Below are 505,293 nucleotides of genomic sequence, written 5' to 3'. Positions count from 1 at the left end.
TGCAATGAGATGCAGTGCTTTAAAGAACATAGAAACAATTAAAATGTCCAATTGTAAGACAAAATTACTATCTATAATTCTCACCAACACTACACTTATTTATCTTGAGAACTGGGAAACTTGGTGGATTTTTTCAAATTCTCTCAGTAAGCCTTTCCTGGTTCAGTGCTATTTTTACTGAAGATATCACCAGCCCATCTTGCAAGTGACACTTTCAGCCGTTGTGCTACATGAAACCAAGCACAGCTCAAATGAAGAGTCTTCTACACTGCATGGGCTCATTAGAGAGATTTGTATTCCTCAGTGAGCTGAAGGAGAGGTAGTGACCTGAGAGACTCTGAGCAGGCATTAAACTGCAGAAACAGCAGCAGAAATGACAGCAGATGGCAGGGTCAGCTCATTAACTGCATTTATCTAATGGAAGACTTCCCATATATTGTCAAATAACAATAAAAAAATCATCTGTCAGAAATTCCACCTGGTCATAATTGATCATTGTTAATAAATCTTTTCCAGAACAGGCTGCCAAAATCTCAGATATGATCATGTAACTCAAACTAATTACCAAGCCACAATTGCTGAGGAGAGTTGATTTGGTTGGGTGACAAAAGGAACTAAAGCTGGGGCTGCTGTTGGCAGAATGGAAAGCTGTTTTTTTGAAGATATGCTGGGATGACAAAACATCTGGCTAGTTAGCTCTTTTGGCCTTTCTCTGATAATTTGTGTGTTGTGAAACACATGGTTGTGACACTTTGTTCTAGAAATGCTGATTATACATAAAGAAGACAAATACTGCTAACTTGAATTTGCCCTGAAATCCACAGATTTAGCCCTGATTTCTAAATTGGTCTCTAAAGAAAGTGGCAATAGACAGGAGTCTACCTGAAACAGAAAGGAGACTTCATTTAAACCATATTATTAATTTATTGACATAATACTGACAAGTTTCAAACCAAAAATTAGCCTTTTATGGAGTTATGCATGCTGCACTCCTGAAGGAACACTGCACTCACCAGCAAGCCAGCTTTGCCTGCCTCCCCATCTTTACTTTGAGGGGCCAGTTTAGAACTGTGTGAGTGCTCACAGTGAGGCAGGATTTTATGGGCAAGAAAGTATTGTGCCATGCTGCCCTTGTATAACATACTTAGCAGCACTAAATTACTTAATAATGACGGAATGACAGTTTTTTAATTCCCCTGCTGAATCCTCAGCCTTGCTGCAGTGCTGTCAGCAGCACTTCACTAGGGTATTGCTGCAGTTGGTTTTATTTTTATCTGGAGCAGACAAACTGCTGTGGCCCCTCAGGTCTTCTGTAGGTGTCTTGTGCACCCTGCCTGGAAAGCAACACATTGACAAGGTCATGCAGCAGTCAAGGGAAGACTTGTACTCTGCCTTACCTGCTTTGCCTGCATTTCATTAAGTGCCTATTAAATGATGCTTCTGCACAGCACAGTCAGAATAGTGCGATGCAAGCAGAAGGGCAGGCTCCCACCCTTAAGCATATTTCCAGTGGTAAATCATGGCATAGTACAGTCAGAAGATAGGTGAATAGACAACATGTCAGAAATACTCCACAGAGGAGGCTGCTCTTGGGTGATAGGATTATTGAGTACATCGCTGTGTGAGTTTGCAGCACCTGATGAAAAATACTACAAGTAATATTTAGGTCATAAGATGCTGAGTTCCTCAAAAGGGATATATTTTTGCACAGGTTGTGAATCTGTTGTGAAGGGGCTCTAGTTTCTGATTTTTTCAAAATATGTTTGGAATAAATAGCAGAGACTGGTGGTGAATAATGAAGGTATTAAGACAAAGTGTTAAAGAATAATTTATTATTATTTTTATGACCTTATAAAATTATTTAAGCAAAAATAAATTAAAAAAAATATATTTTCCAGTGCTTATGTTTTCACTTTTTGCTTTAGTTTGTCTCTTCAGACTAAAGACTCTTTAAAATTTAGTGATTTATTAATAAGAGAGGGTTTTGGTAGGCTTATAAATTAGGCAATTTAGAATAGCCTCTCAGTTCTTTGTATAATTGGAATTCTTCATAGAATGGTAACAAAAGTATTTAAACTTCAAGACTGGTTCACTAAAATATTTTTGCTTAAGCAGATTGCAGGAATTTTATTTAAGTTCCTTTCCTTTAAGATTACTATATCTAACAGCAGTGTGAAAAATATATCCACAATCAGGTACATACTTGGGGTGAAAGTGGAAGCTCTTTAAACCATTTCCAATCAGATAGCACAAAGGCAATCATCTTCAACAGACTAATCTTGAAACGGTCTGATGTGATGGGAGAATTGAAGCATAAAACTGCAATTACTACATAGTTGTGTTTTATTTCTATAATGTGATGTAGCATCAAGTGATGTTACACATTAGAAGTTTAAAAAGACTTATTGATATACAGCATACAGTTACTAAAAATGCAAAATAAAATAACTCATATTGTTTCTAAGCTGTCAGAAATAAATGAGAGCAATGTGGCATGTTACAATCTGGAAATTTCTCATGTGTGTTTGGACAAAACTCCTCAAATGTAAAACCTGAAGTAAACTGATTAAGTCTAAAAGCATAATTAGTGTACTAAATCCTCCAAACTCAAAAATTACCAGTGAAGTATTACAACATTACTGGAAAAACATGTTTTATGCCACTGAATGATTATCAGAGTAGCTTTGTGAAAGCAAAACTTTGGATTACAGTGTCATATGAATGCTGTTCCATAGATTTCAGAGTACTTACTCTCAATTTGCAAGAGCCAAATAAACAATAAAAATAGTTTTCCCTTTACCTCTTCAGTCCTAAATTCAGAAAACGCCTTACATTTCCATGCTGATTTTACACCAAACTACATATAAAGAGATGAAAAAGCCCAACCCAAACACACACCCACCCCAAACTTCCCACCTATATACTCTGATCCTTAAACAAAGAGAAAACCCCCAACATTTTACAATTATTACCTTTAATTTGTATTTTGTCTTCACACATGCAGAGTTTACCCTAGCAGAGCTGATGACTTATGTCTCAGAGAGTTGCTCAGTCAAAGCTGTAGTGAAGCTCAGCGCATATGAAGTACAGTGTTACCCAGAATATACAGAATTTTATTCTGCTGTTCAGTCTTAGTTCATGCTGTAATCTCTGTGCATCATATGAGTACCTGGATGTTTTTGCCTCAGTTGTCATCTAAGACATATAAAGATGCTTTCCCATCATCATACTAACTGCACAAAATATTCATGGTACTTTGACATATCTTCAGTAGTATTGATAGAAGAGATGTTTTTCTACGCTTTTGACTTTTCAGTGTTTGCAAATTAGTTTGCAAATTAGCCACAAGACATGCAGTATTCTTTATTGAGAATAAATGTTTTACTGTATGTTAAAAGCTTTAAGGTTCACATTTAATGTTTCAGAGGTTGGTATTTTCCCCTTTCTTCCTAAAACCTAGGTCTCAGGCACCTGGAAAATATGTGAAATAATTAATTCCTTATGCAAACTACCTCTTTCTTTTTAGGAGAAGTAGTTCAGCTATGGCTTAGTTACAAAACGGAAGTCAGTCATCTCACTATGCGTTTAAAAAAGGGGTTTGACAAGCAGATTCAATGGAGTTACTTGGATTTACAGCATTGTAACTCAGAAAGAAACAGTTTCACCTGGAGAGAGCTATAGAATTTACCTGAATACACACAATATATTGAATGCAATACATTTGAGGGGCTGTCTGTATTCAGTTGGCATCAAAGTCTTTAAATAAGAGATTCAAAATGACAAGGCCTGACCTCACTCACTGTTCTTTGTTGATGCTTCGAAGTCTGTTGGAATGTATGTTTTTGCATTTTGCATTCTCTAGGTTTGGAAACTGCCATGACCAAGGCATGTTGGTATCATCATTATGCCAAGTGGCTTAGCATTTACCTCACATGCAAGTCTGCAGTGCTCAGCCTGATATTCCCCATGGCCTTCCTCCTAGAAAGGAGACCTAATTTGTACCATTAAATTTCATATTTTTAGCTCCTGATGAGGCTGGCTGTTGTTAGATTCGGCTTCCATGGCTCATGCAGGAATATCAAGATTAACACTTGAAAAAATGAGTTTATAAAGTGTTTAAAAATTATCAGGTATGACATGAAAAAGAGACCCTTTCTCAGTACTGAAAGAAAAATCTTCCATCAGGTCTTAAGTAAATACCTCCAAGGTCAAGTGATGGAAACGGAAATGCAGTATAGTAATATTAGATTTGACTAATTTAAATGCCCCTGGAATCTACAGTATGACCAGCAGAGAGTGACAAGTGAGCCAAAGCCTTAAATCCGTTAACTACTCCTTTGCCTGTTGCTGTCCCCTGGCACTGCTAGGGCTGGCACAAAGGAGTTTGTCTGTCCAGATGATGCCTTAGGATTTTATGTATTTGTAGATTTTTATATAGCTGTATAGTTTCTCACATTTGAGGTAGCAGCTAACATTTCCTACCTCCATGCCACATTCCTGAATGTCTGTCTCAAGGGTGAGATAGCAGCTAGAACATCGTATTTGGGACACATGTATCAGGACTAGAATAAAAAGACATATTATAATGTCCTAGTTCAGCAGGTGGGACCAGTTTATCACTGTGTGGGGGTGATCAAAGCTATGTATTCTGCCCCCTCTATTCATTTCCCAAGAACAATGGACCATTTGCAGCAGCTGCCCAGGGCACATCTGACCCCTCAAGTTGGGAGCTGGGTGTGAAAAACATCTGTGAGATAAGAGCTGTGATAACTCCCATCCAGGGAGTCCTTAGCACCTTCACACCCAGCCTGAGGGGGCGTGTCTGCTAATGGGCCATCAACGATTCCAAAATACCCCATGACTCACAGAGTCTGATCACCCATTGTGTGACTCCCAGCCCTGGGGGAGGGACTGGGTGCTCCCACCTGGACCTGGGGGTACATATCTTGGGGTAAGAAGACCTCAGGGGTCACTTGTCGAATCGAGAGGAAGACTAAAACCTCGACAGGAGGAGACCACCACTTTCAACCAGCCTGTGACCACCACGCTCCACCAGATTGCAACTGTCAGCTGCACCAACAGGTTTTCCACTTTGGACTTTTACTTTGGACTTGGGGGAACCACATAGGGTTCAGCATAGAGGCTAACAAACCCTTTTGTACTTGTGCCCCAGCATGCTGGGTTATACTTTGGGGGTTTTGTGGGTTAAAACCAATTTTTTACCTTTGTGCCATTGAATTTATTGTAATATTGTTATTAAATTGTAACTCTTGACTTATAATCTTTTCTGTGTTGTGTTCATTTCTCTTGCCGGTTTATCTTTAAACCAGCACAATAGTCAAAATAAGATAGAAAATCCATGACCCTTGGAGGTGCTCCAATAGGGCAGTTCTAGGGGTGGCACCAGAGTGGTATGAGGGGTGAGGGGTTCTTGGGTTGGATGTAACTATTAGTTATGGTAATTTAGTCATATTATAAATTTGTAAGACCCCTATACCAGGCATGTGCCTATATACTCCATGCACCTAAAAATTTCCATTAAAGAACTGCTCTCTATTTTACCTATACTAATACTGTCTTAAACAGTTTTTCTTTGATTTTAGGCAATGCAGAGAACACAACCCCAACAGAATGGAAGGCCCAGGGTGTGTTGGGGGGAGAAAAGTGGTCAAACAGATGAATGGCCAGGTAATTTACTCATAAATTTTACTTCTATGTATGTGTGTTTGTGTGTGTGTGTGTGTGTGTGTGTGTGTGTGTTTGTGTGTGTGCACGTAAAGATACTGAGGGAGTTGATTGCAAGAAGAGACCCAAATCCACTCAGTCATATAACCATTGTTATCTCAGGTATCCTCACCTAAACTCATTAACCCACTCATTGAGTGTTTTACAAAAACAGTCTCCAATGACTCAAAATTTCTAACCAAAGAACATGGATGTGCCTCAGAAGTCTGAGATTAAGTTATACAGTTGAAAATTGTCTCCAACAAAGTGCCACAGCTTGATTTTTACAGGAGCAGGTAGTTCAGCACCTAAACTGTATCCCAACCTGATCAGGTTATGGAAATGACTTTTGTCTGAAAGCCCTTGAGGTCTACCAGGAAATTTGAGAATATGCATTGGGCACTCTGAATGAAGTAGGAGCTGTAGAAATTACAGGAGTAAGTTACCATTTTCTTTTACATCTCAGCAACAGCAGTCAAGTGTCTCTCTTGTACATGGAGTCAAAGAGAACATTCAATCTAGGATTTAAAGATCAACCCTAGGAACTCCTGAGCTCCAGAAAGAAACTAAAAGGTGAGCAGGAAACAGGGATCTAAAGCTCCTTCCCTACAGGCTTAATGGTGCTTGCTCCTCATTACATGGTGCTTGTACACTAAATGCTGCTATTTTAAAACATGTTAGATGTTTTGAGAATCCTGATCCTTTGGGATAATTATAAGTCATGCTCTAATAATTCATATCAGATTTAAAAGCCTCCTCTGTTCAGTGCCCTGCTTTAGGTGTGTGCAACTGTAGCTGTATGTTTGCAGGAAAGGAGGATTTCATGCAGCACTTGCAGGTCAAATGAGGAATTATCCAAAAGGTTATACAACAGCTGAGCAGTAGGGTTGGGACCATAACTCTGGATTTAAGTGTCTCAGTATTGCATCTGATGCCTTAATCATTTATTGGCTCTAATTTCATGTGTGTGGAAGAATATTTTTCCTGTGGGAGGTTTCAAAATGCAGCTCTAAAAGCTAGTTGTTCTTTGAAGATTTTGGATTCACTAGGTGGTGATGTAATTTAGAAAACACTTTAACTCAGCCCAGGCTATACAATTAGAACTAAAAATTGATCCAGCAAACACAATGTGCTCAGAACATGGTGACCTGACAACCTGTAATAAGGTCCCCAAAATACATATTAAATAGAGGCAAATGGAGATGTCAATTGCTCCTACCAGTGACACCCATTGCTTCCCTGTAACACTGTGTAACATACTTATTTTAAATATATAGGTAAAGAATGTATTATGCTTTCTAAAGTAACAATATATGGGGAAAAATTAACAAAGTTATGTATAGCATGAGTAAAGAAAAGCTTTTAATAATGATTTGATGCTGCCATTAGCTGATGACTAGGAACTAATTATACCTGCCCCTTTGACCTAGGTTTTGCTTGCAGGGAGGTTCTGATTACCCAGCATTGTGCTGCTGTCACTGTCCATGGCCAGCACTGCTGTACTCGTGCAGAAAACAAGGATATCACACATGCCACTGCTGACTGAAGACGGGGATGTGTGTGTGTGTGAATTGGACAGAAAAAAAGAAATTATTGCCATACTCTTCAAAGTGCTACACTTGGGATACATGTCCATTCAGTAATTGCATAGGAACACAGTCACAGCAGGAGTTTGTAATTACACAGCTTAATTGTTCTTGCCTGTTATAAAGGGATCTTTGTTTTTGCTATTTGTCTTTCATATTCACCCACACTTTCTATTATATTCCTGCTTGCTTGTGCCCTGGCTTGTCCCTTACCAATTCTTCCAGAACTGCTATTTGCCGTTTCAACACACTTCATCATGCACTCCTCAGTTTAATTTCCTCATGCCTCTGCTGTTTTAGTGTTTCTGTCTCTGTAGCTCTCAGCCTGCTCCCTTACTTCTATTTCAGCTCCCACTGTCTCACTGAAAACCTCTCAGGCTGATTTTACTTAATACAATATAATTAAGGGTAAGGTTTTTCAGAGGAAAAAGTCACTTTTTATAGACCAAAATGGAAAATTTGACAGATAATATCAATTGTGAACAGACCTTAAGATCTTGGGGGGGTTTGTGAGGCTTTGGGTTGTTTTTTTTTTTGTTGGTATGGACCATTTTTGTGTTTGCTTGAGGACCAGTCTGAAGGCCAGTGTCACCTACAAATTTTTCTTAAACAAACAAACAAGCTGCAGACAGAAAAGTAGCCCTCAGGGGAAAATCGGCTTTGGCTTGTGCAGCACAGTTTCTTAAAAAATCTGTGTTTTATAACTATTTATATGCAGCCAATGTAAATAATAAAACTTTTTTGTTTGTTTGTTTGTTTGTTTTGTGGCTGCCTTTCTAGTGCATCCTTGTAGTGGGTTGACCTTGGCTGGACACCAAGTGCCCACTCAGCCCCTCTATCACTCTCCTTCCCTGCCAGAAAAAGGGGGAGAGACTACCAAGAAAAACAACTCCTGGGTTGAGATAAAGCAGTTTATTAAAGAAAAAAAAACAACAAACACCAAAACCCCCCAAATAAACCCAGTTTGCACATGCAAAAACAAAGCAAAAAGTAACAAGATTTATTCTTTATTTCCCATCAGCAGCAATGTCTAGCCACTTCTTGAGAAGCAGGGCTTCAGCACATGTAATGGTTTCTTAGCAGGCAGCCATTGGAAACAACACATGCTCCCCTTCCTGCTCCTTTCCTTGGCTTTCATATCTGAGCTGACTTCATATGGTATGGAATATCCCTTTGGTTAGTTTGGGTCAGCTGGTCACTTGTGTCACCCCTCCAGGATCTTTCCCTCAAAGGGGGAAGGAATGTTACAGTGCAGATCCCACATCCGCACCACTCAACAGTAGCCAAAGCACTGGTGTGTTATCAACACTTGTCCAGCTACCAATGTGAAGCACAGCACTGTGAGGGCAGCTATGGGCAAATGAACTCCAGCTCAGCCAGACGCAATGCAATCTCCACCCCTTATTTCATACCATTTGCATCATACTCAGATCCTATATATATATATATATCTTCTGACTGTCTTCTGTGCTTTTACAGATAGATATTATTTTTTCCCCATTTTATGGCCTTCTTCGACCCCTCCAGATCTTGGGTCCATTCCACCAGTTTGGGGAGTCACGACAGGAGAAGCAACACAATCTATTGTTGGGCACTGGATCAGATTCATGAGTTAAGGATTGGGACAGATGACTTACTAATCATCATCATGGGCAAAACAGACTCAAACTGGGGATATTAATTAAATTTACTACTAACAGAACAAAGCAGAAGAGTGAGAAGTAAAATAATCTTAAAAACACCTTCCTCACCACCCTCTTTCCTTCCAAGTTCTACCTTCTCCCCCCAAGAAATGCAGGGAGACAGGGAATGGGGATTATGGTCAGTTGTTGCTTCTGCCTCTCTCAGGGAGAGGAGACCTTCTCCTGCGCTTCCCATGGGGTCCCCGCCATGGGAGATAGTCCCGCATGAACCATTTCGGCATGAGTCCATCCCATGGGCAACAGTTCTTCAGAAACTGCTGCAAGGGTTACTTTTCCACGGTGTGCAGTCATTCAGGCACAGGCTGCTCCAGTGTGGGTGCTCCACAGGGCCACAAGTCCTACCAGGGAAACCTGCTCAAGCATGGGCTCCTCTCTCCATGGGCTGCAGATCCCTGCCAGGACTGCACTTCATCGTGGGCCACTCATAGGATCACAAACTCCTTCGGGGGGCCACCTGCTTGGGCATGGGCTCCTCAATGGGCTGCAGGTGGACCTCTGCACCCTGGTGAACCCTCATGGGCTGCAGGGGCACAGCTGCTCCACCATGGTCTGTACCATGGGCTACAGAGGAACCTCAGCTCCAGCACCTGCAGCACCTCCTGCCCTTCATTCTCCACTGACCTTGGTGTCTGCAGAGTTTTTCACATGTTCTTACTCTGCTCTTCCCTGGCTACAATTTTCATCTGCCTGACAACTCTTTTTTCTTTCTTAAGTATGTTATCACAGAGATGTTACTATCACGCTTAATTGGCTCAGCCTTGGCCATTGGCAGGTCTGTTCTTGAACGAGCTGGCATTTGCTCTGTAGGACACGGGGGAAGCTTCTGGCAGCTTCTCACAGAAGCCATCCCCGTAGCCCTCTTGCTACCAAGACCTAGCCACAGAAACCTAATATAATCCTTGAGGCCAATATCGAAATTGGTTCCATGAGAGATTTGGCAGCATGGACCTTGGAGGGAGGAGAATGCAATTCTGCCTGTGTGCATGCAAATCACACCCACCTCTCCCCTTGAGAAGACACGTTCCTGCAGGTCAGAGCTAATAATGGGGCAATCCTTACTCTGAGCCCACCTATACTGTGTGAGGTAAAGAAACTGCCTGCTTGCCCAGTGAGGTAAACATTAGCCATTAGCAGGCTGAAATAAAGTAAACAGGTACTCTGAAGAGTGCCAGCCCGTGGTCTCAGAGTTAGCATGACCTCTCATCAGCTGTGAATCACCCACAGTGATCAGCAAGACTGAGTGCTGATTACTCTGCCTACACCGCTTAAGCTAAATGGGCATGCTGTGTCATTTTGACTACACCGATCTTTTTTTGGCATGAACTAGCTAGTTTGTGGTCGTAAGTGAATGTTATAGAAACTGCCGAAGCTGCTTTTCTTTTAAGCAATTCTGCTGCGCATCTCTATAAACCTGGAACGGCCACCTTCCACTAGCAGGTCTGTACCTTTGCCTTTCCATCACTAATGCAGGTGCCAACTTCTGCCACCAGCCATTACGCTACTCTTCAATGAAGGGCTCCAAGGAGGATCTAGGGTCTGAATGAAAAGGTGGCAGCAAGGCATAACAAGATCGAGAGGCACCATGTTGCAGGGTATCAGAGGGCATGGAGGTTAGGATGCCTGAAAACACTGCATCCTCGAAGCAGTGTGGACATGGGCTGTGCACCAGGAGCATACTGTGTGAGCACAAACAGTGCATTCAAGCCTGCAGTTCCCTCACTACGGCTGCCAGTGGATGACTGAAGTTGTCAACCCTGGCTGGCTGGTTGACACCCACTGAACAACTTTGTCATTCTCCCTCATCCAACTGTGGTGGCATATACGTGACTGGACACTGACATTCTTCCAGAGTACAGGCAGGATTTGTCTGGTTTGTTTGGTTGTGGCTTTTTCCATTGCAAATTGGAATGTAACATTTGAAGCACCAGCGCTATAGCTTACAAAGGATTCACAGCCCTCTGATTTCCTATCAGGTCAGCTGTCCTGAGTCAGAAATACGACCAGAATCTATTTCACATCAGTCAAAAAGCGTGTGTGTGTGGCAACCTGGAGACAAATTGGATGTAAATAGTGATGCAAACCAAATTGTTCTACTAACTGTTAAGAACCCAAGTGTCAAAGCTACATGCTCGCTAAGGGAATTTTACTTAAAAATATACATGGCTCCAAAAATTCACCTGCCAAATTACTAGAAGAGCCCTCAGTTCATTTAACACCTTAAGAGAGAAGACAAAGGAGAAACACCATGCATATTTTCTGAGGAGGTATTTCAGTGGTAAACTTTGGGAAATAAGAGACCTTGGCAAAAGTTTAAAGGGTAACATACAACCAAAACAAAGCATTCCAGAAAGCACTGACTGAGCACATACTAACACATACACCTTAGCAAAATCCAGCCCATATTGGTCCTGGGTTACCCAAAATATTAAGAAAGGAGATGGAGAAAAAGGACTAAAGAGAGTGGGAAAAGAGGAAATTATAAAACTACCACTGGTGTCCTGCAAGAGTCCAGATTCCATGTGGCAGGTTTCAAGCACACATTGAGAACGTATCTTAGTGGTTTTATATGCTCTGACCTCCTGTGGCCAACCCTCCCAGGGGGGATTCCGGGCCCACTGACCACTCGGGGCTCTGGGGCGGCGTGAGGTTTGCTGTCACTGTGCCTGACAATCAGAGGCTGGGTTAGGGCCTCCAGAGGGTGGGATGTGGGCATGCTCCTGGGCTGCCTTCCATGGACAGCTGCGCAGGGGCTGCGCCAGGACACTTGCAGGGGCTGCCTGTGGGACAAGGCATCGCTTCAGCTCCCTGAAATTTGACCTGTCCCTCCCCACAGTTGAGTTGGTCAGACCCAATAATTAATATAATAATCCAGTGCCTCACTAACTCACAGAGAAAATTGTTACTAGAACCAGTAAAACCAAGGAGTGTACGTGCATAAGAAGATGGACTTTTCAAGGTGCAAGCTATTTATTATGCTTGCTAGAAACAATGCTAAAATAAAAGTGGCTAAGAACACTCCAGGTTAGACATCTTTGACAAGAGCAGACACTCAGTGTCGGCCTTTGTGAGCCCCCAGTGATTAAGCTGTCTTAAAATGTCACCCTTCCTACTGCTTGGTTTAAGGGTGGATTGCCCCACACAATTATTATTCTCTCTGGTTAAAAGTGAATAGTTGGAGGAGGACTGAGTAATGACCAAGAGACAGTTCCTGAAGTGTCTTGGTCTTCAAAACCAGCGTATTATTAGGCAAAAAGCAAAGAGTGGTACCAGATGCACTGCTACAGTCAGAAAAAAAGCACTCCCTTATTTGTGTTAGAGACAGCCGTGCTGTCCGTGTTCATGTAGTACTTATTTTGTTTTTGATTAAGGCTTCCCTGGACACTAATGTTTAATGGAATTAGAGGAATTGCAAATGGCTTCACAAACCACTTCTTAATCTGATGAAACAAAAAAGGAATAATACAAAGGGTAAAAATGCTTCCACATCCTGCTCTCATCCAGTATTGTGGGAAAAATGTAAATAAAAAAAACAAATCAGTGCACTGTTCACACTTCATCAACTGCCTAACAACTTGCAACCAGGTAATTGCACACCTTTAAAATGCATGTCCAGAATAAATGATTCAGAAATAAGTTCTGTAATGAGAAAGGACAACACAGAAACACTGACTCCACCCAGGTAAATTTAAGCCTTTAAATCTGACAGTACTGAAAGAATGTACTGTATGTAATAGCAACATAACTGTTGGATGCTTTATGCTAAGCATTTAATAACCATTAATCTACAATCATTGCTCTACATTTGTTTTTTGCTACTAATCTTTGTAAACATTGCTTCACGCTTAAAAAATATAAGGATTTACATATTACACATAAGAATTGAATGCTTAGTTGATTAAATATATTGAAGACTACCAAGTGATAAGTAAAATTAGGTCGAGTTACTTTCATATTTCCAAATATTTAGGATCCATGTAGCCCAGCAGCTCAATCTTGGTAAATACATTATTGCTATGGCTAGCACCAGAACATGAGCTTCATACTGATTTTGCAAATCCTCAGGACTCATCAGGCTTTGCTTAGCTTGCTTTGGCATGCCTGCAACTCTGTTTTGCCTTGTTTGCCTTTAACAACAATCATTCAGGATGTACTTGTCTAATACGCTGATTTCCATGCTGTGACCAGTGCTAGCACATGAGGACAGACAAGAGCAAATAGAATGAAGCTGCATCAGGGGAAGTTCAGACTGGGCGTCCAGAAAACGATGGGTGGGTGGTCAGACACTGGAACAGGCTCCCCAGAGAAGTGGTCACAGCCCCAGACCTGTCAGTGTTCAAGAGACATCTGGACAACATTCTTAGCCACATGCTTTAGTTTAGGTAGTCCTGTGAGGAGGAGAGAGCTCAACTCAAAGATCTTTATGGGTCCCTTTCAATTCAAGATATTCTATAATTCTACAATTCTATGTTTTACTTTTTTATTATTTTTTTATAATTGTGTGACAACTATAATATGTAGTAATAAATGGTAGTAAACAGTAACTTGTTAGAATGAAGGGTTTATGCCCTTACAATAATAATGCAATGCAGGGGATTACAGTCATGGAATAAGAGGAGTGACACTGTAAGATGACACTGTAAGATGAAAGCTTCAGGGCTGTAAACAAGATGCCAGCAGTCGGCTAAAAATACCCTGACCTGGGAGTTGGGAGAAGCCAGTTACGGGGGTAACAAAGAGACCAAAAAAGTTCCACCACACTGAACCAAACCCTCTTACCAAAGCCTAAGTATAACATCAGCAACAGTAGTCGATGTTAGGAAGTTTTTGGAAGAATTTTAACTCTTTTATTATAGACATTCCCGCCCCCCTTCCCCCCCGCCCCCATGTAATAGTACCATTTTCTTTTTCTGTAATTATTAGATCTGGACTGACAAATAATTCATTAGCCTTTCAAGAATGTACCTGTTTTGACAACAGACTCTTGACTTCACAAATTATGTTTGCTTCCTTCTTTCCTATGCAAGAATTTGAGGGTAATAACTGTTCCTCAAGGAAGGCCAATACGATTAAGTTGACTATCATAAGTTATTTATTTCTGCCCTTCAAACATTGTGCCAGTTTCACAAACCAATTATAAGACTTCAGGAATCATTTTGTGTATCAATTCTTCTCTGTTTTTCCCAGTGGAAAGGTCACTTCAGAGTTTTATGCTCTGCTGCCTGCCTGACCAGCTAGAAGCAAAATCTACTGTATTCTGACCAGGTTGAGTTTCAGTATGTATGAGACACAACATAAATAGTATGTGATGGTCAAAAGAGTACCAACACAAAGGAACAGAAATGTTTGTCCAGAGATTTTTTATACAGTAACTTCCACACAGCATCATAATCAACCTAACGCAATTTTCTCTGAGTAAGTAAGAGCATTGAACCACAGGTAAGTGCACAGGTACTAACACCAGTCAGGGAATTTTGGTCTATACTGCCACCAGCATTTCACAAAATTTGGTACCAGCACTCAGCCAGGTCCCTGGGTACTGGCACAGGCAGGGTGGGATGCTTCTCTTCCCATAGCAAACATCCTGTATACCTGAGTCATCAAGATGCACACAGTAGCAACTGAGGATAAACAGGCTCTTTTAAAATATGATTTCTCTTATTTTCTTTTGCCACATCCACCTGTGACTGAGATCCTAGAAGGGTCCTATGTCACCTCCTTGCCATAAAGGAAATTTAGCCAAAGGGTTCATATATAGATAGCTGCATTATATCTATGTGGTTAGACAACTCCTACTGAATATAAACTTAGGTTTGAAAAAAACCCACAAGCCAAAGACAAAAATTAGTGCCATTCTTTATCAGGAGCAATTATCTAGCGGGAGTTAGGTCCCTAGTCATGTAATGAAATGGAGATGTGTAATAATAGGAAAATGCCACAGTCTTATTTTTTCCAGTGTAATAGCAGCTTTAAAATTTATTGCCTTCTTTTGTGCCACACCACTGATTGCCGCCCTAGGGCCATGAGTCCTTCAAGCCATAGCTGGATGATACAAAGCATTGATTTGCAATATCTGTTTCAGCAATCAGGCTTTTTGATACTGTGCCTTTTTCTGTGCTCACAGGTGGTTGGATACAGCTCAGTATTTTCCTCCCAAACACACCTCCTCAGAACAGTACACTCAACACCACTCAAACATTCATTTCTTTACTACATGGAGGAAGATAAACATGCCTTAAAGACTCTACAGATAGTTGTATTCCCAAACATGCAGTACTTGATTTTAACTCAAAGCAGGTCTTAGGTATCTCCTAGAGATTTTCTATACTCTTAAAATGCAAAATGAAATTAAGCTGGAGGAAACTGAATTAAATGTGCTTATAGCATAACGCTTGCCACAGTCTGTTAAGAGTCTTTTAAATGGGTACTGTAGTGAAAAACTTTTATGGATTGCCAAAAATTTAATGGTACTCTCAACTGAAAAGTAATTGAAGAGGTGGGTGAAAAGGGCACCTTTTTTCTTTATTTCAGTCACAGATGCATCAAGGCATGGAAGCAGCAAAACATTTTCAGTACCTATTTGTTAGAGTTGAAAGCAAAAATCCACATTCCTCTACTTCTAGGTACCAATGCAGTAGGAATACTTATTAAAAAGAAAGAAGGGGAAAAAAAATATAGTGCAAACATCAATAATGCATCATTTGCAGCTAGTAACTTCCATATCAGCTTTGAAAAAAGTCACTTTATCCACAAATAAATGAAGAGTAAGAATGGGCATTTCCTGCTAGTTGTTTAGCACACACCTGATTTAAAAATGAAGAGAACTGATGAGCCATGATTTGATCTTGAGAGGTTTACAGCAAAGGTCTTTAATCTGAAAACACTTTCAGCTCAAGCGTTTAGTGGGAGTTTTCATACTGTCAGCTTCAAGTGCAAGGAAATACCAATGCACATCCCATAGGATGCTTCTCTAATGTTACAATTGAAAGTACAATTTTGTGTTTTGCAGCAATATTTTTGAGCAATTAATGAAGATTTCCCAGTGCAAATTTTTACATGACAATGAAGATGATGGATACCAGTGGCAGAATACTCTATTCCTGTGCAGTGCACTGAAAAGCTCACTGTAGAATCTGAACATTAGTACACAATTCAAATGTGTTAAAGGAATGCATTAAATAAAGGTTGAACAACAAAAAAGTAAGAATTATTTGATTGTAAAGGTAATGCTTATTTAAAAATGTCTCAATGGAAAACATAAAGTAAAATAGGGTAATAATCACTGGTTTTACGCTGGTAGCAAATACGTTGACATCATATGATATACATCATATCATGTATTTCAGAAAACAAAACCACACTAAAGCTAATTCTTTTTGTCAAAATGTTTTAATTATTAAAAGCAGTAAGTGTTTCTGAAAAGTTCAAATTTGATTAGAGGCTGGGCATATTGTGTTTGGAAAAATGGGTAACAAGAAATTTTATAGATTATGTATATATAATTCAAGAACCTCATACTAAAAATGGTCTTAAGAGTGTGTCTTCCAAGTCAGTTCATTAATAAGTACTCTAACCTATTTTCTTCTAGGATAGTTGCCTCCTATTCCCTGGCAGGCTTTGTTTGCTGCTCCTTCAGCTATCAGCAGGCAACTCAGAGGGGAGTTGGAGGCATGGCTTGCTTGTTAGCAGGAGAGTGAGAAGGCTTTAAAAACATCTCTAGGCAGCGCAAGCGACCTGGAGCGTGGCGACCTGGAGCGGGCAAACAGGGGCGTGGCACGTCAGTGAAGGCGTGGCACGGCAGTTTGCACAGGCAGGGCGAACAGGCAGGGCAGAAGCCTAGGTATTTCTGCGGTCTTTTTTTTTTCTCTGTTTGTTTGTTTGTTTCTCTTCTCTACATTTCCCCACAGCTCAAGGCAGTCATGCCTCCCAAAAAAATGAAAGCTGTTGCTCCTGTTACCAGTAGAGGGGTGTAAATACAGACAGAACCCTCTAAAAAGGATGCAGCCACTCAGGCCTCTGGCTGCATAGACTGTTTGAGCCTAGACCTACTACCAGAGGACAGTATGAGAAACACCTGCATACGATGTGAGCAGGTGAACGATTTGCTGGGTTTGGTGGCAGAGCTAAAGGAAGAGGTCGATAGGCTCAGAAACATGAGGGAGAGTGAAAGGGAAATTGACTGGTGGAGTCACACCCTTTCCACTCCTAAGGAAGCCCAGCAGGAGGTGGTGAAGCCGAGCCCCTCCTGCCATCAGGCTGACAGAACAGACCATAGGGATGGGGATGAACGGAAACAGGTGCCTGGTCGTAGAGGCAAAAACACCCCCTCTCGACCCCTTTCACCTGCCAGGGTGCCCTTAAAAAACAGGTATATGACCCTGGACTCGGACAGTCTGTTGGAGGACAGTCAGGAGGAGGATGTGTCTACAAGGTCTTCTGGTTACCCCCAGTCTACCGGATGGGTTACAACTATAGGTAAGAGGAAAAAGAGAAGGGTTGTTGTAACCGGTGACTCCCTTCTGAGGGGAACTGAGGGCCCTATATGTCGGCCAGACCCGTCCCACAGGGAAGTTTGCTGCCTTCCCGAGGCCAGGGTGAAGGATATTACCAAAAGACTTCCTAAACTTATCCAACCCTCAGACTATTACCTGCTGTTGGTTGTCCAGGTTGGAAGTGATGACATTAATAAAAGGAGTACCAGAGTAATTAAAAAAGATTTCAAGGCACTGACCCGATCTCTTCAGGGGACAGGAGGACAGGTAGTAATTGCCTCAGTTCCTGTGCTAGCTGGGATGAATGAGGAGAGGTTTAGGAAAGCCCAGCTTACCAATAGGTGGCTTAGGGGATGGTGCTATCGTCAAAATTTTGGGGTTTTTGATCATGGGGCAAACTCCGTGTTGCCCAGTCTCCTCAAAGCAGATGGGCTTCATTTATCTAGGAAGGGCAAAAGAACGGTAGCCCATAAGTTAGCAGGGTTGGTTAGGAGGGCTTTAAACTAGGTTTGAACGGGGAAGGGACGGCAACTGGGCTCTCCAGAGATAGGCCTAAGGGCATAGAGCCCGAGTTGAGAATGAAATCAATGGCCCAGCTGAAGTGCATGTACACCAATGCACGCAGTATGGGAAACAAACAAGAGGAGCTGGAAGCCATAGTGCAGCAGGAAAACTATGACATAGTTGCTGTCACAGAAACGTGGTGGGATGACTCACATGACTGGAGTGCTGCTATGGGGGGCTACAAGCTCTTCAGAAAGGACAGACAGGGAAGGAGAGGTGGAGGGGTGGCTTTATATGCTAGAGAGTCTCTTGACTCTGTTGAAGTTGAGGTCAGCAGTGACAGGGTTGAGTGCCTGTGGGCCAGAATCAGGGGCAAGGCCAACAAGGCTGACACCCTTGTGGGAGTCTGTTACAGACCGCCCAACCAGGATGATGAAGGGGATGAATTATTCTACAAGCAGTTGGCAGATGTCTCAAAATCTCCAGCCCTTGTTCTTGTGGGTGACTTTAACCTGCCAGATATCTGCTGGGAGCTTCATACTGCAGAGAAAAGGCAGTCAAGGAGGTTCCTGGAGTGTATAGAGGACAATTTCCTTCATCAACTGGTAAATGAGCCTACCGGGGTAAGGCCCTGCTAGACCTACTGTTTACAAACAGAGAGAGGCTGGTAGATGATGTAGTGGTTGGAGGCCGCCTGGGGCATAGTGACCATGAAATAACAGAATTTTCAGTCCTCAGGGATGTAAGGAGAGCCACCATTAAAACCTCTACTTTGGACTTCCGGAGAGCAGATTTTGGCCTATTCAACAAACTGATTCAGAGCGTGCCCTGGGAAACAACCCTTAAAGGCAAGGGGGTCCAGAAGGGATGGGCATGTTTGTCGCGAGCCTTGGTCTCTATCGGGAAGGGACCGAGACCAGCGACGGGGTTCGCAGACTGCCTGCTGAGCTGTCGTTCGCGGCTATCCCTCGACCCAAGGTATGGTTTGCCTCGCGCGAGCAGAGAACAAACACCAAGGAGACGAGGGTGGTCTGACCTGATCCGGAGATCTAGGCTGATCCAACTTTATTGGGGGGAAACAGGGGGTTATATAACTTGGGGTAGGGAAGGTTCTGGAAAAGGGGTGGAGCTGAGGCGGAGCATGCAAATCCACCTCAGCCCATAGGGTATGCAAACTAGGAGGGAGTGAACTTGGGTGTGGACTGGTGACAGGCAGGGCCAGGGCCGCCCCCTAGAGGGAGCTGGCCAATGGTAGCTGTTCTCTTGTTGCTGGGCACCTGCCTGCCTGGGGGAAGGTTCTGGAACTGGGAGAGCAGTAGACATCTTTATTTAAGTAAAAACTGGGGAAACTGGGGGTAAAACTGGGGATTTAGAAAGTCCGTATTGCAATGTCATAGTCCGGGTTCTTCGGGGCCTTCCTGGACCTTCCACACGTCAAACTCCGTTCGGCGCTCCCTTGTCCTCCTCCATTCTTCCATGTCCATATAGTCCCCATCTCCAACATCTCCTCCTTTTTTGTCTTGTATTGTAGCTGGGAAAACCCTTCGGATGATCTGATTCTTGGCAAAACCCAAGGAATAGGTGAAAGCGGAGGAAAGGCAAACGAGCACAATTTGTTTTAGCCAATTGGGCATGAATGGGATTTGAATGCTTTTGAATATATCTTTAGAATAAAAATTTGGTGGGGCTCGAGCTGCGGAGAATAGATTTTTAAGTTGTGCGAGGTTATAGAAGGCAAATTTGGTTCTCTCCTGCAGCTTGTCGAATTCGAGACAACAAAGGTTGGGTCTGTCCGAGCAGCCGATCATGCGGGCAAGCATGAAGTAGTCTACGGCCACTCGGTAGTTTATAGACCCAGGGAGATTCAGGGTGTATTCTGTCATTTTAGTAGTAATTGGGTTCACGTATTTGTCAATGTGCCCGTTTGTCTTTCCTAGAAAGGTTTGGTTAGTAAAGCGGTCTAAGGAATCGAGTTCAGAGGTTGTATTAATTGAAATGAAAGATACAATTATGGATTTCAAGTCGTCTGGGTCCGGGTCGTCGTTGACGCGCCTGGGCATTGTAGGGGTGGCTGGGTCAAGAAGGACCAGCCGGGCGATGGTGCATGGACCCCCTACAGGCAAAGATGGAATGCCTGTCCAGGCGCGGTCACCGCAGACCAGGAACCAGCCTTTAGGCAGGATTTTTGGTCGGATGAAAAAATGAGACTTTAGAGGCTCTCTATACCACTTATTGTAGCACCAAAATGAAAGGTTACGGTAAGCAACAGAATCAGGCGTTAGCGTATTGTTAACAGTAGCAGAGGTTTGGCGAAAGGAAAAACAGGTGTTAGTGCGGGGTGAGCCTAGAATTTTTATCTCAATAGGTTCAGAGTCAGCCGGGGTCGTGTAATAATAATCATTGAACAACCGACTGACTTTGGAGCTATCGGGGAGAGCCATGAGGTGAGATTTCAAAGGGTCATCTATGTTAGTATTGGTTAAGCAGATTTTACCAGAATTCATCACATCCGAGAGTTCTGCCCAGATATTACCCCGAAGGGCCGCTTTTGGTGGTAGCTTGGGAGATGCTGGAGTCGGGACGGGACGGTGTTCGGTCGGGGACACGCAGCTGAGGAGGATCAGGAGCGCACAGGGGTCTGTTACGGAGACGACGGTGGCCGCGATGACGAGGGCGATGGTCCTTGGAAGACCCGGACTCTCTTGGAGGGCACCCATCTCGGTCCGCTCTCTGTTGAGATACAAGCGTATCCCTTTCCCCAGGTTATTAGGGGAAAGGGGCCCTCCCATTTGTCGGTCTCCAGGTCTTTGAACATTACTTTAGGTTTTTCATCATTTAGGTTATTTGTTTCATTGTAATGTCGAAGGATGGGGGTCAGATTTCCTTCTTGGCGGTTCAGGAGATTGAGGACGTACAAGGCTTTAGCCAATTTTTCTTGGGGCGTCAATGATGCGGTGCTCTTTTCTTGTTTTTTCAGCATATTTTTTAAGGTTTGGTGAGCACGTTCCACTATCGCTTGCCCCGTAGGATTATGAGGTATCCCCGTGGTGTGTCTGATGCCGCACTGTTGGAAAATGCTTGCAGGCTGGCCGAGACGTACCCAGGGCCATTGTCGGTCTTAATCTGCGCTGGCACTCCCATGAATGCAAAGGCGGCAGTTAAGTGCCTTTGGACGTCTTTGCTTTTTTCCCCCGTGTGGGCAGACGCTGTCATTAATTTGGAGAAAGTGTCAATTGAAACGTGTACATATTTTAGACGGCCGAATTGTGGAATGTGAGTGACGTCTGTCTGCCACAGCTGCAACGGCTTCAGCCCCCTAGGATTGACTCCCGAGGGCTGAAGGGGGGAGATTTTCTGGCACTCTGGACAACTTTTTACAATTTCTTTAGCTTGGTGCTGTGATAGGCCGAATTGTTTCTGCAACGCCTTTGCGCTTTGATGGAAAAATTCATGGGAGGCGCGCGCCTGCTGCACCAGATTGGGGACAACAGACACACCTGCCAAAATATCGGCTTGGCGGTTTCCCTCCGCTACGGGACCAGGGAGAGTGGAATGAGAGCGGGTGTGAACAATGAAGTATGCGTGCTCTCTGTTGCCAATTAGTGTCATTAGGGTCCGAAATAGGGTGAAGAGTTGTTGATTGCGTAATTTTTTGAGGTAGGAGTGTTCCGCTCTCTTAACAACTCCTACTACATAGGCCGAATCACTGACAATGTTCAGAGCCTGGCTGGAGAAGATGGTAAAGGCTCTGACCATTGCCGACAACTCCACCACTTGTGAAGAGCCTGTGGTGACATGGCAATCGCTACACCACTCATCGTTGACCTTCCATGTCACCACAGCCCTGCCCGTTCTTCCCGACCCGTCGGTAAATACCGTGACGGCACCGGGAATAGGGGTCAGGGACCACATAATTTTTAAATTTAGGGGGATAAATTTGAGTTTTTGAGTGATTTTCTTACCGGGTAATGTGAATAGCACTTGTCCCTCAAAATCCTGGACCGCCAATTGAAAATCTGTGGAAAGAAGGAACATTTGATCATAAATTTCCGATGTTATGGGAAGGTATATTGTGTTAGGGTCTCGGCCTTCCATTTCCCAGCACCGCCTTCTCCCCCTGAGAATGACCTTACTGATCATCTCAGGGAGAGTGATGATGGTTTTGGAGAAGCAGTGCTGGAGGAAGACCCACTCCCATATGACCACTTCGTCCTCTTTCTCGTCTATTTGCCCTATGATGGCAAAGGGCTGTTTTGGGCCTTTTAGCACAACCAGGATAGGCGGAACCCCAACCAGCTTCCTCTGGGACTGCATTTGTGAAATTTTGGTTTCTACAATTTGGAGGGCAGTTTTGGCTTCTTCCGTAAGGGATCGGGGAGAATCGAGATTGGGATCCCCTTGCAATAGGTCGAATAGGGGGCTTAACTCATCAGTGGTTATTCCTAATTGAGGCCGAATCCAATTAATATTCCCTAACAATTTTTGCATGTCATTCAGAGTTCGAATTTCATAATCAATTTTAATTTTCTGTGGTGTAATGGAGGAATGGGACAGTTTCCAGCCTAGGTAATGCCAAGGAGAATCCCATTGGATTTTCTCAGGTGCGATTTCAAAATGGAAGGCCTGCAATGCTGTGGTGACCGAATTAAGGACCCGAATTATATCTTTTTTAGATTCTGCGCAAATTAATATGTCATCCATGTAATGGTAAATGATGACTTCTGTATTTTGGAGCCGAATTGGAGATAAAATTTTTGCAACGTAAATTTGGCACAGCGTGGGCGAATTTTTCATGCCCTGTGGCAGAACCTTCCATGCAAACCTCTTATGGGGTTCTCCGGCATTCCTAGTTGGAACAGAAAAAGCGAACTTGTCCACATCCTCCGGATGCAAGGGGATCTGGAAAAAGCAGTCCTTAATGTCAATTACTACTATAGGCCAATTACGAGGAAGCATGGAAAGGGCTGGCATACCTGGTTGTACCGGGCCCATGGATTCCATCACCTCGTTGATCTTTCTTAAGTCATGTAGTAACCGCCACTTGCCCGATGCTTTTTTAATGACAAAGACGGGGGAGTTCCAGGGACTGGTTGATGGGGCGATATGGCCTAATTCTAGTTGTTCTTTTACCAGGAGTTCCAATTGTTGCAGCTTTTCATCAGTAAGGGGCCACTGGTCTACCCATATAGGTTTTTGAGTTAGCCAATTAAGTTTGGGTAGCAGCTGCTCACCAGTGGCCGATGTTAAAAATTTGTTTTTAATTTGGCGCCCCACTGCCCCAGTATGTCTCTCCCCCATAGTGTCATGGGCAGTGGCAGTATCAGTGGCCTGCACGAGGCCACATTCCCGTCAGAGTCGGTGAAGGTAACCACATGCCGACTCTGTCTAGGCTTTAAGGTTCCCCCCACCCCAGTAACACTGAGCGCGGTCTCCTCCTTTGGCCAGATATCCGGCCAGTCCCTGACGGTGATGATGGTTATATCTGCCCCTGTGTCGAGTAGCCCCTCGATGTTTGTTCATCCCAGGGGTGAGGCTACTACCACCGACAACAGGGGTTGTTCCGCCGTCAGGGTGGTGGTCCAGTTGACTGCCTTCTCCACGGGCTGATGACGCTGCAGTTGGGAGGTGGGGAGAAGGACAGCCACCGGATCCATGGAGGAGACTTCTACTGGGGGGAGAAGAACTTTGAAACACACAGTCATATCATATCCTTTAGAGTTGTCAAGTCCAGTGAGGGTTATAAGTTTGGTTTGGGCAATGATGCCCCTTTTTGCTGCTTGCGCGGCTGGTTGAAGAAGGTACTCCTCCCCCTCTTCTCAACGGCTGCTTAGATGTTACCTTCATCTCGCACTCCTCCCCCTTTAAGATGGTACAGGGATCACAGGGGTGCAAGATGATGCAGCGAGCCCGCTCTAATGCAGGCTCGGCTCCGACTGAGCCCGTTGGAGGCACGCAGGAGAGGCATTTAGTGTCATCGCGCCCCTCCTGGCGCTCGGTGGGGAGTTTCCCTGGCTACCACCCTCTTTGCGCTGCGTTGGGGGGTCACTAAAGGTGACCTGCTTCCTATACTGGGACTTTGGTGACTTAGGAGGAAGCGGGTCACCATTGATATCAGTTACGGACCTACACAAGGAGGTCCAGTGCTTCCCCTTACCGCAGCGCTGACAGTTATACTTTGGTAGTGTCTTTGGTGAGGGTGGTGGCTGATTGGCGGGGCAGTTTCTCTCATAATGCCCCACCTGGCCGCAGTTGTAACAGCGGCCTGTGGCCGCGCAAGCAACAAGTTCCAAGTCCCTTTTAGAATAGTCCACGTTGCGGCAGGCCTCGACCATTTCCAGCAACGTGGGCTCCTTTAGGGGCCGGAGGATTTTCCGGCACTCCTCATTCGCCTTTTCTATGACTAGGGATTTAAATAGGACATCCCGTGCATTAGGGTCGCTGATTTGTTTACAGATCGCTTCCCTAAGCCGGGATGCAAAGTCATAGAAAGGCTCCCGAGGTTCTTGAAATATAAGTGCATAAGAAGGCGTGCTGGAACTAGTCCGAGCAACCTTCTTAATAGCCTCCAGCGCCAAGTCTGCTGATTTATGTAGGATAGACAGGGGGACCATGCATTGTTGAGTGTTGGTAACGAACCTCCCCTCCCCGTACATTTGATTGATTGCCCTGTCCTTTGTCAGCCCCCTGGGAACAGGGACGAAGTCCCCTTCGGTGACGTGTTTCCTTATTAAGGCCTTCCACTCCGCCTCGAAGCCGGAGTATTGTAGGGAAGGCAACCAGGCGCTCGTGACCTGCCGGATGTCATTTGGCGTAAGGTCGAACGCCTGGAAAAAGGACTCCAGGAGGCTGAGGGTGTACGGGGAGTCAAGGTTGTGCTCAGCTATGGCCTTCTTGATGTCTTTTAGCACGGGATAGGAGATAGGCCTCCACTGGGGTGGCCTACCTCCCTCCACGTGCACTGGGAAGGCCTTGAGCATTTCTAGGTCCCCTGTCTGGGCCGCCTGTTCGTGTACGGCTTTCCACGCCTTCTCCTGCGCCTCCACGATGTGGTGTATTTCCTCCACTTGGGAGGTGGCGGAGGCCGGGAAGGCGCGGGTTGAGTCGGCGGCCGTGGTGTTAAAAACGTTAGGCCTTGGCGCTGAGGCAAGTGTCATGTCCGTGTGAGTCAAGTCTAGTGAGTGTCTCTTGGGACTAGTGGGGGGAGAGATGTTATGCTCCTCCTCACAGTCCAGTTCATCACACCTCTCAGCCCTCGGTATTATCGGGGCGAGAGAGTGTGCACACTCCGGAGGCGATGATGTGTACCGGGCGACGCGACGGCACTCCCGCGACGTTTTGATGGATAGTTGTTTGTGCACCACGGATCGGCATAAGGCCTGCGGCCTGGCCAGGGCCCCAGGCCTACACAGCTTCTCCGGTGCAACGCCGCAGGGTGGACTGGGCAGGGCACGGTGGCAGGGAGGCCTCGGTGGTGATGGTGGGTAGGCCTCCCTCGAGTGGGCCTCGGGCCTAGCTGCATGGGCGTGGCCATGTTGGTCCAGGTGGGCGGGGCTGTAGGCCTGGGTGGAGGCGTGGCCACAAGGTGGAGGCGTGGCCATAACGCCATGAGGGGCGTAGCCTGTGGGTGGTGCCTCAGGGGGCGTGTACTCCGGTGGTCCCTCCCATCGCTCCCCGTCAACGGCTCCTCCCACGGCCCCTCCCCCTTTGTCCCAGGCCACGAGGTGTTTCGCGCCGCCGCCATTTTCGCCGCGATCCACGCAGTGTCCCCCCTCCGCCATTTTGCCCTTGATCTTGTCCTTGGGGCTGGGGCAGGAGGACGAAGGCTTCGAGGCGCCATCTTGTGCCCTCGCCGAATTAACGGTCGGATGCCCAGTCTTTTGGCGGTCCTGGAGTAACATGTACACCAGGCGCCAGGCGATAAGCGCCTTTGCTGCCGTTTTATCGCCCTTCTTCTCCGCCTTCCAGAGTGTTGCTCCCAGATTGTCCCAGTGCTCGATGTTAAGCTCTTCTGGGACTTGGAGTTGGTGGGAATTAATCCAAGTAGCCAGGGCTTTTAGGGAGGCTTTGTCATACTTATGGCCCTGGTACTCGATGACCGCTCTAATTTTCTTGTAAACTGGGCGCTCGGACTTCCCTAGAGCGGCTCCCATGATGTTAGTTAAAGATGAAGTTCCGAGTCTTTTAGTCTTGTTGGGGGATTTGGAGACGGGGTAGGAAGGGTAGGGGCTTCCCCGGCAGCTCACCTCTCTCGACGGTCGCCTGCTCCAACGATGAGGTGGGGCCGATGCCCAGTCTCTGCCGGGGGAGGCTGCCGGACCGCAGGGTCTCAGTCACTCCTGCGGCTATCACCGATCCGAGACTGCAGTTAGCCTATCTTGAACGACAGACTCAACAAACAGTCCCGGGTTTCGGCACCATCTGTCGCGAGCCTTGGTCTCTATCGGGAAGGGACCGAGACCAGCGACGGGGTTCGCAGACTGCCTGCTGAGCTGTCGTTCGCGGCTATCCCTCGACCCAAGGTATGGTTTGCCTCGCGCGAGCAGAGAACAAACACCAAGGAGACGAGGGTGGTCTGACCTGATCCGGAGATCTAGGCTGATCCAACTTTATTGGGGGGAAACAGGGGGTTATATAACTTGGGGTAGGGAAGGTTCTGGAAAAGGGGTGGAGCTGAGGCGGAGCATGCAAATCCACCTCAGCCCATAGGGTATGCAAACTAGGAGGGAGTGAACTTGGGTGTGGACTGGTGACAGGCAGGGCCAGGGCCGCCCCCTAGAGGGAGCTGGCCAATGGTAGCTGTTCTCTTGTTGCTGGGCACCTGCCTGCCTGGGGGAAGGTTCTGGAACTGGGAGAGCAGTAGACATCTTTATTTAAGTAAAAACTGGGGAAACTGGGGGTAAAACTGGGGATTTAGAAAGTCCATATTGCAATGTCATAGTCCGGGTTCTTCGGGGCCTTCCTGGACCTTCCACACGTCAAACTCCGTTCGGCGCTCCCTTGTCCTCCTCCATTCTTCCATGTCCATATAGTCCCCATCTCCAACACATGTTTTAAGAAGGAAATTTTGAATGCACAGCAACAGGCTGTTCTAGTGTGCCGAAAGGCCAGCCGGAGGGGAAGACGGCCAGCTTGGTTAAATAGGGAGATTCTGCAAGAAATCAGGGATAAAAAGAAAGTTTACAGACTATGGAAAAAAGGGCTGGCTACTTACGAAGAATTTACAGATAGAGCTAGGTCATGCAGGAAAAAAATCAGGGAAAGAAAAGTGGAATTTGAAGTAAATTTGGCTATTTCAGTTAGGGATAACAAAAAGTCCTTTTATAAATACATTAATAACAAAAGGAGGGGCAAGGAAAACCTCCATTCTCTGTTGGACTTGAAGGGAAATATAGTTAAGGAAGATGAGGAGAAGGCTGAGGTACTTAACACCTACTTTGCCTCAGTTTTCACCAGTAGGACAGGTGGCCCTCAAGACAACTGGCCTCTGGAGCTGGTAGATAGGGAGAGGGAGCTGAATAGCCCTCCTGTATTCCAGGAGGAAATAGTTACTGACTTACTGAGCCAGCTGGATCCTCACAAGTCTATGGGACCAGACAGGATCCATCCCAGGGTGATGAGGGAGCTGGCAGAAGAGCTTGCCAAACCGCTCTCCATCATCTTCCAACAGTCCTGGCTCTCTGGGGAGGTCCCAGATGATTGGAGGTTGGCCAATGTCACCCCAATCAACTGTTGCCGTAGAAGTCTGTAAAAAAGACTCTGAGCCAAGTTTTGTAGGAGATAAGATAATGGGCAGGCACTTTAATGAGCAACCCTGCTCATCCAGGAATACATCGACACGCGCGCAAGCAAGCTCTAAGTTCTATAGCTTTTATAATATAACCTATCCAATCACTACTGTCCACATGTCCAGTTCCAGTTCCACCTCTGTCCCCTCCCAGTTCCCACTCCTGTTGAATTGGGGCTGGGGTGGTTGGGACCCTCTGTCTTCATCCACCTCCTCTTCTTCAGCACACAAAGGTCTCTTGGACGCTCTCCAGGGCTTCGAGTCACACTGCTCCATGTTTATGTTCTCTTCTGATATGCTTTAATCAAGTACCTTGAGAGAGAGTCTAAATAGCTGGCAGATCTCAGCTGCCTGTTCTGGAGAAGGGGTAGAGATAGAAGGACTTTGTGCTACAAGCTGCTAAATATTAATTCACTAAAATCTACAGCATTACATCTACTGTGTCTCTAAAATCTACAAAATATGAAAATTGAAAGTTAAAAAAACCCTTTCGGCATCACCACAAAAAGGGCTGCAAGCAGGACCCTGGCAACTACACGCCTGTCAGCCTGACCTCCGTGCCTGGCAGGGTTAGGGAGCAGTTTATCCTGAGTGCAATCACACAGCACCTTCAGGGTGGACAAGGGATTAGACCCAGCCAGCATGGGTTTAGGAGGGGCAGGTCCTGTCTGACCAACCTGATCTCTTTTTACGATCAGGTGACCCACCTGGTGGATGAGGGGAAGGCTGTGGATGTGGTCTATCTGGACCTCAGCAAGGCCTTTGACACTGTCTCCCATAATATACTCCTGGAAAAGCTGGTAGCCCATGGCCTGGACAAGTGTACCCTCTCCAGGATTAAGAGCTGGCTGGAGGGTCGGGCCCAGAGAGTGCTGGTGAACGGAGCTGCATCCAGCTGGCGGCCGGTCACTAGTGGTGTTCCCCAGGGGTCTGTATTGGGTCCAGTCCTGTTTAACATCTTTATTGATGATTTAGATGAGGGGATTGAGTCCATCATCAGCAAATTTGCTGATGACACCAAGCTGGGAGGGAGTGTCGATCTGCTGGAAGGCAGGAGGGCTCTGCAGAGGGATCTGGATAGACTTGAGAGATGGGCTGATTCCAGTGGGATGAAGTTCAATAAGGCCAAGTGCTGGGTCCTGCACTTTGACCACAACAACCCCCTGCAGCACTACAGGCTGGTCACAGAGTGGCTGGAGAGCAGCCAGGCAGAAAGGGACCTTGGAGTTCTAGTTGACAGGAAGCTCAACATGAGCCAACAGTGTGCCCAGGTGGGCAAGAAGGCCAATGGGATCCTGTCCTGTATCAAAAATAGCGCGGCCAGCAGGACCAGGGAAGTGATCCTTCCCCTGTACTCTGTGTTGGTGAGGCCACACCTTGAGTACTGTGTTCAGTTCTGGGCCCCTCAGTTCAGAAAGGATATTGAGCAAGTGCTGGAGCGAGTCCAGAGAAGAGCAACAAGGCTGGTGAAGTGTTGGAGGAGACCTAGTGGATGAGGACTTTATTAAATGGCAAAAGTATTACAAGCGCTGGGTGGATGAAGACGCAGAAGTCCAAGAACCTGGAAAACCTCAAAAGAAGCTTGATAAGGACCATGGGGGCTTTAGGAGCTACTTGGACATTTCCCCAGTTTGATTGTTATATACCCTAAGATGGCTACCCTTGTCTTTTTCCTTACTCATCCCTATCCAGGTTTCTCCTTCCCACAAACCCCTAGGGCATTTTCCCGCCAACCCTACTCTGATTGGTCCCTGTTTGGTGCAGTGCACCATTTCCCTTATATGGTTGTGCTTTCCTATTGGTTCTCCCCTCGTTTTTCTCTCTTAATTTGCATGCCTGCCAATGAGATGTATCACTCCTCCCTGTCTCCTCCCCTTACTCCACCCATATTCTGGAAAGCCCCATGCTCCCCTATATAAGTCCGGGCACCCCAATAAATTTCGCTTCTCTTCGTGGACTCTCGACTCGTGTGGACCTCTTCCTTCAGGGAATCGTCGCCGGGTTGGGAGCGGGAGGAGCCTCCCTGAGCTTCCAAGGAGCTGGTCCCTCGAGAGCACATGCTATTGCTCTTCGAGCCCTCCTCCTAGGAGCGCCATTCCTATTCACCGTATCGGTGGTCAATCAATAATCCATCGATAGTGAAGGGACTGGAGCACAAGCCCTATGGGGAGAGGCTGAGGGAGCTGGGGTTGTTTAGCCTGGAGAAGAGGATCAGAGGTGACCTCATCACTGTCTAGAACTACCTGAAGGGAAGTTCTAGCCAGGTGGGGGCTGGTCTCTTCTCCCAGGCACTCAGCAATAGGACAAGGGGGCACGGGTTTAAGCTCTGCCAGGGGAAGTTTAAGTTGGATATCAGAAAAAAATTCTTTACAGAGAGAATAATCAGGCATTGGAATGGGCTGCCCAGAGAGGTGGTGGATTCACCATCCCTAGAGATTTTTAAATGCAGACTGGATGTGGCGCTGAGTGCCATGATCTAGTAAATAGACTGGAATTGGACCAAGGGTTGGACTCGATGATCTTGGAGGTCTTTTCCAACCCAATCGATTCTATGATTCTATGATTCTATCTCAAGAATGTGGAAATATTTTACCTCTGTAAAAAGCTATGGTCAGATTACAGACAACTATTCATTCATACATTCATATTTGAACTTCAAAGTCAAGATCGTTTCAATTAAAAACAATTTTATATTTGAGCTTAAAAATAACAATTTAATAATAGATTGCAAATAACTGCAGAGTCAAGCAGAGGTGTTGTTTTATATTGTGTTCTAACAGTGGCCTGAGTAGTAGAAGTATCTTCCAGCACCTAGTTAGGGACGGACTCCCTCACCCAGAGGTAGTTTCTATGTGTGTGATAACCTTTAATGCATTTCTGTTATGAATTTGCCCACTGACTCTGGAAGGCACAAGAACTATCCGGAATAACCTCCTGCTTTGGACTATACTGACACCTGCACTTGTTGTGGCAACTGATAAAAACAACAAAACAATAACTGAAAACACAAACCCTAATGTATCCATTTGCACTAGACAGGAAAAAACAACTTTGTGCTTGTTTTGGCTGGAGTAGAGTTAATTTTATTTTCAGTAGCTGGTATAGGTCTGGGGTTTAGACTTGTGCTGAACACAAGGTTGGTAATATAGAGATGTTTTTGTTATTGCAGAGCAAGGCTTACACAAAATCAAGGTCTTTTCTACTTTTTCCGCTGCCAGGTTGGCAAGAAAGTTGGGGGTGCATGGGAGGTTAGGAAGACACAGTGGGGACAGGTAACCCAAACTGACCAAAGGGATATTCCATACCATCATGCTCAGTATATAAAGTAGAAGGAAGGAGAAGGGTGGAGGACATTTGGAGTGATGGCGTTTGTCTCCCTGAGTCACTTTAGGGTGTGCTGCGGCCCTGCTCTCCTGGAGGCGGCTGAACACCTGCCTGCCCATGGGAAGCAGGGAATGAACTCCTTGTTTTGCTTTGCTTGTGTGTGTGGCTTTTGCTTTCCCTATTAAACTGTATTTATCTCAACCCATGAGTTTTTTGGCTTTTACCATTCTGATTGTCAGCGAGTGGTGTGGGGCTGCCCAGGGTTGTTAAACAATGTCAAACACCCACCCGTGGCGGCAGGACTGGAGTGAAATACAGCCAGCCATGATGCACAGCGGACCTGGCCAACATCAGTCCTGATGAAATCTGGTGTGCACTAGGAAACTCATCAGCTGAACAAAAATCCTGCCCTTTTGTGTGGATTACAATACACACAATTTACAGAACTGCTTTGTACTAAAACATTATGTAAGAATTCGCAACATTACGCACGAATATCCACGTCATAATGGTCCAATTATCAAAAAATGGCCACAACAGTATAGTCCCTGTGTATTTGGATGTCCATCCTCACTGACTGAAACCGCGGCCGCCGCAATCCAACGGCCTCACGCGCTCTGGGACTCCGCTGTGACCGCAGGCGCTGGGAAGGGACCAGACCACGCACGCTGTTCTCGCTCCGTGCCCGGCCCGCTCCGTGCCCGCACGTCCGTGCACCCCCCCGGCCGGCGCAGCCCGGGGCCGCTCCGCGGCGCCGCTGCAGCCGCTCGGGGCTCCGCGGGCCCCGCGCCGCCCCCCACGTGACCCGCGCCCGCCCCGCGGAAGGGAGAGAAGGGTGAGCGGCGCGGCCGGGCGGGGCGAACGGGGCCGGGCGGGCTCGGAGCGTCGCAGACCTGGCGCGGGGAGGCGGCGGGGCAGCCCCTGGGGGGGCACGGGGCGGGGCCGGGAGCGGGGACAGGGGCTGATGGCTCGGGCAGCGGTGGCGGGACCGGCAGGTGCGCCGTGCCGGGCCTGGCGGCAGAGTCCGCACAGCCCTTGCCGGGCGGGCGGTTCTGCCTCTGCCCCGCCCCTGCCCGCCCAGCACACCCGAGCCCTCCTCCGGGCGGAGCCGGGCTTGGGGCCGAAACCGAGCGGCGGCGGAACCAGCGCCGGCGCAACTGAACCGCTGTAGCTTCCCCGCCACGTGCTAGGTGTAGAATTGCTCCCTTCGCCCTCTTTCAAATTACGGAGAGAGGGACTGGGTTAAAAAGAACTGGCAGAGCCAGTGGTGAGAAGCTCCGCTGTTCTCTGCAGCCTCTGCTAGTCAGAGGCGGGGCGGGGCGGCCGCTGCCGGTGGAAGTGCGGGTGGTGCGGGGAAACAGGCCGGGGTTGTGCTCCCCTTCCCTGGCATCGTGTCTGCGGCTGGGACTGGTGCTGTGCACTGCTCTTAGTCCTGCACTGAGTGCGGGTCTTAACATACTTTCCTCCTCTCCTGTATTAATGTCTGCCAGATCTGTTTGTCCTACGAGGAACACAGTTAATGGCAGTTACCTACTATCCTGATGGGGTGGCTTTCCTGTTACCCTGTGTCCTGGGCATCTGAGAGAGGTTTTTTTATTTCCCCGCCCCATTTTTAATGATACAACTTTTGCCCTGAAGTAGCTGCTTCCCCCACATCTAATTCTTGTCCTTCAATCTGTTCTTAGTTAAACACTTCTGTGTATAAAGGCAGCAATTCTTGAAGCTGGAGAGATTCAGCCAGTTCCTGGACATGTCCCTCTGGTGTTCCTAACTTTTAAAGAAAATTTTTCTGGAAGTTGGTGAAAAGTTTAGAAAAAGTGCAGCTGAACAACAAGTAGACTCTAACCTTATATAATCCTTTAATTAGTCAGTATTCCATTGTAGGTTTATTTGGGCTTTTTTATCATATCATTGCTGTTCTGTGGAACTGGAATTAATTGAGCACACCGAGATAACCAAGAAAGGCAAGGATGATCTAGAAAATCTAGTTTATTTGAAGATGGAGAAACATGAGTAAAAGCAAATACTGTAGCTTTTATGTTAGAAGAACTGGTATTCTGTTCATCACCTGTGTGATAGTATTTGGAGCGTATTCTATTACATCTAAAGTTTAAGTAGTCTGAAAAGATCTGATTTGTAACAATTACCGTTTTTTTTTTAAATTGCAATTCCTCTTTTTGATGCTTGTGTGTATAAAATGGAATCATGAGTAAATTGTCAGAGCTGAGGGTTGTCTGATTACTCTTCATCCTAAACTAGTTGTTAATTTGGTTGCTGAGAATAACTTTGATCTATAGTTGTATTTTCCTCCAGTTTTGCTTTATATTTGAAGAGTGCAATGTTCTCTTTGTAAATACAAGATTGTCCATGAGGGTGAAATTTGCGTACTTGAGACACGAAATTAATTTGTAAAAATAAATAATATGAATTCCTTTTGAGTTACAACCAACATGTGAATGGAACCTTTGTACATGAGCTAGATCCCAGCGATGGGATATAGTAATATTACATTAAAAGAAGAATCAGTTCCACATTAAATTGATTTTTTTTTGCCCCAGGAATAATTCTGTCATAGATTATATTTTTGAGTGTTGTGGTTTTTTTATTTGGTTTGTGAGCTGAAAGCTCATTATGATGATCTGTTTTTTTCTGCTTCTGGGAACTTCTCTATATGTTATAACTCTGAGAAGATTGCAAAAATGGATTTTTATTGTTTTTCTTTATTGTGGTATTCTGAAAAAAATCTGCATATTTCATAGTGGTGGGAGCTATTACATGGAAATTGTAATTGCTTTAATTCAAATTAAGACGTAAGAAAGTGGTACAAAATAGAGTTGAAGCAACAAAATCTCCTGCTTTGTATTTGAAACAAGCAAAACATCAGGACAAAATGACTATCTTAAAGAGAACAACACAGCATACATGAGCAGTTGCTGAAACTGCTGAGTAGACTAGGATTTGTTGCTTCAATGACACAGCAGTCATTTCCATGACCTGTGGCATTTCCAAACTTGCAATAGAGTGCTGTTTTGTAATATCTGTGTGCCAGGGGTTAGAGAGAGAGTAATGTGATGGAGGAATAGGGTGAGCAAAACCTGTGTGCAGAGTATAAACACATTAATTGTGTAGACATGTTACCACTCTGGTGGAATAATACCAGGGTGGAGTTGTCTTTATTGAAGGATAAAAGAGCTCCTGATGGAACCAGATAGTATTTTTAAATGAAGACTTAAATGCACTGATCTATATTGATTATTTTAACTGAGGACTTACATGGGCTAGTCTATTTTGATTCTATTTGCATATCTGTGTGCATCAGCCTATACTTGGGTCACTTTCTGTGATTTAAATCAGCCCCACTAAAAAGTCTACATACTTGTACACTTACAGCAATCCCTGTAATGTTAGAAGTTATTGAAATGTACAACTGAAGGGGAAAATGAGTCAGGCTGCATGGCAGTAGTTAGCTCAGGCCTTGTGTAATGAAAGATTGTTGAAAGGGGACATGTTAAAAAGATCACACAAATTCTGATACTGAGCAGCATCTTCTTCATCACGGTTGTTAGACCAGGTGTAACCTTGTCTTTAAGTCAGACCAGTCTTAAAACAAAAGTTTTTGTGCTCAGTTTTATGTTTCATGGGATGCAATAAAATTTACTCCTTCATGTGTTGTGGTATTTTCTGTTATGCAAGTCTTTGTTTTCAAAATGCATATGCCTAAATTCTAGTGTGGTGCCACTGATTTACAGGAAAATGCATATTGTGTTTGACAGTTGGTTATGTCAATGGATTATAGAACTATATATAGTATAGTTACTGATTCCTGAACAAGATCAAATAGGTCATTTCAAACTAACATAGCAGTCTTGGCAGGGTAGGTGTTTTGCATATAGGCTGTAATTCCCTCCTTCCTGTTCCCTCACATGCCTTTTTGTAGAAGCACATAAGGGGCCATTCTATTTCCTTTGTGGGTGACTGCTAATGACTTGTTTTTACAGCTATTTTTCCGATCATACTTTTGCGGGCAATTTTTAAGTATCTAGGTTTGCAAATATATTGTAACCTGGGGCTTTCTGAATTACTTGATGATTTTCTGCAGGCTGTTTGATAAAGTGTCTTCTAATGTGCAAGCAAGTGTAAGAAAAAATAAACATTTTATACATAGAGAGCTATCTAAATAGCATCTCTGCTCCATATGTTGTAGTACCCACAAGAGGCTCATTATAATCCCTGGACCTTTTGTGCACCAAATACTTCAGTCCAGATAATGCTGTGCTCCATCTGCCTTAATCTCTGAGCTGCACAATGTGAAATTCTTAATGCTTTGACCTGCTATATGCTAGCACTTTTGAGCTTGGATTTTTCTTGTCCATGTTGCCATTTCAAACAAATTTTCAAGGTTGTTGCTTTCAAGTTTGTCAGTTGTACAGAATTATTCTGTTTTGCTTTGGTTTTGCTCCCCCCCCATCCATCCAAGTGTAACTTACAAATATTGAAAGGTGTATGCATCTCTAAAATATTTTTTCTGAGTTTTTGTGTTTTCTTTTTGTTTGGTTGGTTTTTTCTTTTTTTTTTTTCTGTTTGATTTTTTGGGTTTGGGTGGTTTTGGTTTTTGGGGTTTTTCATCCTTTTAAATATTGTGATTTGCTGATCCTACTCAAGGTGTCACTGACTGGGCAGAGATGCAGACATATGTTTTGGTGCATTTATTTTTTTCAGCAAGCGATGTTTTACTTGCTTCATGACATGCATTTAACTCTTCTGTCAGCATAAACCAAATACTGCACTGTATTTCAGAATTTCAATCCAAAAACTCATAAAATCTGCAGATGTTTTAGAAATCTCTAAGAGCATAATATTATTTCCAGGTCTGATAGCTATCTAGTATTTTCTTTATTTATAAACAAATACTCCAACTAGGTTTTTTTTCTGTTAATTTTAAGGTTCTTTGTTGTGTCTACCCTATACCACTCTAAATTCTTATTTGTGACTGCAGTAAATGCTTATAATTACTTTTTTCCCCCTTCTTTTCTTCTATGACCACCAAAGTATAAGAAAAGACAACACTACAGATTTTAATCAAACAGTAGAGGATTACCCTTTCATAGGTACAGTTACTGGTAGAAGATAATGCTGCAAATTGCCTTTGTGCTGCTTACGTTCCAGCTCTTTCCCTGTGGCACTTCAGGACAACTTGAAGCTCCTCATACTGGAAGAGGGATGGCTAACCTTCCATTTACTGGCAGGTGGATGGTGAACTATTGTGTGTTTTGGAGGGGAAAGCTTAGAAACAGACCTGGCAAAACTGTGCACACTGTTCCATGAGGTACTGGCATGTGGTAACTTAACCTTTGGGCTAAAAATGTTTTGTTATAAGAACGGACTGAAGTTTAAATACAATTTGTTTTGGAATAGGTCTTCTGAAATTGTTTGAAATGTGCATGCGTATGTTTACAGTCTTTGGGAAGAAAAGCTTCTAGAAGCCAGCTCAGCTTCTGTTCTGGAGAAAAGCTGTCCTTTGCTGTAGGAAGTGGGGACCAGAAGGAGTTCAGAATGTAGCATGTGACTGTAAATGAAGGATTCATCTTAGTGTAGATGTAAGATGAAACCAGTTGTGGATGGAGGGAGGAGAGGAGAAAATAAATACTTCGGGGCAAGTAGGGAAGTCCTTCAGCACATCAGCACTTTTTGGCTTTGATGGCTTTGCAAATTGATTGCTTTTAGGAATGCTGTTGACGCTTTTGCCCTCATGTTTTTTCATACTGTGCCATGTGATGCTGCATGTGTCCAAAGCCACAAAAGTAGGAGTTTAACTCCCAGCTTTGTCTGTAGCTACTTAATATTGCTGGTGTTGCTTCTCCCAGTGATGTACTGAGAATGTAGCATTTTGTCTTAACAGTTTTAACCTGGTTGCTAGATTCTGTCTCTGTTAATTAGCTCGTGGTTCTAGGAGCATATGGTTGGTCTCCTGTGGATTGTCTGACCAATTACTTCTCTTTAGAGACTAGATTTTTCTGTAGATACTAGCATGAGCCTTTTGCAAGAAGTCTGTAACAAGATCTTTTGATGGATCTACTGGAACGAGTGGGGCGAATATTCATCTTTCACTGTTAATGAAGAATAGGTTTGACTCTGAGGAATTTAAAGAGAAGTAAATTCATGTGATTTCTTAAAGTTGTTTGTTTTGGTTTGGTTTTGGTTTTGTTTTTTTTAAATTCCCAAATCAGCCCTGTGGTGATCTGTGTGTCAGGGAATGGCTTCCAGCTCAAGGAGTGACTGTCGAGACCATGGTGGATAGGTTTGTGGCTAAGGTCTCAAAATGGTGTTGAGTGGAGGAGATCGAAAACTCAAGAAGCAAAGTTCAAAGTGAGTAGGTTGAGAGAAGGGTATCAAGGCATATGAAATGATGTAGTTTGTTGAAAGGTAGACAAAAAGCTGATTTTTAAAGATTCTATTTTTCGGTGCATATTCCTATAAGTAAATCTGTGCTGATTGAGGCAGTAATGTCTTTTGGTGGATTGATTCTAATAACAAGTTCGTAAAGAATAAGCTGAAAGTAAATAACTATGGCACTTTTCTTGAATTGATGAGGTATTTTTTCTGTTTCACTACTTAATTCAAATTATTTACAGAAGTTTTTGATGTAAATTGAAAATGTTTTCATGAAATGTTTAGAAAGAAAATACAACTGAATTACAAGCATTAAGAGCATTTAGACAGGCAAAATTTAACTTATGAACAAGATATAGATGATGAAGTATTTCTACTTAAAAAGATTAAAACTATGTGAAGGTGAATGTCAGAAGTAATACTATAGATGTTCCTTCTTTTAGAAGACAGATCTTGTAATTGCAAAGCTATTGATATCTATAAAGGATTCCAGTGAAGAATAAGCTGATGACTTACTTTGTAGAACTGTTATTCCTCTCTTAAGTGTAATTTTTCATGAAATTAATAAGCTGTATCTGTGACTGAAATAGTACTTTCAGTACTATTTCATCAGAGTGATTTGAGTTTATGTTCTACTTACAAATAGTTAATCACGTCCATGTTTCTGAAAATGCAACAAACAAAACCCGATTATATTGTGAAATTCTAAATATTCTGGTTTTAAGATGATTGAATGAAACTGCATATATTTATGTTTTCCATTGTTTTCTTTGAAAAATAATTCTGTGTTCTTGAATATAAACACACTGAAAGGTTCAAATTGAAGGTTCGGTCTCCTTCCTCCTTTTGTCTGTTGGAGTTACAAGTGACAGAGGGAGTAGGGACTTTACAAACTGATCTTGTGGGAGGGAGCTGCCAGGGATTCTTTAGGTGGAAGCAACAGTTTAAAAGGGATTTGCCAGTAGGTGAAGGGCAGCATTTCTTATAATGAAACGGCAGGTATGTAACATATTCTTGTACCTTTGCAGCAGTACCTGAATATTCAGCTTACTTTTCAGAGGTATAACTAATACAATCCACACGTGTCATTACCTGTGTTTCAGTGTACTTTGTAGGTATTTTCCAAGCATGGTCAGTGGTTCAGGACTAAATAAATAGATGGAGGATAGAGTAATACATGGTGAGTTGGGTTGGAATCATCCCACATGTCATTACTTTGCTCAGTCTGCCAATATGCTGTTAACTTTGTGATGAAGCCGTGAGCAAGGAATCATTGTGTCCCTGTGTCATACGTGACAATTTGAATTGATTTTACCTGTTTGCAGTTACCACAAGTATGGAGGTCATGCATTTGTGCATTTTCATGTGTGAAAGTATTTAATAAAGGAAAGCTAATGTGTTGCAAATAGCCTTTCTTTACTTAACACAATCTGTCTTTGGGGGTCGAAAATTAATAATTACCAGTGTACGAATAGAAACTTTTTTCCCCCTAAAATGCATAATGAGATTTCATCTGGTTATGTCTAGCACAGGATCACAAGAAATGTTGAAATTACCTAAAGAGTAAATGTCAAGTATCATGCTCTTCTGTAGAATAGACATTTACATTCTGAATTCTGTTTGTTTTGGGTTTCCCCTCCTCAATCATGTGCACATTCTTTTTTTTAATTTTTCTTTTCACTGTGGATATTGTGAGGCCCTGACAGACAATAAATTTATTCTTAATTATCCCTGTTTAATTCTTGATGTCTAATTGTTGATGTTACCTCAAGTTTTTTTTTCCCCTTCATGTTTTTCAGATTATGGCACAGGCTCGGGGTGTAGCAAAGAGATACCTTAAAGCCTTTTTTAAAGGTTTCTTTATTGCTGTTCCCGTAACTGTGACTTTCCTGGATAGAGTTGCCTGCGTCGCAAGAGTGGAAGGAGCATCAATGCAGGTACTGCTGAAAATATCTTTTGTCTTTCGGGAAATTAAAAAGCAACTCTCCACAGACAATAGCAAGGTGGAAAAAAAAATCTTTTTCTCAATTGTTATTAAATGACAACATTGTAGTGTGGAATAATTTAATTTCTACTTTGTTAAACAAATAGTTTTGTGATGTGAAAGAAAATCTTTTGAGAACAAAACTTCCCAAAATTCTGTCTCAGTAAAAGGAAAACATATGGAGAAATAGTGATAAAGATATATTGGTTTAATGCTTTCCTAGACAATTAGAAATATTTGGAGCAATACGTTTTGTCTCTTGGCATTGAACTGATGACTCACAAAGAGGCTTTATTGATGTTTAGTAGCTGCATTACAGTAACTATAAGGCAAAACCATTTCTTGCTATATACTTACTAATGGCACATGGCACCATTGAAGTAAAGAATACTGAAAGTGTCATGAAGCTAGTAATAATACCTATGTGTATCCAGACATAGGTATCAGTTCAGTCTTTTTACTTTGGTTATACCAAATTTTATAGTGTAAGCAAATAAATATAAATAGGCTGTGTAATGTTGAGGCAATAAATACTCATGATACTGAACAGCTACTTTTCCTCTGGTTTTGGAGCATGAAAAGATGTTTTAATGTAGTTATCCAATTTCTGTATTGTTTGCATTTTAAGTGATATGCAGTGCACATTGCTGTGCATCACCACAGATAACCATAATGTATTTTGTTCCAGTGATGTAACATTCCAGTTAGCAGAGACTAAGAATTTGAATCTTGGGTGTCAAGCCCTCTTTTCTGATTATCTGGGTAAGCTCAAAACCTTGAAAGTTTTCATAGCAGTCAAGACCAGCTGCTGGAGTTTGAATTGTGCAGCATTTACACAAACAAAACTTGAGCTAGATTCTGGACTTGCCTGGTTTGTGTTTAATGCTATTAAAAACATGTGGGGATCTAGATCCACATGGAACATTTAAGATGCAGGTACATATTGGATTTTCTGGTTTGGGTTTTGTGTTCTTTTTGTTGTTGTTGTTTTTTGCTACTCATGAGTATGACCTGAGCATTTAAATTTTGAAGTGTTGTTTTTTTTAGCATGACACATTGCCTTTCATTGTTTGCTCTTTTTTGTCTCTGATGTAGTGTTCTGTTTAACATCCATTCTTGCTTTGTAGTTTTTATCTCAGCAGCTGGAAAAAAATTTTTTAGATTTTCCCTCTTCACAAGCTATGGACCCCCTCAGTTCTATGTCTTCTTGAAAGTCAAAGTCAAAGGTGTTTGGCGGTGCTCTGGTGTTGTTCTGGAGTGTTGCTTCTCTAGTCACTTGAAGGACAAATCGTTAGCTACAGTTTATCCATGGAAGATTTGAAAAACCAGACAGATATTTGCTCAGATTTATTCAACCTGACAAATAAGGATATGCTGCCTTTGTAGTGGCAAGGCAAAGCAATATATATTCACTGGATGATTAAAATCAGACTTGTCCCTTGCTGTGTCTGTTGACTAAACATTCCCTCTGTTGATTGAAGTATGGCTAGCTTGAAAGCTTACATTTGTAATTTTACTGGAGTCTCAGTGTCAGTTCTCTGGTTTTATTCTGACCTGCAGCACTGAAATAGAAGTTTAAAACAAACTTCTATGGATATGGGGTTTTCCAGATTAAAAAAAAAATCATCCTAGTACTTTTAATAAGATACTAATTTTCTTTCCAAGATTTATTAGACATCCTAAGCAAGTCTGACCGGGACATAATTATAAGGAATGTATCCATTTCTTGCAGAGTAGCTTGAAGGAGTATTGGTCATTATGTTAGCATTCTGTCTGGTTATTGTGTTCTTTGATTTATGCTGAATGTATCTGAAAGCTATGAGTATGAGGGAGGGTAAAGTTCAGTTGGTTTGTACTCATATATCCTTCAATCACATACTTCCAATGATACCTTATTGTCTCAATTTGAAGATATCATTGTAAGATTTCCAAAGAATTTGTTTGTAGTAGACCTCTAAAATGTCTAGCTGACTTTGTGTACTCACCATTGGGGCTCCTGCTGAGCCTGAAAATAAAAGTTTTCTCAAGAAGCAAGAAATAAATCTCTCTGTGTCACACATACTCTCCTACTCATGATCTCTCTCTTGTGTGCTCTCTCTCCCCACTAACTTTCTTTTTGTTCTGAACCAGCCTTGCTGCTGCTTCACAGTTACTGACAATGGTAATACTTTCTGACACCCTGGCCAAGCATGCTGAATAAAGTTTCTAATGAAAGCACAGATTTTCTGATTTATTCCAAATCAATTAAGACAGACTTCATGGATGTCATTGTCTCAAGCTGATTTTGTTTTTCTACAGTACTTTCAGCCACCTGTCACAATTCTTTCACTTATGCTGACTTAAGTGTCTATGTGTATTAACTCTAACCTATAGGGAATAACAGTGAACCACTGCAGTTTATAATTTTAACATCTTTTAACATTTTTAACAGTTTTTAATTGTTTCATTTAATTGTTTCATTGCCTTCTTTCCAAAATTACTGGGTTTTTTAATCCTCGCATGAGGTGATTTTGTTGCTTGGGATTTTACAGATAGATGTGCTCATCTAGCATTCTGATAATAATAGGTTTCAAGTGAGTTGCAATCTGTTTGCAACATTAAATGTAAGTGACAAAAGCAATGGGTAATAAGATTTCTTAATTGCTTGTTGTGGACTTTCTGTGTGACTCCTCTTGTAGTTCTGGCTGTATACTCTAAAATGATTGTGATTATATGGACATCTTGATATTGATTTATGTTATTTTTTGTTGAGTTTCATTGCTTGTCTGCTATTATGAAACCTTCATACACAGTGATGTGGAAAAGGGAACCCTCTATGGATATATTAAGTTTTAAATTCATTAAATCAGATGGACTGTTTTCAGGTGAAAGAGATGGAAGATGACAGCATATGTGCAGCTTTATGTGGAAGCTCTGTTGCAAACAGTTCAATACCAAGGATTATAGCAAGCAGCCTGACCAGTGATCTCTGACAAAGCACATTTGTTTCTGCAGCAAACATTATTGAATGTTCTATTCCATTATGCATAATAGCAGTTGTAATTATTCTGTGGCAGTTTCTCCTAACTTTATTGTTAGGATTACTGTACCTAAGCCTGTAAACTCATGTGAATATTCTTTGTGTTCCCCAAGCTACAAGCAAATAAGTTGTGACCAGCACTAGCAGCATAACAACTACCAAGTTAATCATTATTTATAGTAAAAGGACATGTTTTTATCCTCCTATTTAGGGAACCTCATGTCCTGTGAGGCTTCATCACATGGCTGAGGTTCTCAATTTGCATGCTTTTAACATTAGATTAGTAAGTGATTGGAAAGAGTGACTGTTTTGTGGCATCTGCATAACAGCTTAAATTAAGATCTGTGTGTCTCATTTGTAGCAGGCTATTATGCCAAGAACTTGAGCAAAGAAGTTAAAATGCTTTAAGCTAGAAGAAGGAAGAAGTCCCTGTACTATTTTGTTTCTTACAAAGAGCACTTGTGAGCCTCTGTGTTGACTACTTTTTCAGAAGCTCTATTTTTGTTTTGCTACACCTGAAACCTTACTACTGGTAAAAATATAATGGGGAATAAGTTGTATTATTTTCATACTTTTTGTTGTAAAATCACAATTTGTGTTAACTTGCAATAGAGAAAGGCTTGCTGAAGGATTTAGATTTTCTTTTTTTTTTAGTAGATAAAAGTAATTGTTGATGTAAAATGAAAGCCTCCTAGTGTTTCTTACGTTTCTTCTGACAAAATTGTATTTTTGTCTGCGCATTTGTCAGGTTGTTTTGTCAGAAAGAAAAATCCAACACTGTCATATTTGTCTCAAACATAATTCTAACGTATAATTAGTTGGATATCCACTCTGTATGTCAAAACCACGTTAGCTATTGTTAAAATACATTTGGAGTGCTTTAAGTTAAAAAGATTATGCAATATCTAAATTTATTTCAATTCTAAAGCATTTCTTTTGTTTAAATATGGAAAACAGTAGGAGTCAACTAGGATACTGCAACTAGGGCAGTACTGTAACTACCTGGTGTATTTCTCTGTAAGATGTCGTTGTTAGTTGGTGTAGATTTACTTCAGAGGGAAAGTCTGTGAACACCCATGTAGATCTTAATTCCAAGTATCAGCTGTGAAATACATCATCTTTTGGAGCAATGTACTCTTAGCTCTGGCCCATAGGTTCCTACATTTGGCAAAATGAATATGACTGTGAATTGTTGGTGAATTTGTATGGAAGTCATTTGTATGTAAATATACGATCTTTTGGTGGAAAATGCTAAGAAGGTGGTAAATAATTTTGGAAATCCTGATTAAAAACTAATGATCAAATATCTCTATTTAGCTTCTGGGTTTCATTTATTTGGTTCTTGTAGTGCTTAGAGTCTAGCAAGTAAAATAAAATAGTGATCAATATTAATATGTTATAGCTTAGACTTGGACCATATCTCTGTGAATGTTAATGTGATCTCCCTTGATCTGCACACTTACTTGGCTAGAAACTTGCCCATAGTCCACAGCTCAGAATATAACTAGCCTGTTTGCTGTTGAACTCAGCAGATTGTGTCACATCTCCCCTCCTCCCCCTGACATGTTTATTCTTTGGATGTATCACATTGCTTGCTGTTCATGGGAATTATCCCCTCCTGAGGACCCCAGCACATTACTTCCTCTTGCGCCTTGAAAAGTCACTTTTTCACAAGTCCAGTTTGAAATAGATGTTATTCAACCAATCTGGTAAGTAAAAGACAAGATGAAGAAGCTGTAGTAAAGAGAAGTATGTACTTCCAATTGCTTTTGAAGTTAAAAAATACTAAGTAACCATCCATATTTGACAGCAAAGGTACTATCAATATGGGGAGGGGAATAACAGCTGAGAAACTAATGGTTCATGTGAAGGTGGAAGTTAGATTGTAAAGTGAACACCAAAACCCTCTTCTAAAAACAAACAAACGAACAAAAGAACAAAAAGCTAATATTGCAGCTATCACACAGACAGAAGAGGGGCTGCCTAATCTCAGTACTCTTCTTTATTGCATATGCGCCTAATTCTAGAATCGTCATCTGCTGTCCAGCTTGGAGATGCTGTAATTGTACTTGAAGAGACTGAAAAAGCTTACTGACAAATAAGCTATCAGAAGACTTTAACCTGCAATACTCTTAAATACTTTCTATCTAGTAAAAGAAGCATTTGTATTGAAATAAGCCCTGCAAAACTAAATGAAGACAATACTGTGGGGGGTTACTTCTTTCCTGTGCCATTTCCTATGGATTAACTCAGGGACAGCATTGACCAGTGTCACAGGAGAGTGGAAGGCTTAGGCAAAGTTATTAAAAAGCCTTGCTTTTGAGTCATGAGGTGCAGAAAGGACTGCCTTGTGTTCTAAACTCTGTCTCAGAGAGTCATCCAAGTACAGCTGAATCCAATCTTAGCCTTGGAATATATCAACAGTTTAAATTTAAGGAACTGCAGAAGTGTGATTGAACAACTTAGTCCTGAAGGTTTAAATGAATGGAAAAAATGAGAATATTTATATAAAATGAATAATTTATTCTTACAAATAATCAGACAAAAGATCTTAATCAGAATTATTTACTACACAATACAGAAGCTAGTATATAGTATAGGATAGGGTAGTGCACTGTATTGAAGCAATTATTGAAGCAAATATATTAAAGCTAGCAAAAAAAATAATAAGTAGAGATTGATGTAACTCACCTGTAGCAACGTGGGGAGATCTCTTTCGCTTAACCTCAAGGGGTATCCTTGGAGGATGTCTCCAGCTAAGGGAGGAATCTCCACACATATACCCCAGGAAGGGTTATGTTAGAAGAACCTGACTGTATGAAGGGGCACTGGACTTTCATAGTATAAAGTGTTGACTAATACAAATTTCCAGGCCAGTTACCAGCTTATCTATCACATCCAACTTCAAAAAGCAGCATGTGTGTTTGGAGTTTGGTGAATCAGGTTGGTTTTAGCATAATTCAACACCAAGAACAGCACTCTGGCACCACTCTTAGCTCCTCAGATAGCTTGCATGGTAGCTTGCACTGTTTGCATTCTCTGTTTAGATTTTAGGTCTTATTGGGGTGGGCCCTCTTGCCACAACCAGGTACCCTGGTTTTCTGTCACATCACACAAAATAATTTTGTGTGGTTCTATGTACCTCCTAATAGTCAGTACTCATTAATTACTCCACTATTTTAATGCTGAGTTTAGCGACCAGTCTCATTTCTCTGTGTGGTTCTGTGAGAGTTCAAGCTTGTATGCATCCTGTTATGGAAGGTCCACATGTAGTGCCAGTGCCAGTGTATGCTGTAGGTATAGTGTTTGTCTCTTCCCTTTGCAAAGGATGCTACAATTAGTATTGCTGCAAGTACATATTTAATTTTTAGTGTATTCTACTTGCATAAGCAGTAAGATGCCAGCAAAAAATTTGTTGCTTATTTTATCCCCTGAGTATTAGTGTTCTTGGTTCTCCTTTGATTTTAATATTAAGTGATAAGCACTAAAAGCAATCCCTTCTTTTCATCAGGCTTCAAGTAGGTATTTATCTTGTGTAATTTGATTTGCATGCAATAGTGCACTGAAAGATGTGAACTACAGTTTGTCTGAAAAAATGATACTTAACATGTCATTTAGTAAAGAAATATATTTCCTGTAATACAACAGATTTTTGACCTCTTACAGTAAGTGGATATGTTTTTACTGATTTTACTGGATTTCACCTGTTGATGGAATGAGAGTTATGTGGAAGATTCATAACAGAAATTTAGATCTAAAGATGTTTTTGGTGTCTTTTTCTTCCCCTCTCTCAGCCTTCTTTGAATCCTGGGGGAAGACAAGCATCTGATGTAGTGCTTTTAAACCACTGGAGCATTCGAAATTATGATGTACAGCGTGGGGACATTGTGTCATTGGTGTAAGTAATTTTGCATACTCTTCAATATGTACTTATATAGATATAGAACCATCGGTATTTAATCTAGATTAATGAAAGTATATATATGAGCAAGGAACATAACATTTTAAATACATTTTGTTATTACTATAATCCATTCTCAAAACTCAGATAATCAAAGAATGCATTACCAAGTTTTTTACTAGAAAAGAATGCCATGCAAGATATTATGTGATACAGCATATATGTATACCAAAACTGCCAAGAAGAAAGAGTTGTGAGATAAAGAGAGAAAACAGTTAAAACATGGTGGCTTAATGCAGTATACTTTTTAAATTGTTGGGCTATGCAGTCATATTTGTGAGAAAAATAGTCTTTCTTTATCAAGTATGAATTAATTTTTTTCCTGGAGAAATATGTTTACTGAATAAAATTTAGGTAAGATTACAGGAATTCAACCACCTCCACAAAGGACAGATGGAGCAAAAATAATAATTTTACATTTTCAATGAGGAGGTCTAAGTATCAGGCCGAAAGGTGGCAGTGTTTTGCTGTTGAAAATATTCAAGACTAACAGAGAACAGAAACTCCATTTCAACCTTAATATAATATAGAAATGGAATGCCAAAGTGTGCATAAATGATGCAATGATATAATACATACTCATACTACATGCTTGGATAGTTTAAGCTTAGTGTTTTAGTTTTTTTAAGTGAAATGCATAATATGTAGATTATACCAGAAATTCCTTTGGAAGCTATGTTATCTGCCTTCCTTTTTGTCATATATCTCTTCTAATTGTCCCATTTTTTGACTATAATCTCTTCATTATAGTGATAATTTGTAAGACAATTTTTGCTACAAGCTCTTAACTAACCCTCTCACGTATTCCTCTTTTGTTAGACACTTCAGATTTACACTGTGATCTGTCTTATTGTCTGTAATGTAAAATTTTCTGTAAATGTCTGGCTACGAATATGAATTTATTCAGGTTGGCAACACCTAATATTGCAAAAGGACTCCAATTTCAGGTCATTTAATGATTGCTTGTAACATCTGAGTCTGCCTGTGTGTGCATTCCTCTGCCCAAGTCATGCTCTGTTGATTGTTTAAAAGTCAATGTAACTGATTAGTAATTAATAGACTGAACAGAAAATGAGCATGTTGTCTGATCAGAAAACAGAATTGATGGTTTCATTCTTATTATACTTCTTGATAGTTTGTGGTTCCGGCTGAGACATCCTCATTGACTGCTTTCACTTGGCTGTATATTTGAGCATGATAACTGGTATTTTACATGCTGGGGGTGTTTTTATATGTTTGGAAAATTTTGCCTAATTTTGAAGACAATCATGAAGTTTATGTAGAACCACATGGAAGAAGTCACATAGTATTTATGCACTGTACTGAAGTTTTTCTTAGTCTTTGGGAAGTATACTGAATAGTCAGATTACAGAATTCAAAAAGGACTTTAAAATCAATATAAAGGAAGTTAAACAATGTAAATAGAATCTATTGAATAATTTTGATATGAAAGTATTGAAGGATATTTTATGTATCAGTAACAACTTTTGAGTTAAGTAACTCATAGGTTTGTGTTATTGTTTTGTAAGGTTTTTAATTGTGTTGTGAAGGCTTGCAGGATGTAGTATCTGAATGCGAGTTTGTACTTGTGAGTTTTTGAGACTTAATTTTGGTATGTGGGTCTTTGGCGGTGTAAACAGATTAATACTTTTATCCTTTTCATTTTGATTATTTACCTATGATTCCTCTGACTCACTGGTGAATATATATTCTATGCGTATCCATGAATTTTACTTTGTGATCCTCGGGGGAACTGGCTTATTTAGGTAAGGCATGTACAGGGAAGGCCAAATTATTTGTTTAATCACAGTTTAGTGTTTTACAAATACTCAATCTCAGCCCAAAGTAAGAATTTTTTTTTCATCTTAGCTTGAACTCATCCTTATTGATACCAGAATTAAAAGAGCTCAGTGTTAGCTGATGTAACTTTTGAACTCACAGTTTTAAGTGGATTCAAAGCTAAGAGAAATATTTCTCATTCTTAACTTGACCACTTGCTTGAGTGCTTAATTTAGGTACTGCTATATTGGGCTTAATAAATTAAAAATCAAAACAGGAAAAATTTTTAATATATTAAGTAATTTCTGTTATTACACATTTCAGAATACTATCTTTATATCTCTTAAACAGATTAAAACCAAAAAGTGTTCTTTTCTTTGTTTTTGAAATGGATTTATTTATCTTCAAAGAGAAAATAGTCATGTGGGACATGAGCTCATCTTTAAAAGACAAGTGGATGCATGTTTTTCAATAACTTTTTTGTTGAAACAGGCCTTGTATTTTTTGTGAGCTCTGCTGAGGTAGATCTGAACAGCTATATAGAACTTTATCAGATATGAGTGCCAACAGCATTATAGCAGTAGCAGTATGCATCACATTGTGGGCTGTACAGGTCATGCAGTTCTTTGGGAACATGTACTGCAGTGGCAATTCCCAGTACTTACGGAGATATTACTCTCCTATTGTGGATAAATTGACATTTTTGCCAACTTACCTGTATGTAATATGGTTTCCAATGTGTACAAATGCAGGCATTGTTATAAAAATGTGCTATCGAGGAATGATTTCTAGGTCTAGAATGAATTTTGGTTGTCTTTATGGAAAACTCATATCCTGCTTGTGAAATCACGGCCTCTTTTTATTCCAGAATTTCCTTCTTTATATAGAAAAAAGTTGGTGCAAAGAGATTGCAAAATCAGCATGCGTATGTAGAATGAGTATTTTATTGATGTAAAAAAATTTGAGTAAGCTTTTGAAGTGAAGACACAACAGTATTAATTCACATATTTAACATGTTTTTTTAGATAAAGAAAAGTTTGGAAATTGTCTTCCTTAATTGACTGATAGGCTTTTAACAAGGGAGTTAACAGTGACTGAAGTATAGATAAGGTTTTTAGATTTTTGAATGATGAAATTTCAAGGTTGTAAATATTCACAGATACAAATTTTAACCTTCAGGTTTGAAATTAGAGGTTAATTTAGAGTTTGAGTTTTGTCTGTAATAGAGAGAGCATCTTCTCAAAGGTGTAACTGAGAGCAAGAACCTACTTGCTGTGTAGGTTCCAGGTGTCCCTCCATTTCTAATGTAAAATGTATCCTTATGTGTCAAATAAAAATAAAAATAAATGATGCCAGTTTAATTTGGAAAAAAAAAAAGAGAAGTGCTGTTTGTATATTCTGAATAGTAAGATGCTTTTAAAGGTCTATAATGAATAAAGTAATGAAATTATAATAGCTAAATGAAAATGGGCTGTATGATTAAAAACATGTTTTTAAAGATCAGCTATAGTAAAAAGGAAATAGCTATTGTATATATTGTCAGCTTCTTGTGAGTTCTTACATAGAAGTGTAATTGCTTTAAGTACAAAACCAACATTCTACATAGAACATTACTTAACATCAAAAAACCCAACAAAACCTGCATCCTAGTTATTTCCTATCCTTATTATCCTCATGAGAGATATTAAGTGGTTTCTCTCACTCCTTCCTCTGACTGTAAGATTATGCTCACACCTCTCAGTAAACTGCCTTACTTTGGGTAAACTGCTAAGCGTTTTTGTGTGGGGCTATGTGTGTTTGATCTTTGAAAAATCCCGTGCAGATCAGCATTCAGGAGGAAGAATCAAAGTCCGCATGTGAGGTTGTTCCTGTGGCTGTGTCCCTCACTGGCATGTGTTCAGAAACAAGATCTGGAAAAAATAATTGAGATGACAATTATAAGTGATGGTGCAACAAGTTTCAGCCTGTACATACAAGTCTGAATAATCCTTTTTTTGAAGGAATGTAGTCCTGTTCTCAAATGGTACAAACTGAACACATACTATTCTAAAAGATCACTAACTGGAATTTCATTATTGAGACCCGCCTAGTAAAATAAATACCACTAAGAATGTACTTATTAAAGGAACTGCCTTGAATTTGAATTAGTATTTGTAATTATGAAAAGACTTTTCACTAAATTCTGATAGCTATACCGTGAATGGACATTTAATGGTTCTTGCATTATTTTTAAGAAAGCTTCTCTCTGGACAGTCTTTTACAAATACCTCTGCTTGACCTTCTTAAGTCTTCCAATTTCTATTCTATTTTTGTTTGTACTTAGATCTCTGTACCAAGTCATCTGTCTTCTGGCAGGTAGGACACTGCAAAGGAGGTTGTGCTGACACAGAAGCTAAATAATCACTTTAATTTCTGTGCCTCAGTGACCTCAGAAAATCTTTTCCTATTCTATTCTCTTAGCTGGGTAAAAAACTTCTCATGTATTTTCCTGATAAAAATCAAATATGTAGTTCTAGCTTTCTTATCTGTTATCTGTTCTTAGTGTAGATATGGTATTTTATATGTGTGTTAATACTGTTGGTGGAAGAAAGACTTGCATCTTCTATTTATGAAGTAAATAAAATCCATTTTCAAGGAAACCTTTCAGATACTGTACATGATCCTTCATTTTATTGTGAAGTGCTCAGGATGGGTTTAAATAGGCAATTATTGTAATACTGTGGAAGCTGAGCAGTTGTGGAGAAAAGAACTTGTTGCAGTTAAAGTTATGGTTATTTGATTTAAAGTCTGTGGATATCAGTAGGAAGTTTATATGATTTGATTGCAAGAATCTGGGAAGAGTCTGGCTAGACTCTTTAGGCCAAAAAGTAACATACATGGATGCCATGGCGTGCAGATTCTTTAGTGGTCGAATTCCAATTTGGAAAATGAAATAACTCTATTTTATTTTGAAAAAGTTAATGATGTGGAAGTCAGTTAGGTGGCCTGGGCCATTTATGCAAGAGGTGTTGGTTGACTGGAGAGATGCAATGTTGTAAGCAGTGCCAGTAAGAGCTTCATATTCTGGTTGATGTTGATGTTACTGGTCTCGCTACTGCATTAAGTACCTAGCTGTTGAATTAAGAAACAAAATGTTGCTTGCTGAATATTTATTACAGTATCTATTAGAATACAACATTGCAAGTTTACTAAACCCCCTTCATTATTTACTGTTTTAAGCTCGTTGGAAAAAAATAGACATGAACCTTACATACATTAAGCTAATGTAATCCAGAATGTGATCAGTTGTTAATTACATAATAATAAGAAATTGTCATTCTATCACAGCTGTGAATGTCAGATAAAATCATTAAATTGCATCAGGAACCTGACAGGATAAGTGGATCTAGAACCTTGCTATAAGATCAGTAATTATGGCTCCAAAGGGAAATGTTGGGATTTAATAACAGGCCATTATCTGAATATTTTATTTGTTTTTAATCTTTGTTAGAATCCCCTGAAGACATTGGACATCAGGGTAGTCATCAGAAATTCTGTTTAAAATGTGAATTTCTGTTACTTAGTAAACACTTTAATCATAATGACTGCTCATAAGATAATTCCATCCATTCTTGTCTGAGGCATTACTCTTACAGTGGCTGAAGGATAGAACTTTGAAAAACTATAAATCACAATTGCTCTGTCTTTTGCTGGTAGTTGTGGGTTGGGTTTTTGTTAGTGTGTTTGTCTTTCTGTTTGATTTTTCTGTTGTTGTTTGGTTTGTATTTTTTCTTTTTTTTTTACTCTGCATATAGTCGTGCTTCATTTAAAATGCAGCATTGAGGGGCTTGACAAAAATAGTTAAAATCAGATGCACAATCTATGATGTTTGGTTGAATTTACTGCTGACGTAAGGAGCATAACATTTCACTAAGACATATTCTAGTGAAGGTGGAAGAAAATTACGATCTCGCCTACATCAGTACCAGTTCAGTAGCATGAAGCTGTTCTATATAGGATAATCTACAGATCTGTACTCCGTTTTAAAAATATGTTGTTTCTTGGCCCATGTTTATTTACACTGGAATAACTGCAAGTTATGGCTATGTTGCAACTCAGCTAGGTTAGATTAGGAATAATAAAAACAGGTTAATTTCAAGTTTCATACAAATATGTGTATGTCTGATTGTTTGGAAAGTAAGAAAATGGGGAAAAAACTGATTATGTTGTGATCTTTAAATTCTAAGATTGTCAGGTGTTAGCAGCTGATTAATACGTAAGGAGAACGAACCCGTGTTCTGATGCAGTAGGAATATTGGCAGTAATTTTCAATCTCAAACCAAAATAATTTAATTTGATTTAATTATTTTTAATTCACTTTTTAGTGATCAGGCATATGAAGAGGAAAAAATCTATTCCAGCAAATAAAATAACTTTTACCTGTTCAATAGAAATTCAATAGAATATGGAATGGCATAGTTTTTTCTACTGTTTGTGATGATGGGCAGTTATAGTTTGTTGGAGGTCTTGGGTCTAAGTGGACACCTGCTTGGAATGTCGCAGAAATTGCAGCCATGATTTGGTTGGCTGGAAAGCTGCCTCTGCTTCTGTAACTCTCTGCCTTACAGTGTGATGGTTGACTGCCCTGTGAAGGTCATGTTGAACAAAAGGAGCTTGAAACATGCCTTGGTTTAGAAAAATGTCACTTTTACCTTTTGAAATATTTATAATTTAGATGCTAGGAACATGCTTTGCTGTAGCAGAATCTGGTGATGGAAATGCCTGCTGCAGTGTATGTACAGGAAGGTAACAGTATATTTATCCTGAACTTTTTTCCTTTAACCTTAAAAAAATTGACAACTCTGATAGGAAAATATTTGATATATTTTTTCTCAGTACATTTCCAAATGCTGGGAAGTAATTTCTGGTTATTTATGACTGGTACTGCTTGTAGGTACCTAGAACTATGAAAGGTTTTACAAGTCAGTGAAACAGGCTACACAATTTCATTGCTGGAAGTGACAGGAAGTATGATTGTTTCAGCAACTAATGTGGAATTCCAATTCTCGTTCTCTACAGGTTACTTGGATTAGACACCTCCTTCTTACATAATTCAGACTAAACATCTGTAATGCTATAGGATAAAAAAAATGGGTGTTCATATGGTTATTCTTGCACTTGAGATCAAGTGTATTTTATATTATGATCAATATAGATGGACCATAATTTTTGAATGTATACTCAGTCTGCTGAACATATAGCTTGATGCTATAGAGGATTGTTAGACTGGAAATAAACTGACAGTTTGTTGAAAGTAATTTCCTTTCCTTGAGGGTAAAGGACTTGAGGAAGCCAGTGTACCAACTATGATTCCTAAGGAAGATAACAAATCAAAGTTCTTGAACTTAGGTTCCACGAACTGATGAAATGCTGAGTGCTGAATTCATGAAATACTAGATTCAGTTTAAGATAAACTTCTCATTGGATTTAGAGTTTACCTTTCATATTGCTTTGCTTGAATCGTGAATGGTACACATTTTGGGTGTAAAGATGCTGTTTTATCACCTTCGCATTATACTTAGGAATGAGAGGGAGTAATGAAAAAATCTGTTTTTGTTGAATTACTCTGGAGATCAGCTTATCCTTTCTTTTCCTTACGAAACTGTCATCTTTCAAAGAGTTCCTTAGCATCAAGGCTTTCATATTCCTATGCTAAGTTCTGCTACCTACTTTAACAGAGAAATATATATAGGATGTTGCAGTATGATTCAGCAGTGGTTGAAACCTATAATGCAGCAATTTTTCTTAAGAGATGGAGCTTCAGAAAAAAAAAAAAAATTTTATATATATGTATATTTAAGTCCTGTACAGAAGCAATTAACCGTTTGGATCTGATAATGTAAAAAAGTAGCTAAATACATTCTAGTCCTTTTTTTTTTGTAGCTAACCTGCTTACATTTTGTGTACAATCTGGGAGATACTTAGGATGTATTTTATTTTGCAGGATATTTCTTACCTTGTGTTCTTGAACAAATTGTAGATTAAATTGCCACAGTTCACTTCATATCTTTCAGTAATAACTTCCTCTAAGCCAGTTTAATCAGTTGTATTATGAGCAGCCATAAATATGAACTACAGAATGTTACTTCTAGGAATCTTTCAGTGAGCTACACATATGCTGACAAAGTGAATTTTGCTTACAAATGAAAAATATTTATTTCCCCTCTAATTGGTGAAGTTGGAAGTAAAACTATGGGTCTTGACCTGTGCTGAATATATTGTGGACATAAATATTTTTGTGTGTAATAAGCAGTCTTGGCCTTGTTTTCTGTTTTTTGAGCCTGTTAGCAACGGCAAAAGCAAGGGAATGGCAAATTATCAGGTTTAAAATGATAATTAACCTTATCATCACTGTATTTTCTAGGGAAATTATATTAGGCTCTGTTCATGAAAGTAACATTAGTTTTTTTTATGTGCAATCAGCTGTTCCTGGAAAGTGCAATTTAACAACATTTAGCTTTAAATATGAGCATATATATTTGTTTAAGGGGACCTTAATGTTCTTGTCAACTGTCTATCTGTTGATTAGCTACAGAGAAATGAAGTCAAGGCCTTCTCAGAGGCAGACAGCAAAAGGACAAGAGACAATGGCCACAGTTGCAGCAAGGGGTATTGTGTCTACATATAGAGGGGGGTGGGGGTGGAAAGCACAGAATTAGAATTTCTCAGTTGTTAGCCAGAGAGACTATGAAACTTCCATCCTTAATTAAAACTGGACTAGCAAAAACCCAAGCACCTCGATCTGCGTTTCCAGTTGCATCTGTTTTGGCCAGCAGCTGAAGTAAATGACTCTCAGAGGTCCCTTCCAACCTGAGTTGTTCTGTTGTCTCCATCAAATGGAATTTCAGCAATGGAACTTTCAAAACATGAGACATAATGTCTATGCACTTTAAAGGTTAGAATTCAGCATTACCAGTTAATGTTTACAGTATGCATTAAGGTTTTTTAAATTTGTTTTATAGCATGGAAATGCAGTTTCTAGAGACCTTTTATTGTGTACATGTCATTGTGATATTTGTCATATAGCTCATAAAAGACATGAGTCATGCATTGGAAAACTGTTGTGTTAATGGCCGAACATACAGAGAATGGTAAGGTTGCATATGGGTTTTACAAGTAGATTTCAAATTCTCTAAAGAAGAAAAAACATGTAGGTTCAGGCAGATGCATTTGGTGAAAGAAGTGGGATGAGAGGCAGTACAAAAGCATCCATCTGAAGACTGGGTTATGTTTCACATACTATAGTAAAGGGAAACATATTGCAGATGAATGTGGACAGTAGTTCCTAAGTGAGAAGAGGAACCTGATAATGTACACAAGTAATTGTTTGGTCACTTGTTAAATTTTCAATTAAATCTGACCATATTAATTCATAAAAGACAGCATAAACATTTGACTGAAAATCAGAGAAAAGTATGTAGGGAATAAATGAAAAAGGAACCTAAAATGAAAGCAAAGAAATTATGATAGAAAACTGAAAGCAAAGCAAGGGGTTACCTACAAATTTTTGTGTCACATCTTTAATTTAGTGATTTGATGTAGGAGGAATTGACAACAATCTTTTTCATTTGTTTCATAAATAGAACTTAAATTAATTTGAACTTGACCTGTGTCTTCTGCCAATATGGAGCAGAATAGTCTAGTCTTTTACTCTCTAGCCACTCAGCTATGATTTTCCCTGCTATTGTAGATATCTTTTTTATAGTTATTTTGTGAAATGTAAAAAATTAGTATACAAGCAGAAATATGATTTGGGGAGAAAGGTAGAAGTGAAAATCTTGAAATGTTGTTCTCTTAAACCCACGATCCATAGCATAATGCTATTTAGGATTTCAGTAGTTAGTAGTGTATATCTTAAGGCAAAAAAGAGATACCTAGTGAGCATATTTCTTGTGTTGTTTTATTTGTTTGCTTTAAGGGATAAATTAGTGGCATTCTTAGAACAGTAACTTTGATGCTTGAAGAACTAGGGCAACTGTAATGACAGAAGTGTGGTCTTGTCATATAAAGGGAAGTATGTTGTCAGCAAGCGAAGGATAATAGCATCCTGTACACCCAGAAGGCCTGCTGTGATGTTCGCGTCTGCATAAGATCCCCTTCGCCCGCCCTCAGAACAGTCTATTTTTAAACTGGTGCTGAGTTTGACCTTAGTAAAGAGATAATGTTGGAAGATTTTTAAATGCGCAATCATGCACAGTGTGTTCCTCAGTCCTATAGGACACTGGCAGTAGTATTTCTTCCACAGCAAATTTGTTTTAGTTTGCTTGAGTTCAAAGGCTTACCTGTTTAACATGAAAGGGGAGAACTTGATTACAAATTCTGTTCTGTGTCCTTAATTGATATAGCTTACCTGAATCCATAAGCCAGAATCAGAGATTTAGGTTCATTATTCTATACAACTTATGATGAGATGATTTCACAATTCTGATTAAAATAGGAGTGGCTTCCATAGACTTTGTTGTTAACCACATTTTCCTCACTGTGAACTGTGATTTCTTTGTAAAACTTGAGAACGATATGGATTGTTTCAGGTCAATATAACCACTGCTTCATAGGAACAGTATGCACACATTTGATAGTTGAAGGAGGGCATTGGTATAGTTGACATACAATTATGGTAACATATTTAAAACATCTTGCAATGCTAGGAACGTGTAACAACAATAATCTTTCATGGGCTCTTGTGACCTTCATGTTTTCTCATGATATCTAGACATATATTGCCAACAGTCATGGGAAGGTGTAATGTTGGGGTAATTCTTTAGTAGGAGAAATTTATGATGTTCTGAAAATATGCTAACTAACATTAAGTTAAACCTGATTTAGCAAAACAAAAGACCCTTGAATGTCTGAACCGAAATATAGCAGTAAAAGAAGAAAAGAAGTACATCTTAATATCTGAAACTTTTTCTAGATGCTTCTTAGTTTTGATAATTGAAACAGCTGAGCATATTCATGTAGAATATTTTCTCCTCTTTATTTCCCCTCTTGTCTATCCTTTTTGGGGAATTATCTCACTGGTTATCTTTGAGAGAGTTATGAGTAGCTGGCCTTCCAATTTTACTCATTGGTTTTCGTTTGTAATCCTGTGGCAGTTTGTGGTGTTGAAGAGACTACAGAGCTTGTGAATGCATAAAGTGGGCTGGGCTTTATGTAAGTATTTACATTGTGTAATAGTTCATTTTTTGTTGTGTTACCTTTGAAGCTATTGTCTCCCACTCTTCTAAAGTTTGCTGTTGTTTTTTAGCTGTCTTAATTCTAGTTTATACTTTTCTCCTGTAAAACACTTAACAGGTTTCTTTCTGCATATTTGTTGTTATGTATGTTTTAATCAGCTTTCACCTGTGGTTAGTGAACAGGTATAACATAAGGTAGCTCTCTAGTACATATGTGAATAAGTTGACACATTTAAAAGTACTTAGAGCTTTCAAAGACTCTAAGAGTTGTGTTTGGGATTTCAGTGGCAGAACTATAGGCAAGGCAGCTCAGCAGGGTTTTTCAGTTTACAAGATTTGTTAATGCAGCAGCAGTTAACCGCCAAGGGAAATTTAAATTTGAAGGGACTCTTCATGTCCTGATTTGTAAAAGCCCTCCTGGGCTATTCTAGAAATTTCTGCTAGCAACTATATTTGGCTCTTCTGTGTGGCTTGTTTCAATTCCTGTGTGCAGCTGTATATATACTATTTGCTAAAGTCCATGACGTATTGCATGGCAGCGACAGCTATGTTGTCTAGGTGGTAGCAGCAGGGCCAGCAAACCTGTGTCAGCTCCTGGTTTTCAGAGAACATGAACAGAACATTTTGTCTTATTAGCACAAAGCATTACTTCAGGCTAGAAATAATCAGCCTTGGTATCTCTAGTTTACCAGTTATACTCCTGCTTTATGAGAAGTTAATGGCAATATGCTGAGTAAAGATTTTACTATTTTACTGTTTTTCTCTGTTGCAGTTGACAAAGTGAACAAATAAAAACTTTAATACTGCTTTTGTCATGAGCTTCACCTACACAAAGATAAAAGTTGTACAATATTTCATCAAGAACCCTTTTGAACACAACAGGTTCATGATTGCTGTATTCACATATTCCTGATAGGTCTTCCATGTATTTTTCTAATAAACTGATTTTGGAGCACAAAAGGTGAACATAGACTCATACAAATGAATAGCTGATATTCAAAATGATCTTTAACTTAGGAAGAAAATTAGCCACACTCAGAGTTTGGGAGCTGTAATAGCCAAAATATCAAGGGATGTGAATTGTTGGGGTTATAATTTTTTTAAAAAGTATCTATGATATACAAACTTGAAAATAAGAGGCTTGCATAATAATAATAATGATTATTATGCATATATAATATTTGTATACCAGTTTCACATTACATAATCAATTTGGGAAGTATTAATTATGGACACACGGAGGCCATATTTTGAAACAGTGCAGTGGCAGAATGACTGCAATGTGTTACTGACACACAGTGCAAAATTTCTTAAACATGTATGCTCTATATGAAAGTCAGTAGTTTTCTCCTTTCCCCAGATGACTTGAAAAAAAAAGCAATGGTTGATACTGCTGAGAACCCAGACTGTCAAAGGATTTAGAATCCTTGTTATTGTAATTCCTTAAAGGGTATGAGGTTTGTCTTGCCTGTAGGAAGAGAGACTGTAATCCCTATTTTGCTCTTATAAACCCAAAATATTACGGTCAACTTTTACTCCAAATCCAGTATATATTTAAAATATTTCAGAAAATCAGGAGACTTAAAAAATAGCAAGAGTGAAAATTTAAAATATATTTATTTTACAGTTTATAAAAAAATTAATGGTATTTGCATTCTTTTAATATGTTGATTTATAGGTGTGTTTGTGTTCTATATTGTGTATAAAATGTTTAGATCTGAGAATGAGATAGTGTTATATTTGGAAAAAAAAATCCATGTTCATCAGATGCATAGAGTGTATGCATAGCAGTTGAAGGTCCTCTTCCAGTTAGATGTGGGAATAAGTCAGCATCTTAGTAATGCAGAAGAAATATATGTGTGGGGGTTTTTTTTCAATTTAGGCCTCATTTAAAAATAATAAAAAGCATTGACTTGTGTATTACCAGCCATGGCAGGGCATTTGAACTAGATGAACTTTAAAGGTCTCTTCCAACCCAACCCGTTCTGTGATTTACAGGCAAGTAAGATTTCTTTCTAAAGCTGTTTTCTTGCTCTCTTTGGATTATTCAGGAGGACAGTAATAAGTTGAAAGCAATTTTTACTACTGCAACCAGTGTGATTGAGATTTATGTAGTTTACACATGTTTAGGTTCATCTTCAGTTCATGGGTTTTGGTGTTTAGATTGTGTCTGTGTCCCAGGTTGTACCCAAGCCACAGATAATGTGCTACTGGACAATGAACTGCTTTGCAACCCCCACTCCATTGACTCTTGAGATGTCAATCATGCCACTGTCAACCAATCTTAATAAGCATATATGGAGACATTAGAAAACAAGGAAGCTGAGAACAGGCCTGTGGTAGAGAAAAAAGTTATATGATTGACAGTTTTTGAGAATTCTTTTTTTTTTTGTTGATCCTACCTGCATTTTGGTGGTGTATCTATTCAGCAGAGATTCTAGAGAAGGGATTGCGACATCTTCATTTTGATTCTTGTTCTGGTTTATCATTGTAGACTTCTTCAAATAAACAAGTTACGTTAATACTTTCCTTTTTCAGTGCTTGCAGCAGACTAGTTAATTTGTTAAAGTCTGCCCAGCAATCTAGTCTATTTTCTTCCTTCATAACATCTTTTAAATTGTTTTGTTTTGTTGATTTTTTTTTAAATTTCAGGAATCTCTAGTGGAGGTTTAGGAGTGAAGCCTTTAGGTTATTATTTTATTCTCGTTTATATTTTGTCATACTGAAGGATGGTGATTTTGGAAAGGGCATCATTATTCAAGAAGGTCCACACAGATTTCTTTATTGCCTCAAGGGGGGTTTCTGCATTGAAATTACTCCAATTATCTCTATTGTTTTAATAGTTAGATATCATAAATCAAGCCTACTTACCAAAATTTCTGTCTAGTCAATGGAGAAAAATGAGCACTTCCAGAAATGAATTTTTATCAATTATCCTTAGACATTTTATTTTAAATGATTGGCAAAATAAGTACCATGCAATTTAATTAGAATAAAAACATATTTCTAATATTAATTTTCCACTGCTGTTCCTAAACTGAATGATCAAATGGTAATGAAATTGTCTGAATATGTTTTACCATAGAATGTTAAGGATTATTTGCATGCAATTTACTAAGGCTCAAAAGAAATATTTTCCATGTTACGTGGAAAACGGATGACAATATAGGTGGAAATATAAGTGACATCTCATACTCTTCACTGCATAGATCTTGAAGACTCCTTTTGTGAGACTGTGATAGCTGACCAACAGGGATCTTCAATGTTAAAGTCAAATTTTCATCTGTTAATACGTTTTACATGCAGGTAACTAAATAATATTGGGGGCCTTCCATAATGTTCTTGTATTTACAACATTATTATCCTTTTTCCCTTCCTTCCTCTCTGTCTGTTAAACCACAAAGAAAAAGGTCATAATTTAATGAATGACCCCTTGGATCACAGATGCTGACAAAATGAAGCCTGAAAATTTTAAATTGGCTGGCTGCTGTTATCCTAACAGGGCCTATTAAGGTCACAGAGGAGAGCATAACTTATTATGTAGTGAAACTGTGACTTTTTCATGCTTTCTTTGTAAACGTGACAAAATTTATGGTTGGCATTAGTGATACTAAGTTGACAGAATTAAAACCACTGTTTATGGACACAGTTCAGTAACTTGATTTAATTAGATTCTCGCCACATTGATCTCAGAGGATTTTCAGGCAGTATTTCATGAGGAGGGTGTATAAGAGAATGCTGTAGTTTTCCCAAAAGTGATGAATTGATAGCAATTTTCTCATTTAAATACACACATATTTAACAAAATACTTATTGCTTCTACTCTTGTGCTTTGAAACAGTGTACAGTATTTTGTAAATTCCTCTTAGCCTAATAGTGTACTGCATCAACTCTGGGTATATATAATAGAGAGAGATTTAGCTCTACTCAAATAGACACATTGTAAGTGGCATATCCGAATGCAACCCCCATTGACAGTATTCCCTATGATGGGAGCTTCCGACCCTTACTTCTTCTATTGATACCTACATTTAAAATGGTGTATGGAACAGTGTCAGAAGTGAGGTTGTAACTCTTTCCTATTTGGTAAGCTTTACTGAAAATAACAGGCAATAATAATATCTGAGATTTTTAAGATAAAGCTTTTGGGCATTTAAATATGGTAAGCTATTGGAAAATGCAGTATAGACATGTGAAGTGAGCGAATATCAATTGATGCAAGAAAGTTGAAAAAAATTCATTAAATTCCTGAGGTAAATTTATGGAGATGTCAGTGTTACATGAGAGCTTCTGTTCTGTTAAATATACTAAGTGGTTTTAAGGATGTTGTTTTGTATGCATCTTAAAAGTACCTGACACATTTTAAGTGAAAAAGCAATGTTACCAAGAAATAGTAATCATCATGTAGCAAAAAGGCTGTATTTTATTTTATTCTACACTAGAATGAGATTATTATTAAAGTCAAAATTCGTAACACTTTAAAAACACAAATTAATTTTGATTCTCCTTACTGGAAAGCAAAACATACGCAGGTATTCCCCCAAAGAATGGCAAAACACTGGGAAGGATTCAAAGATTTGTTTCAGAGGCGGGAATGCTGAAAACTTATAGATCCCAATGGCGCTGTTCGGGCAGCACCAAGCCTCAGAGCAAAGGCAGAAAGGTGAGGCTTTTGTTTGTTCCTTGGCTTTACCATCACTTCCCTCATCGTGGCTCCCCCTTTGGCTGCCAAGGCTTTGCAGCGCATGTGTGACTGTTGTCTCTCTTGTTTGTGGGGGGAATCTTCTGTGGAATGCATGCAGAGAAACATCCCAAAACTCATGTCTGGGAAAGAGACAAGGTTCCAGGCAGGAAAGCTTCCTTAGAGTAAAACAACTGCCTCCTCAGTAGCAATATCTTCCAGAAAAGAGCTCTTTACCCCTACACTTAGGTATGGATAGTTTAGAAGGAACAGTAGCTTTAACTAGGAAGAAATATGAGAAAGTTGGTGTAGCCCCAGCTTACTGTAAGCCAAAGTAAATCTTGGAATAAAATCCCTTAGTGAGGGCTCTGGTAGAATGGTAGTTGGGAGATCTTTTAAACCACAGATTTATAAACTAAATTTCTGGCACAATCATTGCCAAAGTAAGATGGACAGTCAGAAACTGGGATGCAGAGGTTATAAATCCAATGAAATCTAATCTACTTACTGGAACTCTCTGACAAACAAAACATTTACTTCAGCATCTCTATCCAAAAGTTCCAAAAGAACATGGTGTCACGTGGTTTCTCTATCTGGGTTCCCTTCCCCTTTTAGTTCCTCAGCATTGACAGCCTTTGGCTCTGTTCTTTCCATTAAATAGTACCTGAATCTGTCCAGCTTCTTTTTAAAACTAAACAAACTCAGGGACAGCTGATCCATAAACTGCTAAATGTTACTTTCTCTATACCTTCCTCTGGCAACAAACTACAAAAATAATCAGGTATTTTTTGTCTTCATCCAGGGAATGTCACAAATCCATGGATCTGAATATTAAGTTCAAATTTGAATTTCAGACTTATCTGAAAATTGTGTTGCATATCTCAGTAGCTCTTTCTGTAGAACCCAGGTTAGCATGTTGGGAGTCTGAACACAGTCTTCAGACCATTGGTTGGAATTTAAGAATCTCTCCAGGTTCAAATTTCTCAAATGTAAGAAGTTGTCAGTTATGTTAAGACTGTGTATTTCTTGCTCGTACTTTACATTCCTTTGCATAGATATTGTAGCAAAATGAGAAATACTCAAAAATTCCAGTTGCAGTACTTTATGTACTGTAGGAAGGTATCCATAGCTCAGGTGTTGAGTCCTGACGTTAACACTGTTTTTCATTACTACTAGCTCTAAGCTACATGATTAGTATCTAATAATAAATTTGTGTCTTAGTCATGTTAAGATTCATATGAAAAAGTATTTCTGTAAAAGCAAAATGAATTCCATGATAATTTATCTTCAGATCCACGATTATTTAGTGATGGTTCTCTTAGAATGACATATGTTTATTTAGTTTTTAGTTACTTCTGCCATTTTTTTAATATTCTGTGAAATTCACTGGGATTGTGAAATCTATGCAAAATAAGAAAGCAGGAGAAAGGTTTACATAATTCCAAAATTAAACTTCAGTGCTGTATTGCAGTGAGAAATGTGCCTTTAGCCACATATATTGGTTATATATATTGTCATTTGAAATTCTGCTACCCAACTTCAAGATTTATTATGAACTTCACAAAAAATACTTTTTCCCAAATGACTCAACAGAAACTACAGAGCCTCACATCTGTGCTACTCTTTTTAATTTTTTTTTATTTCTTATTCTAATTATTCATTATGATGTGTGTTAAATTTAGTGGAAACAGTAATGGTTCTGGGAGAAGAGCAATGTGTATTGAAGAAAATGGTAGTGCTTAAACTTAAGTAAATCTGGTCTTGTACTTTTCACTGTGCAGTGAATTCCTTTCTTGCAGATCCTGGTTTAGCTTTAGAAATTCACAGCCTCTCAAATATTTTCCTTTTACTGATGAAAGAAGATCATGACAGTATTTAAGACTGCTGAACAATAGGAATAAAGATTTTGTTTTACTAAATATACCAAACTGACCAACACAGAAGTACTCACTTCATTGCTATCTAGTTCAGTGGTAAAAATAGCCTAGCAAAGCTTACTTCTATGAAAGGATTATTCTAGGGAACATTTGCTTTACAAAGAGTAAAATATATTCGGTGTTACTACATTTGACAGAAGAGAAGACACGCACTATTCTTATCCTGTATTTACAATGAAGTGTTGCTCTTTCTCTATAACTAGAATTCAGAGATTATTTTCTTAGAGTGATATAAAAACCCTTCCTTACGGAATTTCATGGTGCATTTTAAAAATATGTTCTTTTTATGGTGTTCTTCATACTAAAATAAATAATAGAATCTCTAAGGCATGATGGAAGATATATGGGAAGCGCTGTTACTGCATTGAAAACCAGTGCAGTGTGAGGGGATTATACAGTAAAACAGGACAAATCCAAGAAAACACAGCTATAATATTGCTGAATGTTTTCACTTTCAGGCATTTTACAGAATGCTGATGTAGATGATAAAAGGGCACATTCATCAAAATGCATAATTTAATTTTTTTAAAAACCTATGTGCCAGTTTAAGCATACAGTACTCAGATTTCACACGATGGTGAAGAAACCCCTTGGGACATTTAAAATTTATGAGGGATTTTGAGGTTTCATTCATTACGATGACAATATGCACAGCTTCTTTTGAAAATGGATTGGACCAAAAAAAGGTGAACAGACGTGGCTGAAATAGCTCTTCTCATAGGTGTGTGCTGAATTATGTGAGTTACTTCTGCTTATATGTTACCCTGAAGGACTGTTTAATGTGCTTGGCTATGTAGAGCTGCAAATTTTTAGCTGTGGGCTGGTATCCATATTAAGCCATAAATTTATAGTCGATATATTGCTTTCTAGGCAGACAACTCATACTCAGATGGAATTAAGGGCAATAATTGATTTCCTGCTAAATAAGATGCATTTCAGTTTAAAGTATAATAAATGGAAAATAGAGTCTCTATATGAAGGAAATATATGTTCCAAATATTACATATAGAAAAAAAAGACATAATTATAGATTTGCATATAGATAGAGAAGGATGCCTTCTGAATTGAAAGTAGTACCTATAATCTTTTTACCATTTGAATTTTTATTGACAGAAATATTTTTGCAAACATATCTTGACTGCTGTGGCTACATTTCTATTTGGATAATATACCATACTGTCAGAATGTGATTTTAACTTGTTTGTAGCTTGTTTTAAGTAGTGAGATGAATATAGCATGAGTTAGGGATTTCATACGCTCATAAGTACTATAACAAAAAGTGGTTTATAGAAAAAAATTAAGCAGTGATTGCTTATCAGCTCTGTGTCAGCAAGGGTCTTCATGAAATTTGGAAGGAAACTGGTTCACTAAGATTCAGAGCAAAATCTTTTACGAACTGAAGCTGTCCTTTTCTGATCAGCAGCCAAGCTGACAATTAAGTCTGCTTAATTTCACTTTCACCCTGTGAAAAGCAGCCAGTGTTTTCATGATGCTGATATTCGAAGTAAAGGAGGAAAGAAACTACCTCTGTTGGCAGAATAAGAAAAACTTTGCTGTGTCATTTCAACTTAATTTATATTTGGAATTACATCCTGATTCAGAATTTAGAAAATGTCAGTATCCACTTTCTCCCTGTCTCCCTGTGCACTATTTTTCTCTCTTTTTTCCCCTCTTTCTCTGCATTGTATTTGTAGTGAAGAATGTGCTGTGTAAAGTTTAATGAACTTGGATCATTTCTCATCAAAGAGAGATTTATCCTGGAGGATTTCAGCCCATGTTTTCCCTCTAGAACTGTTTACTGTAAACTTTTTCAGTTGACATGAAATAATGTGTATCCTTCCTGAGGATAAAGGAAACATTGTTCTGTAAATATTATTTCCCAGTTGGAGTCTGATTTTGTGTCAAAGCTGTGTTGCTGTCTAGAAGAAACACCTCATCCATCTAGTTTTTATTTTTATATGAATTTTTTAGTTAATTAGTTTGTTATTGTATACATGTATAACTGAAATTGTATACTAATTCTGAAGCAAAAGAAGTGATTAGCATCCTACAGTGTTTGGCTACCTGGTTAAAGATAAATGGTCACTGTTTTTCTAGCAAGTATTAGAAAATAGGTTTCATAATTTAGATTTTCTGTTTATGAGGAAGAATTTCTTTCATTATGGCTTTTAAAATTATTCTAGTGCTCCCCTTTATCCTAACCAGTGTTTTGTTTCTGTGGACAGATAAATTGTTTTGTTTCTGGAACTTGAAATTCAGAAGAAAGAACCTTCCTTTCATTTGTACCACTTTCTTTTCTAAAGCCTTGGTCCTTGTATCCTATCTGCTCCTTATGCTATCCTGAGGACCTGAGCTGCAATAAGGAAGGACTGTGTCTGATGCAGCTGTTGTAGTGCACTGCTCAGACTTTTCTCTCAGCTCTCCCATTTCCCAGAGTGAGGGTGTGCACAAGGAGATGGACAGTGGAAGAAGAGATTGGTTTCTAGTCTTTTTTGCGTTCTACATATTGGTTGAAGTACTCACTACATTACTCTTCTGGGAAGAGAAGACAGAATTTTTCTGAAGCTCTTCTCATACCCTTCCACTGTTCTTGATGCAATTCATCCCAATTTACACTTTTTTCCCGAGCTGGAGGTAGTAAAGGGTATAATAGTATTTTTCAGAAAATATATTTTAAAATTAAAGGGTCACTAGAATCTTGGTATTTCAACACAGTTTTTGCTTCTACTGGTATTTACTGAACAAGATTTAAAACTTTCAAATTTTTTATGATTGTATGACCTCTGTTTATCACGACAGATTAAAAAAAGAAAGTAAAAGCTGACCTAGTTCTCATTTAGTCACCCTAGTTCAGAGTTATATAAACCTATATAAACCTTAACATTAGTCATTTGCTCTAGACTCTTAATTTTAGTTGTCTTCTATGTCAAGCTTTAAGTCTAGTAATTTTTAAAGCATTTTTCAGAAATGAAATTTATCTGAGATTTTTAAATTCTACTCTAAAGTCACAAGGCTTTCTTCTGTGTCTAAGAAGTACCAGTTTCCAGGTTGGATCCTCCAAGCAGGCTCACAGTGTTGTATCTGCTGGTTTTTCCATGCACTGTACATCTGTCTGCTTGCTAGATGTGACTTTTTTCTTTTTATTCTGAGTTGGCAGCTCTTGGCTGCATCACCTGCAGTTGTTTGTTGTTTCAAAAATACCATGAATGGCCCTACATTCCATATGCTTGTCTTCCATTATTTCTAGCAGATTTCTTTTATGAGGGTTTTCCTAAGCTTTTACTTTGTATTCTTCCATTTTTTAATCTTCTTCTGTTGCCAAATTAAGTATATTTGTGAGGATTTTGTCCCTTTGTTTTCTTTTGGACATTTTAATTTGCCCAGAGAGATTTCTGCAGCCTGCCATATTGCATATCACTTCTTTCCAAGTGTGAAGTCATGTCTTTTGTTAGTTACTTGCATCTCACCCTCCACCCTGCAGCTTTGGATGTCTGAACTGAGTTAGTATCTGATCTGCCATAATGAAATCTGCCAAATGCCTTAATTATAAGGGCTGACTTGTTAATTTAAAATGAATAAAAGATTCCTCAAGGAATTCTTACACTTTTTTGAGTTTCATTTGCAATCTTTCAAAAGTGTCTCTTTCAGTGTTTCCAGGATTATTGCAATTTCAGTTAAGAGCTTACACTTTCAATCTTGCTCTGGAAACTGGTTGTCATCACTAGGTGCAGGCTCAGCAAAAAAAAAAAAAAGAGATAGTTATCCTTGAAATTTATTTTTTGTTTCACATGGATTCCAGCTTTTCCCATACAGATGCCAGATACGTAACTGACTTTGTTCCTGTGGTCCATCGATGTAACACTAGTTTCAGCTTATTAGTGGTCTTTAGTTCCTGCACCACTGTTTTCCCCTCTCTCTCATTCCATGGGGTCTGTATTCCTTATTTCTCTGATAATCATAAAGTAATTTAGTTTAACTGAGAAGTTACGGACTTGTAACTTTGGAGTCCAAACACCTGCTAAAAGCAGACTAATATTAGATCAGGTTGTGCAGGCACTTTAAGCAGGCATTTTGAGTATTTCCAGTAATGAAGTCTTGTGTGACTTCCAGTTTTGTATTATGTAGCACTGTGAAGAGAACAAAAAAGTATTAAAAGAGCAAGTGTTATTGAAGTTTAAACCTCCTATTTGAGAATCTGGGATTATTTTTGCCTTACTGTGTTACTAGTTTATTTTTTGTTTTGTGATAGTGGCCATTTTGCTGTATTTGATTAATATATTAAACTTGAATATTTTCATGTTACTGGGAATGATAATTTTCATAGTATCAGTTAGATTTTATATATTTAACCAAATGAATATTGGTGTTGTGCAGAGTGATGTTGTGGGGCAGCAAAGGCTCCTTGATTTAAATATATTGTAGTATGGAAAACCATGGAGAACAGTATTTGAGTGGGAAAGCTTTGTATTTATCTCCTTGAGGAAGAAAAATATTATATTTGTCCAGTGATAAGTATGGAGATTTAATAAAGGCTCTGAAGAAATTGAAAATAACTCCTATCACTATTTCAAATATTTTTAGTATTGTTTGGAAATTAAGCCTATCCTTGAAGTACAGATGAAAATTGCATGCAAAGCACTTTCTGAACTGTTTGCTGCTTCAGATTCTGTGAAAAACAAGGTAAGTTGACAATACCTACTGTATTTTCCTTTCATGGAATAATAATCACTTCTTGCAGATTACTTCTATAGGTACTTCAATTTAAAGAGGTAGTTCAGATGTAAACTGTTATGTTTTCATAACAAAAGGTGTTGGTTCTTGTCTGTGTCATTTCAGTGTTTAGGAGCAGCTTTATAAGCACGATTTTGAAGTTAAAAGTTGAAACCTTCTTCCTAAAGTTTTTGGTAGTGACTTCTCTCCTGTCTTCATGTGTCTGCAATGTTTTTTTTCACTGTAAATGTTGAGTATATCGAATATTCCAATATTTGAGTGCATTATAATAGTGTGGGTATCTCATTCTTACTTAGAACATGTTCTGTTTTCACGTATAATGCTACCTTTGGAATTATTTTGATAACACCATCCCATTTTCATTCTCTTATAGTTGATAAACCAAACTCTTTGTGCACAGTATAACATGTTTCATGAAACACTGGCAATCACTTTTAAAAAGCTGTTTCCAAAGACAACTTGTTCTTCCTACAGCAAACTGTGGGAAACAATATGCGCCTCTTTGTGTGTGGTTCATTTACACAAGTCACTCAGTCAGGTCCTGCTCTCTCTGACGTTTCTCTGACATGGAAGACCAGAAGGAGAGAGTGCTGATATGATTAGGTATTAAGCCTTTTTGGGTGGAGTCTTCTGCCCCAGTCCTGCTTGTGATTGCAAATTTTATTTCTAGTGACTAAAGTGAGATGTGCAAGCATGTGTTAAGACCTACCATGCTATATTTTCAGAAGATGTGCAAAACTTCCACAAGATCTGAATGTCTCACCAAATGAAGCTGGATGGGCACATACTGCCAAGAGTTTTTATTCCTTTTTCCTTTCTATTCTAAATATTAAACATACTGCATGCAGATCCCTTTCATATACTCAGTTTTTTCTTGTTCTTGTATTACAAACATTCAGCAGAAGACACCAAGTTAGAAGAAGCAAGAATATTTTTGTTTGTCTTTATAAAGCTTTGGCTTTCTAAATGAATTCAGAACTTCCCACATTGCCTTCTGACAAATATTATGCATAAGGAACTCATATTATTGTAGGTCACTGAATTAATTTTTTAAATGCCAATCGACATGGTTCCCTTAGGGAGTTGTAAGTTGCAGCTGTATATTATGTTCCTGCACAAATGTGGAAATTTAATGTTTTAGAAGGGAAAGCATTTGTAGTACAGAAGCAGCTTAACATGAATCAGGTAATGCTTTTCTAGCATTTAAATTCTAATAAATGGAAATAGGCAGACTTTCTAGGGATGTTTTCCCGTCATTGCATGTTTAACTCTCAGGAGCATATTGGCATTGGTGTCCTTTCTTTTGGCATCAAACTACACAACTTCACTGTATTTTGCATAACCAAAAATGGGAGTTACAAGTAATGGATACAGCTTAGTTCAGTCCATAGTGACACTAAATACTGGAAACGAATTAGCCGAAGCTATCCAGAGCTATTTGTGTGAGTGATTTTTGATTGAGAAGATCTATGAGATGGAACTGGTATTTGTTACAGCTTTCCCATGTATGGCATGTGCTCTGTTTGTTTCAAATAGTCAAAAATATAACACTGTAGGTGAGAGATGGTAATGAACCAATAAACAGGCTTTTCACTGAAATGTAACACAGTCCAGTAGCAGTGCTGCTCTAAATGGCTTGTCAGCAAGTACTCTGTTTTCCTTGTGTGCTGAAGCTTATAAAAATGGTAAAATTTATTTTGTAGAATTCTGAAGTGTGATACTTGGTTTATGAGTCTGAAAGCAAGGTTGCTGCCTCTGGCCCATCCTCCATTACAGAAACCCCCTAACATTATCTTGTCAACATGAAAATTAAAATTTGTTTGGGACTAGAACAAAGTTTTTAGAATTAAAATATCACTTACTGTAAAAATGCTGTGAGTTTATACCAGCACAGTTGTATGCCAGCGTAGCATTCTCATCTTTTCAATGTCAAGAATAATGTCCTGTAGGTTTGCTTCTCTACTTACAGTATGACTTTTTAAACTTAAAATAGTAGAATGATTGTGAACCTCTGAAAGTAGTCTGTGATCCTGTTGAGATGTGACCCTTGAATTGGGAATCCTCACCCTAGTGACAACAAATGCACTAAGAAAACATTTAATCTGCTTTGAACTAATTAGGATAAAATCCTGGGTAATGCATGGTACAGAACATGTTTTTGGCAACAGAAATAAAGACTTGATACTATATTCAGTAATTTTCCAATTAATATCTCTAATTTATATAATTGTGTCCTCCTTATTCAGCAGAATTCTTTCTGGCATTGTCCACTGCAAGTAGATGGATATATTAACAATGCATCTTTCATTTTAACTTTACATTTTGTGTCAGAGAGTATTCAAAATTTTTTTGGAAGTATTTGATTTCATAGCTTTCATCTGCATGTGAAGCTTTTTAAGGGCACCATAGCATGTAAAGATATCATAAACCACTTTATACTGAACTTTAACAGCTGGTTTAGATTTTTTTTTTAATTTGAGTTACATGGCTAATGATGGGTTAAAAGCTAGCATTGGTTGAAGAAAGAAGGGGTGGGAGGAAAATGCTGTCTTTGTATTGTTCAGAGAGCACAGTGAATTTACATGAGAATTTTTATCAGCATTCTTGGGGATATGCATACACTCTGAATGAATTCCCTGCAGATGCAAGTTTTTTTGACTGGATTCCTTATCTTTCTTCTTTTGAGTTGGATATGCCTTTTATGTTGAGACAATGAAGCCCTGAGACTTACTTGCCGTATAATTCAGACAGTGGTGTCCAGCTATTGGAAGCAAAGCGCTACTCTGCAGACAGGTTTGACTTGCACTAGGGGTGAGGTTGAAGCAAAGAATTTGTGAGGGTAGCCACTTCTTTGGCTATCATTTTTACTATAGTTAGCAGAAATTACTTTACACTTTCTGAGCTTAAGTCTGCCTTAGTATAAGAAATAAAGAAGCTGAACATTTTGTTAAGACAAGTATCCATGTCTTTGTATCTTCACTAAACTGGAAGACATACATCATAGGATCGCATCTAATCATAGGGTAACTGAGGGTGCGACCTCAGGAGGTTCAATGTCTTGCTCAAAGCAGAAGCCAGCTATGAGGTCAGCCAGATTCTGCTGGGCTTTATCTGGTTGGGTCTTGAAGACTTTCAAATACAGAGGCTGTATGACTTCTCTAAGCAGCCTCTTCCACTGCCTGATGGTCCTCACTGGGAGAAAGTTTCTCCCTTATATTAAGTCTGAACATGTCTTGTTTCAACCTCTACCCGTTGTCTCTTGTCCACTCACCATGTATCACTGTGAAGAGCCTGGCTGTGTCTTCTTGATAAGCTTGTAGGTATTGGCATGCTGCTAAGCTGACTTGAAACTGTCCCTTCTCCTGACTGAGCAGGCATGTTCCCTTAACTGTTCATCGCAGGGCTTGTGCACCAGCCCTTGACAAGCTTGGTGGCCCTCTACTGAATATTCTAAATATTATTGTTGTCTTTCATTTTCTTGGGCACCCAAAACTAGAGACAGAGTTTCCAGATGCCCTGTCTCTGAGCATGTCAACTGATTCCCATGATTTGGAGCCATCTGCAAAGTTGAGAAAGCAGTTTGTCACCGCCGGGTCAGTGACAAAGAAATTGAACAGGATTCCATAGACACCTGCAGTACTCCATTTCATACTGGCCCCCATGCAGAGTACTACCCATGAACTACTATCCTTCGAGTCTGATCATCCAGTCTTTTTCTTTCTTTACATCTGTTTGGTTTTCCATCCATGTCCTGAAATGTCCTGACAGGGATACAAGAATATTGTGAGAGACAATGCTCCTTGTGAGGATCAAGAAAACGTGCATGATCATTATTGACTTTCATGTTCTTTTTCAGAGTTAGAAAAATTTCAGTTAATATTATTACAGTAAGACTTGCAGGTATAATACAATAGCTCAATTTATTTTGTAGTGCATTAAATTAGCTCTCCTGTGTAGATTACTGAGTTAAAAGTCATTAACCTAAACTCAGTAAAGTCAAATAGAGAATAACTGTTACTTGGACTCAGAGATACCTGTGATTGTTGGGGGTTTTTTATTCATAGATGGTAATGATTGTGTAGTGCAATAGTGTGACTAGTGTAATTTGCTTTTCTAAATTGAGAACAGTGGTCTATTCTACTTCAAATCCAGTAATCTGTATCTATTAGTATTTTAGCTGGTTTTAATGTGAGTAGAACACTGGACTCTACATAATTTCCAGTAAATTAGCAGTGTGGGGTTTTTTTTCTGGCACATGAAGAAGGCAGAATCAAATGATTGTAATTAGGATGCATATTTGCATGCTTGTTAAGAGGGTTTTTTGTGGGTTTGGTTTTCTTCTTTTCTCCTTCAGATGGAATTACTATAGGAAGCAGCATGATTTCATGGCTTGATTAGTTTTGTTCTTTTTGGAGGAAATGCTGAGGACTATTAGGAGAAGGTGTAGAATTCATCTTATATAATGCTATGAAATCTGAAGACTGACATTTTAAGCTATAAATTCAATCAACACAACCTAGGAAAAAATCATTCTGCTGGATGTAGTCTAGGTTTTTATGTGTTACATACTGTGTCACAAAAAACTCATGGTTTGCCAATGTAAGTGAAAAATTACTCTTACTTCAAGGCAGAGGTGCATCAGGTAGATGCACTAGAGCATGATAGTGACAAGTGTTGGGAAATTACATTTTTATTATGTAAAAAAGGGTGGTGTTTTCTTGCTTTATGTTCCAGCATCATGAGGATAGCAGAGGGCTCCTCTCTATTTTGGTAAATTATGGAAGTTGCATTTTGGTACATTTTGCCTCCTGTTTTGTTACAGGAGTGACACCAGAGGGAGAAAATGACTGTCTGCTCTGGGCAAGAGCATCCAAATGAAAATACTAAATAATAAATTGTTTTAGAGTGTAGTTAGTGTGTGCCATCATAAGCCTAGAAGAAAACCTGATATATTATATAGCAAGAGAACTTTCTCCTGTGGGAGGGATCCTATGGTGGGAGAGGGGAAGAGTGTGAGTTTTCTCCCTGCAGAGGAAGGAGCAACAGTGACAACGTGTTCCAAACTGACCACAGCTCTCATTCCCTGTCACAGGGCACCGCTGGGGAGGACTTCTCAATTTTAGTTTGCTTTCTGTCCTCTGTACTTCCTGTGTTTTCTTACTTCTAGAGATTATTAAAATGATAGTTTATCACAGGTAAAAGGCAGATTTGACTTCTAGATTTGATTACTACCATTAAAACCATAATTGTTCTCTCTTCTGTTCATAAACACTGACATATATAATGTTAAAATATTCAGTAGCTATTGCAGATAAATTGTTCCAGGAGATCACCTAATTATTCAATTAACTGGGTATTTCCCATTTTTGCTTTGTCACAATAACAAATAAGAAATGCAGATTTTTGGCCTGCCTTTGTGAAACACACCTGCTTTCATTTATGAAAATTAATATGAAAGAAATTTCTTTGCCTGGCTTTTTATTTCTACCTTTGTACTTTAGATTCTGTTGTCTGACTGAGGCAACTTAAAGGTAGGTATTGTTCTGCTGATTATCAACAGGCTTAATTCCTCTTTGTTGTCTTTCCATACTTATGTCTGAAAAAGGAATACAAACATATGTTTGCACTTGTAATGATGCCAAGTCTTCTGTCAATACTTAGCTATGTAGCCGAAGAGAGGTTAAAGAAATTACATTTCAACAAACTCAAATTTTAAAAAGGGGAAAAAATATTTGAATAATGGTTCACTCTTATTTTTTGTAACAGGATTATTATTTAATTTCTTTGGCATATAATCTTGTCATAGAATGGTTTGGGTTGGAAAAGACCTTAAAGATCATCTAGTTCCAAGCCCCTGCTGTGGTAGGGCCACCTTCCACTAGATCAGACTGCTAAGAACCCCATCCAGCCTGGCCTTGAACACTTCCAGGGATGGAGCATCCACAACTTATCTGAACAATCTGTTCCAGTGTCTCACCACCCTCACAGTACAGGATTTCTTTCCAATATCTAATCTAAACCTACTCTCTTTTTGTATAAAACCATTACCCCTTGTCCATTACATGTCTTTGCAAGAAGTCCCCCTCCATCTTTCTTGGGTCCTGGAATGGTATTATAAGGTCTTCCCAGAGTCCTGTCCAGGCTGAGCAACTCCAGCTCTCTTAGCTTTTCTATATCAGAGAAATACATCACAACCCTCCTATAGACCCTCTTGAGCAGGTCCATGTCTTTCATGTTCTGGGAGCCCCAGAACCAGATGCAATACTCCAGGGAGGGTCTCAAAAGAGTGGAGCAGAGGAGCAGAATCAGCTCCTGAGTTGCTGACCATGCTGCTTTTGACACAGCCCAGGATATGCTTGGCTTTCTGGGCTGTGAGTGCACATTGCCAGCCCTAATTCTGTTTTTCATGCGTCTGCACCTCCAAGTTCTTCTCCACTTTGCTGTTTTCAATCCATTCATTGCCCAGGCCCTATTCGTGTTTGGAATTGCCCCAACCCAAGTTCAGGACCTTGCACTTGGCCTCGTTGAATTTCATGAGGTTTGTAGGTTTGTAGGAGCTCACAAAAATACCTCAGTTGCATCCTGACATACAGTTATTCCTTATCTGCAAACATACATCAGAAAACAAGGGTCTAACTTTTGTAACAGTTTAGCTCATTCTAATACAGTTACCCTCTTTACAGTGTATTTATAAAGGATTGTGTTTAACAAATAGAAGACTAACACCCTGTTAGAATTGTAAAATATTACATCTCCTATCATTATTTTGCTGTATCAACAAAATGACTACTTAAACTCAGTTACTCAGTCAATTATGAGAAAAGATATTTAATTTTTGGTAAAGTGAGTCAGTAATATGAATAGAAGCATTCATTCTAAGTATTTTGATTTTCTATCACAAATGAAAGAGTAGGGTTTTTTTTTTAAAAAGTACCACCCTGCAGACAAGGAACAAAACCATGCATTTTTTGTAATCTCTTGTTGTCTTTGTCACTTCTTCTTGGAGTTTTATGTCTGTCCCTGTTAAATTTCAGCAGCAACCACAAATTAATTAGTTCATTGTCAAGCAGTTTTTTTCATACCCCCCCGATGAAATGGAACTATTAGGAACAATGATGAATTTTGTTTTGAAATATCGTAGACTTTTTCTGAGTTAAAATGAGGTATTTAAGTCCTGTTTTTTCAAGTTTAAAGTTAGAATACATATTGGGGAAAGAATAATAAAATGTGAGGCTAGGTAAGCATTAAAATAAATATTCACACTGTTGGTAAGGTAACCATTAAATGCTACCAAAAAAAAAGACTAAAAATGTCTCTGAAATTAAGCATAAATGTCAATCAGGCAACTGATGGTAATTCTTAATGCTAATATGAACAAATATTATGACTTGGGTCAGTAGAAGGATTTTCTTTCTCCATGCTTTTCTTCTATAAACTTAAACATTTCTCAAGTCAGTATATGTTATAGTTTGTCAAGTAATTTCAAAATTTTTCATTACATGAACAATGAACCCTTTTCTTGTTTAAAGTAATTTTAATTAGCATTCTACATGAAGAGTCAGTTTGGCTGACTTTTCAGAAATTTTTAATATTTTTTCTGATGTGTTCAGTTCCTTGCTGTTTATATATTTTAGCCTGAAATTACTGTTTGGAATGTGTTATGTTAGTCTCTGGGTAGGGTACATGTTCAAAGTCTGCATTTTAATCTCTGTGTGCCCTTAAATCGGTTGAATCCCTTGAGTTCTACTTGAAGGATGAAGTATTGGGCTTCCTGAGCTGTGCTGGTACCTGCTTTCATCCATACTTCTGAGCAGATAGGGTTTTGCAGTGTGGCTGTTTCAGGTTTTCTACATAAAGCATTTCTTCTGGGTATTAGACATTTGGAGTGGACTCCTTGGCAGCAGATCCAAAATTTACTCCCATTTTTTACAAAGAAACAGACAAATGGATACAGAGGCATGTTCTACATAAGGAAAAAGCAACTTGCTAAAATTCCCTTTCTCTTCTCTTTCCCCTTCCCTCTGCATTCAGTCGTGATTAAGGCCCCAAACCTCATTCCTGAAATGACACGTATAACCGCAGCTTAGGTTTCTGAGGAGGCTACTATGTTAAGAGAGCTGAGATAATGTCTGCAGAGTAGAATAATGCAAGCTAAGGAAGTAAAAGTGAAAGATGTGAATTGGGAGATGGGAATCAACAATAACAGCAGTTGAATGTTGACATGAAGGCATGAAGAGGTATACAAACCTAAAGGCAAAAATGGAGTCAGCAAGAGATGTCAAATCAGCACCATTAAGGATCATTTCCCAGGTACCAGTGAAGGACGGCGCTTTCCAACATGAATGATAGCACTTAAGGGGAGAAAAAATTCTTTGTGTCTTGCTTATTCCCCTAAAACTTATAGGTATATTTTGTATGCATTAGCCAATAAATAGTTTTAAATGCCATATTTATTTTTAAATAAGTTTTGTATTTTAATGATGTTCTGAGGTTTATTCTGCTTGCAGTGAATTTTTGCAACAGTTAATGGAACTTGAAAAAAGTGACCCAAAGAAGGAGTGCCGTGTGCCTTGTTAAAGAGTTAAAATGCATTTTTCTTCAAAATCTGAAACTGTTTTTGTGGCCAGTATTGTATTTTACCTGAGCTGACTGGGGAGTTTCTGTTCATACAAGCTTTCTATAAAACTATTCTACTGGAGTTCAAAAAATTTAATCAATTAGAATTGTATCATTTGCCATACTTTTTCTCCCAGTGGTAATTTGCTACCCAGTTTTGTGTAATGTATATTGTTCTAGTTTAGTTCCTGTATTGAAAACTGCTTTATTAGCTATTTCTTAAGCAATATTGTACATTAAAGTAAAATTGAGCCATAATATTACTGCACTATCACAGTAATATGATCATACTGTTTCTACAGTAGAGGATGGATATAAATCTGTCAATAGCAAAACCTGCAAAATAAAAATACAAATCCACACCATTGTATTGATGTGTTTTTTAAGATCCCAGGTCTGTCAACCAGCTAGCCTGCATATATTGAATTTGACTTTGCTGCAGCAGTGAAGGAATCAATTCTGTAGTTTTGCACAGAAAATAAAAATCATAAAAATCAGATTTAATGTGTCATTGGGCTCATTTAGAAAGAACTTATTTATTATTTACATTTAAGTTGAAAAAATATGTGAATGCAAAAACAAGGTGAAGTAATGAAGAAGATAATTCTGAATTGCACAAAACCATCTGGACATGTAGTAGTAGCAGAGCTGGATCATAGTAGAAGAACAGCAAACCAGCTAAAGGCGCTGTGCAGACAACTCCTAGTCTGAATTCTGCTCTGCTGGCAGCAAATACCTTTTTTCCGTGTCATTCTGAGGAGTAACTATAATATTAGAAATACTCCTGTTGCCATATCATGGCTGGATTATATTTGAAATGTATCTGTCTAGAAGTTATATTTTTCATAGAACATAGTCACCTAGGCTTCCTTTATAATTCACTGGGCAAGCAGGCACCCCAAAAGAGGAGTATGTCCCATTTTAAAAGACGTCTGGTATAGATGGAATGAATTGTCCTCTTTTCATTCTTGTCTGTTCCAATGAATTGGATGGAAAATTGGGTGATTGGACTAGACAAACCTGTGGTTTAGATTGATGAAGTTAAGCGTGATGAATTTAAGATGTAAGGTACCATACAAGCAGAGAAATTTACGGTGAAGAACTGCAAGTCATTCTGAGGGATAATAATTTTTGTAAACAAAATAAAGAATTCTGCTATTAGTTGGAAATTTGGAGTAAGCTGTATGTAGGCAGTTGTATGTAGATTTCACAAAGACAAACATATATAAAACAGATTAGGCATTTCAGAAAAAGTCACGAAGGTGTAGGAGTGGCACATTAACTTGAAGGGACTTTTTATTTTTTGTGTGTAATAAGGCATACAAGAAATGAACATTTGAATCACTGGTGTGTAGTAAAGCAAAAACAGCATCTCTCCTGGATTATAGCTTCTAGTAATTTCTAGAACAGTAGGTTTGACTGTTTGCAGTAATAATGTAACTATGTAGAATGGAAGTAATTAAAGCTAATGAGGGATTATTAGTGGAGAACAGAGTCGGAAATGTTTTAAGACCTCATTTAATTTTAAAGAGAAGGGATGAAAATTTTAAAAAGAGCAGATGACCTCATTCTAGTTTACAGTATTTTTAATTAGTGTTGAAGATAAAAAAATTATGTGAATGAATAACAGAAACAGCTGAACCTGGCAGTATTACTACAACAGAACCTTTTAGTCTGTTGTGATCAATTTTATTGTCCATTATATTTGCACAGACTTGAGTTAAATACAAACTAGTGTACAGATCAGTTGTTTATGTTACCTTTTAATGATTGTTTAGACTGTTTAAGTACTAGCTGGTTGGGTTAACAGGTTGGCAGAAATGTCTGTTTCGTAAGCACGCTCTTTAGTTGGTTTTATTGATACATTGGTTTGAGTTTTGTGCGATAGGTGAGGTCTGTTTAATCTGTAGAATGCACACACGGCAGAGGAGTGAGGGACAGGAGCAGGTGGAGATGGGTTTTTTTTCTTGCGTAATTTTAAATTTATATTATCATCATAGAAAGTTTGGGGTTGGAAGCCACTTGAAAGATCACCTAGTTCCAACTCCCCTGCCATTGCCAGGGACACCTTCCAATAGACCAGGTTTCTCAAAAGCCCATCTGAGCTAACCTTGAAACTTGAAAGGATGTTTTTCTATATTACCCCCTTCTCCCCCATGCCCCGGCCTTTCCTTTTCCAGATAGTTGATCAAGGAATGATAGAATGCATTTCCATAAAAGTTGATCCATTAATAATTTTGGAGCATTAATAGTCAGTTCATTGGTATCTACAGGTTTTATACTTCCAACAAAACCTAATAGTGTAGTAGTAAAATAATAAAAATGTGCAAAATGAAACAAAGCTGTGGGTGGTTCATTGTTGTGCTGACTCCTAGTTTTTATCAATATTTCTGTCTTCAGTCATCTGTATATTTTGGGCAGTATTCTGCTTCAGTATTGATTCCTGCTGCATCCTGAGTGGCTTAATATCTTCATACTGGCCTATAAGAAGATAGGTTTCTGCCTCATGTTACTGCAAAGGACTAAGATGGGAAGTTATGCAAGGGAAGGGAGAAGGCATAATAAAAAAGGGGGGAAAAAAGTAATGGAAATGTATGAGAATGGAACTTACATGAGAGGATGAAGCAATGACTAAAGTCTTCCCATTACACAGATTGTACCTTGGTGATACCTTGTGAGTAAGGCAAATGCAGAGTTTCTATTAAGGTTTTCATGGCTTACTATAACGATCTCTAAGGTGTATGTAGAGAAGACTTGGTAACTAGTACATGAGGCTATGCCTTTGCTTTATAGAAAGCAATATTAAACAGGTGGGAGAAAAGTATACCCAACTCTCTCAATTGATTATATACTTTTCAAAAATCTCACTTGAGTGAGAAATGGTAAAATGGGCTAGTGAAAGTTTATGTCCTGGAAATTCTTAATTTACCCTTTACTTATGAGGTATATGACACCTCAGATTCTTTTATAGAGTATTAAATAATTTTCATTTGCAGATTTCCCACACTTTGAAAATGTTTCAGTAATGCATCTAGCCAGGGTTTGGACTTTGAACAGATGAGACCTGTCATTCCTTTCACTGTATTTTACTTAGCATACTGTACTGTTATGTGTTCCACTAATGTCTTCTCATGTTGGTCCCACTGTGTGTATTTAAGGTCAGACATCCTATGTAATTCCACTGTTTCCTGCTTCATCTTTTCTGACAGTTTTGGGAAAATCATCAAAAAGAGCAAAATACTCGTCCGGTGTCAGTCCATTTTCAGCCTTTGACTCATTTAGTGTCTTAAAACTTGTCTTAGATTTTATGTTTACAGCTTTTTTTGTGGTTTGTTTTCATTGTGTGTAATCTTGTTACTTTTTGAATTTATAAAGCCTTTTCACTGACCCCTTAATTTCATGTGCTTTGTTGTCTAAGATCTCCTGTATTTCTCTAACTCAGTTTTTCATATGGTGTCAGGGGAGGTTTAGGTTAGATATCAGGAAAAGGTTTTTTGCCCAGTGGTGGTTGGGCATTAGGACAGGCTCCCCAGGGAAGTGGTCACACCACCAAGCCTGACAGAGTTCAAGAAGCATTTGGACAATGCACTCAGGCACATGATATGACTTTGGGGATGGTCCTGTGCAGGGGCAGGAGTTGGACTTCGATAATCCTTGTTGTTCCCTTCCAAGGGATAATACTGTGATTCTCAGAGTGCAGCAAATATTTTGATTTTTTTCAAAGGTGATGCTTGTCTTTTGTGAGTTTTGTCCTCTGTTTTTAGCAAGAGTATATAAATATCCAGCTGTTTAACCTTTTAATTGTCTTTCTTTAATACTAAGAGAAACTTCTTACAGCCTTCTTGGGAGTTGACCCAGCATTTTGAATATTGTCAACATTGAACTTTCATATTTGTGCAAGTAAGATTATCATGTGAAAAGCCTAAAAATAGTTTCCTTAGTCTGAAATAATACAGAATTAGCAAAATAAGGCTAGAAGTTACTGAAACAGTTTGCTTGTTTTCTTCTAAGAAGTGGAAACATATTAATAGAGCAGGATATCTTGGAAGTTATTTTTAAAACAATTTTTTTTTCATGAGGAGGAAGCATGGGCTTTAGAGACATGATATAGGAGCTTTCTGAGCTGGTATATACCAAAGATACCACAAAATACATTACAGTAATTTTATACTTTCATTGGCAACATCATTTCAAAGTGACACAAGTTTAAGGTCCTAAGTGAATTAATGATGCAGGAATGTAGGGGAGAAATGCAGGTGGTTTTTCAGAAGAATAATTATGAATAAATATTGGCAAAGTGGAGTGCAACAAAGAGGTAGGAGTGGCTTACCTTCATATAAAGCCTTCCTCAAATGTGGTGGTGGTTTTTTTTTGCTTTTTGGGGTTTGTTTAGTTTTTTGTTTGGTTGGTTTGGTTTTGGTGTGGGGTTTTTTGTTGCTTTTTTAAAAAATACTGTTTTCTGCTTCACTATGAGACAAATGTCAGCTTCCATAATTGCATGAGTTTGTTTCTTTATTTTCTGGATACTCGTTCTAGCAATATTGTTAATTATATCTGCTGCTAAAATAAAATTGTTGTGCATGTTGCTTCAGGAACTGGTCTTTAGGCCTCTCTAATTTCCATGCTGGGTTGATTTAATCATTCACATGAACTTGCTGAAGTGGCTGTTACACTGAGACAGTGACAACAAGAGTCAAGAGAACTAATTAACGTTAGACAAATCAGACTTTTCTGGTGGTAGTCCATTTTGTACATGTTATGAAATTCCTACAGTAACTTCAAAGAAACCATCAGGTATCTTTCTCTTAAGGTTTTTATCTCAGAGTTAGTACTTATTAGTACTGGAAAGTAGTAGAAAATGTAGCTGTAAGTTTTTGTTGCTGCAAGTTTTTGTCATTGCGAACTTTTGCCTTTAAAAAAAGTTTGTTCTCTACTGGCAGGCATTTATATTTTAGGTAAAACCTGGTTTTGCTCAGTAGTTAAAGGTTAGAATTCTGTTGAAAGACTGATGATTAAATTTAAGTGCCTACTTACAGGTATCTAGGATGTTGGCTGTTTAAAATTCTGTGATATACAGAGGAGATCTAGTCAAGGCCATCAGCAGAGGTTAGAAAGCAAGTGGATGTTTACATGTAAACACCTGAAATCAGATTTCTGAACTCAGAACTGAAGTGCCGTAGTCTTTCCCTCAAAAAAGGCCTGTGACCTGTGCCAAATATAATTTTTTTTGTTGAAAAGTTATGTAGCATGTAATTGAATTTGTGTTTGAGAGAATGGTGAGCCTTCTGCTCTTATTACGATCTTTTAAAAGTAACTAATTTAAATGTATTTTGACAGCTTTGTTTCAAGAGGGATTGAGTTTCTACAGCCCTTCCTGTTTATGCAGTTGTAATCCAAAATAACCAGTCAACAAGCTGAAGAGAGAACATCTGTGGTTACTTAGTCAAACAATTTTCATTTATGTCTCTAGAGGTTAAGATCAGCTAAAGGAATATTACTTCAGAATATAAAGTGTAAAGGAATGGGAATTATATCAATATAAGGGCTGTTGAGTGAGGGTGCAAGTAAGTGGTTCTGAGGGATGTATTTCTAGTATTTTGTGTATCTTTGTGTTCCAAACTTCCAGGGTTGAACAGGATTTTAATCTGAGTAGAATAACTTGTAGTAAATTCTTCACTATTTTATTTTTTTTCTTAGTATATTGAAGATGGAGAAAACTTCTACATTGTCCTCAGCTTTATCACTTTATCTGCAAGGGATCTATACCATTTTCAAAAGTCATATATTTGCAATATCACTAAAACCATCTTCCTTAATATGCATTGTTCCATTCCTAGTTTTCTTGCATAAAAATGGATGTAATTTTTTTTCAGAACTATCTAGACCATTTTTTTCAGTTAAAATCTGCTAAAAAGTCATACACTTATCTTCAAACATTTTTTATTCAGAATCAACTTTTCTCTCAGTTTCATTCTGTTTAGATTTCTGTGTATCTGATTTTCCCATTCCCTTCTGCAAAAGTTTGCAGATTGGACTTTTAAGAACTCTTTGTGTTTATGTAGGATGTGGCGAGTGAAGCAAGAGCTGTTAGCAAGTGATACAGTCATGCTATACCTGTGCAGTAGATGAGTAATTTCCAGAAGAGTCAGCTCTGTTCTGTGTTACCTGTAACACTGCAGTGTCTCAACATTCAACATTGCTGTTGCAAGTGGCATCTTCCTTGGCGCACTGAACATGAAACCACCCACTAAATCACACTGAACTGGTTAACTGGAAGCCATTTGGAATGTTTTGTTCTGTTTATTTTGGGGGGTTGTTGGCTTTGTTTATTTGTTTTTCTGAGAATATTGTGAATAATTCGAGTCTTTAGGGAGCTCTACAATTGCTTTGTCACAGTTAAAATGAGATGTTCAAGTCAAAAGGTGAAGGCAAGGGGTTGTAGGATGAGGAGAATATTGTTTTCATTTGGTGCAGTGCTGGGTGATGTTAGATTAGTTTGTTCTTGAAATCATAGTATAAGTCTGCTATATTTCAATGTACTAGATGTTTGGCACTTAACACACATATAATACATATGTGTGTGTGTATGTGGGAGGTTTGGTGCTTGCAGAGAACATGGAGTTCCCTGCACATGAGAAATATTTCTGTTTAGGCTTTTCCAGCACAGTGAGAAAGGATTTTGATTTTGCAGGGAAATCTTCAGCTTGATACATTCTTTTGGGTTTGAATTTTAAGCCATGGTTCTGCTAGACATTGGTACACATAAGTCTACTTACAAAAAGTTGTGGTGTTAATTGGTACTGGACTTCTTGCTTGAGATCTTTTGATATTCATTACAATAAATGCAGTGGATTATCTTCCAGAAAATATTGCTCATTCTCTTTCGCTGGTTAACTTGAATTAGCATTTAATGTTTCTTCTAGATAATACATTCTACAGTTTAGACATGGTTCATGTGACTCAGTAGCTAAAAATTTCCACCTTGATTTATGTTGCCAGTAAAGTTTTTGAAGGTTTTTCCCTTAAAACATCAGCTTACTCTATTTCCCAATTAGAAATCCTTCCCTCTTTTAGTTTCTGTTACAGAATATTAAATAATAAATGATAAAATGAGCCATAGAAATTTATTTCCCCCCTATTATTAATAGAGAAATGAAAAGGGCACTAACAAAATTCATACAGATTCGTGAACGTTTTCCGTAAACTATTCATTTCAGGAATTTTGGAAACTCTATCTCTGATGTTTTGAACTTTACTAACTTATGGATTTTTTCCAGCTGGTGTATTTATTTTGCTGTTTTATCATCAATTTATAAGAAAAGAAAATGATCCTCTGCAATGTATGTCTTGCAATGAAATGTCAAGGTTTCTGCTCTCAGTGTAGTTTTTACTTTAGACTTAGGAAATTTGATTTCTACTTTTGTATCATGCTGCACTCAGTTTTTGAAACTTACCTTGTTAGAAAACCAGGGTTTTTTTGGTTTGGGTTTTTTTTTTCAGTAATTGCTTTTGCCTTTGTCACTTCAGGGTCTTTTTTCAGGCTTTTGTGAAGATAAAGTTCCTTTTTTTACATTCACAAACTGATGAGCTGATATTCTTAGCTTCTCTTTCTCTTGAATCATGACTAATTATTCTGTCTCATGGTCAATAACAATGAGCATAATTTCCTGGTGTCCATGATGTTTCTGTTGGGAAAGAGAAGACATTTTGCATGCTTTTTACTACAGCGGGTAGTACACATTTTCATTAGGAATATTTTTGCTCTCAGTATCACCATTACAGGAAAGTAAAAGGTAAATTATCTTCCTTTGAAATTTAAAGATATCTGGAAAAAATAAGAGTTGAAAATATGTTATCTGATGAAAAAAAAGGACATGGGGTAGGTTATTTATATAATCTGTGTATGCAAGAAGGGGCCAAGTATTTGATGTGCTTCATATCTCCCCCAAACCTTTTTGTTAGAATACCCTGTATGAAACTGTTGGTGATCATTAGTGTAACAATACTAACTTAAACTTTCATTCCTTTTATTTATGACCAAAATTAGGGTAGACTCTTGGGTGGATCTTTATCAGGACACATATATTTGGAAACTATATGTCAAAACATTAGGAGAGCCTAAACCTAAAAATTTATTAAGATTCAAAATACTACAAAGTGATGAAAGCATCTACAGTAATAATCAAATGGGATTAATCTGAGATTTGTCACACTTTTTTCTTGAATGGGTGGTACTAATCACAGTGTGAGCAGGGATTAGGGCTAGACATGGCACAGCTACTTAAATGCTGGCTATAAGACACTCTTCACATAAAAAATACAAGTATTTATACACTTGGGGTAAATATTTGCACTAAATTAATCCTAAAAAACGGTTCTATGCAGAAATATGATAGCTTTGTAAGCTGCATTTATGGTCAATCCTAATTCAGTGGAATAGTTTAAGGTTCTCTGTCAGAGCTCTAAATTTTATCTAGCACTACTGTGTTTAGTTTATTCATCACAATAGCTCAAGGGTAAACTAAAAGAGAAGACATAATTCATCTTGCTGGCAAACACTTGGTAGGACTTGATTATGCAAATTGATTTAAATTTTGTAGTGCAAGTATACAAATGAGCCTCTGGTACCAAAGAGTTTAACTCTTTCACAGATAAAATACAGTTGAAAAACATGTTGTGAGAAAATGGGCTTACAGGGAAAAGTTGCTTTTTCATGTTGTGCGATCCAAACTGAATGTGTTCTAAGGTTGCAACTAAACATGATTAGGAGCTACACAAATTATAAAGTTTTTATTGGCACTTATGGTCATCACAATTTGATACGGATGACTGAATTTTACTGTCAGTTCCGAATAGATTGTTCTGTATTGTTGTTTACTAGGAAATGATGTTGTTTACTAGGAAATGATGCTTCATGCTGTGTCAGTTTTTGCTGAAATAATGTAAGAATTCACTAAAAATACTGTAAACAAATGTCAGAGCTTCTTCAAAGGAAGTGCCCCAAGTAGTGTCTGTGCAGGACAGTGTTAAAAAATATGTAAATTTTTTTGCCAGAAATCAGTTTTTCACCAATTTCAAACATTTTTAGTAATTTTCATTGATATATCAAGATAATAGTATATTAAGTCTCAGAATTTAGTAATTTTCTAATGTCTTCACATTATTTAAACAAATGCATGATGTGCTATACTTTGTATGTTTTCCATTTCTGTTATTTTTAGGTGGACATATTATCCCTTATTAAGGTCTGCTTTATCCCTTACTTGAATGCAGAAAATTTGAAGATAGGTTTCTCAAGTGCATATCGCATTATCTCTAGGTTCTATGCAAAAATTCAGTTAATTTAGTCCTTCAAAAAGCATCTCTTTGCACTATTGTGCTTAACTGTACATATTAGCTGAGTTTGAAATAGCACTGAAAAAGTGAACTTTACTTGTAAGCATTATGCTTTCAATCCTCTCTCTTTTACAATTGTCATAGCTCAGTTACTGAGAGGCATCGAAATATATAGAATTACGGATTGCTCTCTAAACCTAGCTAAGAACAAAACTGTTTTTGCAGTAATCACAATTACCATTGTAAGAATTTTCTAGCAGCATAAATTGAGGTGGACTTTCTGTTGTGGGTTTTTGGTTGTTTTTTATTTTTGGTACAGTGGTTTTGGTGTTGTTTTTGTTTAGTGTTTTGTTTTCTTAATGCTGCAGAGTTGTTAATTGTTTCTTTATTAAAAAAGCTATATGTTTGCAAAATAAATCAATTGGAAATGCAAAGAGCTAGTGGTAGCCCTAGGTAAACCTCAGAGGGCACAGTCACTGTATTATCTTCTTCCTTAGGGTAATAGGAGGCAGAACAAAGTCCTTTGAAGGTGGCTCTCCTGAGATAATCAGCTGCTGCAAATTTGGGAGATTAATTTATACATATGACTGAGGGAGAGCTCCAGGAACTGAAGATTTATTAAGAGTAACTGAGATGCATTAGCATGAAGAGAAGTATCTTTTCTTGAGAGAAGTGATATGCGATATGCTCACCTGAAAATGCAGAAACAAGAACCGGGACAGATGAGTGTTGGGGCCAGTCATTCCATCATAGGAGTTCCATAGAAGTTACATTCCATTCTAGTATGTGCAATTAATTATTTTATATGTATCTGTGATTTTGCTTAATATCTGGAAGTGTTAGCAGCTTTTGGAATTCTTTGGAAAGTTGTTAACAAGCCAGAAACTACCCATAACTGGGATTTCTCATCAGATGAAAGGTAAAGGTCCTATTCTATGAGACAGTTGGTTCTGGTTGAACCAAAATCTTATAAAAGCCCTAGAGGGTTAGCTAAAACCAGTTCAGAAGGGCAAATTTAGCCATCAGTTTGAAGCAATGGTTCACCTTTAGTCAGAAAATCAGGGAACAGCATTTTAATGTGTGTTTTTAGTCTGTAAATTAGATACAAATTCTTCGTGGCTCTAACATACAGACAGTATAACCTTGAGGTGACAAAAAGGATGAGTGGATGAAAAGCTCCATATCTGATTTTCAGTTGGCTTGTTCTCTGGAAATAGCTAGAACAATTTTGTCGTGAATACTTACGAGAGAGCCAGGAGATAGCTTGGATACAGGAAGACATCTACATTTGCAAGAGGAATAACAAGGAACAGGCAGGCACCCCTCAGAACTGCAGTTTTATCTAAATACTTTTGACAGGGTGTAAATACATAAATTGCCCTTTTTCAAGACTAATGTCTCATTGTAACCTCTCTTTCGGGAGGCATTACGTAGCCTGTTGAAATGCATCAGAAAATTGCCCAGACCAGAAAATACTAGAGAAACAGAAGTTTTGGTTATTACCTACAAAAAGAATTCTTCTCTCAGCCCCAACCTTTATGAGTTATCCTTCATCTGTTTGCTACAGTCATGCTTATGTATTTCAAAATATTTTAAAAGTTTTCAGTCTATCATGTTTAAATGAAGTAATCTTGCCTCGAGCAAGATGTTGAGGAATGACAGATTAAACTCTCCTATCTCTAGCCAGTGGCTCAGGTGAGCTGTGAATATTACTCCAAGAGCAGAGAGTTATTTTCTTACAAAATGGTCTCAACAGGACCCTGTTCTCATCTGTTCCTTCTGAAAGGCTTAATTTTCCTATTCATGATCCTCTTACCTATATTTAATTCTAACCTAATGTCCATAAAGTGAATTCCATGCCTAATTTATTTTTTCTCTGAAGAAAATAAGAATTTTAGAGTAGCCAACCTATTTTTTCTATTATACATAACTAGTGCTCTACAATGCATAACAGTAAGACACATTTACTGTGTAATACTTGCTTCTTAGTATAGTTTTAGTCTGTAGTAAATGTTAAGTAGACTTAAAGATGCATGAATAATCACAGACTTCTGCATTATTTTCTCTGCGTTATCTCACACATTCTGTATTTTGCCATTATATTAAATTTGCTCATTAAGAACCAATGTCCTGTAAATCCCACGAGGCAAACATAATGTTATCTGTAGCATAGGGTGTATTCAAACATCTGTTTATTGCACAATATAGTTCTGATGCCCAGGTATGAAATGGTCCTGTATAGGCCAATCATAGACTGAGTGTTCAGTCTCAACTTCCTTCAGTCTGGACTTGACTTTAAATGAAATTCAACCAAAAGAGAATATGCCTGTATACACAAATTATTTGTGTTATAGTTACAATTATTGTCAGCTGTGCCAGGAAGATGATTAAATCCTGAGTATTCTTTAATTTTTGTATATATTTTGATCACCTGTTGAAAAATATAACTGCTTCAGGTTTTATTTCCAGGTGGATACTAATAATTTTCTGTCAAGTTAATACTAAATAAAGCTGTTAATTCCTGCCACTAAAATCATCTCTCATTACATAAAAATTGCTGTTGCGAATATACAAAAACACCAGCAGTAAATTGCTTTTTCCTTTGGCTGGTTGTCACGTTTAAGACAGAGAAAATATTCCATCTTCGGAGGTTGAGGATGAAATCAGTCTGACAACACATCAATGTGCTGAAACAGCAGACTTGGTTTATATTTTACAGCTTGAATGAAGTCCTAGGAAAACAACAGCAGGCCCCAAAAGTCATTGAGATAAAAATAGTTGGACACTGGGAAAATATGGGGGGAAGGAAGAAGGAAGCGTGATACAGGCTTTCTCTGTCTTAAACACTTTTGGAGGCATCTCTTTCTTCAACTGCTGTCAGCAATGGGATGCCAAGATAGACGAAGACTTTGATCAGATTCAGCATGGCCACTCTTATGTTTGAAAGTATTTAGGAGAAAAAAAGATAGTTTGAAGAGTTATATGTTCCTTGTTTTGCTTTCTTGAAAAAGAAAAAAAAGGGGTTTATTTTGTATATTTTAAAGATGCTGGACAACTGATGAACTGAAAGCAGTTATGTTCCAGATAAGAAAATTTCTTATCTGATCTTCTGTTTAGGCAGTGTATCCTTGCACAACTTGTCTGTAGAATGGAGTTTTAACTTCTAATCAGGTATTAAATAAAACCTCAAAAGTTGTTGCTACTATTCAGTCTTTCTCTCTCTTAGAGCATGGCAAGACAAGGGGTTCAGTGGGGTGTCCCTTTTCCGGTGGGTAATTCCTGTCAGAGGAAATGCAAATGAAGAGGGTCAGAAAATGGCTTGTGTTCACTTCCTGATTTGAAATGTAAATGTACTGCTGGAAGGCTACCACTGGAGACAGGAATCAAACAGTTTTATGAAGTGCACAAAGTATCTTTTGAGAGACTGATTTGTAAACTGGAAATGCTGTTTGAGAGCAACAGGCAAATGCAGTCCATCTCCTCTGGAACTGTATGGCATGATAAGCCAGCTGAAAAGGGATCTACAAAACTTGGAAAGAAGTGCAAAAGCTAAGGTTTAACATCATCTGATAACTTAATCCTTTTTCTCTTTGCTGTGTTAGAAAATACAGACGTGCTTTTTTAAATCCACCACCTGTTCTCTGTCACAGCCATTTGAAAGCATTGATGTGCCCTGGAATGCAAACCTCTAGCAGGATGTGAAATGCAGTTGGAGAAGTTGGAAAAGAGTTCATTCAGTGAATAGCAGTGTTACCACCTGGGAATTCAAGCTCTCTACAAGTAAGGATGGAGCAAAATAGTTTCTATGGAAAGATTGAAAGGAAATCGGGGTGTGGGAGTTGCTTTGGAACTGTACCAACTACCAACTCAGAAGCAAACCCCAGGACTGACTGTGTACTATGTTCCTTTCCTTTATTCCAACTACCCACCTACCAAGTTTCAAACTAAAATTATAAATTAATTGTAATATAAAAACTGCTATCTTTTGCTGTAAGCATACCTTAACATTATAGGTTTAAAGATTAATTTGGAAATTGGCCAGAGATTTGCTAATAGCTATTTAAAAAGTGATTTTTATTAGTACAATACAGTAATGTAAAAGGAGTTCTGGACTTTAAAATTCAACCAGAAGGTTTTGTATCGAGTTACATGATTTATATGCAATCTGTTTACCTGCATACAATATCTGTATACCTCTTTGAAAGAAGCATGTACTACATGCTGTTTTCAAAGGTCAGCTATAAAGAGACAAGAAAATAAAGGTGAATATTGTGAATCTGGGTGCATGAGCCATTACTCACGCTGAGTGATAGAAACAGCAAAAAGGTATTTTAAGCTAAAAATTTTCTTAGTTTTTTTTCTTTTTAATGCTGTTGACACACCTAGACTGCAGTCATATTTATACTAACAGTCACTGTAACTCCTGAGTTCTCATTATGCTTGCCTCTTGTTAGGGGAAAAACCAAAATGTTTTACCCACAAGCAGGGGAGGGGCCTCCTCCTCAATAATCACACCACTCTTTATCAAATTTAAGAAAAGGAATTTTAATACAAGAAGGATAACTGCTATATATATATATATATATATGTAAACAGACTAGTGCAACCCACTTCCCCAACACCATAAGAGGAAAAAAAAAAAAAACAACAACAACAAAAACCCAGCAGGTTTTCCTCCGGGAGAAAAGGTTATACTTAAGTGTCCTTGTCACAGCCCGCTGGCTGCAGAGTGAGTTTCAGTCCCTCTCCAGCGAGACAGACGAGCAGTGGGCTTTCAGATGGACTCAGTCTCTTTCCCCTGTGTTCCCCGTCCAAGAAGCAGACAGGTACGAGCAACCAGCAGCAAATCCAAGGCAGGTAGCAGCACGGCAGGAAAAAGTAATCCGAAGTAGGCAGCGGCAAGACAGCCAGGGAAAACCCCAGCAGTAACCAGCAGGGCAGCCTGCCTCCTTGGAGTCCCCACTCCCCCGTTCCGCCGAGCCAAGACTGAGGAGAATATCCAAAAAAAAACCAAAAGAGACAAACCTGCCCCCACCCCAGCGATCACAGTTAACTGCTTCTTTTGTCAACCGCTGGCCTGGGCAGTTAAGTGGCAGGGGAGAGAATTTACATAATAATCCCAAACTACAACAGTTGGTGAACGTGTGTTGTGGATATATTTGGGATTTGCCTTTTGTACTCTTGAGGAGCTGACAATGAATATGATCTTTTACCTCTCCATCCTGTCCCCCTTCTCTGAGTCCTTAGGATGTATTTACTATTCTATCTCCTTACCTGGATCACTTCAACCCCATTCTATACCTTTCACCATCATCTTGTTATAGTTTGAGTCTGTAGATCTTTAGTTTATCTGCAGTACACTGTACCTCATTTTTTAGGCTGTTCCTTGTTTTCCTAATTGGCATGTGCTATGAAGTTGCATGTATAGAGTCTTTAAGGCCAATTTGTATTATTTTCACTAATACATGCATTCATACAGACCTTCTTTTGTCATTCCTTTTTCTTATTTCCTTCCACTCTCCTTCATTCCCATTAATTCTTCATTCATGCCAGTATTAACATTTCTATTACAAATCTCTATGGGTGTACATTTCTCTTGGACAGTGTTTGACTTTTTTATAGCTCTATACCTGTAGAAGAACCAGTGTACTGAAATTTAGACAATGCCACTGCAGTTAGTGTTAAACGACTGAGCTGTTAATGTAAGTGAAATGCTGCCATGCTGAGTCAAACGTTATTTTATCCAAGGCCAATATTTTGAGTCTTTGGTACCTGAAAAATCAATGGAATGATGAGGAACAAAATGTAACAGAAAAATATTCCTTTCTCCCAACAAGGTGTGTAATATATGGCACATCAAATTAAGATTGTTACTAAACCTGTCTTATTTTTTTAGCTGTAATGAACTTCTTTTTGATCCTTGCTGAGTCTTTGGGTCTCAATTGGAATGAAAAGATATGCTGAATCTCTGAATATTTTTCTTTGTTTTCCCCCTGCTTCTGGCAATGTATGCAACTAGTCCTCCAGAATCAGTAAGACTGTTGGAAAGACAAAATTAATTTGCGTATTAATGGCCCCAGGAGGCTGCAGGCACATCCAGGGATTCCTGAAGCATGGTTGGATCTCAAAAATCATCTCTCACTCTCTTGGTGGGCATTGAATGGTTCCTCGAAGGAACAGCAGTGCTTTGAAGCATTGTTTCATCGTCATCTGATGCAGCTGGCTGTGTTGTGTGCGTATAGAAACAACTGGATGGCACAGAGGCCAAGGCAGCGGTTCTGCACATGAAGGTACAGCCCTGAGTTTTTCTGTTTGAGTGTGCTAACAGAGGCAGGTGCTTAATCTGTGCAAAACCTTTTAGCCTGTCAGAAATTATGGATGTGGAAGGCAGGGACATGCCTTTTAAGTTACATTTTCATCTTTTAGACAAAACTAAAAGGGTTTCAATTTGGAATAGCAATAGCTGCTAATTTTTTTCTCAATAAGCGAATTAGAGTATATCTATTCTCTTTTGTGAAAGATACTGTAGACTATTAAAAGTATCAAATTTATGTGCATTAGTAAAACTATTTTAAAAGTCTTTGTATCACATTTCTTATTATGTTTCTTAATTTTAAATAGAGGCAAGAAGAAAAAATTACATTTGTGTTTTCAACTAGATTAAGCACACTGCGTGAGAAAAAGTCAGTATGAAAAGGTGCAGGCTTCTGTGACTTGACTTGAGCAGGGGGATGACATTTTCTCCCTCTTTCCAATCCCGTAGATGAATTGTGTCCACACAGAACAACTTTTTTTTTGGTTGTGTTTTAAATCTAAATTTGTAGTGCAGCGGCTAAGCTGCAGTTGGCCGTCATCAAGTTGTGCATTGTGTTTCCTGTCCTGCCTGTAAGCACTTAACACAATGTGAAATGATGACCCTGAAAACAGTTGCACAGGTGCAGGGGACATAAGCAATTTTATTTTATTGAACTGGAACAAAGTAGGACTGTTTAAAGATAAGGGAAGCTCTTGAATTGGTGATTCTGGGCGCAGGAAGTCTCGAATTGAAGACTGATTATTGCATGAACTGCTAACACTTTTTGACTTCAAAGAATCTCCAAAAAAATGAGTTAGTTACTCAATATCATTCCAATAGACTACAGAATTGAGAGGCCAGGATAGAACCTCGGAATCAGTTCTTTGAAGCTCGAATCTTATTTTCTTTCATATTTGACCCATGTGTATCATGAGTAGTATTATATAAAGCTCAATATGCAATAAGAAGTAGGCAATGGTAGGAAGTATAGCACACAATTATTCAGTTGTCAGGAAAGAAGCATTTTTATATTTATGACAGGTTAGTAAGATTATCTGTTTTGTCATCATCATCATCTTTACCTACTAAGAGTGGATAAGAGTGGCAAATCAGGTGTTAAGGCTGACCAATCCCACATAATGTCTTTCAGCTTGCAAATTATGAGATACCTTATATTAATCTCACAAATTTATACTATGGTTTTTTATGTTAGTAATAATGCATCTCAAAAATGCACTGTTATATTTCAGCAAATGTTGAATAGATTAATATACAGTGGTTGCATATATTTTTTCAATAGATATTTTTAATTGAAAAATACTAAATAACTTTGGTAATTACTTCATAATAGTAATAATAATTACTTGTCTAATTATAGAATTCTTCTTTCCATATGCTTTCCAAATGTTTTGAGAAAATAGCAGCATTTCTATTTTTTTTTGCATAAATGGTCAATATTTCCTTTCAGGTGATAAAGCACACTAGCTAAACTAAACTATTAATATGGCTACCTAGATATTTCTGGAGTTAAGTATTTACTTCATATAATCAATTGGTTCACAACTAAGGATATGCATCAGTGAAGACAAGCACATAATGAAGATAAAGAATGGCTGTGGAGGCTTCCTGATCTTAATATGAAATAATTAATTTAATTAACCCAAATATAGGGAGCTCTGGAAGTTATTAAAAAGCTTTGAAATCTGAGCAGACTTTTGTATATCAATGGCCGGAGTTTTGTATGACATATTACAGATGCATTCAGATTTTTTTCTGGAGGTTTGGATATAAAATTCAGTAGGTCAGTGGCAATCAATCAAATATATTGATGCATATTTGAAGAAAATCTGTTTCCTTCAACTTCCAGCCGCAGGGAGGCTTTGGAAAGAAAGGCCACCCCATCGCTGGAATTGCATTCATAAATTTTTAGTAACATATGATAGGAGAGACTGTGAGAGAACATATATTTAATGTTTACTGAAACTGTGAGATGTACCTTACTATGTCCAAAGGACTCCTTGTATGTTGAGCTGTGTACACTGACAAGGCATAATGGGCACTAATTCTTCTTGAATCACAGATAGAAGGAAAAAAAAAAGAAAAGTTTTATTTCCTGAGTGGTTTTAGAGCAAGTCTTGCCAGTGGCAATCAGTATTCAAATAACTAGAAGTTTGTCTTAGCTGATGTATTAGAGGGAATGACATTGAGGTCATTAAAGATTAGATCCATTGTAAGTTGCTCAAGACATGTAGAAGTAGTCATCTAAGCTCCTGTAATACTCAACAGGGAGAAAGTACCACCTTAGATGTTAGTTTACCACCCTGTAAGATTGCTAAGTAAAGCTTCATGAATAATTTCAAAGGTATTTATCCTTTTCTTCACTGACTGAAGGTGGGAGTTAGATCTCTAGCATAAACCATGTGTTGGCTTTAGATGCTTAAGGTCAGTTTAGGTAAATTGCCATGTAGTTTAGAAGTTATTGTTTACAAAACATTCATGAAGCCAGAGTAACTATAGTATAAACATTTATGTTGTGATGAAGTTTATATTAACTTTTTATGAGGAATTATGCCACATGCAAACAGATTCTCTATTTTTGTTTACTGGTAGCATTAAAGTGTAAACTTCTAAAGAATATGTCATGTTTTATGTGCCAGTTTGAGGATATTTTCAGTACTGTCTCTACATATTTGGAGAATATTCTGACCATGAAAATTTTGATATGTGTTCAGAAAGTTCCCACAATTAAAGAATGTTATTATATCCAGTTTTAAATTTGCTTTAAGTGGCACTATTTTTTTTTCAGAAATTCATTGTGGTGAACAAAAAATAATGATGGATCCTTAATAAATTGTTCTTCAAGTATGCTTCTAAGAATTAAAACAGCAAGCAGTTTCATAAAAGATAATTTCAGGTTGTCAGGATAATTTGGCAACCAGTGCTTGGTGATTATAGAGAACTTCTTAGACATTTTAGAGAACTTCTTATACAAAATGAAGAAGGGAAGAAATAAGAACCTGGATTCAAGAGAACTTCTGAGGAGGTGATAGTTGTTTACCACTGCTCTTGACATGATGATATCTTTTATCTTCTTCAGCTGCTTTGCTTTCGAGTAAGGAGTGATAATGAAGGCTGTTTTATTTTAAGAGCTTACTGTGTACCCCTAAAGGTGTGAAGATAAAAGGTTTCAGATAGAACCAGTACATTAGTCCTTTTGTAAATGCACTGTCCTCATTATATTAGGAGCATAATGAAATGGAAATCACAGAAAATTAAGTGAGCCATAGCTAAGCATTTACTGGAGCCTAGACATGAATCAGTAAGTTGTAGAGTTCTGTTTCTGACTAACACACCACATCTTTTCTGTGATTATATTTAAAATGACGCCTGGGTTATATTGTTGACTGGATTTGTGCAGGACATAAAGCAAATTATACACATCAAATTATTAGAAGAGATATGTGTTTCTGTTGATTAAAACAGGCACAAAAAATATAATGTGTCTTATTGCCATAGGATATGAAGGAATTTTGTAACTCCAGTCTTCCTTTAATGATGATCTCTATTTCTATGTTCATAACATATATAATACTGGATAATTTGTAAACTTCGTTCTGCTCTCTAGTTGAGGTAAAGCCTACACTACCACTTCGAACACCTCTGAATACATCAGGCAGAACCAGCAGCTGTGTTTTTGCACGCCATTTTATTTCATTGTGGAGGGTTTATCTTGGATAAATATAGAAGTAAAACAAGTTGAAAGGCATGTTGACGTTTCATATGAGACGGTTACATGGGAAGTTGTTGCAGCAATTCCTCCTCTGTTTAATGATAAACAGTTACACACGTCACTTTCCAAACTATACATCTTGTTCTGGCCATTCAGGATTATTTAGAACCCACCCACAGAGACACACATTCATTGTGTTCAAAATCGAACCATTAGCTGATCCAAGGAGCAATGCACTTCTAATTTATCTGTATCGATCCAAGTCACAGCTCATAGGTACATACAGTACTGCTTGTAGTTTTATTTGGGCTCTTTGCTTGGCATTTCAGGGATGGGCTCTGGAGTTAGGAAGACTTGGTCTTGTCCTTGAGTCCTTTAGTTTTGAGTTACTTTCAAGACATGTAAATGCTTCAGCAATTTTCCTGTTTGAGATAGGAGGCTCAATGTGGGACTCTGACATGTCAGAAGAACTATGAGATATTGCTTTCTGATTAATATTTTAGGTTAATAATCTGGTCAGCAGTGTAAGGTATATAAATGTGCATTGTGATTAAACTCTATTTCAGTAGAATATTTCAGATATATTTTTTTTTTAAAATGCCAAGGGAGCATGTCAATGTAAAAAAGAAAATATATTCCAGAATGTTCAGGTTATACAAGACTTAACTTGGATTCAGAGAATGATTGAAGCATTATAATGTGCTTTTAAATTATAATCTTTAGATACCCTTTTGCCAAGTGAAATTAATAATGCCATTTTCATATACAGCGTGTGTGAAGAAGGGCCAGGTTTGGGATATGAAATTCTGGCACAGTTGGTAGGCATGAATTTAAATTGGTCAGTAATGGTGTAAGCTTTAAAATCCTGGGATTATGGGCATCTAGGGTAAAACAGCAAGGTAGCATCTGTGTCTTCTCAAGATCCTAAAATTCAGCCCTAAACTTTTTTTTTTCCAAGTCCATGTTTCAAAAATAGAAGGATAAGTAAAGAGGGAGTGAAGTAGTATGGCTTTCCTCTTTCACTAATGGCCCCTGCCCTGTGGGGGCTTCAGCTCAGCTTTCTCTGCCAGAGGAAATGCAACACCCAGGAGCATGCCATGGCTGTGCTGCCACAGGGTGTGCTGGGGTGAAAGTTTCTTTGCTTCAGCAAGTTGTAGCAACATGTTTTTAGGCATTCAGTCACCTGAGATGCCTGCAGGGATTTGTGAACCTCAGAAATGTTTCAATATTTTATTTAAAATCATTGCGTTTCCTTGTCTCCCATGTTGTTACTTTAAATTTTTCCCTCTCTGAGTACACACAAGGAAATAAGTTACATACATATAAATTGCGGTTAGTTTAAAAAAATGGCACCCCATTGTTTTTTTACATTCCATTTTGGTGTTCTTATAAGTAGTTAGTATATTACCTTTAATCTGTAGATTTTACAATCCTAGCACTTGAACTAATTTTTCAGATCTGTATACTTTTAATGGATGTCTACCATTCCAAATGCTACATTGGAGTCAACTTCCATGTCATCTCTTGTGAGAGCTGGTTATGTGTCAAAAACTAAAGCTTGTAAAACATTTAACACATTTGTGCCAGATTGTCAGGTCATGCAAATCAGCCTATTATCACTGAAACTAATGGAGCCGTACTGACTCGTACAAGCTTTAGATTTAGTTTATTGCTTCCAGGTATATTGAGGGTGTTAACTGTGCCTACAAATGCTCACTTCCTCTTGTCCAAATTGCGGGTGCTGCAGGTAGTGCTCGTTGAAGTATACTCCTGAATATGAATTTCCTTTTTAATTTGATGAATGTTCTCTCTAAATTACATTTATAACCAGAAAGTCACAGGTAAAATACACTAAGTTATGCACACTGTTGAAATCTCCACTAGCTAGAAAGGGTTAGTGCTGCCACTGATTAGAGCAAAAGAGTTCAATTTGTCCCCTTTGTTCAAGAAAGCTAAGTTCAGTCTGAAAAACTTTTCAAATAATAGTTCCTTCATTTTCTTTCTCTTGCTTTAACCAGGAGGTACCTGAAAGAGGTGATCATATTAAATATTATGCAAAAAAATTAGCTAAAGATTCCTAACATTTAAAGATGTCCTGTAACTTATTCTAAACTTTTTTTTACTTTATCTTTCTCTATCAGAAATAAGAATAATTTCATAATAATTGTAGGGGAAAAAAATTTAAAATACTTTTTAATATTTTAAATATAATATTTTTAATATAACTGATTTTATTTTAGGTGTAACTTTGTTTAGATACATTTGTGTTTGAAGTAGCCAGAGGAAGTGATTGAGAAATTCCAACAGTTTTTGTCTTTGGGTTATTGTTAAGTAGTTGAAAATACCTACTTGCTTCACTTGATATATTTTCAGATGATGATGTTATCATCTGCCCCAGAAGGCGAGGGTAACCCTGGTTCTTGTTAATAGATCCATCGGGGTGGCTTAGAGTGAAACGACACAATGATTGGTGTTTGTAAATATGTATTTGTAGGATTTATTTTAGAACAATTTGGTTTCAGAGGAAAACAGATATGTAGCCATTTTGATTATTATTATCTATAGAAATATAACAATATAAAAGCATGAAAATAACACTTAAGAAAATGTATAAGGAAAAGAAAGAGAAAGAAATTATGAAAGTACGTGGATATATAGTCACTACCTGTTGGATCCATCAATGAGACTTGGTAGTTGCAATTTCGATGTCTGTTAGATGAAGTGATGGTCGCAGTCCTGTTGAAGTGACAGTCTTGATCCATTGGGGGTGGGGAAGTCCACAAAACTCAAAGATTTCTGAGTTATATACAGTCAGGTTCAGGTGGGAATGCCTGGTACCTTCCCCAGGGCAGGGAGTTTTCCAGTGAACGATGGAATACTGGATCACAGGACATGTGGTGAGCCTTTGTGCAAAGTCAGTCATGACCCATTATGGTCCATCATCTGAGATGAATGGCCCAGACTAGGCCTGCATATCTTCGATGCTCCCCAGAGGGGTTTCCATAGCAGAGTTATCATGTAAGGGAGGACATCGGCATGATAAGAAGGACTATCCCCCCTTGCAGAATTTGCCTGTTACCAGTATCTTCCCTTATCTGGAAATCCAGTTTGTAGCTTCAGATATTCATGCCCTTCTGCACCTGGGATAGTTGGACAATTATCCTATTATCCTTATCCTATTTCAAGGTCCTTTCCCTGTCCAAATTAGGTGGAATATTCAGGGAGGGGTGGGCTTCACTGGCTGAGCAGGTGTTTCTTTGCAGTTTGCTACAGTGAACAAAAGTCTTTTGGTGATCTTAACAATATTTAAGCCATTAACCATTTCAGTCTCTGCCTGGTGGAGAAAATACACTAAAGACAGATTTATTATCTTGCTTCTATACCTGTTGAAAATTGCATAGATTTTGTATTTAAATATTACATTTACTGAGAAAAAAATGCTTTCTTAATCCACACACTTAGAAAAGCAATGTAGACTTTTGAAACTGCATATTTTCTTGTAATATCTTGATGCCATACAAAATTAATCAAAATTACCAGAAGAAAGTTTCTTTTGAAAAAAAAAGTTAGTATTGGTACTCAGTAAATATATAGTGACTAAGAACTGTGCTGCTGGATTTAATAATTCAGCTTGCCTCTAATAGTTAAAAGATGTATTTCACATAAATATTTTTTTATCCTTTTGTCCTAGTTAGAGCTACCTGGACCAGTTTATCACCGTGTAGGTGTAACCAAAACTGTGTGTTCTACACCCTCTATTCATTGCTCATTAGCTGTTAACAATGGATCATTTGCAGCAGCTGCCCAGGGCACATCTGACCCCTCAGGCTACAAGCTGGGTGTTAGAGAGAACCATGGGAAACTGGGGAGTGTTTCCTTGTTTTCACACCAATGTATGATAACTCCGGGAAGTCATTAGCACCTTCACACCCAGCCTGAGGGGTCATCTCTGCTAATGGGATAACAGTGATTCCAAAAATATCCCATGACTCACAGAGTTAGATCACCCATTGTGAAACTCCTCAACCTGGGGGAGGTACTGGGCATTCCCACCTGAACCTGAGCATATATAATGTTTGGGTTTGGGGACTTCTGGTACTACTGATTGGATCCAGAGGAGGATCAGAACCTCGACAGAACTGTGACTGCGACTCTCGACCAGACTGCGACCATCATTCACGCCAACAGGTTTTCCTTTCCTTTCCTTTTACTTTGCACTCAGGGGGACCATGTGGGGCTCAGCACAGGCGATAAGGAACACCACTGTGTTTGTGCCCCAGGGTGCTGCGTTATACACCTGGGTTTTGTGGGTTAAACAATTTTTTTTCTCTATATCATTGTATTTATTGTAACTTTTTCATTGAGATGTAAGTCTGATTTTTAATCTGTTTTTGAGTTGGGTTCATTTGTCCTGTTGGTTAACATTTAAACCAGCACACCTGTGAAATAATTTGAAATTTCAGGATCATTGTTACCACAGCCTTGGATATATCTTACTATTGTATTCTCTGCCAAGAAACTATTTTGACAATTGCAAAACAGCTGCCACTTATTTACAGAGAAGAAAAGGGCTGGGAGAAGGCTGTGTGAACTATGATTCTGGGCAGACATCAAATGTTATTTGAAGAGAGCAAGTAAGGAATTGCTGGAGAAGGATGCTGCCCTTTGCATCTATGAGTCTCTGTTGCAGTGCAAAATGATGTGATGCTTTCAGAAGCAACAATATATAATCTGTGCCTCTGCTGTACTAACTTTAATAGAGTTAGGTCTTTATCTAGGTATTATCATTAGAAATTACCTTGTGTCTATTCTGTAAATTTATAGTAAGAAACCCAAACAATCTGAAACTCATTTAATGAGTTAACTCAGTTAATGTTCTGAGAATAAGGTAAGTTGTGGTTTAATAACTTGTAGAACAATTTACCCTGACCTCTTTGTTACAGGTGCAGAGGGTTTAAGATACTTGTAGTTACTTGGTAATGTTTGACACTGAACAGTTCGTCTGCTGGATGTGTTCCTGTTTTGGGTGGAATATACAGTGAGATCGAGCAGAACATAAGCATGTGTGAGAAAAATTAGGTTTTCTAAAGATGGGTAAAACTATTTTAACCCCTTGCCCATACAGTTTCTCCAAATGAGTGTATTTACCTTTTCTTCTTACCTTTCCTTTGAAATTTTGTGTATCAACATTATCTTTCCTTTTAGGGAATTTGTACTATATTTCTGTGTGTGTTTTTTCCCCTTGTTGAATTTAACAGATCATAATGAGTCATATTCCATTGAATCACTGTGTTTCATTTCATGGATTATTATTGAAGTACTGGAGTGTGATGGCTGTCTCTGAGCTGTTATCTCTATCAGGATAATCTAGCTACTTTGGAAATATTTAAATGTTATACCAAAATCTTGTAAAATACTCATGGAACAAAGTTAGTGTGACTTCTACCTTGGTAAAATCGCACTGTTTAATATTTTGGTTTTAATACCCAAAGCAATAATCCATCCTGTGGACTTAATGGCCTGTAAAGAATTCTAGGAGGCATAATAAGGACTTTAGGGTTGTTTTTTGGTGGGGTTTCCATTTTTTTGGTTGGTTGGTTGGGGTTTTTTTGTTCTGTTTTTAGGTTTTGGTTCTTGTTTTTTATTTATTTATTTTGGCTTTGTGTGGTTTTTTCCCTTAATTAAATTAACATAAAAATTAATCTAGCTCCTCCCCTTAAAACTTAAATTTACTATAGCTCTCCAAGATTAAGGTTTTGAACAATATACCAAACAGCAACGTGATGATAATTGTTATATCCAAAACATGTAAGTAAAATTGGGAAATGATACTGACTGGTAACTGATGACTAATATATCTGAAATAACTAAATTGTCTCTTTTTTAATTTTTTTAAAATAGTCTGGGTAAAGCACTGAGTTTATCTGAGAAAGTAGTCTAAAAACCCTGTTAGTTTCTCCACTTTATATAATTTTTATTTTTAGTGTTATATGGATAGAACTACATTTATTTAACTTTGTGTAGGTTTTGTATATTCAAATTAAGTCTTTGCAGCACTTCATAGTACTGCATGTGTAGCGCATGAACACTTCACAGATGATATATGGCTGAATTAATGATGTTTGGATTTTATTCTTTGAGGGGAAAAAACAATATTTTGATGTACGTGGTGGGTGTTTAGGCCAGGTGTCTCATGGGGGTACACAGCTCAACTAATATTGTCTATATAGTTCGGAATTGCTCGTGTGGTTGAGATATCTCAGATTAAAATTAGACTGTTTAGTAAGCTTGTTTTTTTAATTCATTCTGTCCTTATAAACAATCAAATAAAAATTGTTAAAGAAATAAGAAACATTGCTTGCTTGCATAATAAAATAAATTCAGTGTGAATTTAATAACTGTATGAGAGCTACAAACATTATTAACAAGCTAATCTCAGTAATTTGTTACCATACTTGTCTGGCTGGCAATGAAAGCAAGTATGGAAACCAGTAATATATCACATTTTGAAAAAGCAGTTCTCCCTCTAACTGAATTACTATAAAGGTTGCTTTTATACCTCTATACATTTTAATTTACATGCATATGTAAATTAGACCTAATAACTGTGTAAATCTGAGTATACTTACTGTGCTTGTTAAATACTGGTTAAAATAATTTCTATACTGCCATACCAGTAAAGTTTTAGCACATTAAAATTAAATTTTCAAATGCATAAAAGGACACTGCTTGATTTTTTTATAGCGTAAACTGCAGATAAAACATTATTATGCTTTGTTTAAAAACATTCCAAATCTAATATTTAACTTACCACGAAAGTAATTGCTCTTGTTACTGCAGTAAGAGGCATGCATGCTCTTCCTTATATTAAACTAGTAGATAATTATCTTAATTTTATGTGCAGTATAGAAATAATTTTTCTGCTGTAGACAAAAGAACATTGTAATCAGGTTTCTTGAAGCCCTGCTTGGTTTTGTTTTATTTATTTCCATCAACATGAGCACTTAAAAGTCTTTATGCTAGCACCAAATACCTTAATGCACTCATAGCATTGTAATTATGATTTTGTAGGAATAAAAGCTTTACAGATTTTGTAAGGAGGTGGTAATGTCCCAGACTAATTGCAGTAATGGGAAAAGAGGCTTCCTTTTGACCACATGAGCCTCTTAAAGTCTGAAAATAGCAGGAGAGGTTGTGAAGTACAACTGTAAATTGTTACCAGTTTAACCTGTTCACTGAACTTCATCTTTGAAAGAAAAAGTATTGGATATCTGTAAAGTAGAAATGGAGGAAGAAGAAAGGGTATTACCCAGAGAAGACTCAGTAGAGTCTTTAAGCCCTTTCAGGCAGGGAGATAAATTCAAAGGTTTGTGTTAGGGATGAGTGAGAATTACAAAGCGTCAGAATCCTAGTGTTCTCTGTTGTGTTGTTTAGCATCTTTTGGACTTTATGTTTTAGTTCACACAATCATCTAGGTTCTCTGATTTTTCTCTCTGATTCAGAAAAGAGAGGTTTAGAAGATTCAGGGGAAGACTTGATGGATTTCTCTAGAGTGGTGTGTTTATTTAGTTAAGGGTCTGAGATTGCTGAGCTGGGCATTGTGAGAGTATGCTATGCAGTGAATGTTAGTGGTGTCTGTGGGCTTGCTCTATTTTACAGCTTTCTTGGGGTGTTTCAAGAAGCACCTGCTTTTATAATGATGTATGTGATAGTTTGCATGTTTTGTATGTATAATATTTTGCGTGCTTTCTGTTTCATGTTGAGCAGAGTGGCTAAGAATAGGATACTGCTGTAGATGTATTTGAGATGCTGTTTGGTGTCAAAGCAGTGATTATTGAATCTTCTCATAGTAATTTGAGGGAGTCCAGAAGATAAGAATGTTATCTGTGGATTTTATGTGAATAATAACATGATGGTACATTTAGTGTTTCATTTGTAACTTGGTATGATGTGGATCAATCAGTATTGCAGATAAAGTAGTTGAGTAACAATGGAATCAATATGTGTTTAGACAGGAAATCTGAGTATGAGCCTTGTTCTGACTGAAGATAGACCATGATTTGTTTGGATTGGCCAATGTGGTGGTGGTGACTGGAAGAAATCTGTTGCAATGTGATGAACCTAGAAGAAATCAGAAAACTAAACCTTTGACCTACGGGAGACTTGATGGTTTCTGTGAGTTCCACTGATTCTTCAGTGAGAGTATTCTGTTGCATGTACAAATGTGGTAGGATTTTCTTCCTTTTGTTTTTGTAATTTGCTTGGTCTGTGAGTGACAGAACCGATTGTACACTTTCTGGAGGATCTGATGAGGATGGAGTTTGATGTCATTGTCAATAATAGGAAGCAGGATGCAGTCTGTGTTACGGCCTGGTAGCAAATGGGGTCAATTGGTCATTTCTGCAGCTTGTGATTATATAACATCAAATATTTATTTTGACTTCAACAGAAGAATGAATGATGAAGTCATGAGCAAAACCAGCTGTCACCACAACTTTCTGTCACTGAAAAAAATCTATGAAGTCCTTGACTGTGGTTCCTAAATCATCAGACAAGAATGAGCTTAGGAGGAGAGGGATCAGATAGGAAGATGGACTTGTGTATCTGAAAGATTAGCTGTTCACGTTATAAGACTCCAACTGAGAGGAAAAGAAACTGAAACAGGAGTAAGTAATTCCTGAGATTGATTTTATTTTATCATCCCTTTACTTTCTGGGAAGAAGGATAACTTTTGAATTATGTTTCAGAAAATTACGTTGGAAACTTCAACAAGCTGCAATACTTTATTAAGAGCAAAATTGCCTGGTGACTACAGAATGAGGATTATAAGGGTACTTGAGAAAGAGCTGACATTAAACATCCCTCTACTTTTTACTGAAATTACTCCACTCTTTGAAGCCTGTGCCTAGGTATTCCTGTTGGATCAGTGCTGGATGTTTAAGACAGCCAGCCATGGCAGCAAGAATTCAGATACCACTTTCTGGATGTAAAGTATCTTGTAGTCACAGCAGTCAATACCCACGATGACTGGCCCTCTATAATGACTTTCAATATCTGTATCCTTAACTCTGATTGATACTGACTCTCAGTGGTTAAGGAGCCTAGAGCTGAACTGCTGGCCAGTGCTATGAAAACAGTTAGAGGTTGCCTGGGGAAGGTTTAGCAGATTTTTGTTTGAGATATCATTTTATCTGTGTTTTGATTGAAACCAGGATGCATGTGTATGTTTTTTTTTTTCAGTAGAAAGCCTGGTAATTTTTCAGCATATGTAGAACTGTGCGATGCTTACAGAATTTCAGAGAAGGCAGATTTACAAGATCCATAACAAGTGGGTCATTAAAACTTCTGCTCTGATTTCTGCGGTGAAAAATGAAATTTTCCTGTGAGGGAGAGGAGTGGCATCACTACTCCTGTGATCATTTCAAGGGTTGAATCCTTCCCCTTTGCTTTTTTGTACTATAGAATCTGTTATTCCATTTGTGGCTAGGAGAAAATAACTTTTAACATGAGAGTAGAAAGGAGATGTGAAGACATGAGCGTAGGAAGAGATGGCTGGTAAGTAGGTTGAGTGCTGTTGAGGAATGTGTGTCTCCTGACAATTGTTTGCTATGTTTTGCAAAACTTAGGATAGAAAATTTTAATTACAGATATGAAGAGAAGGTTTCGACCTCAGAACAAGCAGCGGATGGAATTACTCAGGAGAACAGAACAAAGTTACGTATTACACTCCTTTTAATGCCAAGGTCAAGGCAAAACAGAGATGCCTGTTGTAGTTCTTACCTGCCTTTACAATTTCCACCTGAATGCAGGTCTATGGACTTGTACTGGTTGCTTAAGTTAGATGTGTATTCAAGAGTAGGAAATAGAGAAGTTTTTTAAGTCTGCATGAAACAGGTATCGTCCTAAATAGCCAAGTTGTTGGAAATGTTTTAGAAGGCAAAACACAGAAGATATTTTAACTACAAAACAAATCTCTTGAAAAAAATAAAAAGGAAAAAGATTGCTTTAGTAGGAGATTAATGGAAAGAAACCTATAGAAATGCTATCTCCATATAATTGATACAAATAAATGAACTGTATCCATTGTGTCTAAGAGACACTACTATCTGTACATGCTTCTTCGGATCACATCTTTACATGCTTCTTTGCTAGTCAGACAAACTAATTCAAAGTTCTGATTTATAAAATCATATCAATTCATAAAGTATAATTACCTGTTAATCGATTTTAAGTAAAATAACAGGGATATCAGAATTCCCTGCAGGATAATACTGAAATCCTAATTGTATGTGAGCATATTCACTGCAATGTGACATTGAATCAGTGACCTTGGAGCAGAGAGGTGTTCTGGTACTCAGCAGAGCTGCTGGGAATGCTGACAGGAGGATTTGACAAGTGTGAAACAATCGTTGCTGGTTGGGAATATATTCCTCAATGTGTCATGGTAAAACAAATCTGATTCCAGATCCTCTCTTTTCTTGCCCCTAAAATCCCATTTCAAAGTAGTTTTCTGCATTTAAAGGCTAGATGATACACGAATACTCATTTTGTTTATGGATAAATGTATCTGTGTGAAAAAGACTGAAGCATGTAGGGGTAAAACTGCACTACAGGCACTCCTAAATAAATACTTCAGTGAGCCATAGTGGTGAAACAGCCCTGTTGCTTAACAAAATTGCACATTTGCAAAATAATAAACCTAGTAGTGCAGCCCACTAGCAAATAGGTAATCTCAAAACATTTAGAATCACACTGGGGGAAATGCCCACTTTACAATGCTGTCTGTAATTTTAAATAAAGCTTTTTGGTCATGTAGATCTTTTTTTAACCTTCACATTTTCACACTTTTAAAATTAGACCTTCATAACTGAGTTTTGTTTTAGCTTTTCTGTTTCCTGTTTCCTTTGGAAAGCGAACATTTTGTTTGCACTATTTTCTTCAGAAACATTTTGATAGTATCATGGCATTTGGATACTCTGTTTTACATCTTGAATACTAGAGGATATTAAAGGCAAGATTATGCAAAGCATTTGCTATTTTTGTGTCCAGGTATTAGTTAAAGTGTTGAATGGCAAATAATTTTATTATTTCTTTTCTTGCTGGCTTTTTCCAAAACTTGATATTGAAGCTTTAATCTTCAAGCTGCCTATGTATTGGTAAAGCTTCATGTTCAGATTTGTATATGGTTTAGTCTGTGCTTTTTTTTTCCTTGAACTGTGATGGATGACTCAAAAAGTTCTAAGCATCATAAAGCCCTGATATTAACAAGAAGAAAACTTGCCTTTGTTTCAACAAAATAATTATGAACAATATTTCTTTATTGAGAACTTCAAAAATTTCTTTTGTTCTCTCTTCCAATAATTTGTTTTCGTTTTTGTTCAAGAGTATTTTAAAGGGAAATACCTATATGCACTTTTTTTTTCACTGTAGATTATGTGTCTTCTCACAGGCAAAATGCCTGGTATATATTATATAAATTAAATTTCAAGCCATTCATGTACATTACTGCCCTGCAAATATTATTTAATGCACAGAATACTTATAAAGCAAAATTCAATAAGTGTAGAATTCTCCATAGAGTGGCAGTTGAAAAACTCATAAATTTAGATTACAGTCATGTCAGTGAATTCAAATTAATGAAGTGGAATCCCACACAAGCACTACAGTAATTTACATATTAATTTCTGCTAATTTTTTATGGCTGTAACAGACTGGTACTAGTCATATTCGATAAAATACAACAGATTGTGAAACAACAAACAGTGAGCAGTTGGGCATGATTTATCTGTTGTTCATTGGATCTTCATTTTCCCAGGAAAATGCTCTGTCTACATTATTAATGTCTGACAATTTTCTTGTATTCATGCCCTGAAGCAGAATATGTCTGTTAATTTTGTATAATGGCTGCTTTCCTAACAAATGGTATTTATTTTTCATATTATGACAATACCAATAAATAGCAAGTAAAGCTACCTTTGTGGAGTTGGACACTAAATATGAAACATATTTCTGTCTGTGCAAGTACAAGATGTATTTATTTTAGATTACAGAGATATGAATATGATTTTCACAGGATTTTTCACATTTGAATTCTGTACCATAGTACCTACTTTGATGTTGAATGTTTTGGTTTCTTTCAGAAGATAGCCTGTGTCAGAGCAGATGGAGAAATCTTCTTCAGAACTCAGGTCTCTTATCAAGGATTTTCTTATATTTATTGTTGTCCTAGTTCAGCAGGTGGGACCAGCTATCGCTGTGTGGGGGTGATCAAAGCAGTGTATTCTACCCCCTCTATTAATTACCCAAGGACAATGTACCATTAGCAGCAGCTGCCCAGGGAGTCATTATCACTTCACACCCAGCCTGAGGCGGTGTGGCTGCTATGGGCCATCAACGGTTCAATACCCAGTGGCTCCCAGAGTTAATCACCCATTGTGTGAATCCCTGCCCTGAGGGTGCTCCCTGAGGGTACATAAGTGGTGGGTAAGACCTTGGGAACCATTTGTTGGATCCAGAGGAGCAGCAGGACCCTGACAGGAGGAGACCACTGCTCTCGACCAGACTACAGCCATCACCTGCACCAACAGGTTTTTCACTTCTTTTTGCTTTGGACTTGGGGGAACCACATGGGTCTCAGCACAAGGGCTAACAAACCCTTTGGGTTTGTGCCCCAGGACACTGGGTTACACTACTAGGTTTTGTGAGTTGAAAGCAATTTCTCTCTGTGTCAGTATATTTATGGTAATATCTTTCATTAAATTGTAACTCTGACTTACAATGTCTCTTGTGGTGGGTCCATTTCTCCTGCTGGTTTATCTTTAAACCAGCACAATTGTCTTGGCCACTCAGTCGGGGGGGAAAGTTGTATAGAGCAGAATACATTGTGGGTCCAGGGAATGCTGATTTTGGAAGCTCCAACACTACTCTAACTAAGTGGTGGATAAAGGTCCATAAAAGGTCTCTAGAAAATCTCATAAACTTCTAATAGGTTGAAAAAACTAAAATATGCTGGTAATTTAAATGATACCTAAGTATCATATAGCTTTGAAATCAATCTTTCTTTCTTTCCTTAGTAGGACTATTAGCATTACATGACTAGTCAAGTACTTACTGACACATAATCCTGGATTCTAGAAAACAAATGTCCTGCTTGTATGTAATTGTGAGCTTTTGTGGGAGAAACATTCCATAAAATGTCCAAAGTTGACAGGGTAAGTAGGGATAGTGAGAATGTGTTTTGAATCAGTTTTTTCAAGGAAGAAACTACAATGTTCATATCTGAATACTTGTATACCTCAGTGTTTCTTTTTTTCTATATATCATTTGCATTATTCTGTGCCTTATTTAGACTTTAGAACTTCAAAAAAGAAATAGGGGATAATTTTCATGTATAGGTCACAATGAAAATAAGGTAAAAGCTAAAATTTTTGCAAGTTTTTATGTAAAAGAGTTTATTACATGAACTTCAGTGTGTCTATTTAATAATGCTTTAATTCTGATACAAACAAAAGTGTTTTAATGAAGTTAATTTAATGCTTCAAGATGTTTTGGGGAAAAAGGATGCTTGTTTATGTTCTACTCCAGCCACTACTTTTGACAATTATTGACAGGTATTACTCATTCTTGGCTACCCAGAAAGCATGATCTCAGGGTCACAGAAGTGTTTACAATGCCACCCTGGACATATTGGAGGGGGATGGTTGTTATCTGATTGTTGTGCCTTTCACTAACTGTAGTTGCTTACACATCTAAACGTTTTTAGCAATCTCCAAGATAAATAAAATCTTGTTTCAGTGCCACCTGTGCATTAAGTTGTAAATTAGACAAGTTTTAGTTGATAATGTTTCCAAGTTAGATTTCTTTTGCTTTCTGCACAGATAGAATGAAACAATGAGATGGCTTTTTCCACATTTTTTCTGACTACTTTGATTACCTGCAATAAATTCCCATTCTGGTTTCGTAGCTCAGCCTGTGTCCAGCCTTGTGCTTTTCAGGTCTTTGGAGCTGTCCCAAAGGCAGGTAATGCACATCTCTAAGTGCTGCTGCATCCTCTTCAGCACAGTGCGTAGTCTTACAATGCTGATTCTCATGTCTTAGTAATGTCTGCATTTTCTTGGGTTTGGAAATGAAGAATGAATCAGAGGCTCACTGAACCTAAAGACACTTTATGTATTCATGTATATTTTTACCAGAGTGGAATGCTTTTAGAAGTATCTTCTAAATGCTCAGAATGATTCACTGCTAGGAACACTGGCACAGCGAACAGAAAGTGAAATCTTGTGACCAGACACCTACAAGTGCTTTTCCTTGAGCATGCTCTTTTTCAGGGGATGCTAGATTTGAAGTGTGGTGAGGGGTGTAGCATCCTAATGTGGCTATAATCTTATAACAGTATTTGAATTATTGCAGCCTTTGTAAAAAGATATTGTTTAAGAAATATTACATACAGAATTATTTGAAATGATCTTGGAAATGGCTATAATGACTTGTAAAAGTAAGATAAAATTCCTTTATAGTGCCCATAGCTTGCATTTTAAAATATTTTTTTGTTTCCAAGTGTACTTTATTTATCATTGCAGGATTTTTTACATGTACATATGGAACTGACAACTGACCTTTCTCAAAGCAACATCAACTAGGAGTATAGGAATGATGTTGGCTCAGAGCGAGGTCTGCTTAGCTCAGCAAGCCCTTCTCAGAAGCATTGTCTAGCCTTTGTGCTATGCTCTTCCCATTATGACAGAGAGAGTATTTTGTGTAAAAATTACATTATGTGGTGAGAAACAAACTGTACCAAAATCTGGGCTTACAGCTGTAAAATAATTTACCCATAGTAGTTGGTTCTATATTATCCATTTGGAAACTTCTCCTTTTCCCAGATGACATCATATACAAGAAGCTGTGAGAACAGGTCAAATAAATTGATCAATATTACTTGTCCACAGAAGAGTGTCTGAATTAATCAAACTTGACAGAAGTTTGTGCATTTAGAACTTTTGAGTGTTAGGGGAAAAGTTAAGGGCAAATTTAAATAAAACAAACTAGAACAAAATAAATAACATAATGTTTGTGCTAATAAACAGAGCAAGTTTTGAAAGACATATTTTTTCCTACTGCATTAAAAGTGGATTCTAAGGAAAAGATTGCAATAATGAAAGGTTCTTCCAAGAGAAATCACTCTGATTCTGTGAATTGGAGTGTGTTTCTCTGAGCAATTACGTATTTTGCAGCTCTTATGAGTTCCAACATAACTCTTGCAGGAAAGAGAATGCCTTGGGTGGTACAGGTTATACCTTGTCAATAGTTAAGTAACAATCTGTATTCAGTTACAGATTTTCTTCAAAATTAGGGTTTCAGTTTGTACAAGGTATAAAACAAGAACCATACCATGAACTTTGTGAGATACAATACTTCCAGGGAAGTATTTCTTGGAAATTACCTCACTTTTGAGATAATCTTACAAACAATAGTTTTGAAATTATTTAGTTGCTGCAGACAACAGTTTTCATTACCTGTTCATTTAACCCATGATGTTGAATAGCAAAAGTGGGCAAGAAGTAGGACCTTAGGGGTTCTGTAATGTTGGTCTTTTGTTGCCCAGGTTGTTTTATGGGATGTTTAGAATTCTATGAACCTTAATATCAGTGAAGTGTGTGGCTAGTTCACAGAATTATGGAATGTGCTGAGTTGGAAAGGACTCACAAGGATCATTGAGTAGCTATGCTGGTGGTCTTAATATGAGATATGAAAACGTTCCTTTTTTGTTTAAATGTTCTAGAAAGAAGACATTTTAACTATTACAGGTGTCCTGAAGCTGTGCAAGTGATTAGCAATATGTGTTTGTACAAAGATTAACATTAGATTTAGAGAATATCAATAAGTTATTTTATTCTAATATGAATTGATACTTGAAAGTTTGACCTAATTTTTTTTTCCATGGATGAGTAAACCAAACTTTACAAAGTGTAGATGAACCTGAAAAATTTAAATAGTGCCTGTGTCTTTCCAAAAACTTAAGCATATAATTGTCTGTTTTTTCCTAGAAAAGAGACACAAGGGAGGAAGGAAGTAGGCCTAGAGGAGAAAGGGCGGAAGGAAAGGAAGAAAGAGAATGGGGGGAGAGACCAGAAATTAAGCAGTCGTAGAAACGGTTTGAATTCTTAAAACTTTACCTATTTGGATTTTGGTGGGGGTTTTGGGTGGATTTTTTGATCGTTTTTGATTTTGTGTGGGTTATTTGTTTGTTTGCTTATTTATTTATTTAAAATAGCTGTACTTTATTTTACTGTGCAGGGTACATGGTATCCCTTAATCAGTGTGTTTGTGTTAATTATAATTTTATGGGGTTTTGGTTGGGTGGTTTTTCTGCATAAGAACTGGAACTAAAGTAAAATCTTCCTTTTCTTTCAGTCCAGCACAAATTAAGTGGATTTATAGCCCCTATCTTGCAGAGTGTTTCCTCACAGGATCCTTCTGTGGCATCATACTTGATATTTGCTATATCATAGAACAAAATATTTTCCTTCACTTTATTGTATTTATTAATCTTTTCCTTTTGTCTGTGAAAAAGGTAGAAAAGAGAAAGTAGAGTAACATCTTTTCCTCTCCCCTTGTTCTTTGGATAGAACCTGAGAGACAGAAATCTGTGAGGAAGTAAAAGCTAAATAGCTATTTCTTCAATTTCTTGATCTATAAATATGCATTTTGGAGTGAGTTTGGTATTGAAATGCTGGAAATGAACAATAATAAAATAATCCAAAAATGCGGACCAAGACAAATGGGCCTTGACATGATACACTAGACCACCCAGTAATGCCCATGCTCTCAGAAAGTTTAAAGTTTGGGTAGGGAGATCAGCTGTAGAGCAGCACGTTACTTAATGTTCCTTTGTATGGATGAAGGAAGATGGAGAATTACTGCTGTCAAAGTCAGCTTCTGCAAAGGCTATTCTGCAGCCTGAGGCAAAATTCCATTTGAAGCTTTCCAGTTGTATGTATTTTGTAAAATGTGTTTTCCTTTTTAATCTCAATGCAACATGGAAAAAGTACCTACTCTTGTTTTTGGAAGAGTCAGTACCATTCTGTACAGTTTCAAATCCATCAGCATTTGTTCTGACAGTAAGAATTCTTTGTTCTCTTAACTAATTTATTCAAATGTGAAATACAAGCACTGATGTGCAATTATTATAGCAAAAAATAAACTAGTTCTGGATTTGAAACAAGACTTGACATGTACCAGTGATGTGTCTAGTGATCTGAAGTGAGGCAGACAGGGGCGAAAAGGCCTTCCTGTGTTTATTATGAGCTTTGTGGCTTTGCAGCATTAAGTACAGGCTCTACCACGTGAGCTGGTAGGAGGTTTCTCCCAGTTTATATACAGTTGGCTAGGCCAACACATGACGAAACTTGAACTTCAGCCCATAACTGCAGTCGTAGGTTTAATTCTCATTTGGTATCAATTTGCTGTCTCAGATAGCAAGAAAGCATTTCTGAAACCTTACAAAATGTACTGTTCTGAAGCTTCAATAACTGTGAAAACCTTTTACAATTAAAATAGCAGCACCCTCTAGTGTGGATTCTGTTATACTGGTTAAAATACTTCATGTTAGTGTAGGTTTTTAAAGGGACAATAAATCCTTGTAGCACAAAGAACTTTATATTGGCATAAATATGTTGAAAGTAGAGGTTTTACTGTAGAAATGTGGCTCAGCCGAGAGAGATTTGCAAACAGCTGGTGGGTAGATATATCTCAAAGATATAAAGTTATTTTCAAAGTTAGTCCTTGTCTCTACTCTTCTAGAGATACTAAACTCTAGGTCAGAGTAAAAAAAAATGATTGATTTAAATAACTTTAAATTTAAGCAATTGCATTAAGACTTAATGCAGAATGACACCATATTATGATAGAATTGAAATGCTTTCTGCTTTATTTACAGTGATTGCTTCTCATAAAAACTAATTTATTTTTCAAAAGGTTAAGGAAGGATGATAAATTGGCTTGCACTTTCCTGTGTCATTAAGCTGCACTTTTAAACCAAAGAACATATGGACATTTATGAGAACCAATGGAGATCTGAAAGTGGTAGTGACAATTAGTGCTTCAATAAATGCTCATCCAACTGCATCCAGCAGGAAGGGTCTTTCATTAAAAACTATTTTGTGGTATTTAAAGTTTATTGCAAAGCTTTTTTTAAAAACTGCTAAATGTTTTGAATATATTGTTCTCCTACAGATGTGAAATAATACACAAAACCTACCAGAAGATAGAGGAATTGATCAAATTAGTTATGCGTGTCTTGTGTACCATCATGTTTATTTGCAAGTTCTATGATCCAAGTCTTCATTCCTTGAATGCAGTAACAATAAACAGCAAATGTACTCCTTCTGTCTTAATCTAAACCTCTGCTTTTCATCAAGCATCTTTAGTACGATCTTTGCTTTACTCCTTCTTTGCATCATAGAAACATACATTTTAATGGGATTTCATCTTGTCAGCCTGTTCCTTGCCCTTGTAAGTGATCATCTTATGTTCTTTCTTATGAGCTCCTGTTACATCCACAAGCTCTGATTTCAGTCCTGTGCTGGTGCCCTAAATGGCTATGATGTTTCTAGAAATAATTATATGATTTGAATCCACTCCTTCCTCTGAATCTAAATTTTTTTTCATTTACATTCCTTGTAATTTTGAGAAGTATTTTTTTAATATGTTCTTGAGCCACAGAATACATAATTTGGACACTCAGAGCAAATAACCTCTGAATTTTATTTTTTTCCCCTTTCAAAAGGTTAGCTTCTTTCTGTTGAATATATCTATTTAGAAGTTTTGTATTTATGCTTTTGCTTCAAGAGAAATTAATTCTGTAGTTTTGGTATGTACTGTATATTAGATGTGTGTATATACTCAGTGAGTATTCTAACTGGAAAATAGTTTATTTTATTATCCTTGAATATTTTGGACCTAAATTTAAGGAAATATCATTACGAACTTTGGAGTTACCATTTAAGATAATCTGCAGCTCAAAGTCAAAGAAGCTGTAAAATTAACAAGACGCCCATTTGTAATCACTTAAATCGAGGATAACAATCCCAGTTTGGGATTGCTGACTTGCTTTTCAAACTGTCTATTTAGAGAAGAGTGAGGGATTTTTAGGTTGGATATTAGGGAGAAAAAAGAACACATAGGACAATCACTTTTGGCAGTAAAGTAAAAACACTGGTTTATATTGCCCAAGGAAGTTGTAGAACTTGAGATTTTGGTCGTGCATAAGAAGGGAGCTGAAAGCAAAGATGCACCTTCCAGGCAACATAAGAATGAATTTGGAGACCTCTTATTCTCTTTGATTCTGTTTAGGAATTAGGTTTTCTCTGGAATGATGCTCCATAGTTCTTACAAAACAATTTGCAGAAATGAAGAATATATGTCTTAAAAATACTTTTTATTGTTGTTGAAAAACTTATATTGGCTTTGTAAAATTCATTTATGAAATTACAATATGATGTGCAGTGTTAATGATGTTCTTTTCTCATGAATACTAATTTCTCTTTTTGTGGGATGATATTAAAAGATTAGTTGGGAGGAATCAGTAGTAGTTCACTCCTTCTCCACGCTGGTTGTTCATAATACTGGGGTTTCTTGCACAGATTGAGACAGACAATAGTTCAAACTCTCTTCATATACTCTTTAACAAATCCTTCACATTTCTTTGAAATTTAACATATTTTCCTTTTCCTGCCTCTAGTGTTTAATTTTCTCTAATGTTTGTTAGAATTCTGTGTGTTGGAGTTTAGTTTGGGGAAAAGGAGGTTATAACTGCAGTTTCAGTCCCACAGAATTTATATATATGAGTAATGAAATACTAAAAAAATTTTAATGGTTTTTTTAAATTCATTTTTCTCTCAAAGGGTCTTCCTTATTGTGTGAAAAAAGTACTTGAAACAATTGACTGCAGAAACTTCAGATTGTTTCCAATGAAAAGTGCACCAATCTGAAATTGTCCCTTTGAGCCCTGTTGAGCCTTTCACTTTTGGCCAAATGGGACAAAGTAAACTCAAAGAACACTGGTTATGCGAGAGATGAGGAGAGATTTTTCATTTCTACTGCCCTTCTTCCCTTGCTTCTTCTACTAAAATTTTTATCTGCTATATAGAGATTTTCCTAGGAGTTCTGGTTTTAAGAATCTGCAGAACTCAAGAATGCTCTGGGCAATGTTCCTACCAAAAACATAATTAGATTCTATAAAAATATATCTTCAAATGGAAAGAGTGTAAATATAGAAAAGTTGATAACTGGATACTAAAAAGGATTAGATTTGGATTTACAGAAATTTTGACCCATAATCCATTGGCTTCTCTCTTTGTCTAAATTGGGAAAAGTGTTCTGATGAATGTAAAACAGCAGTCAATAATTTAGAACCTAAATGTAATTTTTCTGTCTCTGGAGAGGACATTGACTGTCCTATGAGGTATGTTTGAGATTTTTTTTTTTTAATAAGTGGTTTTGGAGTGGCATCAGTACCATGTTAGATCTTATAAATCATCATACATAAGTGGTTCATGTCTGTGTAAATTCCTCTTGCTTCTGTGAGAAACATATTTTTTTATGTGATACTGTTTAGCCTGTGAACTTGGAAAACAGGTGTCAGGTCTGTGTGCTGCCCTACACCAATTTTCTGATTAAGATGGAGTGATAATTAAAATTTTTTTTGCAGTCAGTAACAAGAATAGGTGTTGTCTGGATATGGGACCTTGAAGGTTTTTATTGCTATTACTTTACAGTTTTAATTTAAATTAAAAAATGTCATTGAAATATTTTCTTCAGCAAATAAAATGGAGACATTTCAGACTACCATGTCTTCTTGGCATTTTGAGGTGAAGGAATTAATATTTAGCTTTGCTTTAACATTTTAAAATTTGTTGCATTTTGGCTCTTATAAGTTTAATGGTGATCTAAGGATGTATATGGACTTTCTCAGGGAAATAAATAGAACTTATTTCTACATGCTCTTCTTCTGTAAGCTGTAATTTTTTCCGTTTCCTCCGGGAAACAAATTCTCCCTTTAGTAAATCTGAGTCCCTGATTTCACTTGGAATTTTCTTTGATATTCCTTTAAATTAGAGAGTAGTCACTTTTTAGTCACCATTTCCAATGCATTTTTAAAGATTTTTTTTACTTGAAAGTTGACTCTGTTGAAAAGTGCTTTTCATCTTTATTTATTTTTTTCCACTCATAATTTAAAAAATGAGATCTTTTTCCTGACTTGTCCTGGTGGGATTTGGAATTCAAGGACTTTTCTCTTAGTTTTCTCCTGTAAAATACAAAACTAGTAAGAGGAGATAACAGATTAATAATTTCTGCATCACTTCAGCCAATAGCTTTCTGTTACACTCTGTCACACCATATATAATAACTTTGTGTACCCACTGCTTTAATTGGAAGATTTTTTCAGAGTATTTTCTTGCAAGATCAGATATTTTTATAGTAGTCTAAACTTATTGATGATAGCTACATAGTGTCTAACACTAAGTTTATTTGTTCTGTGGTTACTACCATCTTTCACCTGAAATAGTTCTTCATTCCTAGTATCTTCCTTCTTAATACGTTTTAACATGCAGTGCTATCCTTCCCAGTCTTCATTTTATGACAATCAAATGAAGCTCTCAGAATTAACATGTAAGACTAACAACATGATGCATTGTTGCACTTCTCTTTTCTTAAGCATCACAGAAGTCTTAGGTCATGATCGGTTGTTAGTAATATAGAAACATCAGTTGAGTTTCCTGGGGTTAATGCCAATCTCAAATTTAGCTGAAGTCTGTAAAAACTGAAAGATGTCTATCTGCTCTCAAAGAAGCAGACTTTGTTCATGTTCTTTTTAAAAATAGTGGGGAGAAAATTAACAGTATGACTCTGCATAATCACTAGAAATTGCTGTTTTTCACTTCTTAAAACTAATCACTTGTAATGGAAAACTTTATTGAAGAATTGCTTTCCACTTCTTGTGTGGAGCTCATACACAGATTTCTAACCAACAGCTAAATCTTCATTTAGCCAGCTGCTTTGTAACCTGAAATGTGGAGTGTTTAATTTATTGGAAGACTGAAGAAGGCACAGGTTAATCTGGTACAAGTGGATTCAATAATTTGTTAGGCTATTTCTGCAATAGGGCATTTAGTTTGAGACTGTACTTCTAAAATAATAATGATATCAAAATTTAGTGCCTGTTACCTGAAGTATATTTGTAAAATAATTCAAACTGAAATATCAGAGATTGTTGTCTTCAAATATTCCAAATGACTTTTTATATGCAGCATGTGTTTTGCAGAGATACTGAAGTATAGAAATGGTCATGCTAATCACGTAGGTATCAAAGTAAGAAGTGCCCTTGTAAAAGGGGAAATACCTCAAGCTGCCTTTGTGGTGGTTTGGATAAGAAGGGCATAATTTACAGTAACTGCTGCTCAAATTCATTGAAGATGGTAGAAGAGAGCAATACAGGTATGAAAATGCCTCCAGGGTGGTAGGCAGACTTTTCCTTTGCTCCTTTTTGCCACCTGAAATAAAACTTTGTCATTTCAAGAATTATAATGAGCAACAAATTGAAATTGTCTCCATATATTTACATCCCTCATCTCTACTTGGGTAGATAACAGGATACTTTATCTTGTGCATTTTAAAATATCAAACCCTTTACACAGATTCAAGCTCATGCTTTTCTAATGGGTCAATATTTGAAAATTATTCAAAACCAGGACTGGAGTATTCCTTGTTTATTGCTTTAATTAATGCTTTTGTAATTTATGCCCTATGAAGCTGGTAGCTTGAAATAGGGAAGTATTTTGAGATAGAAAAATAACTCATGCATTCATTCAAATCTTTCTTTTTAATTTAAACTACAATTCAATAAAACAACTGTGATCATTCCTAGTGGATTTCTGTGTTCTACACCCTAAAACAATAAAGGCAGTTGCTTTCTCTTCATTTGTGAGACGAAGTACTGTCTCTTAAAGTCAGAAGCCAATAGGGAATTTTCTATTATGACCTGCAGAAGTTCTAGTTTTGAAACTCAATTAATTCTTTCTGAGAGAATTAATTACAATAATGAAAATTTACTTGAAAGGCAATAGATTTGGGGCAATTTATCATCACAAACAATTACACATCATACCAGATACACAGTGAAGAACTAAGTTCCTTTATTTGCAATTAAAAATGGATTTACTCCCTGGTGAGCAGAACTCCTCATGCAACAAGTGCTTCTTAATAACTACTTTTGCTTATGTAAAAATTTTTTTATTCTTTCAAAGAATATCTACTAAATGGATGCTGATTAAATAGCTGAGGAGACCAATTTCTTTCTGCAAAGGTGTTTGGTAAATGGTGAAATGAAATTAGAATTAAAATATTAGAAATATAACTCTGACAATGACAATGTACTTCTAAAAGGTAACAGTAAATATGTTCTGTCTTCATCACATTACTTTTGTCAGTTTAACTTTCCTCATGCACAGTCTTAAGTCAGCACAGTTGTTTCTCTATGATCTGAATTAGCAGTTATTTTCAGAAAGGCCTGACCATCACACATCCCTCCATTTACTAGGGACTAGATTCTGCTTTTTCATGTTTTGCTGTGCATATTTTCAACATTATTTAAAATGTCACACTGTTACATAACCAAGACGTTACTTGCTATGTGCATTCTGTACTTGCTCTATATTCAGACTGGGGGTGAGAACACATACCAGAAATAGGAAAGATTATAAGACAAGTTTTCAAAAAGCATATTTCTCTATTCTTAGGGATTGCCTTTATTTTGATTAATTTTAGTAATTTATGGAAGCAGAACAAGAAACAAAGGAGTTTAAAACAATATACATGTTTAAGTACAAAATGAAGTTACACAAAAAAAGCTTTGGAGTCAAACAGTATTTTCATCACTGTTAATGTAAAATATTTTAGGATTGCCTTCTTAAAGATAAAAGAATTACAGTTATTCAAGGGTAATTACATTTTGACAACAATATGAAAGAAGCTGTGTGCACAATAAGACACAGACAGTAACAAAATAGGGAAAGTTGGGAGGTAGTAATTACCTTGTTGTCTTTTTAAAGCAGGGAAAGCTGCAACATTGTGTTTTGCTCAGTTTGGGATTGAATTTTCAAACATGTAGGATGTTGTGGCCAAATATGACAGGTCTCATGTCAAAAAGGGAAATTACTTTTCAATCTTACCATTTCATTCACTCTTATCCATAAACGTAAATCATACTGCATGCTTGGCAAACCTTCTAATTTGTTAATTTAATTATTACACTTCTGCAGGGCTTCTCAGTAGTAAAAGATATTCAATTATTTCACAAGCTACAATGATTCTATTCATCTCAGAGGAGCTATTGTATCATATAATTGATATTGGCATAATCAAAGTACGAGTTTCCTTTGTATGTCACTAGAGCCCATTGCTACTCTACATGCTATAAAGGGACATAACTGCTTACAATACTTTAGAAACCAGGTCCATAAAAGTTTTGTCAGATTTTACTCGCCTATTTGCTTGGTACTAGAGTTAAGCACCCATAATGTTTTTCATAATTAAATACACACTCTCAAATAATAAATGAGAAAACACACAAGGATTCAAAATATATGAAATTACAAAATAATTACTCACAAATGAGATTTTTGAAGCAGTAAGTTACACAGAGGGGTGAAGTGCCATGAGTATATTGTATCTGAAAAACACAATGCCTTTGACAATTTTTAACTGATTTTGTTCTTTTTTTCTTCTCTGTGTGCAACAATATTTCATACTAGTTTCCTTATTTCAGTTACAGGATTTCCATTTTGTTTTGCAGCTTATGTTTTTTAGCAAAAGCAAGCAGCCCTCAGTACTAGCTCTTTGGAGTGCCATAATTGTCTGGGCATTCATTTTCAAGGTTAGCATTTATTAGTCCTAGTGTTTCATATCATCCCTCCTATTCCCTTGTACATACCTTTTTCAGGCTATCTGCAAAGTGTTTTTGTTCTGTACTTTCAAGTCCCTTCTCTAAATTTTCTGATGCAGATAAATAATTTACTGAATTGTCACCTGTGGGTATAAATTTTAAGTTGATTTGCATGTCTGAGTTAACATACCTTTGTATTCTTTCTTTCTTCACTATGAACACTGTCTGTTATTAGGCTGGCAGTTCCTTGAGGTCTCTTTCAGTCTGTAAAATACCAAATATGCCAATGATACATAAAAAAGACAAGTATTTCACAATTCTATGCGGTGAAGTGGTGAAAGATTTTTCTACTCCCACCATGTTGTAAAAAAGGCAACCAAGGGCCCATTATTTCCTGATTTTCAATTTTCACTTAACAAGGAAGTACTTTTGCATTCCTTTTAAGCAATAGCCAGGAAATACATTCAGATGTGTGCCACTAGTTTGTTAAAATTTCCAAAACTAAGCTCTTCTTCAGAACCATGCTCACTCATTTTGATTTTTTTCCAATCAGGAAGGCAAGACTTTTTCCTACAGACAGTGGTAGTAATATTTTTCAGTTAAGGAAAAAAAGGCATACTTTTGGGAACACAAGCTCAGATCTTAAATGCAAGCAGTCTAGCTCTATGATTACATCAAATACTTGTCCTTCCAAACCTTGCCTTACTTACAGCCTTAAATCCTCACAGCTATAACAACACCATGACTTTTGACTTTACTGGCATTAATCTGATCTACAGAATAAATCCCATAAAGGCAGCAGTGCATATTATGATACTTATCAAATTCCGTTTTCCTCTATGAAAATTTGGAATTCTACCTAAGAGTACTAAATAATAAAAAAAGTATTAGAATAAATAATTAGTTATGTAATATCCCTGATAAGACTACAGTCTTTGTTCTGGGGAGGGTTAAGTTTACATTTCAAAAGTTTAAAAAGCATTCTAAAAATACTTATCCTTTCCTTAAATTCGGGAAATTTAGGAAGATTCTAAAACTTCAGGTTGTCTCTTTACCTTTTTTCCAAGTTTTAAACATTCATGCTCTATCTTAGCATTGTAGGAACCAGTCTAAGCAGGAGATTTTTTGCTATAAGCAGACTTGAACAGTGTGCAAGGCTCTGATAAGGAGAGAGACTCATCTTAAAAGCTATTCCAAGAAAAATAAAGCCTTTTCTATAATAATTAAGCTGTGAATGGTATCTCTTATATTTATTGCTATATTAGGCAGAAAAATATCAGAAAGAAAACATTAAATCTGTTTGAAAATGAACTGGAAAGTAGATGAGGAAATTTACACAAAGGATATATGTTTCTTTTCCTTTAGTATTTTTCCAGATTTTCTGTAGAGAAGCTTAGTAAGAGTGAAAGATGTTAAGAGAGAAGCAAGGTTTCTCAAATGGACAGTCTCTGACGAAAAGCAAGTAGGCAGTAAGAATGTAAGTTCAGGTTTTATATTAGTCATGTAGTGTACTTCAGCTCTTTGCTAGGGCTTGTATTAGCACTTTATGTGCTATTACTAGCCAGAAAATAGAGGAACAGAGAGGCAGAAAGTATTGCAGAAGGCACACCACCATTTCAGCAACTAAAATGGGCAAGGTTATGAAGTACTGTAGCAGTGCTGACTTAGTGAGTTGAGTGGCATGGCGTGATTGCAATAGAAATTCATCTGGATAGCTGCAAGGTAAGACATCATCAGTAATTATCAGAAATGTCCCTAAGTCCTGAAATTACAACCACTCAAACAAAATATTGAGTCAGACCAGCATCAGGAAGGAGTAGCAATACATGAAAGTGACTACCTATGTAATTACACTGTGTTGTCTAGCTGAATTAATCTTGTTGCAGTTTTCCCTTTTGCTTCTGTGAGCCAATTGCCAGTTTGGAAAAAAAACAAACAAACCAAAAACCAACCAACCAGAAAAAAGCCAAAACAATAAACCCCAACCAAACCAAAGGGAAAAGTAAGATATAATACTCACTGATAGCAAAAAGTGAGGAACACTGAAGGAAATCCAAATTGGGATTAAAAAATCACTTATCGTAAGAAAGAGCAAGAGTTTAGAAAGAGAGTGGCAGGAAATTACTGAAAGCTGATAAATTATTTGAAATCTTGAGCAAGTTTACTTCATGTGGAGATCATTATAACTGGATGATATAACTTTATTTTGCAAAGATCATTAAATTTGTGATGGTACATAGCTTGAGGAATTGGATAATTTCTGCTTCAACATAGCAGGGTATTAATTAGTACAGTTGCCAAGGAGGCAAACTTTACTTTAGCCATAGTGGCTTTCTGTAGTTCACCTCACTGCCCCTATCCACCATTGTGGGGAGGAGAATCCTTCGTCTAACCAGTGTAACTGTCCACTGGGTATCAGTGCAAGGTTCCTGTCTGCAGCCTTGTGTCCAGTGTGATGACCACTCCATGTTCATTGGATGCTTGTGGACTGCAGTCAGGCATATGGATTAAGCCTGTGCACACACATATATACATTATTGGTGTATGCTGGATTTTGACTTTCTGTCTTCAGTGTTGGCTTCTCACCCTGTGTTCCTCCGATGTTTGTCCAAGTAGAATTAAGACAGTGTCAGGAATGGTTTAATGGTTAAATCCACAATTGTGAAACATTTTATTGTTATGCTCTCTCTTTTGCCTTGTATGGTGATTTTTAGAGTATTTTATGAATCTAGAGTAATGAAATCTGGTTTTGGTGGGAGGTAGAAAATTGTTGTTATATCTAACTTGTGTAAGTGTGTCTTGTAGTTTTCTCTTAATTTTCTCCTTTCTGTATAAATATATATAATTAGTTTAAGCATAAACCTAGTTTGAGTTTCCAGAGTTTTTTTCCTTTCTCCCTTTTCTCGGCAGAGTTGGAGGGAGGCTCTAACCCTCTGTGTTGGGCAGTTGGCCTTTTGCCAGCTCAACCCAAGACAACTGCCCTTCCAGTGATGAAGATTCTGTAAGCTCCAGAAGCAATGTGTCCTGTTTCTCTTTTTGATGATTGTAATATGTGATACAGTGTCAGTAAAAGTAGGTATATTTCAATAATTTCTTGGCGGAACAGTAAAAAGACTGGAATGCTCTGATTTAATCACAACAAAGTATTGGCCAACCTAAATTAATTTTCATCTTGAATTTCTGGAACAACACCAAATGAAGTGCCTTTGATATGAGCAGTGGTTGTTTCTAGTCTGAGATTTAATTACTGTTTTCCTTGTAACTGGAAACAATCTCCCATCAATCAAACCTGCAAGCAAGAAAGGATGATCTTTTCAAAAGATAGCAGACTCCTTTACAGGTTATGTGTGTACTTACTGTTATGGTTCTGGATTAATCTTGACATGCCATCATCCTCTACAGATATATCCTGAAAATGCACGTCTGAAAAATAGTCAGGGAATGAATTTTAAGGGAAATGGTTAGACATGTGGGAAAACAGAATTAAACTACTGGGTCAGTGCATTTTTTCAATAAGCAGGAACATCTGAATTGATGGGAAGTTATAAGATATTTTGAAAATACATAAGCTTCAAATTGATCCAGGGAAGAAAGAAAGATGAAGTCTGATCCAGAAACTGACATTTCAGCAAAATTAGGTGATAGCTAAGATTAAAATAAACTGAACATGGTTAAGAAAGAGACTCCGAATAACAATGCTTTCATTATTTAAGACACACATGAACAATATGTTCTTTTAAAAGAATTATTTTAATACCACAGATATCTAAACAAACAGGCTAATCAGTTAAACAAATCAACCTTAGTTTTTGAAATAATGAGAGATACAGCAATGTAGGTCTTTATTTTTTTTATTTAGAGACCATAGTTAAATATTGAGAAGACTGAAATAACCATTGACAGGTAACTTACTTACAAGTTTACTTTTCTCACAAAAAAAAAGTTATTGTTTATGAAAGGATTATGGAAAAATAGGAGTCTGTGCAAATACAAGCCTATATTTTAGTTACTGTCTCACTATGTTGAAAGAAGTCAAGCTATTTAGTAATGGCAAGCTAGTGCTAGGCTTTATATAACTTCGCTCGTGACTTTTGCTGGTAATTGGTACACTAAGGCTGGTTTTTATACTTGGCAAACACAAGTTCTGTTCTGAAAACAAGTATGTAGACTTGAGAAGACAATTTCCTGTGTGTATCTCATCCTGTTTTTCTGTTGTCTCCCCTCCTTTGCCCCAGGTTGTTATCTAGGCTGCTTCTGTTTTCAGCTCCCAGCAAGACGAGCTACTGTTTTTCTGACTGTTTTTATTTTCTCTGACTTCCTTAGATGCCTTTGGTAGAGCTATTGAAAGTACAGGCGAGACAATCTGGTTGGTTTGGGTTCTCATGCTGAACCTCTGCATGTTCTAATACCAGGCATAGGAAGGAATTGCAGAAAGAAAGTTTGATAGCACTGAGTTGGATCATGATACTAATAGCCTAGCATGACACACATAGTCTTCAGCGTATTATATAAAGAAAATATTGAATCGAGAACTAGTTTCTTTCTGGTATGATTAGTTTAATTAGGAGAATGAGTCAAGCTGGTAAACATGACCAGTTTTACTTCAGGGGTAGGTGAACCAAGCTGGCTCTTTGGGGCAGGGTGGGGGGGGATTGAATATGCTCAATATGAACAAGAAGGTAAAGTAGGTGACCTCAACAGAATATGAGCAAAAACCAGTCTTCAAAGGTTTTTCCCTTTGCAGGATTTAAATAGGGGTTTGTGAGTTCCGAATACAATATCCATTTATAGAAATTTAATCTCTGGTCAGATTTGACGATCCTGTTGAAAGAAATGATCATTTAAATCTCTCAATGAAATAATTGTAAGAACTTCAAAGTATTGGCAGAATAATATATTCTACATCTCCTTCATTCCAATAATAGTTGAGCAGCTTTAATTGGAAACTTAAAGAAAAAATCAGCTTTTAATAGGTGCTCAACATGGAACATTCTAATCTGAATAGCATACACTATAAAAGCTGATTCTTACAATTAAGCAACAGGTGTCACAGTACATGCTGTCTGTAATGATCCTAAGGAGAAAGTAATTTAGGTATCAAAGCAGGGAAGAAATATTTCACATGACCTGCTTTTTGTAGAGGCTAGTCAAACAAATTAAAACAATTTACTACCTAATTAGAGTCCCTCCACAGCAGCAAATGGTACTGTGGTAGTCCTTCAGATAACTCCTCTCATTGGTATGGAGCAGGATATTTAAAAGAGACAGTGGTAAATCTAAATAGATAATTTTAGTTCATCACTTGTATGCTACTTGCTGGGATTGAAGAATAAAAAGCTATCAACCACAATTACATTTGGATGTAGTTCGGGACACAGTTCTAACAAATATTTGAATAATTTCAGTGTGTTTTATAGACTCAAGAATGAAATACCTTCACTGACATTGCATTCTACATTGCATCAATTTGAGCTTAGCATATCAAGAAACTACTACAGGATATTTAAAGCATTTTTAACCAAGAGTACTTCTTAGTAATATGAATACTTTGTTTTCCCCCTTCTTTTCTACATTGTGTCAGTAAAGAATAATAATGACTGTTGCATTGTAAGCTCTCTGGGCAAGGAGAGACCTGCCATTGTGGAGGGCTTTGCACAGTAACCCTTTTGGGACCTGGTCCTGTCATTGTCATGATCCTTCTATTCATGCAGTTTGACATATTGAGAAAAGCTACCAAAAATACATGAAGTCTATTTTTGTCCCTTCTATTAAAATATAACATTATAAATCACATGTAATACTAACTCTTACTTGATCTTTATTTTGTTATATAGATTACTTTCTAGAATGGTTTGGAGTGAGTACTATTTCAAAATGAAAGATTTTCAGTCATCATCCTTTGGAATTGCATTTGAGTTAGCTGACCAGATGGATAAAGATAGATGTTGTGGAAGATGATGTTTCAATGTGGCCTTGTCTGGTGACCTATTTGAGGTCCCTAAAATAGGTATAGTTTAGAAATATGTTATGCAGCATTAATTTCACGGGCATGGGTTAGAGAGCTCTGTTCAGTACAGTGTCTTAAAAACCTGGAAATACATCATCCTTTTTGGCATGGCTGTATAGCTGTGCAATGAAATCTAAGACTTTCTTTTTTTATAAATGAAAGAGAAAGGAAGGGTAAGAGTACCAAGGTATCATCACCTGTGGCCAGAATGATGAGATTTGATTTTGCAATTTCAGTATCTGTTAGTCGAGGTGATGGTTGCAGGCTTGGTCCATTGAGGGTGGAGGAAGCCCATGAAACACAAAGTTCAGTGGGTTATTGTAACTTGGAATCGGGTCGGAATGCCCAGGTACCTCCCCTGGCAGCGCGTGTATGAGTTTCATACTGATGTAGTGCTGTGAATCACATGCAGTCCTCTGACAGAAGGTCTCAGAAATTAGTCTGGGGGTACTTCAGGGATCTTTGATGGTTTATGATGCCTTCTAAGACATGACAGCTGCCCCCCACATCAGTGTAGTTAAGCCCAGTTATTCCCCATCAGAACAGATGAATACCTTCAGGACTACGTTGTGAATGTGAATGTCCTTTACCTTCCTTGCAATGGGAATTTAACAGCTGAGCTGGTTGTGTAAGGAAGGGCATTGGCATGATAAGCATTATCCCACCTCTGCAGGGGCTGCTTATTATCAGGCTCTTCTCTTATCTGGCTCAAAACCCAGATTGTAGCTAAAGAAAGGTTGGTTTGTCATGCTCATCCTCTCTTGATGGATGCTCACTCACTCTGGACCTGCTCTGTTCTTAGACAGGTCAGAAGTTTCACCACCATACATGGAAAACCTTTCCTCCTCCCCTTCCCTTGGAAACCTATAAACCAGCCTGGCCTCAGCAAAGCACCCTGCTCGTTTTGCAAATGGCTGTGCATTGGAGTCATTAACCCTTAACATTTCAGTCTCTTAGAAAGGGCTGGAAGGGCAGGGGCCCGCTCTTTCATACTGCTTGAATCAGTTTCTCTTGCTCCATCTTTGTTCCTGGTCTGCATCAGAAGAAGCATGACCAGCAGGTAGAGGGAGGTGATTCTGTCCTTCTACTCTACTCTCAGGAGACCCCCACATGGAGTACTGTGTCCAGCTCTGAGGGCCCAAGCATAAGAAATATGTGGAATTGTTGGAGTGAGTCCAGAGGAGGCCACAGAGATGACTGCAGGGCTGGAGCACCTTGCCTATGAAGGCAGGCTGAGCGAGTTGCCATTGTTCAGCCTGGAGGAGAGAAGGCTCCAGGGAGCACTTTCAGTATCTATCTAAGGGGGATCTATAACAAAGATGAGGACAAACTTTTTAGCAGGGCTTGTTGCAATAGGACAGGGTGTAGTGATTTTTAACTCAAGGAGGGTTGATATAGATTAGATGTGACAGAATGTTTTTACAATGAGGCTAGTGACATTTAAGTTCAGGTTGGAGGAAGCTCTGAGCAACCTCATCTTGTTGAATATGTCCTTACTCATTGCAAGGAGGTTGGACTAGAAGACCTTTGCTTCCCTTTCAACTCAAACTATTCTATGATTTGATGATCTTTTTCGTGTTGAGAATCTACAAAACTCCTTATGTTGTTTTCAACAATATTCATTTTAATATTCTTTCCAAAGATGTAGCTTGTTTTGCTAGTCTGTTGTAGTGGGTGATGGAAAGGAGAACGAAATGGAGAGGCCAAGGCAGGCCCTTCCTCTGTGGGGGCTTACTTAGCCATAAAAGGCACTGAGCTAATGGAGTAGCCCGATTATCTTTTCCTCTTTAAGTGGGTGTTTGCAGAAGAAGAAAGACTCTTAATTATGGTAATACAAGCTTAAAAGTGACTGACTAAAGGTATATACAGAACTTTACCATTTCTAGAGTTCAAGTGCTCCTTTCTGGCTCTAATTACAAATATTTTTTACCATAAATGTGACTGATTTTGGCATGCTTTTGAGCAGATTTGTTTGTGAGATTAATATGAACAGATGGTAAGGTGAGCATTACAGCAAGTACCTAAAATATAGACCATGGCTTGAAGGTCTGTTTTGTACCAGTAAAGGATAATACTGGTGCTGTATAACCGTGATACAAAACACAATAGTATGCACATTTCTTTAGAAAAGGAAAAATCCTGGTTTGTGCAGCTGTTTGAATTTGAATAGCTGCCATGGAAATTAGTTTAATTTACATAATGATTTCATAGGCTAAAATATTAGCAGTCCTATAAATGACTGAAATGTCTGCTCACTAATGTAGAGCATTTATGCAGTTGTTACAAATGTCTAACATGATCTTTAGGCAGAAATACAGACTGAGGAAATTGTGTGTGAGAATAAAGCACTTTTTTGATATAATTGTGCTGTGTCTGTTATTCTAAGGAAAACATTCTATTGCCTCCATAATTTTGTGTAATTGATCATTGCAAAACAGAAACTCTATTACCAATCTGAATGCTTTTGAATTTGGGATTTTTCCTTTTCTAAATTGATTATTGAATGTATAATAGAATTAATGAATGAATGGATAAATATGACATTCTTTTGCACAAACAAACATGACTGTTGTGAAAGGAATTTTTTTATATATATAGGGCCGCTTTGAGATAATCTGTTATGTGGATGCTGTTAATTCATTTGGTTGAGATTCATAAAAGATGTTCACACTGGTACTTTTCTGGTGGTTATAAAAGAAACTAAATAGTTATTGTGTTTAAGTGGCAGGGTTTGTAAGGATAATGATTAAAATCTCAGAATCACAGAATATGCTGAGTTGGGACCCACAAGGATCATCAAGTCCAACTCCTGGCCCCACACAGGACCATCCCCAAAAGCCACACCATATTCTTGAGAGTATCATCCAAATGCTTCTTGAATTCTGGCAGACTTGGTGCTGTGACCACTTCCCTGAGGAGCCTGTTTTGGTTCCCACCCTCCCTCTGGGTGAAGACCCTTTTTCTAATATCCAACCTAAATCTCCCCTGGCCGTTCCCTTGGGTTCTGTCACTGGTCACCACACAGAAGAGATCAGTGCTTGCCCTTGCTCTTCCCCTCACATGGAAGTTGTAGACTGGTATGAGGTTTCCCCTCAGTCTCTGCTTCTTTGGGACGAACAGACCAAGTGACCTCAGGTGCTCCTCACGTGGCTTTCCCTCAAGGCCCTTCACCATCATTGCCGTCCTTTGGATACTCTCTACAGCTTAATATCTTTCTTACGTTGCAGTGCCCAAAACTGCACACAATATTCAAGGTGAGGCTGCCCCAGAGCAGAGCAGGACAATCCCTCTCCGATCAGCTGGTGATGCTGTGCCTGATTTCCCCCCAGGACACTGTTGGCCCTCCTGGCTGCCAGGGCACTGCTGACTCATATTCAACTTGCCATTGACCAGGACTCCCAGGTCCCTTTCCATGGGACTGCTTTCCAGCATCTCATTCCCCAGTCTGTATGAACATCCAGGGTTGCCCAATCCCAGGTGCAGAATCCAGCATTTCCCTTGTTAAACTTCATACGGTTGGCGATTGCCAAACTGCATCAGTGAAGGATGGTTAACAGTTGTCTTGAAATTTTCACTTTATTTGTTTGCACTGTTTTATTGAACATAAGCTTTTCAATGTATTCATAAATAATATGAAAAAGAAAAAAAGTAAGCAGTGATATGAGTCAATTTGCTGTTGACTTACTAACTTACTCTGAGTAGTTAAGGTAGCACCAACAATAAAAATTTTCCAGAGAACTTTATTGAATTGAGCGTATGGCAAATAAACAGGCAAATGGAAATCAGTAGAATTAAATTTAAGGTGATGTAGATGGAAGAAAAAAAGGCAACTTTAGCTCTGTATCTAAAATTATGGGTTCCGAGTTGACTATTTCCACATGGTAAAGAAAGCATGGGATTATGACATGTAATTCTTTAAAAACTAGATGCTCAATAGCAGAAAAACAAGCAAAGAAAGTGCTATGAATTCTCAGTAAGAGAACAGAATAAAACATAGTATGTAAGACTCTATATTTCCTACATCTTGATGAATGCTTGCAGTTTTAGGTACTGTATTTTAAAAGGATATATAAATAAATTAGATATATAAAGCAATTCCACATTTTTACAAAATATATAAAATGCTTGTGTTGGGTTAGACCAGTAGCCAAAAGCATATCAGCATGAATGATGTTTCCCTTGTTCTTACAATTTTGTGTAAACATCTAGATGCTGCAGCCATATTTTTGTGCTAGTCAAGCTGTGTAAAGGGAGTGATATCTGCCAGGAAATCTTCACGCTTAAGCTGTTAGGAAACTGTATCAATTAGGCAGTCTAAAGGGAGTGAAAGTGTGTTGTAAATGCCTATCAGAGGATTTTAAGAGATATCTGTTGAAAATTAAGGAAGAATTTTTGGAGTAGGACAGTTTTTGTTGACCACAAAAACTACAAGGACTACGTTTTGCAAAGATTGTTACTTCTCTTGTTGCTAATATAGTTCAGTGAACGACCCAAGTGTACATAGAATCATAGATGGTTTGGGTTTGAAAGGACCTTTAAAGATCATCTCATTCCAACCTCCCTGGGGTGGGCACGGACACCTTTCCCCCCAGCAGGCTGATCAGAGCCCCATCCAACTTGGTCTTGAAACTTCCAGGCATCCACAACTTTGCTGGGAAACCTCACCACCCTCTCAACAAAGGATTTTTATCTCATTCCTGATTTAAATCTACACTTTTTCAGTTTCAAGCCATTTCCCCTTGTCCCATCATTACATGTCCCTACAAGAAGTCCCTCTCCAGCTCCCCTGTAGGCCCCTTTTAGGTACAGGAAGTCTGCTATAAGATCTCCCCAAAGCGTTCTCTTCTCCAGGCTGAACAACACCTCAGCTTGTCTTCACGGCAGGGGTGCTGCTCCAGCCCTCTGCTGATGTTTGTAGCCCTTCTCTGGCTTCGCTCCAACATGAACACTGATATTACGTTAGACTGGACAGTACTGGAAACACTATTGTAAGTGTGGTACTATGGCTTCCATCTCATGGCAAAGAACTTCTTGGCCTCTTTTTACTGTAAACTTAGTTTCTATAACATATCCAAATTATTCAGAACTTCACAGTCTTGGGCTTCGAAACAAAGTTTACTAATAGATGAATATTCATTAGAATTGCATCTTTTAAGAAAATGGTATTATGTTGAATCTTTATTTGTGTAACAGTTTATACCAAGTCAGTAAGAGGCTCTGAAAAAGCTAAACATTTTGTGAATGAAACATTCAGATTTTTGTGTCAAAACAATTTAGCTAAATTTACTTTAAATTAGTGTAAAAACAAGTCCAAATGAAACTCATCAGCCAATCTTCACTTTTCTGCACTCCCCAAATTACACAGCAATGCTAGATGCCAGACATAAACATTTGTGCTAGTTCCTTCATTGCACTATTTACTATCCAAAGAAAAGAAATAAGGGGTAGAAATTGTATTTCTAATTGTGAATAGTCTGAGCTCAACATTGCTGTAGATTTTTATCTGTTGATCTCGATGTGAGACAATAAAAAGATTAATTCTAAACTTTTCCATCTTGCCAGACAATTTCAAATGAGACCAGAATCTCATGGTGTCTGATGGCTGTGTTCCTGGAATATTCAGTTTGTCGAAAATACATAGCAACACATGCCTAAAATATTTTGCTGTGTCACACTTAATTCTGGAAGATAGGGAATGCATTCTGTCAATGTGACTAATGACTAATTAGGCACTCCTATAAGTGAGCAAAGTACAATTATAGTTACAGACTGACAAGGACTTTTAGTACTACATATGTTGGTTTTTGAGAAACTAAAATTTAAGTTTCTCATTAGGCACATTGCACTGTAGCCGAGAAATATTCATAACAGTTTTTCCATACTGTTGAATTTTCCACAGTGTATGAAGTAACTAAATTATGGAGGGATGTAAAGAAATTGAACTGGAGAATAGAACATCATGTATCAACTCAGAGAATCTATATTAAGTATTGAAGATGAACCTAAGATGCATGATCAAATTTTAACCAGCCATCACAACAGGTCATGAGCTATTTTTAAGATTAAGAAGCACCAGTTAATGTAATGTAAGACACTGCATAGTCTTTAAATTCTCTTGAAGGATTTTTCACTGTTAAATTAGAAGAGAGACTTTTCTCCAGCAACAGCCTTTTACATATTTTGCTCACTGGGCATTTGCATTACTTACATAAAAATGAGTTTTCCTGCTTTCTCAAAGTGCTGCCTTCTCAGCAGTGCTGGAACCATAAGTTTACTTTTTAGAAGATACTTAGCAGGACTGTATGGCCATGCACCAGTGTCTGTTCCTTGGAAAATAAAGAAACACTGTGATGGTCCTTGAATATTCTTGTCTGTAGTGCTAGATTCTGAAAGATACCTGGCAGTTCTGAAAACAGAATCACTTTCATTAGCTTCTCAAGAACAGATGAGTACTGGATGTACATTCTCAAGAATGATGAGTACTGGATACACACTTTTTAAATGACTGCCAGTGGATCAGTTGGAAGTTACAGCTTCCAACGCCAGCTTTATTTTGATGTCTGTAATTTTCCAAGGGTTTGGCTGATGGATATAGTAGGGTTCAAATCCTCTTTTGCTGTCTCATCATTTCCATAGTCATCTGTCTGTAAGCATGATTGATTTGGGATGTACCTGTTTCACTTTGTTTTCCATCCAAATGTACATATAGCCAATGTCATAGTTTAAGTTCATTAAAATTCGTGAATTTTTTTCAGACAACTTTTTCAGGCAATGTGTTTTTGCACAAGTGGTGCTGAGACACAGGAAAAAAATTAAAAATATTTTCTTAGGTTACAGGAGAGGCAAGTTTGAGACAGCTCTCAAACTTCACCTGGAACCCCAGGTTAACTGGCACCCTTACTTATGGGCTTTAATTACCTTGTTTTAAAATTGTGGATAACAGATGAACTATCACTGCATAAACAGCCAAGCTCATATCTGACCTCTGGTTGGAAGAAATCTGAAAAGCTATATGTATAAGTAAAAATATCAAGAGATTGGTAATAATGAGAGTTAAAGCTGCTGAAACCATGAATAGGTCATCACAGTCTTTCTGTTAGGCTCACTTCTACATGCAAGGATTCTGTACATTCTGTACATGGAAGTTGAACTTTCTTTGCAGGAAATCTAAGGGTTGTCTCTAGGAAACTTCATGATAGGAACTTACTCAGGGAGGAGCTAATATAGCCCCTTCCTTGTCATTTATTGTCACTTGATATTCAAGAAAGATGTAACACCAGAATTACCGTAAATAACTTAGGCTTGAAATACAATGCCTTAAGTGTGGAAAGAAGCTATCAAATAATTTGCTCCATATGACTATGGTGAAATCAATGCAGTTTGCTTACTATATATGTTTTGGTGTGCAGAGAGTAAAATTTTAAATACTAAGTATATGATCTTCCAAAAGAGATATTTCAAAGTACATAGGTGAAAAATACCAAGATTACTGTCTTTGTTTGTGAGTTTCCTAGAAATTTTTCATATGTGGTCAGCAATGTTTTTTCACCTTGTATAGTAAGTTTTGTTGCTAACAATTCATTTGGAGAGATAGCTTTGATTCTTCTGAGAATTATCAGGATGCTAAAAGCCAAACACATTTTCCCTAGTGTGTTCAGATTGGAATAAACTGGAAGAATGACAGGTTTATTTCTGATCCACCTCAAGTTTAGAATATCAACACAAATAAAGAGCAATTGTGTTGTGCTTTTTCTTTTTTTTTTTTTTTGGGGGGGGGGGTGTTGGGGCGCGGTTTGTGGCTTTGGTGTAGGAGACTAGATGTCAAGCAGACAATTCTGCAAATGATAGTATGCAAGTGCTTTACATATTGGTGGGGAGAAGTTGGTGTCTTTATTGTCTCTGAAGCTTTAATACTTTAAACAATAAATGTCTCTAGTGTTTCTACTGGGAATCAAGCAAGAAAAGCTTTTGGTTTCTTTCTAGCCCTCAGATGAAATATTTTTTTTAAACAGTTTTTTGAGTTCAGTGTTGAAGAGTTGTTAAGAAAACAAGAGCTGAGGTGTACTTGAACATCCTCATCTCTAGTTGCTGGGATTTGGCCATATCAGTAACTTATTTCTGCTTGTTAATTGCAAAATAACAGCAATTTTAATTTGAAATGCTTTTTAGTAGCAGTCAGTCAGTCCTTAGAGGGATAGTAAGTAGCCTTCTATGCCCTAGAAAGGGATTAGCAAATACCACTCTGGGAATGAAATAATTATTTTAGTGTAAAAGAGTCCAAAAGTAGCCTGTCCAAAATACAAAATAGGTTAGAATTTTTATTTTTTGGCTATTACCACTGCTTAGCAACCCAATGTTTAAACTCATAAGCTCATATATAAAGGCTTTTAACATTTTGTGAAAGAAACATTGTGTGAAGGACTGTTCCAAATAAAGGGCACCTATGTAAGAGGGAGTGACCTCATCTAAAACCAAACTGTTGACACTTCACATCAAGAAGATTGCAAGGAAATTTTTACATCGAGGAGCTGTAAGAAAGCTGTGAGGTACACAAGAGAATGTTGTTTAGGATGACATTGCTACAGTTGAAGATACTAAAATTATCCTAACTGCAATATAGCTCAGAGGATGGGACCAATTAAAAAGGAAATAAAACCTAACAAGTTGCCCTTTAAAAGAGGGTGTCAAAAAAGAAAAAAAAAAGACACCAAATCAATAGTACACCAACTTCCATATAAATTTTGGAAATGAAAAAAATGAGGGGAAAGGGTTGGCCCCAGGTCTGTTCAAATTTTGGTGGAATGCTATAATATCAAAAATGAAAACATACCAAGACAAAGCAAACCATGCCCCTGTGAATAATACTTTTCCAGGGTTCTGTTATACAGGATTTAAAAGCAAAAGCCCATTGGGCATGTGAAAGCGAGATTGTATCTGGAAGAACTATAAGCCTGGGTTTCATTTGGCAAAATGAAAGTACCTGAAACTAAGCTTATTGTTTAGACTTCTCTCTCTTACAGTCAGTGGAGAGAAATGGGCATTCCCAGACAAGTAAGCCATCTCATTTTGAAACAGTAATCTAAAATAAATTACATAAATTGTGTACTAAAAGTTACCAATTTCTTTCTATTCACTGTAGAGCATAAGCAAACTACCTGATATACAGACACCTCCAAAGCAGATGACATGAATCCTGCCTGAAATGACAGTGCAGATCTCAAATGTTTTTAAGTGGCAGAAGAAAAACAAGTAATGCAAATTGTCAGGAAACACAACTGAGTTTGTTTTCTTTGCATGTCTAATGTTTCTGTTGGTTTTTTAGCTTCATGTTTCTGGGCTTTGTTGTTTTATTTTTTCTTTCCTTGTTTTTTAAAGTTAAGGAAAGGCTCTATGAGGAAACCAAAGTTTCAGAGGACCAGTGTTCTTTTTCAGGTTCTGTTTTTTGTTTGCTTTGTGGGTTGTTTTGCTTGTTTTCTAACAAAAAACTAGGTAATGCTCCCTACAAAATGGAGAGGAAAACCATTGAGGAGTAATTTCTGTACCGGGTTTTTAAAGGATTCTTCTGTTCAGTTTGTTTGGATTTGATGCGTATAACAGCCGAAACAATCCATTTATTTGCATTCTTTTAAAATTTTAAAGATTTTCAATGTCTTAGAAAAATAGAGGGAAAGTGTGGTTTCAGTAACAGGAAGATGATCTTTAAAAATGAGCATTCATGCTTTTTTTTTTTCTCACTGTTCTAATTCAGTGTTTCATGGCAATATATAATATAAACTGGTATAAAGACAAAATGAGCTTTTAATTTAGAACAAAGTAAATCAATGGGGTGAAAATGATACAACACTTGAAATAATTTGCCTCATGGAATAACCTCAGAATGACTTCATTAAAATTCCCCAAAGAACAAGCTTTTATTGGACAGAATATTTTGATTGTACTAAAATTGAATATTTCTTCACCATTTGAATCTATGCTGCTTGAACCATTGTGTATTAAATTAAGTCGCTACAAACAATAACAAAATTGAAGACTGTTCCAATAAGCCACTGGGTTATTTAAATTTGCTTTATTGCTTGTAGTGAGACACTGTGAAAGAGGCAATGTGTAATTTACACGTGACCTAAATCAGTCTATTTTGCAAAATGTCAAGCCTTTTTTTCGTAATAATAATGTACTAGTTATTACAGTGAACAAATTCCTTTTACTTTCTTTTTTTCTGTTCAGTGAAAGAATTGCACATCTCAATGGGTATTACTTTGATTTGTGATCTTAAAGATCATCTGGTTCAAAAATCCTACCATGTACAGGGATACCTTCCACTACAATGGGTGGCTCAAAGCCCCTTCCAACCTGGTCTTGAACACTTCCGGGGTGGGGAATCCACAACTTCTCTGAGCAACCTGTTCCATTGTCTCACCACCCTCACAGGGAAGAATTACTTCCTAATATCTAATCTAAATTTAGGCAGAATTACTTTTGCATTAAAAGCAAAATGTGTAATCAATAATCACCTTATCCAAAAGACTTTAATGATCACTGTGTTGTCTCTTCTGTAAATGTGAAGCTCGCTTAATATGGTTCAGTCTTTGCTTTTGATTCTCATTTGTGCTGCTTCAGTGATATGTTTAATACATTCAACCATATTCTTGATGCATGGTACAATTTTCTAGCAAACTGTCACTATTTCCTCTTTATTTAGCTCTTATTATAACGAACACGAAGTTTGTAACTGACAAACTTTACATTTTCTTAGCCCTTTCTGACCATAGAATCTCCATTAGATCTGGTCATAGATTTCTGTACTTTACAATCTCCATTTTCAGTTCTCATCCTTAGTACTCTTCAGATATCTGTGAACTCTGTACCCCATTTAGTATGCTGGCCTTTCATTATTTTGATAAGATGCCGAGAAAAGAGTATTTCGAAGACAAGCATTTCTCCTTGTAGGATTTACTCAGAATTTTTAAATAAATTATGGGAATTCTTCTTCAAGGAAGACAATATTTTATGTTTACTTACAACCTTATTCTTGAATGAACAAGAAAGGAAATGTAGACTAAATGTTGCAAAATGAAAACAGATTTACTGTAAGTTCAAAGTGTAAGGTTTTATCATTTAAGGGTTAATTCTTTTTTCCTTTGAAAATTTGAGCTTTGAAATTCTTGGAGGAATAATTGGCAGTCTTACAATATTTTTTTCTTCTTAAAGGACTTTTGTCAATGTGTTAGGGAATTTCTCATTCTAAATCAATTAAGTTTTTGATTTTTGGTTTTTGTAGGTTATCTGCAGTCAAGTTCTAATAAAACAAGAAGTGCTATATATATCAATAACTCTTTTTTTTTAGTATTTGAAATCAACTTTGTCTTACTGTTATCTATGCATTCTGTTCTGTAATTTTCAGCAGTGCATATCCATTCTACCCTTTGGAGTAAGCTTTGCGTGTGTGACTATGAATAGACTATTTTAAAGCCGTGTGAGAAAATACAGAGGAAAAATATCTCATAGCTTTCCTGGAAGGATGAGGTCTAGTGATATTGTTATCCTTTACTTAATTAATTATTTTTAAAGTACCAAATGCTGATTATGCAGAGAATATAAAGGAAAGATAAATCAGAAGATTATGCCTTTTTTCCCTCTTCAAAGCAGTAAAAGCAGCAACTAACTTATGCTTTTAGGTGGTAGCACATTATCTCAGAAACTCATTGAAATGTGTTTGCCAGAGACACTTCCTACGCTTGTCCAACAGCTGTCAAACAGACTCCCAATCAGAGGCTTGCTTAATGCAGGACAGGCTGTGTTTACTCAGTCTCCATTTTATTCTAGCGAACTTTTATCTCCTTCTGGGTGTCTCAGTTTGAGACAATTTGGAGAGGCAGAGACTTTGAACAGAATTTTCCTCCATCAGATTCAATACCCCTGGTTTCTTGAATACAGAGAGAGAGACCAAATACATCTGGATGTAAGTGAAAAAATAACTCTTTCTTAAGAAGAAATGCTAATAAAGATACTGAGAAAACTGGGTTAAACCAGCCAGTGAGGGGAAGCTTCCCAGGTCCTGCCCATCGGACCAACAGAGATGGCAGCCAGCCTTTCCCCTCCAGAAAAAAGAAACATGACCCCAGGACAGATACATGATGGCCACCCTACCATGTCCTTCACTCCCCCAACACCCAAAAAAACCTGGCAGGAATGGTTGGAGAGTCAGTGCTTGCAGGAAACAGCAGACAAGTGGGATTCAATACTGGCAGGCACTTGCATGGCACGGGAGTGGGACTGCAGTGCTGGCATGGGCAGCCAGAGCAGGTCTGTGGATTGCCAGGTGACTGGAAGCACCTGCAAGACACCTGTTGAATCCAGTGATAACACTTGGTTTTTGCAATTTCAGTGGTCTTTGGTTGAAGTGGTGGTCACAGTCCAGATCTGTTGATGTAGTAGTGAAAGCCCCAAAACTCAGAGTTATATATGCTCAGGTTCAGGTGGGAAGGCCCCCAGTACCTCCTCTAGGAGAGGAATTCTACACTGGTTGATGTAATACTGTGAGTCACGGGATACTTTGGGAGTCTGACACTTTCTAAGATGTTGCAGCTCTCTTATACCCATTATGAGTCCAATATGGCCACTGTGGCTCATCAACAAGAGATGAATACTGTCAGGCTAGGTGTGAATGCTCTGGGGAGTTATCACAGCTGAGTCATGTGTAAGAAAAAAGAAACACTACTCCATCTTGCAGGGTTTGCCTCTTTCCTTATCTTGTCTAACACCCAGCTTGTAGCCTGAGGAGCTGAATGTGCACACCCTCAGTCCCTGGCCTGGCTGGTGGTCACTGCACAGTGCTAGCCAAGCACACTGCTGATTGAGCCACAAGCACCATAGTCTCTTACAGCACCTGGGCAGTCTCTGCAGGTGGTCCAATGTTTGAGTCGGCAATCACTAGCAGTTCTGTCTCTTTAAAGAAAGCAAAACACCTAAAAGGTATATGTGGAGAAAAGGCAGATACCAGAATTTTTGTGTGTCCCTGAGACTGCATTAAGCAGACTGGGTTGATAGTATCTAGTTGTCAGAGCAGCAACATTGGCCTTGTTGCAGGAGTGCTGGAGGGAATCATCATCTTGGCTGGGCTTTGCAAATGAAGATTTTGAGAAGGGCTCTCCCCATTTGGGTGTGTCCTTTGAGGTTGCACATTGGAGTTTTTCGGTGAAGCACAGCGTGTGCAGAACTCGCCCCACCCTTTAACTCCTGAGGTTCGTCTGCCACGGCTTAGCGATCTTGGACGGTGACAGTGAAGTCCTCAGGACTAGAACCTACAGTCCCTGGTATTCCCAGGAGGTGTCCCATCGAAGTACTAACCGGGTCTGACCCCGCTTAGCTTCTGAGATCAGACAAGATTGGGCATCAGGGTGGCATGGCTGTAGTTGCTGTTGTGAATACACTTGAGGTATTTTGTGTTTTTTTCAGAAGAGCCATAATCATAGCAATAGAAGTGCTTTAGTACTCAGATCAGCCTGAGCTCTCCTCATTCAATGATGCCTGCTTTACAATGTGGGGCTACAGTTTAGCCATAATGAGGCCATTTTCTTGTACTACTTGAGTCAGTTCTTGTACACAGGAGGAGCTGTCTAGGGGAAAACTGTTTAGGAAGAGGTGCTCTTAGGAAAGACGAACGTATTGACTAATTTTATCTTTCATATGTTTATATATAATTGGAGCATATTTCTTTCTCGAAACTGTTGAAAAAATTGCCACTTAGATTACTTTTGCTTTTCATTGAATGGAAGCTGTATCTTCTTATTTAAAGAATCCACAACCAATTTAGAAAGCACCAGATGAGATGAGGACTCTTCATTGATACAGAACTAGCCAATTTCTAGATAAGCACAGTGAGTGATTTGCGTGGTTGCTACAAAATGTCAATATGTTAGACTCATCAGTTATCTAATCAGTAAGTTATTGTGTATTCTGACAGTCCTCCATAAAGACAGATTTGTTTTACTTTGCATACAATAAGTTGTTTTCATAACTGTTACTTCAAAGAATTTTGTCATCTGTGAAATAGCTTTTTCATGTAGTTTTTGCTGTATATTTCCTTATTCAAACTGCATAGAAGAGACAATAAGACTATTTAAAACCATGTATGAAGAGGAAAATAAAATTATTAAAAATCTTTCAAGCTGAAATTTCCAAAAAAATAATATTTTCTATCCTACAGTCAAATGTTATGAGCCCTTTAAATGTTGTAACCTGCAAAGATATTAAAAGCAGTCTGTTAGAAAGCTCAGTGAAATACTGATTCAACAATGCTTAATGCTGTTCTGCTGTAAATTTCATCTTTTCATGCATTTGGTTCAGCAGTAATGAATACAAATATGAACTAAAGAGAAAATATTTAGAGTAACATATAAATCTGCCCCCTGCCCCACCTCCTTTGTTAAATACTGTTTCAGGTTAGAATATTTGTTGTTGACTTAAAATAGCAATCCTGCAAGATAAGATAACTTTATCATTAAAGGTAGTTAGAGAGGCAGGAGATAAAAACCTGCCAAGCAACTGTATTTTTTCATATCTGTGTAAATTATTATCTGCTGGTAATTGTGGGGGTTTTGTGTTAAAGCTATGGTATTTCATGTTTTTTTTAAGTTAGGGTTGCTGAAAGATATTGCGTACTGCAAATTTTTATCTGTGACATAATTTATATTCTTCTGTCGTATTATGTCAGCTGTATGAGTGCTGCCAAAGCTAAAATAAATCTTGAGATTAGCAGTCCAGAGGCAGATTATAGTCTGCACATCTTGTGGCTTGAAATGAACTTTCTTGGGAAATACCTCAGAACTGACATGTGAGGCACCAACAAAAAAAATAATGCAAAAGACAGTGAGTTAGGTGTGTCATAAACAAAGAACAAAGAATCCTGGTGAAAAGTAAGTGACAAGAGGAGTGAATGGCTGTTCTGAGTTAGATAAACATGAAGCAAAACCAGAATAGTGTGACTGTAGAGGCAGGGAGTGACTGGAGGATGATACATTCAGAGCTCTGACAAAGTGGCATTTGGAAAATTCCTGTACTTCTCCAGTGCAAACCTCAGGTAAAAAGACATGTTACTAGCAGTGGTCAAACCCCCCTTTCCTTGGAATTTTCATTATTTTAGAATTAAATTTGATGTGGGAGTGGGAGCAAATAATATGTAACTTCTCAACAACTGAAGGATGTCGGTCAAATCTGTCATATTCTATGGGAGTTTTTCAAGACCAAACACTAGGTAGCTCAGATCCTGCAAACTTCGAGAATCTACATATGTGTAAGACTAAATAATTGAGAGAATCTTGGTGACAGTATGTGTTCAGAGAATGCTGAGTTGGAAAGGAGCCATCAGGGTCAAGTCCAACTCCTGGCCCTGCAGAGGACACACCAAGAATCGCATCATGTACCTGAAAGTGTTATACAAACACTTCTTGAACTCTTCAGGCTTGGTGCTGTGACCACTTCTTTCAGGAGCCTGTTCCAGTGCCCAACCACCCTCTGTGTGAAGAACCTTTTCCTACAATCTAACCTAAATCACCCCTGACTTAGCTTCCTGCCATTTTCTCGAATCCTGTCAGTGACCACAAGAGTGAAAAGATCAGTACCTGCCCTTCTGCTTCCCCTTGTAAGGATGTTGAAGACTGTGATGAGGTTTGAGGTCTCCCCTCAGTCTCTTCATCTTTAGGCTGTACAACCGAGCGACCTCAGCTGCTCCTTATACGGGGAAGCCTCACTGACCTCCTTAGGATTTTCTCTGATGACTTCATATCTTTCTTATACTGTGGCATCCAAAAGCACACACAATATCCAAGGTGAGACTGCCCCAGTGCAGAGCAGAGCAGGACAATCCCCTCCCTCGACTGGCTGGCGATGCTTTGCCTGATGCCCCCCAGGACACTGTTGGCCCTCCTGGCTGCCAGAGCACTGCTGACTCATATTCAACCTGCCATCAACCAGGATCCCCAGGTTCCTTTCCCTGGCACAGCTTTCCAGCACGTCATTCCCCAGTCTGTACAAACATCCAGGGTTGCCCCATCCCTTGCCAAACATCATACAGTTGGTGATTGCCCAGCCCTCTAATTTGTTGGTTTCTCTGCAGGGCCTCCCTGCCTGTGAGGGAGTCAAGAGCTTGTCCAAGTTTATCTGAAAATTTGCTTCATATCCCTTCCAGTCCTGCATCCAAGTCCTTTATGAAGATCCAGAAGAGCACAGGATCTGAGATGGAGCCCTGTGGAACCCCACTAGTGACAGGCCACTAGTCTGATGTCACGCCATTCCCTATTACCCTCTGCTTGACCTATAAGCCAATTGCTCTCCTGCCACATGATGTGTTAATCCAGCTGTGTGCTGGCCACTTTGTTCAGAAGGATTCAAATCCTTCCAAATGTTAAAATCAATATGTGTAGTAGGAAATTGCAAAATGAAATGCATTAAGTTCCTACATGTTATAAAATAGAGCTTTTTTTGAAACAGTGTCCTGATATGGCCAAATCTGTAAATAGAGTTTAATTTCTCAGTGTTCATGTAATTTATATAATATAATGTAATTGTATGACAACTCTAAGTTTCATTCTTTGCCCAAAATCCTCCAGTGAGTCTCACATTATTAAGTAGACACATATATTTAAACCAAAGGCAATATATTCCTCAGTTTAAATTGTCCTGACACATCTATTGACATTTCCTCTACAGCTAGCATATATTGCATATCAGTCTATGGTGTATCTAGGAAATTCCATTTCACACATCACTTCTTACACTATTTCATAATCGCACAGTCAAAAGATTTTGCATAATTGGTGAAACAAGGAACTATTAAGTGAAACCATCTTTCACAGTGTTACTTAAATTGGTAGTTGCGTTCTTTGCTCCCTTACCTTTTTTTTTTTGCTATCAGCTGCTCCATTTTACTTACTTTTGATCTTTTTTGAATTAAGTGATGCTAGCAATATTTATTTTATTTGCATAGTATATAAAGCAGATATTTTGATAAGCATCAAAATATTAAAGATAAGGTATTAGGTAGCTACTTGCAAACATAGATATAAGTTTCTCGTGCATCTCAGGTCAGTCTTACGAGTCTTGTCTCTCTCCTTTCTTAAATGCATTCTTTCAATTCAGTTTTCCACTTCCACTGTTGTTTCATTATCACAGGAAATTCTCTTCATATTTTCAAAGTTCAGTAATCTTTGCATGTCTTTTAAAGTTTTGAGATTCTCAATTAAAAATTCTTGCAATTTAACCATGTAAAATAAATTGGATAACAGTAAAATAATGAGACACAGAATGGATTTTAAGCCAATGAGTATACATTAATAAATCTGAAACAAAAAGTACTTACTCTACAGAGGAAAGAAATTAGATGTGATTCAAAGGCCTTCTGTTTCAGATAGTTCTCTGCTTCCAAAAAATTGCTTTATCAATCATTTCTGTAAGTTAGTCTGTAAATTGGTGTGTAAATGAAGTGTTGTATCTGTTATCTCTCTTTTGCTTTCTTTTCTACCCTGAACCAATCCTCTGCAAGGCAGATTCATTTGTTGTTTATTTGAAATGGAATGACTGCAATTCCACAAACAAATTGGGCCTCAGTTAGGTGCACTTTGTCATAAATAATCTCTGAGGAGATTGGATTTCTCTGCTTGCTGATGTACTTCAGCTGTACGTTAAGCTCATAGCTTCTTAAAGGACCTGAGTTATTGCTCAGCTGGATGCTTACCTGTCCTTGTTCTCCTGTGTTGTAGCTGTCTTTATTTCCCTAAAGCATATTCAGCAAAGTTTATGGTAAAAGAAACTACTAGTCCATGTTTTGGGGTTTTTTTGTCCCCTTTTTTTCTTATTCAACTCCATGATACACAGCTCTTTCAGTGTACATTTCTTCATAATCTGGAGAGAAAAGCCATTTCATAGATCGGTTAAGGGCATTTTCCATGGTCTGGTCACTCGTATGTCACATTCAGCAGTAGGCCACTTTAAAATTTAACGGCATGTCTTTATCAGCTGCAGAAAAAGTCCTTTACATTTCATTTATAAATTTTACAGATATTTCTTTTGCTTTGTTATAGAAATCTGCTCTATGTTTCAGTGTAACCTTTTCACTTTCTTTTTCCAAAGCAAGCTGTAGTTCCATAGCTCTCTGACTGACAAGGCTGAGGTGCTGGCAGCGCAGTACTGTAATCTCTGCCTTTTCCCAGGCTACCTACTGCAGGCTGTGTAATGTCTGCAGAAGTATGATAGTTCGGTTCTAAAACTATCTAGTTCTGATCTGTGTCATTTCTGCATGCAGCCAATCAGGCTGAACAGTCTAAATTATACTTCATTTAGATGGGATTATATAACTATCCCAATGATAAAAAGTGAACTGAATGATTCCCACAATGTAGCAAGCTTTAAATCTTTACATATGAATAGGGGATTGTCCGTGTTTGATAGATGGCATGTTCATATTTTGAGTGTCTGTCTGCATTTGATCTATTTCACATCTGGAAAAAAATCCAAACAATATATGTATGTATATATGTGTATGGCCAAACTTTGCGAACAAAGATTTGGGCAGGGCTCTCCCCACGTGGGTGTGCCCTTCCAGCCCGTGCAGTGGATTTTTTAGGTGAGGCACAGCGTGTGCAGAACTGGCCCCACCGTTTAAGTCCTGAGGTCCATTTGCCGTGGCAGAGCGAGCTTGGACAGTGACAGTGAAGTCTACAGCACTCGGTACTAAGCGGGGCTGACCCTGCTCAGCATCCGAGATCTGATGGCATTGGATGTCAGGGAGGCATTTAACTGCCAGGAGACGGTCCCTACTGACACTTCAACTCATGACCTTGGGATTCGGAGTCTGGAGTGCTCTCCATTACACCATGGGACCACCCCCCAAACAATATACAGAAGGGTAGTGAACAACAATATACAGTTTAATTCTCATGTAACATGCTACAGTAACAGAATAGCAGAACCCTTTATTGATGAACAAGGCACTGTTTGATGCATATTATGTGTATGACACTCATTTAGAAAACAATAAACAGTTTTTGTCTCGAATTTGATCAGGTGTGTGATGTGTTGTTGAAGAGATGCATGTGTGGGATTTTAATTGACAGTATCAAGTCTATCCACTGTAAAATAGCATTTAGGAAAAATAACCAAGAAAGCCATTAACATAAATCTATTTGTTAAAGTGAGGATGAGTATCAGATGTAGTAGGCAGAATAGCACGTAGTCAGATGAAATAGTACTTTACCCACATTGCCCAGTAATCACAGACATGATATATCAGCTGTACCTGGTTTGTAATACAGTATTTCAGTAGTTCAGAAGTAATGAAATTTTGTCATGCATCATATATGAACATGTGAACATGGGTGCAAGAGTGGACAAATACTATAACCAATACAAACAGTATGAATATACTGTAACCAAGCTAAAAAGAGCAGTATAAATAATGATTTTTTCTTTATTCTGCCATGTTGAACTTTGTATGGCTCAGGTTGCATTTCTGGTATAAACCACCTCATCTGCTGCATCAGCTTGCACCTGAGTGTGAGTAAGAAGAGTTGGATGTAAGTGCATGTAATTGTCAGAATGAATCAACTGGCTGGTTTTATGTAGTCTGAAGGTAGGCCTTTGAGGGAGGATCTTAACAAAAGGAATTTAAAGAACATGTGGACAATCTGGGGTGGTGAGGAATTAGGCTCAGGAAAGCAGGCTAAACATGGTGTTTTCAAAAATTTTATGGCAATGTTCTAAATTTTGAAATGGCAGCAGAGAAGGTCTCACCAAACAGAGTCAAAACCATGTTTGACAACAATGTTGTTGCACAAAAATTGTTACCAAGACAGAAAGGATTGGTAAGAGAATAATAGCTCAGTGCCAGAACAAGGCCCTATTAATAGAAGTGATGAGTTGGTGAATGTCAGTGCTATCTGAAATGTGTATGGAAATAAAATGATAGGTACTAGAGAGATATTTTCAGATAACTGAGGAGGGGATAGAGAAGAAAGAATGACAGAAAAAAATATAGACCATAATCTTAAAGATTGAGAGAATAATAGTTATAATAGTGATGGAAAAAAGGACAGAAAGAATTTGAAAGTGAAGATGGGAGAATCATCTATTTGAAGTGACAGTGGCATGCCTATAGAAGAGATATTAACCAGGCATAGGAGACAAATTGGTGCAACAAGTAGGTTTTTGAGTTGTCAGTAGATAACTTTATAAGTTCTGTGAGTGGAGGAAAGTGTTCACTTTCACTGCAAAGTGAGAACTGGAGATGGGGATCAAAGTCTAATTTATTACTATTCTGTCAGAAGAAAAAGATATTTTTTGTAGAAGAGTACCAATAACTTTTCTGTATTTATGGCTCCCTTACTAAAGCTTGTGTTTTCTAGTTTGAAGCAAGAGTGGAAAGAGGTGGGGATTTCTTTTTTTATCTAAGGTTGCACACACTTTTATTTTTTTCAGTGGTAGTATGAGAAATGTTGTAAATTAAGTTTCGGAAGAATGCCTTTTAAAACTGTTCTTATTACATGTTTGAATTGATACAGAGCTCTACAAAATATAAAATGATTGAATTATTCCTCTCTGAGAAGTGGACTTAATGAGTTCCAGTCAAGGTGCTTAAGAGAAATTAGCAAGCAGCTGTAGCTTGGCTCACAGTGGGATGTACAATTTAAATAGAAAATATAGAATCCCATGCAGAGAATTTCAGAGGAATTGGGTGGTAGATTTTTCATACACTCACAGAATGCCCTTCAGTACATATTAGTAATTAGGTAAATATGTTACATAGAGAAAAGCCTATTATTGTGAAAAAAGAAGCAAGATGGTTTTAAAAAAAATCTACTGTGAACTTTTTAAAAGGGATTGGTCTGTTATTCATGTGGTACAAAAGGGGTTTTTTCCTATTTCAATTATACATTGCAGACATTGTTTTAATTTTATTAGTGTTACTACCTTGCAAAATAGTTATATGTGGTTACGACTAATCATTATGTATATTAACAATAAACCAGGATTTTGCTCTGATCATTACATACTCCCGTTTTCTCTACAAAGCCTATGATTCTCATGGTGTTCATTGAAGCTAACAATCATTACTTTCTACTCAATATCATAGATATTAAATGTCCATGATATTTAGTTATCAGATTTTTTATGTTCATAATTTTAAAATACATCTTAATATAAAGGCCTTTGACTCTTCTGTGTGGTAAGATGAGATGGGCAGAATGCTCTGGTGGAATAGGACTTGAAGTCACCAAGTTTTGAATGTCAGTTTTCTATTCTTAATGTCATTATTAAGCTCCACAGACAACTCATATTTTACTTCAATTTCTTTACCTGTACAATATGGATAGTGACAGCTGATTAAGAGCAACTTAATTTTAATAGGCCTTTGAATCAGTTGATATGAAAAATTTACTGTCTTTTCTCAGATGGGTTTATGTGATTATATTTTCCTCAAATTTCCTGATGTTAAAAAAAAAGACAGGAGCATACTCATTTATCCTGATATGGGACTTTGGTGTGATTATTGCTCTCATATCTCTTATATATCTCTGATATATCTGTCTTCTAGAAAGTACCTGGAAACAGGAAAAAAACCCCAAAAACTGGTGTAAATTCTTTCAGTTTCACCTATTTAATGAGTGAGAAGATTGCAAAATTTAATCATGAAGATTTTTAGAGGGATTTCTTTAGAATTATATTTTTCTTGTACTATGGAGTCTAACTTGCATGTTGGCTGGCCACCCTAACTTTTTGTTATATAGTTCTCTAGCAATTTTATATTAGGTAAATTTAAATATCTTTTCAAAATCCTCTGTGCTTTTTCCATAACTTTAGTTTTTCTATTTTTTTTCTAGACTCCTGTAGGTTGTTAAAATAAATAGTAACTTGATAGATGAAACTTCATGTTGTTTATATTTTTTTTTAATGCAGAGTTAATCTTCTAATAATTTTGTAAGACTATGAATGGTAGAGACCTGTAATCCTTTAAGCAATAATGTTACTTTAATGGTCAGATTTTCCTCTCAATGCAACTGAGTTAAGAAATGTGGAAATAGTAGCAATAATTCTGTTGATATCTCACACAGAACTCAGTGAATAGGCCTATGATGACACTAATAGCATTCCCACATTTATTTATTGTCATAAATACATTCTTGAACTGCCATGAAGTGTATTACATTTATTTTAGGCATGTTTATATTTTATAAGCAATGTTCTTTACATGGGGATCTGCGTTCTTTGCTTTAGTACAAATTTAAACTTAGGTTTTTGAAATGGCTTACAATCCACAGTGGGGCTGCAATTATGGAATCTTCATCATCTGTCTAATTTCCTAAGCCCAGTTAAAAAAACAGTCAGTATTGGACAGTTTCTACTGAGAAATCACCACTGTGAAGACTTGGCACTGCCCTAGTAAGCTCTCAATACACTGACTGTTGCACATTCGCTAAACTCAACGTCCGTGCTGAAAGTGTTTCAGCTGTTTGGCCGTTCGGGCATTCCCATGGTCTATAACACAGACCTGTCACAACAGCTGTGGATATTTACCTTTGGATATGTCTTATGCTCTCTCTTGGCTATTTAAAGCCTTTCGTGCCTATTGTGGAATTAGGCACCCAACATGATTACATGATGCAAATGTGCTGTTTTTTAAGAGCCTTTTCCTTCATTCCCTTAGTTACGGTGAAACTTTAGGCAGGCTCATAATTCTTAGACTTCTAAAAGCACAGTAGAAATTGATCTGTGAGACCTCTTACTAACACATTGAGTATTATCTCCACTGAATCCCATAATACCTTACACTGATCTAAAGGAAAATCCTGGGTCCCACATTTATAAAACTTAGACCAATAATATATTTATGTTATGAACCTCTCTGTTCAGCTTTCAGGCTGAGTCTGCTCATATGGCTCCTCATCATGTGTAACTTCAGTTAGTGTTTCCATGCTCCATGGGGGGCCAGTTTGGGTTACTTTCAGTTGATCACATATGGTTTCTGTTTCTAATAGAAAGTATTATGTCAATGTCAGGCATATACAATTAGTTGAATTCATCTCTTTTGATGATATTATTAAAGCCATTATTAAACAGAAAACAGCTTAACAGAAGAAAATATAATTTATGTTTGTGCCTGCAGTTGCATAGATTTCTGAATTTATTTGTATTATTTTATTTTTGTAAACTTTAGGATTTAAAGTAAAATAAGAGAATGATATCATATATTGGGACAGCCATTGCAGAAGTAATACATATCTTGACTTTTCATACACCTTTTTCCTTTTTAGTAACTTAATTTCCTCTTTTGTATATTGGGAAACTAACATGAATTCATTTCAAGATAGAAAAACACAAGAAACTTCTTTCTTGTCTGTGTTATTATCACTTTTAGTTTTGAAGAACATGAGTGAACTCCTTTCTAGGTTTTACAAGCAGGTTGAATCTCCTCTGGTGTGTGGGTGTTATTATTTTTAACAGTCTCAACAGCTACTAGAGATGTTTTAATGCCACAGAACATGGATGGCTTGTTAGACTCCTACAGTGCCATGAAACGAGCTCTAAAATGGTCTGTATTACTTAGAAAAATTGGAAGTTCATAGGCGAGGCTTAACATTTATTTGTCTGTAGTCTTTCTGGTTTTGATAGAATTAATAGTGTAATTTTTATTGTCTAAATTATGCCAATTCAGACTCTGATAGTAATGTAGTACAAGGCAACATCTTATTTGGAAATATTCTCTAGCATTTCAGTTATTGAAAATTAATTTTTCCTGAGTCTCACCATGATACTTGTCACAGTGTGAAGAGATGCTGCTGCAAGTTTGCTACCTTCTGCTGTAACTTTACTGTCTCCAAGGCAGTTTGGCCATTGTGTTAACTTTTAAGAGTTCTTCATGTTCTCCCACAGCACCCATGTAACGGTCAAATGCTTTTGGCTTGATAAATGTGACTGTATTGCTTAAAACAGATGGAACTCTGCTTCAGTGGGAAGTGCTTCATGGGAAGCTGGGACACATATGCAAGTGAAGTATATAAAGTAGTTGGTGTGAATGATCCCCAAGCATGTTGAAATACGTAGTTTCCAAAGGTCAAACCTTAATATGTTGCCATCTTCCAATAAAGTACTTTGGGTACATACTGATGGGTTGAAACAGCGGGTAACACAGCATGCTATTGTTTTCAAATTATTTTCAAAGATAAAATATAGCAGTTTGTGGTTCTTTAAGTACTGAGTGAATCCACCAGTCCTTCATGGGTATTTTCTTTTGCAGTGCACTCTAAGAGAATGTGTAGTCTCTGTATCTGAAGAGACAAGTGAAATGTATGTCTCTGATTTTCAAGATTCTGCTGGAAATCAATTGCTACTGATTTTTATCTGTCAGCTTGCCCTTGGCTTTCTCAAGATGGTCCCAAATGATCCATCAGGACAATCCATCAGTAGAGTGTTTGTGGGGGTTGTCTATTGCGTTGGTGACACAAATAGCCCACAGCTTGTAGATAATCTCAGGGAGGTAGATAAGAACAATCACCACTTTATGAGATGTAAAGTTTCCGGAAGCACAAATAGCCTGGAAAAAAAAAAAAAGCTGTCAATTAATTGGGACTACTTTGACTAATAGTAGGGAGTAGGATAATTGGATGATTCATATGGATTTAGTGAAAATGGAACAAATCTCTGAAGTTTGTGGCAAGTTTGTATGAAAGTCTTAATACTGAAAATGATAAGGAGAGGAAAATTGACAAAAATATGAAACAACTCCAACCATTTGTTTTCTGATTTAATGAGTTGTAGATTATGCTGAGACATCAAACATTGCTTAAACTTGGTCAGGAACTGCATATCCAGTGTAATTCTAAACCTATGCGTAGATGTAAACTTGTGATGAATCCCATTAAAAGCAAGTACTATTGTTTTGATTAAAGATCAAAGTAGGCCACCTTAGCAGTCTAAAGAGAGCCCCCTGGGGCTGGGGAAATGGATAGCCATGAATGAGCTGCAGCCAGATGTAAAAGCAGACAAGGGGGATGATGCCACAAGGCTTCCCACAGCTCCAGGGCCTATAGTGACATGGCTGTGCTCCATCAGAGCTGGCTGCATCCATGGACACATTTCTGGGCGCTCCAACCCACATGAGGGGGACAGGGGTAGCACAGTCTGTGAGTTTGCTCAGGGCCTTGTTGCTTCTTTTGGCCTTTTAACAAATATATTGTTATTAATTATACCCAAATAATTCTGTCATGTCTATTCATTTTCCAGTGGAATATGTAGTAATGACAAAAGTAGTCTAGGAAAATAATCCAGGTTTGCTTTATACAGAGGAAGCACTTGCTCAAAGGGCAATTGGATCCATCCTGGAGTAGATAGTTAAGGTATGTGGTTTTAAAACTCCTCCAATACACTGGATATCCCAGTTCAATTAATCAAAAGAAAGCCCTGTATAGCAGTAAAAGAGCATCACAAGATGCTCTTTAGTCCAGGCAAACCAATGATTAACTGTGGCATTTGTGTTCTCTCCAGATGTTTCAGTCACTGTATTTTAAACAAAATAATCTCTTAAGTATGAATTGCATAGACATCGTACAGTTAATTTTAGAAAAATAATTAATTGAATTATTTTTCTGTATTCACATATATTTTAAATTTTTAAAAGTAAGAATTTAAAAGTATATTTCTTAATCTTCAATATACATTTCATCTCTCTATATATGATGGCAACTTAGAAAATTAAATGAAAATAAACATCTTGCAATCACATCTCATACAGCGGAAAAAGGACTTTTAATTCTGTTCCATGCACCTTGGCCAACCAAGCTTGACATTTTTTCAGGCATTTGTGTGTATCATATTTTAAATCCCAAAAGAAATTGTTTAATTACAGATATTTGTCTTTATTCGTGGGTTAAGATGTGTATCAGAAGTTGAACCGAATAGACATAGTGTTTTGTAAGTTATAATATGTTGAAGAAAAACATCTTCCCTCTCTCTTTTTTTTTTTCTAAGGGGAGTTACTTTTCAAGTTCTGATAACTATGCATGTGGTGATGTTAAAATCAACTCTCTATTATTTCCCAGAATTTAGGAAATACAGTAAAGCATATAAGCCTTACAGACACATCTTCAACAAATCTGCATTTCTCTCTCATGAGGAATACATTTATTTTTATGCACTACTTTGACAGGTAGATGGATTGAATGTCAATGGATGTGCGTATAAGCTTTTCTCTCTCTGCTAGGTAATTAAAACATAAGACAGTATTAATAAATATCTTTATTAAAATAGAGAAGTGACAAAACATTGACAAATGTTTGCTTTTGACTGCTTTTTATTTCATGAAGAGACAAAACTATGGAGACTGAGATTTTCAGAATACTTGTTTTTTCCACATCTAGACTAAAAATCACTCAAATATATTCAAAGTAAAACAAAAAATTCTGCTTCAGATGCCGGTATAATTTTGATCATTATTTTGGTTCTAAAAATATTTTAGAATGAAATGGAACAGGATATGAATTATTTATCTTTTTTTTTTTTCGTAGAAATATTACTTACAACTAGGGCTCTTTAAAAAAATGGAGTTTATTATTGATTTCATTTTGTTATTCTGTTTGAAAATCCAGAGATAGAATGTGTCAACAACTTGTTCGTGTTGCATCCAAACCACTTCTTTTTGAAGAAAAGGTCAAATTAAATCAAGAAAAGACTTCTACATGTATGGAATGGATCCAAATTAGCTTTTCAGGTGCTATAGTAAATTGGTGAGGAAATGTTTTCATCGATCCAATACTTTGAAATGCTCTGCAGGTTTGTCCATTTTATTGCTTTAACTCAATATAAAAATCGCATAATTACCATACAAGAATCATATTTCATAAGTATCTTTTGTAATTCTGACTTGCTTTACTTGCCTCTCAAGTGCAATTTCTGTACAGTTTTATCAGTTTTACAGGGACTTGATATAAATATCAATGGCAGAATATTGGTCTCTGTTAAAGTAAAAAAATATTTTCATACTTACAACTAACCAGAAAATTGTATTACTTGATTGGCTCCATATTTTCAGATTTCTTCTCTAAGTGTTTGGATATCAGATGTTTAAATTAAATATATAGGGGTTGAATTATCTCTCTTCTGAGGAACTTTTTCTGATAGGCTTTTTTAAAATTTGAGACGTTCCTTGATTCCAGTAAAGTGTTTGTGTCCTTTTTTGTAGAATATATGTAATAAGTAAAATTGTATTAGGCAGAAAAGGCATTTTTTGTATAGAAATATTTTAATGGATTTTTGACATCAGCTGTATTATAAACTGTCTGTTCACAAATCACAATTCTGTCTCATATTTCTAGTGGAGTTATCCATAAGCAAATAAAAGTAAGATTACTTTTCTGTCCTCAGAGTTAAATTTCAGGAGTACCGAAAACATGACATTATTAAACATTTTTTGCTTATGGTCTTCCAAACCTGATAGTGCTAAGATTTTCAGAATGAGTTTTTTGGACCAGATATTTCCTGGGGAGGGCCTTCTAATAGAACAGGTAGTAAGAAAAAGGAGCTACCTAGTTTCAATTACCAGCATGTTGGAGTTATGAGGTGTCTATCGAACCCTATATAGTTCTTAAGATATGCTGTTAGCATGCAGGCACAAGAGTGGTAGTTACATAAAATGCAAGTAAGACAGTTTTGTTGCCAAATAATGTGGTTTTCAGAAGTGAGGATGAATTCTTTCATATTTCTAGGAGTGGGGAAGGAATGCTTATCGATAGGTGAAAAGTAAAGAAATAAGGAAAAAACACAAATATTTCGTAAGCAAAGTTGAAGTCCGATATAATTAAAGTGATCTGAGAACAATACAAAAACCTGTCTTAATATATCCATTAATTAGGAAGGTTTGCCTTGTTTTACCTACCAGTTAAGAAGAAAGTACTTTTTAAATCAAAGCTAATTCTTATTTGGATGACATTTTAATCAAAAATAGTTGTAGTGACTCTAGTTATTAATCTCAAATCATAATACTTAGAGGATTCTAACATCTATTGGTATCTCAGTTCCAGGAGTTTTTAAAATTTAGGAAAAAAGTCCAAAAATATATTTAAGATAGAAAAAGGATCATGCTATGGAAAATTAGAGCTTTATAAAGATATTATTTGGTGTAGTCTTTCAAACCAGAAACTGCATACTAAACTACTAATTTGACTTGATTTGTTTGTGTTATGAATTTGAAACAGGTGCCAGCTGTGTGTTAATCCATGGAAATCCATGTTATGTACCTGAAATGTTAAGTTTCCGTCAAGTCAAATGAGACTATGTAGACCATGACAGTATGAGAGTGCATTTTCACTGCTGATACCCCTCTGTGGCTGTGCTTTCTCACGCTACACTCCAGTATTCTTTTCGCTGGGAACATACTCCAACAATTCCTAAAAATTGCCAAAAGGCTTTTAAAGAAGTAGTTTGCTGAAAGAATAATTTATTAAACACAGGACAAATCTTAAAAGCTACTCATTAACAGTTGTATAGCTCAATGATTTATTTGAGAAATGGTGTTATGCCAGCCTTTAACAAGCAAGTGTAGACAGTGTAAATGACATAAATCAAACAGAAAAGCAAAGTTATTTTTTAGAATATTTAATTTAAATAGACAAGTTGGTTTATTTCTTTAGGCCTTAGAAAGTCTTGAAAGAAAAACATGGATTTAAAATTGTAGCATTCAGCATTCTGTGCATAACAGTAATTTTATTTTCTCATAGAGTATATAAACTGAGGCATAGCCCCCAGTATGAAGGCAATGAATGTTTAAAGCATTTATGAATAAAGCTACATCAAAGGGTAATTAGGTGATTATAATGGTACTTTCTTTGAGATAGCTAATTTAAAAACCTCCATTGCTCCAGTTATTTTAGTAATGCTAATGTATTAACAACCTCCAAATTTGTTGCAGCCAGCTACAATTAAAAAGAAAAAAGTAAGTTTGAAACTTGAGATTTCCATGTGACATTCAACAGGGTCAAGCTGTAATAAATTTTGATCTTAATAATTTTCATTCTTGTGTACTCTTTTTGCTCATAACCAACCAATGAGTGCTTTGTAAATGACCCTCTGGTCTTGTGCCATGCTATATCTGCTTCCATTGCCAAATGCTGTTATAACTTGTGAAGACCACTCTAATTTATGTCTTTATCTAGCCAGTCTATTGCCTCCTCAGTGCTGTAGAAATAGTGAGATGCATGCAGTTGTTGCAAATTACTGTTTCTTTGTCTTCTCTTTAGTTATAACTAAATTAATAAATTTTTTTTGTTTATTTTTACAGCTACAGCATATGCTACTTGTAAACATTCCTTCAACTTATTACACTTTTCTGACATCACAACTCTCTGCAAAAAAGGAAAGAGCAAGGGGAAAAAATAAGTTTTTATGGTTCCTATTCCAGGACAGCTTTGTCATCTTTACTTTTTCTAAATTCATTAGTAGAATTTCAGGTTGCCAGTGTCCTTCAGTCAATTTTTATTAGTGATGCCAGAATTTCATTATTTATTAGAGATTTCTCATGATTCTGTAAACAAACTGTACAAAATAGTGTTCTTTTCCCATTTTCCCAGTCACACATAAAATCAGAGAACAAAACAGTTTTGTGATATAAGCATGTCTTTTTAGTCTGTCCTAAAACTCTAGAAAAAGAACTAACTTAGACAGCACTTCAGGAGCAGGATTTTTTAATTTCTTATGCATCACTATTTAAACCATGATGAAAGAAAAAAGTATAGAAAAGCAATTTTTTTTTCTCTAACTTGAAATCAGTATCAGCCTCCTGGTTCACCTTCTAAAAAATGTTGAAATCTGTAGAAATCTTTTCATTTTGTGATCTGATTGTAACACTCTCACTGAGGTCAGTTAGGGCCATGATATTATATGTGGAGAACATATTTGAAGTCTTTTTCCATGAAAATTCAAAGCGCGAGAGCAGCACTGAAATGAACGTGTAACAGTGTATATTACCCAACTCAGTGTGATTACTGATAACCATTTTATAATGCTTGTATTCATCCTTTCTCAAAATGGATGAATAATATGCTATTAGCTGTATCAGCCTATAAAAGTGATTAAATCTTTTCTTGTCCTATGATTTTCAAAATCTTATATTGTATTTATTGGGGAAAAGAACTTCGTACCTTTATTAGAACCTCAGTATCTGCATTTATATTTATAATGTTCAAAACATAACATTGAAACCTGCAAGTTGTGAAGGATAAAAAGTCATGTTTAAATAGAGAAGCGAAATTACTCCTTCCAAGAGCCAATAAAACCAAAAAGCATTCACTGTAAAAGTAATAAAAAGTTATGAGTCCCATTTTATTAAAACTACTATCGACTTTCCTGATGGAGCTGGATTACTTAGAAGATAGACCAGTGACATTTTATGTCTTGCAAGGGGTTTATGTCTAAGGTGACGTCTCCTGAAATTAATATAGTTATTAATACCACTAGCTGAACTAATCCATTTAATATTTTTAACCCTTTGGGTATCCATATACCTTGACTGAGCTGTGATGAAGATATAATGACAGACAAGGAAAGAAAGAAAACAGGATAGTGATAAGTAGGAAGACACTAAATTAGATGGAACAGATAATGGAAGTCAACTGTTGTGTACAAACTGCCCAATATTGGAATGAAAGGAAGAATGAGGTCCAAGGGACAAATGTTTTTCTTGGTTTGAAAAAGAGAAAAGCACAGGAAATTAAGAATAAAAGTATGTATCAGACAACACTAGGAAAAGTTCTTTTTGATGTCAGTGGTCAGACATCTGCCACTGTATTGAGTTTGCACAACCAGGTTTTTGGGATAGGGGATGCCACAGGGGTGGCTTCTGTGAGAAGGGGCTAGAAGCTTCCCCACTGTCCAACAAAGCCAGTGCCAGCTGGCTCCAAGATAGACCCCCCCTTGCCTTGGCTGAACCCATCTACAATGGTGATAGTGCCTCTGGGATAACAGATTTAAGGGGAAAAATAATGCTGCTGAATGGCAACTTCAGCTGGAGAGAGGAGCAAGATAGTGTGAGAAAAATAAAGGTGCAGACCCTTAGGAGGAGAGGACGTGCTCTAGGTGCCAGAGCAGAGATTCCCCTGCAGTCTGTGGTGCAGAGACCATGATGAGGCAGCTGTGCCTCTGCAGCCTGTGGAGAGCCACGGTGGAGCAGAGATCCACCTGCAGCATGTGGAGGACCCCATGCTGAATCAGGTTGATGGCCAACGGAGACTTTGGCCCTGTGGGAAGCTCATGCTGGAGCAGGCTCCTGGTGGGACCCTTGTGGAGGAACCCACACTGGATCCAGTTTTCTGGCAGGACTTGTGACCCTGGGGGCAGACTATGCTGGAGCAGTCTGTTCCTGAAGGACTGCACCCCCTGGGAGGGACCCACACTGGAGCAGGGAAAGAGCATGAGGAGTATTCCCCCCAAAAAAGGAACGAACACCAGAGACATGTGAAGAACTGACTGCAGTCCCCGTTCCGTGTACCCCTGCAGTGCAGGAGGGGAGTTGATAGAGAATTTGGGAGTGAAGGTTCACCCAGGAAGACTGGATGGGTGGGGCAAAGGTGTTTTAAGATTTGGGTTTATTTCTCATTCTCCTACTAATTTTCCCAAGTCGAGTCTGTTTTGTCCATGATGATATAATTGTTGAGTGATCTTCCCCTGCCCTTATCTCAACCCACAAGCCTTTTGTTGTATTCTCTGTCCCCTGTCCACCTGAGAAGCTGAGGGGTAGAGCAGCTTTGGTGAGCACCTGGCATTCAGCCAGGGTCAGTCCAACAAAACTGTTTGAATAGTCAGAAGTCTTCCCTTTCAGGCATTCAAATAATGTCATTGAAAGCTGCACATTTTAAAATATTTTGATATATATAAAATGGCCAAAGAAAAATTTCAAAAGTCATTTTCATCTGCAGAAAGAGTCCATTTTTCCAATGAGTAGAACTGCATCATCAGTTTTCCTGCATGGGGATCCTCTTCTTTGGTTTTGATATTTATGACTGTACAGCTTACAACAAGCACGCTCTTTTAAATGCTCTTATTACTGTAAAAAGCACACAAAGTCAAAGAAAACTGTGTTCCAAATGTGCAGCAATTACCCAGAGACAGGAGGCTTGGACTATTAATTGTTCTATATTGAATTTCTTTGCTGTTCATTATGAAATTTAGCAAAGGATTGTGTATGTTATACATGCTGGTTTTGAATAAAATTGCTTTTCTTTTAATTCAACGTGACATAAACAAACAAATGTAAAACAGAGAGCTATGATTTAAAGTCAATTAATTAATGGCTTGAACAATGAAAAGGTGCGTTTTCATTTGACCAAAGGTGAAGAAAATCTGATAAAAAATCTGATAAATTGTTGAGTCTGTTATCATTATGAGTACAACATTCATTTTGTGTCATCAGATCATATTAGAAACTGTCTTCTGTGTCTTTTAACATGTATAGAAACTTGATGTCATGAAATTAGTCTTTAGGATCAGTTGGTTTTCTGTCAGCCCAGTTTGTACAAGATGAGCAGTAGGAGCTGTCAGATAAAAGACAGAGTTCCAAAATGCAGCAGATATTCCATAGGTAATAATGAGATTTCAGTTCCTCCTGTCTGTATCATTTAAAGTCACAGTAAATAAGCTCAAACAGACAGTTGTAAGAAAAGCACCTTTGATATGTACATCATAGTAAAGAGTAAAACTTTGAATGATTTACTCAGTGATTTGAAAATATTTTAACCCATGGCAGATATTAAATACTGATGTGTAGCCAGAAGCACTGGCTAGGAAAATAGCCTCTTTCAGATAAAAGAAAATTTATGTTTAGATCATTTCAGTACTCAAATACTCATGGTTCATTGAAGAGAAAGGAAAGATATCTAAAATTTATCATTTGTATCTATTGATTCTCAAACAATTTGTGATGGAAGTGTTCTCTCAGGTTTCTTTTTCCAACGTGGATCATTAACTGTTTCATCATGAGAGTGTTATTATGTGAAATATACACTTTTCATTAAGTGATACTCTCAATTTTAGTCACATCTTATTGTAACACACAGCTTTGTGACTACAGCTAACTTCCTTAGTAAACTGGATATGACATTTTGAATAGCTCAAAATATAGTTTATTAGTAGCTGAAAGCAAAGTAAGTATCACTTTTAGTTTATCTGGTTTTATTTTCATATGATATCCTGGTTTTACATCAATATTGTCATATAAGACATCACAGAAACTCCAGAAAATAAGAAAGATAAACTTATCAGATGAGAAAAACCTAGGAATTATTTTAAGAGTCTTATTGTGAGGTGAGAAGTTTGAGATAATATTTTTAAGAGACAAAGGCTATGGATATGATTCACTATAGAAGTAGCCCTTTCCAAAAATTAAGTATCCTTAAGGTGAGTCAGATTGTACTCTCAAAATTCTGTCCTTCTTGCCTTTTAGATATATGCTGCTAATGGCAGAAACCCATCATAATTAAAAGTGATTCACACAATTGTATGTTAAAAAGAACAGTGCAGTGATTTGTGGCTTAATACTTCATTTGTTCTCTTGATGAATTAAAGGTTAAAAGAATTCGGCATGAAATGAAATAGCAGGCTGAAAACAGTGGTCAAATGTAAAATCATGTTGAGCAGTATGGGCTACAAGGTGTGGAATCAATTGTTGGCTAGAGAACTATGATAAAAATACTAACTGTGTATGGTGTCTACAGCTGTGCAAAATAATATGAGGAGGACTTAGGCATTAGTGGAGTTCAAAAAGCTGATAAGTATTTCATGGTGTCAGGAATTCTGTCCATATCTAACGGACAAGACCTCCAATGATAATGATGGGAAGGTTTGATTCTCTGTGTCTTGAGAGACAAGATACATATACTTTTTAAAGAACTTGATTGTCCATTTCTTAGCCTGTTTTCCTGAATGCTGTAGAAAAAGCACTGTGACATGCATAGCTTCTTGATTGTCAAAGCAGAGGGTCTTTGCTCTCTCTTATTTCAGCTGCAAACCTTTCATGCTTTTGATAGTGCCCATCAAGGAGTTTCTATTCAAATTCTACCTTTTAGAGTGTACAACATTTCTTGCCTCCACTTCAACCTGGGCTTTCCAGGTTCACTGTGGTACTGAAAGCTGGCAATAAATATGTTCCAGCATGGCCTGGCAGTATGTTGGAGCCACACAGAATTTCCAGGTGTAGGCAGGGAAGCCAGTTAGGTGTAAAGATTAAGCCATCTCTTACCTTGGCTGTCCCAAACACTTTGCTTACCCATGATAAGCAGTGGTTCATGAGATGAATGTCATATTTGCAAACATCTGCAGTATGGAAGCTTGACAAGTGCAGCATACATGTAAAAGAATGCACAAATTTTTGTACATGTTTGTACAAAAGTAAATTTTTGTCCTGAACTCTTTAAGGAAGAGTTAACACCTCAATGCAGTGAAACAACTGTTTGTTCATCAAAAAACTATTTGCATTGAATATCTAGGGGCCCTTAGAACTCTCCATGTAGCCCTCATGGCATACAGATCTGAGATTATTTGCTAAAGGTCAAGAAAAGGTTGCAAAAAATGGAAAATGTTATTTATGTCAAATTAGGTTAAATTTACTAATCCTATCTCTTTCTGGGCTAATTTTATTTCTTAGAATAATTCAAAATGGTTATGCCTTTGCATTTCTAAAGAATAGAAATAAATTTGGAATTTCTGTTCTGTGAGAATTTTATTCTTTCTTGTTTGAATGAAAACAAATTATGGAATGTCAGACTTCTTTTTTTTTTTTCCTAAAGCATTCTGATAGGAATTTGGAAGTTGATCCTGAGAGATAGTTTAGCTTTTATTGTCATGAGCACTACAGTTGTGACTTATGCTAGGGAAGCCAGGCAGCTATTGAGCACTGAAAGGTGAGGAAAGATTGTTATTTTAGCTGGTATTTAAGTGGAGAATTTTGGTGTTTTGTTTGTTTGTGTTTGGTTTGGGTTTTTTTGTTTTGTTTAATTTTTGTCTTTTTTTTTGTTATTCTAAAAATTGTCGCAAAGTAGCACTAAAACTTGAAATTATAGAATTTGTCTTTTAAATACTTTCCCATCTACTCAGTTTGTGGATTTTTTTTCAAATAGTAGAGAAATGTGTCTCTGGAACTGTCTTACTGTACAGACTGCTTGCTTTCTCTATTTTACCATTGCTACATTTTATTTTGTTTTCCTGCCTTTCTCCTTTCAACACTGATGTCTTCCACTTTTTCCACTGTGGACTGAGTGGAAGATCTTTGTGTTTGTTGCCCTCAGGTGTTGCACAGAGCTAGAAGCCACAGGTTTCCTGCAAAGTTATGATCTATCTCTCTAGACATTTCGGCTCCCTCCCTGCTTTCCCACATTATCCTTCCCTCTGCATATTCTGAGTTCTTTTCTCTGCTGTCTCCCACAGCAATAAATCTGTGTCTCCCCCTTGTTGCCTCTGCTTTGTAAACCCCATAGTACTTTTAGTTTCAATTTAACATGTTGTCTAATACCCACCACCATGCTGTGAATTCCAACCTAAAGAGGAGGACATGACATGGCTTCTCTGGCCACAGTACAATCCACGTGGAACAGAGAATAATTACAGTTATTCTGTAGTCTTCTCTCATGAAGATATTTAATTTCAGTGGCTCCCCTGCTAATGATTTTCCATACATTTGCAAAAGATTAATACTATGAAAGGTAATACAATGATACTTCATACTCCTTGGTTAAATTAGGTAGCAATTTAACAAATTAAAATTTTCAAGCAAGGATCTGTGTAGGTAGGCAATGGAATCGTATAAGAGTTCATTATTTTTTAATTCATGAATCAAATACAAGGTGATTATATATAGATATAGAGGTATAGATATGCCACTTTTGGCTTAGGTTTCTTCACACTGAAAATTGCTGAAGGATAGAAAAAATTGTTACGGTAGTTTGAACACACAACTACCCTGTTATGCTTTTTGCTAAACATCTATTTTTGGCTGTTGTCAGACAGGATACTAGTTTAGGTGAAATTTCCTTGCCTGCTTAAGCTAAACTACAACGAGATTGGTAAATCAGTGATTTTTTTTCTTTAAAAATTAGGGAGGAGACTGGAGAAGAGATAGGAAAAAATATGTAATTGTGTGATAACTTCCTCTCTTAGTGTTGGGCCCCAAATCAACAGGATTAAAGAACTAAGGAAATACAAGGGAAAGAGAGATGGAAACAGAACAGGACTAGAAACAAAATCTACCAATAAATGCATGGCTGAATTCTGAAGCTGACCACAAAACTAGTCTGGTCATCTGACTAGAGAACCTTCAAAACTATTTTGTTATTTCAGTCTGTTAGAAGTATTTTAATAACAATATAAGTGTCTGAGCAGTTGTTTTTCATTTTGGAGCATTTTTTGAACAATAAGCACAGTTCACAAACCTTCAGTGTGATAGATAAATTGCTCTTATTTAGCACTTTCTATCACTAATGGAATTTATGGAGAAAAACTATATCTTATCTTGCAGAGAAGTTAATTCTGTTACAGGAGTATATTTTAGACCTTTTTATCATAGTTCTTAGTAATTTCACACACTGACAAAAACATTTATTCTGTCTCTATATTCAATCTCTTTATTTTTTTTTGACATTGCTCTCACTCTGTTGGGATTCACATGTGTTCATATTCTTAGATATCCTTTGTGCCTAAAAATAGTAATACTGCCTGTTCTTAACCTATTTTCCAATATTATGCCCTTGTAGATTCAGATTCACTTTAAAGATTCCTCAAGTAAACTCTTTCTTTAGAGCTGGAAAGTTGACCTGCACTCATACTTTGCTCTAGTTATTCAATGAACACCATATATAGCTCACTTCATAGACATTTGTCATTTTCAGAGGCTGTATGTTTGCTATGTGTTTTTGAGTGGTATATGTAGGTTACTGTTGCCCTTCTGTTTAGCTTTCAAGTGGCATTTGTATTATTTCTTTTCCATCTGAATGATAATCTTGTTGGGAAGAGTAATCACATTCTTACTCATAATAACATTTTTTGTAATACCTTGTTTGAATATAATAGAAAATTGGATGAATATATGTTATCTTTTCATGTCATTCATCATTGATTCATTAAAACAGATAGAGACATAATCCCTTCTTGGGCAAATTCTACAGAAAGAGAAAATTAATATAAACTGAAATTCTTCCTGGTAAGTAGCTGGCACAAGTGTTAGGTATCAAATAAATAAAAAGGGTCTTTTTTCATCTACCTTAAGAAGATATGTCAGTGATTTTTACAGACCTGTTAAATTATCTTTATATTTTTTTCTAAATCTCTATATAAAGCACATCTCCATAAATCCTGTGAATCTAGGAATTGTAAATCTACAAAAGGTATTAAAATATAATATTCAAATGTTAATGAAATTCTATTTGATAGCAGAAGTGTAGCAAGCTGTCATGGTACCATGAGAAGGTCAGAGCTCTGAAGAGAATCTTCCTTGACCTTCTCTTGATAGGGTGCTCTGAAAAAGACCAAAAGGTTTTTTGTGTCATAAACCCAGCATATACTGTATAATTGCTTTTGGATAAAGAAAAGAATACCCAAACCCACACCATATAGCTAGCTTAGGCAAAACAACGTAAACAGGGTTTCAATATTACTCTTTAATGCACAGTCAGTCCTTGCAAGTAGGTCCTTCACACATGGATGGTTCCATCTACTACTTGACTTTCTGGGATTAGGAAAATTTTGAATCAACGCCGCTGAATCCTTACTAATTTTCCTTCTCTGATGCCTATTTGCACGTGCCCTACTCCCTTTGGCACTCTCTACTCTTGCATACCTCGTTGTCTTTGGGACTTTCTGTCCCTTAGTGCTCAGTTGGGCACTACAATGGCACAATCTTCCCCTGGCTCCATATAGTTTTATCTGACTCGCTCTTCTTGAGAAGACAAAGCAGACAGCTATGAACACACAATAAAGTAGGTTATGGCAATCACAGAAGGCATAACTTATATGAAAAGTAATCTCTTTAAAATAAACTTTTTATTGTATGAGGACTGGGATCCTGAGAAACTTATCCCAGTATATTTTCTTGGAAACAAGAAAGATAATTCCATAGGCATTAAATTGTTGTACAATTTAGCATAAAGTTGCTGATTCTAGTGTAATTCTTTATTTTGGCAAATTAGCAGTAAAAGAGTTCAAATAAATCCAGGGGATAATTACATGGGGAAAAAGTTACCAACACACCCCTCACTGAAAGTTGATATTTAGAAATGTGTGCTATATAAAGCCTAATGATTCATATATATAACTTGACATATTGAGATTAATCTACCATAGCAGTTTATATCTGTGCAAAATTTGGGTTGAGAAAAACAGCCTTTGATGTTTGATTATAATTCTTTGAAACAATGTTAGAGCAGATGAAGAGCACCAGTGCTTTTGGTGTCACAGTATGTGGAACTTACTGACTGAACCCCTGTTACAAGGAAAAAACCCCTCTATTACTAGAATGCCCTATTTATTTGTACCATTTTTCTGGTGATAAGTGAAAACCCAACATAACTAAAAAAGAAGGCATTGCAAATGTTGCATTTCATGGGGTTCATATTTACTTTTCCCTTGCAGTAAGTGGGTTTTAAGAAATAAGGAATTTTCTTGACAGAATGAAGACACAAAGTGTAAGTATTTAGGAACAAAACAAACTCCCATCAATCTGCCCAAACTGTAACATATGGAAAAAGCATCATGTGTTTCTCTCCCTCGTGAAGCTCTCTTCCAACAGATAGGCATTAAGGGACTGTCTGAGCCACAAGTTACATTTGTATTGTTTTGTTTAATACCTCTGAACTAATTTAATATCCACCCTCTGATAATTCTGGTAATCCCTTTGTACTTCTTAAGACTTTTAGTCTGTAAAATGTCCTGTGGCAATGAGCTTCTCACGGTAATAAGAGTTGTAATTCAAAATTGCTTTGAAATGGCAGGTTTTAGCAGACATGTCTAAATTTAAATATTGTGAGGCATTTTTCCTTGACTTTGCTGTGCTCTGGATCAGGTCGTTTTGAACTTTACTTATTTATTGGCTTAGTCAAATGTCTATGCAGCAGACTAGAAAAGCAATAAGAAAAAGTCAGAAAATAACTATGTTCTTTTTAGTGAGTGCTAGAGCAATTTTACGTGTCCTTAATGTTGAGCTAATTTCTCACCTAGCAGGCACTAGCAGGATTTCACTTTTTCATTGAAAATAGAGAGAAGTGGAGACAGGAGGGAAAAAGTAGAAAATGAGGAAGATGTAGTCGATGATGTAGATTATCATACTAATTGACACAGTGGTGTAATATGCCACTGCGATAGTGTATAAAGTCTTCTGCCTTTGAAAACTGAAGTTCATCTACTGCTGTTTGGAAACAGGAAGAGTAATGGAATTTACTTTTTCCTAAGTTATTTGGTGGAATCATGATGATAGGAAATGATCTTTCAGTTATATAAACAACTCACAGAAACTACTAAATATCAGTATGTGACTCCTTGCTGGTGATATTCCAGTCTAAAACTGTGAGAAAAATGAATTTTAGTGTTAGATAAAAATGGCTGCTGACACTGTGCCCCTCCCCCCATCCTGTTCTAGCAAGTCACATTTATAGATGATTTATCTGAAATAAATTGCCATTCTCAAGTTTGGCCCTCATCATATTTTGGCTTTAGTAAGAGCTATTAATGAAGTGCATTTCTTATTTTCAGTCACATGTTTGCATAGTAAGTATTTCTGCAGTCATATTTTACTTAAGGATGAAAATCTCATGTAAAGCCAGTGATTCTTCACTTCTGTGGAAGTGAAATGCACTCAGGAAGTGCATTTTGTTTTGAAAGTAAGTGTGGTAGCAGTCAAATCCCTTTAACTGCTGGCTGCTGCCTTCCTTCACTATTCACTTACTACTCTCTTTAAAGTGCTTAAGCTCACATCAGATGCTGAATGAGCTCTTGCAGCACACTAAAGCATCAGGAGGATAACCTGGCCACCAAAATAAAAGTGCCTTTGATAACTTAGCATGCTGAAATTGCTCAGTGATGGGCCTGATGGGCATCAAAGGCAGAAAAAGAGTAGGGAAGGGCCAGAACAAACCTCTAGCAAAACTGGCTTTGAGAGATATCTTTGATACATATTTGCTATGTTCAGTTTGTAAATGCAGCCCAAATTACATGCGTGGGCTCATTCAGAAGGTAGTACTATTCAAAAAATGTATTTTACCTGGCAATGGATAACACTGTACCAAAAAAGACTTTATTATACAGGATGACCTCCCCAAATCAGTTATTGATAATGAGAACTATGGGAAACCCAGGGGTTAGTTTGCATCATTGGAAGCAGAAATGCAACTGAGAAAGGGTGAACTAAGGCCAACTTTTACCAAAAGTCAGTGTTCATTTTGTGGAAGAGGTAGGTCTTGTTGAAAAAAATTCATCTCTTCTTTGGGCATTTGTTTGAACTGTGTAGACACTTGGCAGTGCCTGGAACAGAGAAATCCGTTTGAACTGCAACCAGAATGCAAGGTAGCTATCAGGCATGCTGTTGTTTCATGTTTCTGTCACTAAATATAGCAAGTAGTATCCTTGGCTGCGCATTTTTGGCAGAATGAACTAATATTCTTTCGCTCTAAAATTTTGCAAGTATTAGGGCCTGGCAGACCTCAGACCTGTCTTTGCCGAGAGAGTTGGTTGTTCAGAAATGGAATAGAGATTAGAGACTTTTACCAAAAGCTTGAGGTTCTTCACTGGTTGGTGAAGCTGTCTTTGACTGAAGTCCAATGCCCGGTTTGAAAACCTGCTTGTGTGAAATTCTGGCTAGTGACAATTGCCTCCTGCTGGTGACTTTAGCCAGAACTTTATGTGGAAAATTTGAATTTTTCTACAATTTAATTTAAATAAATGTTATAAAAGATAAACCACAACTTGGAAATAAACTGTATAGAATTTGTATGAGCTTTCTTCATGCCAGATTGTTGTCATTAGAGAGTTTGGTCAGATCCCCATTCTGTTCTAAGCGCCTAAGTATCTTGAATCCAGCCAGTTTTAGCTAATTAGTAATTCCTGTAAGTATGTTTTCTTCTATCAGGGAAACCATATGTTTAGGGACAGTTTTATAGTCTTCAAAACTGTACATGTTCTCCAAGTGCTTCTGAACTTGGTGCTCAATTATTGAAGCATTTCTGTCTTGTGATATCTTCTCTGTTGTCAATCCCTTTTTGTCCAATGATTGCATATCAGTAAGTGGGAATGGGATCTGCATGATTCTACCTGTATTGCTTCCAGTTACTGATTTTAAGAAGTACAGATTTGAAAAGGTGAATTATAGGTTATTGCTTTTGTGTATTAATGGTGCCTATGGAGGGTCTCATTAACACTCGCAGCATGGAAAATTCCTGCAGGTACCCTACAGAGCACTGGAAAACATGACTGCTGAGCACGCCTTATTGTTTATGCTTCATTTTTCTAATTTATTCTCTGAAATTGTGTTTTTGCAACCTCCATATGACAAATAACTTACCATATGGGGGAAAAAAAGAAGCAGACAAAGGCAGCAGGAATACTTTTATTTATCACAGATATATTTTATTTTATTTTATTTTGGGAGTGAGGGTTTCATTTTAATAACATTCTTGTGAATATTTAATTTCCAAGCTGGCATCTGATATATTAGAGAGCTGCAGTCAGTGATAAAGCATCTTGTTGCAATATTTACACTTGGAAAGCTGAATTGTATATATACAATGGATATACATATTTTGTAGCAGAGTTATTAAGTTATAGAATGAATTATGTATGTTCTTATGAAGGTATTAATCCAAATCTAATGCTACTACTTCTTGTTGATATTTGATGGCAATTTTGTAAATTTACAGTGTCTTAATTTCATTAAAAATTATTCCTTTTTAGAACAAGAAGGAAATACATTTTTATACTGAAAAAAGGGAGTTACTTCCTTCTCCTACCAATAAGAAGCAGGAGATACCCTGCAATTCAGTGGTTCAATATGTATATAATGTCACAAGGAGACCATATTCTTCACTACATACTGTAATGCTTTGGAATGTTATCTTCTACAGAGTACCTACCCCTTTCTGTCTTGTAATTGCATTCTTCGATGTTTAGCTGCAAGAGCAAAATCGTCATTTTGTGCAGGAAGTGATGCTGTTGTTACTCCATAAGACAGCCAGGATGGTGGTACAGCAGTGTTTGGGCACACATTATGCTGAAGGCATCGATCTTCCGTGATCGGCCTCCAGTATATCCGCCCGTGAACTGGGAAGTTGTCTCTGGCAGCTGAGCCTGTGGCTGCTGTGCCACTGCACCAGCCACAACTTCTTACACAGTTTGCTAAAAACCTCTGCAGCATAACATAGACTGATTGCACATATAACCTTATCTTTCATAAAGATTTACTACTAGAATGTATCTGGACTTTTTGGGTAGGAATTTCTTTAATTTTTTTTAAGAGAAGAAAAGGGACAGAAGGAAGGGAGCAGACTGCTGTGTCTTTGGAGATGAAAACTGCAAAGTCTTGTGGTGACTCTAGCTTAAATCTAAGGTCTTGGATGTGTTTGATTCCCTGCACTTTGGGAAACTCATTCATTGTGGTTCCCTTCCCTTCCCTTCCCTTCCCTTCCCTTCCCTTCCCTTCCCTTCCCTTCCCTTCCCTTCCCTTCCCTTCCCTTCCCTTCCCTTCCCTTCCCTTCCCTTCCCTTCCCTTCCCTTCCCTTCCCTTCCCTTCCCTTCCCTTCCCTTCCCTTCCCTTCCCTTCCCTTCCCTTCCCTTCCCTTCCCTTCCCTTCCCTTCCCTTCCCTTCCCTTCCCTTCCCTTCCCTTCCCTTCCCTCCCCTCCCCTCCCCTCCCCTCCCCTCCCCTCCCCTCCCCTCCCCTCCCCTCCCCTCCCCTCCCCTCCCCTCCCCTCCCCTCCCCTCCCCTCCCCTCCCCTCCCCTCCCCTCCCCTCCCCTCCCCTCCCCTCCCCTCCCCTCCCCTCCCCTCCCCTCCCCTCCCCTCCCCTCCCCTCCCCTCCCCTCCCCTCCTTCTTTCTTGTCAGTATTTTCTATTTCAAATTATAATGTTTGCATGAATAGTTCAGGAATACTCTAGAGTAGTTCAGCCTCTCTCAAATGTGGCCTTTTTTCCTGCTTGTGAAATATACCAGTTGTTTAACTGATCATCTTTCCCCACATGTAGTTAATAAAACAACATAACCAAATTCTTTGTGAATATTTCCTTTTGAAGGTTTTGTATTCAGTGTTCGTGATTTTGCAGATATATTGTTACTGGATAAAGTTACAGGTCCTTCATTGATTGAATGCATGTGTGCTTCTGTGAATAATGATGTGTCTTTATACATCTACAATCATCTTTATATGTGATTTTTGCTCTGATTTTTAAATGTCATGTTATTTTCCTTAAAAAAAAAAAGAAAAATAATTCCTCAATTTTCATTTAAATGGGAATTTGCAAGCTGGATGTTGCCATCTGTTGTTGATGCCATGAAGATGTATGTGAGGAGCCTTTTGATTCCAGGTACTCCCTTGGCAATAACTCTTAATGTTCTATCTTGTATGTCTTGAATATTTTAAAGGAGAGAGCATATCAGAGAAAGATCTGCCAGAATTTTGAAATTCTGTAGCTTGTGACTGTGATACAATGAAGATGGGTTCATGGACTTAACATCCTCTGGGAAATCAAAACATCTGTCTTCATCTGTTCAAGAAAAGTGTAAAACCAAAGGTTTTCTGTGCCCCAATGACAAAAAAAAAAGCCTCAGACAGGTTGCCTTTCTCTTCTGTTTTCTTACTACTTTACTACACTCTGAGTGGATCATTACGCTTGTCACAAGGCCTTTTTTCATCATATAGCAATTAAAAGATAAGGTTCCATTGTCTCTAAAGCAGAAGAGACTTGAGAAAAATGTGACGTTCAAAAATGATCCATATAATTGATCAGGATCTTCCAGGAACATTTTGAATATTCATTGCTTTAGGAAACAGCCATTTTGATGCCTCTCATTTAGAGAAGGCTTTCCTAAAATCAAATTTTTTGGGGTGGAAAAAAAGTCGAAAGCAATTCCAAGGAAAAATTCTAATCCACTCCAAAAAGTATATGATATATTTTATGGCTTGCTTTGTCTTTTGTTTGTTTGTTTGGGGGTCTTGGGTTTTTGTTTGTTTGGTTTGTTTTGGTTTTGGTTTTTGGTTGGTTTTACCTTCTAGCCTATATTGGAATCCTTAAGGCAATGACTGTGGTTTACCTCTGTATGTCCCACAGTTTCTGATGTAAATCTAGCAAACTTGTAAAACCCAAGGCAATATACACTGCAATATACACTAAAATGAAAGTGGGTTGCTGCTACCTAAAATACATTTGTTTAATATATTTTTAATTGATTCTGCCATCATTTTTCCTTTATTGGTCTGAGACAATTAAGCACCCTCTTACTTTGATTTTGTTGAATTACTACCCTTTTATTATCTAGTTTACTGAATATACTTCTAATATTTATGATAAATGCGGAGAATATTATACATCAAAATGCTTTATTTCATTTAGTTAAAAAAATGTTTATTGGTGTGAATTTAATGGAGATGTCATAGGTTTGTAATTATACAGTGATACAAATTATCACTAGCCAAGAGTAGATAATGTGCTTTTTAAAAAATGCAACAGTTTTCTTGACTTCATTAGTTTAGGTGTGCCACATCTTAGAGCTACTCAGCATTGTTGTAAAAATTGAATTTTGTCCCCTTGAGAGCAAAGATAAAATGCTTTGTCTTCATCTAATGAATTGTAAAATTTTGCTGAAGCAGAACAGCTGCTGTTCTCTGTCCTCCCTCCCCTACCCACTGGCATGATGGCCTCTTTTAAGTGAACTCACTGCCCCAGCAGCAAGCCAGCTGTGCTTTCCAGTGTCCCAGCCCCCACAAATGTCAGATGTTTGTACCCTGTGCCTTTGAACAATGTAGGGCCACTGTTTAGGGTAGGGCATAAGAGGTGCTTTGCTCTGTCCGTGTGGCCACCAGGCAACTCACTGCTCAGCATCTCTCTCCATGGACTATGGAAGGACTAGAGGGAAGAAACTACAAAAGCATGTGCCCCATAAGCTGCCAGCCTGTTTCGTTGCTGTCAGCACCATGCTGTCGTTAGGGAGGTTGATGCTTCAGATCTGCTCTGCTCCTCCACGATCTGCTGCCTTCAGTAGCCTGACAGTCTGACTAATGGCCTTCTTTGATGATAGCTAAATATAACTGGTTAGACATATGTGAAAATACAGCAGTTTCAGCATCCAATTTTAAGTATTAGGGGATGGTTAAGAAAAAATTTCAGTAAGTGGGGGAAACCCACCATACAGCTACATTACCGGTGTGCTTTGTAAATAGATACTAGCGTTGTAAACAGGTATTTACATATTTGTTGCTGCATGATTGTTGTTTTATACTAGTAATACAGGGAGCCAAAAGTATAAGTGATGAGCAAATTGCAGTTTGATGTTCAACTAATACTGAGTCATTCAGATACTTAACTTGGTGTGAAATCTTTGCACCAGTTTGCATTTTTTCCATAGTTGTTTGCTTTCCTATTGGTTTCTTAACCTTGTTAAGTTCTTTGAATGACTCATATGTTCCCTTTTCTTGAATTTCCTTAAAGAGAGGTTGCAGATATATTATATAAGTCCTAGTGGATGGAAGAGGCCATTACTTTAGAAAGAAAAATAGGAAAAAAACCTTTCTCAGCTCTGCTTTTTAAAAGGTGGCTCATCCTTGGTAGCATGGTGGGTTTTCTGTTTTGTCTTATTTTGGTTTTTTAATGATTCTCTAAATGTATGATTTATATAATGAAACAAAAAAATCAATCATGTCATTACCTCATTACATTACCAGTGGACTTAGCTTTGCAAATGTCAACTTTGTATTTCCTGAAACAATTGTATTTGCAGGGCAGGCATACCACTGTGCAGAGGGAGGGAGAAATTGCTCTGCGCTATTTTTGCGTGAACTCACAGGTGCTTTACATCAAAAGCAGGAAGAGACTTTGTAGCCTTCTCATCCCTCAAGAGACAACATCTTGACTATTATCTAGATCTTTAACCCATTGTGCTTTCTTCTTCAATCTCTAAGTAGGAGATTGTTTTGGTTTAGCTTGGTAAAATGCCAACTGCCCAATTGCCTGTCAGAGCCCCCCCACCAAGGGAAATGGGCGGAGGAAAAAAATTAGAAGTGGAACTTTAAAATGGCAAGGTTTTTATATTTACACAGAAGAAAAGAAAATTAAAACCAGAATATGATATAACACACACACACACACACACATACACATATATATATACATATATATATATACACAAAAGTGAAAAGAAATAATAACAACTCTAGAGTCGCCCAACCAAATAATACAGATTCTAACCACCCAAAACCCACAATCCCCCCAAAAAACTCTTTTAGAGAAAACTCCCAGCAAGAGAGGAGAAAAACTAACATGAAAATGTCCACCTCCCTAGATAACACAGCCCAATCTCGGCAGTGCATCCTCACGGGTCTAAGGCAAAGACCAAAAAGAGAGAGAAGCTCCTCCTCCCTCTCTTTTTATACTTGTTTTGATGTCAAATTATATGAAATATCTCTTTGGTTGGTTAAATTAGGTGATGCTTGTCCGCTCTAATCTATGTCAGATTCTCTGAGCCTGCTCAATTGAGGCCTAGCTAAAACTTAACACAAAACTACCACACAGATCTGGGTGCTAATTCAAATAGCATATACAGACCAGCTGGAAATCCTACAGGTGATGATTTAAGTTTAAAGAAAAAAAAAGAAAACCACAAAAAAAACAAAAAAGAAAACAAAACTAAAGACCCACAAACAACCAAAACAACAACAAAACCCTCCTCACCAAATGAAAGAAAATATCTGCATTAATTAAATGATGAGCAATTATCAATTGTCCTTTTTAAAAAGGATCTTACAGAGTTTCAGTGCTTTGGGTTGCTGGACTGCTGGATGCATTTAGCATCTCTCTAAGATACCAAGTTTAAACATATACATGTTAATTGTTTACGCAGGTAATAGTTTAATCTTGAGTTTGCTACAGTCCATACATCAAAATCTTTTGTGCCTTTCTGCTGACTGAGAGAATATGGTATATGCCAACCATTCAAAAATCACAAGAATGCTCCTGAAGAACCATTAAATTAACTTCCTGAAGGATATAGGATGCCTATTTTCCCTACAAAAGTATGATTGCTTTGTTTAAGAGGAACGGGATTTTTTTTTAATTACAGCTGAGATTCTTGTTCCATTATTTATTTAAAACAATTTTCTTCTAAAAATTGGATTATAAATAGAATTAATATTAAATTAACAATTATGTAAATAGAAATTAGTAATAGAGTTATTATTTAATAATAGAAATTTTTTAAATAGAGATTAACTTTGAATGCACAATTTTCTGTTTTTTATACTGGCTAATCTGCAAAGCACATGTGTATCCTATATTTTCTTTCCCGAAGCCACAAAAAACAGGGCATAATTGGAAGGCTGATGGACCAGCCTGTAGTATAGGTATTGATATTTTAATTGTGCTGATGTCTTTTATCCTAGACTTGAAGGAAATGTCCTTTTTACTGAGTTCTAAACAAAAAGTTCCTTTCTAAGGAAAGCTATGCTCTTCATTGGGAAGTAGCAGCTATGTATGGTAATGCAAGGGAACTAATGCCTTAAAATGTCCATTTCATTTATGTGAAAATATATATTTATTTAAATTACGCATTCTAAAAATGTGAAACACATACTTAAAAATTGTCTGCTCTTGGCTGAATAAACCTTTCTCCAAGAATTCTACTTTTAACTATGTTAATAGTTTGCTTTTTCAAGAAAGATCTTGAAAGGTGTTATAGTTTGAGCTGGCAAAATGCCAACTGCCTGGTACCCAGTCAAAAAGTCCACTCCCAGAGCAGGAGAGTGAGGGAAAACAGCAGAAACAAGGCTTTAAACACAGTGAGGTTTTTATATTTATACAGAGAAGAGGAGAGCTTAACACAGAATATGAAATAGCGCATAGTGACAGGAGACAACAACAGGCTCACTGAGGTCGCCCCAGCTAACAGGTGAAACTCCAAACCAACCAAGCCCCCTCCCCAAAGGAAACCTCCCAGCAAGAGGGAAAGAGGAATTAACAGGAATGTGCTCACGTCCCCGGTTAAACAGACGTGCCGACCGGCAGGAGGGCCCGATATCAGCAGTCAGGGAGCGGGAACGTCCTGGTCAGAAGCATGGACCGAAGAGCCCAGAGACTCCTCCCACCTTGCTTGTTATACTCCCCGACACTTCCTGATGATGTCAGATGGTATGAAATACCTCTTTGGCTGCTTAAGTCAGATGGTACCTGTCCCCTCTAATCTGTGTCACAACCTTTGAGGCCTGCTAAAAACTGAGCCCTAAATGGGGACCTATGCTGACTAAAGCCAAAACTACTACAAAAGGCAAAATTTCTTCCTTGGAAGGACTTAACTTATATTTAGCATGCTTGTTCATGATGTTTGGATGTCTGGAATCTTGTTCTCCCAAAGGCTGGCCATTGCTAGAAAAAAGAACTCAGAGACAATCTTCATTGAATATTTAAAGTTATCCTTTTCTCTTGCTAACAAGTCAATTCTTGCTATTGTTGAAATAGTATGAGATAAATTCTTTCTCTAAATTAAATAGTAGTAGTAATATTCATGTGGATGATTTGTCATCTGGCTTCCAGTTGGATTAAGCTAGAAAAGAAGTTGCAAATACGATTCTTAATATATGTGAGAAACACAATAAAGAAATCTAATGTTCCTCATGTTTTGCTATGTGACTTAGCTAATTCTATTTGGCATTAATTATAAAGCTAACTATTTTGATCTATGGCAGGGAGGACTTTTGGGCTCTATCTTCCTATCTGCCATGAAAAAACTAGAGGTTTATCTGAAACTTATTAACATCAAGTTACTTCACAACTGTTTTCTGTTCTAGAGAACGTGATAGCATGTTCTTTCCAGAAAACTATCCTGGTTTACTATAAAAGTTGCTTCAAAAATTCTCTCATTGGAAGTTGAGATACCTTTTAATATTTATAACAAGATAACTGAGTCAGGACAGAAATCACGACAGGACTTGAAACAACTTGCACAAAGTAGTTTATCTTATGGATTTTTGCTTGTGTCTTTTGTTCTCAGGGTTACTTCAGACTAGGCAGCCTCATTTAAAAGAAAGAAAAGTCTTTAAGGAGAGAACAGCTCTTCACTGATGCCGAGGTGGGATAGACAGCTTTACCAAGTATGCTGGATCTCAAATACAATAATACAATTTTATTTTTTTATCAGGTCATGGTTTCCATTTTTTTCCTAGTATTTTTCTTCAGTCAAATAGAATAATGAGAATAATATTGGAGCAGGGTATAGAAAAGAATGAAAAAAATATTGTTCTTATCTTAATAATTTATGTGGGAATGTCTTAAAAAACCCTCAAATTATCTAATTCTTGGAATCACAGAGAAGGAATATTAAATAACAGTATTAGATGTAACCTACAAAAATTTGCTACAGTTAGCTGTTACTCTGATTGTAATCTTTCCTACTGCTACTAAAGTGACTTAATACAGTAACTGTAACATATTTTCATAAAACTGCCTGCACTGGTGAAAGATCACTATAAGGTTAGAAAATACGGGCTTAGGCTGTTTTGCAAAATGTTATTTCTGTTGTATAAAACATTCTCTTTCATTACACTTTCATAGATAGCACATACTGCAGATTTTCTCTTTACTGGTGACCCCTGGAGTATCACTTGTGTCAGCAGGTATATTGCAGTACTTGATACAATGCATAGTACCTCACAAGATAGTATTAAAATAGTTTCGTTCTTCAATTTTAAGAAGAAAATTAAAACATCAAAGACAAAAGTTTTAGAAGCCACAGATCTATTGTTTTGTTCTTTATTACTTATTTATTGATTTTATGTATTTCTATTTATCTCAGATTGGGAAATGAAAACTGGCCATGAAGTCATAATTTCATTGTCCTTTTTCTTTGTTGTGCAAGTATTGGATTGCAAACACTAGGAGAATATGTGAAACAATAGTGAATTTAAAAAGAACAATTTTTAAGTATGGCAGGAAAATGTTCATGGGCTACATGGATAATTTTCCAGTATCTGAAGTCAGACGGTTTTCACTCTGACTAGACATATTCCTATTCTTCCTTACTTCAGTTTAGATCAGAATACATGTTGCGATCGCAAAGGAAAAAATGCTGTGTGTTTTGGTTTTTTTGTTTTTTTTTTTTGTTTTTTTTTTTTTGTCTGAGGTTTGTGTGAAATCAGCTTTTAAAATACAACTGTAAATTCACTTGGCGCAGATTGGCTCTTTGGGAAGATGAGGTCTGTTAGGGCTCAGAAGAGTGAGGTTAGAGAGTGTGAAGAATTGGCCAGGTTTGGAAAGAGATATAGTTTTGGCACTTTTGGCAAAGTAAGTGAAATATTTCAGACATTTGTACTGATGGCTTGGCTAGGAGGCAAATCTGACAGGGAATGGTAGTCAGGGGAGAATTGATCTGGGTATGGAGCTTGGACTACTTGACCAGGGAGTGGTATATTCCTCTAATACTACTTTTTCAAGATGAAATGTTATCCTACTGAAGTCAATGAATATGTTGACCTAGCAGAGATTTTTTTTCTTACATATTATAAAGATCTCCTATAGAACACTGTGATCTAACCTGAGTGTACCTTTGATATTTTACTGTCTGTCTAGCTGCTTAGTTTCCAGCTGCGTGTCTCAGGCTTTCTGAACCATGCAAGGATGAAATATACTGCTTGAATAGTGTGAGTGCATAGAGAGGATCCTGAATTAAATTCCATGCTATCTACCTTGTCAATGGTGAGAAACATTTCATCTTCAGCATTCATGCCCCAGTCAAATGTAACTAACCCTGAATGTAATGTAGTCAACCACAGTCACCCATGTGGCATATTTCTACCAGGGTGACTCATTACTTACTGATCTGTTCTACAGCATCAGGTTTGACAAATGAGTAGGAGAATGTTTGGTATCCAAACTATCAAAGAAACAAAGACAAATATTTCAAAGTGTTAATTTAATTCAAAACATTATTAAATATTTTTAGCAGCTTCCTTGTGGGCTTTTTTTGGAAATGTTTTCATTCTTTATACAGATAGTTTTAAAGGAACTACACAAATTCTTGGATTTGGTAATCATTAATTACTACTCATTAAGTTTTCATTCAGTGATTACATTTTCTTGATTTTTTTTAACATCTGCTAGATAACAGAAGACAGAAAACTGTGGGAGAAATAATTCTAGCAATTGCATTGAACAGGATTTCTGAAATGAATTGATTCTTGGAACATTTCTGATTTGCACCGATATCTACAAGTTCCTGGTGTCTGTCCCAGAAGCAGGGAACAAAAATAATAGGACACCATAAATATAAATACCATAAAGTCTTCTGTTTTATTCCATCAACTGTATAGATGTTAAATTACTAATTAACAAATGAAGAAGGCTTACATTCAGATAGGAGTAGTAAATGCCTGAGAAAACTTTGGAGTATCTTCTTGCTAGAGCTCAAGAGAAACCCCCAAGCCCTTCAGGTAGTCCAAATCTGTGAAACCAAACGTATGTGTACACTACAAATGCCTGTGCTGTGCTGACAGGTTAAACTGGCTTATAATGGCATACAAGTTTTACTTACATATTTATAGACTGAAATCTTTCAGTGATGCAGAACTGGAAATGCAGTATCATGTGATGTTCAGCTCATGAGCACAGAAACCCAGAGTCCCTGTCAGTATTTAATGGCTTTACATTCTCTCTGCTACCCCTCTGCCTCCATCTGTTTGCAGGAAAGATTAGATGCTATTCAAATATTCTCAATTAAGTTAGAAAGGTTTTAGGCTTTTATCTACACTGTCTGCTCACTGATGGTGCCACTCAGTCTACTTTTATGTAGGCTGAAATCTACATGGTAACAGCTTTCAGTTGCAGAAATGCTCAGTCCAGGCCAGCAATGCTCACAGTGATGGTGGCAACTCTTGTTAAATATCCCAATGTTTTCAGGCCAGAAACATTCCTTAGGCAGTGTGATATCATTATTCTGTCATTCTCCCCACCCCTTTTTTCTGCATGTTCAATATAAATTATCCAACTAACATCAGCTGTGAAACAGTTACAATTTTTAATTAAAAAAATAGTGAGCAACGAATAGCATCCAATTGTCAGATCTCGCATCTTTGCCCATTGCGTATTATAATATAGTTTGTTATGATATTCAGTGGTCCTCTGATCAACAAATTTAGTTACAAACATTCTGAAAAGAGACCTTGAAATCCCATCATTATCTTTTGAAACTCTGGCAGGCAATTTTTACCTGCAGGCTGCTTGCTCATGTGAAAGCAAGCACATTTTAAATTTAAAAGCACTTCAGTTTTTGCTTGGAGTAAGTTCCTCTTGCAGCTGGGAAAGTCAGGATAACCTCAAGTCTTTACAAATAAAAATGTTTGCTATGTTTTCTTTTGCTAAATATGGTAATTGATAAACATAAAAATTGTCTTTTAAAAACACTGAATATGCCCCCAAATGAAAACAACCACAAATTAAAAATAACTTCTGTCTGATATGCCAGCTTCATACTTTCATGTAGCATACATACTTTAAAAAAATCTCATTTATAGTTGTATAACACCACAACAACCCTCCAACTTTGAGCTTAATCTCTGTGATTTTCAGAGCTGCATCTCTATGTAAAAGCACTTAGTGCTGGGCTTGTCTCCTAATGGGTAGATGGCCAACATTTGTGAGATTAAGAATTTAATTTGGCCTGTATGAAGAGGATCAAGATAAAATGTAACTGCTCAATCAGCAGTGAGTAGTGTGTATGTAGTGAAGTTTACTGTTTTTTTGAGCAGACACAGTAAACAAATCTGTGTTTTTTTCTTGATTGGATTGTGATTGATAGAGAAATTCTCTAAAAAGACAGATAAGGCTGTTATATACTTTAAAACATTAAGCACAGTAATAATGTAGTTCATATCTTCCAGCCAAAAAGTGTGTGGTCTAAATTCCTTTTCTTTAAATTTCTATTAAATTTCCTTGTAGCACATTTATGGATTTTTTTTTTTAAAGATAAAGCCATTGATGTAATTGTGTAGCATAAACTTGTGTTTGGTTTGAACATTTTGTGTGTAGTTTTTGGTTTAATACATTTCAGTCTTCCCATTTATTATATATGTATACATTTTTTTTTTAAATAGGAGATTGTGGTTTCATTTAAAGTGTATAATGATTTTAAGCTTTCATAACCACTATTTCAGAAATCTGAGCTGCACAGTAATTAATTTACTTCTGATATTGATTAGGTGAGTGTGTTTGATTGTTTGAAAGCAATTTTTCCTCTACGTTCTATTGATTTAGACAGCATACACTAGACAGTGGCAGTGTACTCCATTTACTGTTGCAACATGCAAAGATTCTCATCTATTATGCTTTATTAAAATATATTTTACTTTTTATCCTTTTTGTCTATGTAAGTCCAAATCACATTCCTTCCTGTCGTGTTGTATTCCAAAACAGGATTGCCTTTTTAAGGCAACAGATTCTTTAGGCTCATGTATCTTATAAAAAATGTTTTTTACGTCTATCACAATATTCCAAAATGTATTACAGCTCATGATCTGAGTATATGATGCAGTGTCCAAGCTAACATCACTGTGCTATCTCAGCAACTGAGATAGCCTCATTTAGAACTGCTTTAGGCATTGTTCTGGTGCACTGACAGAAGAAAATCACTTGCAAAAAAAATTATACAAGTTTTGTCTATGGATATTAAGTGTGTACCAAAAAAAGTAGACTACATATCTGCAGAAAGTTGTTGTTCAATTCCTTAATCATTGGTATGATTTTCACCAAGGGTTCACAAATGTCGCAGCTATTTGAGTTCTGATGAAACAAACTGCCTCTTTACAACTTCCAACTTCTGTTCAGGAGTTCATGTTTATGAATTTTTGTTTATTTGGTTTTTTATTGATGCAGCAACAGTTGGAGCCAAGAGTATTAGTGTAACAAGAAAGTATCTCTGTGAATTTAAAAAAAATGATCAGGGAAACTCAGCCAAAAGATTGTTTAATATTATTTAGTCAGTTAAAAAAACATGACTTAGCAAATAATTGAGGGCCAGGTTAAGAAGATATTTCTGTGCCTAAACAAATGATTATGAAAGTATCATCTGGTCCAGTTCAAGACAGGCACCTGCTTGCAGATGAACTTTCTCAACTTCCACTGTGACTAGGAATGATCTACTCCATATCCAGGCCTAAGAGCAAAGCCTTCATCATCCATGTAAAATAATGAACTAACATGAGCATGTTCCTGTATCTGCTGTCAGGGAGCAGCAAGAGCAGAGTAGGTTTGTGAAGGGGACAAGCTGTGCCCACATGGAGGGTGCAAATATAGGAGCAGAGTCAGGATCAGGTATCAGTGTCTGTCAGCACCACACACAGCAAGTGCTGAGCCAGGGCCAGGAGCATCACTGAGCCCTGTCAGCAGCCAAAGCAGGTGGGACCAGAGGCAGGTCTGGAGACAGGCTGTCTGTATGAGAGGGCTCCAGACATTTGCCTCCAGCATGGCTGGAGCAGGGACTGCGTGAAATGAAACTAGGACAGCATGAGGGGAAGCCTCAAGGAGGCAAGCAGGGAAATCAGAGCATCTGTGTGCCCTCAAGAGCCCAGACATTTGTCTGCAAATAAAAATGGCAATGCACAACTAACAGTCTGATGCTTGTATTTGTTAAGTAACAATTTTTTTTAAGAGTCAAATGCCATACTGCTTTTTCACCACAACAAGTAAATCAAGTTTCTTAACAGAATGTCTATAAAACTAGTGATGCACCAGGCTTTGTCCTGCAGTTTAACAATTTGTTAATTGTTCTGAAGCTTATATCAACACAGGGTTTAGTACTATCTGGTACCTAATCTTTGTCTTTTGAAAGAAAATTATAATGCCAAGTTTTTAAGAGCAGTTGATAAACAGGATGGTAGTCTCGGCATGTTTTTTGAGTACTCTGGAGTTTGTTAAAGGGGATTGTTTAGTGAGCCCTTCTGGCATCTTTGTTTATGTACATAGATGAGATGGATTTAAGAATTTGCTTGAGTAGAAACAGTGAGAGGCCATAAATTACTTATGCCAATCTTGTTTCCAAAATAGCCCAAATAACACAAGGAAATTGCTGTTTGTAAAACTAGATATTTCCATCTTGTCCATTCATGCCCAAACAGATATAGAGCAGAGATTTTAAATAATGCTGATAGCTTTGTCTGATGATATTTTTCCTTGGGAATTGACAGGATAAGTAGACAAATTCTAAATCTTCTTTCACGATTATAGTAATGTTATAAAAATCAGTTTCTTTGCTTGAAATTTTTTGCACTTCTGGAGAAGTAAATATATACAGAGAATTGTGTTAAAACTGAAATAAAATCATACAAGGACCAGTAAATCAGGGGGTACAGTAAGTTATGTAGGGCTTAACCGGGAGAAATGTTGCCACTACTTTCCTTTCAGTTGACGGTGAAGAGAAATGTCTTGCACTACTGTCACTGCTTAGATCTCTGTACCTTTGACAGTGCTGATCTTTTAGCTTATGCATTTATATTTCTTACATCTAACCCCATATTTCTTTTTCTCATACCTGAGATCATAAAGGTTGAGGATTATTGGTGTACTTCTACTACCATAGAAGTTGAAAAGATATTTGTAATGAACAAATAAGAATAGAGAAACTCAAGAACTAGTTGATAACATGAGTGCTCTGCTTTCTCAATGACTTTTCATCTTTATAATTCTTTCAAATAATGTATATTTTAACACATCCTCTACATGTATAAAGATCACAGAGGTAATGTTTTCATTTTCTCTGCTTCACTCTCTTTCTTAAATTCAAAAGTGCTCAAATGTCAAACTGCTAGCTAAAGAAACCTTAACATACACATATCCAAGCCATGTATTTTTCTCAAGGATCTGCATTGATTTTTAATTTTTGTGTGCTGCTTTCATGTTTCCAGCCTGTAAAAACAATGATATGAAAATGTTCTTTTTTCTGGGATTATTTATTTTATAAAATCATAGAATGGTTTGTGGCTTGTAGGGGACCTTAAAGATCATCTAGTTCCAACCCAGCCCCCTGCCAAGTGCAGGGAACCTTCCACTTCCATTTATTTCTGAATTTATTAATCAGAGCAGCAGGTCTTCCACATGGTAATGCAATGTGGTGACATCGGCAGGAGTCTGAAGTTTGCTATTCTCAGATAGCCTTCTGTGGTTGAATTAATATAAGCATCACTCTGAAGAGTTTATGTGCTCAGTTTCAAGATAATGCTGCACTACAGCAAAGAAACAACACTTCAGTCTAAGAGAAGACATGTTTCTGAATCAGATAATGGGAAGGCTGGGTAATTTTGTGTGCATAGGTCTTCTGTGTTTTACTGTCATTAAAACAAAGAAAAGACAATACATACTGCTTACCTAAGGTTAAGTCCTCTGTTATACATGCTCTTTGAGTTTGTAAGCCAGAAGTCTGTTGCATGGTAATTGTTCAGCATGGCTATGACTATTCCAAACACTTGATAGATAGCATTAAAATGTTCAATAAGTAGAGAATTTGCCCTTCTAGTACATGAAAAAAATACTATATATACTGATGCCTTTGATTTAGAAACACATTAATGAAAACACAGTGTAGTATGAATGACTCTCAGTCTTTTCAGAGAAATAAAAGAATATCACTTGTAATAGTTGCAGTTAGCAAGACTAATTTCTTCTCTAATGATGTGAAGGTTTACAGTGTAGTGACCTATAAAACTGACTCCCATCCAAACCTCCTGTTTCACAGTCGCTACTGGACTGTTTGCCTAGCAACATACTTAATGGACCCGTAGGGAATTTAGACTTACAGCTAAATGAGTGTAGAATGCTGACGAGGAAGACCAACAGTTTAAGAACAGGAAAAATGAAGAGAAGAAAGCATTTTCTCTGACAGAATCCCCAAACAAAGTCATGTTGCACAGGAACAGAGGCTTCATACTTTTCCTTTCACTTGCTTTATAGATATATATTAAAAAGTTCCTACTATAAGAATAGGAAGGTAAGCTTCTGATGATTTTATTATCTTCAAGTTTAAATGCTTTGTTTTGTTTGTTTGTTTTTTAATTTTAGTTCTCTTCACCCAAGTTTAATGAACTTGTTTTGGATGAAAAGAGTGTTAAAAAGTAAAAGGAGTAAGAGTAAAAAATGGAAAACCTCCTTTCTGCTAACAATGGATGACTTTGATTCTGTTTGTCAGTCTTTCAAGAAAACTGCTATCTAATAAAGTTTTTCTATAAGTTTCACCACTAAATTAAAAAAGAAGAAAAGTGTCTTTCAACATTTATGTGGTGTCTTAGGTGATACCTTAGATACTAATCAGACCAGAAATCAATTCTTTATATGGGGAGGTAATACTTTTAGACCCCTGAAATCTAAATTAAGTTTTACTTAATCTTCTTTCTAAATCTCCCTCCTTGATACAAATCTCAGTTTGTTTTCTTCAAAAGACATGCTGTTGTCTTATTTTTTAAAATTTATTCAATGAGAGATTTTGCAGAATTTCAAGTCACAGGTAGTGGCAGACATGGTTTGGAGGTCATGTGCATTAGTGTTTTTTCCATGTCTTATACAACAATCAGTTAAACTAAAAATACGACACTTTTCTGCTGTGGCCTTTTAACACTGCATTATAACAATGAAGCAGAAGGTTATCCATATTTTACTTTTTTAATTAAAAAAACCTGTACTACTTGAACTATATGCTGTAGTTCAGTAATTTGAGCTCAGCAATTGAAGTTGTATGATTTGTGGGACTAGATTATGTCAGTAACTTCATGTCACTTTGAAAATCTATTACTACTGGTGTAAGATAATCACCAAGCTCATTCCATGCACAACAAACTCAGGACTACAGAGCGATGTTATTTTACGTGCAGTACTGCAAAAAAAATGCCCACAGTGCTTCAAAGTTTTGCTTGGGTCTGAAAATGGGATGTTTTCCTTAGTACTGGAGTCAAAAGGCAAAATTGCTTGCCCCTCATGTGTCATCCTTGCTGAGCTCTTCAATACCTAGATTTTCTTGTGAGGCAGCCAGAACAAATAATTGGAGAACATCAGCAAAATACCCAGATTAGATTATGGATTATGCAGGTTATTTTTATTTCCCTATGGATGGCTGAGGACTGACTATGATTGAGACAGTCTTGTCTCTTAAGAGTTACTCCCCACACTTTTGGATCCTGCACATTATAAATGTGGACGTTATGCCTTAGATTTAGCTTGTTTTATTTCTCCCCCCACCTCCCAAGCCCTCCCCCTCAGAAGTTTGCCTTGTTTGTTACTATTGATTTTTTTCACATGAACTTGAAGTGTTGGGTTTAGTATTTTAATTGCTATTATCTGAGAAGGGTTACCTACTTAAGTAACAAAAATCCCTACTGGATTTGAATTTATTATGCTAAAATATCTTTCTAGAGAGAAAACATTCTTTGAGTAATCAGAATTCTAGAAGCATTTAGGTTGGAGAACACCTTTAAGGTGATTGAGTCCAGCCATTAACCCAGCACTGCAAGTTGACCACTAAACCATGACTGTAAGTGCCACATCCACATGTCTTTTGAACAACTTCAGGGGTGGTGACTCAGCCACTGTCCTGGGCAGCCTGTTCCAATGCTTGACAATCCTTTCAGTGAGAATTTTTTTTTCCAAATACCCAGTCTAAACTTTCCCTTGTGCAACCTGAGGCTGCTTCCTCTTGTCCTATCACTTGTTACTCGTGAGAAGAGACCAACACCCACAACCTTCTCTTAGAGCAGTAAAGTCTCCCCTGAGCCTACATTTTTTTTCAGGCTAAATAACCCTCATCCTCTCCTCACAGGACTTGTGCTCCAGATCCTTCACCAGCCCTGTTGTCCTTCTCTGGACACACTCCAGCAGTTCAGGGTCTTTCTTGTAATGAGGGGCCCAGAACTGAACACAGCACTCGATGTCCGGCCTCACAGTGCCAAGTACAGGGGGACAATCACTGCTCTGGTCCAGCTGGCCACACTATTTCTAATACAGGCCAGGATGCCACTCGTCTTGGCCACCTGGCATACTGCTGGCTCATGTTCAGGTGGCTGTCGACCAGCACCCCCAGGTCTTTTTCCACTGGGCTGCTTTCCAGACACTCTTTCCCAAGCCTGTAGGGCTGCATGGGCTTCATGTGACCCAAGTACTGGATCCGGCACTTTGCCTTGTTGAACCTCATGCAATTGGCCTCAGCCCATCCATCCAGTCTGTGCAGATGCCTCTGCAAATCCTTCCTACCCTCCTGCAGATCAACACTCCCACCCAACTTGATATTGGCTCAAAACTGACTGAGTGCACTGGATCCCCTCATCCGGATAATTGATATTCTTGTGCAATTTGTTATAAAAATAGCCACACTGTTATTTAGTTTCCAGTTCTTGATGGCCTAAATAAATGAATACTTCACTCTTCTTAAAAGCTAGTCAATACTCTATAATATTGTTATATTCTCAGCATCATGAAGAAACATTTCTTTTTGTTTTCTTGTATAAATATCGACAATTAGCAATACACTTTGGAAAAAGGTAAGCTGAATTATTAATTTTCTGATGTTTTCAAACAGAAGGGTTCTTTATTCCATGTGCAGGAAAACAGTGTGACCGACAGCTTAGTGTATCTACAATCATTTCCTTCAGAACACTATATATTAAAAACCCAAGTTGTAGACTGGTACGATACAGAAAAGTGCTATGAATGATGGTCCAATGTAACCTGAATATTTGAAACTGAATTAAAGAATCCAAAGAAGTCATGTGATACAATAAATTAGGGCATTTTTTGCCTTTTCCAGGGAAGGAAGGCCATGATGAAGCCTGATCAAGTTACTAAGATAGCAATACTTGAATAGAATGATTTTCACAAGTCCCTACAAATCAAAATCATTCTGTGATTAATTTCCTGTAAGTTTAAAGCAAAAGAAGAAATCTGCTTGGTTGGGGGCTTTTTTTGTTTGTTTGGTTGGTTGGTTGGTTTGGGGTTTTTTGTTGTTTTTTTTGTCTTTTTTTTCACTGAGGCACCATCCCTTTTAGTGACTGAATTAAAATATATATATTTGGGTTAATTTAGTAATATATAAGCCCATAATAGAAATGCGTGATTCATGAAAAGTTTGCAGGAAATTAAGCTAGGAAATATCTATGACAGTTAAGATTTAGTAGCACCTAGAAAGTAGATTTCACATATTTTGGCTTAATCAAAATATGACAGCTGTAAACTTGGGTCACCTTCTGTTTCTGTAATTGGTCAGGCTGCTTGGTAATAAAATGCTTTATAGAAGCAAGTAGACTATTTTCTCACAAGAATTTCACACATGATTTATTTCCTTTCTCAGATACTTTTTCTTATTTAGCTGGTCTATACAATAAAAAAGATATATGCATAATTTACAGTTCTAAAATTTATTGCTCTAATCATGACAGTGTTGTGTGACAATACTGCATCTTATTTTGTATTATAAATTGCTCTGCAGAGTAGTTACAGAATAGAAAAATAGTTGTGGCTTTAGTTTATGATCACAGCACTAATTTCATGTTACTGTTGCAGAATATTTTTGTCATAATTGCTTGTTTCTTCTTCAAAAAGTTTCTTCTTTTGATACTCTTAAGTCATTTTACTTCCTTTTTTTTAAAGAAGCAAGTACTTTTAAAAGGTGTAGCTGGAGCAGAAACCCAAAATGGGCCCCTTTGCTAGATGCAGCTAGCAGGGCAGCACAAATAATATGAATATATACATTTCAAATAATAAAAAATTACAAAATTTTGAAGACTATGAGATTGCTACAAATGAAGAAAAATTAAATAATGCATATTTTAGTCTTTCAGAAAGGGCAGATCTAAATTTCTACATTATTTAAGAAAACAGAATCATCCCTCTAGTAAGACTTTCTCAAAACCAAATGACACCTTAAGTATTCCCAAGGAAATGTGACAGGCTCCATTAAAATTGCCTTATTGCTATTGATTTTGTACAGGTGGTGCTCAGATACTGGGATAGTAATTCTAAGATGAGACTAGAGAGATCACATAAATGGACGAATAAGATTAAGAGATCTTTTTTTAGTCTGAAAATTCAGTATGGAAATTAATGTCTTATAATAACGTTCGGGCTGTTTAGGAATGGCATTACTGAAGAGGAGAAAATTTTCATTGTAGTATCAAATTATTTTAATTAGATGGTAGCATGGAAGACTGAGGAGCTGCAGAAAAACAGCCAAGGTGAATAGGCAATCTAATGGAATGTAAAATTCATTAGTAACAGATGAACAGAAGCAGTAGTAAGCTGAGTTACCCTAAGAGTTCCTAAGTGAATTCATTAAATTTACCATTACCATATAGTCAGGTAGAATGATGAATACAGGGAGAGATTTTCTTGAGAAGATAGGGTTTAAAAACTGCAACTATTTCATTTGGTCAGTAGATGAATAAAAATGTTCTCTGGAGAAGTGTTAAAAAATAATGAAGGAAGGTAATTGAATTTTGCTGATTGCTGCTTCTGGAAACACAAGAGCAAAGGTAACTTTAAGAAACTCAAAAGCTACAAAATTATAACTCTGTAGGGATCAAATTTGTCTTTTCACAGTATGTGTACTTAACTTTTGGGCAACACTGATACTGAGGAGAATTGCTCAGATATAAAATACTGTCGTTATTTGCTTATGTTTCCTGCCTTCTTTTCCAGAACAAATTGTGTGAAGGGCAGATATACTGGCAACTGTAAATAAGGCATCTTTAGCAGACATGTTATGCCTGTATGGCTCCCTTGTCAAAGTGAAGCTACATCTGAGTCTTTGTCTACTTGACCATACATAGGGGAAGTTAATAAAAATACAGCATAAATGCCAGTCACTAGAGGAAAGCAAGAACAAATTAACTGTATACTAGATGGTAAACAAGGAAGTGTTTCCTCAGCATCTGCTCTGTAACACATGTGCAATTTATTAATATAAAGTCCTTCACAAACATTTGAATGCTTATCTTTAAAAAAGTGATTTAAATTATAAGATAAACTCTGATTGGCCAGAAATTCCCATTGATTTTCCAAAGTAGTAACTTGATTTTATTATAAGAATAGTGTTTATGCAGTGATTCTTCAATAAAGCAGTAGTTTTCTGAACATAAATTAAACACATGCTAAAGATACAGAGGAAGAATCAAGATCCATTCCCAAGAAAAATCTCCCAAATATTACCATTTTTTTGGGTCATTTTGATAATAGTCGACACTGGGTTTTTTGCTGTACTGTTCTCCTAAATCTCTGTTGTGTTATGTAGCCATTGCATGTCACTTTATCCGAACAGAAAAAATATTTAGGGAGATTTACAAAACTCTTCTGGATTTTAAACTCATTCTCTTCAAACGATCATCTTCCTTTGGCTTAGTTAATTTTAATTCAAAGTCTGAAAAAGTTTTTTGGAATTGTTTCTTTTCTGAGCTTCATTTTTTTATGTATCTATGTTGTTTAGCTTACACATTGGCAGCTAAAGGGTTATCACTGAATTCATACCTTTATGGAGTTAAATTTCAATGAAATAGTTCTCAGAGGCTAGTTCCATTTTTGTACCATCCTTTTAGGTGGTACAGAAAATATGTACTTTTTGAGGCATTCAATTTCGGCTAGTAATTAAAGCAGTTAATTTTATAATTATTGCTGTTAGCCATGTTACTAACCTTTTCAAACTCTTTAATGTAGGAAAAGAAATCTCTATTATCCAATGTAATTACATTTACTTGATTTCTAATGTGACCTTTTTTACCTTTTCTTCTTTTTGTCTTTTCCTTATACAAGAATTTTATGTCACTCTCTGATATTAATATCTAGGAAATCGATAGGTGTTGCCTGGTAGCTTATCTTATTTTAAATATAAGAGCTATTATTTCTTCAATGTTAATGTTGAATCTAGTAATATGTGTGGAATAAGTAATTGCATATTGCCCAAAATGATTTGCCAAGTTTCACGGAGTTTATAAGTTCCTTTTATTTAAAGTACATCAGATTTTTTGTGTGTGTGTGAAAGAGAGCATTTCCTGATTTTTAGGAAGGAGAAATTTATTTAGTAAGATTTTCCATCGATAACATTGTTTATGCATTTATATACTCAGAGTCTGTTGAGCACTTGACTATCTCATATTGCATATAGTGCTACTTGATTTCTACTCTGAATGGAAGTTGGTGGAGTAAGTGATGCAACCTCCACAACACTCCAGTTCTGAGTTTATAGGCACTTGCATGCCTAAGTATGTGCTAAAGTTTATTCCAGTATCTAGTCTTAAAGTCAATGATTGGAAGATTAGAAAATTGTGAACATGACCTTGCGTGAATTAACCATATAAGAGGAATCTAAATGCTGATCTTTGTTGGGTTTGTTGTTTTAGATGAGAAAATCAACCTTGTAACTTCTATTGTTTGTAGTAGTTGCTGGTTATTATAAGTAACGATAATGTATGCTACAGGACATATGCATCTGTAATTTTTTATATGAAATAAGCAAGCAAGAAATTATGAATTACTCACTCTCCTATGAAATGACTGGGAAACAAAGCCTTTGGTTTTAAATAAAAGGAAGAAAACAAGGGTTTATGAGCTAACTAGTAGCTCATAAAAATTGAGAATAGTGTTCAGTATAACATCTTGAGACAATTAGAAAAATGAGATTCCTAGTACACAACATTTGAATAAGCAGTAGAAAATATGGATTATTTCTCCTGTTTTTAACTAGATACACTATATTGTGTTGCGCACAAGGGAAAAATATCTATGTACTTTATAAAGCAGTAATTCATGCTGAGTGGGTATGAGGAGTCATTCAGAGAACAATTGATTTTATAGTATTGTAGAGTGGGTTGGAAACTTGGGCATTCATTGCACTACACGCTTTTAAAATTTATATAAAAAGTGGTTGTTTTAATAGGAAAATATTTTAGAAGTGATACCGGACTGTCCTAACTGTGGAGGAGGTTTTTTGCCAGTATCTACAAATCAACTGAAGTGTGAAATCTCTTTAATGGTGAAGTATATAGAATAAAATATTAGAAATTGGCAAGTATTTTGACTTTCTGGGCTTAAATAAATTGTTAAGAATGATGAAAAGTTTTTTAAGAGCTTTGATATTTCCTAGAGTAATGTGAAACATTTAATAAGTACCCTTTATAGCGATTATTTTGATTATAGTATTAAAGTCTCAAGCTTTCACAGAGTTAAAAAAAATCATAGAATAGTTCAGATTGGAAGGGACCATTACAGGACATTTAGCCTAACCCCTGTGTAATGAACAGGGATAGTCAACTAGATTTGCTTGCTCAGAGCTCTGCCCAGCCTGACTTTGAATGTTTCTGGGGAAGGGACATCCATCCACTCTCTGGGCAAGCTGTGCCGGTGTCTCACCATGCTCACTGAAATAAGTGTCTTCCTAATAGCTGATCTAAATCTACCTACTTTCAGCTTAAATCTCTTACCTCTTGTCCTTGCAAAAAGTCCCTCTGTGGCTTTCTTGCAGGTTCCCTTCAGGTACTGGAAGGCTGCTCTAAGGTGTCCCTAAACCATTCTGTGCTTCAGGCTGAACAACCTTAACTCTCCTAACTGTTCTCATATGAGAGGTGCTGCAGCCCTCTGATCATCTTTGTGGCCCTCCTCTCCACTTGCTCCATCAGGTTCACATTCTTCTTATGCTGAGAACCCCAGAGCTGGATGCAGCACTCCAGGTGGGGTCTCACCAGAGCAGAGCAAAGGGGCAGAATTCCTTCCCTTGCCCTGCTGTCCATGTTGTTTTTGATGCAGCTTGGATATGTTTGGCTTTCCTGGCTACAAGTGCACATTGCCAGGTCATGTCCAGCTTTTTATCCACCAATACCTCAAGTCCTTCTTCCTTACGTGTGGGCTGCTCACATAAGAAAAAAATGGTGGCTTGTCTGCAGCTGAGATAAACGTGAAATTTGATTTAAGAAAAGGCATCAAGGTGATGATGCAGTTGAAGACATGTTTAGTGTGAAATTACATTAAATAAGTTGCACTTACAGGTCTGACTACTGCAAATGAGGAAGAAACTGAACTTGCAAGACTATGGAGATTTCCTTGTCACTTATCTATCTGATACTTTAGTATGGAATTAAAAAGTAGATTGTATGGAATAGAAGGAGGACACTACATAAGTTGAACAAACACAGACTTAAATATTTCAAGTTCTTCTGTCATTAGCAATTTGACAAAAGAAAGGAGCTATTGCTGCTGTGGCATGATTGAGTTGTTAGTTTGAGAAACAAGGATTAATGGAAACCTATATGACTCAAGACTGTAAGAAACAGATGCTCTAATTATAACTTAAGCCATTGCCTCTTATGTTTTCCATTCAGTTTCTCAGGGAAGCTAAGAAAATATAAGAAATAAGGATAAAGGTAGAGCTTAGACTGTCTGTAACTGTGTTAAAATTTGGCAAGTGCTTTAGGAGAGAACGTCAAGAACACAGTCATCAGCTGCAACACAGAAGTAAGAGCTAGTAGTCAGCCCAACTTATTAGACTGGCTTTTTTGTGAGCGAGAGAAGTCAATGTAATTAATTATTGTTTTAAATGAAAGAGCACAACAATATCAGAAGGTAAAATGAAAATTGCTTTTTTAAAAAATGTCCTTTCCCCTAAGGTAACATGACTAATTAAGGTTTAGCTCGCCTGAATTAGTTCTTCCAGACATGGTAATATTTTGACTCTGTTTGGGGCTGTCAATTTGAATGGTTATTGGGATCTCAAAGGTACAAGCACAGGTTGTTCACTTTAGTAACAGGCAGTTCTTTTGCCTGTGGACAAAAAGCAAATGATTTCAGTGGTATAGTGTGTTTGAAGTCCTAGAGAAAACTAGTCAGTGTTTGTCAGCATTCATCAGATCCAATAAGTCTACCCCTGATCAATTCTTTTTGCCTGTGGTGGTGATGTTGTGGTGAGAGATTATTTTGTGCTGTAAAAGGGAAAGAAAATGTGACAATAGTTTGTGAAAGTTCTCTAACAAATTTTTTAAACTAAAAGCTATTTTTTAAACTAGAAAAGCACACTTATTTGCATATATAGTGATTGTGAAATTGAACCAGTCATCACCTCAGATATTAGTACTTTGAATACTGTTATTGGTAGGATAACCTTAGAAATTCTGTTAGATATGCTGGATCCTATGACCTTCAATATGCTGGCAAGTTTTTTTCTTTAGTCTGGTAGAACCAATGATGCATTGTAAGACTCAGGGAGACCCCTGTCCTGGTGCCGTTAATGCGATGTTGCTGTGGTTCTGTTTCCCAGGGCTACAGCCAATGGTGAAGCTAAGCGCACATTTTGCACAGTTAGAAGAACACACCATGCAGTACACACATCTGATTACACAGATCAAGACAGAGAGAAAAAAGTTTATCAGCACCAGCATAAGCACACAAACATGAACAGCATGGATCGTTTGATCTTGTTCCTCCCTCCATCCAACTGATCAGGACTGGCATTTGCTATTGCTCCCATTCAAACCCATCCACCGTACATGGGTTTTAGACAGTCATTGCACCCAGAACTGTATTCCAACTTCTTACAGTTACTGGCAATGAGAGCTACCGGTTCCCCAGACCTGCAGTCCCTCTGGAATGACTGGCACCAAAAAGTCTCATCCAGTGGGGGTTCCAGATCAGCCTGATGTTCTATAGTAGATCATTCACATACACACAGACTAGACAGCATACTTACACAGAAAAAAGTTAGAACTTGAGTTTAATGAGACAGGACAGACTGTGGTGATCAGGTACAACATTTTGCCAGACAAATGTACTGAACAGCCACTGGCTTACATGGGAGTGACCCCTTTATTGTTTATTTTTTCCTTAGAATCATGAAATCGTTTGTGTCAGAAGGTACATTTAAAGATCATCTAGTCCACCCTCTGTGCCATGGACAGGGATATATTTCTCTAGATTATATTAGATTAGGTTGCCCAAGACCCTATTCAACTTGACCTCAAACACTTCCAAAGATGAAGTATACAGAACTTGTCTGAACAACATGTTCCAGTGTCTTATAACCATCATTGTAAAAATGTCTTCCTAATTACCTAATCTTGATCTACCTTCTTTCAGATTAAATCCGTTACCCCTTGTCCTATCGCTACATGTCCTTGTAAAAAGTCCCTCTGTGGCTGTTTTGCAGGTCCACTTCAGGTACTGGGAGGCTGCTCTAAGGTCTCACTAGATCATGCTCTTCTCCAGGCTGAACAACCCCAGCTCTCTTAGCTGTTAACATAGGGGAGTTGATCAAGCCCTCTGGTCATTTTCACAACCCTCCTCTAGACCCTCTTGAGCAGGTCCATGTCTTTGTCCTGTTGCAGGCCCCAGAGCTGGATGGGGTCTCATGGGAGCAGATTAGAGAGACTGAATCACCTCCCATGACCTGCTGACCATGCTTCTTTTGATGCAGCCTGGGTACAATCAGCTTTCTAGGCTGCAAACACACATTGCCACTTCCTGTCTAATTTTCCAGTCAAAAAATCCCTTCAAATCCATCTTGATTCTTTCCTCCCACCTTCCCTCCTTCTGCCTAAAGCATCCCACAATATATTTTACACAATCCCCAAATTCTTTTTCTTTTCTGCCCCAGAATAACTTTTAACACCTCTTCAGATAATAAGCACATTTAGATTGCGAAGTGTTTGGGGATACAGTTTCTTTTCTTGAGTCACCTTGGTGGATATCAGATCAGGGACAATAGTCAAATCATTCTATAGTGGTCTCAAAAGAGTTATTTTGGTGCACTGTGTTTCCCCAGATTAGTTTATTAGTGTTGCTCCACCTATCACTGTTCAGATGTTAAGTTAGAATTGTACCATTAGTTTAACCAAATTGAGAAAGTTGACTCTTTAGTTAAAAAGCAAAATGTTCTCATACCTCTGCATTTACTAAAAAATAAAAACATCTGTAATTGTATCTGACTGAAAAAAAAAATAACATATCTTCTTAGCATGTTTAACTTGAAATATTGTTAGAACTCATTGGCCCATCTGGAAGATGCTTTACATGCTAAACACTTGCACAGGTTAAAAACTGGTGAGATGAATTAATGAGAGACGAGACCATGAAAGGCTGTTAAACATGAAGGTACATGGAGATTGGAGGCAGCTTGGGTTGCAGTGATCATGCATTGGTGGAGTTTGTAATCCTCAACAATATGGATCAGGTATAGAGTGAAATTAGGTCCCTGAACTTTAGGAAAGCAAACTTCCAGCTCTTAAAGGAAGGCAAGAGATCATCGTAGCTGAGTTAGGGACATGCTGACCAAACTAAAGGCAAAGAAGCAAATGCACAGGCAGCGGAAACAAGGATAGGTAACCTGCAAAAGAGAATAGAAAAGTTTGGTTGTGTAGAGAGAGGGTAAGGAACGCCAAGGTGAAGCTGGAACTGAACCTGGTAAGGGACCCAAATAGTAACAAGAAGGGCCTCTACAGGTACATTAATCACAAAAGGAAGGTCAAAGAAGTGGCATAGTGGCACCCCCATTGATCAATAATGCTGGTAAACTGGTAACAATGGACAAAGAGAAGGCTGAGGTACTGAAAAATGTTTTTGCCTGTCTTCAATGGCAACCTCTCTTCCCATACTTCTGTGGAGAAACAGCAGGATGGGGGCTGGGGAAGCAAAATCCCTCCACCATAAGTAAATATCAGGTTCATGACCACCTGAGGAGCCTGAATGTACATAGGTTGATGGGACTCGATTAGATTTGCCACAGGAATTTTAGGTTGGATATTAGGAAAAATTTCCTCACCAAAAGGTTTGCCAAGCATTAGAATAGGCTGCTCAGGAAGTGGTTAAATCCTTTTCTGTGAAGGTATTTAACACAATTATGTGTGTTACTAATGACAGAGTTTAGTGGTGGACTTGGCAGTGCTGGGTTAATGGTTGGACTTCATGATCTTAAAGGTCTTTTTCAACCCCAAGGATTCTATGATTCTATGAATGTATAGAACAAAACCATACCCCAAATAAATGAAATTTTATAATAATTGACAGTACAAGAGAAAACGATTTTCTGAATTATCAGTTCCATACTTTTTTTGGAAGAGAGATTAGCTCAGTTGTCTAGACCACAGTGCTAGTAACATCAAGGTTGTGGGTTCAATCCCTGCACAGCCCATTCACTTAAAATTTGAACTCAGTGATCCCAGTGAGTCCCTTCTAACTCAGAATATTCTGTGAATTTGAATCTGTTTTTCATGTTGATGGATTTATTCTAATTTTTTTATATTCCAGAAAAATGTATGCTAGTTATAGCAATTTACTCATGTCTGCATTGTTAAAAAAAGAAGGAAACACTCTTACATTCAGTTTCACTGTCTGCTGCTCTACGTTTATGCAAAATCATGCCATTTAGATATGTAGAAGAGTGTCATAATGAAAATGGTAGAATATGAGAAAAACCATGTAAGAAATTCCTAAGGATTTAGATCAAAAAAGTATGGTAGATCTACTTGAAACAAAGTATGGCAACAATTTGAAAAGTATGGAAATAGCTGCCTGCATAATGAATATAGTTTTAAAATTTAGGCATTTAAGAGGCCTAAAAACCTACTGAAATTGTAGCTTCTCTGCTAGAAGAACTCTTGGAATCATTTAAAAAGAAATGAAGGTATTCCTGAGCAAAACTTTGGAGTCATTTCAGCTAAAAACATTTTTCCTTCTTTAAGCAATTACATTGCATGTATAGTTTCTGGGGATAAAGTTCCTCTACAGAATTATTCAGGTTGGAAAATAAGTCATCTATTCAACCTCCTTCTCAAAAGATGGTCAATTATGGATCAGATCATATTGCTTATAATTCTGTATAGTTAAGTCTTGAAAACCTTTAAGAATAAAAAAAATTTGTAACATCTCTATGCAACTTATTTCCAAGACTATTTTCCTCCTAGTTAATTATTTTCCTATATCTAGTTAAACCCCCTTTCCTCTAATTTCTGTTTATGGTTGTTGTCACTCATTTTTCTTCTGTGCACATCAGTGCCTGACTGTGTTCTTACCTCTTGGATACTGGAAGGCTGCTACTTATTCTTCCGAATCCTTTTTTTCCAGGCTGAACAAGCCCAGTTGCCTCAGAATTTCTTCTTAGGGCAAGAGCTCTAGCTCTTGACATCTTGTGAGCCTCCTGCTAAGCTCACTCCCATTGATCAATGCCTCATATTGGGGAGCAGATGGCACAGCTGGGCATCCAAAATCAGACACAGTATTAGACAGGTAGTCTAACATGTACTGAGTGAAGGGGAATTATTTTCCTCAATCTTCTATTAGTTTCATGTTAATACAGCCCAGTATCCTGTTAGCCAACTGTGCTTGTGAAGCCCCAGTCATTTTCAGCAGAGCTCCTCCCCATTGAGGCACTCACAGGTTTATACTCATCCAGGTGTTTGTCCATCCTAGGTGAGGAACTTTACATGTCTCCTTGCTGGATTTTATGGCAGCCTGTTGAGCCTAATCCTCCTGCATTTCTAAATGCCTCTACATGGCAGCTCTTTGGTCAATTATATCGACTGCATTCTCCAAATTAGTGTTGCCAGATTGATAAGGGTTTTGTCTCCTTCTCCAGGTCACTGATAAAGATGTTAATCAGATTAAATCCTAGAATAGAACCTTGAGCAACAGTATTTGCAACTGGTCTCTAAACAGCACAAATCACTGACCGCTATCCCTTGAGTGTGGAGTTGATGTTGTCCAGACTGCCATGACTAGTACTGTGTATTTTAGCACCTTTCTGTATACAGTCTAGGTGGGAGTGATATTATTGTGCTTTTCTGTCAAACTAATCATGTTGAAATGCACTTAGATCCAAAGTAGAAAAGTTTTGAAGTGCTGCACAGTACTTTATGGACTTCCTGATTTAGATGTCTCCAAATTGCATCTGAGAGGCATCCTTACCTGTAAATATATTCTCAGAGACCCAACAGATCAGCTCTATTTTGGATAGACACCTAGTTGGCTTATTCAGTCTCTCTTACTTTCACGTTTTCACTGAGTTTTCAGTTAGTGGACTAACAGTTTCAAGATGTGTTACAAAAAAGCCTCATCCTTTTTTAAAAAAAGGTTTATGTTACTGTATTCTGACTGACTCTTGTACCAGTCAGTGTTTTTATATATAAATACATTGACTTGTATAACAATATAAAACAGAATCATGCTTGTCTTCCCTCTTTATTTTAATTATTATTACTATTTTAATTTTCTCTTAATTTAATTGGTTTTGTTTTCTTTGCTCTCCTCTCTGCTCCTGGTCTTCCCTTTTCTTTTTCTTCAAGCTTTTATTCGATGTGACAATGGTTGGCTTCTTTTTGTTGAAGTAAAGTTGTTTTGGACATGATTTAGAAGAAACTTGAGTGCATTCCAGTGTCTTTTATTATTGCCTTTAAATGGATTTTTTAGTTAATCCATTAGAAATAATTATTTTTAAAGAACTTTGAGGCTTATTAAAAATAACAATTAAAATTGCTATGGTGCTGGTAATATTTAGAAAAATCAAAAACCTTAATTGGTTATTAGTGGCATTATAATTGATACTGTTAAGCAGCTCCTGGACCTTGAGCTCTGCCTTTAATTAGAGGCAATGGTGTCTGCTTCCCTCTGAGATTTCTTTATGAAAGTATTTTGCTTAATAACACAGGGTTATCAGCTTCCAATTGTCTTCTGAATGAAACCTCCCAAATGGTGCCACCTGTCACTGCCTTCCCCATATTAGTCAGAATTTCCAAGCATGCTCTTTTTTATTGCTTAAGCCTTTTTTTTTCTGCTTTCTAATAAGTATTTTTCTACTCCTTGTTTTACAATTAGTATTCTAACTTTTCCTTGACTCTTGGTGAATTATGAATCATAAAGTATGGGAAGTATAATTTGTCTCCTAAGAATTATTTCAGAATAGTATGAAGTATTTTTGAAAATGAAACAAACAAACAGAAACAAACAAAAAAAGTCAAGCTTCTTTACAGCTTTTTCTGTCTTTAATATTTTGGCCAAACCAAAGCACATCGCCTGCTATCTTGTCCTTCTTCTTCATTTTGGATAAATCTTTTCTCAATTTGAAACTTCTGGATATGTATATTTCATGGTACCTTCAAGCTTGCTTGTTTTCCATGGCTGTTTCTTCATGTCTTTATCATTAATTTTTCTAAGTTTATGATAATACTGTCACTTGTTGAAAATTTGCTCCCAACTACTGACTAGTTTATTGCTGCTTTTAATTAGTGTGCTTCCAGGATGGCCTGTTTGACAGTATCTTCACTTGTTACTTTTCAACTGTCTTTCCTATACTTTTTCCCTATCCTACTTTTCTCCTCCCCCATAATTCAAATTTCTTGTAGCACCTCTTTGTTAATTTAACTGATTTTTTCCTCACATTTACTGATCTGATGATGTTGCAAACTTGCTTTTTAGCAATTTTGCCCTCACTGGCTAAATTTTTACAACTCTCAGGTTTCTTCTAAAATATTTGTACCATCCGATGTTTCAATTTGGCTTTTACCACTCACTTATCTACCTTTGAGTATCTAAAGTTTCTGATGTTTTCCTCACTTCTATTTGTAATATTTATCTGTTCTGCACTTTATTTGTTAGCAACATATGATAGGGTTTGTAATTTATCATTGTTTTTGTTTTAAATATTTTCCCTCCTTTCTTAGACTTTCTTTCTATTTTCTGAATATTTATGAGATAGTTTCCACACTCTTGCTTCAGGTAAGTGCCTACTCACCATAAAGTCATCACATTATACAGAAAGTTTGGCATATTTAATGTAAGTGTTCTAGCAAGAAGCCTTTAGTTTATTTTATACACATCCAGTGTGGTGGATTATTAATTTTGGCAAGGGAGAAGTAGAGTTCTGTGCCAGAATGATAGAGAAGAGATGCTGATAGTTTGAGAGCAGTGTTGCATGACATACAAAGACAAGAGAACTTTCATGTGTAAAACAATTGAAGGAAAAAGATATTTTAAATGAAAGAGAAAAAAGGAGGAAGAAAGCAAGCTAAAGCCTGAGAAATCTTGTAGGATGATAATTTATAGTTACAGATAAATAGCAGGAGCAGACTCTTGCAGACCTCTTAGGTTAGGAGAAGTAAGAATCTGAAAGAAACCTATATTGTTTGTAGTATCTTAAAAAACTAATTTAGTATATATTGTATGGCATATTGTTTACTTTGTAGTCAGATAATATCTGAACATACCAAAAATTCCATTGCTGGTACTTAGTTTTCTACACTATCCAATATTTCTTTGATGATTATTGAATTATTTAATCCCAAAACAGGTGCTCTCCACAAGATAGTCTATTCTAAGCATTTTAAATAATTAATATTGTTCTTTTCCCATTTTGTCTTAATTAAAAATATATGTAATATTTTCAATTAAATGAATGATGGATACTGCACTTACACTGTCTTTAGTAGAGCTGTGCAGATCCAAAATTTTGAGGGCTCTCAGTCAGGTAGATAGGTTTCTATGGCCAGGCTTTTGGTCATTCAGGGGCACACTTTGTAATGTCCAAAACACCTTAACCAGTTGGAGACTAGTGTGTTAAATTCCCTGGGATTTACACACCCAAATGCTTTTGCTAAATGAGGAATATATTTGACAATATATTTGTTTCTTTCATTCCAAATTCACAGTTAATTGCAGGGAGTTTTTATCTTTGGTGTATGTGCTTTGGTGGGATATGTGTTTGGTATATGCTTATAAATTGTTACATACTTTTGAAAGGATGTATGGATAATAAAATTATTCTTTTCTGTTTTCTCTTTCTAATAATCCAGACATTGTAAGAGTTACAGATAACTTCAAATTACTCTACTTGTAGTTGGCATCCTCCATTTAAATCAGCTTTCCTAAGACCAAGGGAGAGAGAGGGAGCTTTAGTTAACATAATAGCATTTAAGCAGAGCTGATGCTGAAACAGGTTGGAGAACAGACTTCAGAGTTTTCAGATTGCAATTTTCCCCTAGCTAAACTTGAAATTTGTCCTCAAATCCACAGAACCATTCTGTTTCTTTATGTTATTTTTTAGCTTGGTCATTAAAAATTATAAAATGATAACAAATGTCATAGAAAAGGATACTCTGTAAGCAGCCTGGGAAGCAGGATGCTCTGTCAGTAGTATAGTTCATAGGAGCCTTAGAAAAAACGAAGTACTACCAAAGCAGAAAATAGTTGAAAGAAGGGCTGCTGCTGTGATTTTGTGTAAGAGCAAACGGTAGATTAATACTAAATGAAGGAAGGAAATGTGAAGGGTGCAAGTAAGTTTAAATTTCTTGAAAGGAAGAAAAGAATGTAATTTTTAATTGGAGTTTAATAGCCTGAAAGGCAACAAGGTGAATTGGACATGACAATGTAAATATATATTTACAAGTGTTGTGACAGTAGGCAGTGCTATTCTGGGCTTGTCAAACTAAAAGTCTGGAATTCATGGGTGTACATTTCATCCTAGCCTGAGTATTGAAATCCTCTTACATGGCTGTAGAAGAAATGGAATTGAGACAGTGGCATGTGTTACATATTTTAGGTATTGATAGCTGAACTTTTGCAAGCAGCTATTTTAAGAGAAAGCATTGTTTAATATTTTGAATACATTATGTGACTCATGAATATTCAATAAAGTGCTTAGTTTGCTAAAAATGGGCATGCACTTATCATGAGTACCTGCAGAGCAATTATGAAATAAATTGTGTAAGACTTTAACATCCCATTTTACATTAATTGTTAAGGTAAGATTAAATTAATCTAAGGGACTATAATTGATAGTAACAGTTTTATTTAATTTAATCCTTTTATTACCTGGTATGTAAAGAAAAACATAGCTGATTACTTGTAATTTAATGATGGTTGTTGCTTTGCTATGGTAGACTAAGTTTAAATGGTTCGGTTTTATTTAGCATAATCACTTGACGCTGTGCTTTTAATTAAAAGTAGCAATTCTTACTTTATTTGTAGCCCTTTTATTTAAATGTTTGAATATATAGGAATAGATGGTTTCTATCTTCTGATTCTGTGTTCTATAGAATCATTCACCTTGAGTGTTGTGTTCAGTTCTGGGCCCCTCAGTTCAGGAAAGATATTGAGGTGCTGGAGCAGGTCCAGAGAAGAGCAACAAGGCAAGGAGAAGGGACTGGAGCACAAGTGCTGTGGGGAGAGGCTGAGGGAGCTGGGGTTGTTTAGCCTGGAGAAGAGGAGGCTCAGAGGTGACCTCAGCATTGTCTAGAACTACCTGAAGGGAAGTTCTGGCCAGGTGGGGGTTGGTCTTTTCTCCCAGACACTCAGCAATAGGACAAGGGGGCACGGGCTTAAGCTCTGCCAGGGGAAATTGAAGTTGAGAGATCAGAAAAAAATTCTTTACAGAGAGAGTAATCAGGCATTGGAATGGGCTGCCCAGAGAGGTGATGGATTCCCCATCCCTGGAGGTTTTTAAACTGAGATTGGCCGTGGCACTGAGTGCAATGATCTGGTAAAGGGTCTGGAATTGGACCAAGGGTTGGACTTGATGATCTTGGAGGTCTTTTCAAACCCAATGGATTCTGTGATTCCACCATTATGTAAAAGCATCTTTTAGCTGTCTTTACTAGTCCTCAGACAGTAACACACTTTCTTTGGTGCTATAAAGGATTCAGCTGTATTAAGCTTAGCTGATGTTAATGCTAGAGACAGAAACAAGAAGAAGTTATAAATGTTAACAGCACAGAGTAAAATTTAATAATAATAAAAAAAATTCGAAAAAGATTCTGCCCTCCAATGTCATTCTCAACAGCCAGCTCAAGGAATTTGACTTGTGCTCACATGCCAGATGACAACACTGAAAACCTTTTGACCTATAAAGTGTAGTATATAAATGCTGAAAGATTTCCTTTATAGAATCTATGTCTGGACTGGAAGAAATAAGCATTGATGAAGACATTAGCACTGAATTTGATGTCGTTTTGTGACTCACAAAGCATTATGGCTATTTGAAACACAGTGTGAAATTGTCATCAACGCAGATAACAAACAATAGCTGCGTCAGGGTAAGGCAGATGGAATTGTGTTCCACTTATCTACTCTGTAATGTTGAAAAAAAATCAGCTATTTTAGGATCAGGAATAGGCCATCTGCCCAAATTGCCTGCCCTTTCAGCTTGATCTTACTCCCATATTATTAATTTCAATAGAATGTCATTACGTTTTTCTGCTTTGTTTCCTGGAGAGATGCCTCAAGGAAAAGCTGATCAGCTTTACACCAGGTTTTTCTTTACAAATTCCAGCTCTTTCTTTAATGTTTGTATTTCCCTGTTCAAATATTTTGCCTCCAAATAGGATGTTTCTTTGATAATTTTTTTATTAAGCCAGACAACACCTGTCCTTACTGGCAATGTTGGAAATGCGATGAAGGAACCACAGGGATCATGGAAGGGAACAGAGCATTTGCATCAAGGCAAAGAAAAGGACTTTGGGGAAAAAAAAATTAAAAATAATTGAAGCTGTGAGACAGAAAAATAAGTAAGTGAGAGAGATTTGTAAAAAGCATTTTCTAGCTGCCAGAAGAATTTAATTTGTAGTTTTCAGCTTTGTCTGAAGGAAGAGTGACTTCATAAAAGATTCAGTTGCATTGCAGGTGCCTCAGTATAACTGTAGCTTTGCATCTCTCTGAGAATATTGTAGTCAAGTAGGTAGATGTAAATTACATTTATTTATAGTTTTTCTCGAGTGTTCAAAAGAACAAGTCTTATAAACATGCTGTCCAATTGGCTTAACCTTCTTTTTGATCACCCTGGATATAGAAAAGAAACAGTACTTAATGTAACCAGAAAAATAACGTAATCGTAGTCAGTCATGTACCATAAGGTCTGTTTCCATTATTCGTTACTAGTTCTACTGTGTGCTTATGTTACTTACAAAGGATGCTTGTGCATTTTGTCTCAGAATACTGAAGTACAGCTAATCATGGACAGAATTTAGTCTGATACTTTATATTATGTTATTTTCACCCTGCCCTATAATGCAAACATTGAAGAAGACTCAACTCCTTTAGAATGTTTATTGAACATAAAGTGAATAGCTCAAGTCTCAGTTCCAAAGCACAGTTCTCACCAGACAGCCTATGATTGTATATTTTAACATTATAATAATGCAATTCTTGCCAAGGTTTAGTAATAAATTGAATTTATCTGTATAAATAATTGCAGTTTTCTTGTTTAATACTGAATTTCTATAGTTCTCATATAACTTGGTGGGGTTTTTCCTTCAATCTTCACTAACTTTGTCATCTAGATGAATTTTTGTCCTCTGTGCAATGATTTTGTGTTTACTAAATATTTAGATAATCTTTCTCTTGTTTTCACAATCCTTCCATTTTTCTATTGTAGCTTAGCATTTTCCCTGAGTATCTCTGCAGCCTCTTCCTGAGAAAATTGGTTTCAATTATTTCCAATGGAATTAAACTGAAAGCTGTTCAAATTACACATTTGGTATATCAATAAAATGACCTATCAAAACAATTGATTTGGAAGGTCAACCAATATTCCAGAAAGATGTGGGTTGGTTTTTTCCCTCCCTAGCACTTTATTCTAAAATGTTTCTACTCTTGTTCACGGAACCCAAAGATGCCCTAAAATGATCACAGTTTTCTATTGTTTCCCCAACAATTTGATTAAAGATGCCTTTCTGTAAGCCATCTTATGATGAAGTCTCATGATCTTCACTAGGCAACACTAGTAATTTTTTTCCTCTGGATATGTTTTTAGTCATCTTATTTATTACCTCTAGAAAAACCGCATGCAATTGTTAATCTGTTTCCAAGCACATTTTCTCATCTTTAGCATGAGGTGAATTTTCACTCTCTTTTTTGTCTCTAGTGGTTTGTGTTCAGTGCCTATCTTCTCTATTCCATTTAACTATATCCTTCAAAATGTCTTCTGAAGTTTTAATACTTACTGTACAGTTTCTTCTGTGTAAAATATCTTGTCTTGTCAGAGCCACACATCCACTTCATTCAGTTCAATAATTTGAATGTTTTCCTTCATTAAGTCTGACAGTGATGCTTTTCAATTTTTTTGTGTCAGCTCTTCTAGGACTGTCTAGCATGTGAACTGATTTTCTATACTGTATTGGAACCCTTTTCAGAAATGTCTCTTCTAGCTTCAGATAACAAAGAATATCTTATAAGATTATTGTTGATAATTCTGTCTTTTCTACTGCTGGCCAGCACAAGATTGTAGGAAGAATCTCCGTTTCTCTTTTAAGTTTTCTTAAGGTCACTAGTACAGGTTCCACAAGCAGCATGAGTTTTATTAGTGAATTTTGGAAATGGAAATTTCCTTTTTGGATATAAGTCCGGATTTTTTCTGCAATGTTTTATGTAAGTTTTTAGGTACTTTTTGGAGTTACAATTTCACAGCACAGTAGCTAAACTAGAAACTGAAATGTACATATGTAAGTTAGCAATTGATTGTGTTAGAGGATGAAATATTGGAATTTGTTTTTGTAAATGTTTTACCAAGAAGTAAATGCTTAATCTTTTTATGAATAGAACACTACCTTTTAGTCTAGTAGCCAACAGAAAAAAAAGTGAGACAAACTAATTAAAAAGGCTTGTTGGTATTGTGTTTTGGTTATTGCCTAGCCAGACATTTCAAATGTTTGTTTGGCTTCTCTCTTTCATTAGGAGTACATTTCAGAATAAGGTGTGCTGTCAAATGCCAAGGAAAAGGTAATCTATTTCTGAGCTACTATTTTCTGGTTTGAATAACCAGTAAGTATGGCTTTTAATGCATTGGATTCCTGAGAGAAAACTATTAAATAAATGGAAACACAGGTATGTAACAATGCTTTACTGTGTCTGAGGAAATTAAATATAACTTGCTGTCAGTTCCTACCTCCAATAAAGACAGTAAACATGCCAAATAATGAAATACATGAAAATTGTAGCCCTATGTCTTGTGTAGAAAAAAAACCAGTTTCCTATAACGTAGAGATTATGAAGAAGTATTCTACGCCAGACTAAGAAGTTATTTGTACACTTTTTTACAATTGTTGTTAGAATTTTTTGGCATATGTTTCTCAAATAATGCAAGTTAAATATGTACTAAGCTATTAAAGCTAAAACATGGTTTTATTACTTCCCAAGGACTTCAGGTTTATATAGGATATCTGTAGAAGGAAAAGCTATCCATTTTTATTTGAGGATTTTGACATTAATTATGTCTTTGATCATGGAGGAATAATGGATACTTTTAGAAATTTGTTGAGCTAATCTAATGGAGATGTTTCTGTGTAGATATTAAAGATGTTTTGTTTATATGGGTAGTAAGTGGTTTACAGTAATGCCCTGGAAAGCATTGCTATGTGTTCTACAAGAGACTACTTTTGTGTAGTAATAAATAATGCAAGATAGATATGAGATAAAGATCTGCAGACAGGCTCACATATTGCTAAGAGAACAGAAGAATTTCACACAGACACATAAAAATGTATGTTAGTGGCCTTATCTCCAACATCCCTTTTGCCTTTAAAAAGTTCTCAGAGAAAATATAATTTTAACAAAAAGTACTACTAAACTTACATTTCTGTTAGAAAAATGTCATACAACCTTAACCCAGCAAAAATATCCAATGTGCTCAGGTTTGCATTTTAACAAGAGAATATGTAAGGAGATATTTTAATAGGCATTAGGATGAGTTTGTTTATTGTCAGACAAGGGCTCCAGGAATGGAGGGCTTTTTTTTTTAGAAACAAAGAAGACAAAAACTATTTTGATTTTAATCAAAAATGTATTTTCTCATTAAAAAAATTCACATACTCACTGTGTCTACTCTACAGAATTTGTCCATTTCATTACACCATTTGTCAATCCTAGTATATCTGTTCACTGCAAAAACTCGTGGCTAGTGTGTGTAATACAGCACAGGAGGAGGTATTGCTCAGTTCCACTACTTTTAGATAGTAATTAAAAAAAATACCGAAAATGTTCTTGGCTACTTCCGCTGTATTCCAGACTTGAAAGTCCCATAAAAGTTCTAGAATATGAAGTTAGTTGTATTTGGTTGGTAGAATATCCTTAGAAGCCATTTAGTTAAAATTCTTCTCTTATACTGAGTCACTATATATTCCCATTTGTTGGCAGCAGAAATGTCCAGGCAACTAGTTCCTAAGAGAAATACTATCCCTTTTTGCCTTTTTATTCAGCACAAATGCAGTCAGGGTTTTTAGTTTCAGAAATGAAGTGATATACTGACCTATTTATGACATATTGTTCGGTACACCTATTACAGTTGCTTTTACTTCCATTGCTGTGCTTTTTTCTTTGCCCATGTCCCAAAGAGTGATTAGAGGAGGATAAAGCTCATTGAGTGAAAAGGATTGTTTCTTCACGTAATTCCTTAGATAACTGTGTCCAGTGCCATAGTTCATATCTTGTGAGATGCAGCTGTAGAGATACATCACAGAGATGATTCCCAAAAGCGCACCAAGGCAGGCAAGAAATCCCATTACGTTGTTCTTTTCATAGCCTCTCACTTCCAGGTCTAGTCCTTTTGTGGTTACATTGACACATTGTTTCTTATTCTGTGAATGGATAGTGGGAATATCTATACAAATTTTGTATTCAGTTGATGGATTTAGATGTGTAAGATTATATACCTTTATATCAGATGGTATTCGAGCACTCTGTGCAGCCTGGGAGTCTTCAGCTTGCAGAAAGGCTGTCCATCTAACACTGGACTTCAGAATTTTAGAACTTGCTTTCCATGAAACCAAAACAGAATTAGATTTTATGTCTTTTATTTTAATATTTAAAGATCCATTGCTGTCCTGAGGGAAAGAGCCATCCACTTTAATCATGACTGACTTCAGGTCTGCCCCAACTAAATTTGTTGCCATACATGTGTATAAGCCACTTTCTCTTTGTGTTACATCACTTATGTCTAACGTTCCTTCGGAATGAATGTAGTATTTATCAGAAACAGTATTAGGCAAAAGTTTGTGTCCTGATGGTGTTATCCAGTAGATTTCAGGTTCTGGTTCTGCTGTTGCTCTGCAGTGTAAGGAAATATGGCTACCAGCTTTTAAATCCAAAGTAGATGGAAAACTCTCAGGAGCTATCAGGGGGAGACAGATTTCCATCATTTCCCGGAAATGTATCTGTCTGACATTCTGACCTTGGAATTCAGGAGGGTCTACACAGAACAGGGACTCTGGCTCCATGAAGCGAATGTTTGTTTTATTCATGTTAATCCAGCGGATGACACAGTCACACCTAATGGGATTGCTGTGTATACTGACTTCTTTGAGGCTGGGCAAAGACTCTATTGTACTGCGGTACAGGGCACTCAACGCGTTGCTGTTGAGCATGAGCGATTCCAGCTTGGGAAGTCTGTAGAATGCGTTGGGGTGAATGTAGGATAATCTGGGGTTATTGGTAGCTTCTATTTTTCTTAAATCTGGCAAATTATCAACTGCAAGACTGTCTATAGAAATCAGCTCAGGCATGTTGTTGATTCCTAACTCTTTGAGGTGCAGCATATTGCTGAAATCTCCTCGTCGTATTCTGTTAATGGGATTCTTATTTAGATCCAGAAATTTAAGATTTGTAGCCTTTTGAAGAGCAATGTGGGGCACTCTAACAAATCTGTTGTCATAAAATGAAATGCTTTCTAAGTTGTCAAGGCCAGCCAAAGCATTATCTGGTATTTCAGTGAGATTTATACCTGCTAAAACTAGGCTGCGCAGATTACTAAGAGGTTTGAAGTTCATGTCTTCAATTCTGATAATTGGGTTTTCTCCAATCATGAGAATTTCAAGATTAGGTGTAGCTTCAAACCACTTTCTGTTGATCACCTGCAGACCATTTGAATTGAGATGAAGTCTGAGAAGATTATTGAGGCCTATGAAAGCTCCTGGTGCAATCACAGAAAGCAGATTGTGATTAATATAAAGCTCTTGTAAATTGTTGAGTCCAGAGAGACATTCTTCAGGGAGTTCAGTAATTTTGTTTTCTTCAAGGTACACTGAAAGCAACTGTGGTATTTTTCTAAGATTAATACTGGTCACTGAGGATAAATTGTTCTGAGATAAATCTAGACCAGTTAAATTCACTGGGAAGTCTACTGAATGTTCAATTTTTGCAATATTATTAGTCTGTAGAAGTAGAACTTGTGTGTCAGCAGGCAGTCTGGCTGGAAATTTAAAAAGGCCTAAATCATTACAGTCCACTGTTGGAGCCTCCATGTACACAGACCTGGGGGTGAACCATGGTCTGATCTCACATATACAGGACTCTGGGCAGTCTGTTTTTTTTCCTACAGCTTGTGGTAGTGCAGTGGTTAGTAGACCAAGTAGTAAATTAATTTTAAGTTGCATGTCTTTCATCTTAGCTCAAATGTTCAGGAAAGTAGCAGGCCCTTTAGTATTCCACAATTATGGTCTTGGAATTCAGTATGACTTGGTTAATTAATAAAATACACCCTTGCATTTATCAAAAGATGATTGTGAAGGTCTTCCTTCCTGAGGATAAGTGATAAATTTGTAACCAACTTGTCCAGTAGTAAGAGCCATTTTGTGGAAATGAAGGTCACTATGTCCTTGATGACATAAAATTGATGAGCTTTGTGAAGATGAAGCATGTATAGATGGTCATAGGAGATTAAGCAATTCATTTATTTAGTAGTATTAACTTCAAATCCCATGATTGATTAGTGTTTGCAGGAATGACAGGATGACCTAAAATACAAAAAGAGGAAATAATTAGTATAAGAAACTGTAAAGTCATAAATTAATTTAGCCATCTTTTGCTTTCTACTGTTAATTATTGCAAGTAAGAAAAGAAAATGACTGTGGTGCCTGGAGTATTATACTGGTGTTCAGATAGCATAAATTAATATAGTAATATATCTTTAGACTTTTAGCTTGTCATACATCCAGTGGAGCACTGTTCTACAGAAAGATGAAGATCCAGAGAGTATAAAGCAAAATATATCAGTGAGATTTTTCCACGTATTTTATCCTCCTTTAAAATATTTTCTTTTTTTTTTCTTTCAGTTATCACTAGAAGCAGACAGTTTTTTTAGCTTTGAAAGTGTAAACACTGAGCAAAATCCTACAGAGCATGAATATTTAACTTTTGAACATGTAGTTTATAAATATAAAGAACATAATTTATGTATAATCAAAGGAAAATGGAATGGTTGGATTAATACATATTCCTAATGATGATGTTCTTAGGCAAGCCTGAGATATTTATACAGAAATACACAAAATTGTTAATCCACAGGTTTTATAATTTTTAATTCTTTTTGTAGCTGCTGTTTAGAGAGAAGACCTTTTTTCTTTTTTTTTTTAAAGTGCTAATTAGAAAGAAATATGTACCTTCTAATAACTAGCTTGTCATTTTGGCAAATTCAGGCTAATCACTGGCTTTCTTATTCAGGCTTCAATAACCTCAATTGCAAGGAATAATAACAGAAAAGTGTCTTTAGAGTGATAAGGAAAAAAAAATCTACACTAGTAATTGCATCTTTGGTCTGTAGCTCTGCAAAAATCTGAAATTTGCAGATCACGTTCGTGTCCCATATTAAAGACTGAAACCTTAACATCTTGAGGCATCAAATGTTTGCTTCCCAGATGTACTTGCTTTTTGTGGAGAAAATAAATCCAACTTTGAATGTTATATTTTGTTCCAAAGCACATAATACCAAAGCTTCTGTGTTTTCATATATAAAGTAGTACACATTAACTGCTTCATTTATTTCAGAATATAGACTTTACACTTAACTTTACCCAGAATTTGTTTCCAAAGACTGTTTCTGCCAGGCACGTTTATGCCCTTTCTCCACTTGCCTCTAGTGTTAAAACTCACAGTGACATTGTTTACAAACTGTAGGATAAGATCAATGCTTCATTGACATTGATAAATAACTTTTGAGGTGTTGCTAGTATAGATAGACAGAATTGCAAAAGTTAAGTGTCAAGTATTTGGATTTTATGTTTCCTTTGCATGCCCACGAGGATTGGGCATATTGACCATCTATGTACTCCATATCAGGTCAGAGGAAAAGTGTTGGTCCGTGTGTAGTAACATGAGCATTGGGCAAATTGGAAGTACATTTTGCAAGTTTTTAAGGCTACAGTTTGTGTTATGTATATTTAAGGACAATTAGTATTTTATTTTAACATGTAAGTTTATTAATAGAGTGAACAGACAATGTATGAGATAAACACACAGAAAACATTCTGCTGTTTTAAGGAATAATAATACGTTTTTATGCACATGGCCCAGTTTATACTAAAATGCAAAGAAACAATAAAAATATAATCTGTTCTTTTGCTCTAGAAAATGAGATGAACTTGAGGTTTGCAGAAAAATAAAGGTCTAACAGTTAATGCCTGTAACTTGCTCTTTATTTTGCCACAAGGAGGCAAGGTAATACCTCTGTGTGGAGTACTGTCATATTTATTAAAGATCTCAGTAGAAATAATTCTATGCCAATGGATGGATGTAATTTGCTACATATGGAGAAAAGAGGGTGTCCATGGGTCGGGAATTTTTTTAAGCCACATTCTTGATGCACTTTCTCAAGCATATTTACCCTTGGTTTCTGTATTTTTATTTGGATTGTATATTACATATGTATGTGTAAGCATGACAAATACAAAATGCAAATTTCAATTAATTGAAAATTCATTGGAAATATTACCTGAATTGTAAATTAGTTAAGATTCAACAGACTGCCATTGCAGATATCTTATCTCAAGACTTTTGATCTCACTGTGGCGCTCAGGGGCTTCTGCTAGGTAGAGATTTTTGGGAAAGTATTCTGGGGAAGCCTAACTCTCTAACTGAATGAATTTTCTGTTCCTCCCTGGAAATTTGCTACTGGCCACTCTGAAACATAGGATGTGGACCAAGACGGACTTGCCATGTGTATCCCAGACACCTGAGAGGCTGTACCATTTAAAGCGCACAAACTACATTTTCACTTATATATGAGCCAACATACACCTGTTTTTGCATTTATACTCCTCCTGATTTTGTATTTCAGTTTCTATGGGACTCTCAAGCCAAAAGTAAGGGCATCAGTGGGTATTTTCATGTCATATATATTAGATAGGTTTTCTGCAAAAGGCAGCAAGAAAGAAAGACCTGAGAGATCAAGGCTGAAATTCTGCATTGTTGTGATTTAATCTGATGTCTTTTCTCTTTCTGGTGACTAGCTAATAAGTCACCAGCACAAGCTCATATGGTGTTCTAGCATAAATCTTTCTTATTTCTTCAGTTAAAGTGCTTTCTGCCCTGTGTAAAATATTCACTGAGGTTGAATGACTTGAATAACAGATTGTAGAATAATTTTGACATTCTCTCCCAGCCTGCAGCCATCATTCCAAAACATATTGTTTCACTTCAGAAAGATTTTTTATTTCAATAATGGCATATGTATGATTTGTTTTACATGAAAACTATTTGGTATTAATGTCATTCAGGATGTGGAATAAAAGAATGTTTCTGGAGTAGAATGGGCAACCATGATGGCTTATGTGATAATACAATCACAGAATGTTGGAAGGGACCTGTAAGGATCATTGAGTCCAGCTCCCTGCTCCTGGCAGAACAACCTAAAAGTAGATCTTAGTATACTGTAGGACACTTCATATGACACAGTTCACAGAAAAGTGATGTAGTGAAATGAACAGCAAAAATTGTATATAATTCTTTAAGTGTTGTATATAATACTTTGTTAGTCTTTTTGTTTACAATAATATTATAGTGTGACTCCATTAGAGAGTGTTGACTAAGAATTTAAGAAAATATGGATTGCTGATGTAAGTTTTCCAGTGCCACTTGAAGCAATCAAAGCCCAGAATCAAATTAAGCAGTATGACTGCTTACCTGGTTACATTGATTATGTGAGTGTGTCTAACCAATTTCCAAGCTTAATATGTGTTCAAATCATTTTGAAGTGAGAAGTGAGCTGTCACTCACTGCAACAAAATAAACCCCATGTGAATTGCACTTAACAGCATAAACTGTATCCAAGGTTCAGTTTCCTTGAAGAATGTAGTGACAGAGAGATAAATGTTTGTATTGGAAAATAAGCATTTAGTTTTGTGCTACTTTGAACTTTTGAAATGCATTGATTCTTTTTCTTTATTAATTTGCTCATAATAGCAAATATGTGCTGATGCTAGATAAACATTAAATATAAATGGTCTTATCAGCAGCGATTCTCAGAATTTTTATTAATGGGTTCCAGTGCTTTAAAGCTGAGTGCTTTGTACTATCTAGAGTTACAAGTGAAAGTTTTGTATTTTGAATGTCCAGTTTTAAAGGTACTAATAAGAAGGACAAAGACAACCTGAAGGTTATTTGTCCTGTTCCTTTGAGCAGTATTTAAAGTAACAGAGATTTAGATATATAAAGGTTTCTGTGCAAAGGTAAATATTTTCTTTAAAAAAATTCTTTCAAATAATGCAATTATGTCAGCATTAACTCTGTTTAGTGGATTTTGGTGTCCTCTGAAGATTTCGGATGTAATGCAAGCAATTCTTAGAACGGGTACCTACGATGATGCACAATAGAAACGCTTGCAGAGATAAGAGTCAACAGCAGATGATCACCAGTAAACTGAGATGTGGGATAAATGTTTCCAGCAAGAGCTGTGCATCATAGTTTTGGAGTCTTTGATGTAATTCTTCACCAGCTGTGTACACTCTGGTTGTACATGTATATCCTCATTCAGATGACATGATGTGGTTTGCTATAAGGCTAACTGGACTCTATATCTAATAAATTAGTAGTGGTTATTAGTACTTCAGTATTTTTATTATTGTTTTCATGTACTAGAACTTGTGATCTAAACCTGTTTAAATCTTTGTAGGCAAATTATTTATCTTCCTCTGGAAGTCCATCCCTGTTGCCATCCATACTTGCTACTGTCTAACTAAACATGGTGTCTCTTGCTTTTAAGGTATTCTCTCTTGCTTTTAGAAAAATGCACCCTGATGTGTGTGACTTTTTGCAGCCTAATTATCTCTTGGGTAAACAACGATTGGTATGTCCTAATTAGGTTTCTTTCATTTACTGCTATTGACAGCTGAAGCCTTGGTTTACCAGAGGGTATCACCATTATTTGAGCTGGAAAAGACATTCAGTGAATGAATAAACTGAGCAACATTTCTCATCACTGGAGCAACAGACAGCTAAGAACCAAGTCAGAGTGGGCAGAAAGGAAAAGAAACACGTCAGGTTTTGGCAATCGTTCTTTTCCACTTCAGCAGTTAGAGAGACAGTGATAAAACCTAAAAATGCAGCAGCTACAGCGCAATGTGCCCTGCTGGCAATAAGGCGAACAGTTCACTTCACAAGGACCAATTTAGAGGTGGCAAGCATTTTGAAAACACAGCTGTTCATACAAAGCTACCTTTCAAACACATCAACTCTAAGAGCACTTCTCAATTCTTGTCATTATAACCACTTTGAGCAGTTCTGTGGACAGAAATCTGGAAATGCCACTAACCAAAAATTGGGCATGACATACTTCATACCTCACTTCATTTTAGTTACAGTCCTTGGGGGTTTTTTGGGTTTTCTAAGTGTTGGTCATGGAAATATACAGACTTAAGTTTGAACATTTAATATCCTTCCAATAATTTTGTAAGTATTTTTTCCTTGTTTATTCTATGGTGAAAACAAAACTAAAAATGTTTCCTTGGGGAATCTTCTATTACAGTGCAATTAATAAAAAGATGTGCTATCTCGTATATTTGACATATTTCACAAATTGACACAAAAATCTGTTTCTTTTTTTCCTCTAGTAAAACATAAGTGGGATATTTGTGCTGAAATACATGCAGAAAGTTTGTGACTGAGGTAGGAATACAAGTTTAGATTAAGGCACAAAAAGATAATATAATAGATTTCATAACAGAATTAGTCTTGAAATAAAATATTTCTAGAATTAAGCTCTGCTAGCTGGTCTCATACAGTTGCTGAAAATTATATAGGTTCTGTAAAAATAGAAAGCATTTCTGCTAGCATATGTAGTCTTGTGTTCATTTCACTCTCCGGAGCAGTTTCATTCTGTTTCTCTTTACAAATACAAATTAACAGTTAACTACAATACGCTCTTAATGTTTTATATTCTTACATATAGCTAAGATATAGTCTCACATTGAAACATAAATGAGGAATTTTGGAAAGCTGTGTGTTTCTGAGGTGTTCAGTGTGGCAGCTGAAAGTATCAGATGACAAGTGGAATTTTAGACTTAGGTTGAAAATCTCAAAAATGAGTACCTGAAATAACTGGACATTTTGAAAAAATTGGCTAGGTTTCTCTGTTGCAACCATGACTAATACGGAAATCTACTTTACTCTTTTTCTAATGATTGATTTTCAGAAGTTCAGGCTGGCCCTAAATAGCACTACATGTTATAGGTAAAGGAAATGGCAAACCCTAGAAGCAATTGCAACTATCTGAATAATTATTTCAGCATATGTTTATATTTATTTTGTGAACTTGCTACATCTCCTTTTCATTTTTCTCCTTACTTGAAATAAAATTGCCTGAGAGAAAGCCACAAGCTTAAAGTCTTTAATACAACTGTAGAACTGGACAAGTACCTTAGACCACTACAAAAATGACAAGATTTTATACAATCACTAAGATCTACTCCAGTTCTTTCTCATATCAATAAAAAATTCAAGTACAGGATTTAAAAAAAAATTGCAATATATTAGTGCTTTGATAACACAGTATTCAAATAAATGGGATGAAAGCAAAAATGGAAGCCAAAGGAATATTTACATATTTTATTACATATGCTATTTTAGAATAACTTTTCAGTGGGTTTAAATGAACATTTGGTAAAACCTTCTTTTAAAATAGGAGGATGGATAAATTCAGCACTTGTTTCCTAACCTATTTTAACCTAGACTGACCATGTGATGGCAGACAACTATGGGACTACCTGTATGTGAAGTAAGGGGTTTGTCAATCAAAATCAAAGGGCTTGATAGAAATAGTATTTTTGTTACTGTTATTAATATGATGTCAGTATCATCATTGTGCACTGGAGCTGTAGTGGTGGATCAAGACCACTCCACCTTGTGTGCTCACTTGCAGCTAAACAAATCTGTGTACCTTACTCTATGGAACTTAAAATTTAAATACAGGAAAAAGGACAACTGGTGATTCAGACAGGGCAAGAAAAAGAAAGTCACTATGACAATTTCTGAATATCCTTGGGTTTATTCTTTTCTTTTAACTGTAGTCTAGTAGTTTACTGTCACGATCCTACATTACTTTTCTAGGCTTTGATTTTAGATTTTCCTTCTGTTCTGTCTCTAAGTGCTTTTAACTTTCAATCATGCACTCTCTAGCCATTGAATACATCTGCCCTTTTCACAAATGTCACAGCAAAAGAAGACAAAAAGTTACTTAGTTACACAAAGGAATTAATCATTTCAGTAATTACAGTTAGTGCATATTTTTTTACTTCTAATATGAAAGGTACAAAATAATTTTTAGGGTTTTTTTCTTTTTTGAGTGAGCAGAGATGTTAGCAAATTATATTTGTATGACAAGAGAATGAATTTCAATGGAAGCTGCACATTTCTTTACCATTGGTGTTCTAAGCTTTTATTTTTCATTTTTAATATAGCATTGCAAATCTTATTGCAATACATTTAATGTGTCGATTAAACTGCATAAAATAATTTTATATACTTGGATTAAGAAAAAGAAACTTTGGAAAGAATCTGAATAGATTTTTATTTTATTTCTGCTTGTTAAATCAGATACTGAATATATAATTCTGATGTTTTTATCTGAAGATGTAACTCATTGTTAGTATTACATATATATACTTTTAGTTGCCAGAGCAAACAGCAAGAGTAAAATTTTGCGAATAACTCATCAAAGTACTAAAATCTTTGGTATCCTTGTTACTGCTCTTAGCCTTAGAAAGGTTTCACTTCACAACTTATCTATCATTGCCATTATCAAGCAATTATGTCCAAAAAATGATGGCTGTAACTTGGGAAAGTAATGTGTTAGTTTAATTTAGATTTATTCGTACATGTTCAGCTTCTTTTTGACAGTTGTCATGTTAGCAGTGGAGAGGCACATATTGGCAGGTACCTCAGCACATAGTTGGCAAGAGAGCAGTCACGTTCTGGATGTGGGTGCATGTACCCAGTTACCAGATGCTTCTAGCAGATGGCCAGAACTAAAGATTTGAGACCAGTTTTGGCTTGATTTTCTAGAAAGCTACAGTACAGATTTTGAGAGTCTGTAGTGTATCTGACTTGTAAAAAAGCTTAGCCAAAATCCAGCAATCTGCTTTTTTTTTTCCTCTGTGGCTCTTAAAATGTAAATATTAGATATGCCTACACCACAGAAATAGGTGTGTGCAGGTATTTTTAATAAAGATAGAAAAAAGTAGTGGCTGTACTTACTAGATAATATTTCCCTTGGGAATTAATTTATCATTTTTTATTCATCATGGGAAAAATGTCACTGTAATGAAACTAGTCCAATAATAATGGTAACTTTAGGGTTACAATTTTTATTCTACAATTTTTCAGTAACAATAATTTAGGCACAGAAGACCTAAAGTATTTTAAATTGTCAGTCTTTAATGGCAGACTTTTAATGTTTAGTGAATTCATCTTTTAGTTTATGGGTGTATTTATGGTTTGGTTTAGGACATGATCATATCAAGGTAAATGCCTTTATAATAATTTAAAACAATTTATGATTTCCAGTGTGCACTGTATTGAATATCAACTATAATAATCCAAAGATATAAATGGGCTTAATGAATGCAGTTATATCAGGAGCATCCTGCTACTATCAGAGCCAATAATTGCCGTATACTTAGAACATATTGCATGAAATTTGGTGTGAATTCCATAAAGTGAAAACATTTATTGCCTGTCATTATAGTAAGCAGAAACTAAAAACCAAAATTATTTCTGAGGTGCCACTACTGGATGAGATATTTACTATGTCATGAATATTCCTACAAAATTAGGCTGAATTGCTTTGGCCTTATAATTATGAATATATTGGGTGATTACTTTAATTCTGAGCCACTTGGGGGACCAGGTTCATAATGTATTGTTCAACAAACATGGGTAATTTTTTTTGTAATCTTGCTTGAGGCAGTGTAGAGAAATAGACTGATAAAAATAATACTTCAGAATGCAAAAACTCACAATACATAAAACAGAATATTGTGTAAAGATTAGGAAATAAAAGTTCTGTTTTCTCCTGTGTTTTGTAACAGTTGGAGTGACTTATGGATACGCATAAATTACAAACTCATAGAGATACTGTAATTTTTGATTGCAGACAGTATTTCAGTTTGCATTTAGTTTTAATTACAGTTTTTGCTCAACTGAGCATCTTATTAATAATGTTACATGTTAAGTGTTTTTTTCATGTAATTTACAAAGCTAATGTTATGTTTAGACTTGAAATTATGTTTTCTGTGCTTTTATGTCCATTTGTCAGCTCTAATCCACACTATATGATTATCATAGTTCATTTCTTATTTCCCCAGAAGTGAATACGTTAAAATGCTGATCTAATTTTCTCTTTAAAATTTACTTTTTAAAATAAGTCCAAAAGAAAGATGATAAATACAAGATAAATAAATAGCAATACTTAGAGTTAAGTACCTTACTTCTTCTGTAGTGTGTGGCACTACAGCAAAATAATCATACAGTTCCTGGAACAGTAACCACATCCTCTTTCAGGTGTTTCTCACCTCCTTTCAAAATTGTAAAAATTTATTTAAACCTTTGTACCTCTCCAGCATGACACAATACCCACCTTCCCTACTCCATTATTTCCCAATGCACAACTCTTGTACTGTTTCTTTTGAATTTTGTCTAACATAAAACATTGATTCAATCCCTTAATGTTAGATAATTTGGCTCATTAGGCTGTCACTGAATAGTATTATTTCAATTATAAAACTTACACGCTATACCCATATCTTGATTTTGTATTTCTTTCTTAGCTTCCCAGAATCTATCATCCTTATACATCACCTTTCTGCATTTTGGATGCCAAATTTGACAGCAGTGCTAAAAGTTTGAACTTGACAAGCATAATTTCTCTTGCATTTTGTTGGGAATCCTACTTATGATTCAAAGACTATGGATAGACATTTTTGCTGTAGGTGCTTATACAGACACATGTAGGAACACTACTTCACATATTATGATCAGAATGACAGACATGCACAAATATATTTGTGCAATGAAATGACTTTTGCTATGACAAAATGACTCTTCAGACTGAACAAAAGTAAGTTTGAATTAAGATACTGAAAAGATCCTATTAGTGGTGATTATGGAATGAACAGCTTTGTTCATCACACGTGTTAAAATGGGATAGATGAACCATTACAAATGGTCCTTCCAGTTTGTCCTTCCAAAGATGGATTAGGCATAATTTTGTAATACTGATAATGTTATGTCAAAGCAACCTGCTTTTTTATTATAGGACATCTGTTTTTAAGTTTGATTTCAGCCTTTCTGCTTTCAGACAATGGCATGGTTCTCTTTTTAAGCAGTAAACCAACTTGAATAAGTTAAGAAAGATCTTGCAATAGTGTGACATTTTGACAATGACAAATCAAGCTTTCAGGGTCTAGTAGTAAATTCTGATTCAAAGCTGGAAGATATCAGAGAAATTATCAGAAGTAAGGAGAAAGACACGATATGCTTGCTTACACATAGAAGGATCAGAGAAGTGAAACAGCAATATGAACCTGGCATATGCTAAAATCCATGTTTAGCTTACCAGCTACCCTCATGAAGACCCTCATGAAATGCTGTATATCGTGCTGGTCATTCGGGTTCCCTAAATAAACTGGAATTAGGGCAAAATTGGTTTGTATGAGGAAAATTGTGATAAATTTTCTGAAAGTAAACTGGGGAAAGGAAAGTTGCTTCCTCTGTAAAACAGTTTGAGATTTGTTGACAACAGAGGAGAAATAGTTGTTAGTTATTTGTACAAATATTAAGTACAGTGATACATGAATTCAGGTAGATGAGGAGTAGTTATATATATTGAGTAAATCTGGAGTTATTTCCATGTATGTGCATCATAATTTCAGGAAAATATATCAACTATGAAGGGCCACGTGAAGATCCATTGCTGGTGGTCTTCACTGAATTAATAACCAGTTCTCCCCAGTTAACTAGGAATATGTATGGAAACTAACTGGAACTAATTGAAAAAACCCATTTTTTCACATGTGGGCAAAACATAGCAGGCAAACATAAGGGAGGAATGCTCTGTGTCCTATGTAAATACTTTCAAAGCATTTGAAGAAAATAAGATTTCTGGAAACATACCAAAGTTGGTGAGTTTGGTTTTTCTTAAATCATCCATGCAATTTGCAGTATTTAAAACTATCTATGTTGCTATAGTTCAGAGAAAAAAAGTTCATATACCATGGAAGAGTTTAAAGCAGAGGACACTGCTATGTGGAAGGGCTGATATACTGAGCCAGTCCTTCCTCAGCTAGTATGTTAAAACCAGGCAGACAGCATCCCAATAGCATTTGATCGACCATCTCAAAACCGAAATTAAAATGACAAGGTGTTTCTCTAAAAGTGTAAATAGGTCTTCTTTCTTGCAGTGATGCATAATAGGTAGTGCAGACACTTTTGGGGGCAATTCACTTGATGGAATTAGCTGATGCAGTACACAAACCAATACCAATAAAAGTGAATTGTGGGTTAATTTAGTTAACCATAATTTAAACAGGTAAATGAGGATAATTTAGCTTTGGTGTGTGGCTTTGTTTTGCCAGTTCTTATAAATGGGAACTAAATATGTAGTTTAAGTTCTCTTGTAGTATAATTATCCTTCCTTCAGGCAATAGTTGTCACCTTGTCCAATATTATAATGATGGAAGTTATAAACCACCTGTCTTTTTCCTTGCAAATGACTCTATGTCCTCTGTTAATGAACATAGAAATGTCACCTGAAGTTGCTTTAACATTCCTAATACAAAGAAAACAAAGCATGGAAAGCATTTGAATTTCAAAATCCATACCAGTTTTTGTTTGTTTAAGTATGCTTTAAACTACCCTTATCATGGTATCCTGGTGTATGTGGGAAATGCAAATTTTGAAAGTAAATCTGAATTTGAAAAACTGAGCACAGAACACTGTGCCTGTTCTAACTCCTGTACTTTCAAACCCTGACGGATCAGGTTCAGTTTTCACTTTTGGCTGTAGAGAGTGATCATAATGTATTTCTGAAATTCCAATTCTGAATTTCCAGAAGAGGTTAAAGGTTGGGATTAAATGAATAGGCAAAGCATCATATCTGAGTGGCTGAGAACTTGAAAAGTCCTGAAAACATTTCCTTGAAGGTGATAGAATGCTGTTTTCTCTTGATATTCATGAGAGATAACGTGAGCCACATCCAGGGAATATGAAGCAGCATTTGAAAGTTATAGAAGTAATGAGTAGCAAGTCGAGCAGTTATGAGGTGAAATAGCTTTATTTGGCAGTCCTTCAGGAGCAGGCTTTTAGGACTTGCATTTTAAGCAGTAAGGAAAATACCCTAAAGGGCGTAGAAATGTTTGGCTTTAAAACCGGGTTTTCATTTCATTATAATTCTCATGTTGCTGTTAAAAAATAGAATTGAATGTTAGTTGATGTTACAAATAAATTTGCTGTTTAGTTACCTTTTTTTCTACAAGTAATGCATCAAGTGTAAATTTTAAAACATTTTAAACATTTTAGTTAGTTAATAGATGCCCATCTTGGAACAGAAAACTGAAGATTTATTGAGATAAATTTTCTCTACAGTCAGGATGTCTCGACCTCCTTGAGCATAGTAGGATAATACTCACTAGCCTGATGTCTTAATGAAAGATGGAATTTCTGCTGAGGTGGAGACATAGACATTTAGTTACAAAAGCCTGTTGTTACCTTGAAAGAAGAAAAACGGAAGACTGCAGTTACATACTGACAAAGATAAAGCAAGACTTGGCACCCCTTTCAAAATTGTCATGTGGTGATCTGCATCAGTTCATAAAGGTTTCACAGAGGTTGAGCAGGTTGTGTTACTAACAGTAGATTGGTCTATTACCAAACAGGGTATTTTTTCTTGTTTGGTTGGTTTTTGTTTTTTGGGCTTTTTTGTCAAGGGAAGTCCTGCTTTGAAGTGGATTGTTGTTTTGTTGATAAGCAGCAAAACATTTGAATGTTTCTCTGGAAGGATTATGCATCCTTTCTCTTATAATAAATAATAATCTAATAAATAAGATAATGGTCTAATAAATAGGATGGTACCCATGGCTTTGGATATTTTCAATGGTTGTGAGTCATAAGGCTGCCTATTAACTATGCATAGTTGATGAGCATTCACAGTTCTTTTTTCTTAGGCTGAATAATCTCATTTTAATACAGTATGCCTACCAAACTAATAATCTAGGAAACTTAAAGTGAAGAAGTCTTAATGAGTTTCATTTTTGCTCTTTCTGGTCTTCCAAGCTAATTTTAGCAGTTTAAGTCTTTCAGGAATTGCTATTAGACCTCCCCTGTGTGTCAAAGAAGTAAGAATTCCATTGTGTTAAAGCAAAAATGCTCCTATTAATGGCCCCAAATACTTTTTCCCTGTACATAGACTCAATGTCTAGAACTGTTAATGAGAAGGAGGCAATATTTCTCTCCTGTGAGCTTGTAATAGAATGTAAAAGGAACTTACAACCCACTATTTTTGGTCAAAGGGAAGGTTTGTTTTGATTTATTTTGCTTTACTGTAAAAATAAAATAGTACATTATAAACAAATGTGATCCTTGAAATTCAATGGAAAGATAAATCTGCACATTCTAGTGAAAAAAAAATTTTTCTGGTTCATTTGCTTAATTATGAAATAGCATATTTTTCAAGCTGTTATTAAGGTTTGAAATGATTAGCCTTGATTAGTTTTGTAATTAGTTTAGGCAGATTGTTTTGGAACAGGCTCATTCCTATCTTACTGCTATTGAGTCTGTAATATTTTTGTTATAAAAGTCTCTCTCAATGAATCTTTCACCATGGTTTTAATTGCTTTCTCTTTTAAAAATAGCAATAGCTAAGCAGCATGAAACAAAATTTGTTTCACTGAAAAAAAATGTTTAATTCCAAAGGCTACACATTCTAGTTTGATATTTTCATGTTTAGAAGTGTTAGCTTTCTGTTCTGTGTGTTATAGAAAGAATTTTGTAGGGTTACAAATAGGTACCAGGCAATTGTAGGAAATTATCTGGGTTAATCAGGCAACATACCTCTAAAGCAACAGTGGTAATTGTCTTTACTATACATCTTTTTTCAATGTTCACAATGATTAGCACCAGATTGCAGTGACTTCTGTCTGATGTGACGATATTCATGGGGGTGCTGACACTTGCTGCAATGTCACATCTATGCCTTCAGAAAGCAGATACTGTCAGTAGAGTTAAAAATAAAACTGCAGAGACAGACCACAGGAAAGGAGGATACAGATAGAGCATTCTGCAGGATGGACACGAGTTACAATCCAGCTGAGGTTATTTGTGGTCCCATTTAATTCTGTGACTGGAAAATATTTGTACTTACTGACTGGAAATCAACTTAAGGCAGCTCCATGCATATCTCCCAGCCTTGCATGTCTTGGTTTGGGGGATGCTGCTGTGTTGTATTCATAGTCTTCCTGCTGGTCAGCTTCAGAGTTTAGAACAAATATATGTAGTAAAAGAGTTTGTCAAACTCTCCAGCATGACTTTGATTTTCATAAATATTTTAATTTTTTAATTTGGTCTTTAAGTTGCACCTTATCTTTGTAAAACAGATGTGGAATTATAAGGAATTTTTAAACTATTAGCTAGTATTCTGAGCACAATTTAAGGTGCAACATAATAAATTAAAATGTTGATTTATTCTGAAGGGAATAGATACAAACAGTTTTTGCCTACTAGAGGCAGATGGAAAAGACTAAGATGAAGGCAAAAAGAATGATTGGGGTTTTTTTCCTATTTTACCATTCTCTTGGTAACCATCTATGGAAGTTAACTGAGTTGAAAGTAAAATAGAACTGATAACTTAATTCTAATTCTGCTCTACTCAGTGAATTCCAGCAGTTCTCAAAGAAAAAAAGAAGGAAATTAAATTCATTGCTTTGTCCTTTGAGGGCTTTTTTCCCTCCTCAGACTACGGCTGTCTGTCTAATGGCTGTTTGGGGACCTCTGTGGTAAGAATTAGACTTCTCAAACCTTTAGGCCTAAAAGAAATGAATGAAACCAGCAATTACTATGCCATCAGCCTGCTGCAAGAGCTCAGCTTTTATCACACATAATCTGAAAGATCTCAAATTCCAGGCTAAGCTCCATGTCTCTTCAGGTTATCCATGTTTCCTGCTTTCTCCAGAGGACTGTCATATGTATTAGATTTCAGTCCTAGATTACAGCAGTTAACTGCATGTTCTTTTTAACACTTTTTTTTCCCCTTCTTTTTTTTTTCATTTCATTTAACCAATTTTAAGAAACACAACAATTCATATTTGCTGTTTTATATTCTGAGTTTACTGTTTACTTTGTGTAATACTTTCCGTTGGAGCTTCTTTCAAAGTGAATGACTCACTTTTCAACTGTTGCTGAGACACTTTGTTGAATCCAAGTCAGAATATGCTTTACAGCTGAACAATTTCAAGTAATAGGATTCATTTTGCACAGCTTTTGCATGAACACAGATTTATGCCTACAAATTTGAAAAGCACAAAAAAAGATGCAAATATGATTCAGGCTGCAATGTAACTTTCACAAATATTTCTTGCAATTTTTTCATATTTATATTCCTATGTTATAGGCATAAGTTCTAAAAACACTGGAAACACTTCTAGAAATACTCGTAAACTATTGATTCTTATACGCAAGGAATTTGAGCAGAGTGATCCAGAGCTCAGTGGGTTTTTTCTGCTGAGAGATGCTTTTTATGCCACTTAGTAAAGTCCATTTATTCCTGAGGGCTCGGCTTGATTGTCTGGTTAGGCCTAACTTATAGAATTGTGTGGTCATGAGCTTTATTTTCTAAGATAACCACATGGACATAGAGTGCCTCTGGAGCTTAGACTTGTACAGTCACAAAAAGCTTATCTTTCTAAGATAACCACATTGACCTACAATGCCTCTGGCTGTGGAAATGATGGATTTGAGGACAGGAACTTCAATATAAGAGTCTCAAACTTCATTAATGGTGTGAAAAGCAAAAATCATCACAACCCACTCTTCCATCTATGCAGTAAGATTTCTGACTGCTCCTTCCTCTCTGTCTTCTGACAGAGATCCAGTCAACAATCAGGTCAAATTTGCATCAGTTTGTTTCTATTGTTAAAAATTGATTAATTTTTATTAAATCAAAGCATATTGTAATAAAGAACGTACAGTTTAAGAGATCAGAATGTGAAGTTTCACTGATAAGAAAAGTATTGTGCAGACAAATCATCTGGAGAGTTCATAATACAAACTAAATGGCTGCTCTCTTATTTTAAAACAGCAAGTCTATGAACTTGACATTTAATCAGAGCACGAATGGCATTTTTTGAACCTCATATTCAGTAAGGCGCCAATTAAGGTGACTTAATTGTTAAGGCCAGTAAATTGCAAAATATGTGTTATTTTTATACCTATTTTTCTTTTATTGCCTTATGTGTTTGTGCTTTTCCTTGAAGACATTTGATGTGTTTGGGGACTTCAACCACAGAGTGGCTTTTTAAAAATCTTTCATGTATTTTCTTTTATCCGTTTATCTATCTAGACCAATATGAGACAAACCATATGCAGGATTTTGTTAAAAATAATTATTTTTAGACTTATACATTTATACCATTGAAAGTGCACTTTTAGCAAGTATTGGTTCTATAAGATCTAAAGTAACATGTGGAGAGCTTGCACTGACTTGAATGCTTACATAGAGATTGTACAACATGCAACCTGTGTGCTGTCGAGTGACTTTGCATATTTGTACCAAGTGTGTAATAAAATTTTTTTAAATCTCATGAGTTGATGGAAAATTTGATGCACTCAAATAACTATTCCGAATATTTCTTGGTAGAAATTAAATTTGATTGAGTATTTTGACCCTACTTTTGCTTTTCATAGAGGTATAGATTACAGTTTATTGGTATTTACATCCTTGATTGTTTTGCATCTTACTATAAAGACCTAGGTTGAATACTTTCATGACATATTAGAATTGCCATTAAGCAAATGATTCCTAATTAATGTTTTGCCTCTTTATGCTATGCAAAACAAATTTTTCTCAATTAATTTACAATTGATTACTCTCTATTGTGTCCCAAGGGAATGCAAAAAAGTCTGTTTATATGTTCCCTGCTATTCTGTTTCTGTAGTTTGATTAAGCATCAAAAGAATCCAAAGGGAAGCATATTCTCTTAGCAGTCATGTCTGAGGCACTTTTAGTCTGAATGTTTCCCAAAGCCTAAATACAGAATTAGGCTCTATTAGTTTACTCTCCCGATTCAAGATGTTCCTGGTCTGCCAGACCTGTTCAAAACTTCTAACCTGTTCAGGACTTGTCTATGTACTCATTTTGCTTGTCAACCCAATAGTATAATTTGCAATTTTAGCTACATGTTAAAATCCCCATCCCTGATAGCCACAGAAAAAAAATGTATCTGGGCTTATTTCTGTTAAGCTGTTCCTCAGCTTTTTCATTCTTTACAAAAGTATGTGATAAAATCAGAAGAGACAAGTAAAATAGGCAGAGCAGCATTTAGTGGTTAGAGCTTGTGAAAATAACGAGCAGGGAGAATATTCAAACATAGATATGCTTATTTAGAAATGTTTTTATTATCCTAATGGGCACAATCATGTATTTGGAATGAGGAGTCAGGATATAACCAAGTATTTTCATTTATCCTATTCAAAAACATTTACATGTAGAAACTAGGAAAAAAAAAAATTACTGGAAGACAGGGAAAAAAGCTTAAGATTCCTACCTTGACCTTTAAACAATAAATTATGAGTCCTTGCTTGGTTCCTGTGCTGACTGCTTGGATAAAGGTCTGTATCTAGAACCTGAGCTGTGGATCTCAGGTAGACAAAAGGAGGCTCCTTTTCAGGCTTCAAAAGCAAGGGAATGGCAGTTTTCCTTAAGGTATGTTCATTAATGGCTAACTTCAGTTGGCTCCCTTTTTAGCATTCTGGTTATTTTGTACTACTATTGCAAGAGATCTCATAAATTATGGAGGACATGGAATGTAACAAAGGGTTCCCTTCATTTTGGGAAGGGAGGCAGACTATTCATGAGTAACCATGGAATAATTTGATTCTTACTTTGAACTAAATTAAGAGATGATGGGAATTATAGATCTACATAATGATTACCATAGAATCATAGAATAGTTTTGGTTGAAGGGGACCTTAAAGCATTTGTTTCCAAAGCCTCCACCACAGGCAGTGACGCCTTCCACTAGACCAGGTTGCTCAGGGCTCCATTATGCTTCGGAAGCTGATATGCTCTACATCATTAAAGAAGTTCTGAAAGTTTACTTGTTTGTTATAGATGTCTAAAAGAACTATAATAAAAAAAAAGAATGCTGAAAACAATTGTCAGATTGGACAGAGTATTTATTTTTCTCCATACAGCTCTAAATATTTGGTTTTAATTGGCATATAAGCAATAAGGAAAATGAGATTGCAAAATTTATACAACTACTCTTCCCTTAATATGCTTTCCTAAAAGTTTGAGAAACTGCATGTATATGTTGTGACACGCAGTTCCCAATTCTGTGTGGTGCTGAGAGATCCTGATATAAGTGCACAGTATTATTCTTTTATAGGCTGCTCTGTACCTCAGAAATAAACTGAGTAACATGTGGCAGTTCCTATGGCAACCAGTTTTTGCATTTTGCAGAAAAATTCCAAGAATAAAACACATGTAAATTGGCAGTGTGGAAAGCAGTATCACATACAAGTCTCATATTCTCAATTTCTTCGGTATGGTTTACCTCTATAGTATTCACGTAACAATGAATTAGAACTACTTAATCTTTTACCTTGAATTTTGCATACACATGTTTTTTGCATAGCTCAGGAAGGCACTTAAGCAGTCAGCTTCTGAGCTTAAACTGGTTTTTGCACTGTCAAACTATGTAGATTTATTGTCAATACGAAATAGCTGTGATTGCTGGAAGTGCTGCTCATATTTGCTGGGTGTGATTATCAGGATATGTAAGCAGAAATGAAATAGAATTTTAAAAGTTGTCCTTTGCATTTAAATATGACTTCCTGTAATTGGTCAAATTCCATTAAGCATCTATCTTGAATATGAGTGTCTGAGTTAAAAGCCAGGAGGCCTTTAGAAAGAGATTTTGTTCTTTTAAGAGTCCTGCTGAGGGCCTGAACAGGAGTTAAGGCAAACCTTTTTGTACTGTAGAAAATGTTTGGTAATAAATTGTGCAAGTTGCTGCATAGTGAGAAATGCATCCTTGTTACAAGAAGGAATAATTTTGTAATATATTATTAGCATTTTGATTTGAGTTACATTCAAATACTTAATCCCAGTGAATGCGAACAAGCACACTTTGGCAAATGTAACTATCACAGATAAGAAACAGTCTAAACTACTACACAAATATTATTTCGATGAAATTCTTACTCCAAAATTTCTTTGACCTTCATACTTTTGCGTTTACAGATGCCTGTGCTGGAATATTTACTTAAGTAACAGCAATATAATTTACTTTTTTTCAGAAACATTTTTCTTTAAAAACATTACCAAATTATAGCTTTTACTCATGCTAAAGAACAGAAATGCAAACTGTCTGCACAGGATGGTTCAAAGAAAAATACTTTAAGGGCCTTCCTAACCCTCCCTTTAAACTTAGCACTAAGTAAATCTCATGACAATGATTTAATGCACATGCAGAACTTAGAACTGAAAGGGCTGTCTCATGTTATCCACTGATAACATTACCACAAAGGCTGGAATTTAGTGCTGCAGGTTATTTCTGCTCTGCTTTACATAACAAGGCTTCAGTGAGGTTACACAGAATGTTATAGTGTAGTTCTAGTTTGCCTTCCTTTGCACATTGCTGTCCTTTGTCAAAGATTAGGCCTAAAAATGGTGTTCATTTAATCATCTGTAAAAGGGCAGTCTAAATTTTAGGCAACTCTAATTGACCAGTTTGTGTTTTTTAAATTACTCTGGTAGAAGTAATTACTGCATGAATCTTGATATTGGACACAACTCTGAGGAACTCAGCACAAATAACAGCTTCAAACTGACAAGTTTTCTCAGCAGAATCACTTCTCATGAAACTCATTGCAGGATTATAAAATGTGAAGTGTGAAACAGTTTAAATATATTCACTACATGAAGTAAAATACCACTATAGGAAGTGAAAGCCAAAGTTTAACACTTAATATGAAGTGGGTTTTATGCCACTTCTAATTCATGATTGCTAGCACTGTACTTTCAAAACTGTATGTGAAACTGTAGTATATTCAGTCCCAGTTCTGTGGAAAACACTGAACACCTGGCTGAGCAGAAATACACAGATTACAAATTAAGATGGTAATGTCTCAGGGAATTGTTGTTTTCTCTTACTAGAAAATAGTTGCTTTCTGTTATCTGAATAAATACAGTGTGTTATTTTAAAATTTTTAAACAAGCTACTAGGGCATTTAAACCATTTTTAGTATCCTGCTGGGATGTAACTGAATTACTCTTCTCTTGGTAGGTAACAGCAAAGCAAATATTGCTTCATGGCCAAATGGAGTTTTACTTCTTTTAGCAGTCTAGCAGTCTGTCTGCCTTTTCAGAATTTTCAGCTTTGTACAACTAGCTCTGAGACAGACTGAACAGTGCCCTTCACCTCTAGTAACATCTAAATTGCTCTCATCTGATGGAGTCATACCAAGACATCTCAGCAGACTCTGATGATAGTGGTGCTGCAGATCTTTACTCAAGGCAATGTGGGCAAAGGGGCAAGCCTTTCTACTGAGGGGATCAGAGCATCATGGGATAGTCAGGTTGGAAGGGACTCCGGAACTGTCTAGTCCAACCTCCCATGCAAAGCAAAGTCTGCTGTTATGTCAGACCAACTTATGGATAGTAAAAATCAAACTCGGGAGCTTCTTGCTACTTGGTATGCAGGACTTATTTATCTTGTCCTTTGACCGTTCCATACATCGTGTTGGATTCAATACTGTACTTTGACATGCCAAACAAAATGTATTTTAAGCAATGTTAATGCAAATTTACTTTTTATGGAACTAATGTTTTCCTCAGACATGAGTGTTGATTACTCTTTATTCTTCCTATTAAAGTATCTACATTGCAATTAATGATAGACTACACAGAACTTACAGGCTTTTTGAAAGTTTGGCTAACCTCTACATGGAAGATTAAATGCTGTATAGTTGATTTATGCCACAACTTCTATGTTCTTACCACTGAGTAGCTGTAGATGGACAGTCTACCATCTCAACATAACTGATAACTTCCCTGCCATGGTTGTGTCAGGCACATATCGTGTGTGTTTATATAAACTTTTTATCAATTTTTCTTCATTTTTTTAGTGTTTCCTATGTGTATTTGTTGTTTCTAGGGCTGATATAACGACATACCAACACAACATGTTGTCTGAAGAACAGATATATAACCCAAATTTAAAACAAAGTAAATATTACAAGTACTTAATCCCCATTCACCTATGTTAAATGGAGACTTTTTGTTGTTTTCTGTGAACTTCTGGTAAACCTCAGAGGCTGTCAGAACAGTGACGAAGGATAACACTTGAAAAACAGAAAGTTTGTAGATTTTCCAGCCCTTAAAAGAACAAAAGGTATTTCAGTATGGAATGGAAGGCCAAGACCTCCAGGTATGCCACCTCCAAATACGTGGATCTATATACTTTACTTGAACTGAAATGACCAGGCACCCTAAATATACTTAGTAATTTGGACCATGGGTAATTTAACATTTCAGCATTTAAGTCTTTGAAATTGCATTTGATTCTACTTATCTATTCTAGTTATGTTATATCTATTCTGTTTGCTGTTAAACACCTGTTGAACACAGTATTTAAATGACTCCTAAAGGCACCTGGATCTGCATTACCTTTAGTAGCCTCTGAAGGCAGTGGGAGCACTGGCAACTATGAACTTTAAAATTAATACTTTGTTTAGAAAAGGTTCTTTTATGTAAGTGCATAAATATAAATTGAATAATCTTTGATTTCCACTTTTGGAACCCCTAAGTCAAACACATAGTTTCAAGAGAGTGCATTCTATTCTATCTGAATCAATAGCTTTCCAATGAAATTACCCATTTTTGATTGGAAAACCATATAAACAATGCAATTCATTCTAGAACAGCTTCTAAATCGAACAGTGAACAGCAGTAGTAATAGGTATAAAACTTAGAATTTATACCAAAACAGAAACATGTAAGAATAAATACTAAAACTTCTATCATTGAAATGGAGCAACAAAGAATCTAGCAGTACTGTAGTTAATAATGAAAATGTCTTTCATATCCTTTATGGAAGACATTAAAATTTGCCCACTTCTTTCAAAGAAAATTTTCAAAGTTTTAGCAGGAAATATTTTATTTCTTTCCCATCAAAGACATCTGGACTAGTAGCTTGAGAGCAGCGGTCAAAATATCTAAATTGAATCTTGTGCTTGGTTTTATGGGGGTTTGTTTGTTTTTATTTTGGGGGTTGGGGGGGATGGTTTGTTTGTGTTTCCCCACTGCCCCCTCCAATTTTCATGTTATTCCCCAATGTGACGGCAATGATCATGAACAGAACTTGGAAACATACTGACTCTTTCTGGTGAATGGAGCATTCTTTAATAATAGACAAACTCCAATGTTAGACATCTTTTTGATAGGCTGGAGAGAAAGGATTTCTGCAGGAAAGAGGAAGATCTGAGTATCAGAGTATCTCAGTATTTTATTTTTCAAGAGCTCTAACTCATCAATGGACAAGAGAAAGGTATACAGGTCTAGACTAGAACTAAAGAAAAACAGAACACAAAACATAAACGTTTTTGCAATAAATTCAGAATTTGTGAGTTCACTGTTATGACTAAAGTGTAAAAAGCCAGAGTTTTATAGTAAGCTCCTCCTGTGAATATTTGGGAAAATTAAGGCAAACTTTTACTGCTGCTAATGACAAGGAATAAATCTCTGATGTCTAGGCTTTTTGGACAAAACTTTTTACCTTCCTCATTCATTTATCAATAAACACACAAAAGAGTAAATGTAAGGGGGTTTATTATTTATTTATTATTTTGTTTCCCCTAATTGGATTAATTATGGCAACTCTTAAAAGCAATGTGCACATAATCTTATTCCATTTACTCACATGTGATAAAAGGATAATGTAAACACTGATGGTCCTTCATGGAAAAATGTTTAGTATAGACAATCAAAATAGAAAGAAAAATTTATAGTAAGAACCATGTGTTTCCATTTTGAAACACAGATTTGAAGTTTATGAGTTATATTTCAAGGTAAGGTGCATAGTAAATATTGAAGGGGCTTGCTTCTCCTCATCAAGATTGATGATACGCTATTATTGCTACTGAATATTACTGTTCCCTTATACAGAGAAACCAGAATGCACAGTAATTGACAAATTTTTGGTACAATTCTTCTTAATTAAACTTTTTGACCAGAATTTGAAAACTAGGTTTGTTTCCAGTGTGCTTCAGGCTGTAGTATTTAAGAAATGATTTAATTAAATTTTCTAGGCAATATGGACTGTGATTTCAAGTGTCTCGATAGGTTTCCTATTATCAGAAAACCTATTTTTCAGAAAGTCTTGGATCTCCATCTAGATGCTTTAAATGAAGAGGTTGGACTATAACATGTATAATAATTTAGTTTATTCTTAACAAGAAAAAAAGTTGTCAAGGAGTTACTGTTTTTTTTTTTTTACTGCCATGAATGGAGATGAATTATATGTTTCTAGATAGAAAAATGATAAAAATACAAAAAAGCAGAGAGCAAAAGCATTTCCAAATCCCTTCTGTAGCTCTTGACATCAATGTGAATTTGACCATTTACCAGAAATGGAAGTAAAATCACACTCAGAGATGTCAGTTCTAAGGACCAGTTGTGAAAGGTTTCTGGGTTGTTCTGTCTAGTATGGAAATGTTAATGGTAATAGTTTCATTTACTTGGTTTTAGGTGATAAATACTCTTATAATTACTTTTGCACAGAAATTTGTTAAAACAATGTAAAGAGAAACGGGAAACAAATACAATTAGCAAAAAATCTACAAGGAATAAAATATAATTTCAGTGAGGCTCCAACAATGGTTTTGATCCAGTCTGGTTTTACTGAAGTATTTAACCATGTCAGAAATTACCAGCACTACACACTATAATGAGCTTTCGAGTTACAAGAGAGGGCAATTTATGCTTTAAAACCTCTGGCAAAATTAGAGATCTTGAGTAATTCATACTTGGTCAGATTTTCTTTTATTCATATACAAAAGTTGTTTTAATACACTTTTGTGCCTTTTTTTTCTTTTGTAGTTAGCAGTAACAGAATGTGTGTTATAAAAGGAGAGGGTACCTGCTACACAATGAAAACTGGTATTGGTTTTTATTATTCTTTAAAGGCATGGAAACATCTGTACCAGTGTGAACAGAAATGCATTGGCTCTCCTGACTGCTACTGAAGTGGTGGAGTGGTGAGGATATGGTCCAAGTGTCCTAGGACTTGCTCTGAACCACGGGTTCTTCATAGCAAGTTTAGGTATAAAAACACACTGTTTTATAGGTAACACTACTAAAATATAGAGGTAAATTCACTGCATCAAAATGATTCTATGCACTAATATCCAAGGCGATTGCTTCCCATCCATGTGTAGCGTTTGTATAATGTGTGGCCCAACATGCAAGTCATCCTTGCATGGAAGTGAAAAGCGTAGGAATATTTCTGTGCAGTTCCTCAGACTGATTAGCTCTTCTTTCTGCCCAGGAAAGACAGAGTTCAGCAGTTTGGCTGTTGTTCTTGGAGGACAAAGTACTTTTCCTTGTGTTTTAAGAGCTCAGAGTTTGGACTCTAATCCTGGAGTAGCATGTTGAATATCCTTTTTGTCTCTTACTGCACAATAAAAATGGAATGACTGAAAATATGTTTGTCTGACACAACAGTGATGACTGGATAATCTATATCAAAGCAAAATTCAGTAGAGTATGTTACCTGAATTATACATGCCGGGTGAAATTGCTATTCAGACAAATGTTTCTAGCTTAACAGATCATTATATTTGCAATTGCCTCATTTTGTCTTCTCTTACCTCATTAGGATACCTCTGTAAACTGGTATAATGGTTATTAATCATTCCATCTCTCTCAAGTGGTGTTGAGTTGTAGCCTTTTATTTGGGCTTACCAGCAACTAACTGGCTAAACAGATTAAAATGAAGTAAGTAGTGAAATTGCTGTATTCTGAGAGTGTACTGAAATACTGGCTGTACAGTCTCAGCTGTCTTTTTAGAAAGTTACCGTGGTACATCTTGTGTAACAACAAAGATATCTTCAAAATGGTGTAACAGACTGAATATATTTAGGATACTCTTTTAGTTATGCTTAGAGGATAACCTAAATCTGTTTTGTTATAAAGTGGTGTTAAAGAGGAGTAGTGCAGATAATGTCTCTCAATCTGCAGTGGTAATGAAGCACCACTTGACTGTGATTTTATTTTTCATACTAGAAGTCTTTTTTTACATGTTTAGAATTTGATAGCAGAAAATACTGTAACTTCATAAATTGATTGTATTCTTTCAGAAACATTGTTTTGTAGTGCAGAGGGAGGAAGAATTTTTACAGCAGTGCCTGATTTCCGTATGGGACAAATAAAAGAGAGCAGTTTAGTATTGTGCAGTGGGTTTGGAGCTGTTGTTACACGGCCAAGCGGTTTCTCTGGAAGGCTCAGCTCCTATGTAAGCCTTGGCCAGAGTGGGCTCTCTTGCCTCTCTGCTCCTTCTGTGGCATGGAACATGGAGATGACTGGTGTGGGGAGCTCAGCAGGTATTTCGGCACTTTGGTGGAAACACTGTACTGCACTTTGGTGAATTAGCTCACAGTTTAGTGGCATCTGCAAAAATTGTTGATGCTTGACATGACCTCTAGAGAAAGCTTCTTTCCAGAGGGGAGAGGAAGTTTAGTGACGGGAGACAATGAGCTTGGGGTGAAGAAACAAATGTTTCTCTCTAGTCTATTTACAGCTACCATGACACTTACTAAAATCTTTGAGGAAAGTTTGTTTTCACATAAAAATTATTCCTGTCAAGATGAAAAATTTTATTAGCTCTTTAGGTACAGAAAAAATGACATAACTAAGATATAAATATCAACACATATAGATCTCTATTTTCAGCAGAGATGTGCTACTATTCTAAAGCAGAAGAGAATTGTGTTTATCCTCACAGGGAACAAGTTCCTTATTTGCATTTATTTAAATGCTTCCCAAATCAGGGATGTATTTCTCGTGATATCTCAAATAAGGATGACTTTTTGTTTTAGCACCATGATGACAAAGCCAATCAACGTCATTACCTTTAACCTCTTAAGACCACACTAGAAGAGCCATAGTAATGTCTGACTGTTGTGTTGCCTTTGTAAAGTCTACTTGGAGAGTCATCTTCTCTTATCCAGGATGGTGCAATAACAGAATACTATAGCATAGAATACTATGTTGATTTTTAAAATGTCTCAATGCACAACTTTACTCTTGGTTGTTTTTTCCATTATCCCATGTTTATTCTGGTTTATTATTCTGTAATTTACCCGATAGGTCATTTCTGAAATTGACTGATCCCTAGATAGAGAATTGTATAAAAAAAATCTTTTTTTCTTTTCTTTTTTCCATACTGATAGCTGGATATCCAGGGATTTTTGGTACAGCTAAACTTAAGATTTTAACCTTTTTTCTAGCAAGTATTATAGAGACTTTAAAGTATTTCCTGACAGACTGGTTTCTATTTGCATAACAAGAAACCTCTAGTGAAAGACTCGTGGGGTACTACTGAGTAGACATTTTGAAAAAATATTCCCTGTAGCATTTTATCCAGCTTTGCAGTGTGTACCTCTAAATACACATGCTTCTGCAGGAAAGAGAACTGCTAAAGGATTTCTTTTGTGTCAATGTTGTCAAAGAAACATTTTCCAGTTTGACTGGATTTGTGCGATTTGAGAGCAGAAAAGAACAAAAAATTATTTTCTGCTCTAATACAAAGGTCAGTAGATTTAAACTACCATTAAATTTGGGCCAGATATTTTAATGAATTCCAGAAATACAGCAACTGAATAAAAATAATGGGAATTGAGATCTTATTTTCTTTGAATTATAGCGTTGCTCCTTGTGTTCAAGATGAAAGAGAGCAAGTTGTATTGATATAAATATTTTGTGAAAAAGAAATATTTCTAAATGAGGGATAATTGTTTCATTTGTGTTTATAAAATTAGTATTCACCTTCATTTTAATGTCTGCTTTTGTTTTTGCTTTGCAGAAAACTAGTAAGCGTGTTTGGGAATGCCAGGGGTGAGAGCATGTCTATAGCTTGTATTATGGTTGATTTACTATACAGCATTAACTTCCATGTATAAAGCATAGGAAATCCTATTGGGAGAAAGGAAAATTGTGAAAATAATTTCTTTTTCACTCTCATGAAAATGTTCTTTCTCACCAGTTGTCGCATTTAGCTACTCCACAAAGAACCCAAAGTGGAATAATGTCACTGACATCCATATTGGATACAAACTTTTATCAGTTCAGGTTAGCTGAGGATATTAATTTATTGCAGAAACATTGGTGAAATAATTTACAGCTTTTATGTGTAACAATGAAGGTCATACTGTTTAAGTAAGTTTTTTATGAACTATACCATTTCACAATAACAGCTTAACAGTTTGTGAACTGGTCACTTGAATAAGTAAAAAGGACAGCAATTCCTTTCTACAATTACATTACAGTTATAATGCAAAATATTGATTTTTTTCTTAATACTAATGTGTTTAAAGACCTTTCTAATGACATTTGTCACTACTGTCTCTTATCAAATTCTATAGGCATTTTCCTTCCACTAAAGTAAAGGATTTTAATTACTTGTTGTGTTGTTAGAAGGAGAATTAATATTCTTTTAAAAGTAGTATGAAGGCTTGTAGAAGGCTTATTCTGTTAAAACCCACAAATTTAGGAGCTGTTTCATTTTTGGTTTTCCAGAAACTTTTAGAAATTGTCCATTCTTTGGTCTTCAGAAAGTGATTCCTTGAGAACTACATGTGAAATGGGTTTTTCATTGTCAGTTTTTGCTACTTGGTATCAAGCAGAGTTTGTGGAATTTGATGTGGAAGGGTTTCTTAAGATAGTTCCTGACAATGTCTCTCTCACGACTTTTGTTTTCCATCAGCTTTCAATGGTATTATCTGAAGAAAGGATATATGAGTTTACCAAAATTTTGATGTACCATAGATCACTTAAGCCATATACCCATAGTGAGAAGAAGTTTCATTTTTCCTCTGTCGTGACTTTTCTTTCAGATGTTACATGGAGTTTGTTTTGAAAGACTCTTTGGTTTGTACTGCTTATCTTCTATTGTTTTGAGGCTCTAAAACTTGACTATTAAATACCAGCCTAACTTAGTGAGAGTGGTTGTCAGCAAGAAGCAAAGCTATTGGTTGCTTGTAGCATAATTACTAATATAATAAAGTTTAGGGGTCAGAGTCAAAGGAAGTGGCTCCAGCACTGCTGAATGGTTTGCTCTCATTTACAGAGACTTAATTTTGTTCCCTAGTGTCAAGTGACAAGTGGTCACCAGTGATTCGCAGGATGTGAGTATTTTCATAAAGTACTCAATATTGATGAGTTAGCAAAGCTATTTTTGATCTGCATTACAGATTAGCAACATTGCCTAGTCGATCTGGTCTAATTCTGGTGCAAAAATTAAATACTTCAGGGTGCTCCAAACAGGCATGCTCTGATGTCATGCTCAGAGCTGCCACCCTGAAAGGCGGGACTTCGGGGTTACCATAACAACATCATCCAGTCGTTGTCTGACACTACAACATTATTGCAAGAGCTTTCAGGGAGTATTAACCAAAATACAGTCCCCATACATTTTTCCTGCTTTGCTGGTTAAGAATGCCTATGCTGTGTCCTGAGATGCTGCCTCTACAGCATATTTTCCCTGTACATGTATGATTGAAATGGCCACATTTTCCTGGAACTCTTTGGCATATCTACGTAATATTTAAAAGTAGCAAGCTACAGTATATGTGGCAAAACCCAATATGCATTAATGTAAAGTTACTCACATTTACTTATTTTTTACATTAAAATGAGAAAGGATAAAGAATAAGAAAAGCTGAGCAGGTATCATGGTATGTAGAAAAAGTTTTCTCTGAGTAGTCCTTTGCACATAGCATGAAGAGATCAGAATCAGGTTTCCTCTACTTACTGTATAGCATATTCTGTAAAAATCTAAACCAGGAGCTTGACATTTTGTTTTAACAACTAAAATGCACACATAATCTGGATGAAAACAGGACACTTAATTAATTAGACTAGACATTGTGTTTCATATAATAAAATAAGCCAGTTTGCTGAAAACAGATTTCACAGACCATCTGAAACAGAGGAAGCGAGCTTGCCAATAGTAAGAGCTAATGCTTCAGTACCTTTCATTTTGTGCTCTGAAAAGAAAACCTCTTCTTAAGCTCATTCATTTTTCAGAGGGAATGTTGAATGCTGTGGCATATTGTCAGAGTTGCTTTATTGTCACCATTTACAAAGGTCACCGGAATTAATTGACTTCTTAACATACATATTGTTAAGCTACCCATTGCCTGACATTTTTGGAAAGGTGGCAGACTTAAAGCCAGTGGCTATCTGTTGATGGTTGTTTCACAATGTTAGTTTCTCAAAACACAGTAACTCTTAAATTACAAGCAAATAATTGCATTGCTGCAAAGGAACAAATTCTTTATGATGTTCTCCAGACTGTACAGAAGTGAAGGTGCTGAGGAGAGAAAAATGGGTAGAAGAAATAATCTAAATACCGAGGTGTTTTTAATACAGGTATAGTGCTCTAAAAAGCAAACAAAAAGGTACAGGAAGATGCAGGTTGTATTTTTTCACTTTGAAGCATGCATGAAATAGCTAACCTGCCTTTTTGTGATATGAAGTAAAATCTCTGTCTTTCACTGGTGCATGAATCACATGCTGATGGACTTTACTAAATGTGTTTTCATCTGAAGGGATACTGAGGTACTCTTATACTGTATGAAAGAAATGGCAGAGACATGCATAAAACCATTAAGCAACAGTAGTGCTAGCATGAAATTTTATGTTAATAAAATTGGTTAAATACAAAATCACTGATTTTTTTTTCTAGCCCCCTGCATTTGCTGCCTCCTCCACCCTCCTCGTGTTGGTTTCTCTTTCCCAACAGCAGTGCTGGGCAAAAACTCCAGCTAGACATGGAAAAACAAAGACATGTAAAGCAACAACACAGTTTGGAGCCTTCCTATACTACACCAAGCAAAGCTTTTATAGTGATGGATCTGAACAGTCTCCTTACATGTAAATATACTTTAGAGGCACCCTGTTGAGATCCTGTTAATTACCATAGAAGATTAGAACTCTTCTGCTTAATGTGATCCTTTTTAACTAACGTGTCTGTTCCAGCTGCATCAGTAATCAGACATTCACACTGTCCCTTCTGACTGGAAAGGGAATGTTTTTAAGCAAAGTCATTTGCCACAATCCTTAAGATGTAACCTGGCAGAAATTCAATCACTGTTTGTGATCAGCTCATTCAGCCTCGGTCCACAGTGGTTTTTAGGTCCTGACATAAATAGCATTTCTCTTAATCCTAGCACTGGAGAGAAGAAAGGAGGCTGTCCTGTATCTTGTTTTATTGGTTTGAAAACACAGAGCACCTGTTTAATTTGATTTTGTGTCTGAAACATCAGTAAAAACATTCTCCCTTTATAATTTTTTATCCTTTGATATTCTTTCAAGACAAAAAATGCAGTAATCTGATACTACTGCAATAATACTTAGATTATTTCTGGCATAGAAACCAAATTGCATTTGCATTTCTGTTCAGAAAGTAAAATGGAAAAATAATAACTACAAAAAGAAGAAAGGAGAGTCTACCAGTTAAGATAAAACTCAGGGTAAAAATGAAAATAAAGAGGAACTTACCCTATAATAAGAGTAGTTTCAGAGCTGGAGGAGTTCTTGCATCTCAGTAATTTTGAATCCTTAAGTCAGGTAGCCACATACTTGTATTAAAGCCAGAGTCTGAATAGATGTGCATACATGCATGCACGGGTGTGAAGCGGTGTCTAGAGGTCTATAATACAAAGATGTATCTATTGATATCCTACAACATGAGAGACTCTCTGTGCTGCCAGCTGAGATCCCTTGCATTTGCCAGAGCGCTGTTGCTGCCTGGCTGGCTGAGGCTCGCAATCCAGTGGAGAAAGCGGGGGGGGGCAGAGAGATGCTCGCTAGCTGCTCTTGTTTCTCCTTGTTTCCATGGTGGTTAGTGGTGCATCGTTCACCCGCTCGATTGTCACACTGACATGGTGCTGCCTGTCAGCGGTCATTAATAACTGAGCCCCTCTTGCGATCCCCAGAGAGGAGCCAGCGCTCCGCCGTGCCCAGATGCCGCGTAGTACGCGCGGCTGCGCCAGCCGGGCTGGCGTGGGAAGTGTCTGAGACGTGACACTGCTGCTCGGGCACGGACACAGCCCGTGTGCGCTGCCACACACCCCTCCGATCTGGGGGAGCTACAGGGCGTGCTTTGTGTTTGTATGGATCGCGAGGTCCCAATTTCCTCCCCCTCCCCCCCAGTTTGTTTTCTTTTTTTAGTTTTTTTTGTGTGTGTGTGTGGTTTGTCTTTTGTAGTGTTTTGGTGTTTGTTTTTGTTTTTTTTTTTTTTTAAGGAGATTTTATCTATACTCAGAAAAACTTAACTAGAGATCACTGAAGTTCTGCAAAGGCTGCTGTAGTTCAGAGGTCACTGTATGCTGAAACCACGCAGGAAAAATGTGTTGTGCCTCGCTGACAATTTTGGTGAGGTGTTCTGATTTTTTGAAGCATAAGACAGGAATAGATTTTACAGACTCCACCTTTTCCAAATTTTGTCAAATATTGCATTTTGGTGCCTGCATTTAACAGTAGAAAATAAGAGCAATAATGCATCTTCCTGAGAAATATAATTCAGAATAAACTGAGAAAGGGGTTGGTTAAATAAAATCAATTTATTTCAATCTCTGTCTACATGAGCTTCTCTTTTATGGCCACTCAATTATATAAACAATAAGCTACACAGAATTTTTTCTTCCTTCTTTCTACCTTTATTCCATGCTCTTTGGTGAAGAATTAATTTTTCCCCATTTTCTGTGTCTGTGAACAAAGAGTATGAACCATGAAGGTTTTAAAAATTGTAAAATGATTTGTGATAATCATCATTCCTTCTCCCAGATATACAACCCAATAAATGAGATAGATGTTAGGAAACGGTTGGGGGTTTTTGTTTTTGTTTTTTGTTTCTTTTCAATCATACATACTATTTAAATAAAAGAAATAACTTTAAAATAGAGGATGAACAAAAACGAAGCACAAGGAATTGGTTATCAACAGGTCAAAAAAGAAAATGTTGGATCTCCTGTGTGAATTCAGTCCCATAGCCCTGAGCGAGGCAGGCCACCCTCTAGTGGACTGAAGTGAGATGTGGTTTGCATTTCACATTCACCTCCTTTGAAGAAAGGCTCATAGCTGTGTCTAATAATAGTATAAAAAATTTCTGTGGATTAGCAAATGGTGTAAATTAGCGTACTTTTTGCAACAGCAATATCACCAGAATTCTATTATAAAATGGTTACTATTTTATGAATACTACATTTCATCTCAATTCACTTTGAGTTTGAGATCTTGGAACTGCATTATTTTTCTTATACTTCTGTAAGAAAATGATTTTGCTTTAAATAAAATCACTTATTATGAAAAGAGAATTAAATTAATGCCAACTTCCTGAATAAATTTCAGATTGTGATGACTGGTTAGGACAAAACCACTTCTGTTAGACTTGTATCTGTAATAAAGCAGTATTTTCCTTCTGCCTCAAATTTTGAAATACTGCATTTAAACTAAGTACAATGAACAGTTTTAAATTTTTTTAAAGGTGTGTGCTGTTCATTTTTCACTCATACAACTGAGTGGGACTGCCTGAAAGATGAAATAATAGCTTTTAAGTGACAGATATATGCAAACATGTGAGATACTCTAGGTAGGGGTAAGGCCAAGTGGCCCTTTGATTTTCTCCCATTCTCTTATTATGGGCATTCATTTTTTTCTCTAATGTGAGTCAAAGAGTTATAACAAAAAATTTGGATCTAACCCATCTTTAGTTGCCTTTCAGGTCTTCTTGCCCGAACTTGGGATGGGGAACACCTCACGTCAGAAACACGTCTTGCCACCTTTCTGTAGCCTCAGGGCTTATTGGTGAGAAACCTTGTTTCTCCTTTGCCCCCATTTGATGACTCTTAGATCCTCTGATAGTATATAATGTTCACCACCATGAGCTGCAAACGCAACCCACTGTAAACTTCCCATAGTAAACCTATGATCCTTCCCTGCTGCTCAACATAATATCTTGTGTCAGATGGGGTAATACTCAGGATATGTTAAGTAAGCACAAGCCAAAGCCAGAAAAGTAAGACTTCTTGCCATGGTAGCCCTCACAAGAAAAATGGAAGTCCTTCCTGATCTCAGCCATGTCCTACCTATCCCCCAAAAAAGGTACTAACGTGATCTACAGGGTCATGGGTGGAGCTAGACAGAAGAAAATTGCAAAAAGTTTGTGCAAAGTTGAAAATACAAAAATGTTCTGATAAAGCCAAATAAATACCATTTCTTTTAGCCAGTGGAGAAACAGAGTATCTGGGGGACAGGGAATAGGCAGGGACTAGCATTGCCCTACATGAAAAGTTTCTTGGGTTTTGCCCCTAACCTCCTCATGTACTCACTGTCATTCATTCAAAAACTCACCTTTTCATTAACTTGAGAATCATGAAAAAACATAGTCAATGATTTGACATGTGAAATTAAGATTATAGAAGTGTCTCATCTTAGTTGATTGGTATGGACTGTGTAATTAGAGAGCTAGGTAATTAAGTCAGTTAAAGTATACTTGCATAAAGAGAGTGAGTTCTTATGATGGACTATATATGCAGTTAAAGTGCCTCCTTGATAGGCATACATTTACATATTAGTTAAAATGTTATTATGTCATAATAAAGTTCTGTTTCATATAAAAAAGTGAAATAATAGAATTTTATAATTTAGCTAAAGAATATTTTTTCAAACTATTTGCATGAGAAAAGTATCTTTTCTAACCCATACAATTATGATTATTAAATTTCATTAAGTTATTTTCCTGCTGATTTCACTATGATGCTTGGTGGTTTTAAAATAGCAATGCAATCTATTTTACCAGAATCATATATATAGCTTAACAGGCTACAGGATATAAAAAAATATCTCATATTGATAGAGAGATGATGAAATTTTTGTAGCCTAACTCCAGCAATTTCTTGAGCATGCATTTTATCTGATTACTGCGTGCACGTGAAATAAACTAAGTAATTAATTGTTTGTAATGGACAATAAACACTGCATAAAAGCAATAGTTATTAAAATACAGTGGCTCTGTGTTTGCATTTTTCTCAAAATTGGAAGATTTCAAAACTTGCCCCCATTTTTCTTTACAGAGAAAAGCAGAGTATCCTTGGGCCTCAATATCACTGAATCGTAGAATCACAAAATACCCTGAGTTGGAAGGGACCCACAAGCATCATCAAGTTCAATCCTAAGCCCTGCACAGGACCATCCCTGAGTCACACCCTGTGTCTGAGAGTATCATCCAAACACTTCAACTCTGTCAGGCTTGGTGCTGTGACCTGTAGCCTTGTTGTGGTTCAGCATATTAACTGTGACCATTTCTAGTGGTTTTAGGCTCTGAGAGCACAACTGTGTTTAGAAAGTAGCAAGTGTAACTAAAAACTGTAATAAATACTATGCAGTTAAAGTACAAATCCCACAACTATTTGATTTAAATTCTTAGATGACACACTTTATGTCAGAAATTGGCAATTAAATTCTTTTAAGTGTGTATCCAAATGGATTATGGCCACGTGTAAAAGCGACAACACTTTTTGAATAGCTTTATCACTTATGACTACATGTGTCCCTATCATGTTTTTTGAGGCACCATGCCTACAAGAACTGGGGGCTCAGTGGTGGCTTTTCTCACTTTCTTCTTGTAGCCCTTAGAGTAAAAAAAGACATGAGCTGGTATTTGTTTGACAGATTAATTCTCACCATTTCTGCAAAGCACACCCTTAGTGTGTCTTCCATGTGGGATGTGAGGAGGTATTTCTCTCTGAGAGAAGGTCCATGTTTTCTCAGATTCAAAGAAATCTGTTTTATGGTGTCATCAGTTAAGTTATTAATTGCCTTATTAATTATAGCCAATTGTCATTGTGTGATTTGCCTGGAAGAGACAAAAAAAGAGCCACCACTTTGTTTAACCAATTCTGCCAGTATTTTCAGTGCAACGTCATCAACCTGACATTATCATGCACATTTTTAGATATTAGGGTCAGACTATTGACATTTTCCTAAATGGGTTATGCTTCCACACAGAGAAGGAATAATTTTTATTAATGTGTATCCCTCCAAAATTGAATCACTTTTCAATGGTAAGCAAAAGCAACATTTCTAGCTCTTGTTCTTTGTCTTTTTTGAAGATTAAAGCCTTGTTGCCAACAATTAATTAAAATTTCTACAGTTGCACTTTATAATGGAAAGTGTTTTGCTCAAATTACTTAACCTGGTACCAAGTTTCTTTTATCAGATCTAAGTGTTAGTGTTGATACAATAACACAGTTTCCTGAAGCAGCGGGAAGCCATGAATCTGTAAAGAATTTCACATAAGGAAAAGTTCATCTCTACGCAAAGCCCTAGTTATTTCATTAAAACCTATATAGGTAGTAGGTGCCATATGATTTAAAAAAAACCTGAAACTGCATAGCAAAGAACCTTGTAGTACAGGCAAATTCAGTCATGTGTGATGGGGTTGATGAAAGCAGTGGTGATGAGGTTATCTTCGTGACCAAGGAGATTTTGCATAGTCCAGCAAGTTTCCCTGTTCATTTAGCAATTGTGTTCTATGAAATAGAAAGTATGAGATCCCAGACAAGAGCTATATTGTCTTTCCTCATTATAGGTCCCAGAGCTATAGTCAGCCTTTCTCAAGAGTGGCTTATGGTCTGAAAAATCTTAACTGAATCCAACAGAGAGTGATATGCAAGTTCTTCTAATTTTCATCCTTGACCCTGTTTTAATAGGCAAGAATTCCTGGCATACCAGCATCTGCTGAAGGCTGGAAGTGAGTCACGCATAGCAACCACAACCTTGCTATGTCATGTGGGACTCCTAATGAAGACGGAGTAGTGAAAAGCAGCTAAAGAATATTTATATGCAGCTGGATTAGGTAGATGAGATATCTTTAAAGCAATTTTTGAGCTCAGTGTATATATTTCATTTAAAAACTGATTTAATCAGTAAATTTATGTCTTATTTGTGGTGACATCTTGAGTTTTACAGCCTTCAGTAATTAAGTAATAACTTACTGGGATCTTCTCAAAGATAGATCTTCAAGACTGAGATGCCCTTGTTGATTTCTTAAGGATCTACTTGTTATTCATGGGACCCAGAATGTGCATGGGATGTATCCATTAGTGTCATGGCTCTTTGAGCTAATCTGTCTCTGAGGTTGATGAAAAAATAGCGGCAGCAATGATTTGAATGTGAGGCCTAGAACTTTCATCCTGGTGTTTATTTGTTCTAATTCTTATGGGTTGTGATAGGTCTTGATGGTTTTGTCCTTAATAGAGAGAATGTCTTCCATTTCTTTGCTCATATCTATTTTCCTTTCTATGGCACTGATTTTTTATCTGAAACAGGTTTATCCTTTTTCTATTGACACTGTGTGGTGTGTCAAATAGTACATGATCAGTGAGAGGGAACTTTCTTCTCAGTTTTTCTTTAATTTAGCCACTTTCTCTGATAATGTCAGATTTTTGGCAACAAATGGCATATATATATGGCAAGTCTGCATGTGTTTCTCAAAGGCAGATTTTTGGACTTGAATTTCTTTCCTTTTTTGATGAAATTAAACAAACTATTTTTGTTACATTTTATTGTGGTTTTATATTAAAAGTGAGTGGACAGCAATCACAATTCTAGATTATATCCTTTTCATAACTATTTGCACAAGTGTTATATTGGATATTTAGAAAACTTTAGAGTCACTAAGCTAAATCTTAGAACTAAAAAGTCATCTTGCTTTTAGTTACTTTTACACTGAGACCAAGAGAAGTATCAGAGTTATTTTCCCATGCCATCAATGCATGAATTTATCTTGATGATGAGAAGACAAAGCATGGATAAGTGCAGTGGGTGTTCAGAATATGGTTACCTATATTAATTTAAATGAAGTACACTAGACTAGTGAGTGTAATGGGTACCTAAATGAATTTCTTAGTAGTTTAGTTACACAATCTTATATTTTTCAACTTGCAGCTGCAGAAAATGAATTAAAAGGTCACTGGGACATACAACATCCTTACTGATTAAAACACAAACAATGTAATTAAGCATGCAGTAAATGTTTTTCCTTCTCATCTATAATTTGACTATCAAAACCATGGGTGCACATTATGTATTTATCTTTAAATGTAAAGCTGTCCTTACATCAATAATTTGGGGATGGAAAGGGCTATGTACATAATGACTTACTGGAGGAGGAGCTGTTTCAGAGGCTTTCACATAGTTCCCATTACTAAGGAAACCACTTATTTTGTCTGTGCATGTTTTGAATAGTTCTCTCATTTGAAGTCTGGTGCTCAGACTCTGAGGATTGCATTATACTGCTAGGAAAGAGGCAAAGGAAACAAAAGAGGCATAAAACCACTCCATCTTTAAGGGATAGAGAACATTGTATTACATGCTTATGAAAGTGTGCATATCTATATTTACTTGACAGATTTGTAGATATATGTATGAATTTTGATTGTTTTGTTCCTACAAAAAACCCTTGAAAATACCAGTAAGTGAAGCAGAGAAAGCAGATGTTTTGCCCTGCACATTGCATGCCTCTATTGTAAGGACCCTTGAGAAATCTGATGTACCATTTAGGTAGCAACAAATATGAGTTCTGATTTTCATTCCCTGAAACAAAAAAGTGTTATTAGATTGAAGTGGAAAGACATCCATATCCAATACTAATGGCTAAAACAAGGCTGCAGGGATGGCTCTGCCTTCAACAGTTGGTCAAACCTTTGCTTGGAATGTGAGTCTGTTTTAGCAAAATTCCTTAATGAGGTTTAAGACATGACTGCAAAAACACATGGACCAGCACATGGGCCAGCACATGTATATGACCTGAACAGCATGAATATTCTGTGCTGACCAAACACTTATATTAGCAAACAATGATATCTATTGATATGCTCAGAAACAAAAGGTTGCCATAGTCCAGCCAGGTGAAACTGGTTTGATGGGATATATTTGTAAAGTATAAGCATTTAAATCTTGAAACTGATTTCAAAGTATTCTTAAAAGATCAGAATTGTTCACAAATAAGCTCAAAGTGCCAGAGAAATGTAAATTCTAACAGATTACCGGACAGCTATGAGGAAATTAATTTTGTGGCCAACAAATGTTCTTACCTAGCATGTCATATATATGATTAGTTTGTCAGTTAGTTTTCTGTCAAACAAGATAGCAAACTGAAGACAAAGATTTTTTTTAAGGCCTACAAAGGCAATGATTCTGGAGGGTCATGTGACAACAAAAGCCACTACTACTGAAATTTCATTTCCCCTATGTTTTTTGTGTATAAATGCCTATTTATTTTTAAATGAAGAGATTCAAGTCATCAACCATTGCTATCTATCTGATGAATAATGATTCTTAATTTATGTTCCATAGTTCATGAGCCATTTTTGGTGACAATAATTTACTTTTAAAGCTAATATGCCTCAAAGGGATTTATGTGTGTGCTCGTGTGCACAATTAATGAGCAGCCTGTCCCTATAGATTTTTTTCTTTAGCTTCTTGACTGTTATATGCAGGGAAACATGACAGCTGTGGTAAAGATGACATGCCATTGTCTTGATTTAGCTGAATAATTTTGGGTGAAGGAAAATAAATGTCTTTAGATTACATAGTGATATCAGAACTCATTTGTCTCAGCTAAGAAATACCAATTTTTAGTATTTCAGAATATTTGGTTTTGCTCAATACTCTACTGGTTTTGTTTACTTTCTATTATCTTATTGCATTGCTATTCATTATCCTTAAATTTTTGTTTGTAGCAGGAAATAAGTTCTTAAGTGTTTGGTAATACTGACCATTTCCTTTGCAGTTTAATGGGTGTGTTTCCAAAAGATTCATTCAGCATCTAACTCCCGTCAGTATCATCATAAAAGAGATGAAATCAATACTTTTTTTATAAAATAACTGGGATAGGTATTCTCAGAGAAAACTTGAGATCTGTTTTGTTACAAGAGTGTCAGTTTACCTGGTATGGACCACGACCATTTAATACTGAGAGATAATTAAGAGTTATTTATTTAAATTGCAATTCACCAGACAACAGGAACAAACATTTTGTAATAATTTAAATATTTGGTAATTGGGTAAAAATATAATATAAAATGCAGTAGGTATAATTGTTTGCTGCCATTTTATGACATTACTGTGAGAAGGAGGCAAAAGATGGGTTGAACGGGAGAAGGAAGGAGGTTTTCCCACAATAAGCAGTTCAAAGGCACAGAAATATCATTCAGAAAGGCTGTTTGAACTTTAATAATAGAAATGGGATTACACTCTAAGCAGTCGACAATGAAAGGTCATTTGGAGCCAATAAATGTAATTCTGCAGTAAATTGTGGGCTTATTAGAAATAACTGAGGAGGAGAACATACTTCTGAATTACTAGTTGATCAAGAGGTATGAGCTCACAGCATGGCACAGCTGTGAAAAAAAGCAAATATGTCCTAGGATGCTGCAGGATTGTTGTTCCCAGTTGTTCCAGGAGCACTGAGGAATTAGTAACACTTTGGACACTTCATTTAGAATAATTAATGCAGATGTGATTTTGTGCCTGAAAAACATTCTGAACTCTTAACTGGAACACATGCAATTAAATTACAGTGGAGCCCACATTACAGAGGGGTTTATAAAACTTTGCCTTGTATAGTGTAGGAGAGTTAGAGAGAAAATAAATAGGATTCCTGCTGATAAATACATCCTGCTGGTACACAATGAGGTAAAGGTAGCAGAACAACAGAATTTGTATGTGATTATGATAAAATTTAAGACTGGAAATTAGAAAAGTGTTTTGTTTGGGTTTTTTTCTTCATGTTTTAGTCATCACATCCTTGGATAAATTTCCAGTGGAAATAGTTTGGGTAGAAAATTGAAACCAAGAGCAAACCAAAACAACTGCAACCCAGATGAACTCAATCACTAGCAAAGAAACCTCTTCAAAGATACTGGTTGGCATATTTATAAAAGAGTTGCCATTAAAAATAGCTGACTTTGTGCCTGCAAAAGAAGAAGCTAGACATAATATTTTAGAAAGATCTTTCCAGTCCTTTTTTGCTTATCAAATATAAAGCCTACTTATCAGCTTTCTGTATAAAGCCAGTCCTCATCTGTATGTTCTAAAATATATTAAATTGTTTTTGATAGTCTTGAGTATTTGTGGCTATTGGAATTTGTAACTGCACAGCTGGTGGGAGTACTCCCTTTTCACTGTTAAAACAGCTTTACGCAATATTTATCCAGGTAACTATAAATAAAGCAAATTTAGGAATTTACATTTGATTGCTGTTATGAAACAGTTCTTTGCCTATCTCTACATGCAAATAGTTAACTGGCACTGCAAAAAGTTCAGAAGAAAAAAGGAAACTAATGCATGTTATAGTCTTTGATTTCCACTTTTCTAGATAGTTCTGGAAACAGTAATCCTGTTGATAATAATCTCTAAAACAAATTTTCAGACCTTAGATTTTGCCCAAAGTTCTGCTGAGCTGCAAGGAAGTTGCAAAAAGCCTTACACACCACACACACACACAAAGAAAAGGCATATATGCTCCCCTGTCTTATATGCAAAATTCTAAAGCCCCCAAATTGCCTTTTAGTGTGATCTTTTAGCACTTCTAATTTCGCTGACATACGCTTTTTTCGTTGAGTAGCTGTAAGAAATATCTGCAATAAATCCACTTTTCAGATACATCTGTATTTCTTCTTTGGGCCTTAGACTGAACTTCTCTTTAGCTAATAGGCCATCGATATGTTCAGCCATCTCCTAAAGTGGCTTTAATAAGCAGGTACATTAACTCATTTCATAGTTTCCTACAGAGAGATATTCATCAATGTAACAAACTTGATGATGGAAGAGAGTATTCTTCTCATTACTGATAATTCGAATGTTATGCCAAATAGGCTTTCAGGAATCAGAACACAGATAGTTATGGCCTTAATAGTAATAACATTCAAAATGGAAACCCAAGAAGTTAAAATGCATGGGTTGAGGAGGGAAGAATCAAACTGCTGATACATTCTCATATTTTCCTAACTGTACTCTCAGGACACATATTTTTGTCATGACTGCTGTTATGTCAGATGGAGAATATTGAACTAAACATAAAGGAGACTCAATATTGCTATTTAAAAATGTGCCTCAGGAGTAAACTAAATGGTGAATAATTTGGTACATCAGGCAGGAGCAGTAACTTTTAACCAGGAGAGGAGATTCTAGTAATTCCATTAATTCCATTAGCGCCTCTGAGGCCATCCTGGTTCTTGGTATGCGTGCAACTACTTTTGGAGAAAAGCCAAACTCTTCATTGCTGACTTTAACTGAATATTCCTAACTGAGCTAACTATAAATTACCTTAGGCTTTGAATCTCACTTTCCACAGATTCATCTTCCCTGAGCCCAGTCTTTTTCCTCCTCCTCTGATTGTGCAAAGAACGTGAAATTGCTTTCCTCCACCTTGCCCCTAATTTTTACAAAAAGCAATTCACTTTTTCTCTGTAGCTTCCTTGCTTCCTTCTCAGGTCTTTGGCCTTGTTAGCTTCTGTCCAGAGGGATGGAGATTTCAGTCCTCTGCTTTCTCTTTCAAGGTGTCTTATGCATCACACACATTCGAGGATGGCAGCAGGAGGTCTGGCACTTGCTGCTTGTGTGTGATCTATTCCTTCCTTTGGCTGTGGCAGAATCCTGTAATCTTGGCTTAAAGACTGCTCTGAAGTGGTCTGCTTTAGTAGGGCTCAACACATGGCCAGTCTGACCTTAGGACATTGCTGCCTGCCTAAGATCTGCTTAATAGGCTCTGCTTCTGTGGATTTCTCTTACAGAAGTGCATGGGGAAGGCAAGAAAAGTGCTGCCTGAGCAACAGCTGCCACTCACTGCAATGCTCCTGGAGTCAGCTGCTGCAACCCCATTTCTCAGTTTAAGTCATGAAAAGGAAAAATCATGAATGCAGTCAATTTTTCTTCTTTTTGGTGTAAAAGAGCTGAAGCAAGGTATATATTTCATGGGTAAATGCTTTGAAAGCTTGTAAGGCAAATAAATTGAAAGGTCAATATTCTGGCTTGGATGAACTGGTGAGAGAAACTTTTACTTGGCATATGCCAGTATGACCTTTTCTTTGCCCACGAGATAAGCACAACTGCACTCCAAGGGTTTTAGGGTGCTGATGGCACCAAATATCCAGTATCTCTCTAGGGAAGTCTGTACTGCTCTGCCTTGAATAAATTTTGGTTCTATAAAGCTTGAAGATCTATGTTCAGAATTTATGAAAACCAATTTGAATATTTATTTAGAAATTGGTCTGACATTTTCAGTATATTTGTGGTTAACACCTATTTCTGTGCTTTAAATAAATGTCCTGCAGCTTGCTTTTTTTTTTTTAACTGAGTATAAATTTTATGATCTTGGCTAAGGTGAAGTAAAATATGAATTATTATCTTCAGGTTTTATGGTTCTTGTGTGTCAAACCTAAGTGGCAAATGCTTTTTAAAGCAAACCAAATAAAAACAATCAGGCTTTTTTTTTCCTTAACACACAAATCACTGAAGAGTTAAGATATGCCAGTTAACTGGTTTCAACACCAGCAACAGGCAGGGTACAAAAGGACACAGAATTTAAAACCAACTGTCCCAACACATAAGCTGTCTCTTCCACAGGTTTCTAACTGTGAATTACTAGTTTTGCCTGTATTAGTTTGAGAATAAATGTGTCACAACCTTTAAACAGTATGATTAATCAAGCCTTTCAGAAGAGCTCTAGTGTTAGAGAGCTCTATAGTACATGACAAATTTTACCTGTGTGTAAATCCTGGGAATATTAAAATTTTCATAGGCTTTTTAAAAGGTATAAAGAAAGAGAAACTTCTTTTAAACAATAAAAGGCTATAGGTCTTTATTTTTGAAAGCATTCAATAGGCTTTATAAACACATACTTCACCTTTAATACCATATAATTCCGTGTTTCAGTAGTTCAGTGAGATAATGCACTGCCTCTCTAAAGAGCTTGTGGAAATGAAACATTTAGCAGCAGCATCATGGGGCTTATTTGGTTGCTCATTTGTAGTAATTTATTGATAACATCTCAAGGAATCATGGAATCATTATCACTTTTGTTGACAAATCTTTCCCAAATACTTGTAGAGAATGAAAGAGATGTAATAAAATGTTTTACCTGACGAGGTTCAGAAACAAAGTTTTATAAATAGAAATCTACTACTAGTTTTGTTGAAGCCATGAAAAATGCAAAGTGGTGGCTGTCATGGTAGAGATGTGCTACAGTCACTTTTCCAAGGCCTATTGTAAATTCTACTTATATGCTTGTAAGTCAAATTACCCATAAGCTAAAAATAAAAGTAAGAATGAGGTGCATAAATCACTGAGGAATATATGTAGGTGAAGACCTGGGCAAAGTGTTAGTTTTGTTGAAGAGACTTTGTGAACTACTAATTTGAGTGTATTTAGAATTTCACCTCTAGGATTAAGAAATATTGGTGCAAATATTTGTGAAATGCAGCTCATTAACATTTAATTTTCTGTATATATTCCTGGATGGAATTCACTGTAATGGTGTTTTGTCTCTCCTTCTAAATGTGTTCATCCATGTGTGTGTGTGTGTGTGTGTGTATATGCATTTCAAGTGAATTTTGTTTTAAGTAACACAAGTGTATCTGCAGATGACATGATCTCAGTACTTAACTAGAGTTTTAAATTAGCAAAAGCTCTGAAAATATTTTAAATTGCAGTGGAAGAACAGCAACATTTTCATTAGTAAAACTTCCCTTGATTGTTATTTACATGATTACCTGCAACAGCAATAGTAAGGCACATGCCATTAAAACAGAAATAAATATATATATTTTAATAGAGATGTAAGGTGGCTCAGGAAGAGATACATTTATTAAGTCTTAATCCTATAATTCATTTCACAGATTCACAGCAGTACTGGTATGAATATGTTCTGGTACTTCCAATACTTCTTTTAAAAATAGAAGTTAATTGTAATTGCTTGTTGTGGTGTATCAGTTTTAAAGTACTGCTGATTTCGAGTGGAGTTGCAAAGTGTACAGATTCTGGCCTTCAAGAAAATACCACTTACTCTTTTTCAGAACTCTTCTATGTTGCCAAAAGGTTAATTGTGTCAGAACCTGTTTTCTGTTCTCAAGTCATATAGTAACTGTGGGTTGTTTTCTCAGCTGCTAGTCTGGAGATAGAGTTCGTTTCACAAGTCTCACTCTACTGCTTTCTCTTGTCATTAAACTTTCATGTTTTTTTAAAGCAGAAGTTCGTTTTTATTCAAGTGTAATTAAATAATAAATATTTGGGAAATACACTTTATTTAATGTTATATTTCTGTATCAGGAAGTATGCCAGCACTCGAATATAACAAGATGGTGAATGTTTATTTCAGTGCTGCGGAGTGGTGTCCCAGTATATTTCTTCTTCTCCTTTGGGCTTCTTCTGAATCAAAGGATAATTTTCCCTGAACTTTTCTAATTGACTCACCAAGCAATCAAAATTACTATAAGCTCACTTTGTAGAATCTGGCTAAATTATTTAAATCTTCCCAAGTTCTAAATATCTTTCAAGCTATTAAATTGGCATATTATTTTTAAGACTGAGTAGCAATGACTTGGTTCATAGCCAGCGACTCAAATTAATCGCTTAGTTGTTAATTATTAGTACTACTGGTTATTATTTTGTATTAAAATCTATGGATAAGAGAGCTGAAAAGGAGGAAAGATGCAAAAGAAAAGAGCTGGATGATTCTGCCTTCACACCTCTCTCCTCCGTGCTGAGTGTTGCTGTTGGACAGCATACGTGCATGTAGGCACTCAGAGTGTCTCAGGCAGTTGTTGGCTGTGAGGTGGATACAAGCAGTTCACAAAAGGACTGAGGAATGCCCACAGCAAGAGTGCATGGCTGGGAGCAGGGAAGAGAAACAATAATAGCAAGGTAAGGAACGAGGTGAAAAAGTTCTGGTCCTCTGAGCAGCAAGCTCATGCCAATCTGGTACAGGGCTGTAAAACAACCTTTGCAGATTAACTTGCTGGTTGCAGTTTTTTCCAACCTTCTGCCATCAGCAGCTGCATTTCTCACCCCCTCCATGGGTTCTTCTCCTCCCACCCTTTGCTCAGCCCTGTCTATATACTGATAGTTGATACTGGCAATAGGTGAATGATGGTCTACATTCTTAGCATCCTGAAGTAGTGCATTGAGTGATAGATCCAACAAGGAAAAGATAAAGGCTACTAGCAAAGAGAAGATTGTGGCAATCACCTGTTAGACAGGCTGAGACTTGTGAGGAACTACAGGGTAATGCCTCAGGAGCAGGCTGATATATCTTTGGATTACATCACTGTTGAAAGAAGCACATCCTACTTTCTTGGCTTATTTTCACCTTAATGTTGACTGTTGGCAAAAGAACTTGTATAGTAAACTGGATAGGGGAGCCAATATGGAGCCACACTTTTTCCCACTCTTGGATTAGTTTCCGAATTCGGATCAGTGCTGCTGCTGAAAAAAAAAAGTATTGAACTGTGGCCTAACTTGGAGGCAGTAGGAAATATTTCTCTGAGTATAAGAACAAAGTCTGGGAAGCTGGCTGATAGAAAAGGATGTGAAAGATAGAAAAGTCAGAGAAGTAAGAGTGAGTGAAACAAAAGTGTGCAGTACAAAGTCTAATTAGGAACTAATACCATTTTTCTGTTATAAGCTGGGAGTTATAATTGAAAGTGTCAGAAGAAGAGAGAGATCTGGCTTTATTAGTCTCAGGGTGACTAAAGCCATAAATGTGACATGTCAATGAAAAAAGACAAGTGTAAAAACTTATCAGGATGTATTACAGCATTTTTAGAAGTGGAAAGAAAATATTAAAGGCAATGTACATGGTACTGGTGGGATTTCATAGAAAATTCTGTTTGTAGGTTTGGTTACTTGTGATTGAAACATGAATTTTAAAAGGAAGAAGTGCAAGATGGGTAGCTAAAGCTGAGGAAATAGAGATTTTTGTCTTATACAGGTGTTACTAAAAATTCTCATTATTTATCATTGCAGAATAAAGAAATTATACTGTATTCTTATTCTCCTCACAGAGAAAAGCACGGGCAAAGTGAGAATGTCTGTTTAAGTTGTAGAACGTTAGCAGAAGAGCAAATGTATATATTCTGGCAGTGATGGCTTATTTTGCAGAAAAGAGAGACAATAACCATCTGTGAGTGAGATTTGAGATTAGAAGTAAATGTGCTGGTTGGTTCTTTGTCCTAGTCTATGAAAAAACTTGATCTTTTCATCACATAGAATATATAAAATACGTAATTCTAAAAGCTGGAAACTAGACAGAAATCAAAAGGCTCTTTCTTTCTAAATTAAAGATTTTTAATTTCCCCCTATCCCATATTAGAAATGTTTGAGGGTAGAGGTAAAGTGGAAGGAACTAGGAACACAACTCCTTCATAAAGAAATTGGATATAATTTACTAATTATTGTGTTTAGTGGGTCTTGAGGTATGTTTTCCTAGACACAAAGGACAGATTTTTAGTGAAAGTTGTATATTGCAGTAATTTCTCTCTTAAGCCTTCGAAGCACAAAAAGTCAGCCTATACGAGGATATCTATAATGCGAAGCGTAGACTTCTTTAAGGGCTGTAAACAAATAAAAAGATTCAATTTGTTCAGTTGTTTGTAGTACCTATACAACTGATAAGTTTAACAATTTATCTGGTTTTGATTAATAACAATAATAAATTACATTAAAAAGTAGATGGATATGCATGTTCCTTTCAATATCTTCTGCTTTTTTGATTTGATTACCCCTCTACACACAAAAATCAGGTTTTTCTATAAATATTTTTGTATTGGGGATAGAGATGTTGGCATTTTTCTATTAGAAGAAAGAAGAGAGTAGTGTCCACTAAATGACTTCCTTCCTTTACATAGGTATGTGGACTGTTACTTTCCAAAAAGTGACCAGCTTAAAGAATATATATATGAAATACATAAATTCCTCTAAAAATTTTCTTATAAAAGGAAAGAAACTTTAAATGCTTTTCTGCATTTCAAAGTTTCAACGAAACTATATATACTCTGAGGTTTCTTTTGTAATGAAAATATGCTTCTCACATGCATTTTTGTAAATGTACATTCATTCCTTTAGCTTCATTGCATATTATCACTCCAGCTTTTCAAAGAAGTTTGTATCAAGTATGTTCATAGTCAACTTCAGGTATGACTGTCAGTGCACATGAAAAGTGTGAATTTCCATAGTTGCTAAGTGCACCCTGTTCTTGTTTCTTTTAAATGGTAGAGAAGTTGAACGCATCAGTTCTCTAAGCTCTCTATATTTGAACAGTATTGAGCAGAAAAAAAGGAATAATTCATGTTTTTATCTGGTCCTAAGTCCACAAGGCATTTAGTTCGGGAAGGTATTCCTCGCCAGAGCCCTTTAACACCATGCTTAAATGCTTTGCTGAAGCACGGCCAGTTAGAGAGGATTGCTAACACTGCGTGTCATGAACAATAGTCTGCTCTTACCTACATTCGTCTGCCTTTTCTGCAGCTTATGGGTTTGCTTAATGCAGGTACTGCTGCAAGTCGGGCATGCAGTCAGGAGTCTTTTTCAAAGCAGCTCCTTTAACTCCTAGGTCTTCCTGCTTGTTTTGTTTAGTTCCAGGGCCTTGTACCTTTATGGTTACGAAGTAATACTTACCTAGGTAGCAAATTAAAATATCTTTGTAAGTGTCTAGGTATAATAGCGCTAGATGACCTATGCTTTTAAATTAGTTTTCCCTTGCTAATTAAGCATTTTAATTTGTAAAATTAATATTTTATTAAATCTTTCTGTATTTAAAATGTATTTTGGCAGCATGGTGAGCTTAGCTTATGATGAGCATTAATTTCTGTTAAGTATTGAAAACTTCTGAGCTAATTGCTTAATTAAACATCAGTACTGGTCCATATTGAGTGTCTGGAGATTAGACAGAGAGCTAAGTCCGTTCAAGTGCGAGGTCTTGCTTGCAGTTCCATAGTGGGGATGAAAGATAATATTGACTATAGTTTGTGTATAGTATAATAAGGTCTTTGTAGGCATTTTAACGGTTTGTTTATAAGCACAGAAATACAAACATAGCTCTCTCTGGAAAGAGGTTTGAGGCTTGGTCTTGGAAAAAATCTAATTTGAATAATACTTGTGTTGATCCTTTGTTTTGTAGGTGTTGTCAGTACTGAGCCTGTCACTATTGAATGTTCACACGATTTTGTTCCTTAGATTAAAAAGCTAAAACTGTTATGCCAAAATTGCAGATTAATGAATAGTTTGTTAATAACATTTTGTTTTAATTCTCTTTCTCACTTGTGAACATTCTCTTGCTTGTTTTTCTTAAAAAGAGAAACCTACTGAAATACGTGAAAAAGTGTGTTCACAATGGTTTTCTTACCTTTTAAATTTTCTATCTGTTCTCAAGAATGCTGTATGATGTGTAAGTGGCATTTAAGTCTAACTGTAATATCATGAATATTAAGTAAGGAATAAAGGTAAAAATATTAATTTCAACACACTCTAATAGGACAAGCGCATTTGTTCTCTTGATGGACTTTATGGGCTTGGTCCTTTTCCTTTTGTCCTCATCTGTTGCAACACTGTAGATACAAGTTTATTGACTGTAGTGTGCCAGAAATCATAGTAGGAGCAATAAAATGATTTGATTTTGTCCTTATTATTTTCTAGCATAAGATCTTATAATTTTACTAATTTTCACTCTGCTGGTGTTACTATTACTTTTCAGATTGAGAAATCTTCATTCTCAGTCTCCTGAAAGGCCCTTTTGGCCATCACATCAACCCATTTACTTTATTCCAAAAATTCATGTGGTACTTTGAATATGATACCTATCCATAAAGTGTTCTGCTACTACTGATCATCCCTATCAGAAAATATAAAATCTCAGTGATTTGTCTCATCCTTAAGGGTTATACTGCAAATTAGTTTTGTGTTTGTGTCATGATAAACCCAGCTGGAAGGTCAGCCCCACATAATTGCTGGCTCACTTACCTCCCAGTAGGATCAGAGAGAGAATCGTAAGTGTGAAAGTGAGAAAATTTATGGGTTGAGATAAAGATGGTTTAATACATAAAGCAAAAGCTGTGCATGCAAGCAAAACAAACCACAGAATTCATCCACCACTTCCCATGGGCAGGCAGGTGTTCAGTGATCCCCAGGAAAGCAGAGGTCCCTCGTGGCTAATGGTGACTGGGGAAGACAAACACCATCACTCTGAATGTCCCTGCCTGCCTTCTTCTTCCCCCAGCTTTACATGCTGACCATGACACCAGATGAGGTCAGCTGGGGGCAACTGTCCTGGCTCTGTCCCCTCCCAACTCCTTGTGCACCCCCAGCCTCCTCACTGGTAGGGTGGGGTGAGAGGCAAAAAAGGCCTTGACTCTGTGTAAGCTCCCCACAGCAATAGCTAAAACATCCCTGTGTGACCAACCCAGTTGCCAGCACAAATCCAAACCACAGCCTCATATCAGCTGCTATGAAGAAAGTTAACTCTATTCCAGCCAAAACCGGCACAGGCACGGCAAAGCAATATTCTAATATAAGCAAAAGCTCTCATTTTGTGTCATAATAACTGCTTATTTTATTGCCAATGAAGTTTGATATAACTTCAGCAATGCTGGCCTATATAACTTTGCCCAGTTGTGTGAGAAAAGGGTCTTAAATACTAAATTTTTTCTGTAGAATATCTGCACAATTTCCATATGTAAAATTTTATAGTGTGTTGGGGTTTTTTTGTCTTTTCTTTGGAAGCAATACTACTGGAAATTGCCTGTAACTGGGGTGACATCATGAATTAGAAAGGACATGAATTTAATCTTTTGTAGAGACAGCTGTGTCTGGTATTTTAATATGGTTTTGAAGAGAAACAAAGGAGGACTAATTAATGTGCTTATGTAAATTCTACAAATGACAGTGTTTAGCCACAATCAGTTCTTTTTTTACCATGGAAACAAATGCTGGTTGTCCTGTCCATGCCTGTTGCAATGATTTAGGGCCTACCCAAACACATAATTAAAAAACTGTGGATGCTGTGGTTGCTAAAGACAAAAGTAATTAAACAAGAGACTGATGAGAAGCTTATGAAAAGCAATTTATACTAAAGGAAAAAAGAAAGATTTCAGTTCAGGTGGTGCTAAGTAATTGAATTTCAAAACACAGTGCCACATTATCATGACCATAAAACAGTAAGTTTTGTTCTGTAGTAACTGAAGAAAATTCTTAAGGTTGGTAACACTGATCCGTTCAGATGTACCACTGAGAAGCGTGCTTTGCTGTATCTAAGCCTTGAAAAGCTTTGTCTGCTTTTTCAAAGGTTTTGTCCTATTATTTCGATTTCATATTTCCAGCAGTGGTAGTAACACAGGCCGAGCCATTGGGAATAGGAACTCAGTGACCATCTGCATTATTGCTACCATGCTCAACAGACTTAGAGCTTTGGTCAAATTTCCTTATACACACTGTTTGATGTTCATGTTTATGTCTTTTGCATGTCTTAAGAAATTTGTACCCTTAACATAGAAATAATATTTTCTTCCCATTTGCTCTAAAAACTGGTTTCTAAGTTGTCTATAATTTTAAGCATTCCTAATTCCATCATTACTGGTCTAGCCTTTATTAGATTTGATACTAAATGCTTCGTCATAAAGAGTTATATAGAAGAAAAATATTAAATCTGAACAATTTAGTTCCAAATTTCACCTTTCACTGAGATTCAAATGGTAAAAACAGGCCACAGAAACTCTGCAGAAGGCAAGCAAATGCTCAAAAGATGGAGTTTTGCAAAGGTAATAGAAGAAATTGCATTATAGATTCCTTAAAACAGATTATTTATGCCAAGAAAAATAATTATATAAAAGATTAGTAGAGAGAGGAAATAATTTTTAACAAAAAGTGTTTGGGAAAATTATGATAAAATTCAAACTAGTTATATATATATTTGGTATAGTATCTGAATTGCATTACAAAGCTGCTCTTCTTTGGTATCTGAAAATACCAAAGTGAGATCAATAACTCTCCATGTCTCCTACAACAGAGGTAGAGGTCACTACATCTTATTTTGTTCCTAGATGTACCCTCCTCTTAAGAAATCTTTCTAAGAATGGTCTCATGTTTAACTGTGGGATGTCTTTCATATCAAGGCAGCATTTCTCGATTTGTTTAGTTATTTGGTCCCTTTGCTGATATCCCAGACTTATTCTCCTATTTTTACTGTTTTGATGTGTTTTACATTCCAAAATTCTTAAGACAGGTACAATAATTTAGCATTGTTCAGACAAGAACTAGTTGTTCTGAGTTATGATTTTTTTCCTTTACAATAGATAATTGAAAAACATTGCTGTTAAAGTGGAGTGGGGAATCTCTAATTTACCGATGTTTTACTGTAGCCCAGTGAAGCTATCCATGGTATGATGTCCATTCAGGCTGCCTTCGTGTCACTAAAAGAAGTGTTACTGTTGAGTTTTGCATGTGATAATGGCATGGCAATTGCAATGCATTGGTTTATCTGCACAGAGGGATTAGTGACATTGGGACAGCCTTGGGTATAGGGCACTTTGGTTTCAAGTTGAAATTAGACCAAAGAAAGAAACAAATACAAAAACTTGCAATGAGATGAAATTTTCTTTTGCAGAGTGTTGCATTTTTATGAAGTGAAAAATCAATATGTAGAGGAACGTTAATTTTATTGCACGCTAAAACTTTAACAGAGTGAGAGAGCTTGACTTAATGCAGCCTTTGTTGGAATAAAGACAGTTGGGATGTGTCTGCTCTAGTCCTCAGAGATTCTTCTTTCCCAGGTGTGCCATATTTAGGTTTTGCCTATTACTGCAAATTGCCACTTCATTGATTCTTGCTGATACTAAAGATCCATAGATGACATCTCATTTCGCTGCAAAATTGAAATGCCTTTAGATCACTACATCAGAAGCTGTAAAGATAAGTTTTAGATACTGAATGTGACATTATAAAGTACAATTTAAGTGTTTTACACCTTCGTAGATCTGAATAATGTAATTATTCACTTTCCTTGTTGCTTGAAATTCAGAAATTTTTAACTAGACCTAAGATCAGTCATACAGTGGATCAATATATGGTAACTGTTGTATTTGAGTAAAACATGTGTTAGGATCCAGTTATTAAAATTACTAGAAATGTCTCTGCCAAAGCTAAGATACAAATGAGACCAGATGCCAAAGTCAATAGTCTGGGTTTTATTTGATGGTAAATGTGGGGCAGAGAAAGAGAGACAGAAAGAAAGGAAAAGGGGCAGGGAGGGGGAACGAAAGAAATGACAGAGAGAGATTAAAATAGGAAATGTATCACCACTGTGGACCAGGCAGCATCCTGTGGGTCCTGTTCTTCTGGCATTCTTGGTGATGAAGGTCCAACAAAACACAGAATCCAATGGATTAATATACCTTCAGGAGTTGCCTGGCACCTCCCCTGGGGCAGGGACAGGCTTTGCAGTCTTATACGATAGGCTCTGGATATGTTGCCTCACTTGGATCACGTGCAGTCCTCTAGTGGTGGAAGGCCTCAGGAATGAGTTGGGGGGGTTCTTTGGGGGTCTTTGTTAATTTATGATCCTTCTCAGCAGCCTCTCACATGAATGTCCTGTGCGTACATGGTCTTTGCGGGGGGGTGGGGGGTGGGGTGGGGATTACTTCTTTGATTTGATGTGAAGAGATTTTGCCATCACTCCCAAAACTCTTTTGCCCCATCACCCACTGAGCTCAGGAAGGGTTGATTCTTAACACAGACACGTTCTTCCCTGGGACATGTTTACCTCAGCTCAGACCTGAGATGAATAGACAGTAGTCCTATCTCAAATTCCCAGTCACAGTCCAAATTCCAGTCAGGAGGCATTGGGAGGGGGTGCTTTGGTGATAATAGACAGGGAGTTGTTTCCCTGAAGTTTGACAAAAGTCTTTCTTTGATTTTGACAATGTTTAAGACACTAATAACATTCTGCCAGTGCATCACACCGTCTGCTAAAAGACTGTTGTTCAGACCTGGCTTTGTAGGACATGATTTGCAATGTATCTACTATCAGGCTAATACAGTACAGAGTCTGTTCCACAGCTAGTTGTTGTTGTTGTGCATTTTTATTCCTATGTGCAATGAGAGATCTCCAGAATTCTGCACTGGATTAGGAGTGTTTCAGATACTTTTAGCAAGCTTGAGTCATTAAACAGAACTGTAAAATGGCGGTTGTAAGAATTTGGTTGACAAACGAGATTGATAAAATATTTTAAGGAAAGAAAAAAAATACCCTCATTTTGTCTCATGTATTCAGCAACAGTATATGCTTCTTGAAGAGGGAAAAAAACAATAGTTAAGTTATTAGATGTCTCTAAAAATTCTCACCTACTTATTTTGTTTGAATTAATGTAATCTGGGTTTGGCCAAGATAACTGGCAACAATACATAGAAACTGCATTAAAATTTGTCCTTGTGTAATTTCCAAAGCAAATATTCCTGTGTAATATCAGATATCACTTTGTATGCATATATGATAAATGTGAATCTTGATTCCTGTGTATGTCTAGTAATTCCGTATTTACTTTTTAGATTAGTGTGCATATACTTGATGATACATAACAGGATTAAATCATTAACTTTTAATGATTTAGAATTAATTGATACAATTGTTATAATTTCATTAAATGAACCACAGAAAACAGGACTGACTGACTCCTGAGTTGTTTCTAATATTACTACCTCTTATCAATGAAGAATCAGCTTTATCTAAATTATATCTGACAGTTTCCTGCCTAACCCAGACTGAGTAGCTTTCAGTTAGAGTGGTTTAAGCTAGACCATATTTCCTGCATTAACTTCTGTGGTAGCACAGGAGTCAGTAGCAAAGTCTAAATTTATTAAGTTGTGGAATATTTTCTGGGTTTTTTTTAACCATGATATCTTTTTTAAAACATTATGCTATTGACATCTAGAAGTGAGATTGCAGTTGTTCCATAATGAGACTAAAAGAAAAAAGTTATCTTTTTCAGGAACATCTATTATGATTCCAGACTACTATATAATGGAGATAGTTTATAATTTAATATTTTGTAGATCTAATAGGCATGAATTTTCACTGTTATGTAGTAGAAACCAAGAGATTCCATATCAGACTGTAGATGCAAAGCCATCTAAACATACATAAATCAATATCCTAAAATATTGTTGAGGATGATTCTATGATGAAAGTGAAGATGATGAAAGTTTTAAGAGGCAGACATTAAATACATGTTTATATTATACATATATATGTTTCTGTGTGTTTATATATTGCATATGTATAGTTCAAAATATGTGTTCAAATTATATACATGTTTAAATTATAGTTCGTTTTTTAATTGGTGGGGTTTTTTTGTTTTGTTTTGTTTTTAAATCGGTGTTTATATATCAGCTAAGAGATTAGGAGAAGGTTGAGGAAATGACTTGTGAAATATTTTGAAGATATAAAGACCAAAGATAGGAAGGAATATGTAGATTGTTCCCATATAGGATATTTTATGGTAAAATTAAAAGACATAAAATGTGGGTAGAATCTTGGAGAAAACTTTTTCATAAATATATATTAAGTGGAAATTTAGCACATGAAAAATTTGACTGGTCTAATACAGAAAATGTACCATAGAGAACAATCTTGCTCTAGTACATAGACAGAATAGGTGGCCTACTAGCAATTTTTATCTGTAATACATATGATTCTATTTTTTCTGTTCACATTTTAAGCACCTCTTTTGAAAAATGCCTGTTGTATAGACACTAATCTAAAAGTCTGTACTGGGGAAAGGAATGACTCTAGAAAAAAAGAGAGCATTCATTTCACATGCATTAGTCAAATATGCACCCAGTATGCTAGTACTTTCCCAACAATGAAAAACACTGTGGCCTTCCTACAGAGGCAGAGATTATTAAAATGGGGAATAGGAAAAAAAAATTATATACAGAATACACTGCATTGCTTTAAATGAAGTTAGATCCTTAGAAAGAATTTTCGTGTAGCTTTTATACAGCTATTTTAATATGAGCCAATGGAAGTCATGAGAACTGCAAAAAAGACTGTAAAGGGGTAGTATAAAGAATATCTTCCTTAAAGTTATGATTAAGTAAGAGATTAAACCAATTTATCTACCTTTAAGCATATGACAACTTTCTATCACTTCAGTAGGTCAGGAAGTTGTTGATGTAAGGCAAGTAATTGAGTACATTGGGGTGCACTAGCTATTGTTGAGATCAAGTAAGATGTTTGTCTAATAGCATATTACAGTACTAGTACCTTCTTTATATTTGGCAAAGATGCACAAATCTGTTGCAGCAGGCAACTCTTCCTTTTGAGAAGACTGTCTTCATAGTTATTTGCACTAGGAGTATTATTCCTCTTCGTTGCATTTACCCTGAAAAATCAATTCAACCTTTGCCTTTTGGTTTCCTTTTTATATCTTAAGTACCCAGCTGTGCTATCTGGTACATTATAAGTGAGAGGGAAAAATAATGCTTGAAGTCAGAGTTTAGGTAGTTTGAGAAAAAGTGTAGTCCACTTATGTTTGCCACATAATTTGATTGAGCCATTTGATCAAATAATTCAATCTCTGTAGAGAATGGTTTTGTGATGTATTTTAGGATGGTTGGTCAGTGAGAACTGCCTTAGAAAATGGAAGAAGAATCACACTAGGAAATTTTAGCTGTCTTTTGCTCCTAATAGAATTCTATATGAGTAACTCTGTTAGGTTCAACTTCTGAACCTCAGAGGATATTTCTCTAAGGTGGACAACAGAGTTGATTCTGTGTCTACTGCAGAGTTTCATATAGAAAAAACACTTACTAAAATTGATTTTGTTTGGCAGGTGGTCTGCTTTAATTCAACAATAATATCTAATCAAATCTTCCTTGACAAATCACAAAGGCAGTGTTAAAACTGGATCTCTCTTGAGTTTAAGAAATTATCTGTTTTAAAAATTTCTTTTATTTTTTTTACTGACTAAAGCTGGATTAACATAACTAGTAATTAACAGTAGACTCTGAACTGAAAATAAAAAGGGAACCACCTTTCTTCTTCTGCATAAATAGAATGGCAGAGGAGATTATCATATTCTTTTCTGTTGAGTGTCTTCTTGTGTCATTGATGAGTTACCATTTTTTTTTACATTGAGCATATGTTACCCTGAAGCATAAGTGGTTTAACAAGTGAATAACACATCTCAGCCCTCAAATGTAAAGAATTATAAAAGCAACTATCTTGATTCAAATATTTATTTGACTAGTAGCAATTCCATATTAGCACACATGACTATTCATGCTAGTGCTGCCTGTGGGTTGTTCCCTAGGCTTAAAGGAGTAGTAGTGAAAACTTTACTGGGAATTGCGTTTGTTTTCCTATAGCCAAATGAAATGACTTACAGAATTTCAGAGCATAAATTAAGATTAATTTCTTGAGATCAAAACATTAAAAAATAAGAATGTAATGCTCTTGATAAGAGGGATTTTTTAAAGTTAATGGATGCATTCTATGAAAAATAAAATTTAAAAATATAAAAAGTTCTTTCTGTTACCTTTGAGTTTTTGAAGAAGTGGTTATTTCTACATACAAATTAAAACAGGACTAGAATATAATTTTTACTTAAAAATCTACAGTGAAAACATCAAAAAAGTATTATAACAGTGAAATAGTTAATCATCACATAGAGAACTGAAAAGATTAAAGAGTCTTTAGGGTGACATTAAAATATACATGGACTTTTTAAAATGAAGACATCAGCATCACTACAGACACATGGAGAGAAGCTGAAAACAGAAATGCTTATTTCAAAGTTCAGTATTATGTTTGAAGATAATAAAGATTTCAGACCAAGCGTATGCTAATAATATGATACAGACCAGCCACAATAATCTTGAAGTATAAATGGTGGCTATATATGGAATGTAATCAAAGCTGTTTATAATACAGATACTTATTTCCTTGGGGGAAAAACACTGATTATGTATAGTTCTTTATGGCTTAAAGGAAGCGTTGTGAAGATCACACAATCAACTAGTTTGGAAAAGACCTCTGAGATCATCTAGTAAAACCTTTGACCTAACACCATCGTGCCTACTAGATCACAGCACTGAGTGCCACATCCAGTCTCTTCTTAAATACCTTCAGGGACAGTGACTCCACCACCTCCCTGGGCAGCCCATTCCAATGCCCAATCACTGTTTCTGTGAAGAACTACTTTATGTCTAACCTAAACCTCCCTTGGCACAGATTAAGACTGTGTCCTCTTGTCATATACTCTAGTTACCTTGGAGAAGCGACCAACCCCCACCTGGCAACAACCTCCTTTCAGGTAGTTGGAGAGTGATAAGGCCTTCCCAGAGCATCTTCTTCAATTTGTCCAGACCCTTCACCAGCCTCATTGGCCTTCTATGGACATGTTCCAGCACTGCAATATCCCTCCTACACTGAGGGGCCTGGAAATGGATGGACACAGTACTTGAGGCGTGGCCTCACCAGTGCTGAGTACAGGGGAATAATCACTTCCCTGATCCTGTTGGTCATGCTATTCCTGATAAAGGTTAATGCTAAACTCGATCCCCTCATTCAGATCATCAGTAAAGATATTAAACAGGACTGAGCCCAACACTGATTACTGGGAGACATCACTAGTGACCAGCCACCAACTGGGTGCAACCCTGTTCACCAGCACTCTTTGAGTCCAGCCATCCAGGCAGTTCTTAATCAGCAAAGAATGTGCCTGTAAAAGCTGTGGGCTTCCAGCTTTTTCAGGAGCATATGAAATGTATAAATATTATAGGATTTAGGAACTTTAAATACTGTTAGCTACAGATGCTCAAGTCTATGGAAAATTTAATTAAAATCTAGACATATTTACCATTACTGCTAGTCTTGTTAGTGAAACACTATAGATGATCTATATGCTGCAGTGTTGTCCCTGTACTGAAAGTTTTGAAGTGCCTCTTTGATCGTCTTTGCCATACTAAAAGTGATATATCTACGAACTCTTGTGTTCTTAGTATTTTACTTCTCTCACCTGGATAGTAACCGACTACTGTAGTACAGAAAGTCTGTCTCAAGTGCAAAATAAATGTATTCCTTTTTCTGTTAGATACACGTGCTTATGATAACAGCATATTTAACCTCATTCCTACAATCTGCTATTCTCACAGTAGACAAATCTTTCCCATAGTCAGTGGTGGTTTGGCACAGAGGTGAGGTGTGAATGAGTCTATGAGTAAAGCGGAGGTTATTTGGATTCGGAATATTCAGTTAAGCCAACTCATGGGACTCAAGTTGCAATGGGTAACGTTGAACTGGCAGATGCCAAATTTGCATTTCATTTAATGTTTGTGTATTTTCCTGAAGGTATTTTGAGACCATGTAAATAAAAATGCTAGCATGTTTCTTGCTAAGTGCATTCAGAACTGTTAAGCTGTTGGTGTATAGCATAGTGTCTCAGCACATATTCATACTTTAATAGATAATCTTTTGCAAGAGATGTTCCACATACCTGTCTAAGACCTTAAAATAAAAGTAATAGAGTACATTTTATGTATTGAGGTTTTCATAAAAGCTTTTAGAAAGTATAATACCTGCTAGAAATATCTGGGATCAGCATCCTAGCTCAAACTAATGGGGTTGTAGCTGGAGAGTGATGGAGCCTCACTGATGTGAAGCCATTGCAGCACACACTGATTTCTATCATCATCATAATCAGACAAACTTGGGAGATTTTCCATATCAAAAATCTATGTATTTTCTTGAGGTGAATTATAAATTTACAGGCAGGAACTTGAGAGTCTTAGGATAAAAGTGACTTAGTTTCGTTTTTCTCGAGTGTGAATAAATATAATTTCATCTTCTCAAAATTTCATAAAAAGTCATGGACATAACACACAATCTAGTCAAAATAATAGTATCATCAACACACACTTCAGATTTTTTCTGAATGAATTCTAGCTTAGTTAAACGTTATTATCTTTGGGTTCTTCAGAATCTTTGCACAATATAAACACTAAAACATCCGTACTTACCAAAACCACCTCTGTAGATTAGTTAGTATAAGTTACATGCTGAGTTGAAGCTACTTGCTTAATTTTTGAAAACTACTCTTCTGCAGGTACCAAACTGTCTTTCTGTTGATAGTAGATCCTCTGAAGGCTGAAAGTAGTATAGTTTTCTATTTTGAGCAATTTGTATATAATAGTACAAATAATTTTCAACTTTCTTGGTCTGAATTACAACAGTATTTTGTTCAAGAAAAAGACTTCCAAAGATAAGAAAAAAGAAATGGGTTTATGGCAAAGAAGTTCATTTTCAGCCAAGAGCTTCTAACGCCTGAAACTATTACATCATCACGGCCCTTAAAAAAGTTAATTTGATAATTAGTGCAACATTTAGCAGTGGCAGAAGATTTAGCAATAGTATAGTCTTCATATAAGTATTTTGAAGTTAGGCAGAAGGAATTGAAGAATCATCATCATTCCTGCAAACATGAAATCAGAAATAGTTCTGTAATTTCTAAATGCATTAAAGAGAGGACATCAGAATATATTTATGTTGTTAATGCTATTTCACAGTTCAATCAGTTGTCTTGCTGTGTAATAAAAGACCCTGAAATTAAAATGACCCCTCTTTGCAAAATGTAACTGTAGGATTTTACTAGGAGGCTGCCTTGATTTGATCTTACTCTTACTGAAACGGAAAATGAAATCCAACTAATGCATCTGAAGTGGGTTTTTATACCATCTAAAGCTCTCTTGTGAAATTAATGGCTTCTGCTTCTGGCCTCAATTACAACTTATGATTCTCCAATTTCATACAGTTTTTCTGTTCTTTCTTCTGTGATTTTTCAATATCCTTTTGGTGATACTCTAAATCAGTCTGAAGCACATGCTTCAGATACAGCACATATTTACAAAACAAAACAGACCCACCCAGATTTGAAAATGTCAGGAATATGATTAATGTTCTGTGCTGTGTGTAGTAATTGAGGATATCTTAGTCTTTTACGGCAACTAACAGCAAGATCAAGAAAATCAACTTAACAGCAGAACATTGTAATGACTGCAAAGTGTTAATTAAATTTTTCGCTGTTAGAAAAACACATTTTCAGTCTGATCAACCTGGATAACAGTGTTATTAGCTGAAAACTAAATATCTGCTTTTTACCTTTAAGTATTCATGGTACCTCTTACTCAGTCTACATGCATACTTTTTCCAATGCTAAATGGTGTCACACAAATAAAATTTAGGAAATAAATGTTCCTTTCTAACTGCAAATGCCACACTTGTATTTTTATTAAGATGTAGGTAATGTATAATGCAGACTATTTATTTACATAAATTTTAAATTAATAAGGAGTTTCTTTTGGAATTTTATTCTTTATAAAATTTATGCAAAAATGTTCTATTTCTCCTAGTGTAAAATGGGTTATGTTTAATAATTAAAAAAAATTGGGGGCAATATTTATAGTGTAATTTCATTCAATAAACAAACAAAATCCTGCAGCTGCCAACATGATAGATTTCTGATTATGGCCTTGTAACATAAAGTCATTTTATATTTAAGAATTCTGTGCAAATCTTGTGTGTGCAGTGTTCATATTCACAGCTCCTTTTTGAGGAGGCCGAGCTCTTGTATTGAAGTTAGAGTCTTTGAACTTTATTGTTCTGTCAGATTTCAGTATCAGGTCTGAACTTTTGGGTTAGCTGGGTGTATTTACCTCTAAAGTCTTTTGTCTCCTGTCTTCTCACAATGAAGAGTAAAAAGACGTAGAGATTTAGATTGTTACTAGAAGTACTATTTAGGCAGTGGCTCCTCTGATCCCAGGTATATTAAGACTGATTTCATTTAGTCTTGACTGTGTCAGTTGTGTTATCATCACTAATTTATGTATGGGCAACCCATGATAAACAACCAGGAACAAACAAGAGAAATTGCAGTAAAAAATGAAAAATTTATCTAAATGATTGGTCCATAAAGAATTTTTTTTCTTACACTATGAATTTGAGATTTTTTTTGTTTTCTTTCATTAGAGCATCTGCTGGGGTTTGGTGAGAAGAAACATAAGCATTTAAAAAGTGTTTTATTTAATTTCTGGATTAGATGAATCTAATTCAGCTCAGTTGACAGCTTTTGTAATAGCAAAAATTCATCTTGTGAACAGATGCTCATCACTGATGTTTGTATACTTGTATTCCATAATGTGTGTTGGCTTTTTTATTTTGTCACTGTGTATTCTCTTCTACTTGTCCTTCTTTATACAACCCTCAGAATAGCTCAGTTGGTTGGAGTACAGTGCTAATAATGCCAAGGTTGTGGGTTTTATCCCTGTAGAGGCCATTCTCTTACTAGTTGGACATGATGATCCTTGTGGATCCAACTCAGAATGTTCTGTGATTCTGATACTTGTTGAAGATCTGAGAAAAATCTCTTTAATTGGCATTCCAGCCTTTCTTTCTCCCATTGGGAAAAATTAGTCTTGGACCTTCTCTTCTTATTTTTGCTGTCTTTCTACTGATCATCTGAATTTGTTTGCCTTTTTGAAGTTCATTGTTCTATTTTGCTGTTTATCTCTTCCCTTTTAATGGAACATAAATTCTGTAAATTAGTAATCAGTCTCACCCAAGTTGCCTTTCATCCACCATGACATTCTCAACCAGCTTGTTCCTTGGGGTTAATATCCATTGTGGAGGACTCCTTCTTCTGTTTTCTCTTTCTAACTCTTGTGCAGCTATAGATACAAAATATACATGATACTATATAATCTTAAAAAAACATATAGATAGTACTTTTAAAATTGATTTCTGAAGACTTTGCTGATCAGTCGATTTTTTCCTATATTCCTTTCCCAACATCCTTCCAGTTAGTTAGGATGTGGCCTTTCCACCAAAACATTGCATTGCTTGGTTTGACTAGTTACCGTTTGACAAAAATATTCATAAACTTCCTCACGCCATTGCTAATATGCATTTGTTTTTGAAATGTTTCTTATCATGACTTGTTCAAGTTGCACCACTGTATACTGACAGCAGGGCCATACATTTTCCTATCAAGGATTCTCTTTATTAGAGATTTACTGCCATTGAAAATGACAGCAGTTAACAGTGTTAGTAGCAGTGGTGATAGCAACAGCTGTCAGGTGGAGCTGTATCATGAATCCTGTTTTAAGAAATTATGGCCAGTATAACTCATTTAGAAACTGCCAGAAATGCTTTTTCAAGAATTTTGATAGTAGTGGGAAAGTTATTTCCTCTAGTATATGTAACATATTTCTAGTACCTCTCAGGAGCATATTTTGGTGTTAAGATCGGTAGACAACTTTGTGAAAATTCTCGTATATGAAAATTAGCTGTTTCTTCCCTGTAGTTTGAATGCGAAGGTTGTATGTCTGTAATTGCATTCACAGACTGACATTGATGCAGGGATATCACAACAGTGTTGTCTCCAGTGCATGTTTCCATTCTGTATTCCAGTAATGTGTCTCAACTCTTAGGAGCTGTCAGAAAGACAGAATTTTTCATTGTTTTTGGCTCTGCTCCCAAGGTCATTGATTTCTTTGGGTATTCTTATTGGTTCACTAGGGAACAGGGAAAAGTGTGTCCAGTGCTCATGTCACATGGGGCACTAGACAGCCATCAGATGGCCTGGGAGAACCTACATTCCTCTTTTCAGTAGCTGTTTCATACCTACTCAAACACTCTCAGATGGTCCCTGTACCGTTACCTAGTGGTTGGTTTTCAATCAGGAAAGCAACCACTTGGCTTGCACTGTGAGTTGCTGGCAATGCTGTGAGAAATGAAAGTGGTGAGCTTTATTACCAGCATCCCTCATGAGCCCTTAACCAACAACTCTGACGTCTGAGTATGCAAGCAGTGGATCATTGCATAAAAGAGCAATGATCTGAGGCTGGTGCCAGGCTCTGACCTAGAAGCTGAAGAGCACAGTATGCCATTATCTTTCCCTGGAGCTATATAATCCTGCTCAAGAATTTACTTTCACATTTGTCCTGTCTCTATAGATTAAGCAGTTTGCTGTTTGCCGCAATCTCACCATCAGAGAGTAATGTGCTTTGGTTTTTTTCCTTGCCTTCAACCTTTATTGTTATCTAGTAATGTAATAATAATTTATTTACAATATATTTCCTCATGAGCTTTACATGCCTCATAATATAAACACAATAGAAAATATACTTTAAATGATTGATGTTGCAGTACAAATAGAAAAATAAAGTGGTTTTGGTCTCTAAAAGTATTGAAGTAGCTGATTTAATACAGTGCAAGTCTTTAGTGTGATCATATGGAGTGGTAATCCTCATAGTATCAAAGAAAACAATAAAAAACATAGATATATAAACCTCACAACTACTGTAGGTGTTCAAATGTGAAAATAAAGACACTGAAATCTTGTTTATTTCCTTGATATACAATGTTCATATGGGTTATGCAAAATCATTACTTCAAAATAGCTGTCTTACCTGTGAATTCAGGTATTTTCACAATATGATTAACACTTCTATTTTAGAGTTGTAGCGCTGGGAGCATTATTGTTTGAATATTGACATTTACTGTATTGGTGGTTTTTAAAGCCATATATTCGCTGAACATGGGCTCTGTCTCACAAATCTTACTGAATTATAAAAGAAAAATAAAAAAGATGTTGGGCTAGACCCTGAAATTCTTGGGTAAGATAATTAAAACTTTTTTACATAATTCCCTTTGAAATGTTGAAATTTGCTGAAATATTATGGAAACATGAATGGCTTTCAGTTTGTAGCCTCAGCTATTTCCTGATCTAAAGTTGTCATATGGTACCTCTGTAACATCATACCCTACTTCTTGTTTTTAGTTTCTTCATTATCACTTGCAGAATATAATTTACATGTAATTCTTTCCTGATTAAACAGGTACAGTAGAAACTGTCTTCAGATCCACAGTGTATATTTAGAATGAGGAAAAAAGGGGGGCAAGTGTTTTTCCTTTTTGAGTGGATTTCTCTATCAGTTGAACCTGAGATTCTTCATGAAGGTCTTCATTATCTATAGTAAGATTCTTTAAGTGTCCCACTTGTTCATTCTCAGGTCAAGAGAAAAATATATGAAAAGCTTTGATTTTCCTCCTCTTTCCCCGCCTCAACCCAAAGTTACTTTTCACTAAGTCAGACGACTGTCACTGACTTCCCATTTTAGACCATTCTTTGTCTTTCATGTTGGACATGCCTTTTACAACCTTTATCTGCACAGCTTTTGCCATGGTAGTGTGTCAAATAACAGGTGCCGCTCAAAAGAAAAGAAAAAGAAATATTTCTAATTTGAGAAAAAGAAGAATTTTATCACTGATATACATCATTTTACAATCTTTAAAAGGGAAAAAAGCTGAGGAACATTTTCTAAGAGAATGAGATGCATGTGGGAAATTTGAGATAATTATTTAATGCTCTTTTCCCTTTGCAAGAACCCGTATTCAGTCAGTAGTTACAGCAATGCCTGCAGAATACTACAGCTGCATTTTGCAATGCTCTCTTTGCATGTAGATTTTATGGCTAATTACTGGTGTTGGTTTATTTATGTATTCTTTAGAGAATAATTTTTAAGCAGATTCAAAGGTGGTGACAGCTGCAATGCCTCTCTGCTGATTGCAACAGCTAGTTTGTGAAATTTGCGGATCAAATATGACCTGAAAATATTGTGACAGTTTGCTTACTGTAATATTACTTGCTGCTAGTATTTGTTATTCAGAACTGTGTGCAAAGTAGGGACTGACTAGAAAGCAACTGTTATAACAGTAGAAATAACACATGTATTATAACCGGCAAAGCATTTTTCTGTGTTTGCAAGATGTATTTCTAGAGTCACATTCAGTAATTTATTATCTATTAAACATTTTTTTCCCTTTTGTGAGTGTTTGTCCAATTATAAAGGAAAGCAGAATACAGGAGATTAGAAAGTGGCTGAAAAGAAGACTTACTTATGTATTTGCTATTTTGCACTAGTAGCTATTTGCTACTTGTCACAGAATTTGTCAAAGTTTTTAAATTCCTTGTCTTTCACATTTTTTTTTCACTCTGAATTTCATTAGTTATTAAAGCAGATGTCTTTAACCATTCTGTTGACTGAAGCTCTCTCTGTGCTCTTCCTATCTATTGTAAGTTTGTTATTTGAACTGACACTGTTAATCTTAATGTAATCTAAATAAGGATTCTCAGTGCTTTCAAAAGAGGTGATTCATTTAATTCATTTCATATTGGGGTAAAAAAAAAGTCTGATAAAATCAGGAATTGCATTTGAAAATCTTTTGCAATCCTAGTCTCTGAAATTATTATCTGGTATTTTGAGTTTTGTCATTTGGTTGTAGTGTTAGTACTTATCAATCCTTTAATCTGCCTAGATATTTAAAGTTTGGGGAAGGAAAAAAGAGCACATTTTCTGTTCTTTGCTGTTTCTTTTGAAATTACTTCTTGTACTTGGTCAGTGGAAGAAGCATGCCTATAACCTTGGTCTTGCGGTAGTGATGTAGCTCTCTAAAAGAAGTGCAAAATTGCTCTCTTTCACTGAGAGTCCCTGTTAGACACTTTTCTTCCACTCCTTTTTTGTGATTGAAAGTTTTGTCTCTCTGGGACAACCTGTATGAAATTTTCCTTATAAAAGTCTGAGACTCAAGTGGTCTAATTAAAACCAGGATTTATTAACTGAACAGAAGCTGCTCAAGATTAGAAGAAAGGAAATATTTTGCATAGCATATCTATCCTGACACTGCAAAGCTCATTGCGATACATCTCCCTAGAGTTTAGTTATGGAATAAAAATCCCTTACATTTATAGGAAATCTTTTTTTCATCTCTGACTTTTTTTTAGGCAGTTTAGTTGCAGAAATCATTCATTTCAAGGGACCTGGCCTTTCTTTTTTTTTCCCTTGTTTTCCACCCCTTTACATTTGTGACCTTTTCTGTTGTTATTTTCGATTTGTTATATCAAGTTACTATTCATGTATTTATGCCTTCCAAACGGAGGTCATCCTGTTCCAGATGACAGAATTCAGCATCCCTTTTGTTCACAGTAATTAAACAACAGCTATGAGCTGGCATCTGGCCATGTCTGCAGTCTGGGTTGTCTGCCCATGTGCGTCTTTGACAACTGAGTGGTCTTGATCAGTGAGTGAGGGAATGATGTAGTAGTGACAACTGTTGATCCAACCCTTGTTGCTAAATGATAGCATTTTTGGTCACATTATTCGCTATTGCTTATAGGATTAATTTTCTTTGACAGCCACAGATTGCTGAAAATAACGTCCATAAGAATTATTACCATTTTATGCATTCTAGAAATGGGTTAAAGACATCCAGATATGGCGGGATGTTACAAGACCTTTAATATTTTTTTTTCCATTTTCCTATTTCTACTACAATGGCTTCAGAAAGAATATAGAGTGATGCTATTTCACTAAAAGCCATGGTACAATTGCCAATTGTAATTGTAATTAATTAATATCTCTCTCACATAACACTTTTAACTATTTAGCATTTGCATACAGTACTTGTGGTTTAGCTCAGTAGTTCCTAATTGATGAGCTCATCTTCATGGCATGGAATAAATTCATAGAATAGTGTGTATTCCACAAATATTAATAGTACTGGATCTACCCTATCTTTATGCACTGAACTCCTTGTGCTGGGATTGACAGGAATCGAGGTGGCAGCAGGAACCATCATGACAAAGCAAATAAACTGATCTTGTTGAGGTACAGATTATTGCTGACTTTCTCAAGAGAATCTACAGAAAATTTAGGGACCACTGACTTGTAGGCATCCAGCTGAATGAGTCCTGGGCTATAATTAAAGTACTCCTAGGCAGAAGGAGAGATGCAAGGTGTTCAAGCTATATTCTCAATATTGTTCTCTAGATGAGGATGATTCTCTGACATTAGACCTGAGCTTTTCAAAAAATAGTTGAATGAAAAGTCCATCATTCATGATATTGGAGCTCTGATTGTTGTGGGAGTACTTTTTTAAAAGAATCCATAGTTCTTTCTTTCACAGTAAGAACTTTATAGTGCCTTTCTAGCCATGTATCTTTTGTTTCTTAGATATGGTTGTTTTTATAACTTTACCAAGCACTGAGATGCACCTAAGCCTTGTTTTTCTGAACTTCTCATTTTATGTCTTAAGGTACATCTTCTGTTGAAATTTCTTGGCTATTTATATGTAAATAAGTTTTCTGTAATTGCTACTAGAACAGCCTGCTTTCAGCCCTGTAATCCAATATAGGTTGCAATCTTTTTTTTTCACATTATCCACTCATAATGGCACTTGAGGGCAAATAGTTTGATACATCTGTCAACATTACTTTCTTATATAATAATAGAGTGGAAAAGAAACTTTGTTTTGAGAATTAAATGCGGCTATTTTTTTAATTCCAGACAGTCTTAGACATGGCACAACAACTGAATAGGGAGCAGAAAATAATATGTGCAAGGAAAAAAAAAGGATTTAAGTTGTTTGCTTCAAATAGGCATTGGAAGAGGAAAGAAAGATAATTGGGATTTATTTGAGATAAGAGAACAAGAACAAGATAGTGCACCTCAAATAGATAAGTAACTTTGGAATGCAACACTTTTGTATTTAGTTCTTACAGGCATATCTTTCACCACAGAACTAATTTAGAACTATTCAGAGTCAATGGAGAGGATTCATTCACTTTAAAGTAGTTAAACCAAATCTATGTAAAGGATATCTGTGCTGCTACAAACAGGAAAGTCATATGTTGCATTCAGAGAATGCCTGTATTGACTGGGAAGAAATGCCTACTTAAGACCCATCCTGAAAAAGAAGTGACACTGATCTAAATTACATTAATATTTAAAACAATTTAGTTAAATCAGTGGAAGTTTCTCCATGTATGCATTTGAATCTGTTCCAACTGATGTAGACCAAGTAAGTTTACAGTATGATCAGTTGCCTGTTTTTTTGTGATTTATGTATAGATACTGCAATGCAGTAGGTAGGTTAAGAGGTAATGGGAAAATCTATTATATCCCGCAAGGAAGAGGGTGTAGAAGGCCTGAAAAATGATTTTGAGAGGGTAGATGGGGGTTGTTAGAACTGTTTAGAACTTTTACTGTATTTGGTGTTTTTCAGTGTCTTAAGAGGAGGGAGTGCTGGATTGAGAGAGGAACCCCAAGGGCAGTCTACAAAAATCAGCAGCAAGGAAGAGACTGAGTTGAAGGGCGTGGCACACAAGTCTTACAAGAAGTGGCTGAGGGAACTGAGGTTTTTCAGCCTGCAGAAAAGGAAGTTTAGGGGAGATCTTATTACTCCCTACAACTATCTTAAAGTAGGTTGTATGGAAGTGGTAGAGTCCCCATCCCTGGAAGGGTTCAAAAAACATGTGGATAGGGTGCTTGAGGACATGGTTTAATGGGGAACATGGTGGTTGTTCTAGGTTGATGGTTGCACTTGATGTTCTTAGAGGTCTTTTCCAACCTTAACAATTCTATGATTCTATATAACATATAGCATATGTTAGATGCTATAGCAGGATGAAAATGCCATGTAATTGCTAATAGTGGAGCCATACTTACATTTTGAAATGTGGGAAAGTTGAGTTTTGTCCAGAATATACTGAGAGGAAAGAACAGGATAATTTTGGAGAAATGATTGCCTGAATGTTGAATGCAAGGATGTTTCCTTGTTCTGGTGTATGTAGATTCATGTGTGTTTAGGTTAACCTGTTTCAAGCTTGTACCTTTGGTGTTCCATGCTGTCTTTACATCCTGTTAAGGCACAATGCAGTTTCCTGCAGAGGGTAATTCATAGCTTCTAAGCTAGATATTGAAGAATCTGACAATGAGAGAGTATCCTTGAAGGTCTAGATGTCACACATCAAAAAGTGATACAAAGTGTCTCATTTGATGTTCATTGTCACTCATGTAGTTTTCATGAACTCTTACATACTTTAGTGAATGTTCATGTAGTATGGTCAGTGCAGAAGTGTGAAGTATTCATGAAGATACATGCATATTTAATAACTACTCCCAAGGGTATCTTCCTTTTCTGGTAATTGGTGTTTCACATTCCAGCTCCTGTACTTGTGAAACAAATTGTGTCAGATTTGGCAGTCAGAGAAACTGCACAGAAGACAGTTCTGGAGGCTTGACAGAGATACTTGGTGTTTCCAAGCACAAACATGCATGCTCCACTCTGACTAGGGCTCAGCCAAACTTTCATTAGACTATTATCCATGGGAAATTTTTCTATTCTGTCATCAATCTAGTAACTTTCTCACACAGAAGCCTTAGATAGATCCTGCGGAGTAACTGCTTTGTGCCAAACACCTGTACAATCTGGCCTTAAAGCTAGTTAATCAGTCCAAAAAGATCCTTTTTAGGTCAAGAAGTGATTTTCCCATGGTATAAAGCCAACCTATTGCCCTTAAATAGTCCCTATTTTTGATTTAATAAGAAAGTAAGGCCATGAAGAAAACTAGAAAATGCTCTTTGACATCAATTTTGACTTGGGATACTTTTGTTATATAAAATAAATTAAAGCTGCTTTCAAGTATGGGCTGATGAATAGAATGCAAAGATAATTTTGTGCATTTCAGTTTCCTTACATTGTAGCTTAACATTTCCAGAAGCAATTAAATAAAAACTGAGTTTATATACAGATTATTGTGGTATTATTGTTATAAGGATCTATCGAAAGCACTTGTCTCAAAGATGCTTCACTATAGCAGCAGTTCACATGCAGCTATTTACCAAAATAAACTTGAAAATATTATTCTGCCTAGGAAAATTCTGTTCATTATAGGAGCAATTGAAACCGTTTTCTGTAATTGCTTCTCCTCTGAAGATGTTTAGCTTCCAAAGGGAGACTTGCAATGCTTGATAAGCATTAAAGAGAAATGACAACGTGGTTTCAAATTTTACCTTGGAGAAAAAGCTGCAAGAACATGGCATTAGAACATGGATCAGAAATATTTTGCTATATCTTCACCATGTTCTCTAAGATGACTAGAAAATGGACAAAAAAGCATTACAGAATTCTATTGATTGTATTCAATATTTGAAAAAAATTAAGCATTAATTTGTATTCTAAAATATTAGAAGCAGGATTACACATTAAAAACTTGATATTTAATGATTTTTTTTCTGTCAAGTCTGTGCATGAGACAGAGACAGAGAGAAATGAGACTAATATTTTTCATTTTGTATGATGTGCTCATTTACTAGGACAAATCCTCTTTTCTGTACAGAAGCACATATGGCAGAAGGAAACAAAATAAATCTGGTTCCTCTTTGTAGAACGGAACAGGATGTGGAAGCTTATGGTAGAGTATGTGGACTGCAGCCTTTCACGTTAGGGACATATGCTTGAAGGGGATCCATCTGTACTGCCGTACAGACATGTTATCAGGGCTTTGTGACTGCGCTGGGCAGAAGCCAAGGCTGCTGCTGCTGCTGCTGCTGTCAGGGACTCCAGCCTTCTCCCAGCAAGGACTTGGACTAAGGGAAGCTTTTTCACTCCCATGAGGGCTCCTTTGTCAGACTGACCTTCTTCAAATCGATATTTAGTTCACTTTGTGTTTTTAGAATTTATTTATTTATAAATTTGTCCTCAAATACTTGCTCTGAAAAAATTCAAAACATCAACTCTGATGAGAGATCAAATGCCTCCCTGGATTATATTTTCATGGGTGAATTTTGAACCTCTGCATAGTAGAGCATTTTAATGGAAACTCAGAACAGAACTGTTAGTTTGGTGTGCAGTTGTAATGTGTTATGTGAGCTGAATAACATGCAAAATGCAGAGCTTTGAACTTAAGTGACAGGTAAATAGGAAAGCAGGAACATTTCTTACTCTTGAACTTCTCTGTCCTTAAGCCACTGTACTTCATGTGATGTTTTTGACACTTTATTTGAATGGAAAATTATTGGACTTCGGGTGAATAAAAAAGAGTAATTCAAATTCAAAAATACTAAACTGCATAAAATAGCTGCCATTCACTAACTGTATCCTTGGTCAAGGGTCTTTTGAAGTAGCTTGAGTCAAATTCAAAACACACAATTGTTGTTTAAATATAATCTTTTAGTTACAGGGAGAATGGGATTTATGATTCTTGTTACTAGGTCATCTTGTTTTTATTTAATTTTCTTTTCATTTTTCTTGCCCATATTGTCATTGTAAGACCCAAGCAATTGCTATAGCAGAGCAGTTATAATAACATAGGAAAGGAAATTTAATCATCTTTGTATGTAAACAGCAGAATTGACACGGTTTATTTTGACTAGCTGCTTCCCTGCTGTTTTCCAGGCATTGATACACTTATATGTATTATTGTAACTGCCACAACTGAGGTCAGTATGGATTAAACTTCACTATAGTATAGTAATAGTACGAGATTGCTCTTTTAGTGCACCAAAATAAATGTTTTCATTACTTCCTTAAAATAAATGCATTTGGTGCCTTGAAGGTAATCAAACCCATAAAACTATCTTTAGAAGCCTTCACCGCCTGTAAATATTTTCTTCTTCTTCCTAGTGAAATATTTTTACCCTCTGATTTGCCACAGTTTCTGTCCTATTCCACTCTTAATGCCAATAAGCACAATTTTTCTCAGGGCCAAAATCATCTTTCAACATTGATTTCTTGCTGAAGACTCAACAACTTACTATTTGCGTAGTCACAGTCTGTTCTACTTTCAGTGCCCTGTGCTGCTAATCCAATCTTGTTCTTAAAGTAGAGTCATGTGTACTATCTCCAGCTGTGGAACATAGGCACACGCCCCCTGTTATATTTTAGTCCTAATTTCTCTGGAACAGAAACCTGGGTGCCTGAGCCAGAGAGGACATCTGCATGTCACCAGCTATAGATGGTCAGGAGAGCAGAACTTCAGGACTACTGCAGAAGACACATCTCCTGCCCTAGACCTGATAGTCAGGATGTGTCAGTCTTAATCAGAATCTGAGAAGGCGTAATGAGCTCACCAAATACGCCTGTCTCTGTGTCTGATAATAAACCAGATAATAATAAACTCTCCAAATACTGAAGAGAAGTAGGATACATATGGAACTACATCTGTAGTGTAGGCTGATAAGATTGTTTCCCTGCCTGATCTTGGGAATAAAGAAAGTGGATTCATATGCTCAAAGATGCCCTAATTCCTTCTTCCAGCATTGTCTGGAATTCTGTGTTGGAGAAGGCGCAGCTACTCTGCTTGAGGCAGAAAACATTTTTTTCAGTGGTATCTGTAAAGAAAAAGCTTTCTGTCCTTTTTCTGCTAAAGTGGTGTAAGCTCCAAATGTGCATGCAGGTAATCAGAGAGCTAAGCCACGAACTTGCAAGCAATAAAGGAAACTTATTTGGGGAACACTACTCTGCTGCAAGAACTCACAGGTGGGTGGCAAAACCGCACACACACAGGGCTTCTTGGCCATACATATCAAAGAGGCTCTAGACAGACTCAATGCTGCCTTTTGAGGCATTTACTTTCCCTCCTTGAGAGAAAAGAACATTTCTTTTGCACTTCCTCAGATAAGTTTGCTTGTTTTGCCTAGCGGGGAGAGAGCTCTAAGGGAGATACAAAAGTGGTTGTTCTCATACATTCATTCTCCCAATGCATGTTTCTTTTAGCCACGACAGGTTTCCTGAGCAAAGAAAAGTTTCCAAACCAATTTACCCCCTCGACCATTTCTTACACAGGGTCTCCTCAATCCCTACATGTGGCACAAAAGAATTTGGTTTTGCAGTGTCCACAAGAAATGTGTGTGTATCTGTGTTGATGTGCTGGGGTGTTAATTACTGTTCAATTTTCCTTTCATGGCCTTCATAGTCATAGCTTCTTCTGAGGCTGTAAACCCTTCAAGGAGGTGAAGCCTTTATTTTCTGTGTTGAATGGTTTATACAGTATTGTCAAATACTATAAGTAAAGACTAACTGTGCATTATGCAAAACAATTGGATTGTTGGGGTAATTTAATTTTACACAAGCAATACAGGAGTGGCTAACCAGATATAAGTCATTTAAATAGAGAAAATATATAAAGGGCTTGTCAGAGCAAAAAGAGTGATTTTCTCTTTAGACTACTACTAAAGAGGTAAAAATATATCGGTCATTTAAAGATAACAAACTATAAACCACAGAAGTAATAGAAACCAAGCCTTAATAATTTATTTTCAAGCTCTTTCATGAATAAGGTTTTCTCTGTTTTACTCCTATGAAGTCTATGGTATGTCATGGGAACACTGCAATTAAAGTTGAGCAAAACACTCAGTCACTAACTCTTATTATAAATTATTACTAGGAATTTAGAACTTAACTCTTACTCATAATTATGGTGAGAGGAAAACTGCCCCCCAGTTTTTGGCCTTGCGAAATTCAAAATTAATTGTAATTTCTTGTTTGGCTCAACACTTGCATGAGCTGGCCTTCATGAATCATCAGCTTTTCAGCTGGTAGTCTGTTTGCATGTCTGCAGCAAATACCTGATTTTTCTTTTTTTTTCTTGTTTCTTTTTTCTGTTTCTTTCCCTTTCCCTTTCCCTGTCATGTGAGACTCTCAAAGCATCTTTAAGCTTACAGTATTACGTATTTTCTTTTACATGCAAACTATTCAGTTTAGACTTAAATTTAATAGGAGCTTTGGATAAGCCTGAGCTTTTTCTTTCATGTACAAGTTTGCCATCTCAGAAGGAATTTATGCAGGAACTGAAATGGAATAGTCATTATCTCTCTAGGTCTATAATTATTACATTAATGTGATGAATGCATATGCATATACGTACATGTAATATGGAACATTTTTAGTAGTAGTGGGATATATCTGTCAGCTCATTCTGTGGTTTTGCACAGTGTAGCTTGAAGTGGCCAAAACAGGACAGCTCAGAATTCCCCTATGTCAGAGACAGCTTCCAGAAAGATAAGACCGGTATCATCACTCCCTTTCTCTTTGCAAAGGAAATCTGTTAAGAGCTGACCAGAGAGTACCAGCATGCTGCTATTTTTGCTAATCTTAGAAATCTCTGTAGGCTATAAAAGCAGATAGTTTGACCTCTTAGAGTGCTAGTTGAATCCATGACTTCCTGAATGTTTAGAGAAAAGGGGAATGTGACAGACAACCATTGATTTCAGTATAGTTAGGTATTGTCAAATAAAATTTCCTGAAGGTCATCTACAAGATCTGTTTCTAAATAGAGGAATCCAGCAACTCAAATGCTGTCATGACTCGCATATGTTGTATTTACCTTAATACTTCAAGCTACTAAAATTATTATAGTCCTATAATGATGCAATGGGGTAATATCATGTTTTATCTATATTTCCTAAAGCTTTGTGAAGAGTAGTTAACATGTGGATGTGTTGAGCTTTTTGATGCTGTTTCTTTAAAATCTAGGAAAATTTAAATAAGTTTAAATGAGATTATCTTATTTTTTCTTACATAGACATTCGCTTAGAAATACACTAAATTATCCAAAGAGAAGCATTTAGCATTCCTCATTAGTATTATGAATATAATTATTAGAACTGAGCAAGTGAAAAAAAATTGACATTTCAATAACTGTCCAGTGGACCATGGATTTACTAGTCTTTTGTTCGCAGCAATTTTGATCACACTTGAATCTGACAAGCGTAAAAATAAATTAAGTCTATAAGTGGGAAAGGTTATTATTTTATATTTGGATGCAAAGTAGTCTTGTAATAATCGTAATCACTTAGAATCATAGAAGCATAGAATATCCTGAGTTGGAAGGGACCAACAAGGATCATTGAAGTCCAGCTTCTCTACAGATCAGCCCCAATAATCACACCATGTGCCTGAGAATGTTGTCTAAACTTTTCTTGAACTGTGTCAGACTTGGTGCTGTGACCACTTCCCTAGGGAGCCTGTTCCAGAGCCCAAGGACCCTCTGGATGAAGAATCTTTTCCTGATACCCAACCTAGACCTCTTCTGGCACAGCTTCATGGTGTTCCTTCAGGATCTGTCACTGGTCACCACAGAGAAATCAGTGTCTGCTCCTCCTCTTCCCCTTATGAGGAAGTTGTAACTTCAATGAGGTCTCCCGACAGTCTCCTCTTCAGCAGGATGAACACCCCAAATGACCTCAGTTACTCCTCATATGGCTTCACCTCAAGGCCCTTCAGCATCTTTGTAGCCCTCCATTGGACACTCTCTAATAACTTAGTATCTTTCTTACACTGTGGCTTCCAAAACTCAACACAGTACTTAAGGTGAGGCCACACCAGCGCAGGGTACAGTGGAACAGTCAACAGCTCTTTAAGAAGTTGATGTTGGCTAGGCTTTCAGTTTCTTGTGTTAATCTAGTTTAAAGGTGCAACTCAAATTTTGCCCTTTACCTATCTATACACACATTTTTCATCATTTCTGTGTGTATGTAATGTAATATTTATAAAGAAATATTGACGTCACCGGAGTCTCTATTTCTTTATTCACAGCAACACAAATGCTGGATTGTATGTTTGTTTGCTTTGATCAGTTGGGTTCATCCTTGAGGATGGTTTAGTTTTTTCAAGCACTTTATTAGTAGCCTCTCTGATAGAGCAAGGAGCCCAAATACCACTTTTCTTCATGAACTCATAGACAAACCGTATACATTAATACCATCTTTACTCCCTTATACTATCTGTAGGCATCTTTCAGTTAGTAGTAACTTGCCAAAATGACCGTAATAGCCGACATTGTGTTCATGTGTCATCCCACTGTCATTGAGGGATTTAAGCTTTTGTAACCCTTGTGTGACTTTGGCTGAGGAATAAAATTTTTGTCAGTCTTACATGTCTCACTCATTTGTCACAGACTAAATAAAAATAGTTGCCCCATTTTAGCATATGTGTGACCTTGTACAACATATGCTACATTTTCCTAATCCTGGAAGTAAAAGGGTGCTAATCAGGGTATACACTGTAGAAGAAAACCTGGAATGTAATCAATAGGTAGCTGGAGTAGAGTTGAAGCTAGTAAAAAATAGCCATGCTGACAAGTGTGGGCATACCAATAGGTGAGGTTGATTTAAATAAACAATGTGCACTGTGAGATTGATGTCTGTATATATTAAATTTGTGTAGTTCACTTCCATTTCCTTCAGACTGAAAACTGAAATGGCAGGTAATGAAATATGGACATTTCAGCATTAACATTGAACAATAGCATCTTCAGTATATCCAGTCAAATCACACTGAATGTTGTATCAGTAAAAGCAAATTTTTTACATCAGGGTAATTTTGTTTAGAATTTACCTCTGCTAGGCTCATAAAAGACATTATTTTAAGCAATCTTACTGGTTTCCTTTAGAAGGGTGATATTAATTATAGATTCTTACTTGTCAAGAAACAAGCAGGAATCATGACTTCTTTGGTAAATTCCCAGGAATGCTCTCACTGCTTTGAAAATGACTGATTAGGAGAAGAAATGTTTATTAATGAAAGCAGTGGGTTAACAATCAGTTTTGACAATATATATGAGTAAATACTATTTTTTTTTCTTAAAAGTCTAAAGTTCAAAGTCAGCACCAGAACAGCACCCCTGTTGTCACACACCACATGATTTTAATTTTTGTTGATATTAATTAAAATTAAAAAAAAAAACAAACAGGCAAAAACATGAGAAGTTTGGTGAAAATGATTACAGAATTATGTTGTCTTGCTGTTGGCTTGTTTGCTCAAAAGCACATGACAGAATAGTACTGCAGTTTCAGGTCTGTGTTCAGCTGTATAGTGTTTATGCTACTGATGAGTGAGCATTCTCAGCAGAGATTGATTTTGCCAGGCAGACAAGTATAACTGCTCATCAATGTTGATAAAGGTTTTGCAGTTTGCCAATGTGATTAGATTACAGAAAGATACTACAGCTACCTCTGTGACTTGCAGAATGTTAGTCTACTGTATTGCAAATCAGCAGTGTCTTAAAAATGTGTGGGAAGTGTGCAGTGGTGACTCAGGAGTGGCAGTTGTATCTAGTTCATTATTTTCTGTTTGCTATATGAGGTGGCAGCTGTATAAAACTTGCTTCCACTTCTTAAAATGGAGAATATTTCAGCTGATTTTCACTTATCTGAGAATCTAGCAGATGAACTATTATTTGATGAAATAACTGAATATTCTTCCTTAAGTTCCCATCTGAATAGAACATTTAAGGAAGATGAAACTGTGCTCATCAAATAACATAGTATCTGCATTTCCAAGGAAGTGATGAGAATGAATGCAGTTTGGTACTATCATGAAGTGTGTTGATCAGTAACATATTCCAGGGCAATAGCACAAAGTTCTCTCCCCACACAAATGGTCAAAGAAAGCTAAAATAGACCCTTAGCTTCATAAAAATCAGTCTGTGGCTATGTTCAGGATCAACATTATATACTTAAATAATTCTCAGGTTTTATTCTGTAATAGGTTTTATGTCTCTTCTTTGGAAATGAATATAACATTTGTCTCATCTCAGAGTAAGTATCTTTTCTATAATTTCTGTCATTTTCTATCCTCGCAGTATTTAAATAGAGCAATAAGCACTTCTTTCCTTTTGGTTTTTTTTGCTCCATTTTCTGCCCCCTGTTGTATATAGAGAAATATCATATAGTATTCTGTCTAAACCAAATTCTGTTATTTGTTTTTAGTGAAATGTGTGACTTGCAGTCTCATGATTACCTCATCTTGTCATGTGTTCTGAATTGCCTCCGAATGGATGGCTGGATGTGTGTATAGTAACAAAGTGAACTTTGTGTTCTTTATTGCAATAGATTATATGGGTGTCTTTCACAGCTGCATTATGGTGATGACTTGTAGTCACCTTGACAGACAATTATGCCACATTTTATTCTGCTGCTGTTTTGTTCTTTTGGGATGTCTGTTCATCCAGCATAGGTGTGAAACAAAGAAATTAATTTCTTTACTGTGTTTTTTAGGATAGGACTGCAATAGTGTAATTTATAAGTGGTAATAAAAATGCCTGTTGAATTTTTAAGTGCAAACAAGCTGATGGTTACTGATGAGGTTTTAAACTCCAAAATTTTTATAACTTGTATAATATTAAGCATTTCTATTTTAGCAGTGTGGACTTTTAGCAGTAGTATTTTTCTGTTGAAAAATCCCTAAGAACACTCTTGTAAGATTCTTTTTTCTATTAAAAGAAACTGTTGTGATAGGGTATTGTTTTTATATTAATTGAGATATTTTATGCTGTACTGGATCTAGCCTTCATCAAAAAATACATATAGTTCTTCTCTTTGCTGCTCACATCTGTGGAAAATGTCTTGAATTCTCATCTACAGAAGCTAGAGACAGGACAATATGGTTAAATCTGTAACTACCCAATTAGAGGTAAATTGCCAGTCAGTCTATGGCTAGGGGGGCTTAATAAAGGGTGTGATGATACAGAGATTTTATTTCTCAATCTTCTACAAAGGTGAAAGAATATTTTTTTTTTAAATAAGTGTTGCCTTAAGGCAGGGATACAGCTCACAAATGTAGTTCAGAATGTATTTTTAATATCTCTTCAGTGCCTGTTGCATTGCACACAAACTACATAATTTTCAATTTACACTGAGAGTCCTATACATATGTAGAACAGATTTTCCTTACGTTATTTTTACTGTTTGCCTGACTTTGACTGAACAGTGTTATGTACCTTCAAATGTTTACTGGGGCTGTGTTAGACTCTTAAGTACCTGCAACCAGGACACCAAGATGCCACATGTGTCCTACAACCCATAAGGCTCAGCTCACAATTGGTTAGCTTGGTGATTTCCTGCTTTTTAAACATGCAAAAGCCTTTTACAATTTTCTGTTGATGTGCAGACACTGGAATAGTGCTCCTGGTCCTCCCACTGTCACGTTGCACAGACTTCTTAAATAACCTGCAGCACTAACTCCCCTCCCTCTCCCCATCAGTTCCTCCACCCCTACTGCTGCCCCAGTGGACCCCCAGGTTTTAGAAGGGACTTGTATGTATGCTCTATATTTTTAGAAGTTTTCATCTGTTTCTTTTTGTATCTGAGGTTTGTGTGTTAAGAGTAGCTGCAAGAAGGACCCCTTCCAGCACTGCAGAAGTTTTACTTTCCTTGCATACCCAGTTTTTAGGGAGGGAAAATCTTCACCTTTAAGGGAGTTCAAACTGAGTCAGTGTACAGTGACCAGAACCACAAAACCCGGCAGTTTTGTCTCTACTGTCCAGCTGTACTCCTTTAATACTAAAAATACATGCTAAATTGAAGCATATAGTTCTTGTATCGGTTTTGAGGACCTATAAAACATAAAGCCATAGCTTGCTTGCTGCAATATAGCAGGGATAGGATTGACATGATCTAAGCAACAAAGTAAGAGAATCATTTTTGTAGCAGCATTCTGAGTGGGTATGAGTGAAACAAGACTGCATTGCTAAGGGCAGAGAAACTGTTGTTGCAGCAAATGAGGCATGCAATGCTGAATATGCAGTTGTTGGGAGTTCTAAATGTGTGAATTTCCAGAGATAACGAAAAAAGAGAAGAGAAAAAAAGTCTTGAAAGTAGAGGTGGTTTTAAAGGAGATACTGAGGCTTTACCCTATTCAGGAGTGAATTAGGTAATGCGAGGGCTGTATGATCTTGTGTTGAAACAAGCAAACAGAGCACAACAACATAACTGGGGAAGGAACGGTGTTCTGAAATCAAGTCTGTTGAATTTTTTTGGGCGAAGTGGTAGACATGGAGAAAAGCTAAAGTGGGTCAGCAAGGAAATGGCAAATACCTGAGAAGGTTAGGAAGAAGATGATTCATTAACATAAATATTAAAGCTAAGACATGAGAAGAAGAATATATAGAAAGAAAAACTGAAAAGGGAGCAAATAGTGAACAGTTGATCATAAGTCCTTGGCAGAGACAGAGGAAAAGAAGGGAAGTCCCTGTTTGCTGTGCAGTTACAGAAGAAGAGATAAAGGAAACTAGAACTGATGTGGAGGAGAAAAGCTCAACATATCTTTTTCACAGTCTGTTTTGACAGTGCTAAGGTAAGTAAAAAAGTTATATCTCACTGAAAGGTCCAGGTCTTTGAAATGGACAAGAATTTGGAAAGAATGAAGTATGACAAGGCTTTGGATAGCTGTCAGGTGGCACAGCTGCAGCAGAGGAATTATGAAGAAGTATGACGGTATCAGGAAAACGTTTGGTGCAGAAAAGCATGTTTAGAGGAGATATTACTGGAGTTTGAAGGAGAATGAGAGATCTAGTTGTGTTCTGAAGGAGGATTAGGAGAATGGATCAGGATGAAGAATAATAGAAAAAGTGGTAGAAATTGTGGACATGTGAATGTTTTTTAGGGACAAATAGCATCAGTGAGTAGAAAGGAGACTATAAAGGAATAGAGAGCAGAGTATAAAGTTATCAGTGCTTTTGCTGAGTGGTTCTATTTTCTGTTGTTTGCCTGTAAACCTGTAGATATTTAGAAGTTTCCAGAAAAAAAGTGACATTTCATCACATTTCATACATGATTGAACATACCAATGTAATGTATAAAAATAATGTGTAAGAGGAGAGCTATGCATTGATTGGTTTTAATTATGTCAGCCTTGTCCACTGTCCTATGAAAACTCTTAAAATTCAATAAACAGTACCTGTGTTTTATGCCCTAGGAATAAGTTATTTTGCAAAAAATAGTAGGTATTACTTCAAACTGGTTTGGGCAAGTTGATTAAGAAGTCAATTCAGTTTTCCAAAACTGAAAATAAAATATAGTATTTGCTTCATTTTAAGCAAACTTAATTGGAGTATTCTGGTTCGCTAATTCCATTAGTACTTTTGGTCAGTATTATGCGTTCACCTTTTGCATTCATTCATGGTACCTTTGCAAAATCCTGCAAAAAGAAGAGGTTTAACATATTTGTGTGTCAGAATATTTATGAGTGCCACTTTCTTTCAATTTTAATCCCATTAAAATATATATATCCTGAAAGATATGTTGGAATTTTGAAAGATTGTCCTCCATGTTTTAGCAACACAAGCAACATAATTTAATTTGAATCAGCAGAAAGGTAGGCATTTAATTAGAATGTGGAATTTACATTGAAATGTGTAAAAAGTGTGGGCTTTCTTGTGTGTTGTAGATTAGTGTAATTAACTTCTGGCCCCTCTCAGAGAGAGATTCAAATGGACAATGATGCTAACTCCTAGCCTGGCACGTGGCATTGGAAAGATGGTTATCTGTATTCACTTGAGGTATCTCTTCATTCTCATAAGGAGTTAGAATGAAGAGTTAGACAGGAGGATTTTAGATACTGGAATAAAATATAATCTCTACGTAAATAAATAGACTGAAAAATTAGTAACACATGAAGCCGAACTGAACCCAAATGAAATCTGATCAATTCTCTTTAACTGCCAGAGAATTTAACAAAAATATATTTAAACCTGTAATCATCTCTAAATGACAGAGTTAGACTTAGAAAATGTTAAAACCAGAAAATTGTTATACATAGGTGTATTTTAGTACATTTGACTCCTCTTTTTAAGGCTAAATCCTAAACAGCACTGCTAGAATCACTTTGCAAACTGCATGATTTCCACTTCTGAGTGCCTAATAATTTGACAGTGCTATCATATGAAATATGTAGTATTAAATGATATGCCTGTATCAGAATTGGAATATGTAAATACTGACTGTGAACTGATGTATTTACCTATTGTGGGGAGCAGTTCAGGTAATAAATGACATTGTAATAAATAAAATTGTAACGGCTAATATGGTATCAATGGTGAAAATTCCAAAAGAAACCCAGGTGGAAGAAAAAGTAATAAATGAGGAAAACTAGATGAAAAGGCAATAATTCTCCCTTTACAAACCTTTAATAATGATAAATGCTGAGTCTCAAGCCAAGTAGGTTTTTCTTAGAAGTGCTCATGACAAAACAAATTTGGACATCTTAGAATATTCTGAGTTGGAAGGGACCCACAATGATCATTAAAATCCAACTCCTTTGTTCCCTTGAACATCACAATATCACAAATGTGGATTGTCTAAATTTTTAACTAAAATGTGAGTGGTTTGGAATTCCAAGTCTAATGCTTTTTGGAAATTTTTCAATATTTATCCAGTTTCTGCTTGCAAGCATGTATAGCTTAGTGTCCCATCTACAATATCTGTATCCACTAATCTGCAAGAAGGGCAGAAAAGTTCTGAACAGTGAGATTTAATCTATGTATTAACCAGATTCTGCTAGAGCCAAAGAATTTTACCTTTGTTAATTCTGACAGATTTGTTTTATCCTTATCCTTTTTGTAACCCACATAATATTTTCGTTAGGCAAAAATCTGAATTCACTGTCATGCTAATTGTTGTCCACATGTTTTGTTTAACCTTCTTAGATATCTCACAACAGTTATGGAACTGGCATTTAAGACTTAATATTTTCCTCACGTTTTGCAAGGGAAAGAGATGGAGATGCTGAGAAAAGGAAAGGGAAGAATAGTACTTGGATGTAAATACTCAAGGAAATTAATTTCAATTGTGTGGGAGGTAATCCTTGATTGATCACTGATTGGTTTTGATGAAGACATGGGTGCTGTGTGCAGATACCACTTTAGTTTTTTCCTCGATTTTGACTATATTAAATACAAGCCTTTGAAAACATCCAGAAATATTATCCAACCTGTAGCAAAAGGTTTATATTTTTTCTTCTTAATTTGTTACTTTTAAGTATTTATTCCCCTGATCACCAATATGATCAGTAGAGACCTACCTGAATTCAGTATCAAAAATTAGATGAGTAAACTGAAGAAATGATGTGTTTTCCTCAATCCTTCAGAAAAACACAGTTATTGAAATAATAAAAAATGAAAAAACCCAACAGAATGAGCAGTGCACAAATAATAACTATAACCAGTAAAGGAATATCTGTAGAGGTTTTGTGTACTGAAGATGATATTTTATAGTTGGTGAAATGGTGAAAACACCAACACCATTTTTTAATTATAACAGTCCTTAAATGTCTTTTGCCAGAATAGTGCTTTGTTTACAAGTAACTAGAGATCTTTCAGGATAAAAATTGTTTCTGAACCCCTTGTTTGAGAAGCTTAAATATAGATAAAGTTATTAAAAAAAATAGCATTCTCCTTCATTGAATTGTGTTTTCTAGGAGATGGCTTCAGGCCTGAATCTGAAGAACCTCACATATAATATGTTGCAGGATTCAAATGTCATACCAGTAGCCGTGATGGGATTCCACCCACCGTTTCATGTGATTTTATCTGAAATAGACAGTGTATTTGACATTCTTGAATTCAGAATTCTAGCCTCTGCAGTGAACCCACTCAGGCATATCCAAAGATTAAATAAGAAGCTACATTTCTTTTACTTCCCTGCCTGAATGCCACTAATATTGTCCTTTTTGAGCAAAATAGAAGATATATTTAGTAAGTTTACACACGGAGGCTTTCAATAATTTGAATTAAGTATAGGGTAGCCTAACAGATCTCACTGCTGTTTTCCTTGTTTGCTATTACATATATTATTCATTTAACTGAAAAAGTGTTTTACTGAAAAGTTTTTGGGTTTCCTCAATTTTATGAGAGACTGTTTCTTTGTCCTCACTTTTTGCTTGTCGCAGTGTTTTCAGCTGGTTTTTTTATTGTTTTCTAAAATTAATTCAGTGAATTTACATTGATTTAACTATGAAAATTCACTCACAGCTATTAGTGGGCTTGGCCTGTAAATTATCATTTAGTAGTTGTTTTGTTTATGTGAACATTTTTTAATGTATTAATTGCTTATAGTGCAAAGATTAGTGCCCATGAATAGAAAATAAGCAATCATTTGTGGATAACACCAAGGTTAGGTTAAGGCTCAAGTAGCACAAAATTTCTTATCATTATCTTTCATTTTGTATTTCCTTTCTGATCCAATGAATATTCACCAAGGGAGTGATAATTTTAACTGAGTGATTTGTAACTGGATGGTAGCCAAATTAGTTTAGCTCCAGAGATTGAATGCAATTGACATACAAGGACAATACTAATATATTCACTGTGAAATTGGTAATCTGAATAAATATAAAAAGTAGTAACATACCTGAATGTATGCCTTAATAATAAAACTCTTGATATTGGCTTAGAATGTTTTATGCTTTTGGATGAACTTTGCATATGAACACATGCATGAATGATCTTATTAAAGCTGCCTAATGAATTTTCTGTATGCTATAAAATTCTTGCCAAGACATTTAGAAATGCAATTAACTAATGGAAAGGTGTAATGACAGAAGTTTGGAGAAAAAGAATATATTTGTTTTATTCAATTTTTTTGTTAAAGGCATGGGTGGTAATTGGTTGTCTTAAAGATGCTTTACTATGATATATTCTTGGATGACAATAAAACATCTGCACCCTATTTAAAATAATAGTGAAGGAATAATTCCCCTGCTTATTCCTAAACTAGCAAGTCTGTGGTTTCAAATGCTGTAACATATTGTTGTATTCCCATTATGTTCCCAAAATTAATCAGGTGTCATTTGCTTGTCTATGGATTGTTCAGGTAGATCCCCAGGAGTTCTAAAACTCTCTTCTTTGGAAAAGCAGCATTTAAAAGTATCTGTATTTCCTTTCAAAGAAGGCTGTGTCAGAACTAATGTGATTTATTTTTGTCAAAGTTTGTTTTGAAAACCACCTTTCAATTTCTGATTGCAAAGGTAAACCTGAAAAAGGAAAAAAAACCCCACCAACCTCTACTATAAGCTTTAAAGTTCATGACAGTTAGCTGGGTAAACATTAAATCTTATGCCACATTTGAAGGAAAGTTTATGGGTTATAGTAAAATAATTGTTACATGTTTCCTTGTTTTAATGATAAGGATTTCAAATGGAAATTGCAGGCTTGGTCTTGTCTTAGCTTCATCAGTGGAAATTTTTCTACCCTTTATTTCTATGGGAGCTAAGCCGAGTACAACTTACTGTGTATTAGCTTGGTCTGTTCTAGAAAAGAGTATCATGTTACTCTGACTTTTTGGAGAAGGAAGCAAATTGTCCTTGATGTTTGAAATTGAGGAGACAAACTTCACATAGGTAAGGAGCCTCTGTAATTTCATTTTGTTTGACTTTTGTTTTTTGAAGAGCAACTAATTTCTTGGGAATAGAGGCAAAATTCCCATTGACATTCTTCTTGATCTCTTTATAATTAACAAAACAGAAGACTTACTAAATTTTTTTTTGTATAATTGCTAGTTAGGTTTTTCTATGAGTTCTGGTGATTTCATATGCTGTTGAAAATCTTTTCACGTTGCAAATTCAATTTCACCTATTTTCAGTATCGCAGAATAATATTTTTATGTCAGTTGGTTTCTAGCATGTTCTTTTGTTTCCCATTCTACCTAGCAAAATTTCACTGTACCTCAAAATTAGAAAAAAGCTGATTTGAATGCAAGTTCTCAGTAAGTAGCATCTTTGCAGAAGGGAAAAATGTAGGCAGTTACTGGTATGTGGAAAAAAGAAAGATACTTCAGTGAAACTAAGGATATAAAAAATTACATTGAACAAGCAAACACTTTCATCAGAAGCCTTTTAATAAACCTCAGTGAGAAAGGAGAGGTAATATGACTTCTTTTGAAACATCATTTCACCCTTTCACTTAAAAGACTTACTTGGTTAGAATTCAGCATTTTCACATATTCAATCCCATTACTAAATGCAGTGTTATGATTTTACAAGAATTTTATTCAAAAATCACACTTGTATCTCCAGTTGCCATTTTTGTGAAGCTCTTGCTAAGACATTTGATATCAAGTTTTACCAAACAGCTTGGAGTCCTGAAGAAGATGATGCAGGAAGTGGCAGACAGAGGCTTCTGAAAGGAATCATAATTGAATTTTTTGAGAGGTAGTCAGAAAACTCCACGAGTAAATAAGTAGTTATGTTTTTTACTTTCTTTTGTTAGTAATAAAATAAGAACAAGGGAGAATAGAAACATTTCTTCACCATTTTTATTTTCAATGACAATAAATCAAAGTTCATATTCTGGTCTACTTGGTGAGGAGGAGATATGGTTCCTGCTGACATCCTCCCTACTTTCTCCTTTCTTTTGAAATGGTGAGTGTATGCTAAAGGAGAGGAGGCCTATAGGGAATGACTTTCGCCTGAGGAGAAGCAGAACATAGTGCATTGAGCCATTTTCCTCCTTCAGAGCAGGAGTGGGTTGCTGTGCTGGTACTCTAGCTTTATGCTTGCTTTGGGGAATTTCATGGGAAATGCCCCAGAAAGACAACTGTCAGGAGAGAATAATTGTTGCTCTCTTGTGGCCAAGGGGAAATGGGCTAGGCAGGTAATTTATTCTTAAATAGGGAGGTCATTCCTCAGCCCTAGATGGCAGTGGACCTATTTATGTGATTGTACCTTTGCTGGAAACAGTTATTACGACTTGCACAGTTGAATATGTTGTGAAAAGTGTGCTTGGTCTATAATACCTAGCAAGTCACTTTGACAAGTGAGCTTCTATATAAACAGTGATTAATTACAGACTTTTCTGAAATTTGCATTTCAATGAAACTTAAATTGTTTAATGATGAGATTACTTTCTTTAGGTATTTAAATGTAGTTCGATAGCCTCTATTTTACGAAAAAATGAAAGCCGTAAATATTTTTATGTGATTTTTGAACTCAGAAAATCTGCCGTGAAGTTACTTGTGTAAAAACAATAGGTTTGTTTGCAGTAGGATATTGTACGTATATTATTTGTCAAATCTGTTTATTCCTACAGGATTTTACTTCAACAGATATTGTTCAAAGTGAGAAAATCTATTTAGAACTATCTCATTGACTTGTGTAATCTGCTAAATCACCTGAGGCCACACTGACCATTTATTGTTACAGTAAGTAGTGTAAAAATATCCTCTCTCCCACATTTAAGAGCAGAGAGGACTCAGTCTAAATCTCTGCTCAAGTTAGAGAATGCATAAATTGCCCTTCCTCTTAGAAAAAGGTAAACTGAAATGAAAACACTTTGGAAGTATGAGAGTAAGACTACAGACTTGCTTGTATTAGTTACAGAGAAGAAAAAAGAGCATAACCTCTTCCCAGCTGTGGTCTGCAATCAGAGTCCTTTTAAGGTTTAATGAAGCGGAATACTTGAATATAGCAGGAATGTATCTGGGTGAGTGAGTGCATTGGTGATCTGCGACAGAGTGTTGTTAGGCTCTACACAAGTGATGATGAACTCAGAGACACTGATGCAGGAGTCTATCATGACCCATTCCTTCCCTTGCTGTTACAATAATTATTATGTCTCATGATAGCCAAATAAGAAACTACACTTGGTAGATAACAGGCTGTAGTTTCTAGTAAGGTTCTTCACTTTTAACTTTGCTTACCAACTAGAATAAACCAAACCTCAGAATTGCTTAAGTCAAGGACTGTGTTTGCCTGAGTGTAATCAGAAAGTTATGAAGAATTAAGTTATAGCAATTTTAAAAAGTTACTATCACTCTACAGTAATTGCTGCTGTTAGTGGTAACTAAAGACAAAACCTGAAGCTGAAAACAAAGTACCACCAGCCCCGAACATTTTCGTGATTAGTTTTGTGAATGCTGTTAGTTTCTGATTTCCAACCAAAGCTGTAAATTCTCCCTGAAGTCTGGTGGCTTCATTAACCACCCTGGCTGTAATTGCCTAGCCATGCCAGCAGCTCCAGTTTCTGCAAGATAAAACTATTTCTGTCCTTCAGTCTGTCTGTTCATCATCCCACAATACAGTGAAGCTCAGTCTCCTGCCCAATGACAGGCCAGATTTTAGCATTACCCCTCACAGATGCCCCTCACCTGTAAAGATTTCTCCTTTCTGCTCAAAGTAGCAATTTACTTTGTTGCCCTGAGTGGCTCATTTGGTTTTTAGAATGATCTTAAGGAAGCAACTGTTTTGCTCAACACATGGAAGATGTCGTTTGTCATACTCAAGGGATAACTGTTTTTGTGACACAGGAAAGAATCAAGAACATGCATGGAAGTTAACTAGGTCTTTGTTAAAATGCTTTAAACTCATCTACATTTGGGAGTTTGCATTTCTTTAATTAAAGTAATTAAAAATTTATTTCCATTATGTTGAAGCCACTTTGTCATTGTTAATCAGGTCCTTGTAGTGCTTTAGTGCTATATGAATTAAGACAAAGGCATTCTGGCTTAGTGGGTGGCCTGAAAGCTTAGCGTGGAAACTGCAAACCCTCAGGGTGTAACAGGAACAGGCAAGAAAAGAAGGGACACAGGGAGCAGGGGACAATGGGGTGGCAGGGCACCTTTAGGACAGGTCTGCAGTCCCTGCAAAAATATTTTGTCCTATAAACAGCCCTTTTAAAAGAGTATTTAAGGCTCTACTCTGTTCCCTCAAATGAATATATACATTTCTTGTGTGGGAATATGTAGTGCTGCAATATGGAGGAACTGTGTACTCCCTCAGGGGTAAAGAGGCTTTATGGACACATCCAGATAGCCTGGGGAGCTGGCCAGTCACCTGCTGCCAAATTCGCCACCTGGACATGGTAATCCTGGTTATTTGTATGAACTGGGAGATGAGATGCTGTAGAGAAGCCCCACAGAAAGAGATCTGGGGGTTCCTGGTGGATGGCAAGTTGAATGAGTCAGCAGTGCCCTGGCAGCCAGGAGGGCCAACCATGTCCTGGGGGGCATCAGGCAAAGCATCACCAACCAGTCGAGGGAGGGGATTGTCCTGCTCTGCTCTGCTCTGCACTGAGACAGCCTCACCTTGAATAATGTGTGCAGTTCTGGGCACCACAATGTAAGAAGGATATAAAGCTATTAGAGAGCATCCAAAGGAGGGCAACAAAGATGATGAAGGGTATTGGAGGAGCCACTGAGGTCACTTGGCCTGTTCAGTCTGGAAAAGCGGAAACAGAGGGGAGACCTCATTGCAGTTACAAATTTCTCAAGAAGGGCAGCAGAAGGGCTGGTGATGATTTATGCTCTCTTGTGACTGGGGATAAGACATAAGGAAATGGGTGAAGCTGTGTTAGGGAAAGTTCAGCTTGAACATTAGGAAAAGTTTTTTCACCCAGAGGATGGTTGCGCACTGGAACAGTCTCCCTGAGGAAGTGGTTACAACACCAAGCCTGACAGAGTTCAAGGAGCATCTAGACTATGGTCTTACTCATATGATTTAATTTTAGATAGTCCTGTGAGATGCAGGGGGATGGACTCCATAATCCTTATGGGTCCTTTCCAACTTGAGATACTATATGATTCTATGAAAAGCAGGGATGAGGCCAGGGACGTGGTTAGGGCAACTGAGTGTCCATCTTTGCAGGAAGGTCTTTCAGGAGTGAGGTAGGTATAAGGTCAAGCCAGAGAGTCAAATTTGTGGGTCAGGACTAGCAACATCCTATAAGAAAGAAAATTATGTATTTGTCTGTAAAGCCTTACAAGAAGATCCTATAGCATTTTCTGAGTTCAAAGGTGACAATGGCTCTGGCTAATCAGAGGTCTAATAATTATCTCATTCTTGTCTTTGCCGTTGAATGTACAAATTCACATATCATGCCAATTCGCAAATTCAAGGTTAAGTGATATAAGCACCTACAGCTTACATATAACTCACTGTCAAGGGTCCTTCAGATAGATATCAGTTGACAAGATTGAATTTTTTTCTGTACACGTTATGACTTTTGGACCCACTCTAAACTAGTTAGAAAAGGAGCTCTTAACCAAGGGCATAACAAGACCCTAAGGAGTCTTAAATTGGACATCCAGTATCTCTTCTGATTTTATAAACTTTCATTTGCACTATGCTAGTACTTTCTAAATTTTCTATAATTATAAACTGATGAATTGAGTAGAGGGCTGGATTTCCATACATAGTAAAACTCATTCTATACACAGTCCACATTAGTGTTTATATGACTAATTTCCTTTCCAAAATTGATTACGCTCATTAGTTTGTTATATGGAAATGGAGAAGGTTTTTCTAATTTCATTCTTATGTTTTCTGCTCCATTACATGAATGATGAAATTGTGGTTCAACAGCTGGGTAGAAGATTGCATCTGTCTCTTTAAGATATGTTCTAAAATTTTTCTGGAAGGTACATGATGTCTCATTGAACTATTGCAAGTAATCTACAATTCATTCAAAAATGACCTTGACATTAAAAATTCTAGTTTACACAATTTTTATTCTCTCTTTTCACTTTATTTCCAAACCCAACAACTGGCTTGCCTTACAGAAGTTTAGCCCAGACCATGTCAGGTTTCTGTGAGATGCCTAACTTTAGATTCTTGCCTTCAGGTTCAGAACAGGTATGCAGACTACAATTCCTTTCATCATAGAGACCACATGAAAATCCCGAAATGATGCAGAATTTTCTTTGTAAAGCACAGGAACTGAAAAAGAACACACATTAGCCATACATTTTCAAGTTTTTTCAACCAGCAATGACTTTGTTGCAGTCACATTTAATGTCTTATCTAATTTTGAATGGGTTAAATAGGTCTGTATAAAATGCTATGTAATGTACATTCCTCTTTCAATTAAAGATAACATAAAATAATATTGGGTTGGGAAAGTGTTTCAACTATTTCTTTTATGTATAATTCCCCATACCTTCTTTGTGACACAGAAGTATAACAATGAAAATTCAAACAAATATTTATTATTTTAGTGAATGCTTTGACTGAACTAACCCAGCTGTGGAGGGGGTGAGTGTTGCCCATTGCAGAGACACATGTGTGAGTGTACCACCAGCAGTACAGAACTTCCTGGTCTGTGTGAATGCATTGGCATGCCTTTTGCGGGGGGGATAGTGGTCAGGGGTACTTGTGGTTCAGAGAGTCAATACTGCCTAATCCTAGCAAAGACACACTTGTAAAAATCTAATGGAAGAACAACTATTTTTTCCCCCCTCTTTCAAGCTGACAAATAGTCAGGAATTTGAGGGATTCCCATTTTGTTTCTGTATGACAGATTTGTACCACAAACATCCTTGCCTGCTGAGCACTCCCTTCCTGACACTAGTTGTTTTGCACCTGGCGAGTCATCTTGACAACTTGAACTGATCACAACTTAAGGCAGAGAAATATGTTATGTTCTAAATGCGGCAACCTTTTTTAATAGCATTTTGATTATATTCTGGTTATTAATTTGCAAAGCTTAGTCACATTGCAGACTGTCTGCACAGAAGACTTGAATAGCACAGAAGAGTGCACTGTTAGCTTTTTATCAACCACTATAAATCATGAATGTTAGTCATAGTGTCACTTAGGGCTTTGAATGTACAGATCGCTACATAAGTAGTAAGTCTTAGTATTGCTATTTCATAGTTAAAAAACATCTTTACCTAATGCTATTGTTTCTGGATTATATAATACTTTAAACAAATCTCGTAGACATCTTTTTATGCTCTTGCACAGCTTCTTTCAAAGAAGTAAAGGTTATTCTTTTACCATTATGCCTTTGACAGATGTACTACTCTAGCACTTTCTAAATTTATTGCCAGCTTGAATTTTAAGGAACTGTGTTAGTAACCATTTCTGTAGTGATGCATCATTTCAAGCATATATGCAAAAGCTATCTTTAGATTTTGAGCCAGAAGTATACAACTAGTATCTCAAAACACTTGACCGTACAGCTTAAATGCATTCCAGTACATATTTTATGAACTTTGACTGTGAAAAATACCAATCAGCAATAGGTGGTAGAATATCATTCAGAGAATCAAAATTAAAACATTAGATTTTTCTAATCATTAAATTTGTAATGCAGTAGGCACCAGTGTTGCGAAGCGCTGTATGATTTGTCATGATTTTGACTCTTGATATTTTGCTGTTCATAATACAAATAATTTGCATTGTTTTTCTTGCTTTCTTACAGCAAGGGTGTGAAAGGGCTTTAAAGCAGATGCGTTAAGTTAGCATTTCAAACCTGGTTTGAGTATACCATGTATATACCATAAGCCATACATATGACTTAAGTTTAGTGTGGCAAAGGCAATAAAGCCAAGTTTTAATTAGCTGAATTAATATTTTTGTGCTTCTAATTGATATTCTGTGTCAACAGGGCCCAGTAAATACAGTGACTGTTAACACATTGAAGAAATTGTCAATACTCTCTGAAATATACAGAATAATGCATAAACTACATATATAAAACATTCCACTAGAGCCAGCGGAATTTTTGTAAAGTTTTGGTAATCCCATAGCATACCTTGCATTTCTTTCTGCCACATTTTCATGCTGCTAATACTGCCAAAATTTCCAGTCACTCATCATCATGGCTAGGCTTTGTGAATGAAGATTTGGGAAGGGCTCTCCCCATGTCGCTGTGTCCTTCCAGCCAGCGCAGTGGATTTTTTAGGTGAGGCACAGCATGTGTGGAACTGGCCCCACCCTTTAACTCCTAAGGTTCATCTGCCGTGGCCGAGCGAGCTTGGATGGTGACAGCGACTAGGACTCAAGGACTAGAACCTACAGCCCCCGGTATTCCCAGGAGGTCTCCCATCCAAGTACTAACCAGGGCTGAACCTGCTTAGCTTCTGGGATCAGACATGATCAGGTGTCAGGGTGGCATCAAAGATTTATTCATGGGCTAGGGGTTCCAGTCACTAAAAAGTTAAGAATTACTTTCCTCCAGAGTAGTGTCTGACACAAGCTTGTGTCACCAATCCTTCTGGCTTGCATTTTACTTTGTTCTCTTTCTATTTGCTATGAGAGACTTTCTCCTTTTATTTTTTCTAAAAGACTTTCTGAAATAAAGTCTCTTTAAAAAAAAAAAAGGATCAATGGGTTAAAAGAAATTTAAGACTGGCACAAAAATTTTGAGTTTTATTAAAACTAGAATTCACCTTGTTCTTCATGGATCCACTCTGAAAAAAAAAAGCAAATTCTAAATAACTTGTTTGAACTTTTGCCCCATGAATATAGGGGGAAGAGTTAGGAATTAAGCCTCAGAATGTATAAAAATTGTAAAGTTCATTCTTTCCCCCTCACTTCTTGTCTCTTCTGCCAGTCTCTCCCTTTTCTAGCAATATTCTGAGCAGCATATCACTTGGAGAATAAGGTGACAGGGACCTTCTGTGGGAAACTGTCACACAGGATTTGGTTTGACAGGCTGGATGGGGCTAGGATGGGTTTGCTACTGCCTGAGACTGAAGAATTCATTTTGGGTGGAATAACCAGAGAGGACTGTAGCGTGGGAAGAGCTGGGAAGTGTGCAGACAAAACCCAGGGCTGTGTGTACAACTGAGGAAGAGAGAAGAGCAGGTTGACCTTCACTGAGAAGGAGAACATAATCTAAAAAGCTTGTAAAGTACTTTGTGTAAGTACAGATATTTTACTCATTTATGCTGTTCACTGTTGGTGACACTTCTTATTTATTTAATCTTCCCTTCCTAACATTTTAAATAAATTTATTTTCCATCATACAAGAGAAGAAATGTCTTAGAGTTGAGAATACTAAAAATCTCATGGTAATAAACAACATGGCACATGGTTTTGTTCTTAACAAACTCCTCAAAGCTCTTTATTTCTGCTCAAGTGACTGTAGTCTCTCAGAGCAATATCCTTAGTCATTGTGCAGGGTCCCTTCTGCTTCCTGTGAAAGCACAGAAGTAGAGGAAGATGCAATTAGTATCAAATGGAGCACAATCCTTGATGATCTGCTGACACCAAAGATCAGGTTTTGACATAGAGTATCATGGAGAAAAATACTCCCTATTAAATTTCCCATTGCTGCTCTTTGCCAAATCCTCATAAGTAGGTCATTATTTCTATTACTACAAGGATTTCTGTCACAGCAGCCCCAATCTATGGCTAATTCAGCCTGACATCATCTGCAGGATGGACACCTGTAGTTAATTGTGGCCATTTTTAACAAATCCTTTCTAAGCTAAAAGCAGGAGTTGTGAAGAAAATAAAGCCCAGCCTTAGGTTGTTTTCTTTTTATTGTGGGAGGTTTTAGCTGTGTCCAATTGTCTTATTACTGTTCTTTTTTAAAACATCTTTACAAAAAAATGGAAATAGCATTTTGTAACTGTGGTTTTGTTTTGTTAATGTTGGTTGTCACTTTTTTCCTGCATACTTTTACAAAAAATACTATGATTTCCACTATATAAATAAGTTAACCTTAGAAGTACTCTCTGAAATGTTATTTTATGATATAAAGCTGTATGCAGGTTCCAGTGTTGCACAGTCCGGAAAGAATTTATGTCTTTGTGTACTTATTGAGCATATAGAGATCTTTAGTATTATATTCTAAGGAATGTTTTTTAAATTACCATAAATGCAGATGCAACATTGTTTGTTAGTTAAGCCTCTGACTTTATCTCTTCTATGGAAAAAGTATTTATATTGCATGCAGCACTATTTAAAAAAAATTACTAATAATTCCAAAGTCCAAACTTCTATTGGCCCTTGAAGAGAACTTCTAAATTTTTGTGGGTTTTGGGTTTTTTCTATGAATTTATGTTCCCATGTCCATTTTAAAATATTTTTTTTAACTAAAAAAGTGTATTACAACTATATAAAAAGTATATGTTATGTTGTTACTGGTCTTTCCTTTACCTCACCATTAGTACTTGATTTCCTGTGGTATTTGAAAAAAATTTGCTACAGATACTTATAAGGTAGATGAAACAGTATTTCTGAGCAGTTTGTCTTTTATAACTTAATGTGGCCAGACTAAGCGATGTCTGACTTCTTTTGTAGTCATTGTGGAGAGAGATACTCCTCTGAAGGCTGGTTCATCCCACTTTGTTACTTTCTGTGCACTGACTATAAGAGACTTAACTCATCTAGAAGTCTTAGTTTCTTGTCTGTTAAATTGGAGAAAATATCAAAACCATTACACTACTTAGAATTATTAAAAAAAGAGAATTTCTCAGTAGGTGCTTGAAATGGCATAGGAAACTTTTAAAAGGAATGAGCTGATGAAGCTTTTGTGAAGATAGACAAAACTATTGGCTTCTTCACAGTTACAGGATTTTTTACTAAATATTGTGTTAATCCCATCTGACATGCTAAACTTGGCCTCCAGGAGCAAAAATGTGAGAACCAGGCTTCTTAATGTATACATTTCTTTTGAGATAGTGCTTTGGTTCCTAGGACACTGGGATTTTTAACACCTAAAAATGCATTCAGTACTTTTTTTTAATAGTTGTGGTGGTGTTGTGTAACTCGAAAAGGTTTTGGAAACCCAACAAGGAGAAAAAGAATAGTGATTGAAAATTGCTGCACAATGTGTGGTACGTAAATACAATTGCCATCTTCAGGATAGCAACAGATTATTTTATTTTGTATGCTTAGAGGAATTGTCGCTGAATCCAAGTCTAATCCCAGAATCAAAGTATAGAAGTGTAACTTGCAGCACTTAAGATTCTTTAAAAGTAAGCATAATTTTAAGAATCATACTGGTAGATAATGTATAGATTAAATAGGTTATTTCCATCTAATATCCCACATGGTACCCTGAGAATGATCTGATTACATTTTGCATTTTTCTGAGCCTTTCTCTCTGTTGTCTGTTGAAACACAAGTAAGTCATATTTTATTTCCATTACAAAGTAGAATATTTGGGCAGCTATAGTAAAGATGAAATATGATTTCTATGCTACAGTACTGTGTTTAATGAAACAGTGCATATGTTACTGCTGTTGACTGAAGCACCGAAGCCCAGATATTCTCATTCCTAGAGCATGCTAACTTTCTATGTGGTAGATAAATATTTCTATGTATGTTTCCAAAGTCAAAGGTTAAGTTAGAGTTTTTCAACCCTTTTGAAAAAGGTGAACATAAGGTGAAATGGCCAGTTAAAACAGCAAGTAATTAATTGAGTCTCTCTGTTAACAGGAAGAAGGTCAAGTGCACATAAGTATTGTGATTACACAGTCTGCATTACAAGCAGCTGAGTCACTTAACATGAAAGTGGTTAGGTTTGAAGGCAGAGAAACAATTAAATGAGATTTTACTTCAAAGTAGTAGCTATACTTCCAACTTACTATACTATTCTGAGTTTTTTTTCAGACTGCCTTGTCATGTTTTGCAGTATCAATTAGTTTTATTGATATGAAACATTTTATTTAGAGTTTTCATTTGTCCTCTTTTAATTTTTTAATTTTTTTTGCTTGCCTTTATGCTAACTGGCTGAAATTTTAAAATCTTAATTTTGATTTTTTTTTTTTTTGCTTTGTCTTATATGTAATTCTGAAAGTTTGCCAGATCCACAGTTTTGATTGCTGGATCCAAAGTGTAGAAAGGCTTGCTTAATTTTGTCATGTAGGACTTATACATCTAGTTTACACTGGGGAAAGTTCATAATAATCTACTGGTGAAGATCAAATTATTTGTCTTGACTTTTCAACATCTATGAAAATCTGATACTACTGATGTCTCATCTAACAATGAAGTTTCAACTATATAGCATACTGTAGGTATACCAGGGAAAATTCAGTTACTTTGAAAGTATGCAGATTTTTATTCATTTTCTTCCAACTCCATTTTAGTGTAGGAGATATCTGGGAAATAGGGTCTGGTATCAGGAGATATATTATGGATGTTTGTTTACCATGGAAACTACTTTTTTGCATTACAGATGTTCTTCCTGTACTGTTTGAAAACTCAAGACCAAGTCAGGATGTAGAGAGAGGGTAAGGAATGAAATCTCATTAGAAAGGAAAAGGAGGAACAAGCATGGAGAATCATAGAGTCATTAAAGTTGGAAAAGATCTTTAAGATCACTGAGGCCAGCCTTTGACTGAACACCACCTTACCAACTCAACCATAGCACTAAGTGCCACATGCAGTTGTTTCTTGACCACTTCTAAGAATCACAGAGCTTGAGAATTGTTTAGTTATTCTATTTATTTCACGACTCTATGGCAGAGTTTATGACTCCTTTTCTGAGGCTTTATGCAGTAATTATATTCAGATTATTATTTTTGTTTAGAGATTGCTCAGAAATCACCATGAAGTTTCAAGGAAGCATTGCTCTAAGTTATACACAAACAGTTTAAAATGTAAGAAAAAGTAAACACTAACTTTCCAACAATGCATGTTTGCAATCTGTAACTATCACTACTTTCAGTAAAAACAAAATATTTTTTTTGGCAGCGAGGGGTCTTGACTAAGAAATGTTAATGCAGCATGAAATTAAATTAAGAATTACAGGATGTTATTAGTAGTGCAGTTTTCCTCATATTTGTAATTGTATCTTTGGACATATTTTCCACTGGATGTGCTAAGCAAATCAAGCATCACCAGAAGTTATGCCTAACCAGTTGCTGCAACTGCTGTCTTTAGGTACTTATTTTGAAAATTATGGATGAAAAGTAGTGAATGTTCAAAATTTTTCACTCAACCACTGTTTGTTAGGACTGGGGCCTGCTTACTCAAATTTAGTCCAAAATAAATCCAGGAGCAATTGAGGAATGGTTTTTAGTGTTCTCATTATCTGGTAACATTGTCAAAATTCCATATGAATTCTACATATTTCTATTTGAAAAAACCCTAATCTAATTTATTTCACTTCCTGTCAAGTTATAACAGAGTTTAAGGTCGAATCTGGTTCAAACATTAATACTGGAAATACAGGAAAATATGGACTCAGTTTTTGTAGTATGAAATACCATTTGGAAAATGCCTCCTTAGCAATTAAAGAGGATGAAAGATAAAGGAGAAAATGCAAATGATTTCAAGACTTGCAGTAAATTTCCAGTATTTAAAACAAAGAGAAGGGCCTTGGAAATGTCTTATCTGAGCAAAATCATCATACAATTTATTTCTCTTTCTATTAGTAGAAGCTATAATACACTGAAGGTCAATCAATTCAGAAATAGGTTTTGTCAAGCAAACCTGGTGTGCTGTATCAGTAAAATTACAAAACAACTCAATAAATAAAATTTTGATACAGGCTATAATATAGATATTTACTTTCTTCAAGAATTCTGTTTACTACCACATAATATCTTGATTGAGAAACTTGCCTTTTATGGAATTAAGGTGGAACATGAGACAGATTACAAACAGGCTCTGTTCCACTGTGAAGATGTACATGTGGTTTGAGGCACATCTGTGAAAGGTAATATTTCCAGCAGATTGCTGTATCATCCAAAGCTAGGTACTGGTTTTGTCAATTTTCTTCATAATCATTTGCTAAATGTGCAAGCAATGCAGAGATAGGATACCATGTCATTACAGAATGATCTGAATCATATGGTTAGTGTTCACAAACATGCTTTACAGAATGTGAAGTGAAAGCAGTAATCAAAATGTTATGGTTTACCTGTTTTAGCAAGCAGTTTACTCAGGTTTAATTGTCACTTTTTGTATCCTTTCAAAACCAGCTCCTAGAATGAAAAGGATGAGCTTTTTGCCTGACTATACAATAATAAGTGGAATATTAAGAAATAGGAAAGAAAATTTTGGATTGAACCAACAAATAATGGCAGATTACTCTTCTTTATTGTGAAGTAAAGCAATAATCCAAGCTGAATAATACTAGGTTCCCTTGTGTGCCAAGAAGAAAATGGAAATGTTGAAGGAGTTGGAAATAAGGTAACAAAGGTGGTCCCAGAATTGGAAAATTGTGTGCTAAGCAGTTTAAAGAATTCTAAATGATGAAAATTTAAGAACTGTTGTTTCTGAATCTTTCTGCATGACGGAATAATATGATTTTGAGGATTTCTCTGCCTTGGACAAGGCATGAAATTTAAACAGAATAGGATAAATGCAATTTTGAATGCAGATGCAATTTCCTAATAGCAAGGATAATTAAACTTTGGTGTAATTTCTCTGGATGTTAGTCTCATTTTCACCCAGAGTATTTGAGACATGATATCATAACCTTCTTTAAAAATGCTTTATAATAGAATTAGGTACTGACCAAAAAACACAGAAAAGAAAGAAATCTGTGGGCAACAGCTGTTAATTAAGGTGATGGGTATGGTCTCTTCTAGCATCAGAGTCTGCATTCTAGGCAAAATAGTTTGCATTTGAAGGTATTAACATCCTGATTCTTCAAACAATTGAAGAGTAGAGGCTGCAGAAGTGAAAAACTATTTGGTAAGGCATCTCTGGTGCTTATCTGGTGTTTATCTAGTCCTACCAACCACTCAAGGCAGGTTAAACTCTGAAGCTGGGTCAGGCTGCCCAGAACCGTGCCCAGCTGAGTTCTGAGTACCTCTGTAAATCCCAGCCTCTTAAGGCAACCTGCACCACTTGTTAACCGCATGGAGTGGAAAATTTTCTTCTGGTATCCAACTGTAATTGCCCTTACTGCAACTCATATTGCTTGTTAATCTCCTCCTGCTATGTACTTTTCCAAAAATTCTGAATTCCTAATCAGCAATTAGATAGTTTGCAATAGCAATGGAACCCTTTGTCTTATCTCTTATCTGCATAAACCAAATTTCCCAAGCCACTGCTATTACATTACTCTTCTGTCACTATTAGTTTGGTGACCTGTAACTTTTCCCAGTTGTCAATACCTTTACTGTACTGGTGGTCCAAACTGAACACAAATACTAAACCTGTTTATGGGTTTCCGGATATACTTATTGCAGCAATTCTGTATAAAAGAAATTGACAACTGGACTGACAGAAAACAAAGGAGAATAAAATAAGTATGAACCCTTTTCTTCCCCCTCTACTATTATATTATATGTTATTTTCCGTAATATAGAAATTTTCTCAAAACCTGTGATGCTTAGATAGATAGTATGTTTATTATGAGATTTGTTAACTGCATAAAGAAGTATTGAATTTAGATAAAGTTATGGACTGGGAAAAAAGTTAGACAAGCAGGTTAAATATATTTTAGGTTAAAAAATATGTACACATACATTAAGTAAATTTCTATTCTTATACAACATTTGGAGTCAGCTATGTTGGATCTGATTTATCATAGCTATGGTACTGGGAGGAATGAAAGAATGGATATTACTATATAGTTCCTACTGTGAAAAGTCTGAGCATCAGCTACTATCCTGGCAACAGGAATCAAGGATGAGTAACAGGAAGTAAGTGTGAGATAGCTCCATCATCAACCTTGTCTCTTTATCCAAGCATGTTTTTTAAGTAAAGCCTCCAAAACTGTACTTTGAGGTTTCCAGTTCTGTGGGTATATTAATGCAATTTATTGTGGGCTCCATCAATAGTTACTGTAGCTATTTCTTGGATCCCCAAATGTCTTGAGAAGGAGATAAAGAGTTATAGTGAATGGGGTAGCATCAGGCTGCCCGCCTGGTTACTAGTGGGGTTCTGCAGGGCTCTATCCTTGGCCCATTTCCCTTCAATATCTTCATTAACAACTGGGACACAGAATGTGAAGGGATACTCTGCTCTGCTCTGCTCTGCACTGGGGCAGGCTCACCTTGAATATTCCGTGCAGTTTTGGCCACTGCAATGTAAGAAAGATATTAAGCTATTGGAAAGTGTCCAAAGGAGGGCAGTGAAGATGGTGAAGTCTGGAGGGGAAGCTATGTGAGTGGGTGAGGTCACTTCATCTATTCAGTCTGGAGAAAAGGAGACAGAGGGGAGACCTCACTGTGGCCAACATCCTCATGGGAGCAAGTACCGATCTCTTCACTCTTGTGACCAGACTCGTGGAAACAGAATGAAGCTGAGTCAGAGGAGATTTAGATTAGATATCAGAAACATTTTTTAACCTAGTGGATGATTGGACAATGGAGCATACTCCTCAGAGAATTGGCCAGACAGAGTTCAAGAAGCATTTGTACAACACTTTTGGGCACATGGTGCAATTCTTGAGGTGTCTGGTGCAGGGCCAGCAGTTGATCATCCTGATAGACCCCTTCCAACTCAGGATATTCTATGATTCTATGATTCAAAACAACAATTTTGTCATTCTGCAGCAATCCTGGACATTTCTAGAAGTTTCAACTGTAGCTAGGCTGGAATATTTGATGAAACGAATTAGGTTTGGGAAATGAAGAGGTCACTGAGTGAATAGCTTTGGAATACAATGTCAGCCTACCATATAAAAAAACCCTTTTCCAGTTTTATGAAGTTAAATCGTTCTCCCTACCCATCATTAACAACATAAGTAGAAGCAGAAATGTTGTTTTTGAAGAAGGTGGTCTTCCAACCTGTTTACACTGCAATAACAGTGTTCATTTCTTCAGTTGTCTCCATGTAAATTATGATCAAATCACATAAATCTCAACCTGAAGAAAACTGAGAATGATATGAAGACAACCTTCCAGCTGCAGCCTAAGCATCTTGCTTGTATCTCATAAAAACTGAAGTTGTTTTATAACAGTAATATCTATTAGAAACATACTTTACATATACATAGATACTTCAGGGACTTCTCTCTGCAACCTTTTAATAAATGCCATTTATTTGACCTGTTTTAGAAAATGCTCAGTTAGTATCAAAATTCCAATAATTTTCAAAAGTGAGAACAAAATTGTGCAGGTTTTCTAGGATAATGGATGGGTAACGTTAAACATATGTAGATCATCAAAGTATCTAATTGAAGCTATCTTAAATTTATTTCCTGCTTTTTCATTATGAATTCACAGTATCAGATTGCTTTCTAATATATGTACCTAGAAAATCTGTGTTATTTAAGGAAAAAAGAAATCATAGAATCACAGAATATTCTGACATGAAAAGAACCCACAGGGATCATCAGGTCCAACTGTTGAGTGAATGGCCTGTATAGAGATTGAACCTGTAACCTTGGCATCATTAGCACCATGCTCTAACCTACTAAGCTAATCAGTTGGACTGTACTTCACTTATTTTCTGAAAGCACTCTCTTGAAAAGCCTGTCGAAACTGAAGTTAACCATGATTTTCTGTGAACTCTCTCAGAAGAATGTTCTTAGAAAACTGAAATAATGGAAGATGGGTCAAATGACACATACAATAATTAGACCTGTCATGAAAATTTAATATTTGATCAAATGTTAGTTAGCTTATGGAGCAATTATTGGAAATTGTCCTAAGTTTTATCTCCTAAATAAATCATTCAATTGGTGGAAAGAGAAAAACATAAATAAATGATTCATTGTTATTGAAGAAGTGATATTGAGGTAATAAGTAAGAAAGATTGTCAGTGCTTTCCTGAAATAGAAAAAAGTGTCACTTCTTAACAGAGATTCACTTGTTTTTTTATGTCCCTCCTAGGGTAAATACTTCTTCTTATGAACTTACCAATTATTAGTTTATTTCAGACTATGTTTTGGCAATACCTCAGTGATAACATTGTATCTTCAAGTACTCCCTGAGGGTGAGTAAGGAATTTGAATCTGCCCTAGTCACTGGGGTGATCTACCTTCACCTCCACTTAACTCTCAATTCTTTTCAAACAAGTGACCAAATGTGAGAGCTGTTAATTCAAAGTTAACGATGTCCTTGTGATACAGACATTTATTTTTCTTTTGGAATTGCTTATTAGTTTCAATTGAAAGCTGGGCGTGGATGAGGGTTATACAGTTGAGAGTCAATACAGAGTAAGACAAACATACAGGTTTGTGGCAGGTTGCTTATACAGAGTTGCTAAACCACGTCTGGGAAACCACAAATACGTACAAAATGTCTATTTTTTCCCTTGGTAAATTATCTTAAAACTCTAAATCTGGATTTTGATGTCAACGTTCATGTCTTTGTGCATGAGGCTGACATTTCTGCATTGCACTGTGCGTAAACTGAAAGTCTAGAACAAATTAGAAATTGTTGCTAGGTCAGAGTGAATTGTTCCATTGTCAGAAGGTATTTCAGATAAAGAAGATGTGGCTCTTTGTTCTGTTATTTGCAGCCAGCCACCTGGTGGTCTGTAGTGGAAGTTTAAAAAAAATTGTTTTGACAGGTAAAATCAAGAATATTTATCAGTCTTGGATGCTATACATGCTGTTGCTTTCTTTTCTTATTATACAGTGGGTATTCTCCTGAGGTACTTGATCAGAGAATACTGTTGTTTAAAGAGAAATTGGTAATGCTGAGTTGTCATCAAACTTGATGGCTTTAGGGGCAAACTGCTAAACTTGTTTGTTTTCCAATTTTCTTCATGGAAAAAAGAAGAGTGACTATAAGGGGAGTAGAACTCAATCTGCATTTAAGAAGTACATTTACTTTCCAGAGCTGTTTTTCCTAGTGCATTCCTGATATGCTGCTAATAGTTGCTTTGGTATTAATATTTGCAATGTGCTTGAGATTTTTCATAGTAATGACAACTGTTTGTACTTGTGCTGCTGTCCCTAATTCATGCCTGGTCAAAAATGGTTATATGCACATGAGAAACTGTTTTGACTGAGAAAAATCTAAGCTCAAGTACTTGAGAAGCTGATTTAGCAAATGGTCAATGGTGACTACCCTGTGAAACATCAGATATGGATCTGACCGGTAAATATATGGAAGGTTGCTTTAATTCATATAGAATCATGTTAATGGTATACATATCTTTTCAATGCCATCCTTTGGAGACAAGATATATTCATTGTGTGTAAGGTTCTCATCTCTTTGCACACAATATCACTTGCAAGGATCATGGCTGAATATGACCTTTTATAGTAGAACAATGAAAAAAATGCAGTGTAATATTTTCTGTGTCCTTCCGTTTTGAATGACTTCTGTCTTCAAAGGTTACTTCATCCAGATATCAGTGAGAGAGAAGTACTAAACAATTACCAGTTATAATATTTGTGACTTTTATCGCTGTTTCCTTGTTTAATTTGTTCAGTGAGATCCCAGTGTTACACTAAGTGTTCAGAAAGGCATCAGTATCCAACCAGTACCAATGTTTCTTACCTCCTGTTCACACACTCGAACAAAACATTCTCATCTCCTGGCAGTCCTATAGCTACCCTTAGAACAACTACACATACCTCAAATTTAGTGATGTTTACTGAAGGTCATTAGAATTTTTTGCACAAGAAAAGAAGGTTAAGGGAGAGATTGATAATTGCATTACTATATATATATATCTACACCCATTAATCAAGTGGAAATACTTACGTGGGAAGTTTCAAAGAATCTTTGAAGGTAATGTGTTAAACCAGAACAGAATTTTGAAAAAGCAAACATAAAGTTTGTTTTCATCCAACCTTTAAGAAATGTACAGTTCATCACATTCATTCTGTATTATCATTTCCATTGCTTATATTTTACATGAAAATATTACAACCTGAGCTTAAATTAATTAAAAATTAAATCAATTAACAGTAAAGTAACTTTTTCAAAATTTTTTAATTTGTAACATCTTGTAATAAAGGTGTGTTGTCTTTTTTTAGACTATACTCTGGTTGAGAATAAGATGTGGTCAATGCTCAAATAAGTGAATTCTGCTAGGGAGCAGCATCAGAAAGTGCTGTTGAAATGATACTCCATATATTTAAATTGTATGAGCATCTAAAATTGGACTAATTCCTCCCAAGACTGACATGTAAAATATTATGAAAATGTGTATTCTCAGCCTGGGAAAGAACTGCAATACACAACTGTTCAGGTAATATTAATGCTAAATAAAATATTGCTGTGAATTATGTAATGATTTGAAAATTCCAGTGATAACTAGAGAGTCAAAGTATGGTCTTTATTCATGTTCTTTCCTCCCCATTGCCTGGTGAAAATAATGTTTCCAGGCTTTGTAAACTGTAAAGGCAAACTATTTGAAATTTTGAAAGTCAAAATGGAGCTTCTTGGATTTTATTTAATTACATTGAAATCTAAATTTCTTTCAAATATATTGGTATGCACACACACCAGAAAACCCAAGAAACACAAAATAAATTTTAAATGTTTGAAGTACATTTTTGGCCTGATCTTAAAATAAAATCAACTAAGTCCAAAACCTTTTCTCTTTTTAACTTTTGGAACTGGAAGTGAACCTCAGATACCTTTAGTCATGCAGCAGCATGGGCAAGCTTTTCATCCAGACTCATCTCAGCTTTGCCTTTGAAGGAAATGTAATCTTAGTGTGCTACCAGTTGACTAGAGATGAGCTCAGAGATACTTGACTGTTGTGAGGATGGCATGGCCGATGGTTTTAGCCATGAAAACTGTAATACAAATCTCTCTCAGCTGCATGTCTAGCAGACTGTACTTGCAGCCTAATAGGCAGAACCCAAGCAAAACAGTTTGTTCCTTCACTGACTTTTCTAGGCACAAGCAGGAAATAAAAAGATATTTTTAATAACATGAGATTGCTCTACTAAGTTTGCATAGTTAAACAATTAAAAATGAAGAATGAAAAAAGGTAAAGTATATAAAAAAGGAAAGAAAATCTGTTGTGCGCATCATATATATCTACATAAATCTGTCAAAAGTACAGTAGAATAACCTTTTTAATAATCCTGTCTATCAATATGCATCCAGGAAGTTGGAGTATTCAGGCTGGACATGCAAGTTCAGCTTTGCTTTCTCATAATATTATGTAATATATGATCAGAATCAACTCAATAAAAGATGCTTATGGGAAAATAAGTTTAAGTGAAAATATAGTAATACATTAAGAAGTTTTGGACAATGCTGGAACTTTCAGAAAATTTTGCAACTTTATTTTTTTTTAAATTTCCTCAATTCCCTAGGCAAGATTCACCTACATTAGTGATAGATATTAATATAATATAGAGAGATTTTTTCCAAAGTAAGTGAATGACATGAATGTTTAAATATAATATGATGAGTTAAATACATTAATCTATTTACAAAGGTACCCACCTCATTGATAGTGGGATGTTCTACTTTTAATGTGGTAGATTATATTTTTCATGATAAAAGGTAAGTTGCTTATTGTGGTGTTTGTAAGCAGGTAATTTTTCAGCATCTGCCTTCAGAGATGGTTTGCAATAAGAATAATTACAGTAGCTTCACTTCAGCTTGGAACATAATGATTGATGTTATATCAAGGAGAACATGGAATCTCCTAATGACTTTCATAATGTCTATTTCTTTGTAGAATTTCTTTTCATTGTCTTAACACAATGGGAATGTTACTGATTGTATAACTTTATCCCCTGTGTCAGGTCTCCTAGAAATCCTGAACAGAAGATCATTAAACGAGTGATTGCACTTGAAGGAGACATTATCAAGTAAGTATTTTAAGCCTTAGTCTCTGAGTCTTTATAGGAAGACTGGAACTTTCAGTGTATTTTAAATCAGTATTCTAGGCGATAAGAACTTTCTAGCATTTTCTTTCTATCTATTCTTAACAAGGAAGTCAACATTGTACCTGTCTCCCTTTAATGAGAGAAGAAATGCTACACAAAACTACTCACTCTCTGATGAAAGGTACATGGGTGCAAATAATGGTAGTTTCTGAGAATACCTCTGCCACAAATCAAGGCAGGTGATTGTACAGCATTTTTAATAAGATCATAGGGCTGTGATTTTTCATTTACAAACTCCAACTGCTGTTTCATACTGAGATGGACAAAAATTAGAGTGGTTTTTAGGCTTTTCTTTCTTTAATTGTTTGTTTCAGGGTTTTTGTTGTTTGGTTGGATCTGTATTTTATATTTTATATTTTTTGTATTTTATATTTTGTATTTTATATTTTATATTATTTTTTATTTTATATTATTTTAATTTTTTTTTTTGAGACAAAAAACTCCCCATAGGTGAATGTCTTTGCATAGTGTGTAGGAATCTGTAGGGAAAATATGGAACTGATTTTGTGTAACTTGCTCTATCAGAAAAAAAAAATACCAGCATTGTAGCAAGAGTAGACTCTAGAGTACTTCAAGACTTGGTTTTCTCTGACAGACAGACCTTCATACTGGGGCTGGGTGGAAATAAATTACCAGTAGATATAAATAAAAAAATTTTTGTGAGAACAGTATTTTTTTGAAGAAAATGCTTGCTTAAAAAGTTTCTTTTTTCCAAGTACAGAATAGAATTGGCATAGAGCTGGGAGGGTAAATCCCTAGTTTCCCATGCTAAGATGTGAATGACCCTGGAAGATGTCACACAATATGGCAGACTGTGACTCAATTCATTTAGATAATGATTTTTCCACTGGTGTAGTGAATACTTAAGGAGTACTTGACAGCTGCAATTCAAATCAAGGATTTGAGTGCGGTCCCAGTGAGCCTTAATTCATAATGTAAATACTGTGGAATATGTCTATGAGGGGGTTTTTGTTTGTTTTTGTGGTTTTGATGTTATTGTTGTTTTCTCTTGGAGTCAATGCAATTTTTGATTTCTTGAAAAATTCAGAATCATCTCAGTTGGAGAAAACAAAATAAATTGTTTCCTCTCTGTTGAAGCAAAATGTATTACATAGCAGGCACTGAGAAGATGTCCATAAACTATAGACTTCTACAGCTAAAACTGTCACTTAAAGAATGAAAACATAGGAGTAGTGTGTGTGCTACTGCATGACGTCTTTTATTGTCCTGTGTCCTTAAGAAGGTACTTATTCCTTGGTGCAGTTGATATCAGTGCTGTAATTCAGGTGAGTGATGAGTGGTATTCCTAATTCAGTATTCCACCTTCATTGCTGTAGCAGTCAGAAAGCTGCAAAAAGACTGTGGTTTTCCATGTTATCAATTAAGGTAAGTTAGTTAGAATTTTACAGTTTGTAAATTACTGAAAGTAATAAAAGATCAATTAGGCAGAGTCATTAATACCATAGGAAAGATTCCTTATCTTTTGATTTGAGTTCAGGTGTTCCGACTCCATGGCAGAAATACTCCATTTTTCAAGTCTTCATTTCTAAAAGCTTTTAATAGGACAAAAATTGTGACATTTCAAAAACAATAATGACTGAGTTCTAGTTTTTAAAACGGAACATAGGTGATAGGTGTATAAGAGGCCCACTTTGACCTTTCATTTTTTATTTTTAAGGTAGTCAGACATTATGGACTACATAGTACTTTACCTTTTGAAATGTGCTTTGAAGCATTGAAAAATGCAACAAACTCAGTGAAATAAAAGTTCTGGCATTTCAGTTTTCTATTTTTGTTTCCAACATAGTTGCTAGTGCAGGTGAAGTGAGTTTGGTAGTGTCTTGTAAATCCCCAAGCATAGTACATGCCACAACCCTTAACAGATAATTTAATTTAGATAAGCTATTAGAACTTCCTCTTCAGAAGAATTTAAAGAATGATTAGAAAATGACCATTTAGCCCATGACAATGAGTCTATAGGTCAGCCTGTATATAGACAATATTGCTAAGTGTAGCTCCCATAGATCAGGATTTGTTTTGTCTTTTATGGATTCACAGGAGAAATCATTACAAGTAGGAAATCATTACAGTGGTTCCTGAAGAATGTTTAAATGATAACTTTTCCAAAGAAGGCCTTATTTTAAAAGTCAGTGTAATCTAATTTGTTAAAAATTAATGTTAGTATTAGAAAACACTTGGAATAACTTGAAATTAAACTTATTAAAACTCATATGCATTGGTGGAAATTCAAAAATCTATAGTTATCTATCACAGATGAGTTATGGTATGCTTTCAGTAAGGCAAATAAGTGAAGGTTTATGCGAAGAAAATCAAAATTGGGTTTAAGCTAGTAACATTTGAAATTAAGTCTGTTCAGTTCCTTGCTGAACTAATTTGGTTTCCTCCTGTCTGTCACAGTTGCACAGGTCTGCAGGATCTTGATGTGCTGGTTATGTTTCTTTCATCTAATTTTTTGCTTCTTAATGCTGTACCTGGATTAAAAACGATTTGTGAGCCTCTAGGAAAAGTAATTTTTAAAAAACTTTGGTCCAGGAATTTTGTTAGGCTATTTAGGGGTTAGTGTTCTGAACTGAATGGTTAAGCAAAATGCTGTTGTGTTTAAATTTTGCATCTTGCAAACTTGCTCTGAAGGTGTGAACAAGGAAAGACTCCTTGTTTCTCAAAGCATGGTAATGCAGAGATAGATCATTATATTATTAGGTTGTAAGTCCAAATCAACTTTTCAACAATAATTTTTTAACTTTTACTACAAGGTTTATCATTAAGTTGTAGAATCTATTGCCACAGAGTTATAAATGGGTTTCAAAAAGGTAGAGAATGAAGAGGAATAAAGCCCACCAGTAACTATTAAACACAGCAATAACAGTATAACTTGTCAAGTTCATGAAGGCTGTTATATTTCTTCCAGTCTAAGAACCCCTATTTCCTTAAAATATAAGCAAAGTCTGGTCATTCTGTCCACTTGCTGGAGAACCCTTTTGGCTTCAAACTCCCATTACTCACTCCATGCTGGTGTTTTCTTGCCTTTTTTTTGATTCACAGAGTCAGTGGCATCCAGTATCTCTTTAATATGAAAAAGATGATAAACAAAGGGGTTTTCTTATACTTTTTTTTTAACACTGTACAAACTGAATTTCATCAGACCATTGTGGCTGCCATTTTTTTTTTCATTGAGGTCCAATAGTTGTCCGTCAAAACAGCTGTCTACACACAGACTTCACTACTTCATAGAAATTCGTGTTAGATTAAACCAAAAAATTAGTGCCTACTTCTAGGAAGGAGAACAATGTTCAAAATAACACAGACTTTGCCAGTGTTGGAGCACGAGAATGTCTCTATACATAACATCTTCAGGGCAGTCACCTGGCAGGAATTGCATCCAGACCTTTGCCATTTAATCACACAGAAACAATTTTATGTTCACTAGTGCTGTGGTATGAGTCTTTTTGTTCCCTCTTTTCCTGCTTCCACGTAGACCTGTGGTAACTATTCTGAGGTATGGGTGCTATGGTAAGGTACTACTGGCAAGGGCTCAAAGTTAGAATACGAAATACAGAACAGGAATATGAAAATGGATTACCAGTGAAAAACACATTGAAAGAGAAGAAATGACAGTTGATGATGATACACAGGGTATGTTTATGGTTGTGTCCTATTTTCTTCTACAGCAAAGTCCACTGTCTCTATTTTTGGGTTATGAATAAAACAAAAAAATAAAATAATAAAAAAAAATCTGTGAGTGGCCAGATCCACATTGACAGGAGTGATAGTGGAATCGACAGAAATGAGAACAGATTGTACTCCACAAAGACACTGCACTAGCTGTAGAGATTACAAATTTTGGAAGATATTTCATTTTAACGAACTAATTGCATTCATATTGTTCTGTCTCTGTACTTTATGTATCTGAAGGACATTGTTGCAGTCAAATTGCCCTATATGAAAAACCCTTTGACTTCGAAAATATTCTTATTTTGTGTCCATGTGCACTCATAGGTATTATGCAGTTTATTTTGCACTACTTACTGTTAGGTACTGATGGGATTTTTTTAGGTTTCAGCTATACTGCCCTGTCATGACTCTTTAGCATTGATTGTATTCTTGCAAGTCTCCTAAATAGAGTTTCCATTGATTTTGGTTCCATTTCTATATGCAGAATCATTGCCTGACTGTACTCCATTTTTATAAATGCAAATGATGGGAAGGTGTATTGGTGTAGCATCGTTAACCGAGATAAACAATTTGGCAAATGCAGGATGGAGATTTTCTGTATCCATAATGAATTTATAAGGTTCTATAAATCTTTAGGCCCACTAATGAAGGTCTGAAAATGCAGATTTCTGAAATTTGTAATTCTTCATAAAATACAGAAATATTTTTGGCATTGCATTAGATTGGTTGCCTAATATTTGAGGAAGGTGCATGAAGAGATGGAAAGACTAGGAATGGAAAGTTTAATTTCAGGAAATAGATGCACAATTTTTTTTCCAGAGTTTTCAGAAAGGCAAATATATGGTGCGCAAAAAATGACACAGTTTTCCAGACTAATTTCTTACTTTTTTTTCCCTCCATTAGAAAGCGTGAGTGTCAATATTATAGCTATATTTACTCATTACTCCAAGCAGTAAGATCTTCATTCCTTTAATATCCATAACGCTTTATAGACATGTTTTCTTCTTAACAATACAGATAGCAACGGTGTGATTGTTAAGAGATTGTGTGTATTCCCAGTATAATTTTTCTGATATTTCAGTTGGTTTCCTTTGTCAAAATTCACTGAAAGCAATGGAGTTACAATGTAGACTCTGTGTGACCTCTGGAAGCCTTAATATTAAAGGAAAAAACCCCAATGTAATAGGATTCTCTGAGATTGTACTGAATTTGCAGTGTTAGCTTATAGAAAAAAGAAGCAACATATCCTATTTCCTCTGAAGTAAGGAGGTTTGATTGGGCAACAGTAAGAGACAATAAAAGAGAGACCATCAATAACACTAGTTTTCACAGAATTACTGTTCAAACTAAGCCCAAAAGTACTAAAAATTGAGTATGCATTTGCAATTTGGAATAGGTACTAGGCTACTCCCTATTAGTTTACATCTGAGCCAAGACACAAATGACAGCTGCATCTACAGGAGGCAAAATGTTTTTTTGGTTTTTTTAATTTTTTTTTTAAATTTAATTAGAGAAGCAACACTTTAAAAATGCAAAAAGCAGCATCTCTTTCAGGATGGTATATCTGTGAACGCTGTGCATAACGAGTCTCAGTAGTGTTCAAAGACTGTTTTAATCTGCCAGAGTAATAAACAGTGGGGAAGTTTTTTAAATGCTCTATAGGCACCTTGGAGTAACATTTCTCATGGCTTTCAATAAATCCCTGTAGTTATGCAGCCCCTGGTTATTGTGAAGTATAATCTAGTATAATCTGCAGACACTTATTGCCAGCATTAGCTGTAGCTGTGTAAAGTTCCAATCTATCTTGTGCTAATATATATTTTAGAATTAAGAGAAAAGAGGTGGACAAGCACTTTATTGAAAAGTACAAGGATGAAAAACAGAAAACTGAGAGAGGAGTGGGGAAAAGTACTGTTGAAGTACCGTGGCTTGTCCAGACTGTGTTTACAGCGGCACCTGAAACATAAAACTTTTGCTGGTTTATCCCACTGTTGGTCAACAGTGAAGTTCTCTGCAGTGCAAATATCCAGCAGAGTTTACTTCTGGTCATCAGTTTACTTCTCCTGGCTGGTTGGTTTCCATGTGCTGGCCACTGGGTAGAGACCAATGTAAGAATGGATAATACTACTATTAGGCAGGTCTTTACTCTCTACAAAATTATTTTCTAGAATGTTGAAGACTTTTGATAGGTTTTAATCACAGACATTATGAACAGGGCTGTGGTACTTACATGACCTAGCAGAAAGCCTCCCTGTGCCTAGGGGGAGGTTAGCACAAAGGTGGTGTAATGGATGTAGTGGTTCAGACCAGATAAAAGAAACTTTTGTCTATGAGTATGGTCAGGTAGTGGGGCCGTTGCCAGAGAAGCTGTGGTCTCCATCCTTGGAGGTGTGCAAGACCTGACTGAATAAAGCCCTCAGAAATGGTCTTGTAGCTAACCTTGGTTTGGGCAGGAGTTTACACTAGAGACCTCCTGAGGACACCTGCAACCTGATCTATCCTATGATTCCAAATACTAATTTTCAAACATTTTACTTTGTTAGAAGCTTAAACAAATGCAGTGTATTTATGTCATTCAAGAGTGCATGTCTTTTGCAGACATTTTTCTTTAAAAAAACGCATTTGATTTCTGTCTCACTGAAAGTTGATTTTCTGCCAAGACATCAGATTGTTAGAAAAGACATGCATTCAAGTGTAATCATCCCAGTAGGTTGTCTTTATGAATATTTTTTAAAAAATGAGCATCAAGCAAATAAAAGGTATTAACAGTTTTAAAAAACATTGGTTAATAAAATGCCTTCAGGTATTTTAATTTTAAAAAATTATTTCCTTTTTGCTTTCCAGCCTATGGATACAGATGTCATAGGTGGTCTAAAATTTGGCACTGAAATCCATACTTAAGCATCAGGCTAAAGGATGTATTTAGTAAAAATGGTTTTTGTCCTGAACAATGTAGGACTTCATCTTCTCAGTGCTTAGATGTCTACTTAAGTAGTTTCTGATATGAGCTGAGCTCCATTTCAACTCTGGTGCTCATCTACTTGTATTTTATTAAAAGCTCACTGTGATAAGAACAAAAATACGGGTAGGAGGAAGGAAATAATAGTAAACCCATTTTACAAATGGGGAAGTCAGGATGAAAGATGTTGTAGCTCATGCTTATATAAGGAGCTTGTGGAACAGATATTAACTGAGCTCCTGGGGCTCCTAATCTCAGAAAATGAACAAGAAGTTCATATATTTGTCAGCATTTTTCTAGGTATACTGGAAGGCAAACAAGGCTCAAAAACTGGAAATTCTTGCACTTTTCTCCTGTAAATTGAAACTCCAATTTTTATTAGCTTTAGTTATATTAGGATCAGGGATATTTTTATGTTTGCAAATTGAAGGAAAACATCCAGAAACAGATGTGTAAATAAATCTTACTGGTTGTTCCCTTTACAGCAGTGGTGCAAAAGTCCTTTCTATCATACTTGAATATATTTACAGTACTGAACTCAGCCAGTTGTATAGTGAAAGTGTTGTGTCCACTTACCAATAAAGAGTGGAAAACTATCTTGCAAAATAGTCTCAGTATGGGGCTGTTTCATTATCTGCATCATTATTCTAGCTAGAATCCCAAATGATGCCTTTTGGGGGGCTCAGGTTTTTGTTTTGGGTTTTTTTTTGTTTGGTTGGTTTTGTTTCTATCTGAATTCTTTTGTATCCTTTGAAGAAAGGTTTAAGCAGGCTTTCTGTTCATTTTAAATCAAGCAATGGTCAGGTAACTGAAAATGATTGGGGTGGGGGTTTTTAAAAGGTATTACTTTTCTTTGGTCCCTTTTCATTTACGCACACACAGACACACACACAGACACACACACACACACACTCTTCCCTTCTGCCTTCTATCCCTCACAGTTGGAGATACTGCTCCCTCATATGATTCATTTAAGCTTATCATGTACATGATACTAGTCCAGTCCAATGATAAAATTAATTTCCATGTCCACACATGGGTAGGGAAACAACAGCAGCTGCATCACTTTTGATGCTGTACATAAAAAAAAAAACCCCAACATAGCTTGCCTCCAGTGTTCTTCCTAAATGCTCATCTTTCCAATGCTTTCACCTAGGCTCCCTTTGGAACTGCTGAAGGCAGCTTAAGTGAACACCATGTACTTGTCATTGCAATGAGCTGACAGGGACCACATGTCTGCTTACCAACTCCAGCAGAAACACAGTAACTTCTTAAAATGCACTGACACTGCCATGTGTGATCATCTGAACATACTCTCATAGGATCAGAACTTCAGCTGGCATGAAGTCTTTTAGCTCAGTTAAAGTTAAAAAAATAGACCAATTTAGTCTAAATGAAAATCTGGTTAAAACATTTTTGTGGGATAAGAGCATATATATAAAAAACCCATTTCTTTGGGATAAGAATTTATGTAAAGAATACAAAAAAGTCACCTCTTCAAAACTGATTTTATGCATTTCGTTTTCCCATTGAGTGGAGTAATGAATACACAATTCTACACAGAATGAACTGATGATGCTTTATCTCTCTCTCTCTCTGTTTTTAACTTAGAAAAATAACGTGAGGTTTCCAATTTGTTTGCTTCCTTTCTTCATTAGATTTATAGCCTGACAGTTTTCTAGTGCCAGTGCATATTTTACAGCACAGTGTGTCAGCTATATGCAATAATTGGCCATGTTTTAATTGAAAATTTTGACATTATTTTGTTTGTTATTATGTAAAAATTATAAATATATTTTGACAGGAATATGAATTGTAAATTGTTCATTTAAAAAGATTGCCTCTATGTTTTATACTGCAAACCTTGAAATGAGGTCCACCGATCTCGAAATGAGGTTCTGAATAGTTCACAACAGCAGAACTAATAAGGTTTTGAAATTGATCACCCCAGTGTTTATGAGATTCAAATGAGAATTGGAGGGAAAATTACTATTATCTTTTTTCATTATTGTAGAACTGACTATTGTTGACATTCTGCTTTTGTGGAGTAAATTGTGTGATGAAATTGTATTGTATTTCAGGGATAATGGGTAACAAGTCATTATGTGGGATCTCCAGCATCTGGCCATAGGTAGGCCAAAAATATTTTCTGCTTTCCTGTAGTCTGTTGGCAGTGATTGCAGAAATAATTTCTGTTCACTGAACATTATGTCACAAAGTTTTTAATATGAAGCCATAAAAAAGGTTATGATAAACTGTATGTCATTCATTTCTAGGATTTTAGGTATATCCCAGATAGCATTTCTAATGACTAGGTTTCTATTTTGTATACATAGCAAAATGAAATTAGTATTTAATAATTTATTATCACATCAGTGGGAGGAAATGATAAATGCTGAAAAAGATTGTGAAAGGATTTGCCATAATTGAAAACCAAAGTATAGGCACCTACTAGTAGAGGTGGAAGTCTAATAAGTGATGGATCTCTAAAAGAGATAGAATAAAATAATGGATGAGGAAATCAATGAACAGATTAGAAATAGATATGTACAAAAAAAAAAAAGGATGACCTTTAGTGGATTTCAGGGAACTGACTTGCTGATTGGCTAAATTAATCACAATCCAACTGCTTGTGCACCTTTCTGTGCAAACCCACCAAAATTGCCTACATGCAATACAGTGGAAATAGATGGCACATAATGATAAGTAACAGTATTGTGTGTATATTCAGGAATATTATGGAGTATGTCTTGTCATATTTCTGATGTAGTATATGTAGGTATGATCATATTTAAAAGAAGGATTTAGATTTGTATTAATAAAAATGATTCCACTGTTTCTAAAACTTATGCAGTAGTTAAAACTTTAATTAAGCAGATTTTCAAGAATGGGGAATAGAGACTGAGTTCATAAACCAGACAGATATGCTTTGTAAATGAAGAGAAAAGCTAATTAAGCCAAGCATAGCAGCATAATATTAATTTTTAAAAACACTTCAAGCGTATTTGTAGTAAATCTTGCCACAGCTATTGCATATTTCCTAATGAATTATTCTACAGTTTAGATTCAGTGGCTATGCTACCAACACTCCATATCCAGGTAAAAAATTATATCCTTAGGCATTATGATAATGTTTATTTCAGCACAATTAACTCTTTGAGCCAAATCTATACAAAGGGCAAACATGACATAAGGAATCTTTAGACACCAGAATATTTTTCATTTAGATAAGTTTTATTTCACTGATGTTAATTCTAATTTCTTTGTTTAGGAGACAGATGTTATGCTATAATATGAAGTGCTTGCTGATCTCTATCAAGAGCTCTGTCACATGGGATAGAAAAGGGCTCAGTTTTTTATATGTATGCAAGGCAATTAAAGAAGGTAGTGAACTGCTGCATTTCCTTTCATATAAAGAGAATATTCATCTATGTGTTTTTATATTTTCAGATTTAGATAGTTAGTTGAAAGAACTTGCTGATGTTTGGCTGCAGTGTTTGTGCTTCTACGTTTCCTCAAACTATTTATCTAAAAAATGTTGAGCATTTTGAATTATTTGAAAGATGTAATAAACCTTTTAGGATTTAATTCTTTGTTTGAGTTTCTGTATTTCTTTAAAGAAAGATTTAGTTTCCAGCGAGATTATTGAGAGATCCCTAATTTTTGTCTTCTGCTGGAAAATGATGATTTTTAAAGAGGTTCAGTTAGATTAGCTTTAGATATGTTCTTTTGAGATCTCTACTACTAGAATATGAAAATTTGCATCAATTTTTGTACTAGTAACAAATGCCTGAGAACTTTTAACCAAACGGCTTTCCTCTTTTTTTTTTTTTCCAAGAGAATTTTAGAAGTATAGTTAGTACTGAATTTTTCATACTTTTTTTCTTTCTGGGCTACATAGACTTAAACTCTTTCACTGTTATAACTAGTAGTATCCTTTGTCTTTTCCCCACTAATTATGGTTGAGATTACCAAAACATGGGCAAAAATAGCAGATATAGCAAGAATGCTACATACTTGTCTACTGAGTTTTGTAGAAGGTTTCTCTACATTGCTCAAGGCTGAGCAAACAGACTTACCTGTGATCTCACTAACTGATGGTACATACACCCTTCATGAAAAAGAAACAAACTTTATTTGAAAATAAAATTAAAACATTCTTGGGGAAAAAAAAGGATTGTGAGACACAGAAAGAGAAAAGCAAAGCTATACAGATGGCCAGCTGAAAAAGGAAGAGACTGGAATATCACCAGGCAAGATTCTTCTTCCCATCATTTTCTCTAGTACTGCAGATACTCCACCATGATTATACAGGATCATCTTGGTACCCCAGCTGGTTTCTCTCACACATTAATGCTGATGTTGCTGACTGAAGGACACTGTTCAGGTACAGATGTTGCACTCATTTAACTGGTTTTGAAGTTCTGTGCATGTGTATTTCTGGAAGGTTTTTTTCTGAGATATTTAAATAATAATTGTCTACTTCCTGATCATAAAGTTATAAACTTAAAGCTAGAAAGTGAGAGGTGAAAGAGGGGTTGGGGGAGAAAGGGTGACTTTAAAATCAGTCATAATCTATTCTGATGAGAAACCCAGAACCAGAAGCATATCAGTCTTGCAGTTTGATGACACAAGACCATGAGGATGAGACCATTTCGGAGTGCAAGGTAAAAGTACTGCCACAGCTGCCTTGAGCTATGTCAGTGGAGTACAAAGTCTGAAGCAGAGTTCAGTGCTACAAGTGAAATGTTACAGGACTGTAGAGGGAAAGCCCTTAATGTTACAAACCATAAAGTACAGGACTACATCTGCACCTTTCATTTCTCTGTGGATAATGTTTACTTTTTTAATGTTGATTAGGAACAGAAAAAGTCAGGCCATTTCATAGGTAATTTGAGTCCTCTTATTTGATGTAAAGACTTTGAAATTATGCCTGGACAGAACTACCCATTTACAGTAGAAATATTAACATCAACAGTTAATCAGCTACTGTAATGCAGTGTAGTGTAACTCATCCTACAAACCCCCTTATTTAATTTTTAGGGAATGAGATAGGAAATTGTGTTTCTATTCTCCCTGCCCTGTCCTCAACTCCATGCTAGGGAGCCCCTACAGATCTTTGTATCAGTGCTAAAGTCAGTCTGTAAGACCCTCTGCATAGGTAATTGTGTTCTGTTCCTGTGTGTCCTTTGATGCACTTACCAGATTTTGTAGTGTTTTAAAAATATTTGAAGATCTGTTTACAATACCTTTTCATACACAGACATATGAAAATCATTTTGAACATGCCAAGGTATGCTGGACATCTGATTTTTGCCCCAGAGTTATCCATTACCAGGGTTTAAGATTTTTCTGGAAGTTTCATCTTTTAACTTCTCAATTCTATTCTGCTCTACTTACTTTTTGGATGCTGACTTAGTGCCAGGAAAAGGGTAAGAGATTAGCATATATTGATGAAGGATAGTTTTTCCTTCTTTTAGTGGTTACTTCTTTACATGTCTTTTCCACTATAAATAAGCACTTTCCATCTTGTATATTCAATGGTTAAAGAAGATAATGTAATTCATATTTTACATAGTTCCATCAAAGGTCTTTAACTGTTGAAAGTTGAGGAATGAATTAAAAGTCTTTCTGTACAACCATTAATATCCAAAGAAAAAATCTAAGTTTCACAAGCTTATTAGGTGGGATTCAGTTGCTTTAAACGTACCTGTCCAGTGGCATTTTAGATGTCCTAGTTATCATGTCTGGTTTTATAAGCTACAGTTTCAGAAAGGCACAATTCTCTTGAACATTGTGTTATAGCTGCCCTTGTCATGAGGATGTCTCAGCAGACTACCTAAAATAGCACTAGTCACTTAAATGTAGGCACACGAGTCACTCTTCATAACAAATTAGATCCTGAAAAGCAATTAAAAATATCATGCTGAAGTTTTGGCAAACATCCAGCAAACTTTTGTGGTTAAATCTTTGACTCATTTACTGTATGAAAAATCTTCTTTGAATTTGCTTGCATGTACATGAAGTTATCTTAGGGATGGTGTGCATCTTTGGAGTGTAACACCTTTAACAGCAGTGAATGCAAACTGTTTGTATTTGAGCCATTTTTTGTCTCCCAAGTATCCTTACTGTCTGATATTTGAAGGATGGTCAATAACAAGAGTATCCCTGATGTTCAGGTGTGTGACAAGCTTCCAGTGTAATTGCCTTGTAATCATAGTTTAGCATGTGATTGCTGGGAGAGCTGCTTTATTCTGGAAAAGAAATTTGTGTTCTATTGTATTAGTGTGACAGCCTAGAGTAATTTATTAGCTCCTTTAAATATTTCATATAATGTACTTGGATTTTCAATCTGAATATAGAGTGCATATATATACATATATCTACTCATATAAATGTAATTCATAAATATGTATATGTGGTGTATACATGAATGAGAAAAAGGCCTGCCAAATTTGTTAGGAATCAAGAGGTATAAAAGAGGTCTGCTGAGAAGAGAACTGAAAAATCGGTTGAAATTAATCATGATTTATCTTTTCAAACCTTGTTTCTGTGTTATCACTTCACAGACAACTGAAACTTTCAGTCTAGATATAAATTGTATAATATGTGCTTAAACACACTGCCTTTAATTAAGAGAAATTCAAAACATTCCTTACTCACTGGAGACAAATTCTGCTTAGATTAAATAGAAGCAGATTGTCTCTTAAAACAAGGAAAGATTGCTAAACTGGTGTTCTCCAGTACCTGAAACCCTCCATCTAACAGTGACAGCAGCTGGCAATAAATGCAAATTTGAAAACAAATTAAGTTGCTGTCCCTCTTGTTGAGCTTTGTTTGCTAAAGTATGACATGAACAGGGCGTCTCTGAAAATAGGATTTGCATCCCTGTAGATCTGCAGAGAGAACAAAATGTTTCTTTTATTCTGAAAATGAGAAATTTGCCATAAATTGCCCCTTAAATTCAGATGAAATTGAACATAGTTATTTTATTTTCAAATTTTACCTCAATTTTAAAGTACTGCAGAGATACAAGAATGATTTGCTACAATACTTATTTCAGATGTCAGACATGTAAACATGATCAATTGTGATCAGCCTGCAAGGTTCTGTGCAGAGAGATTGCTGAATAGGTGAGCAGATGAGAGAAAATCAGAATCATTAGTCATGTTTATTCCCTGTCAGCTTTTCAGATACTGTAATTAAGTTAGGGCTAAAGATCTTATTACCAAATGGAGTTTGTAGTCCCTAATGGAAGATGCAATACAGCATGAATCTCAAATTTCAAACTAAAACCTGTGATTCAAATTGGAGCTTCACAAAAGAAATCTTGTTTGCAAAACAGACTGGAGTTCCAGTTTCACACAGATGTGTCATCTCTTTATCTCAGCCATGTTCTGATTATACTCATCTTGGGATATTTAAAAAAAAATGATTCTCAATTTCTGACCAAATCACCATCAGTTACTTTTAATGTTGTTTTAAAAGTTTCTGTGGATTCTGACTTCATGAATCTCCAACCCGTATTCACATCAGCATAATACCAAAATCCCATTAACATCATGTTATTTGCTACAGCAGATCAAGGCCCCAGTTAAATTTAAAACTAGATTATTTCAGACACATGAAATCCAGTTACAAACTGCTTTGTCATGAAAATATGTCTCGCTGTGCTGCAACCCAGACATTCAGACTTTCAAAAGAAGGGAAGCCATCAACAAAATTTACAGAAGGCCAAATGTTTATACCAGGAAATACTGTACAGTATTTAAAGTGCATTAAAGCTAATGAGAATTCTTGAGAACCCAGGATGGTAGGAAAGTAATAACTTTGTGTTTTATAATTTTCTCCAAGCTTTTTTGGTGGTTCATATTCACAGTGATTTTTTAATGAGCACATGACCCTGAGATTAGCTCAGTTTTGGTTAAAATTTGGTGCTAATACTGCTGAAGTCAAAAGTTCAGTCCCTGTATGAGCCATTCACTTAAAAGTTGGACTCAGTGATCCTTGTGGATCACTTTCAACTCAGAATATTCCGTGATTTTAAAAATTTATTTATGTAATTTAAAACCTTCAGTGGATTTCTGATCACCTGATCAGGATGGTTGTAACAAGCACTCTGACCTACAAAGGTATTGAAAGAAAATAAGCTGTTTAGTTTTGCAGAAGACAATTTATTCACATTTCAGCAAAGAAGTAATTAATTCTTTCTTTCCTACATCCAGTCACTAAAGTCTAAATGAAAAAACTGTGCTGTTGTCTGAGTCCTGTTGCAACCACAGTTTCATCTCTGCTCCCAGGAACAGTACTTGTCATTTTGTCCTTGTGAAAATGGAAAAGCTCAACAATGATGACAGGATGAGGGCCTGAAAGCCTGACACATTTCCACAACTCACTAAAAATGATAGGTGAAGATGTCATTTTGGTTTTGCACATCTCTAGAAGAGGCTCCGGAGATCTGTCACAGTATGGAACATCTCCACAACAACTGTATAACAACATTTGGGCAATGCCTGTAGCAGAAGCAATAGCAAATTTTCTCTTGAGTCTAGACAACACACTTTGATTTATATAGACATTAAGAAACAGTAGTTTCAGGATTTTTATATGTTACTGAATAAATGATTGTATGGTATACAGTTAATATGACTGTAAATACATCACAGCTGGTCTGTCAATGCTTTCCATTTTCTGTGGACATTGCTTTAAAAAAATGGGGAATAGTAATCTTCAAAAAAGAAAATCTGAAAAAATTGTAATCTGCAAATACATCAGTGCCTCTTCCCTGATATAATATTCAAGTAAGTTTTTTTATGACTTGTCAATTTTATTACACTGAAACGTCCCAAAAATAAATTAAACCTGAGAGTTCTAGATTTTTTAGCCTGAGGAAAGTGTACATTAAGTAGTTAATTTCTGTTTGTTTCTCTTCATTGAGGAATATTGTCTAAATGAAATAGCCAGATTCAAGATTTTACACTGTAAACATTAAGTAGATTTGATCGCTAGACTAGGGGACTTATTGTCAGTAAGAGAATGTATTGATGGCACTGTATCAGTATAAAGTAGAGCTGCTTTTCCCTTGCAGTCTTTATCTGTTATCAGTAATCCTCTAGGAACTGGAGATGCTATATTCAATATAATCCTGATGGTATTCAAAACAAGGCAAAGTATGTTCCAATACAAAAAGTAGAAATATATATATATATATATATATATATATTTATATATATTTATATATATATATTTTTCCCCCCAATCTGTAGCATGGAATAGGGCACATGTTTTTTCCAAGGAACTTTGAGAAAAATTTACCCAGTCAAAAATCAGATTCTCTTAAAACAAAGAAATAAAAATTCATAGTAGACCATGTCTTTCCTGTACTGATACATCAATATAGGCAGCCTGACAGACGTGATAAGGTAGTTTGTCATGTGCTTTTTACTTCACAAAGAGGCATCATTCTTGTCATCATATTTGTCATGAAAATTGCAAGGTATGAGATAATTGGCTAGGAGTTGTTATGAACAAGATTAGAACAGGGTGAATTTGTGCAGCATAAAGTGAATAGTAAGCAGGAATATGCTATTTTTACAGAAACTAAATTTAATTACTTAACAGAAACATCATTTTAGGACATAGTAGATAATTATTCTATTCAGTATGGAAATGGAGAAGCCTCAGCAGAAACTGCAGATTGATTTTTGAGTACACCTCAAAGATGCACACAGAGTGGATAATTGAAGAAATGCTGAAGGAAAAGGAACAGTTAGAAAATATGAGATTGATACAGGAGACCTGATAACAAATTTCAATGTATAAAATTTTGCTACGTGATTGATATGATTAACTACTCCCCATAGCTTTAGAAAACATACAAAATTAGAATATCTGATTGGATTGAACTGTTAAGAGCTATGCATTAAATATTATGAATAATTTGATGACTAAAGAACTGCTATGTACTACATATTATTTTATGCAATAAATTTGCAGTATTTCTGCCACTAGAAGATTTTAATACCAGCTTAAACTAATTTTTGAAGAGATGGTTAAATATCCTTAGACTTTTGTTAGATTCAGTGTGAATGTCCATAGCATAGACACTTATCGTGAAGGAATTTATCCCATCCTGTGTCGTTTTGGGGTAAGAAAACAGAGGTGTATGTCTTCCTTATGACTGTATTTTCAAGATTATTTGGCCTAAGATTTCTTCACTAGAAGGAAACTCATGGCTCCATTCAAATCATCAGAGCTCTGGAAAAATGTAGCAATGGTGTCTAAGATACATAGGATGTAAGTCCCCTTGTCTTTGCTCCATATATAGCTCATGCTGAGTCTCCTTTCTAGCCTCTGTATACTTGTTCCTTCCCAAGGGAAGGATGAAATGGGATGTGCCTGTGGGCCTTGTACCAGCAAAGGACTAGGATGGAACAGGGCAGCCAGGAAGTATTCCTGAGACTTACAATTATGCAATAGGCTGAATGTCTTAATTTTAATAGACTAAAGGGCTAGTTAGAAGCTCAGAACTTAAAATATTGTGTACCATGGGGGAAACTGAAAGTTAGAGATATAGAGCTGCCTTAGTTATAAGCTCCCATACTAAGGTAATAAAATGAAAGCAGAAGGCTCAAGTATAAAGTAATTTCTTTCCACAATCACAGCCTTTCAAAATGTCATGGTTTTAAAGACATTTTTATCAGTTTTCAGTGATTGCAACTGGCAATGCAGAGATAGCCATTTGAAGAGGGTCTAGATATAAACTTAGGAAGCATGTTCCAAATTTAAAATCCAATTTTCCCTGTTGTTTTGTCTTCAAAACATATGGAGATTTTGTTGTATAAAAGAATATGAATATACATGGACATATATATTCAGAGTGTAAGTCTTAAATATATAGTATTAGTAGATGTGCTTTTATCTGTTTGCAATTACATATATATAATTATATATACATAATTTTAAAAATATATATAAAATTGTGTTCAGAGTTAACTGGTGGTACCAATGGCTGAAAGAGCAGGGTTCTCTACTGCCATCACTGCCGTTTTAAGGAGAGTTTAAAAAGAGTCCAGCCTCACTGGAGACAAAGACGCAGCAACTACTGCAGTCAAAGTGATGAGGAAGAATGGAATTTAAGTCTGCTGCAGACATTAAGTTTTATTTTCTCTTACTACCTCGGAGGAGGAGGGAGCACAGCTATTTAGAAAACTCAGTGCTTTTATATGCATATATGAAAAGCACTTCTCCAGGGATGAGAGAGAAGAGAAAAAATTTAGCCATTTGAACATTTTCTGAACATGCTTCTCTTACTTTCCCTCTGTTTCCTTAGAAATTTTGCATGCCAGTTGTTTCTTTGGGCACTGCCTTTTTCTTCGTTTTTCCTGGTTGCTGTTGGAGCCTTGGGAAAATTCCTTTTGGACAATAGTCATTCTAATAAGTAATAGCGTTAATGGAAAAGGGCACAATGTACATTGAACAGAAGGCTTGATTGAGCATGCATTTGCATGGTGTCTCTCTGTCTGGTAGCATCCTTTCTTTTGTGCTGTTAGTACCTTCTAGCAGCTCCACACTCCCCTCAAACCCTACTCCACTTAAAACAGACAATGATCAACCATGAGAAGATAACTGCGTTTCAGGATTTTTCTACCATTAAATATTTAATCAAGTAAATTATAAACATTTTCAAATTCTATATATGTACATGATTCTTCTCTCAACTCCACTAATTTTTATGCAAATACAATTATTTCCATTGGATGAAGGGGATTCCTGTTTCCTTCCTTTTCCCTCCTATTGTGCCCTATTCCTCTTCTAGAACTTTCTTTCTTCCACTAGTCACAGATACATCATATTTTATCAACTTTTATTTTTCTGTCCTCTGTGCTCTTTCATGAATTTTTGTTTTTCAACCTCTTTTATTTAGCCTTTTGAATTTTAATCCTTCCTTCATATGTCACCTACAGCTTATTTTTTTCCTTGCTTTCAAAGCTTATGTCTAGAATAAAATCCAAGGGTTTTCTGATTTTTTTTTGTTCCCCCCCTCTCCCCCCTCCCCAGTCACTGAATCAAGTTTAAGTTGTGACTCTATACTCTGCATAAATTATTTTCTTGAACTTATGACTAGGGTTATGGCTATATATTGTGCTGTCACCATAATTAAGTTTACCTTAGGTGAAGTTATTAGCATAACTGCCAGACAGAATTATCTCTACTCCAGATCTGCTTCCAGCTGTCCAGAGTAAAACCTTGCACTGTGTCCCTGACCCCTTCTTGTCGATATGCAGTGAGCAATTCCTATTCCATATCTATTCTAGGACTCTTATTTGCCCTACATCCAGGCTGGTCTTGCTGATTCTTTTCTCAGTGTGTATCATGCTGTCTCTGCTTGTGTTTCTGCTCACTTGGGGCACCATACCAAAATCCTGTATGTGATTTTTGTCAATCCTCACATGGGGCTGCAGTTGTGCCTTTTAGGCTCTTGATGCCTGAAAAGTCCGTAAAAAAAAGATTCCATGCCAAATTTTGGTAGGAGTTAAGAGGGTAGTTACTTTAATGAGCACTCAGGCTCACCCAGGAATACATCGATGCTCACGTGAGCAAGCTTTAATTTCCATGGCTTTTGTAATATGACCCATCTAATCATCACTTTACACATTTTCAATTTAAACTTTTTCCTGCCCCAGTCCCACCCCTGTTCAACCCCCAGGAATTGAGTCTGGGGTCAGTGAGACCTCCTCTTCATCAGTCCTCCTCTTCCTCGGGCTTTTAGAGTTCTTCCAATGTTCTGACTTCTGGGTCACTCTGCCCTGTGTTTATGTCTCTTTTTGATATTTTTCAGTCTTCTGCCTTGAACAAAAGACTAAACAGCTGAGGAATTTGAGCTTCCTGTTCTGGGACAGGGGATAGCGATAGACTTTAAACTCAAGCTGCTAGAAATATTAACACACTAGATCTACTTTGCTACAGCTACTGTGTTTATAAAATCTGTAAAATGTGAAAATCAAAAATCAAAAGCCCTTCTTGCATCACTCTCATCATAATAAATATTTCATAGCTCTAAAATGTGCATGTAGATGCTGTGTCTCTTCAGCAGTAAACACCTAGTAAGGGCTGAAAATCTTTAGGCTTGAGCATTGAAACCTGACTTCTCTGGTCTTTACCAATGCAAATACATTATTGCAGGTGGAGGTGCATATTAGGGGACTTTGGAGGTCTGCTCGCTCATAGATTTATCTTTATCTTACCTTCTGTATTTTTGGGTCCACCCCTAAGTCATTTTGTTGAAAATCATCATTCTCCAGACTCAGCTTTTGGTTTTTCTTCCACCTGTTATTATTTTCTGCATTGTTTTGAGGTGCACTGAACTTGACTTTTTTCCTTTTCTCAGCCTGAGGAGCTGCTGCCTCTCACCACTAATTTAGTAATTCAACTAAATACCATGTAATTTCTTTGGTGTTTCCCACTAAAAAAAAAAAAAGGAAAAAAACCCCAAAGCTCTGTAAATCCTTCACTTACCTGTTTGTGATGATCTTTATAATATTTGCAACTGTAAAGAAAATGCTTCTTTGCCTTTTTATTTATTTATTTATTTTTATTTTCTCCTTGTTTCTTTATATGCCTGTATACTGATTTGTATCCTGCAACTTCTATACCTCTTGGGACATAATGATAGAAAAGCTGTTATCTTTATTCCTGATCTGCATGGTACAAATTAGAAATACCAAAAAATAAGGGTTTTATTTGGTTACAATTCCCTGCTTCCATGAAGTTTACAATGGAAATCTGTCCTGTATAATCAACTCTGTTTATGTGGAAAGCCTAAAGTCTTTTAACACATAGCTATTATAATGCACATGTAATGAAGACACATATTGAAATAGTTAAAATAGGTTCAGAAAAAAAAAAGAAATGTGTTTCTGAAATTCTAGGGAGCACTAATGGTGCATTGCTCCATAGTTCTTTCTTTTATGTAATGCCCTTTTCAATTTTATGTGCTTGTTTCTGCTGTTTTTGAAAATCAAATCTATCCTCAGTACTGTGACAAAGGAAGGAAATGAAGAATAAAGTGCTACAAATGAAATGCTTTTAAACAGACTAATTAGTTACATGTACAAGTGTATTGACTAAGTTTTTGGTTGCAATTAGATTACTAATTATGTTGAAAATGGCATAACATATTTAAATAGATGCCAGTGCCTTTGGCTCACGCAGTTCTCTCCAGGCTGTTATTTAAGTACACAGCTATTCTTTTGCTGTTAGGTATCACCAGTTATAATTTAAAAGCATTGCTGCATGCATAATTAAACATAAAATGATGATGTTTACATATGAAAAATATAAATCTTTGTATTAATTTAAGGTGCATTTTCCTACTTCACAGAAAAGCTGTCCATCAAATGCTGTTTAAAAGATCTGTTTGTGATAGCAGGATTTTAAAAAGACCACCCAAAATTTCTTATAATATAGAACTCAAAATGTATTTGCTTGTCTAATGTCTACCAGCTATCTAGTACTTTCCTTGTGATTACTCTTTCAGTTACCTGTTTATATCTGGTTCCACCCTCACACAATCTAGTAGTTGCTTATACGAAAAAGTTCAACCTTCACATAATAGGAATACTTAGAGATTTTTTAAGAAAGAGCATAGACAATTATCTCTCAGAAATGATGTAGATCCAATTTATTTGGTAAAGATAGAATGAGACATGTCATGCCACTAGCATATGTTTATGAATCGTGTCACCAGTTTTTTAGACCTTTTACAAGCAACTAGATACATTTTGCTTGAGATGATAACAATACTATTCTTTTTGCATTTAATTATTGACTGATAAGACATGAGAACTACATTTCTGGTAAAGAATATCAGAGTTGTCAGAACAAACAGAGTTGAAGGTAGCTTCAGGGATTTTTTTTTTAAGCAGAACTTTTCTATACTAATGGCCAGACAGTTGGAATCTAAATAACAAATATCCTCTTTCATAGCCATTTATTTGATCAGTCTTCCAAAAGAGAATACAACTTGCTTATGCTCACAAGAACAGGAGATAATTGTGGTGTTCAAGTTCAGTAAACAATTTATGATACTGAATATGCACATGAGGATTGTTTCTGTTAAAATACACAGTATTTATAGCTCGTAGAGTAGGTATTATTTTCATTGTTTTAAAATGAATACACATACTCATTTCACGCTGTCTTTATTTTAGCATTACATTTGGGAGAGAGGCTGAGGACAATATTTGGATTTAAAAGTTGTTCTATAATGATGAAAGAACACCTTCCATATAAAATTCATAAAAATGTTTAAAGAGCTATCCTTACTTTATCAATTCACAGACAGTGCTGGAAGAGTAGGCACCATCTGGTGCAGATTCCTGTCTGTAAAACCTAGCCTTTTTTATGAAATCACTAGCTCTGTAAAGGAGTTTTGTGAAAACTCTTTGCTTTCACATTTGTCAGATGGGGAACTCATCAAAGACTAGTAAAGATAAGGTTGGGCAGAACACACACACTTCAGTAGGACTGAATAATTACATAATACTATTTCAAATAATATGCAATGAAAATTAATTAATATTTTGCATAGTTTTATTCTAAAGGTAGCCTTGGAGTTTTAAAATTGTGCTTGTTCTGTGTACACTTTCTCCCCTCAGGGATTAGTTCCAGAGCAGTTCTTTTATTTGTTGGTGAACAGCAGAAAACAAAAAAAAAATCATAAATCATACTGACTGAAAAGATCAGTCCTGATTGCTGCTTAATGAGGCATTTATCTGTTTTGAACAGTGGATTTTTTTTTCTTTTGTTTTGTTTAACATAATTTCCTTTTTCTAAAATTCCTAGGGAAAAAGAAGAGGGAATATGATTGGGAAAATAGCATGTCTTCTGTCTAATCTTTAAGGGAAGCAGAGATTGGGACATTTTTTTATAATGATTTTTCAAAAGACTTTTCAAACATAGATTTATTTTTAATATATATTTATTTTAATAAATCTCCTAAACCCATTCATGATCTCATAGATTATCACAGAATCACAATTATGGACAAGGTTGTAAGTGACCTCTAGAGGTCATCTAATCCAGCTTCCCTGCCCAACCAGGGTCAGCTGCAGCAGATAGCATCCCCAGCAGCCTCATATACAGAGCTTTGTGAAGCACCCATGGCATCCTATGAGAATGAATAGTTCCATGAAATCTTTTAAAATATTATCAGGTGTGAGGAAGGGGCACAGTCCACTGGGATATGAATTACAAAGTAGAAATCCTAAGGTGGGATGTGCTGGGGAAGATGAACCCCGTGTAATGCTCAGGTATCTCTGTTAAAGCAATTACCATTCAAAGCAATGTTAACTTCTTATCAGGTACTATATTTGGTGAACAATTATCATTATGAAAAGCATCAGCATAGAGTAGACATATCACCTTTCTATGTCCTTTTCCAAGAAATTTCGTAAGTTGGTTATGACTGAACTATGTAAACCACAGATGACAGAGATAGTTCTCCTCCCATAACAAGTTCAGTGCTGCTCAGTGCTACACTGTGGGGTTTCTTTTGTTGATATTTTATACATACATATATATATTTCCCAAAAGATGACTAAAATGTATTGAAATTAGAAAACAATTAACCAGAGCTTTTATCTATCTATCTATCTATCTATCTATCTATCTATCTATCTATCTATTTATTTAAATTGCTTTTTATCTGCAGGAAATTTTACACAATAGTGCCTTCAGAAAAATTCTCTCGAACACTTATTTTACCAGAAATTTTCTTTTAATTCCTTTATAGAGGGAAAGCAGTTCCATTCCTTTCTTTTCTTCCTTCTTTCCCATCTTTTGGTATAAACTCTGTGCAGAAAAAAATACCTACTTTAGTCCTTCTTGATTGATTATTTTAGTATTTAAAAATATTACTGCTAGAGATCCACTGTTAATTATTTGTGATGAGTTTTCTAGAAATGGTTTTTCCCTTTCATTAGAAGTTTAAATTTGGTTAATTCAAAAAAAATGCTTTCTTATTTAATGTTTTGGTGTTTTTTGAGTTCTTTTGAACTGAAAAGCACTGGTTGAGTAGCCCTGGAGCCTGAAGTATGCTGTATTTATCCACAAAACTGACTTTGTATGAAATTATACTGGAGTTTCTCCCTTTATTCAAGAGGTGATCTTCTGCTAAAATTCATCCAGTGAGGCTCAGTTCTATGCTCATGTTTAATTTTCCATCACTCGGGAATATCTAATGTATTTTAAATTATAAAAAATGCCGGAATATTTTTATTATAAAACCTTAAGTTCTATTCATCACATTGTTTGAAAGAATGAAGCAACAGAAATGTTCTCTTAAACCTTTACTTAATTAATTTAATTAACTTTGTAATTTTTTAAAGGGTGCATCTTTAATTTTTCATCTATTCTAGTGGAAATAGTAGTCATAAAATAGAAATGAAGCTCAAAGAATGGTCTAATCAATTTTTTTGGCAAGGAAGAAAGATCAACTATATTCTAACAAATGTTTGCCTGTCTTGCATGTCTAAACCTTGCTGAAATCTAGCCTACAACCTCCCTAGAAAGACTATTCCATATTTCATAATAGTAAATTATGTTAGTGACAATTAAGCTATTATTTTCTTTTGCCTCTAAAGTTATTGAATAAATTTATCATTTTTCCTTCTAAACAATTTCATACAATACTGAAGTTTATGTGCACTACTTCTTGCACTTAGTGTCATTTTTTCAGACTAAAAAAATCTAAGGGCCTTCTATTTTCCCTGATAGATCTTATTTATCCAAGAATTACCCTACTACGTCAGAGGGGAACCTGAAGAGAAGGCAGGTGCATAGGGACACTTCTCCAGAATATCATCCTGGCTTTGAGCAATGTTCTAACTTGAGGCTGATGATGTCTTGGAATAAACTTTTCACTCAACTCTTCCTTTATGGCTTTGATCACTTTTCAAACACTTTGAAGCTTGTATCATCCAAAACACCTGGTGCACTCTGTAACATCTTTGTCAGTGACATGGACAGTGGCATTGAGTGCACCCTCAGCAAAGTTGTTAACACCAATCTGTGTGGTGCAGTCAACATGCTGGAGGGAGCAGATGCCATGCAGAGGGACCCGGACAGGCTGGAGAGGTGGGTCTGTGCAAACCTCATAAAGTTCAACAAGGCCAAGTGCAAAGTTCTGCACCTGGGTTGTGGTAATGCCAAGATGCAGACAGTATTCAGGATGAGATATACCACAGTTTTATATATTAACAAAATTAGTGTTTTGGGGTTTTCCCACCATTCTTTACTATAAATGACAATGGATTTGACTGCTAATAGACATTGAGCAGACCTTTGTTCAAACTAGCAATAATTTTCCCAATTATACCTTTACTGAGTGGTAACAATTAGATCAGAGCTCATCCCTGTGTGAGTAAAATTAGGACATGGCTTTTTTTATCTTTTCCCAGAGGCATCACTTTACCTGCACTGAGATCTACATCTATTTTAGAAACCTTGTATCGGTTGTTTGCTCTATCCTGGATTCTCTACAGTAGATTCCACTTTTTCCTAAGTTAGATGTGGTAGTCTAGCTGGGACATCAGCAGCTGATAGGTCAAGTGAATTGTCCATTTCCCTCATGTTTTATATGAAATACATCTCTTAATACATCTCTGTATTACATCTTTCTAGTATACTTGTCTTTCTTTTCCATCAATATTATCTTATATTTTGTTTTTGATTAGCTATAATGACTTAAATCTTTAGTAGAAAATGAACGCAGAAAGGTTATTAAGTTACTCACTATTGCTTAACATCCTGTTGATTAATCTCTAGATAATCACTTTTGTTTCATGGACTTATCTAAGGGAACTTCATTCTGCTTTACCTTTTTGCATACATTCAGTTATATCATATAAAACACTTTCCTTCTTTATTCAGGTTTATGATCCTAGCTCCTCATTAAAATTATTTTAATTATGTATTTGATAATGAATTATTTTTTGTGAAGGCTGAGGCTAATAAAATATTGAGTCTGTCAGCTTTCTCTCATCACTGTGACAAAAAAGTCATAGTTTATTGTCCTCTGTAAATTTAGTGGCTATTAATTAATTGAGTACACTTTCTTTTGCTTTCTTTTCCCATTTTTTTTTTAATTGAGCTATTTGGTCTAATTTTTTAGGTCCTTTTGTCTTTCCACTGCTATCGTTCTTCATCCTTACTTATTTGAAGCCTGCAAAGTTGTGCTATTCCTTTGTACATGTTCTTTTTTCCCTACACTTTTGTTTACACGTTCTGTAAAAAAATTTATGCATTCTCCCCATCTTTAAAGCAAGGCGTGCTGTTTTTTTGATTGCTTTCATAAAGTCACATTTATTTTCAATTTTATCATGAGTTGCTCCTTACAAGGCAAAATTAAATGAACAGTGTTGTGCCCCTTTCCTAATTTCTTCTGTGCAACAAAAAATATATTCTGAGACTTTGGTAGAATGTGTGAGATACTGTGTTACTGTCACAATCATTGATTGAGGAGTTAAAATTTCCTGTTCCAATTTGCTTTCCCTTTGAGTGTTTCCTCCAAAAATCACAAGTCTACCTCCTACTTTTGATGTGTAAAATTATGTTGCATAAAATAGGTTGCTAAGATAGATGCAATGAATTATAATTGATCTGAATGTGTCTCCTTTGATAGTAATGAATTTAAAATAAGTTTGTAACTTTTAAATTTAGTTAAGTGGAAGCCAAATCAATGTATTAATAGAATATCTAACAATGACACTCAAATCTTCATGGCTGTTTTTAACATCTTAGAGGACAAAAATCTAATTATTTTGAAATTGATGCTCCTTTCTGTAAGATGTGACCTAATCATGATATTTGCAATAATAAAAATGGGGTTTTTCTAATTAGAATATTTGCATAAGGGTTTTTTCAAAATTGAAACTTAAATATTTGTTATAAGGCTATAATCTTTACAAAATACATAGCAATGAGAAAAGATTCTGTTAGGGTTTTATCTACTGGCTAGCAATTGATAATTCTACAAAAACAAGGAACAAAATGAAGCAAATAATACTGACAAATTACTGAGCAAATTTTAAAAGAATATTGATTAGGGACCTTGATTAAATAATATGCATGTCAAGCACTATCATGTGATGAAAAGTACATCTGTTAATATTTATTTGGTATATGCTCAATATATACTATTCACCTTTTAGTGACTTGTCACAAAAGCATGAAGTGTGATAGCGTCTGAGAAAGAGCCAGGCATGTGCTGCAAAAGTTAGAGATATTGGTAAAATGTGACAAGACAAGATGTCCAGCACAGCTGGATAAACACATCATGTGATAGGTGAGCAATTGGCTCACAGGTCAAGCACAGAGGGCTAGAGTGAATGGGACAACATCAGACTTGTGACCTGTCACTAGTGGGGTTCCACAGGGCTCCATCTCAGGTCATGTGCTCTTCAACATCTTCATCAATGACTTGGACACAGGACTGGAAGGGATACTAAGCAAGTTTGCAGATGACACAAAACTGGGAGGAGCTGTTGACTCCCTTGAAGACAGGGCGGCCCTGTAGAGAGACCTCGACAAATTAAAGGGCTGGACAATCACCAACCATATGAAGTTGAACAAGGCAAAGTGCTGGATTCTGCACCTGGGATGGAGCAACCATGGTCCTGTGTATATAATAGGGAACAAGAGACTGGAGAGCAGCCCTGAGGAAAGGGACCTGGGGGTCCTGGTTGATGACAAGTTGAATATGAGTCAGCAGTGCCCTGGCAGCCAGGAGGGCCAACCGTGTCCTGGGGGGCATCAGGAAAAGCATCACCAGCCTGCTGAGGGAGGGGATTGTCCCCCTGCTCTGCTCTGCACTGGGTCAACCTCACCTTGAATATTGTGTGCAGCTCTGGACACTGCAATGTAGGAAAGACATTAAGCTATTCTAAGAGTATCCAAAGGAGGGCAACAAAAATGGTGAAGGGGTTGGAGGGGAAGCCGCATGAGGAGATGCTGAGGTCACTTGGTCTGTTCAGCCTGGAGAAGAAGAGACTGAGGGGAGACCTCATTGCAGTTACAACTTCCTCGTGAGCAGAAGAGGAGGCATAGACACTGAGGAAATAACCTGAAGTTGTGTCAGGAGAGGTTTAGGCTGGATATTAGAAAAAAGGTTCTTTGCCCAGAGGGCAAGCCTTCCCGAGTTCAAGAAGCATTTGGACAGTACTCTGCAGCACATGATGTGACTCTTGGAGATGGTCCTGTGCAGGGCTAAGGGTTGGACTTGGTCATGCTTGGTTGGGTCCCTTGCAACTCATCCTATTCTGTGAGAATGAATTGGACTGTAATAGATTAAATTGTATCAGCAGAGACATAGATCTGCAGCCAGCCTACATCACTTATCTCCCAGTTTTCCAAGAATAAATTCCAAGGAGACTATTATTTTGAAAAACCTTGAATGTAGGCAGATATCACTAGTGCACTTTCTTACAGCAAGGAGCAGAAAATAGTAGTCTGGACAAGTGCAAAATTTCTAAGGGTTGGATAAACAATGCTGAACAATTGAACCTTGACTTTCTAGTTGAGAAAATTTTAAATTCAGACACAAATTATATACAAATATAGTTTTACTGAAAGCTGTACTATGGGCCTCATCCCAGTGACTCATAAAGTGGGTTTAAGAACATTGTCCTCCCTGATGTAGAACCCAACCTTCCTTCTGGTAAAGAAAGAGAAGACCAGATTATCTTATATGGGGATATGAAGTCCACAGAATATGAGCTGGGTGGCTGAAGTGACTCAAGATGTACCGTAAGTAAGTTTGTGTGAGAAGATAGATTGCATTGCCATAGATCAGAAGTATATGTTTAAGTAAGTAATAAACAAGCAAACTAAAAACAAGTTAAAATTTAATTTTTAAATGTAAATTTTAAAGAATTTTAATAAATTTATCTGGGCAACTCTAGAGAGGAAAACCAATGTGATCTAACAAAAGAATCAACTGGAACTGTGCTAAAAGCTGTGTTTCACCAGTTTATTGAGTGTACAGTAGAAAACTACATTGGGATTTTAAAATACCAGTAAGAATGATATGTATTAAATAATGTAGTATTGTCAGCTTTTTGAACCTTCGATGTGTTTCTCTGGTCTTTTCAAGCAGTTCAAATGTTAGTGAATTATGTAGGAAAGGAGTGGATATATGAAGGCTGATAGATTTTTATTATTTTCAGGAGCAACAAAGTTAAAAAAGAGTTTGCTCTCATTATAGATTCTACAACAGGATTAATTTTTAAATTTTCAATATTTCTAATCTATGTTTTGTTTTCTAAAGGCTTTATGCATTATAAACATTATGGAAGAATAAAATCAATGTCATATATAAAGTTATTTCCTTGAAACTACTCTAGTTTACTTTTTTCTTGTACTGTGTGCATTTCACTGATTGTTCCAAGAACATAAAAAATATCTCTTTTGCAAGATGCTGCTCAATTATTTGTTGAATAGTTCACCACAGAGTTTAACACCTAAGGCAACCTAAAGTCTTTTACAGTGTGTTCTGTAGGCACACCAGTCTTCTGGGAGGGTATTTACTGAAAGGCTATTTCTTAGGTTTGTCAGATAAGGCTGAGAGAGTAGGAGTTTTATCATTCTCATTTATTCATTACTTTGACCCCATCGCTCATCTTTGTCCTCTTAAAGATATATAAATACCAAATAAATGAAAAAGTAGCCTGACATTTGGAGATTGACATAGTCTTCAGCTTTCAAAGGTGACAAATATCTAGTGCTCCTGCTGACTATGAAATGTGAGAGTCAGGTTTTCTGAAAGTCACTCACAGGAGTTTACAATATACTAAATATTCTTATTCATTCATCTCATTTTAAAAAAAAATCATCTCTGTCATTACTTATTGTTAGTTGGAGACTGGCATAGCCAAAGAATACATAGTTCCTCTGCATCACACAGAAGTGCATATATAGATATATATGTGTACACAAACATGCACACACACATTTATAGGGCTAGATAGTTACTTTCAGAGCTGAGCAGGCCTTCATGAAGCTTAAGTGCATCTCCATTTGTACAGCACTAACAGATACTTAGAAGGTGACTAAGCCCCTTAAAATGCTCACTTGAAGTAGCGAAATTCCATGTCAGAGTCTGTAAATGGCAAAGTAAAGCAGACAGGGCCATAAATTTTTATGTCAAAATGTTTGCCATTACTGCTCTCTCTTCAGACACTATTTCCTCTAGATATGCCCAGCTATCACAGCACATCTGAACTCATATTAGAGCTTTATGAAATGTCTGACTTATTTTTTAAAAAGAACAGACAAAGGGTCATTGACAGAAACCATGCCAGTTAGTGCTTGAGACATAAGAACTGTCCTGATTATATTACATTTGGATTTATATTGTGAAACTGAATTATGGGAAAATTGCCAAAGAAATTACATAAAGCATACAAATCTGACATGGAACAGAAGACTTGCTTGCTTTCTTGATTTCTTGCTTTGTGACTTTCACTTGATTTCCTTCTTTGTCTTCACTTCCTGTGTCCATGCTTTTTCTATTTCTTTCTCTCTCCCCTTTTCTGTTGTTCATAAATGAGACTAGAAACAGATATTCAGGCATATTCCTAAGAAACGTATTTGGTGCAGAGGTCTGGGCTGAAATGATGCCCTTCCAATGAAAGTAGAACTACCCTTAACATCAAAAAGGGCAAAAATTCACCCAGGTGAGCAATCTACCTCTTCTAAGAAAGTAGTCCATAGAAGACCGCTGGGGAAAGAGAAAATTTATTATCAAATATTACATGAAAGCAGCATTAAATTTGAGAATATGTGTGCATAAATCACAAATTTTAATATTATAGTTCCCATAGCAACAATAACTGTCACAGTGCACTCCTCCAAGAAGGTGTCATTTCTTCAAAAGCTTGTAGTAATAATAAAAAAGTATTTGATATGTAATGTATGATAAGAAGGAGCTATATGGTTTATCAATTTGAATTTCTTTATGTTGGTGTATTCAAATCCTTAGGTATTTTTTAAACAAGTTGAGTAATCTCTATCTTGTTTCCTTTCTATATCCCATATCCTGTGACCATTTGTACCCTGAAGGCAAGACAGTAACCTGAGCAATGTTTTAGACTTTTTGCTTGTTCAGATTTTGGTAGCTGATAGGATTTTTGATAGATTGAATCTCATGACAGTAGGTTTTTTGTGGAGGAAAGAATATCCAAAAATATTTTCTGACCCATAATAGGCCAGATTTAAATTTTGGAAGTCATGAGAAATTTGAACCAGTGACTCCATGGCAGGGGAATTTGTACTAGATGATCTTTGAGGTCTCTTCCAACTCAATCCAATCCATGATTTAGAAATTATAAAATTCTGTATTCTGAGCTCTCTAGCTTTGCAAGGTAGGTATGTTATTGTGCAAGATTTAAGCCCTTTGAGGTAAAGATACTGTCATCATATTTATACATTGCTGAGCATGTACTGACCATACTGAAAATAAATGTAATATCTAGTTGAAGAAATGTCCTGTTTATATTCTTGATATTTCTTCAGTTTACCTTTTTACCTTCTTCTTTCCTTTCTGTCTTAAAATCCTGGGATTAATAATATGCATAGCAAGCATAAAAATATAAAGCTGGTACAAGAGGTAATGAAATATGAAATTCAGGCTTTTCTCAAGGTTTTCTCCCTGCAGATGCATTAGCTATTATTAATCAGACTATTCATATTTGTCTGATGATTTTTCAGTGAAGTGTTATCTGTGCAGAAAACACACAAGGACTAATGAGGAATTCTTTGGCTCTGCCACTCCTGCTTCTAGCAGGTTGATAGGTCCAACCAAGTCCTGCAGAAGCCTTTTCTGGTCTTCCAGAAAACACTTCCATTTCCCAGACATTTGATAAGTGAGAAAAATTTCACACTGAATTCAGTATTCTTGAATTCCAAACTTGTTCATAAAGGAATGCACTAACTGGGCCTCCTGCATGTAGAAGCACTTTATCAGAACATAATTTGCTTGTTTGCTTGCTGGCTTGTAAGGAGCAGGGGTAAATAGTTCCCAAGTGCTTCCTGGTTGTTATAGAGCAAATTATTTTCCTTTTCTTTTAATTCCATATTTTTACAAAGTTAAAATAATGCATAATATCCATTTCATATGTTGTATTTTCTGAGTAGGGACTGAAGATCTTTATGTGATCTATCTTCAAAATGTACAGCAGTCAAGACTGAGCGTTGAGTGTCATAACTACCATAAATGCTTTAAATTTAAATATGAGACTGAAGTGCTATGTTTTATTAATGAATACTTGATGTCATGGAAATCTACAGAAAACTAAGAATTGTAATTGTACCTTATGCATCATCTAAATATCATCTGAATACAAATTGTCTGTACATCAGAACCTTATGTACTTGTCCATTCCTATTACTGACCAGTCTATAAAATATCTTGTCTCTTACAATTAATCTGGAGCTAGAAAAGTTCACTCTAAAGTATTTAGTTTTCTTTGCTGCTGTTTGTCTTCCTTAGGTTTTGTATTTTCTTTTATTGTGTGTGTGATACAGTAGTGGTAATAAATGCTAATGCTTATGTTATGGACCTAGAAATGTTCCTTTACTGGTAGCTTATGCTATAATTTACCCATTCCAGACCTTTAAGGGTTTTCATGATTTTTTTTTTCACTGTGTTCAAAGGCTGCCATCCATTTTTTTGCACTTTAGGTCTATTTATGGTATGTATATCATGCACATGTACGTATGGTTTCCTTATAATCTCTAACTCCAGAAGGATCAAGCAAGTCTGGAGTGGTAGCTTCCTGCCTGGAAAAAAAAAGAAAATTTCCTAATATCTTCAGCCTGAAAAATCCGATACCTTCACCAATTTAACAACTTGTCACCTACCTTTTAGGTGTTGGTGCCTCTCCTAATATGCTCTCAGAGCCACTATATTTGTTATCTGAAAGGCTGTCATTCTAGAGAAGCAGGTATGTATAGCAGCAGAGGGCTGTGTTGACAGAGGAACATGCTTTAATGTGCTTTTCACAAAGCTAAAGTTTGCAATCCAGTGTATGAAATGGCTGTATCTCGTATCTCTGAGGTATGGAGGAATCTTTTGCTGGCTGTTGGGAGTGAATGAGGTTCCATGAAGAGAGCAAAGATGACATGGAACTTAAAGAGTATGGCTCTACAAAAGGGCTGTAGCACAGTGACATAGTGCTCAACATTTTATGGTGTGTTCAACCTGACCGGACACTAAGAATTTATTGGACAGACTCCACTAAACCTTTACTAGGTGCATGTGTCACTAAGTATTTCTTAGGGTTGTTGAGAAACCTTAAAGCTGTGGAATAGGTCTAATGTTTGTCAGCCTTTCCCTTGAGGAAATATAAAGGAAGGGAGGAAGTGTACAAAAGGCAGATAAAGGCCTGTAGGAATATAAGAATTAAAAGAACAACAAAAAAGAAATAACTAAAGCTACAATAGTCTGATATAAAAATGACTGGTTTGACTTATGTAAATTTAATATTTGTTTAAATGTTTCCCAATATCTGTTTTTAAGCTGTTACTGGCATAACTCAGAATTTGCTTAGTGTTAGCAGTGTGAAAACTAGGTTAGAAATTCTGCTTCCCACTTTCTCCTTGATAACTCTACTGTTAGATAGTTTTGGTATTGCTTATACTTTGCTTTTTCTTAGTACAGCAAGTGCTGTAGTATTTTCATAGCAATATAGCAGGTAAATTTTTAGATATGAGGATTATATCAGACATACCAGCTGTGTTGCTGGTTATTGCTTTCTACTGATTTTCTATGGTGAGGTGCTTGTTGTAACTCATCAGGTGAGAAGCTGAAGAATGAACTGGATATGCACTACAGGAGAAAAGTGCATACCATGCTTTTATGTCTTAGGAATTTTACCAATAGGAGATAACAAAATATGATTGTGCCTCTTCTAAAATAAATATTAGCTAATTCACTGAATAGGAGGAAGAGCTGGGAATTACCTAGTGATGACTGCTTTACTTTCCTATGTAACACTTCCTTACCTGCTTTATTTATTTCAAAGGCCAGTGCAATATAACAGAGTTCTAAGGGTGTCCTCTCAAGAAATTAATGTGTGCATTATTTTGCTTTAAATCAAAGGTTTGCAGGGGTTTTTTGAGCTGTCACATGTCTGTCACATTATTTCTTTTTCTGTTGTAAAGATTCTCTGCTATGACAGGGAGAATGGCTTGCTGGGGTTTATACAGCGCTGTTTGCTTTCATAGCTGGGCATGAGGAATTAATTACAGATTTAATGCTCAGGCAAAGTGACAGGTTGTGACTGAGAGGGAGTTGTGCTGGAGCAGCTCATCTGAAAGAAAGGCAGGGAAAGTTGGCTCCTTTGAACTGCCCTTGAATTGTTGGGAACTATATGCATTTTAAAGCATGGCAACTGGGATAGGAGTCTCTCCATTCCAGCCCTACTCCCCAGTAAAATATGCAGACCCTTGATTACTCCTCTGGTATGTGCCAGTACTTGTTCTTCACACAGACACATTCGCAGTGGCCATGATGCATACCTGTGGCCACTGAAGAGGTGAACAAGGTCCAACATCTGAGATAGAAGCTCTTGCTGCTGGTAGTTATGGCTGGCTTGGTGTGGCACCAAAACCATGCTATTTTTCTCATACCTCATGTTGTGTTGTGATTTACCTTCATTCCTCTGAGAAAAAAACCCTGAAGATCCACTTACCTATATCCTTGAAGGAAGAAGCTTGTGGAAACATTAATAACAGTAATTCTCCTTGAGGTCCACTGGTCCCGGTTCAGGCAAAACTGTTGTTGTTTTGGGTTTTTTCTAGTGCTGAAGAAGAAATATTAGAAGATAGGACTTAGTATTGTACACTGAAGCTATTAGAAGAGCGTATAGAAATTATTTTCTCTTAATGTATCATAGTACCAACAGGTACTGATGGGAAAAATCAAGAGAATAATTACAGCTATAGCAAATAAAATAAATAAATAAAACCATATGAGTGGTCAAATAAGGAAGATAGAGTCTTGTCTGACACTTAGGATATCTGAGTTTTGTTGAAGAGCCTTGCACAAACCTATCAATCTTTGTTACAGCCCAGTCTACTAAATGTGTATAATAATTCTTATTCTTCCCTACCTTTTGCCAGCTTCTCTATATGGATAGTAAAGTCTTCTATGCAGAAGTTATGTTACAACTATATTATGTTCTTTCCAGAACAAAATGACAAGAATATGGAGGACCTCTTTTTGGCTAATACCACACTGCAAAGTGAACAAGTGTTATTATTCTTGACACACGTGGAACAAAGTGAATGAGTAACCCAAACTTCCAAGTGATTTTCCCATATGTGAAAAGATCAAGACCCTTTCAATTGCTTCCCAAGTATAGTGCCTGGGGAAATACATACCATTGTATAATGGACAGCTTAGACTTACTGAACTCACTGTTTTATCAGTACTAGTTTTAGTCTTCTCCATTCTTGTCCATCACCTTTACCTGTCAGGTGTTTTTGGTTGATGGACATTTTCTCTGAACAGAAGAACTGACACATTTAAGTCCTTTTTGCAATGTCATTTTTTTCTGCTCAGTTGTGGTTTACGGGCACAGTGCTAGCCCAAAAAAAGGGATTCAAAGTCTCTCTCTGAATGGTCTCAGAATCCTATCAGGGGAAGTATTTTTTCTTTTCCCTAACAATTTTTTTATTCAACAAAAGATCCATTTGAAGTGCAGACTATTCAGATTGAATGGGTCTCCAATTTTTTCCCCTCTGAAATCCCCAGTGTACTCATGTTGTTTTTCTTCTCTTGGATCTGCATCATAAAATGCAGTTTCTACATGGTTCGCTGCTAAAAATATATGTTGTGTATTGTGACATTTTGATTATGGGTGTTATTCATGACTAACTTTTCTTTCATACTTAAGCAAAGGGGAAGAAAATTCCCCAAAGAAATAGCAGAATTTCTGTGGAAACAAAAATATTTTCTACTGGTTTGAGTGACCAACCTATGGAACCTAATGTTAATAATTTGAAATAGCAATCCATACTATTTACGTAGATTAATTCTACAAGACATTAGACTGAAGTTTTGATCATTTTGCTTCTCATGATGCCTATAAAATTTCAATTTTAAAATATATATTGAAAAACGTAATGACAATTTTCAGAGTAATGCCCAAGTAGTGATACATTCCCAATTGACCTTTTTTTTACTTTCCCATACCCGAGCTTGTGGCTGATAAATGGCTTATGTTTTGCTAAGGCAGGCAGAACCTGATATTCATAATTTCAAAATATGTGTAGAAACATGTACTTTGCTGTGTTTTGAACCTAAATTATAAATTTCATTTTTTAAGTAGAAACTGCTTTTATTTTTATTGATGTTTTCTTCCTCTATTCTGTGGTTTGTAAATAAGAATTTAGAGTTTTGTGTCTGTCTCAGACTATTATGATTAGAAGTCTTTTCTTTGGCTTCCTATCACTGTACTCTCACTTATTTAGAACCATCTGATCATGATGATAACACTTTTCTTTCCAGAAATACCAGCATGCTGGGATTTTCTGTTGCTATACAAAAAGATCTATTTTTTTCCACTCTCATAATGTGAGATATGTAAAGCGAAGTCAGAAATACTTCCTTTGAAGCACTTAGTGTCTCAGAAAAAGAAATACAAAAATTCCCCTACTTGCCAAGTATTTCTTAACAATACAAGACTCAATAGGCTGTTCAGATGCTTGTGTTCCTGCAAACACCCGAGGGAAGCACAAGGAAGTTGCTGTTATGGCCAGACACAGAATTAGGTTCTCTAACAATATTTAAAATGGTTGAAGAAGAATTCTGAGGGATTTTTCAAGAATTAATATTGAATGACCATTTTGTGGCTTAGGAACATGAAATAGGAAAATATACTTGAGAAGTAGAATGAGAGAAATACACCAGTTTAATAAGATGTTAATTGACTCAGTGCTGTGAGGTTACTGAATGCTACATAAGTATTAATGAGGGCAGTGCCCTTTTCTTTTGCAGGTGATTCAGATAATTTCTTTTAAGGTCTTTGGTTTGATATTTTTTAATTCTTTGCATGGTTTTCCTTTTAACAAAGCAATATGAAATTCCAGTACTGTGAGAAGAAAAATTAAACTATGATTAACATCAACTCCTAAGAACAAAGATCAGCTTTCTAAAACACTTCTTTACTATTGTCCAATGCTGGACTGCATGTAACTGAACTCTTCCAGGGAAAATGTTTATAGATGACCTTGTGGCAAACAGTAGGCTCTGAAAAGTGTTAGACTTTTCCTAAATAAAGCATTTCTGTTCATTAGTTTTTCCGCTGGTCTAAATTATAATTCCAAAGCTGAAAAGCCAAGAAAATATTCAAAATATATATCTGCCTTAACAGTGTAAGAGTATAAAACCCTTAAATGATGCTGTCAGTTCTTGCTTCTTGATGCTTGATTTTAAAGAGAGGCTAAAGAGAAAAACAAAACCAGTGTTTTTGGACTAGTTGACTGACAAATGAAAACAGAAGTATTCATCAATGTGCAGAGGTTGAAGGGAGAAATATCTAAGATTTACAAAATTATGGAAGCAGTGAATGAGTTGAACTGTTCACCAAATCCCACAATACAGAAGATGAGTCACTTGATGAGACTCCTGGGAGATTGGCCTATAACAGACAAAAGAAAGTACTTTGTGCAGCAAATAGTGAACTTCTGGAATTTGTTTCCCCAGGATACTTTAGAGGCAGACAGTATAAGCAAATATAAAAATAGTTTAGGGAAATTCATGGATAGCATGGATCCAGTAAGTGGATACTAAAGAAATAGTTATGTGCAATCAAACATCCCTGATAGATTAAATCTCGAAGCTCAGGGAGAGTAGTCAGGCTAATGTGCTTTGTCTGGGCACTGTCTGCTTTTTGATTGTTTGCAGACAGACTGTGGGGCTACATGGACTGCTGCTCAGACTCAGAAATAAGGCATTTTTTATACTCTTCTTAAGAGATTAACGAGTAATGCTTTTTGGATACCATAATGTTATTGTAATCTTAAACACCAAGAAAAAATACCATCTTGCATTTAGATATGAATCTAAGAGAAGAGTATGCATGATGCTTACTTCAAATTTGTAATTGTTTATTTTAGTAATAGTAATTCTTTGTAGAAACCTCCTAGAAAATATCTCATTTTAAGAATAAAAATACTTCCATTCTTGCTTATCACTTTTTTCCTTTTAAAGTAATCATACAGTTGCAGAGAGACAAAAATCACTAGTCACTCTGACTGATTACTCACTTGGTGAGTGCTTCATAGAGCTGAAGTGCAAGACATGAATTTTCTTCAATGGAAGGAGTTTTAGAAAAATTTTCCAGTGTAGAGATTTCTCAAGGTGGCTGTGCTAACACTCTGAATGAACATGTATATGTTCGGATATTCATGCACACACACACCTGTATTTAAGCTATAGTATCTTGAAATATGAAACTCAGGCTTTTTTCTCTCTCATTTTTTGGTTTCAGCGAAGACTAAAAGTAGGAGGAAGAACCTGAATCTTTCATTATTGTTTAGACAGTTGGCTAGAAATTAAAACCAGCTGTTGAGTGCTATGATCTCTACATTCTTTGCTTGTACTAACTGTCAGGCATGAAGGCACCAACATCATTTATTTAATGAGTTTAATTAGAATTGTGAAGAAATCATGGAATTAGGCACCTGTGACTGTAGTTATTAAAAAGTGCTTAGAGAGAATTCTTTTTAAAATTAGAAACATAGTTACTGGTATTATTTCAGTCTTTCCATTCAGTAATGTCTAGTACTTGAAATTATTTCAAGGGTCTCTTTGGAGCAGTGTGTATCAGACACAAATTAATTGAAACCAAATTTTCAAACAAGACTTCTTTTTTATCCACCTTCCTTTGCTTGAACTTTTGAACAAAATGTCTTGAATAGGCACACTTTGAATTCAACTTGTATAATTCTTGAATACATGAATCCGTCAATATTCCAGTTTGTGGAAGGTCATAGGTCTTTAATCTACACCACAGCTACCTGGGGTGTGACACTGCAGTGAAGTTTGGTGACAATAGGGAAATAAAATCTGATGCATCACTGCTCCTCAGGTGGACCCAGTGCATGGGCATGCACTATGAGCAAGGTGTGCACACAAGGACCCAGGTAGCTGTGGTAGTGAGATTCTTCTTGGAAGATTTGGAGGATCCCTACACAAGGACAGGTAAGATGTCGAGGCCATCAAAATCAGTCTGCAAAGTGCTCTGTGGGCATTTTCAGTGAGAACCTGAGGCACTGTCAAGTGTCAGCAGGGACACAGGGATCCATGTCAGATAACTTGTAGAACTGAAGACAGAATGGATGAAAACTAAGCTCATTGCTTTATAATATTTAGTCCTGCAACACTTACGCATTTTCAGGTCATGTTTACTATGGACAGACAGTAAATCATCCCTGGTTACTAAAATTTTCTTGTAACATGCAGTCCAGGATTTTTTTCTAAAAAACCCAAACAATGCATATAGCTGTGATGGAGAAGACACTAGACACTTAATATTTTTTAAAAGTAAGCTATAATGTTCACTGGATGTTTCCCAATAACAGTAAGAATGAAACTTCTTTCCAATCACATTATTTTGTATGTTTGGTAAGGAAAAAAATCCTGAAATATTTTACAAACCAAAACTCAATTTTTGGAAAGGATTCCATGATAAAGACTCCTGGAAGTGACCTATATATTTCTCTTGAAAGTTTGTATTGGAGTTATTGAAATGCTGCTTCAGGAAAGTCTATATTACAACTATATGTTTGGGGGTTTTTTTCATTTACATATTGAATTGCACTATTTTCATAATGTTTCAAGGCATTTCAGTAGTAGTCATTTGTACTATGCTACATAGTGCTTAAAAAAATTTATGGCTCAAAATTTCTTTTAAAAATATTTGTTGGCATTTGCAGATTATATTATAAGTAATTTTAATTTTCCATGAATATAAATATCCTTTACAATAAGATTGACATCTAAACTGGAGTTGAATTTCATTTTATCTGTACAAGGGATGTGAAACCCCAAGGCCAAATAGTCTTGCAAAACTGTAATTTGAAAGTTCATTCTGACAGAGCATCATCAGTTCAAACAGAGATGTCTTCTGCAGTCTGATCTTCATGTATGTGCTCCTATATTTTAACTGAAACCATATGAAATCTATTGTTTTTTAGTTTTTTAAAACAGGTGTTTCAAGTTAAAATTAGGCAAGTCTAAAGCCAAATCAAGCTTTTATGACACTGCAGTTGTTGCAAGAGATAGAGTTCAGGGAGAAAAAAATAAAAATTAACCCACTTCTTTCTTGTGTTTAGGCTTTTTTTAAATTTTGGGGAAGTTTGTGATTATGTTACGTGAAATTTCATACTGTTCTTAGTTTCTGTTATAGTTCCCAAATTACAACCATTATTCCATTAGATGTACAATGTCTGTGCTGACTGTATAAGTCTTTTTCATTATTTTTACCTTTGTTATCTCAGATTTTTTTTCTTAGCAGAAAGTATCATTATCTCTAATACATCTTCATTACTATTTAATAAGTTTTCTTAATTATTGAAATAAAACAATTGAAACATTTGGAAGTTTTAAAAACTCATAACCATAATTTGTATAATGAAAATAGTTTCTTTATCAAGAGAGTTAATATTTTTAATTACTTACTTGTAAGCGTCTCAATTATCTTTTTGATAGTAGTGTCCTTTAAAAAAGAAAATATGCTTTTAAATGAAAAGTGATAAAAGGCATATTTTAGTTTTAGGCTTCCATTGTACAGAGAATAACAACTCTCTCATAAATTGAAAAAAAAACCCAACAAATCCACAAAACGTCTTGAAAACACTTATTACGTTAAGGGTTCCAAATTTTGCATATGCTGCCTAAAGCAGATTAGGACATTTTAATACCTTTGGTTAGTCCTAAGCAATAAAGAAAGTAGAGTAGTTAGTTTCTGTGTGAGAGGTCTGAGGGTGGGGAATTACTTCTTACCGTTGGAGCTAGGCAGGGGTATTACCTGACTCTTTTAGTAGTCACAGGTCTACAAGAATCTGATTTTAACTGAAACAGCTATTCACAACACTGATCTTCTTACAACGTTCCAAAAGAAAAAAAAGGGTGGGGTGTTGTTCTTTGTCATGTGTTAAAACTTCCTTTAGCAGTTGCAAATACTATTCTGACATGAGAAAGTCTTTGGAATCTCTCTTCACTATATATTAAATAAGTTCTAGAGTCATGGATCTTACTTTTTCTCAGTCCTGAGTAAGCTGTTCTAGAGTCCTTGCTGAGTAGATAATAAAAAAAATTATAACTAAAAAAAATATTTCTAAAGGCCCTTTTACATCAATGAGCAAGTATGTTGTCAGTCTTGAAAGAATGAGTTAGATTGTGCTGAATGTCAACATATATAATTGCTGCTTCAATAATCATAGAATCATAGAATCGATTGGGTTGGAAAAGACCTCGGAGATTATCGAGTCCAACCCTTGGTCCAACTCTGCTCCATTTACTAGATCATGGCACTCAGCGCCACGTCCAATCTGCGTTTAAAAATCTCTAGGGATGGTGAATCCACCACCTCCCTGGGCAGCCCATTCCAATGCCTGATTACTCTCTCTGGAAAGAATTTTTTTCTGATCTCCAACTTAAATTTCCCCTGGCACAGCTTAAGCCCGTGCCCCCTTGTCCTATTGCTGAGTGCCTGGGAGAAGAGACCAGCCCCCACCTGGCTAGAACTTCCCTTCAGGTAGTTCTAGACAGTGATGAGGTCACCTCTGAGCCTCCTCTTCTCCAGGCTAAACAACCCCAGCTCCCTCAGCCTCTCCCCATAGGGCTTGTGCTCCAGTCCCTTTACCAGCCTTGTTGCTCTTCTCTGGACTCGCTCCAGCACCTCAATATCCTTTCTGAACTGAGGGGCCCAGAACTGAAGACAGTACTCAAGGTGTGGCCTCACCAATGCAGAGTACAGGGGAAGGATCACTTCCCTGGTCCTGCTGGCCACACTATTTTTGATACAGGACAGGATCCCATTGGCCTTCTTGGCCACCTGGGCACACTGTTGGCTCATGTTGAGCTTCCTGTCAATTAGCATTCCAAGGTCCCTTTCTGCCTGGCTGCTCTTCAGCCACTCTGTGCCCAGCCTGTAGCGCTGCAGGGGGTTGTTGTGGCCAAAGTGCAGGACCCAGCAGATCGACACTCCCTCCCAGCTTGGTGTCATCAGCAAATTTGCTGATGATGGACTCAATCCCGTCATCTAAATCATCAATAAAGATGTTAAACAGGACTGGATACTTTTATTTGTATAACCCAGTGCCCTCTTCCAAGCTCCATGGACTCAGAAAAATCACAGAACCATAGAATGGTTGGAGGGGACCTTAGAGACCATCCAGTTCCAACCATGCTGCCAGGAGCAGGAGCCTTCCCCTACCTCAGGCTCCTCAGAGCCCTGTCTAGTCTGGTCTTGAACACCTCCAGGAATGTGAAGTCCACAGCCTCTCTGGACAGCCTGTTCCAGTGCCTCACCTCCCTCACAGTAAAGAATTTATTACTAATATCTAATCTAAACCTATCATCCTTTAATTTAAGATCATTCCCTTTTGTCCTATCGCTACATGTGACCTTTTGACCATTTCACAAATTCTCTGCATGTGACCTTGTGAAAAGTCCCTCTCCAGCCTCCTTGCAGGCCCCTTTAGGAACTGGAAGATGGCTCTCACCAGAAAGGTCTCACTGGAGCCTTCTATTCTCCAGGCTCAACAGCCATAACTCTCACTGTCTGTCCTCACAGGAGAGGTGTTCCAGCCCTTTATCAGCTTTGTGATTCACCTCTGGATTTATTCCAAGAGTTCCATGTCCTTCTTTGGTTGGGGATCCCAGAGCTGGATGCATATTTCCGCATGGCATGTGGGGTCTCACAAGACCAGAGTAGAGGGGGAAAATCACCTCCCTCGACCTGCTGGTCACACCTCTTTTGATGCAGGATGTGGCCAGCCATCTGAATCTGAGCTAAATGAAGACTTGTTGCCACCACTGCCACTACTGTGCTAGGCAGAGTTCTGGTGCTCCAGCAGAAGTGCCATGGAGTTTAGCAGGCAACACCAACACCAAATTAGATGCAATCAAGAGCAGAGCTAACATCCTGTAAAGTCTATGTGGGATTTGACCCTGCTCTTTTATATTACTGGAGAACACCATAATCACTAAGCTGAAAGTATGCTCATGGTGACCTGGTGTCTCCATGATGATCTCCAGGAGGTGAGTCAAAGACTGAAAGATGGGAATGAAATTTAGTTGAAAAGATGAGAAAAAACCAAACCAAAGTTATCAAAAAAATGACTGGTTCTAGTCCAGTTCTTAGCACACCCTTGTTGGAGAAGAAAAGGCCTACTTTGTGATCACCCAGAAGGGTTTGTCTGTGTTCTGATAAGGTGTTGTAAAATGGATATATACATCAGAAATCTGAAATGACACATCTATGTAACTTTTTCTGCTTGATAGCATAATTTTCCGTGGCTGTGCAATGTTCTGGCCTCAACAACCTGTAATTTATTTTCTTCCTCTGCCTATGCCAAGTGTTTGGGATTCAAACAAACTTACCTACCTTCCACTTCTGGAGGGAAGACTTTGGCCTGTTAGGACACTAGTTGAAGTATATAAAAGATGTGTAGATGTGACATTTAGAGACAGGGTTTAGTGGTGAATTTGGCAATATTAAGTTCTTAAACCTAAAGATCTTAAGGTCTTTTCCAACCTGAATGACTCTGTGATTCTATGGTTCTAATCAGAATACTGGAGCTCCAACCTCTAGCCCAATAATGTGCTGCTGTGACCACCTCTGTCACCACTTTTTGAAAATAAGAAAATCATTTTCATTCAGCATTTCCTTAGCAGAGGAATGGGCCAACAGGGTTGTCCAAAGCAGTAGATGCCATGATTTTCCCTTATTGGATACAAAGAATTTTTTTTCTCCTCCTTTCCTGTACACCTTCTCCTCCTACTCTCACAGAGCATATCTGTTGAAAGACTGGCATGGCCAGCAACCTTCCCCCCTAAGGCTGAGAAAATGTAGTGGATAAGTAACCAAAGGTCAGCCTACAGTCTCTTTCTTGACAGAGTCTGTCACAGAAGAAATGGCACAAGAACTGTTAAGGGAGAGGAATTGGGCGAGTAGAAAAAGTGAGTTCAAACAGGAAGAATTTTATAGAAAGCTTTGTTTATTAATTGCAGATTCTGCAGGCTAGAGTTTTGCTGCTGAGTCAACTTTTAAGTTCCACAACTTTTATTCTAGAAAAAAGTGTGCTGATCTTTTTTCTTCAGCTTTCATAGGCATTACTGAGAGGAAAATTTTGACATGTATTATGGAAAAAGCTAAAATGTTCTCAGCTGATTTAGTAATAATAAAAAGAGGATGTGAAGTGCAATATTTTTTTTTATAGAAATACTTTTTTGGATTTTATTTATCCTCTCATTCCTACAGGTATAAAATTTCCAATTTAGCCATGATGTCACAGTTAGGTAATATCACTTAGATGATCTAAAATAGGTAACAAGTTTTTACCTTGGTAAAATAATGAAGCTAATGATAATGAATTAACAAATGTTATCCATCAAATATATAATATGATATTGTTAATAGCTGTTAATGGTATTAGCAAGAACCTGTCGTGTAGAGAAATTGAAGAAGGCGATGAAATGATACACTCATTTGGTTAATGGGACTTTTATCAAAAGAACAAAAATTAATAATTTTCACAATCTTAAAAGGTCACAGTGTTGACAGCTGGGATCAGACAGTTATGTGCATGGTGAACTGCAGTGGTTGTTTACATAGTTTTTGAAGCATAGTAGGATTAGTCGAAAAAAATATACAAACACATTGTAAACCTTGAAATGGGAATCATAAAAAATGACCGCAACTGAATACAAAGAAATTTTCCCATGGGAAAATTATTTCCTTATAATCCAGATGCCCTTGGCATTGCTGGTTAGTACTGCTGCTACAACTCTACAGTTCACAAGATCCAGAAAAGAACTTCTGGCAGCTGTAGTTTTTTTGAATTAACTCACAGGATGGCTGCCAGCACCAGTGTAACAGACCTCTGTTATGCACATACACATTGGAAAAAGGATCAAGAAGGGCAAACCCTAGGCCCTAGATAAACACTATACCTTTAAAGCACAGAGTATGTAAGGAAAATAAAATTAATTCTAGAATGCTATCAACTCATATTGTTATCATCCAAAATTATATTAAATTATAACTTTCGGAAACAGTGAATGGTGAAAACTTCTCCAGAATGATATATGAAGGCAAAGGTCATTGAGATAAAGGTTATATTGTATCATGTTTATTGATCATACAGAAGAGCAGTACCTCCCTAGCTGCTGCCTCATTAAAAGTCTTAAGAGTGTTTTGAGGATATTTTGAAAATCCAGGAAAGGACAAAAGTAGCAACAAAAAAATAAATTACATTGAAATATGCCTTGAACATAAATTTGAGCAATTATCTGGGAAATTATGTGATTTTAAGGAAATAAGAGGCAATAATTACTTCTTGTTTGTGCATTTTAAGTGTTCGGTATGTTTTGGTCAAATATATCTGGATTCAGAGGTATGATAAGCATCCTTTTCTGGGAAATTGATCTGTCAAGGATACCTTTGCTCATAAGGTATCCCATAAATTCTGTGATTCTCACAAGCAATGATCTCACATATTTTCTCTCTTACTATTATTTCTAGTCTTTTTTCTGTTACACTGCCCTGTCTGATAAAATGGGAATTGTTATCAAGTGAACTTCATATCTCTGTTGGATGAACTGGCTTATTATTTTTCCTTTCAATCATATTATCATTTTAGATAAACATGCACAAATCCAGTAATTTTTCCTGAATACTGTAATTAACTGCTATTTAAAAGTGATTAACTGCTATTTTGAAGATGCTGGTGAAGCAAGTAATGGCTAAATCACTATTTTGTTTAGAATGACATGCTTTGTGAGAAATTATCTAATTAATGAACCAGAGCTGCAAACATCTTCTGTTCTTTCCATAACAAATTTCTATTTATTCTGAGCACTGCTGAGTCATAGGAACCTGCACTGTTGCACTTCAGTAGGAAAGCTTTAGCTGGGAAAAAGGAGACCACATTTACAGTTCAGCATCTTGCTGGCTTTAATGCCTTGCTTATTTATTCATAAAGGGAGTGGTTTTGTAACGATAATTCAGTTTCAAATGAGGAAACCAGTAAATTAGTATTCATTTTTCTTGAGACTTCAAAATCTTTCATTGCAAAATGTAAAACAGGACTTACATAATCAAAAAATTTCCCTAATTATAAGTAGAGGCAATTGCTGCCTCCATAATGGCTACTCCTAATCTCACTGATTGGGAGTCCCTTGTTTCAGATTCTGTCATTTTTGTCATTCTGGCGTGTCTTCTTTTGGGAGTTCCCTTCTCAATATATCAGATCTGGCAATACTTATGAAGCAATATCCCAAGCATGAGGGCCCCTCCAGCACTTTCAAAGTTCTGAGTTTGGATGCACTTTTTGAAGTCAGGCCTCTCAAAAACTCTGAGGCAATAGTTAATAGTTGCACACAATGGGAGAGTATTCCCTAACTTATTGACTTACTCTCAGTACTATACTGGTCTTCAGAAAAGAAATATTTAATTGTTTCATACACATAATCCTGCCTTTATGTCTCTATGTCTTTATGTATGTGTAAAGGAAGAGTTAAAATGCAGACACAGATGGCCTTATGTGTGTGTTGGAAGTGGAAAAGGAGATTTTTTAGAAGCTGGAAGGTGTTTAGTGTCATGTGAAAGATTCCCTGCAGTGATACTAATAAAACTTACATGTTATATTACAGTGAGGTTCATGTTTTGGGAACTGGGTGTCACTTTAAATTGAATATCTATTTTTTTCATTCCATGAATTTGATGAAGATGAATGTATGTGAAAAAATTCCACATTATGGTGGGTTGACCCTGGCTGGATGCCAACTGCCTACCAGTGTTGCTCTATCATTGTCCTCCTCAGCTGCACAGGGGAGAGAAAATAGAAAAATTGGCTCGTGGGTCAGGATAAGGACAGGGAGAGATCACTCAGCAGTTACTGTCACAGACTCCACTTGGGGAAATTAGTATATTTTATTACCAATCAAAGCAGGGTAGGATAATGAGAAATGAATTCTATAAAACACCTTTTCCTCACCTTTGCCTACGTCCTGTCCTCAACTTTACTTTTTATTTTCTCTCCTTCCTCCCCCTCAGAGGCACAGGGAGATGTGGAAAAGGGGCTGTGATCAGCTCATCACATGTTTCTGCTGCTCCTTCATCCACAGGGAGAGGACTCCTCCCACTCTTCTCCTTCCTCATCTGATGAGAGACAGTCCTCCATTAACTTTTTCAGTATGAGTCCTTCCCACACTTTGCAGATTTTCAGTAACTGCTCCAGTGTAAGTCCCTTCCAGGGGGTGCAGTCCTTCTGGAGAAGAGTAGTCCATGGTGTGTCCTCTGTGGGGTCACAAGTCCTGCCAGAAAACCTACTCCTCTCTTCATGTGTCTATAGGTCCTGCCATGAGCCTCCTCCAGAGCAGGCTTCCCACAGGGTCACAGCCTCCTTCAAGCAACTATTTGCTCCAGCATGAGGCTCCTCGAACTGCAGGTGGATGTCTGCACCCAAATCATCCTCCATGAGCTCCAGGAGCACAGCTGCTTCACCATGGTCTGCACCACAGCCTGTAGGGGAGTCTCAGCTCTGGTGCCTGGAGCACCTCCTGCCCCTCCATCTGCACTGACCCTGCCGTCTGCAGAGCTGTTATGTATATTCTCACCTTTTTGCTTGAAATTGCTGTTGTACAGCAACTTTTCCCCTTCTTAAATCTATTATCCCGGAGGCATTATCACTATCGCTGATGGGGTTGGCCTTGACCAACAGTGGATCCATCCTGGATGCCATCAGGCATTGGCTGCACTGGGCATGGGGAAGCTTCTACGAGCTCCTCACAGAAGCCACCCCTTTAACCTCACTGCTGCCAAAACCTGGCCATGCAAAATCAATAAATATGTACAGCAATTCATGTTGCTTGAAGTAAGTTGTTCTTAAGTATTATAGGGACTACATATTTTACAAAATAGGGGGTTTGAGGGTTTTTTATCTGCTGTGCAAACAGGATATTAGGTACAGGCTCTGTTTGCTCATGACACCCAAAGGTTTGCAGATTGCTGAGACCTGATTTCTCAAGGTCAAATCAAACTGAAGGCAATCGTTCCTCATCCAACTTAACTGAGCCAAGTTGTTTGCTTTGGCACTGCTGCTGCATCCTAAAAAAGCAGATATTTTCTTACTTGTGGGCAGGTGGTTAGAATACCATATAGAGATCATTTTTGACTGTCAAGACAAATTATTTCTCAGCCAAGGATAGCTATAAGTACATCTGTTAACTATTAAATTGTGGAGAAAAAAACTTTGCAAAGGTTCAAAATGTACCTCATATGTAAGTAAAAAGTAAATCAGAATTTCAACCAACTTCTGTAAAAATGTCTAAAAAGAAAAAAGCAATTCCTTTACATTCTGAAGAAGAAAATTACTGCGCCTCTGGTAGACCAATGAGAGTTCAGCTACAGTTTAAGCAACAGTTGCATAGGTGATTACTAATGTGCAAAGACTTCAGTAAAATCTGAAATTTTTTTTTTGGTCATACCAGTATGATTTTTAACATATGCTTGAATACTAAATATCAAAGTCTGTGTATTTTAACTTTTTTTGTCTGCCATATTTCTAAAACAAGTCTTTCCAATGGAAAGAATGGGAGGTGTTCAACTATCTTAATTTTTTTCTTCAAAGAGTAAATTTAAGAAAAAATACTCTTTATTAGTAGAGGCTTTACGAAGTTTAAGTGATTGAACAGTAATTATAATTCATGCTAATGAACTAGATATGAAATTAACAAATACTAAGTTAATTATTACTTACAGCGATTGTTCTCCTAAGAATTCATTTAAACTTCTTCTAAGTTTAATTAAAAACTTCATGTGTGAGAGCTAACAGGTCATGAGCTAACAGTCAGTCAGATAAATGAGTCTAAGGATGCTCCACTAAGAAAGAAAGACAGTGTGTGCATTGCTTTCCATATGTATGTTGCATAATTGACTGCATTTCCTTTCTAGGAAGGACCTCTCACAAGGAGTTACTGTAAAATTATTGATGAGCTAATTGTGCTTTAAATTGATATTTGACTTGAGGATTTTAGGTTTTGTAGTTGTTGTTGGAGAGTGCTAGAAGCATTCCAGTCTTTTTTTACTTTATATTGGATTAATTTTTCACAGATCATTACACTTAAAACTGTTATTTTTTTTACGTAGTCCTAAATCTCTAAAGTGGATGGCAACACTTCTTTACAGAAATGATATTGAACAATTCATGTTAGTAACTTGGCCTTATAGGATTGCACAAAAAGATGGAAAATAGTTTTGTTCCAGCATGTCTAGCTAAAATGGTTAGCTAGTGAAATGAACGAATACTGTTCGATCAAAAGCTTTACTCCAAATGTAGCACAGACATTGATCTCTTTCTTGTAATTTAGGCCAGAGATTATTTTGGCAGGATTTGTGTGAGAGAGGGACAGTGTTACTGATTAATTTTATTAAACATTTTTGTTCTTTCTATAGGAAAGGAAACTGCAACTTAGTGGGTTTTTCGTTCTTAAAAAAAAAATAGTCTTTGCAACAGTAATTAAAAGTAACCTGCTGTCAGAACCATATATGGCTTTCTAAACCCCATAGTTTGGTTTACTTGCACAAATTGTTTATTGTTCTATTGTGAAATAATTCAACAATGAAATTATCTCAAAAATTAAAACCAATATCAAGTAACACATGATCAAGTTTACTGTAGCATGAGCTTATTGCTCCATTCTATTATTAATTCACGAAGTGAAAATCTCAAGTAAAAATTTGTTTTCAAATTTCATGGTGTTCCACAAGAAAGTGTTTGCAGGAGCATTGCTAAAGAGGAAACAAATCCCTAGATAACTGCCCTGAGCAAATACTAGAGTGACATGTTTTAGGAAAATAGATTTTCTTGCCTCTCTTTTGTTCACAGGTATGCAGGTAGTTAATTTTTATGATATATCTTTAATTTTTTTTCTATTGAACCTACAGGGGGAAAAATATTATGATTTATATAACCCATACAGGAAATGACAGAGACTTTACGTTTAACTGTTGAGTTTACAGAGGGATTTATCAATGCAGTATCATTCCTGTCTACTAAAGTAGATAATTAGAGCTGCTGTTTCTGTTTTTTATCATTTCTTTTTTCTCCCCTATTCCCTTAATACATTTATTAACTTCATCAATTTTCATTCTATTTCCTCTAAGTAAAAACCACCTGTATACAATCATGTGCCTCTTTTCGGTATGAGAATATGTAGACAATGCCTCTTAAATCACTGTAAGAGACTTTATTTTTTACATAATTGTAGTAATTTTTTCTGGTTTATGGTGAGTTATTTCAAGAACAGAAAAGAAATATGTATTTACTATGTTGTAGAAATAATAAAAATAACCAACAATAATTACTGCACTCTGTAATCTTTTACCTTTTTTGCCTTGGACCTTAAAGAACACACCACACACATATGTTAAGCCTTCCTATTTTCCCAAGGTCTCTGAAAACCTCTGCAGGACCTTCTCATGCAGACCAAATTTTTTTTTCCAATTTTCTTTCTAAATACTTATTGCACACCCACTTTTTCCCCCCTCCCTGTTAGTGATTCCCTAATCATAACACAGGATGAGATTATTTGTGGATAGGAGATTGTGTCTGATCTGAGGTGGAATCACCAACTGGCATTTGCCATATTATTTTCCTGATATTTTGGAGGTAATCATGTCAGCAGAATTAATGTTCAAATCCTTTCACCTTTCTGATTAAAATTCAGTCTTGTGCATGAAGTGCATAAAGGTATCCAGCTCTATCTTATGTATTCAGGGGGATGAATAGAAGAGAAAATTAAATATTTTTTTGAGCTATTGTTTGCCTTTATCACTGATAGAAGATACCTGTTTAATAATTTTCAGAAGTGTCTAGTCAAACAGAATAGAATTAATGGACAATTCTTAACCTATATCTTAAAGGATTATTCTAGTAAAATATATGATACTTTATAAAAGAAACTATCAATGAGATAAAGCATGGAATCTCAAAATATAATTTTGTTATCCAAATTCTATACCATATTACCACCAAAAAAAGAAAAAGGATTTGCATAGTGATAGCTTTTAGTATAATTAAATTATTATAGCACTACTCTTTCTGTTTCAGTAATAAGGTATTTACCAGCTCAGGATAGTTTTACATTTTTATTTTGAATGGTTAGGAATTTAGTCTTGAATAATGTGTAATATGAAACTTTTCTGGAAAAAATGATGTCTTTTTTTTCTGCAAAAGGGCTATTATTTTTTCAGTTTCAAATGAAAGTACAGGAAGAATTTCCATTAGAATATAGTAGTGGCATACTCCTTTTTTTAGCTGTCAGAAGAAAAAGCTATTTGAAAAAGCATTGGTCAGGTTTTGTGACCTGCAAAGTAAGTAATTGTCATTTTTACTTGACTAATATAGTCAAACATAGTTAATAAAATTGACTTTTGAGAAGTCCTTGTTCATTTAATATTTCATGGCCTCCAGGTTATTAATTAGCTGTTCTTATGACATATTCACCTTCCTCCCCAAGGGAAACAAACCTCACAAAACGATTTTTTTTCATTTTGACTTGTGAACATTCCTGATGAGTGCAGTTGCACAGTTCAGCTGAATCTCCCGGTAAAGGTGATTTTCTCTCTCCAGTTGATTTTTCTTTAGAGTGTGCTCCTTCTGCCTCCTGCTCTGAGGGCATATCTTCCAGAGAGCGAAAAGTGATGAGCAGCTGGAGGCAACAAGCCAGATCAAAACTCTGTTTCTGTCTATGGACAGACTTGTTTACTCAAAACAAAATGAGAGGCAGCACTATTCGTAGTCCCATCTGTAAAGGCTTCATCCTGGTAATAATTCAATGTGCGTGACAATTGCCGGCTGTGGTTAAGCTAGAACTTCCTTCCATGAATGTTTGCAGAATAACAGGTCTCATCTGAAAGAAAAAAAAAAACTGTGTGGTAGAAGATAGACTGGCATTATGAAAATGACAGCTACTTGAGGAACTAAGTACAGGAATTTTGCATACTCTGTCATTTTTGTAATATTGGGACATGCTGAGGTAGTATGGTTTTCTGTGGAGAATGGCTCAAATCATGAATGTAATTTTTTTCCTCACTTGACCTTCTCTTAGAGATTTCCTTGAAGTTTATCCTGTTTAGCTTGTTACAGGTGAAGAAATCCTACCCCCAGGATAAAATGATTGCAGGAATCTAAGCTCTGATTCTGAGGCCAGTTCAGATACACCAGATTATTTTTGATGAGTACCTAATGCTACCGCAGAGGAAAAGAGTTCTCAATACAATATCTTTATGTGACTGCAACATATGTTCACTGGTATTTACCTGCGATAAAATCTGACAGTTCAAAATTTCATTACTACAGAAATGGAAGTAATAATCCCTTAATTATATCTAACTGAAAAGTCTCTTCTTCCTTTGTTGGGATATGATTTCTGATAACATAGTAAACAGGCCCTGATAATGCAACTAGCTCATAAAAAATTGTATTTTGTGTTGAGTAACACTTCTGAAATCTAAAGGATTTCATCATGGGTTACTTTAAGCAGGTATTGAACATTATGCAAGGTCAAATTCCAAACCCATAAATATGGGAATTTTCCTAACAAAACATTGATTTTTTAAAAATTATTTTTAACTAACCACTTTTTTCAATTCTCTTTAGAACCATTGGATACAAAAAGAAGTATGTGAAAGTTCCACATGGTCATATTTGGGTGGAAGGGGATCACCATGGACACAGCTTTGACAGCAATGCTTTTGGTCCTGTAAGTCAATTCTCTGTATGTCACTTACACTTTGCAACTGAACAGCTGTGTATGTCTCTTGGGTCATTTGTGAAAAACAACAAATACGAATTTATAGTACTTTTATAACTTTTATAAGAGTTATTAGACTTTAAAAAATATCTTGGTCAGTGGATATTGAGTTTGCTCTTAGCTATTATAAAAAGAATAAATAATTCTTTTAAATCCCCCCCATGGAAGGAGAAGTAGAGATTTTATATTTGGATGGATGTACTGGAACAGTATCCAGAGGGCGAGCCAGCTCTCTATAGCTGACAGATGCTCCCTGAGGAAATGCTGCCAGCTGATGTAATTTGGAATGGTTCCCTCCTGGGAGCTTGGTCTTGCTTTAGCACCAGTGCTGGGATAAAGAATTAGGAAACCATAACTGTGCTTACCAAGTGTTCACTGGTAAATTGGTCTGTGCAGAATAGTACAGATATTTCAAAGCTTTAAAAAAAATTACATCTTCTTTGCATGGGATCATTTTCATATTGAATGAAAAGAAAATGCCACCTGCAAAATCTCGTTCTTGACTGGTATGTGTGCATCTCTTCATCAGGAAGACAATAAATGCTTTCTCTGCACTTCAGTTTTGGTTCGATTTTGGTTTTGTTACACTTTGTGTAGATTCCTCTTCTTGTTTTAACTTAATCTGGCATACAGGAAATAGTTGCATAAGCTGTGTGTCCTGCTGTGGAAATACAAATCCTTTTAGCCCTATACCACATATAAGTTTTTGATGTGTCTTTAAGAAAGAATATTCTTCTAATATTATTTAAAACCCACCATTTATCACAGGGAAGCTGTCAATGCTGGACTTTTCTACCCTTATTTATTTCATGTCTTTTTCGTACAAAAATTACCACATTGACTCTAACTGAATTCATGACAACAAGGACATTATGAGTTAGTCTGGCTTCTGGAAGTTCAGCCCAATTATTAACTTGAAATTATTTGTTCTCAGGAAAAAATGCAAAATAGGTTTGGAGCATATGATATCAATGCCACTCTGGTTTTTTGCTTGTATTTCTTCCTGGTTTTAATTATTATTTCCCTTCTACTGTTTTCTAAGGTTTCTAACATCTAGTTTTAGAGGGTTTTTTCCTGCAGGGTCTAATTCAGTCTTTCCTGTACAGGTATCTCTTCCCTTGCTTAGTAGGCTTTTCTCTGTCACTCTTTGTTCCCAGGGTAAATCTTAGTCATAAAGCCACCAGTCTTCTTTTCACTTACAAATATATTGCCAGACTCAGAGCATAAAGAAACTTTAGCAGCTGAACATTGGTTTCAGATTTACAGCAGCTCACAGAGAAATTCACAAAAAGTAAAATCCTAAAGGTAAACACCATGCAGTTTTTATGCAAGATACTGTGTTGGGGGAAATCTAAATACCCTCGAATTTTTACTTCACTAATGTTTATAAATATTAGTAAACCATCTTCACTAGGCTCACATTAGTCATCAGTTGTTAGATAACATCAGACAGTATGTCGTTTGCTTACAGCAATGACACCATTTGAGAGCTAGTAGTAGAGTTTCTTACAAAGAATTCTTTATATTTCTGCAGAAAGAATGACCTTTGTATTGCTTTGATGAATACATTATGGGCAAGTCAGCTGTAAATAGGTATTTTCCTCTGAAATTAAATTAGAACAACAATTGTTTGCTGCAGGCAGAAGAGGCAGAAGAGATCACAGGGCTGGAAACTAGCTTCAGAATAATGAAATATAGAAAATTTTCATCCGTAGAAAAAAATGAAAAAGCATATTTAGAAGGAAATGCTGCATTCTAGGTTCTTTTCCATTCTACACATGTAAGATTTTAGGTTACTGGGACATTTTCAACCCTTCTGTCTGTGGTACTCTGGAGATCACTTGCATAAATGAATTAAAATATTAAAATCACTCTCTCCAAGCCATTCTGAAGGTATGTTCTTAAAAAAATTTTCTATCATAAGACTGAGGCAATCATAAGGAACAGAGCACAATGGTAAGACATGAACATGTTTTTTTCTCACTTTGTTGTATATAGGTCACTTAGAGATAAGATTAAACATTGTGTATGTCCCAGTTCTAACTTTCAAAACTAGATATGTTTTCTTTGATCAAAAAATTCACTAAAATAGTGAGGATTTAAGTGGATTATGTTGTAGGCTATATTTTGTTTCAATTTTCATGTGATTTTATAGTACAAAGACATTTATAGTTTAGATAGGCTCAGTAATGTTTTGCAGATGAGCTTAATGAGTTACATGGGGCATAAAAGGAAATTATGGAAAAACAGATTGAGAACAGATGTTAGAATAATTTTTTCTCTTGGACAATAACACTAGATGTATTTGCCTAATGGGTTAGGTTGGTAAAGCAAAAATCCTGATACCAATCAAGTCCTAAATTAAATGCACCTTTGGAGACTATATGAATTTGTATACTGTAAAATGTGGGCAGTTTAAATTATATTTTTTAGTTCATAAAAGTGTTATAAATTGTGTTATTGCATGGGTTTATAGGATTAAAATTAGATTTTTTACAGAATAGACATATATTTTCCTGAAGTGTGTAAACAGAATGAAAGAGTATTAACTAAGACTTGTAAAGGTTTAATGTTTCCTTTCTGCTTTGTCATGCCTTTGAATGAAATTAATACCTTAACTGATATAACAAAAATAACAGGGCATCTATGGGTGGTGCTTAATTAGAAATGCTTTTAACTCTCTATATGATCAAAACTTAAATATTAAAACCTTTCCAGATCATTGGACTGGATTAATTAGTTCATAGCTATTGTACGTAGTCTTTAGGAAAAAAATGCCTTGTGTCATACTGAATGGCAACTGTTATATAATACTATTGCTGTGACACTGATGTGTTTCAACTTTGGAAACACGTCACCCATTCATAACACCAACAATAGCTGTTCTGAATAGAAGCCAGTAAATACTCAGAGAACTTACATATTTTTGCTGTTATTTAAAGGGGATAAAAAATTACATCTTTCTGTACTTTTTTTCAATTACCTGGACTAGAATAGAGATTTGTATTAAATTGACCATTGCTTGTTTCAAATTCTGAATGAAGTTAAGCTTTTATGATATTAGCTTGGCATTCCATAGTATTTGGCATAATAAAGGAATGTGATAATTACTAATTTATATAATTAAGATAATAATTTAAAACTTTCTTCTTTTTGTTTTTAGTTTGGGTAATTTTCCTGTTTTAGTGGGCCTTTTTGCTATGAAGTTATAGTTCAACAGCATAGGAAATATAAATAATGTGCCCAGCAATGGTTCTGCTTTCTGAGATCAGAAATGCAGGAGACATTATAAAGAACTGATGAAGTATTAAACTCCTCTACTGCAATTTTAAAGGGCTAACATTATGTCAGATCATTTATTGTCTTTGCTGGCACAGTCAGTAAAATACTGGCATAAAAGTAAAGTGACAACTTATATTCTGTGTCTGATATTCTGGCTAAATCAAGGGAAAAGGCATTACAAACTGTACTTTCTTTAGATTAAATGTTTAGAGCTGTCATCCAGCAGTGCAGAGATAGTTATGCAACCAACATGTAGGGGTATATAAGAAACAGTTATTTATAATTGCATACAATAATTGATATATTCCTATATGCACACACATGTAGTAAAAAGCACCCTCATAATTTAAAAAAAAGGCACAGCCAATTTTATCTTATGGAGATTTCTTTGGTAAATATAATACTCTTATTAGTACGTTTATATGTTTCGAAATGTCTTCAAGCTGGGGATATGAAAGAGACTTACAAGAGCTTGAAGTCAATGGCAGTCCTTCAGCTGTCTTGCAAAAACCTGAACAAAAGCTCATTAAAGTCAATGAGAGATTTCTATTTGCTTTAATGGCTTTGGATAAGGCTCTTTATGAGTTAAGCTTCAAAATCCAACACAAAGGCAAAAAAAGGCTATTATTCTCTTTATCTTCCTGGGAAACCTGAGACACAGGTAAGTTGAGTAACTTGTCAAAAAACATATTTTTGACTTAGCCAGGTCACTATCCTAGTCCTTTTAATAAAAATAAGTCTATCTTTAATGTTTTTTTACTAAAAATGAAATCCCATTGAACCTGACATTTCTTTATTTACAGAAGTTTTACATTCATAAGGTTTAAATGTAAATTGCTTTTAGCCAGCATTACTATAGAGGCCATTTTTATGATTATCTATATAATCAATTCTGCGCAGTAAATACAGGCAAGAAAATATCTGAAAAACATTTCTGTCTGTTTAATTATGTTTTCTTTCAGCAGCACAAACCTGTGCACTGTGGATAGAAAACTCTATAAACTAAGGTGACACTCAACTGAATATGCTGAATATGTTAGTTATTCCAATTCACTCTTCAAATCCTATCATAATCTCTTTCACCTATAAGGTACAAATGCTTTACCTATTAAACCTCAATGAGCAAATTCACTTAGTAGTAGAATGTGTCCTCGTATAATGATTTTTTTAGACTGATCTAGTATTTCTCTCTGGAACTACTGTTAGTGAATGCAAGTAGCCAAAACCAGAAATAATTAAAAGTTCATTAGACAGTAATTTGCACTTAAATATGATACTTCTACTGAAGTGCAGTGATGGTGTTGGTAAAGGAAATATTTGAACTGAGAGGTCTGCAGCTTATGAGAGTAGCTCTGCTTCATATGCTCTGTCAACTTCTAAGGGAGGTTCAGAGGAAAGTTGCAGGAAGATGTGGATCTTTTTCTGTGGTTCTGAATTACTTACATAAGAGCAAACAAAGAATGTCACATGTCCTAAAAGTGCACATCATTTTGGTGATGATCTTGCCATCTGTTGAAGCTTTCATATATTAACTCTAAAGTAGTGCAAGAATTGTGTATCTCGCTGAAATGGAGCAGCCTCCAAGACAAAAGCTGGGGAGAATTTAACAACTCACAACAGTGTGCTGAAGAGCACCACGTTAAATTGCACCCTAAGGCATATAGGTAGGGCACACTTCCCACGCAGAATTCTGCCAGGCCTCAAAATACCTGCTGACCCTGTTTGTGTCCTCATATTCCAACCAACCATTTGAAGAGTCTTAAGACAACTAGTTTCAATAGCAGTGTCCCAAACCTATTTTTCTTGGTTTAGACGAATGTTAGGAGGAGATAGTCAAGCATTGCAATAAAAAAGTGTCATTTTAGCAAGAAAACACTTATCTATGCTTACACTCATGAAGTTAACGTAGGCAAAGAAAATGGTGCTGACAAAGGCTGGGAATGGCCTACTGGGGACTTGTCTGCATGAATTTGCTACTTGATGTTGCAGGTTCTTCTGTATTCTTTTTACTACCACTGCCACCAGTACTTGCATCTTTACTCCACTGTATAAATGTAGTCCTGGAGAGTAGCATGATTCTTAGGGGTCAGTGACATTTCTCCTTTTGGGTATTAAAGAAGAAATGGAGCTTAGTTTAAACAGGATGTATAATGTAAATATGCAGTCAATGCCACCCTGTAATATTTATCTCTGGCCACTGGCAGAAATGAAATAGGTAAAATTGTTTACAATCAGAAAAAAGACTTTGCATATGGAGCATGAAGTTACCAGTAGTAAATGGCATGCACGCACAGCTTGAACTTGTAAAAATCTATGACGAATAAAACGGATAGGACATTATGTGTTATGACTGATGATAAATAAACCTCGAAGGGTAAATATGCTTGTCCCTTTTGAGAGAATATTATATGTGAGATGAAAATGGGATGGTGGCTTGTCTATGGCACATGACAATTCACTTCAGGAGCTGCTGAAGGGGAGCCTTGATAATAAGATTGTGTGGCCTGGCTGTCCATTAAATTATCCTGACTAACTGAATTTGCAGTATAGGAAATAAAAAGTCCCCTATAGCTGTCCTAGTTTTTTTGAAAAGTAAAATATTTAGCCTGACTCAAAGCCAATGCATAAAGATTAATCTTTCAAACAGCCTGGCTATCAACATGTAGCTAAAAGTTCTCAATAAATGCTACTCTATTTCTTAGCAATGGAAGTTTGCTTTTTGTCTTAGCTATGTCAATCTTTATTTAAAGCATTCCAGATAATTTTCTCTATTAGTGTAATTGTAAGTGTAACGCATTTAGCATTGAGAAATCATCATTCATTCTGTTTATGTAATAAATTCACATTTTATGTAATAAATTCAAGCACAATGAATTATTAAAGCAAGTATTTAGTATTTCTGAATGCAAGTACTTTTAAAGAATTTTTCAGCCACATTGGAAAGAATGGTAGTCTGACCCAGCAACATCTGTTTTTGACATCACTTATATTGAAATAAACTAGGAAAGAAATGTTGAAACAGTATTAGATCAACTTAATGAAACATTACAAGACTTCAGAGAGCTGTCAGATTTATGACATCATTTTTAATTAATTAATTTGAACAGCTCTACATTCAAATATCATTGGGTGAACCTTGTATACGTCTTTATCATTTTCCCTACAATTCTATTTCTTTCAAGTTGCAGTTTGAAATACCCTCATATTCAACAGTCACTGCAGGATTTCTAGTATTATATTGTCTATATAGAATGAAATAAATTACTTGTTTTAATTGAAATGAGGCATAAAAGAATATTTGCTGACTTCTCTATGGTTTAACTCTATAAGGAATTTTGATTCATACTGGTATTCATATGAAGACTTGCCATGGATAAAAATCCATTTAATGTATTCATTTCTCTATATTTTTACTTCCTTGGACATAGATTATTCTCCAAGGTCAGTCACTGATTACTAAAATAAAGTCTAAATTTTAGTTTGCAGAGTTATAGGTAATTATTATCTGAGTGATTTAATTTTTGGATAAGATAAATGCTTTGGTGTAATATGTAGTCATCTCATTGAAGGTCCCAATCCTAAGATAAGACTATTTTACTGTAGCATCTTGTTTACATAATTGCATATCATATTGGGAGGTTAAAAATGTGTATTTATATGGCAAGGAATATGCAGACCAATGAGTATGTATTTATTTACAATTATATGTTTAGTTAATTTAGGAGCAAAACATTATTGAAACATGATGAGTAACATTAATAGAAATACCAATACTTCTATAAGTGATTTGAGGGAAGTGATTTTTTCCATGTACTTGGTGCATGTGCAGTCAGGACTTCTGTGCTTTGGAGATTCCCTGCACAAGAGTTGCCATGACTTAAGGAATCTCGCCCCATGAAAGGCCCCTATAATGGAGATGTAGCAAACGATGCAGGGTTTCAACAGGGAAAGCTGCAAGGACAGCTGGCAGGGGAAGACTCTTCTCAGAGATTCAGAGTCGTAGGATGAGAGACAACAGGCACAGCACTGGAAATTCTGAATAGATATTTAGGTATTTAAAGTTATATTTTTGATTAGGGGGAAGACATGCATTGATTGCTGAGAAAATCTGGAAGATCTTCAATCTTGGACATAGTAAAAATTCTGACTGGGCAAAGCCCCGAGCAACCTGAGTTAGCTCTGCTCTGAGTAGGAGGTTGGACAGGAGGACCTCCAGAAGTCCCTCCCTACCTATGTTTCTGTATGTATAAGAAAACAATTTTTATTTAATCAGTAAACTGTTCTATTTAGGACATAGGACAGTAAACTGACAAAAGTTATGTGTTAACACTGATGGAAAAACATTTATCAGGAGTGGGAAAATGGTAAATTTATTTACTCTGGTAATACTTTCCTATTGCTGCAGTCTCTCAGAGGATTATCAAGGGCATCAAGTTGCATTTCAGACTGTGCAAATGTTTTTTGCAAATCCTTATTTGTATACCCTCCGTTCTAACAGGAATAGTTTGGGAAATATGCTAAGTTGCATGGATTTTCCTAACTTGGCCAAATTAAAAATTCAGCCTAAAAAAATATGAAAAATTTTCCTCAAATCCTGTTTGTTGTTGTTGTTGGGGTTTTTTGAACAGTACTTCAAACTTTATAGGTGTGTTATGGGCCAAATAAAAATAATTAATTTGAGCTAGATCACTGGGATCCTGATCTTGTGAAAATCTGTGTATATATAATTTTATGTCTACAAGTTCTTCTTAATAAAGTCAAGGGACTGCATGATTCAGCCTGCTTCTTTTGTTTGTGTTGTTTCTTTTCTCTTTGTCTCATTTTGAAAGACTTAGTGAATGAAACACCCCAGTTTAAACTGAATAATTTTGCTAATTCTGATGTTGACAGCTATTTAAGTAATATATCAATTCTTTTGATATTCAGAACATTTGTTATTAAATAATTGAATTCCTGATTGTTATCCAAACCATCAAAGCATTTTCTAAATGTATGGAGTTTTGAAAAAAAACCAAAAACAACAATAATGGACTTTTTTTTTAAGACTTCAAACTATAAAAGTATAGAGATAGTTTTCCAGTGAACATAATCACAGTTTCTCTTGCTAGAGAGACTTTCAAATTGATAGCAGAATTTTAGTTATTTGCTCTTTCTGTCACTGCAGGAGAGACAAGTAAGAATAATTCTTGAGCAGTAATTCCCATAGAATGTTCCATTTGGTGAGAAAAATAATGCCTACTAACAGATGAATAAATAAGTTTGCAAAACAAATCATAAAATGTAATCCTCTTCCCTGATTGCTAATTGAGATAATATTACTTAATTAAAGTTGGGTATAGTTACTTTAATTTACTTGCTCTGAGGATTTGGGCACTGAAGATTAGCTTTTATTAGGATTTTAAATTTTATGTAGGTTTCAATTAAGAGCTACTGCAAGTCATTGTCAGATTCAGGAATCAGCACAGTTTTAATTCTTCTCTTGTCAACCTTGACATTTAGTAGAGGGTTGTGTATAATAGGAAAACTGGTATTAGCAGCATGAAATAGCAATAACTCCATTCATCCTGCATAGCTGATATATACTGCTTCCTCTTTCACTTACACTTATGCTCCATTTACGTAGCTATTATGTATGTCCTGATGAAATTGTTGAAAATTTGTTTAATTGCATTTGATGCAGAACAGAAATCTTCCATCAGATGACCAAGAGCTTTCTATGGTCATAAGAACAAATTCCATGTAAACCTTTGATTGTAAACCTTGATACATAACAATGCCTGGAAGCTGCCCCATCTGTAACTCAATATCACATTTTCTAATTGCAAAATGGCATTTCCCCCCCCCCGGATATTGATCCCAGTGTGATTTTCATGAATACTGTCCTGAAATATATATTTATTAGAGCTTATACTAATGCTATCTCTTCTTCCTTGCAATATATCTTCTTGAAGCTGGGAGACAAGATGAGAAGGTTTAGAAAATGTTAACTTGTAAGCCTAATATTTGTGAGATTTGTGAGAACTTGATGAAATGAGGGGAGAAGGAAACCAAGGTCGTAGTTAACCTGATGTGATGATAAGGTCTGATTTTTTTTTAATCAAAGATAAATCTGAAGGTGATGAACAGTTTTCACTTCAAAGCATGGATCATGATCAGTAATGGATCAATAATCCAAAAGAATGAGGGGGAAATAAAGGAAAAAGCTACTATTCCACAAAATAACACTTCCCCTTCTGATGGAAGTCATGCAATTTTAATAACAAAAATATGTACAGCATCAGCAAAAGCAGTAAGAAACTAAAAAAAGTCTTTAAGTATTCTGCAATGGTAAAATGAGTTATCAGGTATTTGCTGCAAGAGTCACTCCATTGTGTTTCTTAAGAGCATAGAAAATGGTCCCCACAATAGTTGCTTTTCAGCCATTGGATTAATGTATGTGAAGTCCTGTGTATGCAATATTGCACATTGTTAGAGCTTAATAAAAACTTTAGTCAACGTTGCCAGAGTTCTTTTTTGCAGAATATAGCTTAGACTTGGTACACGACCAAAATAGGAAAGCAAAGAGCAACAGACCTTCCCAATTTTACTTTTGGATCACATTAGCAGCACTCAGGTTTTTTGTGCTTTAGCCAGTCAAAAATTTTAAAGCCAAAAGCTCAGCTTCCTTCCACTAAAAAAGACATAAGAGAAAATTTAAAAATCTTATCTTTCTAGCAGTTTAAAATTTTTAAATCTGTATTATGCTGATCATATTCACATATTTGCATATTATACAAATTAAAATTGAGATTTCATTTGAAAGCTTTTAAAAACCAGGACTGGTATAATTTATATGCCAAAGTAACAGATTCTGGTCTACTCTGTAACAGATGTAAAACTGGTGTCCAACATTGAATTTTGGCCATATACACGCTATAGCTACTGAAAGCCAGGGGAAGTCTATGACCAGAACAAGGTGTAATACACTGAAAAAGAAGAGCAATCAGAAGAAGTAACTATCTACAAAATTCTCTATGACTGTTCCTTGGCAGGTTATGGCTCCATCTATTGCAATGACTATCTTTACATCTTGGGAGCTTTGGCAGGTAGAAAGAGTACACTGGCTGATGTTTTTTACAATTTTAGCGTTTGAACTATGTCTTTAAAAAAAAAATAATAAAGTTACTGTCTTCATAATTTATATTTGCTTTTAGGTGCTTTTCTGTGGTTTTTATGGAAGGTGGCCTTATTTCACATCTGTGTTTTAGACTGAAGTTTCAGGAAATGCGGCAGACTGAAGTCATGCACTCAAAAGGAAGAAATTGATAGTGGGATATTTATCTTCCCTGGTTTGCCTTCAGAGTTATCTCCTGGCACTTTTTACATGAATTAATTTGAGAGTAACAAAAACTAAGAAGGTATTTGGATTGCTTCAGCAGTAAACTAGCAACAGAACCATGTCATTTCAATTTATCACTTGTCTTTAAGTGTGTGAAATCTTAGTTCATCACATTGCAAAAGATTGCTTATATCTAGAAAAAAGCTGCAGACTTCAGAGAGAGGGAAAAAAAATTGTCAACTGCCAGATGAGCCTTCACACCACCTGAAGAAGAACAGCGTAGTAACCTTAGTTTTACCCCTCTTACTATGTCTCAAGTTATTAGGGTTTTATCCATCAAAAAGAGCTCTGGCCCAAACAGCACATTGGGCCTTTGAAATTATAACCTGAGACACAAACTCTGTGGAAGCAAACTTAACTTCTACAGCTGGCTTTTATCCTACTAACTTAAATCTGTGTTTCTTGGTGCATGGAAGAAATCTACCATATTCTCAGGGTTACACATGAAAAGAACAAACCCACTTACCTTACTCAATGAGGTTTGTACAAAGATTTTCAAAATGAGGAAGAAATTTTTAAAAATTTTAAAAAATAATTTTAAAAAATGAAAATTTGATTATTTTCCTGTGAGAGGTTCTACAGAAGCAGAAAAGTTGAGGTAGGCTAGACAGATGATACGTTATAAAGTAATCGTTAGACAAATAGCAAATTATCATAGAGTGCTGTTACCTCCAAGTAAGTCCAGTTATATCTCTTGTTTGTAAGCTCAGAAACATATAGATACAATTTCTTCCAGTATTGCAAATCTGAAGTTCTGCCTTTCTTATCAAAATAGCTCAGGTTAGAGAAGACATATTGTTTTTACAGAATCCAAGCTTTAAAGTGAATGATTGATCTATTGAATATCTGTCTTGATTTATTATGCATAATTAAAGAACTAGCACGCTTCATCTAAAAAACCCTAGTGAACAAAATCTTCCAACTCAATAATAAATATCTATATAAAATGAACTTATTAAACAGCAACAGTATAAATCTATATTTCAAATTGTATTTCTTTTTCAACAGGACTTAATAATATGCTTCCTTCTATAGCATGCAATTGTTCCATTATTGATCATTATGATCTTGTGCTTTTGATAGTGTCTTGCTTCAGAAACCAAGATGAATGATTCAAATCTAGCAATAATATAACACCTTTAGGCTCATCAAAGCATTGATACATTGAATAAAAATGAGGTTTGATTATTCTTCAGAGACTTTTTCCTTGCCAGAACTGCTAGGTACTTTTTCTGAAAAGAAAACTATAAGCTAGGGAGAAATAGTTCTGTTTACCAGAAATAGAAGTAATGCCAGATACCAGTGATATCTGGAAAAGATTCAATTGTCTAGGGAATAAAAACATTAAGTTTATTCTTCTTTCAGAATGCCACTTTAAAGCCTTTATTCTTAGCTCTCTAGAGAAAGTCCCAAATGACATTTAAATGCATATATTTTTAAATGAGATTCATAAGAGACTAAATCTATCAGTTCTTTATGGAAAAAAACCCAAAGAATAGAGAGATACATCTTATGGGTTTTGAAATAAAAAATTAAATTATGTCTTTAAAATGGATTTGTGCCACCTTTCTGGAAATTAATTAAAACTTTTCATAGAGTAAGTGTTACCTAGCATTAATGACAGGTAGCTGTAAATTTCATGTCTTCTCTGCAACCACAGGAAAACTCAGCATTTGTTTTTCTTTAAATTTGGAACAGGGCAAAATATACCTCATCTTTTCATTGTCTTGAAATTTTAGTCAAAGTGCAAATTAAGCTCCGGTGTTGTGTGCTTTTAGTGACAGTGTACTAGTGGCATGAGGCAATCTCTTATAGAATATTGCATTCATTTTTATGTCCTATATAGATATAAGATTCATTCCACTCTTAAAGATAAGGTCTGGGGTATTTGCTTTATTACATAAGCCAGGAAAAAACCCCAACAAACCTTTTGTAAGCTAGAATGGGTTTATCTTGTGCCTGGTTTGTATACCTGTATGTTAAAGTGTTAAAAACTTGGGAAAAGTCTTGTCTCTGTGGGTCCAACTGGTAGTTTTGCCAGAGGCCAGTGAAGTCAGAACTTCAGCCCCCAGCAGGTTTTTCCCACTGATGCTGTGCTGCAGACTTATGGCACCACAGACTGTCCCCAGCGAAGAACGGCACGCAGCTCTCCCTGCCGTGCCTTCCTCCAGCCCCTGCCACGCTCCATCTGCCCAGGGCTGGCAGAGTCTGCAGAGAGAGATCATATCTTTGTCACACAATCACACACCAGAAGAATCTTGTCCCTTTTTCATATTTAAAGATTTGTTCTGTCATTCTCTTGTTGTTTTGTGGCACATAAATGCTAAATATACAGATGAAGAATTAATCTTTCCATTTGTACAGTAAGAATCTTTCCTTCAAACTACTATAGCCAGAGGTAGCACTTAGCCAGTGAGAAACATCTCCTGGTACCTAGAGCTAATTCTAAAACTCATAATTGATCTCATATTTTTACTGTAAGAAAAAGGATTGCATATGACAAGTTGAACACCCCCCTTTCAGTTGTATATGAGACAAGTGTTTGTAGTTTCTGAACTGTTGGTTGTAATTCACAACCTCTGTGTATCGTAAGCTAAAAAACAGTCGGCAAATTGCAAATACATTTGCAGTTGGTTTAGTTGATGATAGGTACATTTGAAGCATGAAACAATAAAGTCTCTTGGGGTTCTGAGTAATTAACCAGAAATACATTTAGTATGGCACTACTAATCCGGTTATATAAGGGGAAAAACAATTGCTAATAGTAACAACTTTTAATAGGCTACCTGAATAAAAATCACAGAGAGCCTCCCAGGCTAAATGCTTTTCTTATTAAGCTTTTATTTATTTTTTATTATATTTAAAATGTTTATTTGTCATTATTAAGGAAAATCCTTTTTTTTTTCCAGTTTGATTATGCCTTTTTGTTATGTTTTCACTACTAATTCTGTCCTATCGCTATTCACTTTTTCACACTTAGTCACAGACTGAGATAAGGCTTATAGAATTGTTTGGTGTTAAGCACAAAAATGGCTTTCAGACTATGTGCAAATCTCAGCTAGTTTGATATCTTACTCATCCTCCTTTTTTTTTTTTAATAAGCTGTATGAATACTCATTGCCACATTATTTCCTGATCATCTGAGCAACCCTAGATACATTTGAAAGGATTTTCTCTCATGATGGGTCTCTTGAAAGGCATTTCATCTGTCATGCAGCACCCTTTGTTAGTTCACAGTGGAAGACATTACAGATTTCTGTTTACATGTATAAAACAGAAAAGAGTTTGCTTTCCTATAATACCTTCTCTACTTCAAGGTATTTCAAAGCACTTGAAAAAACATCCTGACTGAGTTCAATGCTACTGCAGTCTGTGAGTAGGCAGTTGCAGCAGTCCTTCAGGACTGCATATTTAGTAACAGCATAAAGCCAGACATTTCAGATAGTATAATGGTAGAAGGTATGTTAAAAGGATTGTGAAAATGCGTGCAAGGGATTTCATAGTGGGAAAACAAGCAAACTGACAAAACCATCAAAAATCAAATGAGAGGCATAGCATGTTTTAAAACATTCTCATATATAAAAGATTTAAAAGATTATATGATTGCAAGATGTTTCATGCTGAAGATATTTTCTTTTTTAAAGAATCCCTGCCTTCTGAACTGAGTTCATATAAAACTTTCAAGGATACCAAAAATATAGAACTAGCATCATGTTGTGCTCTTAGCCATATCTACAGAGAAAACAAAGAAAAGCACTGCAGATACTGAATTATTTTCCATTGCTAAATGTAGCAATTCCCGTATGCTCTAGAGAGTATAAACTCTCTATAAACTGTCTATAAACTCCATATAGATTTGGCATTGCTAATGTATGTTCTATACTCTTTTTTTTTTGGGGGGATGAAACTTGTCAACTGTCAAATTAGCACCTTTTCTCCACGTTAATCTTGAAGTGAATATATGGGTCTCTCTCTCTATATATAATGATTTCGCTCTTGGTTGTTTTGACACATTTATCAAATTCCTGGTGTTCACTTTCAAGTGCAGGCAACAGACTGTCCTAAGGCAGGCACTGTGGTCAGTAGTGCATTTGAAATGTGTATGTGCTATTCTCATCGTAGAGGAGGAAATACTGATAAACTAAAAATGCTTCAGAAGGTCTTATCTAAAGCTCATAATATGTTATTTCAAAAAATTGTTGTGCAAAAAGATTTTTTAAATAATGGAGGGGTAAGGTAAGATGTGTATTTAAATCTGTAAATTGTAAAAAGACACATAATAAGGAGTCTAACTTTCAGTAATGCTGCATATTTGATTCTTTCTATTCATGAGTCTTCCAAAGAAAATCATGACATTTACTGAAGTCTGGTGAAATTTGAACCTGGCTTATTCTCAAGGCCTGCATTTATTTAAAAAAAAAAAAAAAAGAGTAACCAACTTTTCAGTTTTCTCTCTCCCATGTTTTGTTTCCCTCCCTTTCCTTTTTTCTCTCTCTCTTTTTTTTCCTCAGTAACAAAAGAAATTTCTTTTGTACAATGAACTTCATGCATTGCTGAAATGGAAACACAGAGAGTTTTTAGTCACATATCCTTAACCACAGAAAGAAAGGGAACTCAGTTTTCTGTCTCTTGAGGAACACTTATTCATTCTAATGGGAGTAGCAATTCTCAGACCTTGCGATTAAGAATTCACTTTGGGCTGTTAGAAGTTTGGAGGGCTTGCAAGCTAACTTTCAAATACTGCCTATGGTTCTCAGTTTATGCCACTGCATTCTAAGAATCATTTTTATTTTGGCATTACATCACTACTTTGCCTTACGGATATTTATATTACTTTTTAATTTCCCCTTTATTGTATCACTTACATTTGATTCCCTGAGTGTTTTATTCTCCAATGTGAGTCAGTCAGTGAGATGTTCAGAACAGTGTGTACATTCATACATCTGCTAAAGCTTCAAACACTTTGGGCACTCTGTAGGAATTAAGAAAATATGTTTTCTAAAATGATGAAACATGACATTAATATAGAAAATGTCACTCACTCATTGTATTTTGGCAGATAAATATTATTTGCCAAGGCAGAGTTCAATGCTTAATAATACATTGTTCTTGTCAGTACTGTTTAAAGTGCACATGATTCATACTAACCTTTATCTTAACTGATAGTGAAAATAGGTACTTAGCATTTTCTGAATCCAAATCTCAGTTCAGATGTTTAGTACACTTCCTGCAATGGAAAGGAATATTCTGCCTTTTCCAGAGATTTATTTATAGAAGTAGCATAGAAGAAGTTTATGCTGCCAGTGCTGCAGTTTTACAAGATCTGCTGAACTCTATTTAACAATGCGCAGTATGATATTGCAGGATTTACATATATTGGAAAATGTTTTGTATCGAAATTCAGTTTGGAATTAAAAAGTATATTTCCTAGGAGAATGCAAATAAGAGGCATTGTTGCTTGGTAAAAATATTAAGAAGCTTTTGCAAAAAAATCTGTTCTTGGGAGACATGTAGTCACAACATTTCAGTAAAATATCAAATTTCTAACTTTTTGTTTAATCTTCTAAAATTTTTAGAAGAAATATTTTATAACTGTTTTAAATTTTATTGAAGTATTGTTAATTTACATCTATTTTGCTATTAATATCAGAATAAGAATGTTTTGATAGAAATTTTACCTAGGTCTGTGTGAATACCTTTGGAGAATTTTTTGAGATTTGTCCTAACTCAATGAAGTTTGCAAAAGTTTGCAGATAATGAATTTTGTTCTGATTTACTTTCACCTTTCAATAATAAGAAGTTATAAGGGAGAAGTGTCCATTTCAATTATCTTCTCCATTCTGTTTAGCAAACTTTTAAACATTCCTCTTCTTACACAAATAATGGATGTGAGGGAATGGCTTAAAGTTGCATCAGGTGAAGTTCAGGCTTGATATTAGGAAATAGCTCTTCACTAGGAGTGTGGTCAGTTGCTGCAACATGCTCCCCAAAGAACTGGTCATCGCCTCAAGCCTATAGGTGTTCAAGTGTTTGGAGAGTGTTCTTGGTTTATCTGGTTTAACTTTCAGGTGACCCTGTGGGGACTCAGGAGTTTCATTCAGTGTTCCTTATGGGTCCTCTCCAAATTAGAATGTTCTATGATTCTACAGTTACTTTTCTTATAGAGGGAATTTTTGTACATGATCTAATCTTATTGCTACCATTCCTGCAGTAAAAGAATTACAAAGGTAAAGAAGTTGTTGTATCTTAGATTGTAAGTTTTCAAGTGTTTTGAATAGTTATATGTAGATATTAAAAGAAATTAAGCCCTTCAGAAAGGTAAGCTTATATGTGACTTTTGCTATTAACTGCTGAAAATGAATGTATCCAGTTTCAAGTATAGGTATGTATGTTGATATTTTTCAGGGAATCAGACATTGCTGTGATGTATTTTTAAGACTGACACACCAGGCCTGTTTTAAACTTTAAAATAAAATGTTATTAAATTCATTCATTAACAGCACATTTCATGCTAATTAAGTTCATTTTACATGTTATTAAGAATCCGCAATAAGTATACAAAACTGTTAGTGTTTATACTTACACTTATGTAGTGGGCTTGTCTTCCTTCTTCACCATCTTTCCTTCTTGTGCTTGATGTTTTTATGCTATTTAGAGGTTGCATCTGTCAGTATTTAAGAAGCACTTGGAGAATTTTCTGAATAACATTCTTTAGCTTTTGATCAGGCAATTGGACTAGATGCTTGTTGTAGGTCCTTCCAACTGAAATAGACTATTCTATTCTACTTTAATATAATTGCAATCTTAATTTTAATTCAGGTGGTATTTCACAGCATTAAATTATGTCAAGTAAATATTAAGACTAGTTTTAATAATACTTTCTCTATGCAATTGTTCTTAAATGCAATTTAATCACTTTTTGTCTTCCTTCCATTATGCTTGTCTTATTTTTGATTTTGCAACTCATCTTCCTTGTATATTCAGCAAGTTGTCTGTTTGTAGTCCTTTACTCTCATTTTGTTCTGTATAGCATCACTTGGGTATCTCCTGTGTCTGATGTCCACTGTTTGCAATTTTAGTAGTCATGTTGCCATTTTCTCGAGTCCTGTCAGTGGTCATGAGAGTAAAGAGATCTGTTTCCCCTCATGAGTAAGTTGTAGACTGCTCTGAGGTCTTGCCTCAGTCTCTCTCCTCTTCTCCAGGCTGAACAGACAAGTTACCTCAGCTGCTCTTCGTGCAGCTCCCCCACAAGGCACTTCACCATGTTCGTTGCCCTTGCTTGGACACTCTCTAATAGTTTAATATCTTTCTTATACTGTAGTGCCCAAAACTGCACACAACATTCAAGGTAAGGCTGCCCCAGTGCAGAGCAGAGCAGAGCAGGACAATCCCTCGACCAGCAGGTGATGCTGTGCCTGATGCCCCCCAGGACACGGTTGTCCCTCCTGACTGCCAGTGCACTGCTGACTCATATTCAACTTGTCATCAACCAGGACCCCCAGGTCCCTTTCCACCGTGCTTCTCTCCAGCATCTCATTCTCCAGTCTGTACGTATACCTAGGGTTGCCCCATCCCAGATGCAGAATCCGGCACTTTCCCTTATTGAACTTCCTCCTTTCCCATTTCTAATTTGTTGATGACTCTCTGCAAGGCCTCCCTGCCTTCAAGGGAGTTGACAGCTCCTCCCATTTTACTGTCATCAGAAAACTTAGTATTCCTTCAAGTCCCACATCCAAGTTGTTAATGAAGATGTTGAAGAGAACTGGGCCAAGGACGGAACCCTGTGGAACCCCACTACTGACAGGTGCCCAGTCCAATGTTATCTCATTCACTATAACCTTTTGTGCCCAACCTGTGATGCAGTTGCTCACTCATCGAGTAACATGGTTACTTAGCTGTGCTAGACATTTTATCCAGAAGGATACTGTGAGAGACAGTATCAAAAGGTTTGCTGAAGTCTAAAAAGATATTAGACATAAATTCTAATACCAATGTATATTTTGAATCACAAAATAGTTCATGGCTTCTGCCATCATTTCTAAGCAGTGACCACACTTGGAAATTCTTTAAAATCCATAAAACATAAAGTAGTTTGAGAGCTGATTTTAATCATGACTCTTCAGGCTTTTAGCTGTGTTATGACCTGAGGTTGTAGCTGGAATTTGGGTCATCCCAGTACTGCCAGTCTTCCAGTTGTTCACTGTGGATGTTGCAGTTTCCCTGAGGGCTATGGCCATAAAAGGATGGACTTTTGTGTACCTTACACTTGCCTTGAAACAGTAGGTTAGAAGGTGCTCACAACTCCCAGTTGAGACATAGACTCAAAATTAACTTTCAGTCCCTTGAATTCACTCCTATCATTTGGCATGGGATTGATAGTAGTGTTGGAATAGGGATACAGAAGCAGCCACTTCTTAACTAATTAGAATTCATTAGCAACAATTTGTCAGTTTTTACTATTAGTGCCACAGAAGCTGAAATGGTGACACAGGCATGAATGCTGCCCTGTTCTTAGGATTTCACAGTAATTATTAAGACCTCTTCATTTCTTGACTATATGCAGTTGCTTTTCTTCAGCTTGTGCTTGTCAGTTGTAGCTGACAGCTTGCTGTGTTCTCTTTGAAGGGCAGACCTTTCAAAAGATCAGATGTCCTTTGATCTCAGGTTTGATAATTTTCAATATTATTAGCAGTCAGCTTAGGGACTCCTCCTTGGACTTAGCTGTTAGTTTGGAGGAATCTTCTACTCTGGGTCATGTTGGGAGGGTTTTTTGTTTTGTTTTATTTTGTTTTTCTGAATAATTCTTGCAATTATTTATTGGAAGTATTATAAAAGCACATAAATTATATACAAACAAGCAATCACAGATGATAGTATTACAAAAGAAGTATTGTAAATATAAATTCAATGATAGACAGTGTTTGTACAAGGGAGAGATCCTCAGAAGTTCCTAGCAGCAGAAACCAGAGGCCCATCCCACAAAAGCCTCCCCTGGGTCCTTTAGCACCCTCTCCCACTGGGATATGCTGTTATCTAATAAAAAAAAAAGTCTATGATTTTTTAGACAGTCTTCAAGTCATGTTTCCAAGAAAATCTGAAATAGTTTTAGTGTGATGCCGTTTTCATGCTTTACAAACATCTTACATCTAACTCTTTGTCTACCCACTTTTAATTCTGTCAGATTGAGCTACATACATTTATGCCACTGCTGTACTGCGTGTTTGGAAAATATAAAGAAAATTACTTTCCCCATCAAGAAACTTTCTCTTTAATTGATCATAAAAGAAAGAAACTTCTTTATATAGGAATAAATTAATCCAAATATCCATAAGTAACTATCAAAAATTTCAGAAACCCCAAAGTTATTGATACATTCCTCTGAGTAGTGTTCAATTACTTTGTATACTTTGGTCACCAAAATGATCCTTATTCTTTAGAATTCATATTTATCACACATTAAAAATATACTAACTCCATTCTTTAGCTTCTATTCCCCACAGTGGATTTTTTTTTCCTAGTATTTCTGTGCCAGTCTGTTTCCTGCTAGGAAACCTTTTATTCTCACTACAATTCCTAGAAAATTGCTTGAAGAAGCTGACCTCTCTGTTTGGAAGGAGAAATGCTGTGATAGTACCATTAGTCCTCATGAGAAATATGAACAACATATTAGCAACAATTATTTAACAGGAAATGGGACCTTAGTATTTTTTGTATATGTTACATATATTGGAAAATGCTTTCAATTGAAATTCAGTTTAGAATTAAAAAGTATATTTCCTAGGAGAATGCAAATAAGAGGCAATGTTGCTTGGTAAAAATATTAAGAAGCTTTTGCAAAAAGGCTTTTGCTTTCAAGGGAGAAGGTTGGATAGATAGATGGTTGGATGGATGATCAGCAGGTCAATTGTAGAAATAGCTTTTTTTATAAATAGCCAGTCTCTAAAGTACAGAATAATATCATCTGCAAGGTAATATTGAAAAAGCAGAGAGTATATACTGAGTAGAATGATTTGAAAATAATTAAAAGGGGATTTTGATTACTTCAGTAGCAGAATTTTACAAGCCTTGCTGGTGTAGAGCTAAAAGCAATGTTTTACACTTTCCCTTGCTAGTTTCTGAAATGTAGCTGGGGATAAAGGTGTATGGGTTGAAAATCTGCATGTTTGTTGAATAGCCATCTGTTACAGTATCCCTAGAGGATAATACTTCAAAAGGAGATTTCAAAATGGAAATGTTATGTGACCATTGCAGTGATGTCTTTGTTCACAGAAAGACTTAAATCATGACATGAGAAAGCGTGAATTGCTCCTCCTCTTCTTTTAGGATTTAGTTTTGTAGCCCAGTGCTCACAGATTAAATGTCAACATTGTAAACTATCAACCTGCTTATCAAAATAGCCAAAATTTCCAAAATGTCTGTATCCCCAAACCCCAAGGAGTCTCCTTTGCCAGATCTCACATGCTCTCTGCTCATCTCCAAGCCCATCAGCTTCCCTTCCATTTCTCTTACAGTGTCCTACTGTGTCTTTGATATGAAAACCTTGCCACCCTGGAAACTGGGCTACAGTCAAATTAATTTAATAAAATAAATAATATAAATAGGACAGAACTGATTACACTAGCCAGTTTCATATTTAATTCATAAAAATTTCCATGTTTTAATTTACTCACTGCTGCTACTGCAAAATTTACATTCTTCACCACAGAGAAAAAACCATTTTCAGTGATAGAATACAAAACAGGAAAAGACAAAGGATTAAATGTGAAAGTGAGTTAAATAGCAGCACTGTGTGGAAAACAGATGAAATACTGCTGTGTATTAGCAAAACATAATGAATGCATTATGACAGGTGCCCCACCATTCTAGTGGTGTACAGTGCACCTGTAGGCAAGAATGCAAAGGTGCATCTCTGCAGACTGGTGAAAATGTGGACTCTTAGGGAACACCACAATTAGACCTGGGCTAGGAGCCATCATGACTTTCTGTTCAGAATTTTGGCAGCTCATTGCACTGCATGTTTTTCTGAACTTAGTTTTTTAGATTATATTGATAAAAAGAAACCCTTTGAGATCTAATTGTCTTAAAGGACTCACAGGGTCTTGGAACTATATGTTTGCTAGTTTCCATCTGTGATTAAAATTATGCTTAAATGAAGAGGCATATGTAGGTTTTATGTTGACTTTTATATTTCTGGATTTGCCAGTTCCCTGAGTGCACTTTCTGGCACAGAGCACCTCACCAGCGATTCCATCCCAGGTGCTTCCTTCCTCATCTTCCAGTTCACTTGCCCTTTGGAACAAGCTGGCCTCTTCATTCCCTCATGGATAATTTTTTATCTTTTTTTAAAGAAACAGTTTTATTCCTACCTGCCTTAATAAACAACACATAACTTAGAGAAACATAAAAAAATTGTAGAAGAATTTTCGGAGAAACTTTCAGTCTGACTCATCCCTCCTGATTTCTGGTTTCAGAATGTAGTTAAGACATTTTAAGTTCAGTGTCCTGATTTGGCCAGGAATTTTAATTTGCAACAGTAATGTATGAATTTTCAGTTATAGTTTTCTTCTCTAATCTACCTCACCTAAAGCTGCCTTCACTTAAGCACTTCACAGAACAGTGAAGTGGCTCACAATGCAATATATTCTCATCTGTTGATCTCTGCTAGTTTAACAGAAATTTTGTGCATATTTTAATTTTGTTTGTGTGTTTTGTTTCCTGTACAGATATCTAGGTGAACACTTCTTCCTGTAGAGGCAGCAAGACTAGAGAAAAGGAAAAAAACAAAAATAAGCAACCTGTGTTAGTCCTCTAATGACCACCTCTGTGAGTTCAGTGCAGTTAAAATGGCTTCTTTTACTGGATGCCTTTGCTTTTGCCTCCTACCCAACTGCATTCCTCGTGTTAAAGCTCTTATTATCAGATAGGCAAGATAGCAAAGCCATCCATCTGGCAGTCTTCCCCCCTACCCTGAGGAGCTCCCTGTATCCTTTTGTCATAAACAGCCATTGGTGTTCTGTGGCTTGTGAATCTGAATTCAGATTTCCCAGTTGGTGAGATAGCCTGCCGTTTCTGACCATCTGGCAGGTCAGTGTTTTCATCCAAAAAGTTTTGGATTAGTAGTGTAAAGGAGCTAATTCTGTTCAGTAAGTGTTTCATGACATGCAATTATGCCCAAAGAAACAAGAGTTTAATTGTGAAAATGTTTTCTCCAGCAAGTCCGTATTCAACTGACTCAAAGGTAGGACAACATGCATAAGGAGAGACTGGTCTGAAAAGCATTGAAAAGACCATTTAGCTCCTACAGCAAAACTTATTTCTCCATATGTCCTGAATTGCTGTGCTTTGGAGATTATAGATGGGCAAGTACTCATAATATCTTGGGTGTGGTTCATTTGTGGGGTTTCCACAGGAAGTCCTTTAGCATAGTCCTGTGTCAGTCTGCTTTCATACTGAGTTGCCCAAGCAAAACAGTTCATTTGCTATTTTTGTAAAACCCTATACAAATGCTTGTTTGCTCCATCATCTTTTTTATTCTTTTCAAATTGAACTACAGAAGGAAAATGTGTTCTTTTAGAAAAAAAAAAGGCAGGAAAAACTGCATACTGCAAAATACAATTTATGCTTGTGAGTCAAAATTTATTACTTCTTTGAGCTGAAGCTGATTGTTTTGTTATAATTTATGGTATTTTTTTCTGATAGTTTCCTTTTCTATTCTTCCCAATCAATATGCATATGTTTAAAAATGTTCAAATTGATGTATATATTTCTGCTTCAGACTTGTGATATCAAAGAATTCCTGAGGAAATTATCATTTGTGGTCATCTACTCCATATTTCTTTCACAAATGATGTGTTTCTTCCTTAGTATCACACATAATTGTGAGCACTTCTCCAGGGGAACCCTTATGAATGCTGCATAGAGGAAAATTACTGGCTTCTGTATCTCATGCACGATTGCATTTTTAAAACAGACAAGAATGAGATTTGTTGTCTTCCAAGTGTTACAGTGTTGACTTGTCATTGGCTGCCACCCTCAGACCCTTTCCAGGGGATTTTAATGATTTCCTCTTAGTAAATTTTAATATACATGTCTCATGTACATTAAAGACTTGTGTATTGTATAAGTTCAGACTATGCAGGAAAGGTTTCTTATGACTATGAAGGAAATATTTGTAAGGCAAATGAAAATACGGGGTTATATTTGCATGTGCCATTATCTCAAGTGAGAGTACTCATTTATTTGTTCTAAATTATCAAAGCACAAGTAGAAATGTTCTGTACATTTTGTATTTAAACAGTTCAACTGTTTATTTAAAACCTGATAACCTGGTGTTAAACTTTGCACTTCTCAAACTTGTTCCATGTCTGAGCACCTTCATGTGCAGGTATTGCTCACCTGTTTTCAAATGACTGTCGGAAAAATTAATGCACCCTCTGTTTGCTTTAAATGCAGTGAGAAAGATTTATTAAAAAGTAGCAAACAATATTAACTTTTTTCATTAAGATTGTTGAAATATACAGATAACAGCTGTGACCAACTGATATTTAAGCCAATCCTTCTACTCTCCTTCTTTCGGAATCTAATCTATACTCACAATTCCACATTGAAGGATGTAGAAGGGTCGTTTGTGTTGGGCTCTTGGTGGTTGGAGAAAACAGGGCTGGCAGAAATCTGACCATGACAAGGGAGACCATGCCGAAATTGGCATAAACTGAAGTGGCTGAAGAGCTTCCTCAAAGTACAGTAATAATTCTACATGACCTTTCATTGTTCAGTATTAAAGTAAATATCTGATTAGTGCAGAATGATCTATAGCAAAATGGGGAGGCATGAGAAAATAACTATATTCCTTATATTCTGACCTTTGTGCAATAGTTCAACATGAAGAGATCTAATAGAAGTGGTAGTCAGCACTGTACTTTGTGCATAGTCCATTGTCAAGATATTCCACACAAATAGCAGATTTAAATGGCTGTATTGCAAGTTTGTATTTAGCAAGATGACACTGGAGTTTGCAATCAACTTGAGTGAAGTCTAATGGAAGAAAGTATAGCTTCTATTTCAAAATAACAGCAAAACAGAATTAGGATCTTAAGTCTTCCTGATTGCTACAGCCAGCTGTGAGAGGCTTACATTTTTCACACCATGGGATCTGCCTGTAGTTTTCACCAGAGGACTACACCAGAGAAGAGAGATGGCAGTAACAATGCACTGAAGCTGCAGAATATGACTTGTGATAGCGTGTTCCCTGACAGCCTCAAGTGCCATAAACCCTCTTCTGTCATACAGTTTGGTCTAACTGGAGCCTATTGTTGTGCATGCCTATATGCAGATGTGTCTATTGTGGGCCCATATATGCAAGGCATCTTATTCTGTGAGTCTGACTTGTGAGGTTTGAGCAAAACAAAAATGAGACAGACTTGACCTATCTTACTGTGGTAATTTGTGCCATGTAGCAAGTCTTGGCACTGAGTTTCTCAAACTGCCAAACAACAGTGGTGTTTTAAATGGAAGATTTTGTACTCTGTGGAACAGAATGCTCACAACTAGTGAACCCAGAATATCTATGAATTTTTGTTGCTATGCTAAGAATTATGAAAAGGATTAATGAATTAATTATAATTTAGGTTTCTAAATGTGTACAGGCATAGATGGCTTTTTGAAAATCTACCATTGTATGATAAAATAGGTTATCTCTTTTTTATTCTTCTCTTTATTCTAAAAATACTTTCTTACTGCAAGAATATCTGTTATTCACTGTTGCAAACAAGAAGTCAGTGCTATTTTTTTTAATACAAGAGGGTTTATGTATCAAATTAGGTTAGAGACATATTTTTGAAAAATGACAAAAGTAGACTCTCTAGCACAGACTTCACAGTTAAAAAAAGGCTGAGGAAGAGATGAAATACAACGTAGTGAGAGATACTTGGTCTCAAAAGTACAATCAGAAATTTCATTGCTGAAAAATCTCTGCAACCCTAATGAGGTCTATACTGCTTCTCATTTATCTCATATTTACCTCTACCTGAAGTAAAAATTTGTGTTAAAAGACAGAAAAATATCCAGATTTTATAAATATTGTATCTTAACAAAAGGAAGGAAGTATCTAACATTGGAGAGAAAAAACTAGGTCTTGGAATTTGCTTGGTTGTTGGTGTGCTTCCAGAGGGAACAACAGGTAAAACCACGAAGGTTGAGAAGCCTCCATTCCTGGAGACATTAAAAAATCATTTGGACATGATCCTTTGCAACTGGCTATAGATGGCCTTGTTTGAGCAGGGGAGTTGGACCAGATGACCTCCAGAGTTCTCTTCTAACCTCACCCATTCATTCTGTGATTCTGTGATCTTCAAAGGGAATATCTTTGGACCATTAATTACTGGCAGAGATACAATATTTACCATAGCAACCTTAGAATATCCTGTCTCAATAGTAACCCTGAATACTTCAAGAATGTTTCTGTTTCATTATAAACTTATTATTGATTCAGCTGCAAGGATAGGCCAAGAGTTTGGAATGGAGTTTTTTGTAAGCTGAACTATTTTGCTTTGCTCTACTTTTCAAGTTATATCCAGCAAGGCCTCATTTTCACCATAGCTTTCATTAGCATGAGACAGTAAGTACTTCCTATTGCTAGCATTATGTGATGTTAAAAACAGAACAAAACCTTCTCCAGGTTGAACAGCCCCAGCTCTCTCACCCTTTACTCGCAGGAGAGATGCTCTCATCTCTTTATCCTCATAGCCCTCCTTTTGGGCTCTCTCCAGTATGTCTGTGTCTCTTGTACTGAGGAGGAGTCCAGCACTAGGCCCAGACATATCTGCCCATTGCTGAAGATAAGGAAAGGATCACTTCCCTTGACAGGCTGGCAGTAGTCCATCTAATGCAGCCCAGGTTACCAACAAATGAACTAAATGAACTGAACCCAATATGATGTAATGAAGTGAACACACCAAAATCTGAAAGAGCTACAAAGTGAACAAAAGTATTAAGAAATTCTCTGAAGGTTATTATCAGAAATATTAACTTTTTGTGATAGAAATGCAAAATTCATGCTCCTGTAGTTCAATATTGTCTTCCTTAAGTTTATTAAATTTCACTCTGTGTCCAAATTCATTTGAAATGCAAAGTCTTTGTTGGCTCATAGCCTTATAAAATAATTTTGTATTTATATGATGACATGACTGCACTTTATTGTCAGTCCTGGAAATAAATATGATCATATCACAAAAAGAGGTGAATGAATCACTCAGTCCTGTTGAATTCTAGACTTTTGAACACTCCTGGTCGTATACACTGACCAGACTGCTATAATTCAGCTGTCACCTAAAGCCAGCCTCAAAAAAATATTTCTTCACTTTTTTTTTTGTAAGTACTATACAATTGGTGAATACTGTAAATTACTGCACAATTGGAAGGTGTCATTTGAAGTAAAGAAAATTATGGCACAAATATTTACAGCAGACAAAGTTAAAAGGACTTCTTCTTTGGTTTAGATTGAAAATTTATCATAGTAGTAGGCTGATTGTAACCTTAGTTTCATTCTTTGCTTTTGGCGTGCCATTGGCTATGTCCATAAAACACTTAAAATAAATAATGAAAAAGGAGGCAAATTATGGAATAAGAAAGCCTTTGGTTCTTTAAAGGGAATTTATTATGTTCAAAGTTACATCTTGATAAAAGGCAAGCATAACTTGAATTAAAATATTAATCCATCCATGCCATTTAGTTCTTTGAAATATTCATAGCCTTTTTTTAGTGGTCATGGTTTGTGTTGAGGGAGCAGTAAAGTGAGGGATGCTTTGATGAAAAAACAGCTTTCATCGAGACCAACACAGTCAAACTGACAAGAATGTGAATTAATTTAGAAAATTGGCCCAGTTGGGAATTATGTTATTGTAGGAAATCCTCTTTAAACTTCATAGTCCATACTCATAAAACACTTAGAACATCATGAGTCCCTTCCTGCAAATTCCACTTCCTTCTCTCTCTTTCCAATGCAGACTTCCAGCTTGGTCTTATTTACTCCCCCATTTGTTCTCTTTTCAAAGTACTATCTGTACTATTCAGCTGCAACTAAAACATGTCTTATATTCTTCCTATGTGATGTATGCTTGCTTTACCTGTTCTTCCCCCTCATTTTGCTTTCTTTTTTCTTCTTTTTCTATTTTTCACTGTATATTCTTCAAGGCAGAAATCCTATCTTTTTAATTTTTGCATTTGTCAAGTACTAGATACAGCCGTTGGTTCCTCTCAAGTGAAAAAGGGACAGCTGACATTTTGATTTTACTTGTGACCAGGTAAGTTCATGTAGGGTGGGTAGGAAAATGAAATATGCAATGATACTGCCTTGCAATTACAAGTTTGACCATCTCTTCTGTTATAATAATTCCAATTTTTTAAGCCTGCCTATAAAAATATAGCTTGTTTCCTATTTCCATGTTGTTTGTTTGTATTATGTGCATAGGTTTTTGATATTAAAATTCAAGGATAGAAAAAAGACATATGAGCAAAAGATGTTAAGGAAAACTGGACACCTGAAAAGCAAGGCTCAGACAAGAAGTCAAATAGGCGAATGGAGGAGGGAAAAACAAGCCATGGAGGATAACATAAAGTTATTTGTACAGATGAATTAGTCTGCTGGCCAAAGAGAAACCATCAGTAGTTGCAGTGACTGGAAGAATGCTGATGTTGTGCTGCATCAAAAGCTTATATTCTTTCAGTAGGACAAGTGAAGTGGCCCCAGATTCTGCTTGTCCTTTTATACCATATCCTAATTATTGTACTCCCTCCCTGGGTCATTCATATTCCTGTCTAATGAAAAAGGTATACAAGAGGCAAAGGAAATATCTGTAAGATCTGCTATAGAACAAAATGCACTGAACCCGTCTCTTCCTGAAATAGAAAGCATGATTTTTTTAAGCAACAGATGTGTTGAAAAATATTTATTTACAGGCATTTGTAAAATTCACTCCAAATGTGTGCTCTTATCTTTGTGTTGCCACTGTTACATGAAGAACAAAACTTTTTCTATCTCATGTTTGGTGGAGAGCAGGTGTTGCAAATACATAGCAGTCTAGGTAGAACACAACGATCTTTTGTTGTCAGTCAAAATAGCTGTAAAGAAACACATAAATAAAAAATGAAGTCAATAATAATTTTTAAAAAATCTTTAAAATACTGTTCCTGTAGACATTAAAAAAGCTTTAGATAAATGTCAATTTAATTTAAAGTAATAAGAGCATATCAAGTTTGTGTTTTTAAAATCTTGTTGGATTGAGTTTTTTCACAAAATATCACAATATATGCTGAGTTGGAAGGGACCCACAAGGATCATCAAGTCCTAGTCCTTGCCCTGCAGAGTCATATCATGTGCCTGAGAGAATCATCCAAACACCTTCTGAACTGTCAGGCTTGGTGCTGTGACCACTTCCCTGGAGACACTGCTCCAGTGACCAACCATCCAGTGAGTGAAGAACCATTTTCTAATATCCAACTTAAATCTCCTCTGACACAACTTCAGGCAATTCCCCTATATTCTGTCACTGGTCACTACAGTAAAGAGACCAGTGTCATGTCTTCTCTTCCCCTCATGAGGAAGTTGTAACTGCAATAAGATCTCCTCTCAGCCTCCTCTTCTCCAGGCTGAAGAGACCAAGTGACCTCAGCTGCTCCTCATATGACCTCCCCTCAAGGCCCTTCACCATCCTCGTTGCCTTCCTTCGGATGCTTTCTAATGGTTTAATACTTTTCTTATATTGTGGCTCTCAAAACTGTACACAGTATTTAGGGTGAGGCTGGACCAGTGCAAAGTCTGCAAACTTGCTCCGTATCCCTTCCAGTCCTGCATCCAAGTCATTTATGAAGATGCTGAAGAGCACAGGGCATAAGATGCAGCCCTGTGGAATCCCACTAGTAACAGGTCACCAGTCTGGTGTTACCCCATTCACTATTACCCCCTGTGCTTGACCTGTGAGCCATTTGCTCACCCATCACATGGTGTGTTTATCCAGCTGTATAGTGGACATTTTCTCCAGAAGGATACTGTCATGCTTGTGTATGAAAATAAAGCCAAGTCTTAGTCTCAGTAGTTTCCTTTTATAAACTACAAAAGGAAACATTTGCCAGAGTTCACACAGTAATTAGAGTACAGGCTTTTGCCCTAAGATATTAGCTGGAGTTCTTTCCATGATCTTTTCTCACTGTAGAAACAACCCACAATCTAACTTTCTAAAATTCCAGGGAATACTGGGTTTCTTGGGTGCACATTTATAAATAACCTAAATTGCAAAGAAAAATAATTGCTTATATTTTTAATAATTTCTTATAAATGCTCTTAGATCATTATATTCGTTACCATTACTTTTCAATGCTGTGATGTCATATGAATTTTTTTGTACTACTACTTAAATTTTAGGAAATGCAGTCCTATATTTAACCAGAAAATTCTCTCTTAGAAGGAATTTACAAGGAATAAAATTATTTTGAATTTAGTTAGTTAGTGATGAAAATTGAAAGGGAACAGAATATTCTAGTTGCTAGCTTACTTCTATGTCATTGTAAATGCTGAACTTCATGTTTTTCCTGCGGATGTTCTTTTTTCCTAATTAGATATAGGAAATAACTTTGGAGTATCAAATTTTCATTCCTTTTCTTCCACAGAAACATATGCAGACATGACAGGCTGTAAAAGTGTGTGGATGTAGAGTTCAAGGCAAGCTGTTTCAAAACAACTAGGACTTCCATTTACTAGTGCTTTGTATGAGAAACAATGGCAACTGTAAATGTATTCAACATCAATATTCTAAAAGACTTCTGTCTGAGATTTTATACCAAGTGATAATGTTATTGTTATAGCCTTAATGCATTGTTTGAAAACAGATGGTATAAAGTCCTGAATAATTCTTTCAACCGCGGTAAATGATGATGCTGTGAACTGCTTTCTAATTCACTGGTCAAGGAGTATACCTTGGCTGTACCTTGGCATTGAATTAAGGTGAGGTTCAGATTCTCTTGCCTTCTATTGAAAAAACCCTATGCACACAAAACAGTATTTGTGCTGCTTCTTGAGCATTAATTGTATGATCTGAAGAACTGGAGCACCAAATCAGGGCATAGTTTATCTGCACAGGTCGTCATGATAATTCTAATGCAATGCACAATATAAATTCAACAGCAAATGGGAAACTACATGCATTGCAGTTATACACAAGTAGGCAAACAAGGCAAAATAGTTGAATGTTGCTGTAAATGGTGAAAACTGTTTTAAATTTCTATACATTCTAGATCTGTTAGAATCACAAAATAATTGTTTCTTACAATTTTCTGCCTCTTTATTAATAAATTACCCTCTGTCATATGTCTCAGAAAAAATAGTACTTTACAATAAAACCCTGTAGATCCAAGTTAAATGTTTTTCTGTGATACTTTCTTCATTAGCCATTATAGACATGTCATTATTTGGAAAATGATAATTGGTGTTTATAGAGTCATATTGCACTTGTAGAAAGCCCAGAAAGAATTTCTAGTATTTTCCTCTGTGTTTTAAAAACATTACATATAATGGGCTGACCTGGCAAAATGCCAAGTACCCATTACAGTGTCACAGAGGCCCCCCACCCCCAAGGGAAAGAGAGGGAAAAAAACCCTGAAAAACTGGAATTTAAAATGGCAAGGTTTTTATATTTACACAGAAGAGATAAAAATAAAAGCAAAATGCAATGTTACACATCCACACAGGTGTAAAATATTATAACAATCCTCTACCTCACACTGAAAACAGATCCCCACCACTTCCAATCCATAAAGCACCCCAAAACACTTCCTGAGAAACACCCAGCAAGGAAAAGGGGGAGACTAACAATAACAATGTTTAGTTCCCTAATATAAAGCTGATGTGAAGTAGCAGTAGGGTGGCAGTGAGGCCCAGTCCTCTTAGAACAACACAGCACATCTTATCCCGACAAGTGGCCATGAAGGAACTGAACTAGGCACCTCCTTACACTTGCTTTTATAGTTGATTTGATGTCAGATGATATGAAATATCTCTTTGGGTGCTTAAGTCAGCTGACACCTGTCCCTTCATATCTATGTAGCACTATCAGGGCCTACTAAACTGAGGCCTACTAAAATTAAGGCCTAATCTCAGCCTAGCTAAAACTAAGGCCAAAAGTACCACACTGCAATTCACATATCTCAAATGAAAAATTTTGAGTATTACGTCATCCTGTGAAGCTCATTTTATTCTGTTCCCAGTTGTTAATGGAATATAAAGATGTTTGATGTTCAAGAAGAGAAAAGTATCATTGGAACAGAAATGTGAAAGGAAAATACGTAGATAGAATGTAAAGATCTTGACAATTTAAAATAATTTAAGGATTGGAAGAAAAACAACTGAAGAGATCTTTGTCTTTTTAATTACACTTTTTTCCCCTGTAGAGTACATTTCCTAGTTATTTATACAGTGTGAATGCAAGTAATAGGAGCAAAAGCCTGTACAGGAAAGTCAGTGTTGGTGAGGGCCTTTTAACTTTGCTGTACAGGATGCTAGGATGGTCCTGTGGAGAGCACTCTGGACTCCGAATCCCAAGGACCTGAGTTTGAGTCTCAGTGGGGACCATTCCCTGCCAGTTCAATGCCTCCCTGCCATCCGATCCTGTCAGATCTCGGATGCTGAGCAGGGTCAGCCCCGGTTAGTACCGAGTGCCATAGACAGTCCTGAGGACTTCACTGTCACTGTCCAAGCTCGCTCAGCTGTGGCAAATGGACCTTAGGACTTAAATGGTGGGGCCAGTTCTGCACACGCTGTGCCTCACCTGAAAAAAACACTGCACAGGCTGGAAGGGCACACCCACATGGGAAGAGCCCTGCCCAAATCTTCGTTCATGAAGTCTGGCCAAACATACATACAGGATGCTTCATTCATAGTCTGTGGTAGTTCAGGAGTCCCTCTGGTGTCAGGTGATCTTCTTGTGCAGATGTATAGAATGTGCGTGAACCTGGTTTAACCTTCTTCTGTGCAACCACAGTAGAACATAGAGGGAAATAAATTCTGTAAATTCTGTTTAGTATAGCGTTGAGATAGGTTAAATCTGCCTTGATTTCAGAATCACAGATGCTGGGGGTAAGTGGTGTTAAAGAGTTTTCCTTTGTCAATATTTGATTCCTAATCTGCTCTGGGAGGTGGTGGCTACATGCTGCCTTTTATTCAAAGCTTTTTCAATTCTACTTAAGATGGAGTCTTGTCATTATTTTCTTGTGTATTTTAAAAATATGACTCAAAACAGTTTTCAGAATGGAAAATGACTTTATATTTTTCTTTTCCTCATAAATGTATATGTATGGAAAAATCTTCCACCCTGCTGTATGGGCTCAGACTGTATTTTTAAGAAGACAACAGAGGAACTGTGAGTTTTCTGGTGGTTGTTTACATAGTATGGAACAGGGATGTGATAATCTTCAGATTTTACTGTGGTCCAAAGACTGAGTGCAAGTGAAAGCCTATAATTTGTGCAAAGCCTTTAAGAAAAGAAGCAGCAAAAAACAATCTCTCTTCTATCAAAGCAACAGCAAAGTGCCAGCACTGTTCAAGAATGGAATGGTCATTAATTCCTGTGAAAAAAAATTATCCTCATTCAACTTGCTCTGGATTTGTAACTCCTTGTGAGAAAGAAATTAAAGCTTCTCTATGTCAGTGGCTAATAGACTCTAAATACTCTACGATAATTCATGTGCATCCTTTCTCTGGCAAAAGAAGGAAGACTATATCAGAAGTCTGTACAAAAATACAGTATTTACAAGTGTTACTTGAGGAAATTATATTGAGATAATGTTAAGGAAAACCAAAACTGTGTAACTATTCAACTAACGATCCAGTAATTCATTGAGTGAGTATAATTTTTTTTTCTTAAAGAGAAATAATTTAAATTTGGTATAATACTGTATTATTTGTTTTCTTCTGAACACTGAAAAAGTAAAGGCCAAGAAAGAGTTAAATTTGAAATGTTTAAAAGCTTTGAAAGATAACTAATAGTCCTGCCTGAGCTACCATGTGTGATGTTATAGATGCTCATGTGCCGGAAGCATAGGACAACATTTGTTTGCTGAGTTTCTGTCACATCGTATGTGTTGAGTTGAATGAGAAATTTTGAATAAATTGTAGTTCCATAGTCCATTCTTTGTGATGGCTACAGTAAGGTGAGTGAACTTGGGAACAGGTTTTTGTTATAAGTGTAAGTGAATGCTTATAACTTCATGTCATTGTACTTTAAAAGCTTTAAAGGGTTATGAGGAAGCAAAGGAACATGTGGCATCCCAATGCACCCCCTGGTGCCTCCTTGTGTTGCTTTTGTGTCACAGTATCATACCATGTTAAATATCGTAACCGAGTGAGTTTCATTTTGTCCTGCACAGCCTAGGAAATCCTTTTAGTAGTACACACAAGTGATTGTGTCCTTCACATTCCCCACTCCACAGTGGTTTTCATGTCTTGCCTTTTTTATTAATCATAGGAAGAATGTAAATATGTAATTATGTGTCATCTCAAAATAATGATTTTTAGTGTTTTCCTGAGTATAGGTTTATTGTTCTTTCATCTTTTAGAATTGGTAGGCATCCAGTAATTTTGAATATGACTATTTGATAAACACAGAGAGCATTTAGACTTGGTTGGTTGTTTACTATGCTTTTAAACATTTTGAATATTCAGTGAAACAGTGTAGGAAAAAACTTCTATACTGCAGCTTTAATGACATCACCTTTATGTTTGATCTTCATGAAATCCAATGTATTTGTGTATTTATTTTTTTGCTTTCTTTTCAATGGTTTAGAACTTCAGAAATACTTAATAAAAAAGAGAGAAAATTTAAAAGTTTCCACTTTATTTAAGTGAAATAACTCAAGAATGTAAGTGCTATACTGACTTTAGTCTCCTCTTCTTCTGCCTTCTTGGGTGTATCTCTGCTAATAATTGAAAGATCAGTTACACATTACTAAAGTATTGAAGAGTGTTTATAATCCCCAAGTAGTATAAATGTACTTTATGATGTGTTAATACTAGCAGAGTATTACAAGAAAAATTTGTCAAAAGAGCCGGAGTTGTTGTAGAAAACACTTTTTTATGATTTTTCTTCTGTTTTGGGTTTTTTTTTCTCACCACAAATATTAATCTACAGGACAAGTACTGAAATTATCTCATGTGTTTCCACTGTCTTTAGTGAGAGTTCTCAAAGTAGAAAATATCTTCAGGAATGAGGTGTTAATTAAGAATTGCCAATTCACATTGAATGATCAAAACAGACAGAACATTTCATGATCTTCTTGATCATATTTTAAGAAAGTATTTATTTATATGCACTATATAAATTGTCATGAGCTTTATACCCACAGGATTTATTTATGTACAGACAGGAAATATCATCAAATTATTTTCTAAGGAGTATATAGACAATCTCAAACCAAAAACTACCCATGTAAAAATTGTTCCTGCTGAAAGTTTCATCAAAATCACTCAAGTTAGGCCAGGAGCAAATGTAGTCTCTTGGGCTTAAAGTTCTAAAACTGAGTGTGCTCATAATGCTTCAGAAGAACATGAAATTTTTAATTGATATAAGAAAATAATACCACATTGGAGCTGTCATTTTAATGTTTTGAAATGCTGGGTTTTTTTTTTAATGGGGTTTCTTATAAAACCTTTTTTGTCTGGTCTTGTTCTTTGAACACATTGATTAGCAGACATGGGACATGGACTAAAGTGCTTTTCCTTAACAAAAAGTACTTTTTTTTAACGTAGTTAAAATCAGAGGAGAAAACCTGAATGATAATATCTGCATGCACAATCTCTGATTGATAATAAATTTTATGAGACTGATATTAGCACCAATGGTTGCTGGATTCACAGTGTTACGCAACTATCTGAAATAATAATCATGGGACATCTACCACATAAGAGTGGTATATCTAGAGCAAGATTTTGAACAGCGAATGCAGAGGGAGTTTTCCAGTAGAATGATATATTTTTAAATGTTCTTATTCTCAATTCTGGTCTTGATAAAAAAATATAAATGTTACCCCAAATCTACTGAAAATGCAACCATGCCCATTTTAGTTCAGAAGGTCCCCAGGGAAATTAATGAATTATGAAAGGAACCTTAAAGGCAATTTTTAAATTCTCTCAATTCAGAATGGTTTAAAATTGCAGGAGGACGAAAGAGAGTGAAAGTGGTATTTGTTGCAGCTGTATCTATATCAATTCTATGTCAAATATTGTTTTGTTAGAAAGGAGACATTTTCAAAGATGAGGTCTGATGTTGAAGCCAATGTATAAACTATTGTTTATAGGAAGAGCATCTTAGAAAGCTGAGGTTGCTGATACCTCAGTATATTATAAATCTATGCAGAAGTAGAATTGAGTCTTATTGGATGCTTTCATGTATAATTCCCATCACATCAGTGTTTTCAATTTCCTATTCTCTGTGCATCTCAGCGACTGAACAGTAAATAAAATCTCAGTTGGCATTTCTGCACTGATCTCTTTCTTGGGACTGTATTTTGATATAAGCATCTCATCCATCTGCTTGCTCTCAAATTCCCTCTTGGGTTTAGAACACAGGTGCTATTGAAAGAGAATTTGTTGAATATTTGATAAAGTTTGCCTTATGTTTGTAAGTAAGGAAAGGTCACCACCCCTGTTTATTGGGATTTCATCTATCCTGTGCTGACTGTGTGGAACTATTCATGTGAAAGGTATCAAGTGGTATAACTTTACTAATATAAAACCACAAGCATTTGTTGGTTTTGAGAGGATCAAGAACTGTACTGCAGTGAATGGTATCTTGAAGATTAAGAGCATTTCTCATGTGAATCCAGTCTGATGTGTCTGAACAGGCTGTAGTTCACAAAAAAATTCAGAATACCATTAGAGCTTAATGGCTTTCTGTCCCTAGAAAGATATTCCTGTGTGTATTCAATATTGCAACTAGTTAGATCTTTTAAGACAGACACAACTAAGTAATATAGAGCAGGATTCCCTTTCTGTTAGCCTCTTTATATGACGTGCCCAGTTTCACTTGCATTTATGAACACCCTTTGAGTCTGTATCATTGTGATGCAGCATATTGAAGATCCAGACAAATAGAAGACTCCTCTGGATATCGTGCTAAGTTAATGAACATAATATTACTTGGTATTTAACTGAAATAGAACATCTGATACTGCCTTTTGTTTAACCTTTAAAAGTTTGTAAATTTTTAGTGAAAATGTACAACTGCATCTTATAAAGTGACAAATTGAAAATTAGACTTTTAGACAGCTATGGTGTAGAACAAAGAGGGTTGTTCGCATTTTAGACAACAAATCATATATGGAATGGGTGGTTCTGTTAAAATAACTGGTGGGAATATTGTTAAATATCTAGTAGCTGTTCTACTTTTGATTGTTTCAAAATCTGTCACATGTTTCTTCCAGGATTTATTGCAGGATTTATTGGGTTAGATCATGCAAGTTTTCTTGAAAAGCAACAGTTTGAAAAGGAGTAATTTTAAAATTATTTTTATTTTAAGGAAGCTGAAGTTTTATCTGGGTCTGAGAGCTGACATTAAGATCTTCTGAAATTGGATCCACTTATCAATACAATAATGCAAACAACAATTCATAATTTATGTGGTATTGTACTGTTAATTGCCCTCTACACACTGAGAATGTTCATTCATGCTTAGCTTTAATGCATCAAATTAAAAAAGAAATCAAAACTTCTTTTTTGTATGTCAGTCACAATCAAACACAAAATGAATTATTTTAGTTTAAAATCCCCTTTCAATATGAATCTCACTTCAGTGTTGTGCATGCTTTAAGCTCTGTCTGTCCTGCAGTGGGCCAGTTCTCCAGACCTTCACTGAATTGAAGCTTTTAACACCTTTTCTTGAATAGAGTTTAAGAAGCTTTAGCAAGAAAATGAAATAGGGGTCAGAAGAGCTGAGTACATTTCAATCTGCACTTAGATGGAATAGTTATGTATGGTAGCAAGCCAGATATACTCACAACATCTACCATCTCACATTATCTAACATCACAATATCGAACATCAACTTTGTTTCCATGAAAGCCTTTTATACAATTTTTATACAAGTAGTGGTTATATTTTAGGTTTGATAGAAGAGATTTTATTAAACTTCAGGGAAAGAGGTTTCTTATTCTCAGTGATTTCTTTATTAAGAAAAAAGGCAGCCTTGGAAGAGTCTTAATAAAGATCAGTTTCAGATACAAAATGATGGCAATTTTCTTCCATGTTGCACCTGTCAACAACCTTCTGAAGAGTTTTACTTCTCCTGAGTTACAGGACTAGCATTCTACCCTAAAGTTTTTCAGTTTTTCAGCCAGCTTACAGAGGAAGCCAGCTGACAGATACCAGTGGATGGTGATATGGCAGTTTTAGCACTACTTTCAATGAATGAGAGAATCATTGTCTACCTGAATCAGATGTAGGTCTTGAAACAAGATTTAGATAGCTTTACATTGCATTTTTCTACTATCTCAGTGACAATTCCAAGGGTATACCTGAACTACATAAAATAGTTCCCTCAGCATGGCAGATGCTTAACTAGAGGTATGATCACCACCCTTCTGGCAGGAACCTGTCGGCTAAGAAACAGCTTCTCTCCAGATTTTGATAAGTGATCTAAGATTAGATGACACCTGTGTGAGGTAAATGTACATGGGACTGTGCACAAATATGTTTGAAATCTGTCCTTCTTATAGTTTGTCTTCTGTGTCTGTACTTAATCCCAATGTATCTATTTCAGTTAAGATACTGAAGGCTATCTCTACATCAGCAGTGATATTTCTGAAACAAGCGAAGAATACCTGAATTAGCTGCAGATGCCAGGAGGATAGGCTAATTCAAAATGGTATGCACATCTTGAAAGCATCAAATGATCAATCTATGTTGTAATTCTAGTGCTTTTGCTGAAATCCTCATTGTAGGTCCTGCAAGTGCATCTCATAAACTTGCAAGGTCACAATCAATCATCTACTCCCCACAGGTAGGGATTCATCAACTAATAGATACTTATGAACTAATATATCATATCAAAGAAATGTTATACTTTTCACTCTGTATTACTTTTCAGGATCTGGTTATTAAGAGATGCCTCTGCCCCAGTTAAAGTGCAAATGAGACTATATGCCCAAGCCAATATTATGGTTTTATTTAACAGTAAATATGAGGAAGGGAGAGAAATAAAAAGACAGAGAGAGAGAGAGAGAGAGAGAGAGAGAGAATAAGAAGGGGCAGGGAGAGGGGGACAAAGAGTGAGAGAGAGAGATTAAGTAAATAGAGATATCACCAACACATGGATTCCAGCAGCATCCCACCAGGTCCTTCTTCGGGTCTTGGTGGTGGGGGTCCCAAAGCCATGCTTTTATACAGTTCAAGGCCCTGATATTCACAAGGCCTCTCAGTTGTTCCCACAACTTGGGATGACATGGATGTAAGCAGTTGTTTTATTTCCCACAACTTGTACAGTGGAATTGTTTTGGTATGCTAATTTCAAACTTGACATTCATTTAGGTCTGTAATTAATGCTTTCCTTTATCACAGTTTTCCATGGTGGGAATCTTTGTTTGGATAGGCAAGTCATATTTACCTTACCAGGCCTGGTTCTTCTTATTGGCGTCTGTTCTTATTACAAGTTCCTGTCATGGTGGCTTATCTTATGGGAATTTCCTTCTTTGACAGTGTTTTGAGAAAATTCATTGGATTCTTTAAGTCCTATCATTACTGATGAGTATATGGCACACCAGAACATTTCTGTTCAAATATTTCCAACAACCTGTAATTTACTAATGGCAAAGTAGTTTCATATAGAGCCAACAAAGTCTGTATCAGTAAATGATAAAATTCATTCACCGCAAAAGAAAACACTGGAAGGCCTGAATTTTGTATTGCAAAGAGGGTTAGAAGTAATTTCCTAGATGTGTTCCAACTTGTCTTTTAATGATTTTTTTTTCTTAGTCCTATTGTCCAAGAAGGATATTCTTCAATCTAGTATACACTTAATCATCCACTGGAGATTGACACTCAGACATTTCTTGAAGATTGAACGATATGTTACTTTAGATTAACTGTAAATCATTCTCGTTATGAGGATTATTGTTCCCTCTTTGTGACTGCTTTTATTCTCCCAGGACTGTCAGGTTCACAGCATGTAGCCAACTCCTCTCTTATGTCTTTCTAGAGGATGATGATGGTAGCATAAAGCTCATATTTACCCTTCAAGTTCTTAAGCTTTTGTTATCCTGATTGTTCTGTTTTAATTTTGTTATTGGTATTAGTCTACCAAAAATTACAGGAATTTTAAACCAAAAAAATCTACTTATTCTGAGAACAGATTAGAAAATTAAAAATTCAGGTTGTTTTAAATATATCAGTTGGTGAAACTCTTTTCCATCTCACCTGACCTGGTCATAGCGGTTTTAGCCTGATCGTGGGTGCATAAATTTTAAAGGAAAAATCTCTCCCAGGTTAGCAGTATGTTTCCCAGGATGTAAGTAGTCTATCAATAAAACATTAGCTATTTTCAAACAAACTTTATATCACTTTGCTCTGTTAGTTACTTAGTGTATACTTTATTAATTAATCAAATTTTATTGATACAAAAATTTGCTAATGGTTATGAGTTAAAGTTTTAAATCCACCAATATTTCTTAGGGTCTCGTCAGAGCTGAATTTTGCAATCATGATTCATGAAATTGCCATCTTCTCCACCCTTAGTACAGATCAAGGAATTTTCTATTATTTTTCTCTGTATGTGCAAAAACCAGCATGGTTCTAGCATACTTTAATGAGTCATTTTCTGCATATCTATTTTCCACCCTCTGGGATTGTTACACCCTAGTCCAATTTTAGTGGGTGTTACACTTTAATTTCAGGCTTTAAGAGATTTTGCCCACACAAACTCTTGCAAAGCTTTTTGATTGTTTGATACCTTGAGTTCACATCTGGCTAAAAACCTGCACATTTTTTCTCTAACAGATTTCTTTTAATGTAGTGAGAAAGTAGGTGCTTTGGCAGAAGGCTTTTTACAGAAATATGCAACTTCACAAAAGCATTACAACAGACTACCAGGACTAAGAAGCATTGCTATATAGTAAGGAAGATTTGTTACACCTAGAAAACACAAACTCTATGCAATGTCATTGAGATATCCACAACTTCAGTGAAATACTGAAAATAGGTGTTTAGGTTACCCACAAGAAGAAGAAAAGAATAAAGGGAGATTAAGAGAAGAATAAAGAAAGAGAGAAAATTATAGTTACCACTTTGAAGTCATATATTGACATCTTTGAGGAGAACAGGCCAGGGCAAGATGGAGATCTTGTGCATGCCTCATCTACTCTGGCCTCACAGTAGTTACCTCACAAATTTACCTCAAAGTATTGCCTAATAGAAAATAGTGAATTGTATCAATAAATGGAAAAAGAAGTATCAGTGGCATAAAGGGAAATTCCATAAAGAAATATGAAAAACAGATAATAAATTTCAAAAAACATAGTCAGTATAACAATTCTGATTTTTAATTGTTGACTTAAACATTTAGAATACTACATGTTAATTAATTTTAATGTTGCAATTTAATTTGTTTCCATGGACACGAGAATTGACCTTTGAAGTGGTTGCTAAAGAGGCCTGTACTTGAATATAATAACAGGCACATTCTGAGAATACATTACAATATAAAACTGGAAACAATCCATAGTCACAGGGCATTTAGAAAGATTTATTTAAGTGGTTAGCTGATACCATTTTACTACGTAGAATACACATAAAACTATGAAGTGAATGGTAAAGCACTAAATAGAAATTGAAAGGTAAAAATAAGCTTTCATGAGTTTGGTTTCATTTGCAAATAAATCAAATGTGCCTTCATGAAGATAATATAAGTTCCCAATTATGAGTGTGCTGCTTATGTTATCTGCACATAAATGCAACTTGGTTAATTTTCACTGTGGAGAAGTGTTTTGGTAAGTCAGTTATGACTGATGTGAATTCATGTTCAGATTCACTTAAGAAGAAAAGAAATATATAGACATATAAAGAGAAGTAGTGTGTATGTAATTTTATCAAAGTTTTCTTTTTATGACTGTTTTGGTGCTTTCACATATTTTGTTATTGCATTTCTAAAAGTCACAAGACTGAAGAAAACAAGACTTGAAAACAATCCCTTTTCTCTGTTTCCTCCATTAATTGTATGAGAGAGAATTTTTAAAGTGTGTCAATTACTCTGCAGATGATGCTTGCTTCCTGAAAGTTGCATCACCAGAGAAACTGCAAAGGTAGATGAGAAATAGTCATAAAATAAAATTTTAAACTCAACTTTAAAATGAAAGCAGAAAAAGATGTATAACCATTGAGTAAATATAAATTGTTAAAAGAGACATATAGAAGTTATAGTAAAAGAATTAGAAGTGAAACTGAGAAAAAAATAGGTCTGTATTTTCACTTGAATATCATATCCTATTTCTGAACACAGACTAATTTTCATTTCCACGGTGCATCTGCTATAGGCAATATCTTAGGACATAATCTATACTACTGTAGTACTATTTTCTTTACTCTATTCTGTATATTACTATAGACATATTGAAAAATAAGAGGGGATTCACAGATCTTCAATAAAATTTATCAAGAGGAAACTGTAACACTCACAGTGAAGGAGTTGGACATACAGTTCAACAGCTAGAAGGCAAATACAAATACAAACAAATACAATGTTATATAAGAAATAACTGATTTTCAGGATATGAGTCATGAGTTTGGGGCATAACGTTGGCAATTCTGTCACAATAAGGATGTAATGTTTTAATTTGTACAAGGGCATTTCATAGTCTCATCAAAATAGAATTCGCTTTGCATTAAGTGAGAGATAGAAATCACCAAGATAAGAAAAAGAACTGGTTTTTAGACTAGCTGCGGAAAAAATAAAAAATAATAATTAACCACTTCTACTAATGTACAATTGATCTACAAGCTCAAATTTGTTTGTCAAAATTTATTACAAATTTATTTTTCAATTTTATTTAGTAATTTAGGTTGGTAAGTATATAGCAATGTGGTGAGAACTGGAAATAAATTAAACTATACACAGATAAAATATAAAATGACAAGAAATCTGTGTAGTAAAAAAAAATTTGGATGCATTCATTGTAATTTTTTTACATTTTCTGGTTCACAGTTCTGACTAGTACCAAAAGTTCTACAGAGTCCTATTTGAGAGGCTGTTTCTCAGTTTTATGGCTGTACTGCAAGAAGCCAACTCATACAGCTCTGAAAAGCTATGTATCCCTGTGAGATTTCCACTCCAGAATTAGATTCCATAGAGTCATTCATTGTTAAGTTTCAGGGAAGCACAGAAATTGGTATACACATCCAAGACAATCCAAATCTCTAAATCTGGAAATTTACTTATCTCAAATTCTTTCGAATATTACACTCTGCCAAACACAGTGGAATGGATTTTTCCTGCCATAGTTAGGTTGTCCAGCCCCAGCTGAGGATTCTTTGCTTATATGACTGCAGGAAAACACTGCGCTCAGATGTTCCTGCAATATTGAGCATAAGTTGTGCTTAAGTTAGTAAACATTTGTTATTATTTCCGTTGTCACAGTTCTCTATTAGAGTGCACTCTACTTAATAGGCAACTAAAAACAAGCTCTATGTTTTAATAGAAATTAAAGTGACATGGCATCTTATGCTTCGATATTGGTAAATATCTAGAGAACATATTTTTGCCTGAGCAAGTGCTTGTTAGTTGTACAAAAGAGTATGAAATAATCCAGCACTGCCAAATCAAAGAGATTAAAAGCAAAATAAAAATGAAAGGAAATTAAATTTGGAAAAATGCATAAAAAGAGTCACAAGTCCAGAAATGTGATTAAGCTTGAAAAAAAAAAAAGAAATTTATAGGTAGTCTATGGTAGTGCACAGAAACTCTTCAAGTCTTCAACTTTTATGACCGCACATTTGGCAAACTTGCGTTTTTTAGATGAAAGTTCTGTTTAGCTCTACAATCCAGAGGCCATATAATTTCCCTGAGGATTTGGGAGTGTAGTATCTTGGATTTCAGGCAGTTAAATGCCACCTTGACACCCAATCCCATCAGGTCTTGGAAGCTAAGCAGGGTCAGCCCCTGTTATTACTTGGGTGGCAGACCTCCTGGGAATACCAGGGGCTGTAGGCTCTAATCCCGAGGACTTCACTGTCTCCATTCAAGCTCGTCGGCCGTGGCAGATGAGCCTTAGGAGTTAAAGGGTGGGGCCAGTTCTGTGCATGCTGTGCCTCATCTAAAAAGTGCACTGCGCAGGCTTGGAGGACACACCCATGTCGGGAGAGCCCTTCCCACATCTTCGTTTGAGAAGCCTCTCCATCATCATCATCATCTTGGATTTCACAGTTGAACTCTGGACTTTACCAACATTTTTTGTTCCACTAGAACCCCCCTTTTCCCCCTACCACTCCAAAAAAATAGCAAATTGAAAACACTACATGAGAAAAAGGTTCTTTAACATTTCTTTATTTCAAATCTAGCCTAGAGATAGAAATGGTGTTTATATAAGATTTGACAAAAAGATGTAATGTGTTTTGCTTAGGACATGCAGGTTTTTTTTTTAGATGTGGTCAGAAGAGCTGTGAGACAAACAAAATTGTATATTACTGTTTTCCTGTCTTCCTATGGATTATGTTTGGGTTTTTTTTCCTTCTTTACCATTGATAGGTCATTTTGTTAATCCTATGAGAAATTTTCCATTCTCAGCAGGTATGTTATTATGTATCTATCTTCATTTTAACTTGAATTTCTGAATAAAACTGCAAATTTCCCAGTATTTTTTAATCTATAGGCCCTTTACAAGCGTTTTGTAACACAATTGTAACAAAATGGAAATGGTGGGTACTTGATAAGGAGAGAAGACAGGAGATGACACCATTCTGCAAGACTCATCCTTTCATAATGCAGTTACTTTTATACACTACACCAACATTTTAACATTGAGTAGCTAATACTTGAACTAAGGGCAGATTTTGTGGTGTAGATATGGACCTGTAAAATTGTGTCTTCTGTGCTTGTTGCTGTATAGTGATTTTGAAATCAAATAAGTTTACATAGTACAGTAAAAATATAGTTCATTTCTTAGTACAGTGACTTAAATGATTCTCTGAGGACTTACAGGCTTGTCTGCTTCTATGTTCCTGTCAGTAATCAAGAGCTCAACAGGTCAATATTTTTATTTTTTATTACATTACAATTGCATTGGGTTTTTTTCTGAGAATAATTACAGTTGTTAGAACTAGGCACTATATGTAAGTAGTTTGCATCGTTCTTTCTAAGGGGTAATATTCTGCTTGTGTCGAAATTGAATTTTATCTTTCATCATGCTTCCTGTTCACCTACCTTTATTAGGTTACTCTGATTTTTTTTCCTAGTAATTATAATTTTCAAATTGCCCATAGTTATGAAGCAGCTCACTAGAATTAGCTCCACCATAACGTCACTCCTGATGCCACTGGTATCATAAGCACCATGTGAGGCAGACATAATCTGCACAGGTTTAGACAATGGAAGGACTGAATGCTGGCAGTGACTTAATGAATGTGGGTTGCTAGCAATTTCCAGATCATAGGGTTGGGAACATGCCCAGCTGTATCCCATCAGGATGTTTGGATGAGACCCACATGTTCTTCATTCCTAGCCCTCCTGCCCCATCTTCTGTTGACAAAAATTGTGTGGTAAAAGGCCTAGACAGAACCCATGATCTTCTCTGAGTGCTGGTCTGCTTTGCTACTGTGAAATCTGGGACTTCGAAGTGTCCACAGTGGCCACATTCTGAAGTGTCTTTATTGTTTTGTAAGAACCAGTGCTTGTGGCTACTAAGAAAGCAACAACAAAACTGTCAACAGAGACCAACAATATTTGGGAAAAAACTGTGAATGCAGGGTAGATATGCATGTCTTCCCAGCGTACTTCAAAAGGATTTTTGGTCCATGATCAGATATTTAATTAGAGTTGGCCCTGTGAAATACATGCATATGAATTGTGCATCTCTGGAAAAAAAAAAAGATTTTGTCTACATGAAACAGGCAGGTAGAAATTTGTACTGAGAACTAGAAGGTCCATGACAAAATAGAATGATTTAGGAATTGACAGATTCTGAGACATTTCTTATTCCCCCATACCAGAACTTTGAGGTCCTTGATGTAATTACAGTCCTGGGAGACCTGTCCCAGTTGTGATGCCTCTCCTACCTATCTGTCTTACTGCAGCTCTAGTCAAAATCTCTTTTTGATGCTGCCAAACCTACACATCCTCTGCTCCATGACCTCTCTTTCAGTGGTACTTTGCCTGCTTGTCTTGGATGGATAGTATGTTTTCATACTCCTTTAGGACGGGTAGTGTAGTACTTTAAGCTTGTGTAAATTACTTGAATGAAGGCAAGGGCTGACTGCTTATTTGTATGACTATTGTATACCTGAATTAAGCCTTTAGTTATTAAAAATCAATAATTTCTCTGTAAATTCTGAACCCTAAATTTTCAAGGACAGCTTTCTACTAGCATTTACTAACTGTAAATTAATTCATAAACTTAATATATTCATGTGTTTGGTTGAACTGGCAAAATGCCAACTACCCAAACACAAAGTAGAGTTCCCCTTACCCCATGGAGAAAAGGGGGGAAAAATTTGGAAAACTTAAAACAGGTTTATATATTCATACAGAAGAAAGAAAATTAAAAGGTAAAACTACAATATAACACATATATACAAAGGTAAAAAAAAGTAACTATCTGCTCTCCAACAACACAAATCACAAACCACTCTGGATTCACAAAGCACCCCAAAAAGACACCTCCAAAAAGAGCTCAACCTCCCCAGAAACAGACCCAAGAAGAGAGAAAACTATTAATAAACATTTTACTTCTCTAACATGGTGGTAGATCCGGTGGTGGGCCTAGTTCTCCCATCCCTCCCAGGACATCACAGTGTGTCCTACCAGGACCACAGCCATATTAGTTAACACAGCCTGCAGTTTATCTGTCAAGTCTCAAAATATCCTACCCTACTTATCTGCAGTTTCTAGATGGTGTTCCTAATGTTCCCAAGGTATCAGAAAGGCAGGAAATCTGACTGTACCTGCCATCTGAAAACCTCCTTACAGAATTTCATGTGCTTTGTCAGGCAACATGTTTGAAACTGCAATAATCTATGAAACTGATAATCAGGAATGATTGGACTAAATTAATATATTAGTTTTGAAACCTTTAATGGAACACAAAGAACACAGCTCATCATAATCCAGACAACTGAATAGGTTCTCCATTTCCTCGCTTAAGTGAAAAATTCAGAATGTACTTTGGCTTCACTACAGCTAATGAAATTACATATGACAGTGACTGCAGAACATTTTATACAGAAGATGATTAATTGCTTTTCTTTTCTTAATATCAACATGTAATTCTTTCCATGAAGCATTATTTTGCACAAGGCATGCCATATTATGTTGATGAAAATGAAAATTAGATAGGACAATGAATTTTTGCTGCTTAAAAAAAAAAGTTTAGGGTCTTTAAAGACTTCAGCTCTTTAAAACAGTTTTTTACTTTAAAGTGTTGAAGGTATCTCTTAATATGTCAAATTCACAGGGAAAGCTACTTAAGTATTTGAATTTCTAAGTTGTGAAGCTGGCTGCAATAATTTCATATAATTGCATCTTTCTATAATTGCTTTCAGAGAAAGGTAAATTCTAAGCTGAAAGGTAAGAAGTGGGGAAGTAAGACAAAGAACAAACAGTAAAGGCAGATGAAAGCAAGTTACAAAATAAAATTTGGAAAAGTTGCACTCAATGTACTGTTCTGTTTTGACCTTTCTATTTGACCTTTGTGAGGTAAGGTAATGGGTATATGTGTCCATTTTTCATATGTCTTCAGTATGAGTATATTTAAAGTATTGGAATATTGAAGTACCTTCTTTGGTTAGAAAGAGCAACTACTAAAAGCGCCTTAATATATTATTGACAAGTGCAGGACAAAACAGAATAGACTACAACTTTTTGTAATTCAAAATAGAACTAATATATCTTTTATTTGTTGTTGTCATTATTTATCCTCTGTGTCGCATGCATCATATTTTCTTTTGAAGTAAGCACTATGAAATTGCTGCTAAGCAATAATTCTAGACTGCCATGTAATGTATTATGGGCTGTGAGTATTAACTGTGGCAAAGTGATGAGAACAGTAAACAATTTTTAGGTCCTCCCTGAAGGAACTATTCATCTTTTCCATGACATAAAGCAGAATTTCAGCCCATAGGTTAAAAATAAGAAGTGCCTGACCCTGGATTATGAGCTATCAGCTTTCAACTCCCCCAACTCTTCAAACCTAATGCCATTTTTCTGTGTTTTCAGTACTGGACTTCCCTAAGCATGTTTTGTGTCTTGCTACTGTAGATCAGCTCTATGCAATGCAGCAGCACTCTAATGCTTTTTCAACGATTATTAAGGGAAAGATACAGTTAAGTCTTATGCTCCAACTCAAGATTCAGCTTCTGCTTAATGACAAAATGTTTTTACTGGTACAAGTTCCAGAATTATTCCTAATCACAAATGTTCTACAAGTTTAGTGACACTTCAGTGCTTTTTTATGGCAGCATCTGTCCCCTTGACAAACTGAATGTTAAAACCATTCACAGTTTGTGTGACACAATGGTAAGCATTAGGCTTTTCCTGGAGGTATTTACAGGCCACCACCGGGAATTCAATGTGTTAAATGCTGTAAGAGTGGGAGGAAGGTGTAAGAAACTCTTCTCTAAACTGCGTGGATGCCTAAGACAGTACCGGTGCCTGTTTTTTAATGCAAAAACTTCCTTGGATACATGTAGACGTGCTCCTTTTGTCTAGGGCTTCAAGTACTTCTGATTTTCCTGATTTTTGAAACGCTCAGGCATGTCTAACTTATGATAAACACTTATCAGTGGTTTCAAGGTTTTCTTCAGTCTGAATGGATTTTTTAATACTTCACTTCCACATTTTATGTCTCTTAATTGCTGAGCTGTGAGCTGCTCTGATCTGTCCCTCCTGCTAGAGCTGATCCTCTGCACAGACAGAAAAATAGAAATTGGCATTCTAGTATGGAAAGTAGGTTAAAACTGAACTCTAAAACAGAAATTCAGGTCTGGAGTCTTAGATGTGTGACAGAGAATGACTGCCCTATTTCATGCAGGAGACAGAACTTCCACTATTCTTTCTTTTCCTTTTCCTGCTTGTGATCTAGGCTCTCAGTGCTCAGCACATTGAACTTTGGGAAGTATAGTCTAGGAATACAACTCTCTCCTGTACCTTTAGGAGGAACTTTTAAGAGAGGGAATGTTGTGAATTCTCCCGGGAGAATGCGATGCATTTAATTCATATCTATGAGTGCCTCCATATACATAAGGAATAAAAGTGTTTCCTATGATTTTGGAGTGGAGTTGCTAAGTGAAATTGTTTGACCCACTTTTGGTTTTGGTTTATTATGAATAAGATTTTCTGAAGGAGCTCTAAGATATCCAGAATCTGGTCTTTTAATAGTTTTCACTTACATAGTAGTAAAACAAAAGGATCATTGTTATATGCAAGCTGAGCAGTATGTCTAACTATGGAAATAACCCCATAGGGTAATCTTGCACAGCATCTAAATTGTTTGGTTTAAGCCTCGACTCTGCCTAGTTTTGGGTCAAACAAAGAACTTGGCTTTAGCAGGTATTTTATCAGAAGACTAAGCTGAGGAAGAAGATAACGCTTTTAATTGCAGAAATTTGAAAACACAGCATGTGTAGGGAGTGAACCCAACCTTCACAGAGGAAACTGGTTTTTTTCAGGAAAAGAGGCAAGTTGTATTACCATTCTTCTAATTCCTCGGCAGGTGATATTTTGTGCCTTTCTTTCCTTTCACTTCAGTGCAGAACAGCATGATGTTTATGACACAAAGGAATATGGTGTATCAGAAACACATCCTGTGTACATGAACAAATCCTGGGCATAAAACCTGGGCTGTGTGCTGTCTAGACATGCAGCAGCACACCTGTTAAACTTGAGGGGCTTTTTGGATGAGAAACTTTGGCAGTGCAAATGACTTTATTGTAGCGGTTAAAGTATTTGTTGCTACTTTCTGCAAGGGGAGCCAGATATAAACAGGATTTGATGTCTTGTAGCAAAATATCACTATGTTTTTTCTTACCAGTAATCATAGGGTGAAAGGGTTGTTACCTTTCTATTTTCTATCATGCAAAGTGCTTGTAGGATGACTTCTGCTAAGGCAGGTCTATATGTGATGATAAAACAGTCTGGCAAACTATCATGTGTAGTGTTAAGGATATAGAATAAAATGTATGACAGTGTACTGGATTTTACCTTTTTATTAGCAGTTGGTTAGGGGAAAGGGGAATGTTCAAGGACAAAGATAAGCAAAGTACCCAAATCCAGCCTTATGCATTGTTGTCCAAAGCTACATTTAGTGTGCATTTGTATGGGCAAGTTCACATCTGCTTTTTAAGCTGTATGTTTTTTTAATTCTTAAAATGTCTTTCCTTTTTCCCTGATGTCCTTACAGTCTTATATTTCAGAAAGTGAAGGTTTGAGTATAGGCCTTCAACTTTCAACCAGCTAAAATTGTAGGAGCCTTCATTTATAAATGTTTGTTTAACTGCACTGTCCTTGTCAGAATAAGGTGTGGGCGTTTATCTACTATGTCTGGCAGCTAAAGTAAAATAGTAAAGGAAAAAATCCATTAAGTTAGACATCACAATGAGTGTTAGAAATTGAATTGCAGACATATACTATGGTGCTTTTCATTCCAGGAGATTGTTGGCATTATGGAGGAATGCCTGATTAAAGAAAAGGTTGAGAGTTAATTCCCAACATGCTACTTGGCAGCTTTTTCACTTTGCTTATAGGTAGGAGCAGGTGGTGTCATTTAGACTTAAGTACTTCATGTCTAGGTTGGCAGGAAAGCAGCATCTATTGATGAAATATCCCTGAAACAAATACCATTAATTGTTGACCAATTTCATTTATATTTACATGCTTTAATGCAAGTACTATAGAGCATCATCTATTTAAATCACACAATCACACATAGTTTAGCTATAGGCAGTAAAGGACAATAATAATTTCAGAATGAAAGATTTTATGGAAATATTATGTCTTTTTTTTTACTGAAATGAGAAAACAGTATTTTCTGTTTCTTTAAGCTGAGATTTAAAGAAAACATCTTTATGGCTTACTAATTTGTAGTATTATTTTACAACCAATTTGCTTTTGTTGTATTGTTAACCTATATGGGAATGTATATACCTCACTAAGATACTGTGTAGCTGTTTTTCATTATATTGCATACCTGGTAATTATGCGACATTTATATGCTGAAAGTTGAATTCAGTACTGCAGTGTCGGTATCTAAGGGTTACTGGACATTGTCATGGCAAAAAAACACCAACAAAACTTTAAAGAACAAATCTTTAAATAAAATTGATCTGTTAATGACCTATTTAAAAAAAAATGATTATCAATGACAGGTAGAAAGTATTTGTCTTAAAAGCCATAGTGAAAGTCAAGTTATCTGCTCTTCTCTGTTGTGTTCTAGGCATTCAGGTGGTGCTGCAACATTTCCATTTGAAGTACTTTAGACAAATCCTACCACTTCGACTAGTTCCCTTTGACATTTCTTGTAACTAGACTTTTTTCCTAAGTTGCTTTCTCAGTCTGATTTACCTCATAAAGCTTCATTATGTTACTCAATTTCTGTGTTCTGTAAAAGCAGTTAGTTTAAAGAGCACCTTATTTCCTAAACGAGTATGTTGCATAATGAGACTTAAATTAGGCTGAGCAGCTCAGAGTCTCTGGACATGACAACTGCAGCCTGGAAGTGTTTGTCTCTTATATTTTCTTTTGCAGAGTAATTAACTAAGTATCAAAATGCACAGAAAATATGTACCAGTTACTTTCTCATCTCCAGCTACCTGCTAGTTGAAAACCATTTTATGTGTGCATGAGACATGCTATTTCACTGTTACTAACTTTCAGCCACTTTAAATTTCATATCACAGAGGCTTCTTCAAGACAATAAACCTGACCTCAATCTGGTAGCACTTTAATGCCATTGCATGATTTTAATACTGACACGATGATTATAATAACTAATGTTATCATAATGACTTTCCTGTTATTATTATTGTGATCCATTTTTTCTTTAGAGCCAAGATTAAGACGTAAATTAGCTGACAAGATACATATCAGGCCATTAATTTTGAACTAAAAACAGCCTTACAGTTTTATTGTAACTCATCAGCTTTATAGTTAAATACACTAAACCCCTAGAAAATTTATGAAAAATTGTTTACATCTTTCCTTTATTTATTAGTTGCTTTCAGAAATGTTATATTGACACATAATAGCAGTGCTGTAATAGTGTTTTTAAAGAAAAGCTCGTACGTGCATATACAACATTGGATCTTATACATTTACATAAACTTTAGACTACACTCCAGGAAGTAACAGAGTTTTATTATTTCTCTTTTTGATAACCCAACTGAACAATATAAAGGAATTGTAGCTCAATATTTGGGTGTTTAGTGTTAACTTGAATGCACTTCCCTATATATATTTGTATCAGTATATTGTTGAGCAGTTCAGAACTGAAGCAACTAAAATCATTGTCAAGTTTATGAATGTAGGCTGATTCCTACACTCTTTTCATTGATACTAAAGCTTTGAAAAATGATTTGACACATTTCTTTTCAAGTAAGAAAACTCTGAAATAATTTAATTTAAAGTCATGTATGATCTCTGTCTGAAATCTTTTCAAATCCAAAACTTTAACTGTCATAGAGATTTTTGCATTATCATCCCCATTTTCCCCTAATACATGTCATCCTTTTTGCACTGCATTAAAAATATAGTAATGACAAAGCTTTCCAGAACTTTGTTCAGAGCTACCTCTCACATTCTCTTAATGTGAGTGAGAAAATATTAACCTTAGATGGAAGTGGTGGAAGAGAGATTCCTGCTGTTACCAGGTAGTACACTGACAGAAAGATGGAATGGTGGCTATTAAATGTTGCTAATAAAAATGACAGTCAAAGGGATATAAAATAAAAGATACTTGGTAAACTATTTTGTCATAAGTTTAAGTAGTCATCATCATGGCCAGGCTTCGCGAACGAAGATTTGGGAAGGGCACTACCCACGCTTGCTGCAAGTGTGCTCGTGGCTAAAAAGGCCGATACGGGATTAAATAAAATAAAATAAAAAGTTTAAGTAGTAAATTTATGAAAAATTGCCATTGAGTTGTTCCATTTGCTTTTTTCTAATCAAACTGTGATTCAGAGATATTACTCAGTTCTGTAGGATACAAGAATATGTATAGATGCCTAAAAGACCTCCACATGCTTGCTTCAAAGCCATCAGTCTGAATCCACCATGCTTCCCACACAACAGGCTTTGAATTTCCAGATCCCCTTTATTCTGTTCTCCAGAAAGATTATCTCCCTAAGCTCTGTGTTAGCTGTAGTCATGCTTCACGTATCCATTTGCTTCCTGGGTATAACTCTAAAATTCCTTACTGTTTCATGTGTAAAAACTCACACACTATTAACTCTTACCTCAACCTCATAGTTGCATATGATTTAAACTGACCCTCTCTCTTATAAACTAGTTTTTCCAGCTTCACTAAGAATTTTGTTGATTTCTTTGAACTTCAGATGTAAGGAAGGTGTAATACAGAAACAGAACAATTTTAGGGAAAAATGTCATGATGAGAAAAAAAGCAAAGAAGAAAAAGCAAAGAAAGAAGAAAGCTGGTAGAACTGAAAGCAGGATTTGAATGAAATTTAAAAAAATCGTTCTTCTGGGAACTGGATTATAAGTGCACATTGACCAGCTTTTATCCATTCCAGAGAGAGGTCAGTTTACTGTCAGCATTTGGCATTGCCTTCACAGTTCGTTGTGAGATTGCAATTACACAGCTATGAACTTCCTGTTATTACTTGTTATTAATGTGAAAATGAGCCTCCAAAGATGCTAATTACACACCTCTCTACTCATTTATGAAGGTTCAATGAACTTCTGAGTGGTGTAAGGAGTGTTGTTACTCCACCCTCACCTGTTCTCGTGATTTGGCTGTCCAACACATGCCACAGTACAGCTCTTGAACTAAAAGCCACCATTGTAAGTCTTCTTTTTCCATTATTTTAAGGATACATTATTAAGAACAAAAAATAGTCTTATATGTGCATGAATCAAATTTGAACCCTGATTGCCAATATAGCAAATAAATCTGCTCTACCAACTATATTTTTCACTTTTCCATTAAAAAGGCCAGAGTTATTATTAAATATGTATAAGTAGGATGTTTGCAAGAAGTTCCCTTTGAAAGAGCAGTATTAAGTATAAATGACCTTTAGTGCACATACTCTCACTGAACTGGTTTTGCATTTGTTATCATTAATTTCAAACCTGTCTCAAAGCTAGAAATCAATATGAAGATGTTCGGAATTTGTAGTGTAATGCAGAGAGTAAGCTTTTATATTCTGTGAAAGACCTGCAAAGAAACATATTTTACATCGACAATTTAAGAATACATAAACATTGAAGAAATATATATGAGAAGATGCTGAGAATTTTCTCCAACTTTGATACTGCAAATGAATATAGAAGTTCTATGCTTTTAGAAAAAGGCATGTGGAATTTTTTTTCTACAACTATCAGGTTAGGAAATATATTCCTCAGATGCATTAGGAATAAAAAATGGAATACCTTTATGAGGAAAAATCAGAGCCTTTATGGTTTATTCTTATAAGTTATATAGTTAGAAAAAAGGCAAACAATAACTTAAAGAAGATACTTGGAATCTGTGTTTTCAAATAAAATATTGCACAAATAGTATCATATGAAAGTTGATTAAAATTTGGACACCATCATCATATATGGCTACTGTAGGCATGCTGGCCTGAATTTACTTCTTTTTTCTTTAGATCTAAATAATTAAAGTTATAAATGAGTTAGGGAAAAAAAAAGAAAGAGAAAAGAAAAAAAGTAAGTTCCTAGGTTAGGTGTCTTATCTAAGAATTAGACATATTTCTGAGTTGTGACTCAAGGCTGGCTCTTCAAACAGTGAGGAAGAGAGGCATCTCCCATAAGAATTTGTATTCGGAATGAAATTACACATCTCAAAATAAAGTAACTTTTTATTGGCCTGAGTATTTGGAAAGGAAGTCAGGATTATGTGTCTCTATCTTTTAAGTTCAGCTTTAAAATTCTAAAACATAGGTTGGATCTATTGAATCATCAAGCATAACTCTAAGCTTCCTACTCAGTTTGATTAAGTCCTCAGATCTGCTAAGAGTTTTACCAGATTCCCAGTGATAGGCTAATGAATCTTGCATAGAAATGCTGGCCTTTTTCTTCCCAATATTTCTGTATTGCCTACAATTTTATCCTTGATTTCACTGAAAAATGCTATATAAATCTATTTTTATTTATTGTAGTATCAAATGAAGTTAAAAAAAACCCCGAACGATCAAAAAAAACAAATGCAGCACTACTCAGTGTACCTTGCTACTTCCACTAAACCTAGTTCCATCAGCCTAACTTTGTTCCCAGTCAAAATAATGGAATAGCTGTTCAGAGATGGTGAAAAAGGACTTAACCTAGTTTGTCTAAAATAATGTAAATCAGATAGGAGTTATACACAATATAATGAATTTTACAGAACCTAATATTTTTAAATAACTTGTAAGTAGGACTGCATGAATAACTGATATTTAGCTCAACTTAGGAGCTTAAAAATGTGTAGGAAAAGAGAATATAATTTAATTTTTCATATTTGTTTTTTATACTAAAAATACTGAAATGTACTTTAAAACAACATGACACATTTGATAGGAAACAAAACTTTTTAATTGGGACATATAAGGCCCCCAAGCATGTATTTTAATGAAATGATACAGGACTGCAGGTTAGGTCCCCATGTTCAGGATGCCTTACGTTGTTCTGTGCTCCCAAACAATTTTTTCAAGGCTGAGGCTAGTGAGGTGTTCTGAGTCACTGTTATGTTGCCTTTTAGCAGCATGGATCCTGGGTCTTATCCATTCCCACTGATCAGGGAAGAAATCTCAACCCACTGTACTGAAAGTGATTTTTCAGGAAAAAAGTAACAAATTATTGAAACAGTTATAGAAGAGGTTAAAATAGGAGCTGAGTGTACTTTAAAATGGTACATATATACAATCAGAAACTTTCAGAGCCATTTCCTGCTGTACCAAGATTACCATGGCAAGGTCTCCCAGGTCTAGGGTACAACTCATGATGGTTGGTTAGATTTTACCTCACAAAGGAGTCAGAAGACAATCAGGTACATACCTGGAGCTGAAATGAAACCAGGATGCATCTTTGGGTTCAGTAATAGACATAGTCTAAATCACCTTAATTAAAAATTGGGTTTTTTCAAGGTAACAGTGATCTCACTTGAGAAAATGAGTTTTACTGGTTTTTTTAATTGATCTGAAAGGTTGATCAAGTTGGACACAGCTAGTTTTTTTCAAAATTTGCAACTTGAGTATGACTATCTAGCTTAAAATAATTACCAATTTTTAGACAAGACTGATTAGTAAGTTTTTTTCTCCCTTTTTAATGCAATCCTTCACTTGGAATTTTTATTATCTCTATTGTGTATGAAGTATTAAGAAGTATTATGATAACAAAATATTGGGTTTGAAAAAATTATTGACTTCATTCACCTGTCAAATATTCTGTCACTTCTTTCCAGTTACCAAAAAACCCCCAAACAAAACTCTAATTATCTTCAATGGCATTAACATTCGTAGGTGTATTTTCATATGCAGTTATAAGTGCCACTACTTTGAGGGACACATTGCACATGGAGGAGTGTGCTCATGCAGTAAGGAATTTACATAAAGGCAGGTGCCTTCCCACATAGCATTAGGTAAATTAGAAAACACAGGTTCTCCAATGTGTATACATATGTGCATGCATATGACGACAAGATCTTTAAGTTTTGTAATATGGGGTACTCTTGCCTTTGAAAATCAAGGGATTATGAACCTGCTAATACATTAATACATGAAATATGAAAAATTACCAAGAGTTTTTGAGGTTTAGTAGGAAAATGTTTTGACCTGCCATCTTGTCATGGTCAAAGAGCAGATGAAAATGTGGAAGGTAAATGCATTTGGATACCACATAACTTTAGTGAAAGATATATTTTACAAGTCACATAACTTCCTTGTGCTGCAACAGGAGTGGTGTAGTGAGGTGGAGAAGCTGGCCAGGTTTTTGTAGTGATTTTCTACACAGCTTCCACAGGAGAGATGTGCAATCCTGCAGAAAAGTTGGGTGGGTGAATAGTGTCAGTCAGGCTCTGCATGACCCTGGAGCATGGCTATGGGGTCCCCCATACTGTTCCCTGTTCCTTGGTGATTTTGGATGCTTATACAGGGTCATGACATTTCTCTCCCTAAAGTCTTTCCAGAAAATCATGACTAACTGCAACATTCCCCAACTAAGTGATGTTAGTTATAGGGTTGTGTAGAGAGCTATTTGTTGATTAGTCTGTCCAAAATGTGATGTTTTCTGATTTGCTGGCACTGCTGGTGGTGCTTAGAGTCTAGACATTTCTTTTTTGGTTTTGCACTTGCTGATGGTCAGCAAACTTGTCATAGTTTGTCCATCTGCTTACTTGAGCACACAATTTAAGATGCAGGTTGTTGTTTGGGACAAGTGATTGCTATTTTGTCTGTTTCTACTAACACAAAACATTTCCTAAACCCTTCTGGTTTTATTTAGACTACGAGCTGGTTTTAACTCATGTGGTTATGCTGACAGCTATACCAACCAGGCACAACTCGTGGTAACTGCTGCACTTGGACGTGCTGGAAAAGTACTATGGCAATACTTTTAGGAAATAAGGCCACATAACTGAGGGTTTGATTTCCTGTATTGCAGTTGCCTATATGAAGATATTCATAGATCTTTCTTTGCCCATTTCTTCTGATCTCAGAGATCCACTGTCAATAAGGCTACCTCAAGACTGACTTAGCATGGCAATTTCTATGTCCCTGTGTTTACAGATGCAAATTGCATTTTGTTTTTTCTCTTTTCTTATTAGCAGTGGCCAGAAGTTCAATCTGCATTTGCACCTACTGTCTTTGAGAATGAATACAGCTTGATAGTAAAAAGTTCTTAGTTTTTCTTCATTCTTGGTCTCTTATTCTTTGCCGTTTTGTTGTTGTTGTTGTTTGGGGTTTTTTTTGCCAGCCTGGATGCATCATTTATTTCTTGTATGACTGCTGATGGTGACAGTACAGTGAGATTTGGAAGTGATGTGATCCTCTGCACTTAGGAGTCTGCTTAGCTTTTGCTTCAGAAATGAAGCACAGTTTTATTATCACTCAGCTTTAAAATCTTCAATTATAACAAGTTTTTTTTCTTAAAAAACAAAGTGAAAAAACCCTGAGGAGGCAATGTCAGATTCTTTCCATAGAGCATTGTTCAGTCCAGATGGATGTTTGAATTTGAAGAAACAGTAAGTTCCCTTCAATGTGGTCAGCTTGGATATAATGTAAAGGTGGGAAATATTTGTTACAAAGTGAATGAAAAATAAGATGAAAAATAAAATAAAGCTTCCTTATAAGTAAGCCTTTATTTAAACTACTGTCACTTCAGACTTAAAAATTGTAGTAGAGAAACAACAGTTTTCGCTTCTTTCTGCTTAGGGATGTGGTGTCCTTTCCACATTTGTATTGCTCATTCCTAGATTTGAACCTTTTGGTGGTAATTGACAACATGTCAAACAAGTGGGATAGATTTTGTGTTGTGATTCATAAAATATAAAAGTAAATGTCTTTGAAGCATTTAAAATAACAAAGTCTCCAGGAAAAAATATACTTTTATCTACTCAGCTGTACAAAACCTGAAAGTGAAAGAACTTTTTGTTACAGCTTCAAAATTGTACTTAGTACAAGAACCATGCTGAGTTGCTGAGGTCTTTCTGCTCTATCTTCCTGTCACTTCACCTGGGACAGTGTAATCCTTGTGTTGGACTCAAAGTATGAAAAGTTTGGATTAAGTTGCAGTATGGGTTAATTGGCCAATGTGAATATTAATGAAATATATTTTAATGGCTCTTACAAAAAGAAAAATAGGTTAGATCCACAGGGTGTCAATACAATTTCAAAGGTTATTTTCCTTTTTAAGAGAAGAGTTAAGACAGGCAACATAATATGATTGCTGAACATAACAAGTCTCCTGGTGTGTCTGTGTATATATATTTGGAAACTAAAGGGTCTTCAGGTAGATTTTTTAGCAGTTTAGGAGCCGTGTCAATTAAAGTGGAAATAGTGACTTTAGAAAGTAGTTTGTGCCAACAGGAGCCACTCCGAACAGTGATACAGAAAGCCCCAATGACCTGTTAATCACATGATATACACTGCAGTGTTTTTTAATCTTGGAATTAAATCTAGTCTATTCCCAGTATTCTATTCCAAATCAAATCAGCAGAGAACTAGCTAGTCAGTAGTGAGTTGAATTTGTAACTTTGCTTTTAAGAATATGTTAGTTAGAATTTCACAGAAAAATACCAGGTATGACTTGTGTTTTCTTTTAGTGGGAGATTGAGGAATTGCTGTCTAGTAACAAAATATTAGTGTGTGATCTCATTGAACAGTATAAATGTGGCATGTTTTTGTCTACAATAGATTTTTATTTACAGCATTTTGACAAAAGAGGGTTTAACAAACATGTTTTAATGGGATTAAGTGATTGAAAGCTTAATTCGAGAAAATGAAAATAAAAAATAAATTAATAATTATGAAGAGTAGTAATGTCCTTGACAGTTTGCCTGCTAGTACTGGATTCTTCTCACTTGCAGTCTGAAAATCAATATTGCCTCCTAGTAAGGAATTTTTCTATACCCCATTAAGTTAAGTGTTGATAAGTTGTTACTGTAGAAGGTCATAGCAAATTATCATAATGATTTTAAAATGTGTGGATCTATTAAAGAGTATTAAATATATTCACCTTCCCTCATTAAGATCATGTAGTTTCTGTAAGTTTCATGGAGGCTAGAAGGGATCATTGGATGATTTAGTCTGATCTCAAGAAAAATGAAGTCCATTGAATTTTGCCCAAGGATCTTTTGCTTCCAGACAGGTTATTTCCTAGCTCCAAAGTGCTTTTCAGAGAGAAGAACAGCTATTTTGGTATGTGGGAAATGCAACCTGTGCATGATGCAGTCCATGGTAATATTTCTACTGTTTGTTGAGCCCAATGCATTCTTTCTAATGTTACAACTAATAATATACCTATAAATTTGCAAGAAATATAATTTTAAAATTGCATTTTTTTTAGTAATGATAGATTTGGAATCGATACAGTGCTGCCCTTCAGCCTTTAACACATGGAGTTTAGGATGATATGAAAATGGCTAAAAGGATTATTATTCTGAGGGAACTCAGAATAAGCTAAAAAGGAAATCTAGTTATACACAGTACAGGAAGCTCCCGCTGTTTGTTACTTTCACTATTTGTCTCAATAATCTTAAAAGCTCCACAGACACACTTGCATGGACATAAATGAGCATGCTGTGTGGAAATTTAGCTGAAGGACTTTCACGAATAATGTAAATAAACTACCTCCTGCAACTGTGCATCTTTCAAACTACTTCCATTCCAAACAGGCTGCAGAAAGAAAAATGCCATGTAGGTAGGCTGTCTGCTCTTTGGTCAACGATTATATACTTCTGGGTCTGTAGGGAAACAGATAGAGCAGGAACAAAATAGCAGATATTTAGACACAAGCTCGTTCCGTCAAAAAGTGCCAAGAGAGCAGTGCATCTTCTGCAAGCCAGTCCCTTTTATTTGTAAATAAATAAAACTCTGGACTGCAACTGGGGTTCAAATTTAGGACATGCAACTTGAAGCTTTGTAAAATTAGCTGGTTATGTTGGCTCCCTCTGCAACTAGTGCAGTGAAATAGTTTCTCCTGAAAGTAAATCATCCTCCTTGCCTTGAACACATCTGGGAATGGTATGAATGGAAAGGTATTTAGTCTAAACTTCTCACTCAGCTTATTTTGTTCAGTGTAAATAATGTATTTAATTTTTTCCCCTAGAAGTCAACTAATTGGCACAATTCATAGGTTTTAAATAATTCCTTTTGTAATCTGTGCTCTGCAAGTCAACACTAAATATCACTGATCAAAACAGTAGATTTATAGTTAGGGGAGGATGATAGGTTCTTTGACCCAGAAGATGAAAGGCAACAAATTGAAGAGAAAGCTTTGACACCTTTCTTTCATCCTGCTTAAATATGCTTCAAACATAATTGTAATACTTATCCAAAGAGATAAGTACCATATATAAAGGCAATTTTCCTAAAAGTATGCCAAAATCCTATTGTGCTTGATCTCTTCCTGTTAATAGTCCGTAACTGTAACTAAGGGAATGTCTGATCAGATCCTTTTCCTTGCTCGTGGATTCTCAAAAAGTCAAGTGGCTTGAGGTACCGCTGCTGTTTTCTGTGACCATACTTTAGATCAAAAATGCCATTTGCAGCACACTTTAAAGGCATACATCCTGTAAAATAAGTGCCTTAAGGGCACAAATGGCCCCACAGACAAATTAGCTTCAATGGGAAGATTAAGTTATTTGCAAGACTTTTACTCATGGAGAACAATAAGTAAGTTTATGTTGAAGAAGAAATATGATTAAAAAGATATATAAATTTATTTTTCCAGTATAATTTTAGTGTAATTCTAGTATAATTTTTCTTTGTGATCAAAACTTGAGGATTGCAACTTGAGGCGTTCCATTCCTTAAATGTTACTGCTGAAATCCCAAGGAAATGAAAGTACTTGAGAGTATAATTTCATCATGTTCAGTCACCTTCTTTTCTAATTAGTGATCACAATCCTGTGCTTATGTTTTATAACGTTACCATTGAGATATTATCATACACACAGGATGGTTTCTTCATTGCATACAAACAAGTAGGATAAGAGATATGATTAAAATGATTGCAAAAATCTTCATATCCAGAAATTAAAAGGGAAAATGGAATAAAATCAAATGCGATTTTGCTAATTGAAGAAATCATCATTGATCACATAATTGTTCAAATTGTCTGATGTTCCTTCCAATACGCTATTCCTTATTGTAGCTAAGACGTACTTTTTACTTGGATTTGCAGTGGAAAAATAGTGAACAAATAGTGGTACAAGACAGATTAATAGCAGTCTGACTACTGGACTATATTTAAGGGTATATTTCTACCAGCATTATATGGTTGTACCATGGCAAATGAACCTGAAAAGTATGAAACTCAAAGTGATATTGCTTCATACTTGAGACAGGAGAAAAGAAATTCCTTTTCAGAATTAGTTTACAAAATCTGACATGGTTATTTATTCTATTTTTAAAGATACTTGCCAGAATGCTTTATTCAGATTAAGCAGTAACTAATTTTAACAGTATGCAGTTCTAATTATTTTTTAATGCTACATTGTGGTCTTAAATGTATATTTGCAAGAACTCTGTGGTGCCAATCTATGTCCAGTTCTATAGTACTAATATTTTATAATTTTAAATAGTAGTAGTAGTAATTAATAATTGCAGAAAACTCCAATGGCTTTCCCAACACTGCAGTAGACACTTAAATACACTGTGATGCATAAAGTATCTGATTTTCTAAATATTATTATCTTTTATTATATTTTTCTTTTTTATTATATTCTGAAATATTTTCTTAAATCATAAAATATTCCTTGCTTTGACTATCTCTGTGTATAAAAGACAGGCAAGATAAACAAAGTCTTGAAAGGACTGAGTTGAACTTGTTACATAAATCAAGATTCAATGCTTTTGAATATTTCCAGTACTTTCTTAGAATTCTTTTCACTTTTCATCTAATGTTGGCATATACTAGATTTCTCAGGACTGTGGGACAGATGATATGTATCCTCTGAAAAGATGGAAAGTTGGGAAATGATTCGTGCCCCGTTTGAAGGAGGTCAGAAAGCTCAGAATTGTCACACAGAAGGATACATGGCTGTCCTTGATAGAAAGGAAGACGTAAGATTACTAGAATGATGATGTGTGTATGTAGAGGTTCCTTCTAATTGAATCTGTTGATAAAATACTTGCTGCTTGAATCCTTCATATGTCCTGAAAGAAAAAGAAACTCTTTACTGGGAATCTTCCATCTTTATTTTAGGTGTGTGCAGTAGTAATGTTTCAGTAATTGTTGTGAGTCCTTGGACTACACAAATAGTAATCAAATAATGGCAACAGTATATATCAGATGCCCGTCATTTATTCCTTAGAGGAAACCCAGTTTGTGAAGGCATATGTTGTGCAAACTGACCCTACAATCACTGGGAGCGATATATACAGTCCAAATCTGTCAGCATATCACAAAAAAACTGGGTAATATCTGGCTAACATGCTGACAGGAGTACCAATAAACACAAAAGGGAGGCCAGAATTCTCACTTGCTGTTAAACTCCATTAATTACATTATTGACAGCTTTTCAGCCTTCTGTTTATATGGAGTAAAATCCTAAAATTGCCATGCATTTGATTGTGTTCTATCTGTAAGCGAAATTTCTTTTCTTGATGGTAGCTTGTTTTCTAATACTACTGAAAAAAAGATAGGTTTAAATTTTCATTAATTTTTAAAATTTTCATTCTTACTGGTGAATATGTAGCTGTCTCTACTGAAAAGGTAGATGTACCATTGGAGATTGCAAAAATGTGTGATTCTGTGAGTTAACTGCTCAATTTTCTTTGTTATTATAAAGAACTTTACAGAAAAGGGGTTTTCTAACCTATTTGAATAAAATCATACATTTAATCAGATATCTGAACTTAATACGAATAGTATTCATAAACTACCTTTGTAGGTACAATTTGATCACAGGCAGTCATTGTGATAGTCACTGAAGATTAGAAAGTATTGGTGTTTATAAATACACCTCTACTTTAAATATTAAAGCCTAGAAATATTTAACCTAGATGTTTCTGTTCACTGACCTTCTGTGCTTGCAAAAAGATTGAGTGTTGTGTCTGAGAATTTTCAGAAGAAAATACTTTTTTTATCTAATTGAACTTCAAAAGAGCATTTCTGAAAACTGGTGCAAGAAGTATTCTTTTGCTGTCACTGATGACAGTACAGGTAGAAGTGGTTGTTGCTATGGCAGATAGAAAAAGCAGATGATAACCTTGCTGTTTGGGCCAGCATTAGTTGTTACAGATAAATAGATTTGGATGGAAAAAGGCTGCAAATGTCTGAAATTATACTGAGTACCTGTCAGTTTAGAATTTTTCCTTTGTCTGCCTTTGTCAACTGATACTAATGGGATTATTTTACTCTTCAGAGTGACAAGTTCTTGAGAAAGTAATACAGAATACCAAGGTCTCTCTAACAGAGATTATGAATCAGGGCTGTACACACTGAAAAAGAACCACTTGTGAGCAAAATATTTAGATAAATAAACTACTGGTTTTAAGTTACTGGTTCATCTGTCTTTATCTTTTTCTTTGCAAGCTACACCAAATTCTGATAGCCTTAAAATAAATGTCTGAAAAGCCCTCAGATGACCTTCTTTATCATGTTCACAGCATGTTTCCTTGATATAAAACTCAAGTTGACAGCATTGTGAATAGAGAAGTATAGCTGTATATTCTGTGTGATTCTCATGTTACCTTGCAAAGTGCTCATATCAGTTTCTAGAAACAGTATCTAATGAGAATGATAGACCCTAGTGCGCAGTAAATCAGATGAGTTTCCTAAGTGTTTGAGAAGATGGATTTACACTTTGAAATGCTACAAACTTTGTGACAAGGAAGGGAAGATCTCCAGATTGCCTCAAAACTGAGCATTTTTTTGCCACTTGGCTGAGTAGGAGTTCGATAAGGTGTTGCAAAGCTGCAAACACGATAGAGTGAAAAAAAAAAAGAAGAGATAAAAATCTTTAGCTAAAAGCCACAGTGGTTTCTCTGGCCTGAATGGTATTAGAATAGTTTAGATAGACCATCTGCCTCAAAATTGTTGCAATTGTTGTCAGCTATTAAGCCCCCTTCACATACAAACTTTGGAGCAGAAGAAAGAAAGAGGGAAAGAAAGAAAGAGGGAAAGAAAGAAAGAAAGAAAGAAAGAAAGAAAGAAAGAAAGAAAGAAAGAAAGAAAGAAAGAAAGAAAGAAAGAAAGAAAGAAAGAAAGAAAGAAAGAAAGAAAGAAAGAAAGAAAGAAAGAAAGAAAGAAAGAAAGAAAGAAAGAAAAAGAAAGAGAAAGAAAGAAAGAGAAAGAAAGGCGGGTGAGCAGGCTCTTGTAGCTCTTGTAGCTCTTGTTATGTGAGATAGATATGAGGGAATTTGTTTAAGCAGACAGTATGAGAGAGTTATTGCTAGATTTGGTAGAATGGAATGACACAAGATTCAGGAGAACCCTCTAGAAGGGAAGCCTGCTTCTGCCTGAGCTCCTTACATTAGTTATAAGGTCATTGCTATATCCTGAAATGTGTTTATAAAACTTAACCCTCTTGAAAGTGCTTTGTATCCACTTTAAATATGTTTTTGTTGGTTTATGGTTTCATTTTTCTCCATCGATTACACCTCTAAATTTCAATTACACATAATGCAATATATTAACCTTGGGGCCAGAGAGGCAGGAATGGCTGGCATCTGTTTTTCACTACACTCCCAGTACACAATGTGTTTAAAAACTAAAGCTAGAAATATATTTAAAATCTACTCTGAATTTATGCCTATGCTACTCCTGGAATTAATTTCCACACCATGGGGACCTCTTCTGAGGCAAGCAGGGTGCAGCTGCAGCAGGGTTTCCCTGCAGCTGTGTACTCAGTAAGAATTTTCCTTCTAGGGAATGTGCAATTTCTAATTATGAGAGAATCCTTGGCATAGGAATGACAAACTCATCTGTTTGTTAATAAATTGTCCATGTTATAATATAGTTTGCATTGTAGAAAAGCTGTCAAAAATCATCATGGAAACTTCATTAACAGTTCTCTATAGTCTGGAAATGAAATGTCTCCCTTAAAGTGCTAGTTTTAGTCTGTATTTAAGATTAATAGGCAAAATAATAAGTAGCTTGTTTTCTTCCATTTTGTGCTTATGCTTGCAATAATTAGTGAAGCTGTTTAGACTGTTAATCTTGGCCCTGTAATTTACTCTAAGTGGAAGGATAACTGCCATTATAGGAAGCCCTACTGAAATCAGTGGAGATCTGCACAAATCACATCGCCGTTCCCTGGTTTTAGTTAATAAGATAATTTTTCCCGCAACTGATAATTTTATTGGGAAAATGGAATTGCTCTGTATTTATCATATTCACAACAAGCACAAAATATATTGACTCATTGTGATCCTAAAAAGGATCCCTAGGGTGTAAATTCAATGACCTTCAGGCATCTAAACCTCAAATTTGAAGATGAAACCAACTGCTAGTGTCTGCCTAACTCTCAAGTCCTTATGCTTTCAAGGCATCTGTCCTTCTGACATAAAAATTCCCTAGTTTCCATATATAAGCAATTTTGTGAGTACTCTGCTTTAGGAAGACCAGTGCCACCACCCAGCTCAAGCCTTCTTGGAATCCAGAAAGCAGACAGAGCTCCCACATGTGTGTTGCATAATCCCTCCTGCTGCACCCTGCTTTCTGTAATATTTCTGCTTTGTGTAGCCAATCTTCAGTTTAATGTCTCTTCTTCAGAGGTTCTCAAGGCCACCTTCTTGTGGCTGTGGGAATTTTGTATCTTTCTACAGTTATACTCACTTCCAGTGGGTTAACACAGTGCAGAGGTAGCGCTTTGGAGAAGGAATGCCTCAAAAAGTGCTTGATATAGCTTGAATCTCCTCTAATTGCATGAAGTCATCTTTCTTCCCAGGCTAGTATTGTCATTATATACAAGATGTGCCTATTTAGCTCTTTTTGTCTCTTTCCACACATCTTTATGACATTAACTGCCTGAGTTTTTCCCCATATGGGTAGGTCTCTAATTACCATGGGGTACAAGGTCTTCTGGACTTGTCATTTTCTGTTGGCTTTCTTTATTTGCTGCCTACTCTAGGAAGAGAAACTGGCCTTTGGAAATGTTAAAGAGATTATTTCTTAATAACGTTCTATACAATCCTCCAATTCTACTGGAAGTTATATACCTATGTGCATTAGGGTGGTCAAATGAATTCCTTGTGTATGTAAAAACCCTTCATGTATTCCTGAAAGTTTTGGAATTTTAATTCAAAGGAGTGGAAGGTCAGTACAAATGCACTGAGCATTTGAATTTGCTGGTATCTCATATCAGAAGAGACTAATTTTGAGCCAATCTTTCCAACAGTACAGTACAACAGTTTGATTATTTTGCTAATAAAGGCCAAACAGGGCCACAACTGAAGGACTGCAAATACTTAAGAATGTGCAGAAGCTTCTACTGAGATGCTTTTTGATCAGAATAACTTGGCAATCATGGAAAAAGGTGAGTTCTTATGAGTCCTTGTCCTCACATTTCATATTCCTTGAATGGGTAATGTCAATTGCCTTACCTCTTCTAAAACTAGCTGGTGCCATACAACTTAGCAAGACTCTTTGCATTATCACAGTCCAGTCAAAATGATTGCTCCTTTGAACCTCAGCAAAACTCTGGCCTCACTGAAATTTCTCAGGTTTTTTTCCAATAGATGCCACTGGAAAAAGAATTGAAACTTTCGTGCTTTTAATAAAGCATTTTGGGAAGCTTTCTGTCATTGGTTTGCTCTATGATAAAGATCTGATTTTATATTACTTTATACATATATATATATAAACACAAATATAATGCATTGTATACAAATACATTTATCAAGCATTATAATGTCTTAGGAATATTTTAGGGTACAAAGATGAATTTGTAATCATATAATTGCTAAGAGTATTAAATTTTCTTCTAATAATAATTCACTTTTATTTTTTCTGGATCTCTTCTTGTTTCCTTATGGTCTCTTAAGCTTGCTTGACTACAAAATTTGAGGAAAGGAGTTGCTGGTTAGAGATAGCTTAGTCAGGAGAAGTCTAATATAAAAAAATTAGCTAGACAAGCCTAATATAAAAAAGCAAAGAGTCATAGCTATGTAATTTTTTTCTACTCTTGTGCAAACGATGGGAATGGCCTTTTAACAATGTTTAGTAAAAAGTGAAATTACTCATCTATCTTATTCTGTCCGTGCTTATGTGACATTTCAAAACAATTCAGGAAAAGCTGTCTGTTCTGCAGGCCAAGCACAACCCTTAGTGCTCTGTGGAGTAATCGATAGAGTTAAAAGTTAAAGGAAAATAAAAATTACAAAGGAGACAGCTGCACATGGTCACAATGCTCCACAAAGGTTCCCAAAACACGGATAAGCATCTGGTAGATGGGGAATGCAATGAAAAGGGGAGCAAAGTGAAGGTGCTATGGCCTCTCTCCGCCAACATCCTGCAGGAAGGGAACATGGTGACACTTTGACCCATGCCAGATCTGTCCATCAAGAAAAAATAAATGCAACTTAGCACTATGCAATTTAACATTTATGACTAAATTCATTCAAACTCCACCTAAACCTAAAGAAATGGCATAAAAGGAGGTTGGAAATGGGGAAAAATCAGAGTAAGATTTCCGCCAAGATTGCAGGATTGGCTAATGGGCCAAACCTGTATTTTCCCCCACTGTTCAGCAATGTCTGTCTTGGAGAGAAACTAATTTGATGCATGCTGACTATTGCTTTAAGAACTAAAGCTCACTTTTTCTCTATAATATGTTAGTAGATTGTTTTGATTTTAGAGTTTGTGGTTGTGTTTGCTTGCAGTGTTATTAGATTGCTTAAAGTGTGTCCTGCAGCTAGACCCTACCACCGACAACCATGAACCTTAACTTGTCACAATTTGTATTAATAAAGAGTGTTATTCTGTAAACTGTTAGATCAAGTCCTTTATAAGGTGCTGACAGTTTGGTGGCTGCAGATAACACATGGGAAGATCTGCTGAGGGATCTTCCTTAGATTGTTATCTGGCAGTGCCTGAAAAAGGGCAATTGAATTACCCTGATTTTGTGAATCTGTTTGGTGAAGAGTTCCCATGTGGAATACCTGACAGACTAGATTGAACTTGCATGGTTTCATTTTTCCCTGGGGCGCTAGCAGACAAATAAATCTCTATGGGATGAGAAAATCTCCCCTCTCTAAGAGTCAGGTGAATTCTACTTTCCCCATGCCCTTTCACATGACATACATGGAATTTTAGGTTCAGGCATCAGAGGTCTAAAAGGTTAACGAACAGAGAGATCATTGTCATAATGAATTTGTTCTCCAGTTGCCTGAAGACAACAATGTTGTCTAAAGCCAAGCTAGGGGGACAAATGAGCAGACAGTGTTTTCTGATTATTAGTTGTATGTGCTTAAAGCTCAGTAGAGTCCTGTTGTGGCTATTTCCACACCTATGATGTCACAAAATTATATGATCTTATCTTATGAAGTTTGCTGCAACTCACTGAGGAATAGCACTATAAAAACTTTGGAATTATCAGTAATTTTTATTCTGCATTAGAATGCCCATTTGTTGTTTGAGTTATGGCCCACACTTTGGAAACATACCAGTATTAAAGATTATAATTTTCTTTCTCCTGTTGTATTCTGAGTAGCTCTAGATTTTATTTGCATATGGAACCTCAAGCCTGAAACAATTTTAGGTTTCACAGTGTTGGGGTTTCTGATTTGCTTAACAGTCTGTGAGAATTTTTTGGTTTTGTTTGCATAGTCTCAGCTAAAATAACCCTTCTACGCTCCTATAGGAGAGTTAGTGAAGTATTCCAACTGAGACATCAGTTCTCTGGTGCTCTGAGATCGTTTTGCTTGACAAACATGCTCCCTTCAAACAGTTCCAATAAGCTGAATATGTTGATGTGCTCTCAGTGCACATAGATCAGTAGGCAGCAACTGTAACTGTGTCTTCTTTTTTTTTTAAGTGTGAAGAATGTATGTGTTATAGAGGGAAATATGCCTGAAAATCATAACTGTCATTTCAGATTTGATATCACCCTCAGAGTCCTAAATGAAGTGGTCTCTGCAAAGTTTGAATACTGAAAACTTTTATTTTAGATGCATATATCCGCTTCTGTAATTAAAAGTACGCCAAACTTACTAAGAATGTCTGTTTGTGAAGAAGATGGAAGTTGGATGTCATGAAATATGTCTTGGCTGAAATATGGCAGATAATCTTATTCCAGAAACAAATTATAAAATTGAATTGAATGTATTTTTGCCAAGCTTTGATGTAGGAGTTTGGATTAAATTTCTGTGCTACCAGAATAAGATCACAAAAAAAAAAGAAAAAAAGATATAGATATTTTCCACATAGTGTTCCTCTTTTTTTGGCATACTATGCCACTACTACCCATCATGAGGTACAATGATATATAAAAGTTATGTATGCTTTAATGCCCAGTGTTACACTGAAAATTTGCACCAAAACAAAAAAAGTCTTTAGAAAAATGACACTTCAAGGGTCTTGCGTCTTAGCATATTCCTGTGATTTGTTTTCTGATTATACTTACCTGATTTAAAGCATGACTAATATGTTTTACATAATAGATATATTGCATTGTGCAAATCTTGTCAACAACGTATAGGTACAAGAATGTAATGACAAGGGTTCATTTAATTTAACAGACCTTCCCAGCTTCTTCTTGAAATTTCTCAATGAAATGTACCAACCAGGAAGACAGTTCATTTGGATAGAACCTTAAGATAATCCAGTAGGTATTTTGTATTTTAATTTGCACTGCCATGACAAAACCTAGATTAGGTCATTGTGACAAGCCCATTATAGTCTCACAACTGATAACAGGTAGAACTGAAAAATTGTTAGGAAGTTTTAAGTTTGTGTTTGCAGAGCTAGAGATGCCTTTGCATATAATAATGAAGTTGCCTGTCTGGCTTTTATATATTTAAACCAAGTATTTTAGCTTTTGAGACAGATGGTAAAATCATCAATGAATTGCAACAGTTGTGAGAAGTGTAGGAGGAGGCGGCAGCTAAAATTGCTGCATCTCAAGATCGTTTCTAGGTTTATGAATTCTAACCCACATTTTTAACTGCATTGATAGATAAACAGGATTCCAAGGATAATGCAGAATAAATTAGCATATACTTAGTTCAGATTAATCTACTGCTGTGGATAAGGGTATTGCATGGTTTCTGTGCATTTTAACTTCTGAATGATCTTCAAGAACTTGCCTACACATAGTAACTTATTATAATCTGATATAGAAGAGCAGGTGGACAATACCTGGGAAATAATGAGCTTTAGGGAAGACTGACACAGAAGAATTCCTGAATGACAGAACCTGCACAGAGGTGGGAATATGGATTAACTGTAAATAGATGAAGATTAACAGTTTCACTCTTGAATACCTGCATTCATAAAGCAGTATCGCAATATGTTCCAAAACCAGCATGTCTGATATACTTACTACTGCTTAACTATTTTCTTGTGACCACAGCCAGTGTTTAGGAAGAATATATTTTTAGGCAATTTTTGACACTACCTTTAAACAATATATGTTTTTATCTTTTCTACATTTGCATAGCAATGTGTAGAAACACCTGAGCCTCTGGTTGTAATCACCTATTTGGGAAATTGCTTAAGAAAGACATTGGTGGGTATTTCCAAAGGCTAACTTTAGGATAACCTCTTTAGGGTGCATCCATGGTCAATGCAAAAACAGAAAGGTGAAGGAATTCTGTAAACACTGGTTCAGAAGAGTCCTAACCTCTGCCACCATTAAGAGTAAAGACAGTCAAGACTAAGTAGGGCCTAGGCTTAGCTACAACACACATATTCCTACTTGTATTTATTTTTGTCACATTATGAAACTATATTCCTGAATGCTTTGGTTGGATTTAGACTGTTGTTCCAGGCTGCACAGCTTATGCTTTGTTATGATGCTGCTAAAATATAATATCTAGTGTTCAATTTTCTTAATTAATATTCAGTGAGTCATTGTAGAAATGGCTCTACATTTGTATTCTGATGACTAACCATGTATAATTTTAATTATATACAAGTTGCCAATAATTTACATTTTTAATTTTCAAGATTTTTATAATCTTGTAAATTGATCCTGCTTTCCAAGATATAAGGGACTTATTTCCAAATTGAACAAAGCAAGAAAATATCTCCCCAACCAGGAGAAAAATTGATTTTATTTCTGTATAAATGCTCCAGCTTTAATGAATTAAAGGATCTTAAGAATCTCCATCTGTGTCACAATAAGTCTATTAATACTGCTTTTCTTTAGAACACCTATGACATCACAGAAATTTGCTGAATTTATTATGAAGAATGAGGAAAGGGAGGAATGTATGACAGCAAAGCATTGTCAGCCAGTCGAGGGAGGGGTTTATCCCACTCTGCTCTGCACTGGTGTGGCCTCACCTTGAATATTGTGTGCAGTTTTTGGCACTGCAATATAAGGAAGATATTAAGGTATTATAGAGTGTCCAAAGGAGGGCAACAAAGATGGTGAAGTGCCTTTAGGGTAAGCCATATGAGGAGCTGCTGAGGTCGCTTTGTCTCTTCAGCCTGGAGAAGAGCAGACTGAGAGGAGACCTCACTGCAGTTGCAACTTCCTTGTGAGGGGAAGAGGAGACAGACACTGATCTTTTGTCTGCGGTGACCAATGACACAACCCAGGAAAATGGCCTGAAGTTGTGTCAGGGAGGTTTAGGTTGGATATTAGAAAGAGGTTCTTCCCCCAGGGGTGGCTGAGCTCTGGAACGGGTTCCCCAGGGAAGTGGTCACAGCATGAAGCCTGACAGAGTTCAGAAGGTGTTTGGATGATACTCTCAGGCACATGATGTAACTCTTGGAGATGGTCCTTTTCAGGGCAAGGAGTTGGACTTGACAATCCTTGTGGGTCCCTTCCAACTCATAATATTCTGTGATTCTGTAATTTAGTTTGCTCATAAGCTCAAGGCCTTCAATATTCTTTTACTCAAGGTGCAAATGATGAGAGCAAAAAATGGCTCTTTAGAAGTAATATTATTTATTTGCTGTATCCTATAGGAAAGAAAACAATCAAATGAATGAGGGAAGGAAAGTGCTTGACCTTTCACAGGCATAAATTACTCATTGTTCAAAACTATTTGAGTTGTCAAAGGTACAAGATTGCATAGTGTTACTTGAGAAATTATATTCCTTCTTTCATATGTTACTTTAATCTCCTTATTTCATGCTCCTTTTTTTAGCTTGATCTAATTTGCAATTTTCAGTGTTTCTGGCAAAGAAAAAGATGTTCTTTCTGTTCTATTGGAAACAGACACTTAAAGGCACATATTAGAGAACACTAAATGGGGACAATATAAATTTCTCATTGTATTGCTTACTTTTATGGTATTATCTGGTATTGATGTATCATAGAACCATAGAATGGCCTGGGTTGGGAGGGTTTTTAGGGATCATTTTGTTTCAGCCCCCTGCCATGGACAGAGATGCCTGTCACAAGACCAGGTTGCTGGATATCCACCCTGGATTTGAACACTTTGAGGGATGGGGCATCCGCAACTTCTTTTGGTAACCTCTTCCAATGTCTCAGCAAATTCACAGTAAAGAATTTATTTCTGATATCTAATCTCACTCCACCTTCTTTCAGTTTAAGGCTATTATCCTTTGCCCTATCATTACGTGCCCTTGTAAACAGTCTCTCCCCAGCTTTTTTCTAGGCCCCAGGTGCTGGAAGGCTGCCCTTAGGTTTCCCAAGAAACTTGTCTTCTCCAGGCTGAACAGTCCCAACTCTCTCATCCTCTCTTTTGTAGGAGACTTGCTTGAGCCTTCTGATTAACTTAGTGGTTCTTCTTGAACTCTCTCTAGCAGGTCCGAGTCCTTATGTTGGGGGTGTACTGCATGCCTTTGTGGGATTTTTTTGTTTTCAACAGTTATTAGTGTTTGCAGATATTCTGGAAATCTATCTTTCAGAATTTTTTTTTTCCCCTCTGAGGTTTCTATAAAAGTAATCCAGGAAACTGTAAGAAATTTTGATGTGTCCTTATTAGGCATATTGCAACTGGCTTCATGTCACCAGTCAGATGGCCACCAGTTGTGTATAAACTAGCAATACCAGCATTAGGATTTCAATACTGAATCACTACCTGAAGGAGCTTTGATTTAAGAAGGGAAAGGTTTCTCTCTTACAGTTTAGACAAAACAGCTTTTACCTTTGCTTGATAGTTTAAAATAATAATAACAAAAAAAATTAATGTTTGCTATAATTCTTATTGTGATGCACTTCATAATATTTTATGACTTACCCACTGTGATAGCTACTTTTCCCTGCCTCTAGATCATCATCATCATCATGGCTAGGCTTCGCGAACGAAGATTTGAGAAGGGCACTACCCACGCTTGCTGCAAGCGTGCTGGTGGCTAAAAAGGCCGATACGGGATAGGCAGGTCCGGTCACAAAAGGCACAGCGGAACGTCTCCCTAGGTGACATTGGCAAGGAACGGTTCTTTCTGTGTTGTCTTTTCTCCTCAAGACTGACTCTCCGTGCATTCTCAAAGGAAGCAGCAGCGTCGTGAATGGTGTGTCTCCATGAATCCCGATTGGAGGCCAGAGTGGACCATTGGTGGCAGTCAATATAGCCAAGGCTGAGGTGTTGTTTCAGGGAGTTCTTGTATCTCTTCTTCGGGGCTCCTCTCTTGCAGCAGCCGGTGGCGAGTTCACCACAGAGCACAAATCTTCGGAAGGCAGTGATCCTCCATCCTGGAGACGTGCCCTGCCCAGCGCAGCTGCATTCTCATCAGCATGGCCTCGATACTGCTGACCCCTGCCTGTTCAAGAACAGACACATTGGTCACGTAATCAGACCAGTGGATGTTTAGGATTGAACCGAGGCAGCGCTGATGGAAGTGTTCCAGAAGCCGCAGGTGGTGGCGGTAGATGACCCATGATTCAGACCCATATAAAAGAGTAGACAGTACAATGGCTCTGTAGACACTAATCTTTGTACTTTTCTTCAGGTGTTTATTGGACCAGACTCTTTTATGGAGTTTTCCGAAGGCTTTGTATGCCTTTGCTAGCCTGTTGTCTATCTCTTTGTCAATCTTACCGTCTGAGGAAATGATACTTCCCAGATAGGTGAACTGCTGGATTGACTTAAGCTCTGAATTGCCTATGGTGATGTGAGGATGATGGAAGACTTCTTGAGGTGTAGGTTGGTAGAGAACTTCCGTCTTCTTCAGGCTGACTTCCAGCCCAAAAAGCTCAGCAGCCTCTGCAAAGCAGGATGTTAAGCGCTGCAGAGCTGCTTCTGTGTGAGCAACGAGGGCGGCATCATCAGCAAAAAGCAGCTCACGGACAAGGTGATTCAGGGTCTCGGTGTGGGCCTTCAGTCGCCTTAGGTTGAATAGGCTTCCATCGGTACGATATTGGATGTAGATGCCGTTTTTTTCATCGAGGTCTGCTGTGGCTCTTTGGAGCATCATGCTGAAGAAGATTGTGAGTAGAGTTGGTGCAAGAACGCAACCTTGTTTCACACCATTGGTTATTGGAAAGGGCTCAGAGAGTGCATTGCCATGTCTGACTTGTCCATGCTGATCCTCATGTAGCAGGATGATCATTTTGAGGAACTTGGGGGGACATCCTAAACGTTCCAAGATCTGCCACATGCCTTTTCTGCTCACAGTGTCGAAAGCTTTGGTGAGGTCAACGAAGGTTACATAGAGACCTTTGTTCTGTTCCCTACACTTCTCTTGCAGTTGTCTGAGAACAAACACCATGTCTGTGCTGCTCCTATTGGCTCTGAAACCACACTGGCTTTTAGGTAGAAGATCTTCTGCGATAGTGGGTACTAATCTGTTCAGAAGTATTCTTGCAAGGATTTTACCAGCAATGGAGAGCAAAGTAATACCTCGGTAATTTGAGCAGTCTGATTTTTCTCCTTTCTTCTTGTACAGGGTGATGATGACTGCATCACGGAGATCTGGTGGTAGTTCCCCTTGTTCCCAGCAATGCACAACAAGCTCGTGGAATTTGGCATGGAGTGCTTGACCTCCATGCTTCCAGATTTCAGGTGGAATTCCATCAACCCCTGCTGCCTTGCCAGTTTTCACCTGTTGCATGGCCTTGAGTATCTCTCCCATAGTAGGGGCTGCATCCAATTCATGTTTCACCGGTAGTTGTGTAATGTGCTGAATTGCTGAGCCTTGGACTACACGGTTGGCACTGAAGAGAGTCTGAAAGTGCTCAGACCATCGGTTCAGGATGGAGGTTTTATCTGTTAGAAGCAGTTGACCATCTGCACTGAGTAGGGGGCTTTGAACCTGGTGTGTGGGTCCGTACACTGCTTTCAGGGCCTCATAGAATCCTCTTTGGTCACCCAAATCTGCGCATAGTTGTGTCTTTTCTGCTAGGTCGAGCCACCATTTGTTCTGGATGTCTCGAAGTTTCTGTTGGAGCTTACTGCATGCAAGGCGAAAGGCGACTTTTTTAATATGGCAAGATGGCTGAGCAAGGTGTGCTTGGTGAGCAGTTCTCTTCTTCTTCAGCAGTTCCTGGATCTCTTGATTGTTCTCATCATTTTTTTGGAGGAGAACCCTAGGGACTCTTCAGAGGACTGCAGGATGCAACTTTTAATATGTTGCCAAAGTGCTTCAGGAGAGGGATCTATGGGATTATCTTTAAGTCTAGTTTGAAGGTTTCCCTGGAAGCTGTCTCTCACTGTGGCTGTTTGAAGATTGCTGACTTGGAGCCTCTTCCTTGGAATGCCGCCTCTCTTAGGTTTGGGCTTGAAGTGGAGGTTAAGTTTGCAGCACACAAGGCAGTGGTCTGTTTGACATTCTGCACTCGGCATCCCTCGGGTATGACGGACATCACTGACATTTCTCTGTTGTACTAAGATATAGTCAATGAGGTGCCAGTGCTTGGATCGAGGATGCATCCAGGTTGTCTTCAGGCTGTCTTTCTGTTGAAAGATAGTGTTGATGATGGTGAGCTGCCGTTCTGCACTAAACTCTAGCAGGAGGCGTCCGTTGTCGTTGCAGTTTCCAACGCCATGCTTGCCCAGGACTCCTTTCCAGGCTTCAGAATTCTTACCTACTCTGGCGTTGAAGTCACCAAGGATTATGATCTTATCATCTGCAGGAACATTTTGGGTGAGGCAGCGCAGGTCTGTGTAGAATTTGTCTTTTTCCGCTGGGTCAGCTTGGAGAGTTGGGGCATATACGCTAAAAAGAACAACATGTTGCTTGTTGTATAGAGAGAGGCATAAGGACATAATGCGACCGGAATGACTTGTCGGCAGATTTTCAAGTTTGGAGGCAATGGAGTTTTTAATCATGAAGCCAACTCCTGAAAGGTGTCTTTCGGTTTTGGGTTTGCCTGACCAGTAGAGTGTGTAGCCAGCACCATGTTCTTTAAGGCTGCCTTCCTCATGAAGACAAACTTCACTGAGAGCAGCAATGTCAATGTTGAGCCGTGACAGTTCGTGGGCAATTAGAGCAGAACGACGCTCAGGACGTCCACTATCCCCAGTATCAAGCATGGTTCTGATGTTCCAACATCCAAGTGTTAGTTTGAGCACACCTTTGCAGGCAGGTGTATGCCTTTGAAATCTCTTTGTTTTTGTTTGACCGCATGGAAGATGCTGGTTGGCCGCAGTTATCCAACCAGGTGTGGAGATGAGCTTTGTTTAGGCCACCTTTGCTAGGCCCCTCTCCGTGTGGAGCAAGCAGTGCTGTCCCTAGAAAAGGCTGCTTGGTCATTCAGGATGCTGCTGCAAGAGACTGTCATCTCCAGGGTCAAGTCTCTAATGACCCATATCCTGAACCGCCTGCATGCAGGGTTGGGTCTGCAGCTTCCAGCTGCTTCCTATCACCTGCCGTTTTCGACCCTCACCTGTCACTACAGGGCTTTGCAATGTGGGTGAACCCTTCAAGCCTGCGCAATGGATTTTTTAGGTGAGGCACAGCGTGCGCAGAACTGGCCCCACCCTTTACTCCTAAGGTTCATTTGCCACGGCCTAGGGAGCTTGGACGGTGACAGCGAATACCTCAGGACGTAGGTTTGGTTAGAGTATCCTTCTCTTAGATGGATGGCCTTACAGGGCTAAATGAGCTCCATCTGCCTGGGTTTGGGGTTGGGGTTGTCCTTCTCCTAGGATGGTTGCCAGACGGCTAGCAAGCCCATCCTGCCCATGGACACACTTTGTCTGACCCTTCAGCTGAGACCTACCTGGCATGGGAGACCCTACCGGCGGCACAAACCACCTCCAGCATAGCTCTCAACCTCATGAGGGCACGCAAGCCTCTCCCCCGTGAGAAGGGGGTGTCCCCAGAGAAGCTGCCTCTTGATATAGCCATGAGAAATGTAATATTCTAATTATTTGTAAGGAGGCAGTTCTAATGGAAACTCTTTTTACACATAGATCTTCTTCATCATCTTACCATAAAAGAGGTGAATTTGAATCCTGCAAATCTCCTGAAACAATGCCTTATTCATAAATCTTAAAATTGTTTTTGAAGGGTGCATATTACAATGACTCAGATAAAAGAAAAAGATTAGATAAATGGAGAATGTGATCATATTTGTTTCTAATCCTAACTTATACCTTGTCTCTGCTTAGTAGAAATGATTTTATTATGGTCTCCAAGGATATTCAGAATTTCTGTGAAACTGATTTTTTTCTTTTATCCAGAGTCACACACAAGTTTCCAGGGATGTTCTTGGAGAAATGATACCTAATATGTGGTTAAATACCACATTTTTCTCCGGGCAGCAGACTGCTTCTATTTTCATTTTAACATGCATACAATGATTCATTCATTCATGTGCTCCAAAATTTATTGTTACACTTGCCTCCTTATAAGAGCAAAGCTGTGCTCCCAATGAAGATAAAAGCTTGAACAAAATGAAAATAAGTTATATGGATTTACATAGGAAATTATAGAGTCTGCAGTCATACAATTTTTTAGGCAGGGGTTTGTTGGGTCTAGAGATACTGGTAATTTCTACTCTAATTGCACTTTATAGACTGATTATTACAGTGTATTAAGAAGGATAAAAAATTAAAATGGTCAGGCACAACAAGAAATTTGTAGATTACATGCCTCTTTCAGAAAAGTAATGTTAAATAAGAAGAGAAAAAGTGAAGGTGACTTCTGTTTGGTTCTTGGTGTTTGTGAAACATAAAGTGCAATTTAATTCACAGATGGAACAGCATTTGCAAATTATCCTAAAATTAGAGTCTCCTTGAAGAGATGAATAGCACTGTTAAGCAGAGAGGTCCCTGGTTGCTTGAGCAGTGATAGCTGCCTTGCTGTGTAGTCTAATCTTTGCAGAATTGAAGCATCCCCAGCTGAGGAACTTTGAGGACCTGCACTGGATCCTCTGAACTGTGCCAACAGTGCCATCCTTTCTACAGCCTTTACTGTCTTAGCTCTCATTACCCCTTTAAAATTGTCACAACTTCTGTAGATGTCAAGGTTGGTGACTTATTAGATGGATTTCTTTTCCAAAAAGTTTCTTTTTGAAGAGGAGAGTGAATTTTAGGGGAAGTTAATGACTGAAGACAAACGTAGTAAACACCTGAAAATCTAAAGTTATGTTTAGTACATGCAATTCTTTGATCTCTAGTTGGAAATGCTACAATATTCTAAGAACTGTATCTTCATCATTTGTTCCAATTAATTGTAAAAGTCTCTGTTGTTGATCTGCTTAATCTTTGTTGTTTTCATAGAAGTAGTGCCCTGATTCCCTTTAACCTGGCTTAAGAGCTTATTCTGAAGATTTATTTCTCAAGATAATTTTCAAGTTGACTTCCATTTTTCCCTTGGGCTAGTCTGTGATGGTACCATGTGACTGCTGGTAGAATAATTCAGTTTTCCTGGCATCAGTCTGCTCCTAAGGAGAGTAGCAACTCTTCCAAAATAACATATGCAGCCAATATGGATTCTTCTATAATTCATAGTACAGTATAAAATGCAAGGATATTATATCAAAGATAGTTCTTTTCAGAGAAAATATTCATTAACTACCTGCAGAAACTGAGCTCCAGCATACATCTTTCAGTATAACCACTTCTTTTTTCTTTTTCTCGTTTTCTTGTTTGCTTTGTCTGGGTATTTTTCTATCTCAAATGTAAAAAGTTCTGTGAAAAATGAAACTTGTGTTCCTTATTATCTTAATCGAAATGTACATTAAATTTATAACCATAAATGACTTCATTAACCTGGGGCAAAACTAGGCTCCATTGCCAGCTAGGAAGATGACAATGAGTTTATCCTGAATCTAAATAGAGAAGAAAGAAAGAAAGAAAGAAAGAAAGAAAGAAAGAAAGAAAGAAAGAAAGAAAGAAAGAAAGAAAGAAAGAAAGAAAGAAAGAAAGAAAGAAAGAAAGAAAGAAAGAAAGAAAGAGAGAGAGAGAAAGAGAGAAAGAGAGAAAGAAAGAAAGAGAGAAAGAAAGAAAGAAAGAAAGAAAGAAAGAAAGAAAGAAAGAAAGAAAGAAAGAAAGAAAGAAAGAAAGAAAGAAAGAAAGAAAGAAAGAAAGAAAGAAAGAAAGAAAGAAAGAAAGAAAGAAAGAAAGAAAGAAAGAAAGTTATTACCCCTAGCTTTTTCATTGTAAAATCAACAGTTATGCTGGAACAGCTCTTGATGAATGTTATGTATGATACTTATTTTACTATCCATGCATTCTGGATCATAAAGTTAGTATGTAGGCTGGATACACAGAATCTAAACGCAGAAGAAACTCAAACTTTCTCTAGCACACCAGCTTCTGATGTTTTTCAGCAATTATTCTTGCACCTCACGATTGCATCTCTGGCAGTGAGTCCTCAATATATATTTTTTCTTCCCTGGCAGCAGATTGCTCAGGCTTCACACAAAAGATCCAATCTTAAAGTAGTTTTAGATGAAGTTCTTTTGATTGTGAGTAGTGCAGAATGACTGACTCATTTCAGATGTGATCCCATAGAGAAAACACAGCATAACTACTGCATGGGAAGTGGAATCTAAGAGAAAAACCTGGGGACTGAGGTTACATTGAGAGGGTTTTTTTAAAAAGAAAATTGTGTGATTAAACGCAAGCCAACAAATCCTAGGGTTTAATGTGTTATGCTTGAATTCTGAAATGAATATTTTTAATCTATCTTTGCATCACTGATTCACTGATTTTTAATTTCTTTTTTTTAATTTTATTTTTTTTTGGTGGCTGTATGTTGCCATGTTTAGAACAGAAGCAGTATACAACAATGCCTTTGTGATGGCTGAGATGAGATGATTTCTTCCTCTGAGCTTAGCAGTTTCCCAAGCAAACCATTTTAAAGCAACAAAACAAGATATAACAAATATGTTATTTAGACAGGTTTTGCTACATTTTATCAGACTACCCCAAGGGACTTTGACTTTGCTCTTCTCATATTCCCTCACTCCCAGTGCTGTCATGTAATATAATGGTATTTAACAGATTGCATTTGGAACCTGATTCCACTCAAGGTCACTAAGATTACAAACTGTGTAACCTATCTCTGTAATCAACCTGCAGCTATTACCGCTCTCCTTTAGCCTTGCAGTATAAAAAGAAGGACTTTTGAGAATTTTCTGAAGAAAGAAATCCACACATGTTATTCATTAAACTGGGAAACGCAATGTCAGTTACTGTATACTGGTCCTCGGCTGGTGAAGGAAGTTTTGCTGTTGTCCTCTCTAAATTTAATATCAAGTCATTTAGGAAGCTAATTTAATGTCAGACAATGTCTTGCATTTATTTCAAGCATATCTTTTGAATAGATAGATTTTAAAGGAGACCATTACATGATTTTTAAGTCAATATAGAAGCCCAGATTTTTTACATCTAATTGTAAGCCTTGAAAAGAGACACCCAAATTAATAGCACAGTTGCCTAGAATCCCTGTAAAGTCAAGGGAGAGCAACGGGGAAAACTAATAGAGTTTGCCACAGGTCTAAATCACTATGTCAAGGTCCTCTCTTTCCACTGGTCATCTACAGAGCTTAGCATGATTTTCAGTTTAGGCTATTGAGTTAGGTGGAAGAATTCAAGCTTGCTGAATTTCTTATGGGCTTTCAAGAGTATGTGTAGAGAGACTCTAATAAACAATTCATTGGTGTTCATTTAAACTCTAGTCGTACACATAAATGTTTTCTCAAACTCAATTTTATAACTTTAATTTACTAAATTTAGTATGTATTTTAAACTTCTCCAAATAAGCTTATTACCTTAACAGCAATCACTGCTTTCTCACTTTGTATTTTGGACATTAGAGGACTTCAGTACAAAGTATTAACTGCCAGGTTAAATCAATCTTTTTCTTATGTCTCACTCACAGACATGTATTATGTTAATTTGGGGCTATCAAAACACCTAAGGTATTTTATTTATTATCTCTCCTGCATGCAAGCACCTCTTTTTGGGCCAGAGAGATGATCATGTAGGAAGTGTCTCTAAAAACCGCAAGATTTCCACATATATTCCAAATACAGAGAAATTACTTGAAATTGTTCTCTGGTGATGGCCATGGAACTTTTCCTATGTAAAGACAAGTATCCTTGAACTAGGAAAAAATGCAACACTACAAGCCAAGGATGATACAGCTAAAAATCTTTGAATCTCCTACCTCTTCCAGCCAAAGAAGTCTAAATAAGGATCTGTGTATAATTCCTTTTGTGGGTATTTGTCCATATGCTTCAGTAGACAATGGAACATACCAATAAGGTTAACTCCATTGTCCATTGAAACAAATGCAATTATGCCCCTTAAATCTATTAAGCTCTCTGTCAGGCTTGTAATTTTTACTGTAGTCTGCACTATGTTCGAATAGATGTCTGAGTCTAATGCCTGTGAGGCAATTGGCTTCTCACTACTCATATCTTGTCTTACATAAATGAACAGGAGATTCAGAAATTTCAGAAAGAATAAGAGTTCCTCCTTGTTTGCTGTCTTGGTTTGCGCTAGCAAACTGCCAACTCCCCCAAGTACAGAGAGAAAAGCCTCTTTCTGCCCACTAAAGAAAGGAAGAAGAAGGAGAGGGGAAAAAACCCTCAAACTTCGTTTATGCTAACACCACATATATTTTACAGAAAGAGAAAATTAGAAGAAAAGTATAATACACATTCACAGAGGTTAGAAAAAACAAGAAACAATTCCCCACTTCCTATTGAACACACAAATTCTACTATCTTAACTACAAATTACTTTAAAAGAGTTAGTCCCCAGGGAGACAAACCCAAGCAGAAAGGAGAGAACTAGAACAACACATTTTACTTTCCTAACTGGCGAACCAGTGGTGGGCCTGGTGCTCCCCATTCCCCCTGGGACAGCATCGTGCATCCTCCCAAGAGGAAGGCTAAGAAATGACTGCCTAAGCCACTCCTACCCAGGCTTTTGCTCCTCTGGAGAATGATGTCGTCATATGGTATAGAATACAATATTATTGGCTAGAAACTGTCAGCTGTTAGCTCAGCCTAGCTGAAGTCAGATGACAGCTCCAGGCCTACCCCTAGATTTAAAGCCTAAATTTAGGCTCACTTAGGTAACCCTATAACATTTGCATAAGGCTTTGTTCCATTAGATAAACAAGTTAGTTCTCTAAACAATTCCTCAGGTCAGTAACACTTTTTAAAGTTGAAAATAATTTTTTTTGTAACATTAGCATTTCAGTAATAGAAATCTTAAAATTGAGGTTTGGGGGTTTTTTTCCCCTTGGAAAAATTTAGCATTCCTCTGAATATATTCCTTCTTTTTTTCCGCTATTGTGCAGGAGAATGTTTATATAGCAATCCAGTAAGTACCATGAAAAACAGTGCCTGTGTAGTACTGACATTCATAAATCTGTGTTTTGCTGCAAGCCCTCATGTTTTTCAGAGAAGTCAAGACAAGCAGTGGGATTGTTTCATATTATGCCTATTGGAAATAATAGGCCTCATCAAAAGCAAAATGTAGTACAATACTAGACTGTCATCTACTTATACCAAAGTAATAACACTGTTAAGCCTTGTGCTTATACAGCTCTATAAATTAATATTTGAAATGTGCAAAATTTGAGATATGAAGTTAGACATACATATATTTGACAATCTTACATAAATCTGTTGTTGTTGTTTTTTTATTTTTACTCTCTCATTTTACAGAAGAAAATAAATCTTAGGGTCAAATTCAGATGTCCTTAAACATGAAGAATAGCACTGATTTACAGGGTTAGTCCTTTCGAATTTATGGCAACTATTTTTCAGAGAAGTTACTAATCAGTTTGAGGAAAGGTTCCAGATTCTAGTTAATGTTCAAATTACTCTTGAAAATAAGACATTAGGAAATTCACTGCTCCTTGTGGCTTTTTATATGCAATATGTATTTTTTTTAAAAATACATACTTATATATATATATATATATATATATATGTGTGTGTGTGTGTGTGTGTGTGTGTGTATATATATATATATATATGTTATACAGCCACTAAGACATAAATGTCTCTTCTTTTGAGATAAAAGATAAATAGTCTTCATCTGTATGACAAACATTTCAAAAAGCTACATGTAAAAGCAAACAGAACCTGGACAAAATTGTGTGTAAAAACACAAAGGTAAAACATAATTCTTAATCTAAGTGCAGAAAAAGCGATCGTAATGTGATTTGTAATTAAAAATAAAATAAACAATAAAATAAATCTACTGAAGGGAAATATAATGAATAAAACCATCCAAACCAGTAATGCACACTCAACTCTGGACCTGAGAGAGCAGACTTCAGGCTGTATGCCCTGGCAGCCAGGAGTGCTAAGCATGTCCTGCAGAGCATCAGGCAAAGCACTACCAACCAGTCAAGAGAGGGCATTGTCCTGCTCCTCTCTGCACTGGTGTAGCCTCACCTTGAATATTGTGTCCAGTTTTGGGCACCGCAACACAAGAAAGATATTAAGCTATTGGAAAGTATCCAAAGAAGGGCAATGAAGATGGTGGAGGGCTTTGAGAGGAAACTGTATGAGGAGTGGCTGAGGTCACTTGGTCTATTCAGGCTGGAGAAGAGGAGACTGAGGGGACACCTTATTGCAGTTACAACTACATCATGAGGGGAAGAGGAGGGGCAGGCACTGATCTCTTCTTTGTGGTGACCAATGACAGGACCTGAGGAAATGGCCTGAAGTTGTGTCAGGGGAGGTTTAGGATGGATATTAGAAAAAGGTTCTTCACCCAAAGGGTGATTGGGTGCTGGAACAGGCTCCCCAGGGAAGTTGTCACAGCACCAAGCCTGACCAAATTCCAGAAGTGCTTGGATGATACTCTCAGGCACACAGTGTGTCTCTTGGTCATGGTCCTGTGCAGGGCTGAGGGTTGGACTCCATGATCCTTGTGGGTACCTTCCAACTCAGCATGTTATGTGATTCTGTGATTCTGTTCTTTAAGAAATATAAAACCTGGCATGATCATTATGGGGTTTTTTTAGAGGGGAGAGGGACTTTGATGGAGAAAAGGTTTTATTATTTTTTTTAAAGTTAAGACTATTTTATTTTAATTTATAAAGTTGATTTTTAATTCAGATTCAGTCACCCACACTGCTTTGCTGTGTCTAAAATCCAGTAACAGTAAAATTTTATGGCAGATTATGCCAAACTATATGTCAGAGAGGTAAAGGGAATTTGAGAACTAATTTTCCCTTGAAACTTACTCAAAATAAAAATGAATGTATGATTCAAATGTTTCTTAATTAAAAAAAAAGAAGGCTTCCAATGTCTTTTGGAGAGCATTAAAATTTTAAGCCTGTTTGCAAAAAAAGCACAGAATGTACACGACATTATTGTGTATTATACACTTGAAAAGAAATAAAGACAAAAAAAAAAAAAGCATCTTTTGACACTCGAGGCCAGACAGTTGATTTAATTTCTACAAAATACTTTACACAGTTCCTTGGTGGGTAAAGTGTGTATCAGTTACACCAAACAATTGAAACATTGATTAATAATTGAAAAGGATGGTATTACTTGGGTGCGAAATGCAACACCACTTTCAATACTCTCCTGAAATCTGAGTTGCACTAAGAACTTTAAAAAACAGTGGGTTTTCTGCTCTCATCTTATTACAGATAACTCTGTGTGTAAATGATATGTGGACAATTTAAAAATCCAAAAATTAAAAATATCTCATCAATAAATCATTTAAGATTTCATATACTATTTAGAAGCTTTTGTCAATGTCGCAGGTTTGGCCTAGCTGTTGCCAACCCTGGACTAGCCCCCCTTTCCCCTCCCAGAACCTTCCCGGCAAAGGAAAGAAAAAGAAACCACTGAAAAGAAACGCACTCTAGAGAAACTGAACTGAATAGAAAGAATAAATTATATTTTCTAACATTCACAAACCACACTGTATACAGAGTACATAGGTTCCCACCCCCAGGGGAAGGGGAAGGGAAAAAGGGGACTGATTAGCCAGAAAATAGGGAAGACACCAACCCAACCTAAAGAAACTGAATTAATCAAAACAAACACAATTAAAAACCTCAAGGAAGGGGAACAAGAATGAAACAATCTCACTCAGGACAGGAGAACCACCAACAACCGGAGGGACCAGACTCCAACCACCTCCCACCAGCTCCTCGGCCAAGAGAGAAGAGACCCAAACCACTCACCCCCTGCTACGTGGAAGACATGTGTGGAATACTTGTAACTTCCTTAGATACAATGGTTACTAAGGAAGCCGTGGGTCAAACCATTACATTCTAATATGCATCTAATCACTAAATCAATAAAACAGATGTATGGAAAATCTTTTTACATCTATGTCTGCTGCCTTTTTTTATTAGAATGATTCTTACAGCAAAATATTTCATGGAAAATGTTAAGGCAGAATTCACACAGGAAGAGATTTTCTCACACCATGAAATCTTATTATTTAAATAAGTCCTGTCATGTTATTTCCTGATCACATTATAAACTCAGTGACACAGAATTTATTCTGCTTCCTGCTTTTTCTTCAGATGTCCAAAGTACTACGACAAAGGTGTTGTGTGTTTCTTGGGTTTTTCTTTGTAGGAATAAGGGGTAAATTCAAACCAATGATGCCATATTATTTATAATGTCATGTCATTATAAAAGTAATTTTAAAAAAGACAAGGGTAGTTTACTGTGTCTAAATAGAATTAACCAAGGATTAAGTTTTGACATGTAACAGTGTGATCTCTAAGGTGTTGGCTATTACCCATTATAAAACCAATATATAGTCACTAATATCTAAAGGAATTCTTTGCACATTAACATTCATTTCTGGAAATTGAGAAATCTAATGCTGATGTCTTCTGACAGGAATATACGAGCTGTTTATTGTTAGAAGGGACTGGGGCAACAGGCTCTAGGTGTCCCTGTTTGAACAAAGGTCCACCTGGAAATGAGTCTTCCAACATCAACTATTCTGTCATTATGTGAACAGTTTTATTTTTGAGACCAGGATGAATTTTTCCTCTCTTTTTCTACCTCATTGACAACTATTTATTAGCCATCACTTGCTACCCCACCTTCATTACTGGGTTGCTTACTGCCAGATCCTTGTGCACAAGGCACCAATTTTTCATCACAGGAACTGATAAGCCAAAGGTGGAAATCCACCTGCAAGAACACAAGAAGATATCAAACACCTTGCAAAGCTACCTGCCTGCTTTGGGCATCATCCTTCCTAACTAAGTGGCCCAGGGTAGGTTGGAGCCAAGCAGGTAACCCTTCAGGAAATCTCTTGTTCCCTTTTCCCGCAGCTCGTTCCCATCTGCCCAGTTGCAAGGACCTGTGGGTCCCGTACAGGGCCTATTTGGAACAGCCCCAGTCTGTTTTCATCTGGTCCAGCAATGGGGCGGAATAGTGGACAGTGAGCTGAGCATGAGCCAGAATGGTGCCCCACCCTTTAGCAAAGCAGTCCAAGGGTATGTTGAGCTGCAAGAGGAAGGGTCTTGGCAGTAAGACTCAAAAGACTGTTTGAAATTGAATCTGCCAAGGGATGCCACAAGCAAAAAGGACTTCTCTAAATGTCTGACAAAGAGGACACGAGGGAAAATGTAAGCCAGTTGCTGAATAGGGCAGGAGATATGTTGCCTTTGTTTCAGCAATAAGCCAGAGGCTTGTGACCTTCCAAGAAGATACCAAAACATCTTGCAAAGAAGGTTTTTGCCCTTTTGGGTATCTACTGCCCTGGCTGAGTGCTTCTTGGAATACAGTGACATCATGGCATATGATTGTGACACTTACCCAGTCTTGCTGCTTTTCAGCAGCCACAATTGCTCTCCCCTGTCTCTCTGTTCAGGATTCCTGTGGGCACACACACAAGGTGAGCAGGCTCCAGAAGGATCATGGTCTTGCTTATTAAGCTTTGGCTTGGTAAAGAGCGGCAGCTCCAGGCACTGAGGAAAAGCAGCCTCTTCTAAGCTCCTCTCCCATCTGCCCAGTTGTGAGGACATATGGGTCCTGAACAGGAGTAGTCCTGGGGCAGTGAGTGCCAGGAGGGTGCTGAGGCCATCCAGCACTGAAGGCTCTCGGCAAGTTTCTTTCCTCTCCCACTGTGTCCTTCAGGTACCCTGTGCTAAACTGGGTCATATCTGGGAGACACTGCTGAGGCTCTGGGGTCTTAGGCACAGCAGCTCTTTCCCCAGGAGTTCCTGACAGTTCACGAGAGCCTACTCCAGGGCTCTCACCCTTCTATCCTGAGCCCAGGAGAGGTGTGAAGGAGACTGGGACTTTCCTTCCTGCTCTTCCCCCTCTCTGCCTCCAGAGGGTCTGCCCAACCTCCTTTAAAGTCCCAGTGGGAACCTTTCCACATGGGCTCTTCTTGCCCAGGCCCCTTTGCCAAAGTGTGCCCTTCCCTGGCCCACAGGCAGGTTTCCCCAGCACCTCAACATCCAGTGGGGGCTGCTTGCCTGAGAGAAGTAAGGGTGGAAGGCAGTGGTGTAGGCAACTTCTGGCCCACAGGGCAACTGGTGAGGCTGCTGTTGCTGCTGCTGCTACTTTGAAGGTCAGAAAGTGACTCTTTCAGGAGACCGTTATCTTTCCTATCCACAGCTTGCTTGGGCTTTCCTTGTGTTTCCTCTCCAAGCACCAAAGAAAGCCAGGCACATCGGCACTTTTCATGTCTCTCTAGGCAGGACCAGGAGTGGGCCACCAATGTAGCCCTGAAGGAGACACTCTGCTACAAGGGCCAGCATGAGCCAGCAGCTGCCAGCAGGATCATCAGAGATGGCAGCAGCAGATGGCCAATGTCCCATCTGCCTGGTTAACCTTGAAAATGCCACCCACTCAGACATGTGTCAGCACCACTTTTGCTTCATCTGCATCCGGGAATGGGCCAAACTGACAGAGACCTGCCCACTCTGCAAGCAACCCTTTGAGCGGCTGCTGCACACCATGACAGCGGATGGAAACTACAAGGAATATGTGGTTGGCCGGTCTGCCCGCTGCCAAAGGAAGGCAGCCAGGATATGGAGAAGATCCCCACAGCAGCGCTACAACCTGCGTCAGAGGCCCACTGACAACCAGCCTTCCACAAGCCAGAGCACACCCGTGCAGCAGCACAACAATCCATGTGACAGACCTGTTGATACCCAGCCCCTCACGGGGAGACAGGGGACTATGGGTACCAACTGAATGCAGAGGGATCCAAGCCCAAGCCCCTGTTTTCCCATTGGCTTTTTGTGACCATTGTTCCATTGGCTATCTGGTTTCCCTAGTTACACACTCCACCCCTGCATTTACCCAATCCTGTCTAAGTTCAGAACCTTCCCCTCAGAACCCTTTATAACTCCGAGTTTCCCTTAATAAATTGCTTTTGCTGTCTTCACCAGTGGAGTGTACTGGAAGTCTTTTACTTTTGTTTCTCCCTCGGTCAACAGCCGTCACAATCTAAACCTACCTTCTTTCAGTTATTATAAGCCTTCTTTAAGTACTGAAACACTATAATTAAGTCTTCCTGGAGTCTTTTCTTGTCCAGGCAGATCAGCTCCAACTTTCTCAGCCTTTCTTCAAAGTAGTGTTCTATCCCTCTGAATCACATGACAGACCTGTTGATACCCAGCCCCTCACGGGGAGACAGGGGACTATGGGTACCAACTGAATGCAGAGGGATCCAGTACCCATGGGGCCCTCCAATCCCACTTCCCAGCAGGCTCCTGCAGCCAGCATTTTTCATGAGGGAACAGAACCGAGCACAGGGGAGCATGTGGCTGGCCCTGCTGCTGCATCTGCTGTCTCGTGCAGCAGCAGGGCTGCTGTGGCCCCTGTGGAGGCCTAGCCTTTCATCTGCAATAAACAGGCCATGTGCTTTCAATTTCAAGATGTATGATGATTTCAGTCATTGTTAACTGCTGCAACAGGTGTTTCTCTTCTACTTTCCCTGCTTCCCATTTCCAAGCACCAACTCAGGGGTGTGCAAGGTCTTTGACCAGCAGCTGCTCCTGTTGATGCCTCTGTAACCAAACGTTTCTGGCCATTCTTTAGGCACTACCCTTGAACTATCTCTGATAGCAGCAGCAGCCATGGAAACTCCCCCCACTCAAATCCCCATGGCTGGGGCTGGCAGGCAGGAACAGGATTTTGTGCTCTTATGGCTAAATGCTTTCTGCGTCACAAAACCCATCCCAAGGGAATGAGGCCTTTTAGTGATCCACATGCCTTGGTTTGATCTCACTTAGGAGTGCAAAGCTCCGAACCTCAAGCATCCTACATTTTCAGGAGCCATCCTGAAAGTCAGCTTGCAAGCTGACTTGCAAGCAAAGCACATCTTTTCCAAAGGCAAATTTCTAGAGGAATGGGAGTTCAGGAGCAGTGTTGGAGAGCCTGTATCGAAGAGGACAGTCTATTGCCAACAAGAAGTTGGGGGTAAATCCCCAAGAAGTAACTTTGGCTACTCTTGTCACCATGAGAAGTCACACACAGATACAGAGATGCCAAGAAGCCCAGAACAAGGTTTAAGAAAGAATCAATCCACAAACTACCCAATCTCATATTTATTCATGAGCCACTGTTGAGGGATGGAAATGTGGCAGCAGTGACACAGAAGTTAAACTCCACAAGGAGATGCAAGGCACAATTCTCCTTGGTTTGCACATACAAGGCTTCCCAAGAAATGCTCAGCATTGGCACTAACCTGGCCACTCGCAGTGACCAAGTCTGAAGCAAGCAGTTCCTATGGTTTCGTCTGGTCCAGCAACAGCCCATCTCCTCCACTCTCCAAGCCAGGGTTAGGCTTAGGCTTAGGCTTGGTCTTAGGCTTAGGTTTGGGTTAGGGTTAGGCTTGGGTTTAGGGTTAGGATTTGGGTTAGGGTTTGGGTTAGGGTTAGGGTTGGGGGGGTGAGGGCATCTTGGTCTGGGAGGCAAAGTCACACCAAGACATGATGGCTTGTTGATGGAAAGGTACCAAAAGTCTCGGCCCAGAGGAGATCCCTGGAGCTGTACTCTAACTTGCATGTGGAGAACATGGTGGCAGGTTCTCTGCAGTAGTTCATGATAGGATGAGAGGCAGACAGCCTCACCTGAAAAGAGACAAGTATACACTGCATAGAATGGGCAACCTTCTTTCCTGTGGGGATTTTTCACAATGGAGCAATGTGCCTAGAGAGACTGTGCTATCTGTATCCTTGGGGCTTTTCAAGACCTGGGTTGGGAAAGGCCTCAACCAAATCATCATGCCTTCTGGCTAATGCTGCTTTGAGGAAGGGTCTTCAGTGGGGAACTCCTGGTATCCTTTTCAACCCGAATATTACCATGTGCCTATAATTTTCTTTTTTCTGTGATGTTTTCTCTCACATCTAGATGGAGCTAGATGGAGATATTACAAAAAAAATATTTATTTAACCTATAATGCAAGTACACCAAAAGGGGCATAGTGGTTTAGATTCCTGCACTTCTAGCTAAGACTTAATTTTCAACATTGTTCACTGTTACCTGACTAAGGAAGAATAAAAACAGACATGATATTTAGCCCTCAGATTTTCCAGCCTTCCATTGTTCTCTTCTGTGAGACTTTTTAAGCATGATATAACTTTGTAACTCCACAATGGGTACCTCTGAAAAATATAATATATATATATATATATATATATATATATATATATATAAAATTGGCTCTGGGTAGTTTTGTAACTTTGTTTTCTCTAGGAAACACAATGGCAAGAACCAGTCTCTTAAAAAGCTTTAAACACTATTATCACAATCAAGAAATTACAAAAAAAGAATTCCAGGCTTAACTTCTATCACTGACCCTGGTTCATTTAATAAAGATGCTCTTATTTTTATTTTCACATATAACATTAATTTGTTTTATTGTCATATGTCTTTCCATAGAATAGCAATTAAATATTGTTAGCAAAAATAATTTTGATGTTTTTGTTAGCAAGCACATCTTCAAACACTCTGCACTTCAAGTGTCCTTTTTGTGAAAAATAAAGAGCACTTCATATTTATATCTTTTTTAAAGACATTTTTATGCTACACTTTGAGAGATGAGAAGTTTTCAGAACCTTTTCTGTAATCCTTGCCATACTCTTAAAATAGCAAAACAAAACAAAACCTTACATCCAAGCTTTCCCGATGGGTGAGATGTCACGAGAAACATGTTGACTCTTGAGTGATAGAATGTGACGCATTCCAAATCCAAAAAGGATTTTACACAGAAATGTCATAGCTCATCATGTTAGTGTCTCTGTCAAACACAGAAAATTGAAGCTTCACAAGCAGTTGGTTACCTTTTCTGTTCAATTTATGGCTCTCTTACATTGCAACAGTGGCATTCGATAATGAAGTTGGAGGACACAGACTAAGTACTTAATGATTTTCTAGTTTCAGTGAGATGATGTCAGTATGTTGTGAACTAGGAGGGAAAAGGAAGGAAAAAATACTTGTGATAACAGAAATATTTATTTTTTCAAGGGAATAACAAAAATGTCACTGTTTAGTGCTGAACAGGGACCATGTTTCAAGCATAAATTTATGACAGGCTGTCATCTAAGCACTGTTTCTAACATGGCTTTGGGATCCAATCACAAGTTATTTATAAGCTATCATTTTTAATTACTTACAAACAATTTTGATGACCATGTTTCAGAATTTTGATATTTTAAATTCTTTTTAAAAACCTCATTAAATAAGGATTAATTTTGACATGGTTCTAGGGAAGAAATCTCAAATGATAATCATCACATAGGTTCAACCTTGTTTTTGTGTAGTAGCAATAAATTGGGTTAAAGTAGAGATGCAATTTGAATAGAGATTCTGATATCTTTATTAGTAGCTTCAGGTCTATGATGCTCAACAAAAGGAACATTTTACACATGTTTTGTCCTTCTGTAAATGAGTATGTATAAAGTACTAAAGAATGGTAAGTGAAGACTGAACATTTTCTGATCGTTGTAGCTTTGAGAAAGATGTTGACTAAAAAGATGTTGACTAAAAGATGATGATTAAAAAGAATGCCTCAATTCTGTGTGTGTATATTTTGAAGTACACTCTGTCTATCATTTTTATCAGCTCAAGGGCTTGGTTTAGCATTTTCAGAAATGAATATTAGTGATTAAGAAGCATTGATAGTAATGCCATAGTAAAGGATAGTAAGAACTTTAATAAGCACAGAGTCATAGAGGCTGAGCAAGAGTGTATGTTTTACTTAACAGAACTTGAATGTATTATAACCTCAACATTTGAAAACCAAAAAAATTTGAAGATTCTTTTAATCAGTGAAGTTAATAATTGAGGCCAGCTGAAATATTATCTCCGAGAATAAACCCCTTTTATTATTTTCCTTCTTTTGTTATGTTTTCTGAATAGTTACTATAGTATATAAAATACATATGCTACGAATTTCATGTTTATTTTACCTCTATTTTGAGGAGAATCTCAAGTTCTCTTTAAAAAGCCTTATTTTTTATGATTTAAAAGATGGCCACAACAATTTGCTTTTGTTGTAACCAGGCAGGTGACATGGCTTTCCTGAATCTAGATGAGGTTTAAAAAAAGGACCAGGGAAGGTAAGGCATGCCACATTAATCTCCATTAAGGTTTAATCTAGGGTGGTTTTCTGTAACCAGAGAATTAAATATTTGTTCAGTTGCCACAGGATTTAGATTTTTGTTGGAGAAATCACCTTTTGTCTGAACTTTGAAATTAGTCTGTCTTGGAAATTATTCTGTGTCCCAAACATTCTGTTTGTGATTATGCTTTGCTCTCCAGCCTTCCTCATAAAAGTGTTTGGTGATTTACAGTGGATTCCCTTTCCATTGTTTAATGAAGTTAGGCAGCAGAGCGCCTGGGAATGGGAGTTGAGTCCTGCTCTGCCCAGCAAAGAAGGAAGGTTGTTGGTTTCTCATGCCTTGGGAATGCTACCAGCCAGCAACTAGGACATCTTGCAGATGAATAATTGAGGCCAGCTGGCACACACATGGGAAGACTGACATGCCTGCCAGAATGGCACCACAGGAGAGGTCACTCAGGAGTTGTAGCCAGACTTAACGGGGAGGAAAGTATCAGGATTCTAACCAGATACAATCTGTACTTAGAAAGCACTTTACACAAATGTGTACTAATGAGCTTTGGAATAGCTGTGAATTCATTTCAGCTGAGATCTTGCAGAGAGTATGAAGAAAGATGATGTAAAGCAGTATTCTGAGATAAAAGAGAGAGCTGCCTTGCTGCAGAACATAGCAGGTGCTGCACTGGACTCTGCCATTGCCATGGATGCTCAAGGTTAGTTCAGTATAAGTTTGAAGCTCTTGCCCTCTTATTTAATGTGTTAGTACTAACTGGGAATATTTTCCAGTTGCAGCTAATGCTCACTGAATTTGTATAATTAGTGATACTTGCGGAGAAAGTATTCTAATTTCAGGATATTGGTTGTTCAAGCAACTCTAAACTCCAATAAAAAGTCTCTTGTATCTACATATTCCCTTTTTTTTTTTTCCCATTTAATTCCAATTCTCTTGAAAATCTGGTCCTGTATTTGTTCACATTTCATAAGAACCATACTTTACCTTATCATTAGCTACTAACTTCCATCTTCTTACTTGTTACATTTAGAGAATCATGATTTTGACCAATGGTATGTATTTTATTCATGTTTAAAAGTCACATCCTCAAGTCTGCAAATGCATGGTGTGGCAGCCTCCAGTTTAAGACTGATTAACTCTTCAAATGGGCTAATAGTGTATACCATCAGACTTCTGAGGTCAAAGCAGCTTCAGATTTACCTCTGCTTGAGTGTGGCTCCAGACAGGACAAAAACTTAGATCACTGTGAGACATTTGGAATAAAGCATGGAAGCCTTCTTTGTAGGTTTGGGGATTTGCCTGTCCAAGAATAATATGCATTAGATTCATTGAACAAGAAAATACACAAAATGTTTTGGAAACAGGAATACAAAGTTCTTACAAAACTCAGACGGGGTTGCTTAGGCTGTGCTGTCGTGGGAGAACAAAGATTCTAGAGAAAGGTTGGCAAACATCCATTGCAAAACAATTTCAATAGCCATCCTTCCCATTGCATTTAGCTATAGCTTATGGAAATTTAGTACTCTAGCAAACTAGAAGATGAACTATTAATAATGAACTCATTAAAATATGGAGCACTTTTTTCATCTGCTTTGAGTGCTAAGATTCTGAAGCAGAAAAGACAGCTCAGTAAACATACAGAAATTTTCTTCAGAGCAGACTGATGAAAATGTAAGAGATTTTGTTGTCTGTGCATTACACTCCTGCTGTCTCCTCAGCTAATGCCAGAGACAGTACTTGGTTCTTCAGGCACTGTAGCAGTACTGATGGATACACAGTCTGCTGCTGACTATAATGCTCTTTTTGTCCCACAAAACACTAAAGTACAAAATAAGGGTTGGATTTGCAGCATATTTTGAATGTAATTTTGTTATTAAGGTAGGTACTTAAAAGGAATTTTAATCACATTGATTTTCTTACTGGAAGTGAAAGAGGTCCATGCAGTGAATTAGTGTTAATGGTGTTAAGTTTTAGCATTTATATCTTTTAGATCTTAAATGTGCTAATTCTTTTCCTGTACTGATGACGTGACAGTCTTGTGTGGATATATCTTGCTAAAACAGCTTAATAACTCCATATAATCTGAAAAACTGAGTAATTTAAAGAGTTAATAAATCTAGATTATCAACTCACTGGAAATGTATTCATTTTATTTTACTTAATTTTAATAATGTGTTCAAGTGTATTACTTGAATATTTAACGTTCAGTACATGCTTTGCTGAACTATAACTTGATTATGACTATGAGAGAATATGCTATTAAATATGCAGGCAACTGAATTAATTAGTTTTCACTACTTTCTTGCTTATTATGTATAGATTTGAAGCAAGTTTTAATTTTTCCTTGAGATTGGTATAGATCTTGAAGGTAAAGTAGTGGATTAAATCTGTTTAAACTGAGTTTGTGTGGCCAGGGTCTGCTGGGGGGAGGGTGGGACACTACAAGGGTGCTTCTGTGAGAAGCTGCGTGAGGATGGCTAGAGCTCATCTGAAACGGTAAATTGCACTATGATACCACCCCCTATGTCCCATAGTGCCAGTGCCAGTTGGCTCCAAGATGAACCTGTGTCACACTGGAGAAGTTCACAGAGGATTGTCTTCAGTGGAAAGGGGACCCCACACCGGAGCAGGGAAAGAGTGTGAGGAGTTCTCCCCCTGAGGAAGGAGGAGCAGCAGAGACAATATGATGAACTGACCACAGCCCACATTCCCAGTCTCCCTGCACTGCTGTGGGGAGAGAGAGGAGAGAATTTGTGAATGAAGTTGGGCCCAGGAAGAAGGGAGGGGTGGGGTGTTTTTAAGCTTTGGTTTTATTTCTCAATACCCTCCCCTGATTTTATTGGAAAGAAATTGAATCAATTTCCCCAAGCTGAGTCTGTTTTGCCTGGGGTGCTAACTGGTGAGAAATCTCTCCCTTTCCTTGTCCTGACCCCTGAGCTTCTTGCTAAATTGTCTCTCCCCTAATTGTCCAGCTAAAGAGAGGAGTGATAGAGAGGCATTGGCCTCCACCTTCGACTGGTTACTCTATTTGGCTAAAGATGAAGGTAACTTTTTTATTTTGAAAGGATGCAGCTGGTGACTTGGTTATTTGGTTTATAGTATCCTGTCTTGTTCTGTTAGGATACATCAAAGAAAGCTAGAGAGCAAGGGGAAAACAGAAAAATATAATTGGTGTGGGCCAAGAAGAATGCCAAATGTCTCGAAGAGAGCAATGGGAGAACTCTAGTTGTCTACAAAACTGTTTTGCCTATGTCCTGGTGAATCTTAGGCAAATTTTACATTGCTTTGGAATGTGTAGCACAGCACTTTGAGGACGCCTGTGCCCTTCTGAATGAGGAGGCACAGTGGCCAGTAGAGGTTTCCTGGGACATCTCAAATGGCAGAAGGTAGTATCTCTCTTTAAGCAAATGAACTGGTCCTGTAATGTAAGGATCAGTACTCCCTTTCTTCCTTGTTTTTTCTGATGTCCCCATAACTAAAGGAAACAGACTGCCTGTCCCCTGCCCCTCCTCTTGGTCAGTCTGCTGGGGCTGCAGGTGTGCAGGCCAAGCCTGGGGACATGATCTGTCATGTCACTGCCCTATAAAACTGCCTTCTCCATAGGCACGATTGTTCCCTCACTGAGGGAGTTTTCTGTGAAGAAATAAACAGTCATCTCACATGTGAGATGTGCTGCAAGCCTTGTAGGCTCAGAATTGCATGAAAGAACTGCAATAGTATTTGCTTAAGGATGTATCTTGATAAGGATATATATCTTCTTGTACTTCTGATTTATTTTTGAGAAACTTTTTTACCTCTGCAAGACCTGTTATGCCATTGTCTTAAGCTAATCAGGAGTGAACTAAAGAAGAAAGTGAATGTGAAGAGGATTAGATATGTAGGATGTGGAAATTATATTCCTGACTATATAGTGCCAATTATTGAATCATAATTTATGTTATGAAGTGAAAGAATAGCTGTATGATTTCAATTATACAAGAAGCCTTATATTTGAAAAATGTCACAGTATCATATAAACACAGAATGCTAAATAATTGTAATATTGACTAAAGAAAATATTAGTGGTTTTTAGATGATTTTTTTCTGAATAAAACCTGCTTTAGTACATTAATCTGCTTCTCCATAATTTTATAAAAAACCCAGAATAAATCAGATAAAGACCAGAGAGAAACTATTTAATATTCTTAAATTCACAGTTATTATTATAGTTATATGGAGAAGAAAAATACTGGTATATGTTGGAAGTATTAATGTGGGGGTTTTATCCAGTAAATCAACTTAGGGAGATTACATATACAGAATTATCTTGATGAAATTTACCATTTTAGATGAGCTCTAGTCATCCTCACACAAAGAGCTCTATTAAAAAGTCTTTTATAATTTTAATAACATATCATGCAGCTATTTAATGACATTTTGATATCCTAACTGCTCATTGCATATTTACTCCCCATTGCTTTTCACAGCTTATGTTGCCAACAGCATGTTTTCTGTAAGTCAAACTGTTTCTGTAGGCCATTTAGAAGAAACTATAGGGAAGCCTCACAGCAGGACATTTTAAAATATTTAGTTAAGTGGAATAGTCTATTGAACTGTTTTGTTTTCAAGGTAAAAGAAAATCAAAATTACTTTATTAAGAGTATTGCAACAACTTCTTTTGTATCAGAATAGAACTGAAACTAAAAGATGTGATAAACCCCATAGAAGCTGTGAACAGGCTGATAGGTCTGTTTGCTTAACATGCAAGCTATTGCCATTGGAAACCTCTGAACAGTTCTCCTGGCTTTAGAAAAGGCTTGCTTTGCTCAGTAACCATTGTAATATCATAAGCTATTTTACCATTTTGTTTTAATTAAGGGGTAATTTCTCACCTAGTCCATTGAATTAAGTTTTCTGGCTACTGCTGACATTCTTTATTTTGCCTTTTTTTTTTCTTTCTTTTTTTTTTCTTAGCATTTGATAATTACTGTAACATGACCTTGATTGACTATCAGGTATCTACCAAGGAAAATTTAAGATAATGAACATTTCCATATGCCTGAGATTTGCTGCTCCCAGTGCTGTCCCATCACAGTGCTCACTCCTTGAGCCTCTCAGGCTAGAACTGCTCCTAACAGACAGCCAAGGCAGCCATGGGATGAGATGTTCTCCATGACATCTTGAAGTGTTGGAACTTCTTGAAGTTCATAAATAGCCCTTATTTTTGACCCATGAGATCAGGTACTTTTCTGAGCTTTTGGAAAGTGTATGAAGAATATAAATTAGATGCAAGGGATAGCTAGCCTGTGGGTTTTTTTCCTGTCACTTGCCTTGAAGAATTTGAGTGTATCTAGAAATTGAAGCCTACTGTTTCCTTTTACAGTAGGACTCCTTTCTTACAGTCATCCTGAATGAGTCTGAAATGTCACCTCTCTGAGCTTTCATGCATATGATCCCTGCCACAGTTTTGGAATTCCTCAGAAATTTGGTGGAATTTTGCCTGTGAGCTTGTTTGCTCAGCTTTGCAATATTAACCACTCATCATTAGGGCTGGCTTTATCTATGAATGTGTAATTGGGAGCAGAGCAGGAACACACCAGGGCTCTCCCTGGTATTGCACAGAGCATCACAGTAAATCTCCATGGCCAGAGAAGTGCCAGGATTCAGAGGTCTGGCTCTCCTGGAAGAACGGAGGATTGCAGAGAAGGTGCAACAGAGCAGAAGGTATGACTGCCTCTGCTGGAGCACCGGCCCTGGGGTTGAGTTGGGTCTGTGGAGGAGCAGTGTAGTGAGAGAAGGAGTTGAGACCCTGGGCAGAGTGTGAAGTCTCAGAGCCATTCACTTATCTTTCCCTTTTATACATCACAGTGTACCACTGCATTTGGCAAAGCTTTAGACTGAAACTAAATTAATGACACACAACAGTACCAAATTAGAAAACAATTTAATTTGTAATGTATAGCAGTTTGTGTAGTGTCCTAATTGTTAAGTCAAGAAAGACGATGCACATAATCAATATCAGTGTAGTAAGCTTAAAAATGTCACTAAGCCTGACATTCTTCTGGCTGTTGTCACTGATACAATATGTTACTTAACGGGAAATCACATTGAAGGCTTTTATGTGGTCCTGAATAATTAATATGCATAGATTTTGGAATTAGCTAATACCTTTAGGTGAAGATAATAAATGTGTTTTAATAATTGTTTCCTGCCACTTGATTTATCAATTCCTAAAATATTGAATTGCAAATACATTACAGCTTTTTATGTGGGGCTTTTTCATGAGAGCTGTTAGTACATTTTGTTTTTCTGTTGAATTATGTGATTTAGTGACAATCCTATTTAGTCTAGGAACTTTGTACATCACCTAGTGAAATATTAAAAAGCTTTTAACTTTTAAATTATATTTATGTATATAAAGCATTCAAAACACATTACAGTGTGCACTAAGCAAATTCTTTCACCATTTTTATTACTAGAAATCTAAAATAAATAATAGATTGGTTTGTAAATTCTTCTGAGGACCTATTTAGCGTAATGGTTCTGTTAATCATAAGCAAGAAAGAGTATTTACTCAGACTGCTATACTTACTGAAGAAAAAAGAGTAGTGCTATGTAAAATGCTAACCTCTATTTTAAAAAGGTCTCTTTAGAAAACATAGAAAAAATCTGAGTAGGAGTGAAGAAGTTGATTAGCTATGTGTCCTTTTCAATAATAATATCCATGACAATTCTGAGAAAATACAGAGAGAGAATTCAGCTCATGGAATTCTTTTACCAATCCTATTACGTTTAATTTAGTCAATGGCATTGACAGCTGATTTCTTCAAGAGTTGAATAAAAGATGCACTATTTTATACTGAATTCATTTAAATCTGCCCTACTCCTATGAGTTTAAGTTTTGGTTCAATGGTAGCTAGTCTTTGTCTGCACATTTAACTGTAGAAAAATCTCATATGTGAAATATATTCTATTTTCAGTGACTTTTTCCTTCCTTTTCCTCTTGTAACTTTAGGTTTAACATAAGCATGTAGTCATGACAGAAAAATGAGAATGCAACCCAATTATTTTGGTATTTAGTACATTTTCTTTCAGTTCAATTAATAACCTGAACTTTTATTACAATGCAGTGAGTGCTCACCTCTTTTCATATGAATAGCTTAAATTGAAAACCGTATTAGATTGGAGAAACCATATTTGTTATACTAATTTCAGAAAGCTACTCTCTGCTAACATGCAAATTTTTATTCATTCTGGGAATCAACCATTGAATTTGAAATATATTTCTCTCTTTTACATGTTATTTTGCAATTACGGCTATGTATATATGTGAAAATTGCATCACTTTTGAGTGTCTATTTTCATTGTTTCAAACTTTCTTAGAATAAAATAATTGTCATTTTTATATTTTCAGATTTTTATAATATATTTTCTATCTAAATGAGCACTTCTAAATTTGATAACTAATAAGGACTTCTATTGATATATACTGGTGCTGTGAAAGAAAGCACAAATGGGATATTTTATCTGGAGCTGGAGCTGCTGCTTCAGCTATCAAACTAAGGAACACGTAGTAACAAAATTAATGGGCTGCATTCTTTTCTTTGCCACTAGATCTGTATGGCTCCATTAGGTCTGATTTGTTCAGTTAAAAGGAGAAAGAACGATGAATACACCAGCACTTCGCTATGTATTAGAAGGGAATCTATCACTTCCTGTATTCATGAGCTAGTTGGCATCTTGTTATGTCAACCTTCAGTGAGTTGATATAAGTTAGTATGTGCTGTGGTATGATTTTATTTACAACATAATCTATGGATTCTCATATTTGTGTTATTCATAAATTCATAAAAAATGAGATGGAGGGTATTTTTTCTTCTGCCATGGTTCATTATCCTAGATACTTCTACCAGAGGAATTGGTTTGCCTGGGATGTTTTTGTAATCCACTGGATTTTATTTTTATTGAGCTCTTTTCCTGCTTCTGCACTTGATAGTACTTGTTTCAAAATTCATCCATGTACAAAAACAAAATGTAATAGCAATCATGTTTACTTTCTATTAAAGTATGGATTTTTTGAAAAGACTAATTTACTGGGACAATTCTCTGTGAGACCATTTTACAGCTACAATCTAATATCAAAACCCAGTGCCACAACCTTTCTTAAAGAGAAGCAATCTAATTTGACACAGATAGCTATCCCATGCTATATATTTTTGTTAGGGCTATAGCTGAAATGCTGCATAGTTGCCTAAGTGTTTCTATCTTGAGGATTTCTTTGAGGTTTTGGGGGCTGAAATATTCTAGAACTCTTTTTCACCTTTCTCATTAGACTGGTACCTTTCACTGTTTGCAACATGCATGCAAATTTGTCATTGACAGTCTTTCTGAATATCAGTGTAGTCAAACTGCAGCTAATTGACTTACGGGATGTAGGTAGCAGGGCTCTGAGCTACTAGATCTGGAATAATTCATAGAAGCTCTATGCCTTTTCAAATGGTGCCATCTCTAAATCACCCAGGATTTCTCCATATTAGAGGATTTTTCACCTAATGTGTCTTGGCACCTTTCAGAACCTCTGTGGGGAGTAAAAAGTATCCAGCCAGCACAATATAGACAGAAGAGACCTGTACTGCTACAGAATTACTCCTGTCCATCCCAATGACTTTGTGTTATGAAACAGAAAATTTGAGAAGAAAAGTTTGAATATAGCTGATATTCCATTGTGCTGACCATAAGAAAGGCTGTATATAAGCTTCTTTACTAATGTACATTATGAAGAAAAAAAAATAATGAGAATATATTACTTCAGAGAATAGAAAATATAATTTGAAGCACTGTAATTATTGGTATTGTTTTATCTCTCTTTGGTTTGAGAAAATTTTAATTTTTGGTGTTTACATGCTTATCATTGGATGCAGCAGTTGGCAATAGTACTAGAATATAATTGAGCTTAAAAGACTAAAGCAAAAGTTACTCTAAAAAATCAGAAGTTGATATATGACTTTTAAACCGTAAATTTCTGTCTGTTAAAGAATTGTCTCAAGTACACAGGTACTACTACTACTACTGTAGCACTTGTAGTTTAGTTCTGATTTTAATTTGATTGGTAGCAGTTATTTGTTCCCTTTCAGTGGTGTTTTTAGGGGATTTGTGCAATTTAAACATTTATTAATAAGACCAGAAGACAGAGGTATTGAAAGGAGTATTGAAATTTTTCTAGACTTAAATGAGATAAAACAAGATGGTTTGCCAGATAAATTTTTTAGTATTTCTTTTTCTTTGGAAGTATATTTGTATTTAAGTACTTGTTCTAGTACACCTTAAGAGGGAATTTTCATGTTGATCCAAAGACCAAATAGAGGCCTTTACCAAAGTATTATATGATTCTCTGGTTATTCCAATTAGCAAACTGACCAGTTAAGAAGGCTAACTTTAGAAAAAGTTTTAAAGGCTTGGGTTTTTTGTTTCTGTATTGCTGTTTCTTAGGTCATATTAAGTGATGTTGTTCTTCCTTGTTGCAATGTTGTTACAGAATTTCAAATCTTGTCTGTTTGAGCTAGACCAAAATCAAGACTGTTTAAGGAAAAAAGAAGCAAGGTGAAATCTGGGAAGAATCCTGTGAACTCACAACTCAGAGCTGCAGTACTTGAATTTCATATTTGGAGTAGACTTTACATTTTCTGAGAAAGCTGAGAATACCCTTGTTAGGGTAACATTCTTATCTAGACTTTACCTTTCCTTGAGATCCAAACTAATCCTTTGTATTTCCATAGAAATTTTGATGTACTCCACTGCATGCTACACATTTACAGGATTCTTGTACAGTCTGAATACTGCTTTTCCCATTGTGGTGATGTATTTTGGAAACAGGGGAAGTGATAATATTGTAAGTCTCTATACTAATAAAGCTACATTTATCCCAATCTGTTAGAACAGAATGAGGAAGATTGTTGTAAATACCACTGCAGATAGCACTATCAATCCTGGGCTTATCTGTTCTTAATGCAGTGCCAAAACCGATCAGTCTCCATGCAGCTAGCATAGTAGCAACAAGCAAACTCTGAGGAAATATGCTTTTATCAAAGTAACAGTTTCAAAACAGTATTATTAACTCAAAACTTATTTCGCAGATAAAATTCCCATTTTAATAGAATGACTTCTCAGTTGTCCAATTTAATATTCAAAGATTAAAAAAAATAAACAACAAAACCAAAAAACCCAAACAGCTTAGGGACAATAATATAGATTCAATTCAATATAGTGTCTGTTGTTGCCACAGCAAGAATAACAAATAGATCATAATGTAGAAATAAACACAAACTATTTAGATTGCTGGCATCTCTTAGTAGTGTCTGTAAATGAAATACATTCCTCAAATAACTTATACCTGTAAAGTACTGATTTTTCTTATACTTAAGATAGTGTTTCAAGAGGATAAATTTATTTTTTTATGTAAAAGAAAAAAACCACAATGCCTGTAAGGGGAGTGATTAATTAATAGATTATTTTAGTACTTCACTGTTACAACAGAAAGTATGTGTAGCCTCTCAGTTTATTATTTGCCCATATCTAACCCTGATTAAGGTAAACCCATTAACAAGAGCAGGTTGTTCTCTGTGAACACTTTTGTTCATTCTCAGTGAATGTGATGTGGTAAGTACAGAGTAATAATATACAATAGAAAAAATGTTATTATGGTTGTTTGCAGAATTCAAACTTCAAGGTACTTTTAAAGTGAGTCTTTAAGTTATTATAAAAGAAGTCCTATAGCATCAGTGTAATTCGTTATTTATCAAAGGCTTCCATCACCAAAGAATATCTGTTTTTCCTTTTTAACTCTACTCATGTTGTCCTGTAAATCAGGTTTATAGGAAGGAGATTTCTTTATTAGTTTCAAGGCAGATGATGGTCAATGGAAGTAATCCTCTGGGTAAAATCAATCCCAGCCTCAGCTTAAAACAAGTCTTGATTCATTTATTATAGTCTCAGTCTGTTTGCAGACCTCCTGCTGACATCAGTAACAAGCAATGTACTGAGGAAAACACACAGCTTTGAAAATGAGATGTTATTTGTGTTTGAAAAGAGTATTTTAACATTTTTCTCTGTAGTACTGCTGTCACATTTCACATGCACCAGTGGGATTTGCTGTGGTTTTATATTTTGGCACCAGCCTGTAATATGTGTGTTATCTTACTGTATACTCAGGGAAAAAAACATGGTAATATTACTTTTGCAGCCTACTTTATGCGCTAATTAAGATAAAGGATGGTGTGAATTTCATAAATATCAACCAAACTGCACAGAATTGTATCAGGACATCAAAAAATTTTGAAAAAGAGTTGTCACTTAGCAGCCTGTCATTTGCTTAAATGTAGGAAAAAAGGTACAATGGATCTGGGTAACTAGTGGTCCCTGCAAGGGATCAAACAAATGAAAGACACTAAACTGAAATTTTGGTGATCTACTTCAGATTCTTTTAGATATCATGAGTTATTAAGTAACCAAATTATATTCAAGTTATATTCAGCACCTGCTTCATCAAGCTACAGAATATGGAATTAGATATATACCACTTCAGCTTCACTGATTTGATTATGTAGTAGAGAGAGACTGGTGAATATACATTAATCCTATCAAATTAAATCAAGAAAATTAACTGAAGATATTCCTAGGGGCCTATTTGGTGTCTATTTGCATAAAATGCTGAATTACCTGCTTACTAAAATCAGTTTTTTTAATGAGAAATGAAATAGAACTGAAGAACTGAGTTTAAATAAAAATTTAAGCAGCAGTGTACAAGTTTAAGCCAGAAATCCATTTAACTCCTGACTCTGACAAGAGCCAATACCAGATCATTAAAGCATAAAAATAAAACAAGTATATATATATACTTTTCCCCTTAATGGTTCCTAATATGGAGTATAGAGACTACACTATTATTTTGCTCTCTGGATCCAGAATAACTAGTAACCAAAAGCTTTATGTGGATTATAGAACATCTCACCTGTTTCAAACAGCTGTTTTTTCTTGAAAATGGAAAAAAGTCCCTAGTTCTTTGTTACAGATAGTGCATTTCAGTAAGCTGGTTTGAGTTCCACAAAATGTTTTATCAAAAAAAAAAAAAAGAAATTGTCAATGAAGAAGTTTTCTTTTCCCCTCATTATATGCAGGAGAGAGAACTCCTCTGCTTTGTATTCTCCCATTGCTCTGATTATCACATGCTTTGTATTTTGCACATTTTCATTTATTTGCAATATGTAATAATCTCTCTGGTTTATATTTTGTTTGCAGGTTTCTCTTGGACTTCTACATGCTCGAGCTACTCATATTCTCTGGCCTCCACAGCGCTGGCAGAAGTTACAGACGACGCTGCCTCCAGAGCGCAAACCACTGCACAGAGAGCAAGAGTGATCTAAAGGTTCTCACAGGAAAACACTGACAAGAAGTTTAACCAGGAAGAGTTGGAATGGTTATGCCATCATCTGTAAGAACTTTGCCAAGCGTGCTTTCACATCCCCATATCAGCAAATACCTGCTGACACCTTACAAAGCTACCTTAAGTATAAAGTTCTTCAGGGTTTTTTTTTTTCCTGTTGTTTGGTGCATTTTTAAAATCTCAAACAGTAGTTTGTTGTATGTTAATTTGGTTTGAAATAATTGGTTGTTCACTTTCTTCTGGGAGCAGTAAAATGCTTGACTTATGTGTGTACCTGTGCTTCTCTGGATATGAAACTATTAAAATCTTCAGTACAATTTTTGATCTTTTACATTCAGCTTGTTTCTTTTGTAAGTGAACGGAACCTTTATTAATATAACTGATTTTATATGAGAAAAAGAACAAACCACCCAAAACATAATACACTTAGGATTGTCTTATAATTTTTAATACTGAGTAGTTAGTACTTCTGTAGCTGAAAAAAATTTTAATGCAACTTATGTGTATTATTAAACTGAGTACATATTAATTATTTCCAATTTCTTTTTTGGGTGTGTTTTATATAAATATTCCTTTTATATCTTGCCGAAGTAGATATTTAGTCAAAATGTAATAATTATGCTATGTTTTGGCAATGTTTCATTTATTTCTTAAGAGGAGTAAATCTTTGTTTGTATTGATTGCCACATTTCTTTGAAACAATGTAGTTAGCTAGGAAAGGCTATACAATTAATACTATAATATAGAGTTCATATAAATATACTCTATGAATATGCAGTAAAGCTTCTGCAACATTATAAGTGAAAAGAACTTGAAAAATGACACATTTTCAGCTTCAGATCAATATAAGCCAGCTTATTTTAATAATTACTGAATTTTACTTCAGATAGGCTAGTAGTTTAAAAATTTAACAAATCACACTAAAGATCTTGAAACATTTTCAACCAAAAATGCAATTATCACAGCTTCAGGCAAGACTAAAGTAAGTCTACAGCTCTTTGAAGACACACATCTGTATTATAAGTTAAATAACTTCAATCACTATGAAAACTCTCTATTAGTGTCTAACCTTCTTAAATGCTCCAACTCTGTAGACTTTACTATCTCTGTGTGCCAAGGTCTTTCTTTGCTTCAAAAATAGTGTTCTATAGGTCTTCAAACTCATCTTAGCTAAAACTAATGCAGCTTGTTTGGGTGTTAATTGCCATAAATTCAGAATTATTCAGGGTTGGCAGGAGAATCCAGGCAACTACAGGTCTGTCATCTGGACACTGATGCTGGGGAAGGTTATGGAACAGATTGAGTGCGATTACATGGCATGTACTGGACAAGCAGATGATCAGGCGCAGCCAGCATGGGTTTAGGAAAGGCAAGTCCTGCTTGACCCACCCAATCTTGTTCTATGACCAGGTGGCCCTCCTAGTGGATGAAGGAAAGGCTGTGGACATTTACCTGGAATGCAGTAAAACCTTTGATCCTGTCTCCCAGAGCATTCCCATGGAGAAGCTGGTAGCACATGGCTTGGACAGGTGCACTCTTCACTGGGTTAAAAACTGGCTGGACAGCCAATGGTGAATGGTGCCACATCCGGTTGGTGGCCAATCACTAGTGGAGTTCCCCAAGGTTCAGTATTCTGGACAATCCTGTTTAACATCATCATCAGTGATCTAGATGAGGGGATCAAGTGCACTCTCAGAAAGTTTCCAGATGACATGAAGCTGGGCAGGAATATTAATCTGCCAGAGGGCAGGAAGGTCCTGCAGAGGGATCTGGACAGGCTGGATCAGTGGGCTGAAGCCAACAGTATGAGGTTCAACAAGAAGAGGGGCTGGATCTTGCCCTAGGGTCACTACAACTGCATACAGCACTATGGGCTTGGAGAAGAGCATCTGGAAAGCTACCCAGCAGAAAAGGACCTGAGAATAATGGTTGACAGCTGGCTGAATGTGAGCCAGTGGTGTGCACAGGTCACCAAGGAGGCAACTAGCAATAGGACACAAGAAAATGGCCTCAGGCTGTGCCAGAGCAGATTCAGGCTCTACATCAGGAAGAACTGAAGGCATGGTCTAGTATTGGAATGGGCTTCCCAGGGAGGGAGTGGAGTCACTATCCCTGAAAGTATTGAAAAAATGACTGGATGTGGCACTTAGTGCTATGGTTTAGCACTTTGACAAGGTGATGAAATACCTCGATGATCTTGGAGGTATTTTCCAACCTTAATGATTCCATTATTTTGATTGAAAATAGTACTTTGCAATCTTTTTTTTTCAGATGATATAAGAAAACTGAAATGAGTTTAAGAAATTTACTGCAGTTATAACTAATTTTGGTGATAAAGATGTAAATACACATCTGCAAAAGGAGAAAGAAAGAGACAAACATAAAATGAAGGGGAGCTAAACCAGATTAGATTAGCTTTATTTCTCTCAGTTATTCAAGTCTTCATTTCCTTTCCACTAGTTTAGTCCTTCCTTTCTCCTCCTTCTGTGTATCAGATGGGCAGAAGTTCTTATGTATATTGGCAAATATATGACAATTTGGGATGTTTCTTTTGTTGACAGCACACCCTTATCGTACCTCATATTGGTACCACAGGCACTTGGGCCTCTCAGCCCTGGTCCCCCCCAGCTACAGTCATTCAGACACTCCATACATGCACACAGCCAGGGAGCTCCACACCCAGAAAAACACACTAGACATGGAGTTTAATGAAATGAGACAGCAATGTTTAGGCTCAGGTGTAGAAAGACCAGCACCTTTTTATGTGTCATTTACTCCCTTCATACTCTTCTCTATTTTTACACACTGGATCCTCTTCAAACCACCCCTATTTCACTGACTTTGGTCCCCTAAACATCCCAGAAGTATTGCACAATACTGAAATGTTCTTCCATGCGTTTTGCTGTGAAGTGGAAGAGAATCAATGGTTCTCCAAGTCCAGAAGAGCTAGCAAACTTACAGTGCAACAATTGGACTCTTAGGTTAGACACAGAGAAAGAAATATTTGAATTTTAAAAAATAATGAAACCCTTGAATGGATTATTTATTTATTGTGAGGTTTTAAAATTTTTCATCAGGCATGTGGCAGTCAGGGGAATTGATTAACCAGACCTTGAGATCCACATCAGCTATTTTATACATTCTCTGTTGAAGTATTTTGTGACTGGTAAGCTGGACAGGCAGCTGCATCACCATCTACTTCCTTTAGACTAATAATTGTTATTCTTTAGAGGCAAGGTAACACTATTAGTGTAGCCTCATGTACCACTTTCCTGTAATAAGCATCTAAGGAACCTGTTTCCTGTAAAAGAAGCTGTCATCAGATTAATACACATGACATTTTACATCATCACATAGGTTAGTGAATAGAAAGAGCTCATTGAAATCATAAGCATAACAGATAATTCAGTATCCAGACCAGAAAAGCAAACTGTATTAATTACCAAAACCGAAAGGACCAAGTGCAAATAACACAAGAGCAAATATTTAAAGGTGTTATCCTTTTATTGATATATTTTTATTTTCAAGCTTCAGATGTGAAACACATAATGAGAAGCCTGTTCTGGAAGTAATGAAATGAGTGTCAAAATTCTCTTGGACTCATGCCATCATGATTAGGCTTCTAAGTCAGGATCTTCCTCTTCAAACCACAGGCCTTCTGGTTTTTGGTGCTGGCTCACATCTGCAATGCAATAGGAAACTGATTTCACGGGAGTTAAATAATAATGAGCATAAATAAGGAGTGGGACACTAAGAAATGAAAGGAAAACAGGATACTTTAAATATTGGTATATTTTAATGTATAAGTAATTGCATAAATACCTTTCCTATGGCCCAAGAGAAAGAAACTAGAGTGCCAGAACACACTTGTAGAGCAAGGAGAGACATTGGAAACTAATCAGGAATTGCTACTTTTAGCAAACATGCACAACTGTCTCTGAAAGAGTGACAGAGCAAAGCTACATACCTCAGCAATATGTAAGCATCACAGCCTCATACAGAAAACCAAAATGCCAATCGAGAAAGTGGAAAGTTGGTGTAAGGAATGAATGATCATCTAATAAATCTAAGGATTCTCAATTAGATGACTAAGAAACACCATAGCTGAAGTTGTGCTGAGTTTCATTTCTTCCATCTATTCATCCCTTAAGATAACATACCTAGATGATGTGACACAAAGGCTAGCAATCTGTCATTGCATGCACAAAGCACTAGCTGTTCAGGTCTGAAGCCATTGTAAAATAAATAATTTAGTGCAGAACTGTCCAAGGAAAAGAAAGTAAATCCAAGAAAATAGATTATGGTTTATTAAACAGTTTACATGGCCTGGATCCTCAAGTATTAACACTGAGGAAATAACATACCAGACACTGTAGACCACAACTAAGACATATGAACTCAAAAGTACCACAGTATAGTCAAGTGATGACAGATATGAGCTCTTGCTAATGCAGAACTTCATTTTCACATATCCTTTCCACTCCTTTAGATTTGTTAACCACACAGATCAGAGAGAGCTCTGAACACTTCCAGCGTATTACAAGACAGCTGTCAGATGCATCATTCTGTAGTTGTGTTGCTCACGAGTCTAGCAGATGATGAACTTGCATGCTCTTGGGCAACTTTGGTAATCCTTTGGTGTTTTGCTATAATATGGAATAATTCTCTCTCTTTGGAATATTTTACTATCAGTACTATTAGGATCAAGAAAATTATTACTTTCTTCCTCCCCACACCAACATGGTCTATTATTTTCATGGTCTATTTAGCATTTTGTCCAAGGTCATATAAGACACACAGGATAGATTTGAAAAAAAATAACTCAACAGAATTTCTTGGATTGCAGTCTACCTTCTTATTGGCAAGACTGTAAGTCGTTTCTCTGTCCCTCATTGTCTTGCACGGTTAATTCACAACTTTAGCATTTGCGATATAAATTACAAATCAAAATGAAATAATAGATCAGTGAAAACCAAAATTCCAAGTAGACAGCTTAGCCTTCTACCATCGTATGGTGAGAGCAAAAGCTGACTCTTTTTAGAGCTAAGGTTTCCTATGGCATTATAGGCTCAAAGACAATGTGGCCATCCATAATAGTGATAAATACTGTACAAAATTGTCCTTCCATAAATATCCAATTTCACCCAAAGACACTGGATTTGTGTACATAGTATACAGCAGCCCTTTCTCACCATCCTGTTGAAGCTGTGCTTTTGTGCAGAAATAAACTGAGGTCTGGGAAGAAAACTAGAGCACAAAGGCTGCAAGAACACCATATGGCAGTGTCTTGGGGGATAGACCAGGAATCTCAGAGGCAGCAGAACTGAAATCCTCATCTTTGCATCTGTACTCCTTTTCAGTAATTCCTTTATATGAATTAGATGCTGACTAGTAAATTTGGAACCACAACTACAAACCTAATTTCACCTAGTGTTTTTCAGTGGTTTTTAATTTAAAAAATATTGTGTGACCTATTGTGGAGGTTCTGGCAGTGCCTCTTGTGACCCTGAATGCTGCGACTGTATTTATTTGGTTTTTAGTTTGTGAAATAAAAGTTAAACCATAAGCTGGTTTATGAACTCCACCTCAAGAGACTTTTAAGCAGAACATTACACAGAAAATATTGCCAATACTCAAATTATGTCACCATACAAATATCTTCTTGATCAAAATTTATTAAGACTATTATTGGATAAGTGGTTCACCTTTGGAAGATTTAGTAGTTAAAAACCCAAAGATGTAGAATAGTTAAAAAATGCAGCAGCTGTATCTGAATATCAGGTCATACAGTGACAAAAGCTTTAATGTAAAAAAGTATTTAATTTGTGATAACTTGTTGGAACTATATTAACCCACAATATCATGTACTATCTTGCTCATCCCACTCTCAAATGTCTCAGCACTTTATTTAACATCTAACCGTTTCTCATATCCTTCTATTAAATGCCAAAATTGAATTTTATATCCCTTGGGAGCTAAATGTAACACCCTCATATTTTTTCTTATACACATTTCAATTAATAAATGAAACATAGAACCTAATTTTTTAGCACTCCCTACAGTTTTATCCATTTGATTACAAGTGTTAATCATACAAATGGTCCTGAATTTTCTGTAGGACTTCAGTGTCTCAGGATCTAAGGTCAGGCTAAAGTACTTAGCTTTCTAACCTGCTTTTGATGAGCCTGAAATGAAAGAAATGCATATCCTTTATTCTCCTGCATTTGCCCCTCATTATGAATGGATGGTTTCTAAATTTGACATGAAATACCTTAAGAGTTCAGATAAGAAGTCCATTTGCCCAGATACCAAGTAACCTGTTCCTGACAGACGTTAGTAAGTTATACTTCCCATAATGAAGTTGTACTTCCTATAATGAAGAGTTTGGAATAACCTGCCAAATGGGAAATTACTTTCCAGCCCCAGGCAGTTACTGTTATGCCCTGAGGCATGAAAATTTATAGTTCTTGCTTATCTTATAGCCTTTCTAATTTAACTGAATGTTCTCATTATCTATGCAAATATTTAGTGCTCACTTCAATTGAACTGCAACATCTGAAAAGACTCAGTTTGTAAAAGACAAACAGCTGAGTAAAATCTGAAAGTTTTAGCTTTAACTTCTGTTTACTAACGTTATCCCCTATGTTAAGTTGAGAGAGATTATTTCTTTGTTGGCTGCTTTTGTCTGTGAGATTCTTGGCCCATGGTATCTGAAAAATCTTGTAAATGGAAATGTTTTTCTTTCAGTTCTCATACTCTAAGGAGGAAAAAACATTACCATCATAAAACATTGGGAGAAATACCTATTTCATTTTAAAATGAAATCCCACATCGTAGAAGAAAGGTGCTGAGAGACTATCTTCCCCGATAGCTGGATGTCTAGTATATTCACCTACAAAACAGAAACATTCAGGCTCAAGGTGTTCCTCAGGCTGAAGAGCGGACATCAACTGGATAATCTTCTACAAACAAATAACTGGTTTGGTAGATGACGGTTTGGCTAATTTAGAGACTCTCTAAACGCAGCCACAGGGCCTAGTTTAGAAAAGAGCTATTTTTTATTCTGTGTAGGGTGTAAGGTGCAATTTTTCCACAAATCAAGCACATCAGTTCTCAAAACATTACTGTATAGTTACATTTTGGCAAATAAAGAAATGACAGTTCATTGGGTACAAGTTATCTAGGAATCTAATTAATTAGTATTACATCTTGCTTCTCATGCTAATTAATCCACATGCCCAATGTTTTTCTTCTTTTCAGTTGGTGGGTTTCTGGGATGGTGGTCCATGAGTCCATGATCTTGACCTCCCACTGCCAGACTCAAGAGGCTGTGGACTGGCACCAATCCCTTACATAACAAAGGGCACAGGGACCTGTGGAGCCAGCCAGGTGACAAGAGACACAGCAGGTCACAAGAGAAAACCAGGTGACACAGCAGAAGCCCAACAACTCAATAGGAAGACCCAGAATATTTGACAAAAGCTCAGGTGTTCCTTAAAAGCTAAGAAGCCTGTTTCACTGGTAAGATGAGGCCCAGTTTCACAACCCCCTTCTCATTCTCTGTAACTCATTGGATGAATTAAATAATTCTGACTCGAGATGTCAGCGTCAAAGGGAGAGCAGTGGTTGTCGTCCACAGAAATAATAATCAGGAAAATACATAAAACTGTGAGGAAAATAATGCAGAAGAAAGCTGAAATATCTTTTGCCACAGAGCTCTCAACTACTTTTGGGAAGAAAATCCACAATGGAAAATAAATTTCTGTAAATACCTGACAGAATCTATAATAGCATTGTGTAACACCTAGTAATGATGTCAGCTGACTTTTAAGGCTTTATTTGCAGTGAAAAGAAAGTTATTGTCTCCAAAGGCAAAGAACAATCATGTCTAAAAGTAGAATCAAGGCAAAGTTTGAAATAAAGAGGCATGCAAATATTGACAAAAATTATGACTAAAAAGGAAACTTTCATTTCTTGACTTTAAACAGATGCCTTGGACTTTAATTTTGCAATTATCAAGAGATTTTTTTCCTTCTATCAGAGGTCTAGAGTAACAGAGGTTAAATGGAAAATCCATACCTCGATTTTTCAAGTACTTCTTCATGAAGATCATAAATGCTAAGGGTATTATGTTCTCACAGTATTTTAATAATAGTAAAAAGATATCTTCTGCACCTGAAACTTGGCAATAAAATTAGTATCTCATGTCTCATTTTTCTCTCCACTTTTTTTTTTAATCATCCAAATCAGGTGTTAGCTGACAGAAAGTGTTGAGCAAACAGCAGATTAACACTCACTAAAAATAACACTAATTGCCTCTTGGAGATGGTTCTGCCATACAGCAGAAGACACTTCAGTGCTTACAGTGGGATCTAGAATACCAAATCCTTCATAGAACTTCTAAGTCCAGAATCACTTACAAAACTTTAGCCATTTAACTGAGGCTGTCCTCGTATTAAGGGCTCTTAATAGGATTTTAAAGACAGGTCACTTCAGGATATGCTGCAGGATTTTGTGAGTGGAATTACTCTTTGAAGGTGCTAGCCTCTCTTTAGTGACTCAGAAATAGCCTTTGGTTTTCTCAGTAAAGTTCCATTCATCTAAGTCTTGATTTTTTATATGATTTAGGACTTTACTCAATAGATTGCTATCAAAAAACTTAAGTCAAAATCAAGGCCAAATTGCCTCCTAGCTCTACTTGATTTGTATTTTAAAGATTAATCTTAAACTTCATTTTGATTTCACAAAATTACATATCTGCAGGTTTCCTCAGATGCTGATTTCTTTCTTGGTAGATTGTTCACAGTTGGAGACAATGAATTTTAGCTTTAAAAAAAAAACACAACATTTTCACAAAACATAATCTCTATTTTTTTCAAGGAAAGGTTGTAAAGAATATTTATACATTTTCCTTTAACTCACATGTATCAGTCAGATTGTACAGATGCCTGCCATTTATATCACATTTTACACAAGGTGAAGATGTGAGTAACATCACTTTACAGGTGAGTTAAGGTTCATAGTCCAGACTATTTTGGGGGTTTTTTAGCTCTTTTCTAGATTACTGATAGTGTTATTATTAAGGGATACCATTCTTTTCACCTACTTTTAAAATTAGTAGTTTAATGTGAGCAAATGGAAAAATATCATTTGATAAGAGCAAATGAAACAATATGTACTTTACTTAAAATTTAATGTCTTAAATGTTCACAGAAAAAAATCAAAATATTACTTTTAGATCTTGTCAACTAAATAAAAAATCAATTATATAAGTAAGTGAAGTCTTTAATACATGCTTAACACAGTAATGCCTATGAAGTTCAAAAAAACCAAGTTTCTGTTCTCTCTATAGAGTTGATTGCCTTCTGACACACGTCCAAATTTGACATTGAGTCTTCAATAACTGGGTGCCAAGAGTCAAAGAGCCTGTTCTTCATGGGTTGAATTTTTAAGGAATTTTGAAAATCAGGTATTTTTCCTTTTAAGTCATCTGAAATGAAATGCCTAACTTGGAAAATCACTAGTCACTACTGAAATTCACTGCAAGGTTGTGACAGTAATTCTGAACTTATGTACTCTTTTGCTAACTGAATAAAACCTCTGATAGGATTTTCCAAAAATCCTTAAAATACTTTAATGCACAAGTAAATACATTACCTTGACTGGAAGGTAATGGAACTTTTTATCCTACATTATTTTAGGATATATTCAAAACATGATTTAGTTACCTCACAGTCAGCACAAGTTCTTTAGCTTATGCCTGTTGTTTGTTTGTTTTTCTTTCACACAAACATACACAGACACAGATGTTACTTAATCCTGTAGATGTGAAAAGCTAGATTCACAGACGTTCTCTGGTGCTGCACTACTTCTTTAGTGAATTTTCATCTTTGATACTAATATGAAGTCTCCCTATGCTGTGAATAAGAAGAATTAGCTATGGAAGAATGAAATTTTTAAAGTACACTGAACTGGGCAACATCCAAATGTCCAAAGATTAGTTAGGGCCTAAGATTGCATCAGTCCAAGTGAATTAAAAGTGCCTGGGAAGAGTCCCATGCATAGTTTTGTCTCAGGAAAATTAGTACTTTTTCAAGGAACATCGAATTTGGGAGTTTGTGTGGGCCTGTGACCATATAAAAGGGCCTGGGGATGTTGGTCTACATCTGAATGAACATAAGCCATCTGTGTGCCCAGGTGGCCAAGAAGGCCAATGGCATCCTGGCTTGTATCAAAAATAGTGTGGTCAGTAGGATGAGGGAAGTGATTGTTCCTTTGTATTTGGCACTGGTGAGGCCACACCTCAAATGTTGTGTCCAGTTCTAGGTTATTCACTTCAAGGAAGTCATTGAAGTGCTGGAGTGTGTCCAGAGTAGGGCAAGGAAGGTGATGGACTGGGGCAGAGGTCTTCTGTGGGGTAGCTGAGGGTGCTGCAGGTGTTTAGCCTGGAGGAAAGGAGGATGAGTGGAGACCTGATTGTTTTCTACAACTGTGTTGAAAGGAGGTTGTAGTGAGGTGGTTGTTGGTCTCTTCTCCCAAGGAACCAGTGACAGGACAAAGGAAAATGGCCTCAAGTTGCACCACAGGAGGCTTAGATTGGATATTAGAAGAAAAGTCTTCCCCAAAAGGATGGACAGGCATCAGAAAACCTGTTCCAATGTCCAGGGAAGTGGTAAGCATTCCTGCAAATGTTCAAAAGGGGTATGGATATGGCACAGTGGTGCAGGGTTTACAGTTGGACTTGATGATCTTAGTAGTCTTTTCCAACCTTAACAATTCTGTGATTCTAAACCAAATCAAACAAAATCCCCACATAAATCCCTCCCCTGCAAAAAAGCCCAACCCCACAGATCCAGCCTGGATGTATGTGCACAGAGGAGGAATGTGTTATTAATAGAAGACAGCCCACGGCTGTCTTCTGTTCTCTGACCTCCACTGCACATCACCATGAACAGTGAGTGTCTATGCAGTTTCCCTCATCATAGTGCCAGCAATAGCCTCCAAGGAAAAGCTGTTATGGTTTGGGAGCTTTTGCAATACTGCTTTAAAAAGTAAGCAGGTATATTGGAGAAAGATAAAATATTTATTGCATCATGCACTCATACAAAGGAGAGATGAACAGGGCCTTGGCAAAGAGAGATATTCTGCAATTTTCCAGCAGAACCTGTTGAAACACAATGCCTGTTTGTCCTACAGATTGGTGAATTGCCTGTACCTACATAACAGATCAGGATCCTTCTTTCGCCCTCAGCATTTCATGGTGGGGGGCTCACTGTGGTTTGTAAGGGGCAGCTCCGTGAAGCAAATGCCATGTGAACCATGTCAGTGTCTCAGAATTTCTAATTTTTATGACATTTTTAAAAACTTAAAATGCATTGCCTAATTGATGTCTGAAACATAAACATACTTTCAAAATGGAAATATAACAACATACATAATTTAAATTAAAATATAGATTCAAACTCTTTAATTAGAGACTGCCAAGCTTAGAATTGTAGATAATTAATTAAGAGAGCACACATTCAGCACTGATGCCACTCCAGTTCTTTAAATATTGGTCGTGTAAGGAAATTAAGAAACTGAACCAATGAGCAGTGTTTATTTACGATAATCTGCCCTTAAGCCTACAAATGGGTTTGAATACATATTTGTCTCAGTTCTAGCTGCATGGTTGAAAGATGTCTATACAAAACTAATTATTTATCAAGGGAAGATGTACGGAGTGATGTTACAATCAAAATTGGTGGGCCCCATTGAAGGTTTAGCTTATTACAAGAGCTGCCGATACCTGAACAGGAATAAGATAATTCCCTTAAATAATGCAGATAGTATTTTATTTAGAGAGGAAAAGGTGCAATGATAGAAAAGACAAGCTTTCTTTTACTGACACAAAGAAAATACAGCCATTTATGACAAGTCAGACATATCTGTTCACCTACTTTCAATATTTAGAAGATTTGAATGTCACAGCATTGGTAGAAATCCTGTTATGCATATTTAAGAAATCATTATTTCATAACCACAACATGTAAACCAGGTAAGAATTAATGTTTTTTTTTTCTGAGTTTCTCTTATAAACTTCTATGTCTTTGTCCCTCCCCCAGGGAGATACACAAGAGAAATTTCATGTATTTCATATTTTCATGTTTAACATTATCAGAAAGATGTGGTACTATAAATGCAGTAATATTTAGGTAAATTATCTGATCGTGCTACTAATTTACTGAACAGGATGACTGCCTTGTCATATTATGTTGAAATGTTTTGTGGCAGGATGACTGCAATATTAGAAGCAGGGACTGGTGAGTAGTGCATCTTGTCCAACTGAAGTATCTTGAAAATGTAAAAGCCCTTTAAACTTCCTGGAATCGCAAGGTGAGCTATGTCTACTTGGAAAAACTCCATAAATAAATAAAAATCCCCATATGATTTGCCTGAAGCTTGTTGGTGGCCCAAAGGGGGTTAATGTCTAGCTGCCTGTGGTCCCTGAGCCCTGTGCCCTTGTCGTCAGTCAGTAGCATCCCCTTGCCCAGACTCAGCAACATAAGGACAACCTATGATGGGCTTGGAGAGTTGACATGAACAAAAAGTTTATTTTACTTATGGGCAAAACCAATAGCATATCAGAAGGAGAACAGGTAACTTCACAGAGTAATTGAAAGTCAGGTGTCAGGGGAGCTGCTTTACTGCCTCATCCCTTGCCTTGGCGTACTGCTGTCTCCTCTTACCCATGTACAGCTACTCATTTTATCTTTTCCATTTAACATATGTCTTCTATAATTTTACCAATTGGCAACATCTGGCAATACTTATCTATATATAGCATTCAAATTAAAGGCAAAGTGTTAACATTTTATGATTTTCATGTTCCTAATTTTTTTGTACTTAAAAAAAAGTGATTTTGGAAATTATGTGTTGGCTATTGTCTACTAAATCTGTGTGCTTACAAGGATCCCTGGGCACAGTACGCCTAACATAAACGCTAAGTTTTGATTCAAACTTTGCAATGGCAGTTCATAAATGATAGGACAAATCTCATAGTTATTTTAATCCCACCTTGACTGAACACAAAGTTCTGTCCCTCTGCTCTCAATAGACCCCACCTGGATTGCATCCTGCTCTCTAGTTCTCAGTAGAGGAAAAACATGGACCTGTTGGAGTGGGTGCAGAGAATGGCCACAAAAGTGATTAAAGAGGTGAGATGCCTCATCTATGAAGAAAGGCTGAGAGAGTTGTGGCTGTTCAGTTAGGAGAAGGGAAGGCTCCGAGGAGACCTTATTGTAGCCTTTCCGTACTTGAAAGGGGCCTATAATAAAGATGGGGGTAAAATTTTTAGCAGGGCCTTTTGTGATAGGACAAGGAGTAATGATTTTAAACTAAAAGACTGTTCACTCAGACTAGATATAAGTAAGAAATTTTTTACAGTGAAGGTGGTAAGACCCTGGAGCAGATTGCCCAGAGATATGCGCCACCCCTGGAAACATTCAAGATCCGGTTGGACCAGGCTCTGAGCAGCCTCATGTTGTTGATGTCCCTGCTTGTTGCAGATGGGTTGGACTAGATGCCCTGAAAAAGTCTCTTCCAACGGAAATATTGTATGATCCTATTCGCAAAAACAATCTAAAAATCTGCATTAGATATGCAGGTTGTTGGCAGGAATTAGACTTTGATAATCCTTGAGGGTTCCTTCAAACTCAGGATATCCTATGAGGTATGATTTTAAACTTTGGTATCACAGCCTTGGTGTTTGTTAAGAGAATCACAATTTCAGTGAAATAACAACAATAAGAGAATCTCAGTGTTAATGAAATAACAATTGAAAGAGTTGTGTGATTGGATAGATGAAAATATTTCCCACTTACCTGATCTCACCATTCCATCTGAATTAAAAAGCAGTTCAAGCCAGTTAAACAAATAATGTTATTCCAGTCTGTTCATGTGAAATAATTCTGATGTGTTTTGAATTGTAGCTTTGCAATTGTAACAAAATATTTTAAAAAATACAAATAATTATACAAAATTCAAATCTAAATATTTTAACTCTATTAATATTTTATTGCTTCATATAAGTGAGCAGAGAAATTAAAATTATGTAATACAATTTTAATGTAAGAAAAGATAGTCTTCTTTATGCTTGCCTCTAACTTTCAGAAAAATGCCCCTTGATAGTTCTCAAATCTTTCACTCTAAAGCACATATGTTTTCTGGTGTCATTTTTAACTCTCCACATAACAGTGCTGAAGGAGACTTAACAGATAGTCACTGAGAACTCAAGCATAGTTCGTATGATCGATTATGTAAACATGCTGACAGCCATATAATTCTTAAGTCTAACCTAAGAAGATTTATATATAAAAAGTTCCTTTGCTCAGAATGGCATTGGGACATTACTTGTAAAAATACATTTTATGTAAGTTTTCTGAAAACTATAAACATGCACTTCTTATGAACAGTTTAGTTTCTTCTGATTTATTACTTGAGTCAGATTTTCAAATCCTTAAAGGTTTTGAGCATTTAAATGTTCCCCAAGGATTTGCTCAGGAATATATAGGACTTTGTATTTAGTTAAATTCTGTTTTGATTTAGTTTTAAGAGTTTGAACATATGAAATGCTATAATTCCACTCCTTTTAACATGTATCATTTAGCTGAGAAAAAGTATGAGGGTCATTTAACAAATAGCATTTATTTTTGTCCAGTGAAAACTACCTTAATTTTTAATCACATAATTAATATAGTAGACACACAATCCTAACACTAAAAGTAATCACAAACAAACACTTGAAGCTTATTCTTCTGCAAAAGATTGCAGTGTTTTATTCCAATTAACCATATGGAGAGGAAGGATTACAACCTTGCAATAAGGATATCATCTGCAGTCAGAACTGCACAATGCCTACTGGCAAAGAAAAGCTCAGGACACTGTGAAACACTCACATCTGAGCCTGTAATGTTAAGTCAACATTTGATAGCTCTTCTTTTCTGATTTATCATACCAAACTGAGGTGTTCCCTGCTTTTTTAGACTGAATATGTTCTTTCAGTTTTTACCATTGTCAAGCATGCTATTGAATATCGTTGAAGTCAGCAGGTTTTTGGGTTCAGGAAAGTCCTTGACTAACCAGTGTATCTAGACAAACACTACTTTCTTCTATTCTGCTCCACATATTGCAAGTTATATAATCCCAATGAAATTTATTTCAGAAATTACATTATTAGTTAGTTGTTGTTTTTTTTTACTTGTGAAACAATTTTTTTATAACAGATATTAATATTTCATTGGCTAGATCCCAGCCCTACTGAAAACTGGGATGAAAAAAAGGATAGTTCACTCTGGAAGAATTAATGGTTTCACAGAAAAATGCATTTAAAACTTATTTGCTAAAAATCTTAGGAGCAAGACTAAGACTTTTTTCAAATGCCAGTACAAGATACACTTGCTAGCTCATTAACTTTCTACTATGCTTTCTTTGTCTCTGCTGTGTAGTCTACTGGGGTATATGAGCATATCAAATACATTGTTTGGTATTACGTTCCTTGTTGTTCACTTCATTTGTCATATTTTTCATATTTCTATGTTGGCCATCACTCTTCAAGACAGAAGCATATCTCATGTGTAAAAGGAAAACAATTTTAAATCCCATCACTGTGAAAAAGAAGTATACAAGAAATCATTGGGGAAAAAAGAATGAGTAATGAAGCGATTTCTAAATTCCTCATCTCCTTTTCATTTGGACATATTTTACAACAGTTCAGGAGTGAATGTATCTCCTGTTTCAGTGGATCTCAGAAAACTATAATCTTGTCAAAGGTAAATGCCTGGACATATTAGCTTCAAAAAGACAAAATATTCCATATATAGTAAAAGCTAGTTCTAGGAATTCAATGAGCCTGGAGAAAATTACTGAAGAACGTTGCAAAGGAAAATTTATTTCATACAAAGTTCTATCTTGATGACTGTGTTATAATAAAAAGAAATATCAGTGGGTATAATAACTCACAACAGTGAGAGAAGGATGTACAGTGGATGAAGGTATTGTAAATGCAAATCCGGTACAAAGAAAAAATTGCATGAAGCATATGGAAAAAGAAATTGACTGTCTGGAATTTTGCCATGCAAAGAGACTAGAGAGTCAATTATGTAAAGCTGAAAGATTGTCTATCTGTAACAGCAGACACAGAATTACAGTATTGATCTTGACTAAGTATGTTAGACAATGTTGATGTTATTTTTAAGGTTTATTTACATTCAGTTTATATTGGTTGAATTTAAGCTGAGTTTTGCTTTATGATATATGGCATTTCAAGAAGATTGTCTTGCAAAGGAAAAACACATTTGTGATATGAAATAGAATCTAAAAGAAGACTATTTAGATAAATATCATGAAGAGGTTTTACTAGCATGCATGCCTGTAATACTAAATACACATTGCACAGTGGCTAAGGTAATGTTTTTTTAATTTGGTCTTCAGTTCTGAATTACCCTTTCTTGCAAATTTAAGCAATAAGAATAGGTTAACATGCAAGCTTAGAGAACAGTATATAAGTCTTTGCTGAGGTAAAAATAATTCAGACACTGAATTAGTAGATAGAAAAAACATACGGGGCTCATTTCTTCATTGAGAAATTCAGAAAAAAATGTTTACAGGAAAACATAGGTTTAAACTTTTGAAATTTGGATGATTAAAAAAAAGGCAAATGGCATAAATGGATATTTATAATTTTATTTCAGCAGATTAATTAGTTTTGATGGATTTATGGATTTTTTTTTGCTATCCTCTGGTTTTCCAAATACTATCATGGTGACACAGGGAAGTAATTTTCTTAACTTCACATAAAGTTCCAGTCAACAATTATTAGAAGATTTGAATTTATTATGGCCTGTGAGAAATTCTATTAAACAGAGCAGATGTCCCAACTGCATTTAGCAAAATTTGATTTAAACTAGAGAGGTAAAAAGTATAGGATCTAATTTATGGTCCAGTAGAGAGTGGTTTGACATTTAAAAAAAAATGATATTAAAATTAAGACTTAAAGGTAGCCTGGATGTGAAAATGTAGACAAAAGATGCTATAACAATCCATATGAAGGCAGATCACACAGTTATCTTGAAGGGAAAGCAGCTAAATATTTTATTTTATTTTATTTTGATTCTGCCAATTTTAGATGGCCTCTCACAGAGGAAAAGTAGAGAAAGAAGACACAAATATAATATGGACAGAATCAGACAGATCAGGCAACAGATCCTTGAATTATCTTTTTTGAGACTCTAGTGAGTATTCATTTGTGTATGAGATTATCCAGGCAAAGGAAAGAAGGAAGGCCACATCTTGCATATAAAGGCCACAACCCCCATATCAGTCATGAATGGAGAAACTTCCAAAGAACACAGTCACTGAAGACTGATGCAAGTAAGAAGTAGGAGAACCAAAAAGTCATGGAAGAAGAGGGAGAATAATTTCTATTTTTTCTGGATAGCCTAGTCCCACTTTTATTTTGTCTGTATTTATTTTCTTTTTACATTTGGGCTCAATGAGAAGTTAGCTCTTCAGCCAAGCTGGACTTTGGCCACTTTTGCTCAACTGGATGAACACTTTGCTGAGAAAGACAGGTTATTAGAGAGCCGTGGTTCCCTGCAGTGTGCAAACTGAAAATGCAAATGAACTAGGCTGACACCACATATTAAAAAAAATTAACTGGTAATTAATAACACCTGGCACCTTCAGAAAGCTCTGGTAACCAGACCTGAGGTAGCAGTTACGGTTGGAAGTGGTTTTTGAATTCAGGTGGTGATACTACATTTTTCTTTGGATGACGCAGGTTCATATCATGAAAATTGGTAAGGAAAGAGTTTGTGGAGGTGTGCCAAGAAGCATGAATGTCCTAAGGGTTACAACAGTTATGACTCATTCATCTAAGTTTATTTGCAATATGTAGCTCAAATCAATCACCTCTTTGAAAAGAAAGTAATATGGCAATTTGGTCTGCAAATGCTTTTCAATAACTTAAAGTTTTTGAACTCCTTACTTGTTTTACTTTAGTAATCTTTCTGTTAGTTTTTCTTAGTTAATCATAGTCCATAATTCTTATTTTCACACTACTAATTAGTTTGACAATGATAAACCTTCCCTCTCACTGACACTGGTGAAAAATCGTCTCGCACTTCTAAAAAATTTTATTCTCATTGTTCTTAGTTTTCACTCTGTTGCTTAGCTCCTCACCTGGAGTATATCCTTTTTCTCAAGTGTTCAATTTTTCAGTCTTCAAAACATTTCTTTTGAATTTTCCAAGAAACTTATTATGTAATTCAACATTTTAGAAATAATAAAAAAATCCTCATATATATATATATATATATATATATATATATATATATATTATATATATAATAAAATATTAATAATAAGAAAAGTAACACAAAAATATTAATAATAATACTTTAAAAATAAAAACATAAACCATCATTTCAGTTCTTTCCTCTCATGATATCTTTGAATACTGCATTTTGAAATTTAGTTTTTGTGTATCCATGTAAGAAAACATAACTATCTACATGACAGATCTAACATAACGTCGTTCATCTTAGTATTTGATGTATTGATGCCTTAAGAGTCTTAAAATTTGTAGAATATAGATTTTTAACTGTCCATATAGTTTCTAGCACTTTCAAATAGCAGCTAACAATTACTAAACCCCTTTTTCTCACGCTTTTTGTAAAATTCTCGCAATACTTCAACTTTTGTTTACTGTTCTTATCAAGGCAAAAGATTTTAGTGAGGACATCCTGTTTGGGACTTGTACATAGAAGGACATAATAAGACATCATTGTAGTCAAAGAAATCTAGAAGGCACGGAAACCTTGGAGAAGCTCTAAAAAGTCATGTGGTGCTGAAGACAATGATGGTGAAGAAGGAAATGGTCTTGAAACATCCCATTCAATTCCGAGGAGGCATGCCAAGAGGCAGACCTGAGGGAGGTTCTGGAGGCAGACAATTTTCAGGTTCGACATATCCATTAGACATGGTAATTAATTACTGTTATAAATTTGTAGAAGCCCTATGCTCTATTGTGCACTTATGTATTTAGTGTACCTTAAAGTGCTTTAATTAAAGACCTGCTGTCTATTTTATCCATACTAATATTGTCTTGAAAGATCTTTTCTTCCATTTTAGGCATCAGGATCATAAAATCAAATGCTGCAGAGTTACAAGCCATATGGCAAAGCAAGATGAGATTTAGGGCATAGATAGAATATGATGCGAGATAAAAACTTGTTGATCAATACCTTACATAAATAAGGTAAACTGGGTCTTCAAGTGTATCTCCTCTTTGAACTTAAGTTCTTCATTTTATTTTTTTAAAATGTCATCTTTTTTTTTTCCCTCACCTTATCAAAATGATTCAAGAGAAGTGCAACAGGTTTGGTTGGATTTTTTTAAAGGAAAATTATCTTGACAGATTTTGCCTTTAATGATTGGAATCAAATGGTGGCTAATTGGAATGTCATAAAGTCATTTAAATTTTGAGTGTAAAAGAACAGCCAGGTTAGAAATGCAGAGCTTGAAACAGTGACCAGGTCAGAAACAAAATGTCCTCTGAATGGGGTTAAATAGGACATTGACCTGTAAGTCAGTCTATAAACATACTGTTGAAATCAAGAACATGAGAAAGGTTTGAACTCTAACAAGATGTTTAAATTAACTGAATAGTCATCGGATATATTTTTGAAGAAGAAATTCATTGGAGAGCAGGCTGAGATTTTGGTGTTAAGAGAGGTCTTGTATGGATTGGTTTGATTTTTCTAGATGGAAACAAATTAAGTGAAAAAAGCAACCTGAATGATAAAAGGGTTTAAGACTCAGTATATTACATGGCTTCATGCCTTATGTATTCCTATGCTGTGGTCCTAATCAATCTCAGTTTTACTGACAGAGTTGTAAGTGCCTCTAAAGGAAATCAGATACTGTGGGTAAAATGGAAATTATTCAACATGACCAAGTATTTTCTTTGAAAAATACATATCCCTGGGCTACAAGTGCTTGGAATCAAGTCTCAGTGCTCTATTATGGATGGTAGACAATATTACGAGGCATGTAAAAAATATTCATGGTGTTAACTTCCTTTGTCACTGAAATGTCACAGGATTATCAATATGAATAACTGAATACTTATATATTTAGTTTAAAAAATTCTCTATGGAAATATATCTGATGCATTTAACAATGACATTCCTGTATGGATTAGTGTATCTAAAGAAAGAAATACTGAAGTAAATATTAATATGTGAAAGAAATATTTTATAGGCTAGGAATTCTAATGAAAAATATTATTGAAATTAAAAAGATCTGATTATGTCCCTGAAATACGGATTCAGGGGAAAAAAAAATCCTAGTTATGTTACTGATATACAAGTATTTGTAGGTAAACAACACGAAAGCAGAGTTATGCCCAAGAGGCCACTCTATATGGGCTTTCTCACAAACTCAATGTTGTGAATGGCTTCTATATGGGGACCCTGCAGGCTAGATTAATGAACATGCAGCATATCTGTATAAACAAATGGATGTACCTCTTGGCTAACTCATATAGAAATAAATTTTTATCAATACATGTTTTCTCATTCACAGTCAGACTCAACAGCATTTGCTTAAATGATTCTTTTAATAGTATGGATAGAGGGACTGCTCATATTTAGGCTTATCTGGAAAGATACTAATACATAAAATGTGAATTGTTTTTCTATTCCTTTGCAATGTTTCAGGACTTTTTTTTTCTGTTTAGATTGTATGAAGCCTAATAGCTCAGATACACAGCAATTAGAGAAAATAACCAAACTATTTGGAAGTATCTGTGAATCCTTTTATTCCAGAGCTCATTTTACTACTATCAGCGAAATATCTATATTCAGATTTTTACAGGAGTAACAAATATATTCAGAATGTATATGCATATTTACTCTCCCAAGAAATTGCATTTCATCCAACAAATTCTTTGGAGACATCAGGAAAACACATGTTCTGGGAGATGTTACAAGATGGTGTCTGAGTTGCTGTTTGTAGGTGTGTAACCGCTGTTCACATTTTGTAAACAACTTGTGTTCTTGTTAGTAGCATCACACAAATCTCTGAATAGAGGAAATTGCAGGATCAGTGTAAGAGTTTGCACCATACTTTGATTGCTAGCTAAAGTCTGTTCACAAGTCAGAATTTACCCACTAAGGCCAAGTCAGCTAGAAGTATTTTGCTTTGATTTGTGAAAGAGGATTACTTGAGTGCTGTTTCTTTCCACCTCTGTTCCATTACTTACATAAAACTGTTACACGTGAAAAAACACTGAAGCCCTGTCAATATTTCTTCCTGTATGGGGAATTTGACCTGCAAGATGTTGAACATCTGCTACCAGTGTTTATCTGGGATTTAGAGTTGGATGGTGAGTTAATATAAGAATAGAACAGCACAATAAATATAACATGTAGGGAAGATTAAGAAAAATAAGCAAATCCCTTGTTTATTATTGCTTTTAGTTTGCTGCACTTCTCATGTGCTAGAGCACTTTGCCTATCATTGGTCAGATAAAAGTGAAATGATAAATAGAAGCATAAATTTTGCTTACAAAGTAAGTGCTAGAGCTCCTAATTCCTCCTACAGTGTGCCACTATAGCTGTCTCCTTATACTGAAGTCTCACTACCCCATGGTACAGCATTTAGAAACAACTGTGAGCTTGTAACTTTCCACATTTTGACATTAACTGTGTTGAAATATTTGCCTCATTGTGAGATTAAACTGCATAAAAGATATTAATGGCAAGGTGAAATGTATTCTTAAATATCTTTCTGAAAGCATTCTATTATACAATGAAATTTTATTTAGAACACAAAAATGTAAGTCCACACTCCCACTGACATTCACAGGGAGAAAAATAATTTTGCTGAGTATGTGACTAAGGCATAAGGTGATTTCGCTCTGAACATTGTTTCATCCTATTTCAGTAGAACAGCAAACAATTCCTTTAGTTCTAGTGCTTGAATTCCACAGGATAAAGCTGAATCATAGAATCATATAGTGATCTGGTTTGGAAGGGACATTTAAAGATCATCTAGTTCAACCTCCCAACATCTTACACTATTGCAGATTGCTTAAAATATAGTTCAACCTGACCTTGAAGAATTTCGAGGATGGGGTAACTTCAGCTTCTCAGCAACCTGTTTCAATGTCTCATCAACCTCATAGCAAAGATAGTGTCTTTACATGTAATCTAAATCCATCCCTTTTTAGTTCTACTGCTGCAGGCCCTGGAAAAAAGTCTCTCTCCATCTTTCTTATAATCCCTCTTTAAGTACTGAAAGGTGCCCTGAACCCTTCTCCAGATAAAAAAGTCGTAAATATGAATTTTATTTTCGCTTATTTAAGAGTTTAAAAAGATAATATAATTGAATTTACAAGATTTTCAAATGCAACTGTAGGCACTTTTTAGATGTCTTGATATTGCAATGAGCAAATTACTCAACTTTTAATTTTAAAATACTTATATCGCCATTTCTAGATAAATACAGTCAGCACAAGCTTAATTATCTTAAAGATGCTTACAGATATCCTTTATAAATATGATAAAATGGAGCTCAGGAGACTCATTCAAGAAAGTGCCAAGGATCTTAGAGCTGACATTTAGATGTGAATTGTGAAACTGAGCTCAAGAGAGCAATGAAGGAAAACCATGCCTAAAATTCCTTGGAGTCTGAGATACCTTCAATGTTTAATATTTCAAGCAATGATTTTCCTAGGTACCTAACCCTCTGCTGCTTGTTATAATAAACATAGCTCCTGGCTCAGAAAGCTAAAAAGCTCAGAAAGCTCAGTGGAAATGACAGTGAGTGACCTGACTTTTTTCTGCATCAGATTGTTGCATTGGTACTATACTATTTTTCTTTAACCTACTGCTCACCTAAACCCACAAAATTTATGGAGTCAGAATTTCGGACAGGGCCAAAAGGAAGTTAAACTTTGCAGTATGTCTGCAGAAGACTCTGTTCCAAAACAGGAATCCCAGTGGTTTGCTTTGTAAATTATTTCAGATTTATATCTATTGAACATTTGATGTAAAATTCTGCAAAATTAATCAAAGCTATTCTCTCATGGTTTCTTCCTTGCCTTAGCCATGAAGAGAGTATTAGACTCTGTACCCTAGTTTTATACAATTCAGAAGTAAAAGACTAAGTGAAAGCTCTGCACCAAATTAAAATGGAATTTCTATTTACTGTCCTGTGTGTTGCCCGCAGCATCCTAGCTGTTATAAACCCGTCTGGTATCTTCTTCTCTTCATTCTTTGTACAAATAGTAGTGCTGAGCATCAATACTGATTATATACAGTTGGCTTTCCACATGAATCTTATTAATCAGTGCCCTGAAACTGCTCATAAAGTTATGGTTTGCTTACAGTTCAATAGAAGATAGCCCAATCTGGACATATTTCCACCAGGTCAGATGACTCTGTAGGCTCAAGGTCTACTTTATCTTCTGACCCCAAATCTATTAACAAGATAGAAACTGGCAAACAATAGCTTTTGCAAATATCTCTTTACTTTAGAGGAAATATAATAGATTAATAGCACTGCACAATACAGGACAGCTGATTCAATTATACGGGCAGTGTGACTCTAAACAAAGGATCCAGGTCCTGTATGGTCATCAGCTCATGACAAATTTTAGGGCACTGGTAGTGAAATGAAGTCACTGTTTTGACAGAAATTAAACTGGATGATTTTGGAATGAATAAGCAGGTACTCACTCTGTCCCTTCCATGTCCTTTTCAAAAAATAAATTAGTATATCCAGCTTGTTAGTTTATGAAAGAGGGAGGTTATTGGTTTCAGATGAGTGTTAGGATTCAGCAGCTGCTGGAATGATGCATGCCAACTCTGCCAAAGGGTTTGCCTAGTGAAATTGCAGAGATCAAAGACATGTAGAATTCAGCACAGATTCCATTCTGAATATGCCACAAAATTTGGTTTTTGCTACCTGGATCTTTCAAATTAAGCATCTTGAGGGAAACTAAATTTTAGATCTGATCTTTCACAGACATTCTGAAGTCTTTGATTCTATGAATTGCTCTGATTTGTGGACAGTCCTTTCAGCTACTCTGATTACTGCATCAGTGGTATCCAGTTCCATTATATGAGAAAGAAGGTTTTGTCTCATAGGCAAAGATGTTTTCTGAAACTTTTTGTGCCTTTTCAAATAGGTTAAATTAACTTCATAATGGCCCTAGCACTGTACATGATGCCATGTTTATGGAAAAATTTAAGGTCAGTTATCAGCATGTGTTACTCCATCTCCTTGAAACCTGTAAAGGCAAAAAATGGCTCATATCCTGCAGATATCCTACTGACCACTAAGCTTTGCTACAAAGCACAGTGACCTCACAGACTACCAAAAAAGCCCAAGGTCCCAAATCTGTGCATCCCAGAGGATACACAGCTTTGTGAAAGTTCTGACTAAGATTGCCAACAAGTTTTGTTATGGTGTTCATGAAATATGGTGATTGCTGGTGATATCACAAAGTATATCAACGTGGCTAGCAGTACTTTGGAGAATTATGGTGGCAGCCACTGACTGAATTCAAAATTAGTTTTGGAATGGGAATATTATGCTGCTGTTGTCATACATTCGTAACTTTAAGATTTGGACAGACTACTATGTAAATGCCTCATTCATTTTCACCTACACTGTTTTCACCAAATACCTAGTGTTAAGTGGCAAAATAAGTATGCATGTATAGCTGGGCTTCACAAATGAAGGTTTGGGAAGGGCTCTCCCCACATGGGTGTGTCTTTCAAGCCTGCACAGTGCATTTTTCAGGTGAGGCACAACATGCGTGGAACTGGCCCCACCCTTTAACTCCTAAGGTTCATCTGCCATGGCCCAGCGAGCTTGGACAGTGATAGTGAAGTCCTCAGGACTAGAACCTACAGCCCCCAGTATTCCCAGGAGGTCCCCCATCCAAGTACTAATTGTGGCTGACCCTGCTTAGCTTCCGAGATCTGATGGGATTGGGTGTCAGGGTGGCATTTAACTGCCTCATGGCAAAATAAGTAGTGCTAAAACTATACAGGTCTGTAAAAGCTTTGATATTGACACTGTAATCATATTTCAGATGAGACAGCAAAGTCATATAGTTCATGTGCCTGAGAGCAGCATCCCATTATTTTTAATAGAAAGACAAAGATGCAGAGCTGGGTGGCTGAAACATTGGGAAGGCTATCTCCAAGGATAATCCTAAAGCATATGAAGTAAATATATCTAAAGACTAATTTTGATGGCATCAACTTCTATAACTCTAATGACCCTGAGGGACATAGTTGCTGCTGCTCATATGCTGAGTTGAAAAGTCTTTGATGTGGAGCAGGAGAAGAAAATAACATTATTTAAAAAAATAAGATCAGAAAGAACATGATTCACTGATGTCTTCAGGCTGTCCCAGGTTTTGCCTGTGACACATCCACAGGTTATTTTGCCTTTCAACTGGTCTCACTCTCATTCTAGAATTCATGAGTGAACTTCAGAAGGCAGGCACAGATTTCATATTATGATGACAAGGGAAAGTTTGTTTTCCCTGCAATAACATGAAATGGGATGTTCCCAAGCCCCTCTTGGATATCTCTTGACTACTCTAGACAGTTTATTGTCTGTTGTTTCTCCATTGCTCGCCTGCTTTGAATATGAACGTGGCAAAGGCCATTTTTTCTCCTGAAGCAGAATTCGTATTAGTGAACTCCTATAAGCAGGTGTTAGTATCTAAAGAAATTTCACTAAAGTATTGTGTTATTTGAAAGCTTTTTATATTTGGAGGCAGAACAAACCCCAGAAATTTAAACTCTATAAACCATAATAAGACTAATTATAAAATGCATAACTACAGTAGACTTTAATGCAAACTGCAGCATTGCTTTCTATAATTAGGAAAGATGAGCTGCTGACACTTCAAGTGATAGAAATGTTCAAGTGTCCTATGAAATAATTACAATTTGAAGTGTTCCCCCCAAGCTTGAAACAACAGGGAAAATAATAAATAAAAAAAAAGATGTAAAAATTTCACCTTTTCTTGGATTTTTATCTCATCTTATATTACAAAAATTATAATTATAGTTTAAATTATAAAAGCTACACTCTAGTTTCAGTGCAGTACTGCTGAAACAGAGAATAATATGTTCAGTGTAATCTGGGGTGAAGAAAATTATCATATGACTTAAAGAGGTCATAACAGTTTCCCCAGTGTCCACCAGAAGCTTATTGTAGAACCTGAGGGATAATTGAAAAAGTTGGATATATTAAATCTAGGTTAAATGAAGAGAATGAAACATGTTCAGGTTAAGTGATACTATGACAACATATACAGTCTTTCTAAAGCATCAACATGATCATGTAGTTACATATGCTTACATATCCTTTTAACTACTATTTCTTTTATATGCAGACGAACTTGTACAAAACAGAACACATATCTTTGAAATAGCGCATAGATATAATAAACACTTTTCTTCTGTGTCTGATCCTGGAGGCTAAAGGTGCTATATTTCAGGCTGCACTTTTCATTCTCTCCTGCCTTCACCTGAGAAATTCAGGGGCACAAGGAATGGGGGCTGTGGTAAATTCATCCAATTCTTCCTCCTCATGGGGAGGACTCTTCATACGCTTCCCCTGATCCACCATGGGTCCCTTCCATGAGGTCTGTCCTTCAGAAACAGACTACTCTAGCATGGGGCCCCTACACGGTTGCAGGTCCTGTCAAGAGCCTGCTCCAGCATGTGCCTCCCACAGGGTCACAGCCTCCTTCAGGTATCCACCTGCTGTAGTGTGGGGTCCTCCAGGAGCTGCACATAGATCTCTGATCCTCCGTGGTCCTCTGTGAGCTTCAGGTGCACAGCTGCCTCACCATGGTCTGCACCAAGGCCTTCGAGGGAATCTCTGCTCCAGCACCTGAAGCACGTCCTCCCACTCCTCCTTCACTGTCCCTGGTGTCTGCAGCGTTGTTCCTTTCACACAATCACACCCTTCTCTCCTAGACGCTTTTGGCCAGAAGTTTTTTCCCCTTCTTAAACCTGTTATCCTAGAAGCACTACCACTATTGATGGACTTGGCACTGGTCAGCAGTGACTCTGTCTTGGAGTCTGCTGGCATTGGCAACATCAGACACAGGGGTATCATAGTAGCTTCTTGCAGATGCCACCTCTCTAAGTTCCCTGCTACCAAAACCTTATCAAGAAAACTCATTCTTGTTTTCAGAACAGAGGAGGATGAGGATAAGTAGTCTAACAGTCTGCGCCTCTGAGCAGGGTGCCTGAAGCCCTTCCTTGGCTTTGAGTGTTAGTTTTCTGTTTTATAGGTAGTGATATTATATACTCATTTCCCCCCTCCCCCCATTCCACTCTTTGTAGATAGAAGAGGTCTTTAAAGCTTCAGAAGTTGGTGCTGACATAGAAAGTAGCACATCTTGTTGCCTTTTGCTTATATCTGAAAACAGACCTTCTTTAATCCATCATCACACTATTTTTTTTTCCTTTTTTCTCTTTTAATTTGTGGGAATGGGCATGACAGATGTTTAATCTTTGGCAGAGTAACATTCAGTAGATGGATTAGAAGTCTTATCTTGCTAAACCAGCAATATCAGGAATCAATATGTGAGTGACTTCCTCAAGTAATATCTCAAGGCAGAACACACAGTTTTCATAAGTTTACAGAAATGATCCTAACTCTGTGAAGTGATATGGAGAAATAGAGTTCAGGCTCACATAAGGTTGCAAGGAACTATCAAAGCCCAGGTACTTCTACAAACAGCCTTTTGGTGCTTTTTCAAAGTGAGCAGCTGATGTGGCTCGCAAACTTTGACAGTCATAACCAAATTTCACATTGACATACTGGCTTTTATTGCTTTTGCTTTGTTTAATTCTATATCAGGCAAAATGAACAAAATGCAAATAATAGCTTCTTCAATCATAAGGGTATTTAAGATGGAAAAAATATATTTACATTTCCATGAGTAAATAATAACATCTATTCTGCATCAAATGTCCATAACAATCCTAACATGCCTTTTTTAGACAAATTTAGGCCCTTTCCATGAAAGCACTTTAGAGAGCAAGAGTGCCTGTGTAGGGAAGCTGAGCCACAAAAGCTCAATAAGCTCTCAGGGCATGTTCTTTAGCATAGTTGAGCCTGACCTTTGCTGTAATCCAGTGTAGTTCCACTGATATCAAGGGAACTTTAACAATTTATACAGGTTGAGAATAAAATCCATAATATTTTTAAGCCTTTTTTTCTACTGTGGAAATAATGAGGTACCCAAGAGAGGTAAATCAATGTAGTTTCACTGAAACCTATGGAGACATGCTGATTTAAGAACCAAGACTAGGCCCTCAAGCACCTCACAAATGAATGTGCTCTTTTTGTTGATACTGTCTTCATCTATTTATAAAGTTCTTTTGTTTAAAATTTGGTTTTCTCTCTTTGCCTTTCTGTGGTAACACTTCCAAAGCATGGGCTTCTCCACCCTCTCTGACTGTCACCACTACAGCACTGCTATGGCTGCTGACTTCCAGGCTGAAGATTTCTTTCATTGCTTCCTGTGAACACTTTCCACCATTGTCAGAGGGCTTCTGTCAGCACTGGCTGGCTCTTCAGTCCCTGAGCATGCATGTGTTGCAAATGCAACCCCAGATTTGGCATGAAATGCCTAGTAAGATCTCGTTCTTTTGCCAGGTGTAGCACAGGACTCACCATCAATGGAGTATGTGACAAAAAATTTTTTGAAGCCATATTGGAATTTGCAACTCCAGCAATGAAACAGCAAGAACATGTTAATCACTTCAGACCTCCTACGGCATTGATAGTAAGTCTGTAAGGCTGAATTCAAGAAAAGACTCTATCTTTGGATTTGCAATCAAAAGATTGTTTTTACTTTCTTTTGCAGGTGCTCTTCACTTGAGCATCTAGCCCCTAGGGGAAAACGAGGGAGAAAGGACGGCGCTTCCCAGAGTTCCTGCTGAGCTTCTCACTCATGATCCCATTTCTTTGTGGAGGCACAGGTATGGGCCTGCTCTGGATCCTGATTGTGAATGTGCTGGTGAGACAGAAATAGGTGCCTCTGAGGGTGACCTGATAGTGCCTAAAGCAGAGACTTCCAATGGGTTATGTGGGGAAAGAAAGCAGCATACTTGAAAAGCTGGCCCTAGCTAGTGAGCCCTTCCAGGATGTGTTGATAGTGGTAGAGCCACAGGTGAAGAGCTGGAAGGAGAGGAAACAGTGATGATGAAGCAACTGGATCCAGAGACATTTGAGACAGTCTCTGTATATATTTTTTTTGGAAGTGATTGATAAAGATTGCTTCATCCCACCAAAGCCCTCACTCCCAATTTTTGCCCTGATGTTCATGCTCTGTGTCTGTGAGACAATAAAACTCATATTCTCCTTTGTAACATGGTTTCCACTCTCTGAAGTTGCTAG

The 505,293-nt window shown here is 36.5% G+C and overlaps 2 protein-coding genes across 8 annotated transcripts; one reads left to right on the top strand and one right to left on the bottom strand.

Annotated features, from left to right (window-relative positions):
* Positions 1 to 31,925: 31,925 nt before the first annotated feature.
* On the top strand, positions 31,926 to 476,131 carry IMMP2L (inner mitochondrial membrane peptidase subunit 2). Of its 7 annotated transcripts, none has more exons than XM_071549991.1 (6): positions 31,926 to 31,949; positions 39,304 to 39,441; positions 46,302 to 46,405; positions 316,685 to 316,750; positions 369,441 to 369,543; positions 475,656 to 476,131. In XM_071549991.1, exons 2-6 carry the CDS (start codon positions 39,307 to 39,309, stop codon positions 475,773 to 475,775), a joined length of 528 nt encoding a protein of 175 aa, XP_071406092.1. In that variant the 5' UTR covers positions 31,926 to 31,949; positions 39,304 to 39,306; the 3' UTR covers positions 475,776 to 476,131. The 7 variants fall into 7 exon arrangements, 6 of the variants coding, with proteins under 6 accessions (XP_071406092.1, XP_071406096.1, XP_071406097.1 ...); XM_071549995.1 differs by lacking the exon at positions 475,656 to 476,131 and adding an exon at positions 376,954 to 377,028; XM_071549992.1 differs by lacking the exon at positions 31,926 to 31,949 and adding an exon at positions 32,215 to 32,306.
* LRRN3 (leucine rich repeat neuronal 3) lies at positions 207,088 to 241,676 on the bottom strand. The gene is made up of 2 exons (XM_071549989.1): positions 241,218 to 241,676; positions 207,088 to 210,693 (listed from the first exon to the last, which is right to left on the bottom strand). The coding sequence occupies exon 2, from the start codon at positions 210,340 to 210,342 to the stop codon at positions 208,216 to 208,218; it is 2,127 nt and encodes a 708-aa protein (XP_071406090.1). The 5' UTR covers positions 210,343 to 210,693; positions 241,218 to 241,676; the 3' UTR covers positions 207,088 to 208,215.
* Positions 476,132 to 505,293: the final 29,162 nt, after the last annotated feature.

This window comes from Pithys albifrons, chromosome 3 (assembly GCF_047495875.1).
Source record: "Pithys albifrons albifrons isolate INPA30051 chromosome 3, PitAlb_v1, whole genome shotgun sequence".
NCBI lineage: Eukaryota > Metazoa > Chordata > Aves > Passeriformes > Thamnophilidae > Pithys > Pithys albifrons.
Note: the sequence above shows the minus strand (reverse complement) of the source record. Positions and strands in the feature narration are given on the sequence as shown.

Bases quoted from the DNA above. Each gene is read 5' to 3' on its own strand.
- LRRN3 (XM_071549989.1), bottom strand. From the start codon at position 210,342: ATGAAAGACATGCAACTTAAAATTAATTTACTACTTGGTCTACTAACC.
- IMMP2L (XM_071549991.1), top strand. From the start codon at position 39,307: ATGGCACAGGCTCGGGGTGTAGCAAAGAGATACCTTAAAGCCTTTTTT. The intron at 46,406-316,684 runs GTAAGTAATTTT...CCCCTGTGTCAG, and splicing joins GGGGACATTGTGTCATTGGT to GTCTCCTAGAAATCCTGAAC. The intron at 316,751-369,440 runs GTAAGTATTTTA...AATTCTCTTTAG, and splicing joins CTTGAAGGAGACATTATCAA to AACCATTGGATACAAAAAGA.